General features: G+C 40.8%; 1 protein-coding gene across 1 annotated transcript; it reads left to right on the top strand.

The window, feature by feature from the left end:
- Positions 1 to 75,874: 75,874 nt before the first annotated feature.
- On the top strand, positions 75,875 to 440,780 carry LOC128640041 (calcium-binding protein 2-like). The gene is made up of 6 exons (XM_053692344.1): positions 75,875 to 76,202; positions 282,013 to 282,043; positions 295,218 to 295,352; positions 363,966 to 364,075; positions 394,674 to 394,821; positions 440,616 to 440,780. Exons 1-6 carry the CDS (start codon positions 75,957 to 75,959, stop codon positions 440,639 to 440,641), a joined length of 696 nt encoding a protein of 231 aa, XP_053548319.1. The 5' UTR covers positions 75,875 to 75,956; the 3' UTR covers positions 440,642 to 440,780.
- Positions 440,781 to 576,716: the final 135,936 nt, after the last annotated feature.

Here is a 576,716-nt window from a genome sequence, read left to right on the forward strand (position 1 = left end):
TATTGGACACCTAAATAAGATAGAGACTTATCATTAAAAGTAGCTTCCCACTAAAGTCACATAAAAAAGTAGCTTTATTGCACAACCACATACAACAAACCTTTTTTCCAGTGATCGTACGGCTTATTGAATGCTTAATTTTTTTAGAATACGAAGTTTAATTACGTGCAGTAAATAAGGTAGTATTTGTGTTTTTATTTTATTAGAATAAGTGTGTGTGTGTGGGGGGGGGGGTTGGTTACTGATGCATGTTTTAAGGGTTCTATAACATCCTAGCAACTAAAGCCATTCCTTAAAGAAACACATTTCCGGATTTGGGCCACATTGGATCATGGTACTTGGAGTTTCAGGGAGATTGCACTCCATTTGCTGGCATCAGGGAGCCACTATTACAATCAGGGAGACTCCCTGAACTTCAGGGAGAGTTGAGATGTCTGCAAACCAATGTTATCTAGCTAGCTCCCAGTAGTGTATTGCTGCTCCTTCCTCAGAGGATGCCAAGATAATTAAGTGAAATTGACAATACAGACGTACCTCGGAAATATTTGCGGGTATGGTTCCAGACACAGCAATAAAGCAAATATAGTAATAAAGTGAGGCACAATAACTTTATATATATATATATGTACAGGCAGTGGCGGCTGGTGAATTATGAAGATGGAGGTGCATTTGACCCCGCCCCTGGCCACACCCCTTGAAATAAAGCCCCGCCCCTCAGATGGCTCTATGTATAAATATATATATATGAACCATTCTATAAACTGACAAGAGTGTTCTTTACAAAGCTGCATAAAAGGTCACCTTTATATTTCTTTTTATTTCTGTGCTTTTATTGTTAAAACAGAAGGGGCGCGATCCGATATAGGGTGTACTTTTCGCGCGCAAGCGAGGTAACCCGCGCCGCCCGTAGTTTCTCCTCGCACATCGGGGTATCCAATATACCCCGCCGGCAGTTGCTAAAGTGCCGTAAGTCGGACAAACTAGCGATGTCCAGAAATAAGTGTAAGTACAAATTTCTGGAGTCGCCAGTGACTTACGGCACTTTAGAAACTGCCGTCGCCTACAAAAACTTACTAAACTTTTAAATCTCCCGTAACTGTCTAACACGCCTCCCAAAAATAGCCCGACACGTATACCCCTCTATCCGCAATCCCCCCTCTCACTCCTAACAATAAATGTATTAACCCCTAGACCGACAACCCCCCACAACGCAATAAGCCTTATTATTAACCCCTAAACCGCCATAGCCCACACCGCAATAAACCTATCCTAGTTTTAACCCCTAAACCGCCGCTCCCGGACCCCGCCGCCACCTACATTAAATGTATTAACCCCTAATCTGACCCCCTACACCGCCGCCACCTATATTATATGTATTAACCCCTAATCTGACCCCCCTACACTGCCGCCACCTATATTATATGTATTAACCCCTAATCTGACCCCCCTACACCGCTGCCACCTAAATTAAATTTATTAACCCCTAATCTGATCCCCCTACACCGCCGCCACCTACATTAAATATATTAACCCCTAATCTGATCCCCCTACACCGCCGCCACCTATATTAAATATATTACCCCTAATCTGATCCCCCTACACTGCCGCCACCTATATTAAATATATTACCCCCTAATCTGATCCCCCTACACCGCCGCCACCTATATTAAATATATTACCCCCTAATCTGATCCCCCTATACCGCCGCCACCTACATTAAATATATTAACCCCTAATCTGATCCCCCCTACACCGCCGCCACCTATATTAAATATATTAACCCCTAAACCTAAGTCTAACCCTAACACCCCCTAACTTAATTATTATTTAAATAAATCTAAATATTATTAATATTATTAACTAAATTATTCCTATTTAAAACTACTTACCTATAAAATAATTAACTAGGTACAATAGCTATTAAATAGTTAATAACTATTTAATAGCTACCTAGTTAAAATACTTACAAAATTACCTGTAAAATAAATCCTAACCTAAGTTACAAATACACCTAACACTACACTATCAATAAATTAATTAAATAAACTACAATTATCTAAACTAAAATACAATTAAATAAACTAAACTATATTACAAAAAAAACAAACACTAAATTACAAAAAATAAAAAAATATTACAAGAATTTTAAGCTAATTACACATAATCTAAGCCCCCTAATAAAATAAAAAAGCCCCCCAAAATAATAAAATTTCCCTACCCTAAACTAAATTACAAATAGCCCTTAAAAGGGCCTTTTGCGGGGCATTGCTCCAAAGTAATCAGCTCTATTACCAGCCCTTAAAAGGGCCTTTTGCGGGGCATTGCCCCAAAGTAATCAGCTCTTTTACCTGTAAAAAAAAGAACAACCCCCCCCATTACAACCCACCACCCACACACCCCTACTCTTAAAGGGACAGTAAACCATAAAAATAATGTTATATAATTCTGCACATAGTGCAGAATTATATAACATTATATTAGCGCAATATTTATAAAACATAATTTCCCCTTTGAATTTTAAAAAAAACCTGCTGTTTTACAGATCCGCTCTCTGTGATCTTCTGAGCGGGTCTGTTTTTTTCAAACAGCGCATCGGGCCAGCTGTATAGTCACAGCCCGGCCCGACCGCGCCATAGCACTAAGTGCAGCTCGCTCCTACTGTCCCTTTAAAACCCACCCGATCCCCCCTTAAAAACACCTAAGTCTACCCCCCAAGTGGTCCTTACCTGTCCTGAAGACCGGCGGAGAAGGTCCTGTTCCAGGCGGGGAAGTCTTCTTCCAAGCGGCGACCTCTTCTTCCAGGAACCAGCCGGCGCGGAGCGGAGGAGTTGAAGACCGATGACCGCGGAGCTGAAGACCGTCGACTCTGGAACTGAAGACCGGCAACGCTAGAACTGAAGATCGGCGACGCTGGAAGTGAAGACCGCGGAGCCATGGAGCGTGGAGGATCCTCTTCATACGATCTCCGCCGTACACTGAATAGGAATTCAAGGTACGTGATTAAAAATGGCGTCCCTTGAATTCCTATTGGCTGATTTGAGCCTTCAAATTCAAATCAGCCAATCGGATGAGAGCTACTGTAATTCTATTGGCTGATTTGAATAGCCAATAGAATAAGAGCTACTGACATTCTATTGGCTATTCAAATCAGCCAATAGAATTACAGTAGCTCTTATTCTATTGGCTATTCAAATCAGCCAATAGAATTACAGTAGCTCTCATCCGATTGGCTGATTTGAATTTGAATGCTCAAATCAGCCAATAGGAATTCAAGGGACACCATTTTTAATCTCGTACCTTGAATTCCTATTCAGTGTACGGCGGAGATCGTATGAAGAGGATCCTCCATGCTCCATGGTTCCGCGGTCTTCAGTTCCAGCATCGCCGATCTTCAGTTCCAGCGTTGCCGGTCTTCAGTTCCAGAGTCGACGGTCTTCAGCTCCGTGGTCATCAGTCTTCAACTCCTGCGCTCCGCGCCGTCTGATTCCTGGAAGAAAAAGAGGTTGCCGCTTGGAAGAAGACGTCACCGCCTGGAACAGGACCTTCTCTGCCGGTCTTCAGGACAGGTAACGACCACTTGGGGGTTAGACTTAGGTTTTTTTAAGGGGGGATCGGGTGGGTTTTAGAGTAGGGGTGTGTGGGTGGGGGGTTGTAATGGGGGGGGGATTGTTCTTTTTTTTTTACAGGTAAAAGAGCTGATTACTTTGGGGCAATGCCCCGCAAAAGGCCCTTTTAAGTGCTATTTGTAATTTAGTTTAGGGTAGGGAAATTTTATTATTTTGGGGGGCTTTTTTATTTTATTAGGGGGCTTAGATTAGGTGTAATTAGCTTAAAATTCTTGTAATATTGTTTTATTTTTTGTAATTTAGTGTTTTTTTTGTAATATAGTTTAGTTTAATTGTATTTTAGTTTAGATAATTGTAGTTTATTTAATTAATTTATTGATAGTGTAGTGTTAGGTGTATTTGTAACTTAGGTTAGGATTTATTTTACAGGTAATTTTGTGATTATTTTAACTAGTTAGCTATTAAATAGTTATTAACTATTTAATAGCTATTGAACCTAGTTAAAATAAATACAAAGCTACCTGTAAAATAAATATAAACCCTAAAATAGCTACAATGTAATTATTAATTATATTGTAGCTATCTTAGGGCTTATTTTATAGGTAAGTATTTAGTTTTAAATAGGAATAATTTATTTAATAATATTAATATTATTTAGATTTATTTAAATAATAATTAAGTTAGAAGGTGTTAGGGTTAGACTTAGGTTTAGGGGTTAATATATTTAAAATAGGTGGCGGCGGTGTAGGGGGATCAGATTAGGAGTTAATATATTTAATGTAAGTGGCAGCGGTGTAGGGGGATCAGATTAGGGGGTAATATATTTAATATAGGTTGCAGCGGTGTAGGGGGATCAGATTAGGGGGTAATAAATTTAATATAGGTTGCGGCGGTGTAGGGGGGTCAGATTAGGGGTTAATATATTTAATGTAGGTGGCGGCGGTGTAGGGGGGTCAGATTAGGGGGTAATACATTTAATATATCTGGCGGCGGTGTAGGGGGGTCAGATTAGGGGTTAATATATTTAATGTAGGTGGCGGCGGTGTAGGGAGGTCAGATTAGGGGGTAATACATATAATGTAGGTGGCGGCGAGGTCCAGGAGCAGAGGTTTGTTTAAGGGTTAAACACTTTATTAGGTATTGCGGTGGGGGATTGCGGTTGACAGGTAGATAGACATTGCGCATGCGTTAGGTGTTAGGTTTTATTTTGCAGACAGTTTAGGGAGTTACGGTGCTCCAATACTCAGCGTAAGGCTTGCTACGCCTGCATTTTGTGGCGAAGTGAAAATGGTCCTTACGCTGTATATTGGATACCAAACTGCGCGGGTTTTGTATTTCAGTCTATGGGGCAAAAAACTACGGGCGAAGGCAGAAATATACGAGCGTAACTTCTATGTTACCCCGTATATGTGATACCAAACCCGTGCAAAATCTGGCGTCGCCGGCTTCTGCGGGTGACGTTGCATATCGGATGGGGCCCCTAGTTTTATGAAGTAAACATGAGATCTGACAGCTCAAAAAAAAGTTCACTGTTGAGAAAGTCTAATACTGTGTGCATATTTTTTTTACATTGAAGAGTGCTGCTTTACAATAGTCACCAGAGTTGAATTTAAGTGACAGTGGCTGTAGAGAAACCACGTGGTTTAATCATAGCTGTTCTTTTACTTCACTATGACCATATCCACTAAGTATGGCTTGAGGGTGCCATAAGATCTAGCTCACCTTAAATAATTCTAGTAAGTTCAGTGTGGTCTCCCCTCCTCTCTACTGGAGCTCCTGACTGTGCATTCGTTGTTCTTACTGAGGGATTCCCTTCTTTGCTGACAGTGCTGTCCGCAAAGAGGGGACAGCACTTTCTAGGGATTCCTCAGTAAGAACAATGGAGGCACAGTCAGGAGCTCCGATAGAGAGGAGGGGAGATCACACTGAACCTACTATACTATACTAGGATTATGCTAGTAAGGATCTGCTGTGAACCAAGTGGGGGCAAAAGATTAGGTGAGAGCAAAAATCACTTGCCTACATGTTACCAGCGCTTCTCAGTGACTCGTGGCAACACTGGAGCTCTCTACCTATGCTACTGCTACTCCTACAAGCTGTAACATAACCCCCGCGCTGCGCTCTGTATAGCCTGTGTGAGGTGGCACCTGATTAGCGCTCCATATCTACCGCCACACCCGGCCCCTGCTGTCCGCTTTAAAAGTAATAAAAAAAAAAAAGAGAAAAAAAAGCTTTATCACTGCTGCGGTCTGCTTGCCCGCAGCAGGGCTAAATGTAAATAAAAAGCACATGCCCGGCCCAAGGAACTACAGGTCCTGGGCGTCGGGCTATAGGAATTGTGCATACCTGTAGAGAAATAAAAATGACATTTGGAAAACAAAAGTGCTAGCTACCGGTATTCCAGACTGATCACCTCCCCACACACATACCTCTATACTGCTCCCTGCACGGCTGTAACTGTCCTGGATACAGATGCCGCCAAAAATTACTAAAATGCCAGAGTGCACCTCTGCCTCTCCTCAACTCAGGAGGAGCCTCGTCAAGCGTCATCACGTGACTTCAGTGATGACGTATCCAGACTGGCTTAGCACCACCTCACTGGCTCACTTGCACAGGCTGAACTCAAGTCAAAATAACATTTTATGATTCAGATAGAGCAAGCAGTTTAAGACATTTTCCAATTTACTTCCATCATCAAATTTTTCACAGTCTTTTTATATTCATACTTTCTAGGGAACAAAAATTCTACTGAGCATGTATACATATACTAGTCTGTGATTTGCTGATGTCTGTCACATGATACAGGGGGCCGGAAAATGGGAGAAAAAATAAATTTGCCAGAAAACAATCTAATACTTATTTAAAATTCAGAGTTGGTGTTAAATCATTGTCTTTTTATTATGCAATTCTCCTGCATTTGTCTGAGATCATTCCCTATTTTTTTCCTTTTTTTGTTAGTTTATAAAAAATATATATAAATATAAAAATTTGAGGGAATTGGGGTGTGGTAATTGGAGGGTGTTGTGAGAATTTGGGGGTGGTGAAGGGAGAGATTTTCTGTTACTGTTCCCCTATGGCATCACACTATACAGCATAAGAGGCTTACGCTATTCTTGCACAAGATTCAGTAAAACCTTATCTGATAGCGAAACTCTTACAGCATCAGATATAGAGGCTCTGAGTGACTGTGATGGTGCTCCTTGCCTGCCACCAACTAAAAGGAGGTGTCCAACAATATCTACTAAAAATGGACTGCCCCTGAAATACTCCCATTTACAGCAACTCCTGACATCACAACTAACATTTGTGAACCGATTATTTCAACTTGTTTCTGACAGATAATATGTTTGAGAATATAGTTCTTAAACAAATGTTTATGCCAGTTAGTATCTGTCAGAAAATCCACAGGGTCCGATTTATGAAAGTGCTAGCGGACATGATATGATGTAGCTGTCAGCATTTATCATTGCACAAGCAGTTCTTGTGAACTGCTTGTGCAATTCCGCTCCCTGCAGATTCTGCTAACAGGGGTGTCAATCAGCCTGATCATATAGGATCGGGCGGATTGATGTCAGCAGCCTCAGAGGAAGCGGACCAGTTAAGGAGCAGCGGTCTTAAGACCGCTGCTTCATAACTGCTGTTACCAGCGAGCCTGAAAGCTCGCGCAGAAACAGGGGCATCAAGCTCCATTCATATTTATCAAACAATTTATCAAACATTCAACAGGTACGCTCGTGTCTTTTCGATGACTTATTTATCAACAGTCCGAATCGCTCCGTACTTGACGCGCATGTTTTTGGCAGGCTTTTTAATGTGGATTTGCGGCAGCGATGTCTGGCGAGCGTATTGACTCCAGCGAATGCACTGAGATTGGCGCTTTGATAAATTGGCCCCTATTACTGATATGCCTTTTGTTTTAGAGAGCGCCTCCTAGGGGCTGTATATGTATGTAGGTTATTGCATATATCTGTATCACTGCATTTTCTTATTAATGTAATTCAGGTCGCAGTGTATAATGCATGTGTGCTGTACAAAGGCATAGGGAAACCATACACTTTTCTGGAATTTAAATATTTTATCAGATATTTTGTGTAACCAGGCCCTAATCCTCCCACATTTTGGTCAGAAAATGTCCAGAGACTTTGTGGCAGACACTTTCTCAATAGGATCCCCGTCACAGCCTGCAAAAAAGTCACCCCAGAAAAAGAGTCTGCTATAAAAAAAAGTTAGGAAAGACTCTAGTAACTATTTGCCTTCCTTCCCATCTCTAATTGGCCTCTGTATCACAGAATGCTTCAGAATCTACCATACAGAGTTAAACTTTTGATTCAAATGACTGTATATGTTCCTGATTTATTTTCTGTATTCCTGATTTTATGAATCCCTGAACTTGTCTTGTCCCTTTTTTTATGTTAAGCCCAGTCACTCTAAGCAGGTCATGATAAATTAACTACACAAACAACTCAAATACCCCTTTTGGAATACCCTGGGTTAGTATGATATTATAGGGTAATTTTCATTCCTGGGTTGCAATACTGTTGCAAAGGCAACATAGGCCCAGAAAATCAATGTGCCAAATTTTCAAGTAAACGCCCCATATTTGAACCTGTAACTGCCCAAAACCCCATAAAATCTGTAAATGGGGGGTGTTGTACTTGTGGGACATCACTGAACATAAATATGGGTGTTTTATTGCAGTAAAACATATAAGGATGTTAAAGTGCAGTGTTTGTCTGAATAATGAAAACAAAATATATGACCACTACATTTGGCCAGGTATTGGGACTAAGTGGCTACAAAAAAAGAATAGACATAGCCCTTTTGGAATACCCTGGTTGTCTACTTTTGCAAATGGTATGCCATGATGGGGTAATTTTCATTATTGGGCTGCCATAATGTCTTAAAGGTGACATAGGCCCAGAAAATCAATGTGCCATATTTCCACGTATAAAGACTGAAATGGGCAGGCCCTATATTTGGCTCTGTAACTTCCAGAAAACCCCATGAAACCTGTACATGGTGAGTATTGTTGTACTCACAGGACACTGCTGAACACAATTATCAGTGTTTTATAATAGTAAAATATATACAGATGATGATAGAAACAGTTTGGCAAGGTGTTGTGACTAAGTGTCTATAAAAAAGCTAGATATAGCCTTTTTAGAATTCCCTGGTTTCTCTACTTTTGCAAATGGTATGCCATGATGGGGTCATTTTCATTCCTGGGCTGCCATAATGTCTTAAATGTGACATAGGCCAAGAAAATCAATGTGCCATATTTCCATGTATGAAGGCTGAAATGGGCAGGCCTCATATTTGACCCTGTAAATTCTAAAATCCCATAAAACCTGTACATGGGGATACTGTTGTACTCGTAAGACATCGCTGAACACAAATAATGGTGTTTTATATCAGTGAAACATATGACCACTAAATTTGGCCAGGTGTTATGACTAAGTGGCTAGAAAAAGCTAGATATAGTCATTTTGGAATACCCTGGGTTGTCTACTTTTACAAATGGAATCCCCTTCCAACTTACCACCCAACATTTTCTTTTGAGGCAAGGAGGTAAGTTAGCTTGTGAGCTGTGACTCACTTGTGTTTTGTTGTTGGAGCTGTGGCAGGAGGTTCAGGGTTGCGACTTGTGTCAGGGTTTTTTCCCTGTTGTGTTTGCCATGTGCTGCTGGCAGCCATTTTACTCACTTCTCTTCCTGACTTGGTGCATTGTGGGGGATGCTGCTCATTGCCTGCACTTCCTTTTATGGCCAGACTGTTGTGCATCATCCATGTGAGACAGGATGCAGTCTCAGAATTGTGATGTCATCACTTATTATTTAAAGGGCCTCTGTTCAGTATGCTTTGCCTTTGCGTTGTCTCAGACCTGTTTGTGAGAGCTCCTGTGTTTTATCTGGCTGCCTGACGTCATTCCTGGTTCCTGATCCCTGGCTTGTTCCTGACTCTGCTGTTTTCCTTTGTCCTGATTCCGGCTCGTCTGACTACCAGTTCTGGTTTTGACTCCTGGCTTGTTATTTGACTTGTGGACTTTTTATTATTTTTTGCTATTAATAAAGGTGTGATTATTTTTGCACTTCTCGTCTCAGTCTGATTCCTGGCACCCTGACATTACGCAAAGGCCATGAATCCTGATGGTGCTAATAATCCACCTTTACCTGCCATCATTTCCAGGATGGATGAACAGGATCACCGCTTGGATCAATTTGCACTAGCCCTGTAAACCCTGCTGACTCGCACTGCACATTTGGACCAAAGTGTCCTGCAATTTATGGCTGCTCCTGTTTCCGCTGCTGCACCTATGCCTACCAGGAGCATGTCCGGTTCTGCACCTCTACCTCGCGATATGGAGGCGATCCTATTCAGTGCAGAGGGTTTTTGAACCAGGTGGGCATTTACTTTGAGATGTTACCTCAGGCGTTTCCCTCTGACAGAGCTAAGGTGGGATTTCTCATCTCGTTACTCTCTGACACAGCTCTTGCCTGGGCTAATCCCTTGTGGGAGACTAATAAACCTGTGATTTCAAATTACCCTGAATTTGTGGCCTCCTTTGGAAGGGTATTTGATGTTCCGGCTCGCTCCTCCTCTGCTGCTAAATGACTCGTCCATTCAGCAAGGTACATGTTGCTCAGTATGCTATTGAGTTCCGTACGCTTGCCGCAGAGGTAGGTTGGAACAATGAAGCCCTTGTTGCCGCCTTCTTTCATGGGCTCTCTGATGCGATGAAAGACAAAGTTGCTGCCAGAGATTTACCAGAGGATCTCGAGGCATTGGTGTCTTTTTTGATCCTAATTGACATCAGACTCAGAGAGAGGCCCTCTTTCAAGGAGCGCTTGCGGAAGCCTCCTGTTCCATTGTCTCCTACGTGTTCGTTCCCACACATGCCTCCCTCTCCTCCCATGCCTCCTGGTCCCGAGTCACCAGGTACTCCTGAGCCGATGCAGCTGGGATTCATGCGTCTCTCCACGGCGGAGAGGGCCTTTAGGAGGAGGGAGGGGCTCTGCCTCTATTGTGGGTTACAGGGCCACCTTTTGAAGTCTTGTCCTACACGGCCGGGAAACGCTCACACCTAAGGTCCTGTCGGGGGCAGACCTTGGGTGGTTTATCCTCATCCCCGGAACCACTTAAGGAGAAACCTTTGGTCATGGTTGTCCTTTCCTGGGTGGACTCCTCCGTATTCACTCAGGCTCTTGTTGACTCCGGTGCTGCAGGCTATTTAATTGACAGTGCTTTTGTATCAAAGCACTCCATTCCTGTTTTGCCTCGGTCCGTTCCGCTTGCTATTGAGGCCATTGATGGCAGGCCCCTTCAGCCCGCACTCGTTACTCACGAAACTGCTCCATTGTCCATGGCTGTTGGGGCTCTCCATTTTGAAACCCTCCAGTTCCAGGTGATAAACTCTCTGCATTTTCCGATTGTTCTGGGTTATCCCTGGCTCCAAAAGCACAATCCCAGTCTCGACTGGCGCAGGTCCAAAATTTTGTCGTGGTCCCTGCAATGTATTTCCACTTGTCTTCGGAAACCAGTTAAAGTCTTGTGCACTTCTTCGGTATCTCGCAGTGTCGGATCAGGTCCGCAAGACCTTTGATAAATGGGCCTGCTGGAGCGGGCATTATGAGTATCTTGTAATGCCCTTTGGCCTTTGTAATGCTCCTGCTGTTTTCCAGCAATTTATTAATGATGTCCTACGAGATATGTTGCAATAGTGTGTTGTGGTGCACTTAGACGACATCCTCATACACTCACCCACACTTGAGGCTCATCGTTCTGATGTTACACGGGTACTTCAGAGACTATGTGAGAACGGCCTGTTTTGTAAACTCGAGAAATGTGAGTTCCATCAGACTCAAGTAACCTTCCTAGGTTATGTTATCTCCGTTGCAGGGTTCTCCATGAATCCTGACAAGTTATCTGCAGTTCTGCAGTGGCCTCGCCCAGTTGGTCTTCGGTCTATTCAACGTTTTTTGGGGTTCGCCAATTACTATAGAAAGTTTATTAAAAACTTTTCTACCTTGGTCAAACCTATCACAGACATGACCCGTAAAGAGAATGATCCACTCCATTGGTCACCTACTGCCATTAAGGCCTTTGATAGTCTTAAGACTGCCTTTGCTGCCGCTCCAGTTCTGGATCATCCTTAACCCTGTCCTGCCTTTCGTTCTTGAGGTCGATGCGTCTGAGACTGGAGTAGGTGCCCTCTTGTCTCAACGTCCTACGCCTGACGGTTCTTTGCATCCGTGTGGTTTCTTCTCTAGGAAATTGTCTCCAGCAGAGTACAATTATGAAATTGGCGACAGGGAATTACTGGCTATAATTTTGGCACTTAAGGAATGGAGGCATCTTCTCGAGGGTACTAGCGTGCCAGTGCTCATTCTTACTGAATTTAACTTATCTATCTGAAGCAAAACGTTTGTTGCCCCGACAGGCCAGATGGGCGCTATTTTTGTCTCGGTTTAATTATGTGGTCTCCTACCTGCCTGGTGGTAAGAATGTTAGGGCTGATGCCCTCTCTCGGCAATTTTCGCCTCTGTCCAAGGAGGAGTCTGTATCTACTCCTGTTATACCTCCTGACCATATTTTTGCTACCATACGTACTAATTTGACTTCTCCCTTGGGGGAGGAGATCCTGGCTGCACAAACCAATTCACCTTCTGAGAAACCTAGTGGTAAGTGTTTTGTTCCTGAGAATCTTCGAACTAAACTTACTTACCACTATCCTAAAGCCGCAGGTCACCCAGTCAAGAACCAAATGATTTGGTCTGTCACTCGACAATTCTGGTGGCCAGGTCTTCGTTCTGATGTTGCTGCGTATGTTGCCTCCTGCTGAGTTTGTGTACATAAGACGACTCCTCAACGTCTTCCTGTGGATCTTCTTCAACCTATTGCTAATGGTGAGCGTCCTTGGACACATCTTTCCATGGACTTCATTGTCAAGCTACCTGTTTCCAATGGCAATACTGTTATCCTTATGGTGGTTGACCGTTTTTCTAAAATGTCAGATTGCATTCCCTTGATGAGGCTGCCTACCGCTCAGGAGCTTGCTTCAATTTTTGCCCGGGAGGTCTTCCGTTTACATGGGTTACCCAAGGAGATAGTGTCGGACCGGGGTAGCCAGTTTGTCTCCAGATTTTGACGTTCCTTTTGTGCTCAAATGGGGATCCAGCTTTCCTTCTCCTCGGCATATCACCCTCAATCCAATGGGGCTGCGGAACGGTCTAATCAAGCTCTGGAACAGTTCCTCCGTTGCTATGTCTCAGATCACCACAATAATTGGTCTGAACTGTTACCTTGGGCAGAGTTTACTCGTAATAGTGCTATTAATGCTTCCTCCAAGTTATCCCCGTTCATGGCGAATTATGGGTTTCAACCATCCTTGTTGCCGATTCATTCATGTCTCAGGGTATTCCGGCTTTGGAGGAGCATCTCCGGCAACTCCGTTCCACGTGGGTGCAGATTAAGGATTGCCTTCATCATTCTATGCAGTGCCAAAAGTTCCAGGCTGATCGTAGGCGTCTCCCCGCACCTTCCTACCAGGTTGGTGAGAGAGTTTCGCTGTCCTCCCGCAACTTGAAACTTTGTGTGCCTTCCAATAAATTGGCTCCCCGTTATGTTGGTCCTTTTCGAATACTCCGACGGGTTAATCCTGTGGCCTACACTCTTGACCTTCCTCCTGCTATGCGCATCTCCAATGTTTTTCATGTCTCCCTCTTGAAACCATTGGTTTGTAATCGGTTTACAACTGTGTTGCCTCGTCCCCGTCCTATCCTTGTTGACAACCATGAGGAGTATGAGGTAAGCAGCATTATTGACTCGTATGTCCAGGGGCCGTGTACAGTATTTGGTTCACTGGAGGGGCTACGGTCCGGAGGAGCGTTCTTGGGTTCTCTCCTCTGATGTTCATGCTCCTGCCCTCCTCCGTGCCTTCCATGCCCGTTTCCCCAATAAGCCTTTTGTCCTCATTGAGGGGAGGGTACTGTCAGGGTTTTTTCCCCGTTGTGTTTGCCATTTCTTGATTAGAGTTTGAACACTGCTGATTTGCATTCTAAAATCCTTGGATATCTTTTTATATCACTTTCCTGTTTTATACAGTTCAACTACCTTTTCCCGCAGATCCTTTGACAATTCTTTTGCTTTCCCCATGACTCAGAATCTAGAAACGTCCGTGCAGCACTGGATGAAAGATGCAAGGGTCTGTCAGGAGTCCAGAAACTAATTGGTCTTTTATACACACACACTAATTACAAGCAAACAGATCACAGGTGAGGATGGTTACCTTTAATATCCATTCAAACCCCTTTGTGTCAACTTGTGTGCATGTTATCAGGCCAAAATCACCAGGGTATGTAAACTTTTGATCAGGGTCATTTGGGTAGTTTTTGTTGTCATTATGATTTAAAAAGAGTAAACACAGTTGATTGATAATAAATGGCTTCAGCCAAACACTAACCATGAGTGAAAGAAAGATTTTTGTGTTATCATTCATATTTTCGAAAAAAAATAAATAAAAAAAAAATAATAATAATATATATATATATATATATATATATATATATATATATATACACACAGTATCTCACAAAAGTGAGTACACCCCTCACAGTTTTGTAAATATTTTATTATATCTTTTCATGTGACAACATTGAAGAAATTACAATTTTCTACAATGTAAAGTAGTGAGTGTAAAGCCTGTATGACAGTGTAAATTTGCTGTCCCCTCTGTCAGGGTTTTTCCCTGCTTTGTTTGTCACGTGCTGCTGGCAGCCATTTTACTCACCTCTCTTGCTGACTCTGGTGCATACTGTGTGATGCTGCTCATTTCCTGCACTTCCTTTTATGGCCAGACTGGTGTACATCATCAGTGTGAGATAGGATGCAGCCTCAGAATTGTGATGTCATCACTTATTATTTAAAGGGCCTCCTTTCAGTATGCTTTGCCCTTGCGTTGTCTCAGACCTGTTTGTGAGAGCTCCTATGTATTACCTGGCTGTCTGACGTCCCTCCTGGTTCCTGATCCCTGGCTTGTTCCTGACTCTGCTGTTCTCCTTGTTCCTGATTCCGGCTCGTCTGACTATTCGCTTTGGCTCCTGACTCGGCTCGTCTGACTACCAGCTCTGGTTTTGATTCCAGTCTTGTTATTTGTCTTGTGGACTTTTTATTATTTTTTTGCTATTAATAAAGGTGTGATTATTTTTGCACTTCTCGTCTTAGTCTGATTCCTGGAACCCTGACATTATGCAAGGGCCATGAATCCTGATGGTGCTAATAATCCACCTTTACCTGCCATAATTTCCAGGATGGATGAATAGGATCACCGCTTGGATCAATTTGCACTAGCCCTGCAAACCCTGCTAACTCGCACTGCACGTTTGGACCAAAGTGTCCCGCAAGTTATGGCTGCTCCTGTTTCCGCTGCTACACCTAGTCCTACCAGGAGCATGTCCGGTTCTGCACCTCTACCTCAGCGATATGGAGGCTATCCTAATCAGTGCAGAGGGTTTTTGAACCAGGTGGGCATTTACTTTGAGATGTTACCTCAGGCGTTTCCCTCTGACAGAGCTAAGGTGGGATTTCTCATCTCGTTACTCTCTGACACAGCTCTTGCCTGGGCTAATCCCTTGTGGGAGACTAATAAACCTGTGATTTCAAATCACCCTGAATTTGTGGCCTCCTTTCGAAGGGTATTTAATTTTCCGGCTCTCTCCTCATCTGCTGCTAAATGACTCATGTCCATTCAGCAAGGTACAAGATCTGTTGCTCAGTATGCCATTGAGTTCTGTACGCTTGCCGCAGAGGTAGGTTGGAACAATGAAGCCCTTGTTGCCGCCTTCTTTCATGGGCTCTCTGATGCGATTAAAGACGAAGTTGCTGCCAGAGATTTACCAGAAGATCTTGAGGCATTGGTGTCGTTTTTGATCCTAATTGACATCAGACTAAGTGAGAGGGCCTCTTTCAAGGAGCGCTTGCGGAAGCCTCCTGTTCTGTTGTCTCCTACGTGTTTGTTCCCACCCATGCCTCCCTCTCCTCCCATGCCTCCTGGTGCCGAGTCACCAGGTACTGCTGAGCCAATGCAGTTGGGATTCACACGTCTCCGCAGCGGAGAGGGCCTTTAGGAGGAGGGAGGGGCTCTGCCTCTATTGTGGGTTACAAGGCCACCTTTTGAAGTCTTGTCCTACACGGCCGGGAAACACTCACACCTAAGGTCCTGTCAGGGGCAGACCTTGGGTGGTTTATCCTCGTCCCTGGAACTGCTAAAGGAGAAACCTTTGGTCACAGTTGTCCTTTCCTGGGTGGACTCCTCCATATAGCAAAATACATAAGATTGTATCCAGCACTGTAACCCAGAAGGAGAACAAACACAAGCTACTGCCCAGCTTGTAAATACCAAATATAATGCAGCAATCAGAGAGTTCTCCTTTAAATCTTCAATTTTATTGTTATAGCATAACAGGAACAGACAACACCACAACGTTTCGGGCCAGTGCCCCTAAATCATGTGATATAAAACAATCACCACACACCTGGTTAAATAGGCAAGTCCCTGGGATTTTAACCCTTACACTCTGACTCATGTCAAACAGATAGATATAGCGCCCTCTTGTGTTACAAAGTGTGTAGTTAGAAAGATTAAAAACCAGCTAAGAGACCTCTTAAGATAATTGTTGCAAATATGTACACTTATATTCTACTTATTATGTACACAGAACCCACGTTCACTGGAAAAAAATTAATCAAGAAACTGTATATTTATAACATTACTGATATGTCATTTATCATTTCTAAACAGTTTACCTATGCAGCAAAAAAGAGATAATTAAAAAATGACTAATCTAACAGGGTGGCCACAAACATCGCAGGTCACAGCAAGACACCTTACAATCAAGCCCAGCAGAAGTCATCACAGGGGACTGCACCACAACAACGGAGAGCAACCCGCTCCAACAAGAAAGTATAGTAATTAACATTTCAGATTACCCTTTGAAAGAGAATGAAGCTGCTGTGTTACAAAAGGGCTTATCATTCTGCCTATTGGTTGATTGTAACTTTTTCAATTTGAGAAGGGACTTGCAACGTTTTTTTCGTAATATGAGACTCAAAGTATGGCATGCTTCTGTTAAAGATAATTTTGCACAACCCTTTCTCCCCTCTCTTTCTAAAGGTAAAATATCTGCTAACACCATTTCTTCTTCAAGTACACAGGCTGAACAATATGGAGACAACATATTGAGTATTAAAAGTCTAGGCTTACGTAATAAAAGCACTTTTGTCCCACATAATACCCACCATAGTGTGGAAACATTTGAAAAATTGGTGCTAGCAGATTTTGACAAATTGAGATTATTCAACAAAAGAAAGTCAGTTAAATTTAAAGGCCTTGACAATTTTACATCTGCTGACAGATTAGGATTAAGAGGTTTGAAGGATATCAATAACCGTGTTTTGAAGCAGGCTGACAAGAGCGGGGACACTGTGGTACTCAATAAGAGTGATTCTAAGAAGGAAATTTGTTTGCAACTGAGTGATAGTAAGGTGTGTAAAAAAATAACAGGTAACCCGCTAGGGTTAATAAATAGGGAGATTCAGTCTATTGTGAATTTTGCCCTTGTGAATGGGTTAATTGATTCTAAGACAGGCACTTTTTTGCAAGTTAAAGATCCAATCACTCCAGTTTTGTATGTTTTACCTAAAGTGCATAAGCCTATGACTGCTCCCCCAGGGCGTCCTATTGTGGCTGGAACAAATTCGGTTTTTCCCATATAGCCATCTATTTAGACAAAGTTCTCAGACCCCTGGTGGAACAGTCATGCACTTTTATTAAAGACACAAATGATTTTTTAACTAAACTGAGTGATTTGCAATTACAGACTGACAAATTTCTTCTATTTAGTCTTAATGTCACTAGCTTATACACCTCCATTCCTCATGCTAGTGGCATTGATACAGTTAGGAATGCTCTTTACTCAGGGGGTTCATACTCTGATGATAGGATTCACTTTTTATTACAACAACTTGAAGTTATTTTGTACAATAACTATTTTTTATTTGAAGATACTTTTTTCCTTCAATTACAGGGGAATGCCATGGGCTCCAACGTTGCCCCTAATTATGCCAACATTTACATGAACACTTTTGAAGAGAAATTTGTTTTTGAGCACCCGTTGTTTCGTCAGTGTGGCGCCACCTGGTGGCGCTACAATGATGATATTTTCTGGCTCTGGCTGGGTGACGTTGGGGCCCTGGAGTCCTTTGTTACAGATTTAAATCTATCTACTACCAACATTTCACTCAAACTCACCAGTAGTGAGACTAGAATTGATTTTTTAGATTTATCAGTTACCAAGGTTGGCAGTAGTTTTTCAACTGATATCTTTAGGAAAGAAACTGATAGAAACAGCCTCTTATGCTTTAACAGCGCACACCATCCATCTCTAGTTAAGTCATTACCACGTAGCCAAATGTTAAGAGTGAGACGCATTGTGGATAATGAAAATACTTCTAGACAGAGGTTATTGAAAATGGGTGATACATTTTTACAACGGGGTTATCCACAAGAGCTTATTTCCAAAACTATAAATAATGTACTTCCTCTGCAGAGAGAGACCCTTTTGAAACCTAAACTCCCGAAAACTGACAATAAGAGAATGACATTTGTATCTGAGTATTGTAGACAAAGTAACTTAATTTCTAAGATTATTCGCCGCCATTGGGGCATTTTACAAGGATGCAATTCAGACATTGAGGAATTTCAGCAATATCCCATGCTTGCTTACAAACGTAGTAAGAATTTGCGGGATATACTAATCAGGGCTGATATTGGTCCTGGCAAAGTGAAAAATCAGAGTTACATTACTAAAAAGAACTTACGATGTTTCCCATGTTTAGGTTGCAGTAACTGTGGGTCCATTATTAAAAGCCCTTATTTTCTTCACCCACACACTGGCTACAAATTTCAGTATAGGGATTATTTTACCTGTAACACTAAATTTGTTGTTTATATGATCAAATGCCCATGTGGGCGTGTCTATGTGGGCGAGTCCACTAGACGGATTGGGGACCGTATTACAGAACACAAAAGTAACATAAGATGTAAGGTTCATACTGCCCCTGTTGCCCATCATTTTATTTCTTCTGGGCATCAAGTCAATCAATTTAGGTTCCAGGTAATCAAGCAAATCCAAACCCCCAGATGGGGTGGCAATAGAGAACTATTGCTGAAGTAACGAGAAACGTTTTGGATTTTTAAACTGGATACCTTGGAACCTAAGGGGATGAATAGAGAAATTGATTGGATACCGTTTTATTGAGTAATATATCATTCTGTATTATTTTCAAATTTATTATGTATATACTGTTTCTTTATTTTTAGATTTAATTGAAACCAGTCCCATTATATATGATGGAGTGGATCCTGCAGTGGCTGTCTGTAGAAGCACCATAAGTATACTTGTTAAAATGCTTTGCTGTTAGATTAGTCATTTTTTGATTATCTATTTTTTGCTGCATAGGTAAACTGTTTAGAAATGATAAATGACATATCAGTAATGTTATAAATATACAGTTTCTTGATTATTTTTGTTCCAGTGAACGTGGGTTCTGTGTACATAATAAGTAGAATATAAGTGTACATATTTGCAACAATTATCTTAAGAGGCCTCTTAGCTGTTTTTTAATCTTTCTAACTACACACTTTGTAACACAAGAGGGTGCTATATCTATCTGTTTGACATGAGTCAGAGTGTAAGGGTTAAAATCCCAGGGACTTGCCTATATAACCAGGTGTGTGGTGATTGTTTTTACATCACATGATTAAGGGGCACTGGCCTCGAAACGTTGTGGTGTTGTCTGTTCCTGTTATGCTATAACAATAAAATTTAAGATTTAAAGGAGAACTCTCTGATTGCTGCATTATATTTGGACTCCTCCATAGTCACCCAGGCTCTTGTTGACTCCGGTGCTGCGGGCTATTTCATTGATAGTGCTTTTGTATCAAAGCATTCCATTCCTGTTTTGCCTCGGTCCGTTCTGCTTGCTATGAGGCCATTGATGGCAGGCCCCTTCAGCCCGCACTCGTTACTCACAAAACTGCTCCATTATCCATGGCTGTTGGGGCTCTCCATTTTGAAACCCTCCAGTTCCAGGTGATAAACTCTCCACATTTTCTGGTTGTTCTGGGTTATCGCTGGCTCCAAAAGCACAATCCCAGTCTCGACTGGTGCAGGTCCGAAATTTTGTCGTGGTCTCCGCAATGTATTTCCACTTGTCTTCGGAAACCAGTTAAAGTCTTGTGCACTTCTTTTGTATTTCAATTGCCAGAGGAGTACCGAGAGTTCCTAGACGTTTTTGACAAGGTGCGTGCTGGTACGTTGCCTCCTCACCGGTCTTAGGATTGTGCCATAGACCTGCAACCCGGAGCCATTCCTCCTCGGGGCCGGGTTTACCCTCTGTCTGTTGCGGAGAATTGTGCTATGGAGGAGTATGTTGCCGATGTTCTGTCGCAGGGGATCATCCGCAAATCCTGCTCTCCTGCAGGGGCTGGCTTCTTCTTTGTAACGATAAAGGGTGGCGAGTTAAGACCATGCTTTATAGGGATCTTAATCGTTTTACCATTAAGAATGCTTACCCTATTCCGCTCATTACGGAACTCTTTGACTGCCTCAAGGGAGCTACGGTCTTTACTAAAATTGATTGAGAGGAGCGTACAATCTCGTTAGGATCAAGGAGGAATGGAAAACAGCATTTAACACCAGGAGCGGGCATTATGAGTATCTTGTAATGCCCTTTGGCCTATGTAATGCTCCTGCGGTTTTTCAGGAATTTATTAACGAGATATGTTGCAACAGTGTGTTGTGGTGTACTTAGACGACATCCTCATACACTCACCCACACTTGAGGCTCATCGTTCTGATGTTACACGGGTTCTTCAGAGACTATATGAGAACGGCCTGTTTTGTAAACTCGAGAAATGTGAGTTCCATCAGATTCAAGTAACTAGGTTATGTTATCTCCATTGCAGGGTTCTCCATGGATCCTGACAAGTTATCTGCAGTTCTGCAGTGGTCTTGGGGGTCTGTAGCTGCTTAGATGCCTGAGATCTGTACCTACTCCAGTTATACCTCCTGATCATATTTTGGCTACCATACATACTAATTTGACTTCTCCCTTGGGGGAGGAGATCCTGGCTGCACAAACCAATGCACCTCCTGAGAAACCTAGTGGTAAGTGTTTTGTTCCTGAGAATCTTCGAACTAAACTTTTGCACACTTACCACTATCCTAAAGCTGCAGGTCACCCAGGCAAGAACCAAATGATTTGGTCTGTCACTCGACAATTCTGGTGGCCAGGTCTTCGTTCTGATGTTGCTGCGTATGTTGCCTCTTGCTCAGTTTGTGCAGAGAATAAGACTCCTCAACGTCTTCCTGTTGGTCTTCTTCAATCTATTGCTAATGGTGAGCATCCTTGGACACATCTTTCCATGGACTTCATTGTCAAGGTCCCTGTTTCCAATGGCAATACTGTTATCCTTATGGTGGTTGACCGTTTTTCTAAAATGTCACATTGCATTCGCTTGAAGAAGTTGCCTACCGCTCAGGAGCTTGCTTCAATTTTTTCCCGGGAGGTCTTCCATTTACATGGGTTACCCAAGGAGATAGTGTCGGACCGGGATAGCCAGTTTGTCTCCAGATTTTGACGTTCCTGTGCTCAAATGGGGATCCAGCTTTCCTTCTCCTCGGCATATCACCCTCAATCCAATGGGGCTGCGGAACGGTCTAATCAAGCTCTGGAACAGTTCCTCCGTTGCTATGTCACCACAATAATTGGTCTGAACTGTTACCTTGGGCAGAGTTTGCTCGTAATAGTGCTATTAATGCTTCCTCCAAGATATCCCCGTTCATGGCAAATTATGGGTTTCAACCATCCTTGTTGCCCGATTCATTCATGTCTCAGGGTATTCCGGCTTTGGAGGAGCATCTCCAGCAACTCCGTTCCACGTGGGTGCAGATTCAGGATTGCCTTCATCGTTCTATGCAGCGCCAAAAGTTCCAGGCTGATCGTAGGCGTCTGCCCGCGCCTTCTACCAGGTTGGTGAAAGAGTTTGGCTGTCCTCTTGCAACTTGAACCTTCGTGTGCCTTCCAATAACTGGCTCCCCGTTATGCTGATCCTTTTCGAATACTATGACGGGTCAATCCTGTGGCCTACGCTCTTGACCTTCCTCCTGCAATGCGCATCTCCAATGTTTTTCATGTCTCCCTCTTGAAACCATTGGTTTATAATCGGGTTACCACTGTGTTGCCTCGTCCCCATCCTATCTTTGTTGACAACCATGAGGAGTATGAGGTCAGCAGCATTATTGATTCTCGTATGTCCAGAGGAGCGTGTATAGGTTCCCTCCTCTGATGTTCATGCTCCTGCCCTCCTCCGTGCCTTCCATGCCCGTTTCCCCAATAAGCCTTTTGTCCTCCTGCGGGGGAGGGGTCATTGAGGGGAGGGTACTGTCAGGGATTTTCCCTGCTTGGTTTGTCATGTGCTGCTGGCAGCTATTTTACTCACCTCTCTTGCTGACTCTGGTGCATACTTTGTGATGCTGCTCATTTCCTGCACTTTCTTTTATGGCCAGACTGGTGTACATAATCAGTATGAGACAGGATGCAGTCTCAGAATTGTGATGTCATCACTTATTATTTAAAGGGCCTCTGTTCAGTATGCTTTGCCTTTGCGTTGTTTCAGACCTGTTTGTGAGAGCTCCTGTGTATTACCTGGCTGTCTGACATCCCTCCTGGTTCCTGATCCCTGGCTTGTTCCTGACTCTGCTGTTCTCCTTGTTCCTGATTCGGCTCGTCTGACTACTCACTTTGGCTCCTGACTCGGCTCGTCTGACTATTCGCTTTGGCTCCTGACTCGGCTCGTCCGACTACCAGCTCTGGTTTTGATTCCTGGCTTGTTATTTGTCTTGTGGACTTTTTATTATTTTTTGCTATTAATAAAGGTGTGATTATTTTTGCACTTCACGTCTCAGTCTGATTCCTGACACCTTTAAAATAACTTAACACACAGCCATTAATGTCTAAACCATTGGCAACAAAAGTGAGTACACTCCTAAGTGTAAATGTCCAAATTACGCCCAAAGTGTCAATATTTTGTGTGGCCACCATTATTTTCCAGCACTGCCTTAACCCTCTTGGGCATGGAGTTCACCAGAGCTTCACAGGTTGCCACTAGAGTCCTCTTCCACTCTTCCATGACGACATCACAGAGCTGGTGGATGTTAGAGACCTTGCGCTCCCCCACCTTCCGTTTGAGGATGCCCCACAGATGCTCAATAGGTATTAGGTCTGGAGACATGCTTGGCCAGTCCATTACCTTTACCCTCAGCTTCTTTAGCAAGACAGTGGTCATCTTAGAGATGTGTTTGGAGTCATTATCATGTTGGAATACTGCCCTGCAGCCCAGTCTCCGAAGGGAGGGGATCATGCTCTGCTTCAGTATGTCACAGTACATGTTGGCATTCATGGTTCCCTCAATGAACTGTAGCTCCCCAGTCCTGGCACCACTCATGCAAGCCCAGACCATGACACTCCCACGACCATGCTTGACTGTAGGCAAGATATACTTGTCTTTGTACACCTCACTTGGTTGCCGCCACACACGCTTGACACCATCTGAACCAAATAAGTTTATCTTGGTCTCATCAGACCACAGGACATGGTTCCAGTAATCCATGTCCTTAGTCTGCTTGTCTTCAGCAAACTGTTTGCGGGCTTACTTGTGCATCATCTTTAGAAAAGGCTTCCTTCTGGGAAGAGAGCTATGCAAACCAATTTGATGCAGTGTGCGGCGTATGGTCTGAGCACTTACCGGCTGACCCCCCCACCCCTTCAACCTCTGCAGCAATGCTGGCAGCACTCATACGTCTATTTCCCAAAGAAAATCTCTGGATATGACGCTGAGCACATGCACTCAACTTCTTTGGTCAACCATGGCGAGGCCTGTTCTGAGTGGAATCTGTCCTGTGAAACCACTGTATGGTCTTGCCCGCCGTGCTGCAGCTCAGTTTGGCAATCTTCTTATAGCCTAGTCATCTTTATATAGAGCAACAATTCTTTTTTTCAGATCCTCTGAGAGTTCTTTGCCATGAGGTGCCATGTTGAGCTTCCAGTGACCAGTATGAGAGAGTGTGAGAGTGATAACACCAAATTTAACACACCTGCTCCCCATTCACACCTGAGACCTTGTAACACTAACAAGTCACATGGCACCAGGGAGGGAAAATGGCTAATTAGGCCCAATTTGGGCATTTACACTTAGTGGTGTACTCAGTTTTTGCCAATGGTTTAGACCTTAATGGCTGTGTGTTGAGTTATTTTGAGGGGACCTCAAATTTACACTGTTATACAGGCTGTACACTCACTATTTTACATTGTAGCAAAGTGTAATTTCTTCAGAGTTGTCACATGAAAAGATATAATAACATATTTACATAAATGTGAGGGGTGTACTCACTTTTGTGAGATACTGTACATATATATATATATATATATATATATATATATATACTGTATATATACTGTGTATGTATGTATATATATATATATATATATATATATATATATATATGACAAGTTCCAAACAGGGTAAGCACAGTCTTACAATTGTGACAACTGCCATGGTGCACTTAAGTAGTAGCATAGAGAGCCAATCCAAAGTAAAGGCACTCACTGGACTTTGAATAAAATATAACATTTATTTTACAAATTGAAAGCTGACATAACATTTTGGTGCTCCATTCGCACCTTTGTCTAATGTCATGCAAGGGTTCAACCTTAAAGTCTTAAGCTACTAGCCTTGCCAAAATAATACTAGTCCACTACTGATCGCACTCATCAACCCAACCACACCATGCCTACTACCCCACCCCCTCTATGCTTATGTTTAGCCATTGCAAAACAGCTTCTTAATATAATTCCCTCTCTTAGATTTATCCATCTTACCCATAGTCACACATCACTCAGACTAAAGTCTTTGTGCATCCTCTGTGTTCCCCATCTAGCTGACTTCTCCCCTGTGATTCTGACATATGCCTCTCAGATCGTGTTGCTCCCTCTTTTATTTGCCCCTTCTTCAGGACAAATCTTGAACTATATTTATCCTGTGGGATTCTTTTCCTTAATCTATCAGATCCTCTTTGAGATTTTAAACCCTAAAGCTTTCCTCAAAATGTATTTTAAGTACCTTGTCACCTAACATCAAAGGTTCTAATTCACATTAAAGACTAATTTTCCAAGCCAGAAACATATTATCTTGATCAGACCTAGACCTATAATCAGCCTTCCCTGCAAGCTACATTCCCACCCTTTGTCACAGACAACCACTTCTTAGATTTTAAGAATCAGATTGTTCTGGCTCAGTTTGTGTAGCAATATTTTGTATTTTTCATACTGTCTGTGCTATGAAATAATGTGATGCATTGCAAATAAAGATTATTATTCTCTGTCCTCAGGAATGAACTCCTACACCTTCTGGCTCACTCACCCCTAACCTTCTTATAACAGATATAAACCAGAAATCTCTATTACCGCTGACAACTTTACCATCACACCAGCATCCTGTATTCACTATAACTATGAAATATTCTCCATCCCCAGACAAGAAACTTCTATACCTTTTTTCTTGCTCACCCCTAGACCTCTACACTGAACGTTCTTTGTAGCAGGTTCTCCTGCATTCATTTGTATTTCCACATCTAAAACATGAATTGTATTCTCCATTAACCATGTACACAGCATTACAGAATACTGTCTGGGTGTGTGCCTGGCATGGTATTACCCGGGGTGTATTTGTACCCTGTGTGTGTATGTACCCTATGTGTTCTTGCATCTTAACCCTTTGAGTGCTGAGCACTTTCCCACCTGGGCGCTAAGCTTTTTTAAGTTTTTTTTTTTTTTATTTTGGAAAAAAAATGTTTTAATTTTTTTTTTCAGATCCCCCAACAAACTGTTGGAAAGGTTAGGTGATTACCTTTTCAACGGTGGGTCTTGGGGGTCTGTAGCTGCTTAGATGCCTGAGATACAGGCTTCTAAGCAGCATGCCCCGTGCTCCTATACTTAACATTGTTAAGTATAAATAAAGATGTGCGGTGACCTCATCACGTCATTGCACATGACGTCACCGCGCATAACGTGAAGCCCCGGCGATGCCTGTCACTATGCAGGCCCGATCGCCGGGGTAGGAGTGGGTGGGAGCCCCCAGATCTCCCTCTAGGTGGGAGAGTGCTAGCGATGGCTCTGAGCCGTCGTTAGCACCAGAGTGGGAAACTCTGCGACGGCTCAGAGCACTCAAGGGGTTAATTGGGTATGGCTATACATGTGTCATGCCTGGGTGTGCATGTACCCTGTGGGGGGGGGGTCTGGTATTACCCTGGGTGTGCATGTACCCTGTGTGGGTGTGTGATTTGTCATTACCCTGTGTGTGCGTGTGTACGTGACATTACACCGTGTGTGCATGTGTTATGTGGGTGTGTGCATGGCATGATCCTGGGTGTGCATGTAGTCTGTGGGAGTGGGGGTGTTTGGTATTACTCTGGGTGTGCATGTACCCTGTGTGGGTGTGTGCCTGACATTACCCCGTGTGTGCATGTACACTGTGTGGGTGTGTGCACCCTGTGTCGGTGTATGCTGGGAATTACCCTGGGTGTGCATGGACCCTGTGTTGGTGTGTGCCTGGCATTACCCTATGTGTACATGTGTCATGTCTGTGTGGGTGTGTGCCTGGCATTACCCTGGGTATGCATGTACCCTGTGTGGATGTGTGTCTGGTTTGTGCACGTGTCATGTCCGGGTGTGCATGTACCCTTTGTCGGTGTATGCCGGGAATTACCCTGGGTGTGCATGGACCCTGTGTTAGTGTGTGCCTGGCATTGCCCTATGTGTGCATGTGTCTTGTCTGTGTGTGCATGTACCCTGTGTGTGCGTGTGTGTGTGTGCCTGGCATTACCCTGGGTGTGCATGTAACCTTTGTGGATGTCTGTCTGGCATTACCCTGTGTGTGTATAAACCCTATGTTGATGTGTGCCTGGCATTACCATGGGTGTGCATGTACCCTGTGAGGGTGTGTGACTGTCATTACCCTCTGTGTGCATGTAACCTGTGTGGGTGTGTACCTAGCATTACCCTGTGTGTCATACGTGTGTGCATGTATCCTGTGTGGGTGTAAGACTGGCATTACCCTGGTTGTGTCTCTACATTTTGAACACAGTAAGGAGATAGCGCTTACAAGTGGCAATTATAACATTCACAGAGAACAAAAAAGAATTTTAAATAATTATTATTTCTCCTACATTGGTGTATCCGGTCCACGGCTTCATCCTTACTTGTGGGATATTCTCAATCCCTACAGGAAGTGGCAAAGAGAGCACACAGCAAAGCTGTCCATATAGCTCCCCTCAGGCTCCGCCCCCCCCAGTCATTCTCTTTGCTGCTCTAACTAGTAGCATCTCCACGGGGGTGGTAAAGAGTATGTGGTGTTTATTTGATGGTTTTTTGATGTTTCAATAATAAAGTGTGCACTTTTATTATTTAAAGACACAGTAACGGTTTTGTAAAATATAATTTTTATTGCATTGAAGATCTGTTTAAGTCTGTCAAACATGTCTGACCCTTCAGATAACCTATGTTCTGTATGTTCAAAGGCCAAGGTGGTTCCCCCATTAAATTTATGTGTGAAGTGTGCCATAGCGTCCAAACAGCTTAAGGACCGTACAATCACACTTAAAGATATAGCCCAAGATGATTCTTTAGCTGAAGGTAGTGAGGATAGCTCACTATCCTCTCCTTCTGTGTCAACACCAGCTATGCCCGCGCAAGCGATGCCCATTACATCTAGCGCACCAATTGCTATTACTATGCAGCAGTTAGCAGCAGTAATGGATAATTCTCTCGCAGCATTTTTATCCAAAATGCCAGCTTTTCCTAGGAAGCATGATTGCTCAGTTTTAAATACAGATAATGAGCAAGCAGAGGATAATTTATCTGTAGTGCCCTCACATCAATCTGACTTGGCGGTGAGGGAGGGCCTGTCTGAGGGAGAAATTTCTTACACAGGAAAAGTTTCTCAGCAGGCAGAGCCTGATTCTATAGCATTTAAATTTAAGCTAGAACACCTCCGCGCCCTACTTAAGGAGGTCCTAGCTACGCTTGATGATTGTGAACCTTTGGCTGTCCCAGAAAAATTGTGTAAAATGGATAAATTCTTAGAGGTCCCAGTACACACTGATGCGTTTCCGATACCTAAGAGGGTGGCGGATATAGTGAATAAGGAGTGGGAGAAGCCAGGTGTACCTTTTGTTCCCCCTCCTATATTTAAGAAAATGTTCCCCATTGTTGACCCCAGAAGGGACGCGTGGCAGATGGTCCCTAAGGTAGAGGGGGCAGTTTCAACGCTAGCTAAGCGCACGACTATACCAATAGAAGACAGTTGCGCTTTCAAAGATCCTATGGATAAAAAATTAGAAGGTTTACTTAAGAAAATTTTTGTTCAACAAGGTTTTCTTCTTCAACCAATTTCTTGCATTATTCCTGTAACCACTGCAGCTGCTTTTTGGTTTGAGGAATTAGAAAACTCGCTCCAGAAGGAGACTTCTTATGATGAAGTCATGGATAGAATTCACGCCCTGAAGTTGGCTAATTCTTTCATTACAGATGCCGCTTTTCAGTTAGCTAAATTAGCGGCGAAAAATTCTGGTTTCGCAATAGTTCCGCGTAGAGCGCTTTGGCTAAAATCGTGGTCGGCGGATGTGTCGTCCAAAACAAAATTGCTTAATATTCCTTTCAAGGGTAAGACCCTATTCGGGCCAGAGGTGAAAGAAATTATTTCAGATATCACTGGAGGAAAGGGACATGCCCTTCCACAGGATAGACCTCTCAAAGCTAAAAATAAGTCTAATTTTCGTTCCTTTCGCAATTTCTGGAACGGACCGGCTTCTACCTCTACAGCCACTAGGCAAGAGGGTAACGCATCCCAACCCAAACCAGCATGGAAACCATTGCAAGGCTGGAACAAGGGTAAACAGGCCAAAAAGCCTCCTGCTGCTACCAAGACAGCATGAAGGGGTAGCCCCCGATCCAGGACTGGATCTAGTAGGTCTCTCTTTGCTCAGGCCTGGGCAAGAGATGTTCCGGACCCCTGGGCACTAGAAATTGTCTCTCAGGGGTATCTTCTAGAATTCAAGGATCTTCCTCCAAGGGGAAGGTTCCACATGTCTCGCTTATCTTTAGACCAGATAAAGAGATAGGCATTCTTACATTGCGTAGAAGACCTTTTAAAAATGGGAGTGATACACCCAGTTCCAACAGCAGAACAAGGACTGGGATTTTACTCAAACCTATTTGTAGTTCCCAAAAAGGAAGGAACTTTCAGGCCAATTCTGGACTTAAAGATCCTAAACAAATTCCTCAGAGTTCCATCATTCAAAATGGAAACCATTTGGACAATTTTACCAATGATCCAGGAGGGTCAATATATGACTACCGTGGACTTAAAGGATGCGTACCTGCATATTCCTATCCACAAAGATCACCATCAGTTTCTGAGGTTCGCCTTTCTGGACAAGCATTACCAGTTTGTGGCTCTTCCCTTCGGATTGGCCACTGCTCCCAGAATTTTCACAAAGGTGCTTGGGTCCCTTCTAGCGGTGCTAAGGCCAAGGGGCATTGCAGTAGCACCTTACCTAGATGACATTTTAATACAGGTGTCGTCCTTTCACAAAGCAAGGGCTCATACGGACATTGTTCTAGCCTTTCTAAGGTCTCACGGGTGGAAGGTGAACATAGAAAAAAAGTTCTCTGTCCCCGTTCACAAGGGTTCCCTTCCTGGGAACAATAATAGACTCGGTAGAAATGAAAATCTTTCTGATGGAGGTCAGGAAATTAAAACTTTTGAACACTTGTCGAGTTCTTCAATCCATTCCTCAACCCTCCATAGCTCAGTGCATGGAGGTAATAGGACTAATGGTTGCGGCAATGGACGTGGTTCCCTTTGCTCGAATTCATTTAAGACCATTGCAACTGTGCATTCTCAAACAATGGAATGGGGATTATGCAGATTTCTCTCACCAGATTCAGATGGACCAGAAAACCAGAGACTCACTCCTCTGGTGGTTGTCTCAGGATCACCTGTCTCAGGGAATGAGTTTCCGAAGACCGGAGTGGATCATTGTCACGACCGACACCAGCCTCTTAGGCTGGGGCGCAGTCTGGGAGTCCCTGAAAGCTCAGGGTCTATGGTCTCGGGAAGAATCTCTTCTCCCGATAAACATTTTGGAATTGAGAGCGATATTCAATGCGCTCCAGGCATGGCCTCAACTAGCGGAGGCCAAATTCATCAGATTTCAGTCAGACAACATGACGACTGTAGCCTAAATCAATCATCAGGGGGGAACAAAGAGTTCCCTGGCGATGAGGGAGGTATCCAAGATCATCAAATGGGCAGAGGATCACTCCTGCCATCTATCAGCAATTCACATCCCAGGAGTGGACAACTGGGAAGCGGATTATCTGAGTCGTCAGACTTTCCATCCGGGGGAGTGGGAACTCCACCCGGAGGTTTTTGCTCAGCTGACCCAGCTATGGGGCATTCCAGATCTGGATCTGATGGCGTCACGTCAGAACTCCAAAGTTCCACGTTACGGGTCCAGGTCCAGGGATCCCAAGGCGACATTGGTAGATGCCTTAGTAGTGCCTTGGTCGTTCAATCTAGCTTATGTCTTTCCACCGTTTCCCCTTCTCCCCCGGCTAGTAGCCAGGATCAAACAGGAGAAGGCTTCGGTAATTCTGATAGCTCCTGCGTGGCCACGTAGGACTTGGTATGCAGACCTGGTGAATATGTCATCGGTTCCACCATGGAAGCTGCCTTTGAGACAGGACCTTCTAATTCAAGGTCCATTCGAACATCCAAACCTAGTTTCTCTGCAACTGACTGCTTGGAGATTGAACGCTTGATTCTAGCTAAGCGTGGGTTTTCGGAATCAGTTATAGATACTTTGATCCAGGCTAGAAAGCCTGTCACCAGGAAAATTTACCATAAGATATGGCGGAAATATCTTTGCTGGTGCGAATCCAAGGGTATGGAGTAAGATTAGGATTCCAAGGATACTATCTTTTCTCCAAGAAGGATTGGAGAAAGGTCTTTCAGCTAGTTCCTTAAAAGGACAGATATCTGCTCTGTCTGTTTTGTTACACAATCGTCTGGCAGCCATGCCAGATATTCAGGTGTTTGTACAGGCTTTAGTCAGAATCAAGCCTGTCTACAGACCTGTGGCTCCTCCATGGAGTCTAAATTTAGTTCTTTCAGTTCTTCAAGGGGTTCCGTTTGAACCTCTACATTCCATAGATATTAAGTTACTGTCTTGGAAAGTTTTGTTTTTAGTAGATATTTCTTTTGCTAGAAGAGTTTCTGAATTGTCTGCTTTGCAGTGTAATTCACCCTATCTAGTGTTCCATACAGATAAGGTCGTTTTACGTACCAAACCTGGTTTTCTTCCAAAGGTGGTTTCCAATAAGAATATCAACCAGGAAATAGTTGTTCCTTCTCTGTGTCCTAATCCAGTTTCTAACAAGGAACGTCTGTTACACAATCTTGATGTTGTTCGTGCTTTAAAGTTTTATCTAAAAGCAACTAAAGACTTCAGACAAACATCGTCCTTGTTTGTCGTCTATTCTGGCAAGAGAAGAGGTCAAAAGGCGACTGCGACCTCTCTGTCCTTCTGGCTAAAAAGCATCATCCGGTTGGCTTATGAGACTGCTGGAAGGCAGCTTCCTGAACGAATTACAGCTCACTCTACTAGAGCTGTGGCTTCCACATGGGCTTTCAAGAATGAGGCTTCAGTTGAACAGATTTGTAAGGCAGCGACTTGGTCTTCACTGCATACGTTTGCCAAATTTTACAAATTCGATACTTTTGCTTCTTCGGAGGCTATTTTTGGGAGAAAGGTTTTGCAAGCAGTGGTGCCTTCCGTTTAGGTTACCTGACTTGTTCCCTCCCTTCATCCGTGTCCTAAAGCTTTGGTATTGGTTCCCACAAGTAAGGATGAAGCCGTGGACCGGATACACCAATGTAGGAGAAAACAGAATTTATGTTTACCTGATAAATTTCTTTCTCCTACGGTGTCCACGGCCCGCCCTGGCATTTTGGTCAGGTTTAAATTATTTTTTTGTAAACTACAGTCACCACTGCACCCTATGGTTCTCCTTTTTCTCCTAACCGTCGGTCGAATGACTGGGGGGGGGCGGAGCCTGAGGGGAGCTATATGGACAGCTTTGCTGTGTGCTCTCTTTGCCACTTCCTGTAGGGATTGAGAATATCCCACAAGTAAGGATGAAGCCGTGGACCGGATACACCGTAGGAGAAAGAAATTTATCAGGTAAACATAAATTCTGTTATTTATTTGGCATATATTATCAGAGTTCTAAAACTTCGGTATACAAGAAAATAAATTATAATTAAATAGAAGAAGACCAGTTTTCTATTAAAAAAATGTGTATACACTTAAAAAATAAAATAAAAGATTAGAAAAAATATGTACACATTTCCCAAATATAAAACTTCTTGCTTCCTAAACAAAAGTCGTTGTGTAAATCAATTCCTTTCAAAAGAGTACTGTTTTACAACACTATAGGCTAGATTACAAGTGGAGTGATAATTTATCATTTGCGGGTGCGTGACACTTGTAATAGCTGATGATTATCAGCCATTACAAGTGTCTGGTTATTGATAATGCGAGCTTGCACACATTAGCTGTCACACCGCCGCCTCTGCTCCCTTGTTCTGCCTTCTCCGCTCCTCAGCCGTTGCCATGGCCACATGAGATTCTTGTGCGACGGGCGGCGGTAACGTCACCTGTGCACCATCCTATAAATAGCCTGCGTCTATTTAAAGTAAACTCCTACTATTCTCTGTGCCCTGAACCTTGCTATGAGCTGTGACTACTCTTCTGCTTAACCCTTAGGCTCTCTAAAAGATGGACTGACTACCTGCTGCTGAAACCTGCTCTGCCTAAGTGAGTACCCTTTTGATTAACTCTTTTGCACTCTGAAAGATGGGACTGCCTGCTGCTGAAGCCTGCTCTTCCTAAGTGACTACCCTTTTGATTAACCTTTTGGCTCTCTGAAAGATTGGACTTGACTACCTGCTGCTGAACCCTGCTCTGCCTAAGTGACTACTCTTCTGCTTAAACCTTTTGTACTCAGGAAGATTGAAGTATCAACTTGTTGCTGAACCCTGCTCTGCCTAGTAACTTTCTATATTATTTAACCCCTCTGAATTATTGTTTCAGCTTTCTGCCACATGGCTTGATCCTTATTTCTCAGCGTTCTAAGCTACCTATTTGCTGCTGTGCATGGCTTACCTCATTCCTTTAACTGTTAAATTTAGTTCTGGGATTTTTCTTTATCTTTCCACCTGATAAGAAGACTTCTGGCCAGGATTGGACTGATAAAGAAATATCCCATGAACGTTACATTAGCATGCGCTGGCATTACTTAGTGGAGCACAAATATCACTTTTACGAAAGCGATATTTAGTGCTCCACTTGTAATCTTGCCCTATATATGTCACAGACCTGATTGTAGTAGTTCCTGTGTATCTTTGGACCGTTAACGCTATATACCTCCCATCATGCTAATTTTCTCTTGTTAAGTGTATCCAGTCCACGGATCATCCATTACTTATGGAATATATTCTCCTTCCCAACAGGAAGTTGCAAGAGTCCACCCACAGCAAAGCTGCTATATAGCTCCTCCCCTAACTGCCATATTCAGTCATTCTCTTGCAAGCCTCAACATAGATAGGAGGTCGTGAGAGTCTGTGGTGATTTATACTTAGTTTATTCTTCAATCAAAAGTTTGTTATTTTTAAATGGCACCGGAGTGTGCTGTTTATCTCAGGCAGTATTTGGAAGAAGAATCTGCCTGCGTTTTTTTCTATGATCTTAGCAGACGTAACTGAGATCCATTTGCTGTTCTCACACATTCTGAGGAGTGAGGTACTTCAGAGGGGGAATGGCGTGCAGGTTTTCCTGCAGATAAGGTATGTGCAGTAAAATATTTTTCTAGGAATGGAATTGACTAAGAAAATACTGCTGATACCGAAGTAATGTAAGTAAAGCCTTAAATGCAGCGATAGCGACTGGTATCAGGCTTATTAATAGAGATACATACTCTTGTAAAAATGTGTTTTAAAACGTTTGCTGGCATGTTTAATCGTTTTTTAACATATGTTTGGTGATAAAACTTATTGGGGCCTAAGTTTTTTCCACATGGCTGGCTTAAATTTTGCATAGAAACAGTTAACTGAAGCTTCCCACTGTTGTAATATGAGTGGGAGGGGCCTAATTTAGCACTTTTTTGCGCAGTTAAAATTACAAAATGAATTATCCAGATTCCCTCAGCAGTCCCATGAATACTACAGGACATTTCTAAAGGGCTAAAAAGACTTCCAAAATCGTTTATAGGGAAGGTAATCCACAGCTCTGCTGTGGCAGTTTTGTTGTGTCTGTTTTTAAAAACGTCTATGTCGTTTTTTTTTTTTATCTGTTTTTTGCATTAAGGGGTTAATCATCCATTTGCAAGTGGGTGCAATGCTCTGTTACTTTATTATATGTACTGTAAAAATTTCGTTTGTTTTACTGCCTTTTTCACTGTTTTTCAAATTTTGACAAATTTTTTTTCTCTTAAAGGCACAGTAACATTTTATATATTTGCTTGTTAACTTGATTTGAAGTGTTTTCCAAGCTTATTAGTCTCATTATTAGTCTGTTCTAATATGTCTGACATAGAGGAAGCTCTGTGTTCATTATGTTTTAAAGCCATGGTGGAACCCCATCTTAGAATGTGTACCAGATGTACTGATTTCATGTTAAACAATAAAGATCATTTTTTGTCTTTAAAAACATTATCACCAGAGGATTCTGTCGTGGGGGTAGTTATGCCGACTAACTCTCCCCACGTGTCAGACCTTTTGACTCCCGCTTTAGGGACTCACCCTCAAATGGCGCCAAGTACATCAAGGACACCCATAGCGTTTATTTTACCAGGGGATTCTGTCGAGGGGAAAGTTATGCCGATTAACTCTCCCCACGTGTCAGACCCTTCGACTCCCGCTTCAGGGACTCACGCTCAAATGGCGCCAAGTACATCAAGGGCGTCCATAGCGTTTATTTTACAAGACATGGCAAAGGTGGTGAATAACACTCTGGCAGCAGTATTAGTCAGACTACCTGAAATTAAAGGAAAGCAGATAGCTCTGGGGGTAGATACAGAGCATACAGACGCTTTAAGAACCATGTATGATACTACCTCACAATATGCTTAGTCTGTGGGTGATTTTTTTGACTCAGGGAAGATGATTTAACCTGATTCTGATATTTCTACATTTAAAATTTATGCTTGAGAACCTCCACTTGTTGCTCAGGGAGGCTTTGGCTGCTCTGAATGAATGTGTACAATCGCAGGGCCAGAGAAATTGTGTAGACTGGATAAATAATATGCAGTGCCGGTGTGTACTGATGTTTTTCCAATACCTAAAGAGGTTTACTAAATTTTTTTTTTAATAAGGAATGGGATAGACCAGGTGTGCCGTTCTCTTCCCCTCCTATTTTTTAGAAGAATGTTTTCTAATAGTTACGACCACACGGGACTTCTGGCAGACAGTTCCTAAGGTGGAGAGAAGAGTTTCTACTCTAGCTAAGCGTACCACTACCTCTGGCGAGGACAGTTGTGCTTTTTAGATCCAATGGATAAAAAATGTTTATTCAACAGGGTTTTATCCTGCAGCCCCTTGCATACATTGCTTCTGTCACTGCTGCTGCGGCGTTCTGGGTTGAGTCTCTTGATGAGGCTTTACAGTTAGCGACTCCATTGGATGAATATATTTGACAAGCTTATGCTAGCCAATTCCTTAGTTTTCTGATGCCTTTGTTCATTTGACTAGACTAACGGCTAAGAATTCTGTTTTTTACTATACTGGCGAGCAGAGCGCTATGGCTTATATCATGGTCAGCTGTCGTGACTTTAATAAATAAGCTACTTAACTTCCCTTCAAGGGACAGACCCTATTCGGGCCTGGTTTGAAGGAGATTATTGCTTATATCACTGGAGGAAAAGGTCATGCCCTTCCTCAGGATAGGAATCAAGGGCCAAAAAAGGTCTATTTTTCGTGCCTTTTAAAACTTCAGGGCAGGTGTGGCATCCACTTCCTCTAAGGCAAAGCAAGAGGGAATTTTTGCTCAGTCCAAGGCGGTCTGGAGACAATTGGACCTGGAACAAAGATAAGCAGGCCAAGGAGCCTGCTGCTGCCTCTAAGGCAGCATGAAGGAACGGACCCGTATCCGGTAACGGATCCTATAGGGGGCAGACTTTCATTCTTCGCCCGGGCGTGGGCAAGAGATGCCCAGGATCCCTAGGCATTGGAATTTATATCCCAGAGATATCTTCTGGATTTCAAAGATTCCCCCCCAAAAAAAGGGGAGATTTCGCCTTTCACAATTATCTGCAAACCAGATAAAGAAGGAGGCATTCTTACATTGTGTACGAGATCCATCCAGTTCCAAGAGAGGAACAGGGACAGAGTTTTTACTCAAATCTGTTTGTGGTTCCCAAGGTGAGGGAACCATCAGACCTATTTTGGATCTAAAGATCTTAAACAAATTCCTCAGAATTCCGTCATTTCAGATGGAAACTATTCGTACCATCTTAACTATGATCCAGGAGAGTCAATAGAGGACTAATGGATTTGAAGGATGCTTATCCTCACATTGTGATGCATAAAGATCACCTTCGTTTTTCAGGTTTGCCTTTCTAAACAGGCATTACCAGTTTGTAGCTCTTTCCTTTGGGATATCTACAGCCCCAAGAATCTTTATTGAGGTTCTTGGGTCACTTTGGCGGTCCTTAGGCCGCGGGGCATAGAAGTGGCCCCTTAGTTAGACGACATCCTGATACAGACGTCAAACATCCAAATTGCCAAGTCTCATACGGACGTAGTACTGGCATTTCTGAGATCACATGGGTGGAAAGTGAACAAGGAAAGAGTTCTCTATCCCCAATCTCTAGGTTTTCCCTCCTAGGGACTTTGATAGATTATGTAGAAATGAAAATTTACCTGACGGAGTCCAGGTTGTCAACGTTTCTAAATTTCTGCCGTGTTTTTCATCCCATCCGCGCCCTTCGGTGGCTCAGTACATGAATGAAATCGGCTTAATAGGTAGCGGCAAGGGACATAGTTCCGTTTGCACGTCTACATTTCAGACCGCTGCAACTATGCATGCTCAGTCAGAGGAACGGGGATTACACGGATTTGTCCCCCTGTTGAACCTGGACCAAGAGACCAGAGATTCTCTTCTCTGGTGACTATGTCGGGTCCATCTGTCCAAGGGTATGACCTTCCGCAGGTTAGATGGGACAATTGTTACAATGGATGCCAGCCTTTTAGGTTGGGATGCAGTCTGGAACTCCCTGAAGGCTCAGGGATAGTGGACTTAGGAGGAGAGCCTCCTTCTAATAAATATTCTGGGAGTGATATTCCATGCTCTTCAGACTTGGCCTCAGTTAGCAACTCTGAGGTATATCATACTTAGTCGGACAATATACACGACTGTGGCTTACATCAGCCATCAAGGGGGAACAGAAGTTCCCTAGTGATGTTAGAAGTCTTACAATAATTCACTGGACAGAGACTTACTTTTGTCTATCAGCTATCCATATCCCAGGTGTTGAGAACTGGAAGGTGGATTTTCTAAGTCGTCAGACTTTTCTTCCGGGGGAGTGGGATTTCCTCCGGAGGTCAAGACCAAGCAGGAGAGGGCTTTGGTGTTTTTGACAGCGCCTGCGTAGCCACGCAGGACCTGGTATGCAGATCAGGTGGACATGTCATCCTTTCCATCACAGTCTCTGCTTCTGAGACAGGTCCTTCTACCTCGGGGTCCTTTCAACCATCTAAATAGAATCAATGTGAGATGGACTGCCTGGAGACTGAACGCTTGATGTTATCAAAGCATGGCTTCTCCGAGTCAGTCATTGATACCTTAATACAGACATGAAAGCCTGTCTCTAGGAAAATTGAACATAGATATGGTGTAAATATCTGATTGTTATGAATCCAAGGGTTACTCATGGAGTAAAGCCTGGATTCCCAGGATATTATCTTTTCTCCAAGATGTTTTTGAGAAAAGGGTTGTCAGCTAATTCCTTAAAAGGGACAGATTTTTACTCTGTCTATTTTTTTGCACCAGCGTCTGGCAGGTATTCTAGACGTTCAGGCATTTGGTCAGGCTTTGGTTAGATCCAAGCCTGTGTTTAAAACTGTTGCTCCACCATGGAGCTTAAACCTGGTTCTTAAGGCTCTTCAAGAAGTTCCGTTTGAACTTTTTTTGTTCCATAGATATCAATCTTTATCTTGGAAAGTTCCTTTTGGGTAGCTATTTCCTCAACTCGTAGAGTCTCCAAGTTATCTGTGTTACAATGTGATTCTCCTTATCTGGTCCTTCGTACGGATAAGGTAGTCCTGCGTACCAACCTGGGTTTTTTCCTAAGGTGGCATCTAACAAGAACATCACTCAAGAGATAGTTGTTCCATGCTTGTATCCTAATCCTTCCTCAAAGAAGGAACGTCTATTACACAATATTGGACGTGGTTTGTGCTTTAAAGTTTTACTTACAAGTTACTACAGTTTTCATCAAACGTTCACCTTGTTTGTTGTCTATTCTGGACAGAGGAGAGGTCAAAAGACTTCAGCAGCCTCTCTGTCTTTTTGGTTAAAAAGCATAATTCATTTAGCTTATGAGACTGCTGGACAACAGCCTCCTGAAGGGATTGCAGCTCATTCTACTAGAGCTGTGGTTTTCATTTGGGCCTTTTTTAAATGTGGCTTCTGTTGAACAGATTTACAAGACGGAGTCTTGGTCTGCGCTTCATACTTTTTCAAATTTAACAAATTTGATACCTTGCTTCTTCAGAGGCTATTTTTGAGAGAAAGGGTTTTTTTTTTTTACAGGCAGTGGTAACTTCCGTTTAAGTACCTGCCTTGTCCCTCCCATCATCCGTGTACTTTAGCTTTGGTATTGGTATTCCATAAGTAATGGATGATCCGTGGACTGGATACACTTAACAAGAGAAAACATAATTTATGCTTACCTGATAAATGTATTTCTCTTGTAGTGTATCCAGTCCACGGCCCGCCCTGTCGCTTTAAGGCAGGTAATTTTTTCATTTGAACTACAGTCACCACTGCACCCTATGGTTTTTCCTTTCTCTGCATGTTTTCGGTCGAATGACTGAATATGGCAGTTAGGGGAGGAGCTATATAGCAGCTTTGCTGTGGGTGGACTCTTGCAACTTCCTGTTGGGAAGGAGAATATATTCCATAAGTAATGGATGATCCGTGGACTGGATACACTACAAGAGAAATAAATTTATCAGGTAAGCATAAATTATGTTTTTCTCAGAGGAATTGTGGTTTAAATTACACAAAAGAGAGAAAGTATGGGGCTTACAGCATTATTCCCTACTGATAAAAGATAGCCTTTAATTATAAATTAAAATCATTAACAAAAGGTAATATCACATCTAATCACCCTGCTCACATGCCATCCTCCCACTGGGTAAGGTTACATAGTAATGAAAAAAAGCAGAGTGAATAAGAAAATAAACAGAAAGAGTTAAAAAAGAAACATCACACAAATCCCCAAGAGTCTTGGCCGATATACTAGAACCTCAACATCAGGTGGGATAGTGGAGTGGCAAGTTAGAAAAGATAGTGCAGCAAACAAGTTTCGGCCCTACACAGCCTTTTTCAATGCTAAAATTGTGGTTTGTATCATAACTCACTTGCTTCTTTACTGTCTGAATCCTAGTAATGCTCCATCCGTAAACCAGCTCCTCTGCTGTTTAAATCCTGGAGCGTCTTCAGGGTTTCTCCGGTCACATGGTGTCCATGACCCAATCAGGTAGGTCAATTGTTGGATTTTCAGAGTTTACTGCACTCTATAGCAGGCTTATCGCATCTCTTAATGGACTTTGTCCCAATGTAGATAGTAGCTTTGTTCAAGTTGTGTAGAAGCTCTCGTCAACTCATTTCACCCCTACAGGTTTTATCATGGCTGTTCCACACACTCCTATCCTCAGTTTAAATACCCTATGTTTGCTTCTTATTGGTTAATGTAAATTTTGTATTAAAGGGACATGAAACCCAATTTTCTCTTGTAAGGTGTATCCAGTCCACGGGTTCATCCATTACTTGTGGGATATTCTCCTTCCCACAGGAAGTTGCAAGAGGACACCCACAGCAGAGCTGTCTATATTGCTCCTCCCCTAACTGCTACTCCCAGTCATTCTCTTGCAACTCTCGACAAGATAGGAAGTATCAAGAGATATGTGGTGACTTAGTGTAGTTTTTACCTTCAATCAAGAGTTTGTTATTTTTAAACGGTACCGGCGTCGTACTGTTTTACTCACAGGCAGAAATTAGAAGAATCTGCCTGGAGGACTTCAGTTGGGGGAACGGTTTGCAGATTACCTGCTTTGAGGTATGTTCAGTATATTTATTTCTAGAGAGATGATAAGATCTAGAAAATGCTGACAGAGCCTTGTATAATTGAGGTAAGCCTGATGCAGTGATTTAACAACGACTGGGATCATGCTTACAAATAAGGGTAATATTCATGTTAAAACACATATTTCTTAGTGACAAAACGTTTACATGTTATATAGAAAGAACGTTTTTTTCTCTGAGGGTGATAAATCGTTTTTTGGGGCCTAGTTTCCACATGGCTAGTCAGATACTCCTAGGAGTATTTTCTTAAGGCCCTCTGACATCGAGTGCATGGTGGGAGGGGCCTATTTTCGCGCTCTAGATGCGCAGTTCTTATTCAGACTGAGACATCCAGCTTCCCTAAAGTCCTCTGGCATCTGAGGACCACTATAGAGGGCTTATTTCTTCCCTAAATCGTATTTGAGGGCAGGTAGGAGCCACAGCAGAGCTGTGGCAAGGTGTTTAACTGTTTATTAACGTTTTTTTAATGTTTTTCAAATCCGGTTTGGGGCCTAAAGGGTTAATCATCCATTTGCAAGTGGGTGCAATGCTCCTTTAGTCCCTTATACACACTGTAAAAATTTCAAAGAGTTTACTACTTTTTAACACTGTTTTGCAGTTTATGTGATAGTTTTTTTCTCTTAAAGGCACAGTATCGTTTTTGTTTAATTACTGTTTCACATTTATTAAAGTGTTTTCTAAGCTTGCTTGTCTCATTACTAGTCTGTTAAACATGTCTGACATAGAGGAAACTCCTTGTTCAATATGTTTAGAAGCCATTGTGGAACCCCCTCTTAGAATGTGTACCAAATGTACTGAGATTTCTATAAATTATAAAGACCATATTATGGCATTTAAAGATTTATGACCAGAGGTTTCTCAGACTGACAAAAGGGAGGTTATGCCATCTAGCTCTCCCCACGTGTCAGAACCTATAACTCCCGCTCAAGTGACACCAAGTACATCTAGCGCATCCAATGCGTTTACCTTACAAGACATGGCGGCAGTTATGAATGCTACCCTCACAGAGGTATTGTCTAAACTGCCAGGGTTACAAGGAAAGCGAGACAGCTCTGGGGCTAGAACAAATACAGAGCTTTCTGACGCTTTAGTAGCTATGTCCGATATACCCTCACAATGCTCCAAAGCCGCGGCAAGGGAGTTGCTATCTGAGGGTGAGATTTCAGATTCAGGGAAGACGTTACTTCAGTCCGATTCTGAAATGACAGCCTTTAAATTTAAGCTTGAACACCTCCGCTTATTGCTCAGGGAGGTTTTAGCGACTCTGGATGACTGTGACCCCATTGCAGTTCCAGAGAAATTGTGTAAAATGGACAAATACTTTGCAGTGCCTGTTTACACTGATGTCTTTCCAGTCCCTTAGAGGTTCTCGGAAATTATTACTAAGGAATGGGATAGACCAGGTGTTCCGTTCTCTCCCCCTCCTACTTTTAAAAAGATGTTTCCCATAGATGCCGCCATACGGGACTCATGGCAGACGGTTCCTAAGGTGGAGGGTGCTGTTTCTACCCTAGCTAAGCGTACAACTATCCCCGTCGAGGACAGTTGTGCTTTCTTAGATCCTATGGATAAAAAATTGGAGGGTCTCCTTAACTAATTTTTTATCCATCAAGGTTTTATTCTCCAGCCTCTTGCATTCATTGCCCCAGTTTCTGCTGCAGCGGCTTTTTGGTTCGAGTCTCTTGAGGAGGCTCTACAGGTGGAGACCCCGTTAGATGATATTTTAGACAGGATTAAAGCTCTCAAGTTAGCTAATTCCTTTATTTCTGATGCCGTTTTTCATCTAACCAAACTAACGGCTAATAATTCAGGTTTTGCCATTCTGGCGCGCAGGGCGCTATGGCTTAAGTCCTGGTCAGCAGACGTTACTTCAAAGTCTAAGCTTCTTAACATCCCCTTCAAAGGACAGACCCTATTCGGGCCGGGCCTGAAGGAGATAATTTCTGATATTACTGGAGGGAAAGGTCACGCCCTTCCTCAGGATAGGTCCAATAAATTAAGGACCAAACAGAATAATTTTCGTTCATTTCGAAACTTCAAGAGTGACGCAGCTTCAGCTTCCTCTAATGCAAAACAAGAGGGAAATTTCGCCCAGTCCAAACCAGTCTGGAGACCGAACCAAGCATGGAACAAGGGGAAGCAGGCCAAAAAACCTGCTGCCGCCTCTAAGACAGCATGAAAGAGTAGCCCCCGATCCGGGACCGGATCTAGTAGGGGGCAGACTTTCTCTCTTCGCCCAGGCTTGGGCAAGAGACGTCCAGGATCCCTGGGCATTAAAGATTGTTTCCCAGGGATATCTTCTGGACTTCAAAGCTTCATCTCTAAAGGGGAGATTTCATCTCTCACAATTATCTGTAAACCAGATAAAGAGAGAGGCATTCTTACGTTGTGTTCAAGACCTACTGGTTATGGGAGTGATCCACCCAGTTCCAAGGGAGGAACAGGGGCAGGGCTTCTATTCAAATCTGTTTATAGTTCCCAAAAAAGAGGGAACTTTCAGACCAATCTTGGATCTCAAGATCCTAAACAAATTTCTCAGGGTCCCATCCTTCAAGATGGAGACTATCCGAACCATCCTTCCTATGATCCAGGATGGTCAATATATGACTACCGTGGACTTAAAGGATGCTTATCTCCACATTCCAATTCACAGAGATCATCATCAGTTCCTAAGGTTCGCCTTCTTAGACAGGCATTACCAGTTTGTGGCTCTTCCCTTCAGGTTAGCCACGACACCAAGAATCTTTACGAAGGTTCTAGGGTCCCTACTGGCAATTCTAAGGCCACGGGGCATAGCGGTGGCTCCTTACATAGACGACATTCTGATACAGGCGTCAACTTTTCAAATCGCCAAGTCCCATACGGACATTGTTCTGGCCTTTCTGAGGTCTCAGGGGTGGAAGGTGAACGTAGAAAAGAGTTCTCTCTCCCCTCTCACAAGAGTTTCCTTCCTAGGAACACTGATAGATTCAGTAGAAATGAAACTTTTTCTGACAGAGGTCAGATTATCAAAGCTTCTAACTTCCTGCTGTGCTCTTCATTCCACTTCTCGGCCGTCAGTAGCTCAGTGTATGGAAGTAATCGGCCTAATGGTAGCGGCAAGGGACATAGTTCCGTTTGCCCGCCTACATCTCAGACCACTACAACTTTGCATGCTCAATCAGTGGAATGGGGACTACACAGATTTGTCCCCTCTGCTAAATCTGGATCAAAAGACCAGGGATTCTCTTCTCTGGTGGTTATCTCGGGTCCATCTGTCCAGGGGAATGAGTTTCCGCAGGCCAGAGTGGACTATAGTGACGACAGATGCCAGCCTTCTGGGCTGGGGCGCAGTCTGGAACTCCCTGAAGGCTCAGGGTTCGTGGACTCAGGAGGAAGCTGTCAGCCGTATAGGAATCAGTCCGGGGTGTAACCCAACTGCTAGTGTGAATAGAAAAACACACGCTAGCACACTGAGAAATAACCAGGACGTGACCCACTCAGGAAACAGACAAGATAGGTTTCAAGAAATAATAATTGTTCCTTTAAGCAGGCTTGTAACAAACAAAAAGACAAAGTTCTCTTTTGCAGCTTGTAAAAGTAAATGTCCCTTTAAGCAGGTTTGTAACAAACAAAAAGACAAAGTTCTCTTTTGCAGCTTGTAAAAGTAAATGTCCCTTTAAGCAGGTTTGTAACAAACAAAAAGACAAAGTTCTCTTTTGCAGCTTGTAAAAGTAAATGTCCCTTTAAGCAGGCTTGTAACAAACAAAAAGACAAAGTTCTCTTTTGCAGCTTGTAAAAGTAAATGTCCCTTTAAGCAGGCTTGTAACAAACAAAAAGACAAAGTTCTCTTTTGCAGCTTGTAAAAGTAAATGTCCCTTTAAGCAGGTTTGTAACAAACAAAAAAGACAAAGTTCTCTTTTGCAGCTTGTAAAAGTAAATGTCCCTTTAAGCAGGCTTGTAACAAACAAGAAGATATATATCCAAGAGAAGGTTTAAGGATAAGGCATAAGCAAGGTCAGGCAGGCAGAAGTCGGTATCCAAAAATCAGAAGCAGAGATCAGGCAAAAGCTAGGTCAGGCAGGCAGTAGTCGATATCCAAATAACAGTAATAGGGTAAGGCAAAAGCTTGGTCAGGCAGGCAGGAGTCGGTATTCAAACAACAGTAGAAGGGATTAGACAAGAGCTAGGTCAGGCAGGCAGAAGTCGGTACACAAGAGAAGCAATATATTCAAGTACTCACAGATGCCGGGGAATCAAACAAACAGGCCCCGAGTACGATCTCCCGCCGGAGTTTAAAGGCAGGAGCGGTGACGAATACAGAGGGGTGTGTCAGAGGATGCGTCACGTTGCTAAGTGACGTGACGTCATCCACACTGAGAAGCTCCGGGAGCCGCGGTGACACGGCGATGAACGGAGAATTCATGACAGCACCCCCCTCCTCAAGAACCCCTCCGGGGAATAGGACCAGGTTTAGCAGGATGAGACTTGTGGAAGGCCTTTATTAAAGCAGGAGCATTTACTTGATGAGCTGGCTCCCAGGAACGTTCCGTGACTGGATAACCTCTCCAATGAATGAGATAATACAATTTCTTGCCACGGAGTTTGGAATCCAGAATATGACTGATCTCAAACTCAGGATGTCCATGGACAAACAGAGGTGGAGGTTTAGAAAGGGGTTTAGAATACCTGTTGGACATCATGGGTTTTAGAAGAGAAACGTGGAATACCGGATGGACTTTGAGAGTCTTAGGTAAAGCCACTCGGTAAGCAGTGGAACACACTTGACCCAGTATTCGGAAAGGACCCACGTATCGTGGTCCCAGTTTGGTAGAAGGTTGTTTCAGGCGAAGAAAACGAGAGGAAATCCAAACTTTATCGCCAGGACGATACTTGGGAGCCTTCTTCCGTCGAAGATCTGAAAAGAACTTGTAACGTTTAGAAGTTACAGAGAGGATACGATGTATTCTTCGCCAATGTCGGGTTAATCTTCGGGCAGAAAGATCAGAAGCAGGATTTTCTGTGGAAGAAGTATGCAAAGGAAATGTTCTGGGCTGAAATCCGTAAGCCGCCTGAAAAGGAGATGTCTGAAGGGAGGAATTATACCGGGCGTTATGAGCCAATTCAGCCAAAGGAAGGTAAAAAGTCCAGTTAGAGTGAAAATGATCCACATAATGTCTGAGATATGTTTCAAGACACTGATTTACCCTTTCAGTCTGGCCGTTAGATTGTGGATGATGAGAAGTAGACAGGGAAATTGAAGTTCCAAAATGTTTACAAAGTGACCTCCAAAATCGGGAAACGAACTGTACCCCTCTATCTGAAACAATATCCAGAGGAAATCCATGGATTCTTACAATATGCAAAATAAAAAGTTCAGAAAGTCTTTTAGCAGACGGTAATCCTGGTAAGGGAACAAAATGAGCAGTCTTAGTGAACCTGTCGACCACTACCCAAATAGTGTTGTTTCCAGATGACAAAGGAAGGTCGGTAATGAAGTCCATGGATATATGCGTCCAAGGCTGATGAGGTATGGGCAACGGTTGGAGCAACCCAGAAGGAAGTTGGTGAGGAGTCTTATTTATGGCACATTGTGTGCATACTGAGACGTAATCTTTAACATCTTGAGAGAGAGTAGGCCACCAGACATGCTGTTTGAGATTTCGAATGGTGATACTGATACCAGGATGTCCAGAAAGGGGACTATCATGAGCCCAAAATAGAAGCTTGGAACGAAGGCGTTCAGGAACAAAGAGTAAACCATCAGGAGGTTTACAGGACAAAGGAAGATTCCTTTGAGCGGACTGTAATTCTTGTAACCAAGAAGTTGTTAGCTGGGCTATGACTTCATGAGGTTGGAGAATGGTACCAGATTCAGGAATTGGGGTATCTTGAAATTGTCTGGAAAGGGCGTCTGCCTTAATATTTTTTGAACCAGGTATGTAAGACAAATTATAGTGAAACCGGGAGAAAAATAACGACCAGCGTGCTTGCCTGGAATTCAATCGTTTGGCCGTTTGGAGATAAAGAAGGTTTTTATGATCAGTGAGTATGGTAAACGGCAAAGAAGTACCCTCCAGCCAATGCCTCCATTCGTCCAAGGCCATTTTAATGGCAAGCAACTCTTTATTGCCTACGTCATAGTTAAATTCAGAAGGAGTGAATTTTTTAGAGAAAAATCCAACAGGATGAATCATTCCAGTCTCTGGTATTCGTTGAGAGAGAACAGCTCCAGCAGCAACAGAAGAAGCATCAACTTCCAGGATAAACTGAAAATCTGGATTTGGGTGACGGAGAATAGGTGCAGAAGAAAAAGCTTCTTTGAGAGACTCAAAAGCCTCTATAGCCTCAGGAGGCCATTTTTTGCAATTTTGCCCCTTTCTAGTGAGAGAAGTAAGGGGAGAAGTAATAGTAGCAAAATTCTTGATGAACTTCCTGTAATAGTTGGCGAAGCCCAGAAAACGTTGCAAAGCCTTCAGAGAATCAGGTCTAGGCCACTCCAAGATGGCAGAAAGTTTAGTAGGATCCATTTCAAATCCAGATGCCGATATTACATAACCCAGAAAGGGTATGGATTTTTGATGGAAAGAACATTTCTCCAGTTTAGCAAACAGATGGTAATCTCTTAAACGTTGAAGTACTTTCCTGACGTGGTGCACATGATCTTGGTGACTTTGAGAAAAAATCAAGATATCGTCAAGGTATATGATGACAAAAATATTCAAAAAATCACGAAAGATCTCGTTCACAAAATGTTGAAAAACCGCTGGAGCATTGCATAGCCCAAAAGGCATGACCAAATACTCGTAATGCCCAAATCGAGTGTTAAAAGCAGTCTTCCATTCATCTCCTTGTCGTATACGGATAAGATTGTATGCACCACGTAGATCAAGTTTAGTAAATATAGTAGCTCCCTGAAGATAAGTAAAAAGTTCAGGAATAAGGGGTAGAGGATAACTGTTCTTGATGGTAATCTGATTTAATCCTCTGTAATCAATACAGGGTCGTAATCCACCATCCTTCTTTCCTACAAAAAAGAAACCAGCCCCTACAGGGGAAGAGGAGGGTCGAATAAATCCTCTAGCCAGATTGTCCTTAATATATTCTTCCAAAGCCACGTTTTCAGGTTTAGAAAGTGGATATGTCTTGCCTCGAGGATAGGTAGCCCCAGGAAGGAGATCAATGGGGCAATCAAAAGGGCGGTGAGGAGGAAGACGTTCAGCTTCCTTTTTGGAGAAAACATCCACAAAGTCATGATAAGGCATAGGTAGAGAATCGGGAGTTTCGATTGTGAGAGCAATAGTGAGTGGTAACTTGGTGATCTTTTGAAGACATTTAGTCAGGCATGTAGATCCCCAGGAGGTGAGTTCGCCACAAGTCCAAGAAAAAGTAGGATTATGCACTTGGAGCCAGGGTAGTCCCAAGATAATGGGAAATTGAGGAGTGGGAATGACATCGAAACAGATTGTCTCGGAATGAAGTATTCCTACAGTGAGAAGTAAAGGTTGAGTAGCAAACTGAATGTATCCGGAACCCAATGGATCTCCACTGACCGTAGAAACTGAAATTGAATACTCTTTCTTTAGTAAAGGTATAGAGTGAGTAGAGACGAATGTGGAATCAATGAACACTCCTCCAGCACCAGAGTCGATAAGAGCTTGGGTATGAATCTTACTATGTCCGGTTTGAAGGGTTACTGGAACAAAAAGTTTCTTGTATAGGGAATGACTACTGTTTTGGCTTAACCCAGTTCCCTGGACTAGAGTTAAGCCCTGGCTTTTACTGGCCTGGTAGGACAATCCCTTAATAAATGCCCTTTAAGGCCACAGTACAAACACAAGCCAAGAGAACGTCTTCTCAAGCGTTCAGTCTCTGTTAATTTTATACTTCCCACTTCCATGGGTTCAGCCTGATCTGGAGTAGGAGAGGCAGGAGTGACTGGATTAGAAAAACGAGGAGCCAAACGAAAAGGAGTTCGAGATGATGACCTCTGTGTTCTATCCTTTTCTTGTTGGCGTTCACGAAATCTGGCGTCGAGACTGATACAAAGATTTATTAAGGCTTCCAAGGATTCTGGAAGCTCCCGATACACCAATTCATCCTTGAGACGCTCCGAAAGTCCTTTACGAAAAGCGGCTCTAAGAGCTCCCTGATTCCAGGTAGTTTCAGAGGCCAGGGTGCGGAACTCAATTGCATATTGAGAAACTGGTTGACTACCTTGACGTAAATCCAAGAGAGTAGCTTCAGCAGCGGATGACCTTCCAGGTTTATCAAATACATTTGAAAATACAGAGAGAAAAGTATCAACATCCAGAAGTATAGGGTCATTCTTTTCAAGCAAAGGTGATACCCAAGCCAAAGCTTTTCCTTTCATTAAGGATATAAGAAATGTTATTCTAGAAGAGGGAGTAGCAAACAGAGTAGGGCTATTTCGGAAATGGAGACGACATTGATTGAGAAAGCCCCTACATTCTTCAGGATTCCCATCATATTTATCTGGAAGGGGTATCCTGGGACTCAGTTGTACCTGAGACTGGTTGTTTGAAATCGAAGGGGGTAATGCCTCATTAGGATTAGGATTGGGATTAGGATTGGGAGGTGTAGTAGCAACCAAATTTTGTAATAAAGCAGTTATTTGATCAAGTTTAGTGTCCAGGGATTGTAAGTGAGTGGCATGAGATCCTAGTAACTGTCCCTGGTGGGCCACGGCCATGGATAATTCAGTGGGGTCCATTTTTTTTTTGGCCTGTTTGTAATGTCAGCCGTATAGGAATCAGTCCGGGGTGTAACCCAACTGCTAGTGTGAATAGAAAAACACACGCTAGCACACTGAGAAATAACCAGGACGTGACCCACTCAGGAAACAGACAAGATAGGTTTCAAGAAATAATAATTGTTCCTTTAAGCAGGTTTGTAACAAACAAAAAGACAAAGTTCTCTTTTGCAGCTTGTAAAAGTAAATGTCCCTTTAAGCAGGTTTGTAACAAACAAAAAGACAAAGTTCTCTTTTGCAGCTTGTAAAAGTAAATGTCCCTTTAAGCAGGCTTGTAACAAACAAAAAGACAAAGTTCTCTTTTGCAGCTTGTAAAAGTAAATGTCCCTTTAAGCAGGCTTGTAACAAACAAAAAGACAAAGTTCTCTTTTGCAGCTTGTAAAAGTAAATGTCCCTTTAAGCAGGCTTGTAACAAACAAAAAAGACAAAGTTCTCTTTTGCAGCTTGTAAAAGTAAATGTCCCTTTAAGCAGGCTTGTAACAAACAAGAAGATATATATCCAAGAGAAGGTTTAAGGATAAGGCATAAGCAAGGTCAGGCAGGCAGAAGTCGGTATCCAAAAATCAGAAGCAGAGATCAGGCAAAAGCTAGGTCAGGCAGGCAGTAGTCGATATCCAAATAACAGTAATAGGGTAAGGCAAAAGCTTGGTCAGGCAGGCAGGAGTCGGTATTCAAACAACAGTAGAAGGGATTAGACAAGAGCTAGGTCAGGCAGGCAGAAGTCGGTACACAAGAGAAGCAATATATTCAAGTACTCACAGATGCCGGGGAATCAAACAAACAGGCCCCGAGTACGATCTCCCGCCGGAGTTTAAAGGCAGGAGCGGTGACGAATACAGAGGGGTGTGTCAGAGGATGCGTCACGTTGCTAAGTGACGTGACGTCATCCACACTGAGAAGCTCCGGGAGCCGCGGTGACACGGCGATGAACGGAGAATTCATGACAGAAGCCCTGCTTCCGATAAACATTCTGGAACTGAGAGCGATATTCAATGCTCTTCAAGCTTGGCCTCAACTAGCTGCGGTCAGGTTCATCAGATTTCAGTCGGACAATATCACAACTGTAGCCTATATCAACCATCAGGGGGAACAAGAAGCCCCCTGGCAATGTTGGAGGTTTCAAAGATAATTCTATGGGCAGAGGTTCACTCTTGCCATCTCTCAGCTATCCATATCCCAGGAGTAGAGAACTGGGAGGCGGATTTTCTAAGTCGGCAGACTTTTCATCCGGGGGAGTGGGAGCTCCATCCGGAGGTATTTGCTCAGCTGATTCAACTATGGGGCAAACCAGAACTGGATCTGATGGCGTCTCGTCAGAACACCAAGCTTCCTTGTTATGGGTCCAGGTCAAGGGATCCCCAGGCAGCGCTGATAGATGCTCTAGCAGTGCCCTGGTCCTTCAGCCTGGCTTATGTGTTCCCACCATTTCCTCTCCTCCCTCGTCTGATTGCCAAGATCAAGCAGGAGAGAGCTTCGGTGATTTTGATAGCACCTGCGTGGCCACGCAGGACTTGGTATGCAGATCTGGTGGACATGTCATCCTTTCCACCATCGACTCTGCCGCTGAGGCAGGACCTTCTACTCCAAGGTCCATTCAAACATCCAAATCTAATTTCTCTGCGGCTGACTGCTTGGAGATTGAACGCTTGATTTTATCAAAACGTGGTTTCTCCGAGCCGGTCATTGATACCTTAATTCAGGCTTGAAAGCCTGTCACCAGGAAAAATCTATCATAAAATATGGTGTAAATATCTTCATTGGTGTGAATCCAAGGGTTACTCATGGAGTAAAGTCAAGATTCCTAGAATATTATCCTTTCTCCAAGAAGGATTGGAGAAGGGATTGTCAGCTAGTTCCTTAAAGGGACAGATTTCTGCTCTGTCTTTTCTTCTGCACAAGCATCTGGCAGATGTTCCAGACGTTCAGGCGTTTTGTCAGGCTTTAGTTAGAATCAAGCCTGTGTTTAAACCTGTTGCTCCGCCATAGAGTTTAAATTTAGTTCTTAAGGTTCTTCAAGGGGTTCCGTTTGAACCTCTGCATTCCATAGATATCAAGCTTTTATCTTGGAAAGTTCTGTTTTTGGTAGCTATCTCTTCGGCTCGAAGAGTTTCAGAGTTATCTGCCTTACAGTGTGATTCCCCTTATCTGATCTTCCATGCAGATAAGGTAGTTTTGCGTACCAAACCTGGGTTTCTTTCTAAGGTGGTATCTAATAAGAATATCAATCAGGAGATTGTTGTTCCGTCGCTGTGTCCTAATCCTTCTTCAAAGAAGGAACGTCTATTACACAATCTTGACGTGGTTCGTGCTTTAAAGTTTTATTTACAAGCTACTAAGGATTTTCTTCAAACATCTGCATTGTTTGTTGTCTACTCTGGACAGAGGAGAGGCCAAAAGGCTTCGGCATCTTCTCTTTCTTTTTGGCTGAGAAGCATAATCCGTTTAGCTTATGAGACTGCTGGCCAGCAGCCTCCTGAAAGAATTACAGCTCATTCCACTAGAGCGGTAGCTTCCACATGTGCTTTTAAACATGAGGCCTCTGTTGAACAGATTTGTAAGGCGGTGACTTGGTCTTCGCTTCATACTTTTTTCTAAATTCTACAAATTTGATACTTTTGCTTCCTCGGAGGCTATTTTTGGGAGAAAGGTCTTGCAGGCAGTAGTGCCTTCCGTTTAATTTCCTGCCTTGTCCCTCCCTTCAGCCGTGTCCTAAAGCTTTGGTATTGGTATCCCACAAGTAATGGATGAACCCGTGGACTGGATACACCTTACAAGAGAAAACAAAATTTATGCTTACCTGATAAATTTCTTTCTCTTGTGGTGTATCCAGTCCACGGCCCGCCCTGTTACTTTAAGGCAGGTGTTTTTTATTTTTAAACTACAGTCACCACTGCACCCTATAGTTTCTCCTTTTTTCTTGCTTGTCTTCAGTCGAATGACTGGGAGTAGCAGTTAGGGGAGGAGCTATATAGACAGCTCTGCTGTGGGTGTCCTCTTGCAACTTCCTGTTGGGAAGGAGAATATCCCACAAGTAATGGATGAACCCGTGGACTGGATACACCACAAGAGAACTAAATTTATGCTTACCTGATAAATTTCTTTTTTTTCTTTCATGATTTAGAAAGAGCACGCAATTATAAACATCTTTCCAATTTACTTCTATTATTTAATTTGCTTCCTTCTATTGTTATCCTGTCCTTAAAGGTTTATCTAGGTAAGCTCAGGAGCAGCAAAGAGCCTAGGTTCTAGCTGCTGATTGGTGGCTGCATATATATATATATATATATATATATATATATATATAAATATACAGTATATATATACAGATTGTCATTGGCTCACCCATGTGTTCAGTTGGAAACCAGTAGTGCATTTCTGCTCCTTCAACAAATGAAATTTGATGATGGATAATGGAAGTAAATTGGAAAGATGTTTAAAATTGTATGTTCTATCTAAATCATGAAAGAAAATTGTTGGGTTTCATGTCACTTTAAGGTGTGCCTCTACTTTACTTGGTTTTGTCTGTCATTACACTGTCTGCACAGGTCTGCCATAGCAGCAACACACGCACCCCAAGACCACTGCTCATATCACACCATTGGCCCCTTAGGATCACACAAACATTATGGGCTAGATTACAAGTGGAGTGGTATTTTGCATTTTCACTATAGCGAAAACGCTGCTAGGATTTTTCATTTTTGCGCTAGTCGGGTTGCGCTGGTATTACAAGTTAAAAGAAAACAGTTTTTTTCTCAAGTGCTAACCCAAATCGCGCTTAAAGTCAAAATTTGACTATTGCAATTGTATTTTGGCATTCCCCCATAGAAGTCAATGTAGAAAACAAAGTGGAAAAAAAACACCCATTCTCTCGCGCAAACACTATAGAATTTTCACAATTGTGCTAACTCGACATAAAAATATGAACATTCCGGGTTGTGGCTAGGCAGTGGCCATGAAAGGTCGCAATATCAGGGGCTCCTAAAGTGATCTGCACAATCCGCCGATTTAAGCAGTGATTCTGCCATACCCACGGACATCCATCTCATCTTTGAATAGATAGAGAAGAGCAGCATTTATCTCTACTAAAATTGCAGAGCTTATGACATATGGGACCCAGATCTGGTCCATCGAGATCTTAGGCGGTGGCCTTCCTACAGGATTCCAACACCCCCCCCACCCCCGTACATCAAGGTATAACAGTCTTTAATAGACTGCTTACCACACCAGAGAAGGGAACCATCTAAGCGGACAATTAAATTACATGTAAGCGTGTCTGAAGGGAGGCTATTACAGGTATCGTTCCGACAATGGAGGCCCTGAACACGTGGGAAAATAAGATGGTACAGCTCATACAGGACTATTACCGGAGCTTAGAGGTGGAGCTATGTAAACTTTTCCTAAAACCTGTAACCGCAGCAGTCCCACCGGATGTAAATAACCGTGAAACTGTACCTTCTTGGTCAGGCTTGGCCAACGAAAGGACTCCCGACGCTGTCAGACAAGCAAGTAAAGCATGTCCCACAAGCCCAGAGGAACTAGATCGAAAGTCAGCGCCTCTTAAGGCAGATGTAACTGACATAAAGATTCCCCCTTCCTGCCTCCAGAAAGGTAACAAAAAACTTTTACTCACTTTAAATTCCCAACGGGAGGGCCATATGGCTGCAGACGCTTTGTCCCATGATCTACAGTCACCTACTCTTGAGCCACTGCTGGGAGCTGGACATAGGAGGCAGGTGGGGGCATTCTGTGCATTAACAGTGGTGGTCGTGTATCCAAATGTCTTCCAAGTGGCAGTTGAAGCCGATGCTGAGAAGCAGAAATGGACCCGCATTGGTTCAATCTCATCTGAGGTCTCCTACCTGTTCCCTCCTATCTACCATCCCTTAAATGTGACCGGAGCTGAAGGAATAATAAATAGAGAGCTCCTAACTGCCCAAGGAAGTTGGGGCCTTGCTGAAAAAGGACAATCACAAGTGATCAACCCACGGAATGAGTGTTCCATCTACTCAACGGGGGGAGAAATACATGGAGTGGGTTAGGTAGGAGGCAAGGACTAATCCATACCTTAGGACTCAGATTCTAAAACTAAAATAACGTTGTAGTATTACCACTAAGCGATATCTCTGTCAGAGTGTGTCTGAATGTAAACAAAACAGCTGTTATTTATATGACGACAATGTGTCTGAGACATAATCAATGGCTATAGAACATTTATATTATTCTGCTCCTAAACATTACTTAAGCCTCTTAGATTTAGTACTACCAAACACCTTATGCCACCCACTTGTTCTTCGTTTTTGCTAGCATCCTTTTTAGACTCTCCTAACACCCGTGTTATCTGTTTAATCAGGGCTAAGTCTGTTCTGTTTCACAGTTAAAGTATTATATGATTCAGATTCACCAGGATAAGTGTATAATCTGTGGCCCTTCTGGCCAACTAGAAATTTTAGATTTTTTCTTATGCTGTTAGTGTCTAGACATATTAACTCATGATCAAGTTGCCTACTGCCTGTTGCACCCATATAGATGTTTGAATATCCACATGTGAGAAACACACTGTATAATAAAATATCAAAATGTTAGACTGCAATGGGTACTATGTATAATGCTTTCATTTTATTTAATTGTACGCTTTCGTTGGTCTACTGCAGGTCACTATGGCATATATCCCAATGCGTTATTAGGTAGACCTTTACCATTTCAACCTGTCCCCCCCCCCCCTATCTGAGCCCAATAATATACAGCACCTTATGGCATTTCATTAATATACTGTTTCTTTCATGTAATTAGCAAGAGTCCATGAGCTAGTGACGTATGGGATATACATTCCTACCAGGAGGGGCAAAGTTTCCCAAACCTCAAAATGCCTATAAATACACCCCTCACCACACCCACAAATCAGTTTTACAAACTTTGCCTCCCATGGAGGTGGTGAAGTAAGTTTGTGCTAGATTCTACGTTGATATGCGCTTCACAGCAGGCTGGAGCCCGGTTTTCCTCTCAGTGTGCAGTGAATGTCAGAGGGATGTGAGGAGAGTATTGCCTATTTGAATTCAGTGGTCTCCTTCTACGGGATCTTTTTCATAGGTTCTCTGTTATAGGTCGTAGAGATTCATCTCTTACCTCCCTTTTCAGATCGACAATATACTCTTATATACCATTACCTCTACTGATTCTCGTTTCAGTACTGGTTTGGCTTTCTACTACATGTAGATGAGTGTCCTGGGGTAAGTAAATCTTATTTTTTGTGACACTCTAAGCTATGGTTGGGCACTTTTATGTTAAAGTTCTAAATATTTGTGTTTAAACATTTATTTGCCTTGATTCAGGATGATCAATATTCCTTATTTCAGACAGACAGTTTCATTATTTGGGATAATGCATATGAATTATCAATTTCTCCTACATTGGTGTGTCCGGTCCACGGCTTCATCCCTACTTGTGGGATATTCTCATTCCCTACAGGAAGTGGCAAAGAGACCACACAGCAGAGCTGTCCATATAGCTCCCCCTCTGGCTCCGCCCCCCAGTCATTCTCTTTGCCGCTCTGAACAAGTAGCATCTCCACTGGGGTGGTAAAGAGTATGTGGTGTTAGTTGTAGTTTTTTATTTCTTCTATCAAGAGTTTGTTATTTTAAAATAGTGCCGGTTTGTACTATTTACTCTACAGCAGAAAGTGATGAAGATTTCTGTTGAGAGGAGTATGATTTTAGCACCAGTAACTAAAATCCATTGCTGTTCCCACGCAGGACTGTTGAAACCAGAGAACATCAGTTGGGGGGAACAGTTTGCAGGCTTATCTGCTTCAGGTATGATCAGTCATTTTTCTAACAAGACCATGTAATGCTAGAAGACTGTCAGAAATTCCCTCTGGGATAGGTAAGCCATTTTTTCTTAGACACTGTATAAAATGATGGCTTATATTTAGGGCTCTATGCTGGTTGACACTATTGTGGGCTTTAAAATCGTTTGCTTTTTAGCATGTTTTTCACTATAAATAAGGTGTTTTTGCAGACTTTAAAACACTTTTGGGGTTTAATTTCGGCCTGGCACTTATTTGGACACCTAAATCTAGTCAGAAAGGCCCCTCCACTCTGAAATGAAGAGGGAGGAGGCCTCATTTTCAGGCCTCAATTGCGCAGTTGATTTTGACTAGGCAGTCCATGCAGCTTCATGTGGGGCATCAGAAAGGACTCCAGAGAGGCTTATTTCCTACTAAAATAATCCCTAAGAAAGGTAAAGACTACAGGGGAAGCTGAGGCTAGTTCTGTAGTGTGTTAACCGGTTAATAACTGTTATTAGCTCCGGTTTGGGCATTAAGGGGTTAATTGGTCTGAAAATTTGTGTGCAATCTTTTCAAAGCATTAAGGCTCTGTGGTGAAAATTTCATTAAAATCGGATGTTTATTTCATGGTTTTTTGATGTTTCAGTAATAATGTGTGCTCTTTTATTATTTAAAGAGACGGTAACGTTTTTGTCAAAAATAATTTTTATTGCATTGTAGTTCTGTTTAAGCCTGTCAAACATGTCTGAATCTTCAGATAGACTATGTTCTGTTTGTCCAAAGGCCAAGGTGGTTCCTCCATTAAATTTATGTGTGCAGTGTGCCATAGCGTCCAACCAGCTTAAGGACAGTACAATCACACTTAAAAATATAGCCCAAGATGATTCTTTAGCTGAAGGTAGTGAAGATAGCTTGCTTTCCTCTCCTTCTGTGTCAACACCAGCTATGCCCGCGCAGGCGATGCCCAGTACATCTAGCGCACCAATTGCGATTACTATGCAACATTTAGCATTTTTTATCCAAACTGCCAGCCTTTCCTAGGAAGCGTGATTGCTCCGTTTTAAACACAGACAATGAGCAAGCAGACGCAGAGGATAATTTATCTGTAGTGCCCTCACATCAAGCTGACTTGGCAGTGAGGTAGGGCCTGTCTGAGGGAGAAATTTCTGACAGGAAAAGTTTCTCAGCAGGCAGAGCCTGATACCATAACATTTAAATTTAAGCTAGAACACCTCCGCGCCCTACTTAAGGAGGTCCTAGCTGCACTTGATGATTGTGATCCTTTGGTGATCCCAGAAAAATTGTGTAAAATGGACAATTTCCTAGAGGTCCCAGTACACACTGATGCGTTTGCGATACCTAAGATGGCGGATATAGTGTCTAAGGAGATGGGAGAAGCCAGGTGTTCCTTTTGTTCACCCTCCTATATTTAAGAAAATGTTCCCCATTGTTGACCCCAGAAGGGACACATGGCAGACGGTCCCTAAGGTAGAGGGGGCAGTTTCAACGTTAGCTAAGCGCACAACTATTCCAATAGAGGACAGTTGCGCTTTCAAAGATCCTATGGATAAAAAATTAGAAGGATTGCTTAATAAAATTTTTGTTCAGCAAGGTTTCCTTCTTCAACCAATTTCGTGCATTATTCCTGTCACCACAGCGGCGTCTTTTTGGTTCTATGAACTAGAAAATTCGCTCCAGAAGGAGACTCCATATGATGAAGTCATGGACAGAATTCACGCACTGAAGTTGGCTAATTCCTTTATTTTAGATGCCGCTTTTCAATTAGCTAAATTAGAGGCGAAAACTTCAGGTTTTGCAATAGTGGCGCGCAGGGCGCTTTGGCTAAAATCTTGGTCGGCGGATGTGTCGTCCAAAACAAAATTGCTTACTATTCCTTTCAAGGGTAAGACCCTATTTGGGCCAGAATTGAAAGAGATTATTTCAGACATCACTGGTAAAGGGCCATGCCCTTCCACAGGATAGACTTTTCAAAGCAAAAAATAAGTCTAATTTTCGTTCCTTTCGCAATTTCAGGAACGGACCGGCTCCTAGCTCTACAGCCTCTAGACAAGAGGGTAACACTCAGCCCAAACCAGCATGAAAACCATTGCAAGGCTGGAACAAGGGGAAACAGGCCAAGAAGCCTGCTACTGCTACCAAATCAGCATGAAAGGATAGCCCCCGATCCGGGACTGGATCTGGTAGGGAGCAGACTCTCTCTCTTTGCTCAGGCTTGGGCAAGAGATGTCCTAGACCCCTGGGCTTTAGAGATTGTCTCTCAGGGGTATATCCTAGAATTCAAGGACCTTCCTACAAAGGGAAGGTTTCACATGTCTCGCTTGTCTTTAGACCAGACAAAGAGACGGGCATTCTTACATTGCATAGAAGACCTTTTAAAAATGGGAGTGATACACCCAGTTCCAAAAGCAGAACAAGGACGGGGTTTTTATTCAAACCTGTTTGTAGTTCCCAAAAAGGAGGGAACGTTCAGGCCAATTCTGGACTTAAAGATCCTAAACAAATTCCTCAGAGTTACATCATTCAAAATGGAAACAATTCGAACAATTTTACCAATGATCCAGGAGGGTCAATACATGACTACCGTGGACCTAAAGGATGCATACCTGCATATTCCGATCCACAAAGTTCACCAAGAATTTTTACAAAGGTGTTAGGATCCCTTCTAGCCAGTGCTAAGGCCAAGGGGCATTGCGGTAGCACCTTACCTAGATGACATCTTAATTCAGGCGTCGTCCTTCCACAAAGCGAAGGCTCATACGGATATTGTTCTAGCCTTTCTAAGGTCTAACGGGTGGAAGGTGAACATAGAAAAAAGTTCTCTGTCTTCGGTCACAAGGGTTCCCTTCCTGGGAACAATAATAGACTGGGTAGAAATGAAAATCTTTCTGACGGAAGTCAGGAAGTCAAAACTTTCAAATGCTTGTCGAGTTCTTCATGCCATTCCTCAGCCTTCTGTGGCTCAGTGCATGGAGGTAATCGGTCTAATGGTTGCGGCAATGGACATAGTCCCTTTTGCCAGAATTCATCTAAGACCATTGCAACTGTGCATGCTCAAGCAGTGGAATGGGGATTATGCATATTTGTCTCCCCAGGTACAAATGGACCAGAAAACCAGAGACTCGCTCCTCTGATGGTTGTCTCAGGATCACCTGTCTCAGGGAATGAGTTTCCGCAGACCAGAGTGGATCATTGTCACGACCGACGCCAGTCTCTTAGGATGGGGCGCGGTCTGGGACTCCCTAAAAGCTCAGGGTCTATGGTCTTGGGAAGAATCTCTTCTCCCGATAAACATTTTGGAACTGAGAGCGATATTCAATGCGCTCCTGGCTTGGCTTCAACTAGCGGAGGCCAAATTCATAAGATTTCAGTCGGACATCATGACGACTGTAGTGTACATCAGTCATCAGGGAGGAACAAAGAGTTCCCTGGCGATGAGAGAAGTATCCAAGATCATCAAATGGGCGGAGGATCACTCCTGCCATCTATCTGCAATTCACATCCCAGGAGTAGACTACTGGGAGGCGGATTATCTGAGTCGTCAAACTTTCCATCCGGGGGAGTGGGAACTTCACCCGGAGGTTTTTGCCCAGTTAACTCAACTATGGGGCATTCCAGATCTGGATCTGATGGTGTCACGTCAGAACTCCAAGGTTCCACGCTACGGGTCCAGGTCCAGGGATCCCAAGGCGACATTGGTAGATGCCTTAGTGACGTCTTGGTCGTTCAATCTATTCTCCTCCCCAGGCTAGTAGCCAGGATCAAACAGGAGAAGGCTTCGGTAATTCTAATAGCTCCTGCGTGGCCACGCAGGACTTGGTATGCAGACCTGGTGAATATGTCATCGGCTCCACCATGGAAGCTACCTTTGAGACAGGACCTTCTAGTACAAGGTCCATTCGAACATCCAAACCTAGTTTCTCTGCAACTGACTGCTTGGAGATTGAACGCTTGATTCTAGCTAAGCGTGGGTTTTCGGAATCATTTATAGATACTCTGGTTCAGGCTAGAAAGCCTGTAACCAGGAGAATTTACCATAAGATATGGCAGAAATATCTCCATTGGTGCGATTCCAAGGGTTACTCATGGAGTAAAATTAGGATTCAAAGGATTCTTTCCTTTCTCCAAGAGGGATTGGAGAAAGGTCTGTTAGCTAGTTCTTTAAAAGGACAGATATCTGCTCTGTCTGTCTTGTTGCACAAACGTCTGGCAGCCGTGCCAGATGTTCAGGCGTTCGTACAGGCGTTAGTCAGAATCAAGCCTGTCTACAGACCTGTGACTCCTCCATGGAGTCTAAATTTAGTTCTTTCAGTTCTTCATGGGGTTCCGTTTGAACCTTTATTTTCCATAGATATTAAGTTACTATCTTGGAAAGTTTTGTTTTTGGTTGTTATTTCTTCTGCTAGAAGAGTTTCTGAATTGTCTGCTTTGCAGTGTAATTCACCCTATCTGGTGTTTCATACAGATAAGGTAGTTTTACGTACCAAGCCTGGTTTTCTTCCAATAGGAATATTAACCAGGAAATAGTTGTTCCTTCTCTGTGTCCTAATCCAGTTTCTAAAAAGGAAAGTTTGTTACACAATGTAGATGTGGTTCGTGCTTTAAAATTCTATCTAGAAGCAACAAAGGATTTCAGACAGACATCTTCTTTGTTTGTTGTCTATTCTGGTAAGAGAAGAGGTCAGAAAGCTACTGCTACCTCTCTTTCCTTCTGGCTAAAAGGCATCATCCGATTGGCTTATGAGACGGCTGGACGGCAGCCTCCTGAACGAATGGGCTTTCAAGAACGAGGCTTCTGTTGAACTGATCTGTATGGCAGCGACTTGGTCTTCACTGCATACATTTACATAATTTTACAAATTCGATACTTTTGCTTCTTCGGAGGCTATTTTTGGGAGAAAGGTTTTCCAAGCAGTGGTGCCTTCCGTTTAGGTTACCTGACTTGTTCCCTCCCTTCATCCGTGTCCTAAAGCTTTGGTATTGGTTCCCACAAGTAAGGATGAAGCCGTGGACCGGATACACCAATGTAGGAGAAGACAGAATTTATGTTTACCTGATAAATTTCTTTCTCCTACGGTGTGTCCGTGTCCACAGCCCGCCCTGGCATTTAGTCATGTTTAAATTTTTATTTTTTTGTACACTACAGTCACCACTGCACCCTATGGTTCTCCTTTTTCTCCTAACCGTCGGTCGAATGACTGGGGGGCGGAGCCAGAGGGGGAGCTATATGGACAGCTCTGCTGTGTGGTCTCTTTGCCACTTCCTGTAGGGAATGAGAATATCCCACAAGTAAGGATGAAGCCGTGGACCGGACACACAGTAGGAGAAAGAAATTTATCAGGTAAACATAAATTCTGTCTTTTTTCTTACCTTTAAATTGACTTTTTTCTCTGTGGGCTGTTAGTCTTGCGGGGGCTGTAAATGCTTCATTTTATTGCGTCATTCTTGGCGCGGACTTTTTTGGCGCAAAAAATTTCTTTGTCATTTCCGGCGTCATACTTGTCTCTGGAAGTTGTTTGTGATTGCGTAATTTTTTTGACGTTTTGCGCCAAAATTGTCGGCGTCACCGGATGTGGCGTCATTCTTGGCGCCAAAAGCATTTAGGCGCCAATAATGTGGGCGTCTTTTTTGGCGCTAAAAAAATGTGGGCGTCATTTTTGTCTCCACCTTTTTTTCTCATTATTTAAGTCTCATTTTTCTTTTGCTTCTGGTTACTAGAGGCTTGTTCATTGGCATTTTTTCCCATTCCTGAAACTGTCATTTAAGGAATTTGATAGATTTTGCTTTATATGTTGTTTTTTCTCTTACATATTGCAAGATGTCTCAGATTGACCCTGGATCAGAAGCTACTTCTGGAAAAACGCTGCCTGATGCTGGTCCTACCAAAGTTAAGTGCATTTGTGGTAAACTTGTGGTATCTGTTCCTCCGGCTGTAGTTTGTGATGAATGTCATGATAAACTTGCTAATGCAGATAAAATTTCCATTAGTAATATTCCATTACCTGTTGCTGTTCCATCAACATCTAATACTCAGGATGTTCCTGTTAATATAAGAGATTTTGTTTCTAAATCTATTAGGAAGGCTATGTCTGTTATTCCTCCTTCCAGTAAGCGTAAAAGGTCTTTTAAAACTTCTCATTTCTCAGATGAATTTTTAAATGAACATCATCATTCTGATTTGTCTGTTTCTGATGAGAATTTTTCTGGTTCAGAGGATTCTGTCTCAGATATTGACACTGATAAATCTTCATATTTATTTAAAATGGAATTTATTCGTTCTTTACTTAAAGAACTTTTAATCGCTTTAGAAATTGAGGATTCTAGTCCTCTTGATACTAAATCTAATAAGCGTTTAAATTCGGTTTTTAAACCTCCTGTAGTTATTCCGGAAGTTTTTCCTGTCCCTGATGCTATTTCTGAAGTAATTTCTAGGGAATGGAATAATCTGGGTAATTCTTTTACTCCTTCTAAAAGATTTAAGAAATTGTATCCTGTGCCATCTGACAGATTAGAGTTTTGGGACAAAATCCCTAAAGTTGATGGGGCTATCTCTACCCTTGCTAAGCGTACTACTATTCCTACGGCAGATAGTACTTCCTTTAAGGATCCTTTAGATAGGAAGATTGATTCATTTCTAAGGAAAGCTTATTTATGTTCAGGTAATCTTCTTAGGCCTGCTATTTCTTTGGCTGATGTTGCTGCAGCTTCCACTTTTTGGTTGGAGGCTTTGGCGCAACAAGTGTCAGATCATAATACTCATAGCATTGTTAAACTTCTTCAACATGCTAATAACTTTATTTGTGATGCCATTTTTGATATCATCAGAGTTGATGTCAGGTATATGTCTTTAGCTATTCTAGCTAGAAGAGCTTTATGGCTTAAAACTTGGAATGCTGATATGTCTTCTAAGTCAACTTTGCTTTCCCTTTCTTTCCAAGGTAATAAATTGTTTGGTTCTCAGTTGGATTCTATTATTTCAACTGTTACTGGGGGGAAAGGAACTTTTTACCTCAGGATAAAAAGTCTAAAGGTAAATATAGGGCTGCTAATCGTTTTCGTTCCTTTCGTCAGAATAAGGAACAGAAGCCTGATCCTTCCCCTAAAGGAACGGTTTCTGTTTAGAAACCGTCTCCAGTCTGGAATAAATCCAAGCCTTTTAGAAAGCCAAAGCCAGCTCCCAAGTCCACATGAAGGTGCGGCCCTCATTCCAGCGCAGCTGGTAGGGGGCAGATTACGATTTTTCAAAGAAATTTGGATCACATCGATTCACAGTCTTTGGATTCAGAACATTGTTTCACAAGGGTGCAGAATAGGTTTCAAGGTAAGGCCACCTGCAAGAAGATTTTTTCTTTCTTGCATTCCAATAAATCCAGTGAAGGCTCAGGCATTTCTGAAATGTGTTTCAGATCTAGAGTTGGCTGGAGTAATTGTGCCAGTTCCAGTTCTGGAACAGGGGCTGGGGTTTTACTCAAATCTATTCATTGTACCAAAGAAGGAGAATTCCTTCAGACCAGTTCTGGATTTAAAAATATTGAATCGTTATGTAAGGATACCAACATTCAAAATGGTAACTATAAGGACTATTCTGCCTTTTGTTCAGCAAGGGCATTATATGTCCACAATAGATTTGCAGGACGCATATCTTCATATTCAGATTCATCCAGATCATTTTCAGTTTCTGAGATTCTCTTTTCTAGACAAGCATTACCAATTTGTGGCTTTGCCGTTCGGCCTAGCAACCGCTCCAAGGATTTTTTCAAAAGTTCTCGGTGCCCTTCTATCTGTAATCAGAGAACAGGGTATTGTGGTATTTCCTTATTTGGACGATATCTTGGTACTTGCTCAGTCTTCACATTTAGCAGAATCTCATATGAATCGACTTGTGTCGTTTCTTCAAGAACATGGTTGGAGGATCAATTTACCAAAGAGTTCATTGATTCCTCAGACAAGGGTAACCTTTTTAGGTTTCCAAATAGATTCAGTGTCCATGACTTTGTCTCTGACGGACAAGAGACGTCTGAAGTTGATTTCAGCCTGTCGAAACCTTCGGTTTCAATAATTCCCTTCGGTATTCTTATGCATGGAAATTCTAGGTCTTATGACTGCTGCATCGGACGCGATCCCCTTTTCTCGTTTTCACATGCAACCTCTTCAGCTCTGTATGCTGAACCAGTGGTGCAGGGATTACACAAAGATATCACAGTTAATATCTTTAAATCAGATTGTACGACACTCTCTGACGTGGTGGACAGATCACCATCGTTTAATTTAAGGGGCTTCTTTTGTTCTTCCAACCTGGACTGTGATCTCAACAGATGCGAGTCTGACAGGTTGGGGAGCGGTATGGGGGTCTCTGACAGCGCAGGGGGTTTGGGAATCTCAGGAGGTGAGATTACCAATCAACATTTTGGAACTCCGTGCGATTTTCAGAGCTCTTCAGTCGTGGCCTCTTCTGAAGAGAGAATCGTTCATTTGTTTTCAGACGGACAATGTCACAACCGTGGCATATATCAATCATCAAGGGGGGACTCACAGTCCTCTGGCTATGAAAGAAGTATCTTGAATACTTGTATGGGCGGAATCCAGCTCCTGTCTAATTTCTGTGGTTCACATCCCAGGTATAGACAATTGGGAAGCGGATTATCTCAGTCGCCAGACGTTGCATCCGGCGAATGGTCTCTTCATCCAGAGGTATTTCTTCAGATTGTTCAAATCTGGGGTCTTCCAGAAATAGATCTGATGGCTTCTCATCTAAACAAGAAACTTCCCAGGTATCTGTCCAGATCCAGGGATCCTCAGGCGGAGGCAGTGGATGCATTTTCGCTTCCTTGGAAGTATCATCCTGCCTATATCTTTCCGCCTCTAGTTCTTCTTCCAAGAGTGATTTCAAAGATTCTAAAGGAGCGTTCGTTTGTGCTGCTGGTGGCTCCAGCATGGCCTCACAGGTTTTGGTATGCGGATCTCTTTCGGATGGCAAGTTGCCAACCTTGGACACTTCCGTTAAGGCCAGACCTTCTATCTCAAGGCCCATTTTTCCATCAGGATCTCAAATCATTAAATTTGAAGGTATGGAGATTGAACGCTTGATTCTTAGTCATAGAGGTTTCTCTGACTCCGTAATTAATACTATGTTACAGGCTCGTAAATCTGTGTCTAGGAAGATATATTATCGAGTCTGGAAGACTTACATTTCTTGGTGTTCTTCTCATCATTTTTCTTGGCATTCTTTTAGAATTCCTAGAATTTTACAGTTTCTTCAGGATGGTCTGGATAAAGTTTTGTCTGCAAGTTCCTTGAAAGGACAAATTTCTGCGTTTCTGAGTTATCTGCTCTTTCTTGTGAATCTCCTTTTCTGATTTTTCATCAGGATAAGGCGGTGTTGCGGACTTCATTTAAATTTTTACCTAAGGTTGTGAATTCTAACAACATTAGTAGAGAGATTGTGGTTCCTTCATTGTGTCCTAATCCTAAGGAAAGATCGTTACATTCTTTGGATGTAGTAAGAGCTTTGAAATATTATGTTGAAGCCACTAAAGATTTCCGAAAGACTTCTAGTCTATTTGTTATCTTTTCTGGTTCTAGGAAAGGTCAGAAGACCTCTGCCATTTCTTTGGCGTCTTGGTTAAAGTCTTTGATTCATGATGCTTATGTTGAGTCGGGTAGAACTCCGCCTCAAAGGATTACAGCTCATTCGACTAGGTCAGTTTCTACTTCCTGGGCATTTAGGAATGAAGCTTCGGTTGATCAGATTTGCAAAGCAGCAACTTGGTCTTCTTTGCATACTTTTACTAAATTCTACCATTTTGATGTGTTTTCTTCTTCTGAAGCAGTCTTTGGTAGAAAAGTACTTCAGGCAGCTGTTTCAGTTTGATTCTTCTGCTTATAATTTCAGTTTTTTTCATTATAAGATTTAAACTTTGGGGTGTGGATTATTTTTCAGCGGAATTGGCTGTCTTTATTTTATCCCTCCCTCTCTAGTGACTCTTGCGTGGAAGTTCCACATCTTGGGTATTTATTATCCCATACGTCACTAGCTCATGGACTCTTGCTAATTACATGAAAGAAAACATAATTTATGTAAGAACTTACCTGATAAATTCATTTCTTTCATATTAGCAAGAGTCCATGAGACCCACCCTTTTTTGTGGTGATTATGATTTTTTGGTATAAAGCACAACTATTCCAATTCCTTATTTTTTATGCTTTCGCACTTTTTTTCTTATCACCCTACTTCTTGGCTATTCGTTAAACTGATTTGTGGGTGTGGTGAGGGGTGTATTTATAGGCATTTTGAGGTTTGGGAAACTTTGCCCCTCCTGGTAGGAATGTATATCCCATACGTCACTAGCTCATGGACTCTTGCTAATATGAAAGAAATGAATTTATCAGGTAAGTTCTTACATAAATTATGTTTTTATTACAGGATTGTAGAAAAGATTGAAGCAGTTAAAGCTTAATCCGCGATTATATACATATAGGACACCACGCTCTGCCTAATATTAGGCCCTTGATTGCCTTGCAGTGTTGGTAAAATTTCTCGAGGGGTTGCTCCAACTCATTGTGTTTCAATGTTGTGCTGCCTGCGGCCGGAGCAGCGCGCCACAAACATATTTAAATTATCACTAATTTCTAATATGAGTAGACAATGGCCATTTATAAATTTGAATGATACCCTGATTACTTACACTCCCCACTGCTGCTAAAAGGGTTTATATACATATAGACTTTGAGAAGCCATGTGCTTTAGTCTGCTTGTACTAATGACTGCCCAATAAGATGATCTTCTGTGGCTATGTGGTGTTGTTTTCTCTCTCTAGTGATATATACATCTGCATTCTGCCCTAGCTGCTGCTTCTTCTAGATTATTAATAATGATGGTTCCCTTATCATTGTGCCATTCAATCTTAGAAAATGGGTCCAAAAGTGGCCCTTTCACTCTTTATCCCTCATATTCCCCGTTCCAATCTCTTAAGGTGGTCTGTGGTCCAAGAATGGCCATTATATTTCAAATACGGGGTAATCACCCACTATTAAATTTTTTGTCTTATAAAGGGATATAGAGGAATATGTATCAAGCTCCGTATGAAGCTCGATGCCCCGTGTTTCTGGCGAGCCCGCAGGCTCGCCGGAAACAGCAGTTATGAAGCAGCGGTCACAAAGACCGCTGCTCCATAACCTGTCTGCCTGCTCTGAGCAGGCGGATACACATCGCCGGAAATCAACCCGATCAAGTACGATCGGGTTGATTGACACCCCTCTGCTGGCGCTTGTGAGCTGCTGGTGCAATGCTGAATACGGCGAGCGTATTGCTCGCCGTATTCAGCGAGGTCTGGCGGACCTGATCCGAAGTGTCGGATCAGGTCCGCCAGCCCTTGATAAATAGGGGCCATAGTCTGGTATTATACTAAAAATTTGTTTTTTAAAATGTGCATTAGACTCACATTGTGTACATCTACATGACAACTTTGTTTATGTAAGATATTTTTTACATGCTCTATTCTGTTTCTGATTCTGTACATTTGTAACTGCATGATGATTGTATATGTCACATTCAATCCTCAATAAAAACATTTATAAAAAAAAAAATCAGGGTTATTCCACCAAATATTGGCTTCTGTACTCTCGCTAAATTAAAACATTAGTATTGTGTTGTTTAAAAATGAATATGAACTCATATGAACTCAAAAAAAAAATGAACATTTCATATTCCAAGGTTCTTAACATAACAGAATATGTTCTATTTATTCATAATTAAATATTTCTACATATATCTGATAGTTTTCTTAAGCAAATATATATTTATGTGGTAGAAAAAAAGAAAAAAGCGCAACCCCACATCAAGGTAGACATTTGAACTTTATTGCACACGCTGCATGTAAATAAAAACACAAGATAAAAAATAAAAACAAGCCTGTATCCCAATTAGGGAAGAAAAGTAGCGAATCTCGGTCTGATTTATAATCACTCTGGTACAGTCCAGTATATGTTCGCTCAATCCTTTTCTTAAAAAAAAAAATGAATATTTCATATTCCAATGTTCTTAACATAACAGAATATGTTCTATTTATTCATAATTACATATTTCTACATATATCTGATAGTTTTTTAAGCAAATATATATTTATACATACATATATATATATAAAAAGGCACTCACCGTATGAACAGGATTGTCAAATGTATTAATATGACATTTTGGGGTGGTGCCCCTTCATCAGACAGACAATACATAACACAAGTGACTTACCCTTTTAAGTACCCACCACCAATTGCAATCTAATGAGACCCACCGTGTCCACGGCGTCCTCCCTGCGCTATTGCGCATGTGCAGGACTGACAGCCGTAACCCAGAAAGGCCAAAACTAAAACGCAAACAGGAAAATGGCCGGATTGTTGCTCACGTAACTAAGCAACCGAGTAAGTGATCAGAACAACACATAGTGTGCGGCAACAGAATTGAAAGCCAGGGAACCTTCATGCCCTATCTGTAATAGATGCCAAACAGCATCTAAGTCAGGGATGTTGTTCGTAATGAACATATCAATAATTAACGGATTGCTTACATTATAGTAAAAAATCCTGGCTGTCAAGACAGCAATTCCAGCAGTATTTACATATGCACAAATTCATAAATATATACAAACGATCATCAGCGTAATACACAGGAAAAGAGCAGCAGATAGTAATGGCAAATTGTACACATTAGCCTAATGGACTATTTAAAAATCATAAAGCACAACATTGTATACACATCAGTCTATGCTATAATAAATAAATCCAGAAACAAAAATAAATAATTGCCTCATATTAATTGAGTCAATGTAACCCTCTAGACAGCATGCAGGCAAGGGAAAATAACCATGCTATTAGGTCTCGAAAGATAATACCACAACTACCTGCAGGGATATCCACATGTTAAATGCTGTACTACAGGGAGACACATGCAAATCAAAGTTTAGCTTAGATCTATAATGGACATACAAGCAACACTAGCAAATAATGGGGCCACTAAGGCTAAAGATTAAATACAGCTCATTCCTAATGATCTAGCTTATTAAACAAACTTCAATATAAAAAGCCCTTGTAAGACAGATTTTATAGAAAACACAAAAGATCAAAATGGGTTTTCAACCCCTTTGGGACCAAGGTATCCAAAGTATGGATCCGCCTGGTCTCACGTTGCAGTAGGAATTTTGCACGGGTTCCCCCACGGTTAAGGGGCAGGACATGATCGATAATAATAAATCGTAGGTCTGCGACAGTGTGTTTGGCAACCAAGAAATGTTTAGCCACAGGTTGATCAGGTACAAGTGATCAAGGGTTAAACCCCTACTACCTCACCCCTCTCGTTTCTTGGTGGTTTTGAGCTCCTCAGAGCAACCGCGATCTCCCAGACCTTTCCTTGTGTGTGAACCTGATCTTGAAAGAGCTGGTCTCTGACCGACCTACCCCTCTCCGGCCAGGCCCCTGGATCTACCAGCCGGCCGCTGCACCCATCATCATCTGGAAATCTTTACCTCCAGCTGCTTCAGAGGCCCCTTGCCCCAGAACTCTGCTCTTTTGGGAACTAGTATCCCACGGGGAAGGTAAGATGTGGGCCAATTGCCGGAGGTGAGCTCCATAGGGAACCCCAGGGTTTCTGAGCCCTACTCATCAGACCGCCCTTCGGGTGGCCGGCCCCAACAACACTCTTGAATTGCTGCTGCTCCCCCGGGACCACCCGAATGCACCCTCCCTGTACCACTGGACACTGGGGGCCATTGGACATTATGGAGGCGCCAGCCTGTCTGGAGGGGCGGGAATGGCGTGAGATTTGGGGGAGTGATAAGGCTCTTATCAAGATTAATTTGTGTATAAATGTTGTGTGTTTTCCCAATAAAGTGTACTTCTTGTTTCACCTGAATGCTAGTCTGTATAGTTATTTGGGTGGGAACTGTTATAATCACTCTTCTCTGCTACATAGAAGCAGGTTCCAGGTGCTGGAAGGATCTTTTGGCGGAGCTACCCAGTTGGGGTAGCCAGAGTCCGTCACATTGGTGGCAGCGGTGGGATCCTGAATACTGGTGCTGTCTGGTATCAGGGTGGGCTACTGGCTGTAATCGCTTGGCAGCTACACAGCTGCAGTCGGCAGGGAGGAAGCAGGACCCTTTTGGCGGAGCTACCCAGTCGGGGTAGCCTGGGTATCCGTCACATTGGGGAGAGGAGAAAAGGGCTGGTGGCCAAATGTCAGCTGGTTGTACCGAAGAAGTATTGGTCCGACCTACTGCAGATAGGGCATGATATTACCCTATCTGGACATTTTAGAAAGTTCAGGACACACCACTGCCTGACCCTGACCTTCTTTTGGCCAGAGATTACAGTAGACATTAAGGACTACTGTAAAACTTGCCCAGTGTGTGAAGGTAGGGAAGACAGGAGATCACACTAAAGCTCCCCTGCATCCCCTTCCCATTATTTACGAACCCTTCAGTAGAGTGGCAGTAGATATAATTGGACCTTTGGCCCGACCTAGCCCCACTGGGAAGAAGTATATACTTAAAGTGGTTGACTATGCCACCCGATACCCAGAGGCAATCCCCCTAGCCAATATCCAAGTGGAGACAGTGTCAGATGCAATGCTCCAGATATTCACCAGGGTAAAGTTCACTGTGGAGATCAACCGGCTGTTGTGGAGGCTATGCGGGGTCAAACCCCTGCACAGTGCTCCATTTCACCCCCAGACTATTGGGCTATGTGATCGGTTTAATGGGACTTTAAAGCAGTTGCTTAGGACATTCTCGTCCACTCACAGGGACCGGAAGAGGTTCCTGCTGCACCTCCTCTTTGCATACAGAGTGGTGCCCCACTGGTTTCTCCCCATTCGAATTAGTGTATGACCGGAAGATAAGGGGACCCCTACACCTAGTGAGAGCCCATTGGGAGGGGGCCACAGAAGAGGAAGGACCATCCATTGTAGAGTACGTCCTCCAACTCAGGTACCGACTGAAGATTGTCACCGACAGGGTGCGCGAGAACCTTCAGGTCGCTCAAAGAAAACAGAAACAATGGTACAACCAAAATGTTCATACTTGGACCTTGACAGTAGGGCAGAAGGTCCTAGCTCTGAAGCCTGTCAAAACAGACAAGCTACAGGCCTCCTGGCAGGGACCCTACAGGGTGGTGGAACAGCTGAATGGCACCACCTACCTGATAGCCAAATGTTCAGATGACCGAGTTGCCGGACCTTTCATGTGAATATGTTAAAGGCATACCTAGAAAGGACCAAGGATGTGGCAGCTATCTGTGCTCTGGCTGTGGAGGACTCTGAGAATCTTCCAATGCCAGAGCTCCCCGGGCAAAATGAGATCCCCCAAGGAGTAGCCGACATACCCCTAGACGAGAGGTTAGGGACTGGACAGAGAGAGCAAGTCCGGCGACTCCTTGAAGACAGACGAGATATGTTCTCTACTGTCCCTGGGTCCCAGAGGCAGTCAGGGACAGTATGCACTGCAAGCTCAGGGGAATGTTGGACCTAGGTGTTGTTGAACCATCCAACAGTCCCTGGGCCTCCCTGGTGGTGCTGGTACCCAAGAAGGACAGGACCACCCGGTTCTGCATCGACTACCGTAAGTTCAATGACAGAACCACAACTGACGCCTACTTTATGCTCTAAAACACTGTTTTGTTCTGAGGTTTTAGGGGCATTTTTTTTAACCAAAACCTCAATTCATTTTAGAGAGTAGTTATATATTTTCATTATTTATTTTGAACCAAATTCATGTAATTTAGCTGTGAAAATCAAGCAATATCTTATTCTCAAAATTTGTAATGCACCCTTGCTGACTTCTTAATTCTAACATGATCTAAAGCTCGTCGCTCAGGTGAGATGATCTAAGAAGTCTCTTTGGTACGGCAAAGATACTCTGGATAGCTCTTGCTGGTTGGTGGTTACACCAATCACCAAGCACTACCCAGGTGCTGAACCAAAGATGGGCTGCCTCGTAAGCTTACATTCCTGCTTTTTCAAATAAAGATGACAATGCATCTGTTTCCGCGCTGAATGAACTCGTCCACCAACTCTGAGGCGGCGGACAGCAATCCGCCCGATCACATACGATCAGGTTGATTGACACCCCTGCTAGCGGCGAATGTGCAGGGGGCAGCATTGCACAAGCATTTCTATGAGCCTACCTAGTTTTACTCTTATATAATCATGTATAGCTATGTATTGTACCAAAATACCATCAAATATATGTAGAAATATGTATTTATGAATAAATAGAACATATTTTGCTATGTGAAGAACATTGGAATGTGAAATATTCATATTTTTATGTTGGGTTAGTGCAATTGAAAATATGCGTTCAGGTTAGCGTGAGAGTGGGGTGTTAAGTTTTTTCCCCTTTTTTGTTCTACATTGACTTCTATGGGGGAGTAGGTTATTGCGGGTGCGATATTCTAAGTTCAGCTTTTTGCGCACGTCAGGTTAGTGTGCAAGCGATAACTTTATACTTTCAACTTATAATACAGGAGCAAAAGGTTTACTTCTAGTGCAGGTAATGCTAGAAGTAATTCTATAATTAGCCAACAAATAGGACCAGAGTTTATTAACATGAAATAAATGAGTTTTGTATATATATATATATATATAATTTTTTTCCAGATGGACTTTGCACGCAGGCTTTTCTGGGGTTAGCTGCTTGAAACCCTTAAGGCTGTGCAGCTGTCTATGAGTACTGTTGAGCATCCAGGGCTGTAGTTTTGCAGGTTATAAGATGTGTGCCTAGTACGTTTTTGAGAATGCAGTCTATTTCCATGATTTGTATGTTGTATGGGTCTAGGAAAATTACAAAGGCCTGTGTCAACCTTGTTTGTATCGCAATGTGTTTGGTTGAAGGTATGCATTGTGTGGCTGTAGGTTAGAGACAAAGGGAGGAAGAGACCTTGATGTGGTCCTGGGCCCATCAGGGTGTTTGTGAGAAGGTTGCTTAGCCCGGTTTGAGGTCAGAAGATGGAAGAAGAGGATTGCCACCATGAAGATGAAGAGGATCGCTCCGGAGGACTGGTGCCATGAAGAAAGAGGAGCACCGCCTGAGCTGATCACGTAGGAGCCAGAGTCAAGTTGGGTTTAGAGTTTTTTTCGGGTAGGTTTTTTGTTTAGGAAAGGGTTTTTTCCCTTAGGTTATTTTTTAGGTTAGGATTTTTTTTAGGATAGGGCTTTTTTATTTTATGGGCTAAAGAGCCATCTTCACTTTAGGGCACTGCCATACCAAATGCCCTTCTAAGGGCAATGCCCAACCACATGCTCTTTTCAGGGCAATTTTTTTTGGGTAGGGTTTTTTTTTTGTTTGTTTTTTAAAAGGACAGTCTACACCTTGGTCATCTTAAAGTCTTACCTTAGATTAAGCTGCAAACATTCTCCTGCACCTTTTCTATATCATGCAGCAGGAATGAAAAAAAAAAAGGTATTTTAAAATGACTATTGTTTCTGGCCACTTTGAAATGACTGCCAAGTTCTGCCCACTGATGACATCACAATCTGGGCTGCATTAAATACTTCACTAGTTACAAAAGACTCACTAATTGGATTCAACAGCCTGACAATGCTATTCAGCAGAGTGCCTAGATGCAGCACAGATCGTGATGTCATCAGTGGGCTGAGCTTGGCAGCCATTTCAAAGTGGCCAGAAACAATATTGATTTTAAAATAACGTTTTTACTGTTCCTGCTGCATGATATAGAAAGGGGTGCAGGAGGCAATTTGCAGCTTAATCTAAGGTAAGTCTTTAAGATGACTAGGGTGTAGTCTTTAACTTAGGATTTCTTTAGAATAGGGCTTTTTATGGGTAAAATAGTTATATTCACTTTAGGGCACTGCCCTACCAAATGCCCTTCTAAGGGCAATGCTCTAACAAGTGAGCTTATTAAGGCAATTGTTAAAATAGTTTTTTTAAGTTAGGCTTTTTATTTGGGGGGTACCCCCACTTTGGTTTTAGAATACCAAAACTAAAAGAGCTTAATCACTTTGCCCTAAAAAATTTGCCCTTTTCAGAGCAATTGTTAGAGTAGGGTTTAGTGTTAGTATAGGTTTTTATTTTATTTTGGGGTGGGCTTTTTTTAAAGGGGGCTTTAGTTTTAAGATAGGCATAAATAGGGATTTTTTTTTTGCTTTTTGGTAATGTGTTTTTTTAGTTTGTGTATTTTTAGTGTTTGTTATTTTATGTAACTTAGGGGGTGTTAGGAGTCTTGGGTGGTTTAGCTGTTAGGTAGTTAAGTAGCGTAAGGCTAGCTTGCGATGGGGACATGATGATACATATTTAAAAGGGATCCTTTACTTTACATCTCCAATGTTGTTGCTGATGGTGCTTGAAATATTTCGCCAGCATCGCCACCCATTGCGATGTATAGTTAAATGCCTCTAAGCGATGCTGCCTTTAAACAATAATGTCAGTCCTTTTAAATATTTTGTCGTCTTTCTCGACATTGCGTCATATCCGTTTAAATATATTTCCGCTGCGCAGCACTTTTGATCATTAGGGCCTCAAAGAGCTACTGTTTGGACAGAGGCATGTCTTTGGAGTATGGGAAGTGGCACAAGAACACTCTATGGGACTTAGTCACAGGCCTGCCACAGGGACAGGTCCCTAGCTTCCTCCTATTTGTTCTACGTTCCTCTGCTGTCATGCGTACAGCATTGGATTGGCTATCTGCTGGAAGTAGTTTTTGCTGCTTATGGCAAGTCCAGTAGTATAGGTGTCTATCTGGTAAGTGTGGGGGTTTATAAGTTATATTTATGTAAGAACTGTAGATACCTATTTTAGTCTGTATGCTATTAGTAGGTACTCAATTTTGGGTATCATAGCCTGGGGACTATTATTTAAGGCATTTTTTTTAAAGATTTGGTTATATAGGTACCTTATTTCACCTATTAAGCCTTAAAGTGCTTTAATTATTTTTTTGGTGCATGTTGGCTTTTTATTTTCGTGTTTCATTTTTTGTTAACGCTCGTTGGATTGTTAGCGCGTCAGCATGTTCGCACATGTTTTTTGTTTGCACTCTTTCTGATTAATGTGTAATGGCTTAAGTGCATGTCTTTTTTTTCATGCCTGTACTTAATGTGTCAGATTACGCGCGCGTTGAGGTTTTTTGCGCCTATTATCCCTTACGCTTGATATGCACCTATATGTGAGCTATTTGACGTCTTTGTGTCGGGTTATTTAGAGCGATTTAATTTTTGCGTGCTTTTATCATGATCTGGGCTGCATATGGCCTCCAAAAAGGCTCACTAGTTGGATTTAACAGAGTGCCTAGATTCAGCCCAGATTGTGATGTCATTAGTGGGGGGAGCTTGGCAGCCACTTCAAAGTAACCAGAAACAATATTCATTGTAAAATAACTTTTTTTACCGTTCCTGCTGCGTGATATAGAAAGGTGTGCAGGAGGCTATTTGCATCTAAGGTAAGACTTTAAGATGACAAAGGTGTAGACTGTCCCTTTAAATAACGCTCCACTTGTAATCTGGCCCTAAATTTTTGGAAATGTTTAAAAGGGAATGGCCTTGATTTAAAAACCCAGAGAAAAATCATGTAAAACTGCTTGCTTGGCATTTCAAATGGATTGGATTAGACTTCCCTGATGGATGGTTAGTGTAGTGTTAACTCTTACCAGTAGTTACACCTGATACTAAAATATGGATTAACTAAACAGATGCAGCATAGTAATTATTTATGTTGTTGATTTATTCTTGCAAACAGTTGCAAGTTTTCAGCATCTTATCTGCCTTGTCATATTCTGAGACTTGCCACTTCTTTATAATTAAAGAGAAACATGATAGTATAACCTCTCTGATTACATTGCAAGGAGATACATACAGATCATGCCCCCTCTATGGCTAAACATTGTATTCTATTGGCTTTTATATCCACTCTACATGGAAATAAAAATCCTGGGACCCTTGGGACTGGATAGAAATGCTTCTCTAGAAACAAAAGCTATTGTATAATTCAATGTCTGGCAGTTCTAGGACATGATACCAATGACTAGTTGGTAATTACTCTGTATCATACATAATATATGTTAGAGGTTTCAACTTCTGAAAGGCGATACAAAAGTTATAAAGAGAAACTGGACAACAATAGAAGGGGTTATAGTGTGTATAGATCTTGTTTTTTTGTAGATAAGTCAAGTGAAGTAGTGGCTCCTCAGTGAGATTCATCAAAAGTCAATATAAAGACAATATATAACTTAAAGAGATGTTCCTATTTTTTAGAGAAACTCAGCGTACTCTCTCTGAAAAAAACGACTCCAGATATGCGATGCAGATTCCTAAGAGTAACAGAAAGAAGTTGCAAAAAGCAAAATCAAAGGCTCGATTGTCAGATGAGGTAAAAGAAATTCAGGAACAGAAAGAGACCTCTACTGTAAGATCAAATAAGGTTATTGACCCAGAAGCACCTGTATACCTCAGTATAAGAGAAAGGATAAAACATATCTTAAAGGTGAGTGACAAAATGTTTTTTTATTATTCAGCATTCTTGTAGACTTGCTAAAAACAATTCTAACATACATATAGTGTTCCTGCACTATTATTACACTTGATGTAAGATGTCTTATGTGATTCTGCTTGCACTACATGTTTCTTCTTGCATTTTAAGAAATACATTTTGCATAATTTCTTGTTTTAAAACTTAACACAGGATGAATATGGATTTGGTTAAACTGGAAAAAAATGATGGCCCTATTTCTCTATTTTATAAACGTTCCCTCAAATAATACAAAATAGCACATGGCAGCTATCTAGGCATGTTCTGTAGCTTCTGCATCCCTTCAAAAGTAGAAAACACCATTCTGATTGCTCTTATTCCTCAGCGTAAAGCTCTGTTTATTATGGAGATTTGGGAGGATTGGAACTTTGGTCTCTTTAGGTGCTATCTGAAAAAATTATTTTATTTAATTTTGCTTTTTCTTCATTATCTTTATGTGAGATACCATGATAACCTATTATTTTATTTTTCTTTTGAATGTTTAGTAAGCCAAAAACATGAAGTTCTATTGATATCAATGGAATTCTTCAATATCATTTGCATCATGTACATCAGTACCTCTCATTTTGTAATAGAAACATCTTTGCAATACATTATGTCCTGGCACTGGGCAAAGCGCAAACTAGGTCTCACTATAGTACTGAAAAGGGAAACTCACGCACGAAAATGCAGTAGAATATTAACAGTGCTTATTAAGAACTTAGTGCAATAATACACACTAAGCAGTGATTACAGCACAGCAGAACAAAGCAGCGATTAAACTATAATGCATTACTTATCTTCGGGTGTAGGATAATGTATTAAAGTGAATGTAAAGTCACCACCCCCCGAGAACGCCACACTAATGTGCATAAAAAATAAGTTGAAGTTTAATTCATCATTTTTCAATGACTGCTATATTTACGCCAAAAATTAGCTTTTTATCAGTTATTTCGCACTAAGCTTCCTCCGCCCGCCATCTTCACTATTTGAGTGACAGGTTTAGATGCACTCTTTTAACCAATCATAGATTCAACTACGGGGGTTTCAATCTCGATTTCAAAACGTCACAGAATCTAAATACGCATGCGTTAAAACCTATCTTCATCTATGTTTAGACGCGCGTTCACACTTCGCGCATGCGCACTTACCATACTTATACCTAGATCGGAGAAGCTATCACAGTGGCAGTTGTGAGAGGATATGGCTTCTAACAGCCTCTTGCTATACTCACTTTAGTGGCCCCTAAAATGTATTGCATTTTAACATTTTTATGTATATTGGCGGTGATGTGTATTGCTAACAAACACATGCGCAATTGAAGGTGTACACGGGAGCGTGCTTGAAGTATACGTACAGAGCGGAGAAGAAGGGAGTAATGACTGGGAGGAGTTTGGGTACGTAACTGAATCAAATTTGAAAGAAAAATATATAATTATTAGTTTATTTTTTAAAGTGGTAGTTTAACTAATATGTATAAAAGAAAGCATTTGGAGGATTCGTTAACAGGAAAATTGACATTCACTTTAATATCATGTATTTGAAAGCGTGTTTACACAAAATAGACTGCATTTGCAAAAAAAAAAATCTGCGTAGTAGCGCTTCAAATTATGCATATATAAATTCTGTTTCAATGTAGAGTTGTCACACTGAAAAGCAGGTGATACTGATATGGCTGAAAAGGTATAGCTAAAATGGAGGACAGTGTTTTAAATATTTGAAACCCATAACAATGTTTCCCCAATAAAATACAAGTTACTCCCTTGAAACTCCCACACAATCTACTTTATTAAAAAAGACAAAAAACAAAACTTCCTATTAATACGGGGGATGTGGCACATTAAATATGTATATACAATGTTTACTGTATATGTATTGTATAGTATAATGTTAGAATATGTATATAAACTTTAGACGGGTTGTAAAAATTTTGTATTATGTCCGTAGGTGTGATTTTTTTTAAAACTTATTTTAGGAATGCGATTGCATGTTCACAATATTCATATTTCATACTATTGCGATCTCGATGACGCAATTGTGTTTTACTTATAATATTGTGATCTCACTGTACCAAACATGTGATAAATATATATGATTACGAGTTTTGCGTTATGAGTGAAAAAGCAGCGTTATGGCTCTTTTTCACTACCGCTGGTATTATGAGTCTTGCAGGTATATCTGTACCGCACACTTTTTTGGCCGTAACGCAACGTAACTACCGCAGCTTTCAAAAAGTCCCTTTTCAATGGGACTTCCATAGCACTGGTATTACGAGTTTGCCTGTCCGGCCAAAAAGTGAGCAGTACAGCCAATACCGTCAAGATCCGTACCGTAAACTGAAAGTCAGTAGTTATGGCTTTTATGTTACAAAGCTGTAACATAAAACTCATAACTAAAGTACTAAAAAGTACACTAACACCCATAAACTACCTATTAACCCCTAAACCGAGGCCCTCCAGCATCGCAAACACTAAAATAAAATTATTAACCCCCAATCTGCTACTCCCAAAATTGCCACCACTATAATAAACATATTAACCCCTAAACCGCCGCACTCCCACATCTTAACCACTAGTTAAATATTATTAACCCCTAATCTGCTGTCCCTAACATCGCCGCAACCTACATTACTGTTATTAACCCCTAATCTGCTGCCCCCAAAATCGCTGCCACTATACTAAAGTTATTAACCCCTAAACCTAACCCTAAGTCTAACCCTAACCCTAACACCAACTAACGTTAACATAATTAAAATAAATCTAAATAAAAATTACAATTAATACCTAAATAATTCCTATTTAAAACTAAATACTTACCTACAACATAAAACCTAAGCTAGCTACAATATAACTAATAGTTATATTGTAGCTATATTAGGTTTTATTTTTATGTCACAGCTAAGTTTTTATTTATTTTAACTAGGTAGAATAGTTAGTAAATAGTTATCAACGATTTACTAACTACCTAGCTAAAATAAATACAAAATTACCTGTAAAATAAAACCTTACCTGTCTTACACTAACACCTAACCTTACACTACAATTAAATAAATTACATTAACCCCTTAGTGACCACAGCACTTTTCCATTTTCTGTCCGTTTGGGACCAAGGCTATTTTTACATTTCTGCTGTGTTTGTGTTTAGCTGTAATTTTCCTCTTACTCATTCCTGTACCCACACATATTATATATAATTTTTCTCGCCATTAAATGGACTTTCTAAAGATACCATTATTTTCATAATATCTTATAATTTACTATAAAAAATATTATAAAATATGAGGAAAAAATGGAAAAAAACACACTTTTTCTAACTTTGACCCCAAAAATCTGTTACACATCTACAACCACCAAAAAACACCCATGCTAAATAGTTTATAAATTTTGTCCTGAGTTTAGAAATACCCAATGTTTACATGTTCTTTGCTTTTTTGCAAGTTATAGGGCAATAAATGCAAGTAGCACTTTGCTATTTCCAAACCACTTTTTTTCAAAATTAGCGCAAGTTACATTGGAACACTATATCTTTCAGGAATCCCAAAATATCCCTTGACATGTATATATTTTTTTAGAAGACATCCCAAATTATTGATCTAGGCCCATTTTGGTATATTTTATGCAACCATTTCACCACCAAATGCGATCAAATAAAAAAAAAGTTCACTTTTTCACAAGTTTTTTCAAAAACTTTAGGTTTCTCACTGAAATTATTTACAAACAGCTTGTGCAATTATGGCACAAATGGTTGTAAATGCTTCTCTGGGATCCCCTTTGTTCAGAAATAGAAGACATATATGGCTTTGGCGTTGCTTTTTGGTAATTAGAAGGCCGCTAAATGCCGTTGCGCACCACACGTGTATTATGCCCAGGAGTGAAGGGGTTAATTAGGTAGCTTGTAGGGAGCTTGCAGGGTTAATTTTAGCTTTAGTGTAGAAATCAGCCTCCCACCTGACACATCACACCCCCTGAACCCTCCCAAACAGCTCTTTTCCCTCCCCCACCCCACAATTGTCCCGCCATCTTAAGTACTGGCAGAAAGTCTGCCAGTACTAAAATAAAAGTTTTTTTTTTGTTGGTTTTTAAAAAAATAAGAAAATAAACCTTATTCTGCTGTGTAGGATCCTCCCTTAGCCCCTAACCTCCCTGATCCCCCCCCCCCCCCCAAACAGCTCTATAACCCCCACCTCTGCTTTATTGTGGCCATATTGGGTACTGGCATCTGTCTGCCAGTACCCAGTTTGCAATCAAATATGTTTTTTTTTATTTAAAACAAAACTATTTTCTGTGGTGTAGCTGCCCCACCCTCAACACCCAACCCCACTCCCTCTCCCAGATCGATTATTTTTTTTTATTCCCACCCTCTCTCCCACCGAGTCCCACCATGGCTCTGTTCCATAGTGTACTGTTCCCCCCGCGCACATACCCTCACGCGATCCCACCCCCTTCCTCCACCGATTGCCGACCACCCGCCTCCCTGGATAAGCTCCCACTCACCAACAAACATGGCCATCGATGGCCGATGCAGAGAGGGCCACAGAGTGTCTCTCTCTGCATCGGACTGCTCAAAACTTTTATTGCAGGATTCCTCAATATCGAGCCATTACTGCAATAATATGAAAGCGGCTGGAAGTGATCAGGATCCTTGGTCGTTAACTGCATTTTTTTGCAGGACGTACCCCATACGTCGTTGGTCATTAAGGGGTTAATTAAATACAATTAACTAAATTACAAAATTTTTTACACAAAATAAAAAAGAAATGATCAAATATTTAAACTAATTACACCTAATCTAATAGCCCTATCAAAATAAAAAAGCCCCCCAAAATAAAAAAAAATCCCTAGACTAAACTAAACTGCAAATGGCCCTTAAAAGGGCCTTTTGCAGAGCATTGACCCAAAGAAATCAGCTCTTTTACCTGATAGAATTCTATCAGCCAATCGGAATTAAAGGTGAAAAAATCCTATTGGCTGATGCAATCAGCCAATCGGAATTCAAGAGACGCCATCTTGGATGACGTCCCTTAAAGGAACCTTCATTCTTGAAGAGCCGTCGTCAGAAGAGGATGCTCTGCGCCGGATGTCTTGAAGATGGAGCCGCTCCGCGTCGGAAGGATGAAGATAGAAGATACCGTCTGGATGAAGACTTCTGCCCGTTTGGAGGACCACTTCTTGCCGCTTGGATGAAGACTTCTCCCGGCTTCGTTGAGGATGGATGTCCGGTCTTCAAAAACTGTAAGTAGATCTTAGGAGGTTATTGTTAGTTTTTTTTTTTTAAGGATTTATTGGGTGGGTTTTATTTTTAGCTTAGGATTTGGGCTGAAAAAGAGCTAAATGCCCTTTTAAGGGCAATGCCCATCCAAATGCCCTTTTCAGAGCAATGGGGAGCTTAGTTTTTTTTAGATATGATTTTATTTGGGGGGTTTGGTTGTGTGGGTGGTGAGTTTACTGTTGGGGGGTTGTTTGTATTTTTTTTTTACAGATAAAAGAGCTGATTTCTTTGGGGCAGTGCCCTGCAAAAGGCCCTTTTAAGGGCCATTGGCAGTTTAGTTTAGTCTAGGGTTTTTTTTTTATTTTGGGGAGGCTTTTTTATTTTGATAGGGCTATTAGATTAGGTGTAATTAGTTTAAATATTTGATAATTTCTTTTTTATTTTGTGTAATTTAGTGTTTGTTTCTCTTGTTAAGTGTAGTCAGTCCACGGGTCATCCATTACTTATGGAATATATCTCTTCCTAACAGGAAGCTGCAAGAGGATCACCCAAGCAGAGCTGCTATATAGCTCCTCCCCTCACATGTCATATTCAGTCATTCTCTTGCAGCCTAACTAAAGATAGGTCGCTGGGAGAGGTCTGTGGTGTTTTTTAACTTAGTTTATTTCTACAATCAAAAGTTTGTTATTTTAAATGGCACCGGAGTGTGCTGTTTGTTCTCAGGCAGCATTAGAAGAAGAATCTGCCTGCGTTTTCTATGATCTTAGCAGACGTAACTAAGATCCACTGGCTGTTCTCATCTGAGGAGTGAGGTAACTTCAGAAAAGGGGAATAGCATGCAGGGCCCCCTGCAAACGAGGTATGTGCAGTAAATTATTTTTCTGAGGAATGGAATTGACTGAGAAAATACTGCTGATACCAATGTAAAGTAAGTTCAGCCTTAAATGCAGTGATAGCGACTGGTATTAGGCTGATGAGTGTGTGTACACTGAATGTATTTTTCTAAGGAATGGAATTGACTCTGAAAATACTGTTAATACTGAAATAATGTATGAGCCTTAACTGCAGTAAAAGCGACTGGTAGCAGGCTTATTAATAACACTTCATAACTTTTAAAATGTATGTTCAAAACGTTTAATGGCATGTTAATCGTTTTTTGTGAGGTACTTGGTGATAAAACTTATTGGGGCATGATTTTTACCACATGGCCATCTTTGTTTTCTGCATAGAAACAGTTATCTGAGCTTCCCCACTGTTGTAATATGAGTGGGAGGGGCCTATTTTAACGCTTTTTTGCTCAGTAAAAATTCAGTCACAATCTGTCTACTGCATCCTCCATGATCCAGATCGTCTCTAGAGAGCTCAGGGGTCTTCAAAATTCATTTTGAGGGAGGTAATCAGTCACAGCAGACCTGTGACAGTGTGTTTTGACTGTGTTAAAAACGTTAATTATTAAATTGTTATCCGTTTTTGGGTATTAAGGGGTTAATCATCCATTTGCTGGTGGGTGCAATCCTTTGCTAACTTAATACATTTACTGTGAAAAATTGGTTGCTATAACTATTTTGGTTCATTGTTATTTCAACTGTGACAGCTTTTTGTGCTTCTTAAAGGCACAGTAGCGTTTTTTATATTGCTTGTAAATTTATTTAGAAAAGTATTTCCAAGCTTGCTAGTCTCATTGCTAGTCTGTTTAAACATGTCTGACTCAGATGAATCTCTTTGTTCACTATGTTTAAAGGCCAATGTGGAGCCCAATAGAAATTTGTGTACTAATTGCATTGATGTTACTTTAAATAAAAGTCAATCTTTACATGTAAAGAAATTATCACCAGACAACGAGGGGGAAGTTATGCCGACTAACTCTCCTCACGTGTCAGTACCTTCGCCTCCCGCTCAGGAGGTGCGTGATTTTGTGGCGCCAAGTACATCAGGGAGGCCCTTACAAATCACTTTGCAAGACATGGCTACTGTTATGACAGAAGTATTATCTAAATTGCCAGAATTAAGAGGCAAGCGCGATAGCTCTGGGTTAAGGACAGAGCGCGCGGATGAGGTGAGAGCCATGTCAGATACTGCGTCACAGTTTGCAGAACATGAAGACGGAGAGCTTCATTCTGTGGGTGACGGATCTGATCCAGGGAGACTGGATTCAGAGATTTCTAATTTTAAATTTAAGCTTGAGAACCTCCGCATATTGCTAGGGGAGGTATTAGCGGCTCTGAATGATTGTAACACGGTTGCAATTCCAGAAAAATTATGTAGGTTGGATAGATACTATGCGGTACCGGTGTGTACTGACGTGTTTCCTATACCTAAAAGGCTTACAGAGATTATTAGCAAGGAGTGGGATAGACCTGGTGTGCCTTTTTCCCCTCCTCCCATATTTAGGAAAATGTTTCCTATAGACGCCACCACACGAGACTTATGGCAGACGGTCCCTAAGGTGGAGGGAGCAGTTTCTACTTTAGCTAAGCGTACCACTATCCCGGTGGAGGATAGTTGTGCCTTTTCAGATCCAATGGATAAGAAATTAGAGGGTTACCTTAAGAAAATGTTTGTTCAACAAGGTTTTATCTTACAGCCCCTTGCATGCATTGCGCCTGTCACTGCTGCGGCGGCATTCTGGTTTGAGTCTCTGGAAGAGGCCATTCGCACAGCTCCATTGGATGAAATTATGAACAAGCTTAAAGCACTTAAGCTAGCTAACGCATTTGTTTCTGATGCCGTCGTACATTTAACCAAACTTACGGCTAAGAACTCCGGATTCGCCATCCAAGCGCGCAGAGCGCTATGGCTTAAATCCTGGTCAGCTGACGTGACTTCTAAATCTAAATTGCTTAATATTCCTTTCAAAGGGCAGACCATATTCGGGCCCGGCTTGAAAGAAATTATAGCTGACATTACGGGAGGTAAGGGCCATGCTCTACCTCAGGACAGGGCCAAATCAAAGGCCAAACAGTCTAATTTTCGTGCCTTTCGTAACTTCAAGGCAGGAGCAGCATCAACTTCCTCCGCTCCAAAACAGGAAGGAGCTGTTGCTCGTTACAGACAGGGCTGGAAAGTTAACCAGTCCTGGAACAAGGGCAAGCAGGCCAAGAAACCTGCTGCTGCCCCTAAGACAGCATGAAGAGAGGGCCCCCTATCCGGAAACGGATCTAGTGGGGGGCAGACTTTCTCTTTTCGCCCAGGCTTGGGCAAGAGATGTCCAGGATCCCTGGGCGTTGGAGATCATATCTCAGGGATATCTCCTGGACTTCAAAACTTCTCCTCCACGAGGGAGATTTCATCTTTCAAGGTTATCAGCAAACCAAATAAAGAAAGAGGCGTTTCTACGCTGTGTACAAGACCTCTTACTAATGGGGGTGATCCATCCAGTTCCGCAGACGGAACACGGGCAAGGATTCTATTCAAATCTATTTGTGGTTCCCAAGAAAGAGGGAACCTTCAGACCAATCTTGGACTTAAAAATCCTAAACAAATTCCTAAGAGTTCCATCATTCAAAATGGAAACTATTCGAACCATCCTTCCCATGATCCAAGAGGGTCAGTACATGACCACAGTGGACTTAAAGGATGCCTACCTTCACATACCGATTCACAAGGATCATTATCGGTACCTAAGATTTGCTTTCCTAGACAGGCATTACCAGTTTGTAGCTCTTCCCTTCGGATTAGCTACGGCTCCAAGAATCTTTACAAAAGTTCTGGGCTCACTTCTGGCGGTACTAAGACCACAAGGCATAGCGGTGACTCCGTACCTAGACGACATTCTGATACAAGCGTCAAGTTTTCAAACTGCCAAGTCTCATACAGAGATAGTTCTGGCATTTCTGAGGTCGCATGGGTGGAAGGTGAACGTGGAAAAGAGTTCTCTATTACCACTTACAAGGGTTCCCTTTCTAGGGACTCTTATAGATTCTGTAGAGATGAAAATTTACCTGACGGAGGCCAGGTTATCAAAACTTCTAAATGCTTGCTGTGTCCTTCATTCCATTCCACACCCGTCAGTAGCTCAGTGCATGGAAGTAATCGGCTTAATGGTAGCGGCAATGGACATAGTACCATTTGCGCGCCTGCATCTCAGACCGCTGCAATTGTGCATGCTAAGTCAGTGGAATGGGGATTACTCAGATTTGTCCCCCCTGCTAAATCTGGATCAAGAGACCAGAGATTCTCTTCTATGGTGGCTTTCTCGGCCACATCTGTCCAAGGGGATGACCTTTCGCAGGCCAGATTGGACGATTGTAACAGACGCCAGCCTTCTAGGCTGGGGCGCAGTCTGGAACTCCCTGAAGGCTCAGGGACTATGGACTCAGGAGGAGAAACTCCTCCCAATAAATATTCTGGAATTAAGAGCAATATTCAATGCTCTCCTAGCTTGGCCTCAGTTAGCAACTCTGAGGTTCATCAGATTTCAGTCGGACAACATCACGACTGTGGCTTACATCAACCATCAAGGGGGAACCAGAAGTTCCCTAGCGATGTTGGAAGTCTCAAAGATAATTCGCTGGGCAGAGTCTCACTCTTGCCACCTGTCAGCGATTTACATCCCAGGCGTGGAGAACTGGGAGGCGGATTTTCTAAGTCGCCAGACTTTTCATCCGGGGGAGTGGGAACTTCATCCGGAGGTCTTTGCTCAACTGATTCATCGTTGGGGCAAACCAGATCTGGATCTCATGGCGTCTCGCCAGAACGCCAAGCTTCCTCGTTACGGATCCAGGTCCAGGGACCCGGGAGCGGTGCTGATAGATGCTCTGACAGCCCCTTGGGTCTTCAACATGGCTTATGTGTTTCCACCATTTCCGATGCTCCCTCGTTTGATTGCCAAGATCAAACAGGAGAGAGCTTCGGTGATTCTGATAGCGCCTGCGTGGCCACGCAGGACCTGGTATGCAGACCTAGTGGACATGTCGTCCTGCCCACCATGGTCTCTGCCTCTGAGACAGGACCTTCTAATTCAGGGTCCTTTCAACCATCCAAATCTAATTTCTCTGAGGCTGACTGCATGGAGATTGAACGCTTGATTCTATCAAAGCGTGGCTTCTCGGAGTCGGTTATTGATACCTTAATACAGGCTAGGAAGCCTGTTACCAGAAGAATTTACCATAAGATATGGCGTAAATATTTATATTGGTGCGAATCCAAGAGTTACTCATGGAGTAAGGTTAGGATTCCTAGGATATTGTCTTTTCTACAAGAGGGTTTAGAAAAGGGCTTATCTGCTAGTTCGTTAAAGGGACAGATTTCTGCTCTGTCTATTCTTCTACACAAACGTCTGGCAGAAGTTCCAGACGTTCAGGCTTTTTGTCAGGCTTTAGCTAGGATTAAGCCTGTGTTTAAGACTGTTGCTCCGCCGTGGAGCTTAAACTTAGTTCTTAACGTTCTTCAAGGCGTTCCATTTGAACCCCTTCATTCCATTGATATCAAGCTGTTATCCTGGAAGGTTCTGTTTTTGATGGCTATTTCCTCGGCTCGAAGAGTCTCTGAGTTATCTGCCTTACATTGTGATTCTCCTTATCTGATTTTTCATTCAGACAAGGTAGTTCTGCGTACTAAACCTGGGTTCTTACCTAAGGTAGTTACTAACAGGAATATCAATCAAGAGATTGTTGTTCCATCACTGTGTCCTAACCCTTCTTCAAAGAAGGAACGACTTTTGCATAATCTGGACGTAGTCCGTGCCCTGAAGTTCTATTTGCAAGCAACTAAAGATTTTCGTCAAACTTCCTCCCTGTTTGTCGTTTACTCTGGACAGAGAAGAGGTCAAAAGGCTTCGGCTACCTCTCTCTCTTTTTGGCTTCGTAGCATAATACGTTTAGCCTATGAGACTGCTGGACAGCAGCCTCCTGAAAGGATTACAGCTCATTCTACTAGAGCTGTGGCTTCCACCTGGGCCTTTAAAAATTAGGCCTCTGTTGAACAGATTTGCAAGGCTGCAACTTGGTCTTCACTTCACACTTTTTCAAAATTTTACAAATTTGACACTTTTGCTTCTTCGGAGGCTATTTTTGGGAGAAAGGTGCTTCAGGCAGTGGTTCCTTCTGTTTAAGGTTCCTGCCTTGTCCCTCCCTTCATCCGTGTACTTTAGCTTTGGTATTGGTATTCCATAAGTAATGGATGACCCGTGGACTGACTACACTTAACAAGAGAAAACATAATTTATGCTTACCTGATAAATGTATTTCTCTTGTAGTGTAGTCAGTCCACGGCCCGCCCTGTCTTTAAGGCAGATCTAAATTTTAATTAAACTCCAGTCACCACTGCACCCTATGGTTTCTCCTTTCTCGTCTGGTTTTGGTCGAATGACTGAATATGACATGTGAGGGGAGGAGCTATATAGCAGCTCTGCTTGGGTGATCCTCTTGCAGCTTCCTGTTAGGAAGAGATATATTCCATAAGTAATGGATGACCCGTGGACTGACTACACTACAAGAGAAATACATTTATCAGGTAAGCATAAATTATGTTTTTTGTTAGTTAATTGTATTTAATTAATGTAATTTATTTAATTGTAGTGTAAGGTTAGGTGTTAGTGTAAGACAGGTTAGGTTTTATTTTACAGGTAAATTTGTATTTATTTTAGCTAGGTAGTTAGTAAATAGTTAATAACTATTTACTAACTATTCTACCTAGTTAAAATAAATACAAACTTAGCTGTGAAATAAAAATAAAACATAAGATAGCTACAATATAACTATTATATATTTAGAAGTAAGTATTTAGTTTTAAATAGGAATTATTTAGTTATTAATTGTAATTTTTATTTAATTTTTTTTTAAATTATGTTCAAGTTAGTGGGTGTTAGGGTAAGGGTTATACTTACGGTTAGGGGTTAATAACTTTAGTATAGTGGCAGCGACGTGGGGGCGGAAGATTAAGGATTAATAAGTGTAATGTAGGTGGTGGCGATATTAGGGGTTAATAAGTGTAGGTAGGTGGCGGCGACATTGGGGGCGACAGATTAGGGGTTAATAAGTGTAGGTAGGTGGCGGCGATGTCGGGGGCGGCAGATTAGGGGTTAATAAGTGTAGATAAGTGGCGGTGACATTGGGGGTGGCAGATTAGGGGTTAATAAGTGTAATGTAGGTGGCAGCGATGTTGGGAGCAGCAGATTAGGGGTTAATAAGTGTAACCTAGGTAGTGGCGATGTTAGGGAAGCATATTAGGGGTTAATAAGTGTAATGTAGGTGTCGGCGTTGTCGGGGGTAGCAGATTAGGGGTGTTTAGACTCAGGGTTTATGTTAGGGTGTTAGATGTAAACATACATTTTCTTTCCCCATAGGAGTCAATGGGGCTGCGTTACGGAGCTTTACGATCCTTAATTGCAGGTGTTAGGCTTTTTTTTAGCCGGCTCTCCCCAGTTATGTCTATGGGGAAATCGTGCACGAGCACTTAAAACCAGCTCAAAGCAGTGCTGGTATTTGAGTGAGGTATGGAGCTCAATTTTGTTCAACGCTGCAATATTGCCTGCTAACGCCGGGTTTTTGCAAACCTGTAATAGCAGCGATATAGGGAGGTGAGCGGTACAAATAACTTGCAAGTTAGCGCCGAGCCGCTCATAACGCAAAACTCGTAATCTAGCCGATAGTTTACTACAGCATGATTGCAATATTATAAGTAAAACACAATCGCATCACAGCGATCGTAATATTATGAAATATATAGTGAACTCGCAATACAAGATTTTTACAATCACGTCTAAAGTTTACATACATATTCTAATATTATACTATACAATACATATACAGTAAACAAAGTACAGTATATACATAATTCATATTCTCACAATCTTTCAGCTCCAATAGTATTGTTATGTTTAATTTATTATTGTATTGTAAGAACAAAGTTTTGGTTGACGCATGTAAATTGTATTATCAAACAGTAGTATTGTGTAAAGAGATCTTGATGTAGGTGGTGATGCTTCTTTGAATTTATCGACAGTATTAGAGAAGCATCGCCACCCACTGAAATGTATAGTAAGCAATGCTGCCTTTAAAGGGACATTAAACCCCAAAAAATCTTTCATAATTCCGATAGAGGATACAATTTTTAAAAAGTTTCCGAATTACTTCTATTATCAATTTTTTTCATTCTCATGTTATTCTTTGTTGAAGAGATACCTAGGTAGATAGTGTGCACATGCCTGAAGCACTACACAACAGGAAATAGTGCTGCCATCTAGTGCCCCTGCTAATGTATAACATTGTTGCAAAACTGCTGCTATATAGTGCTGCAGACACGTGCACACTCTTGAGCTTACATTTCTGCTTTTCCACAAAGGATAACAAGAAAAGGAAGACAATTTGATAATAGAAGTAAATTAGAAAGTTTTTTAAAATGTTATGTTCTATCTAAATCATGAAAGAAAAAAAATTGGGTTTTATGTGCACACGTACGCTCCCACCCGGACAACGGCACCATCGCTACCGGTGCAGAGAGGGCCACAGAGTGGCTCTCTCTGCATCGGAGGCTTGTAAAGGGGTATTGCAGGATGCCTCCATATTGAGGCATCACTGCAATACCCTCAGAGCTGCTGGAAGCGATCACAATCGCTTCCAGCACTCTGTTAGACAACTGACGTACCAGGTACGTCATGCAAAAACTAACAGTTAATGACAATGGACGTACCTGGTACGTCAGTTGTCTAACAGAGTGCTGGAAGCGATTGTTATCGCTTCCAGCAGCTCTGAGGGTATTGCAGTGATGCCTCAATATGGAGGCATCCTGCAATACCCCTTTGCAAGCCTCCGATGCAGAGAGAGCCACTCTGTGGCCCTCTCTGCACCGGTAGCGATGGTGCCGTTGTCCGGGTGGGAGCGTACGTGTGCACGGGGCGTGTGCACGAGGCGCACGTGCATGTACACGTGCACGCGCTCGCATTAGCCACATTGACACCAATGAGGGCAGAAAGGGAGAGAAAGGTAAAAAAAAAATTTCAAATATAAATGGATCTGGGAGGGGGGTGGGGTATTGTGGGGGGGGGCTGCTACACTACAGAAAGAGTTAAGTTAAAAATAAAATAAAAAAATACTTTGTTTTTTGGGGCCAAACTGGGTACTGGCAGACAGCTGCCAGTACCCAAGATGGCGGTAATTAGGTAGGGGAGAGGGTTAGAGAGCTGGAGGGGGGGATCAGGGAGGTTGGTGCTAAGGCAGGGGTCCATCACAGCTAAAATATTTTATTATTTTTATTTAAAAAAAAAAAAACTATTTTATTTAGTACTGGCAGACTTTCTGCCAGTACTTAAGATGGCGGTAACAATTGTGGGGTGGGGGAGGGAAGAGAGCTGTTTGGGAGGGATCAGGGGGTGGGATGTGTCAGGTGGGAGGCTGATCTCTAAAATTAACCCTACAAGCTCCCTACAAGCTACCTAATTAACCCCTTCACTCCTGGGCATAAAACACATGTGGTGCGCAGCGGCATTTAGCGGCTTTCTAATTACCAAAAAGCAACCCCAAAGCCATATAAGTCTGTTATTTCTGAAAAAAGGGGATCCCAGAGAAGAATTTACAACCATTTGTGCCATAATTGCAGAAGCTGTTTGTAAATAATTTCAGTGGGAAACCTAAAGTTTGTGACAAAATTTGTGAAAAAGTGAACTTTTTTTTTTTATTGCATTTGGCGGTGAAATGGTGGCATGAAATATACCAAAATGGGCCTAGATCAATACTTTGGGTTGTCTGCTAAAAAAAAATATATACATGTCAAGGGATATTCAGGTATTCCTGACAGATATCAGGGTTCCAATGTAACTAGCGCTAATTTTGAAAAAAAGTGGTTTGAAAATAGCAAAGTGCTACTTGTATTTATTGCCCCATAAATTGCAAAAAAAAAGCAAAGAATGTGTAAACATTGGGTATTTCTAAACTCAGGACAAAATTTAGAATCTATTTAGCATGGGTATTTTTTTGTGGTTGTAGATGTGTAACAGATTTTGGGGGTCAAAGTTAGAAAAAGTGTGTTTTTTTCCATTTTTTCCTCATATTTTATCTTTTTTTTAGTAAATTATAAGATATGATGAAAATAATGGTATCTTTAGAAAGTCCATTTAATGGCGAGAAAAACGGTATATAATATGTGTGGGTACAGTAAATGAGTAAGAGGAAAATTACAGCTAAACACAAACACTTCAGAAATGTAAAAATAGCCATTGTCATTAAGGGTAAGAAAATTGAAAAATGGTCCGGTCATTAAGGGGTTAAGCAGTACTGTCAGTTGTTTGGAATATTTTGATGGCTTTTTCAACACCCCATTTGAATATTTCAATGGCTTTTTCAACACCCTTTTTGAATATTTTGATGCATCGCGACACTTTAGTTCATCAGGGCCATGGGGGTAAAATTTATTAATGTTTGAGCAGACATGATACTTGAAAACGAGAGAAATCTCAATGTATCCTTTCTGGTAAAATATTTTTTAAATAAATAAATACGATGTAGCGTATCATGTCCACAGCACATCGATTTATCATTGCACCAACAGTTCTTGTGAACTGCTGGTGCAATGCCGCCCCCTGCAGATTCGCAGCCAATCGGCCACTAGCAGGGGGTGTCAAATCAATCAACCCAATCTTATTCGATCGGGTTGATCTCTGTCGGCCAGAGCAGGCGGACTAGTTATGGAGCAGCAGTCTTTAGACCGCTGCTTCATAACTTCTGTTTCCGGCGAGCCTTAAGGCTCGCCAGAAACAAGGGGCATCAAGCTATAGTCTTGATTCCATTGGAAAGAAAGAAGGGAAAAAGCAAGTAATATCCTCTCACTTTATTAATAAAAACTACGTAAAACCAAAGTCCTGGTGATGGTACAAATAGGCTAAAGCCATAGGACATAAAATATCCAAATTGATTGTCTTGATTGTCTATTATGCATATGAACAAACACTATATACACATGTTAAAACATTTTTTTGCTTCATAACATTTTAAATTAAACTTTTTACATTTAAATTCAAACAAACATTTTGGTATTTGTATTGTATTTATGGTTGCCAACTTTCGTTTTGAAGAAAATAATGGAGACTAAATTATACAGTAGTTGCTTAAAGGGACAGTCTAGTCAAAATTAAACCTTCATGATTCTGATAGGGCATGCAATTTTAAACAACTTTCCAATTTGCTTTTATCATCAAATTTGCTTTGTTCTCTTGGTATTTTTTGTTGAAAGCTAAATCAAGGTAGGCTGATATAAAAATTTGAAGGCTGCCTCTTATGTCAGTTTTTCTCAGTTAGCCAGCGCTAGTTCATGTGTGCCATATAGATAACATTGTGCTCATTCCTGTGGAGTTATTTATGAGTCAGCACTGGTTGGCTAAAATACAACTCTGTCAAAAGTACTGAAATAAGGGGACAGTCTGCAGAGGCTTAGATATAAGGTAAAAAATATATATTAACATAACAGTGTTGGCTATGCAAAACTGGGGAATGGGTAATAAAGGGATTATCTATCTTTTTTTTTTTTTTTTATAAATATTTTTTATTGAGGTTGAAAGATCCAGAAACAGTAACAAGGTTACAATGTAGTAATGAACATAGGCATAAGTCTACACGTTTACAGAACTATCATCAGGAGCAGTCATATATACAGAAAATCTTTCATGTAGAACAGCATTTTTAAGATTCAACTATATAATCGTGTGGAGTGCCACTAGCACGCCTCTAGTACATTCACCTAAACAATCAATACTCAACCTCTTTTTTAACTCTTTGTAGTTACTTTATAGGTAAATATCCCTCGTCCAACTGACGAGGCCTATCTTGGGTCTCAGGCGCATATGTAAAAACTGTATATAAGAGGGAAACTTATCAAGAATATGTGATAGAAAGGACCCCCTTTTGGGTCCGTAGGGCTGTAGTTATAGGCTATAAATAGGTTACTTTAAATATATAGTAGTAACTAGTATATAAGGGAAGGTAAATTATTTTTAATGAACATTAGAAAACATCAAAATCAACCGCTAAAGGGAGGAAGGCCAGGGATATATTTTTCCTCAGCTTACTTAGGTAAACTATAAGGGGGGGGGGGAGTTGGTAATATGGAGTCAGGCATGATTTGAGATAATATAAAAGTAGATGTGCTTCCATGGTGTTGGCAGTAATGAAAATAGTCATGTTCACTTCTTACATCTAAAGGTCTAATAGTGAACTATCAGCCCTGAAAGATACATAGGGGTTTTATATACAAGGGCCATAGTGTTATATCAGGATGTTGCGAGTTGGTTTCCTAAAGTAAGGGTATTTTCTCCATCGGTTAGCTCATGTAACATTCCTAGATGCGAGTCTTGCCTTGAACGAAAAGTGACACTGCTTCGGCCGCAAGCAGTGTAATGAAAACAGTAAAAAAACTATATAAAGGTCAAAACTAACCTAGATCAACTAGTGTTATGTCAATATAAGTAGTGACGATTTATATCAGGGGACAATACCCCCAAATATTTATGACCTAGTAATACCAATTTAAGAAAAAAAAACTCCTCATGGCCTATTATTAATTATTAGACATGTGCTCTCCCATAGTATCTACAATGCAAGATATCTAACGTTACTGTTGATTATCTAAAACCACCTTAAAGGACTAGTAAATGATACAGAGAATATAAGTAACTACGTTACACGTATCATGGTGTCAGATTAAACAGAGAACCCAATCTGCCAACATGTATATCTTAGCCTCAGTACACATAGGAAGCATCTGTATATAACTATAAACAGCATTAATATTGGGATACATATAACAGCAAATCAGTCATTCCAAAACCGCACAATAAACAGGAATATATATGTATATGTATGCTTGAACAGTAAGCCTATATGGGTATCTCGTGGATCCAGCTGGTAGCCTTCATATTTGTAAAGCGAGATAAAATGTCCTATAATCAAGAGCTCCATCCGTGGGTATCCTATTCAGTAGACCACGGGAGCAGAGTCTATGACAGTAGAAATATATTTACCCTATTCCCCTTTTATTCATGGTAGATTTAAGGGAGATGTCAGTGTGAGAAGCGCTTCTGGACTTAACGTCTGGCCTTGTCAAAGTTATGTTTTCTGTTGCCATCATATTAACACCAGAGCTGCTGTTACTCTGATCAAGCAAAATAGCAGGTAGGTGTTCAATTTTAGAAATCCCTCTGTTAGTTACCGCCATGTTTCTCATCCCATAAGCCTGCTTTAACACTGTTGTGTGAAGAACAGATCTGATAGTGGTTCAGAGCTCTGCTGTGTCAGTGGTGGATAGCAGCTCAGTCTGGGTAGCTGTCTCAGCTGAAGTAGATATTTCTCCGGTGTGTTCCAAGCATCTGTGGTCTCAGCGTCTTCAGCCAAGCTCTGAGTGTCCGTGACCATGTCGCAAGGTTCCACAGGATCAACCAAGTCCATCCGTAGTCCGGCGCCATCTTGGAATATATGCTGTATAGTCGGCTGCGTAAACCACTGCAGGGTTATTGTAATCATTTCAGAGAAGTGTCGCTTTAATATTTCGCATACCTCCACCTCAAGTGCTTCCATAATCATTGTCCTCCAATAAAGATTGTAAAGTAACCAGCTTATTAACCCCGATGTCCAGGTGAGTAAATATCAGCTGCGGCCCATAGGCTTCTGGTTTCCATGTGGCGTAGCCAGAACAACACAGGCTAAAATTGCATTTCCAGAGTTGTCCAGCTGCGTCTCTTAGGGTCCTTTGTCATCACTACACCTTCACTAACTATTAATTGCTCTCTAGCATGGACAAAGACTAAATGAAATTAGTGTAGGCTGTTTTCCATTGTAGACCTCCCTAGAGATGTGACTTGGCTACTTGCTCTGTCCCGGATTATCTTTCTTTTTAAACAATATAATTCTAGATTCAGTTTAGTACAACACAATTCTCCAAACAAATAATTTTCATTCACACATTCTTACTTAATATATTTAACAACTTTCTGTAAATCTGTGAATTATATTTCTCATTTAAGGCACAGTGAGAGTAAAGACATTAAACTGTCAGATACATCATAATACATAGTAACATAGTAGATGAGGTTGGAAAAAAAGACCCAAGTCCATCGAGTTCAACCTATACAAATCTAAAATACTTACAAAAAAGCTCTAGTTGAGCTTAAATTAATCCCATTAAAAAGGTGACCCATTTAACACAAGCATTCATATCCATGAATGTATCCAAATAATTTTTAAATGTATCTAAGGTATAGGCATTTACTACCTCCTCTGTTAATGATTTCCACAATTTTATTGCTTTTACAGTGAAAAAACGTTTCCGTTGCAGGCGGTTAAATCTCCTTTCCTCCAGTCTTAAATTGTGACCACTTGTCACAAACAATTTTCTTGGCCATCTCTGTATATGGGCCTTGAATATATTTATATAAAGTAATCATGTCACCTCTCAAGCTCCTTTTTTCTAGAGAAAACAGACCCAGTTTGGCTAAACTCTCCTCATAGCTTGAATTCTCCATTTGCCTTATTAGCTTTGTAGCCCTTCTCTGAACTGTTTCAATATTTTAAATAAGTGTACAAGAGTACAATAATAAATGTTTGAAATAATGATTTTACATTTAAAAAATTGGGGAGAAAAATGTTCTAAGAGCAGATAAATAAAGGAGCCTGGGAGACTGTAAAATAGTTTGGGCAAAAAAAGGGAAATCCCTGGAAATAAGGGAGGGTGGGCAACTTTATTTGTACAAAAAAAAGCAATGTCTCATTAATCTTGTAATAGTGACTATCCTTATTAGGGCCAGATTATGGGTTAGATTATGAGTGGAGCGGGAACAGTTACACGCAAGTGAAAAGGTGGCTGTCGCAGGCATTACTGGCTGCGTTTGGGCAGCGCTCCAAGCGAACTGGAACTCGCTTGGAGCGTTTTTCTCACACTTGCAAGTGAGATGGCTGGTGTTTTTTGAGCGCTCTGGTGACGTAAGTCCCAGCGCTTCCAGTGTGCTGGAAAAGCTGGGACTTTTCAGAGCAAGCTCAGACACTTGGAAACATGGCAGCCTCCACACACATGTTGCTGTGGAGGCTGCCATGTTATTTATACATATATAATATGATTTTTTCTGAGCTCTAGAGAATGTAGCCCATTTTTTTTCACTTCATACGTAGCGTATGAAGTGAAAATAAATGGGCTACATTATCTAGAGCTCACAAAAAATCATATTATATATGTACATCACAAAGACCTGACGTTCAAGCATTATGTGTAATTATCTGTATTTCCCTTTTATTTCATGAGTATTTCCCGATCGTTGTGTGGGCGGGTTAAAGATGTGTTGGCGGGGTCCTGGAATTGCCGATTTTGATCCCCACCCCAGAGCCAAGAATGATTTCCCCAGTCTCTCTTCGCAAACATCGCAACTCTGACCCACCTCTATTCAGTGCAGGATAAGCTACAGGGGCTGAGCTGAGAGCAGCTGAATGGAGGTGGGTCAGAGGTCCGTTGTTTGCAAAGAGACTGGGGAACTCATTCTCGGCAGGCACTGGCAGCCCAGCAACAATACATGGGAGCTTAGTAAAAACGTTCGCATGCGCAGTCCATTATTGTGCATGCAAACGTTTTTTCGAAGCTCCCTTGCTTGTGACGATACCTAGCGCCACGTCATCGCTGGGAGTGAAGCGCTTCCACTTGCTCCTGAGCGCTGCCCGAATGCGGTCTGTGTGTGTCAGGTTTTTCCCTCGTATTACAAGTTGAAAGTAAATGCGATTGCTTGAGCACAATTAAGGTTAGCATGAGTTGGAATAATACGTCATCACAAAACACATCAAAAACACATTACAAAGTACAATTACACTTATAATAACACCATCTAAGTAAAATGATTAAAAACAATATTGTACAAAAAAGTTATAAGGGCTAAAAAATATGAGGTCAGGCAAAGGGCTTTAACATTGAGATGCATACATATACAAAAATTAAAAATTTATATGTATGTGTATATATACAGTGTATATATATATATATATATATATATATATATATATATATATATATATATATATATATATATATATCTGTGTGTGTGTTCATATTTATTTATATATATTTATTTACAGACATATATACACATACAAACACATAAATATATATGTACACAAATATAGACATACATATAAGCGCATTGGAGCCCTTTACAGTCAAGTAGATGAAAATATGTAAAAACATATTTATTCAATATTCATTTAATACAGTGTTTTAGTGTATATTTACTGTAAATATTTGCATTCCAATGTTCTGCATATAGCAGATTATGTTCTATGTATTTTTAAATAGATATTCCTATATATATCTGCAAAAAGCTTACTTCTAGCGGAGTTAGCACTCGAGCGGGAGCATTAAATACCGTTCTACTTGTAATCTGGCCCTAAATGTGGCATGCAATTTTCTTTCCAATTGGCATGGAGAGTCCAGAGTCCACGAATCCATTCTAATTACTAGTGGGAATTCAATTCTTAGCCACCCGGAGAAGGCAATGTACACCCCAGCAAAGCTGTTAAGTATCACTTCCTCTACCCAAAAACCCCAGTCATTCTTTGCCTTTACATCTGGGAGGATATGCGAAGTTGGTGTCTGAAGAAAATTACGTTTTTAATCCTTTAATGGGTACTTTTCCCTGCAAGCAAGGATTGGGACAATGCTGTGTCCATGTAATTCTCTTTAGTAAGAGTAATGGTGGCTATTAGCTATTGGAGTTCGATGAGGTAGTCCTTACTTTAACTCCAACAATGTATGCCAACCCCTTTATAGAAAATCAGGGTTGGTTACTCTGCTTTTCTTGTAACTTCAGGTCCCTGTCAGCGGTCGGATGAGGCTCACAAGCCTGGAGCTGCTGTGACTGCTCCACAGCAGAAGACCCTGGATGGCGAGTCCTTTCATATATATATTTCACAGGTCAGAAATTTTAAAGAGGAAGGACTTGAATATTCAGGGACCTAGTGGGACCTGCTACCTTCAGAAGAGGTTTGTATTTAATACATATATCTTTATATATCCCTTAATGTGGGATATATTGCGGCTGAGCAGACATCTGGCTTACTGCCAGGGATAGGCATTTTGCCACTACCAGTGGCAGGCATTTCTATAGATAGCCCAGGCTTTATGGTGAGAGGGAACTGAGTGTTATGGCGATTCTATCATTCCCACTTTTTATTCCTATACAGTCAGTTTTTAGTGGCGCTGTTATTCTATGTGCCAGTTTACATTCCGTTATGCCTATCAGGTTTTCACCTCTATCTGCTAGCGACCTGTCATGGTGCTGGGAATCAGACTGAGACGAGAAGTGCAAAACTAATCACACCTTTATTAATAGCAAAAAATATTAAAAAGTCCACAAGTCAAATAACAAGCCAGGAATCAAAACCAGAGCTGGTAGTCAGACGAGCCGAGTCAGGAGCCAAAGCGAGTAGTCAGACGAGATGGAATCAGGAACAAGGAGAACAATAGAGTCAGGAACAAGCCAGGGATCAGGAACCAGAAGGGACGTCAGACAGCCAGGTAATACACGGGAGCTCTAACAAACAGGTCTGAGACAACGCAAGTGCAAAGCATACTGAACAGAGGCCCTTTAAATAATAAGTGATCACATCACAATTCTGAGACTGCATCTTGTCTCACACGGATGATGTACACCAGTCTGGCCATAAAAGGAAGTGCAGGAAATGAGCAGCATCACACAGTATGCACCAGAGTCAGCAAGAGAGGTGAGTAAAATAGCTGCCAGCAGCACATGGCAAACAAGGCAGGGAAAAAACCCTGACACGACCACTACTAGCTTCAGAGACACTTCACCTCAAATGTTAGGCAAACCGCTATTATTGGCAAAGGCATTATTGCCGCTCTGTTGGTTAGCGGTGGTGCGCTCAGTATATGAAGGAGGATTCCTTTTACAGATGCATATGGGAGCTTTTCTATTTCACAGCCGTTAGTGTTGTGCCCTAAGCTGCCTAAATATGTTTATTTTATTTTAATGCAGCACCTCCAGTGTGGGTAAGATGATGGCGCCATTTTATTGCGCCATTTTCTCGATTAGTTGGGAGGTATCCTACTGCCTGCTATCTCAAGTAGAGAAGCTTTTGGAGACCACATGTTAAGCCACTCTCTGCTAATGTGGCATTCGGGTTGTGTGCCAATACAGTAAGTCTTATTCATTTATGACACGCAGTTATAGTGAACCTGCCTAGTAAGCGCAGTTTATCCGGTGTTTCTCCTCAGAAACTTTATAAAAATTAGCACTTCCATTTTATTTTATATGCGGTCAGCATTTTTATCTGCGATCTGTGACTTTGGTGCGCTGCAGTTATATGCATCAAGGGAACGTGGTGCGTGATTGTCTTCCACTTTCTGGGGCAGGGGCTTGAGGATAACCTTTTAATGTTTTCAACCTAATTCATTCGAATGTATGATGCTTGTTTAGGTGTTTTTGTACTTGGATGTACTGTTCTTAGTCTTTCAGAAACATTTTTAAGTATTATCAGGGATATCTTAGCAGTTGCTGACATCTATGGGCAGTGCATGGTAGTTGGGCTTCTGCAGCTAATTTCCTGCTTTACAGGAAAGAATAAACTGTTATGTAAATTATTTGCCCTGCAGATAGGATCCTACCCTCTGGTTTAGAGGTTTATCCTGGGGTCGGTACTCAATTAAGAAATTCAATTTTTTACTGTATTACCCTGTTATTTACCCCCATTTGGTGTGCTGCCCTTTTTCCTGATGGTCTTAGCAATTATTAACTAAGGCCCTGTATGTCTCCACTGAATGACAGGAAGAAAAGAAGACTTCTTGATGCTGTGGGACTTTCATGCTGTTGATCAGCACTAAGGTATGTGCAGCTTTAATTTCTGGGACAGAATTACCTCAGACACTGCTGCTATTTTTACCCCTCTGACTTCCTAAGTGACACATACACCTCAGGGTTTCCCTATTCAGGACATGGGAATTTTGTTTGACTCATTACAAGCACAGAGTCTCAATAAATTTCTGGGGCACTAAAAAAAAAATCTCTCTTTGTTTTTGAGTGGCGTTCTTATGCGCAACTGTGTTGGACTGTGGGCTTGACGCTGGGAACCCTCAATTGTCAACATGAGTTTTGTAGACTCCAGTGTTAGGGGTAGTTGAGGTTCCGGACTGTGTGTTGAGTATATTTTTTATTGTTTGAACGCATGGTGTTATTCAGCTGCTTAGGCTACAGCATATGGAGCGTGGTTTCTCGGCCGTTTACATTGGTATGTTGATTCACGCCCACGATGGGCGGAGTTAGCTTTGCGCGCTCTGGCAAACCGCGCAGTTATAGTCCCTACAGAGTCCTTACAGGAAGCGGATCTGTTTGCTAGCTGCCGAGACCACGTGGTTACCTATTGAAGCAAGCGGTCTTCGGCAGGGTAAACTTGGGGACTGAGATAACGGAGTCCCAAGGAGCAGGTAGGCGCCTCAGCAGAGCTGTAGGAGGCGGCAGAGGCTCTTTAGTTTAACGATTGGTTTTTCTTTTCTATATCACTTAGTTTTTTTCAATACTACTCAGTTTGTTTCCTATATACGTTCCGTGCTATGAAACCGGAGTGTGTGGGCTGTTAATTTGTTTGAAAATTTAAAGGCACAGCATCTCATTTTTTCAGCAATTTTGTTGCTTGCAATCATATTAGATTTAATATTGTTTGTAATTCATGACCAAATTTGTTTTGCTCAATTGTCAACATGAATGATATTCTGCATGTTACATGTTCATTATGTTTGAATGCCACTGTGGAACCTCCTGTTACTTTTTGTCTCTCATGTACTGAGAGAGCATTGCAGTTTAGAGAACAAATGTTTTTTGATAAAAGTTTGGCAAAAGCGGATGCTTCTCAGGGTTCTACCGATGAGATTCAGGGAATGCCACAACTTTCTCCCCAAGTGTCACAGTCCTTAACGCCTGCTCAGGTGCAGTCCAGTATTTCCGCAGCTTCGTCTGCGATTATGCTGCAGGACATAGCTGCAGTTATGTCATCTACGCTTTCAGAAGCGTTATCTGCCTTTCCCGCATTGCAAGGCAAACGCAGAAGGAAGGACGCCCTCATGGTTAATACAGCTTCTGATGCTTTAATGGCGATATCAGATGTACCATCACAGGGCTCAGAATTGGAAGCCCTGTCTGAAGGCGAACTTTCTGAATCGGAAAGCGCCTGGCTACCGACAGATTCAGAAGTGGTTTCTTTCTGGTTTAAGCTAGAACACCTCCGTCTGTTATTGAGGGAGGTTTTGGTGACTCTGGACAACTGTGATTCCATTGTAGTCCCTCCAGAAAAATTGAGTAAGTTGGACAGATATCTAGAAGTTCCTTCTTATTCAGATGTTTTTCCAGTTCCCAAGAGAACTTCAGAGATTATTGCTAAGGAATGGGAGAGACCAGGTATTCCGTTCTCCCATTTTCAGGAAAATGTATCCTATAGCGGATGCTATCAGGGATTCTTGGCAGACGGTTCCTAAAGTGGAAGGAGCTATTTCCACCTTAGCTAAAAAGAACTACTATCCCTATTGAGGATAGTTGTGCCTTCAAGGACCCTATGGATAAGAAATTAGAGGGTCTCCTTAAGAAACTTTATGTTCATCAGGGGTTGCTTTTGCAACCAGCAGCCTGTATTGTCATGGTTACCACTGCGACTGCTTATTGGTTTGATACCCTGAAAGAATCTCTTAAGACTGAGACTTCTTTGGAAGAAATACAGGACAGAATTAAAGTCCTTAAATTGGCTAAATCCTTTGTTACGGATGCTTCTTTGCAGATTACTAAATTGGTGGCTAAGAGTTCAGGATTTTCCATCTTAGCGCGCAGAGCCTTATGGTTGAAATCTTGGTCTGCGGATGTGTCATCTAAATCTAAGCTTTTGGCTATTCTTTACAAGGTGAAGACCCTGTTTGGGCCTGACCTGAAGGAGATTTTTTCTGACATCACGGGAGGTAAGGGTCATTCCCTCCCTCAGGATAAAAAATCCAAACAGAGGGGTCGACAGAGTAATTTTCGTGCCTTTCGAAACTGTAAGGGAACCCCCCCCCTTCCTCTTCTTCTAAACAGGAAGGTATCTATTCACAAGCCAAATCTACCTGGAGACCAAACCAGTCTTGGAACAAGGGTAAACAATCCAAGAAACCTGCTGCTGCTCCCAAGTCAGCATGAAGGGTTGGCCCCCGATCCGGGACCGGATCTAGTAGAGGGCAGACTGTCTTTCTTCATCCAGGCCTGGATAAGTGTAATGTACTGTCTCTTTAAGTTAATTTACCTGCAGCCTCATTCTCACATTCACACCTCCTTTATTAAGGGCTCTCTCTCACTCATTCATTGCTTGGTATTCTGTGTTATGAATGAGTCATAATACCAGCCTGTGCTATTTGTTCCCTACAAAGCACCTACCTCCTTTTGTTCCTGCCTGGATTCCCTTCATCCTTGACCCAGCTTCTGACCTTAACCGGACTCCTGTTCAGTATTTTCCAATACTGCATCTCTACAGCTATTTGCCCTTACTCCACAAGCCAGCCGACTTCGCTGACGTCACGGGCGGCCGCTCCATCACTTCCGGTTCCTCTTCACACTGAGGATCAGCTGCAGCTCCGGTCTCCTCTGCTACACGCTAGCTTCTGTGAGTAAACCCCATTACTTCCTCTGGCAGTTTGTGTCTCATAGAGTGTGTCCTGCAATTCAACTACTGACTGGTTCATTCTGTCAGATAATCCTCACGCTTGCTACTGTGAGTTTAATTGACTTTATTTGGCAATAACTTTTATTCTTTTTGAGAGTCCTGCATATCTCCTATTTCTCCTGTTAAGTGTGGTCAGTCCACGGGTCATCATTACATCTGGGATATTAACTCCTCCCCAACAGGAAGTGCAAGAGGATTCACCCAGCAGAGCTGCTATATAGCTCCTCCCCTCTACGTCACACCCAGTCATTCTCTTGCACCCAACTAATAGATAGGATGTGTGAGAGGACTGTGGTGATTATACTTAGTTTTATACCTTCAATCAAAAGTTTGTTATTTTATAACAGCACCGGAGTGTGTTGTTCCTTCTCTGGTAGAGTTTGAAGAAGAATCTACCTGAGTTTTTTGTATGATTTTAGCTGGCGTAGTTAAGATCATATTGCTGTTCTCGGCCATCTGAGGAGAGGTAAACTTCAGATCAGGGGACAGCGGGCAGGTTAATCTGCAAAGAGGTATGTAGCAGCATATTATTTTCTGACAATGGAATTTGACTGAGAAAATTCTGCCATACCGATTTAATGTAATCTCAGCCTTAAATGCAGTAGTAGCAACTGGTATCAGGCTGTCATGTATGTATATTTTACACTTCAGTATTCTGGGGAATGGCACTTCACTGGGATAATACTGTATGCATAAGACTTTAGCCTAATTTGCAGTGACTAGCAACAGGCTTCTAATGTCATTTCATTTATTTGATGTTAAACGTTTTTGCTGGCATGTTAAATCATTTATTTTTCTGAGGTACTGGGTGAAAAAAATGTTTTGGGCACTGTTTTTTTTTCCACTTGGCAGTCGTTTTATTTAATTTAAGACAGTTTACTGATCTCCCTCACTGTTGTGTGTGAGGGGGAGGGGCCTATTTTGGCGCTTTTGCTACGCATCAAAAAATTCAGTCAGAAGTCTCTTGTCTTCCCTGCATGATCCGGTTCGTCTCTACAGAGCTCAGGGGTCTTCAAAACTTATTTTGAGGGAGGTAATCACTCACAGCAGAGCTGTGAGGTTGTAGCTGACTGTGATAAAAAACGTTTATTTCTGTACTTTTTTTCTGCTATCAGGGTTAGTTATCCATTGCTAATGGGGGCAATCCTTTGCTAAAATTGTGTATTTACCGTAAAAGATTGATGTTATAGTTAGTTCTCAACTGTCATAACCTTTTTCTGTGCTTCTTAAAGGCACAGTACGTTTTCATATTATTTGTAAATTACTTTGAAAAGTATTTCCAAGTTGCTAGTTTAATTGCTAGTGTGTTAAACATGTCTGACTCAGAGGAATATCTCTGTGGTATATGTGCTAAAGCCAAAGTGGAGCCCAATAGAAATTTATGTACTAATTGCATTGATGCTACTTTAAATAAAAGTCAATCTGTACAAATTGAACATATTTCACCAAACAACGAGGGGAGAGTTATGCCGACTAACTCGCCTCACGTGTCAGTACCTGCATCTCCCGCTCGGGAGGTGCGTGATATTGTAGCGCCGAGTACATCAGGGCGGCCATTACAAATCACATTACAGGATATGGCTAATGTTATGACTGAAGTTTTGGCTAAATTACCAGAACTAAGAGGTAAGCGTGATCACTCTGGGGTGAGAACAGAGTGCGCTGTTGATAATAGGGCCATGTCTGATACTGCGTCACAGTATGCTGAACATGAGGACGGAGAGCTTCAATCAGCAGGTGACGGTTCTGATCCCAATAGAATGGATTCAGACATTTCTAATTTTAAGTTTAAACTCGAAAACCTCCGTGTACTGTTAGGGGAGGTTTTAGCAGCTCTAAATGATTGTAACACCGTTGCAATCCCAGAGAAATTATGTAGGCTGGATAGATACTATGCGGTACCGGCGAGTACTGACGTATTTCCTATACCTAAGAGGCTTACAGAGATAATTGCTAAGGAGTGGGATAGGCCCGGTGTACCCTTTTCCCCCCCTCCTGTGTTTAGAAAAATGTTTCCAATAGACGCCACCACACGGGACTTATGGCAGACGGTCCCTAAGATGGAGGGAGCGGTTTCTACTCTGGCTAAGCGTACCACTATCCCGGTGGAGGATAGCTGTGCCTTTTCAGATCCAATGGATAAAAAATTAGAGGGTTACCTTAAGAAAATGTTTGTGCAACAAGGTTTTATATTGCAACCCCTTGCATGTATTGCGTCTGTCACGGCCGCGGCCGCTTTTTGGTCCGAGTCCCTGGAAGAGACTCTTGACTCAATAACTATAGATGAGATTTCAAACAAGCTTAAGACACTTAAGCTAGCTAATTCATTTATTTCGGATGCCGTAGTACATTTAACTAAACTTACGGCCAAGAATTCCGGATTCGCCATTCAGGCACGTAGAGCACTGTGGCTAAAATCCTGGTCAGCTGACGTTACTTCTAAATCTAAATTACTTAACATACCTTTCAAAGGGCAGACCTTATTCGCGCCCGGGTTGAAAGAAATTATCGCTGACATTACAGGAGGTAAGGGCCATGCCCTGCCTCAAGACAAAGCCAAACCTAAGGCTAGACAGTCTAATTTTCGTTCCTTTCGGAATTTCAAAGCAGGAGCAGCATCAACTTCCTCTGCACCAAAACAGGAAGGAGCTGTTGCTCGCTACAGACAAGGCTGGAGACCTAACCAGTCCTGGAACAAGGGCAAGCAGGCCAGGAAACCTGCTGCTGCCCCTAAGACAGCATGAATTGAGGGCCCCCGATCCGGGAACGGATCTAGTGGGGGGCAGACTTTCTCTCTTCGCCCAGGCTTGGGCAAGAGATGTCCAGGATCCCTGGGCGTTAGAGATCATATCTCAGGGATACCTTCTGGACTTCAAATCCTCTCCCCCAAAAGGGAGATTTCATCTGTCAAGGTTGTCAACAAACCAAATAAAGAAAGAGGCGTTTCTACGCTGTGTACAAGATCTTTTACTAATGGGAGTGATCCATCCGGTACCGCGGTCGGATCAAGGACAAGGGTTTTACTCAAATCTGTTTGTGGTTCCCAAAAAAGAGGGAACTTTCAGGCCAATCCTGGATTTAAAAATCCTAAACAAATTCCTAAGAGTTCCATCGTTCAAAATGGAAACTATTCGGACAATCTTACCCATGATCCAAAAGGGTCAGTACATGACCACAGTGGATTTAAAGGATGCTTACCTTCACATACCGATTCACAAAGATCATTACCGGTATCTAAGGTTTGCCTTCCTAGACAGGCATTACCAGTTTGTAGCTCTTCCATTCGGATTGGCTACGGCTCCAAGAATCTTCACGAAGGTTCTGGGTGCTCTTCTGGCGGTACTAAGACCGCGAGGAATTTCGGTAGCTCCGTACCTAGACGACATTCTGATACAAGCTTCAAGCTTTCAGACTGCCAAGTCTCATACAGAGTTAGTACTGGCATTTCTAAGGTCGCATGGATGGAAGGTGAACGAAAAGAAGAGTTCTCTCTTTCCACTCACAAGAGTTCCCTTCTTGGGGACTCTTATAGATTCTGTAGAAAGGAAGATTTACCTGACAGAAGACAGGTTAACAAAGCTTCAAAATCCATGCCGTGTCCTTCATTCCATTCAACACCCGTCAGTAGCTCAATGCATGGAGGTGATCGGCTTAATGGTAGCGGCAATGGACATAGTACCCTTTGCACGCCTACATCTCAGACCGCTGCAATTGTGCATGCTAAGTCAGTGGAATGGGGATTACTCAGACTTGTCCCCTACCCTGAATCTGGATCAAGAGACCAGAAATTCTCTTCTATGGTGGCTTTCTCGGCCACATCTGTCCAGGGGGATGCCATTTAGCAGGCCGGACTGGACAATTGTAACAACAGACGCCAGCCTACTAGGTTGGGGCGCTGTCTGGAATTCTCTGAAGGCTCAGGGACAATGGAATCAGGAGGAGAGTCTCCTGCCAATAAACATTCTGGAATTGAGAGCAGTTCTCAATGCCCTTCTGGCTTGGCCCCAGTTAACAACTCGGGGGTTCATCAGGTTTCAGTCGGACAACATCACGACTGTAGCTTACATCAACCATCAGGGAGGGACAAGAAGCTCCCTAGCAATGATGGAAGTATCAAAGATAATTCGCTGGGCAGTCTCACTCTTGCCACCTGTCAGCAATCCACATCCCGGGAGTGGAGAACTGGGAGGCGGATTTCCTAAGTCGTCAGACTTTTCATCCGGGGGAGTGGGAACTTCATCCGGAGGTCTTTGCCCAAATACTTTGACGTTGGGGCAAACCAGAGATAGATCTCATGGCGTCTCGACAGAACGCCAAGCTTCCTCGTTACGGGTCCAGATCCAGGGATCCGGGAGCGGTTCTGATAGATGCTTTGACAGCACCTTGGACCTTCGGGATGGCTTATGTGTTTCCACCCTTCCCGATGCTTCCTCGATTGATTGCCAGAATCAAACAGGAGAGAGCATCAGTGATTCTAATAGCGCCTGCATGGCCACGCAGGACTTGGTATGCAGATCTAGTGGACATGTCATCCTGTCCACCTTGGTCTCTACCTCTGAAACAGGACCTTCTGATCCAGGGTCCCTTCAAACATCAAAATCTAATTTCTCTGAAGCTGACTGCTTGGAAATTGAACGCTTGATTTTATCAAAACGTGGTTTTTCTGAGTCAGTTATTGATACCTTAATACAGGCTAGGAAGCCTGTTACCAGAAAGATTTACCATAAGATATGGCGCAAATACTTATATTGGTGCGAATCCAAGAGTTACTCATGGAGTAAGGTTAGGATTCCGAGGATATTGTCTTTTCTACAAGAAGGTTTAGAAAAGGGTTTATCCGCTAGTTCCTTAAAGGGACAGATTTCAGCTCTGTCCATTCTTTTACACAAACGTCTGTCAGAAGTTCCGGACGTTCAAGCTTTTTGTCAGGCTTTAGCTAGGATCAAGCCTGTGTTTAAAACTGTTGCTCCACCATGGAGTTTGAACTTAGTTCTTAATGTTTTACAGGGTGTTCCGTTTGAACCCCTTCATTCCGTTGATATCAAGCTGTTATCTTGGAAAGTTCTGTTTTTAATGGCGATTTCCTCGGCTCGAAGAGTCTCTGAGTTATCTGCCTTACATTGTGATTCTCCTTATCTGATTTTTCATTCAGACAAGGTAGTTCTGCGTACTAAACCTGGGTTCCTACCTAAGGTGGTCACTAACAGGAATATTAATCAAGAGATTGTTGTTCCATCTTTGTGTCCTAATCCTTCTTCGAAGAAGGAACGTCTGCTACACAATCTAGATGTAGTCCGTGCCCTGAAATTTTATCTACAGGCAACTAAGGATTTTCGACAAACGTCTTCCCTGTTTGTCGTTTATTCTGGTCAGAGGAGAGGTCAAAAAGCTTCGGCTACCTCTCTCTCTTTTTGGCTTCGTAGCATAATACGGTTAGCCTATGAGACTGCTGGACAGCAGCCTCCTGAAAGAATTACAACACATTCTACTAGAGCTGTGGCTTCCACTTGGGCCTTTAAGAATGAGGCTTCTGTTGAACAGATTTGCAAGGCTGCAACTTGGTCTTCTCTTCATACATTTTCCAAATTTTACAAATTTGACACTTTTGCTTCTTCGGAGGCTGTTTTTGGGAGAAAGGTTCTTCAGGCAGTGGTTCCTTCCGTATAAAGAGCCTGCCTGTCCCTCCCGTCATCCGTGTACTTTAGCTTTGGTATTCGTATCCCAGAAGTAATGATGACCCGTGGACTGACCACACTTAACAGGAGAAAACAAAATTTATGCTTACCTGATAAATTCCTTTCTCCTGTAGTGTGGTCAGTCCACGGCCCGCCCTGTTTTTTATGGCAGGTCTATAAAATTTTTTAAATTATGCTCCAGTCACCACTGCACCCTTTGGCTTCTCCTTTCTCGTTGGTTCTTGGTCGAATGACTGGGTGTGACGTAGAGGGGAGGAGCTATATAGCAGCTCTGCTGGGTGAATCCTCTTGCACTTCCTGTTGGGGAGGAGTTAATATCCCAGAAGTAATGATGACCCGTGGACTGACCACACTACAGGAGAAAGGAATTTATCAGGTAAGCATAAATTTTGTTTTTTCCTTTGCTCATAGGGAACCTGTTTCAATACATATCCTTTATTTTTTTCACAAGTCCACATGTTAACAATAACTATATTTTAGGTAAAAGGTCTCAACATCACAATAACCAGTTTGTTGATGGGAGATCTAACACCTATATAAAATTAACCTTTCCCTCATATTAATGCCTAAAAGCACAGAGGCACATATTAGAGGAAAAGGAACATTCATTATATTTTTTACACTGTTTGCATCTCTCCTAGAGCATATCTCTAGTCTTAAAGGTACATACCTTAAACTCCAGTCTGCATTACTATTACAAACAAATGTATTCTAGAAACCTATATGCAAAAGTGATAATTTACATTTGGCTTATTACAATAAGAGATGTTCCGGATCCCTGGGTGTTAGAGATAGTTTCTCAGGGATACAAGCTGGAATTCAGAAATTCCTCCCCCAGAGGAAGGTTTCTTCTTTCTCGATTCTCTGTATACCAGATAAAGAGAGAGGCGTTCTTACGCTGTGTAAGAGACCTATCCTTCATGGGAGTAATTTGCCCCATTCCACTTCAGGGACAGGGGTTTTACTCAAATCTGTTTGTAGTTCCCAAAAAAGAGGGAACTTTCAGACCTATCTTAGATCTAAAGAGTCTAAACAAGTTTCTCAGAGTTCCATCTTTGAAGATTGAAACTATTCGTACCATTCTTCCATTGATCCAGGAAGGTCAATTTATGACTACCGTGGATCTGAAGGATGCATATCTTCATGTTCCTATCCACAGAGATCATCACAAGTTCCTGAGGTTTGCCTTTCTGGACCAACATTTTCAGTTTGTGGCTTTTCTTTTTGGTTTGGCCACGGCACCCAGAATTTTCACAAAGGTTGTGGGGTCTCTGCTGGCGGTTCTATGACCATGGGGCATTGCAGTGGCGCCTTATCTGGATGATATTCTGATCCAGGCGTTATCTTATCAGCTACCGACATTGTTCTATCCTTCCTGATGACTCATGGGTGGAAAGTAAATCTGGAAAAGAGTTCGCTAGTTCCACAAACAAGGGTCCCTTTCTTGGGAACTCTAATCGACTCTCTATCCATGAAAATCTTTTTGACGGAGGTCAGAAAATTAAAGATTCTGGACACTTGCCGGGCTCTTCAGATGAATCCTCGGCCGTCAGTGGCTCAGTACATGGATGTAATTGGATTGATGGTAGCGGCAATGGACATCATTCCATTTGCTCGGTTTCATCTCAGGCCTCTGCAAATAACCATGATTAGTCAGTGGAATGGAGACTATACAAATTTGTCTCCTCAAATAAATCTGGACCAGAGAACCAGGGACTCTCTTCTATGATGGTTGTCGCTGGATCATCTATCCCAGGGGACATGCTTCTGCAGACCCTCATGGGTGATAGTGAAAACAGATGCCAGCCTGTTAGGATGGGGACCAGTCTGGAACTCCCTGAGGGCTCAGGGTGTTTGGAGTCTCTACTTCCCATCAATATCCTAGAGTTGAGAGCAATATTCAATGCACTTCAGGCTTGGCCTCAGTTGGCTATGGCCAAGTTCATCAGATTCCAGTCGGACAACATTACGAATGTAGCTTACATCAATCATCAGGGTGGAACAAGGAGTTCCTTAGCGATGACAGAAGTTGCCAAGATAATTGAGTGGGCGGAGGCTCACTCTTGTCATCTGTCGCCAATCCACATCACAGGTGTGGAAAACTGGGAGGCGGATTTTTTGAGCAGACAGAGAATGGGAACTTCATCCGGAGGTATTTGCCAACCTGATTTGCAGATGGGGCAGGCCGGAGTTGGATCTTATGGCGTCTCGTCAGAATGCCGAGCTGATAGATGCCCTGGCAGTGCCTTGGTCTTTCAGCCTAGCTTATGTGTTCCCTCCATTTGCTCTCATTCCCCGGGTGATTGCTCGAGTCAAACAGGAGAGGGCTTTGGTGATCCTCATTGCTCCTGTGTGGCCTTGCAGGACTTGGTATGCCGATCTGGTGAACATGTCATCTCAGCCACCGTGGAAGCTTCCATTGAGGAAAGCCCTTCTCATTCAGGGGCCCTTCCACCATCTAGTTTCTCTGCAGCTAACTGCTTGGAGATTGAACGCTTAATTTTATCCAAGCAAGGGTTTTCTGATTCGGTCATAGATACCTTGATTCAGGCACGTAAACCTGTTACTAGAAAAATTTACCATAAGATATGGCGTAAATATCTTTATTGGTGTGAATCCAAGGGCTACTCATGGAGTAGGGTGAGGATTCCCATGATTTTGTCTTTTCTCCAAGAAAGATTGGAGAAAGGGTTGTCAGCAAGTTCCTTAAAGGGACAGATTTCTGTCTTGTCTATTTTGTTACACAAGCGTCTGGCCGATGTTCCAGATGTTCAATCTTTTTGTCAGGCTCTGACTAGAATCAGGCCTGTGTTTAGACCAATTGATCCTCCTTGGAGTTTGAATTTAGTTCTTAAATTTCTTCAAGGGGTTCCGTTTGAACCTATGCATTCCATAGATATTGTTATTATCTTGGAAAGTTTTATTTTTGGTTGCTATTTCTTCTGCTCACAGAGTTTCTGAGCTTTCAGCGTTGCAATGTGATTCTCCTTATCTTATTTTTCATTCTGATAAGGTGGTGTTACGCAAAAAACCTGGTTTTCTTCCTAAAGTTGTTTAAAAAAAAAATATTAATCAGGAAATTGTTGTTCCTTCCTTGTGTCCTAATCCTTCTAAGAAAGAGCGTCTGTTACATAATTTGGACGTGGTTAACTAAGGATTTTCGTCAATCGTCTTCCTTGTTTGTTTTTTTTCCGGGGAAACGTATGGGTCAGAAAGCTGCGGCTTCCTCTTTTTCTTTCTGGCTGAAGGGTATCATCCGTTTTGCATATTAGACTGCTGGACAGCAGTCTCCTGAACGAATTATGGCCCATTCCACTAGGGCTGTGGCTTCCTCATGGGCATTCAAAAATTATGCTTCTGTTGAACAGATTTGCAAAGCTGCAACTTGGTCGTCTCTTCACACTTTTTACAAATTTTATACTTTTGCCTCGTCTGAGGCTGATTTTGGGAGAAAAGTTCTTCAAGCAGTGGTGCCTTCAGTTTAGGTTCCCTTTCTTTTCCCTCTCTTTCATCCGTGTACTATAGCTTTGGTATTGTATCCCACAAGTAAGGATGAAATCTATGGACTCATTGTATCTTGTAAAAGAAAAGGAAATTTATTCTTACCTGATAAATTTGTTTCTTTTACGATAAGATGAGTCCACGGCCCACCCTGTTTTTCTAAGACAGGTCTTTATTTTTGTTTAGCTTCAGTCACCTCTGCACCTTGGCAGTTCTCTTCCTAACTTTGGTTGAATGACTGAAGTGGGAGGGAAGGGAGGAGCTATATATACAGCTCTGCTTTGGTGCTCTTTGCCTCCTCCTGCTGACCAGGAGGCGATTGTCATGCTCGGCTGAGTAGGTTCAGGGGTTTGGAGCATGTGCAAGGTGATGGCTGAGTTAAGCTGAGAGGATGTGAAGAGGTGAGTAGGACTCAGTATACCAGAATGGAAACACAGAACAAAGAAGGGCTTTTCTTAAAGTAACTTTACTAAGGTAATGCAAGGAAAACAAGAGGTAAAGCACATCGAGGTTATATTCCAAACTGATAATAAACAAATTAAAGTCTTTGTAAAAGAACAGTTCAAGCAGAAGTCCTTCAACAGACTTAAGAGTACTTGATATTAGGATCAAAGTGGGCATACACGGGTATTAGAGCCAGGGTACTTGGTATCATATGCCAGTATCTCGGTAAGATAACTTGGTTTCAGGAATGGGCTGAGCATACGCCTGTATCTCGGTAAGGCATCTTGTGTTCAGGAAGGGGCCGAGCATACGCCAGTATCTCGGTAAGGCAACTTGGGTTCAGGAAGGGTCAAGCATATGCCAGTATCTTGGTAAGGCAACTTGGTTTCAAGAAGGAGCCAAGCATACACCAGTATCTCGGTAAGGCAACTTAGTTTCAGAAAGGAGCCAAGCATACGCCAGTATCTCGGTAAGGCAACTTGGTTTCAGGAAGGAGCCGAGCATACGCCAGTATCTCAGTAAGGCAACTTGGTTTCAGGAACAGGCTGAGCATACGCCAGTATCTCGGTAAGGCAACTTGGGTTCAGGAACAGGCCGAGCATACGCCAGTATCTCGGTAAGGCAACTTGGGTTCAGGAACAGGCCGAGCCTATGCCAGTATCTCGGTAAGGCAACGTGGGTTCAGGAACAGGCCGAGCATACGCCAGTATCTCGGTAAGGCAACTTGGTTTCAGGAAGACAAATGTCACAGTAGAGTTGCTTAGACTCAGCAAGCAGATAAACATACAGTTCTTACAGCAGTGGAGTTTAGTACCAACAGCCAAGGAAGTATACAGGTACTCACAACAGAGGTACTTGGCTTCAGGATAAACAGATGTCACAGTATAGTTGCTTAGACTCAGCAAGCAGATTAACATACAGTTCTTACAGCAGTGGAGTTTAGTACCAACAGCCAAGGAAGTATACAGGTACTCACAGCAAAGGTACTTGGCTTCAGGATAAACAGAACAGAGGCGAAAACAAAGGAAATCAATCACAATGTCAAGGCACCATATGATTAGTGAAGCAGCCCTTTATAGCAAAGCTGATTAGAAAACTAACTGCAGGTGGAGCTAGAGAGTAATCCACTGCAGGTAACAGGTCTCCAAAAAGCTGCAAACATTAACAGATACCTCTGGTGGCACAGGAAAAGAAAAGCAGGCTGGGAAACAGGAGTCCCAGGTTCAAATCCAGGCACGGCCGTGAGAGCAAGTAAGGATGAAATCCGTGGACTCATCGTATCATAAAAGAAATAAATTTATCAGGTAAGAATAAATTTCCTTTTTTCCACTAGAGTTAATTTTTTTACCCTAGAAGTGTTGAGCTTGTATTAAAATTTTAGCACAAAAATCTAAACATCGAATATCACATGCCCGTTCACGTATTCCCCAATAGAAGTCCATGGAGAAGAAACACCCACTCTCTCACGCAAACACCATGACATATTCTCATTAGCGCAAACCCAAAATGGAATTATGAATATTTAATATTGCGCATACCCGATTGCATACTGTAATATGCTCAAACATGATAGCAAACTGTAATATGCGCAAACATGATGCCATACTGTAATATGCACATACATGACATGAAAATATGAAAAATATGCATACATACCTATTAATGTTTTCATATGTGTATATATGTTTGTAAATACATATATACACATATAAATAGATAAATACATATGTATACATATTTAGACATATATAGATGCATACATATACATGTTTAGACATGTATATGTATATATCTCTATGTTAAAGCCCTTTGCCTGACTTTTTTTTTTTCCTAACACCCGAGATCTCATATCTTTTAGCCCTTTTAACTTTTTAATGCAATATTTTTTTTTAAATAATTTTTAGAAGACAGTCAGCCAGATTACGAGTTTTGCGTTATGGCTGCTCGCTAATTACTTGTACGCTATTTTCACCACTCACCTTTCATAGCGCTGGTATTACAGGTTTTAAAAAACCCGGCTTGTGCGGGCGATATGGTTGAGTTGAGCTCCATACCTCATCCAAATACAAGCGCTGCTTTGACGTGCTCGTGCATGATTTCGCCATAGACATCAATGGGGAGAGCCGGCAAAAAAAAAGCCTAACACCTGCGATCGCGGAAACAAAAGCTCCGTAATGCAGCCCCATTGATGTCTATGGGGAAAGAAAAAGTTAACTTTAAACCTAACACCCTAACATAAACCCCACGTCTAAACACCCCATATCTGCCGCCCCCGACATCGCCTCCACCTACATAAAACTATTAACCACTAATCTGTCGCCCTTAACATCGCCGCCACATAAATAAAACTATTAACCCCTAATCTGCTGCCCCTAACATCGCCGCCACTTACATTACAGTTATTAACCCCTAAACCGCTCACTCCCGCATCGCAAACACTATTTAAATATTATTAACCCCTAATCTGCCGTCCGCCCACACCGCCGCTATAATAAACCTATTAACCCCTAACCCTAACGTAACCCTAACCCTAACACCCCCTAACTTAAATATAATTAAAATAAATCTAAATAAAACTTACAATTATTACCTAAATAATTCCTATTTGAAAATCTAAATACTTACCTGTAAAATAAAGCCTAAGCTAGCTACAATATAACTAATAGTTACATTGTATCTATCTTAGGTTTTATTTTTATTTCACAGGTAAGGTTCTATTTATTTTAACTAGTTAGACTAGTTAGTAAATAGTTATTAACTATTTACTAACTACTTAGCTAAAATAAATACAAACTTACCTGTAAAATAAAACCTAAGCTACCTTACACTAAAACCTAACATAACAATAAAATAAAATATATTAAATTAATACAATACATTTATCTAAATTACAAAAAAATAAACACTAAAATACACAAAGTAAAAAACAGCCAATAGGATGAAATCTCAATCCTATTGGCTGATTGCAACAGCCAATAGGATTTTTTACCCTTTAATTCCTATTGGCTGATAGAATTCTATCAGCCAATCGGAATGTAAGGGACGCCATCTTGGATGACGTACCTTAAAGGGAAACTTCATTCTTCGTTGACCATCGGAAGAAGAGGCTGTCTTGAAGATGGAAGATGCCAGATGGATGAAGATAGAAGATGCCGTCTGGCTGAAGACTTCTTCCCGCTTGGATGAAGACTTCTGCTGGCTTCGAGGAGGACTTCTTCCCGCTTGGATAAAGACTTCTGCCGCCTGGATGAGGATGGATGTCCGGTCTTCGAAAACTGTAAGTGGATCATCGGGAGTTAGTGTTAGGTTTTTTTTAAGGGTTTATTGGGTGGGTTTTATTTTTAACTTAGGGTTTTGGCAGTAAAAGAGCTATATGCCCTTTTAAGGGCAATGCCCATCCAAATGCCCTTTTCAGGGCATTTATTTGGGGGGTTATTTAGGGTTTTTGGTTAGGTGGGTGGTCGGTTTTACTGTTGGGCGGGTGTTTGTATTTTGTTTTACAGGTTAAAAGAGCTGATTTCTTTGGGGCAATGCCCCGCAAAAAGCCCTTTTAAGGGCCATTGGCAGTTTAGTGTAGGCTAGGGGTTTTTTTATTTTGGGGGGGCTTTTTTATTTTGATAGGGCTATTAGAATAGGTGTAATTAGTTTTTATTTTTGATCATTTTGTTTTTTATTTTGTGTAATTTAGTGTTTTTGTTTTGTAATTTAGATAAATGTATTGTATTTTAATTTATTTTATTGTAATGTTAGGTTTTATTTCACAGGTAAGTTTGTATTTATTTTAACTAGGTAGTTAGTAAACAGTTAATAACTATTTACTAACTAGTCTACCTAGTTAAAATAAATACAAACTTACCTGTGAAATAAAAATAAAACCTAAGCTAGCTACAATATAACTATTAGTTATATTGTAGCTAGCTTAGATTTTATTTTACAGGTAAGTTTGTATTTAGTTTAAAATAGGTATTATTTAGTTAATAATTGTAACTTTAGTTTAGCTGTATTTTAATTATGTTAAATTTAGGGGGTGTTAGGGTTAGGGTTACGTTAGGGTTAGGTTTTGGAGTTAATAGGTTTATTATAGTGGCAGTGTGGGCGGACTGAAGATTAGGGGATAATAATAATTAAATAGTGTTTGGGGAAGGCAGCGGTTTAGGGGTTAATAAGTTTATTATAGTGGCGACGATGTCGGGAAGCAACGGAATAGGGGTTAATACATTTTTGAAATGGCGGAGATGTCCGGAGCGGCAGATTAAGGGTTAATAATTTTATTATAGTATTTGCGATGCAGGAGGGCCTCAGTTTAGGGGTTAATAGGTAGTTTATGGGTGTTAGTGTACTTTGTGACAGTTTAGTTATGAGTTTTATGCTACAGCTTTGTAATGTAAAACTCATAACTACTGACTTTAGATGGCGGTACGGATCTTGTCATTTTAGGCTGTACTGCTCACTTTTTGGGCTCACAGCAAAACTCGTAATACCGGCGCTATGGAAGTCCCATTGAAAAAGGACTTTTCTTAAATTGCGATACTTACGTTGTGTGACGGCCAAAAAAAGTGTGCGGTAAACCTATTCTGACAAGACTTGTAATAGCGGCGTTAGGGAAACAGCATCGTTATGGGCCATAACTTGTATGACAAACACTATTGATATCATTTACTTTACAGAGGTCTGCAGCAGCTTCAAAAGGGAAACAGTATCTCTTAGTCCTGAGTGTCAACATATCAGGTTTAAGCAGCCTCGTCACCACTTGTTATCTAGCCCTTTATGTATTTTATAGTCTTAAAGCCTGTGTACATGGGCCAAACTCCCCATCCACTTGGATCCCCTCTCCTTGCCTCCTTCCCCTTCCCTGCCGCTCTAAACAAAATTTATTTTCTGCAGTGCAGCGCTCCCGCCTGCTAATGCACCCCCCACACGCCCACCTCCCGCCCCCCACGCTCACTCTCACACCCGATCCCGCCCCCCACGCCCACTCTCTCCATGCCCGCTGTCTTGTGCGCAGTCACTGACTGATCCTTCCTTCAGCCAGGTATGTTTGTCTCTCACTGCAGTCTCTACTGAGCATGACTGCATCGGACAAACATACCTGGCCTTTTATAATATAGGATACGCAAATATCAAGCTACTATTCTCTTCTCATACAACTGTTTGCATTATTCTCCTTTTTCATTGCAGAATTCAATGTTAACTAATACACAGTTCACATATTCTTAGGGGTCGATTTATCAAAGGCTTCGCAAGCCTTTCGACCCACTATGGCTGCAGGTTCTCACAAGAGAACCTGCACGCCGTATTTAACAAGCAGTGGTCATCAGACCGCTACTTCCCTAATCTTTCGCCACCTCTAAAGTGGCAAAATTCAATCTCCGTGGTCTAGTCCGACCAGAGAGATTGACAGCTCCTGCCCGTGCGTGATTGGCTGTGCACAGGCAGGGGGCGGGATTGCACGCAAGCGCAAAATAGCGCTTGTGTGCAATGCTGAATCCCAGAGGCGAGCTGGGGGCGGACAGTGGCGCGTATGTATGCACCTGTCCACCTCAGCTTGATAAATCGCCCCCTTAAACAGTTTCCTATCATCACAGATCATTCACACTTACTTCCATACAGCCCTCTGTTCTGACCAGTGATACTGTGCAGATGTTTACTGCTCACAGATCCACTTCTGTTATACATATCTTCTCTCTAGCCTTCTTATCGAGTTTACTCTTTCACATTCTGTACACTGAATGTTTACAATAGTAATTCACTTTTATAAGCATAGAACCCCCACTACTACTCCATTCTTAGCCTTTGTGATTTTAAAGCCCTATTTGTTCTCAACCCTTAGAGACCTGAAACTCTTACTGTCCTGGTATATTAAATTGGTTTCACTGTTACAGACTGTGCACACATGTTCAGCACCCACAGATCCTACACTTTTACACGGCCACACCACGGACACAGTTATATTAAAATATTCACGCCCCTGCACAGGGCCTGCACAAATAAAAGCAAAGTACTTGTATAATGTTTACTTCCTCACACCTTACAATGCTCACATCCCCAGACACCGGTCCTTCTATAGTAGGGTGACCAGACGTCCCCGATTTCTGAGGACAGTCCCCGGATTGAGGAGACTGTCCCTGGACAAATTATGTCCCCAGAAATGTCCCCGGGAAACAGGCGAATGGAGTAGTGAGTGATATTTACTTTTACCAATCACAAACATATACTTTACCTGATGTTCAGCCCCATCAGCTAATCAAAGCTAGGCAGGGGGCGGAGCTACAGTCTGCCCATCTTTTGCCTTCTCCTGCTTGCTATGCTAGCTGGCTGTTCCCCTCCCGCCCCGGGACTGTACAGGATAGTTGGGCTGCAGTGGAAGCATAGTTTTGTGGATATGTGGTCTCAATTTCCCTCTGTTTTGTGGTAGGAGAGTGTTTTCTTATGCTAGGTACGCTAATATGGGAGGAACACCGGTAATTTCTATCACTTCAAAGTTTGTGTTTTGATACTCCCCTGTTTGTGTGATGCCCGCTATCGGTGCATTAATAACATGTTGATTTCTCCCATTTTATTAGTTTCTGGCTCATGTTTAGGTATGTTAATTACTGCATGACCAATGCCCTGTTCAGTTAGTTTGATGGCTACACGTTTATAGTATGGGTCAAAAGGGCTATTTGTTTGTTTCATAAATAATACCCCATTAAATATATAATTTTAAATGGGTGCCTCCTGTATGTACCGCCGTATTGTTCATCTTACTCACTAATAGCAGACAGCAGGCAGTGCCAGCGGCCGACTGTAGAGGGGCAATAACGCAGCTAGGGCAAAGAGCACCCAGTGTTTCTTTCTGAGATCGTGGCAATCGTCTAATAGAAGCCACCTGCTTTTGCTTTACCCTACAGTACAACAAAGCCACTTTACTGCTCCCACCTGAGGCCCTAGGTTGTACAGTATTTATGTTTTCGCAGGGGATTCTGCAGTTACGCTTGGTTCTTTTATGTTTATTGTGTTGTTTGTTTGTGTTTGTGTGGGCTGAATCTATATTTAATCTTTATTTATGTACAAAGCAGGTATCGTTTCTCCCTATTTTACCCCCCCCCCCCCCGCTAAAGCTGGCACCTCTATGCTGATTCGCGTCTCTCCCCCTCTGTCTCTCTCTCTCCCTCTCCCCTTTTCTATGTGAGAAATAGCATATATATCATACAATCGCCCAAATACACTGCATATATAATTTGTGGAAAATATGCTAATACAATAGTTTTTTACCATTTGCCAATAACAAAAAAATAATGTCACCGGATTTCATTTTAAAAATCTGGTCACCTTATTCTATAGTCATCCGCCTCTCTATCATTTGCAAATGCTGCATTTTAATACTGTATCTCCTGTATAATCACCTCCTATTGTCCCCAGGTTTGCAGATCTTACAGACCTTGCTCTCTCACATTTTTTCCCCTGCATATAAATTCATACTGCGCTTTTACATTGCTCTCCCCACATCCAGCCGTCAGGATTAGATGGGAGAGGATTAGTAGATTAGAAAATACAAATATTTCTTTAATTCTCTCAGAAATCACAGAGGGTTTTTGAAGCTATCTGTATTTTCTGTTTTCATTACCCTCAATTTCTCTCTCTTTTTCTTTCTCTTTTCTTTTTTCTCTTTCTCTATATCATACACAATCACATCTCTATATAACGTCTTTAAATTATTTGCTGCTACTTATACTCATTGTCCACTCATTTTATTTACTATGTATTTTAAATAATTTTAAATATCTCTCATTTATTTTATTTTTTTAATTTCTATAACATACAATTATTCACATTTCATTCTACTCCATAATCTCTCTCTTATTCTTTCTATATGAGTCTTTTATCTTTTCTTTCTTTATTTTTAGATGTTTTTAGATATTGTATATGCTTCTATTACTCACTCTTTTCACCCTTCATTTCTTTTCTTTTTTTCCATATATATGCTCTCTCTTTTGCACTATTGTTTCAGTTATTCCTACTTTTTGGTTTGCTAAAGTTTTCTTTTGGTTCCATGTCTCTTGTTCTCTTTCCTTTTATTCTGTACCTCCTCTCTTTTCCATTAACTCACTCAGCTCTTTTTTTGTCTTCCTCTCTCTCCTCTCTCTCCACCCTCTCCCTCATCTATCTCCCTCTCATTGAAATCTTTAATCCCTGGCAGCAGGTTTATCCCCTTCATAACTCGCTAGAGACAGAAATACACTGTCTGATATTATATATTTGCAAAAATATAATATCCTACACATATATAAATATAATAACACACATATATATATATAAATTTGCATGAATATGGCATTGTTTATCTATATATACACTGTCTATATATAGATACACACACATTGATGTCCACAAACAGACACATAATGAAGATTGCCCAACAAACAACAGACAAACAGACAGACAGCTAAAACTGTAAGCAGAGAATGAGATGACTGGAATCAGAAACAGGACATGGGAAACTGCACTAAAACTCAGCGGAAGAAAATGATCAAGGTATGAATTCAAGAGAGGAATCACAATGCTAACAGAAGGGGAAAATAGGTGAGAGGGATCAAGGCTTCTGAATGATGAATAGGGTTACTGTTTGGTTAATCCTGAAATGTTATGGGGAACATAAAGTAATAAACAAAAATATATATTTTGGGAAATGTTAAAAAGAAGGAATAAAGTGAAATTTGTAAATATTGGGAGGGAAAGGGAACCAATTATGGGCTAGATTATGAGGGGAGCACTACTTTATGACTCACGCTTGCACGCTAACTGCGCTCACGCTTGCCCGCCAGCTAGCTATGCTCAACTCCAGCTTTTTGTGTGCGTCGGATACCACGTGTATTACAAGTTGAAAGTAAAAAGCCGAAGTTACTATATTGCGATCATGTTAACGTATTCTCCCATAGACTTCAATGGAGCATAAAAAGTGTGTGTGGGGGAAACCCTACTTGCGCACAAACCCGATCGCATTTTCTCAAGTGTTCTGCATATAGAAAAATATTTATACATATATATATATATATATGTCTATCTATTTATCTATCTATCTATCTATATATGATGTTTTTTTGGTAAAATATATATATATATATATATATATATATATATATATATATACAGTATATATATATATATATATATATATATAGGTATAGATACACATACACACACACATACATATATATATATATATATATATATATATATATATATATATATATATATATATATATATATTTATTTGTGTGTGAATATAACATATTCCCCTATGTGAAGAACATTGGAATGCCAAATATTTACTGTAAGTGCACAGTTAAACACTTTATTAAAAATGAATAAAGCATAAAAATGTTACGTTTTCAGCTACTTAACTGAAAATGGCTCCAATGCACTTATACTTTATATATATATATATATATATATATATATATATATATATATATATATATATAATATATACTTAATGTCTATATATGTATACATATGTTTTACTGTATATTCACTGTACATATTTCACATTCCAATGTTCTTCACTTACAGAATAATGTCCTTTTAATTCTTAAATACATACACCTAGATTTAGAGTTTTGCGGCCAAAGGGGTGCGTTAGCTACGCATGTTTTTTTCCCCCCGCACCTTTTAAATAACGCTGGTATTTAGAGTTCTCTGAAGGGCTGCGTTAGGCTGCAAAAAGGGAGCGTAGAGCATAATTTACCGCCACTTCAACTCTAAATACCAGCGTTGCTTACGGTAGCGGCCAGCTTGAAAAACGTGCTTGTGCACGATTCCCCCATAGGAAACAATGGGGCAGTTTGAGCTGCAAAAAAAACCTAACACCTGCAAAAAAGCAGCGTTCAGCTCCTAATGCAGCCCCATTGTTTCCTATGGGGAAACACTCTCTAAGTCTGCACCTAACAGCCTAACATGAACCCCGAGTCTAAACACCCCTAACCTTACACTTATGAAACCCTAATCTGCTGCCCCCGCTATCGCTGACCCCTGCATATTATTATTAACCCCTAATCTGCCGCTCCGTACACCGCCGCCACCTACATTATACCTATGTACATCTAATCTGCTGCCCCTAACACCGCCGACCCCTATATTATAATTATTAACCCCTAATCTGCCCCCCCCCCCAACGTCGCCGCTACATTACCTACACTTATTAACCCCTAATCTGCCGACCGGACCTCGCTGCCACTATAATAAATAAATGTATTAACCCCTAAACCGCCTCACTCCCGCCTCGCAAACCCTATAATAAATAGTATTAAACCCCTAATCTGCCCTCCCTAACATCGCCGACACCTAACTTCAAGTATTAACCCCTAATCTGCTGACCGGACCTCGCCGCTACTCTAATAAATGTATTAACCCCTAAAGCTAAGTCTAACCCTAACACCCCCCTAAATTAAATATAATTTCTCCAACATTGGTGTGTCCGGTCCACGGCGTCATCCATAACTTGTGGGAATATTCTCTTCCCCAACAGGAAATGGCAAAGAGCACAGCAAAAGCTGTCCATATAGTCCCTCCTAGGCTCCGCCCACCCTAGTCATTCTCTTTGCCGTTGCACAGGCAACATCTCCACGGAGATGGTGAAGAGTATGTGGTGTTTAGTTGTAGTTTTTTATTCTACTATCAAGAGTTTGTTATTTTAAAATAGTGCTGGTATGTACTATTTACTCTGAAACAGAAAAGGATGAAGAGTTCTGTTTGTGAGAGGAATATGATTTTAGCAGCAGTAAGTCCACATAGGACTTTTGAGATGACATAACTTCAGTTGGGGGAAACAGTTAGCAGACTCCTCTGCTTAAGGTATGACTAGCCATATTTCTAACAAGACTGTGTAATGCTGGAAGGCTGTCATTTTTCCCCTCATGGGGACCGGTAAGCCATTTTCTTAGTCTCAAACAGAATAAAGGGCTTAATATGGGCTATAAAACTGGTAGACACTTTTATGGGCTAGATCGATTGCTTTATTTGGGCATTTTATACAGCTTGAGGTTAAAATTCACACTTTATAACTTTGGGGAACGTTATTTTCACGGCAGGCACTGGCTTAGACACCTTCCCAGTCAGGAAGGGCCTTCTTTGTAGTAGGCAGAGCCTCATTTTCGCGCCATTACTGCACAGTTACTTTTGAGAGCAGGACATGCAGATGCATGTGTATGGGTCTGGAAGTAGTTGAAAAGGTCCCTAGAAGGCTTCATTTGGTATCGTATACCCCCCCTGGGTTTGGTAAAGTCGCAGCAAAGGCTGTAGCTGGGACTGTAGAGGGGTTAAAACTATAAACGGCTCCGGTTTTGTCATTTGAAGGGTTAAAGGTCTGAAATTTGGGGTGCAATGCTTTGAGTGCTTTAAGACACTGTGGTAAAAATTTGGTTAAGGTTGAACAATTCCTTTATAGTTTTTCACATATTCAGTAAAAAGTGTGCCCTGTTTAAAATTTAAAGAGACAGTAACGGTTTTATTTTAAAACGGTTTTTGTACTTTATTGACAAGTTTAAGCCTGTTTAACATGTCTGTGCCTTCAGATAAACTATGTTCTGTATGTATGGAAGCCAATGTGTCTCCCCCTTCAAAAATGTGTGATAATTGTGCCATAACATCCAAACAAAGTAAGGACAGTACTGCCACAGATAGTAATGTTGCCCAAGATGATTCATCAGATGAAGGGAGTAGACATAGTTCTACATCATCTCCTTCTGTGTCTATACCAGTTATGCCCGCGCAGGCGACCCCTAGTACTTCTAGCGCGCCAATGCTTGTTACTATGCAACAATTGACGGCAGTAATGGATAACTCCATAGCAAATATTTTATCCAAAATGCCTGCATTTCAGAGAAAGCGCGATTGCTCTGTTTTAAACACTGTAGAGCAGGAGGGCGCTGATGATAATTACTCTGTCATACCCTCACACCAATCTGAAGTGGCCATGAGGGAGGTTTTGTCAGATGGGGAAATTTCTGATTCAGGTAGAATTTCTCAACAGGCAGAACCTGATGTTGTGACATTTAAATTTAAATTAGAGCATCTCCGCGCACTGCTTAAGGAGGTGCTATCTACTCTGGATGATTGTGACAACCTGGTCATTCCAGAAAAATTGTGCAAGATGGACAAGTTCCTAGAGGTTCCGGTGCACCCCGACGCTTTTCCTATACCCAAGCGGGTGGCGGACATAGTGAATAAGCAGTGGGAAAAGCCCGGTATACCCTTTGTCCCCCCTCCTATATTTAAGAAATTATTTCCTATGGTCGACCCCAGAAAGGACTTATGGCAGACAGTCCCTAAGGTCGAGGGGGCAGTTTCTACACTAGCCAAGCGCACTACTATTCCTATCGAGGATAATTGTGCTTTCAAAGATCCTATGGATAAAAAATGGGAGGGTTTGCTTAAAAAGATTTTTGTACAGCAAGGTTACCTCCTGCAACCTATTTCGTGCATTATTCCTGTCACTACAGCAGCGTGGTTCTGGTTCGAGGAACTAGAAAAGTCGCTCAGTAGAAAGACTCCGTATGAGGAGGTTATGGACAGAATTCACGCACTTAAGTTAGCTAATTCCTTTATTTTAGATGCCGCTTTGCAGTTAGCTAGATTAGCTGCGAAAAATTCAGGGTTTGCAATTGTGGCGCGCAGAGCGCTCTGGCTAAAGTCTTGGTCAGCGGATGTATCTTCCAAGACAAAATTACTTAATATCCCTTTCAAGGGCAAAACCCTTTTTGGGCCAGAATTGAAAGAGATTACCTCAGACATCACTGGGGGTAAGGGCCATGCCCTCCCACAAGATAGGCCTTTCAAGGCCAAGAATAAGTCTAATTTTCGTTCCTTTCGCAATTTCAGGAACGGACCGGCCTCCAACTCTGCAGCCTCTAGACAAGAGGGTAATGCTTCACAAACCAAACCAGCTTGTAAACCGATGCAAGGCTGGAACAAGGGTAAGCAGGCCAAGAAGCCTGCTGCTGCTACCAAAACAGCATGAAGGAGTAGCCCCCGATCCGGGACCGGATCTAGTAGGGGGCAGACTCTCTCTCTTCGCTCAGGCTTGGACAAGAGATGTTCAGGATCCCTGGGCACTAGAAATAGTTTCTCAGGGTTATCTTCTGGAATTCAAGGAACTACCCCCAAGGGGAAGGTTCCACATATCTCACTTATCTTCAAAACAAATAAAGAGACAGGCATTTTTCCATTGTGTAAGAATGGGAGTGATACACCCAGTTCCAACTGTGGAACAAGGACTGGGGGTTTACTCAGATCTGTTTGTAGTTCCCAAAAAAAGAGGGAACCTTCAGACCAATTCTGGATTTAAAGATTCTAAACAAATTTCTCAGAGTGCCATCGTTCAAAATGGAAACTATTCGAACGATTTTACCTACAATCCAGGAGGGTCAATTTATGACTACCGTGGATCTAAAGGATGCGTATCTACATATTCCTATCCACACAGATCATCATCAGTTCCTAAGGTTCGCCTTTCTGAACAAACATTACCAGTTTGTGGCTCTCCCATTCGGGCTAGCCACTGCTCTCGGGTCCCTTCTAGCGGTTCTAGGACCAAGGGGCATTGCAGTGGCACCTTATTTGGACGACATTCTGATACAAGCGTCGTCTCTGTCAAAGGCAAAGACTCACACAGACATTGTTCTGGCCTTTCTCAGATCTCACGGGTGGAAGGTGAACATAGAAAAAAGTTCCCTGTCTCCGTCGACAAGAGTTCCTTTCTTGGGGACAATAATAGATTCTTTAGAAATGAAGATTTTCCTGACAGATGTCAGAAGGTCAAAACTTCTAAACGCTTGTCAAGTTTCTTCACTCTGTTCCACGTCCTTCCGTAGCTCAGTGCATGAAGGTAGTAGGGTTGATGGTTGCAGCAATGGACATAGTTCCTTTTGCGCAAATTCATCTAAGACCATTACAACTGTGCATGCTGAAACAGTGGAATGGGGTCTTTACAGACTTGTCTCCAGTGATTTAGAGGACCAGAGATTCACTCCGTTGGTGGCTAACCCAGGATCACCTGTCCCAGGAAATGAGCTTCCGCAGACCAGAGTGGGTCATTGTCACGACCGACGCCAGTCTAGTGGGCTGGGGCGCGGTCTGGGACTCCCTCAAAGCTCAGAGTCTATGGTCTCGGGAAGAGTCTCCTCTCCCGATAAACATTCTGGAACTGAGAGCGATATTCAATACACTCAGGGCTTGACCTCAACTAGCAAAGGCCAGATTCATAAGATTCCAATCAGACAACCTGACGACTGTTGCTTACATCAACCATCAGGGGGGAACAAGGAGTTCCCTGGCGATGAGCGAAGTGACCAAAATCATAAAATGGGGATCACTCCTGCCACCTATCTGCGATCCACATCCCAGGAGTGGAAAACTGGAAGGCGGATTATCTGAGTCGTCAGACATTCCATCAGGGGGAGTGGGAACTCCACTCGGAGATATTTGCCCAGTTGACCCAATTATGGGGAATTCCAGACATGGATTTAATGGCGTCTCGTCAGAACTTCAAGGTTCCTTGCTACGGGTCCAGATCCAGGGATCCCAAGGCGACTCTAGTGGATGCATTAGTAGCGCCTTGGACCTTCAACCTAGCTTATGTTTTCCCACCGTTTCCTCTCATTCCCAGGCTGGTAGCCAGGATCAACAGGAGAGGGCCTCTGTGATTTTGTTAGCTCCTGCGTGGCCACGCAGGACTTGGTATGCAGACCTGGTGAATATATCGGCTACACCATGGAAGCTACCTTTAAGACAGGATCTTTTAGTACAGGGTCCACTCGAACATCCAAATCTAGTTTCTCTCCAGCTGACGGCTTGGAAATTGAACGCTTGATTTTATCTAAGCGTGGGTTTCGGATTCTGTGATAGATACTCTGGTACAAGCCAGAAAACCTGTAACTAGAAAAATTTACCATAAAATATGGAAAAGATATATCTGTTGGTGTGAATCCAAGGGATTCTCATGGAGTAAGATTAAAATTCCTAGGATCCTTTCCTTTCTCCAAGAAGGTTTGGATAAGGGATTATCAGCGAGTTCTCTAATAGGACAGATTTCTACTTTATCTGTCTTGTTACACAAACGACTGGCAGCTGTACCAGATGTTCAATTTTTTGTTCAGGCTTTGGTCAGGATCAAGCCTGTTTACAGACCTTTAATTAATATATATAAAAAAACATATATATAAAACCAGTGCGCCAAATACCTGTATAAAAATAATAGTGAAAATACCAACATATAGTGCATTCAAATAAAATACCCCTATATATATAAAAACATGAATAGAAACTGCATAAAATAAACAGTGAGGTTAAAGTCCCAATCAAACCAATAATGTAGATGATGGAAATATGGTGTAGGACAGTTCATCTAGTCCATAATCCAAATTCTGAAATCTGGAACAGGTGGCAGGCTGCTTCTTCGAAGTTCTTGTTGGTGTCCCAAGATGTTAAACTCTGCAGAAGTAAAAGATAAAAAAAGAAGGCGCCACCATAGTGCACAATCAGATGTTTCTGACACGCCAAATATACAAGTAAGACCGTACTTACAAGCTGTATGACACTTGAGAAGTGTCACAAATGCCTTCTGGACTGTTTGGAGTCGTCCAGCTAACTCACACTGGTGGATGTCCGAATTTCTCTGGGGTGTGGGAGCGGCGATAGCAATCAGCATGCAGTATCCAGCCACAGACGTTTCACAGAGCCGGTTCGTCTTGTACTTATCCACTGTTATGGTAGATACATTAGTAGATACAATGTATCAAATGGATCAAAGTGATGAAAAAAAATGAATGAAAGATACTTCGTGGCAAAAGTCTTGTAAAAGCAAAACAGACTTTATTTGGAGTACACAAGCACAACGTTTCTCGGTCTCTCCTGACCGTTTCCTCAGGTGCAATATACATAATTAAAACCACGAACTTTTATTGCCAAATTTTCGGCGTCTTCTCAAAGGAACAGCGCATGCGCGAAGGTGTGACCACTGCTAGAGCTACCATTGGTTATTGTTATCCAATGGTAAGAGAGATAATATTCAAGCCTCTGTGTGATATAGACAGCGTGAGTAAAACACTGCTATTGATGGCAAAAAAAAAAAAAAAAAAAAAAAAAAAAAAAAACGAACCATGCAAGGTTCAACTATCAGGGCATATAAGAGGATCGTGTATAATGTATATTGATCCAGTTAATATGTGTATATATGATGTATGTAACAGAGTAAAAATAAATGATTATTATAAAAAATATATATATATATTTCCAATCGGAAGCTCTTAGTGGTAACACCAATCGCGCAACTTAAAACCAAAAATTAAACAGATTAAACCAGAGTATCTCTCAGTCGAGATGCAAGTGATATATTATTCACTTGATATACAACATAAAACTGTAAACGTGAGCCTCATGAAAAAAGCCTATAAAATGCAATATATTGAAAACATATGTTTACGTTCCTAAAACTTAGACAGAGTTAAAAGTATACACACAAATCTGGCACAACCAGTTGTTGAACTAAATATATAAATATGTGCAAATAAAGCCTACTTTAAAAACATATATATGTAAATGTATATATACACATGTGCATATACACGTGTGTTATCACGTGTTATATATCTAACTATACATGCACATATGAACACATACACGCCCCATAACTACTGGGTATAGATGGATCAACAACCCAAAAGGCATCATAAATAAAATACGATATGTCTGTCATATACCAGTTAAATTACATCTGTATTGTTAGCACTAGGTGTAAAACATCTGTATTGTTAGTACTGGGTGTAATACATGTCCCAAAAGGCAATAGTGATGGATGTATCCATATAGAGTCCTATTAATATAATCAACATAATATATACTAAAAAGGGGTGATTGTAATACTATAAAATTATAAAAAATGTTAAAATATAATTAGTTAAAAGCTGCCATATCAATATTGGCATTGAGTCCACCAGGGGACAAGCTTTTGAGTTTCCAAATCCAAAAGGTCTCCCTTTGTCTCAAATATAAAAACCTATTTCTGCCCCACTTGGGTAGGATCTGTTCTAGTGGAAATATGGAAAAACAATCAGATGGTGTGGAGTGACAAAGACTAGCATGTTTGGGGATACTATGGTTTTTTATTTTGTTTTCTATATTTCTTTTGTGTTCCCCCCACCTCTTTTTTAGGGGCCTGGAGGTCCTCCCCACATATTGGAGCCCACATACACACTCTAAGAGATAAACGACAAAGGGAGAATCACACGTGAAATGTGAATTGATACTGAATTTTTCTTGTGTGGTAAATGAACTGAATTCAATTCTATTTGGATTTGTGAAAGCACATAGGCCACAATGCGCCCGATTGCATTTATAAAAACCTGGTTTGCCTAATAATGTAGAGTCCCTATTTTTAAGGTTATATCCATTTGCTCTGTTTTTTGGCTGATGTACTTTCATAACTACCTTGCTGGGTGCCAGCTTGTTTTTTAAGGTGGGAGCTCTTCTGAAAGTACATATTGGTTGCTTACTCAATGTGTTGGTCAGAAATGGATCATTCTCCAGGATGTACCAATATCTTTCTAAAATGCCTTTGATCTTTTTGTGGTTATCATTGAATTGTGTTACAAATCTAACCCCAGTATTATTAGACTCAATGGGATTTTTTGACTTGTCTTCTTCGTTGATCTTATTATTAGCCCCTGTATATTTGAAGAAAAAATCTTCTCTACATTTTTTTCTGGCCTCAAGAAAGCTGGTCTCAATTAAACTACTAGGAAAATTTTTCTCCAAAAACCTTTCTTTTAAAAGGTTAGCTTGTATATCAAAAGTTTTCAAATCAGTGCAGTTTCTGCGCAACCTACAGAACTGGTTGTATGGTATATTCTTTTTCCAGGGTAAGTGGTGGTTGCTTTTAAAGTTGAGATAGCTATTAGCATCCACTGGTTTGAAAAAAGTTTTGGTGGAGATATTACCTAGATTGTCCCATTCAAGTATTAAATCCAGAAAGTCTATACTTGTTTCGTCCATTTTGGATGAAAACTGCAGACCCATATCATTATCATTTAGTTTATCCACAAAATTTTGGGCTTCTATAGGGGTGCCTTCCCAAATAAACAGGAGGTCATCAATGAAACGGCCATAGAAGACCAGACTCGCCACCGAGTCAGAGGAATAGATGTATCTGTCCTCAAACATGCCCATAAATAAATTGGCAAAGCTCGGGGCGAATCTGGTCCCCATGGCCGTTCCCTTGATCTGCAAAAAGAATTTTTCCTGATAAACAAAATAATTGTTCTTAAGAACAAATAAAATACATTCCATAAGGAATTTCCTTTGCTTGTCTGGCATATAGATGTCTTGTTTCAAATAATATTCAATGGCATTTATGCCTAGATCATGGGCTATATTTGAATACAAGGCCGAGACATCACAAGTAAGCCATAAAAGTTTCCTATTTTCCTTCTTAATTTTAGATATCTTATATATAAGATCCGGAGTGTCTTGAATATATGAAGTTAAGGTGACTACTGATTTTTTTAGGAATTGGTCCACATATTCAGATAGATTACATGTGAGATTGCCAATACCCGAAATAATAGGCCTCCCAGGAGGGTCCACCAAATTTTTGTGGATCTTCGGGAGGTGATAGTAATAGGCCAAATTCGGATTACTTGGGATTAAAAAATCCCTTTCTTTTTTAGTTAAAATACCTTCTAACCAGCCACGGTCTACCATTTTGACCAAACTGGCCAGAAATTTATTAGTGGGATTGAATGTAAGGATTTTGTAATACTGTTCATCATACAAGATCCTATCGGCTTCTCTTATGTAATCTACACGATTCTGTATAATAATTCCTCCGCCCTTATCTGCTTCTCTAATTATTATGTTGTTATTGGAAGCTAATCTAGATAGGGCTTTAATTTCATAAACATTCAAATTGGAATCTTTGGTTTTGGCTCCTGGTAGTTTACCAAAATCTTCCAATACTAGTTTTTGGAATAATTCAATGTTTAAACCTGCATTAGGTGGATTAAAGTTAGATTTAGGCGTTAAATTTGAATGTATACAATCTTCAAAAAGATCAGCATAAAGAGTATCTGGATCAAAATATATAACATCCATAGAAGGACGTTCATTCATATCATTTGTTAAAATTGGTCTGTGGCCTGAATCTTTTAGTTTCTTTTCACAGAAATAACGCTGCAAAGACAGTTTACGAACAAACTTGTTCAGATCCACAAACAAATCAAACAAATTATGTTGATTTGATGGACAAAACGATAAACCCCTGTTTAAAATGCAAATTTCTTCATTGGAGAGAACATGGTTGGATAAATTGTATATGTTTTTACTCATGCGTTTAAGTTTCTCTTTTTTGGAAGTCTTACCTCTCCCTCTGCTGCCACGTTGGCGTATGATCTTTTTCTTGGTGTAGTGGTAGCCAATTTTTCCCCCTCTTGGGCCCTTTCTAGTTGTTTTAATCTGATTGGTGCATGTCTGAGATGGGGCGGGGTGTACATCTGTTTTTGTTCGTACTGAAAAACCTGAGATTTATTAATCTGTCTGTTATCATCTCTTTGGTAACTATTGTTATAATTTGTTTCATTTTGTTGAACTCTAGAATTATTCCCATGGTTCCTGTTTTGAAACCCACGGTTTCTATAATCTATCTCTTCCTCCCTGTTGTATTGTTGGGTATTATGTTGATACTGATTGTATCTATATGTATGCGGACTGTTGTTAAAATCCTCTCTTTCCCAATTAGAGGTGGAAGGTTGGCTATATTCTCTGTGATTAGAATTATACGGGATATTATTTGAGTTTCTAAAACTCAAATTCTTCTTTTTATCTCTGGGTTTCTTATAATTAACTTTTACCCATGGTTTCTCTTGAGGTGTATCGGTTTCCGCTGAACCACTGTTGTGTTCACTTTCTAGAGTTCCCTTCTGAAAGTCATATACTTTGCCTTCCAGATAATCTTTCTCATCTCTGGCTAGTTTTTTGATTTTAGTATGTATAATTTTCTTTTGGAAAGTATCTGATTTCTCTTGTACTTCTTTTATGTGTTTAGCATAGTCAGTGTTAGATTCATGTTTTATTAGGATATTCTGAATCTCCTCGATATCTAACTCTGTTTTATTCAATAGAGTTGTTCTAAACTCAATTAGTAAATCTATGAGTTTCAGTGAACAATCTGTCAGAGTAGCCTGCCATTTTTCAGTCAAATCTACATCTTGTTTGAAGGAACATAATTTAGAAATTCTGAGACCTCTAGGGATCTGACCTCTCTCTTTATATTTTTTGAGTGTGTCAATATCCCACCAGTGTCTATGCTCATTTTTTAAGGCATCCTCTAGTTTGTGGAATAGTTGTACCATGGAAAGATCGTCTATGATCTCATCTGACATATCTTGTATATTCTCATGGTTACTCAGGGCTTCCCTAAGTTTTAGCCTTTGATCTTTGTTCTGCATGGTAAATGTATTAAAAAAAAAATGAAATGTAAAGTGCAAATGTGTTAATGTCAATAAGTAACACTAATATAGTAACCCAATTGTATGTGTTTTGGTGTGTATATTGTGATATCGTGATGCAATAATTATAACAATCACATGTGATACAAAAAAGTATAAATATAATCTATATATATATCTCAGTGCAGTGATTGCAAACTGGATATAAGGATCACTATTCTATTCTATGTGCATATGTGCACAAAAAATGTGGTAATTAAACTATGTGCAAAAATAATGCGGTATATTAAATGTTACCTACCGTAAAACCACATATATAGTGGCCGGTATGGTAATGTTTAATGAATGTAGTCGCTAACTGATCATACCCAAAAAACAAAAAGTTAATTAATATATATAAAAAAACATATATATAAAACCAGTGCGCCAAATACCTGTATAAAAATAATAGTGAAAATACCAACATATAGTGCATTCAAATAAAATACCCCTATATATATAAAAACATGAATAGAAACTGCATAAAATAAACAGTGAGGTTAAAGTCCCAATCAAACCAATAATGTAGATGATGGAAATATGGTGTAGGACAGTTCATCTAGTCCATAATCCAAATTCTGAAATCTGGAACAGGTGGCAGGCTGCTTCTTCGAAGTTCTTGTTGGTGTCCCAAGATGTTAAACTCTGCAGAAGTAAAAGATAAAAAAAGAAGGCGCCACCATAGTGCACAATCAGATGTTTCTGACACGCCAAATATACAAGTAAGACCGTACTTACAAGCTGTATGACACTTGAGAAATTTATTAGTGGGATTGAATGTAAGGATTTTGTAATACTGTTCATCATACAAGATCCTATCGGCTTCTCTTATGTAATCTACACGATTCTGTATAATAATTCCTCCGCCCTTATCTGCTTCTCTAATTATTATGTTGTTATTGGAAGCTAATCTAGATAGGGCTTTAATTTCATAAACATTCAAATTGGAATCTTTGGTTTTGGTTTTACAAGACTTTTGCCACGAAGTATCTTTCATTCATTTTTTTTCATCACTTTGATCCATTTGATACATTGTATCTACTAATGTATCTACCATAACAGTGGATAAGTACAAGACGAACCGGCTCTGTGAAACGTCTGTGGCTGGATACTGCATGCTGATTGCTATCGCCGCTCCCACACCCCAGAGAAATTCGGACATCCACCAGTGTGAGTTAGCTGGACGACTCCAAACAGTCCAGAAGGCATTTGTGACACTTCTCAAGTGTCATACAGCTTGTAAGTACGGTCTTACTTGTATATTTGGCGTGTCAGAAACATCTGATTGTGCACTATGGTGGCGCCTTCTTTTTTTATCTTTTACTTCTGCAGTGTTTACAGACCTTTGACTCCTCCCTGGAGTCTGAATTTAGTTCTTTCAGTTCTTCAAGGGGTTCCGTTTGAACCTCTACATTCCATAGATATCAAGATGTTATCTTGGAAAGTTCTGTTTTTGGTTGCTATTTCTTCTGCTAGAAGAGTTTTCTGAGTTATCTGCTCTGCAGTGTAATCCGCCCTATCTGGTGTTGTTTTGCGTACTAAACCTGGTTTCCTTCCAAAGGTTGTTTCCAACAAAAATATTAACCAGGAAATAGTTGTGCCTTCTTTGTGTCCGAATCCAGTTTCAAAGAAGGAACGTTTGTTACATAAATTTAGATGTAGTACGTGCTTTAAAGTTCTATTTAGAAGCAACAAAGATTTTCAGACAAACGTCTTCTCTGTTTGTCGTTTCTTCTGGCAAGAGGAGAGGTCAAAAAGCTACTGCTACCTCTCTTTCCTTTTGGCTGAAAAGCATCATCCGATTGGCTTACGAGACTGCCGGACGGCAGCCTCCCGAACGAATCACAGCTCACTCTACTAGGGCTGTGGCTTCCACATGGGCCTTCAAGAACGAGGCTTCTGTTGATCAGATATGTAAGGCAGCGACTTGGTCTTCCCTGCACACTTTTGCCAAATTCTACAAATTTGATACTTTTGCTTCTTCGGAGGCTATTTTTGGGAGAAAGGTTTTGCAAGCCGTGGTGCCTTTCGTTTAGGTAACCTGATTGGCTTCCTCCCTTCATCCGTGTCCTAAAGCTTTGGTATTGGTTCCCACAAGTTATGGATGACGGCGTGGACCGGACACACCAATGTTGGAGAAAACAGAATTTATGCTTACCTGATAAATTACTTTCTCCAACGGTGTGTCCGGTCCACGGCCCGCCCTGGTTTTTTAATCAGGTTTGATGAATTTCTTTTTTAACTACAGTCACCACGGCACCCTATAGTTTCTCCTGTTTTTTTCTCCTGTCCGTCGGTCGAATGACTGGGGTGGGCGGAGCCTAGGAGGGACTATATGGACAGCTTTTGCTGTGCTCTTTGCCATTTCCTGTTGGGGAAGAGAATATTCCCACAAGTTATGGATGACGCCGTGGACCGGACACACCGTTGGAGAAAGTAATTTATCAGGTAAGCATAAATTCTGTTTTTAATCTAACGAAATAAATGATTTCTTATTAAATAAATTAATCCTATTTAAAGCTAAATACTTACTGTAAAATAAACCCTAATATAGCTACAATATAAATAATAATTATATTGTAGCTATTTTAGGATTTATATTTATTTTACAGGCAACTTTGTATTTATTTTAACTAGGTACAATAGCTATTAAATAGTTATTAACTATTTAATAGCTACCTAGTTAAAATAATTACAAAATTACCTGTAAAATAAATCCTAACCTAAGTTACAATTAAACCTAACACTACACTATCAATAAATAAATTAAATCAATTAACTACAATTACCTACAATTAAATCAACTAAACTAAATTACAAAAAAAACAAACACTAAATTACAAAAAATAAAAAAAGATTACAAGAATTTTAAACTAATTACACCTACTCTAAGCCCCCTAAAAAAATAACAAAGCCCCCAAAATAAAAAAATGCCCTACCCTATTCTAAAATAAAAAGTTAACAGCTCTATTACCTTACCAGCCCTTAAAAGGGCCTTTTGCGGGGCATGCCCCAAAGAAATCAGCTCTTTTGCCTGAAAAAAAAAACATGCAATACCCCCCCCCAACATTACAACCCACCACCCACATACCCCTAATCTAACCCAAACCCCCCTTAAAAAACCTAACACTAAGCCCCTGAAGATCTCCCTACCTTGTCTTCACCCAGCCGGGTATCACCGATCCGTCCAGAAGAGGGTCCAAAGTCTTCATCCTATCCAGCCAGAAGAGGTCCTCCAGAGGGTCGGAAGTCTTCATCCAGGCGGCATCTTCTATCTTCTTCCATCCGGAGCGGAGCGGGCCCATCTTGAAGCAGCCGACGCGGAGCCATCCTTCCTCACCGACGGACTAACGACGAATGAATGACGTCATTCAAGATGGTGTCCCTCGAATTCCGATTGGCTGATAGGATTCTATCAGCCAAGCGGAATTAAGGTAGGAAAAATCTGATTGAATCAGCCAATCAGATTCAAGTTCAATCCGATTGGCTGATTGGATCAGCCAATCAGATTGAACTCGCATTCTATTGGCTGTTCCGATCAGGCAATAGAATGTGAGCTCAATCTGATTGGCTGATTGGATCAGCCAATCCGATTGAACTTGAATCTGATTGGCTGATTCAATCAGCCAATCAGATTTTTCCTACCTTAATTCCGATTGGCTGATAGAATTCAATCAGCCAATCTGAATTCGAGGGACGCCATCTTGGATGACGTCATTTAAAGGAACCTTCATTCGGACTTAGGACGTCGTTAGAAGAGGATGGATCCGCGCCGGCTGCATCAAGATGGACCCGCTCCGCTCCGGATGGAAGAAGATAGAAGATGCCGCCTGGATGAAGATTTCCAAGCCTCTGGAGGACCTCTTCTGGCCTGATAGGATGAAGACTTCGGACCCTCTTCTGGACGGATCTGTGATACCCGGCTGGGTGAAGACAAGGTAGGGAGATCATCTTCAGGGGCTTAGTGTTAGGTTTTTTAAGGGGGCTTTGGGTTAGATTAGGGGTATGTGGGTGGTGGGTTGTAATGTTGGGGGGGGTTATTGTATGTTTTTTTTTACAGGCAAAAGAGCTGATTTCTTTGGGGCATGCCCCGCAAAAAGCCCTTTTAAGGGCTGGTAAGGTAATAGAGCTGTTAACTTTTTATTTTAGAATAGGGTAGGGCATTTTTTTATTTTGGGGGGCTTTGTTATTTTTTTAGGGGGCTTAGAGTGGGGGGCTTTGTTATTTTTTTAGGGGGCTTAGAGTAGGTGTAATTAGTTTAAAATTCTTGTAATCTTTTTTTATTTTTTGTAATTTAGTGTTTGTTTTTTTGTAATTTAGTTTAGTTGATTTAATTGTAGGTAATTGTAGATAGTTTAGTTAATTTATTTATTGATAGTGTAGTGTTAGGTTTAATTGTAACTTAGGTTAGGATTTATTTTACAGGTAATTTTGTTATTATTTTAACTAGGTAACTATTAAATAGTTAATAACTATTTAATAGCTATTGTACCTAGTTAAAATAAATACAAAGTTGCCTTTAAAATAAATATAAATCCTAAAATAGCTACAATATAATTATTCGTTATATTGTAGCTATATTAGGATTTATTTTACAGGTAAGTATTTAGCTTTAAATAGGAATAATTTATTTAATAAGATTGAATTTATTTTGTTAGATAAAAATTTATATTTCTCTTGTTAAGTGTATCCAGTCCACGGATCATCCATTACTTGTGGGATATTCTCCTTCCCAACAGGAAGTTGCAAGAGGATCACCCACAGCAGAGCTGCTATATAGCTCCTCCCCTCACTGCCATACCCAGTCATTCTCTTGCAACTCTCAACAAAGATGGAGGGCGTAAGAGGACTGTGGTGTTTTATACTTAGTTTATTTCTTCAATCAAAAGTTTGTTATTTTTAAATGGTACCGGAGTGTACTGTTTATCTCAGGCAGTATTTAGAAGAAGAATCTGCCTGCGTTTTCTATGATCTTAGCAGAAGTAACTAAGATCCTTTGCTGTTCTCACATATTCTGAGGAGTGAGGTAACTTCAGAGAGGGAATGGCGTGCAGGTTTTCCTGCAATAAGGTATGTGCAGTTAATATTTTTCTAGGGATGGAATTTGCTAGAAAATGCTGCTGATACCGAAGTAATGTAAGTAAAGCCTTAAATGCAGTGATAGCGACTGGTATCAGGCTTATTAATAGAGGTACATACTCTTATAAAAGTGTATTTTAAAACGTTTGCTGGCATGTTTAATCGTTTTTTTATATATGTTTGGTGATAAAACTTATTGGGGCCTAGTTTTTTCCACATGGCTGGCTTGAATTTTGCCTAGAAACAGTTCCCTGAGGCTTTCCACTGTTGTAATATGATTGGGAGGGGACTACTTTAGCGCTTTTTTGCGCAGCAAAAATTACAGACACAGACATCCAGCTTCTTCCTGCATGATCCAGGACTTCTCTGAAGGGCTCAAAAGGCTTCAAAAGTCGTATTGAGGGAGGTAAAAAGCCACAGTAGAGCTGTGGCAGTTGTTGTGACTGAAAAACGTTTTTGTCATTTGTTATTCCGTTTTTGGTATTAAGGGGTTAATCATCCATTTGCAAGTGGGTGCAATGCTCTGCTAACTTATTACATACACTGTAAAAATTTCGTTAGTGTAACTGCCTTTTTTTCACTGTTATTTCAAATTTGGAAAAAATTTTTGTTTCTTAAAGGCGCAGTAACGTTTCTTATATTGCTTGTAAACTTGTTTTAAAGTGTTTTCCAAGCTTGCTAGTCTCATTGCTAGTCTGTTTAAACATGTCTGACATAGAGGAACCTACTTGTTCATTATGTTTGAAAGCCATGGTGGAGCCCCATAGGAGAATGTGTACTAAATGTATTGATTTCACCTTAAACAGTAAAGATCAGTCTTTATCTATAAAAGAATTATCACCAGAGGGTTCTGTCGAGGGGGAAGTTATGCCGACTAACTCTCCCCACGTGTCAGACCCTTCGCCTCCCGCTCAGGGGACGCACACTAGTATGGCGCCAATTACATCAGGGACGCCCATAGCGATTACCTTGCAGGACATGGCTGCAATCATGAATAATACCCTGTCAGAGGTATTATCTAGATTGCCTGAATTAAGAGGCAAGCGCGATAGCTCTGGGGTTAGGAGAGATACAGAGCGCGCAAATGCTGTAAGAGCCATGTCTGATACTGCGTCACAGTATGCAGAACATGAGGACGGAGAGCTTCAGTCTGTGGGTGACATCTCTGACTCGGGGAAACCTGATTCAGAGATTTCTAATTTTAAATTTAAGCTTGAGAACCTCCGTGTATTGCTTGGGGAGGTATTAGCTGCTCTGAATGACTGTAACACAGTTGCAATTCCAGAGAAATTGTGTAGGCTGGATAGATACTATGCGGTGCCGGTGTGTACTGATGTTTTTCCTATACCTAAAAGGCTTACAGAAATTATTAGCAAGGAGTGGGATAGACCCGGTGTGCCCTTTTCCCCACCTCCTATATTTAGAAAAATGTTTCCAATAGATGCCACTACACGGGACTTATGGCAGACGGTCCCTAAGGTGGAGGGAGCAGTTTCTACCTTAGCAAAGCGTACCACTACGGTTGAGGACAGTTGTGCTTTTTCAGATCCAATGGATAAAAAATTGGAGGGTTACCTTAAGAAAATGTTTATTCAACAAGGTTTTATTTTACAGCCCCTTGCATGCATTGCGCCTGTCACGGCTGCGGCGGCATTCTGGTTTGAGGCCCTGGAAGAGGCCATCCATACAGCTCCATTAAATGAAATTATTGACAAGCTTAGAACGCTTAAGCTAGCTAACTCATTTGTTTCTGATGCCATTGTTCATTTGACTAAACTAACGGCTAAGAATTCCGGATTCGCCATCCAGGCGCGTAGGGCGCTATGGCTTAAATCCTGGTCAGCTGACGTGACTTCAAAGTCTAAATTACTCAACATTCCTTTCAAGGGGCAGACCTTATTCGGGCCTGGCTTGAAGGAAATTATTGCTGACATTACTGGAGGCAAGGGTCATACCCTTCCTCAGGACAGGGCCAAATCAAAGGCCAAACAGTCTAATTTTCGTGCCTTTCGAAATTTCAAGGCAGGAGCAGCATCAACTTCCTCTGCTTCAAAACAAGAGGGAACTGTTGCTCATTCCAGACAGGCCTGGAAACCTAACCAGTCCTGGAACAAGGGCAAGCAGGCCAGAAAGCCTGCTGCTGCCCCCAAGACAGCATGAAGGAACGGCCCCCTATCCGGAAATGGATCTAGTGGGGGGCAGACTTTCTCTCTTCGCCCAGGCGTGGGCAAGAGATGTTCAGGATCCCTGGGCGTTGGAGATCATATCTCAGGGATATCTTCTGGACTTCAAAGCTTCTCCTCCACAAGGGAGATTTCATCTTTCAAGGTTATCAGCAAACCAAATAAAGAAAGAGGCATTCCTAAGCTGTGTGCAAGACCTCCTAGTAATGGGAGTGATCCATCCAGTTCCGCGGACGGAACAAGGACAGGGGTTTTATTCAAATCTGTTTGTGGTTCCCAAGAAAGAGGGAACCTTCAGACCAATCTTGGATCTAAAGATCTTAAACAAATTCCTCAGAGTTCCATCATTCAAAATGGAAACTATTCGGACCATCCTACCCATGATCCAAGAGGGTCAGTACATGACCACAGTGGATTTAAAGGATGCCTACCTTCACATACTGATTCACAAAGATCATCATCGGTTCCTAAGGTTTGCCTTTCTAGACAAGCATTACCAATTTTCAGCTCTTCCCTTCGGTTTGGCCACAGCCCCGAGAATTTTTACAAAGGTTCTGGGCTCACTTCTGGCGGTTCTAAGACCGCGAGGCATAGCGGTGGCTCCTTATCTAGACGACATCCTGATACAGGCGTCAAGCTTTCAAATTGCCAAGTCTCATACAGAGATAGTTCTGGCATTTCTGAGGTCGCATGGGTGGAAAGTGAACGTGGAAAAGAGTTCTCTATCCCCACTCACAAGAGTCTCCTTCCTAGGGACTCTTATAGATTCTGTAGAGATGAAAATTTACCTGACGGAGTCCAGGTTATCAAAACTTCTAAATGCTTGCCGTGTCCTTCATTCCATTCCACGCCCGTCAGTGGCTCAGTACATGGAAGTAATCGGCTTAATGGTAGCGGCAATGGACATAGTGCGCGCCTGCATCTCAGACCGCTGCAATTATTCATGCTAAGTCAGTGGAATGGGGATTACTCAGATTTGTCCCCTCTACTAAATCTGGATCAAGAGACCAGAGATTCTCTTCTCTGGTGGCTATCTCGGGTCCATCTGTCCAAGGGTATGACCTTTCGCAGGCCAGATTGGACGATTGTAACAACAGATGCCAGCCTTCTAGGTTGGGGTGCAGTCTGGAACTCCCTGAAGGCTCAGGGATCGTGGACTCAGGAGGAGAAACTCCTCCCAATAAATATTCTGGAGTTAAGAGCAATATTCAATGCTCTTCTAGCTTGGCCTCAGTTAGCAACCCTGAGGTTCATCAGATTTCAGTCGGACAACATCACGACTGTGGCTTACATCAACCATCAAGGGGGAACCAGGAGTTCCCTAGCGATGTTAGAAGTCTCAAAGATAATTCGCTGGGCAGAGTCTCACTCTTGCCACCTGTCAGCGATCCACATCCCAGGCGTAGAGAATTGGGAGGCGGATTTTCTAAGTCGTCAGACTTTTCATCCGGGGGAGTGGGAACTCCATCCGGAGGTGTTTGCTCAACTGGTCCATCTTGGGGCAAACCAGAACTGGATCTCATAGCGTCTCGCCAGAACGCCAAGCTTCCTTGTTACGGATCCAGGTCCAGTGACCCGGGAGCGACGCTGATAGATGCTCTAGCAGCTCCTTGGTTCTTCAACCTGGCTTATGTGTTTCCACCGTTTCCTCTGCTCCCTCGACTGATTGCCAAAATCAACCAGGAGAGAGCATCTGTGATTCTGATAGCGCCTGCGTGGCCACGCAGGACCTGGTATGCAGACCTAGTGGATATGTCATCACTTCCACCATGGACTCTGCCTCTGAGGCAGGACCTTCTAATACAAGGTCCTTTCAATCATCCAAATCTAATTTCTCTGAGACTGACTGCATGGAGATTGAACGCTTGATTCTATCAAGGCGTGGCTTCTCCGAGTCAGTCATTGATACCTTAATACAGGCACGAAAGCCTGTCACCATAAGATATGGCGTAAATATCTTTATTGGTGTGAATCCAAGAGTTACTCATGGAGTAAGGTTAGGATTCCTAGGATATTGTCCTTTCTCTAAGAGGGTTTGGACAAAGGCTTATCAGCTAGTTCTTTAAAGGGACAGATCTCTGCTCTGTCTATTCTTTTGCACAAGCGTCTGGCAGAGGTTCCAGACGTCCAGGCATTTTGTCAGGCTTTGGTTAGGATTAAGCCTGTGTTTAAAACTGTTGCTCCCCCGTGGAGCTTAAACTTGGTTCTTAAAGTTCTTCAGGGAATTCCGTTTGAACCCCTTCATTCCATTGATATTAAACTTTTATCTTGGAAAGTTCTGTTTTTGATGGCTATTTCCTCGGCTCGAAGAGTCTCTGAGTTATCTGCCTTACAATGTGATTCTCCTTATCTGATTTTTCATTCAGACAAGGTAGTTCTGCGTACCAAACCTGGGTTTTTACCTAAGTCGGTTTCTAACAGGAATATCAATCAAGAGATTGTTGTTCCATCATTGTGTCCTAATCCTTCTTCAAAGAAGGAACGTCTTTTGCATAATCTGGACATAGTCCGTGCCTTGAAGTTTTACTTACAGGCTACTAAAGATTTTCGTCAAACATCTGCCCTGTTTGTCGTTTACTCTGGACAGAGGAGAGGTCAAAAAGCTTTGGCAACCTCTCTCTCCTTTTGGCTTCGGAGCATAATACGTTTAGCCTATGAGACTGCTGGACAGCAGTCCCCTGAAAGGATTACAGCTCATTCTACTAGAGCTGTGGCTTCCACCTGGGCCTTTAAAAATGAGGCCTCTGTTGAACAGATTTGCAAGGCTGCGACTTAGTCTTCGCTTCACACCTTTTCAAAATTTTACAAATGTGATGTTTGCTTCTTCGGAGGCTGTTTTTGGGAGAAAGGTTCTACAGGCAGTGGTTCCTTCCGTTTAAGTTCCTGCCTTGTCCCTCCCATCATCCGTGTACTTTAGCTTTGGTATTGGTATCCTACAAGTAATGGATGATCCGTGGACTGGATACACTTAACAAGAGAAAACATAATTTATGCTTACCTGATAAATTTATTTCTCTTGTAGTGTATCCAGTCCACGGCCCGCCCTGTCCTTTTAAGGTAGGTCTAAATTTTAATTTAAACTACAGTCACCACTGCACCCTATAGTTTCTCCTTTCTCGGCTTGTTTCGGTCGAATGACTGGATATGGCAGTGAGGGGAGGAGCTATATAGCAGCTCTGCTGTGGGTGATCCTCTTGCAACTTCCTGTTGGGAAGGAGAATATCCCACAAGTAATGGATGATCCGTGGACTGGATACACTACAAGAGAAATAAATTTATCATGTAAGCATAAATTATGTTTTATCTTAGGGGGGGTGTTAGTGTTAGGGTTAGACTTAGCTTTAGGGGTTAATACATTTATTATAGTGGCGGCGAGGTCCGGTCAGCAGATTAGGGGTTAATAAGTGTAGGTAAGGTAGCGGCGACATTGGGGGGTCAGATTAGGGGTTAATAAATATTATGTAGGTGTCGGCGATGTTAGGGGCAGCAGATTAGGGGTACATAGGGATAATGTATGTGGCGGCGGTGTGCGGTCGGCAGATTAGGGGTTAAATTTTTTTATTAGAGTGGCGGCGATGTGGGGGGGCCTCGGTTTAGGGGTACATAGGTAGTTTATGGGTGTTAGTGTACTTTAGAGCACAGTAGTTAAGAGCTTTATAAACCGGCGTTAGCCAATAAAGCTCTTAACTCCTGACTTTTTTCTGCGGCTAGAGTTTTGTCGTTAGAGTTCTAACGCTCACTTCAGCCAAGACTCTAAATACCGGCGTTAGATAGATCCCATTGAATAGATAGGATACGCAATTGGCGTAAGGGGATCTGCGGTATGGAAAAGTCACGGCTGGAAAGTGAGCGTTAAACCCTTTCCTGGCTGACCAGCGGGCGGTAAAAAGCAGCGTTAGGACCCCTTAACGCTGGTTTTGAAATATTTTATAATAAAAAGGACATTATTTTCTATTTCAAGAACATAGAAATGCAATTTGTGCATCACGTTTCTCAATTTAGACCTTAACCCAGTCGGGTTAGCGCATATGAAAACTTAGTATTCTTAAGGCGCATTATTGAAGTATTACATATTTTACATTCCTATGTTCTTCACATAGAAAATAATGTACTTTTTTATTAAAAATATATTTCTATATATATCTGATACTGTTCATGAAAACTACATATCTAAACCTATATATCTTTAGGAATATATATGCAGGTATAGGTATATACACACATATATATATATATATATATATATATATATATATATATACAGGGAGTGCAGAATTATTAGGCAAATGAGTATTTTGACCACATCATCCTCTTTATGCATGTTGTCTTACTCCAAGCTGTATAGGCTCGAAAGCCTACTACCAATTAAGCATATTAGGTGATTTGCATCTCTGTAATGAGAAGGGGTGTGGTCTAATGACATCAACACCCTATATCAGGTGTGCATAATTATTAGGCAACTTCCTTTCCTTTGGCAAAATGGGTCAAAAGAAGGACTTGACAGGCTCAGAAAAGTCAAAAATAGTGAGATATCTTGCAGAGGGATGCAGCACTCTTAAAATTGCAAAGCTTCTGAAGCGTGATCATCGAACAATCAAGCGTTTCATTCAAAATAGTCAACAGGGTCGCAAGAAGCGTGTGGAAAAACCAAGGCGCAAAATAACTGCCCATGAACTGAGAAAAGTCAAGCGTGCAGCTGCCAAGATGCCACTTGCCACCAGTTTGGCCATATTTCAGAGCTGCAACATCACTAGAGTGCCCAAAAGCACAAGGTGTGCAATACTCAGAGACATGGCCAAGGTAAGAAAGGCTGAAAGACGACCACCACTGAACAAGACACACAAGCTGAAACGTCAAGACTGGGCCAAGAAATATCTCAAGACTGATTTTTCTAAGGTTTTATGGACTGATGAAATGAGAGTGAGTCTTGATGGGCCAGATGGATGGGCCCGTGGCTGGATTGGTAAAGGGCAGAGAGCTCCAGTCTGACTCAGACGCCAGCAAGGTGGAGGTGGAGTACTGGTTTGGGCTGGTATCATCAAAGATGAGCTTGTGGGGCCTTTTCGGGTTGAGGATGGAGTCAAGCTCAACTCCCAGTCCTACTGCCAGTTTCTGGAAGACACCTTCTTCAAGCAGTGGTACAGGAAGAAGTCTGCATCCTTCAAGAAAAACATGATTTTCATGCAGGACAATGCTCCATCACACGCATCCAAGTACTCCACAGCGTGGCTGGCAAGAAAGGGTATAAAAGAAGAAAATCTAATGACATGGCCTCCTTGTTCACCTGATCTGAACCCCATTGAGAACCTGTGGTCCATCATCAAATGTGAGATTTACAAGGAGGGAAAACAGTACACCTCTCTGAACAGTGTCTGGGAAGCTGTGGTTGCTGCTGCATGCAATGTTGATGGTGAACAGATCAAAACACTGACAGAATCCATGGATGGCAGGCTTTTGAGTGTCCTTGCAAAGAAAGGTGGCTATATTGGTCACTGATTTGTTTTTGTTTTGTTTTTGAATGTCAGAAATGTATATTTGTGAATGTTGAGATGTTATATTGGTTTCACTGGTAAAAATAAATAATTGAAATGGGTATATATTTGTTTTTTGTTAAGTTGCCTAATAATTATGCACAGTAATAGTCACCTGCACACACAGATATCCCCCTAAAATAGCTAAAACTAAAAACAAACTTAAAACTACTTCCAAAACTATTCAGCTTTGATATTATTGAGTTTTTTGGGTTCATTGAGAACATGGTTGTTGTTCAATAATAAAATTAATCCTCAAAAATACAACTTGCCTAATAATTCTGCACTCCCTGTATATATATATATATATATATATATATATATATATATATATTTATATATATATATACAGGTGGCCCTCGGTTTACAACGTTTCAATTTGCACCATTTCAGAATAACAACCTTTTTTCCAGTCATGTGACTGCTATTGAGAAGCAGTGCATTGATTAAAATAGCCAGTAGGTGGAGCTGTCCGCTTGCGTTGCAGCAAAGTCAAGCAAGCTGAAATTAATCAGTTTAACCAGACCTGAGCTATCGAGCAGATTTCAAAGGAACAGGATCTTCCTGTGTATAAATCAGTCCAGATTGGAATGCATAGAAAGAACTGTTTGCAGAAAAATGCAAGTGAAGTCTGTGTTGTGTGATAATTTTATTAGGTTTAGAATGCTGTTTAGCAAATGTTTTTGTTCATTTCTTAGTTTAATTTTATATTCTGTGTTGTGTGATTATTTTATTAGGTTTATAATGCTGTTTAGCATTTAAAGTCTTCATTTCAAAGCTTAAAAAATAATGTATTAGGTGTTACTTATGACAATTTTGAGAGGGGCCTGGAACCTAACTCCCTCACTTCCCATTGAGTTACATTATAAACTGGGTTTCAATTTACAACGTTTTCGATTTACAACCATTCCTTCTGGAACCTAACCCCGGCGTAAACTGAGGGCTACCTGTGTGTATATATATATATATATATATATATATATTTATAAATATGTATTTAAGAATAAAAAGGACATTATCCTGTAAGTGAAGAACATTGGAATGTGAAATATGTACAGTAAACATACAGTAAAACACAAACACATATGTACACACACATATATATATATATAGACATGTATATGTATGTATCTCTATGTTAAAGCCTTTGAGACCTCATATCTTTGAGCACTTATTCCTTTTGTATGCAATTTTTTTAAATAATTTGTATTAAATATTGTTATTATGAGTGTAACTACTTTTAAATGTATATTTAAGGTATTTTTGACACTTTTTATTTGAGTGTAACAGTAAACTAGAGCTCCAGCTATTATCCCAATGAGCGTTAAATTGAATTGCACTTGAGCCTTTTCTTTCAACTTGTAATATGTGCAATATTTCCGACACGTGCAAACACCTGCGATGAACCTGATATCGCTCGCGCGCAACAGTTAGCATGCCACTCGTAATCTTGCCCTATGTTGGAAATGCCATATATATATCAATGAATATGCCTATATTTACAGGTTTTAGAGATATGTGAAGAGCACAAGCAGAATGATAAATATGGGGGCATATGTTATAGGGATATTAAAAAAACAGCTATAGAAGGATTAACAAGTTTTAAGAGCAAGTGGGAATGAGTTTACAGAACAAGAAGGAGACAATAAAAAAAACCCAATAATGGTTATTAAAACTGAATGAATAACAAACATATAGAGCCAGATTACAAGTGGCACACTATTTATCACTTATGCTCGCAAACAATGCTGGAAGTAAACCTTTAACTCGGGCTGGTTTTTGCACAAACAAAGCCTGACGTGCGCTAACTTCAGATATCGCGAAAGCCTTAACTTCTCTCCATAGACTTTAATGGAGCGTGCTTTAAAAAAATCCAACATTTGTGCGCTATTCCGACACTTTGTTACACATATATCGCGAAACCTGAAGGTAGTTAAGAATATTTCTCCAACATAGGTGTGTCCGGTCCACGGCGTCATCCTTACTTGTGGGATATTCTCTTCCCCAACAGGAAATGGCAAAGAGCCCAGCAAAGCTGGTCACATGATCCCTCCTAGGCTCCGCCTACCCCAGTCATTCTCTTTGCCGTTGTACAGGCAACATCTCCACGGAGATGGCTTAGAGTTTTTTAGTGTTTAACTGTAGTTTTTATTATTCAATCAAGAGTTTGTTATTTTGAAATAGTGCTGGTATGTACTATTTACTCAGAAACAGAAAAGAGATGAAGATTTCTGTTTGTATGAGGAAAATGATTTTAGCAACCGTCACTAAAATCCATGGCTGTTCCACACAGGACTGTTGAGAGCAATTAACTTCAGTTGGGGGAACAGTGAGCAGTCTCTTGCTGCTTGAGGTATGACACATTCTAACAAGACGATGTAATGCTGGAAGCTGTCATTTTCCCTATGGGATCCGGTAAGCCATGTTTATTACGATTTTAAATAAGGGCTTCACAAGGGCTTATTAAGACTGTAGACTTTTTCTGGGCTAAATCGATTCATTATTAACACATATTTAGCCTTGAGGAATCATTTATTCTGGGTATTTTGATATAATAATATCGGCAGGCACTGTTTTAGACACCTTATTCTTTAGGGGCTTTCCCAAATCATAGGCAGAGCCTCATTTTCGCGCCGGTGTTGCGCACTTGTTTTTGAGAGGCATGACATGCAGTCGCATGTGAGAGGAGCTCTGATACTTAGAAAAGACTTTCTGAAGGCGTCATTTGGTATCGTATTCCCCTTTGGGCTTGGTTGGGTCTCAGCAAAGCAGATACCAGGGACTGTAAAGGGGTTAAAGTTAAAAACGGCTCCGGTTCCGTTATTTTAAGGGTTAAAGCTTCCATATTTGGTGTGCAATACTTTTAAGGCTTTAAGACACTGTGGTGAAAATTTGGTGAATTTTGAACAATTCCTTCATGTTTTTTCGCAATTGCAGTAATAAAGTGTGTTCAGTTTAAAATTTAAAGCGACAGTAACGGTTTTATTTTAAAACGTTTTTTGTACTTGTTATCAAGTTTATGCCTGTTTAACATGTCTGAACTACCAGATAGACTGTGTTCTGAATGTGGGGAAGCCAGAATTCCCATTCATTTAAATAAATGTGATTTATGTGACAATGACAATGATGCCCAAGATGATTCCTCAAGTGAGGGGAGTAAGCATGGTACTGCATCATTCCCTCCTTCGTCTACACGAGTCTTGCCCACTCAGGAGGCCCCTAGTACATCTAGCGCGCCAATACTCCTTACTATGCAACAATTAACGGCTGTAATGGATAATTCTGTCAAAAACATTTTAGCCAAAATGAACACTTATCAGCGTAAGCGCGACTGCTCTGTTTTAGATACTGAAGAGCATGACGACGCTGGTAATAATGGTTCTGAAGGGCCCCTAACCCAGTCTGATGGGGCCAGGGAGGTTTTGTCTGAGGGAGAAATTACTGATTCAGGGAACATTTCTCAACAAGCTGAACCTGATGTGATTACGTTTAAATTTAAGTTGGAACATCTCCGCATTCTGCTTAAGGAGGTATTATCCACTCTGGATGATTGTGACAAGTTGGTCATCCCAGAGAAACTATGTAAAATGGACAAGTTCCTAGAGGTCCCGGGGCTCCCAGAAGCTTTTCCTATACCCAAGCGGGTGGCGGACATTGTTAATAAAGAATGGGAAAGGCCCGGTATTCCTTTCGTCCCTCCCCCCATATTTAAAAAATTGTTTCCTATGGTCGACCCCAGAAAGGACTTATGGCAGACAGTCCCCAAGGTCGAGGGAGCGGTTTCCACTTTAAACAAACGCACCACTATACCCATAGAGGATAGTTGTGCTTTCAAAGATCCTATGGATAAAAAATTAGAAGGTTTACTTAAAAAGATGTTTGTTCAGCAGGGTTACCTTCTACAACCAATTTCATGCATTGTCCCTGTAGCTACAGCCGCATGTTTCTGGTTCGATGAGCTGATAAAGGCGGTCGATAGTGATTCTCCTCCTTATGAGGAGATTATGGACAGAATCAATGCTCTCAAATTGGCTAATTCTTTCACCCTAGACGCCACTTTGCAATTGGCTAGGTTAGCGGCTAAGAATTCTGGGTTTGCTATTGTGGCGCGCAGAGCGCTTTGGTTGAAATCTTGGTCAGCTGATGCGTCTTCCAAGAACAAGCTACTTAACATTCCTTTCAAGGGGAAAACGCTGTTTGGCCCTGACTTGAAAGAGATTATCTCTGATATCACTGGGGGTAAGGGCCACGCCCTTCCTCAGGATCGGCCTTTCAAGGCAAAAAATAAACCTAATTTTCGTCCCTTTCGTAGAAATGGACCAGCCCAAAGTGCTACGCCCTCTAAGCAAGCCAGCTTGGAGACCAATGCAAGGCTGGAACAAGGGAAAGCAGGCCAAGAAACCTGCCACTGCTACCAAGACAGCATGAAATGTTGGCCCCCGATCCGGGACCGGATCTGGTGGGGGGCAGACTCTCTCTCTTCGCTCAGGCTTGGGCAAGAGATGTTCTGGATCCTTGGGCGCTAGAAATAGTCTCCCAAGGTTATCTTCTGGAATTCAAGGGGCTTCCCCCAAGGGGGAGGTTCCACAGGTCTCAGTTGTCTTCAGACCACATAAAAAGACAGGCATTCTTACATTGTGTAGAAGACCTGTTAAAAATGGGAGTGATTCATCCTGTTCCATTAAGAGAACAAGGGATGGGGTTCTACTCCAATCTGTTCATAGTTCCCAAAAAAGAGGGAACGTTCAGACCAATCTTAGATCTCAAGATCTTAAACAAGTTTCTCAAGGTTCCATCGTTCAAGATGGAAACCATTCGAACTATTCTTCCTTCCATCCAGGTAGGTCAATTCATGACCACGGTGGATTTAAAGGATGCGTATCTACATATTCCTATCCACAAGGAACATCATCGGTTCCTACGGTTCGCATTCCTGGACAAGCATTACCAGTTCGTGGCGCTTCCTTTCGGATTAGCCACTGCTCCAAGGATTTTCACAAAGGTACTAGGGTCCCTTCTAGCTGTGCTAAGACCAAGGGGCATTGCTGTAGTACCTTACCTGGACGACATTCTGATTCAAGCGTCGTCCCTTCCTCAAGCAAAGGCTCACACGGACATTGTCCTGGCCTTTCTCAGATCTCACGGATGGAAAGTGAACGTGGAAAAGAGTTCTCTATCTCCGTCAACAAGGGTTCCCTTCTTGGGAACAATAATAGACTCCTTAGAAATGAGGATTTTTCTGACGGAGGCCAGAAAAACAAAACTTCTAGACTCTTGTCGGATACTTCATTCCGTTCCTCTTCCTTCCATAGCGCAGTGCATGGAAGTGATCGGTTTGATGGTAGCGGCAATGGACATAGTTCCTTTTGCGCGCATTCATCTAAGACCATTACAACTGTGCATGCTCAGTCAGTGGAATGGGGACTATACAGACTTGTCTCCGAAGATACAAGTAAATCAGAGGACCAGAGACTCACTCCGTTGGTGGCTGTCCCTGGACAACCTGTCACAAGGGATGACATTCCGCAGACCGGAGTGGGTCATCGTCACGACCGACGCCAGTCTGATGGGCTGGGGCGCGGTCTGGGGATCCCTGAAAGCTCAGGGTCTTTGGTCTCGGGAAGAATCTCTTCTACCGATAAATATTCTGGAACTGAGAGCGATATTCAATGCTCTCAAGGCTTGGCCTCAGCTAGCGAGGACCAAGTTCATACGGTTTCAATCAGACAACATGACAACTGTTGCGTACATCAACCATCAGGGGGGAACAAGGAGTTCCCTAGCGATGGAAGAAGTGACCAAAATCATTCTATGGGCGGAGTCTCACTCCTGCCACCTGTCTGCTATCCACATCCCAGGAGTGGAAAATTGGGAAGCGGATTTTCTGAGTCGTCAGACATTGCATCCGGGGGAGTGGGAACTCCATCCGGAAATCTTTGCCCAAGTCACTCAGCTGTGGGGCATTCCAGACATGGATCTGATGGCCTCTCGTCAGAACTTCAAAGTTCCTTGCTACGGGTCCAGATCCAGGGATCCCAAGGCGGCTCTAGTGGATGCACTAGTAGCACCTTGGACCTTCAAACTAGCTTATGTGTTCCCGCCGTTTCCTCTCATCCCCAGGCTGGTAGCCAGGATCAATCAGGAGAGGGCGTCGGTGATCTTGATAGCTCCTGCGTGGCCACGCAGGACTTGGTATGCAGATCTGGTGAATATGTCATCGGCTCCACCTTGGAAGCTACCTTTGAGACGAGACCTTCTTGTTCAGGGTCCGTTCGAACATCCGAATCTGGTTTCACTCCAGCTGACTGCTTGGAGATTGAACGCTTGATCTTATCCAAGCGAGGGTTCTCAGATTCTGTTATCGATACTCTTGTTCAGGCCAGAAAGCCTGTAACTAGAAAGATTTACCACAAAATTTGGAAAAAATATATCTGTTGGTGTGAATCTAAAGGATTCCCTTGGGACAAGGTTAAGATTCCTAAGATTCTATCCTTCCTTCAAGAAGGATTGGAGAAAGGATTATCTGCTAGTTCCCTGAAGGGACAGATTTCTGCCTTGTCTGTGTTACTTCACAAAAAGCTGGCAGCTGTGCCAGATGTTCAAGCCTTTGTTCAGGCTCTGGTTAGAATTAAGCCTGTTTACAAACCTTTGACTCCTCCTTGGAGTCTCAACTTAGTTCTTTCAGTTCTTCAGGGGGTTCCGTTTGAACCCTTACATTCCGTTGATATTAAGTTATTATCTTGGAAAGTTTTGTTTTTAGTTGCAATTTCTTCTGCTAGAAGAGTTTCAGAATTATCTGCTCTGCAGTGTTCTCCTCCTTATCTGGTGTTCCATGCAGATAAGGTGGTTTTACGTACTAAACCTGGTTTTCTTCCAAAAGTTGTTTCTAACAAAAACATTAACCAGGAGATTATCGTACCTTCTCTGTGTCCGAAACCAGTTTCAAAGAAGGAACGTTTGTTGCACAATTTGGATGTTGTTCGCGCTCTAAAATTCTATTTAGATGCTACAAAGGATTTTAGACAAACATCTTCCTTGTTTGTTGTTTATTCCGGTAAAAGGAGAGGTCAAAAAGCAACTTCTACCTCTCTCTCTTTTTGGATTAAAAGCATCATCAGATTGGCTTACGAGACTGCCGGACGGCAGCCTCCCGAAAGAATCACGGCTCATTCCACTAGGGCTGTGGCTTCCACATGGGCCTTCAAGAACGAGGCTTCTGTTGATCAGATATGTAGGGCAGCGACTTGGTCTTCACTGCACACTTTTACCAAATTTTACAAGTTTGATACTTTTGCTTCTTCTGAGGCTATTTTTGGGAGAAAGGTTTTGCAAGCCGTGGTGCCTTCCATTTAGGTGACCTGATTTGCTCCCTCCCTTCATCCGTGTCCTAAAGCTTTGGTATTGGTTCCCACAAGTAAGGATGACGCCGTGGACCGGACACACCTATGTTGGAGAAAACAGAATTTATGTTTACCTGATAAATTACTTTCTCCAACGGTGTGTCCGGTCCACGGCCCGCCCTGGTTTTTTTAATCAGGTCTGATAATTTATTTTCTTTAACTACAGTCACCACGGTACCATATGGTTTCTCCTATGCAAATATTCCTCCTTAACGTCGGTCGAATGACTGGGGTAGGCGGAGCCTAGGAGGGATCATGTGACCAGCTTTGCTGGGCTCTTTGCCATTTCCTGTTGGGGAAGAGAATATCCCACAAGTAAGGATGACGCCGTGGACCGGACACACCGTTGGAGAAAGTAATTTATCAGGTAAACATAAATTCTGTTTTTACATTCCAATGTTCTTCACGAAGAAGAAATTTATTTTATTTTTTTCAAAAGAGCTTTATTAAAGATTTAGAATTTACAATCTGGTAATAAACAGAAATATAAACTTTTACATTCACATTTTTCTAATTTTTCAGTGAAAGACTATTTATGGGGTAATGCGCCCATGTTGTTATATATTAATTGTCCAGGTTTAGAAAGATTGCATGGTTTAATCACTGATAGTCCTGCTGATCTGCTAAGTTAACATATTGTTGATATAGTCAATGAATCAAGATTTCTTAATTAATATTTCTTCCTCAAGTCATCACATGAACCTGATAATTTCAAGATTTTGACAAGTGAGTAATCAATTACACTAGACAACGCAAATATAACACACACACACAAAAAAAGGGGGGGGGCATCGTGGAGGGGTAGGGGGTCTGCCACATCTCACTCCTCTCATACCATTGGTCCTAAGTGACAATTCCTCACTATGTTCTATTATGTCTATTATGCCAGATGTGTAGCATCTGTTTGTGTATATATACATGACCTATTTCACGGTAATGATATCTTTCCAATTGTAATATTAGTGTGTTCCCAGTCAGTTTTGGTTGGGGGCATAGGCTTTTTCCAATTTTTAGGGATCAGTCCTTTAGCACTGGTCAGCATCAGTATCTTTAATGGAGCAATTGCCTCATGTTTAACTTTTGGGAGTTTTCGCATCATCAGTATACATGGATAGTTAGGCATTGTCACCTCTAGGATTTCATCCATGGTTTCCAGTACCTCTCTCCAGTATGCCTCAATCTTGTTACCGTGACACCATATATGTAGCATGGTGCCTTCACATCCGCATCTCCTCCAGCATTTATTGTTGACTTGAGGGTATATGTGTCTAAGTTTTGCGGGGGTCAGGTACCACCTAATTATATATTTGTAGTGTGACTCTTGTATGCAAGCTTAGACAGAAATCCTCTTGGCTGTATCAAATATGCGTAGCCAGTCAGTGATCGTTCTCTGTGCCAGCTGCTAGTGTAATTTGGTAAATGATTTGGGTCTGCCACTAAGATCATATTATAAATAAGTGAGATGGTGTGTCTGGGAGGTGCTTGCTGCTCACAGAGTCCCTCGTAGGGCGTTGGTTCCCTGAAAAAAGAGTGTGTCGATGTGTGGTTATATAGTGCTAGAGTTGATGGTACACAATCCATAGGCTGACCATGTTTAGTGTTGTGTCTGGAATTTGGTCCTCTAGCAAAAATGTTTCCTTGTCTGTGATGGTTTTTACTGTGTGGCCTTCGTAGACTATACCTACTGGGCTGCGTGTTATGTTTTGATTTGTACGGCAGTTCCGGATTCTCTAACAGTGGCACTAATGGAGAAGTCAGGGTAGAAATATTTGTACTCGTTGATAATATTTTGTCCCATTCTCTAAAAAATTCTGCTAGCAGAGGGTAGCTTTGTATTTGTGAGGGTCTGGATTTAACTGATATCCAGGCCAATGTGCCCATATTACCCCTTCTTAGAATTATTGCGGATATATTTACCCAATCTTTGTGTTTGGAGTTATGACTCCATTCCACCAGATGAGGCAGCACTGCTGCTTGTCTGTAGTATAGGAGGTTGGGTATCCCCAATCCCCCACGATGTCTGGGCATGTATAATGTTTGCTTATTAATTCTCGGTCTTATTCCTTGCCAAATATATGTTTCTATTAGTTTTTGTAGTCTCGGTATGTATGTGTCTGGAAGGGGGATGGGTAATGTCTGAAACAGGTAAAGGAGTCTAGGGAGTACATTCATCTTAATTACTCCCACCCGTCCAAGCCATGAGATTAGTTTGTTCTTCCAAATGGAAAGGTTGTGTGCTATTTCCCTTTCCAACTTTATATAGTTATCAGTGATCAATGCAGTGGGTGATGCCGATATATACACTCCTAGGTATTTTAAATTGTCTTTTTTAATTGTAAAGGGGCACAGGCATCGTAAGTTAGAAATATCGTCTTCTGTCAGGGAGATTGGTAAAAGTTCTGATTTAGTTTTGTTAAGGAGAAAGTTGGAAACTTTGCTCTATTTTTAAAATTCAGCCAAGATTGAGGGAAGCAATGTGTTTATGGCTGTGACAGTCAGTAGGAGGTTGTCCGCATACATAGCTAGCTTATACTCCTTATGTTCTATCTAAATCCCCTTCATCAAAGGATTAGCTTGGATATCATTGGCAAAAGTTTCTATTGGGAGGGCAAAGAGGAGTGGGAAAGGGGGCAGCCCTGTCTCGTGCCGTTCGTTATTTGAAAAGAATCTGAGAGGGTATTAACTTTTATTCTGGCATTGGGTGTTGAATATAAAACAGATACCATATTGATTAATTTTGTTCCGAATTACATTGATGTCAGTGTGGCTTTCATAAAGGACCAGTCTACTCTATCAAAAGCCTTATCTGCGTCTTTTGATATTAGTGCTAATGGAATAGAGTTAGTTTTTGAATAGGTGATAATATGCTGAATTTTTAAAGTATTATCTTTAGCTTCCCTGCCGTGAAAAAATCCCACTTGATCCGGGGATATTAGATCTAGAAGATATTTATTGACTCTTGTTGCTAAAATTTTGGCCCGTATTTTTACATCTGTATTGAGCAAAGAGATGGTGCGGAAGTTTGTGGGTCTATCTGTGGGTTTGCCTGGCTTTGGGAGCACGGTGATCTGTGATTCTAGCATTGTCGACGGTAGCTTGCCTGATTCTGCCAGTTCATTGTAGAGCTGGAGTAAGTGGGGTGCTAAAATTGGGGCAATTTTTTTTATAATATTTATTATTGTAGCCGTCTGGTCCTGGACTCTTCCCTGTGGGAAGGTCCTTAATTGCAGTTGCTATTTCCTCCATTGTGATTGGTGAATCTAAATAGTCTGTTCTGTCCGTGGGTAATGCTTTTATTGTTTATATAGTCTAATGCTTCCCGTTCTTTAGTTAGTCTATGTTCCTGTGTATCTGTTGTATCTAGTGGTGGGTTTATATTATACAGGTCCTAATAGTAATTTTTAAATGAATTTGCTATGCTTTTGCTATCTGAATGAGTAGTCCCACTGGGGTCCCGTATAGTGTGTACATATGTTTCTCCAACATTGGTGTGTCCGGTCCACGGCGTCATCCTTACTTGTGGGATATTCTCCTCCCCAACAGGAAATGGCAAAGAGCCCAGCAAAGCTGGCCATATAGTCCTTCCTAGGCTCCGCCTACCCCAGTCATTCTCTTTGCCGTTGCACAGGCAACATCTCCACGGAGATGGCTTAGAGTTTTTTGGTGTTTAACTGTAGTTTTTGTTTTTCAATCAAGAGTTTGTTATTTTAAAATAGTGCTGGTATGTACTATTTACTCTGGAACAGAAAAGAGATGAAGATTTCTGTTTGTAAGAGGAAAATGATTTTAGCAACCTTTACTAAAATCGATGGCTGTTTCCACACAGGACTGTTGAGATGAAGTAACTTCAGTTGGGGGAAACAGTGGGCAGACTTTGCTGCTTGAGGTATGACACATTTCTAACAAGACTTGGTAATGCTGGAAGCTGTCATTTTCCCTATGGGAACCGGTAAGCCATTTTCTTAGTTTAAGTAAAAGAATAAAGGGCTTCATTAGGGCTTAAAAAACTGGTAGACATTTTTCTGGGCTAAAACGATTACTTTACTAAGTATATTTGGCAGATTATTACTTTTAATAGTTGTTAAATCTTGGGGATTGTTTTAATAAAAACGGCAGGCACTGTATTGGACACCTTTTTCACTGGGGGCCTTTTCTAGTCATAGACAGAGCCTCATTTTCGCGCCTCTAATACGCAGTTGTTTTTGGAAAGCATGGCATGCAGATGCATGTGTGAGGAGCTAAGAACCACTGAAAAAGCTTATAGAAGGCATCATTTGGTATCGTATTCCCCTCTGGGCTTGGTTGGGTCTCAGCAAAGCAGATACCTGGGACTGTATAGGGGTTAAATGTAAAAACGGCTCCGGTTCCGTTATTTTAAGGGTTAAAGCTTTCAAATTTGGCTTTAAGTTACTGTGGTGAAATTTTGGTGAATTTTGAACAATTCCTTCATACTTTTTCACATATTCAGTAATAAAGTGTGCTCAGTTTAAAATTTAAAGGGACAGTAACGGTTTTATTGTAAAACGTTTTTTGTGCTTTGTTGACAAGTTTAAGCCTGTTTAACATGTCTGAACCATCAGATAACGATGTTCTATATGTATGAAAGCCAATGTGTCTCCCCTTTTAAATATATGTGATATATTTGTGTCATAATGTCCAAACAAAGTAGGGATAATAATGCCATAGATATGATATTGCCCAAGATGATTCCTCTAATGAGGGGAGTAAGCATGGTACTGCATCATCCGCTTCTGTGTCTACACCAGTTTTGCCCACACAAGAGGCCCCTAGTACATCTAGTGCGCCAATACTTATTACCATACAACACTTAAAATTAGAACATCTCTACGCACTACTTAAGGAGGTATTATCTACTCTGGATGATTGTGACAATTTGGTCATTCCAGAGAAATTAGGTAAGATGGACAAGTTCCTAGAGGTTCCGGTGCCCCCCGATGTTTTTCCTATACCCAAGCGGGTGGCGGACATAGTAAATAAGGAGTGGGATAGGCCCGGCATACCTTTTTGTCCTCCCCCTATATTTAAGAAATTATTTCCTATAGTCGACCCCAGAAAGGACTTATGGCATACAGTCCCCAAGGTCGAGGGGGCGGTTTCTACTCTAAACAAACGCACTTCTATTCCTATAGAAGATAGTTGTGCTTTCAAGATCCTATGGATTTAAGGTTAGAGGGTTTGCTTAAAAAGATTTTTGTTCAGCAAGGTTACCTTCTACAACCAATTTCATGCATTGTTCCTGTCACTACAGCTGCGTGTTTCTGGTTCGAAGAACTAGAAAAGTCGCTCAATAAAGAATCTTCGTACGAGGAGGTTTTGGACAGAGTTCAAGCTTTTAAATTGGCTAACTCTTTTATTTTAGATGCCGCTTTGCAATTAGCTAGATTAGCGGCGAATAATTCAGGGTTTGCTATCGTGGCGCGCAGAGCGCTTTTGCTTAACATCCCTTTCAAGGGTAAAACACTGTTTGGCCCTGACTTGAAAGAGATTATTTCAGACATCACTGGGGGAAAGGACCACGCCCTTCCTCTGGATAGGTCTTTTAAGGCTGAAAATAAACCAAATTTTCGTCCCTTTCGCAGAAACGGACCAGCCTCAAATTCTACACCCTCTAAGCAAGAGGGTAATACTTCTCAAACCAAGCCAGCCTGGAGGCCGATGCAAGGCTGGAACAAGGGTAAGCAGGCCAAGTCACCTGCCACTGCTACCAAAACAGCATGAAGTGTTGGCCCCCGATCTGGGACCGGATCTGGTGGGGGGCAGACTTTCTCTTTTTGCTCAGGCTTGGGCAAGAGATGTTCAGGATCCTTGGGCGCTAGAAATAGTTTCTCAAGGTTATCTCCTGGAATTCAGGGAACTACCCCCAAGGGGAAGGTTCCACAGGTCTCAATTATCTTCGAACAGGCATTCTTACACTGTGTAGAAGACCTGTTAAGCATGGGAGTGATTCATCCTGTTCCATTAGGAGAACAAGGGATGGGTTTTTACTCCAACCTGTTCATAATTCCCAAAAAAGAGGGAACATTCAGACCAATTTTAGATCTCAAGATTCTAAACAAGTTTCTAAGGGTTTCATCGTTCAAAATGGAAACCATTCGAACGATCCTTCCTACCATCCAGGAAGGTCAATTCATGACCACGGTGGACTTAAAGGATGCGTACCTACGTATTCCTATCCACAAGGAACATTTTCGGTTCCTAAGGTTCGCCTTTCTGGACAAGCATTACCAGTTAGTGGCACTTCCATTCGGATTTGCCACTGCTCCAAGGATTTTCACAAAGGTACTAGGGTCCCTTCTAGCGGTGCTAAGACCAAGGGGCATTGCAGTAGTACCTTACTTGGACGACATCCTGATTCAAGTGTCGTCTCTGTCAAAAGCAAGGGCTCATACGGACATTGTCCTAGCCTTTCTCAGATCTCACAGGTGGAAAGTGAACATAGAAAAAAAGTTCTCTGTCCCCGTCAACAAGAGTTCCCTTCTTGGGAACAATAATAGTTTCCTTAGAAATGAAGGTTTTTCTGACAGAGGCCAGAAAATCAAAAACTTCTAAGCTCTTGTCAGGTACTTCATTCTGTTCTTCTTCCTTCCATAGCGCAGTGCATGGAAGTAATAGGTTTGATGGTTGCGGCAAGGGACATAGTTCCTTTTGCACGAATTCATCTAAGACCATTACACCTGTGCATGCTCAGACAGTGGAATGGGGATTATACAGACTTGTCTCCGACGATACAAGTAGATCAAATAACCAGAGATTCACTCCGTTGGTGGCTGACCCTGGACAACCTGTCACAGGGGATGAGCTTCCGCAGACCAGAGTAGGTCATTGTCACGACCGACGCCAGTCTGGTGGGCTGGGGCGCGGTCTGGGAACCCCTGAAAGCTCAGGGTCTGTGGTCTCGGGAAGAATCTCTTCTCCCGATAAACATTCTGGAACTGAGAGCGATATTCAATGCTCTCAAGGCTTGGCCTTGACTAGCAAAGGCCAAATTCATAAGGTTTCAATCAGACATCATGACGACTGTTACATATATCAACCATCAGGGGGAAACAAGGAGTTCCCTGGCGATGGAGGAGCATCCGGGGGAGTGGGAACTCCATCTGGAAATCTTTGCCCAAATAACTCAATTATGGGGCATTCCAGACATGGTTCTGATGGCCTCTCGTCAGAACTTCAAGGTCCCTTGTTACGGGTCCAAATCCAGGGATCCCAAGGCGACTCTATTGGATACAATAGTAGCACCTTGGATCTTCAACCTAGCTTATGTATTCCCACCGTTTCCTCTCATTCCCAGGCTGGTAGCCAGGATCAATCTGGAGAGGGCTTCGGTGATCTTGATAGTTCCTGTGTGGCCACGCAGGACTTGGTATGCAGGCCTGGTGAATGTGTCATCGGCTCCACCATGGAAGCTACCTTTGAGACAGGACCTTCTTATTCAGGGTCCATTCGAACATCCGAATCTGGTTTTCCTCCAACTGACTGCTTGGAGTTTGAACGCTTGATTTTATCAAAGCGTGGGTTTTCAGATTCTGTAATAGATACTCTTATTCAGGCTAGAAAGCCTGTAACTAGAAAAATTTACCATAATATATGGAAAAAATATATCTGTTGGTGTGAATCTAAAGGATTCCCATGGAACAAGATAAAAATTCCTAAGATTCTTTCCTTTCTACAAGAAGGTTTGGAGAAAGGATTTTCTGCAAGTTCTCTGAAGGGACAGATCTCTGCTTTATCTGTTTTACTTCACAAAAGGCTCGCAGCTGTGCCAGACGTTTAAGCGTTTGTTCAGGCTCTGGTTAGAATCAAGCCTGTTTACAGACCTTTGACTCTTCCCTGGAGTCTTAATCTAGTTCTTTCAGTTCTTCAAGGGGTTCCGTTTGAACCCTTACATTCCGTAGATATTAAGTTATTATCTTGGAAAGTTTTGTTTTAGGTTGCAATTTCTTCCTCTAGAAGAGTTTCTGAGTTATCTGCTCTGCAGTGTTCTCCGCCCTATCTGGTCCATGCAGATAAGGTGGTTTTACGTACTGAGCCTGGTTTTCTTCCGAAGGTTGTTTCCAACAAAAATATTAACCAGGAGATAGTTGTACCTTCTTTGTGTCCGATTCCAGTTTCATAGAAGGAACGTTTGTTACACAATTTGGACGTTGTCCGTGCTCTAAAATTCTATTTAGAGGCTACTGAAGATTTTAGACAAACATCTTCTTTGTTTGTTGTTTATTCTGGTTAAAGGAGAGGTAAAAAAGCAACTTCTACCTCTCTTTCCTTTTGGTTTAAAAGCATCATCAGATTGGCTTTTGAGACTGCCGGACGGCAGCCTCCTGAAAGTATCACAGCTCACTCCACTAGGGCTGTGGCTTCCACATGGGCCTTCAAGAATGAGGTTCCTGTTGACCAAATTTTTTTTTTTAATTATATACTTTTGCTTCTTCGGAGGCTATTTTTGGGAGAAAGGTTTTGCAAGCCGTGGTGCCTTCCGTTTGGGTGACCTGATTTGCTCCCTCCCTTCATCCGTGTCCTAAAGCTTTGGTATTGGTTCCCACAAGTAAGGATGACGCCGTGGACCGGACACACCAATGTTGGAGAAAACAGAATTTATGCTTACCTGATAAATTACTTTCTCCAACGGTGTGTCCGGTCCACGGCCCGCCCTGGTTTTTTTTAATCAGGTCTGATGAATTTTTTTCTCTAACTACAGTCACCACGTTACCATATGGTTTCTCCTATATATATTTCCTCCTGTCCGTCGGTCGAATGACTGGGGTAGGCGGAGCCTAGGAGGGACTATATGGCCAGCTTTGCTGGGCTCTTTGCCATTTCCTGTTGGGGAGGAGAATATCCCACAAGTAAGGATGACACCGTGGACCGGACACACCGTTGGAGAAAGTAATTTATCAGGTAAGCATAAATTCTGTTTTTGAGTTGTTGTCGCTTTAGCGCTCTGGCCAGTATTTTGCCTGCCTTGTCTCCTGCCTCAAAGTATTTTTGGTTAGTGAGTAAAGCTAATCGCTGCTGTTCCTCCAGAAGGTGTGCTTTTAGATCTGATTGGGCCTTTGTAAATAGATTTTCTATTTGTTGGTTAGTGGGTTCTCTCTTGTGTTTGATCTCTAATTTTAAAATTTCAGTGGTTAGTTCAATATGCTTAGCTCTGGCCTGCTTTTTGATTCTGGCTTTATGTTTGATTAGTATTCCTCTAATTACGCACTTATGCTCCTCCCAAAGAATCGGAGTAGAGACATCTCTAGTTGATATGCCCAGGTTGTGGGGAGAATAGTGCATGTTTTGATCATGGACAAGCTGTTGGAGTCAAAGAAAAGGTAATCTGTTCTTGAATATTTTTTGTGAGGGTAGGAATAGAATGTGTAATTTGTCTTTTCTGTATGGAGTAATCTCCATATGTCATGTACAGCTAGTCCTTTCAGAGTTGTTTTAACCGATTTAATGATTTTGAAAGCTACAGAGGAGGCACCATCTGAAGTGTCTACCGTTGGATTTAATGGTAGATTAAAGTCTCCTCCAAGCAGGAGGGTACCTTTTTAGCTTTTTATAATATAAAGTTTGAGACTTTTTTTATAAAATGATGCTGACCAGTGTTTGGAAAGTAAACATTATTGTAATGGGCCTGTTGTAGAGTATTCCCATTAGTAAAATATATCTTCCTTCCGTGGTTTCAAGTAGTCTGAAAGGTAGAGAGCAGTGTATCAAAACACCCACCCCATTATGTTTCTGTGGACCAGAAGCAAAATACACCTGTGGGAATTGCCGATTAAGCCACTTGGGCTCCCTGCCGCGCTTGAAATGTGTCTCTTGTAATCAGTATAATGTCACATTTTTGCTTTTGAAAATCTCTCAATGCAATTGATTGTTTGCCTGGGCTGTTAAGACCTTTGGCGTTTATAGTTATAATTTTTAGTTTGTGATCATTTACATGATTTGGTGTTCTTGCCATTGTGCCTGAGTTCTTTTCCCGGTGTTATAGGTTAGATGAGTCGCTGCTAGCGAGGTGTGTGATGCAAGTTAAGGTAGTTGGATAGGGGAGAGAGAGGGAGGGAAGAAGAAAACAAAACAAAACGATAACTAGTCTGCAGTTAGTGAATGTTTATATTTCAGTGCTCTAAGGTGTTAATGCACTCATTTGCATAAAATAAATGATGTATCACTTGAGGTTCTGCTTTATTTTGTGTACCTTAGTAATTAGTCTAAGGTCAGATAACATATACAAGTTAGGAGTAGTAAGGGTGATATCCCTGTTGTGTGTCAGGCTTTGGAATTACTGTGTAATTATGAGTTGGTAGATTGCCTTGGCTTATATTTCCCTGTTTGAGTTAGATCATAGGGGACATAATGATCTGCCCATGTATATTTAGGATGAGAGTAATATGTTGAGATTAATGTAGTGGTGTCATTGCAAAGGTGTAAGTGAAATAATCACTGACGAGGCCCATAGGAGGCTGAAACGATTGTCTGGGGTTGTCATGTTCCTTGTTCAGAGGAGAATTGCCTGGTATTTCGGGGCTGGACTGACCTTACTTGGCGGGATCAGACTGATATACTTCAGGAAAGTTTTCTTCTGTGAAAAGCACACTGGTCTAAAAGAGGCTGCTTCCGGGTGGTAAATCGCCATAGAACAAGCCACTGAGCTGTTGTTCGTTCCTGGTAGAGCGCTTCTCTCTTTGTATGTAAGTGAAATAATACCATAGTTTTCTTTCATGTTTATACAACAGCATATGAGAACATCTAAACATTACATAACATCATAACAAAAGATTTAATGAAGAGCTGAACTATAACTCATAGTATAAATACTTATCATTCATGTAGAACGGGTCACAGTCAATTTGTAGAAAATGCAAACATTTGCACATCAGTTTATGCATTCAAATTACAGCGCCACTGTAATAAAATTATTAACCCCTAAACCTAAGTCTAACACTAACCCTAACACCCCCTAACTTAAATATTAATTAAATAAATCTAAATAATATTTCTATTATGAACTAAATTAATCCTATTTAAAACTAAATACTTACCTTTAAAATAAACCCTAATATAGCTACAATATAAATAATAATTATATTGTAGCTATGTTAGGATTTATTTTTATTTTACAGGCAAATTTCAATTTATTTTAACTAGGTACAATAGCTATTAAATAGTTATTAACTATTTAATAGCTTACCTAGCTAAAATAAAGATAAATTTACCTGTAAAATAAATTCTAACCTAAGTTACAATTACACCTAACACTACACTATACTTTAATAAATTATATTTAAAACTAAATACTTACCTGTAAAATAAACCCTAAGATAGCTACAATATAATTAATAATTACATTGTAGCTATCTTATGATTTATATTTATTTTACAGGTAACTTTGTATTTATTTTAGCTAGTTAGAATAGTTATTAAATAGTTATTAACTATTTAATAACTACCTAGCTAAAAGAAATACAAAATTACCTGTAAAATAAATCCTAACCTAAGTTACAATTAAACCTAACACTACACTATCATTACATTAATTAAATAAATTAACTACAAATAACTACAATTAAATACAATTACATAAACTAACTAAAGTACAAAAAATAAAAAAAAGCTAAGTTACCAAAAATAAAAAAAAAAGGTTACAAATATTTAAAAAATATTACAACAATTTTAAGCTACTTACACCTAATCTAAACCCCCTAATAAAATAACAAAGCCCCCCAAAATAAAAAATGCCCTACCCTATTCTAAATTAAAAAAGTTCAAAGCTCTTTTACCTTACCAGCCCTTAAAAGGGCCTTTCGTGGGGCATGCCCCAAAAAATTCAGCTCTTTTGCCTGTAAAAGTAAAATACAACCCCCCCAACATTAAAAACCACCACCCACATACCCCTAACCTAACCCAAACCCCCCTTAAAAAAACCTAACACTACCCCCCTGAAGATCATCCTACCTTGAGTCGTCTTCACTCAGCCGAGCAGCGATGGAACCGAAGAGGAGATCCGGAGCGGCAGAAGTTATCCTCCAAGGGGCGCTGAAGAAATCTTCCATCCGATGAAGTGATCCTCCAAGCGGCGCTGAAGAAGTCTTCCATCCGATGAAGTGATCCTCCAAGCGGCGCTGAAGAAGTCTTCGATCCGGGCGATGTCATATTCCAAGCGGGGATCCATCTTCATTCCGCCAACGCGGAACATCCTTCTTTCCTGACGGACTACCGACGAATGAAGGCTCCTTTAAGGGACGTCATCCAAGATGGCGTCCCTTCAATTCCGATTGGCTGATAGGATTCTATCAGCCAATCGGAATTAAGGTAGGAAAAATCTGATTGGCTGATTGAATCAGCCAATCAGATTGAAGTTCAATCCGATTGGCTGATCCATCAGCCAATCAGATTGAGCTCGCATTCTATTGGCTGTTCCGATCAGCCAATAGAATGCAAGCTCAATCTGATCGGCTGATTCATTCAGCCAATCAGATTTTTCCTACCTTAATTCCGATTGGCTAATAGAATCCTATCAGCCAATCGGAATTGAAGGGACGCCATCTTGGATGACGTCCCTTAAAGGAGCCTTCATTCGCCGGTAGTCCGTCGGGAAAGAAGGATGTTCCGCGTCGGCGGAATGAAGATGGATCCTGAAGAAGAAGATTGAAGACCCCGCTTGGAAGATGACATCGCCCGGATGGAAGACTTCTTCAGCGCCGCTTGGAGGATCACTTCATTGGATGGAAGACTTCTTCAGCGCCGCTTGGAGGATCACTTCATCGGATGGAAGATTTCTTCAGCGCCCCTTGGAGGATAACTTCTGCCGCTCCGGATCTCCTCTTCGGTTCCATCGCTGCTCGGCTGAGTGAAGACGACTCAAGGTAGGATGATCTTCAGGGGGTAGTGTTAGGTTTTTTTAAGGAGGGTTTGGGTTAGATTAGGGGTATGTGGGTGGTGGGTTTTAATGTTGGGGGGGTTGTATTTTTCTTTTACAGGCAAAAGACCTGAATTTTTTGGGGCATGCCCCACGAAAGGCCCTTTTAAGGGCTGGTAAGGTAAAAGAGCTTTGAACTTTTTTAATTTAGAATAGGGTAGGGCATTTTTTTATTTTGGGGGGCTTTGTTATTTTATTAGGGTGCTTAGATTAGGTGTAAGTAGCTTAAAATTGTTGTAATATTTTTTAATGTTTGTAACTTATTTTTTTTATTTTTGGTAACTTAGCTTTTTTATTTTTTGTACTTTAGTTAGTTTATGTAATTGTATTTAATTGTAGTTATTAGTAGTTAATTTATTTAATTAATTTAATGATAGTGTAGTGTTAGGTTTAATTGTAACTTAGGTTAGGATTTATTTTACAGGTAATTTTGTATTTCTTTTAGCTAGGTAGTTATTAAATAGTTAATAACTATTTAATAACTATTCTAACTAGCTAAAATAAATACAACGTTACCTGTAAAATAAATATAAATCCTAAGATAGCTACAATGTAATTATTAATTATATTGTAGCTATCTTAGGGTTTATTTTACAGGTAAGTATTTAGTTTTAAATAGGAATAGTTTATTAAAGTATAGTGTAGTGTTAGGTGTAATTGTAACTTAGGTTAGGATTTATTTTACAGGTTAATTTCTCTTTATTTTAGCTAGGTAAGCTATTAAATAGTTAATAACTATTTAATAGCTATTGTACCTAGTTAAAATAAATTGAAATTTGCCTGTAAAATAAAAATAAATCCTAACATAACTACAATATAATTATTATTTATATTGTAGCTATATTAGGGTTTATTTTAAAGGTAAGTATTTAGTTTTAAATAGGATTAATTTAGTTCATAATAGAAATATTATTTAGATTTATTTAATTAATATTTAAGTTAGGGGGTGTTAGGGTTAGTGTTAGACTTAGGTTTAGGTGTTAATAATTTTATTACAGTGGCGGCGGTGTAGTGGGGGGCAGGATAGGGGTTAATAAATGTATTATAGGTGGCGATGTTGTAAGGGGGGCAGGATAGGGGTTAATAAATTTAATATAGGTTGCGGCGGGGTCAGGGAGCGGCGGTTTAGGGGTTAAACTATTTAGTTGTGGCGAGGTGCGGGATCAGCAGGATAGGGGTTAATAACTTTATTATAGAGGGCGACGGTATAGGGGGGGCAGGATAGGGGTTACTAGGTATCATGTAGGTTGCGGCGGTGTCCGGGAGCGGCGGTTTAGGGGTTAATACATTTATAAGAGTTGCTGCGGGGTCTAGGAGCGGCGGTTTAGGGGTTAATAACTTTATTTAGTTGCGGGGGGGCTCCGGGGGCGCCGGTATAGGGGGTAGAACAGTGTAGTTAGTGTGGGTGCTTAGTGACAGGCTAGCAAGAAAGCTGTAAAAAAGCCGAAGAGCAGCGAGATCGGATGAGTGATAACTCTCACAGTCCGCTGCTCATCGCCCCGTACTTGGTGCGCGGCTTTTTGACAGCTTTTTTGATAACTTAGGCAAATTTTTGCAGGTCCGCGGCGGCGATGTGAGGCGACCTTAGGCGGGCGTATTGGGCCGGCGAAGGCAGGAAAAGTAGACGCGTTGATAACTACCCCCCATGGTATCTAAATCTAGATTACTATCTCTATCATTCCAGGGTAATAATTTGTTTGGTTCTCAGTTGGATTCTATTATTTTCACTATTCTGGGGGGAAGGGAGTTTTTTTGCCCCAAGATAAAAAATCTAAGGGTAAAACTAGAGCTTCTAATCGGTTTTGTTTCTTTCGTCAGAATAGAGAACAGAAAACCACTCCTTCCCCTAAGGACTTTTGCTCCAATTGGAAGCCATCTTCGAGTTGGAATAAATCCAAGCCTTTTAAGAAACCAAAGCCAGCTCCAAAAACTGCATGAATGTGCGGCCCTCAATCCAGTTCTACTGGTGGGGGCCAGATTGAAATTATTTCAGACGTTTGGGCAAGTTCCGTTCAGAATCATTGAATTAAGAATATTGTCTCTCAACGGTATCGAATAGGTTTCAGAATAAGACCTCCTGTGAAAAGGTTTTTTCTCTCTCACGTTCCAACAAATCCTGTGAAAGCTCAGGCTTTTCTGAAATGTGTTTCAGATCTGGAGCTTTTAGGGGTAATTGTACCAGTTTCACTTCTGGAACAGGGTTTGGGTTTTTATTCAAATCTATTCATTGTCCCAAAGAAAGAACATTTATTGAGACCAGTTCTGGATCTAAAATTTTCACTTTGTAAGGGTCCCAACTTTCAAGATGGTGACTATAAGGACTTTTCTCCCTTTTGTTCAGCAAGGTCATTATATGTCCACAATAGACTTAAAGGATGCATATCTTCACATTCTGATTCATCCAGACCACTATCGGTTTCTGAGATTCTCTTTTCTAGACAAGCATTACAAATTTGTTGCTCTTCCAATTGGCCTAGTGACAGCTCCAAGAATCTTTTCCAAGGTTCTAGGTGCCCTTCTATCTGTAATCAGAGAGCAGGGTATTGCGGTGTTTCCTTATTTGGACAATATCTTAGTACTGGCTCAATCTTTTCATTTAGCAGAATCTCACACTAATCAACTTGTGTTGTTTCTTCAAAGACATGGTTGGAGGATATCAATTTTTCAAAGAGTTTCTTGATTCCTCAGACAAGTGTCAGCTTTTTAGGTTTCCAGATAAATTCAATGTCCATGACTCTGTCTTTGACAGACAAGAGACGAATGAAATTGGTTTCTGCCTGTCGAAACCTTCAGTCTCGATCATTCCCTTCAGTGGCTATGTGCATGGAAGTTTTAGGTCTCATGACTGCAGCATCGGACGCAATCTGCTTTGCTCGTTTTCATATGAGACCTCTGCAGCTTTGCATGCTGAATTAATGGTGCAGGGATTATACTCGGATATTACAATTGATATTCTTAAATCCCAACACTCAACTCTCTCTGACTTGGTGTTTAAACCATCACCTTATTGTTCAAGGGGCCTCCTTTGTTCATCTTTCCTGGACTGTGATTTCAACAAATGCAAGTCTCACAGGTTGGGGAGCTGTCTGGGGGTCTCTGACAGCACAAGGGGTTTGGAATCCTCAAGAGGCGAGGTTACCAATCAATATTTTGAAACACTGTGCTATTTTCAGGGCTCTTCAGGCTTGGCCTCTACTAAAGAGAAAATCATTAATTCCTTTTCAAACAGACAATATCACAACTGTGGCATATCATCAGGGTGGGGCTCGCAGTCCTATAGCGATGGACAGAATTCAACTCCTGTCTAATTTCTGCAATACATATCCCGGGTGTAGACATTTGGGAAGCGGATTATCTCAGCCGTCAGACTTTACATCCAGGGGAGTGGTTTCTCCATGCAGATGTAATTTGTCTTCCAGAAATAGATCTCATGGCGTCCCATCTAAACAAGAAACATCCCAGGTATCTTTCCAGGGATCCTCATGCGGAGATGGTAGATGTGTTAGCAGTTCCTTGGTCATACCAACCTGCTTACATCTTTCCTCCTCTAGTTCTTCCAAGGGTGATCTCCAAGATCATAATGGAACAATCACATGTGTTTCTGATAGCACCAGCATGGCCACTTCCTTTAAGACCAGACCTTCTGTCTCATGGGCCGTTTTTCCATCAGGATCTTAAATCGCTAAATTTGAAGGTATGGAAATTGAACGCTTAGTCATAGAGGTGTCTCTAACTCAGTGATTAACACTATGCTACAGGCTCGTAAGTCTGTTTCAAGGAAGATTTATTATCGGGTTTGGAAAACCTATATTTCATGGTGTTCTCATAAATTCTCTTGGCATTCTTTTAGAATTCCTAGAATTTTACAGTTTCTTCAGGATGGTTTGGATAAAGGTTTGTCTGCAAGTACTTTGAAGGAACAAATCTCTGCTCTTTCTGTTTTATTTCATAGAAAGATTGCTAAGCTTCCTGATATTCACTGTTTTGTTCATTCTTTGGTTCGTATCAAGCTTGTTATTAAATCAATCTCTCCCCCTTGGAGTCTTAATTTGGTTTTGAAGGCTTTGCAGGCTCCTCCTTTTGAGCCTATGCATTCTTTGGATATTAAACTACTTTATTGGAAAGTGTTGTTCCTTTTGGCTATCTCTACAGCTTGAAGAGTTTCTTTCTTTCATGTAATTAGCAAGAGTCCATGAGCTAGTGACGTATGGGATATACATTCCTACCAGGAGGGGCAAAGTTTCCCAAACCTCAAAATGCCTATAAATACACCCCTCACCACACCCACAATTCAGTTTTACAAACTTTGCCTCCGATGGAGGTGGTGAAGTAAGTTTGTGCTAGATTCTACGTTGATATGCGCTCCGCAGCAAGTTGGAGCCCGGTTTTCCTCTCAGCGTGCAGTGAATGTCAGAGGGATGTGAGGAGAGTATTGCCTATTTGAATGCAGTGATCTCCTTCTACGGGGTCTATTTCATAGGTTCTCTGTTATCGGTCGTAGAGATTCATCTCTTACCTCCCTTTTCAGATCGATGATATACTCTCATATATACCATTACCTCTACTAATTCTCGTTTCAGTACTGGTTTGGCTTTCTACAAACATGTAGATGAGTGTCCTGGGGTAAGTAAATCTTATTTTCTGTGACACTCTAAGCTATGGTTGGGCACTTTGTTTATAAAGTTCTAAATATATGTATTCAAACATTTATTTGCCTTGACTCAGAATGTTCAACTTTCCTTATTTTTCAGAGAGTCAGTTTCATATTTGGGATTATGCATTTGAATTATTCATTTTTTCTTACCTTCAAAAATTTGACTCTTTTTTCCCTGTGGGCTGTTAGGCTCGCGGGGGCTGAAAATGCTTCATTTTATTGCGTCATTCTTGGCGCGGACTTTTTTGGCGCAAAAATTCTTTTCCGTTTCCGGCGTCATACGTGTCGCCGGAAGTTGCGTCATTTTTTGACGTTATTTTGCGCCAAAAATGTCGGCGTTCCGGATGTGGCGTGGATTTGGCGCTAAAAAATATAGGCGTCGCTTTTGTCTCCACATTATTTAAGTCTCATTTTTCATTGCTTCTGGTTGCTAGAAGCTTGTTCTTTGGCATTTTTTCCCATTCCTGAAACTGTCATATAAGGAATTTGATCTATTTTGCTTTATATGTTGTTTTTTCTCTTACATATTGCAAGATGTCTCACGTTGCATCTGAGTCAGAAGATACTACAGGAAAATCGCTGTCTAGTGCTGGATCTACCAAAGCTAAGTGTATCTGCTGTAAACTTTTGGTAGCTATTCCTCCGGCTGTTGTTTGTATTAATTGTCATGACAAACTTGTTAATGCAGATAATATTTCCTTTAGTAATGTACCATTGTCTGTTGCAGTTCCTTCAACATCTAAGGTGCAGAATGTTCCTGATAACATAAGAGATTTTGTTTCTGAATCCATCAAGAAGGCTATGTCTGTTATTTCTCCTTCTAGTAAACGTAAAAAATCTTTTAAAACTTCTCTCCCTACAGATGAATTTTTAAATGAACATCATCATTCTGATTCTGATGACTCTTCTGGTTCAGAGGATTCTGTTTCAGAGATTGATGCTGATAAATCCTCATATTTATTTAAAATGGAATTTATTCGTTCTTTACTTAAAGAAGTATTAATTGCTTTAGAAATAGAGGATTCTGGTCCTCTTGATACTAATTCTAAACGTTTAGATAAGGTATTTAAATCTCCTGTGGTTATTCTAGAAGTTTTTCCTGTTCCTAATGCTATTTCTGCAGTAATTTCCAAAGAATGGGATAAATTGGGTAATTCATTTACTCCTTCTAAACGTTTTAAGCAATTATATCCTGTACCGTCTGACAGGTTAGAATTTTGGGACAAAATCCCTAAAGTTGATGGGGCTATTTCTACCCTTGCTAAACGTACTACCATTCCTACGTCAGATGGTACTTCGTTTAAAGATCCTTTAGATAGGAAAATTGAATCCTTTCTAAGAAAAGCTTATCTCTGTTCAGGTAATCTTCTTAGGCCTGCTATATCATTAGCTGATGTTGCTGCAGCTTCAACTTTTTGGTTGGAAACTTTAGCGCAACAAGTAGCAAATCATGATTCTCATGATATTATTATTCTTCTTCAGCATGCTAATAATTTTATTTGTGATGCCATTTTTGATATTATTAGAGTTGATGTCAGGTTTATGTCTCTAGCTATTTTAGCTAGAAGAGCTTTATGGCTTAAGACTTGGAATGCTGATATGGCTTCTAAATCAACTCTACTTTCCATTTCTTTCCAGGGTAACAAATTATTTGGTTCTCAGTTGGATTCTATTATCTCAACTGTTACTGGTGGGAAAGGAACTTTTTTACCACAGGATAAAAAATCTAAAGGTAAAAACAGGGCTAATAATCGTTTTCGTTCCTTTCGTTTCAACAAAGAACAAAAGCCTGATCCTTCGTCCTCAGGAGCAGTTTCAGTTTGGAAACCATCTCCAGTCTGGAATAAATCCAAGCCTGCTAGAAAGGCAAAGCCTGCTTCTAAGTCCACATGAAGGTGCGGCCCTCATTCCAGCTCAGCTGGTAGGGGGCAGGTTACGTTTTTTCAAAGAAATTTGGATCAATTCTGTTCACAATCTTTGGATTCAGAACATTGTTTCAGAAGGGTACAGAATTGGTTTCAAGATGAGACCTCCTGCAAAGAGATTTTTTCTTTCCCGTGTCCCAGTAAATCCAGTGAAAGCTCAAGCATTTCTGAATTGTGTTTCAGATCTAGAGTTGGCTGGAGTAATTATGCCAGTTCCAGTTCCGGAACAGGGGATGGGGTTTTATTCAAATCTCTTCATTGTACCAAAGAAGGAGAATTCCTTCAGACCAGTTCTGGATCTAAAAATATTGAATCTTTATGTAAGGATACCAACGTTCAAGATGGTAACTGTAAGGACTATCTTGCCTTTTGTTCAGCAAGGGAATTATATGCCCACAATAGATTTACAGGATGCATATCTGCATATTCCGATTCATCCAGATCACTATCAGTTCCTGAGATTCTCTTTTCTGGACAAGCATTACCAGTTTGTGGCTCTACCGTTTGGCCTAGCTACAGCTCCAAGAATTTTTTCAAAGGTTCTCGGTGCCCTTCTGTCTGTAATCAGAGAACAGGGTATTGTGGTATTTCCTTATTTGGACGATATCTTGGTACTTGCTCAGTCTTTACATTTAGCAGAATCTCATACGAATCGACTTGTGTTGTTTCTTCAAGATCATGGTTGGAGGATCAATTTACCAAAAAGTTCTTTGATTCCTCAGACAAGGGTAACCTTTCTGGGTTTTCAGATAGATTCAGTGTCCATGACTCTGTCTTTAACAGACAAGAGACGTCTAAAATTGATTGCAGCTTGTCGAAACCTTCAGTCACAATCATTCCCTTCGGTAGCCTTATGCATGGAAATTCTAGGTCTTATGACTGCTGCATCGGACGCGATCCCCTTTGCTCGTTTTCACATGCGACCTCTTCAGCTCTGTATGCTGAATCAATGGTGCAAGGATTACACAAAGATATCTCAATTAATATCTTTAAAACCGATTGTTCAACACTCTCTAACGTGGTGGACAGATCACCATCGTTTAATTCAGGGGGCTTCTTTTGTGCTTCCGACCTGGACTGTAATTTCAACAGATGCAAGTCTCACAGGTTGGGGAGCTGTGTGGGGATCTCTGACGGCACAAGGAGTTTGGGAATCTCAGGAGGTGAGATTACCAATCAATATTTTGGAACTCCGTGCAATTTTCAGAGCTCTTCAGTTTTGGCCTCTTCTGAAGAGAGAATCGTTCATTTGTTTTCAGACAGACAATGTCACAACTGTGGCATACATCAATCATCAAGGAGGGACTCACAGTCCTCTGGCTATGAAAGAAGTATCTCGAATTTTGGTTTGGGCGGAATCCAGCTCCTGTCTAATCTCTGCGGTTCATATCCCAGGTATAGACAATTGGGAAGCAGATTATCTCAGTCGCCAAACGTTGCATCCGGGCGAATGGTCTCTTCACCCAGAGGTATTTCTTCAAATTGTTCAAATGTGGGAACTTCCAGAAATAGATCTGATGGCGTCTCATCTAAACAAGAGACTTCCCAGGTATCTGTCCAGATCCCGGGATCCTCAGGCGGAGGCAGTGGATGCATTATCACTTCCTTGGAAGTATCATCCTGCCTATATCTTTCCGCCTCTAGTTCTTCTTCCAAGAGTAATCTCCAAGATTCTGAAGGAATGCTCGTTTGTTCTGCTGGTAGCTCCAGCATGGCCTCACAGGTTTTGGTATGCGGATCTTGTCCGGATGGCCTCTTGCCAACCGTGGACTCTTCCGTTAAGACCAGACCTTCTGTCTCAAGGTCCTTTTTTCCATCAGGATCTCAAATCCTTAAATTTAAAGGTATGGAGATTGAACGCTTGATTCTTGGTCAAAGAGGTTTCTCTGACTCTGTGATTAATACTATGTTACAGGCTCGTAAATCTGTATCTAGAGAGATATATTATAGAGTCTGGAAGACTTATATTTCTTGGTGTCTTTCTCATCATTTTTCTTGGCATTCTTTTAGAATACCGAGAATATTACAGTTTCTTCAGGATGGTTTAGATAAGGGTTTGTCCGCAAGTTCCTTGAAAGGACAAATCTCTGCTCTTTCTGTTCTTTTCTCCAACATAGGTGTGTCCGGTCCACGGCGTCATCCTTACTTGTGGGATATTCTCCTCCCCAACAGGAAATGGCAAAGAGCCCAGCAAAGCTGGTCACATGATCCCTCCTAGGCTCCGCCTACCCCAGTCATTCTCTTTGCCGTTGTACAGGCAACATCTCCACGGAGATGGCTTAGAGTTTTTTAGTGTTTAACTGTAGTTTTTATTATTCAATCAAGAGTTTGTTATTTTAAAATAGTGCTGGTATGTACTATTTACTCAGAAACAGAAAAGAGATGAAGATTTCTGTTTGTATGAGGAAAATGATTTTAGCACCGTAACTAAAATCCATGGCTGTTCCACACAGGACTGTTGAGAGCAATTAACTTCAGTTGGGGGAACAGTGTGCAGTCTCTTACTGCTTGAGGTATGACACATTCTAACAAGACGATGTAATGCTGGAAGCTGTCATTTTCCCTATGGGATCCGGTAAGCCATGTTTATTAAGATAGTAAATAAGGGCTTCACAAGGGCTTATTAAGACTGTAGACTTTTTCTGGGCTAAATCGATTCATTATTAACACATATTTAGCCTTGAGGAATCATTTATTCTGGGTATTTTGATATGATTATATCGGCAGGCACTGTTTTTGACACCTTATTCTTTAGGGGCTTTCCCTAATCATAGTCAGAGCCTCATTTTCGCGCCGGTATGGCGCACTTGTTTTTGAGGACAGCATGGCATGCAGCTGCATGTGTGTGGAGCTCTGATACACAGAAAAGTCTTTCTAAGGCATCATTTGGTATCGTATTCCCCTTTGGGCTTGGTTGGGTCTCAGCAAAGCAGATTCCAGGGACTGTAAAGGGGTTAAATATAAAAACGGCTCCGGTTCCGTTATTTTAAGGGTTAAAGCTTCCAAATTTGGTGTGCAATACTTTTAAGGCTTTAAGACACTGTGGTGAAATTTTGGTGAATTTTGAACAATTCCTTCATACTTTTTCGCAATTGCAGTAATAAAGTGTGTTTAGTTTAAAATTTAAAGTGACAGTAACGGTTTTATTTTAAAACGTTTTTTGTGCTTTGTTATCAAGTTTATGCCTGTTTACAATGTCTGAACTACCAGATAGATTGTGTTCTGACTGTGGGGAAACCAAGGTTCCTTCTCATTTAACTATATGTATTTTATGTCATAAAAAATTTTAGTAAAAATGATGCCCAAGATGATTCCTCAAGTGAGGGGAGTAAGCATGGTACTGCATCATCCCCTCCTTCGTCTACACCAGTCTTGCCCATACAGGAGGCCCCTAGTACATCTAGTGCGCCAATACTCCTTACTATGCAACATTTAACGGCTGTAATGGATAATTCTATCAAAAACATTTTAGCCAATATGCCCACTTATCAGTGAAAGCGCGACTGCTCTGTTTTAGAAAATTCTGTAGAGCATGAGAACGCTGATGATATGGTTTCTGAAGGGCCCCTACACCAGTCTGAGGGGGCCAGGGAGGTTTTGTCTGAGGGAGAAATTTCAGATTCAGGAAACATTTCTCAATAAGCTGAACCTGATGTGATTACTTTTAAATTTAAGTTGGAACATCTCCGCGCTCTGCTTAAGGAGGTGTTATCCAATTTGGATGATTGTGATTATCTGGTCATTCCAGAACCACTATGTAAAATGGAAAAGTTCTTAGAGGCCCCGGGGCCCCCCGAAGCTTTTCCTATATCCAAGCGGGTGGCGTACATTGTTAGTAAAGAATGGGACAGGCCCGGTATACCTTTAGTACCTCCCCCCATATTTATAAAATTGTTTTCCTATAGTCGACCCCAGAAAGGACTGATGGCAGACAGTCCCCAAGGTCGAGGGGGCGGTTTCTACTCTACACAAGCGCGCCACTATACCCATAGAAGATAGTTGTGCTTTCCAAGATCCTATGGATAAAAAATTAGAAGGTCTGCTAAAGATGTTTGTTCAGCAAGGTTCCCTTCTACAACCAATTGCATGCATTGTCCCTGTCACTGCAGCCGCGTGTTTCTAGTTTGATGAGCTAGGAAAGGCGATTATTAGTAATTCTTCTTCTTATGAGGAGATTATGGACAGAATTCGTGCTCTTAAATTGGCTAATTCTTTCACCCTAGACGCCACCTTGCAATAGGCTAGGTTAGCGGCGAAAAAATTCTGGGTTTGCTATTGTGGCGCAGAGCGCTTTGGTTAAAATCTTGGGCAGCGGATGCGTCTTCCAAGAACAAATTGCTTGACATTCCTTTCAAGGGGAAAACACTCTTTGGCCCTGACTTGAAAGAGATTTTCTCTGATATCACTGGGGGCAAGGGCCACGCCCTTCCTCAGGATAGGTCTTTTCAAGACCAAAAATAAACCTAAGTTTCGTCCCTTTCGCAGAAACGGATCAGCCCCAAGGGCTATGTCCTTTAAGCAGGAAGGTAATACTTCTCAAGCCAATCCAGCCTGGAGACCTATGCAAGGCTGGAACAAAAGAGAGCAGGCCAGGAAACCTGCCACTGCTACCAAGACAGCATGAAATGCGGGCCCCCGATCCGGGACCGGATCTGGTGGGGGGCAGACTCTCTCTCTTCGCTCAGGCTGGGGCAAGAGATGTTCTGGATCCTTGGGCGCTAGAAATAGTCTCCCAAGGTTATTCTCTGGAGTTCAAGGGGCTTCCTCCAAGGGGGAGGTTCCACAGGTCTCAGTTGTCTTCAGATCACATAAGAAGACAGGCATTCTTACATTGGGTAGAAGACCTGCTAAAAATGGGAGTGATTCATCCTGTTCCATTAGGAGAACAAGGGATGGGGTCCTACTCCAATCTGTTCATAGTTCCCAAAAAAGAGGGAACGTTCAGACCAATCTTAGATCTCAAGATCTTGAACAAGTTTCTCAAGGTTCCATCGTTCAAGATGGAAACCATTCGAACACTCCTTCCTTTCATCCAGGAAGGTCAATTCATGACCAAGGTGGATTTCAAGGATGCGTATCTACATATTCCTATCCACAAGGAACATCATCGGTTCCTAAGGTTTGAATTCCTGGACAAGCATTTCCAGTTCGTGGCGTTTTCTTTCGGATTAGCCACTGCTCCTAGGATTTTCTCATAGGTACTAGGGTCCCTTCTGGCGGTGCTAAGACCAAGGGGCATTGCTGTAGTACCTTACTTGGACGACATTCTGATTCTAGCGTCGTCCCTTCCTCAAGTAAAGGCTCACACGGACATTGTCCTGGCCTTTCTCAGATCTCACGGATGGAAAGTGAACGTGGAAAAGAGTTCTCTATCTCCGTCAACGAGGGTTCCCTTCTTGGGAACTATAATAGACTCCTTAGAAATGAGGATTTTTCTGACAGAAGCCAGAAAAACAAAACTTCTAGACTCTTGTCGGATACTTCATTCCGTTCCTCTTCCTTCCATAGCGCAGTGCATGGAAGTGATAGGTTTGATGGTTGCGGCAATGGACATAGTTCCTTTTGTGCGCATTCATCTAAGACCATTACAACTGTTCATGCTCAGTCAGTGGAATGGGGACTATTCAGACTTGTCTCCGAAGATACAAGTAAATCAGAGGACCAGAGACTCATTCCGTTGGTGGCTGTCCCTGGACAACCTGTCACAAGGGATGACCTTCCGCAGACCAGAGTGGGTCCTTGTCACGACCGACGCCAGTCTGATGGGCTGGGGCGCGGTCTGGGGATCCCTGAAAGCTCAGGGTCTTTGGTCTCGGGTAGAATCTCTTCTACCGATAAATATTCGGGAACTGAGAGCGATATTCAATGCTCTCAAAGCTTGGCCTCAGCTAGCGAGGGCCAAGTTCATACATCAACCATCAGGGGGGAACAAGGAGTTCCCTAGCGATGGAAGAAGTGACCAAAATCATTCTATGGGCGGAGTCTCACTCCTGCCACCTGTCTGCTATCCACATCCTAGGAGTGGAAAATTGGGAAGCGGATTTTCTGAGTCGTCAGACATTGCATCCGGGGGAGTGGGAACTCCATCCGGAAATCTTTGCCCAAGTCACTCAACCGTGGGGCATTCCAGACATGGATCTGATGGCCTCTCGTCAGAACTTCAGAGTTCCTTACTACGGGTACAGATCCAGGGATCCCAAGGCGGCTCTAGTGGATGCACTAGTAGCACCTTGGACCTTCAAACTAGCTTATGTGTTCCCGCCGTTTCCTCTCATCCCCAGGCTGGTAGCCAGGATCAATCAGGAGAGGGCGTCGGTGATTTTGATAGCTCCTGCGTGGCCACGCAGGACTTGGTATGCAGATCTGGTGAATATGTCATCGGCTCCACCATGGAAGCTACCTTTGAGACGAGACCTTCTTGTTCTAGGTCCGTTCGACCCACTCCAGCTGACTGCTTGGAGATTGAACGCTTGATCTTATCAAAGCGAGGGTTCTCAGATTCTGTTATTAATACTCTTGTTCAGGCCTGAAAGCCTGTAACCAGAAAAATTACCACATAATTTGGTATATCTGTTGGTGTGAATCTGCAGGATTCCCTTGGGACAAGGTTAAGATTCCTAAGAGTCTATCCTTCCTTCGAGAAGGATTGGAAAAAGGATTATCTGCAAGTTCCTTGATGGGACAGATTTCTGCCTTCTCTGTGTTACTTCACAAAAAGCTGGCAGCTGTGCCAGATGTTCTAGCCTTTGTTCAGGCTCTGGTTAGAATCAAGCCTGTTTACAAAATTTTGACTCCTCCTTGGAGTCTCAACCTAGTTCTTTCAGTTCTTTAGGGGGTTCCGTTTGAACCCTTACATTCCGTTGATATTAAGTTATTATCTTGGAAAGTTTTGTTTTTGGTTGCAATTTCTTCTGCTAGAAGAGTTTCAGAATTATCTGCTCTGCAGTGTTCTTCTCCTTATCTGGTGTTCCATGCAGATAAGGTGGTTTTGCGTACTAAACCTGGTTTTCTTCCAAAAGTTGTTTCTAACAAAAACATTAACCAGGAGATAGTTGTGCCTTCTTTGTGTCCTAATCCAGTTTCAAAGAAGGAACGTTTGTTGCACAACTTGGATGTAGTTCGTGCTCTCAAATTTTACTTAGCAGCTACTAAGGTTTTCTGACAAACTTTGTCTTTGTTTGTTGTTTATTCTGGTAAACGGAGAGGTCAAAAAGCAACTTCTACCTCTCTCTCCTTCTGGATTAAAAGCATTATCCGATTGGCTTATGAGACTGCCGGACGGCAGCCTCCTGAAAGAATCACAGCTCACTCCACTAGGGCTGTGGCTTCCACATGGGCCTTCAAGAACGAGGCTTCTGTTGATCAGATATGTAAGGCAGTGACTTGGTCTTCACTGCACACTTTTTCTAAATTTTACAAATTTGATACTTTTGCTTCTTCTGAGGCTATTTTTGGGAGAAAGGTTTTGCAAGCCGTGGTGCCTTCCATTTAGGTGACCTGATTTGCTCCCTCCCTTCATCCGTGTCCTAAAGCTTTGGTATTGGTTCCCACAAGTAAGGATGACGCCGTGGACCGGACACACCTATGTTGGAGAAAACAGAATTTATGTTTACCTGATAAATTACTTTCTCCAACGGTGTGTCCGGTCCACGGCCCGCCCTGGTTTTTTTAATCAGGTCTGATAATTTATTTTCTTTAACTACAGTCACCACGGTAACATATGGTTTCTCCTATGCAAATATTCCTCCTTAACGTCGGTCGAATGACTGGGGTAGGCGGAGCCTAGGAGGGATCATGTGACCAGCTTTGCTGGGCTCTTTGCCATTTCCTGTTGGGGAGGAGAATATCCCACAAGTAAGGATGACGCCGTGGACCGGACACACCGTTGGAGAAAGTAATTTATCAGGTAAACATAAATTCTGTTTTTCACAGAAAGATTGCTATTCTTCCTGATATTCATTGTTTTGTACAAGCTTTGGTTCGTATAAAACCTGTCATTAAGTCAATTTCTCCTCCTTGGAGTTTGAATTTGGTTCTGGGGGCTCTTCAAGCTCCTCAATTTGAACCTATGCATTCATTGGAAATTAAATTACTTTCTTGGAAAGTTTTGTTCCTTTTGGCCATCTCTTCTGCCAGAAGAGTTTCTGAATTATCTGCTCTTTCTTGTGAGTCTCCTTTTCTGATTTTTCACCAGGATAAGGCGGTGTTGCGAACTTCTTTTGAATTTTTACCTAAAGTTGTGAATTCCAACAACATTAGTAGAGAAATTGTGGTTCCTTCATTATGTCCTAATCCTAAGAATTCTAAGGAGAAATCGTTGCATTCTTTGGATGTTGTTAGAGCTTTGAAATATTATGTTGAAGCTACTAAATCTTTCCGAAAGACTTCTAGTCTATTTGTCATCTTTTCCGGTTCTAGAAAAGGCCAGAAAGCTTCTGCCATTTCTTTGGCATCTTGGTTGAAATCTTTAATTCATCTTGCCTATGTTGAGTCGGGTAAAACTCCGCCTCAAAGGATTACAGCTCATTCTACTAGGTCAGTTTCTACTTCCTGGGCGTTTAGGAATGAAGCTTCGGTTGATCAGATTTGCAAAGCAGCAACTTGGTCCTCTTTGCATACTTTTACTTAATTCTACCATTTTGATGTATTTTCTTCTTCTGAAGCAGTTTTTGGTAGAAAAGTACTTCAGGCAGCGGTTTCAGTTTGAATCTTCTGCTTATGTTTTTCATTAAACTTTATTTTGGGTGTGGATTATTTTCAGCAGGAATTGGCTGTCTTTATTTTTATCCCTCCCTCTCTAGTGACTCTTGTGTGGAAAGATCCACATCTTGGGTAATCATTATCCCATACGTCACTAGCTCATGGACTCTTGCTAATTACATGAAAGAAAACATAATTTATGTAAGAACTTACCTGATAAATTAATTTCTTTCATATTAGCAAGAGTCCATGAGGCCCGCCCTTTTTTGTGGTGGTTATGATTTTTTTGTATAAAGCACAATTATTCCAATTCCTTATTTTATATGCTTTCGCACTTTTTTATCACCCCACTTCTTGGCTATTCGTTAAACTGAATTGTGGGTGTGGTGAGGGGTGTATTTATAGGCATTTTGAGGTTTGGGAAACTTTGCCCCTCCTGGTAGGAATGTATATCCCATACGTCACTAGCTCATGGACTCTTGCTAATATGAAAGAAATGAATTTATCAGGTAAGTTCTTACATAAATTATGTTGTTTTGTCTGCTCTCTCTTGTGAGTCTCCTTTTCTGGTTTTCAATCAGGATAAGGCTGTTTTGCGGACATCGTTTAAATTTCTTCCTAAGGTTGTGAATTCTAAATTAGTAGGGAAATTGTTAGAAACAAAAGAAGATTCAGGAGTTCCAAATGTAAAAAATGATCCAACGGACTTTATTGAGATGAAATAAAATATATAGTGGGACACCAGCAGAGTAACAGAGAAACAGCTGGTCCTACTAGTTTCGGCTAGTTGCCGTAATCTAAGACCTGCTGTGTGCTACAACAAAGACATTTAAAAATTGTGCTCTACAAAGTTATTGGCTACTGGGGATGCAATAGTTACCTCCCTCTTAACCCTTGATGTGACAATTTGAATTTAGGGTATTACAGGCAGAAACAATATTGTTATCACTTGACAATTCGGTTAACAAGTTAGAAATACATGGCATGCACATATGTATATATTCATATTGTCAGAATACAGAAACATGCAGGTTACAAAGATAGAGGAGGACATACAGTAATGGTTAAACAAAAGCATATACACGTTTCTTTCTCTCTCAGAGTAACAGGTGTATAAACACTGACAAAAGCAGGTAGATAGATATACTCTAATAAACTTATACCAAGGTAAACAAAGGTAGCTACAAAATATAAGCAAATTAATGTCAAAAAGTCTAAAATTCCCTTAATAAACCAATCGCAGATAAGGCTTTAAATACAATAGAAGGAGATTATCTCATTCTCCATTTTTATCTACTGAATGGGAACTATATTTTTATTTTTATGACTAGCTAAAAAATGCTAATAAGAGTGACTACAACTTTATTAAAGCAAAAAGTTTAACTAAAACTGTATATTTTTTGGAGTTAACAAAAAGAGTTCACTTATCAAACTAAAACCAACAGAGGTCAGGTACTAGATAAGGAATTAAAGAAGAACAAAAAAGACACCAATAGATACCTAATATTATATATTAGTGAGGTTCATATATGATAGTCAGCTTATGATACTGGGAGTATGGCGGTACTGGTGCCGTCCAAAAGGTTCAGCACCAGTGGTTGATTAAATCGAACTCCGAATTGAAGCCATTAGGAGTCTGAGTACGGAGTTTAAATATCCAAAATGCCTCTTGGCGTGCTAAAATAGCATCTTTGTCTCCCCCTCTAGACGGTCTCCTAATGGCTTCAATCGCCCGCCATTTAAAAGATCTAACATCTCCACAGTGAATTTCAATAAAATGCCTAGCTAGCTCAGAACAAGTTTTTTCATTTTTTATGTAGCCTAAGTGTTCACGCACCCTTGTGCGGACATCTCTGGATGTCATACCAATATATTGCAAATGGTGAATATTGCATTCAATCAGATAGACTACATAGCTTGTGGAGCATTTGATACACCCTTTTGTTTTGTATGTCTGGTTCGTGACACATGAATAGAAAGTTTTACCTTCTGTGATGAAGTCACAGGCCTTGCACCTTGAGACTCCACACTTATAGGTAGGGAAATTGTTGTTCCTTCCTTGTGTCCTAATTCTAAGAATACTCTTGAAAGATCTTTACATTCTTTGGATGTTGTAAGAGCTTTGAAATATTATATTGAAACTACTAAAGATTTCAGGAAGACTTCTAGTCTATTTGTTGTTTTTTCTGGTCCTAGGAAAGGTCAGAAAGCCTCTGCCATTTCTTTGGCATCTTGGTTAAAGCTTTTGATTCACAAGGCTTATTTGGAGGCGGGGCAATCTCCACCTCAGAGAATTACTGCTCATTCTACTAGATCAGTCGCCATTTCTTGGGCTTTTAAGAATGAAGCTTCGGTTGATCAGATTTGCAAAGCAGCAACTAGGTCTTCTTTGCATACATTTACTAAATTTTACCATTTTGATATATTTGCTTCTTCTGAAGCAGTCTTTGGTAGAAAAGTTCTTCAGGCAGCTTGCTCAGTTTGATTCTTCTGCTTATGATTTAAGTTTTTTTGTCTTGTAATTTATGTGAAATGTATGAGAAATACTTATTTTTTGTGTGGATTTAATTTTGTTCAGCAGAAATAGCTGTTTTTATTTTATCCCTCCCTCTCTGGTGACTCTTGTGTGGTCTTCCACATCTTGGGTATTTCTATCCCATACGTCACTAGCTTATTGAAAGAAAACATAATTTATGTAAGAACTTACCTGATAAATAATTTTCTCTTATATTGGCAAGAGTCCATGAGGCCCACCCTTATGGTGGTTATGATTTTTGTATAAAAGCACAATTATATTTCCAGTTCCTCTTTTTGTATGCTTTTTTACTCCTTATTTTATCACCCCACTACTTGGCTATTCATTAAACTAAATTGTGGATGTGGTGAGGGGTGTATGTATAGGCATTTTGAGGTTTGGAAACTTTGCTCCTCCTGGTAGGATGGTATATCCCATACGTCACTATGTCATGGACTCTTTCCAATATAAAGAAATTAATTTATCAGATAAGTTCTTACATAAATTATACAGGTAATGATATTCACATATTTAGATTCAAACACCATATACCTCGTAACCCTTATAAAAAAATATTAATATTTCTCTTGTTAAGTGTATTCAGTCCACGGGTCATCCATTACTTATGGGATATATTCCCTTCCCAACAGGAAGTTGCAAGAGGATCACCCAAAGCAGAGCTGCTATATAGCTCCTCCCCTCACATGTCATATCCAGTCATTCTCTTGCAACCCTCAACATAGATGGAGGTCGTGAGAGGAGAGTGGTGTTTTATACTTAATTATTTCTTCAATCAAAAGTTTGTTATTTTTAAATGGCACCGGAGTGTGCTGTTTTTTTTCTCAGGCAGTATTTGGAAGAAGAATCTGCCTGCGTTTTCTATGATCTTAGCAGAAGTAACTAAGATCCACTGGCTGTTCTCGCACATTCTGAGGAGTGGGGTAACTTCAGAAAGGGAATAGCGTGCGGGGTCTCCTGCAAATAAGGTATGTGCAGTAAAATATTTTTCTAAGGAATGGAATTGACTAAGAAAATACTGCTGATACCGATGTAATGTAAGTACAGCCTTAAATGCTGTGAAAGCGACTGGTATCAGGCTGATTAATGTATATGCAGTAAAGTAATTTTCTAAGGAATGGAATTTGACTACGAAAATGCTACTAATACTGAAGTAATGTAATAAGCCTTAAAATGCAGTAGAAGGACTGGTATCAGGCTTATCAATAGAGATATATACTCTTTAAAAAAGGATGTTTAAAACGTTTGCTGGCATGTTTAATCGTTTTTGTGAGGTACATAGGTGATAAAACTTATTGGGGCATGAATTTTTCCACATGGCTGACTTATATTTCTGCATAGAAACAGTTAACTGAGGTTCCCACTGTTGTAATAATGAGTGGGAGGGGCCTATTTTAGCGCTTTTTTGTGCAGTAAAAATTCAGTCTCAGTCTTCCTGCTTCTTCCTGCATGACCCAGGACGTCTCTAGAGAGCTCAAGGGACTTCAAAAGTCATTTTTGAGGGAGGTAATCAGTCACAGCAGACCTGTGACAGTGTGTTGACTGTGTTAAAAACGTTTTTTTCTCTATTTGATTATCCGTTTTGGGTATTAAGGGGTTAATCATCCATTTGCAAGTGGGTGCAATGCTCTGCTAACTTAATACATTTACTGTGAAAATTTGGTTGCTATAACTGATTTGGTTCATTGTTATTTCAACTGTGACAGTTTTTTGTGCTTCTTAAAGGCGCAGTAGCGTTTTCTATATTGCTTGTAAATTTATTTTAAAGTGTTTTCCAAGCTTGCTAGTCTCATTGCTAGTCTGTTTAAACATGTCTGACACAGATGAATCTGTTGGTTCACTATGTTTGAAGGCCAGTGTGGAGCCCCATAGAAATATGTGTACTAAATGTATTGATTTCACTTTAAATAATAAAGGTCAGTCTTTATCTGTAAAGGAATTATCACCAGACAACGAGGGGGAAGTTATGCCGACTAACTCTCCTCACGTGTCAGTACCTTCGCCTCCTGCTCAGGAGGCGCGTTATATTGTGGCGCCAAGTACATCAGAGACGCCCATACAAATCACTCTTCAAGACATGGCTACTATTATGAATAATACCCTGACAGAAGTATTATCTAAATTGCCAGAATTAAGAGGCAAGCGCGATTGCTCTGGGATAAGGACAGAGCGCGCTGGTGCTGTGAGAGCCATGTCCGATACTGCGTCACAGTTTGCAGAACATGAGGACGGAGAGCTTCATTCTGTGGGTGACAGATCTGATCCAGGGAAACCGGATTCAGAGATCTCTAATTTTAAATTTATGCTTGAGAACCTCCGTGTATTGCTAGGGGAGGTTTTAGCGGCTCTGAATGACTGTAACACAGTTGCAATTACAGAGAAATTATGTAGGCTGGATAGATACTATGCGGTGCCGGTGTGTACTGACTTTTTTCCTATACCTAAAAGACTTACAGAAATTATTAGCAAGGAGTGGGATAGACCCGGTGTGCCCTTTTCCCCACCTCCTATATTTAGGAAAATGTTTCCAATAGACGCCACTACACGGGACCTATGGCAGACGGTCCCTAAGGTGGAGGGAGCAGTTTCTACTTTAGCTAAGCGTACCACTATCCCGGTGGAGGATAGTTGTGCTTTTTCGGATCCAATGGATAAAAAATTAGAAGGTTACCTTAAGAAAATGTTTGTTCAACAAGTTTTTATCCTACAGCCCCTTGCATGCATTGCGCCTTTCACTGCTGCTGCAGCATTCTGGTTTGAGTCTCTAGAAGACATTCACACAGCTCCATTGAATGAAATTATGGACAAGCTTAAAGCACTTAAGCTAGCTAATGCATTTGTTTCTGATGCCATTGTACATTTAACTAAACTAACGGCTAGGAACTCCGGATTCGCCATCCAGGCGCGCAGAGCGCTATGGCTTAAATCCTGGTCAGCTGACGTGACTTCTAAATCTAAATTGCTTAATATTCCTTTCAAGGGGCAAACCTTATTCGGGCCCGGCTTGAATGAGATTATCGCTGACATTACTGGAGGTAAGGGTCATACTCTTCCTCAGGACAGGGCCAAATCAAAGGCCGAACAGTCTAATTTTCGTGCCTTTCGAAACTTCAAGGCAGGAGCAGCATCAGCTTCCTCCGCTCCAAAACAGGAAGGAACTGTTGCTCGTTACAGACAGGCCTGGAAAACTAACCAGTCCTGGAACAAGGGCAAGCAGGCCAGAAAACCTACTACTGCCCCTAAGACAGCATGAAGGGATGGCCCCCTATCCGGAAACGGATCTAGTGGGGGGCAGACTTTCTCTCTTCGCCCAGGCGTGGGTAAGAGATGTCCAGGATCCCTGGGCGTTGGAGATCATATCTCATGGATATCTTCTGGACTTCAAAGCTTCTCCTCCACAAGGGAGATTTCATCTTTCAAGGTTATCAGCAAACCAAATAAAGAAAGAGGCATTTCTACGCTGTGTACAAGACCTCCTAGTAATAGAGGTGATCCACCCAATCCCGCGGACGGAACAAGGGCAAGGATTTTACTCAAATCTGTTTGTAGTTCCCAAGAAAGAGGTAACCTTCAAACCAATCTTGGACTTAAAGAGCTTAAACAAATTCCTAAGAGTTCCATCGTTCAAAATGGAAACTATTCGAACCATCCTACCCATGATCCAAGAGGGTCAGTACATGACCACAGTGGACTTAAAGGATGCCTACCTTCACATACCGATTCACAAAGATTATTATCGGTACCTAAGATTTGCCTTTCTAGACAGACATTACCAGTTTGTAGCTCTTCCCTTCGGGTTAGCTACGGCCCCGAGAATTTTTACAAAGGTTCTGGGCTCACTTCTGGCGGTTCTAAGACCGCGAGGCATAGCGGTGGCTCCATATCTAGACGACATTCTGATACAAGCGTCAAGTTTTCAAATTGCCAAGTCTCATACAGAGATAGTTCTGGCATTTCTGAGGTCGCATGGGTGGAAGGTGAACGTGGAAAAGAGTTCTCTATTACCACTCACAAGAGTCTCCTTCCTAGGGACTCTTATAGATTCTGTAGAGATGAAAATTTACCTGACGGAGTCCAGGTTATCAAAACTTCTAAATGCTTGCCGTGTCCTTCATTCCATTCCACGCCCGTCAGTGGCTCAGTGCATGGAAGTAATCGGCTTAATGGTAGCGGCAATGGACATAGTGCCATTTGCGCGCCTGCATCTCAGACCGCTGCAATTATGCATGCTAAGTCAGTGGAATGGGGATTACTCAGATTTGTCCCCTCTGCTAAATCTGGATCAAGAGACCAGAGATTCTCTTCTCTGGTGGCTTTCTCGGGTCCATCTGTCCAAGGGTATGACCTTTCGCAGGCCAGATTGGACGATTGTAACAACAGATGCCAGCCTTCTAGGTTGGGGCACAGTCTGGAACTCCCTGAAGGCTCAGGGATCGTGGACTCAGGAGGAGAAACTCCTCCCAATAAATATTCTGGAGTTAAGAGCAATATTCAATGCTCTTCTAGCTTGGCCTCAGCTAGCAACACTGAGGTTCATCAGATTTCAGTCGGACAACATCACGACTGTGGCTTACATCAACCATCAAGGGGGAACCAGGAGTTCCCTAGCGATGTTAGAAGTCTCAAGGATAATTCGCTGGGCAGAGTCTCACTCTTGCCACCTGTCAGCGATTTACATCCCAGGCGTGGAGAACTGGGAGGCGGACTTTCTAAGTCGCCAGACTTTTCATCCGGGGGAGTGGGAACTTCATCCGGAGGTGTTCCTTCAGCTGGTTCATCGTTGGGGCAAACCAGAACTGGATCTCATGGCATCTCGCCAGAACGCCAAGCTTCCTCGTTACGGATCCAGGTCCAGGGACCCGGGAGCGGCGCTGATAGATGCTCTAGCAGCCCCTTGGGTTTTCAACATGGCTTATGTGTTTCCACCGTTTCCGCTGCTGCCTCGACTGATTGCCAAGATCAAACAGGAGAGAGCATCGGTGATTCTGATAGCGCCTGCGTGGCCACGCAGGACCTGGTATGCAGACCTAGTGGACATGTCGTCCTATCCACCATGGTCTCTGCCTCTGAGGCAGGACCTTCTAATACAAGGTCCTTTCAACCATCCAAATCTAATTTCTCTGAGGCTGACTGCATGGATATTGAACGCTTGATACTATCAAAGCGTGACTTCTCGGAGTCAGTTATTGATACCTTAATACAGGCACGGAAGCCTGTTACCAGAAAAATTTACCATAAGATATGGCGTAAATATTTATATTGGTGCGAATCCAAGAGTTACTCATGGAGTAAGGTTAGGATTCCTAGGATATTGTCCTTTCTACAAGAGGGTTTAGAAAAGGGCTTATCTGCTAGTTCGTTAAAGGGACAGATTTCTGCTCTGTCTATTCTTTTACACAAACGTCTGGCAGAAGTTCCAGACGTCCAGGCTTTTTGTCAGGCTTTGGCTAGGATTAAACCTGTGTTTAAGACTGTTTCTCCGCCGTGGAGCTTAAACTTGGTTCTTAAAGTTCTTCAAGGTGTTCCGTTTGAACCCCTTCATTCCATTGATATTAAGCTTTTATCTTGGAAAGTTCTGTTTTTGATGGCTATTTCCTCGGCTCGAAGAGTCTCTGAGTTATCTGCCTTACATTGTGATTCTCCTTATCTGATTTTCCATTCAGACAAGGTAGTTCTGCGTACTAAACCTGGGTTTTTACCTAAGGTAGTTTCTAACAGGAATATCAATCAGGAGATTGTTGTTCCATCATTATGTCCTAATCCTTCTTCAAAGAAGGAACGACTTTTGCATAATCTGGACGTAGTCCGTGCCCTGAAGTTCTATTTACAGGCAACTAAAGATTTTCGTCAAACTTCTTCCCTGTTTGTCGTTTACTCTGGACAGAGGAGAGCTCAAAAAGCTTCGGCAACCTCTCTCTCCTTTTGGCTTCGTAGCATAATACGTTTAGCCTATGAGACTTCTGGACAGCAGCCTCCTGAAAGAATTACAGCTCATTCCACTAGAGCTGTGGCTTCCACCTGGACCTTTAAGAATGAGGCCTCTGTTGAACAGATTTGCAAGGCTGCGACTTGGTCTTCGCTTCACACTTTTTCAAAATTTTACAAATTTGACACTTTTGCTTCTTCGGAGGCTGTTTTTGGGAGAAAGGTTCTACAGGCAGTGGTTCTTTCTGTTTAAGTTCCTGCCTTGTCCCTCCCATCATCCGTGTACTTTAGCTTTGGTATTGGTATCCCATAAGTAATGGATGACCCGTGGACTGAATACACTTAACAAGAGAAAACATAATTTATGCTTACCTGATAAATTTATTTCTCTTGTAGTGTATTCAGTCCACGGCCCGCCCTGTCTTTTTTTAAGGCAGATCTAAATTTTAATTTAAACTCCAGTCACCACTGCACCCTATGGTTTCTCCTTTCTTGTCTTGTTTCGGTCGAATGACTGGATATGACATGTGAGGGGAGGAGCTATATAGCAGCTCTGCTTTGGGTGATCCTCTTGCAACTTCCTGTTGGGAAGGGAATATATCCCATAAGTAATGGATGACCCGTGGACTGAATACACTACAAGAGAAATAAATTTATCAGGTAAGCATAAATTATGTTTTCTATAAATAATTTTTATCAGATAGTGTATATATGTGAGTAACACTTTATTTTAATGTATTTATATTGTGTTTGGCACACATTGTTTTTTAACTCTCAATTTCAACTTGTTGTACGAGTGCAAATTTGCGACGTTGCAATATTGGTTATCGCAACCCACACTAACAATAGCACCCCACTTGTAGTCTAGCCCATAAAAGGACTAAATTGAAGATAAATTTATAGATGGAGATGTGAATGTTTATAATAAATGTTTATAAAATAATGTTTATAATTATTTATGAGGGGAATATTTAAAAAAAGTGTATATTTTCCACTGCACAGAAACACAAAGAACAATGGATTAGGTTATTAATTAGTTCCTTGCTAACACAGTTACAAATTGTTACCAACTTACATGTTATTACCCATATGAAATGTAGGACATCAAATCCTCCCTACCCCAAAGGTGAATGTGACACAGGTAGTAAGAACTATAAGGTAAATGTGTGTGTCCCTTAAGTCACAACATTATGCAATTAGCATATCTTCCTTCTTTCACATCAGGATGGGAAGGCTTCATCCACGCAGCTAATACCTTTGTCACCCTCTGACCTGGGTGCAGGGATTGTGGACAATTGGTCACGCCCACTGCAGAGCTTTGCGGCATTGCAGAGCCTTGCGGGAACAGCCTGCATCTTCTTGAGGCACAGCATCGCTATCACACAGATCGTATGTATGCTTGTAAAGCAAGAGATGGGGGAATGGGGAAGGTAACAGAAAGATGAAGTGAAAGTAAGGGGAAAAAGATATAAAACTTAGCAAATAATTATGTTGTTTAGTAGTATGCTCTATATTCTAAAACGTTTGAAAAATAAACCACATACCTTCATTCTACTGAAAGTAATATATTTAGCACACGAAATTTAATTTGACTTTTGGTTTTCTAAATAGTTGCCATATTAATAACGAATCCTATACAACTTAAACAAAAATCAGTATTTAGAGTTTTATTGCAAATATTTTTCATTTACAAAGTATGGCATTTATATATTTTGTCTCACTATGCAAAGCATCTATGCTTTATTACATGGCAAATATTATTATAAAAATTATTTAATAAATATTAGTAATAAAAATACAACTCTTATGCATCATAAAATGGAAGTTATATAACATAATGTGAACATTGATGTGGATTATGGTCACCACTGAGTGCATTTCCATTTAATTTGCTAAATATGGAAATTATTGTAGACCATAGTCATAGCAAAAAAGTGAGATTGAAATTGGTATGGAATATGATTCCACACTCATTGAAAATTAAAGATAAAATATAAAAATACATAATAGCCTAGATCTAGGTTTGTTCATTTCTCCAACATTGGTGTGTCCGGTCCACGGCGTCATCCTTACTTGTGGGAATATTCTCTTCCCCAACAGGAAATGGCAAAGAGCACAGCAAAAGCTGCCCATATAGCCCCTCATCAGGCTCCGCCCCCAGTCATTCTCTTTGCCGCTCTGAACAAGTAGCATCTCCACGGAGATGGTGAAGAGTATGTGGTGTTTAGTTGTAGTTTTTTATTCTTCTATCAAGAGTTTGTTATTTTAAAATAGTGCCGGTTTGTACTATTTACTCTAAAACAGAAAAGGATGAAGAGTTCTGTTTAAAAGAGGAGTATGATTTTAGCAGCAGTAACTAAAATCAATTGCTGTTCCCACGCAGGACTGTTGAGCCCAGAGAACTTCAGTTGGGGGGAACAGTTTGCAGACTTTTCTGCTCAAGGTATGACTAGTCCATTTTCTAACAAGACTGAGTAATGCTAGAAAACTGTCATTTTCCCTTTTTGTGATCGGTAAGCCATTTTCTTAGACTCATAACAGAATGAAGGCTTATTAATGGGCTATATACTGGTTGACACTCTTGTGGGCTAAATCGATTGCTTTATTCAATATTTATATGCGGTTTGAAGTGTTTTTAAAACCTGAGAATAATTGGGGAACGTTTTTAGGCGCCAGGCAGTCGTTTAGACACCTTCCCAGTCAGGAAGGGCCTTTCACTCTAGTACCACACTCCGTTCGTAGGCGCTCAGTGTGTAGAAAAGTTCCATTCACCTCTCTCTTTTTCTCTCGTTCACCATGCTGTGTCTTCGCTGCCGCTGCAGCAATACTTTGTCTCACCTCCTCAGCGCTCCCCACGGGAGCTGTGATCAAGACAAAGGTTCCGGTCTGACTGGTGCAAATAGGATGTATACAGGGAACTTCACCTCTTTCCCTCAGTAGAAAAATCTGTAGAACAACCGGAATCCTCGCACTCAAAAAGGGTTAGTAGAAAAGGGTGAAAGTAAATAAAGTACCGCCAGGCTGAGGCTTAAAAATATAAAGCTCCTTTATTTGAAAAATACATAAAAGGCATACACGCCAACAAGGTGACAAGGTCAAACGCGTTTCATAGTTCTCACTTCATCAGTGACCTATATTTCACTCTAGTAGGCAGAGCCTCATTTTCGCGCCATAACTGCGCAGTTTCTTTTGGATGCAGTGCATGCAGCTTCATGTGAGAGGGTCTGGTGGCCATTAAAAACGTTCCTAGAAGGCTTATTTTTGTGTCGAATAACCCCCAAGGACAGGTGAAGCCGCAGCAAACTCTGTGGCTGGGACTGTAGTGGGTTTAAAGTTGAAAATTGGGGTGCAATACTTTTAAGGCATTAAGACACTAGGGTGCAAATTTGGTAAAGATCGGATATTTCCTTCATAGTTTTTCACATATCCAGAAATAAAGTGTGCTCTGTTTAACATTTAAAGAGACAGTAACGGTTTTGTTTAAAAACGGTTTTATTGCATTGATAGCCTGTATAAGCCTGTCTAACATGTCTGTACCTTCAGATAGATCATGTTCTGTATGTATGGAGGCCAAGGTGGCCCCCCCTTCAAATGTATGTGATAATTGTGCCATGGCGTCCAGACAAAGTAAGGACAGTACTGTCACATTTAATAAGGTTGCCCAAGATGATTCCTCAAATGAATGTAGTGGGGATAGTTCTTCATCCTCTCCTTCTGTGTCAATACCAGTTATGCCAGCGCAGGCGATTCCTAGTACATCTAGCGCGCCAATGCTTGTTACTATGCAACAATTAACGGCAGTAATGGATAATTCTATAGCTAATATTTTATCCAAAATGCCAGCATTTCAAAGAAAGCGTGATTGCTCAGTTTTAAATACAGTAGAGCAAGAGTGCGCTGACGATAATTTATCTGTCATACCCTCACACCAGTCAGAATTGGCAGTGAGGGAGGGTTTGTCAGAGGGAGAAATTTCTGATTCAGGAAGAATTTCTCAACAGGCAGAACCTGATGTTGTGACGTTTAAATTTAAGTTAGAGCATCTCCGCGCCTTACTTAAGGAGGTACTAACTACGCTGGATGATTGTGACTCTTTGGTCATTCCAGAAAAATTGTGCAAAATGGACAAATTCCTAGAGGTCCCGGTGCACCCTGATGCCTTTCCGATACCTAAAAGGGTGGCGGACATAGTGACTAAGGAGTGGGAGAAACCAGGCATACCTTTTGTCCCACCTCCCAAGGAAGGACACATGGCAAACAGTCCCTAAGGTTGAGGGGGCAGTTTCTACGCTAGCTAAACGCACGACTATTCCCATTGAGGACAATTGTGCTTTCAAAGATCCTATGGATAAAAAATTGGAGGGTTTGCTTAAAAAGATTTTTGTTCAGCAAGGTTTCCTCCTCCAACCAATTTCGTGCATTATTCCTGTCACTACGGCGGCGTGTTTTTGGTTCGATGAACTCGAAAAGTCGCTCAATAAGGAGACTCCATATGAGGAAGTCATGGACAGAATTCACGCACTTAAGTTAGCTAATTCCTTTATTTTAGATGCCGCTTTGCAATTGGCGAGGTTAGCGGCGAAAAATTCAGGGTTTGCAATTGTGGCGCACAGAGCGCTCTGGCTAAAGTCTTGGTCGGCGGATGTATCTTCCAAGACAAAATTGCTTAATATTCCTTTCAAAGGTAAGACCCTTTTTGGGCCAGAATTGAAAGAAATTATTTCAGACATCACTGGGGGAAAGGGCCATGCCCTCCCACAGGATAGGCCTTTTAAAGCTAAAAATAAGTCCAATTTTCATTCCTTTCGTAACTTCAGGAACGGACCGTCTCCTAACTCTGCAGCCTCTAGACAAGAGGGTAACGCTTCCCAGGCTAAGCCAGCTTGGAAACCAATGCAAGGCTGGAACAAGGGTAAACAGGCCAAGAAGCCTGCTGCTGCTACCAAGACAGCATGAAGGGGTAGCCCCCGATCCGGGACCGGATCTAGTAGGGGGCAGACTCTCTCTCTTTGCTCAGGCTTGGGCAAGAGATGTTCCGGATCCCTGGGCACTAGAAATAGTCTCTCAGGGTTATCTTCTAGAATTCAAGGAACTTCCTTCAAGGGGAAGGTTCCACATGTCTCGCTTACCTTCAGACCAGATAAAGAGACAGGCATTCTTACATTGTGTAGGAGACCTGTTAAAGATGGGAGTGATACACCCAGTTCCAACAGTGGAACAAGGTCAGGGGTTTTACTCAAACCTGTTTGTAGTTCCCAAAAAAGAGGGAACTTTCAGACCAATTCTGGATTTAGAAATTCTAAACAAATTCCTCAGAGTTCCATCGTTCAAAATGGAAACCATTCGAACAATTTTACCTACAATCCAGGAGGGTCAATATATGACTACCGTGGATTTAAAGGATGCGTACCTACATATTCCTATCCATAAAGATCATCATCAGTTCCTAAGGTTCGCCTTTCTGGACAAACATTACCAGTTCGTGGCTCTTCCGTTCGGTTTAGCCACTGCTCCCAGAATTTTCACAAAGGTGCTAGGGTCCCTTCTAGCGGTTCTAAGACCGAGGGGCATTGCAGTGGCACCTTATCTAGACGACATTCTAATTCAAGCGTCGTCTCTTTCCAAGGCAAAGGCTCATACAGACATTGTTCTAGCCTTTCTCAGATCTCACGGGTGGAAGGTGAACGTAGAAAAGAGTTCCCTGTCTCCGTCAACAAGAGTTCCCTTCTTGGGAACAATAATAGATTCTTTAGAAATGAAGATCTTCCTGACAGAGGTCAGAAAGTCAAAGCTTCTAAACGCTTGTCAAGTTCTTCACTCTATTCTGCAGCCTTCCATAGCTCAGTGCATTGATGGTTGCAGCAATGGACTTAGTTCCTTTTGCTCGAATTCATCTAAGACCATTACAACTGTGCATGCTCAATCAGTGGAATGGGGACTATGCAGACTTGTCTCCCCAGATTCAAGTAGACAAGGTAACCAGAAACTCACTCCGTTGGTGGTTGACTCAGAATCACCTGTCTCAGGGAATGAGTTTCCGCAGACCAGAGTGGATCATTGTCACGACCGACGCCAGTCTATTAGGCTGGGGAGCGGTCTGGGACTCCCTGAAAGCTCAGGGTCTATGGTCTCGGGAAGAGTCTCTTCTCCCGATAAACATCCTGGAACTGAGAGCGATATTCAATGCGCTCCGGGCTTGGCCTCAACTAGCGAAGGCCGGATTCATAAGATTCCAGTCGGACAACATGACGACTGTAGCTTACATCAACCATCAGGGAGGAACAAAGAGTTCCTTGGCGATGAGAGAGGTATCCAAGATCATCAAATGAGCGGAGGATCACTCCTGCCACCTATCTGCAATTCACATCCCAGGAGTAGACAACTGGGAGGCGGATTATTTGAGTCGTCAGACTTTCCATCCGGGGGAGTGGGAACTCCACCCGGAGGTCTTTGCCCAGTTAACTCAATTATGGGGCATTCCAGACATGGATCTGATGGCGTCTCGTCAGAACTTCAAGGTTCCTTGCTACGGGTCCAGATCCAGGGATCCCAAGGCGACTCTAGTGGATGCATTAGTGGCGCCTTGGTCGTTCAACCTAGCTTATGTGTTTCCACCGTTTCCTCTCCTTCCCAGGCTCGCAGCCAGGATCAAACAGGAGAAGGCCTCTGTGATTCTGATAGCTCCTGCGTGGCCACGCAGGACTTGGTATGCAGACCTGGTGAATATGTCATCGGCTCCACCATGGAAGCTACCTTTGAGACAGGATCTTCTAGTACAAGGTCCATTCGAACATCCAAATCTAGTTTCTCTGCAGCTGACTGCTTGGAAATTGAACGCTTGATTTTATCCAAGCGTGGGTTTTCAAATTCAGTGATAGATACTCTGGTCCAAGCCAGAAAACCTGTGACTAGAAAGATTTACCATAAAATATGGAAAAAATATATCTGTTGGTGTGAATCCAAGGGATTCTCCTGGAGTAAGATTAAAATTCCTAAGATTCTCTCCTTTCTCCAAGAGGGTTTGGATAATGGGTTGTCAGCGAGTTCTCTAAAAGGACAGATTTCTGCTTTATCTGTTTTGTTACACAAACGTCTGGCAGCTGTGCCAGATGTACAAGCTTTTTTACAGGCTTTGGTCAGAATCAAGCCTGTTTACAGACCCATGACTCCTCTTTGGAGTCTAAATTTAGTTCTTTCAGTTCTTCAGATGTGTAAGGCAGCGACTTGGACTTTTGCCAAATTTTACAAATTTGATACTTATGCTTCTTCGGAGGCTATTTTTGGGAGAAAGGTTTTGCAAGCCGTGGTGCCTTCTGTTTAGGTAACCTGATTTGCTCCCTCCCTTCATCCGTGTCCTAAAGCTTTGGTATTGGTTCCCACAAGTAAGGATGACGCCGTGGACCGGACACACCAATGTTGGAGAAAACAGAATTTATGCTTACCTGATAAATTTCTTTCTCCAACGGTGTGTCCGGTCCATGGCCCGCCCTGGTTTTTTAATCCGGTTTGAAAAATTTCTTTCTCTATACACTACAGTCACCACGGCACCCTATAGTTTCTCCTTTTTTTCTCCTAACCGTCGGTCGAATGACTGGGGGGCGGAGCCTGAGGAGGGGCTATATGGGCAGCTTTTGCTGTGCTCTTTGCCATTTCCTGTTGGGGAAGAGAATATTCCCACAAGTAAGGATGACGCCGTGGACCGGACACACCGTTGGAGAAAGAAATTTATCAGGTAAGCATAAATTCTGTTTTTAGGATGAAAACAGACCATCATTCCAAGCCAGCCTTGTCTGACGACAAGTGAAACATTCAAAAGTGAAAAAAACAAATAACCAACACTAGTATAGAAGGATATGCCTTAACCGTTTGGTTTGATACTAACCTGTGAGAACTTGAAGTCTATATTAATAAGACTTTAACTGAAACGTGGTTAATTCACAAACTGGCATCACATGTTGTTTTTATGATACTATAGAACAAGTTCTGGAATTACCAGATTTTTATTAATAATGTTTTATGTATTATATTTAATAATTATAAAATAGAAATTGCATGTCCCCAAAAAATGTTGTGTTCAACCCCAAATAAAAGTCTATACCTAATAAAACAAAACCTATTTCTTAAAAACATATTTCTCTTGTAAGGTGTATCCAGTCCACGGATCATCCATTACTTGTGGGATATTCTCCTTCCCAACAGGAAGCTGCAAGAGGATCACCCACAGCAGAGCTGTCTATATAGCTCCTCCCCCAACTGCCACTCCCAGTCATTCTCTTGCAGCTCTCGACAAGAAAGGAAGTAGCTAGAGAGATGTGGTGTATTTATTTAGTTTATCTTCAATCAAAAGTTTGTTATTTTCAAATGGTACCGGAGTTGTACTATTTTAGCCTCAGGCAGAAAGTTGAAGAAGAGTCTGCCTGTGGTCTTTGATGATCTTAGCAGGTTGTAACTAAGATCCATTGCTGTTCTCACACATAACTGAAGAGATAGGTAACTTCAGCTGGGGGAATGGCATGCAGGGTCTCCTGCTATGAGGTATGTGCAGTTTAAATTTTTCTAGAGAAATGAATATGCTAGAAAATGCTGTTAATACCGGATTTATTTAAGGTAAGCCTGATTACAGTTATTTAATAACGACTAGTATCATGCTTGCTGTAAAGGGTAATATTCTTATTACTTTCTCACATTACTGAAAAATAAGATAACGTTTGCTGGAAGTGTTTAAACGTTTTTTTCTACATATTGGTGATAAAACTTTATTGGGGCCCAGTTTTTTCCACATGGCTGGCTAGATTTTGCCTAGGGATAGTTTTGTTAGGCCCTCTCACTGTGAATACAGGTTGGGAGGGGCCTATTTTCGCGCCTAAATGCACATTAGATTTTGCAACTTGAGACATCCAGTTTCCCTGAAGGAGTCCCCTGAACACTTAGGACCTCTCTAAAGGGTTTTTTGTGCCTTCCAAAGTCGTTGTATGGGCAGGTAGGGCCACATCAGAGCTGTGGCAGTTTGTTGTGACTGTTGAAAAACGTTTATATCGTTTTTTTGTTCAGGTTTTGAAATTAAGGGGTTAATCATCCATTTGCAAGTGGGTGCAATGGTCTGTTAGCCTATTATACACACTGTAAAAATTTCGTAAGATTTACTGCTTTTTATCACTGTTTTGTCAATTTCTGACTTTTTTTGTTTCTCTTAAAGGCACAGTACCGTTTTTATTTTTTGCTTGTTTACATTTATTAAAGTGTTTTCCAAGCTTGCTGGTCTCATTGCTAGTCTGTTTAAACATGTCTGACATAGAGGAAACTCCTTGTTCATTATGTTTAGAAGCCATTGTGGAACCCCCTCTTAGAATGTGTACCAAATGTACTGATTTTACTTTAAGTTATAAAGATCATATTTTCGCTTTAAAAGATTTATCACCAGAGGAAACTGATAAGGGGGAAGTTATGCCGACTAACTCGCCCCACTTGTCAGAACCTTTGACTCCCGCTCAAGGGACGTCCGCTCAAGAGGCGCCAAATACATCTAGCGCGCCCATGGCGTTTACTTTACAAGACATGGCGGCAGTTATGGATCATACCCTTACAGCGATATTGTCCAAACTACCAGGGTTACAAGGAAAGCGAGACAGCTCTGGGGCTAGAAGAAATACAGAGCACTCTGGCTCTTTAGTAGCTATGTCTGATATCCCCTCACAATATGCAGAAGCTGAGGCAGGAGAGCTTCTATCTGTGGGTGATTTTTCTGACTCAGGGAAGATGCTTCAACCTGATTCTGATATGTCAACATTTAAATTTAAGCTTGAACACCTCCGCGTGTTGCTCAGGGAGGTTTTAGCTACTCTGGATGACTGTGACACCATTATAGTGCCAGAGAAATTGTGTAGATTGGATAAATACTATGCAGTGCCTGTTTACACTGATATTTTCCCGATACCTAAGAGGTTTTCAGAAATTATTACTAAGGAATGGGATAGACCAGGTGTACCGTTCTCTCCCCCTCCTGTTTTTAAGAAAATGTTTCCAATAGATGCCGCTACATGGGACTTATGGCAAACGGTCCCTAAGGTGGAGGGAGCAGTTTCTACCCTAGCTAAGCGTACAACTATCCCCGTCGAGGACAGTTGTGCTTTCCTAGATCCAATGGATAAAAAGTTAGAGGGTTACCTTAAGAAAATGTTTATTCAACAGGGTTTTATTCTCCAGCCTCTTGCATGCATTGCCCCGGTCACTGCTGCTGCGGCCTTCTGGTTTGAGTCTCTGGAAGAGGCCTTACAGGTAGAAACCCCATTGGATGATATACTTGACAAGCTTAAAGCGCTTAAGCTAGCCAATTCATTTGTTTCGGGCGCCGTTGTTCATTTAACTAAACTAACGGCTAAGAACTCAGGTTTTGCTATTCAGGCGCGTAGGGCGCTATGGCTTAAATCCTGGTCAGCTGACGTTACTTCAAAGTCTAAGCTTCTCAACATTCCCTTCAAGGGGCAGACCCTATTCGGGCCTGGACTGAAGGAGATCATCTCTGATATTACTGGAGGAAAAGGTCATGCCCTTCCTCAGGATAGGTCTAACAAATTAAGGACCAAACAAACTAATTTTCGTGCCTTTCGAAACTTTAAGATGAGTGCTTCCTCTATACAAAACAAGAGGGAAATTTTGCCCAGTCTAAACCGGTCTGGAGACCTAACCAGGCTCGGAACAAAGGTAAGCAGGCCAAGAAGCCTGCTGCTACCTCTAAGACAGCATGAAAGATCAGCCCCCGATCCGGTAACGGATCTAGTAGGGGGCAGACTTTCTCTCTTCGCCCACGCTTGGGCAAGAGATGTCCAGGATCCCTGGGCGTTGGAAATTGTGTCCCAGGGATATCTTCTGGACTTCAAAGCTTCTTCCCCAAAAGGAAGATTTCACCTCTCACAATTATCTGCAGACCAGATAAAGAGAGAGGCATTCTTACATTGTGTTCAAGACCTCCTAGTTATGGGAGTGATCCACCCAGTTCCAAAGGAGGAACATGGGCAAGGCTTCTATTCAAATCTATTTGTGGTTCCCAAGAAAGAGGGAACCTTCAGACCAATCTTAGATCTCAAGATCCTAAACAAATTTCTCAGGGTCCCATCTTTCAAGATGGAGACTATTCGAACCATCCTACCTATGATCCAGGAGGGTCAATACATGACTACCGTGGACTTAAAGGATGCTTATCTTCACATTCCGATACACAAAGATCATCATCGGTTTCTCAGGTTCGCCTTCCTAGACAGGCATTACCAGTTTGTGGCTCTTCCCTTTGGATTAGCTACGGCACCAAGAATCTTTACGAAGGTTCTGGGGTCACTTCTGACGGTCCTAAGGCCGCGGGGCATAGCAGTAGCCCCTTACTTAGACGACATTCTGATACAGGCGTCGAATTTCCAAATTGCCAAGTCCCATACGGACATTGTTCTGGCATTCCTGAGGTCTCATGGGTGGAAAGTGAACGAAAAAAAGAGTTCTCTATCCCCTCTCACAAGAGTTTCCTTCCTGGGAACTCTGATAGATTCCGTAGAAATGAGGATTTATCTGACAGAGGCCAGGTTGTCAAAACTTCTAAATTCCTGCCGTGTTCTTTATTCTACTTCTCGCCCTTCGGTGGCTCAGTGTATGGAAGTAATCTGCTTAATGGTAGCGGCAATGGACATAGTTCCGTTTGCCCGCCTTCATCTCAGACCGCTGCAACTCTGCATGCTCAGTCAGTGGAATGGGGTTTACACAGATTTGTCCCCTTTCCTAAATCTGGATCAAGAGACCAGGGATTCTCTTCTCTGGTGGCTATCTCGGGTCCATCTGTCCAAAGGTATGACCTTCCGCAGGCCAGCTTGGACAATAGTAACGACAGATGCCAGCCTTCTGTGCTGGGGTGCAGTCTGGAACTCTCTGAAGGCTCAGGGGTCGTGGACTCAGGAGGAGGCACTCCTTCCGATAAACATTCTGGAACTAAGAGCAATATTCAATGCTCTTCAGGCTTGGCCTCAGCTAGCGGCAGTGAGGTTCATCAGATTTCAGTCGGACAACATCACGACTGTAGCTTACATCAACCATCAAGGGGGAACAAGGAGTTCCCTAGCGATGTTGGAGGTTTCAAAGATAATTCGATGGGCAGAGATTCACTCTTGCCATCTATCAGCTATCCATATCCCAGGAGTAGAGAACTGGGAGGCAGATTTTCTAAGTCGACAGACTTTTCATCCAGGGGAGTGGGAGCTCCATCCGGAGGTGTTTGCACAGTTGATTCAACGCTGGGGCAAACCAGAACTGGATCTCATGGCATCTCGCCAGAACGCCAAGCTTCCTTGTTACGGATCCAGGTCCAGGGATCCCAAGGCAGTGCTGAAAGGTGCTCTAGCAGCGCCTTGGTCCTTCAACCTGGCTTATGTGTTTCCACCGTTTCCTCTGCTTCCTCGTCTGATTGCCAAGGTCAAGCAGGAGAGAGCATCAGTGATTTTGATAGCACCTGCGTGGCCACGCAGGACTTGGTATGCAGATCTGGTGGACATGTCATCTTTTCCACCATGGACTCTACCTCTGAGACAGGACCTTCTACTTCAAGGTCCTTTCAACCATCCAAATCTAATTTCTCTGTGGCTGACTGCTTGGAGATTGAATGCTTGATTTTATCAAAGCGTGGTTTCTCCGAGTCGGTCAATGATACCTTAATACAGGCGCGAAAGGCTGTCACCAGGAAAATCTATCATACAATATGGTTTAAATATCTTCATTGGTGTGAATCCAAGGGTTACTCATGGAGTAAGGTCAGGATTCCTAGGATATTATCTTTTCTCCAAGAAGGATTGGAGAAGGGTTTGTCAGCTAGTTCCTTAAAGGGACAGATTTCTGCTCTGTCTATTCTTTTGCACAAACGTCTGGCTGAGGTTCCAGACGTGCAGGCGTTTTGTCAGGCTTTAGTCAGAATCAAGCCTGTGTTTAAATCTGTTGCTCCACCTTGGAGTTTAAATTTAGTTCTTAAGGTTCTTCAAGGCGTTCCGTTTGAACCTTTGCATTCCATAGATATTAAGCTCTTATCTTGGAAAGTTCTGTTTTTAGTAGCTATCTCCTCAGCTCGAAGAGTTTCGGAGTTATCTGCTTTACAATGTGATTCCCCTTATCTCATTTTTCATGCAGATACGTACCAAAACCTGTTTTTTTACCTAAGGTGGTATCTAATAAAAATATCAATCAGGAGATTGTTGTACCGTCACTGTGTCCTAATCCTTCTTCAAAGAAGGAACGTCTTTTACACAATCTTGACGGGGTTCGTGCTTTAAAGTTTTATTTACAAGTTACTAAAGATTTTCGTCAAAACATCTGCATTGTTTGTTGTCTACTCTGGACAGAGGAGAGGCCAAAAGGCTTCAGCAACTTCTCTTTCTTTTTGGCTAAGGAGTATAATACGCTTAGCTTATGAGACTGCTGGCCAGCAGCCTCCTGAAAGGATTACAGCTCATTCTACTAGAGCGGTAGCTTCCACATGGGCTTTTAAAAATGAGGCTTCTGTTGAACAGATTTGTAAGGCGGCGACTTGGTCTTCGCTTCATACTTTTTCAAAATTCTATAAATTTGATACTTTTGCTTCTTCGGAGGCTATTTTTGGGAGAAAGGTCTTGCAGGCAGTGGTGCCTTCTGTTTAAGCACCTGCCTTGTCCCTCCCTTCATCAGTGTCCTATAGCTTTGGTATTGGTATCCCACAAGTAATGGATGATCCGTGGACTGGTTACACCTTACAAGAGAAAACAAAATTTATGCTTACCTGATAAATTTCTTTCTCTTGTGGTGTATCCAGTCCACGGCCCACCCTGTCATTTTAAGGCAGGTGTGTTTTATTTTTAAACTACAGTCACCACTGCACCCTATAGTTTCTCCTTTCTCTTGCTTGTCTTCGGTCGAATGACTGGGAGTGGCAGTTGGGGGGGAGCTATATAGACAGCTCTGCTATGGGTGATCCTCTTGCAGCTTCCTGTTGGGAAGGAGAATATCCCACAAGTAATGGATGATCCGTGGACTGGATACACCACAAGAGAAATAAATTTATCAGGTAAGCATAAATTTTGTTTTTAACAATTTGATCCCAAATTATATAACGTGGCATAGAGTTTAATTTTGAAATTCTATAGGCCCTGGAATAGTCTGGGTAATTTACTTCTATGGGGAGTTTCAGTGTACGCTTTCACAAATTCTTATTAAAAATTATATTTTGAAAAGCCTTCAAGGAGACATAAATTATAGCTAGTAAAAAAAAAAAAGAATTCACAAAACACATAAAAAACATATTAAAATAAAAAATGTACATACTTTTTAATAAAACAATATAATTTAAATATTAAAAATGTTTTAAAAGGGATATGGTATATGGCAAGGTGTTTAACTGGGAAGGGCTCCAATGTATGTGTATGTGTGTGTGTGTGTATATATATATATATATATATATATATATATATATATATATATATATATATATATATATATATATATATATATATATATATATATACACCGTCGTATGCAAAAGTTTAGGCACCACTGACAATTTCCATGATTTTCATTTATAAATAATTGGGTGTTTGGATCAGCAATTTCATTTTGATCTATCAAATAACTGAAGGACACAGTAATATTTCAGTAGTGATGAGGTTTATTGGATTACCAGAAAATGTGCAATATGCATCAAAACGAAATTAGACAGGTGCATAAACTTGGGCACCCCAACAGAAATATTGCATCAATATTTAGTAGAGCCTCCTTTAGCAGAAATAACAGCCTCTAGATGCTTCCTATAGGCTGTAATGAGGATTCTGGAGGAATGTATTTTGGACCATTCCTCCTTGCAAAACATCTCCAGTTCAGTTAGGTTTGATGGTTGCATGGACAGCCCGCTTCAAATCACCCCACAGATTTTCAATGATATTCAGGTCTGGGGACTGGGATGGCCATTCCAGAACATTGTACTTGTTCCTCTGCATAAATGCCAGAGTAGATTTTGAGCAGTGTTTTGGGTTGTTGTCTTTTTGAAATATCCAGCTCCGGCGTAAGTTCAACTTTCTGACTAATTCCTCAACATTATTCTCAAGTATCTGCTGATAGAGTGGAATCCTTGGGACCCTCAACTTTAAGAAGATTCCCAGTACCAACACTGGCCACACATCCCCACAGCATGATGAAACATCCAACACATTTTACTGTGGCTAGTAAGTGTTTGTCTTGGAACGCTGTGTTCTTTTGCCACCATGCATACGCCCCTTGTTATGACCAAATAACTCAATCTTTGTTTCATCAGTCCACAGCACCTTCTTCCAAAATGAAGCTGGTTGGTCCAATTGTGTGTTTGCATACCACAAGCGACTCTGTTTGTGGTGTGTGTGCAGAAAAGGCTTCTTCCGCATCACTCTCCCATACGCTGAATTGTTGAATGATGCACAGTGACACCATCTGCAGCAAGATGATGTTGTAGGTCTTTGGAGGTGGTCTGTGGGCTGTTTCCTTTGCCTCTCCGATATTTTACTTCTGGCTTTAACAAGAACTGTGCCTGTGGTCTTCCATTTCCTAACTATGTTCCTCACAGTGGACACTGACAGCTTAAATCTTTTCAATAGCTTTTTGTAGCCTTCCCCTAAACCATAATGTTGAACAATCTTTGTTTTCAGGTTATTTGAGAGTTGTTTTGAGGCCCCCAAGTTGCCACTCTTCAGATGAGAGTCAAAGAGACCAACAACTTGCAATTGGCCACCTTAAATACCTTTTCTCATGATTGGATGCACCTGTCTATGAAGTTCAAGGCTTAACGGGCTCACCAAACCAATTGTGTGTTCCAATTAATCAGTGCTAGGTAGCTACAGGTATTCAAATCAACAAAATGACAAGGGTGCCCAAATTTATGCACCTGTCTATTTTCATTTTGATGCATATTGCACATTTTCTGTTAATCCAATAAACCTAATTTCTTTCTAATGACAGGATGAGTCCACGGATCATCATTAATTACTGTTGGGAATATCACTCCTGCCCAGCAGGAATTGGCAAAGAGCACCACAGCAGAGCTGTTAAATATCTCCTCCCTTCCCTCCCACTCCAGTCATTCTCTTTGCCTACGTTAAGAGCAAGGAGGTGGTAAAGTAGGTGTTAGTAAAAGATTCTTCAATCAAGAGTTTATTATTTTTTAAGTAGTACAAGTTTTTTTGTTCTGGGGTGTAGCCGTAGTCCATATCAGTCTCTTCAGTAGAGCAGTGATGGCTTTAGAGCAATGGAAACTTGTGGGACATAATTCTCACTGCACCTCCCATATATTTATGCTGCCCTAATCCTGATAGCCTAAGTAAGATTACTCAGGCTTTATCTTTTTTCCCACAGGGCTATGTGAGGGAGAGGACCTCTCAAACCTGGTGAGCTGCCTTGCTGTCGGGCAGATTTTAAAGGTAAGTGCTGACTTTTTATTCTGGCTCTGGAAAAAAAAAAGATTCTCAGAGGAAGTGGAGCACTTTATTTACCTGGGACATAACTTCTATATTTAAAGTGGATTTCTGTGACAGCATGGTTTAACCCCTTAATGACCGAGGACGTGCAGGGTACGTCCTAAAAAAAAAGGCAGTTAACGCCTGAGGACGTACCCTGCACGTCCTCGGTGTGGATAGCAGCTGGAAGCGATCCTGCTCACTTCCAGCTGCTTTCCGGTTATTGCAGTGATGCCTCGATATGGAGGCATCCTGCAATAACCTTACATGGCCATCCGATGCAGAGAGAGCCACTCTGTGGCCCTCTCTGCACCGGACATCGATGGCCGGTATCGTTGGTGGGTGGGAGCCGACTTGGGAGGCGGGTGGGCGGCCATCGGTGTGCCGTGTGACGTCAAGGGGGGCGGGATCGGGGGTGGGACCGACGGGGGGCACGCACGGACACGCGCTCGTGCACGGAGGGTGGCGGGCGTGCACGGGGCGGGAGCGGGTGGGAACCGCTACACTCCGGAAAATGTTTTTAGTAAAAAGTGGCCTAATCTTGTTTGTGCAAAAGCACAAAAAGAGATCGTGGAGGGGTGGGGGGTTGGTTTTGTGTGGGGGGAAGCTACACTACAGAAAAGTTTAAAAAATTAAAAAAAAAAACCCATTTTTTCTTCTAAACTGGGTACTGGCAGACAGCTGCCAGTACCCAAGATGGCGCCCATTAAGTTAGAGTGGGAGGGTTATAGAGCTGTTTGGGGGGATCAGTGAGGTTGGGGGCTAAGGGGGGATCGTACACAGCAGCATATGTAAATATGCTTTAAAAAAAATATATAGCTTTTATTTTAGTACTGGCAGACTTTCTGCCAGTACTTAAGATGGCGGGGACAATTGTGGGGTGGGGGTGGGAAGAGAGCTGTTTGGGAGGGATCAGGGGGTCTGATGTTTCAGGTGGGAGGCTGAGCTCTACACTAAATCTAATATTAACCCTGCAAGCTCCCTACAAGCTACCTAATTAACCCCTTCACTGCTAGCCATAATACACGTGTGATGCGCAGCGGCATTTAGCGGCCTTCTAAATACCAAAAAGCAACGCCAAAGCCATATATGTCTGCTATTTCTGAACAAAGGGGATCCCAGAGAAGAATTTACAACCATTTGTGCCATAATTGCACAAGCTGTTTGTAAATAATTTCAGTGAGAAACCTAAAGTTTGTGAAAAAAATTGTGAAAAAGTGAACGATTTTTTTTATTTGATCGCATTTGGCGGTGAAATGGTATATGAAATATACCAAAATGGGCCTAGATCAATACTTTGGGTTGTCTACTAAAAAAAAAATATATACATGTCAATGGATATTCAGAGATTCCTGAAAGATATCAGTGTTCTAATGTAACTAGCGCTGATTTTGAAAAAAAAAATGGTTTGGAAATAGCAAAGTGCTACTTGTATTTATGGCCCTATAACTTGCAAAAAAAGCAAAGAACATATAAACATTGGGTATTTCTAAACTCAGGACAAAATTTAGAAACTATTTAGCATAGGTGTTTTTTGGTGGTTGTAGATATGTAGCAGATTTTGGGGGTCAAAGTTAGAAAAAGTGTGTTTTTTTCAATTTTTCCTCATATTTTATATATTTTTTTATAGTAAATTATAAGATATGAAAATAATGGTATCTTTAAAAAGTCCATTTAATGGCGAGAAAAACAGTATATAATATGTGTGGGTACAGTAAATGAGTAAGAGGAAAATTACAGCTAAACACAAACACCGCAAAAATGTAAAAATAGCCTTGGTCCCAAACGGACAGAAAATGGAAAAGTGCTGTGGTCATTAAGGGGTTAAGCAAGCACTGGGGCTGAGGAGAATTAGGATGTTTTTTTCTCTCTGGGGGCTCAAATCACTAGGGCTGAGGGAAAAAGACTCAGTATGAGGTGATTGTTTTTGTTACATATATGGCCTAAGCTGCTGTCTAGCATTCGGTAGACCCAATTTGCCTCCAGGCTTATCAGAAGGTACATTTAGCTCCCGGTGGCTTATCTGTAAAGACAATAAGAATGGCGACCGGGAGATTGTTTGTTGTAATGCCCACGATGGGCGGAGCTATGTATGGCACCAATTTGGGCTGCGCACTCTTCTACAACACCTCTGAATTTCGGAAACGGAAGGAAGAGTCACTGTTCAGTTAGAAACACAGTCCTTAGTATTTACACTTATGTTGGGACCAGACAACGCTGCAGCTGTGTTCCGGTCCTTTTTATGAAAGAAAAATGTTGTTACGTTTTTTAAATATAAAGTTTGGAATGTTATAGGTATCAGAACAGATGGGCACCTCAGCAAGGTTAAGCTGAGGTGTAGATGGGTTCTGCAGTAATTGCGTACTAATTTAGTTTTTTTTTTGCACACAAAAATAAAAAGTTAAGTTTTAAAATTTAAAGAGACAGTAACGTTTTTTTATGTGTTAATTTTTATTAAAGAAAATTAAACTGTTTATTTGTTTAACTCTCCCTTTGTGAGTCAGAATGAACCAAGAGGCCCTTGCTAGTTGTCTCTTGTTTTTATGCTGCCATTGTGGTACCACCAATTCCTTTCTGATCCTCATCTATTGAGAGAACTTTTTTATAAAAATAGATTTTTTTCTGAACCTACTCCTTCTAAGGCACATGCTGTCTAGGAGTCTATTGACAATGGTCAAGATATGCCGCAAATTTCTCCTAAAGTGTCCAAAAAAATTTATAGCCCACATGCAGTGCCCTGCGCTTCCTCTCACACTCCTCCTGGAGTTACCTTGCATTTCATGCATTGTCTGTTTTTCCCACGCTGTACGGAAAGGTGCATGAGGACATATATTCAATCAGTGAATAGTGTGACTGATTCAGTAGTAGATATTCCGAAGGGTTCTTCCCTGTAACCTGAAAAAGGAAGATACTTCGGTAGTATCTAAGGGGGAATTCTCAGACTCAGATGGGGTAATACCTTTATCTAATCCTGTGGTTGTTTTCTTTCAGTTTTAGCTTGAATACCTCCATTGTTACTTGAGGAGGTTTTAGATACCCTGGACAACTCCAACACTACCGGCGTAGTCAATCCTAGAGAGTCCAGTAAGTTTTACAAATATTGTAACGTGCCCTCCTTAGTGGAAGTATTTCCTGTACCAGATAGGGCTATAGAGATATTTACTAAGGAATAGGAGAAGCCGGGTATCCCCTTTTCTCCTCCCCTATATTTAAAAGGATGTTTCCTATAGCAGACTCTATCAAGGAGTCTTGGCAGACGATACCCAGGATGGATGGGGCAATTTCCACGCTAGCCAAGGGAGATACTATTCCCATAGAGGATAGTTGTTTCCTTACGGACCCTATGGGTAAGAAGTAGATGGTTTACAATGACAAACTGCAGTTTGTATGGCTACTGTCACCAGTGCAGCGTCATACTGGTTTGATGCTTTGTCTGTTTCTATTGGACAGACACCCCTCTTGAAGGGATAGGATAAAGGCCCTTAAGTTTGCAAACTCCTTTATTACTGAGCTTCCCTATAGATTAGTAAACTGGGAGCTCTGATTTTAAGCTTTGCCATATTGGCCGCAGAACATTATGGTTAAAATCTTGGTCTGCAGATGTTTCATCTACAGGATAAGAGAAATAAGTGAAAACGGCGTCAGAGATAATTTCGTTCCTTTCGTGATTTCTGGGGAAATCCTTCTACTCGCTCTTTCAAGCAGGAGCAGTCTAAGCCTTCCTGGAGACCCTATCAGTCTTGGAATAGGGGAAAACAGTCCAATGCAGGAACAAGGTCTGGGATGCTATTCCTATCTGTTTGTGGTTCCCAAGAAGGAGGGAACCTTCAGACCAATTTTAGAATCCACACAGGGTTCTTAGAGTGCAGTCTTTTAAGTTGTAATCTATCGTTCCATTCTTCCTTTGGTCCAAGAGGGTTAATTATTACCACAGTGGATTTGAAGGATGCATACTTGCATGTTCCCATCCACAAGGACTATCTCAAATTTTTAAGGTTTGCCTTCTAGAAAAACATTTACAGCTCATAGCTCTTTCCGGCCTTGCCACAGCTCTAGTAATTTTCTGGGATCTCTGCTGGTGGTGCTCTGATTGTGGAATATGGCAGTGGCACCTTCTCTGGACGACATTCTGGTTCAGGCGCCTTTTTTTCAACAAGCAGGAATATGCACGGAAATGTGGTTATTTTTCCTGTGGTCTCACGGATGGAAGGTGAATTTGGAAAAGAATTCAAGGATTTTCAATTCTTGCCTAGCACTTCAGTCCTTTCCTCGGCCTTCAGTGGCTCAGTGCATGGAGGTAATTGGGCTGATGGTAGCGGCAATGGACATCATTCCAGTTGCCCATTTCCACCTCAGTCCTCAGCAGTCAAGAATACTTTGGTGGTTGTCTCAGGATCTTTGCCCCCCAGGGAACCTGCTTTCGCAGTTCTTCTGGGTGAATGTAACAACAGATGCCAGCTCTTTGGGCTGGGGATCTATTTGGGGCTCTCCAAGAACAGGGAACATGGACCCGGTTGGAGTCTGTACTACCCATAAACATTTTGAAATTGAGAGTAATCTTCTATTCTCTCCTAGCCTGGCCTCAGTTAGCTATGGCCTGGTTTATCAGGTTTCAGTTAGGCTTACTTCTTACGGCAGGAACTCTGAGTTTTCTTGGCCATGACAGAGGTAGCCAAGATCGTTCAGTGGGCTGAGATCCACAATTGTTGTCTGTCGACGACCCTCATCCCAGAAGGGACTTCTGAGAGGCCGTCTTCGTAAGTAGGCAGACTTTTTACCCAGGGGAGTGGGAACTCCAGCCGGGAGTATTTTTCCAGCATGATTCTCAGTGGGGTCAGTTGCAATTGAATCTCATGGCTTCTCGACAGAATGTCAAGCTTCCAAGGTTCGGGTTGAGGTCAAAGATCCCTCAGGCTGTGCTAATAGATGCTCTGGTGCTACCTTGGTATTTCAGTCTTGCATACTTAATTCCTCCATTTGATTTTTTTCCTGGAGTCCTGGCTCGAGTTAAGCAGGAGAGGGAGTCGGTGATCCTTTTTTTCACCGGTGTGGCCCCACAAGATTAGTATGCAGTCCTGGGGGACATGTCACATCTTCCACCTGGGAGTCTTCTGTGGAGGAAGGACCTTCTACTTCAAGGACCCTTATTTTATTCAAATTTAGTTTCTCTGAAGCCGACTACTTGAAGATGGATGCTTTATTTTATCCAAGTGTGGATTCAGAATTGGTCATTGAGACCATGAACTGGGCTCTTAAGTCTGTGTCTAGGAAGATTTTCCCCTAAGACATGGTGTAAATAATTATACTGGTGTGAATCCAAGGGATACTCTTAAAAGGAGTAGAGTTCGGATACCTAGAATTAGGTCTTTTCTCCAAAAAATAGCTTGTCTATTTTGTTACATGATCGTCTGGCAGACATCCCATACATACATTTGTTCGGTCAGGCCTTGGCCAGGATCAGGCCTGTGTTCAAATCTGTTACTCCTTCCTTGAAGTCTTCATTTTGTTCTTAAGGTTCTTCAGAGTGCTCCGTTTGAGCCGCTGCATTCCTTAGATATTTTCTCTGCTCATAGAGTGTCAGAGCTCTTGACTTTACAGTATGAGTCTCCTTACCTTATGTTCCTTTGGATAAGGTGGATTTACGTTGTAATTTAGGGTTTCTCCCTAAAGTGGTTTCAGATGGGAACACTAATCAGGAGATTGATGTTCTTTTCTTGTAGCCTAATCCTTCTTTTTATGAGGAATGGCTTCTACACTATCTGGACGTGGTACGTGCACTATAATTTTTCATACAGGCATCTAAGTATTTTGTCAGTCTCCTGTTTAACGAACAGGGACTAAAAGCTTCTTCTTTTACTTTGTAGCTGAAGAATATCATTTGCTTTGCTTATGAGTTTGTTGGTCAGCAGTCTCTCGAGGGAGTTACGGCTTTATCTATGAGGGTTGTTTCCTCTTCGGCATTCAATTTGAAGCCTTATGGAACAGATTTGCAAGTCGGCAACCTGATTCTCTCTTCACACTTTTTCAGATTTTAAATTTGAATCTTTTGTCTCGGCGAGGTCTCTTTTGGGAGAAAGGTTTTTCAAGCAGTGGTGCATTGCATTTAGGTTTCCTGTCTTGGCCCTCCCTTATCATCTGTGTACTCTAGCTTGGGTATTGATTCCCAACAGTAATTAATGATGATCCATGGACTCATTGTGTCATTAGAAAGAAAAGAAAATGTATGCTTACCTGAAAATGTATTTATTTCTTGACACGATGAGTCCACCTCCCGGCCTGTTATTTAGACAGGTTGTTAGTATGTTATAAACTTCAGACACCTCTGCCCCTTGTTTTTTCCTTTCTCTTCTTTACTTCGGTTGACTGACTGGAGTGGGAGGGAAGGGAGGAGATATTTAACAGCTCTGTTGTGGTGCTCTTTGCCGCCTCCTGCTGGGCAGGAGTGATATTCCTAACAGTAATTAATGATGATCTGTGGACTCACCATGTCAAGAAATAAATAAATTTATCAGGTAAGCATAACATTTCTTTTCACTACTGAAATATTACTGTGTCCTTCATTTATTTGATAGATCAAAACGAAATTGCTGATCAAAACACCCAATTATTTATAAATGAAAATTCCGATTATCCTAGCTTTATGAAGGTATAATCTAGATTTTATTAAAGAGACAGAGACGAGTATTTTGCTTTATATCTTTTCTCTTTACTGAGGGCAGCATTTTAAAGTACATTAAATTTAAATAAACAGTGAATACAATAAAGAACAGAACTTATTAACCAATGAAAACAGAGTTTGGCATGAAATGGACAGAGTTGACCATTGAGCAGAGTCCAACAGATCATAACATAGCCAGTAACTGTCCAATCTTCCTCTTTGAACTTTGTTGCGAAAACCAAAAAGGATATTGTCCAAAAAGTAGAACATGAATCCTAAGAATATGAAGATGAGGAGGAACAGGAACATTGAAGAAAAGCAGTTTTGCTTGAAGAGATTCTTGAAGTCTTGAATGAAAGAAAACTTCCTTGTAGGTGATAGATATCCTGAAGAAGTTGATTGTAGAAACTGTATGTAATGCTCAGACGGTTCCTTGAAAACCTGAAGTGGGGTTTTGCACTAAAAATAAAATATAGTAAAACAATGTTAATAATAATATAATATAATAATTAATATATATAGGGAGGGTAAAAACATCATGTAAATACAAGAACAATAAAATGTGGGAGGAAAAATACTCGTCTCTGTCTCTTTAATAAAATCTAGATTATACCTTCACAAAGCTAGGATAATCGTAATTTTATTACAAGGACAGAGACTCATATTTTGCTAGTTTAAAGCAAAGAACTTCTGAAACTAAATTAAAAGGAATAGAATGAATAGGTTTAAAATAAAATTGTCTAAAAACTGAATCTGATGACTAGTCGGCAGCATTAAGGATATCCTGAAGGGAAGCAGATTTAGAAAACGCCTTTGAGGCAGAAGCTCCTCTTATTGAATGAGAAGAGAAAAAACTATCAACACCAGCTTGATTCATAACTCCTTTAACCCATCTACTGATAGTAGGGGAAGAAACTGGTAAGTGAGGTGGAGCATAGGAAATAAGAAGTTGGTTGTGAGATGAAGACCTAAGCAAGGAAGTTCTGTGTTCGTATTCTTTAAGACAAAGAACTACGCAAAGCTTAGGATGTTCATAAAAATAGGGATTAAAAAATGGATGAAGATAGAGTTTTGGTTCTACGAGAGATAGAGAAAATGACACCTTGAGGAGAAAAAGATGAGTATTTCGAAGAAGGAGGACGTTTAAGGCGAATGGATTTTAGAAGTCTACAAATAGTAGGATGTTGACCTATAGGGATATTATTAAGTAACTCGTGACCCACAGATATAGCTGATCTAGCTACGTTAATGGATCTGTAAGCTAAACCTGATTGAAAAAGGGAAGATAAAAAATTAATTACTTGATTTAGAGGGGCTGAAATGGGATCCATGTGTCTAGAATTGCACCAGCTAGACCATTTAAGCCAGGAGGATAAATAACATTTTTTGGTTCCAGGGGCCCAGGAATCCTGAAGGAGGAGTCTAGCTTCTTCCGATAATCTGATGCCAGACCAGGAGCCCCTGAAATCATCCAAGCGATTAGATGAAGTCTGTCCTGAAGGACTAGAGGATGAAATTGGTCTGAAGGATCTGTTAGAAGATCTGATCTGGATGGAAGTAGAATTGGATGAAGGAATGATAGTTCTAGTAGAAGAGGATACCAGACTTGGGATTGCCAAAAGGGAGTTATTATCAGTAGAGAAGTCTGCTGACATTTGACAAAAAGTAAAGTCCTGAGAATCATGGAAAAGGGGGGAAAAGCATATGCTCCTGTGATCGGCCATTGTTGCAGAAAAGCATCGATTGCTAGAGCTTGGGGATCTGGTCTCCAGCTGAAATAAGGAGATATCTGATGATTCAGGCGAGAAGCAAAGAGGTCTATTGAGAAGGGACCCCTTAGGGATTTAATTTTTTGAAAAATTAAAGAATTCAATTTCCAATCGCTGAAGTTTGTAAGATATCTTGATCCCCAATCGGCCATTTGATTGTTCAGACCCGGAATATATTCTGCTTGAATAGATATATTCTGGGATAGACAATCGTGTATAAAATATTTCGTTAAATCTGATAAAATTTTTGAGGAAGTACCTCCTAATTGGTTGATGTAACGGACAGCCGAAATGTTGTCCATTCGAAGAAGAATTGTTACAGGGGTTTTGTGTTTGGCAAAACTTTGAACTGCAAAGGCTCCTGCAAGAAGTTCTAAACAGTTGATGTGTAGATTTTGTTCTGCAGGAGACCACTTCCCTCCTGTAATAAGGGGACCGCATCTTGCACCCCAACCGGATTTGCTCGCGTCTGATTCTATTATTAAATCTGGGGAATTCCCGAAAATTGCTTTCCCATTCCAGGCCTCTATTCAGGAGCCACCAATTTAATTCTTCCGAAGCTTCCTTTGATAAAGATATTTTGTCTTGGTAAGAGAATCCCTGTCGGAGATAAAAGATTTTTAATCTTTGGAGAGCTCTGTAATGAAGTGGAGCTGGAAAAATTGCTTGAATGGAAGAGGAGAGAAGGCCTATAATCCTGGCTAAAAGGCGAATAGGAAAGAAATCTTTCTTCAGAAGATAACAAATCTACTTCTTGATTCTTTTGATCTTCTCCAGAGGGAGACTGAGAGATGCCGAGATAGTGTCCACATTGAATCCGAGAAAAATTAGGTTCTGGGAAGGTACCAGAATAGATTTTTTGAAATTGATAATGAAACCCAGGTTTTGTAGGAAATTTATCGTCAGAGATAACTGATCCTTCAAAACAAGGGGAGAATGATGGATAAGAAGGATATCGTCCAAGTATATTATTAGACGAATTCCTCTTTTTCTCCACCAGGCTGTGACTGGTTTGAGAATCTTTGTAAAAGCCCAAGGTGCAGAAGAAAGGCCAAAAGGCAGACAAGAAAACTGCCATAATTTGTTTCTCCAGAGGAATCTCAGATATTTTCTGAAATCTAAGTGTATTGGTACTGATAGTTATGCATCTTTTAGGTCTAATCTTACAAGCCAGTCTTTGTTGTAAAGACAGTCCCTTAAAAGATGAATACCTTCCATCTTGAAGTGATTGAAAACAAGGAATTGATTTAGTTCTCTTAAATTTATGACAGGGCGAAGAGAACCTTCTTTCTTTTTTACAAAGAACATGTTGCTGATGAAAGAATCTATTGTGGAAGGTGCAAGTTCTATTGCATTCTTCTCCAATAGTTCTGAAATCTCTAGATCTAGAAGGGATTGATCTTCTACAGAGAATTTTATGGGGAGAGGATGAGATTTTTGGAAGGGATCTGAGGAAACGGTTGACACCGAGAAACGCGTTGCATGTCACTTACTTATTGTGCATGAGGGATATATGTATTTTATTGTTTTTAATTTTTATTAAAATCCTTTTTTAATCATATATCCTCATTGCAATTGTTCATTTCTGAGCTACCTGTCTATCCTGAATGCTGCCTAGTATCCTGCCTCATATCCCACACAGCCAGCTGGGTTGCTGAGAAAGCCAGCCTGCCTCTATTGGCACAATTGAGTGCCGCCACAGAATGTGAGTACCCTGCACAGATTGCATATTTACCTGTGTACCCCTACAGATTCACACAGTGGTGTGCCTTTGTTTGCACCTAGCTCCTGTTCCCATATTGCTGGATCCAGTATATACAGTCCGTTAAGACATAGAGTCCTCTACCTTGGGTATCCTGGTTTGCCGGTTCAGCCAGCTGGTTTGCTGTGAATACCAGCCTACCCCTATAGGCACATTGGAGTGCCTTTCCACATTGTGAGTACCCTGCACATGTATGATATCTGTTGTTGGCTGTTTCAGATTCACACATACGGCGCCTCTTTCCTTGTGTTTGATTCTATCTTTCATTTCATTAACAGAGTTAATTGCAGATTGTAAATGCAACATCTGCTGCTTAAAAGGCTCTAAAGAGCTGTCAATTATCTCTTTGACTGATTTCTCAGAAAACTGAGACTTTTCATCATCAGACATGTTATAACTAATAATAAATTACTGTTATCAGAAAGCCTATAAAAATATATGGCAATAATTAGATGAGTATTTAAACTAAAGACTGAAAAAACTTAACAACTTTAAAATATATAATAATATTCTAAACTAAAAGTGTAAGTATTTAGCTAATAACAAATTATTCTATTGCAAAGTAAGGTTTTGTGAACATAAAACAGTTGCAACAAATACAATTGTTGCTAATTTGCAAACGGTCAGTGAGTGAGGAGGAATGAGGGCGGGAAGGAGAAAAACCCTGTGATTGACAGGTAAAAGGGTGGGTAAGCTAACGTCACGCAAAATGGAGGCGTTACTGAGGGAAGGAAGACAGGCAATATGGCGGCCGCACCCGGATAGCGCAGCAGCAAGGGGACATGAATTAAGCAATGTAAAGAAGTTAAAAAGACTCAGAAATGCCATAAATAGGAAACGGAAAGGTAAAAGTATTGTTGGGAACAAGGAAAATAAGTAATAAAAACGTTGAAGCAACGAAAAAACGAGTTGGAAAGAAATTGAAAAAGAAAATCAAATAAAGTAAGAAAACGGTTAAAATGAAAACCGGAAAGATTAGAAAAGTAAATGGAACATATTAATAAGGAAAAAAAAAGTAAAAAGGAATAAGTAAAAGTCTAGAAAAAACTAAAACAAAAATAAGATAATATAAGATTACACAGAGAAGGTAAAATAAGGAATATATATATAGGATTAGAGAAATATATAGAATAAGATAATACAGAAAGAACAACAATAACAAAAACGTATTTAGTTTTATTTTTTGAAATACAATAAAACACAATATACATATCTCTTGAGCAGCAAAGAGAAAAGAGGAAGATTGGACAGTTACTGGCTATGTTATGATCTGCTGGACTCTGCTCATTGGTCAACTCTGTCCATTTCATGCCAAACTCTGTTTTCATTGGTTAATAAGTTCTGTTCTTTATTGTATTCACTGTTTATTTAAATTTAATGTACTTTAAAATGCTGCCCTCAGTAAAGAGAAAAGATATAAAGCAAAATATGAGTCTCTGTCCTTGTAATAAAATCATGGAAATTGTCAGGGGTGCCTAAACCTTGGTTTTAGACACATATGTCTAAATATGTGTGTGTATATGTATACATGTCTATAAATGTGTATATACAGTATGTGTATTTAAGTGCACACATACATACATATATACACATATAAACACATGTACAGTATGTTTGAGCTCTTCCCAATCAAATATGTTAAAATATGCAATGTCAATTTTACTCAATTTTAATGTTTTAGTGTGCTTTGGATAGAAATACTTAAAATTGCTATGTTCTTTACTTAGAATTAGTTTTTCTTTGGGTTTTTTTCTTTTAATATTGATATTTTTTTATATATTTCTGTATATACTCCATGTATGTATGTGTGTATATATATATATATATATGTAAGTAACAGAAACAGATGCACTCTCAGGACTTCCACAAACTTCTTTAATGGAACGTTTTCGGGGTTCACAACCCCTTCATCAGCATCAACTTACAAACAAACATATCACAATTTATAGTGTTTCAAAACAACATCTCACCAATCCAGTGTAACTCCAAAAGTGCGCCAAATATCGAGTGTGGAACGCATTACGGCGATTTAAGGCGAATCCTGAATATATTTAAGGCATTTTAGCACTTATTTATTTGATACACACTATATATCTTCTGTGTAAGAGTTATTATATGACGGCATAACATATAATACTGCTTGTAAGTTTCACATTGTATTGCCGCGAAACCAGAAGTGAGATATCATCACTTCCGGTAGGTATTAACACAGTGGAACGCAAGATGCGTTCCACACTCGATATTTGGCGCACTTTTGGAGTTACACTGGATTGGTGAGATGTTGTTTTGAAACAATATAAATTGTGATATGTTTGTTTGTAAGTTGATGCTGATGAAGGGGTTGTGAACCCCGAAAACGTTCCATTAAAGAAGTTTGTGGAAGTCCTGAGAGTGCATCTGTTTCTGTTACATATACCATTCATATTTGCACCCAGGCTGCTGTCTCTTGGTGGGCTGAACTGGAAATTGTTTGAATATATATATATATATATATATATATATATATTCATATAGATTATGGATAGATATTTATTTTATTTGAAAATCATAAAATGTTTAATTATGACTATTAAAACAGCATTGCAATACACTTTAATTTTTATATTTTCCTGTAATTTAGCTAAAAAAATGTTGTTTTTCTCAATTCCACTATAAAGTATTGTAACGGTACCAACAGGATACCAAGGGTTAACACCAGGGAACAATGTCCTGCATAGGGAATCAGCAATTCACAACCCAGCCAGTTTTCAGGTTTAAAACAGAATGTCTTTATTAAGGCTCATATGCCCAGTATTTATGCAGGTCTGACCCCCCAGAAGGGGGGTTGAAAGAATGTTGTACATTAGATGGAGGAACCACACCCTTGGACAGACCACAATAGAATCACATTACTTTACTAGGTAGATAACAACTTAAACACAAAACACATTTGGCTTTCCTTATCACCTATTCGTCTGCTCTCTGAGGGTGATTAAACAATGGACTGTTTATCACTAACTTTAATGACAGTACACAGTAGTTTCTTAAAGCTGAACACAGTTAACTCCTTCAGTACTGACAGAAGGGTCTGTCACATCTACATAGCACACAATACAGCCTATAGACAACCTTTCTTACATTATAGTCCAGAAGTGGCTAGGTTTGCCACAAGTATTGGACACTGCCATTTAAAAACCTTATGACTAGATTACGAGTTTTGCGTTAACAGGGGTGTGGTGCTAACGAGCAGTTTTCTCTCATTGCTCACTTTCCTGCAGCGCTGGTATTACGAGTTTTCAGAAACCCGGCGTTAAAAGACGAAAAGTGAGCGTAGAGCAACATTTTGCTCCAAATCTCACTCTAATACCAGCGCTGCTTAAGTCAGTGGTGAGCTGGTCGTACGTGCTCGTGCACAATTTCCCCATAGGAATCAACAGGGAGAGCCGGCTGAAAAAAGTCCAACACCTGCAAAAAAAGCAGCATAAAACTGAGTAACGCAGCCCCATTGATTCCTATGGGGAAATAAAATTTATGGTTACACCTAACACCCTAACATGAACCCTGAGTCTAAACACCCCCAATCTTACACTTATTAACCCCTAATCTGCCTCCCCCGACATCGCCGACACCTACATTATAATTATTAACCCCTAATCTGCTGCCCCCAACATCGCCGCCACCTACATTATATTTATGAACCCCTAATCTGCTGCCCCCAACATCGCCGCCACCTACATTATATTTATTAACCCCTAATGTGCTGCCCCAATGTCGCCGCAACCTACCTACACTTATTAACCCCTAATCTGCCGCCCCCGACATCGCCACCACTATAATAAACATATTAACCCCTAAACCACCGCACTCCCGCCTCGTAAACATTAGTTTATTATTATTAACCCCTAATCTGCCGTCCCTAACATCGCTGCCACCTACCTACATTTATTAACCCCTAATCTGCCGCCCCCAACGTTGCTGCCACTATATTAAATGTATTAACCCCTAAACCTAAGTCTAACCCTAACACCCCCCTAACTTAAATATAATTTAAATAAATCTAAATAAAAATTCCTATCATTAACTAAATAATTCCTATTTAAAACTAAATACTTACCTATAAAATAAACCCTAAGATAGCTACAATATAACTAATAGTTACATTGTATCTAGCTTAGGGTTTATTTTTATTTTACAGGCAAGTTTGTATTTATTTTAACTAGGTACAATAGTTACTAAATAGTTATTAAGTATTTAATAACTTCCTAGCTAAAATAAATACAAAAGTACCTGTAAAATAAAACCTAACCTAAGTTACATTAACACCTAACACTACACTATAATTAAATACATTAAATACTATTAAATAAATTAAATTAGCTAAAGTACAAAAAAACCCCACTAAATTACAGAAAATTAAAAACTAATTACAGATATTTAAACTAATTACACCTAATCTAATAGCCCTATCAAAATAAAAAAATGCCCCCCCCAAAATAAAAAAAACCTAGCCTAAACTAAGCTATCAATAGCCCTTAAAAGGGCCTTTTGCGGGGCATTGCCCCAAAGTAATCAGCTCTTTTACCTGGAAAAAAAAATACAAACATCCCCCCAACAGTAAAACCCACCACCCACACAACCAGCCCCCCCAAATAAAATACTAATTAAAAAAAACCGTAGCTCCCCATTGCCCTGAGAAGGGCATTTGGATGGGCATTGCCCTTAAAAGTGCAGTTAGCTCTTTTGTAGGCCCAAACCCTAACCGAAAAAAAAACCCCACCCAATACACCCTTAAAAAACCTAACACCCTAACCTAAAAAAAACACCACCCAATACACCCTTAAAAAAACCTAACACTAACCCCCTGAAGATCGACTTACCGGGAGACGTCTTCATCCAAGCCGGGCTGAGGTGCTCAACGAAGCCGGGAGAAGTCTTCATCCAAGCCGGGTGAAGTGGTCCTCCAGACGGGCAGAAGTCTTCTATCTTCATCCATCTGGCGCGGAGCGGGTCCATCTTCAAGACATCTGATGCGGAGCATTCTCTTCTTCCGACGACTAAAGCTGAATGATGGTACCTTTAAGTGATGTCATCCAAGATGGTAGAAAAAATCATATTGGCTGATGCAATCAGCCAATAGGATTGAGCTTGCATTCTATTGGCTGCATCAGCCAATAGGATTTTTTCTACCTTACTTCCGATTGGCTGATAGAATTCTATCAGCCAATCGGAATCTAAGGGACGCCATCTTGGATGACGTCACTTAAAGGTACCTTCATTCAGCTTTAGTCGTCGGAAGAAGAGGATGTTCCACGTTGGATGTCTTGAAGATGGACCCACTCCGCGCCTGATGGATGAAGATAGAAGATGCCGTCTGGATGAAGACTTCTGCCCGTCTGGAGGACCACTTCGCCCGGCTTGGATGAAGACTTCTCCCGACTTCGTTGAGGACCTCGGCCCGGCTTGGATGAAGACGTCTCCCGGTAAGTCGATCTTCAGGGGGTTAGTGTTAGGTTTTTTTAAGGGTGTATTGGGTGGGGGTTTTTTTTAGGTTAGGGTTTGGGCCTGCAAAAGAGCTAACTGCCCTTTGAAGGGCAATGCCCATCCAAATGCCCTTTTCAGGGCAATGGGGAGCTTAGGTTTTTTTTAGTTAGTATTTTATTTGGGGGGTTGGTTGTGTCGGTGGTGGGTTTTACTGTTGGGGGGTTGTTTGTATTTTTTTCCCAGGTAAAAGAGCTGATTACTTTGGGGCAATGCCCCGCAAAAGGCCCTTTTAAGGGCTATTGATAGCTTAGTTTAGGCTAGGTTTTTTTTATTTTTTGGGGGGGGCATTTTTTTATTTTGATAGGGCTATTAGATTAGGTGTAATTAGTTTAAATATCTGTAATTTGTTTTTTATTTTCTGTAATTTAGTGGGGGGGTTTTTGTACTTTAGCTAATTTAATTTAATTTATTTAATAGTATTTAATTTAGTTAATTTATTTAATTATAGTGTAGTGTTAGGTGTTAGTGTAACTTAGGTTAGGTTTTATTTTACAGGTACTTTTGTATTTATTTTAGCTAGGTAGTTATTAAATAGTTAATAACTATTTAATAACTATTCTACCTAGTTAAAATAAATACAAACTTGCCTGTAAAATAAAAATAAGCCCTAAGCTAGATACAATGTAACTATTAGTTATATTGTTGCTAGCTTAGGGTTTATTTTATAGGTAAGTATTTAGTTTTAAATAGGAATTATTTAGTTAATGATAGGATTTTTTATTTAGATTTATTTAAATTATATTTAAGTTAGGGGGTGTTAGGGTTAGACAGGTTTAGGGGTTAATAAATTTAATATAGTGGCGGCGACGTTGGGGGTGGCAGATTAGGGGTTGATAAATGTAGGTAGGTGGCGGCGATGTAAGGGATGGCAGATTAGGGGTTAATAAAAATAAACGAATGTTTGCGAGGCGGGAGTGCGGCGGTTTAGGGGTTAATATGTTTATTATAGTGGCGGCGATGTCGGGGGAGGCAGATTAGGGGTTAATAAGTGTAGGTAGGTTGCGGCGACATTGGGGTGGCAGATTAGGGGTTCATAAGTATAATGTAGGTGGCGGCGATGTCCGGAGCGGCAGATTAGGGGTTAATAATTTTATTTTAGTGTTTGTGATGCGGGAGTGCCTTGGTTTAGGGGTTAATAGGTAGTTTATGGGTGTTTAGTGTACTTTTTTAGCACTTTAGTTATGAGTTTTATGTTACCGCATTGCACATAAAACTTAACTACTGCCTTTCAGTTTACAGTATTGATCTTGAAGTTTTAGGGTCTACCGCTCACTTTTTGGCCTTCCAGGACAGACTTGTAATACCAGCGGTATGAAAAGTCCCATAGTAAAAAGTGTTTACGAAGTTTACGTAAGTCGTTTTGCGGTAAGGCCAAAAAAGTGTGTGGTGACCCTAAACCTGCAAGACTCGTAATACCAGCGGTAGAAAAAAAAGAAGCGTTAGCACCTAACACTGCTTTTTCTGCTACCGCAAAACTCGTAATCTAGGCCTTAGTTTTCCCTTTCTATCTCTTCTGCTGAGGACAATTAGGGACAAATATAAAACAGGCAATAAAAAAGAGCGTGCAAGCAAGGCTTTGTGTAAACCCTGTTAAATTGTTACTTTAACAATCCTATATTCCACAAAATCTTGTTTGCACACTCTCTATTATTCTTTAATTGTCTTTAGCAGAACAGAGAGATAAGAGGAATACCTAGGTTCCAACACGTCGATGCCCATTACTTTATATAAACTAAACTACTTTATAGAAACTAAACATTTACATGTATATCTTCCATATTTAATTCAATACAACTAATATAATTTTAAAATATATATCTACATACTATCCTCAGACTAATTATTAGCTATGAAAACATTATTATGTCTAGAATATATACTGTATTACTGTTTAATAAGTTAGTTACCGAGTCATACAGTGAGCACAGAAAATCAGTAGATGTTCCCTTCTTTAATTATATGTCCAGAAAGATTATTGATTCAGTCCATTTTTCAGCCTGTGGAATTTGTTCTCAACAAGCTCTATATGCCATGGTTAGCTATGCACACTGTCTTATATTTATAACAAAAAGGATAATTTAAATTTGACAGTTTGTGATATGTTAGGCCCCTAATTTCAAATTGTAATAGTGGATAAAATACATTAGTCCCTAACGTGTCTAATTTCATTTTGAGTTTGTATATAAGGAAAATGAGTCCATGTGATCAGTAAGTTACACAGGTAGGCAGATAGTCAGCTGGCTGAGGGTTATCCAAAGGTTAGTCCTAAAAAAAGAAATAGATAGAAATTGTATTTTTGTGTAAATGAAAAGTGTAATCCCTGTGGCTAATAAATTATGTTCCTAAAAACAAGGTAAAGAGATTAAACAAGTGAACATGCACAATAAAATCATAATACTCAGATCATAGTGCAAAATATTTCCTTTTTCAAAGGATCCATAAGGCAGACAAATATCAATCAGTTTCATTCAGTGTTTGCCAAATAACACAAAACTTTATTTATTCTAAAATGTGATGTTCTTGATAGACAATTTGATCATAAATACCAAATCATCCATATTCATTAATATAATCAAGGTTACATGTGTGTGCATCCATAATGCATTTTTCTTAAGCCTCTTAAAGTAAAACTTTTTTTTATAAGTAAATAATTATTTTACCTGTTGTTGTGTTGATTTGCAGCTTTGTGAAAATGTTCTTTATTCAATTACTAAAAAATATTGCTAAATGAGAACATTCTGATTTATCTATATGTATTAACTGGCAATACTTGCATTTAGAGGTTATCAACAAAGGGATAAGTATTAGTATTGTATGTATGGTTCTATTTTAGTTGCTTCTTCATTTTAAAGAAATTTAAATTTGGCTGAAGTTTGTTGTTTGGTAATTTTACTTGTATTTCCAATTATTGTAAACTGGTTAATTTTTTTAGTTAATAATGTTTTGTATTGTGACACAGTTACAGCCCAAAATACTGCACTAATCTTTGGAAGGGAAATATATTTTAGGGGTCATTAAAGTATTCCTAATCTGGGGGTTGATCACAATCTTAAAGGACAGTCTAGTCCAAAATAAACTTTCATGATTCAGATAGGGCATGTAATTTTAAACAATTTTACAATTTACTTTTATCACCAATTTTGTTTTGTTCTCTTGGTATTCTTAATTGAAAGCTTAACCTAGAAGGTTCATATGCAAATTTCTTAGACCTTGAAGGCCACCTCTTTTCAGAATGCATTTTAACAGGTTTTTCACCACTAGAGGGTGTTAGTTCATGTGTTTCATATAGATAACACTGTGCTCATGCACGCGAAGTTACCTGGAAGCCAGCACTGATTGGCTAAACTGCAAGTCTGTCAAAAAACTGAAATAAAGGGGCAGTTTGCAGAGGCTTAGATACAAGATAATCACAGAGGTAAAAAGTATATAAATATAACTGTGTTGGTTATGCAAAACTGGGGAATGGGTAATAAAGGGATTATCTTTTAAAACAATAACAATTCTGGTGTAGACTGTCCCTTTAAACTTGTTTTCAGTAGATAGTGATTACCGATTGGTATTGTCAGGTGTTTTTTTCCAATTATTACAATTCTAAAACGCTACAGCAATTAATATCCCTCAAGTTCAAAATTGTTATTTGCCTAATTAATCTTTCAATTTCTAAAGGGACAGCCTACAATATAATTTTTATTGTTTTAAAATATAGATAATCCCTTTATTACCCATTCCCCAATTTTGCACAACCAACATGGTTATATTAATATACTTTCTTTCCTAAGATATGGAGAGTCCACAATGTCATCAATTACTTGTGGGTCTAGCTGTAGTCCACGTCAATCCCTGCAGTAGAGTAGTGGTGGCTTTTAAGCAGTTAGGAACTTGTGAGGTGGGCCTCACTTTGTTTCCTAACATATTGCTGCCCTAGTATAGAAAGCCAGAGTAGGTTTTCTACAGGTCTCTGTAAGGAGTATGTGTCCTTTCACGCCTTGTGAGCTGTCTCCCTGCCGGACGGCTGGATTTGCAGCAAAGTGCATATTGTCTTCTAGGTACTGGACGCTTGCACTTCACAAATATATGACTGCAATAATTTTTTGGGACACATTTATCCTTTAGTAAGGATTTAAGGTTGGTAGGATGCAGGCACTGATGTGACAGAGACTGAGGGGTTAATCTTTTTCACTGCGTGGGAGGATTAACCTATTTTTATTTCATCTGTGGCTCATTTTATGATTAATAGGGAAGTCTGTGTTAAAATGATGGTACATTTTAGTTTTCCTGTTTGGCACTCAGTTTGAGAAAAATTTGTGTTTAAACATTATTTCTTAGAGGAGAGAGCGTTTTCACTAGATTGTAACGCTTCTGTTATACGCTAAGGGGATAAGCATTGGGCTGGGCTTCTGTTTACGATGGTTGCAGCTGTATTGGGAACGTGCGCTTTTGTGTGTGGCGCAGTTCCCTTCAGCTGGTCACGTAGTCCGCCTGCGTTTCCCCTCTAGGCTTATGAGCAGAGTGGCGGTTCGTATAGGAGCCGATCTTAGAGTCCTTGCAAACTAATTGCTGTACCCGTGTAGCGTTTTCTCCCAGAAGGTAAGGTAGGAGCACCTCAGTTAATCTGAGGTGTCCCTTTAACAGGAGGTTTATTAAGAAGACCTGTAGTTTCTTTTTTTGAGTGGGAAATTTGTGTTTAAGAGAAAAAAATTTCTTAAAGTGACAGTGACAATTATTATTTTGGTTTTATTCAAACTGTTTTTGGGGCCATGTCTGACATGGAGCAGGAGTCTGCTTTTATGAATTTGTGCTTATTGTGTTTAGAGGCCAAAATTGTTACCCCTATGCAATTTTGTTCCTCATGTGTAGAGAGGACATTAAAATGTAAAGAAAAAATATTTTTTGCTGAGCCTAATGTCTCTCAGGATGATGCTGTTCAGGCTATGCCACAGCTTTCTCCTCTAATGTCCCAAGCCTTAATGGCGTCACATGCAGTGCCCTGCTGTTGCTCTCAGCCGCCTGGAGGAATATGTTTGCCTGCAGAAATTGCTGCACAGGTATTTTCTACGGTATCTGCGGCATTATCTGCTTTCCCTATGCTAAAGGGAAAGCGCAAGTAGAAAATTAGAGATTCAGATAGTAAAGTTTCTGTTCCAACCTCTGCTACTCAGATTGCCCCCCCTCATAAGTCTGATGAGGAGGATACGTCGGTAGCCTCTGAGGGTGAAATCTCAGATTTGGACAGTATAATTCCTTCATCTGATGCTGAAGTTGTAACCTTCAGATTTAAGCTTGAACACCTTCGTGTATTGTTAAAGGAGGTTTTGGCTACAATCTAGTAAACTTAATAAATACTATGATGCTCCTTCCTCTGTGGAAGTGTTTCCTGTTCCAGACCGTGTAACAGAGATTACTGCACAGGAATGGGAGAAACCAGGGATACCCTTTTCCTCGACTCCTGTCTTTAAAAATATGTTTCCTGTCGCTGACTTCATTAGAGATTCATGGCGCATGGTGCCTAAAGTAGAAGGGGCCATTTCTACTCTGGCTAAGAGAACTACTATTCCTATAGAGGATAACTGCTCTTTTAAGGATCCAATAGACATAAAGCTCAAGGCTGATGTATGTTCATCAAGGTCTTCAATGGAAACCTGCAGTTTGTATTGCCACTGTGTCAAATGCGGCATCATATTGGTACGACACCTTGTCTGATTCACTTCAGGTAGAGACTCCTTTGGAGGAGATCCAAGACAGGATTAAGGCTCTCAAGCTAGCCAATTCCTTTATTTCTGATGCTACCATGCAAGTTATTAAACTGGGAGCCAAAGATACCTGTGCTAGCCCGCAAGGCGTTGTGGCTAAAATCTTGGTAATCTGATGTTACTTCCAAGTCCAAGCTTCTGGCGCTTCCTTACAAGGGTAGGACCTTGTTTGGACCTGGTTGGCAGAAATAATTTCTGATATTACGGGTGGAAAAGGGTCTTTTCTTTCTTTAGACATGGTGAGTCCACTGATCAGCAATTACTGTTGGGAATATCACTCCTGGCCAGCAGGAAGAGGCAAAAGAGCACCACAGCAAAGCTGTTAAGTATCACTTCCCTTCCCACAACCCCCAGTCATTCTCTTTGTCCTCAGTGCAAGGAGGTGGTGAAGTTTTATTTGTCTGATTAAGATTCTTCTATCAAGATTTTTTTTATTTTGAAGCCAGAGCAGGCTTGCTCTGATCTTCCCTGACATACTGGGTTTAGCTGTACTCCATGTTAGTCTCTTCAGTAGGGCTGTGGTAGCTTTTAAGCAGTTAGGAACTTGTGGGGTGGGCCTCACTGCGTTTTCCTGAGAAGTTTCTGCCCTCAAACAGAATGCCAGAGTAAGCTTACTCTGTTCATTCTTCTATCCATAGGTCTCTGTGAGGAGTAGCTTCCTCTTATACCAGGTGAGATGTCCTCCTGTTGGACAGTCAGAGGTGCAGGTAAGTGCCATTTTAGGTTTTGAAGGAGATGTGTTTTCAGAAACCCTGGCACTTTATTAACATTTTGCATTATTATGGGGCTAATTTGTTCTGCGTTCAGGATACATTAGACAGGATGCAGGGCACTGGAATGGTGGGACAGGACATCAGGTCCTTGGAGAGAGATAGCTAAGATATTTTTTTTAATTCTTATTTTTGTTGGTGGCTCAGTGTTATAGACTGCTGTTGTGGGCAGTCGTTTTACTTTAGAGGTTTATAGTAGGTGCCGATATGCACTTGCGGCCCGTATAACGGAACCGGCTGTGACGTCATGAGGGGCGGAGCTCCGTCCTCAGGGCGCGCTGTTACTTTGCGCCTTTTCTCTGCTAACGGCTTATGGCGGTTTACTAACTCAGCAGCTAAGCGTGTTTCTCCTTCGTTCTGTGCCAGAAAAGGATCAGGTAGGCACCTCAGCTTAGTGCTGAGGTGTAAAGGGGCCAGATCATTTATATATCATTGCCATTTAAATAAAAGATTTCTGTGATGTTTTTAAAAAGAGTTGCCCTTAAGAAAGAGAGGTGTTCTTGTTTAGGTACGGTTTTGTAACCGATCTCCTGTTTTTTATCAATAAAGATAGTTTGTTGCACAACTTAGACATTGTGCGGGCTCTTAAATTCTATCTGCAGGCTACGTAGGACGTTCGTCAGTCTTCTGCATTTACTGCCACTTCTCTTTCTCTCTGGTTGAGAAGTATTATTCGTTTGGCATATGAGACTGCTGGACAGCAGCCTCCTGAGAGAATTACAGCTCATTCCACAAAGGCTGTTTCTTCATCTTGGGCCTTCAATAGTGATGTCGCGAACCTAAAAATTTGGGTTCGCGAACGGCGAACGCAGACTTCCGCAAAAGTTTGCGAACCGGGCGAACCACCATTGACTTCAATGGGCAGGCGAATTTTAAAACCCACAGGGACTCTTTCTGGCCACAATAGTGATGGGAAAGTTGTTTCAAGGGGACTAACACCTGGACTGTGGCGTGCCGGAGGGGGATCCATGGCAAAACTCCCATGGAAAATTACATAGTTGATGCAGAGTCTGGTTTTAATCCATAAAGGGCATAAATCACCTAACATTCCTAAATTGTTTGGAATAACGTGCTTTAACCCCTTAACGACCGAGGACGTGCAGGGTACGTCCTCAAAAAAAAGGCAGTTAACGCCTGAGGACGTACCCTGCACGTCCTCTGTGTGGAAAGCAGCTGGAAGCGATCCCGCTCGCTTCCAGCTGCTTTCTGGTTATTGCAGTGATGTCTCGATATGGAGGCATCCTGCAATAACCTTTTTAAGCCTTCCTGTGCAGAGAGAGCCACTCTGTGGCCCTCTCTGCACCGGAGATCGGTGGCTCACTGCGTTGGTGGGTGGGAGCCGGACCGGGAGGCGGGTGGCGGCCATCGATGGCCCTGCTGATGTGGAGGGGGGGGCGGGATCGTGGGCGGGGATGGCCGGGGGCACGCAAGGGAGGGCGGGCGCGTGCACGGGGAGGGAGCGGGTGGGAACCGCTTCGCTACAGAAAATCCAATAATAAGAAATGTTAACAAATGTAAAAAAATGGCTAAAAAGTTTAAAAAAAAAAAACGATCAGCAAGGTGGTGGGGGTTTGTCTGTGTGTGGGGGGAAGCTACACTACAGAAAAAAACCAAAGAAACAAAAAAAAAAGCACTTTTTTTTTGCAAACTGGGTACTGGCAGACAGCTGCCAGTACCCAAGATGGCCCCCAATGAGGCAGAGGGGAGAGTTAGAGAGCGGTTTTGGGGGGGATCAGGGAGGTTGGGGGCTAAGGGGGGATCCTACACAGTAGCATATGTAAATATGCTATAAAAATATTTTTTTTAAAAAACCCTTTTATTTTAGTACTGGCAGACTTTCTGCCAGTACTTAAGATGGCGGGGACAATTGTGGGGTGGGGGAGGGAAGGGAGCTGTTTGGGAGGGATCAGGGGGTGGGATGTGTCAGGTGGGAGGCTGATCTCTACACTAAAGCTAAAATTAACCCTGCAAGCTCCCTACAAACTCCATAATTAACCCCTTCACTGCTAGCCATAATAACAAACAAAACTGTCCACAGCACCAGTGAAGTAAAAGGAATCTTCTTTATTAAATGTTTAAAAGCATACAAGACAGGTATGCGACGTTTCGAGACCGCAGTCTCTTAATCATGCATACACAGTAATGCACCTGTCTCTTAATTTAAAGGCAGTGTCAACCAATCACATTCAGGATCCAAGGTAACACACCTTGTGCTTGGATTAACCTTTTCATCTCTTATTTAAACATATGTACAATTGTGATTTAAGTATGTAGATTCTGCCATCCACAAATAGAGAAATAAATAAAAACAATGTATTTACATAAGAACAGGTAAATTACAGAACATAGGTAAAAAGCAGATGTACACTTACAGAAATATAATTACATCTCGATTTTGCAACTCTTTTAATTTAAAGCCTTTAAACAAAGTACTGTTATTATTTTTTACAATGTATGAACTCTTTATTTTAATCCTACAGAGCACGAGATATAAAAATTATCCTGCATAAACCATAAATAACTTTGTTTAAATTTATAACTCTAAACCTTAGGAATACACTCATGATACAACAATCAAGAGAGTAAATAGAGGGGAACTCAGACTTGTAATAAGAAGTTTTTTTAACATCGTACTGCCAGAAAGGGATTTAAAAGTGAGTTTGCTTAAAGGAAGACCGACAGATCCCATTCTCTGTTTAACCCCTTAGGGTACATGGAACCCAACCTGTGGATCCAAAATGCCTCTCTTTGTTTCAGAAACATTTCTCTGTCACCTCCTCTTCTGAGCACTCCCACTTGATCAATGATTTGCCAACGTAACTGGCTAATTTGATGGCCAAATTCCACAAAGTGGCAAGCTACTGGAGCCTTATCATCTTTCTTTCTAATATTTGACTTATGTTTATTGAGTCTATTTCTCATGCTTTGGGTCGTTTCACCTACATAGATACGGGCACATGGGCATTTAATTATATATACCACATATGTGGATTCACATGTGTAATGTGATTTCAACTTAAATTTATGACCATTTATAGGATGTACAAATTCCTTGCCCTTGATAACCGAATTACAATTACTACACCCTAAGCATGGGTAACAACCTACATTCCTCTCAGTGATATACCTTTCTTTATTTGGTCGTTTAGATCCTAAGTCTGATTTTACTAGAAAGTCTCCAAGATTTTTAACACGCTTGTGGGCCATAATAGGTTTGTTCTGCAATGCTTTTATTTCTTTATTACAATCCTGGATGATATGCCAGTGCCTTCTTATAATCTTAGATATCTTATTACTGTGCTCATTATGTTGGGATATAAAGATCAATTTATCATCTTTAGCTTGTCCTGCTTTATCTCTATCCCTTACTCTATGTACATTTTGTATCTCTTGATTAATAAGCACTGCAGGATACCCTCTATCTAGAAACGTTTTGCCCATTTCCTTAAACCTAATTTTTTTGATTTCTTGCTCACTGACAATTCTGTCCACCCTAATAAGTTGACTCCTAGGTAATGAGTCCTTTAACCTGTTGTTATGAAAGCTATCATACCTTAAAAGGGTATTGCGATCTGTTTCTTTGCAATGTATATCAACTTTTAATTCAGTACCCTTTTTGTATATCTCAGTGTCAAGAAACACCATCCTTTCTTTACTTAAATTTAAAGTGAACTCCAGGCCTGCTACCTCATGATTGATCTCATCCACAAAGCGGACCAGGGAGTCCCTGCTGCCCCACCATATGCCAAAGATGTCATCTATGAATCTCCACCAGGTGGCGCCATACTTCTGAAAGAGCTGGTTGCTATTGACAAATTTTTCTTCAAAAAAATTCATGTACAGGTTGGCATATGATAGTCCTAGATAAAGAGTATTATATAAATGAGATTCTGACACAGCTACAAGATACTGACACCTATCAGAAATTAGACACCAACCCTATTTTTAAGATCCAAAAAGAAATCAAACGTATTATAACCAATGCCATTAGAGCAGGTACCATTGACAAAAAAATGGGAGAATACTTATATAGAGAACATCCAAGAACCCCCATGTTTTATACTGTACCGAAAGTACATAAAAATATGCAAAGTCCTCCAGGGCGTCCCATAGTTTCCAATGTTGAATCTGTGTTTTTTTGGATAAATTGCTGCAACCGTATGTAGAAAAAATGTCCTCATACATTAAGGATACAAGTGATTTTATCAGTAAATTATCCATATTAGAATTAGACTGCTCTAAATGCATAATTTACACACTAGATGTAAAGAGTTTATACACCTCAATAAAGCATGATAGTGGCATTGGTATAATAAGACAAATGCTAATAACATCAGGAGAAAATAATTTGCAACAAATTGATTTTTTTGAAGAATTACTGAGAGTGGTGTTATTCTATAATTATTTCATTTTCAGGGACTCTTGGTATATACAAAAGAAGGGAACGGCCATGGGGTCTAATGCTGCCCCATCATATGCCAACCTGTACATGAATTTTTTTGAAGACAAATTTGTCTATAGCAACCAGCTCTTTCAGAAGTATGGCGCCACCTGGTGGAGATTCATAGATGACATCTTTGGCATATGGTGGGGCAGCAGGGACTCCCTGGTCCGCTTTGTGGATGAGGTCAATCATGAGGTAGCAGGCCTGGAGTTCACTTTAAATTTAAGTGAAGAAAGGATGGTGTTTCTTGACACTGAGATATACAAAAAGGGTACTGAATTAAAAGTTGATATACATTGCAAAGAAACAGATCGCAATACCCTTTTAAGGTATGATAGCTTTCATAACAACAGGTTAAAGGACTCATTACTTAGGAGTTAACTTATTAGGGTGGACAGAATTGTCAGTGAGCAAGAAATCAAAAAAATTAGGTTTAAGGAAATGGGCAAAAAGTTTCTAGATAGAGGGTATCCTGCAGTGCTTATTAATCAAGAGATACAAAATGTACATAGAGTAAGGGATAGAGATAAAGCAGGACAAGCTAAAGATGATAAATTGATCTTTATATCCCAACATAATGAGCACAGTAATAAGATATCTAAGATTATAAGAAGGCACTGGCATATCATCCAGGATTGTAATAAAGAAATAAAAGCATTGCAGAACAAACCTATTATGGCCCACAAGCGTGTTAAAAATCTTGGAGACTTTCTAGTAAAATCAGACTTAGGATCTAAACGACCAAATAAAGAAAGGTATATCACTGAGAGGAATGTAGGTTGTTACCCATGCTTAGGGTGTAGTAATTGTAATTCGGTTATCAAGGGCAAGGAATTTGTACATCCTATAAATGGTCATAAATTTAAGTTGAAATCACATTACACATGTGAATCCACATATGGGGTATATATAATTAAATGCCCATGTGCCCGTATCTATGTAGGTGAAACGACCCAAAGCATGAGAAATAGACTCAATAAACATAAGTCAAATATTAGAAAGAAAGATGATAAGGCTCCAGTAGCTTGCCACTTTGTGGAATTTGGCCATCAAATTAGCCAGTTACGTTGGCAAATCATTGATCAAGTGGGAGTGCTCAGAGGAGGAGGTGACAGAGAAATGTTTCTGAAACAAAGAGAGGCATTTTGGATCCACAGGTTGGGTTCCATGTACCCTAAGGGGTTAAACAGAGAATGGGATCTTAGTGTAAATACATTGTTTTTATTTATGTCTCTATTTGTGGATGGCAGAATCTACATACTTAAATCACAATTGTACATATGTTTAAATAAGAGATGAAAAGGTTAATCCAAGCACAAGGTGTGTTACCTTGGATCCTGAATGTGATTGGTTGACACTGCCTTTAAATTAAGAGACAGGTGCATTACTGTGTATGCATGATTAAGAGACTGCGGTCTCGAAACGTCGCATACCTGTCTTGTATGCTTTTAAACATTTAATAAAGAAGATTCCTTTTACTTCACTGGTGCTGTGGACAGTTTTGTTTGTTATACATTGTGGAGCTGGAGGTCGCCAGCTCGACCAATTTGCATCAAAGCCTAGGAAGGCATTGCCCTATGCCGGTCTCATCTCACAGTGCTGCTAGCCATAATACACGTGTGAGGCGCAGCAGGATTTAGCGGCCTTCTAATTACCAGAAAGCAACGCCAAAGTCATATATGTCTGCTATTTCTGAACAAAGGGGATCCCAGACAAGTATTTACAACCATTTGTGCCATAATTGCACAAGCTGTTTGTAAATTATTTCAGTGAGAAACCTAAAATTGTGAAAAATGTAACTTTTTTTTTCAATTTGATCGCATTTGGCGGTGAAATGGTGGCATGAAATATTCCAAAATGTGCCTAGATCAATACTTGGGGTTGTCTACTACACTACACTAAAGCTAAAATTAACCCTACAAGCTCCCTAAAAGCTCCCTAATTAACCCCTTAACTGCTGGGCATAATACACTTGTGGTGCGCAGTGGCATTTAGCGGCCTTCTAATTACCAAAAAGCAACGCCAAAGCCATATATGTCTGCTATTTCTGAACAAAGGGGATCCCAGAGAAGAATTTACAACCATTTATGCCATAATTGCACAAGTTGTTTGTAAATAATTTCAGTGAGAAACCGAAAGTTTGTGAAAAAATTTGTGAAAAAGTGAACGATTTTTTGTATTTGATCGCATTTGGCGGTGAAATGGTGGTATGAAATATACCAAAATTGGCCTAGATCAATACTTTGGGATGTCTACTAAAAAAAAATATATACATGTCAAGGGATATTCAGGGATTCCTGAAAGATATTAGTGTTCTAATGTAACTAGCGCTAATTTTGGAAAAAAGTGGTTTGGAAATAGCAAAGGGCTACTTGTATTTATGGCCCTATAACTTGCAAAAAAAGCAAAGAACATGTAAACATTTGGTATTTCTAAACTCAGGACAAAATTTAGAAACTATTTAGCATGGGTGTTTTTTGGTGGTTGTAGATATGTAACAGATTTTGGGGGTCAAAGTTAGAAAAAGTGTGTTTTTTCCATTTTTCCTCATATTTTATAATTTTTTTTTATAGTAAATTATAAGATATGATGAAAATAATGGTATCTTTAGAAAGTCCATTTAGTTGCGAGAAAAACGGTATATAATATGTGTGGGTACAGTAAATGAGTAAGAAGAAAATTACAGCTAAACACAAACACCGCAAAAATGTAAAAATAGCCTTGGTCCCATACGGACAGAAAATGGAAAAGTGCTGTGGTCATTAAGGGGTTAAAACATCAGGTATGATGTTGTATCAATCAGGTAGTGTAAAGGTTAAGCCCGCTTCACAGTGACAGACCAAACTCCCGCAGCAGGTACAACATCATCATCATCACACCGTACGTCCATGTGTGTAATGCTGCCTGACTGAGACATATCCCTTTTATCTACATCCTCTGGCAATAATAGTTGCGCCTCACTCATTTCTTCCAACTGATGTGTAAATAACTCCTCTGACAGATCAAGTGAAGCGGCTGTGGTGCTAGTGTTGGTGGTGGTGGCAGGCGGGCGAGTGGTAACTTGAGAGGTGCCCGAAGCTAAGCTGGAGGAGGATGGTGCGTCAAGGTTCCGAGCGGAAGCTGTAGAAGATTGGGTGTCCTGTGTTAGCCAGTCAACTATGTCCTCAGAACTTTTCGAGTTCAGGGTACGTGGCCTCTGAACACTGGGCATTATTCTAGGGCCAAAGGGAATCACAGCACCACGACCACGACGGCCCCTGCGGGGTGGCCTGCCTCTGCCTGTCATTTTTTTTTCCATTAGTGGTACTATGCGTGCAAGCTACTGTGACAACAGATATGAGTGGCACTGTGCACTGGTAGAAGTTTGCAGAGTAGACGCTGTAGGCCTGACACACACACTTGCAGACAACTAACTGCTATTCAATCTATTACAGTCAAAATTGTATTTTTTTTTAATGTACACTACTGTTACACCAGATATGAGTTGCACTGGTGTGACACTGTGCCCTGGCAGGCCCTGAAAAATCTGTTACACATCTACAACCACCAAAAAACAACCATGCTAAATAGTTTCTAAATTTTGTCCTAACATGTTCTTTTTTTGCAAGTTAAAGGGAAATAAATACAAGAAGCACTTTGCTATTTCAAAACCACTTTTTTTCAAAATGAGCGCTAGTTACATTGGAACCCTGATATCTGTCAGGAATACCTGAATATCCCTTGACATGTATATATATTTTTTTAGAAGACATCCCAAAGTATTGATCTAGGCCCATTTTGGTATATTTCATACCACCATTTCACCGCCAAATGCGATCAAATAAAAAAAAAATTGTTCACTTTTTCACAAACTTTAGGTTTCTCACAAAAATTATTTACAAATAACTTATGCAATTATGGCATAAATGGTTGTAAATGCTTCTCTGGGATCCCTTTTGTTCAGAAATAGCAGACATATATGACTTTGGCGTTGCTTTCTGGTAGTTAGAAGGCCGCTAAATGCTGCTGCGCATCACACGTGTATTATGGCTAGCAGTGAAGGGGTTAATTAGGTAGTTTGTAGGGAGCTTGCAGGGTTAATTTTAGCTTTAGTGTAGAGATCAGCCTCCCACCTGACATCATCCTGATCCCTCCCAAACAGCTCCCTTTCCTCCCCCACCCCACAATTGTCCCCGCCATCTTAAGTACTGGCATAAAGTCTGCCAGTACTAAAATAAAAGGTTTTTCAATTTTTTTTTTTTATTTTTTTTTTAAGCATATTTACATATGCTGTGGTGTAGCATCCCCCTTAGCCCCCAACCTCCCTGATCTCCCCCAAAACAGTTCTCTAACCCTCCCCATCTGCCTTATTGGCGGCCATCTTGGGTACTGGCAGCTGTCTGCCAGTACCCAGTTTGCAAAAAAAGTAGTTTTTTCTGTTTTTTGTTTTTTTGTTTTTTTCTGTAGTGTAGCATCCCCCCCTCACAGACCAACCCCCACCACCTGCCTGATCTTTTTTTTTTATTATTTGTATTCCTTTTTTTTTTTAAATTTTACACCAACTTTTTCTGTAGTGTAGCGGTTCCCACCCGCTCCCTCCCCGTGCACGCGCCCGCCCCCGCCCTCCTGTGCACGCGTCCGTGCGCGCCCCCGGACATCCCCACCACGATCCCGCCCCCCTCCACTGACTGCTATTATTTCACAGTCAAATTTCTAGGTTTTTTTTTTAACCCCTTAAGGACCAAGGCCATTTTTCAATTTCTTTCCCTTAAGGACCAGGGCTATTTTTACATTTCTGCGGTGTTTGTGTTTAGCTGTAATTTTCCTCTTACTCATTTGCTGTACCCACACATATTATATACCGTTTTTCTCGCCACTAAATGGACTTTCTAAAGATACCATTATTTTCATCATATCTTATAATTTATTATTAAAAATATTATAAAATATGAGGAAAAAATGGAAAAAAAACACACTTTTTCTAACTTTGACCCCTAAAATCTGTTCAGAAATAGCAGACATATATGACTTAGGCGTTGCTTTCTGGTAATTAGAAGGCTGCTAAATGCTGCTGCGCATCACACGTTTATTATGGCTAGCAGTGAAGGGTTAATTAGGTAGTTTGTAGGGAGCTTGCAGGGTTAATTTTAGCTTTAGTGTAGAGATCAGCCTCCCACCTGACACATCAGACCCCCTGATCCCTCCCAAACAGCTCCCTTCCCTCCCCCACCCCACAATTGTCCCCGCCATCTTAAGTAAGAAAGTCTGCCAGTACTAAAATAAAAGGTTTTTTTTAAAAAAATTAATTTTTTTAGCATATTTACATATGCTGTGGTGTAGCATCCCCCCCTTAGCCCCCAACCTCCCTGATCCCCCCCAAAACAGCTCTCTAAACCTCCCCATCTGCATTATTGGCGGCCACCTTGGGCACTGACAGCTGTCTGTTATTATTTCACAGTCAAAAAAGTGTTGTTGTTTTTTAAATCTACACTACTGTTACACCAGATATGAGTGGTGGCACTGGGCAAGTGGGCACAGTATACGCTGTGAGCCTGACACACACCCTGGCAGGCAGGCAACTGCAATTAGATTACACAGGAAAAAAAAAAAAGCAGACTGATGTTCTAGCCCTAAAAAGGGCTTTTTGGGGTGCTGTCCTTACAGCAGAGATCAGATGAGTCCTTCAGGACTGTAGTGGACACTGAATACACTAGCCTAGCTATCAATTTCCCTATTAAATCAGCAGCAGCTACACTGTCCCTCCTCTCACTAAGAATGCAGCTTCCAAATGAATCTAAAATGGATGCTGTCCAGGAGGTGGGAGGGTCTGGGAGGGAGTGTCTGCTGCTGATTGGCTGGAATGTGTCTTCTGACTGTGAGGTACAGGGTCAAATTATTACTCAATGATGACGAATAGGGGGCGGATCGAACATCACATATGTTCGCCCATGGCGAACGCGAACATGTTATGTTCGCCGGGAACTATTCGCCGGCGAACTATTCGCAACATCACTAGCCTTCAAGAATGAGACCTCTGTAGAACAGATTTGTAAGGCTGCGACTTTTTTTTTCTAAATTATATAAATTTGATACTTTTGCCTCGGCTGAGTCTTCTTTTGGGAGAAAGGTTCTGCAAGCAGTGGTGCCTTCTGTTTAGGTTACCTATCTTGTCCCTCCCTAATCATCTGTGTCCTCTAGCTTGGGTATTGATTCCCAACAGTAATTGCTGATCCGTGGACTTACCGTGTCTTGTGGTAGAAAGCAAAATGTATGCTTACCTGATAAATTTATTTATTTATTGACACAGTGAGTCCACGGCCCTCCCTATTTTCAGACAGTTTTTTTTATATAAACCTCAGGCACCTCTGCACCTTGTGTTATTTCCTTTCTCTCCTTTTCCTTCGGTCGAATGACTGGGGTTTGTTGGAAGGGAAATCATACTTAACAGCTTTGCTCCTTTGCACTTTGCCTCCTCCTGCTGGCCAGGAGTGATGTTCCCAACAGTAATTGCTGATCCGTGGACTCACCATGTCAAGAAATAAATAAATTTATCAGGTAAGCATAAATTTAGTTTTCTACCACAAGACAAGAAGTATAGACCTAAAGGACATCAGAGTAATTTTCGTTTCTTTCGTAACTTCAAAGGAAAGTCTTCCTCTTCCAAACAGGAACAGTCCAAGTCTTCTTGGAAACCCAATCAGTATTGGAACAAGGCGAAGCAATCAAAGAAACCCGCAGCTGAGTCTAAATCGGATCAAGTGGGGGGCAGACGTTCTCTTTTTTATCAAGCATGGATACGAGATGTCCCAGATCCCTGGGCTGTGAACATAGTATCTCAGGGTTACAAAATAGAATTCAAAACTTTTCCTCCCAGGGGCAGGTTCCACATCTCAAGATTATCTGCAGACCAGATAAAAAGAAAGGCATTCTTGAATTTCGTTCAGGACCTTTCGTCCCTTTGAGTGATAGTTCCAGTTCCTGTAAGGGAACAGGGTCTAGGATTCTATTCAAATTCGTTTGTGGTTCCCAAAAAAGATGGAACTTTTCATCCTATTCTAGACCTAAAGTGACTTGACAAGTTCCTCAGGGAACCGTCCTTCAAAATGGAAACCATTCGTTCCATTCTTCCCTTGGTCCAAGAGGGTCAGTTCATGATGACCATAGACCTGAAGGATGCGTATCTCATGTTTCCATCCACAGGGATCATCTCAAGTTTCTGAGATTCGCCTTTCTAGACAGACACTTTCAGTTTGTGGCTCTTTCATTTGGCCTTGCCACAGCTCCCAGAGTTTTCTCAAAGGTTCTGGGGGCTCTATTGGCAGTGATGCAGTCTCTGGGAATTTCAGTGGCGCCCTACCTGGATGATATATTGGTTCAGGCGCCATCTTTTCAACAAGCAAACTCTCATACGGAGATCTTGTTGTCTTTTCTACGTTCTAACTGATGGAAAGTGAATCTGGAAAAGAGTTCCCTTGTTCCAGCTAGAAGGGTAGTTTTCTTAGGGACCATAATAGATTCCCTATCTATGAAAATATTTCTGACAGAGGTCAGAAAATCCAAAATTCTTTCCTCTTGCCTCGCTCTGCAGTCTACTTTTCGGCCATCAGTGGCTCAATGTATGGAGGCAATTGGTCTGATGGTCCCTTCCATGCACATCATTCCCTTTGCTCAATTCCATTTGAGAGCTCTGCAGTTATGCATGCTCAGAGAATGGAATGGGGACCATTCAGATCTGTCTCAGAGGATAGATCTAGATCAGTCGGCAAGAGACTCTCTCCCGTGGTGGCTTTCTCAGGAGCATCTGTCTCAGGGCACATGCTTCCTGAGACCTTCCTGGGTGATTGTGACCATGGACGCCAGCCTGCTGGGCTGGGGAGCAGTCTGGGACTCATTAAAGACGCAGGGACTATGGACTCTGGGGATGTCTGCCCTCCCCATAAATATCTTGGAGTTGAGAGCGATTTTCAATGCTCTGATGGCTTGGACTCAGTTGTCCTTAGCCCGGTTTATCAGGTTCCAGTCGGACAATATCACCTCAGTGGCTTACATCAACCACCAGGGAGGAGCTCAGAGTTCCTTAGCCATGAAGGGGTGGCTTGGATTGTTCAGTGGGCGGAAGCTCACAATTGCGGTCTATCTGCCATCCACATTCCAGGAGTGGACAACTGGGAAGCGGATTTCCTTAGCAGACAGACATTTCATCCCGGGGAGTGGGCTCTCCATCAGGAGGTGTTCTCCAGGTTAACCCTCAATTGGGGTGTGCCAGAGTTGGATCTGATGGGGTCTCGGCAGAACGCCAAACTTCCAAGGTACGGTTCAAGGTCAAGAGATCCATAGCCTACCCTGATAGATGCTCTGGCGGTTCCTTGGGATTTCAGTCTGGCATATCTGTTCCCTCCGTTTGCTCTCCTTCCATGAGTCATTGCTTGTATCAAACAGGAGAAAGCATCAGTAATTCTAATAGCTCCTGCATGGCCTCGCAGGATCTGATATGCAGACCTAGTGAAGATATCATCTCTTCCACCTTGGAGATTGCCTCTGAGGAAGGACCTTCTAACTCAGGGTCCATTCCTTCATCCAAATCTTGTTTCTCAGAAGCTGACTGCTTGGAGATTGAACGTTTAGTTCTGTCTAAGTGTGCTTTTTCTGAGTCGGTCATTGAGACCATGATTTATTATAAGGTATATCGTAAATACGTTTTATTGGTGTGAATCCAAAGGCTACTCTTGGAGTAGGGTCAGGATTTCTAGGATTTTGTCTTTTCTCCAGGAAGGTCTGGAGAAGGGATTGTCAGTCAGTTCTCTGAAGGGTCAGATTTCTGCATTATCTATTTTGTTACACAAGCGTCTGGCGGATGTGCCAGATGTTCAATCTTATTGTCAGGCCCTGGTCAGAATCAGGCCTGTATTTAAGTCTGTTCCTCCTCCTTGGAGCCTTTACCTTGTTCTTAAAGTTTTGCCGCGGGCTCCGTTTGAGCCATTGCATTCCATAGATATTAAGTTGTTATCTTGGAAGGTTTTGTTTCTTATTGCTATTTCATCTGCTCGGAGAGTCTCAGAACTCTCGCCTTTGCAGTGTGATTCGCCTTACCTTATTTTTCATTGCTAATAAGGCGGTTCTTCGTACTAAGTTGGGTTTTCTTTCTAAAGTGGTTTCGGATAGAAATATTAATCAGGAAATTGTTGTTCCTTCTCTATGTCCTAATCCTTCTTCTCATATGGAACGTTTGTTGCACAATTTGGATGTTGTGCATGCTCTGAAATTCTACCTGCAGGCGACTAAGGATTTTCACCAGTCCTCTGCCCTGCTTGTTTGTTACTCTGGAAAGTGTAAATATCAGAAAGCTACTGCTACTTCTCTTTCCCTCTGGTTGTGAAGTATTATTCGTTTTGCTTATGAGACTGCTGGTCAGCAGCTTCCTGAGAGAATTATGGCTCATTCCACGAGGGCTGTTTCCTCTTCTTGGGCTTTCAAAAATGAAGCTTCTGTGGAACAGATTTGCAAGGCTGCAACTTGGTCCTCTCTGCATACTTTTTCTAAATTTTACAAATTTGATACTTTTGCCTTGGCTGAGGCTTCTTTTGGGAAAAGGTTCTTAAAGCGGTAGTGCCTTTTGTTTAGGTCTGCCTGTCTTGTTACCGCTCCCTAGTCATCTATGTCCTCTAGCTTGGGTACTGGTTCCCACTAGTAATTGATGACATTGTGGACTCTCCATATCTTAGGAAAGAAAACAAAAGGTATGCTTATCTGACAAATGTATTTATTTCTGGATGTGTAGAGTCTACAACCCCACCCTTAATTTCAGACAGTTATTTTTTACTAAACCTCAGGCACCTCTACACCTTTGTGTTATTCCTTTTTCCATTTTCCTTTCGGTCTAATGACTGGGGATTATGGGTAGGGGAATTACACTTAACAGCTTTGCTGTGGTGCTCTTTGCCTCCTCTTTCTGCCCAGGAGTGATATCCCCAATAGTAATTGATGACGTTGTGGACTCTCCATTACCGGAAATAAATAAATTAATCAGGTAAGCATAAATTTAGTTTTTTACTTCTGTGATTACCTTGTATCTAACCATCTTCTGACAGCCCCCTGATCACATGACTTTGTGTTTATTTTCTATTGACTTGCATTTAGTATTGTGTTGTGCTAAATCTTAAATTACTCCTCGGGCATTAACACAACGTTATCTATATGGCCCACATGAACTAGCAGTCTCCTGTTGTGAAAAGCAAATACAAAAGCATGTGATTAAGAAGCTAGTGGATTAGAAACACGCAGAAATTTAGAGGTTTAAATGTTATAAAAGTATATTAATATATCAATGTTGGTTGTGCAAAGCTGGGGAATGGGTAGTAAAGGCATTATCTATCTTTTTAAACAACAACAATTTTAGTGTAGACTGTCCCTTTAAATAAAACAAACAGAATAGTGATTTAGCTGGCTTCAAGGCTTGGAGATTCAGCAGTTACTATAGAAACAAAGCCTACACACAGCCATATTAGATGCATACTTGCAAGCAGACAGAAAACAGGCCCAGGAAGTGAGTTGTAAAAGCATGAGTAAGGTGACTGGCGTACGGAAGAAAAAAGGGGCAAATGAGGATTGGTAGTCAGGGGTAGTTTATTTAACAGCAGGGGAATTATGGCCAGTAAAAAGTGGAGTGGGGCCAGTGAAAAGCCAAGTGTGGCCAGGGAAAGTGTGAGGACAACATTGGGGTTTACAAGGACTACCACTGAGCATAAGACATAGGGGTCAATTTATTAAATGTATTAAATGCCAGAGGGCCATGATTCGCTGTAGCGAATCATGTCTGCCTGGCATCACTAAATGCTGACAGCATATGCTCTCGGTATTTAACATTGTACAAGCATTTCTTGTGAAATGCTTGTGCAATGCTGCCCCCTAGTGATGTTGCGAACCTAAAAATTTGGGTTCGCGAACAGCGAACTTCCCCAAAAGTTGGCGAACCGGGCAAACCACCATTGACTTCAATGGGCAGGCGAATTTTAAAACCCACAGGGACTCTTTCTGGCCACAATAGTGATGGAAAAGTTGTTTCAAGGGGACTAACACTTGGACTGGGGCATGCCGGAGGGGGATCCATGGCAAAACTCCCATGGAAAATTACATAGTTGATGCAGAGTCTGGTTTTAAGCCATAAAGGGCATAAATCACCTAACATTCCTAACTTGTTTGGAATAACGTGCTTTAAAACATCAGGTATGATGTTGTATCGATCAGGTAGTGTAAGGGTTACGCCCGCTTCACAGTGACAGACCAAACTCCCGCAGCGGGTACAATGCTGCCTGACTGAGACATATCCCTTTTATCTACATCCTCTGGCAATAATGGTTGCGCATCACTCATTTCTTCCAACTGATGTGTAAATAACTCCTCTGACAGATCAAGTGAAGCGGCTGTGGTGCTAGTGTTGGTGGTGGCGGCAGGTGGACGAGTGGTAACTTGAGAGGTGCCCGAAGCTAAGCTGGAGGAGGATGGTGCGTCAAGGTTCCGAGCGGAAGCTGTAGAAGATTGGGTGTCCTGTGTTAACCAGTCAACTATGTCCTCAGAAATGTTCGAGTTCGGGGTACGTGGCCTCTGAATACTGGGCATTATTCTAGGGCCAAAGGGAATCACAGCACCACGAACACGACGGCCCCTGCGCGGTGGCCTGCCTCTGCCTGTCATTTTTTTTTCGATTGGTGGTACTATGCGTGCAAGCTACTGTGACAACAGATAGGAGTAGCACTGTGCACTGGCAGAAGTTGGCAGAGTAGACGCTGTAGGCCTGACACACACGCTTGAAGACAACTAACTGCTATTCAATCTATTACAGTCAAAATTGTATTTTTTTTTTTAAATGTAAACTACTGTTACACCAGATATGAGTTGCACTGGTGTGACACTGTGCCCTGGCAGGCACTGAAACGCACACGTGTGAAGGAAACTGACTGCTGTTATTTAACACAGTCAAAAAATTTTTTTTTTTAAATCTACACTACTGTTACACCAGATATGAGTTGCACTAGGGTGACACTGTGCCCTGGCAGGCAGGCCCTGAAACACACACATGTGAAGGAAACTGACTGCTATTATTTAACACAGTCAAAAAAGTGTTGTTTTTTTTAAATCTACACTACTGTTACACCAGATATGAGTTGCACTGGGGTGACACTGTGCCCTGGCAGGCAGGCAGGCCCTGAAACGCACACGTGTGAAGGAAACTGACTGCTATTATTTAAAGTGAAGGTAAAGTTTTGTTAACCAGCAATCATATTTATGATCCTTTTACTAAATCAAGAACAGTCGCTAGGTTTATTTTAAAAAAATAATTATTTATTTGGGTATTTTTCAAACTATATTTCTATTACCGTTCCCTGTTGATTCTCCTCCCATCCTCCATTTCCGGGTTTCTGTGACGTATAGAGCGGTCCCACCCGCTCTATATGTGTCTACTAAGCTTGTGCACATCGAGCATGGAACAATCGTGCATGCGCATCATTTTTTTACATTGATCTTTGCATTGATCATTGATTGTTTTAGACTTACCAATAAAAAAAAAAGATGCTTGCGGTAATCGGAGCGCTACAAATGCTTCAAATTAGTTGCCATCTGAGTTCCTATGCTGTACAAAATCTGCCCACAAACTCTGCGCAAAACGTGGACGCGCGCTTGGCAAATGCGAAGTAGAAGATGTCACGCATGCGCATCAAGAGCCATGTAATGATGACGTAAATTGACGGCCGCCTAACGGCCAAAGAATCAATTGGATGGCTCAACAACGTGATCGTTGTTTATAAAAAAAAAGAATTGCAGGGGTTGATTTTCGGAAAGCCGAATACACGAAAATAATATCCGATACCTCAGGTAAACTAAAGATTTGTAAAAATTGATGAATGAAAGTTATATTTATTTTGCTTGATAACAGTAATTATGTAGAATAGAGCCTTTCACTTTACCTTCACTTTAACACAGTCCAAAAAGTGTTGTTTTTTTTAAATCTACACTACTGTTACACCAGATATGAGTTGCACTGGGGTGACACTGTGCCCTGGCAGGCAGGCACTGAAACGCACACGTGTGAAGGAAACTGACTGCTATTATTTAACACAGTAAAAAAAGTATTGTTTTTTTTAAATCTACACTACTGTTACACCAGATATGAGTTGCACTGGAGTGACACTTTGCCCTGGCAGGCAGGCACTGAAACGCACACGTGTGAAGGAAACTGACTGCTGTTATTTAACACAGTCAAAAAAGTATTGTTTTTTTTAAATCTACACTACTGTTACACCAGATATGAGTTGCACTGGGGTGACACTGTGCCCTGGCAGGCAGGCCCTGAAACGCACACGTGTGAAGGAAACTGACTGCTATTATTTAACACAGTCAAAAAAGTGTTGTTTTTTTAAAATCTACACTACTGTTACACCAGATATGAGTTGCACTGGGGTGACACTGTGCCCTGGCAGGCAGGCACTGAAACGCACACGTGTGAAGGAAACTGACTGCTATTATTTAACACAGTCCAAAAAGTGTTGTTTTTTTTTTTTTTAAATCTACACTACTGTTACACCAGATATGAGTTGCACTGGGGTGACACTGTGCCCTGGCAGGCAGGCCCTGAAACGCACACGTGTGAAGGAAACTGACTGCTATTATTTAACACAGTCCAAAAAGTGTTGTTTTTTTTTAAATCTACACTACTGTTACACCAGATATGAGTTGCACTGGGATGACACTGTGCCCTGGCAGGCAGACCCTGAAATGCACACATGTGAAGGAAACTGACTGCTATTATTTAACACAATCTAAAAAGTGTTGTTTTTTTAAATCTACACTACTGTTACACCAGATATGAGTTGCACTGGGGTGACACTGTGCCCTGGCAGGCAGGCCCTGAAACGGACACGTGTGAAGGAAACTGACTGCTATTATTTAACACAGTCAAAAAAGTGTTGTTTTTTTTAAATCTACACTACTGTTACACCAGATATGAGTGGTGGCACTGGGCAAGTGGGCACAGTATACGCTGTGAGCCTGAAACACACGCTGGCAGGCAGGCAACTGCAATTAGATTACACAGAAAAAAAAAAAAAAAGCAGACTGATGTTCTATCCCTAAAAAGGACTTTTTGGGGTGCTGTCCTTACAGCAGAGATCAGATGAGTCCTTCAGGACTGTAGTGGACACTGAATACACTAGCCTAGCTATCAATTTCCCTATTAAATCAGCAGCAGCTACACTGTCCCTCCTCTCACTAAGAATGCAGCTTCCAAATGAATCTAAAATGGATGCTGTTCAGGAGGTGGGAGGGTCTGGGAGGGAGTGTCTGCCGCTGATTGGCTGTAATGTGTCTGCTGACTGTGTGGTAAAGGGTCAAAGTTTACTCAATGATGAAGAATAGGGGCGGATCGAACATTGCATATGTTCGCCTGCTGCAGCGAACGCGAACATGCTATGTTCGCCGGGAACTATTCGCCGGCGAACTATTCGCGACATCACTACTGCCCCCTATACATTCATGGCCAATCAGCCGTTAGCAGGGGGTGTCAATCATCCAGATTATATCTGATCGGGATGATTGCAGTCCGCCACCTAAAAGGTGGTGGAGAAGTTAAGGCGCAGCGGTATTACGAGCCGTAAACTACGGGAGTAGATAGCAGCATCCACTGCTTATTAAATCTACCCCTAGGACTGTGGCTTCTAGAGTGACTAATAATATGACTGCTGGGGGGATGATGTGTCTGCTGGAGAGACTGCCAGGTTGACTGATGACAAGACTGCTTGATTATAGCTGTTAGAAAGTTGAGAATGAGTCGTAGAATAGATGGTGTGGAATCTGACAGTTATACTGCATTTGTTAAAAAGAACACAAAAATGCAGACTTCCACAGACACACAGCTGATCCATGTGGCACTATGTCCAAGCCATTAACAAATAAGCTATTAGCACTCCTCCAAAAAAATTATACTTTCAAGATAACAACAAAAACGTATCAGAATAGTGACAATGTTGAAATCTCTTTGTATGAGAGAACTATTATCTTCCCCCCACAACGTAAACACCGAATTAACCTATTAACCCCTATTCTGCCAATCCCCCACAATGCAAAGTATCTAATTAAACTATTAACCCCTAAACTGCCATCCCCCACAACACAAAGTATTAAACTAATAACTAAGCCCCCTAACCTAACACCCCCTAACTTAAACCCAATTAAAATACACTTAAATAAAATTAAAAAGATACTAACTACCTTAAAAATAATAATAATAAAAAAAAAACTAACATTACAAAAAATAACTATCCAAAATAAAAATGTTATTCCTATTCTAATTAAATTTAAATCTAATTTAAAAAACACCCCAAAATAAAAAAAACACCTAATCTATAAACTACCAATACCCATTAAAGGGCCCCTTTGTAGGGTATTGCCCTAAAGTTAAAAACAAAATTTATGTTTTGATAAATTTCTTTCTTTCCGGGTATGGAGAGTCCACAATGTCATTCAATTACTAGTGGGAATATCATTCCCATGGCCAGCAGGAGGAGGCAAAGAGCACCACAGCAAAGCTGGGGCCGTGGACTCTCCATATCCGGAAAGAAAGAAATTGATCAGGTAAGCATACATTTTGTTTTCCTTCCTAACATATGGAGAGTCCACAACGTCATTCAATTACTAGTGGGAACCAATACCCAAGCTAGACGACACAGAATGAACAGGGAGGGAGAACAAGACAGGCAGACCTAAACAGAAGGTGCCACTGCTTGAAGAACCTTTCTCCCAAAAGAGGTCTCAGCCGAGGCAAAAGTATCAAATTTGGAAAAAGTATGCAGAGAGGACTAAGTTGCAGCCTTGCAAATCTGTTCCACAGAAGCTTCATTTTTGAAAGCCCAAGAAGAGGAGATAGCCCTAGTGGAATGAGCTGTAATTCTCTCAGGAGGCTGCTGTCCAGCAGTCTCATAAGCACAACTAATTATACTTCTCAACCAGAGGGAAAGAGAATTAGCAGTAGCCTTTTGACCCTTATGCTTTCCTGAGAAACAAACAAACAGGACAGAAGACTGACGAAAATCCTTAGTCACTTGTAGGTAGAATTCTAGAGCACGCACAACATCCAAGTTGTGCAACAGACGTTTTTTATGAGAAGGATTGGGACAGAGAGAAGGAACAATTTCCTGATTAATATTTCTATCTAAAACCACTTTTCTGAGACAGATCCGAATGGTCTCCGTTCCATTGTCTGAGCATGCTTAATTGCAGAGCTCTCAAATGGAATCAAGCAAAGGGAATGATGTCTATGGAAGCGACCATCAGACCAATTACCTCCATACATTAAGCCACTGATGGCCGAACAGTAGACTGTAGAGAGAGGCAAGAGGAGAGAATGCTGGATTTTCTGACCTCCGTCAGAATTTTTTTCATAGATAGGGAATCTGTTATGGTCCCTAAGAAAACCACTCTTGTAGTTAGAACAAGGGAACTCTTTTCCAGATTCACTTTCCAACCGTGGGAATGTAGAAAAGACTACAAGATCTCTGTATGATAGTTTGTGTGTTGAAAAGATGGCGCTTGAACCAATATGTCATCCAGGTTGGGGCGCCACTGCAATTTTCCTAGACCTAATCACTGCCAAGAGAGCCCCCAGAACCTTTGAGAAGATTCTGGGAGCTGTGGCAAGGCCAAACGGAAGAGCCACAAACTGAAAGTGTTTGTTTAGAAAGGCGAATCTCAGGAATTTGTGATGATCCCTGTGGATGGGAACATGAAGATACACGTCCTTCAGGTCTATGGTCATCATGAATTTACCCTCTTGTACCAAGGGAAGAATGGAACAAATGATTTCCATTTTGAAAGTCGGTACCCTGAGAAACTTGTTGAGGCACTTTAGGTCTAAAATGGGTGGAAAAGTTCCCTCTTTTTTGGGCACCACAAACAGATTTGAATAGAATCCTAGACCCTGTTCCCTTACTAGAACTGGAACAATCACTCCCAGGGAGGAAAGGTCCTGAACGCAGTTCAAGAATGCCTCTCTTTTTATCTGGTCTGCAGGTAATCTTGAGAGGTGGAATCTGCCCCTGGGAGGGAAAGTTTTGAATTCTATTTTGTAACCCTGAGATACTATGTCCACAGCCCAAGGATCTGGGACATCTCGTCTCCACGCTTGACAAAACAGGGAAAGTCTGCCCCCACTTATCCGATCCCAGACCGGGGGCCGACCCTTCATGCTGACTTAGACTTAGCTGAGGGTTTCTTTGATTGCTTCCCCTTATTCCAAGACTGATTGGGCTTCCAAGAAGAATTGGACTGCTCCTGCTTGGAAGAGGAAGAGGAAGACTTTTGACCCTTGAAGTTACGAAAGGAACGAAAATTACTTTGACTTCCTTTGAGTCTGTTCTTCTTGTCTTGCGGTAGAAAAGACCCTTTTCCACCAGTAATATCAGAAATTATTTCTGCCAGACCAGGTCCAAACAAGGTCTTACCCTTGTAAAGAAGCACCAGAAGCTTGGACTTTGAGGTAACATCAGCTGACTAAGATTTTAGCCACAATGCCCTGCGGGCTAGGACAGTGAAGCCAGACATCTTGGCTCCTAGTCTAATAACTTGCATGTAGCATCAGAAATAAAGGAATTGGCTTTATTCAGAGGATTTATTAATGCATGTGGTAGAATGACATAACCCGGGTTAGCAATTTCAAGCCCAATTCATCCAGAGAGAATCAATAAAAGTTCCTCAGCATCTTGATAAAGCTCTGTAATAGAGTGAAACGCGTTGATATCTGGGACATATATGTTACAATAACATTTGAGGAACTTTTATTGATTCTCTCTGGATGAATTGGGCTTGAAATTGCTAACCCGGGTTACGTCATTCTAACACATACATTATTAAATCCTCTGAATAAAGCCACATCTCCCCTGCGTTCCAAGCACTAAGTGCAGGATGTTTTGATGTTTGGCTTTGGAAAATATTTGCTTGTAATTTCAGTACGCAAATTTTCATCTTTGGAGCAGGAGACCTACAGGTGACGTCAGACTCTAAAAACACGCTGCCGATCTGAGTCATCACACTACATTACAAAGTTACGAAGGTATTCACAGCACTGAAGGAAAACAAGGTAACTCACTATTAAGGTGGTTTCTAGTATAGACTGTGTGATAAAGCAAGCCTAAATTGGCTAAAGACTGCTTTTTCGAACTATGATGATTTCAGCATTATACTAGCTATGCTAATTTGCGGTTACTTCCTGTAGCGGCATTAGAACTTTCACTACTGTGTTACAGTCAGACCTTGGATCCCAGTAATAGACACGATAATTAAATCTGTTACATTTTCATTTCCTCTGATGTTACATAGATAGGTCATTATATCGTTTGTACCTATTCTCAGATTGTTTGTCATCCCATTGCTTTTAAGTTAACCATTGTTTTTATGCTGGGGAGACGTCCCTATTTATATTTTAGCTCACCATAATACTGTTTTTTACTCTGCGTTTTAGAATAAATTATTGGATTATATATGGGCATCTTTTTTTCATTACATCACATATTTATACTAGTTAAATTATGCGTTCATGGGGGGGCGGAGCTAACCGCCAATGTGGATGGCCGCATTTTTGCAGAGCTCCCGACTCAAGACTCACAAAAAGAGATTTATCTACCTAATTTGCCAGTCTAAAGCATTTCATATTTAAGTCCTACCTAGAGGGTTACTGTATGCTTGAGTTTGGGAGCATGCAAGAGCCTCTTTTCTTCTAATGTAAGAACTACTAGGGGGCACGAGTAATCCAAGCGGGATCCATGGAGTCAGAGACACTAAAGATGGTGGCCTAAACAACAAAAAGATTTGTGAAGAGAGAGGTCTGAGCGACTCTGACAGAGAAGAAAGGTGAGGTGGAACTGCCTGCCACGCACTCGAGCGCTATCTGGGTGGACTCGCACACCTAACAGGAGGAATCACTGCAGCACTTAAGAGCGTATTGAAATCCACATCTCCTGTGTTATAATGCCTAAGGAGGGCTATGATGCACCGCCGCCCGGCATGGAGGCCCAAGTACCCTATATTGCTATCAGAGACTTGCTGGAGGAACATGGGAGGAGGATCTGCGAGAGGCTTGATGCCTTTATTAACAAAGTTCTAGTGGCGCGCACACGGAGTGGTAGCATAAAAGAGGAGCGCACAGAAGCACAGGAGACACAGAGAGACATAGGGCCTGCAACTCTCCAGGTGTGCTCCTTGTCATTGGCGCCAGTAGATGCGGGCCTAGGGTCAGAGCTTTACTCTCTTTCTGCCGACACAGGCAGCTTACACGCATGGAGGGGGTCAAAATTCTGCTGCTCGCACATAGAAGCAGGCACCACAGAGCGTTGCAGCGCTCACGCATCTCCAGGCATGCTCCTCCCAGTCAGCAGCATGGCACAATTGGTACAACATCCCTGCTGGAAGTATCGTCAGTCTCTACAGATGTATTGGGCTATGAGCCACTATTCCCCATGTGATCTGTGGACTGGCGTGCGGGTCATCTATAAACTGTTGCGATCCCTTAGAGCAGGTATTGGGTGAAGCAAGTGTGTGGAGGAAGGTGGTTTTGGGCACAACAGACCCACCAAGACTCTCTAACAGCTTTAGGACTCCCTTTGTTGTGCTGCCTCACAGCTCAAAAATCTAGACTCTGGACTATATCTGGGATATTATGCCTTACGATCATACCCCATAAACCTGTTTGAGTTGGGAGTCTTTCAATTTCATAGACAGGTTATTCCCTACTAAGGCTGACGCATATGAGAATTGTGGCCCCATCCTATATTATATTCATGACCACATCAGATATTTGCCTGGGAGCGTTAGCCTTCTTAATAGTTAGTGCTGAAATTTGCCACTATATCTGCAAGCTGATAGTCCTATATTTGCTATCTCCCTTTTATAGATTAGTGAGCCCCTATGCTGTTTAAATCTATGTGAAGGCTCCAAAGTGTTATTAATATTTCTATATTGCCATGTATGATTAACCTAGAGCTCTTGTCTGAAATGTATATTCTCTTCTAAGCTGTCCATATGCTTATTTGTCTGTTAAGATTTTACCTGCCTAGTATAGGAATCCTACATTTAAAACTCTGCTGTGTCCTGTTAGTAGCGGTAGATAGTAAGCCATAACTGCACGTATATCTTTAATATTTAAAGTGCTTCTGTTCCTATAATGCTTGCCGTACGATATTAATCGGCGGCTGCTATAATGCAATGCTTATAAATATTTTTATTCACAAGTGCGTATTTGGATAGGGTCACTGCAGCTACAGATTAGTCTGTACCTGTCAATAGATTAATTTGTTTAAACTGTTAGAATTTTATCTTTTGAATAGACATCTGCTAGACCTAGCGCCCTCAGAGTCCTTGTTTTGTAAATTTCTAGGTCTCCTTCCCACACACAATAACGCAGGTTTTTTTTTTTAGGAGGAGAGTACCTACATCAGGTGTATATATTTTTCACAGATAGGTAACATGGGCTGCTTTTCACACATATTTGTTGATCTTGGAATATACCCTTACTAGTTGGAGGGTAAGTTGATGAGGTGAAACTATACCTGAGTATTATATCCTTTTTTAAACCTAGCCCCTGGCAATGCATAAATGTACAGCAGAGGGAGATGTCTTTAGTGATTCACTGTAAACTTGACTCAGACTCCAGCACACAGAATTATGAGTCTTACTTAATCATTTCCTTTATGTTCAGTTTTCAATGAAGTTAAGTTGCTCTATCAATATTTTCGGTTTTTATGTTAGAAATGTAAATTAACAATAGAAAGATATGTTATTTTCGGCCTTCCCTCCGCCCCCCCCCCCCCCCACCATTTTTGTGCAGTTAGGGATGATTCCCTTTTTCTCTGCACACCCTTTGGCAGAGTTTAGTAGTCTCTGCCCAACCCGTAGAGCCATGACTTAGTTTTTCCCTGCACTATTGTAGAATGGCTCACGGGGTTTCAACACAGGAATATCAATTTTGTTTGTGATTTCCTGCTTTCCTGAAGTTTATTCAAGATAATAGTCTTAATATTGTTTATGTTCTAATAAAAGCTCAGTGTTAAGGGGTTATTGGATTAAAATAATAACTAAGGGATGCTATGCTCCTCATTTTCTCAACAGACGAATTATACAGAGTTACCTTGGTGCCTTCATTATGCTTCTTTATATTGATATTGAATATGCTTTTCATAATTTATGTTTATCCCATATACACTGAAACTGCAATTTTTACTATTGTCTACATTGCCATGTCCTCAATTGCTTTGTTTAACTTTTGGTCCCACGATTGGACCTGCTTGTCTGAGGACTTTACAAACCTATAAGATTTAAAAAATGAGGTGCCTAAAGTGTTATGTCATGCCAGCATAATTTATGTTGTAAAGTGTATCTTGTTGAGGAGACTATTGTCAGTATGCTATTTTAACCTCAATAAAAACTATTTAAAAAAAAAATAAAAAAATGATGCGTTCATATTAACACTTATCAACATTGATCTATTGCACATTAGAATTTGTAGAACACATAATTGAGTGATAACTCTTAACACACTGTTTCATCAATTTAGGTTTGGATAAACCTCATTCTATACACACTATTTCACCATAGGCTTTAACGGAATATATCACTATTACCCACAATAGTGTGGGAATTTGCACGTCTGTGACTTCTATGCTTTTTTGCATCACATATCATCTACTTCCATCACTAATAGATTTTGTAAATAGGTTTCCTTATTTATGTGTATTTATGTAGTTTTTTTAATAGAGGGTATTAACCTATCACGAATATATATATTCCTTCATATCATATAATTTTTATAGAATTTTATATAGATATTTGCACTATAACCCCTGGTCATTTTTCCACAAAAAATTTGTAAAAATTTTTTTTAATAGATTCCTTCAGCTTTTTTAGCGCCCTCACTCCTCCCCCTTTTTTCAGTCTGTCAGTTAGCCTGTTCTAGCTAAGCAAGCAAAGAAAACCAACTGCCAAATTTTAAGTTTATACATAAATCCCTATATAAAACATAAGCCCCACACACATACTAATAATGTATTTCAACAAAATTAGCCCAAAGAGGAAAAACATCCCAATAAAGGGAAGATTAACCCCTAGTCTCAACATACATAATGTGCCTGCCCACTGCTAAAGAGAATCCTGTATAAAGGATTTTTAAAATGTTCCTATCCACTGCATTTAAAATATTCTTCTGAAGTGCAAATCTCCAAGACCTAGAACACAAAAGCACTTACCTGTAGTCTAGCTGTCCAGCAGGAAGACAGCTCACAAGGCGTGAAAGGACACATACTCCTTACAGAGACCTGTAGAAAAAGAAAGAACAGAGTAACCAACTCTGGCTTTCTGTACCATGGGCAGCAATGTGTTAGGAAACAAAGCATGGACTATCTCACAACTTCCTAACTGCTTAAAAGCCACCACTACTCTACTGAAGAGATTGACGTGGACTCGGCTAAACCCAAATCCTTGCTTGCAGGGAAAAGTACCCGAAAAAGGAATTAATTTCTTCAGACACCAAACTTCACCTCCTCCATTGACAGAGGCAAAGAGAATGACTAGGGATTACGGGTAGGGGAGTGACACTTAACAGCTTTGCTGTGGTGCTCTTTGCCTCTTCCTGCTGGCCAGGAGTGATATTCCACTAGTAATTGAATGGCATTGTGGACTCTCCATATCTTAGGAAAGAAAGCTCTTTTGCCAAAAAGTAAACAAATTACCCCCTAACATTACAACCCCCCAAATAAAAAAACCAAAGTAAGAAAACCAACCTAATCTACCCATTCCCCGAAAAGGGCATTTGAATGGGCATTGCCCTTAAAAGGGCATTCAGCTCTTTTTCTGCCCATTAAAAAAGCCCAAATCTTAAAAAAAACACCCCCCCCCCCCAAAAAAAAACCTAACACTAACCCCAAAATTGGTACTTACCATTGATGAAGTCTGGCAAAACATCTTCATCCCAGCGGCGAAAGATCTTCATCCAGTTCCTGCAGTTCCATCTGCATCCATTGTGGGATCATCTTCTACCTTTATCCCGGTGGCGGTGGGTGCTCCGGCGAGGTCTTCTGCGTGGTCGGTCCTCATCTTCATCCAGGCGACACAGAGGTCCGCTTCATGCAATCTCCCGCCGCACACTGAAGATTGAATGCAAGGTACCCCTTTTATATAGGGTATCCTTGCATTCCTATTGGCTGACAAATTCAAATCAGCTAATAGGATGAAAGCTGCTTACATCCTATTGGCTGATTTGACTAGGAAGAATCAAAGTCAATGTTGTTTGCATTGTGGAGGGTTGGTGGTTTAGGTTAATAGTTAAAGTGTTTGCGTTGTGGGGGGATGGCGGTTTAGGTGTTAATAGTTTTCTTCTTAAATGGAAAGAGTCCACAGTTGCATTCATTGCTTTTGGGAAATAAGAACCTGGCCACCAGGCGGAGGCAAAGACAACCCAGCCAAAGTCTTAAATACTCCTCCCACTCCCCTCATCCCCCAGTCATTCTTTGCCTTTTGTCCGAGGTGGATGGCAGAGAAGTGTCAGAATTTTTCATTTTTGTTTTTGTCTCTTATGGAGGGTAGTACTCTTTGGCATGGGACAGAAGTTTTAAGTAGTCCTGACAGTATCTCAGTGAGGGCTTGGATGAAAGTTAGAATTCGGAGATGCAGGGAGTTTCTTTCTGCAAAATCATCCTGACTCATATTAACAGCTCCTCAAGCAATCGGCGTTGTCGGAGGCCATGCTACTATCCGTCACACTTGAAGGGCCGTGTTCCTGTTCCACGGCGTAGATTCCGGTAAGATCATTTCATTTTACTTTATTTGCAATGTACCTTCCGGGTCTTACTATACATAAGGGTCTCAGTGAGTCTCTTTTACTATCATGGAATCGAGGGTTAATATCTCCTGAGGGGGGTTATTGAACAGGGAGGGTTTTATAATCATGTTTGTTATGTGATTCAAAATGCTTATATGCAATGTTTACTGGGCTCGTGGTTGGAACATTGAGGCCTTTGGAAGTGACGCAGTCTTTTGGTTGGGCGTGCTTGTTTGGACTGTACGGTTCACCTTGTGTTCGGGCATGGCTATGTTCCGTTGTTCCATTTCCATATTCCTGACCGCGTGGCGAAGGAAATTTTCTAGTCCGCAGGGTCTGGTCATAGGAGGTGGTAGTTTTCACTACTTTAGTCCATATTTAAATATCCTCTATCCAGCTATGGAGGATTCTGATGCTGAGACTGTGTTAATTTCAGATTCAGTTACAGAGGATTCTGATACTGAGACTATTTTGATTTCAGATTCAGATTCTGTGTCCGGTGATTAATCCGGAGTGGCCTCGTTGACGCCTGTCAACCAGTTTTGTTCCGTATGCCATTTCAGATCACCTTGTTCCTCGGGCTCGGGGAATCAAGGGACTGCTGAGCCATCCGCCTCTGGGGGTCCTGTCCTCCGAGAGGCAGGTTCCCTACCAAATCATACTTCTGCACATGCGGGTAACCCAGTTGATGGTTCCTCCATGCAGGGTGGCGTGTTTCCCCCGGAGATTGCAGCACGTTTTCTCTTCCACATAATGTTGGCGATTGTTCATCTGCAAAGTCCAGACGTTTCTTTGAGAATGTGCTCGTGCCCTATTGTCCTGGACCTTCCGCCTTGGGGAGGGCCTCTACAGTTCCCCGCGGGGGTATCTGGCCCTGAATGTTGTGCTTTCCGTTACAGGATTGCGCACCTTCGCGTGTTGCTCAGACATGTTTTTCAGTTATTGAATGACCCTATCGTTATCAGATACTGGGATTTTCATTCTGATAATTCGAATGGGGCACCTCATTAGACATGTGGGAATAAAGTAATCTCCTGATTATCATTTGTTTGAGATCTTTCCCAGTTTTGTGAGATAGGGCTCTGTTTGGCTGGTCCTGCGGGTAGGCCTGTGTCTTTTTGGGCGTTAACCTCCGGGTTGCCTTATATTTTATTTATATCCGATGGGATGTCTTTTATTTGCTTTTGTTTACTTCGGGAACCTTCTGGGATTGATACTCTTTATTACTTCTGCAGAAGTTGTTGGACATGTTAGTTCTCTGTTAAAAATGTGTGTTTTCTGTTTTTTCCCCTACAAGGGAGAATTTATGCAACTTGCCGGTTGGGACCCTAGGTGCAGGCTGGTCCTGCCGGGTTTGTTCGGTTTTGCGGCTGTTCAGACACATAGCGCTGTTCTGCTCGGCTGGTTTGGTAGAAGCGCCAAGTTCTCAGGTTATCATTGTTTTTCATGTTCAACTAAGCATTCGAGAGGACCTGTGGGTCCATGAGGCGGGAAGGATTGTTTCAGTCCTTATAGCCTTCAGTAATAGATGACCGGGCAGGGGAGTTTTTCCGCTGCGTCACTCTGACAACTGATTTCATCAGAACTTAGAGTTTCCTCCCCCATGTGGTGGAGGGTGGGAGGGCTTAATGCCCCTTACTGCTATTGAGCGGTTTGGCCTTCATTTTTAGGTTTCAGTTTGAAACCTGTTGCAGCTCTTGACACCTTGTAGGTGTATGCGTAGCTGTTTCAATTATATCTAGTTGCAGCTCTTACTCTTGACTGAGTTATAAGAGGCCTTTTGGTCTTCTTCCATTGCTTCCGGGTGAGTGGATCTCCTTTTAGGGATCTGTGCTTCTGGGTGATGGTTGTTCCCTGCGGGGACTTTTGCTTAGCTTGAGGTTTTCTGGAGTTGGGTAGGCTTAGTGCCTTCTCTTCCTTGTATCCACTGCTTGTGCGGAGGTGTTAGGTAGACTAATCCTGCTAGTAGGATTTTGTGGACCTCGAGGTATCCCTTGGTTGTCCTGAGGCTCTGAGAAGTATCTTCATACGACTTCTAGCCTTGCTTCTTGGAGCGTTGGACTTTGGTTGGAGCTTTCGAGTTCTTCTCGCTATCCAGATTATCTGTATATGCATCCATACCCTTGTGTCTGGCTTTTTGGCCGTTTGGGGTGTTTAGTTCTAGGGTAAGGTTTTCCTGAACTATTAGGTGCCTGGACCTGTTTTTACTCTATGAGACTTCCGGTTGCCGATGCCCTGCTTGACCTTTTTACTGACCCAGTCTTGGGTGGTTTTGGAAGCTTGGATCTCAGGGCTGGTCGGGGTGTTCCACGGTAGTGGGAACTTGGACTATGTCCTTTCTCCATCTACCTCACCTAGTCATGGTTGGCCAGGTTTTTGGAGTGGTTGGCTCATACCCAGCTGCTGGCACTGGATGTCCAATTTCTGGTGTGCCGTAGGGTTGCATTCCACTGGTCAGCTTGCCAGTGTTTCCGTGGATTCCCTGCTCTGCAGGCGTATAGGTTGGCTGTGCCTCTGCTTGGCAAGCTACTTGTAGGGGGGTCCTTTTCTAGGACATCTGTGTTGGGAATTTAACTTCCCATTAGCTGGTGCATTTGGGCCTTGAGGACAGTTGTTGCCTTCCGGCATCATCCCTTTTCTTTAGGGGATATGGAGAATGAGTCCTTGCTTGGGGCTTCTCCTGAATAGGTGGAAAGGTGGGATTGGTTCCCCGTGGAGTCTTGCTGGCTTCAAGCAGGCTTGTTGGGCCTTTCTTTTGATAGATTCTTAGGTCTATGGCCTTGTTGTCTGTTTCATAGTCGAGTTGTACTTGTGCTCTGTGGGGATGGCTGTGCTATCCTTACGCTTGTTCTTGTATCTGTTTCGGGATTCTTTTGTTTCCTTGTCTTGGATCCTGGAGGCTGGGTTGGTCCAGCTGAGTGTGGGTCTGCAGGTCAGGATGGCCGAGCAATCTGAGAACCTGCATTCACGCAGTCTCCTCTGGATGTGTGAGCTTGTTGAGTCTATCCTGTTAGCTTTGTCTGCTAGGATATAGATTTTCCTTTCAACTTGCTCCATTGATAGAAGAGGTTTTACTCTTCCTTCGGGTTCTGAGAGTATACTCTCCTTCTCGGGGGGGCCCCGATTGAGGTTTTTGTGTTCCCCTTTTCAGGGACCTGTGTGTAGGTCCGGCGACTTAGGTTGCCTGGAACGTGCCCTCTGTAAGGGGGTTGCTTTGCGGTCTGTTTCTTGCTTGACTGCTTCTTCCTCACAAGTATCCTCTGTGTCCTATTGTGGACTTTTTGTTCTCAAACTTGGGGTTTTTCACCTGGGTGTATTACACACTTTTTTCATGGTCGCATACCTTGGTATTCTATGGCCAGACACTGGGAGCACTTTGCCTCTTCTGTTGCATCCGTGCTTGCAGGATATTGGGGAGACATCTGTTCTGTTTCCTTGGTTCTCCTTTGCCTTGTCCCCTTGGGGGTTTCGGCTGGTGTCTCTCTCATTTGTGGAGATGAGCGGTGGGGGACCATTTGTTGGGCGACGGTGTCTCCTGGAGGACTGTTGGCTCAGTCGAGTCTGTTTGCGTTCTCTAGTTTGGCTTCTGGACTAACTGCGAGTCAGTGTCACTGGGGCTTTTCCTCTTAAAATTTTCCCAGCTTCGGACGATGCAGGGTTTTTTATTGGGTAGAGGTTCAGGCCTGGTGCCCTCAGTATGGGCCGCCTATTCTACCCTCCCGTCTTGGCATTCAGTGTCCTCTATAGCAACTGTGGACAGTTTGATTAAGTGTTTGCGTTGTGGGGTGTTGGCGGTTTAGGGGTTAATAATTTTATTATGTACTTTGCATTGTGGGGGGTTGGCAGTTTAGGGGTTAATAGTTTAATTAGGTCTTTGCGATGTGTTGGATGGCAATTTAGGGGTTAATAACATATATTAGTGATTGCAATGTGGGGGGATGGAGGTTTAGGGGTTAATATGTTTATTTAATAGTTGCAATGTGGGGAGATGACGGTTTAGGGGTTTTGAATAGCATTTTTACGTGTTGGTTTAATTTTTTTTTCCGGTTTAGATTTTACGTGTGAATTCAACATTTTATTTATTTTTTAGTTACGTGTGCAATATTATATACTGGCGTAAGTTACTGGCGACGCCAGAAATGTGTAGTTGCTCACATTTCTGAATCTCGACTTCCGGCAGTATATCATCTGGCGGCGTTGGTTATGTGATTCACCCGATGTGCGAGGTGAACTTACAGTCAACGTGGGTTTCAGCAGTTTCGCTAAAAATTATGGCCAGTGTGTCTTGCAAAAGATGTGAAGGGAATAATGCATACATTATAGTAGGGATTACAAAAAATCATAATTTTAAATTCATACAAAACAAATAAATGAAATATTCAAATAAAAATTCACTGTCTTAAAATTGTAACAAAATTATTCTGCAAAAAAAAATATTTTATAGAAAAATTAAGATTCATATTGAAATTACACAAGAAAAAAAAAAATAAGGCGCACAGTAGAAATTGCGTTAAAACTACAGAGCACATGCAAAAAAAAAACCTGTGATAATCGTATTTATAATACGAAATTTAAAGCGTATTGTTTTCCTTCTAATGGGCTGAACTGACGCGTTCCATGGATGTAACTGAAATTTCTCCTCCAGGTCTGGCATATTCTCTTAACTTTCCCCCCAGCAGATTTCACCTTTTCGTAAACTTAAAGGTGGCGAGTTTGTGTTAAAATATGCAGAATACTTCTAACTCTCATATAGAAAAAAATAGAGGTGATTGTAAGATACTATACACTGAAAGCAGAGTAATCTTATTTCTATTTGCTGGAGAATTACATTTTTTAAAGTTTGCCCCTTGCTCCTTGCTAACTTTGGTCTTCCCAGCAACGTTTCCCTTTTCAGGCAAATTAATTACTTTTTATGGGAGAAATGTTGCAACTTGTAGGGACAGCCTTTTTTTTAGACAATTCCCTGTGAGTGTCTTGCATTGTTTTTCACTTTTTTTTTTATCATCAAGCCCTTAGTTACCAGCCAGCAAGCTGTAATGTCACACTTAATATACAAATTGTGCTGTATCTCCTGGCACCTCCAATACAAATTCACATTTCCAACAAGGAATTGTTAGCAGATTTAAAAACAGAAAAAAATAAATGGATACACATCAGGCCTATCATATTAGGAAAGTTTATTACCAAACAAAGTCAAATTTCTACACACTAGATAGAATGGATATGATTCATCAACATTTGAAAGTTCTATTGATTACATGAATGAATCCCTTATGGAGTAATCAGAGTAGTCCTGCCAAGGCCCTGTAGCAAAAAGCCAAAATGAAGATCCACTGTGCAGGATCTGTATAGTCACAAAACAAAAAGATAAAGATAAAGGATGTGTTACTATATTTCCCAACACAGGTTCGTTATTTAGTAGGTTATTCAGTTAATGTTTGACCTGAGTTCAAATTGTACTTCCATTGTGTTTGCACAACACTATTTTGCCAGTATATGGTTATGTTACCATTATGTGCATATTTTCCGGACAGACAAGGAGCAGCGCGACCGATAAACAGGGGATTGGCCGCAAGAAGGAGCTTTCAAAAAAAAATTATAGTAGCAACTATGGGCGGGCGGGCGGCCAGCCAGCCGGCGTATACTTCCTCAATGTAAGTTTAGCGACCTGTTTTAGATATGTTAGAAATATTTATTTATTAGGAAATTACACTAGATTGTCTTAGATACATAAGGCATTTGGTAAAAGACTATGAAAAATCCTAAATGTACTGTCCCTTTAAAATGAAAGACACATAGATTAGTTTTGTCTATGATTGTTTAATTTTTCACATGGTACCATTATGAAAATGGGAAATTGCTAGGGATATCATAAAGAGTCTGGATATCCAAAGATAAAAAGCACCTGATTACAATGGGGATGGTCAGGAATTCAAACCCTACTCAGTTTCTCTTTGTATTTAATAGTCATGTATCAAAACTCATTTTCATTTTTTTAACCTAAAACAAATGCACAGATCTCTTTGGTCATGACTGGCTTCAAAGTGTTGACATCTTCAAGTTTAGGACAATTTTATTCATCATACATCATTTTAAAAAATAATGGAATTAAATGGTAAACATTTTAAGGCAACTGCTAAAAAAGATCAAGGAGACCTCAATATCCAACCTCCAACATTCCAACTCTAACCCCTGCCAATTTTTCTAGACTTACCCACAATCCAAAACAGAGGCCCCAATCCTCATTAGTAGGGGGAACAATATTTTGTTATATTACATTATATGATGTTGAAGTTATTGCATTCATTGCAATAGACCTGTTAAAAATTATAGTGTATTTATTATGATATACTTATTCAACTTTTTTTAGTTTGCTTTATAGGGCAGGCCAGATGATGGCAAAAATATTATTTCAGTTTTTGTCACATACAATTTAAGAGACTAATGTTTACAGTGAAAAAGAGCACAGTGTTCTTGAAGAAATTGGAGTTTGGGGATTGCCATTTAAATATATATATATATATATATATATATATATATATATATATATATATATATATATATATATATATATATATATACATGTGGAAAATGTACAAGAGCAATATATGTTTACAGAATGTGGAGGGGGGTTTCATTTGCTATATGCGTCATGACTACTGACGAGTTATAGATGTAGTGAAAGGTGATAATCTGGATCTGGGGATTATATTGCAAGGTGACTTGGTATTGGATGTTAAGAACAATGGATTATGGGTGGCGTGATGCGTTGCAATGGGACTGATGCTGAACACAGGGGAAGCATTTGAAGGCTGTGGACAGTAAATGTTGGGTTAATGTACTAAAGTGTTGATTTCTTGTGAAGGCAATGTTAAGCCTTGCAGGTAAATGTGTGGCTGGTTTAAGGGTAACTGTTAATAGGTATCCAATAGACACAGATATTTAATTTAACTTGCATGAAAGCATTTGGTAGTATCAGAATATCCCTAGTACTTAGGAAGGTAAGTTTTTGAAGAAAACGCTTGAAATGTCAATTTTGATGAACTAAAGTGCCCTTGTTTTTAATAGGATTATTAAAAACCATGCACTAATTCATCAAAATTGATCTTCACTTTAATAGCAAAGGGCTATAAAGCACTTTTATATATGTGTACATATATATTAATTATTTTATATGTGTATATATGACTATAAATTAGGGTTGCCACCTTTTGCCCAGAGGATTCCTTGACACTTTTTTAAATGGGAGTGGGGAGGGTGTGGCCTCAAATTCAATATGATATAAATTTTTTACATTTTTGGTCGGCATTTAATATTAACTTCTCTTTATAAACATAAAACCACCCCCCCCCCCCCCCCAAAAAAAAAAAAATGTAAAAAGCAATAGTTCTTAATATTGGAAACTATATTGTAATTTGTGAATCACAAAAGTTTCCAATATCAAGAACTACTGCATTTAAATTTTTTATTTTTTTTTTTTTTTTTTTTTATTGGGGGGGGGGGTTGTATTTATAACGCAAAGCAAACAGATAATATATAAGTGCATATAAAATATATACACGTGCATGGAAAATCCATAGAAATGTTTCAATTTCAAGCTCCAAAATGTTAGCCCTGACTATAATTTCAACAAACTGCTGAGCCCTGATTATATGGTTAAAATAATAAGGAAGAACTATTTCAGAACAGTGAACCACTGATCAAAAAATACTGACCAAATAAGCAGATACCTTATTAAATGTGACAATCTAAAAGAGTGATTCTTCTATAGTTTAGTAAGCAATGCACAAAAGAATATATCCCCATTTCTCCAACATAGGTGTGTCCGGTCCACGGCGTCATCCTTACTTGTGGGATATTCTCTTCCCCAACAGGAAATGGCAAAGAGCCCAGCAAAGCTGGTCATATGATCCCTCCTAGGCTCCGCCTACCCCAGTCATTCTCTTTGCCGTTGCACAGGCAACATCTCCACGGAGATGGCTAAGAGTTTTTTGGTGTTTAAATGTAGTTTTTATTCTTCAATCAAGTGTTTGTTATTTTAAAATAGTGCTGGTATGTACTATTTACTCTGAAACAGAAAAGAGAAGAAGATTTCTGTTTGTGAGAGGAAGATGATTTTAGCAAACGTTACTAAAATCGATTGCTGTTTCCACACAGGACTGTTGAGATGAAGTAACTTCAGTTGGGGGAAGCAGTTGGCAGACTTTTCTGCCTGAGGTATGATGGCCACATTTCTAACACGACTTGGTAATGCTGGAAGGCTGTCATTTTCCCTATGGGGACCGGTAAGCCATTTTCTTAGATTAAGTAAAAGAATAAAGGCTTTATAAGGGCTTAAAAAACTGGTAGACATTTTTCTGGGCTAAAACGATTACTTGCTAAGCATATTTGACAGATTATAGCGCTTTATAGTTATTATAATCTTGGGGATTGTTGTTAAAAAACGGCAGGCACTGTATGGACACCTTTTTCAGATGGGGGCCTTCTCTAGTCATAGGCAGAGCCTCATTTTCGCGCCACTAATGCGCAGTTGTTTTTGGAAGGCAAGGCATGCAGATGCATGTGTGAGGAGCTAAGATCCACTGAAAAAGCTTATAGAAGGCGTCATTTGGTATCGTATTCCCCTCTGGGCTTGGTTGGGTCTCAGCAAAGCAGATTCCTGGGACTGTATAGGGGTTAAATGTAAAAACGGCTCCGGTTCCGTTATTTTAAGGGTTAAAGCTTTCAAATTTGGTGTGCAATACTTTTAAGGCTTTAAGACACTGTGGTGAAATTTTGGTGAATTTTGAACAATTGCTTCATACTTTTTCGCATATTCAGTAATAAAGTGTGTTCTGTTTAAAATTTAAAGTGACAGTAACGGTTTTATTTTAAAACGTTTTTTGTGCTTTGTTGACAAGTTTAAGCCTGTTTAACATGTCTGAACCATCAGATAAACAATGTTCTATATGTATGAAAGCCAATGTGTCTCCCCATTTAAATATATGTGATAATTGTGACATGGTGTCCAAACAAAGTAGGGACAATGATGCCACAGATAATAATAGTGCCCAAGATGATTCTTCAGATGAGGGGAGTAAGCATGGTACTGCATCACCCCCTTCTGTGTCTACACCAGTTTTGCCCACACAAGAGGCCCCTAGTACATCTAGTGCGCCAATACTTATTACTATGCAACAATTAACGGCTGTTATGGATAATTCTATTGCAAATATTTTATCTAAAATGCCTACTTATCAAAGAAAGCGCGATTGCTCTGTTTTAAACACTGAAGAGCAAGAGGACGCTCATGATAACGCTTCTGACATACCCTCACACCAATCTGAAGGGGCCAGGAGGGAGGTTTTGTCTGAGGGAGAAATTTCAGATTCAGGGAAAATTTCTCAACAAGCTGAACCTGATGTTGTAACATTTAAATTTAAATTAGAACATCTCCGCGCACTGCTTAAGGAGGTATTATCTACTCTGGATGATTGTGACAATTTGGTCATTCCAGAGAAATTATGTAAGATGGACAAGTTCCTAGAGGTTCCGGTGCCCCCGATGTTTTTCCTATACCCAAGCGGGTGGCGGACATAGTAAACAAGGAATGGGAAAGGCCCGGCATACCTTTTGTGCCTCCCCCTATATTTAAGAAATTATTTCCTATAGTCGACCCCAGAAAGGACTTATGGCAGACAGTCCCTAAGGTCGAGGGGGCGGTCTCTACTCTAAACAAACGCACTACTATTCCCATAGAAGATAGTTGTGCTTTTAAAGATCCTATGGATAAAAAATTAGAGGGTTTGCTTAAAAGAATGTTTGTTCAGCAAGGTTACCTTCTTCAACCAATTTCATGCATTGTTCCTGTCACTACGGCAGCGTGTTTCTGGTTCGAAGAACTAGAAAAGTCGCTCAATAAGGAATCTTCGTATGAGGAGGTTATGGACAGAGTTCATGCACTTAAATTGGCTAACTCTTTTATTCTAGATGCCGCTTTGCAATTAGCGAGATTAGCGGCGAGAAATTCAGGGTTTGCTATCCTGGCGCGCAGAGCGCTCTGGCTGAAGTCTTGGTCAGCGGATGTGTCTTCCAAGACAAGATTGCTTAACATCCCTTTCAAGGGCAAAACACTGTTTGGGCCTGATTTGAAAGAGATTATTTCAGACATCACCGGAGGAAAGGGCCACGCCCTTCCTCAGGATAGGTCTTTTAAGGCTAGAAATAAGCCTAATTTTCGTCCCTTTCGCAGAAACGGACCAGCCTCTACTTCTACATCCTCTAAGCAAGAGGGTAATACTTCTCAACCCAAACCAGCCTGGAGACCGATGCAAGGCTGGAACAAGGGTAAGCAGGCCAAGAAGCCTGCCACTGCTACCAAAAACAGCATGAAGGGATGGCCCCCGATCCGGGACCGGATCTGGTGGGGGGCAGACTTTCTCTCTTTGCTCAGGCCTGGGCAAGAGATGTTCAGGATCCTTGGGCACTAGAAATAGTTTCTCAAGGTTATCTCCTGGAATTGAAGGAACTACCCCCAAGGGGAAGGTTCCACAGGTCTCAATTATCTTCAAATCAAATAAAAAGACAGGCATTCTTACATTGTGTAGAAGACCTGTTAAGGATGGGAGTAATTCATCCAGTTCCAATAAGAGAACAAGGGATGGGGTTTTACTCCAACCTGTTCATAGTTCCCAAAAAAGAGGGAACGTTCAGACCAATTCTAGATCTCAAGATCCTAAACAAATTTCTCAGGGTTCCATCGTTCAAAATGGAAACCATTCGAACGATCCTTCCTACCATCCAGGAAGGTCAATTCATGACCACGGTGGATTTAAAGGATGCGTACCTCCACATTCCTATCCACAAGGAACATCATCAGTTCCTAAGGTTCGCTTTTCTGGACAAGCATTACCAGTTTGTGGCACTTCCATTCGGATTAGCCACTGCTCCGAGAATTTTCACAAAGGTACTAGGGTCCCTTCTAGCGGTTCTAAGACCAAGGGGCATTGCAGTAGTACCGTACTTGGACGACATCCTGATTCAAGCGTCGTCTCTGTCAAAAGCAAAGGCTCATACGGACATCGTCCTAGCCTTTCTCAGATCTCACGGATGGAAAGTAAACATAGAAAAAAGTTCTCTTTCCCCGTCAACAAGAGTTCCCTTCTTGGGAACAATAATAGACTCCTTAGAAATGAGAATTTTTCTGACAGAGGTCAGAAAATCAAAACTTCTAAGCTCTTGTCAAGTTCTTCATTCTGTTCTTCATCCTTCCATAGCGCAGTGCATGGAAGTAATAGGATTGATGGTTGCAACAATGGACATAGTTCCTTTTGCACGAATTCATCTAAGACCATTACAACTGTGCATGCTCAGACAGTGGAATGGGGATTATACAGACTTGTCTCCGACGATTCAAGTAGATCAAAGGACCAGAGATTCACTCCGTTGGTGGCTAATCCTGGACAATCTGTCACAGTGAATGAGCTTCCGCAGACCAGAGTGGGTCATTGTCACGACCGACGCCAGTCTGGTGGGCTGGGGCGCGGTCTGGGAACCCCTGAAAGCTCAGGGTCTATGGTCTCGGGAAGAATCTCTTCTCCCGATAAACATTCTGGAACTGAGAGCGATATTCAATGCTCTCAAAGCTTGGCCTCATCTAGCAAAGGCCAAATTCATAAGGTTTCAATCAGACAACATGACGACAGTTACTTATATCAACCATCAGGGGGGAACAAGGAGTTCCCTGGCGATGGAGGAAGTGACCAAGATAATTCAATGGGCGGAGGATCACTCCTGCCACTTGTCTGCAATCCACATCCCAGGAGTGGAAAATTGGGAAGCGGATTTTCTGAGTCGTCAGACATTCCATCCGGGGGAGTGGGAACTCCACCCGGAAATCTTTGCCCAAATAACTCAATTATGGGGCATTCCAGACATGGATCTGATGGCGTCTCGCCAGAACTTCAAGGTTCCTTGTTACGGGTCCAGATCCAGGGATCCCAAGGCGACTCTAGTAGATGCACTAGTAGCACCTTGGACCTTCAACCTAGCTTATGTTTTCCCACCGTTTCCTCTCATTCCCAGGCTGGTAGTCAGGATCAACCAGGAGAGGGCTTCGGTGATCTTGATAGCTCCTGCGTGGCCACGCAGGACTTGGTATGCAGACCTGGTGAATATGTCATCGGCTCCACCATGGAAGCTACCTTTGAGACAGGACCTTCTTGTTCAAGGTCCATTCGAACATCCGAATCTGGTTTCTCTCCAACTGACTGCTTGGAGATTGAACGCTTGATTTTATCAAAGCGTGGGTTTTCAGATTCTGTAATAGATACTCTTATTCAGGCTAGAAAGCCTGTAACTAGAAAGATTTACCATAAGATATGGAAAAAATATATCTATTGGTGTGAATCTAAAGGATTCCCATGGAACAAGATAAAAATTCCTAGGATTTTATCCTTTCTACAAGAGGGTTTGGAGAAGGGATTATCTGCAAGTTCTCTGAAGGGACAGATTTCTGCATATCTGTTTTACTTCACAAAAGGCTGGCAGCTGTGCCAGACGTTCAGGCGTTTGTTCAGGCTCTGGTTAGAATCAAGCCTGTTTACAGACCTTTGACTCCTCCCTGGAGTCTCAATCTAGTTCTTTCAGTTCTTCAAGGGGTTCCGTTTGAACCCTTACATTCCGTAGATATTAAGTTATTATCTTGGAAAGTTTTGTTTTTGGTTGCAATTTCTTCTGCTAGAAGAGTTTCAGAGTTATCTGCTCTGCAGTGTTCTCCACCCTATCTGGTGTTCCATGCAGATAAGGTGGTTTTGCGTACTGAGCCTGGTTTTCTTCCGAAAGTTGTTTCCAACAAGAATATTAACCAGGAGATAGTTGTACCTTCTTTGTGCCTGAATCCAGTTTCAAAGAAGGAACGTTTGTTACACAATTTGGACGTAGTCCGTGCTCTAAAATTCTATTTAGAGGCCACTAAAGATTTCAGACAAACTTCTTCTTTGTTTGTTGTTTATTCTGGTAAAAGGAGAGGTCAAAAAGCAACTTCTACCTCTCTTTCCTTTTGGATTAAAAGCATTATCCGTTTGGCTTATGAGACTGCCGGACGGCAGCCTCCTGAAAGAATCACAGCTCACTCCACTAGGGCTGTGGCTTCCACATGGGCCTTCAAGAACGAGGCTTCTGTTGACCAGATATGTAAGGCAGCGACTTGGTCTTCACTGCACACTTTTGCCAAATTTTACAAATTTGATACTTTTGCTTCTTCAGAGGCTATTTTTGGGAGAAAGGTTTTGCAAGCCGTGGTGCCTTCCATTTAGGTGACCTGATTTGCTCCCTCCCTTCATCCGTGTCCTAAAGCTTTGGTATTGGTTCCCACAAGTAAGGATGACGCCGTGGACCGGACACACCTATGTTGGAGAAAACAGAATTTATGCTTACCTGATAAATTACTTTCTCCAACGGTGTGTCCGGTCCACGGCCCGCCCTGGTTTTTTAATCAGGTCTGATGAATTATTTTCTCTAACTACAGTCACCACGGTATCATGTGGTTTCTCCTATGCATATTTCCTCCTGTACGTCGGTCGAATGACTGGGGTAGGCGGAGCCTAGGAGGGATCATATGACCAGCTTTGCTGGGCTCTTTGCCATTTCCTGTTGGGGAAGAGAATATCCCACAAGTAAGGATGACGCCGTGGACCGGACACACCGTTGGAGAAAGTAATTTATCAGGTAAGCATAAATTCTGTTTTTAAAGAGAATCATTCCTATAAAACAACATGTAAAGATTGTGAACCACCCTCATTGTTTTTTTAATTTAAATTGCTATATGATATTTGTCACTCTGGATTAGCACTGGTTGTGGACTTTTTCTACTAAGAAAACAACAATACTGAGGAAGAAATAAGGCCCCTAGATTAAAGGGACAGTCAAGTCCAAAAAAAACTTTCATGATTTTAATAGGGCATGTAATTTTAAACAACTTCCAAATTTACTTTTATCACCAATTTTGCTTTGTTCTCTTGGTATTCTTAGTTGAAAGCTAAATCTAGGAGGTTCATATACTAATTTCTTAGACCTTGAAGACTGCCTCTAATCTGAATGCTTTTTTACCACTAGAGGGCATTAGTTCATGTGTTTCATATAGATAACATTGAGCTCATGCACGTGAAGTGACCTAGGAGTGAGTACTGATTAGCTAAAATGCAAGTCTGTCAAAATAACTGAAATAAGGGGGCAGTCAGCTGAAGCTTAGATATAAGGTAATCACAGAGGTAAAATGTGTATTATTATAACTGTGTTGGTTATGCAAAACTTGGGAATTATCTTTCTTTTTAAACAACAAAAATTCTGGTGTTGACTGTCCCTTTAAGAGTGATACACAAAATGACACTAACACAATCAGTGTGATGCTGTCTTAGACATATATATACCTAGTGATAAACTAACAGTAGTGCTTGACAGTGAGTTACAGTGCACAGACATGTAGACTGTGACAGACACCGTGGTACACACAGTGACATGCTGACAGTGACACACACACAGTAACACATAAAGCGATAGTGAAAAAACATACACAGCAAGACAAAACCAAACAAAGTGACACTAGCTGACACACACAATGACACTCCACGACACAAGTAACAACATCGGCTGCTTGGATGTGTGCTGTGATGCTCCGTATCAAGCTCCCTAGTTTAGTGCTGGCTCTGGACGACTGGTCCTGCAGGAGGAGTGCTGACAGCAAAATAAAAAAGGCTAGCAAAAAGACAATATTGCTTGCGCCTCACTTGCAATCTAGCCCATAATGCTGTGTAAACGAGTTGCTCACACTGTATGTGTTTATTTCAAAGAGATAAATCAGTGTGATTATTCTCAGTGCACCCTAATTTGCAGTGGAAACCTTATTTCTCCAACATTGGTGTGTCCGGTCCACAGCGTCATCCATAACTTGTGGGAATATTCTCCTCCCCAACAGGAAATGGCAAAGAGCACAGCAAAAGCTGTCCATATAGTCCCTCCCAGACTCCGCCCCCCCAGTCATTCTCTTTGCCGCTCTGAACAAGTAGCATCTCCACGGAGATGGTGAAGAGTATGTGGTGTTTAGTTGTAGTTTTTATTCTGCTATCAAGAGTTTGTTATTTTAAAATAGTGCTGGTATGTACTATTTACTCTGAAACAGAAAAAGATGAAGAGTTCTGTTTGTGAGAGGAGTATGATTTTAGCAGCAGTAACTAGAATCGATTGCTGTTCCCACACAGGACTGTTGAGATGAGATAACTTCAGTTGGGGGGAGCAGTTGGCAGACTTTTCTGCTTAAGGTATGACTAGCCATATTTCTAACAAGACTGTGTAATGCTGGAAGGCTGTCATTTTTCCCCTCATGGGGATCAGTAAGCCATTTCTTAGTCTCAAATAGAATAAAGGGCTTAATATGGGCTATAAAACTGGTAGAAACTTTTATGGGCTAGATCGATTGCTTTATTTAGGCATTTTATACAGTTTGATGTTGATATTCACACTTTATATCTTTGGGGAACGTTTTTTTTTACGTCAGGCACTGGTTTAGACACCTTCCCAGTCAGGAAGGGCCTTCTCTGTAGTAGGCAGAACCTCATTTTCGTGCCATTACTGCGCAGTTACTTTTGAGAGCAGTACATGCAGCTGCATGTGTGTGGGTCTGGAATTAGTTGAAAAGGTTCCTAGAAGGCTTCATTTGGTATCGTATACTCCCCTGGGTTTGGTGAAGTCGCAGCAAAGGCTGGGGCTGGGACTGTAAGGGGGTTAAAACTGTAAACGGCTCCGGTTTCCACATTTTAAGGGTTAACATCCTGAAATTTAGGGTGCAATGCTTTGAATGCTTTAAGACACTGTGGTGAAAATTTGGTTAAGATTGAATAATTCCTTCATAGTTTTCTCCTGTTAAGTGTAGTCAGTCCACGGGTCATCATTACTTCTGGGATATTAACTCCTCCCCAACAGGAAGTGCAAGAGGATCACCCAAGCAGAGCTGCTATATAGCTCCTCCCCTCTACGTCACACCCAGTCATTCTCTTGCACCCAACTAATAGATAGGATGTGTGAGAGGACTGTGGCAGGCATTACCAGTTTGTAGCTCTTCCATTCGGGTTGGCTACGGCTCCAAGAATCTTTACAAAGGTTCTGGGCTCTCTTCTGGCGGTACTAAGACCACAAGGAATTTCGGTGGCTCCGTACCTAGACGACATTCTGATACAAGCGTCAAGCTTTCAAACTGCCAGGTCTCATACAGAGTTAGTTCTGGCATTTCTAAGGTCGCATGGGTGGAAGGTGAACGTAGAGAAGAGTTCTCTCTTACCACTCACAAGAGCTCCCTTCTTGGGGACTCTTATAGATTCTGTAGAAATGAAGATTTACCTGACAGAAGACAGGTTAACAAAGCTTCAAAATGCTTGCCGTGTCCTTCATTGCATTCAACACCCGTCAGTGGCTCAATGCATGGAGGTAATCGGCTTAATGGTAGCGGCAATGGGCATAGTACCCTTTGCACGTCTACATCTCAGACCGCTGCAATTGTGCATGCTAAGTCAGTGGAATGGGGATTACTCAGATTTGTCCCCTACTCTGAATCTGGATCAAGAGACCAGAAATTCTCTTCTATGGTGGCTTTCTCGGCCGCATCTGTCCAGGGGGATGCCATTCAGCAGACCAGATTGGACAATTGTAACAACAGACGCCAGCCTACTAGGTTGGGGCGCTGTCTGGAATTCCCTGAAGGCTCAGGGATCATGGACTCAGGAGGAGAGTCTCCTTCCAATAAACATTCTGGAATTGAGAGCAGTTCTCAATGCCCTTCTGGCTTGGCCTCAGTTAACAACTCGGGGGTTCATCAGGTTTCAGTCGGACAACATCACGACTGTAGCTTACATCAACCATCAAGGAGGGACAAGAAGCTCCCTAGCGATGATGGAAGTATCAAAGATAATTCGCTGGGCGGAGTCTCACTCTTGCCACCTGTCAGCGATCCACATTCCTGGTGTGGAGAACTGGGAGGCGGATTTCCTAAGTCGTCAGACTTTTCATCCGGGGGAGTGGGAACTTCATCCGGAGATCTTTGCCCAAATACTTCGACTTTGGGGCAAACCAGAGATAGATCTCATGGCGTCTCGCCAGAACGCCAAGCTTCCTTGTTACGGGTCCAGGTCCAGGGACCCGGGAGCAGTCCTGGTAGATGCTTTGACAGCACCTTGGACCTTCAGGATGGCCTATGTGTTTCCACCCTTCCCGATGCTTCCTCGATTGATTGCCAGGATCAAACAGGAGAGAGCATCGGTGATTCTGATAGCGCCTGCGTGGCCACGCAGGACCTGGTATGCAGATCTAGTGGACATGTCATCCTGTCCACCTTGGTCTCTGCCTCTGAGACAGGACCTTCTAATTCAGGGTCCTTTCAAACATCAAAATCTAATTTCTCTGAAGCTGACTGCTTGGAAATTGAACGCTTGATTTTATCAAAGCGTGGTTTTTCGGAGTCAGTTATTGATACCTTAATACAGGCTAGGAAGCCTGTTACCAGAAAGATTTACCATAAAATATGGCGTAAATACTTACATTGGTGCGAATCCAAGAGTTACTCATGGAGTAAGGTTAGGATTCCTAGGATATTGTCTTTTCTACAAGAAGGTTTAGAAAAGGGTTTATCTGCTAGTTCCTTAAAGGGACAGATCTCAGCTCTGTCCATTCTCTTACACAAACGTCTGTCAGAAGTTCCAGACGTTCAGGCTTTTTGCCAGGCTTTGGCCAGGATTAAGCCTGTGTTTAAAACTGTTGCTCCACCATGGAGCTTAAATTTAGTTCTTAACGTTTTACAGGGTGTTCCGTTTGAACCCCTTCATTCCATTGATATCAAGCTGTTATCTTGGAAAGTTCTGTTTTTAATGGCTATTTCCTCGGCTCGTAGAGTCTCTGAGTTATCAGCCTTACATTGTGATTCTCCGTATCTGATTTTTCATTCAGATAAGGTAGTTCTGCGTACTAAACCTGGGTTTTTGCCTAAGGTTGTCACCAACAAGAATATCAATCAAGAGATTGTCGTGCCATCATTGTGTCCTAATCCTTCTTCAAAGAAGGAACGACTTCTGCACAATCTAGATGTAGTCCGTGCCCTGAAATTTTATTTGCAGGCAACTAAAGATTTTCGCCAAACTTCTTCCCTGTTTGTCGTTTATTCTGGACAGAGGAGAGGTCAAAAAGCTTCTGCTACCTCTCTCTCTTTTTGGCTTCGTAGCATAATACGTTTAGCCTATGAGACTGCTGGACAGCAGCCTCCTGAAAGAATTACAGCTCATTCCACTAGAGCTGTGGCTTCCACTTGGGCCTTTAAGAACGAGGCCTCTGTTGAACAGATTTGCAAGGCTGCAACTTGGTCTTCTCTTCATACTTTTTACAAATTTGACACTTTTGCTTCTTCGGAGGCTGTTTTTGGGAGAAAGGTTCTTCAGGCAGTGGTCCCTTCCGTATAAAGATCCTGCCTGTCCCTCCCGTCATCCGTGTACTTTAGCTTTGGTATTGGTATCCCAGAAGTAATGATGACCCGTGGACTGACTACACTTAACAGGAGAAAACATAATTTATGCTTACCTGATAAATTCCTTTCTCCTGTAGTGTAGTCAGTCCACGGCCCGCCCTGTTTTTTATGGCAGGTCTAAATTTTTAAATTATACTCCAGTCACCACTGCACCCTATAGTTTCTCCTTTCTCGTTTGGTTCTCGGTCGAATGACTGGGTGTGACGTAGAGGGGAGGAGCTATATAGCAGCTCTGCTTGGGTGATCCTCTTGCACTTCCTGTTGGGGAGGAGTTAATATCCCAGAAGTAATGATGACCCGTGGACTGACTACACTACAGGAGAAAGGAATTTATCAGGTAAGCATAAATTATGTTTTTCACATATTCAGTAATAAAGTGTGCCCTGTTTAAAATTTAAAGAGACAGTAACGGTTTTGTTTTAATACGGTTTTTGTACATTATTGACAAGTTTAAGCCTGTTTAACATGTCTGTGCCTTCAGATAGACTATGTTCTGTATGTATGGAAGCCAAAGTGTCTCCCCCTTCAAATATGTGTGATAATTGTGCCATAGCGTCCAAACAAAGTAAGGACAGTACTGCCACAGATAGTAAAGTTGCCCAAGATGATTCATCAGATGAAGGGAGTAGACATAGTTCTACATCATCTCCCTCTGTGTCTACACCAGTTTTGCCCACGCAAGAGACCCCTAGTACTTCTAGCGCGCCAATGCTTGTTACTATGCAACAATTGACGGCAGTAATGGATAATTTCATAGCAAATATTTGATCCAAAATGCCTGCATTTCAGAGAAAGCGCGATTGCTCTGTTTTAAACACTGTAGAGCAGGAGGGCGCTGATGATAATTGCTCTGTTATACCCTCACATCAATCTGAAGGGGCTATGAGGGAGGTTTTGTCAGATGGGGAAATTTCTGATTCAGGAAGAATTTCTAAGCAGGCAGAACCTGATGTTGTGACATTTAAATTTAAATTAGAGCATCTCCGCGCACTGCTTAAGGAGGTGCTATCTACTCTGGATGATTGTGACAACCTGGTCATCCCAGAAAAATTGTGCAAGATGGACAAGTTCCTAAAGGTCCCGGTGCACACCGACGCTTTTCCAATACCCAAGCGGGTGGCGGACATAGTGAATAAGGAGTGGGAGAAACCTGGCATACCTTTTGTCCCTCCTCCTATATTTAAGAAATTATTTCCTCTGGTCGACCCCAGAAAGGACTTATGGCAAACAGTCCCTAAGGTCGAGGGGGCGGTTTCTACACTAGCCAAACGCACGACCATTCCTATTGAGGACAATTGTGCTTTCAAAGATCCTATGGATAAAAAATTGGAGGGTTTGCTTAAAAAGATTTTTGTACAGCAAGGTTACCTCCAACCTATTTCGTGTATTATTCCTGTCACTACAGCAGCGTGGTTCTGGTTCGAAGAACTAGAAAAATCGCTCAGTAGAGAGACTCCGTATGAGGAGGTTATGGACAGAATTCACGCACTTAAGTTAGCTAATTCCTTTATATTAGATGCCGCTTTGCCGTTAGCGAGATTAGCGGCGAAAAATTCAGGGTTTGCAATTGTAACGCGCAGAGCGCTCTGGCTAAAGTCTTGGTCGGCGGATGTATCTTCCAAGACAAAATTGCTTAATATCCCTTTCAAAGGTAAGACCCTTTTTGGGCCAGAATTGAAAGAGATTATTTCAGACATCACTGGGGGTAAGGGCCATGCCCTCCCACAAGATAGGCCTTTTAAGGCTAAGAATAAGTCCAATTTTCGTTCCTTTCGCAATTTCAGGAACGGACCGGCCTCCAACTCTGCAACCTCTAGACAAGAGGGTAACGCTTCCCAGACTAAACCAGCTTGGAAACCGATGCAAGGCTGGAACAAGGGTAAGCAGGCCAAGAAACCTGCTGCTGCTACCAAGACAGCATGAAGGGGTAGCCCCCGATCCGGGACCTGATCTAGTAGGGGGCAGACTCTCTCTCTTTGCTCAGGCTTGGGCAAGAGATGTTCAGGATCCCTGGGCACTAGAAATAGTCTCTCAGGGTCATCTTCTAGAATTCAAGGAACTGCCCCCAAGGGGAAGGTTCCACATGTCTCGCTTATCTTCAAACCAAATAAAGAGACAGGCATTCTTACATTGTGTAGAAAACCTGTTAAAAATGGGAGTGATACACCCAGTTCCAACTGTGGAACAAGGTCTGGGGTTTTACTCAAATCTGTTTGTAGTTCCCAAAAAAGAGGGAACTTTCAGACCAATTCTGGATTTAAAAATTCTAAACAAATTTCTCAGAGTGCCATCGTTCAAAATGGAAACTATTCGAACGATTTTACCTACAATCCAGGAGGGTCAATTTATGACTACCGTGGATTTAAAGGATGCGTATCTACATATTCCTATCCACAAAGATCATCATCAGTTCCTAAGGTTCGCCTTTCTGAACAAACATTACCAGTTCGTGGCTCTCCCATTCGGGCTAGCCACTGCTCCAAGGATTTTCACAAAGGTGCTCGGGTCCCTTCTAGCGGTTCTAAGACCAAGGGGCATTGCAGTGGCACCTTACTTGGACGACATCCTAATTCAAGCGTCGTCTCTTTCCAAAGCAAAGGCTCACACAGACATTGTTCTAGCCTTTCTCAGATCTCACGGGTGGAAGGTGAACATAGAAAAAAGTTCCCTGTCTCCGTCGACAAGAGTCCCTTTCTTGGGGACAATAATAGATTCTTTAGAAATGAAGATTTTCCTGACAGATGTCAGAAAGTCAAAGCTTCTAAACGCTTGTCAAGTTCTTCACTCTATTCTACGGCCTTCCATAGCTCAGTGCATGGAAGTAGTAGGGTTGATGGTTGCAGCAATGGACATAGTTCCTTTTGCTCGAATTCATCTAAGACCATTACAACTGTGCATGCTCAAACAGTGGAATGGGGACTATACAGACTTGTCCCCAGTGATTCAAGTAGATCAGAAGACCAGAGACTCACTCCGTTGGTGGCTGACCCAGGATCACCTGTCCCAGGGAATGAGCTTCCGCAGACCAGAGTGGGTCATCATCACGACCGACGCCAGTCTATTTGGCTGGGGCGCGGTCTGGGATTCCCTGAAAGCTCAGGGTCTATGGTCTCGGGAAGAGTCTCTTCTCCCGATAAACATTCTGGAACTGAGAGCGATATTCAATGCTCTCCAGGCTTGGCCTCAACTAGCAAAGGCCAGATTCATAAGATTCCAATCAGACAACATGACGACTGTTGCTTACATCAACCATCAGGGGGGAACAAGGAGTTCTCTGGCGATGAGAGAGGTGTCCAAAATCATCAAATGGGCGGATCTGCGATCCACATCCCAGGAGTAGACAACTGGGAGGCGGATTATCTCAGTCGTCAGACTTTTCATCCGGGGGAGTGGGAACTTCACCCAGAGGTGTTTGCCCAGTTGACCCAATTGTGGGGCATTCCAGACATGGATCTGATGGCGTCTCGTCAGAACTTCAAGGTTCCTTGCTACGGGTCCAGATCCAGGGATCCCAAGGCGACTCTAGTGGATGCATTAGTGGCGCCTTGGGCCTTCAACCTAGCTTATGCGTTTCCACCGTTCCCTCTCATTCCCAGGCTGGTAGCCAGGATCAAACAGGAGAAGGCCTCAGTGATTTTAATAGCTCCTGCGTGGCCGCGCAGGACTTGGTATACAGACCTGGTGAATATGTCATCGGCTCCACCATGGAAGCTACCTTTGAGACAGGATCTTCTAGTACAAGGTCCATTCGAACATCCAAACCTAATTTCTCTCCAGCTGACTGCTTGGAAATTGAACGCTTGATTTTATCTAAGCGTGGGTTTTCGGATTCTGTGATAGATACTCTGGTACAAGCCAGGAAACCTGTGACTAGAAAGATTTACCATAAAATATGGAAAAGATATATCTGTTGGTGTGAATCCAAGGGATTCTCATGGAGTAAGATTAAAATTCCCACGATCTTTTCCTTTCTACAAGAAGGTTTGGATTAGGGATTGTCAGCGAGTTCTCTAAAAGGACAGATTTCTGCTCTATCTGTCTTGTTACACAAACGACTGGCAGCTGTGCCAGATGTTCAAGCTTTTGTACAGGCTTTGGTCAGGATCAAGCCTGTTTACAGACCTTTGACTCCTCCTTGGAGTCTAAATTTAGTTCTTTCAGTTCTTCAAGGGGTTCCGTTTGAACCCTTGCATTCCATAGATATCAAGTTGTTATCTTGGAAAGTTCTGTTTTTGGTTGCTATTTCTTCTGCTAGAAGAGTTTCTGAATTATCTGCTCTGCAGTGTAATCCACCCTATCTGGTGTTCCATTCAGATAAGGTTGTTTTGCGTACTAAACCTGGTTTCCTTCCAAAAGTTGTTTCCAACAAAAATATTAACCAGGAAATAGTTGTGCCTTCTTTGTGCCCGAATCCAGTTTCAAAGAAGGAACGTTTGTTACACAATTTAGATGTAGTCCGTGCTTTAAAGTTCTATTTAGAAGCAACAAAGGATTTCAGACAAACATCTTCACTGTTTGTCGTTTATTCTGGCAAGAGGAGAGGTCAAAAAGCTACTGCTACCTCTCTTTCCTTTTGGCTGAAAAGCATCATCCGATTGGCTTACGAGACTGCCGGACGGCAGCCTCCTGAACGAATCACAGCTCACTCTACTAGGGCTGTGGCTTCCTCATGGGCCTTCAAGAACGAGGCTTCTGTTGATCAGATATGTAAGGCAGCGACTTGGTCTTCTCTGCACACTTTTGCCAAATTCTACAAATTTGATACTTTTGCTTCTTCGGAGGCTATTTTTGGGAGAAAGGTTTTGCAAGCCGTGGTGCCTTCTGTTTAGGTAACCTGATTGGCTCCCTCCCTTCATCCGTGTCCTAAAGCTTTGGTATTGGTTCCCACAAGTTATGGATGACGCCGTGGACCGGACACACCAATGTTGGAGAAAACAGAATTTATGCTTACCTGATAAATTACTTTCTCCAACGGTGTGTCCGGTCCACGGCCCGCCCTGGTTTTTTAATCAGGTTTGATAAATTTCTTTCTTTAACTACAGTCACCACGGCACCCTATAGTTTCTCCTTTTTTTCTCCTGTCCGTCGGTCGAATGACTAGGGGGGCGGAGCCTGGGAGGAACTATATGGACAGCTTTTGCTGTGCTCTTTGCCATTTCCTGTTGGGGAGGAGAATATTCCCACAAGTTATGGATGACGCCGTGGACCGGACACACCGTTGGAGAAAGTAATTTATCAGGTAAGCATAAATTCTGTTTTTTGTGTGCAAATGTGCATTTAATGCTGTTTTTGCTAAATATTGTGAACAAATCAAAAGGAAGTGCACCTATATGTGTTCAAGAGTTTAAAGTGATGTGAAACAGTTCTCCCTAAGAAAAAAAAAAAGTATGTTAAATTGTTAAAACAAAGTAAACATATAAAGAAACATATTGCATTAAAAACAACAAACTTTTTTCCTTGCAAAATGGGCCCTTATTCTCAGTGTAGCCACTGCCTTTATTGAGATGAGAAAGCTGAAATTACAGAACTTAATTTCTACTGTCACCTGTTTTTTGCAGTAAAAGTCCTCTAATGAGCATGGGCAATAAACTGACTTCAGCTAGAGCAGGTGTCTTTTAGCAACCACATCAAAAGAAAAACAAATCATTTTCCTTCCTGTAGAGACCACAGCCCCCTTGTGGGGCTGTGACAGGAAGTAATGGACCCTGCACAAATGAAGTTTAAAAAAGAAATAAAAGGTAAAATCCTTTTTAAATGATGAATAATGAATATTGCAATGATTTCTAGTAAGTATAAACTACAATTAACAGGGCCAGATTTAGAGCCCAGGTGCCTGTAGGCACCAACATCTAAAGTGTTCACTGCTGTGCAAGCAGCCTCAGCTAAGATGGGCACAAGCAGTAAAATAACAGCACCACAAGTGTGCATTGCACATGCACAAGGGAAGCCAAATGCTTCACATGAGTAATACTCATGGCAACCTTAACAAAGATGGCTGACTTGCATGCACAGTGCTGTTATTTCACTGCCGGCGGCCATCTTAATTAAAGTAATCGTCTGACTGGTATTTATAATACACAGAGACAGGCGCCCCTCTATGGAGGGCGCCTGTAGGCACATGCCTACTCTGCCTTATTATAAATCCAGCCCTGACAATGAAACAAACTGTTTTATATATTTTAATGAGAGATTAATACTCTGCTACAAATATATGTGTGAAAATAAGTTCCCAGTACACCTTACATTAAATCTGTGGTAACCATTCTGCAGTAGAGGAAGTCACTGCAAAATAAAGGGCATATAGAAAACATATAAGGTACATATAGATTTGGTTAGTTGAACAAATTAATAGGGAAAAAATAACTAATTATTGTGGTTTGTTTTTCTTTTTTTTCAGGACAGGGAGCTGAGGCCAGAGGAAATAGAAGGTGAAAGATATATAACACTTGTAAATTAGAGTAATTCTGTGGCTTGTAATTTCATACATGGGTATATATTCTTCTGTCTCTATTTCCCTATATCCCCACCCCACAATGCACACACTGACATTCCTTACTCACTATTATATGTTATCTTTATATATATATATATATATATATATATATATATATATATATATATATATATATATATATATATATATATATATATATATATAATTTTTTATTTTTTTTCACCATAAAACTATTGTGGCTCTACACTTCAAGCACTTTCAATATACACAGCTGTTCCTGTTTCTCACTATTACATCATTTTTACTGCATTCACTGCTATTTCTGTATTATCATCCTCACTGTTATTCTTTTTTTTATTAGCCTCTTAAACAAAGATTTGCCACCAGTGGCGGTTCTAGACAAATTTTACTGGGGGGGCCAAGGTGGGGCCAGTGTTTAATCAGGGGGGCACATTAAAAAAAAATGGAAACAAATGATATATATATATGTGTGTGTGTATAAATGTGTATATATATATATATATATATATATATATATATATATATATATATATATATACACACACACACACACATACACATATAAATATATATATATATATATATATATATATATATACACATATACATAAAAATAAAATAAAAAAAGAAGTCTATGCACTTAACTAGTGCTACATAGTTCAAATAGCACATTCAATGAAAATGGTGTCAAATAATTATTTACATACATTAGAAAAATAAGGAAAACTCTCCAGCAGTCATTATAGAGTTGTGGAGGTGAGAGGGCAGACTCACATCTCTTCTGTTCTGGCAGTGTACAGGCTAGAGAGAAAGTCTGCAAAACAAACCAGTGACACTTCTGGAACTCTTGTCTGCAGCTGTAAGACGCCCTGCCCCCACAACAACCCGGGAACTGTAGCACATCTCTGAAAGGGGAGGGAGCACAAGTTTTACTTCACTTTGTTAACCCCACCCTTTGAATAGACAGCGTTTCAGGGACAGGGAAGCAGATAAATAGCCTTGATCTTGTCCGGTATTTCTTTCATGTAATTAGCAAGAGTCCATGAGCTAGTGACGTATGGGATATACATTCCTACCAGGAGGGGCAAAGTTTCCCAAACCTCAAAATGCCTATAAATACACCCCTCACCACACCCACAAATCAGTTTTACAAACTTTGCCTCCCATGGAGGTGGTGAAGTAAGTTTGTGCTAGATTCTTCGTTGATATGCGCTTCGCAGCAGGCTGGAGCCCGGTTTTCCTCTCAGTGTGCAGTGAATGTCAGAGAGATGTGAAGAGAGTATTGCCTATTTGAATTCAATGATCTCCTTCTACGGGTTCTATTTCATAGGTTCTCTGTTATCGGTCGTAGAGATTCATCTCTTACCTCCCTTTTCAGATCGACGATATACTCTTATATTTACCATTACCTCTACTGATTCTCGTTTCAGTACTGGTTTGGCTTTCTACTACATGTAGATGAGTGTCCTGGGGTAAGTAAGTCTTATTTTTGTGACACTCTAAGCTATGGTTGGGCACTTTTATATAAAGTTCTAAATATATGTGTTTAAACATTTATTTGCCTTGATTCAGGATGTTCAACATTCCTTATTTCAGACAGTCAGTTTCATTATTTGGGATAATGCATTTGAATAATCAATTTTTCTTACCTTTAAATTTGACTTTTTTTTCCTGTGGGCTGTTAGGCTCGCGGGGGCTGAAAATGCTTCATTTTATTGCGTCATTCTTGGCGCGGACTTTTTTAGCGCAAAAAATTTTCTTTGTCATTTCCGGCGTCATACTTGTCGCCGGAAGTTGCGTCATTTTTTTGACGTTTTTGCGCCAAAAATGTCGGCGTCACCAATTGTGGCGTCATTTTTGGCGCTTAAAGCATTTAGGCGCCAAATAATGTGGGCGTCTTTTTTGGCGCTAAAAAATATGGGCGTCATTATTGTCTCCACATTATTTAAGTCTCATTGTTTATTTGCTTCTGGTTGCTAGAAGCTTGTTCATTGGCATTTTTTCCCATTCCTGAAACTGTCATTTAAGGAATTTGATCAATTTTGCTTTATATGTTGTTTTTTCTATTACATATTGCAAGATGTCTCAGATTGACCCTGAATCAGAAGATACTTCTGGAAAATTGCTGCCTGATGCTGGATCTACCAAAGTTAAGTGTATTTATTGTAAACTTGTGGTAACTGTTCCTCCGGCTGTTGTTTGTAATCAATGTCATGACAAACTTGTTAATGCAGATAATATTTCCTTTAGTAATGTACCATTACCTGTTGCTGTTCCATCAACATCTAATATTCAGGGTGTTCCTGTTAACATAAGAGATTTTGTTTCTAAATCTATTAAGAAGGCTATGTCTGTTATTCCTCCTTCTAGTAAACGTAAAAGGTCTTTTAAAACTTCTCATTTTTCAGATGAATTTTTAAATGAACATCATCATTTTGATTCTGATAATGATTTTTCTGGTTCAGAGGATTCTGTTTCAGAGGTTGATACTGATAAATCTTCATATTTATTTAAAATGGAATTTATTCGTTCTTTACTTAAGGAAGTCTTAATTGCATTAGAAATAGAGGAATCTGGTCCTCTTGATACTAAATCTAAACGTTTGAATACAGTTTTTAAACCTCCTGTAGTTATTCCAGAGGTTTTTCCCGTCCCTGATGCTATTTCTGAAGTAATTTCAAGGGAATGGAATAATTTGGGTAATTCATTTACTCCTTCTAAACGGTTTAAGCAATTATATCCTGTGCCATCTGACAGATTAGAGTTTTGGGACAAAATCCCTAAAGTTGATGGGGCTATCTCCACTATTGCTAAACGTACTACTATTCCTACGGCAGATAGTACTTCCTTTAAGGATCCTTTAGATAGGAAAATTGAATCCTTTCTAAGAAAAGCTTACTTATGTTCAGGTAATCTTCTTAGACCTGCTATATCTTTGGCGGATGTTGCTGCAGCTTCAACTTTCTGGTTGGAAGCTTTAGCACAACAAGTAACAGATCATAATACTCATAGCATTGTTAATCTTCTTCAACATGCTAATAACGTTATTTGTGATGCCATCTTTGATATCATTAGGGTTGATGTAAGGTATATGTCTTTAGCTATTTTAGCTAGAAGAGCTTTATGGCTTAAAACTTGGAATGCTGATATGTCTTCTAAGTCAACTTTGCTTTCCCTTTCTTTCCAAGGTAATAAATTGTTTGGTTCACAGTTGGATTCTATTATTTCATCTGTTACTGGGGGGAAAGGAACTTTTTTACCACAGGATAAAAAATCTAAAGGTAAATTTAGGTCTGCTAATCGTTTTCGTTCCTTTCGTCACAATAAGGAACAAAAACCTGATCCTTCCCCTACAGGAGCGGTATCAGTTTGGAAACCATCTCCAGTCTGGAATAAATCCAAGCCTTTTTAGAAAGCCAAAGCCAGCTCCCAAGTCCACATGAAGGTGCGGCCCTCATTCCAGCCCAGCTGGTAGGGGGCAGATTACGATTTTTCAAAGAAATTTGGATCAATTCGATTCACAATCTTTGGATTCAGAATATTGTTTCACAAGGTTACAGAATAGGCTTCAAGATAAGGCCTCCTGCAAGAAGATTTTTTCTTTCCCGTGTCCCAATAAATCCAGTGAAGGCTCAAGCATTTCTGAAATGTGTTTCAGATCTAGAGTTGGCTGGAGTAATTGTGCCAGTTCCAGTTTTGGAACAGGGGCTGGGGTTTTACTCAAATCTCTTCATTGTACCAAAGAAGGAGAATTCCTTCAGACCAGTTCTGGATTTAAAAATATTGAATCGTTATGTAAGGATACCAACATTCAAAATGGTAACTATAAGGACTATTCTGCCTTTTGTTCAGCAAGGGCATTATATGTCCACAATAGATTTACAAGATGCATATCTGCATATTCCGATTCATCCAGATCACTATCAGTTTCTGAGATTCTCTTTTCTAGACAAGCATTACCAGTTTGTGGCTCTGCCGTTTGGCCTAGCAACAGCTCCAAGGATTTTTACAAAGGTTCTCGGTGCCCTTCTATCTGTAATCAGAGAACAGGGTATTGTGGTATTTCCTTATTTGGACGATATCTTGGTACTTGCTCAGTCTTCACATTTAGCAGAATCTCATATGAATCGACTTGTATCGTTTCTTCAAGAACATGGTTGGAGGATCAATTTACCAAAGAGTTTGTTGATTCCTCAGACAAGGGTAACCTTTTTAGGTTTCCAGATAGATTCAGTGTCCATGACTCTGTCACTGACGGACAAGAGACGTCTAAAATTGGTTTCAGCTTGTCGAAACCTTCAGTCTCAATCATTCCCTTCGGTAGCCTTATGCATGGAAATTCTAGGTCTTATGACTGCTGCATCGGACGCGATCCCCTTTGCTCGTTTTCACATGCGACCTCTTCAGCTTTGTATGCTGAACCAGTGGTGCAGGGATTATACAAAGATATCACAATTAATATCTTTAAAACCGATTGTACGACACTCTCTGACGTGGTGGACAGACCACCATCGTTTAGTTCAGGGGGCTTCTTTTGTTCTTCCGGCCTGGACTGTGATCTCAACAGATGCAAGTCTGACAGGTTGGGGAGCTGTATGGGGGTCTCTGACAGCACAAGGGGTTTGGGAATCTCAGGAGGCGAGATTACCAATCAACATTTTGGAACTCCGTGCGATTTTCAGAGCTCTTCAGTCGTGGCCTCTTCTAAAGAGAGAGTCGTTCATTTGTTTTCAGACAGACAATGTCACAACCGTGGCATATGTCAATCATCAAGGAGGGACTCACAGTCCTCTGGCTATGAAAGAAGTATCTCGAATACTTGTATGGGCGGAATCCAGCTCCTGTCTAATTTCTGCGGTTCATATCCCAGGTATAGACAATTGGGAAGCGGATTATCTCAGTCGCCAAACATTACATCCGGGTGAATGGTCTCTTCACCCAGAGGTATTTCTTCAGATTGTTCAAATGTGGGGACTTCCAGAAATAGATCTGATGGCTTCTCATCTAAACAAGAAGCTTCCCAGGTATCTGTCCAGATCCAGGGATCCTCAGGCGGAAGCAGTGGATGCATTGTCACTTCCTTGGAAGTATCATCCTGCCTATATCTTTCCTCCTCTAGTTCTTCTTCCAAGAGTGATTTCCAAGATTCTAAAGGAGCGTTCGTTTGTTCTGCTGGTAGCTCCAGCATGGCCTCACAGGTTTTGGTATGTGGATCTTGTCCGGATGGCTACTTGCCAACCGTGGACTCTTCCGTTAAGACCAGACCTTCTATCGCAAGGTCCTTTTTTCCATCAGGATCTCAAATCCTTAAATTTGAAGGTATGGAGATTGAACGCTTGATTCTCAGTCATAGAGGTTTCTCTGACTCCGTAATTAATACTATGTTACAGGCTCGTAAATCTGTTTCTAGGAAGATATATTATCAAGTCTGGAAGACTTACATTTTTTGGTGTTCTTCTCATCCTTTTTCTTGGCATTCTTTTAGAATCCCTGAATTTTACAGTTTCTTCAGGATGGTTTGGATAAAGGTTTGTCTGCAAGTTCCTTGAAAGGACAAATCTCTGCTCTTTCTGTTCTTTTTCACAGAAAGATTGCTAATCTTCCTGATATTCATTGTTTTGTACAGGCTTTGGTTCATATAAAGCCTGTCATTAAGTCAATTTCTCCTCCTTGGAGTTTGAATTTGGTTCTGGGGGCTCTTCAAGCTCCTCCGTTTGAACCTATGCATTCGCTGGATATTAAATTACTTTCTTGGAAAGTTTTGTTTCTTTTGGCCATCTCTTCTGCTAGAAGAGTTTCTGAATTATCTGCTCTTTCTTGTGAGTCTCCTTTTCGGATTTTTCATCAGGATAAGGCGGTGTTGCGAACTTCATTTCAATTTTTACCTAAGGTTGTAAATTCTAACAACATTAGTAGAGAAATTGTGGTTCCTTCTTTGTGTCCTAATCTTAAGAACTCTAAGGAAAGATCATTGCATTCTTTGGATGTAGTTAGAGCTTTGAAATATTATGTTGAAGCTACTTAAGATTTCCGAAAGACTTCTAGTCTATTTGTTATCTTTTCTGGTTCTAGGAAAGGTCAGAAGGCTTCTGCCATTTCTTTGGCATCTTGGTTGAAGTCTTTGATTCATCATGCTTATGTCGAGTCGGGTAGAACTCCGCCTCAAAGGATTACAGCTCATTCGACTAGGTCAGTCTCTGCTTCCTGGGCATTTAGTAATGAAGCTTCGGTTGATCAGATTTGCAAAGCAGCAACTTGGTCTTCTTTGCATACTTTTACTAAATTCTACCATTTTGATGTGTTTTCTTCTTCTGAAGCAGTTTTTGGTAGAAAAGTACTTCAGGCAGCTGTTTCAGTTTGATTCTTCTGCTTATAATTTCAGTTTTTTTCATTATAAGATTTAAACTTTGTTTTGAGGTGTGGATTATTTCTCCTGTTAAGTGTGGTCAGTCCACGGGTCATCATTACTTCTGGGATATTAACTCCTCCCCAACAGGAAGTGCAAGAGGATCACCCAGCAGAGCTGCTATATAGCTCCTCCCCTCTACGTCACACCCAGTCATTCTCTTGCACCCAACTAATAGATAGGATGTGTGAGAGGACTGTGGTGATTATACTTAGTTTTTATATCTTCAATCAAAAGTTTGTTATTTTAAAACAGCACCGGAGTGTGTTGTTCCTTCTCAGGTAGAATTTGAAGAAGAATCTACCTGAGTTTTTGTATGATTTTAGCCGGCGTAGTTAAGATCATTTTGCTGTTCTCGGCCATCTGAGGAGTGAGGTAAACTTCAGATCAGGGGACAGCGGGCAGGTTCACCTGCAATGAGGTATGTAGCAGCATATTATTTTCTGAGGAATGGAATTGACTGAGAAAATACTGCCAATACCGATATAATGTAAGTTCAGCCTTAAATGCAGTAGTAGCAACTGGTATCAGGCTGTCATGTATGTATATTTACATTTCAGTATTCTGGGGAATGGTACTTCACTGGGATAATACTGTATGCATAAAATATTTTAGCCTAACTTGCAGTGGGAACGACTAGCAACAGGCTTTCTAATGACACTTCATTTATTGATGTTAAACGTTTTGCTGGCATGTTAAATCGTTTAATTATCTGAGGTACTGGGTGAAAAATTGTTTTGGGCACTGTTTTTTCCACTTGGCGGTAGTTTTATTTAATTTAAGACAGTTTACTGATCTCCCTCACTGATGTGTGTGAGGGGGAGGGGCCTATTTTGGCGCTTTTGCTACGCATCAGAAATTCAGTCACAAGTCTGTTTTCTTCCCTGCATGATCCGGTTCGTCTCTACAGAGCTCAAGGGTCTTCAAAAGTTATTTTGAGGGAGGTAATCACTCACAGCAGACCTGTGAGATTGTGCTTTGACTGTGATAAAAAACGTTTTTATTATGTACTTTTTTTCTGCTATGTAAGGGTTTGTTATTCATTACTATGGGAGCAATCCTTTGCTAAATTGTGTTTTTACCGGAAAGAATTTGAATTTATAATTTCTCCGGTTCATTATTATTCAACTGTCATAACCTTTTCTGTGCTTCTTAAAGGCACAGTACGTTTTTTCATATTACTTGTAAATTGAGTTGAAAAGTATTTCCAAGTCTGCTAGTTTATTGCTAGTGTGTTAAACATGTCTGACTCAGAGGAATATCTCTGTGCTATATGTGCTAAAGCCAAAGTGGAGCCCAATAGAAATTTATGTACTAATTGCATTGATGCTACTTTAAATAAAAGTCAATCTGTACAAATTGAACATCATTCACCAAACAACGAGGGGAAAGTTATGCCGACTAACTTGCCTCACGTGTCAGTACCTGCATCTCCCGCTCGGGTGGTGCGTGATATTGTAACGCCGAGTACTTCAGGGCGGCCATTACAAATCACATTACAGGACATGGCTAATGTTATGACTGAAGTTTTGTCTAAATTACCAGAACTTAGAGGTAAGCGTGATCACTCTGGGATGAGAACAGAGTGCGCTGATAATATTAGGGCCATGTCAGATACTGCGTCACAGTATGCAGAACATGAGGACGGAGAGCTTCAATCTGCAGGTGACGGTTCTGATCCCAATAGAGTGGATTCAGACATTTCTAACTTTAAGTTTAAGCTGGAAAACCTCCGTGTACTGCTAGGGGAGGTATTAGCGGCTCTGAATGATTGTAACACCGTTGCAATCCCAGAGAAATTATGTAGGCTGGATAGATACTATGCGGTACCGGCGAGTACTGACGTATTTCCTATACCTAAGAGGCTTACAGAGATAATAACTAAGGAGTGGGATAGGCCCGGTGTACCCTTTTCCCCCCTCTCCTGTATTTAGAAAAATGTTCCCAATAGACTCCACCACACGGGACTTATGGCAGACGGTCCCTAAGGTGGAGGGAGCGGTTTCTACTCTGGCTAAGCGTACCACTATCCCAGTGGAGGATAGCTGTGCCTTTTCAGATCCAATGGATAAAAAATTAGAGGGTTACCTTAAGAAAATGTTTGTGCAACAAGGTTTTATATTGCAACCCCTTGCATGTATTGCGTCTGTCACGGCCGCGGCCGCTTTTTGGTCCGAGTCTCTGGAAGAGACTCTTGACTCAATGTCTATAGATGAGATTTCAAACAAGCTTAAAACTCTTAAGCTAGCTAATTCATTTGTTTCAGATGCCGTAGTACATTTAACTAAACTTACGGCTAAAAATTCCGGATTCGCCATTCAGGCACGCAGAGCACTGTGGCTAAAATCCTGGTCAGCTGACGTTACTTCTAAATCTAAATTACTTAACATACCTTTCAAAGGGCAGACCTTATTCGGGCCCGGTTTGAAAGAAATTATCGCTGACATTACTGGAGGTAAGGGCCATGCTCTACCTCAAGACAGAGCCAAACCTAAGGCTAGACAGTCTAATTTTCGTTCCTTTCGTAATTTCAAGGCAGGAGCAGCATCAACTTCCTCTGCACCAAAACAGGAAGGAGCTGCTGCTCGCTACAGACAAGGCTGGAGACCCAACCAGTCCTGGAACAAGGGCAAGCAGGCCAGAAAACCTGCTGCTGCCCCTAAGACAGCATGAAGTGAGGGCCCCCGATCCGGGAACGGATCTAGTGGGGGGCAGACTTTCTCTCTTCGCCCAGGCTTGGGCAAGAGATGTCCAGGACCCCTGGGCGTTAGAGATCATATCTCAGGGATATCTTCTGGACTTCAAATCCTCTCCCCCAAAAGGGAGATTTCATCTGTCAAGGTTGTCAACAAACCAAATAAAGAAAGAGGCGTTTCTACGCTGTGTACAAGATCTTTTTCTAATGGGAGTGATCCATCCGGTTCCGTGGTCGGAACACGGACAGGGGTTTTACTCAAATCTGTTTGTGGTTCCCAAGAAAGAGGGAACTTTCAGACCAATCTTGGATTTAAAGATCCTAAACAAATTCCTAAGAGTTCCATCGTTCAAAATGGAAACTATTCGGACAATCCTACCCATGATCCAAAAGGGTCAGTACATGACCACAGTGGATTTAAAGGATGCTTACCTTCACATACCGATTCACAAAGATCATTACCGGTATCTAAGGTTTGCCTTCCTAGACAGGCATTACCAGTTTGTAGCTCTTCCATTCGGATTGGCTACGGCTCCAAGAATCTTCACAAAGGTTCTGGGTGCTCTTCTGGCGGTACTAAGACCGCGAGGAATTTCGGTAGCTCCGTACCTAGTCGACATTCTGATACAAGCTTCAAGCTTTCAAACTGCCAAGTCTCATACAGAGTTAGTACTGGCATTTCTAAGGTCGCATGGATGGAAGGTGAACGAAAAGAAGAGTTCTCTCTTTCCACTCACAAGAGTTCCCTTCTTGGGGACTCTTATAGATTCTGTAGAAATGAAGATTTACCTGACAGAAGACAGGTTAACACCCGTCAGTAGCTCAATGCATGGAGGTGATCGGCTTAATGGTAGCGACAATGGACATAGTACCCTTTGCACGCCTACATCTCAGACCGCTGCAATTGTGCATGCTAAGTCAATGGAATGGGGATTACTCAGATTTGTCCCCTACTCTGAATCTGGATCAAGAGACCAGAAATTCTCTTCTATGGTGGCTTTCTTGGCCACATCTGTCCAGGGGGATGCCATTCAGCAGGCCGGATTGGACAATTGTAACAACAGACGCCAGCCTACTAGGTTGGGGCGCTGTCTGGAATTCTCTGAAGGCTCAGGGATCATGGACTCAGGAGGAGAGTCTCCTGCCTATAAACATTCTGGAATTGAGAGCAGTTCTCAATGCTCTTCTGGCTTGGCCCCAGTTAACAACTCGGGGGTTCATCAGGTTTCAGTCGGACAACATCACGACTGTAGCTTACATCAACCATCAAAGAGGGACAAGAAGCTCCCTAGCGATGATGGAAGTATCAAAGATAATTCGCTGGGCAGAGTTTCACTCTTGCCACCTGTCAGCAATCCACATCCCGGGAGTGGAGAACTGGGAGGCGGATTTCCTAAGTCGTCAGACTTTTCATCCGGGGGAGTGGGAACTTCATCCGGAGGTCTTTGCCCAAATACTTCGACGTTGGGGCAAACCAGAGATAGATCTCCTGGCGTCTCGACAGAACGCCAAGCTTCCTTGTTACGGGTCCAGATCCAGGGATCCGGGAGCGGTCCTGATAGATGCTTTGACAGCACCTTGGACCTTCGGGATGGCCTATGTGTTTCCACCCTTCCCGATGCTTCCTCTATTGATTGCCAGAATCAAACAGGAGGGAGCATCGGTGATTCTTATAGCGCCTGCGTGGCGACGCAGGACCTGGTATGCAGATCTAGTGGACATGTCGTCCTGTCCACCTTGGTCTCTGCCTCTGAGACAGGACCTTCTAATTCAGGGTCCTTTCAAACACCAAAATCTAATTTCTCTGAAGCTGACTGCTTGGAAATTGAACGCTTGATTTTATCAAAGCGTGGTTTTTCGGAGTCAGTTATTGATACCTTAATACAGGCTAGGAAGCCTGTTACCAGAAAGATTTACCATAAAATATGGCGTAAATACTTACATTGGTGCGAATCCAAGAGTTACTCATGGAGTAAAGTTAGGATTCCTAGGATATTATCCTTTCTACAAGAAGGTTTAGAAAAGGGTTTATCTGCTAGTTCCTTAAAGGGACAGATCTCAGCTCTGTCCATTCTTTTACACAAGCGTCTGTCAGAAGTTCCAGACGTTCAGGCTTTTTGCCAGGCTTTGGCCAGGATTAAGCCTGTGTTTAAAACTGTTGCTCCACCATGGAGCTTAAATTTAGTTCTTAACGTTTTACAGGGTGTTCCGTTTGAACCCCTTCATTCCATTGATATCAAGCTGTTATCTTGGAAAGTTCTGTTTTTAATGGCTATTTCATAGGCTCGGAGAGTCTCTGAGTTATCTGCTTTACATTGTGATTCTCCTTATCTGATTTTTCATTCAGACAAGGTAGTTCTGCGTACTAAACCTGGGTTCTTACCTAAGGAGGTCACTAACAGGAATATCAATCAAGAGATTGTTGTTCCATCCTTGTGTCCTAATCCTTCTTCAAAGAAGGAACGTCTTCTACACAATCTGGATGTAGTCCGTGCTCTGAAATTTTATTTACAGGCAACTAAAGATTTTCGACAAACGTCTTCTCTGTTTGTCGTTTATTCTGGTCAGAGGAGAGGTCAAAAAGTTTCTGCTACCTCTCTCTCTTTTTGGCTTCGTAGCATAATACGTTTAGCTTATGAGACTGCTGGACAGCAGCCTCCTGAAAGAATTACAGCTCATTCTACTAGAGCTGTGGCTTCCACTTGGGCCTTTAAGAATGAGGCCTCTGTTGAACAGATTTGCAAGGCTGCAACTTGGTCTTCTCTTCATACTTTTTCCAAATTTTACAAATTTGACACTTTTGCTTCTTCGGAGGCTGTTTTTGGGAGAAAGGTTCTTCAGGCAGTGGTTCCTTCCGTATAAGATTCTGCCTGTCCCTCCCATCATCCGTGTACTTTAGCTTTGGTATTGGTATCCCAGAAGTAATGATGACCCGTGGACTGACCACACTTAACAGGAGAAAACATAATTTATGCTTACCTGATAAATTCCTTTCTCCTGTAGTGTGGTCAGTCCACGGCCCGCCCTGTTTTTTATGGCAGGTCTAAATTTTTAAATTATACTCCAGTCACCACTGCACCCTTTAGCTTCTCCTTTCTCGTTGGTTCTCGGTCGAATGACTGAGTGTGACGTAGAGGGGAGGAGCTATATAGCAGCTCTGCTGGGTGATCCTCTTGCACTTCCTGTTGGGGAGGAGTTAATATCCCAGAAGTAATGATGACCCGTGGACTGACCACACTACAGGAGAAAGGAATTTATCAGGTAAGCATAAATTATGTTTTTTCAGCGGAATTGGCTGTCTTTATTTTATCCCTCCCTCTCTAGTGACTCTTGCGTGGAAGATCCACATCTTGGGTATTCATTATCCCATACGTCACTAGCTCATGGACTCTTGCTAATTACATGAAAGAAAACATAATTTATGTAAGAACTTACCTGATAAATTCATTTTTTTCATATTAGCAAGAGTCCATGAGGCCCACCCTTTTTGAGGTGGTTATGATTTTTTTGTATAAAGCACAATTATTCCAATTCCTTATTTTTTATGCTTTCGCACTTTTTTCTTATCACCCCACTTCTTGGCTATTCGTTAAACTGATTTGTGGGTGTGGTGAGGGGTGTATTTATAGGCATTTTGAGGTTTGGGAAACTTTGCCCCTCCTGGTAGGAATGTATATCCCATACGTCACTAGCTCATGGATTCTTGCTAATATGAAAGAAATGAATTTATCAGGTAAGTTCTTACATAAATTATGTTTTTTCACTCAGCTCAGTGGCCAGCTCAGGGGGGGCCAGGGACATTTTTACAGGGGCACTGGCGCCTGTGGGCCCCTGTGTAGAACCGCCCCTGTTTGCCACTGCAATCTTTTTCTCATTCTTGCACACAGCACTATTTCCAAATCATGCATTTATTTTACACTTATATTTATGCAAAGCTCTGAGCACATAGCCTGTATAACGCTACCCATCTCTAGCACTGCTATCAGTTTCTGTTCTTCTTCACTGCTCTATGCTTTATTTCTCCAGAGCTAAGAGAAGCATTTAAAGAGTTTGACAGGGACAAGGATGGCTTCATAGGATACAAGGAGCTGGGCGAGTGTATGAGAACCATGGGGTACATGCCAACTGAGATGGAGCTGATTGAACTATCCCAGAAAATAAGTAAGTGTCCAGCATGTGAAAGAACCAGTAAAGGCCAGCACTTTCTAATAATTAATTAAAGGGATAGTAAAGTCAAAACAAAAATCTCATGATTCAGATACAGCATGCAGTTTTAAACAACTTTCCAGTTTACTTCTATTATCAAGTGTGTTTCCTTCTCTTGGTATCCTTTGTTGAAGAGTATATCTATCTAGGATCAGGAGCAGCAATGCACTATTGTGAGCTAGCTAAACACATTAAGTGAGTTAATGACAAGAGGCATAAAACTGTACCTACCAATCACCAGCTATCTTCCAGCAGTGCATTGCTGCTGCTGAGCCTGGAGTTGGCCTCTCAACAAAGAATACCAAGGAGATAAGCACATATGATAATAGAAGTAACTGGGAAAAAAATAAAATGACAAGCTCTGTGTGAACCATGGAAGTTAAATTTTGACTTTACTGTCACTCTGGCTATTTGCATATAAAGCTGACTATACATATAATTACACTGGAGTCCTGCCCTGCTTGTGTTTGAGTCATAGGTGGAATATTAAATTGACATCTTGCATTTGTCCTCATAACAATAGACAACAAGGGATGTCACATTTTAATTAGGCTGTGTAAATAAGTGAGCTTGATATCCCAGGTGATCACTTTGTTTCAAATAACGACTTTCATTATTGGACTCCATAAGATCAATGTCAATTAGTACTGGATTATATTACTAACAATAAAACACAAATCTAAAATGTTGACACCAATAGAGTAGGACTATGAAACAGATATGAATATATCCTTAAAGGGACACTGAACCCAAAAATGTTATTTTGTGATTCAGATAGAGCATGCAATTTTAAGCAACTTTCTCATTTACTCCTATTATCAATTTTTCTTTGTTCGCTTGCTATCTTTATTTGAAAAAGAAGGCATCTAAGCTTTTTTGTTTACCAAAAATGGGCCTGCATCTAAACTTACATTCCTGCATTTCAAATAAAGATACCAAGAGAATGAAGAACATTTGATAATAGGAGTAAATTAGAAAGTTGCTTAAAATGTCATGCTCTATCTGAATCACAAAATATTTTTTTGGGGTTCAGTGTCCCTTTAATTGCCTAGATCATTGTATCACAAGAGCATATAAAATGATATCAGTGTGTTTTACCTAGACACAAAAGCAATGTTCCTTCCTAAAAAGCCTTGAGATAGTGTGAAAATAAATATTAAAAGGTCCATTTCTCTTGTAAGGTGTATCCAGTCCACGGATCATCCATTACTTGTGGGATATTCTCCTTCCCAACAGGAAGTTGCAAGAGGATCACCCACAGCAGAGCTGCTACATAGCTCCTCCCCTAACTGCCATATCCAGTCATTCTCTTGCAACTCTCAACATAGCTGGAGGTAGTAAGAGGAAAGTGGTGTAATATAGTTAGTTTTTTCTTCAATCAAAAGTTTATTGGTTTTAAATGGTACCGGAGTTGTACTATTTTATCTCAGGCAGCATTTAGAAGAAGAATCTGCCTGCGTTTTTCTATGATCTTAGCAGAAGTAACTAAGATCCACTGCTGTTCTCACATATGTCTGAGGAGTGAGGTAACTTCAGAGGGAGAATGGCGTGCAGGGTATCCTGCAATAAGGTATGTGCAGTTTAAGTTTTTCTAGGGATGGAATTGCTAGAAAATGCTGCTGATACCGGATTAATGTAAGTTAAGCCTAAATACAGTGATTTAATAGCGACTAGTATCAGGCTTGCTATCAGAGGTATATACTCTGATTAATGTGCAATATAAAACGTTTGCTGGCATGTTTAATCGTTTTTATATATGCTTTGGTGATAAAACTTATTGGGGCCTAGTTTTTTCCACATGGCTGGCTTGATTTTTGCCTAGAAACAGTTTCCTGAGGCTTTCCACTGTTGTAATATGAGTGGGAGGGGCCTATTTTAGCGCTTTTTTGCGCAGTTAAAATTACAGACAGAGACATTCAGCTTCCCTCAGCAGTCCCCTGCATGCTATAGGACATCTCTGAAGGGCTCAAAAGGCTTCAAAAGTCGTGTATTGAGGAAGGTAAAGCCACAGTGGAGCTGTGGCAGTTGTTGTGACTGTTTAAAAACGTTTTTTTCATTTTGTTAATCCGTTTTTTGTATTAAGGGGTTAATCATCCATTTGCAAGTGGGTGCAATGCTCTGCTAACTTGTTACATACACTGTAAAAATTTCGTTAGTTTAACTGCCTTTTTTCACTGTTATTTCAAATTTTAGCAAAATTTGTTTCTCTTAAAGGCACAGTAACGTTTTTTATATTGCTTGTTTAACTTGATTTAAAGTGTTTTCCAAGCTTGCTAGTCTCATTGCTAGTCTGTATAAACATGTCTGACATAGAGGAAACTCCTTGTTCATTATGTTTAAAAGCCATGGTGGAACCCCATATGAGAATGTGTACTAAATGTATTGATTTCACTTTAAACAATAAAGATCAGCTTTTATCTTTAAAAAATTTATCACCAGAGGATTCTGATGAGGGGGAAGTTATGCCGACTAACTCTCCCCACGTGTCGGACCCTTTGACTCCCGCTCAAGGGACTCACGCTAAAATGGCGCCAAGTACATGAAAGACGCCCATAGCGATTACTTTGCAGGACATGGCGGCAATCATAGATAATACCCTGTCAGCTGTATTAGCCAGACTGCCTGAATTCAGAGGAAAGCGCGATAGCTCTGGGGTTAGACGTAGTACAGAGCGCGCAGATGCTTTAAGGCCCATGTCTGATACTGCGTCACAATATGCAGAAGCTGAGGAAGGAGAGCTTCAGTCTGTGGGTGACATTTCTGATTCGGGGAAACCTGATTCAGATATTTCTACTTTTAAATTTAAGCTTGAGAACCTCCGTGTATTGCTTGGGGAGGTGTTAGCTGCTCTGAATGACTGTGACACAATTGCTGTGCCAGAGAAATTGTGTAGACTGGATAAATACTATGCAGTGCCGGTGTGTACTGATGTTTTTCCAATACCTAAAAGGTTTACAGAAATTATTAATAAGGAGTGGGATAGACCCGGTGTGCCGTTTTCACCCCCCTCCTATTTTTAGAAAAATGTTTCCAATAGACGCCACCACACGGGACTTATGGCAAACGGTCCCTAAGGTGGTGGGAGCAGTTTCTACTTTAGCAAAGCGTACCACTATCCCTGTCAAGGACAGTTGTGCTTTTTCAGATCCAATGGATAAAAAATTAGGTTACCTTAAGAAAATGTTTATTCAACAAGGTTTTATCCTGCAGCCCCTTGCATGCATTGCGCCTGTCACTGCTGCTGCGGCGTTCTGGTTTAAGTCTCTGGAAGAGGCCTTTCAGACAGCTACTCCATTGACTGAAATACTTGACAAGCTTAGAACACTTAAGCTAGCTAATTCTTTTGTTTCTGATGTCATTGTTCATTTGACTAAACTAACGGCTAAGAATTCTGGATTCGCCATCCAGGCGCGTAGGGCGCTATGGCTTAAATCTTGGTCAGCTGATGTGACTTCAAAGTCTAAATTACTTAACATTCCCTTCAAGGGGCAGACCGTATTCGGGCCTGGTTTGAAGGAAATTATTGCTGACATTACTGGAGGTAAGGGTCATGCCCTTCCTCAGGACAGGGCCAAATCAAAGGCCAAACAGTCTAATTTTCGTGCCTTTCGAAACTTCAAGGCAGGTGCAGCATCAACTTCCTCTGCTACAAGACAAGAGGGAACTTTTGCTCGATCCAAGCCGGGCTGGAAACCTAACCAGTCCTGGAACAAGGGCAAGCAGGCCAGAAAGCCTGCTGCTGCCTCTAAGACAGCATGAAGGAACGGCCCCCTATCCCGTAACGGATCTAGTAGGGGGCAGACTTTCTCTCTTCGCCCAGGCGTGGGCAAGAGATGTTCAAGATCCCTGGGTGTTGGAGATCATATCTCAGGGATATCTTCTGGACTTCAAAGCTTCCCCCCCTCAAGGGAGATTTCACCTTTCGAGATTATCTGTAAACCAGATAAAGAGAGAGGCATTCTTACGCTGTGTGCAAGACCTCCTAATTATGTGAGTGATCTGTCCAGTTCCACAGACGGAACAGGGACAGGGTTTTTATTCAAATCTGTTTGTGATTCACAAAAAAGAGGGAACCTTCAGACCCATTTAGGATCTAAAGATCTTAAACAAATTCCTCAGAGTTCCATCGTTCAAAATGGAAACTATTCGGACCATCCTACCTATGATCCAGGAGGGTCAATACATGACCACAGTGGATTTGAAGGATGCTTACCTTCACATACCGATTCACAAAGATCATCATCGGTTCCTAAGGTTTGCCTTTCTGGACAGGCATTACCAATTTGTGGCTCTTCCCTTCGGTTTAGCTACAGCTCCAAGAATCTTTACAAAGGTTCTGGGATCACTTCTGGCGGTTCTAAGACCGCAAGGTATATCAGTGGCCCCTTATCTGGACGACATCCTGATACAGGCGTCAAGCTTTCAGATTGCCAAGTCACATACGGACATAGTTCTGGCATTTCTCAGGTCACATGGGTGGAAGGTGAACGAGGAAAAGAGTTCTCTATCCCCACTCACAAGAGTCTCCTTCCTAGGGACTCTGATAGATTCTGTAGAAATGAAGATTTACCTGACAGAGTCCAGGTTATCAAAGCTTCTAAAATCTTGCCGTGTTCTTCATTCTATTCCGCGCCCTTCGGTGGCTCAGTGTATGGAAGTAATCGGCTTAATGGTTGCGGCGATGGACATAGTGCCATTTGCGCGCCTACATCTCAGACCGCTGCAACTATGCATGCTCAGTCAGTGGAATGGGGATTACACAGATTTGTCCCCTCTGCTAAATATGGATCAAGAGACCAGAGATTCTCGGGTCCATCTGTCCAAAGGTATGACCTTTCGCAGGCCAGATTGGACAATTGTAACAACAGATGCCAGCCTTCTAGGTTGGGGTGCAGTCTGGAATTCCCTGAAGGCTCAGGGATCGTGGACTCAGGAGGAGAAACTCCTCCCAATAAATATTCTGGAGTTAAGAGCAATATTCAATGTTCTTCTAGCTTGGCCTCAGTTAGCAACCCTGAGGTTCATTAGATTTCAGTCGGACAACATCACGACTGTGGCTTACATCAACCATCAAGGGGGAACCAGTAGTTCCCTAGCGATGCTGGAAGTCTCCAAGATAATTCGCTGGGCAGAGACTCACTCTTGCCACCTATCAGCAATCCATATCCCAGGTGTAGAGAACTGGGAGGCGGATTTTCTAAGTCGTCAGACTTTTCATCCGGGGGAGTGGGAATTCCATCCGGAGGTGTTTGCTCAATTGGTTCATCGTTGGGGCAAACCAGAACTGGATCGCATGGCGTCTCGCCAGAACGCCAAACTTCCTTGTTACGGATCCAGGTCTAGGGACCCAGAAGCGGCACTGATAGATGCTCTAGCAGCGCCTTGGTTCTTCAACCTGGCTTATGTGTTTCCACCGTTTCCTCTGCTCCCTCGACTGATTGCCAAAATCAAACAGGAGAGAGCATCGGTGATCTTGATAGCGCCTGCGTGGCCACACAGGACCTGGTATGCAGACCTAGTGGACATGTCATCCTTTCCACCATGGACCCTGCCTCTGAGACAAGACCTTCTACTACAAGGTCCTTTCAATCATCCGAATCTAATTTCTCTGAGACTGACTGCATGGAGATTGAACGCTTGATTTTATCAAAGCGTGGCTTCTCCGAGTCAGTCATTGATACCCTAATACAGGCACGAAAGCCTGTCACCAGGAAAATCTACCATAAGATATGGCGTAAATACCTTTATTGGTGTGAATCCAAGAATTACTCATGGAGTAAGGTTAGGATTCCTAGGATATTGTCCTTTCTCCAAGAGGGTTTGGAAAAAGGATTATCAGCTAGTTCTTTAAAGGGACAGATTTCTGCTCTGTCTATTCTTTTGCACAAGCGTCTGGCTGAAGTTCCAGACGTTCAAGCTTTTTGTCAGGCTTTGGTTAGAATCAAGCCTGTGTTTAAACCTGTTGCTCCCCCATGGAGCTTAAACTTGGTTCTTAAAGTTCTTCAAGGGGTTCCGTTTGAACCCCTTCATTCCATTGATATTAAACTTTTGTTTTGGAAAGTTCTGTTTTTGATGGCTATTTCCTTGGCTCGGAGAGTCTCTGAGTTATCTGCTTTACAATGTGATTCTCCTTATCTGATTTTCCATTCAGATAAAGTAGTTCTGCGTACAAAACCTGGGTTTTTACCTAAGGTAGTTTCTAACAAGAATATCAATCAAGAGATTGTTGTTCCATCATTGTGTCCTAATCCTTCTTCAAAGAAGGAACGTCTTTTACATAATCTGGACGTGGTCCGTGCTTTGAAGTTTTACTTACAAGCTACTAAATATTTTCACCAAACATCTACACTGTTTGTTGTTTACTCTGGACAGAGGAGAGGTCAAAAAGCTTCGGCAACCTCTCTTTCTTTTTGACTTCGGAGCGTAATACGCTTAGCCTATGAGACTGCTGGACAGCAGCCCCCTGAAAGGATTACAGCTCATTCTACTAGAGCTGTGGCTTCCACCTGGGCCTTTAAAAATGAGGCTTCTGTTGAACAGATTTGCAAGGCGGCGACTTGGTCTTCGCTTCATACTTTTTCAAAATTTTACAAATTTGATACTTTTGCTTCTTCGGAGGCTATTTTTGGGAGAAAGGTTCTACAGGCAGTGGTTCCTTCCATTTAAGCCTGCCTTGTCCCTCCCTTCATCCGTGTACTTTAGCTTTGGTATTGGTATCCCACAAGTAATGGATGATCCGTGGACTGGATACACCTTACATGAGAAAACATAATTTATGCTTACCTGATAAATTTATTTCTCTTGTGCTGTATCCAGTCCACGGCCCGCCCTGTCCTTTTAAGGCAGGTCTAAATTTTAATTTAAACTACAGTCACCACTGCACCCTATGGTTTCTCCTTTCTCGCCTTGTTTCGGTCGAATGACTGGATATGGCAGTTAGGGGAGGAGCTATGTAGCAGCTCTGCTGTGGGTGATCCTCTTGCAACTTCCTGTTGGGAAGGAGAATATCCCACAAGTAATGGATGATCCGTGGACTGGATACACCATGTCCATGAGCTAGTGACGTATGGGATATACATTCCTACCAGGAGGGGCAAAGTTTCCCAAACCTCAAAATGCCTATAAATACACCCCTCACCACACCCACAATTCAGTTTTACAAACTTTGGCTCCTATGGAGGTGGTGAAGTAAGTTTGTGCTAGATTCTACGTTGATATGCGCTCCGCAGCAAGTTGGAGCCCGGTTTTCCTCTCAGCGTGCAGTGAATGTCAGAGAGATGTGAGGAGAGTATTGCCTATTTTGAATGCAGTGATCTCCTTCTACGGGGTCTATTTCATAGGTTCTCTGTTATCGGTCGTAGAGATTCATCTCTTACCTCCCTTTTCAGATCGACAATATACTCTTATATATATACCATTACCTCTGCTGATTTTCGTTTCAGTACTGGTTTGGCTTTCTACAAACATGTAGATGAGTGTCCTGGGGTAAGTAAGTCTTATTTTCTGTGACACTCTAAGCTATGGTTGGGCACTTTGTTTATAAAGTTCTATATATATGTATTCAAACATTTATTTGCCTTGTCTCAGGATGTTCAACATTCCTTATTTTCAGACAGTCAGTTTCATATTTTGGATAATGCACTTGAATCAATTATTTTTTCTTACCTTAAAAAATTTGACTTTTTCCCTGTGGGCTGTTAGGCTCGCGGGGACTGAAAATGCTTCATTTTATTGCGTCATTCTTGGCGCGGACTTTTTTGACGCAAAAAATCTTTTCTGTTTCCAGCGTCATACGTGTCGCCGGAAGTTGCGTCATTTTTTACGTTCTTTTGCGCCAAAAATGTCGGCGTTCCGGATGTGGCGTCATATTTGGCGCCAAAAAGGATTTAGGCGCCAAATAATGTGGGCGTCTTATTTGGCGCCAAAAAATATGGGCGTCGCTTTTGTCTCCAAATTATTTAAGTTCATTTTTTCTTTGCTTCTGGTTGCTAGAAGCTTGTTCATTGGCATTTTTTTCCCATTCCTGAAACTGTCATTTAAGGAATTTGATCTATTTTGCTTTATATGTTGTTTTTTCTCTTACATATTGCAAGATGTCTCACGTTGCATCCGAGTCAGAAGATACTTCAGGAAAATCGCTGCCTAGTGCTGGAACTACCAAAGCTAAGTGTATCTGCTGTAAACTTTTGGTAGCTATTCCTCCAGCTGTTGTTTGTATTAATTGTCATGACAAACTTGTTAATGCAGATAATATTTCCTTTAGTAATGTACCTTTACCTGTTGCAGTTCCATCAACATCTAAGGTTCAGAATGTTCCTGATAACATAAGAGATTTTGTTTCTGAATCCATCAAGAAGGCTATGTCTGTTATTCCTCCTTCTAGTAAACATAAAAAATCTTTTAAAACTTCTCTTTATACAGATGAATTTTTAAATGAACATCATCATTCTGATTCTGATGACTCTTCTGGTTCAGAGGATTCTGTCTCAGAGATTGATGCTGATAAATCTTTATATTTATTTAAAATTGAATTTATTCGTTCTTTACTTAAAGAAGTACTAATTGCTTTAGAAATTTAGGATTCTGGTCCTCTTGATACTAATTCTAAACGTTTAGATAAGGTCTTTAAATCTCCTGTGGTTATTCCAGAAGTTTTTCCTGTTCCTAATGCTATTTCTGAAGTAGTTTCCAGAGAATGGGATAAATTGGGTAATTCATCGTTTTAAGCAATTATATCCTGTGCCGTCTGACAGATTAGAATTTTGGGACAAAATCCCTAGAGTTGATGGGGCTATTTCTACCCTTGCTAAACGGACTACTATTCCTACGTCAGATGGTACTTCGTTTAAGGATCCTTTAGATAGGGAAATTGAATCCTTTCTAAGAAAAGCTTATCTGTGTTCAGGTAATCTTCTTAGACCTGCTATATCATTGGCTGATGTTGCTGCAGCTTCAACTTTTTGGTTGGAAACTTTAGCGCAACAAGTAACAGATCATGATTCTCATAATATTATTATTCTTCTTCAACATGCTAATAATTTCATCTGTGATGCCATTTTTGATATTATCAGAGTTGATGTCAGGTTTATGTCTCTAGCTATTTTAGCTAGAAGAGCTTTATGGCTTAAAACTTGGAATGCTGATATGGCTTCTAAATCAACTCTACTTTCCATTTCTTTCCAGGGTAACAAATTATTTGGTTCTCAGTTGGATTCTATTATCTCAACTGTTACTGGTGGGAAAGGAACTTTTTTACCACAGGATAAAAAATCTAAGGGTAAGAACAGGGCTAATAATCGTTTTCGTTCCTTTCATTTCAACAAAGAACAAAAGCCTGATCCTTCATCCTCAGGAGCAGTTTCAGTTTGGAAACCATCTCCAGTCTGGAATAAATCCAAGCCTTCTAGAAAAGCAAAGCCAGCTTCTAAGTCCACATGAAGGTGCGGCCCTCATTCCAGCTCAGCTGGTAGGGGGCAGGTTACGTTTTTTCAAAGAAATTTGGATCAATTCTGTTCACAATCTTTGGATTCAGAACATTGTTTCAGAAGGGTACATAATTGGTTTCAAGATGAGACCTCCTGCAAAGAGATTTTTTCTTTCCCGTGTCCCAGTAAATCCAGTGAAAGCTCAAGCATTTCTGAATTGTGTTTCAGATCTAGAGTTGGCTGGAGTAATTATGCCAGTTCCAGTTCTGGAACAGGGGATGGGGTTTTATTCAAATCTCTTCATTGTACCAAAGAAGGAGAATTCCTTCAGACCAGTTCTGGATCTAAAAATAATGAATCGTTATGTAAGGATACCAACGTTCAAAATGGTAACTGTAAGGACTATCTTGCCTTTTGTTCAGCAAGGGCATTATATGTCCACAATAGATTTACAGAATGCATATCTGCATATTCCGATTCATCCAGATCATTATCAGTTCCTGAGATTCTCTTTTCTGGACAAGCATTACCAGTTTGTGGCTCTGCTGTTTGGCCTAGCTACAGCTCCAAGAATTTTTACAAAGGTTCTCGGTGCCCTTCTGACTGTAATCAGAGAACAGGGTATTGTGGTATTTCCTTATTTGGACGATATCTTGGTACTTGCTCAGTCTTTACATTTAGCAGAATCTCATACGAATCGACTTGTGTTGTTTCTTCAAGATCATGGTTGGAGGATCAATTCACCAAAAAGTTCATTGACTCCTCAGACAAGGGTAACCTTTCTGGGTTTCCAGATAGATTCAGTGTCCATGACTCTGTCTTTGACAGACAAGAGACGTCTAAAATTGATCTCAGCTTGTCGAAACCTTCAGTTACAATCATTCCCTTCGGTAGCCTTATGCATGGAAATTCTAGGTCTTATGACTGCTGCATCGGACGCGATCCCCTTTGCTCGTTTTCACATGCGACCTCTTCAGCTCTGTATGCTGAATCAATGGTGCAAGGATTACACAAAGATATCTCAATTAATATCTTTAAAACCGATTGTACGACACTCTAACGTGGTGGACAGATCACCATCGTTTAATTCAGGGGGCTTCTTTTGTGCTTCCGACCTGGACTGTAATTTCAACAGATGCAAGTCTCACAGGTTGGGGAGCTGTGTGGGGATCTCTGACGGCACAAGGAGTTTGGGAATCTCAGGAGGTGAGATTACCGATCAATATTTTGGAACTCCGTGCAATTTTCAGAGCTCTTCAGTTTTGGCCTCTTCTGAAGAGAGAATCGTTCATTTGTTTTCAGACAGACAATGTCACAACTGTGGCATACATCAATCATCAAGGAGGGACTCACAGTCCTCTGGCTATGAAAGAAGTATCTCGAATTTTGGTTTGGGCGGAATCCAGCTCCTGTCTAATCTCTGCGGTTCATATCCCAGGTATAGACAATTGGGAAGCGGATTATCTCAGTCGCCAAACGTTGCATCCGGGCGAATGGTCTCTTCACCCAGAGGTATTTCTTCAGATTGTTCAAATGTGGGAGCTTCCAGAAATAGATCTGATGGCGTCTCATCTAAACAAGAAACTTCCCAGGTATCTGTCCAGATCCCGGGATCCTCAGGCGGAAGCAGCGGATGCATTATCACTTCCTTGGAAGTATCATCCTGCCTATATCTTTCCGCCTCTAGTTCTTCTTCCAAGAGTAATCTCCAAGATTCTGAAGGAATGCTCGTTTGTTCTGTTGGTAGCTCCGGCATGGCCTCACAGGTTTTGGTATGCGGATCTTGTCCGGATGGCCTCTTGCCATCCGTGGACTCTTCCGCTAAGACCAGACCTTCTGTCGCAAGGTCCTTTTTTCCATCAGGATCTCAAATCCTTAAATTTAAAGGTATGGAGATTGAACGCTTGATTCTTGGTCAAAGAGGTTTCTCTGACTCTGTGATTAATACTATGTTACAGGCTCGTAAATCTGTATCTAGAGAGATATATTATAGAGTCTGGAAGACTTATATTTCTTGGTGTCTTTCTCATCATTTTTCTTGGCATTCTTTTAGAATTCCGAGAATTTTACAGTTTCTTCAGGATGGTTTAGATAAAGGTTTATCCGCAAGTTCTTTGAAAGGACAAATCTCTGCTCTTTCTGTTCTTTTTCACAGAAAGATTGCTAATCTTTCTGATATTCATTGTTTTGTACAAGCTTTGGTTCGTATAAAACCTGTCATTAAGTCAATTTCTCCTCCTTGGAGTTTGAATTTGGTTCTGGGGGCTCTTCAAGCTCCTCCGTTTGAACCTATGCATTCATTGGACATTAAATTACTTTCTTGGAAAGTTTTGTTCCTTTTGGCGATCTCTTCTGCCAGAAGAGTCTCTGAATTATCTGCTCTTTCTTGTGAGTCTCCTTTTCTGATTTTTCATCAGGATAAGGCGGTGTTGCGAACTTCTTTTGAATTTTTACCTAAAGTTGTGAATTCCAACAACATTAGTAGAGAAATTGTGGTTCCTTCATTATGTCCTAATCCTAAGAATTCTAAGGAGAAATCGTTGCATTCTTTGGATGTTGTTAGAGCTTTGAAATATTATGTTGAAGCTACTAAGTCTTTCCGAAAGACTTCTAGTCTATTTGTTATCTTTTCCGGTTCTAGAAAAGGCCAGAAAGCTTCTGCCATTTCTTTGGCATCATGCCTATGTTGAGTCGGGTAAAACTCCGCCTCAAAGGATTACAGCTCATTCTACTAGGTCAGTTTCTACTTCCTGGGCGTTTAGGAATGAAGCTTCGATTGATCAGATTTGCAAAGCAGCAACTTGGTCCTCTTTGCATACTTTTACTAAATTCTACCATTTTGATGTATTTTCTTCCTCTGAAGCAGTTTTTGGTAGAAAAGTACTTCAGGCAGCGTTTCAGTTTGAATCTTCTGTTTATGTTTTTCATTAAACTTATTTTGGTTGTGGATTATTTTCAGCAGGAATTGGCTGTCTTTATTTTATCCCTCCCTCTCTAGTGACTCTTGTGTGGAAAGATCCACATCTTGGGTAATCATTATCCCATACGTCACTAGCTCATGGACTCTTGCTAATTACATGAAAGAAAACATAATTTATGTAAGAACTTACCTGATAAATTAATTTCTTTCATATTAGCAAGAGTCCATGAGGCCCGCCCTTTTTTGCGGTGGTTATGATTTTTTTGTATAAAGCACAATTATTCCAATTCCTTATTTTATATGCTTTCGCACTTTTTTCTTATCACCCCACATCTTGGCTATTCGTTAAACTGAATTGTGGGTGTGGTGAGGGGTGTATTTATAGGCATTTTGAGGTTTGGGAAACTTTGCCCCTCCTGGTAGGAATGTATATCCCATACGTCACTAGCTCATGGACTCTTGCTAATATGAAAGAAATGAATTTATCAGGTAAGTTCTTACATAAATTATGTTTTTTTTGGTTTATGAAGTCCCTTGTGAGCAGTCACAATGACTTTACCAGAGCTTTCAACTTTGTTTATTATTTCCATTGTTAATGTTATTATCTCTCAAGCATAATAATTAACCACAAACTTGTAATACAATCGCAGGTTTCTGCTTTGGCTTGTCATTGAAAGCATAGGGAGCAGTACTGATCTTCAGTTTGTGCAAGTTAACTCATCCAAATGGTAATACGGATTCTAGCAGTAAAAATTATCACACCGTCAATATCCCATTTGCACTTTTTGTGATAACAATAGCAATCTAATAGCAATAATATGGCTGCCCCTCCTCAGTCACAGATATGAGTCCATAGAAGAAATGAAGCAAACAGAAGGGCACTATATATTAAGAAGTAATAAGTAAAATAGCAAAAACAATAGCAAACAATACAATAGCAAAAACAAAAAAACTCATCCACTTCAAAATAACTATACAGTATTTGTTATTAGGTACTCTTTGGTCTAAGACTTTGACCTTATATCGTATACTAGTTAGCGGCATCAAAGTTTTTTTTTTATGTAGATTTTTATTTTAATCTTTTTTGGATTTTAATCAAGTTAAAATAAAGATACAGGGGTTTTTAGCAACAGGGACTCTATTTACCAAATATCAAATCCTTTATTAGGATTTTGATACAAAAAATGTTTGGAGTCTTACATTTACTTATTAAAACACCTAGAATACCAATAGAAGAATCTACTTTGTCTGATCTGTATTTCTTCAAACTGACAACATAATAGACATATATATTATTTTAATATGTACTGTATGTGTGTGTGTATATATGTATGTATGTATATACTTACACATTTTGGCCACTTAATTATGTACAGCCCTGCTGTGCACACAAATGGTTCATTCAACTATGTTGCATGTCACATGGCCATAGTTTTGTTATAAATACAGCAGAACAACCTTCCTACTATCAGTTATGTGTACAAGAGCAGGGATCTAATAGATTTTGAATGTGGCATGATAGTAGGTAGGCAAGACGTGCTGGAGAAGCGTATCTGAAACAGCAGTAATCCTGAACTTTTCACATACCACAGTTTCAAGAGTGTGTCGAGAATAGTGCAATAAACAAAAAACATCCAGTTAGCGGAAGTCCTGCGAAATAAAAAATGCTCGTTGATGAGATAGGTCAGAGGCAGATGGCTAGACTTCTGCAAGCAAACAGACAGGCCACAATTTAGTAAATCACGTCAGAAGTCAACCTTGGTGCGGAGAAAAACATATCGTAATGCACCACTAGGCAAACCTTGTTGCGGATGGGCTACAACAGCCGTCTGCCACATTGGGTGCCGTTGTTATCAGAGAAGAACAAAAGAGCATGCCTTCTGTGGGCACAACAAGACCAACACTGGACCATCAAAGACTGGAAAAAGGTATGCTTGGTCTGACAAGTCGAAGTTCCTAATGCGTGATGTTAATGGCATGCTCCAAATTTTGCAAAGCATGAATCCATGGACCTGTCATGTCTGATGAAAACTGTGCAAGGAGGTGGGTCGGTGTTATGGTGTTTTCCTGGCACACATTGGATCCATTGATACTCTAGATTCACGTCTGAATGCCACAGAGTACATAAACATCATTGCTGACCAAGTGCATCTGTTCATGTTGACAGTTTATCCTCAAGAAGATGGTTACTTCCAGCAGGATAATGCATTGGTGCACAAAGCCTGCATCACTATGGGATGGTTCCTGGAACATGACAATGACTTTTCTTTGCTGCAGTGTCCCACTCAGTCCCCTGATCTCAAGCCTATTGAACATCTTTGGGATGAGCTGGAAAGGGCTATTCGCTGCAGGCCTACACCTTCATCGAATCTCCAGTGGTTGCGTGACACACTCATGTCTGCATGGTTCACAATACTTCCACAACGTTTTCAGCATCTTGTTGAATCCATGCCTAGACAAATTCAGGCTGTTTTGAAGGCTAAAGGAGGCTCAACTACTAGGTAGCTGTACCTAACAATGTGGCCGCAGAGTGTTTATATAGAGTAGGGTATTAAGAAAAACACATCTAATCTGTTGTCAAAATGCAGCTTGTTTATTTGTAGATCACAGCAGTATTAAAGAAAATCAAACTAACAGTGAGTTTTTAAAATATAGTCTAGCATATAATCCAAATAGCAACAGTCTTTTAACATTGGTTCATTCCAGTATAATATACTCCAGCACTTTCCTTCACTATAATTAAACAGATCTCCCTAATTACTCACTTAACTAGACATTTATAGCTGTATTAGCAACAAATCTGTTCAAAGTGAGGAGCACCAGCTGTTAAAATTTAGCAGCAACAAATATGTTCAATGCGAGGAGCACAACAACAAATATGTTCAATGTGAGGAGCACAGCAACAGATATGTTTGATGACCCAGGAGTGTAGCACAGCGGAGGCTAAAATGCTGTATCTATATGTCCTTCACCCCTCTCTCTCCTGATTGGCTACATGTCTTGATACACGTTATGAAGGACCAAGGGAATGACTGCTTTCGGTAAGGCTGTCTGATGATTCGCTCGTTCACAGTACCCTCTTTCAGACTCAAGCTTATCGTACGCTGGTCTATATGGAGAAAGTTTTGTGCACAGCACACTGAACAGACAAAGCAGCTTCAGTACCCAGGGACTGGACTTATCTAAACTAATGTCTATGTGATCATGAATGTCCATGTGATCACTTTACCTGAGCCATTCTATCTGAGTCACGGTTACGAATATCAGAAATAATAGTGTTTACACAATGCTCATTGTTGGACTGTCTTTATAGCCTTTTAACACACTCCAGGTGAACCTAATCAAATTAATTAACACAGTGAGAAAGGACCCTGTAAAATCTGGACTGGATCCTGTACAATCAATCACCCTATTAGTGGAGTGGAGAATTGGCCCACTCGTCTATTCCCAATACTCCACCCCAGGGAACCCATAATACACAATAACTAAAACAGGTTAGTAACAGTCTTTCCCTGGGGCTGCCTGTATTATCCCACATATCAGGTTAGTGATTTCTTAAAACACTGTGTCCTAAATACACCTCATCCACAACTCTGCCTAGCACTCTGTACCATATCATCCCCCCCAAGCTCAGACCTTGTGGGGTGAGCGACCATGGACATAAATGTAACGTTGAAGTAATCATGTCACCTTTTAAGCACCTCAAAAGTCTGCAATGTCGTTTTTTTTTAGATTGGTCCCCAGAACCGCTACTAGACCAGAGCGGGAGCGAGCTACATTTATTCCAATAGCGCGACCGTGACTAACCAGCAAGCCCATGAAGCGCTTTGGATACTCAAGACCCACTCAGTAAATCCTAGAGCGGAGTCCAACGTTCAATGAAAATTCTGAAAATACTTTTAAATTTTTCAAGTTACCGCTTAAATAATGTTATATAATTCTGCACTGTGTGCAGAATTATATAACATTATTCTGAACCTTTACTGTCCCTTTAAATAATATGTTGCCTGCTTATTTGTTCTTTCAAAATGTAGAACCTTGCATTTTCCAGTATTAAATCTCATTTTACATTTATCTTACATTTATCTGCCCATTCTTTTCTTTTTGTAGATCCCCCTGTAAAGCAAGTTCATCCTGCACTGACCTAATGACCTTACACAACTTTGTATCATCTGCAAAAATAGACATGTTGCTATTCTATTTAATCTGTGCTCCAAGTCATTAATAAAAATATTAAAAAGAACAGGGCCAAGTACTGATCCCTGGGGTACTTCACTAATTACCTTTGTACAATCTGAGTATGATCCATTTACTACTACTCGTTGCTCCCTTTCTTTTCTTTCTAATGACATGGTGAGTCATAGTAACATAGTAACATAGTAGATAAGGTTGAAAAAAGACTGAAGTCCATCGAGTTCAACCTATACAAATCTAAAATAGTTACAAAAAGCTCCAGTTAAGCTTAAATAACCCCATTAAAATGTGACCCATTTAATACTAGCAATCATATCCATGAATTTTGTTTATATACAGAAATTTATCCAGACTATTTTTAAATGTATCTATGGTATTGGCATTCACTACCTCCTTTGGTAATGAGTTCCACAATGTTATTGCTCTTACAGTGAAAAAACGTTTCTGTTGCAGGAGATTAAATCTCCTTTCCTCCAACCTTAAATTATGACCTCTTGTCAGAAACAATTTTCTTGGAATAAACAGAGCTTCTGCCATCTCTGTATATGGGCCTTGAATATATTTATATAAAGTAATCATGTCACCTCTCAAGCGCCTTTTTTCTGAAGAGAACAGACCCAGTTTGGCTAGCCTCTCCTCATAGGTTAATTTCTCCAATCCCCTTATTAGCTTTGTGGCCCTTCTCTGAACTTTTTCTAGTTCTGCAATATCTTTTTTAGCAATCGGTCCCCAGAACTGCACACCAAACTCAAGGTGAGGTCTTACCAGGGCTTTATATAATGACAGAATTATGCTTTCCTCCCTTGAATCAATGCCTCTTTTAATACATGCTAGTATCTTATTAGCCTTTGAAGCCGCTGCCCTGCATTGTGCACTCATCTTTAGCTTGTTATCTATTACTACTCCCAAATCCGTTTCCTCCTGTGTTTGGCTAAGTCTTGTCCCATTTAAAAAATATGTAGCCTGCTTATTTTTACTTCCAAAATGTAGAACCTTGCATTTTTCCGTATTAAATCTCATTTTCCATTCACTTGCCCATAGTTCTAATTTTAGCAAATCCCTTTGTAAAGAGAGTTTGTCCTGCTCTGACCTAATGACCTTACTTAACTTAGTATCATCTGCAAAAATAGAGATGTCGCTATATAATCCTTGCTCCAAGTCATTTATAAAAATATTAAAAAGAACAGGGCCCAGTACTGATCCCTGGGGGACGCCACTGATCATCTCTAATTACTATTGTGAATATCACTCCTGGCCAGCAGGAGGAGGCAAAGAGCACCACAGCAAAGGACCAGTGAACACATTAGATTTGCATAACCAACAAATGCAAGATAACAAGACAATGCAATAGCACTTAGTCTGAACTTCAAATGAGTAGTAGATTTTTTTATAACAAATTTTAAAGATATGTATATTTCCACTCCCCTTGTACCATGTGATAGCAATCAGCCAATCACAAATGCATATACGTATAGTCTGTGAATTCTTGCACATGCTCAGTGGGATTTGGTGACTCAAAAAGTGTAAATATTAAAGGCTGTGCAAATTTTTTTTAATGGAAGTAAATTGGAAAGTTGTTTAAAATTACATGCTGTATCTGAATCATGAAAATTTAATTTAACCTGAGTGTCCCTTTAAGTATCACCTCCCTTCCCTCAAACCCCAGTCATTTTCTTTGCCTACGTTAAAAGCAAGGAGGTGGTAAAGTTTAGGTGTCTGAAAGAAGATTCTTCAATCAAGATTTTATTATTTTAAAGCAGAGCAGGTTTGTTCTGATCTTTCCTGGGGTTTAGCCTTAGCCCATGTCAGTCTCTTCAGTAGAGCAGTGGTGGCTTTTAAGCAATTGGGAACTGCTGGGCAGATTGATCATCAAGTAAGTGCCTGGTTTTATTTTCTTGGAATGGAGAATATGGCACTTTATCACTTAAGTCTGTTTTTGGGACGTTAAGCACTAGTAATCCTATTTGGGGTTAATAGGATTTAACAAATAGATATTGTAAACCAAGCGCTAGAAGAGATGCCTAAAGCTCACTTCCCAAAAAGCAAAATAGTAGCAAATATACAACAAGGGAGGAAGGGAGCGCTATAAGCTTAATAGGCTAAAAATGCTAGATATGTCTGGTCCTTAGTACATAAAATCATAATTTCTTCTGTTATGTGCGATCAGTCCACGGGTCATCATTACTTCTGGGATATAACTCCTCCCCAACAGGAAATGCAAGAGGATTCACCCAGCAGAGCTGATATAGCTCCTCCCCTCTACGTCAGTCCCAGTCATTCTCTTGCACCCAACGACTAGATAGGATGTGTGAGAGGACTATGGTGATTATACTTAGTTTTTATGACTTCAATCAAAAGTTTGTTATTTTACAATAGCACCGGAGCGTGTTATTACTTCTCTGGCAGAGTTTGAAGAAGAATCTACCAGAGTTTTTTACTATGATTTTAACCGGAGTAGTTAAGATCATATTGCTGTTCTCGGCCATCTGAGGGAGGTAAAGACTTCAGATCAGGGGACAGCGGGCAGATGAATCTGCATTGAGGTATGTAGCAGTTTTTATTTTCTGAATGGAATTGATGAAAAAATCCTGCTATACCGTTATAATGACATGTATGTATACACTTCAGTATTCTGGGAATGGTTTTTCACCGGAACTACTCTGTTAAAGGTCACTAATCCTTTTAATAAATATTGTCATGTTAAACGTTTTTGCTGGAATGTAGAATCGTTTACATTGCTGAGGTACTGAGTAAATAAATGTTTGGGCATTATTTTCCACTTGGCAGTTGTCTGCTTTAAATTGTGACAGTTTCGTTTCTCCTCACTGCTGTGTGTGAGGGGGAGGGGCCGTTTTTGGCGCTCTTTTGCTACGCATCAAAAAATTCCAGTCAGCTACTATTATATTTCCTGCATGATCCGGTTCACTGACAGATCTCAGGGGTCTTCAAACTTCTTTGAAGGGAGGTACATTCTCTCAGCAGAGCTGTGAGAATTTTTATTGACTGTGAATAAAAACGTTATTCTATAATTTTTTATGTCAAATTTAGTTATTTACTAATGGGAACAAACCTTTGCTAAAAGTTGTGTTATTTTAAACTTGATGCTATAACTGTTTCAGTTCATTATCTCAACTGTCATTTAATCGTTTAAGTACCTCTTTGAGGCACAGTACGTTTTTGTTAAAAAAGATTATAACCAGGTTGCAAGTTATTGCTAGTGTGTTAAACATGTCTGACTCAGAGAATGATATCTGTGTCATTTGTTCCAATGCCAAGGTGGAGCCCAATAGAAATTTATGTACTAACTGTATTGATGCTACTTTAAATAAAAGTCAATCTGTACAATGTGAACAAATTTCACCAAACTGCGAGGGGAGAGTTATGCCGACTAACTCGCCTCACGCGGCAGTACCTGCATCTCCCGCCCGGGAGGTGCGTGATATTATGGCGCCTAATACATCTGGGCGGCCATTACAGATAACATTACATGATATGGCTACTGTTATGACTGAAGTTTTGTCTAAATTACCAGAACTAAGAGGCAAGCGTGATCACTCTGGGGTGAGAACAGAGTGCGCTGACAATACTAGGGCCATGTCTGATACTGCGTCACAGCTTGCAGAGCATGAGGACGGAGAGCTTCATTCTGTGGGTGACGGTTCTGATCCAAACAGATTGGATTCAGATATTTCAAATTTTAAATTTAAATTGGAGAACCTCCGTGCATTACTAGGGGAGGTCTTAGCAGCTCTCAATGATTGTAACACCATTGCAATACCAGAGAAAATGTGTAGGTTGGATAAATACTTTGCGGTACCGGCGAGTACTGACGTTTTTCCTATACCTAAGAGATTAACTGAAATTGTTACTAAGGAGTGGGATAGACCCGGTGTGCCGTTCTCACCCCCTCCAATATTTAGAAAGATGTTTCCAATAGACGCCACTACTCGGGACTTATGGCAAACGGTCCCTAAGGTGGAGGGAGCAGTTTCTACTTTAGCTAAGCGTACCACTATCCCGGTGGAGGATAGCTGTGCTTTTTCAGATCCAATGGATAAAAAATTAGAGGGTTACCTTAAGAAAATGTTTGTTCAACAAGGTTTTATATTGCAACCCCTTGCATGTATCGCGCCGATTACGGCTGCGGCAGCATTTTGGATTGAGTCTCTGGAAGAGAACCTTAGTTCATCTACGCTAGACGACATTATGGACAGGCTTAGAGTCCTTAAACTAGCCAATTCATTCATTTCGGAGGCCGTAGTACATTTAACCAAACTTACGGCTAAGAACTCTGGATTCGCCATACAGGCACGTAGAGCACTGTGGCTAAAATCCTGGTCAGCTGATGTTACTTCTAAGTCTAAATTACTTAATATACCTTTCAAGGGGCAGTCTTTATTTGGGCCCGGGTTGAAAGAAATTATCGCTGACATTACAGGAGGTAAGGGCCACGCCCTACCTCAAGACAAAGCCAAAGCTAAGGCTAGACAGTCTAATTTTCGTCCCTTTCGGAATTTCAAACCTGGAGCAGCGTCAACCTCCACTGCACCAAAACAGGAAGGAGCTGTTGCTCGTTACAGGCAAGGCTGGAAACCTAACCAGTCCTGGAATAAGGGCAAACAGGCCAGGAAACCTGCTGCTGCCCCAAAGACAGCATGAACCGAGAGCCCCCGATCCGGGACCGGATCTAGTGGGGGGCAGACTTTCTCTCTTCGCTCAGGCCTGGGCAAGAGATGTTCAGGATCCCTGGGCGCTGGAGATCATATCTCAGGGATACCTTCTAGACTTCAAATTATCTCCCCCAAAAGGGAGATTTCATCTGTCAAGGTTGTCAACAAACCAGATAAAGAAAGAAGCGTTTCTACGCTGTGTACAAGATCTGTTATTAATGGGAGTGATCCATCCAGTTCCGCGGTCGGAACAAGGACAAGGGTTCTACTCAAACCTGTTTGTGGTTCCCAAAAAAGAGGGAACTTTCAGGCCAATCTTAGATTTAAAGATTCTAAACAAATTCCTAAGAGTTCCATCGTTCAAAATGGAAACTATTCGGACAATCTTACCTATGATCCAAAAGGGTCAGTACATGACCACAGTGGATTTAAAAGATGCTTACCTTCACATACCGATTCACAAAGATCATCAACGGTATCTACGGTTTGCCTTCCTAGACAGGCACTACCAGTTTGTAGCTCTTCCATTCGGATTGGCTACGGCCCCAAGAATCTTCACAAAGGTTCTGGGTGCCCTTCTGGCGGTACTAAGACCGCGAGGGATTTCGGTAGCTCCGTACCTAGACGACATTCTAATACAAGCTTCAAGCTTTCAAACTGCCAAGTCTCATACAGAGTTAGTTCTGGCATTTCTAAGGTCGCATGGATGGAAAGTGAACGAAAAGAAAAGTTCTCTTTTTCCTCTCACAAGAGTTCCATTCTTGGGGACTCTTATAGATTCTGTAGAAATGAAGATTTACCTGACAGAAGACAGGTTAACAAGGCTTCAGGATGCATGCCGTGTCCTTCATTCCATTCAACACCCGTCAGTAGCTCAATGCATGGAGGTGATCGGCTTAATGGTAGCGGCAATGGACATAGTACCTTTTGCACGCCTACACCTCAGACCGCTGCAATTGTGCATGCTAAGTCAGTGGAATGGGGATTACTCAGATTTGTCCCCTACCCTGAATCTGAATCAAGAGACCAGAAATTCTCTTCTATGGTGGCTTTATCGGCCACACCTGTCCAGGGGGATGCCATTCAGCAGGCCAGACTGGACAATCGTAACAACAGACGCCAGCCTGCTAGGTTGGGGCGCTGTCTGGAATTCTCTGAAGACTCAGGGATTATGGAATCAGGAGGAGAGTCTCCTTCCAATAAACATTCTGGAATTGAGGGCAGTTCTCAATGCCCTTCTAGCTTGGCCCCAATTAACAACTCAGGGGTTCATCAGGTTTCAGTCGGACAATATCACGACTGTAGCTTACATCAACCATCAGGGAGGGACAAGAAGCTCCCTAGCAATGATGGAAGTATCAAAGATAATTCGCTGGGCAGAGTCTCACTCTTGCCACCTGTCAGCAATCCACATCCCGGGAGTGGAGAACTGGGAGGCGGATTTCTTGAGTCGCCAGACTTTTCATCCGGGAGAGTGGGAACTTCATCCGGAGATTTTTGCCCAAATACTTCGACGTTGGGGCAAACCAGAGATAGATCTCATGGCGTCTCGCCAGAACGCCAAACTTCCTCACTACGGGTCCAGATCCAGGGATCCGGGAGCGGTTCTGATAGATGCTTTGACAGCACCTTGGAACTTCGGGATGGCTTATGTGTTTCCACCCTTCCCGCTGCTTCCTCGATTGATTGCGAAAATCAAACAAGAGAGAGCATCTGTGATTCTAATAGCGCCTGCATGGCCACGCAGGACTTGGTATGCAGATCTAGTGGACATGTCATCCTGTCCACCTTGGTCTCTACCTCTGAGACAGGACCTTCTGATACAGGGTCCATTCAAACATCAAAATCTAACTTCTCTGAAACTGACTGCTTGGAAATTGAACGCTTGATTTTATCAAAGCGTGGTTTTTCTGAGTCGGTTATTGATACCCTGATCCAGGCTAGGAAGCCTGTTACCAGAAAGATTTACCATAAAATATGGCGCAAATACCTATACTGGTGCGAATCCAAACGTTACTCCTGGAGTAAGGTTAGGATCCCTAGGATATTGTCTTTTCTACAAGAAGGTTTAGAAAAGGGTTTATCGGCTAGTTCATTAAAGGGACAGATTTCAGCTCTGTCCATCTTGTTACACAGGCGTCTGTCAGAAAATCCAGACGTCCAGGCCTTTTGTCAAGCTTTAGCTAGGATCAAGCCTGTGTTTAAAGCCGTTGCTCCGCCATGGAGTTTAAACTTAGTTCTTAACGTTTTACAAGGTGTTCCATTTGAACCCCTTCATTCCATTGATATAAAATTGTTATCTTGGAAAGTTCTGTTTTTAATGGCTATTTCCTCGGCTCGAAGAGTCTCTGAGTTATCAGCATTACATTGTGATTCTCCTTATCTGATTTTTCACTCAGATAAGGTAGTTCTGCGTACTAAACCTGGGTTCTTACCTAAGGTAGTTACTAACAGGAATATCAATCAAGAGATTGTTGTTCCATCCTTGTGTCCAAATCCTTCTTCAAAGAAGGAACGTCTTCTACACAATCTGGATGTAGTTCGTGCCCTCAAGTTCTACTTGCAGGCAACTAAAAATTTTCGCCAAACTTCTTCCCTGTTTGTCGTTTATTCTGGACAGAGGAGAGGTCAAAAAGCTTCTGCTACCTCTCTCTCTTTTTGGCTTCGTAGCATAATACGTTTAGCCTATGAGACTGCTGGACAGCAGCCTCCTGAAAGAATTACAGCTCACTCCACTAGAGCTGTGGCTTCCACTTGGGCCTTTAAGAATGAGGCCTCTGTTGAACAGATTTGCAAGGCTGCAACTTGGTCTTCGCTTCATACTTTTTCCAAATTTTACAAATTTGACACTTTTGCTTCTTCGGAGGCTATTTTTGGGAGAAAGGTTCTTCAGGCAGTGGTTCCTTCTGTATAATGAGCCTGCCTATCCCTCCCGTCATCCGTGTACTTTTGCTTTGGTATTGGTATCCCAGAAGTAATGATGACCCGTGGACTGATCGCACATAACAGAAGAAAACATAATTTATGCTTACCTGATAAATTCCTTTCTTCTGTTGTGCGATCAGCCCACGGCCCGCCCTGTTTTTTAAGGCAGGTAAATATCTTTTAAATTATACTCCAGTCACCACTTCACCCTTGGTTACTCCTTTCTCGTTGATTCTTGGTCGAATGACTGGGACTGACGTAGAGGGGAGGAGCTATATCAGCTCTGCTGGGTGAATCCTCTTGCATTTCCTGTTGGGGAGGAGTTATATCCCAGAAGTAATGATGACCCGTGGACTGATCGCACAACAGAAGAAAGGAATTTATCAGGTAAGCATAAATTATGTTTTTAATGAATGAGTTTAAACAGTAAAAACATAATATAAATAACAGCAGCCTAAAAATAACATGGATCCATGATAAAATATACAATAAAACAAAAGATGGTGACAGCAGATAAAACAATGTGTATGGTAAATGCAATCCTATAAAATTCTATAAAAATTTCTATAAAATCTCGCTGGGAATACCTTGAGTGCTCAAAGTAAATGTAATACAATAAAATACAACGCAATATTCAGAGATGCAAAACACAGTGTCCAAAATACAAAAATCAGTGTCCAAAAAGTTCTGTTCAAACAGGTGTATGTGTTCAATGACTTGATGACCAAATAATATCCAAACAGAAGTGTGTAAGCAATCCAATAAATCCAAATGTGTCAAAGCAGCAGCAAAAAAGTCATAAAAATAGTTTCAATATAAAGGAAAAAAGTGAAAAAAATGAGTGAAAAAATGAATGAATGTGAGACAAATATAAATCACTTTAAGTCCAAAAATGAAAAAGTTGGCTTTAGTGTTGGATCAGTGTACCAAGATGGGTAAAATGGGTGAAGGAAAAACATATCAAGTAATATTGATGATAAAAAATACAAATAAAAATAGTAGAAACTTCTGACCTGTGAATAAACAAATAAAAAATAGTAGAAACTTCTGACCTGTGAATAAACAAAAACGAACAATAGTGCAATAAAGCTTTTACACTTTAGGAGTAAATAGAAATAAGCTCACCAGTATGTCTGTGTCAACGCGTTTCGGCCTATACCAAGGCCTTTCTCAAGACTCAGATTTAAGTAGGCAGTGTATGCAGGCATTGAGGACGTAAAATCTTTTGGAGAGGCTCAGATTTATTTAAATTTGTTCCGGTTTGATTCTGGACTTTGTAGTGCAGCAGTAGTTTGTTTTACTTATAGTAATGATAGTAATGGCTGCAGGGTCACTTTTCTATTTAGGAATGCCCACGAATAGGAAGGGCGGGTTTTCTGAGGTGGCAATTTAGTGTTGCGTACCTTTCCGGAGCACTTCCTGTTAGTTTGGTTCGGAATGGTTACTTTGCTGCGTCTCTGCTTAAAGGAAGAGAGTTTGGTTCTTAGCCGTTTTGAACAGCTATATACAGGGCCAGGCTAGGAAATCAGGCTGGCCCTGGATTTGTATGGCTCAGCAACCCCGGCCCAGCCCCCTCTGACTCAGTCCCGCTCACTCTGGCTCAGCCCCGCCCTCTCTGACTCAGCCCTGCCCCCCTCCGGCTTATGGCCCAAACCGGCCCTGAAGCTGGAATTATGGGTTAAATCTCTTGCACTATGCCAATACAATAAATGTCAAGTGGACTATTGTAACTACGGTACCGTCTCAACACTTATATGTAGCTTGTTATGTAAATATTTAGACAGTACCGCAGCCAACTATATCACTCTAAGTGTCCGAAAATCGGTATGATTAATTAGGATCTAAAGTTATCCCTGTATGTTAAAATGTGGGAGCTCCATTTTTTTTAACATACAGGGATCCTAATTAATTACAATGTGATTATGGATTCCATAGTCTGACGTTGAGCAAGCTTGCTTGTCCCACATATATGTAATCTGCTGGGGGATCCTAATAGTCAAGTAACTTACAGTCTGACTCTGGGATGGTTCATTGGTTGTGCACACTGCACTATGAGGAAGTGCTGCACCTAGGGTGACCACATTGCCAAATTGCCATTCAGGGACCCCCCCCCCCAAAAAAAAAGATGAATTTGACTATAATAATACAAACAATAATACCATACATTGCCTACCTGTCTCTGTCTAAGATTAACTGTGTCCACTCCAGACCAAAATCTAACTAACACTTATTCCTGAGTCTCTCAGCTCTCTTCATCACTGACACACACTGTGACTGTGTTGTTGGAAACTTGGAATGTGCACTTATTCTGTCAGTCTCACACTTCTCTTCTGGCTCCTAGACTTGACGCAAGACCATGGGTGCGGGGGCTATATGACGTCACATCACAGACGTCATCATAATCCTCCAGCTTCCCTGCTCAAGCCGCCCAGCCAGTGCCCTCATTACAATACTAACTGTTAGTGAAAGTGAACTGATCTAGGTTGCGCCTGCAGAGATTATTGCACGGTAATGGGAGAGACCTGGTATCCCTTTTTCTCCATCCCCAATTTTTAAGAAGATGTTTCCAATGTCCCCAAGGTAGAAGGGGCAATTTCCACCTTGGCTAAGAGAACCACTATTCCCATAGAGGATAGCTGTTCTTTTAAGGATCCTATGGATAAGAAGTTGGAAGGGTTACTTAAAAAGATGTATGTACACCAGGGTTTACAATGGCAACCTGCGGTGTGTATTGCTACTGTCACCAGCGCGGCAGCTTATTGGTTTGATGCGTTATCTGAGTCTATTCAGACGGATACTCCTCTTGAAGTGAACCAGGACAGGATCAAGGCTCTTAAGTTGGCCAATTCCTTTGTCACGGATGCTTCCTTACAAGTCATTAAATTGGGAGCAAATATTTCTGGCATTGCTTTTTTGGCTCATAGAGCCTTATGGTTGAAATCCTGGTCTGCGGATGTGTCATCTAAGTCTAAACTTTTGGCAATTCCCTACAAGGGTAAGACCTTGTTTGGGCCAGGCTTGGCCAAAATCATTTCAGATATTACGGGAAGAAAGGGACATTTCCTCCCTCAAGATAAGAGGAATAAACAGGACGTCAGAGTCATTTTCGTTCCATTCGAAACTTTAAAGGTAAGCCTTCCCCTCCCTCTTTCAAACAGGAACAGTCCAAGTCTTCCTGGAAGTCCAATCAGTCTTGGAACAAGGGGAAGCAATCTAAGAAACCAGTTAATGACTCAAAGTCAGCATGAAGGGTCCGCCCCCGATCCGGGAGTGGATCTTGTTGGGGGCAGACTTTCTTTCTTCGCTCAAGCCTAGGTTCGGGATTTTCCGGATCCCTGGGCGGTGGACATCGTGTCCTAGGGATACAAACTAGAGTTCAAGACTTCCTTCTCTCAAGATTATATGTAGACCAGATAAAAAGAGAGGCATTCTTACATTGTGTCCGGGATCTTTCCGACCTGGGAGTGATAGTTCCTGTTCCAATGCAGGAACAGGGTCTGGGATTCTACTCCAATCTGTTCATGGTTTCCAAAAAAGAGGGAACTTTCAGACCAATTTTAGACCTCAAGAGTCTAAACAAGTTCCTCAGGGTACCTTCCTTCAAGATGGAAACGATTTGTTCCATTCTTCTCTTGGTTCAAGAGGGTCAATTCATGACAACAGTAGATTTAAAGGATGCATACTTGCATATTCCCATCCACAGGGACCATCACTTTTCTGAGGTTCGCGTTTCTAGACAAACACTTTCAATTTGTGGCTCTTCCATTTGGCCTTGCCACAGCTCCCAGGATTTTCTCAAAGGGTTTGGGAGCGATATTGGTGGTGCTCCGGTTGCGGGGCATTGCAGTGGCACCTTATCTGAACGACATTCTCATTCAGGTGCCATCTTTTCAACAAGCAAGCTCCCACATGGAGATGTTGTTATATTTCTGCGCTCTCACGGATGGAAGGTGAATTTGGGAAAGAATTCCATAATTCCAGCTACAAGGGTGGTGTTCTTGGGAACCATAATAGATTCTCTATCAATGAAGATTTTTCTGACAGAGGTCAGAAAAACAAAGATCTTCAACTCTGGTCTTGCCCTTCAGTCCTCTCTTCAGCTGTCAGTGGCCCAATGTATTGAAGTAATTGGTCTGATGGTGTCTGCCATGGACATCATACCATTTGCTCGGTTCCATCTCAGACCTCTGCAGTTATGCATGCTCAGTCAATGGAACAGGGATTATGCGAATCTACCTCCAAGATTAGAGCTGGATCAGGTGACAAGAAATTCTCTTCCATGGTGGTTGTCTCAGGAGCATCTCTCCCATGGAACCTGCTTCCACAGACCTACCTGGGTGATTGTGACAACGGATGCCAGCCTGCTGGGATGGGGAGCAGTCTGGGGCTCGTTAAGGGCTTAGGGTCTATGGACTCGGAAGGAGTCAGGTCTCCCCATAAACATCCTAGGGCTGAGGGCAATCTTCAATGATCTGCTGGCCTGGCCTCAGTTAGTTTCAGCCCGGTTTATCAGGTTCCAGTCAGACAACATAACTTCAGTGGCTTACATCAACCACCAGGGAGGAACTCAGAGTTTCTTGGCCATGACAGAGGTAGCCAAAATTATTCAGTGGGCGGAGACCCACAACTGCTGTCTGTCTGCGATCCACATTCCAGGAGTGGACAATTGGGAAGCAGATTTTCTGAGCAGACAGACATTTCACCCGGGGGAGTGGGAACTCCATCTGAAGGTGTTTTCCAACTTGATTCTCAAATGGAGACAGCCGGAGCTGGATCTCATGACATCTCGACAGAATGCCAAGCTCCCGAGGTAGGGGTCAAGGTCAAGGGATCCTCAGGCTGTACTGATGGATGCTCTGGCGGTTCCTTGGAATTTCAGTCTAGCATACCTGTTTCCTCCGATCGCTCTCCTTCCTCTAGTCATTGCTTGAATCTTACAGGAGAGGGCATTGGTGATCCTCATTGCACTGGTATGGCCTTGCAGGATCTGGTATGCAGACCTAGTGGAGATGTCATCTCTCCCACCTTGGAGACTTCCACTAAGGAAGGACCTTCTACTTCACCCAAATCTTGTTTCTCTGAAGCTGACTGTTTGGAGATTGAACGCTTAATTTTATCTACGCAAGGTTTTTCTGAGTCAGTCATTGAGATTATGATTCAGGCTTGTAAGCCTGCTACTAGAAAGATTTACTATAAGATATGGCGTAAATATCTGTACTGGTGTAAATCCAGAGGCTACTCTTGGAGTAGAGTTCAGATTCCTAGGATTTTGTCTTTTCTCCAGGAGGGTCTGTTGAAGGGATTATCTGCTAGTACCTTGAAGGGTCAGATTTCTGCCTTATCTATATTGTTGCGTAAGCGTCTGGCGGACGTGCCAGATGTGCAATCCTTCTGTCAAGCCTTGGTCAGAATCCAGCCTGTGTTCAAATCTGTTACTCCTCCCTGGAGTCTTAACCTTGTTCTTAAAAGTTCTTCAGCAGGCTCCGTTTGAGCCTATGTATTCCTTAGATATTAAGATGTTATCTTGGAAAGTTTTGTTTCTTGTTGCTATTTCTTCTGCTCAAAGAGTTTCTGAACTCTCGGCGTTGCAGTGGGAATTTCCTTACCTTGTTTTTCATTCGGATAAGGTACTAACGGCTAGATTACGAGTTTTGCGTTAAGGTGAAAAGGCAGCATTATCAGGTCCTAACGCTGCTTTTTCACGCCCACTGGTATTATGAGTCTTGCAGATTTAGGGGCACCGCACACTTTTTTGGCCTTACCGCAAAGCAACTTACGCAATTTGCGTATAGTCTATTTTCAATGGGACTTCCATAGCGCCGGTATTAGGAGCTTGTCCTGGAAGGCCAAAAAGTGAGCGGTACACCCTATCCCGTTAAGGTTGGTAACGCATTTTAAAGTCAGTAGTTATGAGTTTTACACTACAAAGCTGTATCATAAAACTCATAACTAAAGTGCTAAAAAGTACACTAACACCTATAAACTACCTATTAACCCCTAAACCGAGGCCCTCCCGCATCGCAAACACTATAATAAAATTATTAACCCCTAATCTGCCGCTCCGGACATCGTCGCCACTAGACTAAACATATTAACCCCTAAACCACCGCACTCCCGCCTCGCAAACATTAGTTAAATATTATTAACCCCTAATCTGCCGTCCCTAACATTGCCGCCACCTACCTATATTTATTAACCCCTAATCTGCCGCCCCCAACGTCGCCGCCACTATATTAAATTTATTCACCCCTAAATCTAAGTGTAACCCTGACACCCCCTAACATAAATATAATTAAAATAAATCTAAATAAAACCTACAAATATTACCTAAATTATTCCTATTTAATACTAAATACCTGTAAAATAAACCCTAAGCTAGCTACAATATAACTAATAGTTACATTGTATCTAGCTTAAAGTTTATTTTTATTTTACAGGCAAGTTTGTATTTATTTTAACTAGGTAGAATAGTTACTAAATAGTTATTTAAAATAAATACCAATGTACCTGTAAAATAAAACCTAACCTAAATTACACTAACACCTAACACTACACTACAATTAAATAAATTCCCTAAATTAAATACAATTAACTAAATTCAATAATAAAAAACAAATTACAAGATATTTAAACTAATTACACCTAATCTAATAGCCCTATCAAAATAAAAAGCCCCATCCAAAATAAAAAAAAACCCTAGCCTAAACTAAACTACCAGTAGCCCTTAAAAAGGGCTTTTGCGGGGCATTGCCCCCAAGAAATCAGCTCTTTTACCTGTAAAAAAAAAATACACACAACCCCCCAACAGTAAAACCCACCACCCACACAACCAACCCCCCAAATAAAACCCTAACTAAAAAAACCTAAGCTCCCCATTGCCCTGAAAAGGGCATTTGGATGGGCATTGCCCTTAAAGGGACACTGTACCCAAAAAAAATTATTTTGTAATTCAGAAAGAGCATGCAATTTTAAGCAACTTTCTAATTTACTCCTATTAACAATTTTTCTTTGTTCTCTTGCTATTATTATTTGAAAAAGAAGGCATCTAAGCTTTTTTTTTTGGTTTCAGTACTCTGGACAGCACTTTTTTATTGGTGGATGGATTTATCCACCAATCAGCAAGGACAACCCAGGTTGTTCACCAAAAATGGGCCGGCATCTAAACTTACATTCTTGCATTTTAAATAAAGATAACAAGAGAATGAAGAAAATTTGATAATAGGAGTAAATTAGTAGTAGAAGTATATAACATCAACTGATTCTCCTTTATTTATATTTTTACTTCCTTCTTCATATAATCTAATTAGATTAGTTTGACATGCTATATTTCTCATAAAACCATGCTGATTTGAACTCATAATATTGTTTACACAAATATACTCATCAATATAATCCTTTATAATCCCTCAAGTATTTTCCCCACTATTGATGTAAGACTAACTGGTCTCTAGCTTCCTGGATCAGCCCTGCTTCCCTTTAAAAATAAACAACCCAAAAAGGTATTTTGTGAGGTCTAACGTTGTCAGATAGTGGGCTTTACCCAACCTCTCTGAGTTCATCAACTGTAAATTTAACATTGTGTCTTAATTTTATGCCCAAAATTTATGGTAGTCATTACAAAATCTTAATGACCCATCAGGTTTTGGTACTAAAACAATAGGACTATTCCACTCACTTTGTGACTCCTCAATAATATAAAATTCCTACATTTTCTTAGTTTCAACATTAATAGCTTCATTCCTGGCTTCAGGGATTCTATAAGGTTTAAGGTTTACTCTTACGCCGATTCAGTAACAATATCATGTTTAAAAATATTGGTCCTATCTGGCACCACAGAAAACACATCCTTAACCCTTATTATAAAATTCTTAACTTCCTGTTTCTGATGGGAAGACAGTGTTTCTGCAATATTCATCTCAGGCTCTTTAACCGAATTGGTAGTAACTACTGTAGTAGTTAAAACCTCTGTGTCCTTCCAAAGTGAGGTTGTCTCACTTTATAATTTACCTCACTAACTTATTCAAAAATCTCATATGGGCCATGCCAAGAAGCAGGAAACTTGTTTTCTACTGTAAGAACAAGAACCAACACCCTGTCTTCTGGGTGAAAGTCTAGCATTCCTGTTATAGCTAGTCTTCTAGGCCTCCTGGGCTTTCTGCATATGTTCCTTTACTATGACATGATAGCTGCCATTCTATCCTGCATCTGGCCTATGCTCAATTAGATTCTTTTTCCTACATTTTTTTAGCTATATCTAGTAGCCAGAATGGCCAAAAAGGCAGCACCCGGGAACTCCAAATAATCCAATAATCTTCAAGGACGAAATAGTAAAAGCAGAAACTCTCTCTTTATTGAATAAGGCAAAAAACTAAAAATGTTGCACAAAGTACAAACCACCAACAAAAATATGGTCATATATCTAGTAGCCCCCTGGGATGTTGTGCATGTAGAAGCTCAAAGGGAAAAAAACAGTGGATGCTTGCAGCACCTTCCGTATGGAAAGCATCAAATAAGGCAACAAACAATCACAATTTTCCCATCTTTAATCACTTTCATTAACATACCATTTAGGGTTTTATTGAAATGTTCTACTAGAAAGTCAGTGAGAGGATGATAAACAGATGTTAAACAGATGTTTTAAGATTTTGAATCTGGAGAAGCTTACACAATTCTTGCATAACCTTTGACATAAAAGGAGTACGCTAGTCAGTCAAAATGTATTTGGGAATGCCCACCCTGCTAATCATTAGCGTTAGTTCTTTTGCTATAAACTTAGCAGATGTATTTCAGAGTGATACTGGCATACTGCTTCTAGGTATTTTGTGGCGTAGTCTAAAATCCCCAGTATATATTAGAGCCCCTTTGCCGATTTTACCAATGAATCTGCCAAGTCCATAGCACTTCTTTCAAATGGTACCTTGGTATGATACTAGAGGACTATGGTATGCCTTAAAATAGTCTGTACATTGACACTCAGGGCAAGATGAGCAATATTTGGATATTTAAACAAAAACCCAGGCTACTAAATCCTTTGTAAGACACTCTCTCTCTTGTTTTCTCAATGTCTAAATGACCTCCCAATATGTGGCTATGTGCAAGATTTAGAGGTGCTGTCAGGATTTTTTCCCTGTTGTGTTTGCCATGTGCTGCTGGCAGCCATTTTACTCACCTCTCTTTCTGACTATGGTGCATTGTGGGGTATGCTGCTCATTTCCTGCACATCCTTTTATGGCCAGACTGGTGTGCATCATCCATGTGAGACAGGATGCAGTCTCAGAATTGTGATGTCATCACTTATTATTTAAAGGGCCTCTGTTCAGTATGCTTTGCCTTTGCGTTGTCTCAGACCTGTTTGTGAGAGTTCCTGTGTATTACCTGGCTGCCTGACGTCCTTCCTGGTTCCTGATCCCTGGCTTGTTCCTGACTCTGTTGTTTTCCTTGTTCCTGATTCCGGCTCGTCTGATTATTCGCTCTGGCATCTGACTCGTCTCGTCTGACTACCTGCTCTGGTTTTGACTCCTGGCTTGTTATTTGATTTGTGGACTTTTTATTATTTTTTGCTATTAATAAAGGTGTGATTATTTTTGCACTTCTCGTCTCAGTCTGATTCCTGGCACCCTGACATTACGCAAAGGCCATGAATCCTGATGCTGCTAATTATCCACCTTTACCTGCCATCATTTCCAGGATGGATGAATAGGATCACCGCTTGGATCAATTTGCACTAGCCCTGCAAACCCTGCTGACTCGCACTGCACATTTAAACCAAAGTGTCCCGCAAGTTATGGCTGCTCCTGTTTCCGCTGCTGCACCTATGCCTACCAGGAGCATGTCCGGTTCTGCACCTCTACCTCAGCGATATGGAGGCGATCCTATTCAGTGCAGAGGGTTTTTGAACCAGGTGGGCATTTACTTTGAGATGTTACGTCAGGCGTTTCTCTCTGACAGAGCTAAGGTGGGATTTCTCATCTCGTTACTCTCTGACACAGCTCTTGCCTGGGCTAATCCCTTGTGGGAGACTAATAAACCTGTGATTTCAAATTACCCTGAATTTGTGGCCTCCTTTCGAAGGGTATTTGATATTCCGGCTCGCTCCTCCTCTACTGCTAAACGACTCATGTCCATTCAGCAAGGTACAAGATCTGTTGCTCAGTATGCTATTGAGTTCCGTACGCTTGCCGCAGAGGTAGGTTGGAACATTGAAGCCCTTGTTGCCGCCTTCTTTCATGGGCTCTCTGATGCGATTAAAGACAAAGTTGCTGCCAGAGATTTACCAGAGGATCTCGAGGCATTGGTGTCTTTTTTGATCTTAATTGACATCAGACTCAGAGAGAGGCCCTCTTTCAAGGAGCGCTTGCGGAAGCCTCCTGTTCTGTTGTCTCCTACGTGTTCATTCCCTCTCATGCCTCCTGGTCCCGAGTCACCAGGTACTGCTGACCCGATGCAACTGAGATTCACGCGTCTCTCCGTGGCGGAGAGGGCCTTTAGGAGGAGGGAGGGGCTCTGTCTCTATTGTGGGTTACAGGGCCACCTTTTGAAGTCTTGTCCTACACGGCCAGGAAACGCTCACACCTAAGGTCCTGTCGGGGTTAGACCTTGGGTGGTTTATCCTTGTCCCCGGAACCGCTTAAGGAGAAACTTTTGGTCACGGTTGTCCTTTCCTGGGTGGACTCCTCCATAGTCACTCAGGCCCTTGTTGACTCCGGAGCTGCGGGCTATTTCATTGGCAGTGCTTTTGTATCAAAGCACTCCATTCCTGTTTTGCCTCGGTCCGTTCTGCTTGCTATTGAGGCCTTTGATGGCAGGCCCCTTCAGCCCGCACTCGTTACTCACGAAACTGCTCCGTTGTCAATGGCTGTTGGGGCTCTCCATTTTGAAACCCTCCAGTTCCAGGTGATAAACTCTCCACATTTTCCGGTTGTTCTGGGTTATACCTGGCTCCAAAAGCACAATCCCAGTCTCGACTGGCGCATGTCCAAAATTTTGTCGTGGTCCCCGCAATGTATTTCCACTTGTCTTCGGAAACCAGTTAAAGTCTTGTGCACTTCTTTGGTATCTCAATTGCCAGAGGAGTACCGAGAGTTCCTAGACGTGTTTGACAAGGTGCATGCCGGTACGGTGCCTCCTCACCGGTCTTACGATTGTGCCATAGACCTGCAACCCGGAGCCATTCCTCCTCAGGGCCAGGTGTACTCTCTGTCTGTTGCAGAGAATTGTGCTATGGAGGAGTATGTTGCCAATGCTCTGTCGCGGGGGATCATCCGCAAATCCTGCTCTCCTGCAGGGGCTGGCTTCTTCTTTGTGAAGAAAAAGGGTGGCGAGTTAAGACCATGTATCGATTATAGGGGTCTTAATCGTCTTACCATTAAGAATGCTTACCCTATTCCGCTTATTACGGAACTCTTTGACCGCCTCAAGGGAGCTACGGTCTTTACCAAACATGATTTGAGAGGAGCGTACAATCTTGTTAGGATTAAGGAGGGCCACGAATGGAAAACAGCATTTAACACCAGGAGCGGGCATTTTGAGTATCTTGTAATGCCGTTTGGCCTATGTAAAGCTCCTGCTGTTTCTCAGGAATTTATTAACAATGTCCTACGAGATATGTTGCAACAGTGTGTTGTGGTGTACTTAGACGACATCCTCATACACTGACCCACACTTGAGGCTCATCGTTCTGATGTTACACGGGTTCTTCAGAGACTACGTATGAACGGCCTGTTTGGTAAACTCGAGAAATGTGAGTTCCATCAGACTCAAGTAACCTTCCTAGGTTATGTTATCTCCGTCGCAGGGTTCTCCATGGATCCTGACAAGTTATCTGCAGTTCTGCAGTGGCCTCGCTCAGTTGGTCTTCGGTCTATTCAACGTTTTTTGGGGTTCGCCAATTACTATAGAAAGTTTATTAAAAACTTTTCTTCCTTGGTCAAACCTATCACAGACATGACCTGTAAAGCGAATGATCCACTCCATTGGTCACCTACTGCCATTAAGGCCTTTGATAGTCTTAAGACTGCCTTTGCTGCCACTCCAGTTCTGGCTCATCCTAACCCTGTCCTGCCTTTTGTTCTTGAGGTCGATGCGTCTGAGACTGGAGTAGGTGCCCTCTTGTCTCAACGTCCTACGCCTGACGGTTCCTTGCATCCGCGTGGTTTCTTCTCTAAGAAATTTTCTCCAGCGGAGTGCGATTATGAAATTGGCGACAGGGAATTACTGACCATAATTTTGGCACTTAAGGAATGGAGGCATCTTCTCGAGGGTACTAGCGTGCCAGTGCTCATTCTTACTGACCACAAGAATTTAACTTATCTATCTGAAGCAAAACGTTTGTTGCCCCGACAGGCCAGATGGGCGCTATTTTTGTCTCGGTTTAATTATGTGGTCTCCTACCTGCCTGGTAGTAAGAATTTTAGGGCTGATGCCCTCTCTCGACAATTTTCGCATTTGTCCAAGGCGGAGTCTGTACCTACTCCTTTTATACCTCCTGACCATATTTTGGCTACCATACATACTAATTTGACTTCTCCCTTGGGGGAGGAGATCCTGGCTGCACAAACCAATGCACCTCCTGAGAAACCTAGGGGTAAGTGTTTTGTTCCCGAGAATCTTCAAACTAAACCTTTGCACACTTACCACTATCCTAAAGCCGCAGGTCATCCAGGCAAGATCCAAATGATTTGGTCTGTCACTCAACAATTCTGGTGGCCAGGTCTTCGTTCTGATGTTGCTGCATATGTTGCCTCCTGCTCAGTTTGTGCACAGAATAAGACTCCTGGACGTCTTCCTGTGGGTTTTCTTCAATCTGTTGCTAATGGTGAGGGTCCTTGGACACATCTTTCCATGGACTTCATTGTCAAGCTCCCTGTTTCCAATGGCAATACTGTTATCCTTATGGTGGTTGACCGTTTTTCTAAAATGTCACATTGCATTCCTTTGATGAAGCTGCCTACCGCTCAGGAGCTTGCTTCAATTTTTGCCCGGGAGGTCTTCCGTTTACATGGGTTACCCAAGGAGATAGTGTTGGACTGGGGTAGCCAGTTTGTCTCCAGATTTTGGCGTTCTTTTTGTGCTCAAATGGGGATCCAGCTTTCCTTCTCCTCGGCATATCACCCTCAATCCAATGGGGCTGCAGAATGGTCTAATCAAGCTCTGGAACAGTTCCTCCGTTGCTATGTCTCAGATCACCACAATAATTGGTCTGAACTGTTACCTTGGGCAGAGTTTGCTCGTAATAGTGCTATTAATGCTTCCTCCAAGATATCCCCGTTCATGGCGAATTATGGGTTTCAACCATCTTTGTTGCCCGATTCATTCATGTCTCAGGGTATTCCGGCTTTGGAAGAGCATCTCCAGCAACTCCGTTCCACGTGGGAGCAGATTCAGGATTGCCTTCACCGTTCTATGCAGCGCCAAAAGTTCCAGGCTGATCGTAGGCGTCTGCCCGCACCTTCCTACCAGGTTGGTGAGAGAGTTTGGCTGTCCTCCCGCAACTTGAACCTTCGTGTGCCTTCCAATAAATTGGCTCCCCGTTATGTTGGTCCTTTTCGAATACTCCGACGGGTTAATCCTGTGGCCTACGCTCTTGACCTTCCTCCTGCTATGCGCATCTCCAATATTTTTCATGTCTCCCTCTTGAAACCATTGGTTTGTAATCGGTTTACCACTGTGTTGCTTCGTCCCCGTCCTATCTTTGTTGACAACCATGAGGAGTATGAGGTCAGCAGCATTATTGACTCTTGTATGTCCAGGGGCCGTGTACAGTATTTGGTTCACTGGAGGGGCTACGGTCTGGAGGAGCGTTCTTGGGTTCCCTCCTCTGATGTTCATGCTCCCGCCCACCTCTGTGCCTTCCATGCCCGTTTCCCCAATAAACCTTTTGTCCTCCCATGGAGGAGGGGTCGTTGAGGGGAGGGTACTGTCAGGGTTTTTTCCCTGTTGTGTTTGCCATGTGCTGCTGGCAGCCATTTTACTCGCCTCTCTTCCTGACTATGGTGCATTGTGGGGGATGCTGCTCATTTCCTGCACTTCCTTTTATGGCCAGACTGGTGTGCATCATCCATGTGAGACAGGATGCAGTCTCAGAATTGTGATGTCATCACTTATTATTTAAAGGGCCTCTGTTCAGTATGCTTTGCCTTTGCGTTGTATCAGACCTCTTTGTACCCCACCTTGTTTCCACTCTTGGGGGTAAATCTAAAGGGTCCCTGAGGGTTTGCCATATGTTCCTCAGTGTCTCTCAAACCCAGAACATTCTTACCAGGTCTTGCAGAATCTTGATTTCTCACTCGCTCTGCTGCAACATATTTCTCCACCAGACCAATCAACTGATCTGCAAAGTGAGGATCATTTTGACTGATCCAACGTCACAAGGCCACATGTAAACTGGTCCATCACAAGCAATTCCACAATATGTCTGGATGAATTCACCTCTGGATGCGGCCACTTGTGAGCGAGATGTATAAGATTAAACATCTGAGACTGGATAGGTTTCTCTGGATAAAAAGGCCATGCATTAAATCTTTGGGCACACACTACTATAGTTACTCCCAGCCTTGCCAGGATCTCAGCTTGAAGTAATCCCCTGCTTTTTTGGCTCTAAATAAATAAAAAAAAAACTTATGGGGTTCTTCAGTCAGAAAAGGGGCTAGTATGCTTGCCCATTCACTTGCAGGCCATCTTTCCATCTCAGAAGTCTGTTTAAATGCCAGAAGGTATGCCTCAACATTATCTGCAGGTGTCATCTTCTGAAGGTAACCGCTGGCATGGATCATCTTAGCCTTGATGTGTCTAAAGCAAAGTGCAGGCTACTCCTGCAGGAATGCCTCGCTAACTCCTCTTTAACGCCTATATCTATGTCACGACTAACCTACACTCCCCTGCTCCGCCTCGCTACCTCCCACCGACCACCTACACCTACGTTGCAGCTAACCTACAGTCCCCCTACACTGCCCAGCTAACTCCCCCTGACCGCCTACACCTACGTCATGCCTAACCTACACACCCCCAAAATTACCAGCTAAGTCCCTAATACTGCCCACACTGACATCATGTGTAAACAACACTCGCCTGGAATGCACTAGCTAACTGCCTGTAAGGTGTGTGTACCCCATTTAAGGAACTCAATAGCAGATTCACTGAATTAAATGAGGATTTGTAAGTGAGTGTACCCCTTTAAGGAATTCAGTAGCAGATTCACTGGATTATATGAGGATTTGTGAGGAGAGTGTTCCCCTTTAAGGATTTCAGTAACAGATTCACTGAATTTAATCAGGTTTTGTGTCACTGTAAGTCCAGATGCCCTTTATTGTAAAAGGGGAGTCTTTAGCTTGTAGTGATCAATTAATTAGAATTGCAGGAAACCTATTTGATTATTCCCTGCTTAGATCTGTCACTATTGAGGAGTGTTACAGATCGTAGCTGGTTTTAGGCATGGTTAGTAAAGTGTGGTATAGCTTGGATATACCAATGTACAGGCTGCTTTTAGTAGGTATTCCCTCTATTCAGATGTGAAATCACAGATCTCTCCTAGCACGTAATACACAGATAGTTTGACTCAATGCTAAGTTAGTTCAGAGGCAATGTGTGTTCTAGTCCAGTTAAACAGTCACAACATAGGCAAAAATAGGAAAGTTACCTGTTGCAGCAAAGTTGTTAGGTAGAGAGTAGTAGCTGTACCTTGTCCTGCTCAGATTACGGGCTGTGTTGTTTGCTGCAGGCTCCGGTGAGTGGTTCCAGCTGATAGCCGCAAGCGGAAGTGAGCAGAGAGGGAGGTGGATCCTTATTCCTTCGTAAACTGCTTTAGTGACACGGAGCTATTCACGATCTGTGATTAATGTGAAGTGACAAGGCAATATAACTCAGTGGAGGTACGTCACAGTACATATAATAAATATACTTGCTGTTGTGGATTATTTTCCTCTTCTTCCTGATGCTGGAACTTTGTCTGTAGGAACTCTCATGTAATGCGGTATTGGATACCAAATAGTGGCAGCTGCAGAAGTTACAAAGTTGCAGATAGTTAGAGTTGGGAGATGAAACTCAGGTAGATATTTCCCTTCTCAGGTACAATGAATAACAGCTCAGGTTTTCAGGTGATGTGTAAGCACAATCAGAGAATTACTAAGCAACGTCTTGTGGGAGTAGGTAGTATTTAAGAGAGAATTAGCCAATCACATGTGTCAGGGTGGATAATGTGATTTAAAGGAACAGTAACCCTGACACTGCCTTTTGTCAAAAAAAATAACTCACTATAATAAAATCAACTATTAATCCTAAACCTCCCCATATAACTATGAAGATATGTTGCTAAAGTTATCATCGATGTTTAAATAATGTGTCACAGAGATGCGCTAAAATGCCGGCGGCCAACCACCGGAGGACCAGCAAAACCCCTTTGCCCGAACTCATTGCCAGACCAGAATCGATTCCACCATTTCTTAAAAGGGGTGATGATCAACAAGGGTGTAAGGGATCAACTCGGCCTTGTAGTATGTTGTCGGCAATTTGAGGAGGCACCTAGGGATACCATTTGTTTGGGGGTGCTACCTTCTGGGAGAATGGGGGACACTTCAAATCCGGTCCCCCATTCCTCTTCATCCAGCCACTGGGAGCCCATCATCGCGGTGGCGGATTTCCGCAGCCTCTTCCCCCACACCGCAATCTTCTGTTCTTCAGATCTCTTTGGTGAGCACTGGTCTTCATGCGGTCGCCGCAGCACCCTGAAATCCCGGAAGCGCAGAACCCCAATATATAGGGGTACCACTTAATTCCGATTGGCTGATTTCAAATCAGTCAATCCCTATTGGCTGATTTGAAGTAGCCAGTAGCAAGAACTTTTTTAAATTTAAATTCTAATCCAATAGAAAAGAATAAATAGAATTTCTTCTGTTAAGTGTGATCAGTCCACGGGTCATCATTACTTGTGGGATATTATCTGCTCCCCTACAGGAAGTGCAAGAGGATTCACCCAGCAGAGTTGCTATATAGCTCCTCCCCTCTACGTCACCTCCAGTCATTCTCTTGCACCCAGCAACTAGATAGGTCGTGTGAGAGGACTATGGTGATTATACTTAGTTTTATATCTTCAATCAAAAGTTTGTTATTTTAAAATAACACCGGAGTGTGTTATTACCTCTCTGGCAGAGTTTGAGGAAGAATCTACCAGAGTTTTGCTATGATTTTAGCCGGAGTAGTTAAGATCATATTGCTGTTCTCGGCCATCTGAGGAGTGAGGTAAACTTCAGATCAGGGGACAGCGGGCAGATGAATCTGCATAGAGGTATGTAGCAGTTTTTATTTTCTGACAATGGAATTGATGAGAAAATCCTGCTATACCGATATAATGTCATGTATGTATACTTTACACTTCAGTATTCTGGGAGAATGGTACTTCACTAGAATTACACTGTAAGAAAGACATAAAGCTGTTTAATAACTAGAGATTATGTTTAATGTTTTTGCTGGAATGTAAAATCGTTTTCATTTACTGAGGTACTGAGTGAATAAATGTTTGGGCACTATTTTTCCACTTGGCAGTTGCTTAAATCTGTTTTTTCTGTCAGTTTCTGTTCTCCCTCACTGCTGTGTGTGTGGGGGAGGGGCGCTTTTACTATGCATCAAATATTCTCTCAGCAGAGCTGTGAGAATTATAGTTTGACTGAGATAAAAACGTTTATTCTGTAATTTGTTTCCTGCTTTCAGAAATTGTTATCTTTGCTAATGGGATTAAACCTTTGCTAAAGTTGTGTTGTTTAATTGCTGAGGGGAACAATCCTTTGCTAAAACTGTATATTCTGACAAAGATTGATGCTATAACTTAATTATTTTAACTGTTATAATTTTTTTCTGTGCTTCTTAAAGGCACAGTTCGTTTTCATATTATTTGTAAATTACTTTGAAAGGTATTTTCAAGTTGCTGTTTATTTGCTAGTGTGTTAAACATGTCTGATTCAGAGGAATATCTCTGTGCTATATGTGTTAATGCCAAAGTGGAGCCCAATAGAAATTTATGTACTAAATGTATTGATGCTACTTTAAAAAACAGTCAATCTGTACAAATTGAACATATTTCACCAAACAACGAGGGGAGAGTTATGCCGACTAACTCGCCTCACGTGTCAGTACCTGCATCTCCCGCTCAGGAGGTGCGTGATATTGTAGCGCCGAGTACATCTGGGCGGCCATTACAAATCACATTACAAGATATGGCTACTGTTATGACTGAAGTTTTGGCTAAACTACCAGAACTAAGAGGTAAACGTGATCATTCTGGGGTGAGAACAGAGTGCGCTGATAATGCAAGGGCCATGTCTGATACTGCGTCACAGTTTGCAGAACGTGAAGACGGAGAGCTTCATTCTGTGGGTGACGGTTCTGATCCAAATAAACTGGACTCAGACATTTCAAATTTTAAATTTAAGCTTGAGAACCTCCGTGTGTTACTAGGGGAGGTATTAGCGGCTCTGAATGATTGTAACACAGTTGCAATCCCAGAGAAAATGTGTAGGTTGGATAAATATTTTGCGGTACCGACGAGTACTGACGTTTTTCCTATACCTAAGAGACTTACTGACATTGTTACTAAGGAGTGGGATAGACCCGGTGTGCCTTTCTCACCCCCTCCTATATTCAGAAAGATGTTTCCAATAGACGCCGCCACACGGGACTTATGGCAAATGGTCCCTAAGGTGGAGGGAGCAGTTTCTACTTTAGCTAAGCGTACCACTATCCCAGTGGAGGATAGCTGTGCTTTTTCAGATCCAATGGATAAAAAATTAGAGGGTTACCTTAAGAAAATGTTTGTTCAACAAGGGTTTATATTGCAACCTCTTGCATGTATTGCGCCTGTCACGGCTGCAGCAGCATTTTGGTTTGAGTCTCTGGAAGAGACACTTCAATCATCCACACTAGATGACATCACACACAAACTTAAATTCCTTAAGTTAGCTAATTCATTTATTTCAGATGCCGTAGTACATTTAACTAAACTTGCGGCTAAAAATTCAGGATTCGCCATTCAGGCACGCAGAGCTCTGTGGCTGAAATCCTGGTCAGCTGATGTTACGTCTAAATCTAAATTGCTTAATATTCCTTTCAAAGGGCAGACCTTATTCGGGCCCGGCTTGAAAGAGATTATTGCTGACATTACAGGAGGTAAAGGTCATGCCCTGCCTCAGGACAAGGCCAAAGCCAAGGCTAGACAGTCCAATTTTCGTTCCTTTCGTAATTTCAAAGCAGGAGCAGCATCAACTTCCTCTGCACCAAAACAGGAAGGAGCTGTTGCTCACTACAGACAAGGCTGGAAACCTAACCAGTCCTGGAACAGGGGCAAACAGGCCAGAAAACCTGCTGCTGCCCCTAAGACAGCATGAATTGAGGGCCCCCGATCCGGGACCGGATCTAGTGGGGGGCAGACTTTCCCTCTTCGCCCAGGCTTGGGCAAGAGATGTTCAGGATCCCTGGGCATTAGAGATCATATCTCAGGGATACCTTCTGGACTTCAAATCCTCTCCCCCAAGAGGGAGATTTCATCTGTCAAGGTTGTCAACAAACCTAACAAAGAAGGAAGCGTTTCTACGCTGTGTACAAGATCTTTTATTAATGGGAGTGATCCATCCAGTTCCGCGGTTGGAACAAGGACAAGGGTTTTACTCAAATCTGTTTGTAGTTCCCAAAAAAGAGGGAACCTTCAGGCCAATCTTGGATTTAAAGATCCTAAACAAATTCCTAAGAGTTCCATCGTTCAAGATGGAAACTATTCGAACATTTTTGCCCATGATCCAAGAGGGTCAGTACATGACCACAGTGGATTTAAAGGATGCTTACCTTCACATACCGATTCACAAAAGCCATTACCGGTATCTAAGGTTTGCCTTTTTAGACAGGCATTACCAGTTTGTAGCTCTTCCATTCGGACTGACTACGGCTCCAAGAATCTTCACAAAGGTTCTGGGCACTCTTCTGGCGGTACTAAGACCGCGAGGAATTTCAGTAGCTCCGTACTTAGACGACATACTGATACAAGCTTCAAGCCTTCAAACTGCCAAATCTCATACAGAGATAGTACTGGCATTTCTAAGGTCGCATGGATGGAAAGTGAACGAAAAGAAAAGTTCTCTCTTTCCACTCACAAGAGTTCCCTTCCTGGGGACTCTGATAGATTCTGTAGAAATGAAGATTTACCTGACAGAGGACAGGTTAACAAAACTTCAAAGTGCATGCCGTGTCCTTCATTCTATTCAACACCCGTCAGTAGCTCAATGCATGGAGGTAATCGGACTAACGGTAGCAGCAATGGACATAGTTCCTTTTGCACGCCTACATCTCAGACCACTGCAACTGTGCATGCTAAGTCAGTGGAATGGGGATTACTCAGATTTGTCCCCCACTCTAAATCTGAATCAAGAGACCAGAAATTCTCTTCTATGGTGGCTTTATCGGCCACATCTGGCCAGGGGAATGCCATTCAGCAGGCCAGACTGGTCAATTGTAACAACAGACGCCAGCCTACTAGGTTGGGGCGCTGTCTGGAATTCTCTGAAGGCTCAGGGACTATGGAATCAGGAGGAGAGTCTTCTTCCAATAAACATTCTGGAATTGAGAGCAGTCCTCAATGCTCTTCTGGCTTGACCCCAGTTAACAACTCGGGGGTTCATCAGGTTCCAGTCGGACAACATCACGACTGTAGCTTATATCAACCATCAGGGAGGGACAAGAAGCTCCCTAGCAATGATGGAAGTATCGAAGATAATTCGCTGGGCAGAGTCTCACTCTTGCCACCTGTCTGCAATCCACATCCCGGGAGTGGAGAACTGGGAGGCGGATTTCTTAAGTCGTCAGACTTTTCATCCGGGGGAGTGGGAACTTCATCCAGAGGTCTTTGCCCAAATACTTCGACGTTGGGGCAAACCAGAGATAGATCTCATGGCGTCTCGACAGAACGCCAAGCTTCCGCGCTACGGGTCCAGATCCAGGGATCCGGGAGCGGTCCTGATAGATGCCTTGACAGCACCATGGACCTTCAGGATGGCTTATGTGTTTCCACCTTTCCCGATGCTCCCTCGATTGATTGCCAGAATCAAACAGGAGAAAGCATCAGTGATTCTAATAGCGCCTGCATGGCCACGCAGGACTTGGTATACAGATCTGGTGGACATGTCATTCTGTCCACCTTGGTCGTTACCTCTGAAACAGGACCTTCTGATTCAGGGTCCTTTCAAACATCAAAATCTAACTTCTCTGAAGCTGACTGCTTGGAAATTGAACGCTTGATCTTATCAAAGCGTGGTTTTTCTGAGTCAGTTATTGATACTTTAATACAGGCTAGGAAGCCTGTTACCAGAAAGATTTACCATAAAATATGGCGTAAATACCTATATTGGTGCGAATCCAAAGGTTACTCTTGGAGTAAGGTTAGGATTCCTAGGATATTGTCTTTTCTACAAGAAGGTTTAGAAAAGGGGTTATCCGCTAGTTCCTTAAAGGGACAGATCTCAGCTCTGTCCATTCTGTTACACAAGCGTCTGTCAGAAGTTCCAGACGTTCAGGCTTTTTGTCAGGCTTTGGCCAGGATTAAACCTGTGTTTAAAGCTGTGGCTCCACCATGGAGTTTAAACCTTGTTCTTAACGTTTTACAGGGTGTTCCGTTTGAACCCCTTCATTCCATTGTTATAAAGTTGTTATCTTGGAAAGTTCTATTTTTAATGGCTATTTCCTCGGCTCGAAGAGTCTCTGAGTTATCAGCCTTACATTGTGATTCTCCTTATTTGATTTTTCACTCGGATAAGGTAGTTCTGCGTACTAAACCTGGGTTCTTACCTAAGGTAGTCACTAACAGGAATATCAATCAGGAGATTGTTGTTCCATCCTTGTGCCCAAATCCTTCTTCGAGGAAGGAACGTCTTTTGCACAATCTGGATGTAGTTCGTGCCCTTAAATTTTATTTACAGGCAACTAAAGATTTTCGACAAACGTCTTCCCTGTTTGTCGTTTACTCTGGTCAGAGGAGAGGTCAAAAAGCTTCTGCTACCTCTCTCTCTTTTTGGCTTCGTAGCATAATTCGTTTAGCTTATGAGACTGCTGGACAGCAGCCTCCTGAAAGAATTACAGCTCATTCCACTAGAGCTGTGGCTTCCACTTGGGCCTTTAAGAATGAGGCCTCTGTTGAACAGATTTGCAAGGCTGCAACTTGGTCTTCGCTTCATACTTTTTCCAAATTTTCCAAATTTGACACTTTTGCTTCCTCGGAGGCTATTTTTGGGAGAAAGGTTCTTCAGGCAGTGGTTCCTTCTGTATAAAGAGCCTGCCTATCCCTCCCGTCATCCGTGTATTTTTGCTTTGGTATTGGTATCCCACAAGTAATGATGACCCGTGGACTGATCACACTTAACAGAAGAAAACATAATTTATGCTTACCTGATAAATTCCTTTCTTCTGTAGTGTGATCAGTCCACGGCCCGCCCTGTTTTTTAAGGCAGGTAAATATTTTTTAAATTATACTCCAGTCACCACTACACCCTTGGCTTCTCCTTTCTCGTTGGTCCTTGGTCGAATGACTGGAGGTGACGTAGAGGGGAGGAGCTATATAGCAACTCTGCTGGGTGAATCCTCTTGCACTTCCTGTAGGGGAGCAGATAATATCCCACAAGTAATGATGACCCGTGGACTGATCACACTACAGAAGAAAGGAATTTATCAGGTAAGCATAAATTATGTTTTAAAAGTTCTTGCTATTGGCTGATTCGGGTTGAGGTCTGGACTTTGACTGGGCCATTGCAACCTTGATTCTTTTCTTTTTCAGCCATTCTGTTGTATATTTGCTGGTGTGCTTGGGATCATTGTCCTGTTGCATGACCCAATTTCAGCCAAGCTTTTGCTGTCGGACAGATGGCCTCACATTTGACTCTAGAATACTTTCGTATAAAAAGAAGTTCATGGTTAACTCAATGGGGCATATTTAACAAAGGTCTGTCGGACCTGATCCAACAGTGCGAATCAGGTCCGACAGACCTCGCTGAATTTGGAGAGCAATACGCTCTCCGTATTCAGCATTGCACCAGCAGCTCTTTACTCCTATTATCAATTTTTTTGTTCTCTTGGTATCTTTATTTGAAAAAGCAAGAATGTAAGCATAGGAGGCGGCCCATTTTTGGTTCAGCACCTGGGTAGCACTTTCTGATTGGTGTCTAAATGTAGCCACCAATCAGCAACTGTTACCTAGGTGCTGAACCAAAAATGGGCCTGCTCCTAAGCTTAATTTGATACAGTTTGGTATAACAAAAATTTTCATACAAATCACCTTCATGCACACATTCTAGCTTAATACATTTAACAACTTTCTGCAAATCTGTCAACTATATTTCTCATTTAAGGCACAGTGGGAGTAAAGATATTAAACTGTCAGATACATCATAATTATTAACTAAATACATGTTTGAAGCAAAGATTTTACATAGAAAAAAATAAGGGAGAACAATTATCTAACAGCAGATAAATAAGGGAACCTGAGAGACTGTCAAAAAGTTTGAGCAAATAAGGGAGATTCCTGGATTGGCAGCCCTATGCAACACCCACATTTCTTTCGCTCCTTTTGCTGTTCAGGTTGGAGTGGAAAAGGAGGTGGGTAGATTAAAAGAGCGCTGGTCTATAGGGGAAAATATATACTGATATAATCCCAAATAGACCTGCTAAACAATACAATTCAGGTCAGGTAGTACGCTAATAGGGCAAAATGTAGTATTGCATATTTAAATTTAATAAAAAATATATGTCAATCTTAAAAACATTCATCGCTAATAGATGAAGAAAAAGTGGATGCACATACAAAAAAGAAATATACTTTCACAATAAAACCATATAACATTAAAAACTAATTTGAAAATCCGAAAATTAAAGTAAATTTGTCCCAAATGCTTGCAAAACAATGTTTCTAGAAGCAAACAAAAAAGGTCCTATTACAGGTGGTAAATATGTATCAATTATGGTGTATTTCGTTACTTACACCGTGACTTGTGGTCTTCTTTTCCTAGTTCAATGGCCACTTGTGGCAGTAAGGACAACATCTGTATGATATCACAGAGTCGTTATTCTGTATGTCTTTAAAACAAACATTCAGCCCTGGGGAAACAGAGAAAGACTGCCGGTTCTTCTGTTGTTATGCCGCACAAAACAGTCTGCAAAATGTTCTCGGGCTAGACCTGTTACAGTTGCTTCCTAGAGCCAAAAAACTAATTGAGCAACGCGTTTCAGAGGCACTCCTCCTTTCTCAAGCTCAATTCTTTCTTTCTCACAGCACTTTTATAAAATATACCATAGGATTGTTCCATAATCCACCCTTTTTCGTATTCTAAATACAACACCACATATTCAATAATAAAAACAACAATAGTAAAGAAATAACAATATAAAATAGTGTTAATACAAAACAAATGGAACTTCTGTTATACAAAGCTCCTAATTCCAAGAGCGATATATATATATTTTGATAAACCTTAAAATTCCTACATTTATATAAACTAATAAAAAACTAATAGAAAAAATGATGGTTGTCTGAAAGATGCTTGCTAGTTTGTGTTAAACAATTTAATTAACTCTAAATTACAAACATTATTCATATGTAAGAAAAGGGTTAAAGACAAAAAAATGTTACATTCAGTATAAATCTGTGTTCTAAATTCTTGGTATTTCATAGCCTAATTGGTTAGATGTTGTTTGTGCTAATAGAAATACTCCATGACAAACAAGCACAATAAATACTTGAACACAATGGGTTTTTAAAAATATTCTTTAGATATTATAATCCCAATTTTTGTTAACCAATAGATGGCAGTGCTGGGCATTGTATATTTCATATTCCTAAGTAAAAACTGCACAAAAAGACATCAGCTTCTGTATTAAAAGATACATACATAGTAATTAATTGTGTCTTTATATCAGTGTACCTATTATAGACATAATTTATCAACCCCTATCTTAGAGATATATATTGAAAATAAACTTATATGTGTACTTATTAGTCTTCTCTAAGAAAACTACTTAGATCGAAATCTATGTTTAAGCCAAAGGGGAACAAACTGTAAAAATCAATTTTGCTTCTAGACGCAGCAGTGCCTTATATTTATTTCCTCCCCTCCAATTGTTGTTTAGTTTGTCAATTGCAGTATACTTGAAGTGTTTTAAATCCCCTTTATTACATAATTTAGTGCTTGGGTACTGGGAGTTCCAGATTTCGATCCTCATCCATATTTTCAATGGAGAGTAGGTGCTCCCTTATCCTTTCTCTTACAGGCCTCTCTGAATCACCTATATATTGAACCCCACCCACATTTAGACTCTATATGATATCAGTACATCTGATAGTCTTGTTTATCTTATATTCTTTCTTTGTAATAAAAGAAGTAAAGGTTTGTCTTTTGTGGGAGTGTCTACAGGCTTTACAGATACCACACGGATAAAAAACTTTTAGTTCTTTTCCCCAAATATCTTTATCCAAACGTTTATGTTTGTTTCTTTACATGTCTGTATGGACTAGTATGGGTTTTTGTTAATTTTTTTGCCTTCTTATAAATAATCTGGGGGTATTTTGAAATTCTAGGCCCTAATAAGTCATCTGTTTTTAGAATTGGCCAGTGCTTTTTCAGAATCCTTTCCACAATTGATTTGTTTGAGTTAAATTGTGTAATGAAAGGAACAGTGTGTCCTCATTACTTGTAAACTTAAACTCTTCCTTCTTCCTAAGTTTATCCCCTTTTTTTTAAGTAGATCTTCTCTATTTATCTTTAGTACTTCTTTCTTGCTATCTTCCAACTGTTTCTTGTTATATCCCCTTTCTATAAATTTTTCTTTAATAATCTCTGCTTGTTCCTTAAAGTCACTGTTTTCTAAACAGTTTTTTTCTGATTCTTATTAGCTGGCTTTTTGGGATATTTTCTTTTCATTTTTTTCAAATGGCAACTAGTGGAGTGTATAAAGTTATTGGCGTCCAACGGTTTGAAATACATTTTAGTAGTGATTTTATTATTGTTATCTATCTTGATATTCAGAACCAAAAAAATAATCTCACTGGCACTAATTTCAGATTTTTAGATTTTTGGTATTTTGATTCATTACAGAAAAAAAAACCCATTCCAAATCTTCTTTAGGGCCACGCCAAATTATTAAAAAGTAAATTTATGCTTACCTGATAAATTAATTTCTTCTACGATATGACGAGTCCACAGATTTCATCCTTACTTGTGGGATTTATCCTCCTGCTAACAGGAAGTTGCAAAGAGCACCACAGCTGAGCTGTATATATAGCTCCTCCACCTCCAGTCATTCGACCGAAGTTAGGAAGAGAAAGGAAAAACCAAAGGTGCAGAGGTGACTGAAGTTTATAAAAAATATAATGTAAATCTGTCTTAAAAATGACAGGGTGGGCCGTGGACTCGTCATATCGTAGAAGAAATTAATTTATCAGGTAGGCATAAATTTACTTTTCTTCTACAAGATACGACGAGTCCAAGGATTTCATCCTTACTTGTGGGATACAATACCAAAGCTACAGGACACAGATGAAAGGGAGGAACAAGACAGAGGCCTAAACGGAAGGCACCACTGCTTGAAGAACCTTTCTCCCAAAACCAGCCTCAGAAGTTACAAAAGTATCAAAATTTGGAAAAAGTGTGAAGAGACGACCAAGTCGCAGCCTTGCAAATCTGTTCAACAGAAGCATCGTTTTTAAATGCCCATGAGGAAACCACAGCCCTAGTTGAATGAGCCGTAATTCTTTCAGGAGGCTGCTGTCCAGCAGTCTCATATGCCAGACGGATGATACTCTTCAGCCAAAAAGAAAGGGAGGTAGCCGTAGCTTTCTGACCCCTACGCTTTCCAGTAGCTGGGAGCGAACCTAGTTCCCATCGCCGTTCCACATAGCTGCAAGATATGGTGAGTCCACAACGTCATCAATTATTAGTTGGAATATCACTCCTGGCCAGCAGGAGGAGGCAAAGAGCACCACAGCAAAGCTGTTAAGTATCACTCCTCTTCCCACAATGCCCAGTCATTCTCTTTGCCTCTGTTAATGGAGAAGGGGAAGTTTTTGGTGTCTGAAGAAAATTAGATTTATTTTGCTACAAGCAAGATTTTTGGGTCTAGCCGTAGTCCACGTCAATCTCTTCAGTAGGGTAGTGGAGGCTTTAAAGCAGTTAGGAACTTGTGAGGTGGGCCTCACTGCGTTTTCCTACTATGTTGCTGCCCTTGTATAGAAAGCCAGAGTAGGTTTACTCTGTTCTTTCTTTTTTTCACAGGTCTCTGTAAAGAGTGGCTTCCTTTCACACTGTGTGAGCTGTCCTCCTGCCGGACAGCTAAATGTGCAGGTAAATGCCTTTTGTCTTCTGGGGTTAGGAGACTGGCACTGAAGGGGTTAACTTAAAGACTCCCTGCATTCATACTGGGGACAAGAATCATGGGTACAGGGTCATTTTCAGGCAGTGGGCAGGCACACTGTGTATGTGAATTAAGAGACTGGGGTTAACCTCCTTTATGGCAAGAATGGAGTAAACACCATATTGTTGGCTCATGATGGCACTTAGTTCATGTAGCGTATTGTGAACAAGGTGTTTTTTTGGGACTTTTTTGTGATTGCATCTATTGCAATATATTTAGCTGGCTGCGACTTAGCAGCTGAGCCAGGAAGCAGCTTTCATTTGTATTGCGGTCCTCTTCTGGCTGGAAGCACACGCTTTAGATTGTGGCGCAGCTTCACAGGCCGGTCATGTGTCCCCCCAATTCCACTCCTTGAGAGTCTTTTGGGAGCTGTTGTGGCTGCAGCATGAAGTGGAGACGACAAGCAGGAACGGTCCAGCTAATATTCCTTTTGATTTTGTTGTAGAGGTAGGCACCTCAGTCAACGGTTGAGGTGTAGAGGTGCAGTTTGTTAAGATCACTCACAAGAGCCTGTACGTTTATTTTTTTGCTGCCTAAATTCTATTTTCTGTTCGGGGATAAATCATACACGCTTAGAGGGTGCAGTTTGACTTTCTAGCAAAAGTCTATATTGCTGTTTGTTTTCTTAATGTAACAGTACTTCAAGAAATGCCACAGCTTTCTCCTCTCACGTCTCAAGCCTCTATGGCGTCACATGCAGTGCCCTGTGGTCCCTCTCAATCTCCTGGAAGAGTTTATTTGCGAGCAGAAATTGCTGCACAGGTATCTTCTGCGGTATTTGCGGCATTAGCTACCATTCCTATGCTACAAGGAAAACGCAAGAGGAAAATTAGAGATTCAGATAGTAAGGTTTCTGCTCCAGGTTCTGCTACTCAAGTTGTTGCCCTTTCTCATAAATCTGATGAGGAAGTTACGTTGGTAGCTTCTTAGGGTGAAATCTCAGATTCGGACAGTATAATCCCTTCTTCTGATGATGACGTTGTAACTTTCAGATTTAAGCTTGAACACCTTTGTGTACTGTTAAAGGAGGTTTTGGCTACTTTGGACAACTCCGATACTCCTATCGTTGTCAACCCTAAGAAATCTAGTAAACTTAATAAATACTTTGATGTTCCTTCCTCGGTGGAGGTGTTGGTATTGGTTCAGGCGCCATCTTTTCAACAAGCAAACTCTCATACAGAGATCTTGTTGTCTTTTCTACGTTCCCATGAATGGAAAGTGAATCTGGAAAAAGAGTTCCCTTGTTCCAGCTACAAGGGTAGTTTTCTTAGGGACCATAATAGATTTCCTATCTATGAAAATATTTCTGACAGAGGTCAGGAAATACAAAATTCTTTCCTCTTGCCTTGCTCTGCAGTCTACTGTTCAGTCATCAGTGGCTCAATGTATAGAGGTAATTGGTCTGATAGTCGCTTCCATGGACATCATCCCTTTTGCTCGATTCCATTTGAGAGCTCTGCAGTTATGCATGCTCAGACAATAGAACAGGGACTAATTGAATCTGTCATAGAGGATAGATCTAGATCAGTCGACAAGAGACTCTCTCCTGTAGTGGCTTTCTCAGGATCATCTGTCTCAGGGCACATACTTTCGGAGATCTTCCTGTATGATTGTGACCACGGACACCAGCCTGCTGGGCTGGGGAGCAGTCTGGGACTCAAAGGTGCAGGGACTGTGGACTCGGGAGGAGTCTGCTCTCCCCATAAACATCTTGGAGTTGAGAGCAATTTACAATGCTCTGATGGCTTGGCCTCAGTTGTCCTTAGCCCGGTTTATCAGGTTCCAGTTAGACAATAATATAACCTACATCAACCACCAGGGAGGAACTCTGAGTTCTGTAGCCATGAAGGAGGTGGCTCGAATTGTTCAGTGTTTGGAAGCTCACAATTGCTGTCTATCTGCCATCCACATTCCAGGAGTGGACAACTGGGAAACGGATTTTCTGAGCAGACAGAAATGTCATCCTGGGGAATGTGCTATCCATCCGGAAGTGTTCTCCATGTTAACCCTCAAATGGGGGGTGCCAGAGTTGGATTTGATGGCCTTTTGGCAGAACACCAAGCTTCCAAGGTACGGGTCAAGGTAAAAAGATCTGCAGGCCGTCTTGACCGCCGTCTTGATAGATGCTCTTTAGAGCAATATATTCTCCAGCACCAGTGGCTGTCGGTGTGCAAGCTGAAGGAGCCACTGCTTAAAGACTCCAAACAATCAAAAAGTCTATAAACTCAGCAGCACAAGCAAGGTAGACTGGCATTGGTGATTTATCAGCCAATCGGAATTAAAGGTGAAAAATTCCTATTGGCTGATGCAATCAGCCAATAGGGCTGAGCTTCAATCCTATTGGCTGATCCAATCAGCCAATAGGATTGAGCTCGCATTCTATTGGCTGTTTCAATCAGCCAATAGGATTGAAGCCTTGCATCAGCCAATATGAATTTATCACCTTTAATTCTGATTGGCTGATAGAATTCTATCAGCCAATCGGAATTCAAGGGACGCCATCTTGGATGAAGTCACTTAAAGGAACCTTCATTCGTCGTTAGTCATTGGAAGAAGAGGATGCTCCGCGCCGGATGTCTTGAAGATGGAGCCGCACCGGATGGATGAAGATAGAAGATGCCGTCTGGATGAAGACTTCTGCCCATCTGGAGGACCACTTCTGCCGGCTTGGATGAAGACTTCTCCTGACTTCGTTGAGGACTTCTTGCCGCTTGGATGAAGACCTCTCCCGGCTTCGTTGAGGATGGATGTCCGTTCTTCAAAACTGTAAGTGGATCTTCGGGGGTTAGCGTTAGGTTTTTTTAAGGGTTTATTAGGTGGGTTTTATTTTTAGATTAGGGGTTTGGGCAATTGAAAAAGAGCTAAATGCCCTTTTAAGCACAATGCCCATCCAAATGCCCTTTTCAGGGCAATGAGGAGCTTAGGTTTTTTTAGTTAGGGTTTTATTTGGGGGGTTGGTTGTGTGGGTGGTGGGGGTTTTTACAGGTAAAAGAGCTGATTTCTTTGGGGCAATGCCCCGCAAAAAGCCCTTTTAAGGGCTATTGGTAGTTTAGTTTAGGCTAGGTTTTTTTTATTTTGGGGGGGCTTTTTTATCTTGATAGGGCTATTAGATTAGGTGTAAGTAGTTTAAATATCTGATAATGTCTTTTTTTATTTTGTGTAATATAGTGGGGGGTTTTTTTGTAATTTAGGTAATTTATTTAATTGTAGTGTAGGTGTTAATTGTAGTGTAGGTGTTAGTGTAACTAAGGTTAGGTTTTATTTTACAGGTAAATTTGTATTTATTTTAGCTAGGTAGTTAGTAAATAGATAATAACTATTTAGTAACTATTCTACCTAGTTAAAATAAATACAAACTTGCCTGTAAAATAAAAATAAACCCTAAGCTAGATACAATGTAACTAAGGCATCTCAAACACTATTTAAATATTATTAACCCCTAATCTGCCGCCCCTATATTGTAGCTATTTTAGGGTTTATTTTATAGGTAAGTATTTATTTTTAAATATGAATAATTTAGTTATTAATAGTAGGTTTTATTTAGATTTATTTTAATTATATTTAAGTTAGTGGGTGTTAGGGTTAGACTTAGGTTTAGGGGTTAATAAATTTAGTATAGTGGCGGGGACATTGGGGGCGGCAGATTAGGGGTTAATAAATGTAGATAGATGGCGGCGATGTTGGGGGCGGCAGATTAGGGGTTAATAATATTTAAATAGTGTTTGAGATGCGGGAGTGCGGCGGTTTAGGGGTTAATATGTTTATTATAGTGGCGGCGATGTCCGGAGCGGCAGATTAGGGGTTAATAACATTATGTAGGTGTTGACGATGTCGGGGCGGCAGATTAGGGGTTAATAAGTGTAAGATTAGGGGTGTTTAGACTCGGGTTCATGTTAGGGTGTTAGGTGTAAACATAAATTTAGTTTCCCCATAGGAATCAATGGGGCTGCGTTACTGAGCGTTACACTGCTTTATTGCAGGTGTTAGACTTTTTCTCACCCGGCTCTACCCATTGATGTCTATGGTTAAATCGTGCACGAGCACGTTAAACCAGCTCACCGCAGCTTTTAGTAGCGCTGGTATTGGAGTGCGGTATGGAGCTCAATTTTGCTCTACGCTCACTTCTTGCCTGTTAACGCCGGGTTTTTAAAAGTAGGGAAGTGAGCAGTGACAATAACGTGCAAGTTAGCACCGCACCCTTCATAGCGCAAAACTCGTAATCTAGCCCTTAGCATTTTCCCCTTTCTTTCCCGTTATGCATTGTGTACATCTCAATAGTATCGATGCTTTTAGGCATCTACGTTGTATATTCAGATATAAATACCACCGGGTTAATATCTTCATGTTGGTTTCAGTGATGCTCATGGATGAGGGGGACTTTCCCATCTGTCTAAATAATATTTGCCAGTCTTTAGGTGATAGTTTTGTATGTAATTCTCTTTCCCAAGCTTTAGTATATTTAGGCATAGTTTTGGGGTGTAAGGAGATTAATATTCTATAAGATTGAAATGAGTTTTTAATGTGAATATATGGTTTTATTGTGAATGTATATTTCTTTTTTTTTTGTTTGTGCATCCACTTTTTCTGCATCTATTAGTGATGAATGTTTTTAAGATTGATATATAGTTTTTATTAAATTTACATATGTGATACTACATTTTGCCATATTAGCATACTACCTGACCTGAATTGTATTGTTTAGCAGGTCTATTTGGGGTTATATCAAAAGATATATATATATATATATATATATATATATATATATATATATATATATATATATATATATATATATATATATATATATATATATATACAGTATATATTTTATATATATATATATATATATATATATATTCCCCTATAGACCAGCGCTCCTTAACTCTGTATCTATCTTTGAAACCTTTTGTTTGATTTGATCTCTGAATCAATATTCTTAAAGGGCCACAATATTCCTTTTGCGCATAATACTCTTGTTTTGTGTTTGTACCAAGTAGATTTAAAAAATTGGGAATCGGGGGCGGAGCTAGCCTAGCAGCCGAGCGGTCGCACTTTCATTCAGCTCTTACAATTCATATACCTAAAATATCGTATTTGGCTGCTCGGCATATCAGACCATAAACTTTTGACACATCTGAGTAATCGGGGAGCCCACTGAGCCAGGCAAACTTTATTTGAACCCCAGGAGAGATCATAAATCTTAATACTTATAGGAGGCCTTGACTAGCAACAACTCTAAAGCGGCCATCTTGTGGATTATATACGACATAAGCCTTTTGGAGATGGCAGCGATTATAAGTGCGTTTTTGATAGTGGTTGGACTGATACTAAGGCGGGAATAGTGCACACCTTATAAAACTTTATCCCAATGTTTTATACAAATTAGCTGCGGTGATGGTAGGTGGCGCAAATCAATGCTGATTCCCTGTGGTGAAGCGTTAATATCTCAATGTTTATTGTTAGTTACGTGAATTCCGTGGTGAATTCTATTAGCTATGTCTGAATTATGATAGTGTCGATTTCTATTAATATTATAGATTTCTAATAATAATATACTCCTTATATAAATATAAATAAAATAAAAAATGCCTTAAGTTGGATTATAAAAAACAATTTATTTTCACAAATGTTTAAAATGTATACACTTTATGTGCTATTGACACCGGTGTCTAAGGTTACTATAAAAGATACTAAAATTGGACAAGCTAAAAATAAAACAAAATACAATTTCAAGTTAAAATGATATAGTTTCAAGTTTACAATGATACTTTTACGTTGAGTATTTTTGTTACACTTTGCTAATTTCCACAGTGTGGCCTAATTTCAACGGTATGTTACAATATTATTGACATTCATATGCTTTAGCATTGGACTGTTATTAGTCACAGTCTTTTGACGAACTGACCTTACAGTATTGGCCAGGTATATGTGATAGTACACTATATTCTAGTAGTGCTGGTTGTACTGTTTTATCAGTGCTCTAAAGTACCTTGAAATGTATCCGTCTGTTGTTGCTGTATCCGTTGGGGAATGTTGCGGTTAAATATATGCCGCTACTTGGTTCCCTTCAGTGTGTCTGTTTAATGACACGTTATAAGTATACTGCGGTTAAATAAATGCCGCTGCTTGAGATGACTGGGTTCGATGGGTGAGTGGAGATGTTAAATCTCTCAGGCGGTTAAATATATGCCGCTGCGGTGACTTTGTTGCAGTATAAGCTCTACCTGCAATAAAAAAGTGTGGAAGCACGTAAGAAAAATAAGTCATGTTGAATGCTAACATCCACGAAATCACGAACTAACCAAAGTGAAAACTGGAATGACACCATACTGGCAGTTTAACAGTTAACCGAAACAGGTATAAATAGTAGGCTAATCCACCTATCTGGTATCTTGAGAAAGGCTTTGAAGCCGAAACGCGTTGATACCCGAGCAACCTCACACAGATTTGCAAAGACCACAGGACACAAGAAGAGCGCTTCCATCTAAACATCCAAGCACAACAGGCAGATCGGTCACTGACCGACGGTAAACGGAAGCAGAAGTCTCAACAACTGAAGTGATAAAGATCTCACACCCGACGAACAAAATATCAGGAACCATCACCCTTGAAGAACCTGATCGGTCACTGACCGACAACACTTCAAGCGGTCACGAAAAACCCCAGAAACACTCACGTCAGTGGGTATAACAACATCCACACTTTTTTATTGCAGGTAGAGCTTATACTGCAACAAAGTCACCGCAGCGGCATATATTTAACCGCCTGAGAGATTTAACATCTCCACTCACCCATCGAACCCAGTCATCTCAAGCAGCGGCATTTATTTAACCGCAGTATACTTATAACGTGTCATTAAACAGACACACTGAAGGGAACCAAGTAGCGGCATATATTTAACCGCAACATTCCCCAACGGATACAGCAACAACAGACGGATACATTTCAAGGTACTTTAGAGCACTGATAAAACAGTACAACCAGCACTACTAGAATATAGTGTACTATCACATATACCTGGCCAATACTGTAAGGTCAGTTCGTCAAAAGACTGTGACTAATAACAGTCCAATGCTAAAGCATATGAATGTCAATAAGATTGTAACATACCGTTGAAATTAGGCCACACTGTGGAAATTAGCAAAGTGTAACAAAAATACTCAACGTAAAAGTATCATTGTAAACTTGAAACTATATCATTTTAACTTGAAATTGTATTTTGTTTTATTTTTAGCTTGTCCAATTTTAGTATCTTTTATAGTAACCTTAGACACCGGTGTCAATAGCACATAAAGTGTATACATTTTAAACATTTGTGAAAATAAATTGTTTTTTATAATCCAACTTAAGGCATTTTTTATTTTATTTATATTTATATAAGGAGTATATTATTATTAGAAATCTATAATATTAATAGAAATCGACACTATCATAATTCAGACATAGCTAATAGAATTCACCACGGAATTCACGTAACTAACAATAAACATTGAGATATTAACGCTTCACCACAGGGAATCAGCATTGATTTGCGCCACCTACCATCACCGCAGCGATTATAAGTGCCTTGGAAGCCTTTTCAGCCAACATGGATAGGCACTTTTGGGAGCTCAAGCGAGAATTAACTATGTTACAGCGCCAGACCCCAGTGACTCCCGGACAATCTGCAGAGGTAAACTTCCACTTAGAGATCCGGACCGGCACCCAGGAGACACCGACAGAGGCCCACCGCTCTTTGATCACAGTGACTTCAGCGGAGTTTGAGACCAACATGGGAGGTCTAGTAGATTCAGAGGTGAGCCTCTCAGACTGGGTCGCAGTCATACAACAGCCTAGCAACAGGTCAGCGCTTATGAGACAAGTAAGCACACGCTTACAGGATAATACACGTTGCGACAATCTGAAATACCAGCCTATAGCCAAACCTCCCTCCGCTACTCACATAGAGCTACAGCCTATATCCCAAGCAAAGCTCTTCAGATCGGAGCTGCACTCCATTATTGACACTGCTCCTACCCGGGACCATTGTAACAAGCCTCTCTTGCTAAAAATAGCTCCCAAGCTGGGGATCACATATAGCGCACAAAACCTCTTCAGTCACGAACGGAACACCCTCCATCTCTTCCTTGTAAAGGTGTCTCATGCCACTTATGGAATCCACTTAGAGACAGCATTTATGAGGAGGACCTATCCAGATCTACCGCATACACCCAGCATGAATCTTCCACTGACCACGTCAAAACTGGTTGACGGACTGAGAAGTTACAAACTTGACGCTCCATATAACGCTGGGTGGTTTAGAAAGTTAGGAATAGGTTAAATTGGCTGATAATGTCGAACAGACACTCTGGGGCAGAAGTCCTTTCAGTTACCACAAACTTTGCTCTTGTGTCTGGGACTTGCCGCTTGAAACAGCACCATGTTGAGTCCCCTTACTTTATGTTCCAGCAAGCTTGAATCTATCTAATATATCGCCCAGCTAATAACTCTCTAGGATTTTGCGGGGTCAGCCTACATGCGGCATTCTTGACCTGTGAGTGGTTCCCAAGTTGCTGGCCTGGTACCTAGTTTTATAAAAAATAAAAAATAAATAAATAAATAAAAAAGTATGCACCTGTTGTAACCTGGCTACAAATGTTCAAATGCTACTCTCTTCTGCATATATGGTTGGAACCCCCTACTTGTTCATCTATGGCTTTATTGAAATTATATTTTGTCAAATACTAGCCCCATAGTTGAATACATTTGTTAGATTGGGGGTGGTCTTATTATTCTAATATGATGCCTTATTATGGATATGTAACTATCTTGTATGCCTGTACTGCCATAGTGTATAATCTATTCTCTTCATCTTTTCTTGCGGTTTACAGTTATTGTGTATGAGGGAGTATCCTTATACTAGAACAGTTTACAATGACCAACTAGGATACTTATGTTGCTCCCCCAGATAGCAAGTATTGGTCTAAGACTATGTATGTAGCCCGGTAGAGAACTCATATCTTAAATGTGTGACTAGGTATAGGCAAAATGTATAGTTTAAAATATACAGCTGGCATGTTGGGTACTGTTCAGTGTTTACAAGCTATACTGATATCTCAAATTATATCTAATACCACTAAGCTCCATTTATCCCTTAGCAACATGGACAGATAGGGTACATTGGATACATACTGAGATAATAGAGCTGATGTCCTAATGGTACACGCATCTAACCCACCATCAAATATGGCAGCTAATCCAAGCATTTATATGAAGGGACATTACTAGAGTTTTGAATGACTAGAAATATATACTTTAAGGACCCCTAGGGGTAGTAGCTATAACCCTATCCACATCCTGTATTGACAGTTACTACTGCATACTCAGCAATGTTTACACAGCCTTTATCTTACAATAAATCTGACAACAGAGCAAAATGATAAGGCTATAATCTCAATCAGACTCCTTCCTCCAGCTTGCAAGTTTTTTATTATTATACTAAACATGCGGTTTTGGGGCTTCCTGCACTGTTTGCAGCAGTTGGTAGTATTCTAATGTTATAACTGAGGTTGAATCTCCCTAATTCCTTTATGTCCCCTTTAAAATCCTTGATTACAGCAGCTGCAATCCCTTGTGCCCTCCTCAGGCCTGTTCGATGCTGAGGTCGGATAAAGGTCTCAATCTTATACATATATACCGTTTGTTATGTATACTGTAATGGCTTCATCTCCTAGCTTAACAGTTCGTCTTAGTTTTTATTTTCTATCAGAATTCTACTGTGTTTGATCCTCCTGTGTTATGGTCTAATGTTCCTGCACTTGCTGAAATTGTTTATTTGCTAGTTTTATATGTATCCGTATTTTGGGTCTCATCACTCCAACTACAACATAACTTCACTCAGGGGGTACATAGAGTGTTCTGCTCTCCCCCCCTCCCCAGCCTCCAATGATATATATACCCTCACCCCATGGATACACATAGCACATAGGACGCCTCTCATAGTTTCCTATCTTAGCCATTGCTGTGTACATATATGGCATGCACAGATTTATAAACAAACCCATACTGCAGCCTCCCCAAATTAGGCTCTGCCCCCCCTGCTTTTTCCTCCCCCATCCCTTCCCCCTCCCACAACTCGAGTGGCTCTGGCCCACTGTAATCCCTCTTCCTTCCAGTGCTCTATGACCTACTTATGGTCACCCTACAAGCTAACTCCCCACATCATCACAGAAATTCTCATTTTATTCAACCTAGAGATGTGGAGACCAGATTACAATTATTAAAATTTAAAATGAAGTTTCATTTCAGTTCGCCCAAGCATATATCTGACACCTCCCCAGACACAACATAGGTTTCTACATGTTAGGGCTGGCCTTATGGTATTACTATGGTTATGTTTATTTCTGTGAGCCCTAAAATTGTATGATTTAACTTGATATATAGTTCAGTTACTCCTCTACTAGCCTAACAGATATAAGGGGTTTCAAAATTGTTGTGTTGTACTCTAATGTTAATTTTATGATTGGGCAAATGTTGTATTTTGTATTCTTTGTGCTTTTTGAAACTTCAATAAAAAATCTTTAAAAAAAAAAAAAAAAATTGGGAATCATCTCCAGGGCATGACTAATCAAGGGCCAGATTACTAGTGGAGCACTATTTATCAATCCCGCTTGCATGTTAACTCTGCGTGCGTCTACCGCGCGTAAGTCAACGTTTTTGCTTGTGCGCTAACACGAGCGCAAAAAGCCAAACTTAGAATATCATGACTGCATTAACATATTCTCACATAGACTTCAATGGAGCGTGAAAAGTGGAGAAAAAAACCCTACTCACACGCTAACCCGATCGCATTTTCTTAAGTGCATTAAACCGACATAAAAAAATAAATATTTTATATTTCAATGTTTTATTCATAAATACATATTTCAATATATATCCAAAAGTTTTTGGTAAAAACATATATATATATATATATATATATATATATATATATATATATATATATATATATATATATATATATATATATATATATATATATAAAATGTATCCAAACAGCAGGCACTCACTGGACTTTATAATAAAATGTAAATAATTTTATTGCATCAGGTTAAAAAGGACAAACGTTTCGGCACTGCATTGTGCCTTTGTCAATGTCAAAACTACAAGATAACACACCACCAGAGTGCAGCTCCACACCCCAGAAAGAATCAATATGTACATATTTAAAAACATCCTATATATACTTATCCAAACTCTCTCTATTTTGCCGCCAAACCTCCGCATCACCCTCCTGGAGGTCCACTACTGACGTCACGCTGACACGCTAATTGTGCCTAGCGTGATGACGCATGGCACGGCGTTGCCATAGCAATGTCTAAGCATCAGGCGGCAAAGGAATGGGGAATACCCGATGCGGCTGTGCGCATGTCAGGAAGAAGGTGCAATGTCTAAGAGAACTGTTTCTAACGGCAACAAGTAAACAAGTTAACCAGCGTAACCGCAGACTCACCGGGTATTCCCTTACATAGGGCAGCAGATGTTAAATCCCTAAAACCATGGGACAATTTAACAACAGGGTAGTCAATGCGTGGACCAAAGAAAGAACTAACTGGACAGATCGTCATGTGTATCATATTAATAGCATAATATTGTTTAACCAAAAGTGTAAAAAATACACACATATGATCATGTTACTAAATCTGTAACCCAAAACTGTCCTGTTTGAGTGACATCTTAGTCCACACATAGAAAACCACTGTTGTATAAGTAAAAGTTATGGAACCAATGCTTACTTCAGGCAACTTGGAGTATAGTAGAATATATATGTAGAGTAAGCGGACACCCTCCAACCATCAAACTACTGGGAAAACATAGTCAGTAGAGATATGTAATATTTAGTAGAAAGGGCTAAAATCCAAGGTGGTGTTAAGTCCCTTTGGGGCCAGAGTGTCCAATTTAAAGATCCATCGGCTTTCACGTTGGAGTAACTTCTTACCTCTATCCCCTCCCCTTGGATTAGGGGGGATATGATCTATAAGCATAGATCTAATGCTGGACACAGAGTGTTTCAGTTGTACACAATGGCGTGCCACGGGTTGGTCTGACTCTCCATTTTTTAATGCCTCTCGGATCGCAAAACGATGGTTTGCCATCCGGTCTCGAAAGGAGGTAATCGTCTTTCCAATGTACACCAGGGCACACGGACAGGTGAGCATATAGACCACATGTGTACTTGTGCAACTCAAGCGATGATTTATTTTATACCGCTGATTCTTATGGGGATGCTTGAGTTGCACAAGTACGCATGTGGTATGAATATTGCATAAATATGTTTTTACATGTTTTCAGCTAATTAGCTGGAAAGTGATTCAATGCACTTATACATATGAATATATGTATGTACATATGTATTTATGTGTTTATATGTGTATATGTCTGTAAATGCATAAATACACATATAAATACATACTGTATGTACACACATATAGACACGCACACACACACACACATATATATATATATATATATATACACACACTTCCATCTTTAGACATGTATATGTATGTATCTATGTTAAAGCCCTTTGCATGCCTTTTTTTCTAACACCTGAGACCTCATATCTTTGAGTCCTTATAACTTTTTTGTGCAATATTTTATTTTAATATTTTTATCAGGTAGTGTTATTATGAGTGTAATTGTACTTCGTAATCTATTTTTGATGTGTTTTGTGGCACTTGTATGTTTTTCAAAACAGTTAACCAAAGCTCTGAGATCCTGGTATTCAATCTAGCATAAATTGTGACTGTGCTCACACATTCGCATTTACTTTTAACTTTTAATATAAGCGCTCCTTCCGACGTGTGCAAACAGCCACGATAAACTCGATATTGCTTGCGCGTAACTGTTCAAGCACACTCGGAATCTGGCCCCATCTGTTGTAATGTGCAAGGTTTTTTCAGGATAGGTACTGTATATGCAGATCATCTGCTTTGGGCTCATATTCAGTAAGTAAATATAAAATATACGTAAATGGGGAAACAGAGGTAGAAAAAGATTTAGGGTAAATTGTAGAAAACAAACTGCCTCAGCATCTCAGGCAATTACAATATTAACATTATAAAAATAGATTTAAAGGAATAATGCAAAAGTGTGCCTCTAAATAAATCCCTTGTAAGACTTTACCTTAAATATGGAGCACAGTTTTGGGGACAAATGATTAGAAAGGGCATTGCAGAACTAAAAAGGTTCCTGAGTGGGGCTACACAAATAGCACTGTAACATCAATCAAATTATGGAACTCTTTGGCTAAGGTGTTAGAGTCTGCAATACAGTAGGTACATTTAAAAAGTGCTTAGATATATTTTTGCTAAAACAAAATCCATGATTGCTTAAATTAAAAGAATAGGATTTTAATGCCAGTTCTCTTTGCAAAGCTTGTGTTGTTAAAACAGGGATCAAAGAATATCTGTAAAGGCTGAACTCAATAGACTTTTGTCTTCTTTCAACCATATCTATAATGTTATATGGTCAGCTAAACTCTAAATTAATTTCAAGGGCCCAGAGGCAGAACTTTTTTTCACTTTCTGCAATAAGTTTTTTTAGTGAAACATTTTCTGCAGTTTGAAATTAAATTCAGTTTTAAATTAGGCAGTTACACTAAAGCATTGATGGTCATCAATCAAATGCACTACCACTTTGCAGTGCTGCTCTGTATTTGAAACATTATGAACAATTGGGATTAGAGTTCCTTAGAAAGAAATGCTTCTTTAGCACTCTTTGCCCAGACTGATCGTAGAGGCAAAGAAAATATTTAAAATAAACTTTATTTGAACACTTAAAAGATGGGTGAACACAAACAAATTAAAAATCCCTATCCGGCTTAATTGGTATGTGAGAGTAACAGTGGGACCTGGTAATTGCTTATCTGGCCTTTATTGCATAAATGTGATATCATGACTCACTGGTTATCAGAAAAGGATCTCCACATATGGGGTGGCAAATGAAAAGTGGGCTATATAATAAGTTTCAATTTCATAATCCTCTAAGGTGTTTGGAATTGTGTCATACACTTTCCAGTTCTGTGTGCATATAAAGTGTGATCAACAGTGCTTGCTAATCCTCTGGTAATACCTAAAGTAATCGTTAATGTAATCGTTAATGCACATGAACTGGGTATGTTCAGATTATGTATCTGTTCAGGTGGATAGGATTTGGTTTAAAAATAATGACTAAATTATTACACTTGGATGTGTTTGTTTATATTGTTACAGTTGTTACTGACTGCAATAAATACTTGGCAGTGTTTCAACTAGTTATCGGTATACTTCATTTGTTGGTGGATTACATTTGTTACGCTTTGCTCTTTAACGTATTTATGTATGAATTGACACGTTATGAGTCCTTATACTGCGGGACAGCGCCCTATCCGAGCAGTTGATACACTTAAAGGGACATGAACCCCATATTTTTTCTTTCATGATTTAGAAAGAGCATGCAATTTTAAACAACTTTCTAATATACTTCTATTATCTAATTTGCTTCATTCTCTTGATATCCTTTTCTGAAAAGCATTCTAGATAGGCTAAGTAGCTGCAGATTGGTGGCTGCACATAGATGCCTCGTGTGATTGGCTCATCTGTGTGCATTGCTATTTCTTAAAAAAAGGATATCAAAATATTGAAGCAAATCAGATAATAGAAGTAAATTGGAATGTTGTTTAAAATTGTATCCTCTATCTGAATCATGAAAGACAAATTGTGGATTTAATGTCCCTTTAAATAAATTGTCAGCTGTTTTGTTGTTACTAGTTGTCAGTGTGCTTCATGTATTGGTGGATTATACTTGTTGCGTTGTTACCCTTTGACGTGTTTGTGTGTGAATTGGCAAGTTGTGAATCCTTATACTGAGGGATGGCGCTCTATCTGAGCAGTTGGTACACTTGAGTAAATTTGTCAGCTATTTTATCGTTGCATTTATCAATGACTGCTGTAAATAATTAACAGTGTTGCCACTGACTGTTAGTGTACTTCTCTTATTGTTTGGTTATACTGTTGTAACGCTCTATCATCTTACATATAAATCAGCAAATTCTTATATTGCAAAATGTCGCTCTGACTGAGCAACTGATATCTAGTTGATCATATATTATTAAAAGCGTACTTTTATCAACTTTATTGTATATAATTGCACTTCCCCATTCACTTGTCTGACATTACAGGTTAGTTTGTGTATACTTGAAATATCGTAGGTAATGTTTTTGACTGTATTAATATTATACTACACCACTTTATAATCGTTTTACGTAAAAAAGGTTTCTTTAAGCGTTCTTATTTATGTCAATTTACCTGTTGTCTAAGTATGCATTCTAATAGTATAATGCTTGTTTACTTTTTCCAAGTACAACTATTGCTTCATTTATCAGTCTATATAGTTAAGTTAATCCTGTCCTCCTTCTATATAGGCCAAACATTGAGGTTCTGAGATAGGTTAAATTATTTATAGCACCACTGTATCAGTAGATGGCTCTCCCCATATCTGGAAATTAGATCTTTAGATATATCGAATTATCATATAGTTAAACAATCATTTAATTTGGATGTATACTACTTTAAAATAACAACGTATGGGACCCCATCGCCCCACACAACCCCCTTAACAGAACTTTTTTTCACTTTCTGCAATAAGAGTTTTTTTTAGTGAAACATTTTCTGCAGTTTGAAATTAAATTCAGTTTTAAATTAGGCAGTTACACTAAAGCATTGATGGTCATCAATCAAATGCACTACCACTTTGCAGTGCTGCTCTGTATTTGACTGTCCTCTTCAAACAGTGCTTCACTATGTTAAGAAAAACTTACATATTGCGATCAGAGTACAGCGCTGTTTAAATAGAATAGCCTGATGTGGAGCAGCGCTGCCTGAAGTGGAGTAGCACTGCAAAGTTAAAATGCTAACAGTTCCTCCTTGTGTCCTGTTCTTTCTTGAGACATGCTGCATTTTCTTCAATGACAGATCACAGCATGTTCTGTCTTGGGGTTCAAGGGTGCTTACAGTTATGAAATTATATTTCTACATATGTACCAACAAGGGCCCCTAGGCAAAAAATGATGTAAAGCCCCCCACCACCTATTCGGCTCCCTCACCCCACTGCCTCCCTTCCAACCCCTACCAGGATCCCCAACCTCCAGGGAGAAGCCCCCCCAACCTCCAGCTCCCCACAGACACCCCACCATCTAAAGATAAACCCCACATGCCAGGCATCCAGAGCAACAGAGACCCCCTCAAGGCACAGGGCACCCACACCAGGGCCAGGGCCTCCGTCCAGAACTAGGGTCTCCACTCCAGGGACAAGGAAAGGGCCTTTACTCCTCCCACCCTTAACTGTTAAGTTACTGCTAGCACAGCTAGCAGTACTGTGCTAGCTTCTGATCATCTGTCACTTGCCCCAGCTCACAATCACTAGTGCAGCAATCAGTGCTGCAGCTGCACTAGCTAATCTTTGAAAAGAGCTGGGGGAAAGGTTGTAGGCACTCAATGTGTGGTCTCATACTGAAATTTGCCTGCCTGCTCCCACCTGCTCACTCACCATAACAACTGCAAGCACAGCTCAGCTGTCACCGCTGTGCTATCTGAGTTAACCAGCTGTTAATGTGAGTATAGGCAGTGCACTGACAGCCTTGGCTATGCCATTGGTGGGCCCCCATACATTCCGGTCCCTTGGTCCAAGTCCTATTTGCTTGACTGCTAAGTCTACTGCCAGTTTGCACTTATTTTACAGTACTGTGCATTATGATGTGTGCAACATTGCTTACTAAAAATAGATTGTGCATTTTGTGTCTGGATGTGTTCTGCTTCAGAAAATTACTATGTGCCTCTCTCTGTCTACAGCATTTTCTGACATCATGAGCTTCTCTGGATATATTGATTTAGCAAAACATTTGTTTCTATATTGTGGACAGTCAGCATTACATGTTAATATGCAATACAAAATAGTCAATTTTATAATCAAGTAACCGTGCATATTCTCACAGCAGGTGGTAAAGTGGACTTTGAAGACTTTGTAGAGCTGATGGGACCAAAACTTCTGGCGGAAACTGCTGACATGATTGGAGTGAAGGAGCTGAGAGATGCATTCCGAGAGGTAGGATCTAATCAAATCAAATGACATTAAAGGTACAGTAAACTATAAAAATTAGTATCATGCATACTAAAGACAGCTATATTATCATGATAACCTTTATTTCATGCAAACATATTTTAAGATAAACCTTCCTAAAAAAAATGCCAAAAATTAAAAACATGTTTATTTAAATAATAATACAATATTTAATACATATATAGAGCACAGTTTATACACATAACCACAATCGCCCAGCTCATATAGATATATTATTTGTGTATAGTTTTACTTTCTTTTACAAGATATGACGAGTCCACGAATTTCATCCTTACTTATGGGATTACGTCTCCTAGTCAGCAGGAGGAGGCAAAGAGCACCACAGCAGAGCTGTATACATATAGCTCCTCCCTTCCCTCCCACTCCAGTCATTCTCTTTGTCTGTGTTAGTGATAGGAAGAGGTAAAGTGAGGTGTTAGTTTGGATTCTTCAATCAAGTGTTTATTATTTTTAAATGGTGCCAGTGTGTACTATTTTCTCTTGTTAAGTGTATCCAGTCCACGGATCATCCATTACTTATGGGATATTCTCTTTCCCAACAGGAAGTTGCAAGAGGATCACCCACAGCAGAGCTGCTATATAGCTCCTCCCCTAACTGTCATATCCAGTCATTCTCTTGCAAGCCTCAACCAAGATGGAGGTCGTAAGAGGAGTGTGGTGTTTTATACTTAGTTTATTCTTCAATCAAAAGTTTGTTCTTTTTAAATGGTGCCGGAGTGTACTGTTTATCTCAGGCAGTATTTAGAAGAAGAATCTGCCTGCATTTTCTATGATCTTAGCAGAAGTAACTAAGATCCATGGCTGTTCTCACATATTCTGAGGAGTGAGGTAACTTCAGAGAGGGAATGGCGTGCAGGTTTTCCTGCAATAAGGTATGTGCAGTTAATATTTTTCTAGGGATGGAATTTGCTAGAAAATGCTGCTGATACCGAAGTAATGTAAGTAAAGCCTTAAATGCAGTGAGAGCTACTGGTATCAGGCTTATTAATAGAGATGCATACTCTTATAAAAATGTAATATAAAATGTTTGCTGGCATGTTTAATCGTTTTTATATGTATTTGGTGATAAAACTTATTGGGGCCTAGTTTTTTTCCACATGGCTGGCTTGAATTTTGCCTAGAAACAGTTTCCTTAGGCTTTCCACTGTTGTAATATGAGTGGGAGGGGCCTATTTTGCCGTTTTTTTTTTTTTGCACAGCAAAAATTACAGACACAGACATCCAGCTTCTTCCTGCATGATCCAGGACATCTCTGGAGAGCTCAAAAGGCTTCAAAGTCGTTTTTGAGGGAGGTAAAAAGCCACAGTAGAGCTGTGGCAGTTGTTGTGACTGTTTGAAAAAACGTTTTTGTCTTTTATTATTCCGTTTTGGGTATTAAGGGGTTAATCATCCATTTGCAAGTGGGTGCAATGCTCTGCTATCTTGTTACATACACTGTAAAAATTTTGTTAGTGTAACTGCCTTTTTTCACTGTTATTTCAAATTTTGACAAAATTTGTGTTTCTTAAAGGTGCAGTAACGTTTTTTTATATTGCTTGTAAACTTGTTTAAAGTGTTTTCCAAGCTTGCTAGTCTCATTGCTAGTCTGTTTAAACATGTCTGACACAGAGGAAACTACTTGTTCATTATGTTTGAAAGCCATGGTGGAGCCCCATAGGAGAATGTGTACTAAATGTATTGATTTCACCTTAAACAGTAAAGATCAGTCTTTAACTATAAAAGAAATATCACCAGAAGATTCTGACGAGGGGGAAGTTATGCCGACTAACCCTCCCCAGGTGTCAGACCCTTCGCCTCCCACTCAGGGGATGCACGCTAATATGGCGCCAATTACATCAGGGACGCCCATAGCGATTACCTTGCAGGACATGGCTGCAATCATGAATAATACCCTGTCAGAGGTATTATCCAGGTTGCCTGAATTAAGAGGCAAGCGCGATTGCTCTGGGGTTAGGAGAAATACAGAGCGCGCAGATGCTGTAAGGGCCATGTCTGATACTGCATCACAATATGCAGATCATGAGGACGGAGAGCTTCAGTCTGTGGGTGACATCTCTGATTCGGGGAAACCTGATTCAGAGATTTCTAATTTTAAATTTAAGCTTGAGAACCTCCGTGTGTTGCTTGGGGAGGTATTAGCTGCTCTGAATGACTGTAACACAGTTGCAGTACCAGAGAAATTGTGTAGGCTGGATAAATACTATGCGGTACCGGTGTGTACTGATGTTTTTCCTATACCTAAAAGGCTTACAGAAATTATTAGCAAGGAGTGGGATAGACCGGGTGTGCCTTTTTCCCCACCTCCTATATTTAGAAAAATGTTTCCAATAGACGCCACTACACGGGACTTATGGCAGACGGTCCCTAAGGTGGAGGGAGCTGTTTCTACTTTAGCAAAGCGTACTACTATCCCGGTTGAGGACAGTTGTGCTTTTTCAGATCCAATGGATAAAAAATTGGAGGGTTACCTTAAGAAAATGTTTATTCAACAAGGTTTTATTTTACAGCCCCTTGCATGCATTGCGCCTGTCACGGCTGCAGCGGCATTCTGGTTTGAGGCCCTGGAAGAGGCCATCCATACAGCTCCATTGACTGAAATTATTGACAAGCTTAGAACACTTAAGCTAGCTAACTCATTTGTTTCTGATGCCATTGTTCATTTGACTAAACTAACGGCTAAGAATTCCGGATTCGCCATCCAAGCGCGTAGGGCGCTATGGCTTAAATCCTGGTCAGCTGACGTGACTTCGAAGTCTAAATTACTCAACATTCCTTTCAAGGGGCAGACCTTATTCGGGCCTGGTTTGAAGGAAATTATTGCTGACATTACTGGAGGTAAGGGTCACACCCTTCCTCAGGACAGGGCCAAAGCAAAGGCCAAACAGTCTAATTTTCGTGCCTTTCGAAATTTCAAGGCAGGTGCAGCATCAACTTCCTCCGCTTCAAAACAAGAGGGAACTTTTGCTCAATCTAAGCAGGCCTGGAAACCTAACCAGTCCTGGAACAAAGGCAAGCAGGCCAGAAAGTCTGCTGCTGCCTCTAAGACAGCATGAAGGAACGGCCCCCTATCTGGCGACGGATCTAGTAGGGGGCAGACTTTCTCTCTTCGCCCAGGCGTGGGCAAGAGATGTTCAGGGTCCCTGGGCGTTGGAGATCATATCTCAGGGATATCTTCTGGACTTCAAAGCTTCCCCTCCACAAGGGAGATTTCATCTTTCAAGGCTATCTGCAAATCAGATAAAGAAAGAGGCATTCCTACGCTGTGTGCAAGACCTCCTAGTTATGGGAGTGATCCATCCAGTTCCGCGGACGGAACAAGGACAGGGTTTTTATTCAAATCTGTTTGTGGTTCCCAAAAAAGAGGGAACCTTCAGACCAATTTTGGATCTAAAGATCTTAAACAAATTCCACAGAGTTCCATCTTTCAAAATGGAAACTATTCGGACCATCCTACCCATGATCCAAGAAGGTCAGTACATGACCACAGTGGACTTAAAGGATGCCTACCTTCACATACCGATTCACAAAGATCATCATCGGTTTCTAAGGTTTGCCTTTCTAGACAGGCATTACCAATTTGTAGCTCTTCCCTTCGGGTTGGCTACAGCCCTGAGAATCTTTACAAAGGTTCTGGGCTCACTTCTGGCGGTTCTAAGACCGCGAGGCATAGCGGTGGCTCCGTATCTAGACGACATCCTGATACAGGCGTCAAGCTTTCAAGTTGCCAAGTCTCATACAGAGATAGTTCTGGCATTTCTGAGGTCGCACGGGTGGAAAGTGAACGAGGAAAATAGTTCTCTATCCCCACTCACAAGAGTCTCCTTCTTAGGGACTCTTATAGATTCTGTAGAAATGAAAATTTACCTGACGGAGTCCAGGTTATCAAAACTTCTAAATGCTTGCCGTGTTCTTCACTCCATTCCGTGCCCTTCGGTAGCTCAGTGTATGGAGGTAATCGGCTTAATGGTAGCGGCAATGGACATAGTGCCATTTGCGCGCCTTCATCTCAGACCGCTGCAATTATGCATGCTGAGTCAGTGGAATGGGGATTACACAGATTTGTCCCCTCTGCTAAATCTGGATCAAGAGACCAGAGATTCTCTTCTCTGGTGGTTGTCTCGGGTACACCTGTCCAAGGGTATGACCTTTCGCAGGCCAGATTGGACAATTGTAACAACAGATGCCAGCCTTCTAGGTTGGGGTGCAGTCTGGAATTCCCTGAAGGCACAGGGATCGTGGACTCAGGAGGAGAAACTCCTTCCAATAAATATTCTGGAGTTAAGAGCGATATTCAATGCTCTTCTGGCTTGGCCTCAGTTAGCAACACTGAGGTTCATCAGATTTCAGTCGGACAACATCACGACTGTGGCTTACATCAACCATCAAGGGGGAACCAGGAGTTCCCTAGGGATGTTAGAAGTCTCAAGGATAATTCGCTGGGCAGAGTACCACTCTTGCCACCTGTCAGCAATCCATATCCCAGGCGTGGAGAACTGGGAGGCGGATTTTCTAAGTCGTCAGACTTTCCATCCGGGGGAGTGGGAACTCCATCCGGAGGTGTTTGCTCAGTTTATTCATCGTTGGGGCAAACCAGAGTTGGATCTCATGGCGTCTCGCCAGAACGCCAAGCTTCCTTGTTACGGATCCAGGTCCAGGGACCCAGAAGCGACGCTGATAGATGCTCTAGCAGCGCCTTGGTTCTTCAACCTGGCTTATGTGTTTCCACCGTTTCCTCTGCTCCCTCGACTGATTGCCAAAATCAAACAGGAGAGAGCATTGGTGATTCTGATGGCCACGCAGGACTTGGTATGCAGACCTAGTGGACATGTCATCCTTTCCACCATGGACTCTGCCTCTAAGACAGGACCTTCAGATACAAGGTCCTTTCAATCATTCAAATCTAATTTCTCTGAGACTGACTGCATGGAGATTGAACGATTGATTCTATCAAAGCGTGACTTCTCCGAGTCAGTCATTGATACTTTAATACAGGCACGAAAGCCTGTTACCAGGAAAATCTACCACAAGATATGGAGTAAATATCTTTATTGGTGTGAATCCAAGTATTACTCATGGAGCAAGGTTAGGATTCCTAGAATATTGTCTTTTCTCCAAGAGGGCTTGGACAAAGGATTATCAGCTAGTTCCTTAAAGGGACAGATTTCTGCTCTGTCTATTCTTTTGCACAAGCGTCTGGCAGAGGTTCCAGACGTCCAGGCATTTTGCCAGGCTTTGGTTAGAATTTAGCCTGTTGCTCCCCCGTGGAGCTTAAACTTGGTTCTTAAAGTTCTTCAAGGAGTTCCGTTTGAACCCCTTCATTCCATTGATATTAAACTTTTATCTTGGAAAGTTCTGTTTTTGATGGTTATTTCCTCGGCTCTGAGAGTCTCTGAGCTATCTGCCTTACAATGTGATTCTCCTTATCTGATTTTTCATGCAGATAAGGTAGTCCTGCGTACCAAATCTGGGTTTTTACCTAAGGTGGTTTCTAACAAGAATATCAATCAAGAAATTGTTGTTCCATCATTGTGTCCTAATCCTTCTTCAAAGAAGGAATGTCTTTTACATAATCTGGACGTAGTCCGTGCCTTGAAGTTTTACTTACAAGCTACTAAAGATTTTCGTCAAACATCTACCCTGTTTGTCGTTTACTCTGGACAGAGGAGAGGTCAAAAAGCTTTGGCAACCTCTCTTTCCTTTTGGCTTCGGAGCATAATACGCCTAGCCTATGAGACTGCTGGACAGCAGCCCCCTGAAAGTATTACAGCTCATTCTACTAGAGCTGTGGCTTCCACCTGGGCCTTTAAGAATGAGGCCTCTGTTGAACAGATTTGCAAGGCCGCGACTTGGTCTTCGCTTCACACTTTTTCCAAATTTTACAAATTTGATACTTTTGCTTCTTCGGAGGCTGTTTTTGGGAGAAAGGTTCTTCAGGCAGTGGTTCCTTCCGCTTAATCCTGCCTTGTCCCTCCCATCATCCGTGTACTTTAGCTTTGGTATTGGTATCCCATAAGTAATGGATGATCCGTGGACTGGATACACTTAACAAGAGAAAACATAATTTATGCTTACCTGATAAATTTATTTCTCTTGTAGTGTATCCAGTCCACGGCCTGCCCTGTCCTTTTAAGGCAGGTCTAAATTTTAATTAAACTGCAGTCACCACTGCACCCTATGGTTTCTCCTTTCTCTGTTTGTTTTCGGTCGAATGACTGGATATGACAGTTAGGGGAGGAGCTATATAGCAGCTCTGCTGGGTGATCCTCTTGCAACTTCCTGTTGGGAAGGAGAATATCCCATAAGTAATGGATGATCCGTGGACTGGATACACTACAAGAGAAATAAATTTATCAGGTAAGCATAAATTATGTTTTTCTCAGGGTACAGCTATAGGGTCTGTGCAGATTACATCCGTCCTCTGTGACTTCCAATGGGGGCTGCCCTGATGCATATGGTCTTAGCAAGTTTATCTAAGACCCAGTTGTTCCCACAGATTCTGGGAGGAGATGAAGGACCTCTTGCAGTGTGGGACGAGTCATGTTGTTACTCAACATGGAGGTATGTGCAGTCTTTTTTTTTTCTGTGACACTTGGTACCTCAGAAAGGACTGTCTCTCTCTCACTAAGCTGACCTATTGTATCTAGCTAAGGGGGTATACAGAGAAGGATGCTATCATTATGGGATAATGATTGATATGGGGTGCGGTATAAGGGTATATTTCACCTTTATTAACATTTTAATGTGTGGGCTGACGCTGGGGTTGCGGAGTGAATTCCAGATCACATAGATACTGTATATACTCACGGCATGGTTACAGGGGAACTGGCTTCATGTGGGGCACTGTCTTTTTGATATGCAATACTCCGGTGGTTCGATTGTTATTTTTATTAAACAAGGTTTGGGCCGCGCGAGAGTTCCGCTTTGATACGCCCACGATGGGCGGGGCATTTTTCGCACGCGAATAGACGCAGCACAGTGCCTATCTGGGAGTTGGTCGGACGACTCCAGTGTCTTCTGTCTGGACCGCATGGGTAGTGGAACTCAGGCGGTCTAGACGCTTGCTGCACGGGTACCGTTTGTTGTCTCAGTGTGAGGGGGCAGGTAAGCGCCGCAGCAGAGCTGTGGCGAGGTTTAAAACTGAAGTTTTTATTTTGAAGGTGCAGTTATTTTTAAACAAAGTTAATTTGATTATTAATGGGATACGAATAATTTCGATCTTTATTGCAAGCCACAATTATTAGTGTTTCTTTAGCTGCACAAGGGTGCTGCGCAAAAGTTTTTTTTTCATTTTTTCTTAAAGGCACAGTAGTTTTATTTCCTAACTTACTAGATTGTGCATAAGGAGTGTTTTTATGCTAAATAAATAGATTGTGCATACAAAGTGTTTGAAGTAACTGTCTACAGTTTCTGTTTTTTACTATGGATGACCTTGAAGCCAGTACTTGTTCCATGTGTTTAAATGCCATTGTGGAACCCCCGCTTACTTTTTGTCTCTCATGCACTGAGAGGGCACTGCAATGTAAAGAACAAATTTTTCTCAATAAAGATATAGCGCAGGATGTTTCTCAGACGGATGAGACTCATGGTATGCCAATTCTTTCTCCCCAAGCGTCACAGCCCTTAACACCCACTCAAGTGACGCCATGTTCTTCAAGTGCGTCCACTTCATTTACTCTGCAGGATATGGCTGCAGTTATGTCATCCATCCTTACAGAAGTTTTATCCAAGTTGCCAGTATTACAGGGCAAACGCAGCAGGACAGAAACCACTTTGGTCCCTGCGACTTCTGAGACTTTGATGGCTATCTCCGATGTACCCTCCCAGGGATCTGATTTGGGGGGTAGGGAGCCTTTATCTGAGGGGGAGCTTTCCGATTCAGGGAGTGCGTTGCCTCAGACAGACTCGGACGTCATGTCCTTCAGATTTAAACTTGAACACCTCCGCCTGTTACTTCGGGAGGTTTTAGCGACTCTGGATGACTGTGACTCTATTGTGGTACCACCAGAGAAATTGTGTAAGATGGATAAATACTTTGAGGTTTCTTCTTACTCTGATATTTTTCCGGTTCCTAAGAGAATTTCGGAAATTTTAACACGGGAATGGGAAAGACTGGGTATCCCGTTCTCACCTTCTCCTAATTTTAAGAAAATGTATCCTATAGCTGACACTGTTCGGGATTCTTGGCAAACAGTCCCTAAGGTGGAGGGAGCTATATCTACCCTGGCTAAGCATACAACTATTCCTATTGAGGACAGTTGTGCTTTCAAAGATCCTATGGATAAAAAGTTGGAGGGTCTTCTAAAAAAGCTATTTATACATCAGGGTTTTCTATTACAACCGACGGCTTGTATTGTACCAGTTACAACTGCGGCTGCCTTTTGGTTTGCCGCTTTAGAAGAGTCTCTTAAGACTGAGACTCCTTTAGAGGAAATACTGGATAGAATTAAGGCCCTTAAGCTGGCTAATTCTTTTATTACTGATGCCGCCTTTCAGATCGCCAAGCTGGCGGCTAAGAATGCAGGATCTGCCATTTTAGCGCATAGAGCTTTATGGTTAAAATCTTGGTCTGCTGATGTGTCCTCTAAATCAAAGCTTTTGGCTATTCCTTTCAAAGGAAAGACCCTATTCGGGCCTGACTTGAAAGAAATCATTTCTGACATTATGGGAGGTAAGGGTCATCTCCTACCTCAGGATAAAGCAGCTAAACAAAGGGGTAAACAGAATAATTGTTGTTCCTTTCAAAATTTCAAGGGAGTCCCCTCTTCTTCTTCCGCTAAACAGGAAGGGAATTTTGCACAAGCCAAGTCCATCTGGAGACCCAACCAGGCTTGGAACAAGGGTAAACAACCCAAGAAGCCTGCTGCTGCTCCCACAACAGCATGAAGCGGCGGCCCACAATCCAGGACCGGATCTAGTAGGGGGCAGACTTTCTCTCTTTGTCCAGGCTTGGAAAAGAGACGTTCAGGATCCCTGGACACTGGAAATCGTGTCTCAGGGGTATCAGCTGGAGTTCAGAAACTCTTTTCCAAGGGGAAGGTTTCTTCTTTCACGATTGTCTGTAGACCAGATAAAAAGAGAGGTGTTCTTACATTGTGTAAGAGACCTCTCCACTATGGGAATAATCTGTCCCGTTCCAATACAGGAGCAGGGACAGGGGTTTTACTCAAATCTTTTTGTGGTTCCCAAAAAAGAGGGAACGTTCCAACCCATTTTAGACCTCAAAAGTCTAAACAAGTTTCTCAGAGTTCCATCCTTCAAGATGGAGACCATTTGGACTATTCTTCCATTGATCTAGGAGGGTCAATATATGGCTACCGTGGACTTAAAGGATGCATATCTGCATATTCCTATCCACAGAGATCATCACCAGTTTCTAAGGTTTGCCTTCCTGGACAAACATTTTCAGTTCCTGGCTCTTCCTTTTGGGCTGGCCACAGCACCCAGGATCTTCACGAAGGTTCTAGGGTCTCTGCTGGCGGTTCTCAGACCGCGAGGCATTGCAGTGGTGCCTTATCTGGATGATATTTTGATCCAGGTGACGTCGTATCAACTGACAAGAACTCATACAGACATGGTTCTGTCCTTTCTAAGGACTCACGGGTGGAAGGTGAATCTAGAAAAGAGTTCACTAATTCCACAGACAAGGGTTCCTTTCCTGGGAACTCTAATAGATTCTATATCAATGAAGATTTTCTTGACGGAGGTCAGAAAGTTAAAGATTCTGAATACATGCAGAGCCATTCAGTCCAATCCTCGGCCATCAGTGGCTCAGTGCATGGAGGTAATTGGATTGATGGTGGCGGCAATGGACATCGTTCCGTTTGCTCGTTTTCATCTCAGACCGCTACAACTGAGCATGCTCAGGCAGTGGATTGGAGATTATGCAAATTTGTCTCCTCCGATAAATCTAGATCAGGAGACAAGAGACTCTCTTCTTTGGTGGTTGTCGCCGGATCATCTGTCCCAAGGGACGTGCTTCCGCAGACCCTCATGGGTGATAGTGACAACGGACGCCAGTCTACTAGGTTGGGGTGCAGTATGGAATTCCCTGAAGGCTCAGGGTGTGTGGACTCAGTCAGAGTCTCTACTTCCAATCAATATTCTGGAATTGAGAGCAATATTCAATGTGCTTCAGGCTTGGCCTCAGTTGGCTTCGGCCAAATTCATCCGTTTTCAGTCGGACAACATCACGAACAAGGAGTTCCTTAGCGATGACAGAAGTATCCAAAATAATTCGGTGGGCGGAGGCTCACTCTTGTTATCTGTCAGCAAGCTCCTGGAGGGAGTGAAACGCGTAGAAGTTAAAGACTGTATTCTTGACTCCACTATTCTTTTAGCTGATTGAACCAACCCGGGTTGACTGTCAACAAAGGACATTAAGGAGAAACTTCATCGGAACCTGCGTGCTAACAGCACTAAGTGCAGGTGAATTTACTCTCAACAGATACTTCTTTGCTGATCGGTGCCTAAACAAGTACAAGTATCAGATATAAGAAGAATTGTGAATACCTAATATCGGATGCAAAAAGGTATTTTGGATACTAACAACTGTCTAAGCAGTGATTGGCAGACGCAAGACAAGCCCCCACACATCGGGTGTGACGTCAGACGCCAACAACACGAGGACACTGCCAGAAGAACTGAGCCGCAGGACGCACAGGATACCCTGCTGTTACTCAAGCTTACTATAAGGTACCATCTGCATGAAAGATTGCGAACTGTAATCCTAGACTATCAGCAGTATAAGATTACTGGACATTTCTCTTGGTTCATACATATGGACATGTCAATTAGTTCGCTGAGAATACAGATATAAAGGATTGATTTAATCCGAGTTAGAGCAATAACCCTATATAATTTTCCTCTTATGCACAGCTCCTCTTTAAGCTCCATTCTATATATACTTTTTGCACAAAATATAGTCTTTGCAAAAGTTTTATCAAGCCGGTATTTGTATTTCAAATAGATATCTAAGTGTAACTTTATGAAAACTTAATAACTCACGAGAAATCTTGGCTAATTGCTTAGTCACACCCCAATAGAATTTTCTTTGTGACTAAACTATTAAGCAGTAACCTAAATTTCTCATGAAGTACTAATCAGTACCACTTTTATTTATTTTTATGCTAATTCTCATTATGTTTTTAATTGAATTGTACTAGAGACGTCTCTATATATTTTTCCAATCATATTGTAACCAAATAAATTACTTGTTTTTTAGAAACTCTTCCTATCTGATTTCATTTATCACAAATATCTATCACAGATAATATAAATAATTTCAAATAATTTCACATAAGTATCTTCAGCTATTAGCGCCCTTACAAGACCTCTCCTTTTTTGCACTATACACTACTTTTAGATTGAAGGATCTAAAAAACACTGTAAGCAGTCTGATACTTTATATACCAGCGCACTATTTTCCCACATTCTTTCACAGCAAAATACATCCCAGGAGTGGACAACTGGGAAGCGGATTTTTTGAGCAGACAGATGTTTCATCCAGGGGAGTGGGAACGCCATCCGGAGGTCTTTGCCAACCTGATTCTCAGATGGGGCAGACCGGAGCTGGATCTTATGGCATCTCGTCGGAATGCCAAGCTTCCAAGATACGGATCCAGGTCCAGGGATCCTCAGGTCGAACTGATAGATGCCTTGGCAGTGCCTTGGTCGTTCAATCTAGCTTATGTGTTTCCACCGTTTACTCTCCTCCCCCGAGTGATCGCTCGGATCAAACAGGAGAGGGCTTCAGTGATTCTCATCGCCCCTGCGTGGCCTCGCAGGATTTGGTATGCCGATCTGGTGGACATGTCCTCTCTGCCACTGTGGAAGCTTCCATTGAGGCAGGACCTTCTCATTCAGGGACCCTTCCATCATCCGAATCTAATTTCTCTGCAGCTGACTGCTTGGAGACTGAACACTTGATTTTATCTAAGCGAGGGTTTTCTGATGCACGTAAGACTGTTACTAGAAAAATTTACCATAAGATATGGCGTAAATATCTTTATTGGTGCGAATCCAAGGGCTACTTATGGAGTAAGGTTCGAATTCCCAGGATTTTATCTTTTCTCCAAGAAGGATTGGAGAAAGGATTGTCAGCAAGTTCCTTAAAGGGACAGATTTCTGCTTTGTCTATTTTGCTACACAAACGTCTGTCAGTTGTTCCAGATGTTCAATATTTTTGTCAGGCTCTGACTAGAATCAGGCCTGTGTTTAGACCAATTGCTCCTCCTTGGAGTTTGAATTTAGTTCTTAATGTTCTTCAAGGGGTTCCGTTTGAACCTATGCATTCCATAGATATTAAGTTGTTATTTTGGAAAGTTTTATTTTTGGTTGCTATTTCTTCTGCTCGCAGAGTTTCTGAGCTTTCTGCTTTACAATGTGATTCTCCTTATCTTATTTTTCATTCTGATAAGGTGTTTTTTTTTATAATTATTTTATTAAGTCCAATTCAAAAATACAATTTCATTCAAAACAATAAGTTGAATATAAACAATAATACTTGTATAAACAAACATTATGATATACCACCATGGCAAATAATAAAGAAGATATATAAATAAACACTTTTTCCTGCATCTGAATTGGGGTTTTTCTATTTTTATAATCTATAACCTGTATACCCCCTAAACAAACAAAAAAAAAAAAAAAAAGAAGGATTGAGAAAATAAGGGGGGTTTTCTCTCTCTCTCCCCCCCCCCCCGTCACAGACTGAATTGTATCACCATATGCCAAGCGTGATTAACTCTGAATTCCTAAAAGGATATATCAGATATTCAATTTCGCTAGGTGTGAGATCCTTAATAAAGAGGGACCATTTTATGAAGAGTCTTTTAATTTCTTGCTCATTGTCTTGATTGGTGTCGATTTGTTCAAGAATATATTGTTTCTTTAAATAATTCTTAATTTCGACTATGCTAGTAGTTGTTCTTAATTTCCACTTTTTAAAAATAAGGTACCTGCCGGCTAATATGGTCATATTAATAATTTTATTATTATTACCTTCCTTGTCCCCTGAGTTAAGGGATAAAAAAACTACAGTTTTAAATGAGAGAGTCACAGGAGAGGAATCTAGTATCTTATTCAACCAATATTGAAGTTTCAGCCAGAAATTCCTAATTTTTGGACAGGCCCATAACATATGCCGAAGGTCTGCCGCCGGGAGGGAACATTTTGGACAAAGAGCAAAGCTGCTATTCCTGCATTTGGATCCCTTTTCTGGAGTGAAATAAGACATATATAATAATTTAAAATGAGATTCCCTCCAGGAAGAGGAGAGAGTTACACGAGCAGTCTCTTGAATTGAGGAATAAGATATTTGGGGATCCAAAGTTTGATTGATCAGTGCAGCCTACTTGATCTGGATTTTTTCGAGATTATTTGTACCGTTCGCAGATACCATAATTAAATATCCTGGGGTGATTGACATGTGTCCAGTTTTAGCAATAGCAAGCCAGTCCCCAACCCTCCCCAAAGACCAGTCCCAGTCATGATCATATGTAAGATTAAGGGCTTAGTGTCTTGCCTGCAAATAGGCGAAGTTCTTGTGTGGTATATTGAATTCTAATCTAAGAGAATCAAATGATTTGACACATCGTCTTCCGAAGTCTAAGATCTGATATATATTGGTAAGACCTAATGCTTTCCATTCTGTATAAACTCTTGTCTGGAGTCCTGCTTGGAATTGAGGATTACCCAAGAATGGGATAAACCTGGAAACATGGTGATCTACAGCTAATAATTTACAGATCTTTTTCCAAGCAAGGATTGGATTGTATATAGATTTTAATTTCTTTATTTCAGTTGGTATCATGTTGGTATCGCAATGTATAAGTGCCACTGGGCATAAAGGATATATTATACTTTTTTCAAGATCATTGTCTGTTACGTAGTTCTGGGAAAATATCCAATCAATAACCGTACATATCAAAAAAGCTTGATTGTAAGCCCATACGTCTGGTAGGGCAAGGCCACCATATTTCAATGGAAGCGATAATTTGAAAAGAGATATCCTGGGTTTTCTACTCTGCCAGATAAATAATCTTAATATAGAGTTAAAGGGACAGTCTAGTCCAAAAAAACTTTCATGATTCAGATAGAGCATGTAATTTTAAACAATTTTCCAATTTACTTTTATCACCAATTTTTCTTTGTTCTCTTTGCATTCTTAGTTGAAAGCTTAACCTAGGAGGTTCATATGCTAATTTCTTAGACCTTGAAGGCCGCCTCTTAAGAATGCATTTTAACAGGTTTTTCACCACTAGAGGGTGTTAGTTCATGTTTTTCATATAGATAACACTGTGCTCATGCACGTGAAGTTACCTGGGAGCCATCACTGATTGGCTAAACTGCAAGTCTGTTAAAAGAACTGAAAAAAGGGGCAGTTTGCAGAGGCTTAGATACAAGATAATCACAGAGGTAAAAAATATATAAATATAACTGTGTTGGTTATGAAAAACTGGGGAATGTGTAAAAAAGGGATTATCTATCTTTTAAAACAATAACAATTCTGGTGTAGACTGTCCCTTTAAGATGGTCAATGTCCTTTCTTTTAATTCTTTTAAAGAAAAGAGGAATATTTTGTAAAATATATAGAAGCTTGGGTAAAATCATCATTTTATAAGCGGCAGTTCGTCCAGATAAAGAGAGAGGAAGATTTTGCCAGTTTTTGAGAGTATCTTTAATTCTATTTAATGTCGGGGTAATGTTGAGGGCGTACCAGGTGTCTGGAGTAGAAGAGATATTAATGCCCAGATAACGTAAAGAATTCTGGGCTATGGAAAACGGAATATTCGCCAAAGAATCTTCTGAGCGAATAATCCAGAATAATTCAGATTTTGTGTTATTGACTTTATATCCCAAGAAAGATCCAAACTGTTGTACTATAGACAAAAGCTTGGGTATATTTGTTCTCGTATTGGTCATATATATAAGGACATCGTCCGCATATAAAGCAATCTTCAACTCCTTCTTGCCTATTCTTATACCATCGAGTTGCTGCCTTACTGCAATGGCAAGTGGTTCAATAGATATATCAAACAAGAGCAGGGAGAGAGGACAGCCCTGCCTGGTACCTCGCTGTAGTTTTATGTCCTGCAATAGATGACCATTAACCATCATCTTCGTAGAAGCGTTTTGATAAAGATTGCTAATAAACTTAGCAAAATTCTTCCTTATTCCGAATTGATCTAAGGTATACAGAAGATGGTCATAATGGATTGAGTCGAAAGCTTTTTCTGCAACTATAGATATTATTACCTCCTCAAGGATGTCCTCTCCTCCCACTGGGCCTGTAAGATTCTTTTTTTGTTGGATCCTTGCCTGGCTTTAATATTAAAGTAGTATGAGAAGCAGAAAAATTAACTGTTGGCTCTTTCCCCTGTGTATATATAGAATTAAATAAAAGATGTAAAATATGGTACTATGGAAGAATGTAATATTTGATAAAATTCATTGGGTAATGCATCTGGGTCTGGTGCTTTGTTGTGTGAGAGAGTTTGAATTGCTTTGTTCACTTCTATCTCAGTTATAGGGGCATATAGTTCTTGTAGGGCCTCTGCGTCTAATAAGGGAGAAGAGATTCTGCTCCAGAATTCATCACATTCTTCTGTATCTGAAGTTTGTAACGAATAAAGATCTGTATAGTAATAAGAAAATACTTGTAAAAGTTCTTCAGGGGTTTTAAAAATTTGACCTTCTACCTTTATGAGATCTATCGATTGAGAACCTCTCTCAATTTTAAGAAGGTTTGCTAGTAATTTCCCCGTCTTGTTACCGTACCGATACATTTTGGATTGAACCCTGGTGTCTTTCTGGGTTGTTTTGTAAAGTAAAAAAGAGTCTCTATTTTGTAAAGCAGAGGTGTACTTAGCCCAGCTTCAGGCTGATTTTTCAATTAAATGTGAGTTATAAGCGTTTGAGACTGCTCGCACTAACTCTCCCTCTCTTTGCTTGATTTTTTTAGTTCTTTTCACGCTATAGGCTAGAATTTCTCCCCTTAATACTGCTTTGGCCGTTTCCCAGAATAACATGGGGCGAGAAACAAATTTGTGATTAAAATAAGCATATTCTTTAAATTTGGCTTCCATCCAGTTTTTAAATTTAAGATCTTTAGCGAGAAATGTAGGGAATGAAAATCGCCTATGCATTCGTGTTAGGTCACAGGAGTGGAAGTCTAGGCAAATAGGGGCGTGATCAGATATGACAATAGGTAATATCTGAGCTTGGACTTGTGTTTTGCATAGCCTTTCATCAAGTAAAAATAGATCTATCCTTGAGAGTGATTTATGTGCTTTTGAGAGGCAGGTATAGTTGCAAGAATCAGGGTTTTGCAGCCTCCATACATCCCAAACTTTCAAATTAGTAAATATTAGAAGAGCTTTGACTCCAATTTATCCCTTTTAGTTTTTTTTTGGAACAGTGTCTTTTCTAAGCCTATCTAGCGGATATTTTGGTGCCATATTAAAGTCCCCTCCCATAATTAAATAACCCTCGGCGCATGTCATAGCTTAGCTTGTAGATTTTCCCAGAACGATAGATCAAAAACATTTGGGGCATATATATTACAAAGTGTATATAATATATTATCAATTTTAATTTTTAGGATTATGAATCTCCCCTCAGAATCAGGATCTACCTGAATTATTTCATAGTTAATACCTTTACCAATAAGAATAGCCACTCCCCCTTCCTTTTGATACTTGGGGAGAAAAGGACTTCTCTAACCCATGAGGATTTGAGTTTGAGAATTTCTTCAGCTTTTAGTTGTGTTTCTTGCAGGAATGCAAGAGAGGTGTTCATTTTCTTTAGATATGATAATATTGTTTTTCTTTTAATAGGGGACGTAAGGCCTCCTATGTTCCATGAAGTGATTTTAAGTCTACTAGGCATAACTATTCTCTATATGAGAGAAAGAGAACGGAGGAGGGAGGAAGAGGAAGGGAGAAGAGAGAAAAGAAAAAAAAAAAAAAAGGGGGAGGGGGGGATACTCCAGAGAGACTGTACCACCTAGGCTCTCTGGTACCCATTGTAGAAAGATCTTTCTTATTAGAAATAAGTTTGACAATTAATAAATCGATTGTATTACTAATATTAACTGTAGAATTCTTAATCTGCAGGGAACTTCTCTGCATAAAAACTTCCTGCCTCTGTAGCTGTGTCAAAGAAATATGTGTGGTTGTCTAGGTGTATTTTTAGTCTGGCAGGATGCAATATGGTTGCTCGTGTTCCCTTTTGGATAAACTTTGTGCATATTGGGGTTATTTCCCTTCTCTTTGTGACTGTCTCTAATGAATAATCCTGAAATAGGAGAATTTTATTTTCCCCTAAGAATATGGGTTGGTGCTTGCGAAAGGATTGCATGAATGTGACCTTATCTTGATAGTTCAGAAATGTAACAATAATTGGTCTAGGTCTGGTGTTAGTTTTGGTAAGGGGGATAGTGCCTATTCTGTGTACTCTTTCTATGAATGTTTTGGGGAAACCTTCAGAGATCTTTAGAAGCTGGGGGATTGTAGATGTAAGTAATTTGAATAAATCCTCATAATGTTTTTCCTCCGGGACCCCAATTATCCTAAGATTATTCCTACGTGTACGGTTCTCAAGGTCTTTAATTTTGTTCTGTAGTTTAAGAAGAATAGTGGAGGAAGCTTCAGACTGAATATTGTTTTCTATAATAGCGTCCTCGAGATCGGATATCATTTGCTCTGCTTCTGTGAGCCTACCAGCAAATTGTTTAATTTCTGATGCTAAGTGTGCAATATCTACTTTAATCTCATTTTTCAAGGTTTCAAATTTAGGTGCAAGAGCTTCAGATATTTTAGAAACTAAAGATTGGATATCCATAGATTCTATTGGTGTTTGAATACTGCTAGTGGATAGCTGTATCTCAGCGGGGAGATCAAGGATGCTTTTATTTCGCTTGTCTCTTTGTCTAGCCGCCATGGAAGAAGGTGGTGTTTTTAGAGTGAGGGTGTAAAAATGTATCCATATAGTTGTGAGCATGTGAATTGTGATCAGTGTAAGTGAATTGATCCAGTGAGTTAAGAAAAAAAAGAAAAAAAGGGGGGGGGGGGGAAAGAAGACCCCTGACTAAGGGGACAAGGTGATTTACAAGGTGGATTACACCCAGTGAGACAAGAGTGGGGGTTGTGGGAGTGGTACATGAGGAATGTGGGAATTTATATTAATGATCAGAAGGGGTCCTTTATAATGAATAAGGCTATGAGGCCAGTAGTCGCCCTGCATGAAAGCAAGTTGTAGCAAACAAAAAGGCTTAATTTCAAGTACTGTGTGTCAGTGTTGGAGAATCAAATATTTTAATTGTTTTAGCCAAAGTAAAATGTGATGGTATTTTTATAGATTATAGACAAACAGATTTCAATACGCAGGGTGGTTCTCTCACTCCTGCAAAAATAGGATTTTCCTTATACACTAAAAATGGACAATTACTACCCCACTTGCACCTAAATGAACTTAAAAAAAGTAGGATTTTCCCATGTATGAATTTTTCGAAGTCAAAGAATTTAATTGTTTTAGGTGAACTATTGGTATTTAAGTATCTGATAATTCTATAGGTTATAGACAAACAGGGTTCACAATAAACAAACAGTGGTTGACCGCTCCACATGGCTCAGGATAATCTGATGGACATAATTCAGACTCAGATTCCATGAAAAGATCATGTTACACTTCATATTGTTATTACCTTATGATGACAAGATATTGTATAATGCTATGTGGTAGTGTTTAAGCTTACCTGTAAAAAAATTTTTGCAAAAATAAAGTTATTAAAAAACAAAAAAAAAAACAAACAGTGGTACTTTCTGAAAGTTTCTCGTTATACCCTCCACCTTGATTTCCCCTATTGCTTCAAACATAAAATTTTTCATGCACAATGAGAATACAGATCTACTGTCCCATTTATAGCTAACTGAAATTGTAACAAAAGGAATGAATTTGCTAAGAAGGGGTATGCAGGGAAAAAAAGAACAACCTAACATTGGCAGTGAGATCACTAAAAAGAGAACTTAGTTAATACCAAGGTTTACAGTGGGGGTATATTATTTGTTTCGAAAAAAGCCCCTGGCTCTCTTCTCATGGAGTATAGACCTGTTGAATATCCCTAAAATAATTTGAGGAGCTATAGCCTCTATTAGCATATAGTTTAGAGCAGAGAGCAATTTAACTGGAAAAATAAAAAAAATTATATAAATTATATTGTCTGTCAGCTAGAGTTAAACCTGAAAGTTTTTATATCGGAGCATAATAGACTAAGGACACGAGAAGGTATTGTTAACAACTATAGAAAAGAATTACAAAAAGTTATGCATGGATGAAAAAACAAAAAACACGAAGTAGAAATAGTGTCAGTATAAAAAAAAAGTATAATTCTACACCTTGCGCCTGTGTTTTTTTGTTTTTTTTTTACTTTTCTTTAGCGCATTTACAATAGCTCTAAACTCTATTTCTTTCATGTAATTAGCAAGAGTCCATGAGCTAGTGATGTATGGGATATACATTCCTACCAGGAGGGGCAAAGTTTCCCAAACCTCAAAATGCCTATAAATACACCCCTCACCACACCCACAAATCAGTTTTACAAAATTTGCCTCCTATGGAGGTGGTGAAGTAAGTTTGTGCTAGATTCTACGTTGATATGCGCTCCGCAGCAGGTTGGAGCCCGGTTTTCCTCTCAACGTGCAGTGAATGTCAGAGGGATGTGAGGAGAGTATTGCCTATTTGAATTCAATGATCTCCTTCTACGGGGTCTATTTCATAGGTTCTCTGTTATTGGTCGTAGAGATTCATCTCTTACCTCCCTTTTCAGATCGACGATATACTCTTATATATACCATTACCTCTGCTGATTCTCGTTTCAGTACTGGTTTGGCTTTCTACTACATGTAGATGAGTGCCCTGGGGTAAGTAAGTCTTATTTTCTGTGACACTCTAAGCTATGGTTGGGCACTTTTATATAAAGTTCTAAATATATGTATTCAAACATTTATTTGCCTTGACTCAGGATGTTCAAGGTTCCTTATTTCAGACAGTCAGTTTCATATTTGGGATAATGCATATGAATAAATCAATTTTTTCTTACCTTAAAATTTGACTTTTCCCTGTGGGCTGTTAGGCTCGCGGGGGCTGAAAATGCTCCATTTTATTGCGTCATTCTTGGCGCGGACTTTTTTGGCGCAAAATTTTTTTTCTATTTCCGGCGTCATACGTGTCGCCGGAAGTTGCATCATTTTTGACGTTTTTTGCGCCAAAAGTGTCAGCGTTCCGGATGTGGCGTCATTTTTGGCGCGAAAGGCATTTAGGCGCCAAATAATGTGGGCGTCTTTTTTGGCGCTAAAAAAATATGGGCGTCACTATTGTCTGCACATTATTTAAGTCTCATTATTTATTGCTTCTGGTTGCTAGAAGCTTGTTCACTGGCATTTTTTCCCATTCCTGAAATTGTCATTTAAGGAATTTGATCAATTTTGCTTTATATGTTGTTTTTTCTATTACATATTGCAAGATGTCCCAGATTGACACTGAGTCAGAAGATACTTCTGGAAAATCGCTGCCTGGTGCTGGATCTACCAAAGTTAAGTGTATCTGCTGTAAACTTGTGGTATCTGTTCCTCCAGCTGTTGTTTGTACTGAATGTCATGACAAACTTGTTAATGCAGATAATATTTCCTTTAGTAATGTTACATTACCTGTTGCTGTTCCGTCAACATCTAATACTCAGAGTGTTCCTGATAACATAAGAGATTTTGTTTCTAAATCCATTAAGAAGGCTATGTCTGTTATTCCTCCTTCTAGTAAACGTAAAAAGTCTTTTAAAACTTCTCATTTTTCAGATGAATTTTTAAATGACCATCATCATTCTGATTCTGATAATGGTTCTTCTGGTTTAGAGGATTCTGTGAAAAAACAACAAATATTCCAAGAGCGCCAACTAGAGGCAAAGGAAAATTCTAACAGATGAATTAATAATTATCAAACATTATCAAACATTATCAAACATTTATTCAACATCTAGTTAATAACATGGATCCATGTAACATATATACTAAAATAAGCTAAAAATTCACAGTACTAACAAATAAATAATAATTGCTAAAAACACAATAATTGCTAAAAACACAATATAAGGGTATGTCACCAATTACGGGGATATACAAGGTAAGATTCATATAAAATGATATTTGAGGAGAAGATGGTCCAATATGTCAAATGGAGTCTATATATATAAAATTAAAAAAGTCCAGTGAAGAAATCCAGTGAAGAAATCCAGTGAAAAAATCAAATATAAAAATAAACTGATGATGAAAGAACTTTTTGAAAAAAATCCCTTGGAGAGATTGTGTGAAAAAATGTGTGAAAAAATAAATGTAAAAAATATATATAAATATATATATAAAAAATATATTAAAACTTAAAAATGGGGGATCCCCTAAAATAAATAAGTGTCAAAAATAAGTGACAAAATATATGACAAAATAAAACAGTGTGTGTGTAAAATCCAGGTGAAAAAATATAAAATCCAGGTGAAAAAATATAAATTGAAAATAGTGTGTATATAATATAATCCAGGTGAAAGTTTCAGTTATTAAATATTAATGAATAATCCTCCTTGTGGCTAAATCCATATGAATGATGGTAATGAACTCTTTGAGCTAGATGACTTTACTTTTCTTTTCAATATAAACTCTGGTAATCCCTGTAAATCAAAAAAATAACATAGTGCAATAAAGTTTCAAAAAGCAGGAAATAATGAAATAATGCTCACCAAAAATGTCAACGCGTTTCGGCCTCTTAAACAGGCCTTTTTCAAGACTGTCTTGAGTCTTGAAAAAGGCCTGTTTAAGAGGCCGAAACGCGTTGACATTTTTGGTGAGCATTATTTCATTATTTCCTGCTTTTTGAAACTTTATTGCACTATGTTATTTTTTTGATTTACAGGGATTACCAGAGTTTATATTGAAAAGAAAAGTAAAGTCATCTAGCTCAAAGAGTTCATTACCATCATTCATATGGATTTAGCCACAAGGAGGATTATTCATTAATATTTAATAACTGAAACTTTCACCTGGATTATATTATATACACACTATTTTCAATTTATATTTTTTCACCTGGATTTTATATTTTTTCACCTGGATTTTACACACACACTGTTTTATTTTGTCATATATTTTGTCACTTATTTTTGACACTTATTGATTTTAGGGGATCCCCCATTTTTAAGTTTTAATATATTTTTTATATATATATTTATATATATTTTTTACATTTATTTTTTCACACATTTTTTCACACAATCTCTCCAAGGGATTTTTTTCAAAAAGTTCTTTCATCATCAGTTTATTTTTATATTTGATTTTTTCACTGGATTTCTTCACTGGATTTATTCACTGGACTTTTTTAATTTTATATATATAGACTCCATTTGACATATTGGACCATCTTCTCCTCAAATATCATTTTATATGAATCTTACCTTGTATATCCCCGTAATTGGTGACATACCCTTATATTGTGTTTTTAGCAATTATTGTGTTTTTAGCAATTATTATTTATTTGTTAGTACTGTGAATTTTTAGCTTATTTTAGTATATATGTTACATGGATCCATGTTATTAACTAGATGTTGAATAAATGTTTGATAATGTTTGATAATTATTCATTCATCTGTTAGAATTTTCCTTTGCCTCTAGTTGGCGCTCTTGGAATATTTGCTGTTTTTTCGTTGTTCTTACTAGGGTAAGCTAGATACCCTTTATCCAGGAGCTATAAGGAACTAGGCTGAGCGCTGTTAGATATTTTGTACTCAGAGGATTCTGTCTCAGAGGTTCATGCTGATAAATCTTCATATTTATTTAAAATGGAATTTATTCGTTCTTTACTTAAAGAAGTCTTAATTGCATTAGAAATAGAGGATTCTGGTCCTCTTGATACTAAATCTAAACGTTTAAATAAGGTTTTTAAATCTCCTGTAGTTATTCCAGAAGTTTTTCCTGTCCCTGATGCTATTTCTGAAGTAATTTCCAGGGAATGCAATAATTTGGGTAATTCATTTACTCCTTCTAAACGTTTTAAGCAATTATATCCTGTGCCATCTGACAGATTAGAGTTTTGGGACAAAATCCCTAAGGTTGATGGGGCTGTCTCTACTCTTGCTAAGCGTACTACTATTCCTACGGCAGATAGTACTTCCTTTAAGGATCCTTTAGATAGGAAAATTGAATCCTTTCTAAGAAATCTTACTTGTGTTCAGGTAATCTTCTTAGACCTGCTATATCTTTAGCGGATGTTGCTGCAGCTTCAACTTTTTGGTTAGAAGCTTTAGCGCAACAAGTAACAGATCATAATTCTCATAGCATTATTAATCTTCTTCAACATGCTAATAATTTTATTTGTGATGCCATCTTTGATATCATTAGAGTTGATGTCAGGTATATGTCTCTAGCTATTTTAGCTAGAAGAGCTTTATGGCTTAAAACTTGGAATGCTGATATGTCTTCTAAGTCTACTTTGCTTTCCCTTTCTTTCCAGGGTAATAAATTATTTGGTTCTCAGTTGGATTCTATTATCTCAACTGTTACTGGAGGGAAAGGAACTTTTTTACCACAGGATAAAAAATCTAAAGGTAAATTTAGATCTAATAATCATTTTCGTTCCTTTCGTCACAATAAGGAACAAAAGCCTGATCCTTCATCCACAGGAGCGGTATCAGTTTGGAAACCATCTCCAGTCTGGAATAAATCCAAGCCTTTTAGAAAACCAAAGCCAGCTTCTAAGTCCACATGAAGGTGCGGCCCTCATTCCAGCTCAGCTGGTAGGGGGCAGATTACGTTTTTTCAAAGAAATTTGGATCAATTCCATTCACAATCTTTGGATTCAGAACATTGTTTCAGAAGGGTACAGAATTGGCTTCAAGATAAGGCCTCCTGCAAAGAGATTTTTTCTTTCCCGTGTCCCAGTAAACCCAGCGAAGGCTCGAGCATTTCTGAAATGTGTTTCAGATCTAGAGTTGGCTGGAGTAATTATGCCAGTTCCAGTTCTGGAACAGGGGCTGGGGTTTTATTCAAATCTCTTCATTGTACCAAAGAAGGAGAATTCCTTCAGACCAGTTCTGGATCTAAAAATATTGAATCGTTATGTAAGGATACCAACATTCAAAATGGTAACTGTAAGGACTATCCTGCCTTTTGTTCAGCAAGGGCATTATATGTCCACAATAGATTTACAGGGTGCATATCTGCATATTCCGATTCATCCAGATCACTATCAGTTTCTGAGATTCTCTTTCCTAGACAAGCATTACCAGTTTGTGGCTCTGCCGTTTGGCCTAGCAACAGCTCCAAGAATTTTTACAAAGGTTCTCGGTGCCCTTCTGTCTGTAATCAGAGAACAGGGTATTGTGGTATTTCCTTATTTGGATGATATCTTGGTACTTGCTCAGTCTTCACATTTAGCAGAATCTCATACGAATCAACTTGTGTTGTTTCTTCAAGATCATGGTTGGAGGATCAATTTACCAAAAAGTTCATTGATTCCTCAGACAAGGGTAACCTTTTTAGGTTTCCAGATAGATTCAGTGTCCATGACTCTGTCTCTGACAGACAAGAGACGTCTGAAATTGATCTCAGCTTGTCGAAACCTTCAGTCACAATCATTCCCTTCGTTAGCTTTATGCATGGAAATTCTAGGTCTTATGACTGTTGCATCGGACGCGATCCCCTTTGCTCGTTTTCACATGCGACCTCTTCAGCTCTGTATGCTGAACCAGTGGTGCAGGGATTACACAAAGATATCTCAATTAATATCTTTAAAACCGATTGTACGACACTCTCTGACGTGGTGGACAGATCACCATCGTTTAGTTCAGGGGGCTTCTTTTGTTCTTCCGACCTGGACTGTAATTTCAACAGATGCAAGTCTCACAGGTTGGGGAGCTGTTTGGGGGTCTCTGACAGCACAAGGGGTTTGGGAATCTCAGGAGGTGAGATTACCGATCAATATTTTGGAACTCCGTGCAATTTTCAGAGCTCTTCAGTCATGGCCTCTTCTAAAGAGAGAATCGTTCATTTGTTTTCAGACAGACAATGTCACAACTGTGGCATACATCAATCATCAAGGAGGGACTCACAGTCCTCTGGCTATGAAAGAAGTATCTCGAATACTGGTATGGGCGGAATCCAGCTCCTGTCTAATTTCTGAGGTTCATATCCCAGGTATAGACAATTGGGAAGCGGATTATCTCAGTCGCCAAACGTTACATCCGGGCGAATGGTCTCTTCACCCAGAGGTATTTCTTCAGATTGTTCAAATGTGGGGACTTCCAGAAATAGATCTGATGGCTTCTCATCTAAACAAGAAACTTCCCAGGTATCTGTCCAGATCCAGGGACCCTCAGGCGGAAGCAGTGGATGCATTGTCACTTCCTTGGAAGTATCATCCTGCCTATATCTTTCCACCTCTAGTTCTTCTTCCAAGAGTAATCTCCAAGATTCTGAAGGAATGCTCGTTTGTTCTGCTGGTGGCTCCAGCATGGCCTCACAGGTTTTGGTATGCGGATCTTGTCCGGATGGCCTCTTGCCAACCATGGACTCTTCCGTTAAGACCAGACCTTCTCTCTCAAGGTCCTTTTTTCCATCAGGATCTCAAATCCTTAAATTTAAAGGTATGGAGATTGAACGCTTGATTCTTAGTCAAAGAGGTTTCTCTGACTCTGTGATTAGTACTATGTTACAGGCTCATAAATCTGTATCTAGAAAGATATATTATCGAGTTTGGAAGACTTACATTTCTTGGTGTCTTTCTCATCATTTTTCCTGGCATTCTTTTAGAATTCCGAGAATTCTACAGTTTCTTCAGGATGGTTTGGATAAAGGTTTGTCTGCAAGTTCCTTGAAAGGACAAATCTCTGCTCTTTCTGTTCTTTTTCACAGAAAGATTGCTAATCTTCCCGATATTCATTGTTTTGTGCAAGCTTTGGTTCGTATAAAGCCTGTCATTAAGTCAATTTCTCCTCCTTGGAGTTTGAATTTGGTTCTGGGGGCTCTTCAAGCTCCTCCGTTTGAACCTATGCATTCATTGGATTGAGTGCATCCCTGTGCAGCGAACAGTGGGATGACACAGCCCAGCAGAAGCGACAACAGCCGAATAGACAGCAACAATCCTCAACCCTCACGCAGCATTGGTGGGAGGGGAGTGCAAGATGAAGGCAGGTGCGGTTCACCGGTCGGATCCACTAGCTCTCTCCCTCTGCGTATAGCAGGCAAGGAATGACGAAGTCAGCACAGGGCTTCCAAGAGTCGACACTGCCCAAGCTTCAAGGCTAGATGTTGAGGAGAAAGAAAAACAACCAGGTGATAGCCTCTAATCACGGCTGGTGTCGGGAACAATCAGGATTACTAGGAGTTGAAGCGGCACCAAAGTGCTTACAAAGGGAGCCTTAGGTCAGCAGTACTCCTGGCTGCAGGTAAGCCTCACAGCTCGTCTTGATTCATTTGGCAGGTGAAAGTCGTTTCTCTCTAAGTTCCTCTCCCGGCAAGAAGTTAAGGTGTTGTACGGAGCTTATTATGGATAGCTGTAGATGAAAGGACCTTTCAGGTGCTGCAGCATGCAGCTTCTAGTGCAATAACTTGGCACTATCGAAGTTCCAGCAGCGGTGATTCTTTAGCTAGACAAGCCTCCCAGGGTCTAGGGTTTTAGGCGTAGAATTTTCGCCAACGGCTTGAAGGGTAGGTGAATCAGAGCAGGTGTAACACGTGACCACACACCTGAACTCCTCCCCCGGAACTCCCAGAAAGAAATGATAAGGTGGTTTTACGTACCAAACCTGGTTTCCTTCCTAAGGTTTTTTCTAATAAGAATATTAATCAGGAAATTGTTGTTCCTTCCTTGTGTCCTAATCCTTCGTCTAAGAAGGAGCGTCTGTTACATAACTTGGACGTGGTTCGTGCCCTGAAGTTTTACTTGCAGGCGACTAAAGAATTTCATCAATCATCTTCATTATTTGTTGTTTTTTCTGGAAGACGTAGGGGCCAGAAATCTACGGCTACCTCTCTTTCTTTTTGGCTGAAGAGTATCATCCGTTTGGCATATGAGACTGCTGGACAGCAGCCTCCTGAAAGAATTAGGGCTCATTCTACTAGGGCTGTGGCTTCCTCATGGGCTTTTAAAAACAATGCTTCTGTTGAACAGATTTGCAAGGCTGCAACTTGGTCGTCTCTTCACACTTTTTCCAAATTTTACAAATTTGATATTTTTGCCTCATCCGAGGCTGTTTTTGGGAGAAAGGTTCTTCAAGCAGTGGTGCCTTCCGTTTAGGTTCCTGTCTTGTCCCTCCCTTTCATCCTATTATTACTTCCTATATATTTGTATTTATAATTATTATTTATTCAAATATTCATGCGTATCCCCAGGATGATTAAAATTATACAGATCTGACTATATCACATAATCAACACACCGACCCAATTTGGAAAGATATGAAGCCTTATATGATTTCAATAACTGACAAATACATAAGTAAGGATAATATATCCATAATGTATTCATTAGTATTAGTAGCTGAAATGGTATATTCTATACTAACAGCAGTTTTTCAGATGCCATGGAATATATGTCAACAAATAGTTAATGTTATGATTACATAGGAGTACATATCATTGAATGAAGACTTATACAATAATAGTCAGTTTGGGGGGGGGGGGGTTATTTATTTTTTATTTTTTTCAGAGGTGTGTACTGAATAGTAATTTATGAGAGGAATAGACTGTGACAATTTTCATCCAATTAGGAGACTGCTACCAACCACAACTAGGACTCAGATAAACTGAGGACACTGATAGGTTATCCTAGAGGCGTGCACTACAGCCTTCAGCTGATTGGTTTAGCATCTCCTTTCCTAGGGGTTAAAAGGCAGCACCTGGCAGTGAATCAGGTTTGTCAGTTCACTTGCTGAATCACATTGAGAAAGGCTGTGCAACAGCTGAAACATGTTTGTGTAGTTCAACTTGTTTTTAAACTACTTTTATTACTCAACTTATACCACTTATAATTATTTTTGCTGCATTAACTGTTGCCTCATGCTACCCCTGACACCTGAAGCCGACGGTTCCTGATATCGCCCAGGAATACAGGGGGGTGACATGATAGCAGCAGTGCAGTAATTGTGGTGTACCTTTAGGTAATATATCTGTGTGGGTGATGTTTATCACCTTAGTCATTAATTTTTAAATAAATTCCTTAATAAAGATTATAGGTTTTAATACCAGTATATACATTTATTATTTGCTAGCAGATATTTCATGCTGTAATTTTACAGCTTATTACAAGCGATAGGTGTAAGAGTGCTTAATATCCCCTCTATACTCTCCCATTTCCTTTTCCTATTTTTTTATATTAATTTAAAGGGGCAGCACCGAGGCTATATACATTACCTCCTCTATCCTATCTTTACTCATTGATACTGTGCCTATATTTGACTTTAAAAATAGCTTTGGTATTGTATCCCATAAGTAAGGATGAAATCCGTGGACTCATCATATCTTGTAAAAGAAAAGGAAATTTATGCTTACCTGATAAATTTATTTCTTTTACGATATGACGAGTCCACGGCCCACCCTGTCATTTTCTAAGACAGGTCTTTATTTTTGTTAAACTTCAGTCACCTCTGCACCGTGGCTTTTCCTTTCTCTTCCTAACTTCGGTCGAATGACTGGAGTGGGAGGGAAGGGAGGAGCTATATATACAGCTCTGCTGTGGTGCTCTTTGCCTCCTCCTGCTGACCAGGAGGCGTAATCCCATAAGTAAGGATGAAATCCGTGGACTCGTCATATCGTAAAAGAAATAAATTTATCAGGTAAGCATAAATTTCCTTTTTGTATTGTAACAAAAGAGGTTCCGTTTTGATTTACACATGTGAATTGTATTGTCATTCAATATTGTCTAAAGCAGGCATACTCAAACTTGTCCCTCCAGAGTTTTTGGAAAAACATTTCACATGATACTCAGCCAGCATATCAGCTGGGAAATGTAGTTCCAAAACCTCTGGAGGGACAAGTTTGAGGATGTCTGGTCTAAAGGGGTCATTTACATTAAAGGGACAGTCAACACCAAAATTGTTATTGTTTAAAGAGATAGATAACGCCTTTACTACCCATTCCCCAAGCTTTGCACAACCAACATTGTTATATTAATAATCTTTATAACATTTAAACTTCTGCCTGTTTCTAAGTCACTACAGCCTCTTATCACATGCATTTTTATTAGCTTGATTGCTAGTTCATGTGAGCCATATAGATAAAAAGAGGCTTAGATACAAGGTAATCACTCTAGCGTAAGCACTAAATAGCACTCCACTTGTAATCTGGCCCTTAGTGTTCACACACGCTCCAGAGATACTGTAAGCAACATTACAAGAACTTTTTTTCTCCACAAACATTCAGCTAATTGCCACAGGTACTAACTAAACTCCAAATCTTACATGCAGAGATTCCATACTGTAGCTCTATATTTAGCCGATCCAGTAGCAAACAGCCTATATTGTGTGAGATTACCTCTGACAGATCTCATAGCCAGGGCCGGTGCTAGAATTTTTGGCCACACAGGCGAGGATACATTTTGCGCCACCCCAATTACATACCATACCATTGCTGGTTTTTACAAAATGTTACAAAGATGTGCTAAAAAAAAGAAATTATAATTTCCCATTACCCCATAAAATGATATATATATATATATATATATACACACATTATATATATATATATATATATATATATATATACACACACACAATATATATATATATACTATATCATGCTGGTATTGATATTTAAAGCTAGGGTAAGGCTTAGCATTGGGGCTAACAATAGTGTAAGGGTTAGGATTAGCATCAGGGTTAGTCTTTGTGGCTGCAATATGACTTCACTGCTAAACTATTATTGACAAAAAAAACTCTGCTTCAAGGCTCCCAACCCGGTACTCATAGTCACCGAGGAGAGCCGAGAGCGCCCGCCAAGGAAGGACTGAGGAGCACCAGAGCGGGGTGACACACATATGCACGCTACCTTTCTTGAGCAAGAGGGATAAGTGGTGTGTGAGAGTTGACAGAGGCCCGTGCTTTAGGGACCGGATGGAGGAGGAGCTTATACAGGCACTGACTGCTGGTACCGTACTGTGACACCTAAGAGGGAAACGGTGCTGCTGCCTGATGGGAGTCCTAAGTTGCAGATCTCCGCCACTGATAAAATGTAAAAATAAAAAAACAATATATTAAACACTGCTCTGACTGAGCTCTCCAAATTTTCTCCCCACTGCTGGTGCACCCTAAGGCAGTTGCCTAGCTTGCCTGTATGCAAGCGCTGGGCCTGCTCATAGCTGGTGGCTTGTCAGACCAAGCAAGGGTTATAGACCTAAGATCACTGTCTCCACTCCCTCCCTTTCTTCTATAATGGCTAATCATTATTATGTGTTTTATTGGCCTTCTTTCTGTTATGATTTTTTCCTGCTAATTCATGGTGATCCCTTATCTATTTTCTGCTACTTTCAGTTTGACTCTAATGGTGATGGTCGGATCAGTACGCGCGAGCTGAGAGATGCAATGAGAAAGCTCCTTGGACAGCAGTTGGGACCCTGCGAGGTTGATGAGATCCTCAGAGACGTAGATATTAATGGGGATGGACTTGTAGATTTTGAAGGTAAAAACTGTTGTGTGCTGAATTAACAATTATAGCCTTTATTCTCACTCATAATAGTTTGATCTCCCAAAGTATAGATAAGCCTAATGAAAACTGTGGCACATAATAATACACTATTGTGTATTATTGCTATAATATTCCATTTGACAACTGATCTTATTTCACTGAGGTAGGGGTAGGTATAAAGCTTGAATTAGCCTTAAAGTTAGATTGAATATATGTCTTAGGTAAAGTAAAGTAAAGAAAAAGGGGCAAGTTTTCAGTATTATTTGTTTGTTAATGACATCCAAATCTACTTCTATGCACCAGACTTATACCCTTTCTTGCAAACTTGTGTCATTACCTATCTTTCTAAAGTGTTATGTTGGATGTCCTCTCACTAACTTAAAGGGCCATGATATCCAAATGTTGAAACACTTAAAAGTGATGCAGCATAGCTTTAAAAAGCTGACATGAAAATATCACCTGAATATCTCTATGAAAAAAAGAAAGGTATTTTACCTCAAAATGTCCTAAGTATTCACACACCATTGTAAAGGACTTTAAGCAACCAATTAGTATGCCTGTCCTGGGATCTGCAAGGGAGCGTGCCTCATGTTATTTCCCTATTCAGTTTAAGGAAGTTTACTATGAAATCTCATGAGAGTTAAGTGAAATCTCATGAGATCACAGTAAAAGAGTTCATGACCTCAACACTGCTGATGCTGACTGGCTGCTGTTTATTTCTTCCTCTTTTTTTTTTACCTGCAGCTGGCCAGTAACTTAAAGGGACAGTACACTGTAAAATTGTTTTTCCATAAATGTATTTAAAATGACTTGTTATATCAACTGCAGGGTATAAAATATTTGAGAAATTGCATTTTCGGGTTTATTTTGTATCTAAAGTAGCTGGTTTTGTGCTTTGAAACCACAGACTATTACAATGGGTTGAGCTTCAGGTAATATCAGATCTCATTATGTTATCACTTTTATGTACACACTCTTGCTTTCTTATCTTATATTTGTCTGGAACACCAAAGCTCAATACATAGAGAGAACAATGGAAAATTATCATTTTATTACTTAACTATCATGCCCCCCACTGAGAATGTAATCTCTTCTGTGGGCTGTGTTTACTTAGGCTTGTCAATAGCGTATACGCCAGTATCAAAACTTTCAGTATAGGTTGGGAAACCACAAGCTAAATCAGCTATTTCTTCTGTTAAGTGTGATCAGTCCACGGGTCATCATTACTTGTGGGATATTAACTGCTCCCCTACAGGAAGTGCAAGAGGATTCACCCAGCAGAGTTGCTATATAGCTCCTCCCCTCTACGTCACCTCCAGTCATTCTCTTGCACCCAACGACTTGATAGGATGTGTGAGAGGACTATGGTGATATATTTAGTTTTTATATCTTCAATCAAAAGTTTGTTATTTTATAATAGCACCGGAGTGTGTTATTCCTTCTCTGGTAGAATTTGAAGAAGAATCTACCTGAGTTTTTCTATGATTTTAGCCGGAGTAGTTAAGATCATATTGCTGTTTCTCGGCCATCTGAGGAGAGGTAAACTTCAGATCAGGGGACAGCGGGCAGATTAATCTGCAAAGAGGTATGTAGCAGCTTATTATTTTCTGACATGGAATTGATGAGAAAATCCTGCCATACCGTTATAATGTAAACTCAGCCTTGAATGCAGTAGATGTAGCTGATATCAGGCTGTCATGTATGTATATTTTACACTTCAGTTTTCTGGGAAATGGTACTTCTCTGGCTTTTAAACTGTATACATAGGCTTAACCTATTTTGCAGGGACTTGCAATAGGTTTTAAATGACAATTAATTATTGAGGTAAAACGTTTTTTTGCTGGCATGTAAAAACGTTTTTTTCTCTGAGGTACTGGGTGAAAAAATGTTTTGGGCACTTTTTTTCCACTTGGCAATAGTTTTGATTTAAATTAGAGCAGTTCACTGATCCCTCTCACTGTTATGTGTGTGGGGGAGGGGCCATTTTGGTGCTTTCACTATGCATCAGAAAAACTCAGTCAGAGGTTCATTTTCTTCCTGCATGATCCGGTTCATCTCTACAGAGTTCAGGGATCTCAAGAGTCTTTTTTGAGGGAAGTAATCATTCACAGCAGAGCTGTGCTGATTGTATTGACTGTGATATAAAAAACGTTTATTTGTGTATTTTTTTCTGCTGCCTGGGTTAGTTATCATTTGCTGAGGGGAACAATCCTTTGCTAAAACTGTATATTCTGACAAAGATTGATGCTATAACTTAATTATTTTATCTGTTATAATATTTTCTGTGCTTCTTAAAGGCACAGTTCGTTTTCATATTATTTGTAAATTACTTTGAAAAGTATTTCCAAGTTGCTGTTTATTTGCTAGTGTGTTAAACATGTCTGATTCAGAGGAATATCTCTGTGCTATATGTGTTAATGCCAAAGTGGAGCCCAATAGAAATTTATGTACTAAATGTATTGATGCTACTTTAAAAAATAGTCAATCTGTACAAATTGAACATATTTCACCAAACAACGAGGGGAGAGTTATGCCGACTAACTCGCCTCACGTGTCAGTACCTGCATCTCCCGCTCAGGAGGTGCGTGATATTGTAGCGCCGAGTGCATCTGGGCGGCCATTACAAATCACATTACAAGATATGGCTACTGTTATGACTGAAGTTTTGGCTAAACTACCAGAACTAAGAGGTAAACGTGATCACTCTGGGATGAGAACAGAGTGCGCTGATAATGCAAGGGCCATGTCTGATACTGCGTCACAGTTTGCAGAACGTGAAGACGGAGAGCTTCATTCTGTGGGTGACGGTTCTGATCCAAATAAACTGGACTCAGACATTTCAATTTTTAAATTTAAGCTTGAGAACCTCCGTGTGTTACTAGGGGAGGTATTAGCGGCTCTGAATGATTGTAACACAGTTGCAATCCCAGAAAAAATGTGTAGGTTGGATAAATATTTTGCGGTACCGACGAGTACTGACGTTTTTCCTATACCTAAGAGACTTACTGACATTGTTACTAAGGAGTGGGATAGACCCGGTGTGCCTTTCTCACCCCCTCCTATATTCAGAAAAATGTTTCCAATAGACGCCGCCACACGGGACTTATGGCAAATGGTCCCTAAGGTGGAGGGAGCAGTTTCTACTTTAGCTAAGCGTACCACTATCCCAGTGGAGGATAGCTGTGCTTTTTCAGATCCAATGGATAAAAAATTAGAGGGTTACCTTAAGAAAATGTTTGTTCAACAAGGGTTTATATTGCAACCTCTTGCATGTATTGCGCCTGTCACGGCTGCAGCAGCATTTTGGTTTGAGTCTCTGGAAGAGACACTTCAATCATCCACACTAGATGACATCACACACAAACTTAAATTCCTTAAGTTAGCTAATTCATTTATTTCAGATGCCGTAGTACATTTAACTAAACTTGCGGCTAAAAATTCAGGATTCGCCATTCAGGCACGCAGAGCTCTGTGGCTAAAATCCTGGTCAGCTGATGTTACGTCTAAATCTAAATTGCTTAATATTCCTTTCAAAGGGCAGACCTTATTCGGGCCCGGCTTGAAAGAGATTATTGATGACATTACAGGAGGTAAAGGTCATGCCCTGCCTCAGGACAAGGCCAAAGCCAAGGCTAGACAGTCCAATTTTCGTTCCTTTCGTAATTTCAAAGCAGGAGCAGCATCAACTTCCTCTGCACCAAAACAGGAAGGAGCTGTTGCTCGCTACAGACAAGGCTGGAAACCTAACCAGTCCTGGAACAGGGGCAAACAGGCCAGAAAACCTGCTGCTGCCCCTAAGACAGCATGAATTGAGGGCCTCCGATCCGGGACCGGATCTAGTGGGGGGCAGACTTTCCCTCTTCGCCCAGGCTTGGGCAAGAGATGTTCAGGATCCCTGGGCGTTAGAGATCATATCTCAGGGATACCTTCTGGACTTCAAATCCTCTCCCCCAAGAGGGAGATTTCATCTGTCAAGGTTGTCAACAAACCTAACAAAGAAGGAAGCGTTTCTACGCTGCGTACAAGATCTTTTATTAATGGGAGTGATCCATCCAGTTCCGCGGTTGGAACAAGGACAAGGGTTTTACTCAAATCTGTTTGTAGTTCCCAAAAAGAGGGAACCTTCAGGCCAATCTTGGATTTAAAGATCCTAAACAAATTCCTAAGAGTTCCATCGTTCAAGATGGAAACTATTCGAACAATTTTGCCCATGATCCAAGAGGGTCAGTACTTGACCACAGTGGATTTAAAGGATGCTTACCTTCACATACCGATTCACAGAAGTCATTACCGGTATCTAAGGTTTGCCTTTTTAGACAGGCATTACCAGTTTGTAGCTCTTCCATTCGGACTGGCTACGGCTCCAAGAATCTTCACAAAGGTTCTGGGCACTCTTCTGGCGGTACTAAGACCGCGAGGAATTTCAGTAGCTCCGTACTTAGACGACATACTGATACAAGCTTCAAGCTTTCAAACTGCCAAATCTCATACAGAGATAGTACTGGCATTTCTAAGGTTGCATGGATGGAAAGTGAACGAAGAGAAAAGTTCTCTCTTTCCACTCACAAGAGTTCCCTTCCTGGGGACTCTGATAGATTCTGTAGAAATGAAGATTTACCTGACAGAGGACAGGTTAACAAAACTTCAAAATGCATGCCGTGTCCTTCATTCCATTCAAGAGACCAGAAATTCTCTTCTATGGTGGCTTTATCGGCCACATCTGTCCAGGGGAATGCCATTCAGCAGGCCAGACTGGTCAATTGTAACAACAGACGCCAGCCTACTAGGTTGGGGCGCTGTCTGGAATTCTCTGAAGGCTCAGGGACTATGGAATCAGGAGGAGAGTCTTCTTCCAATAAACATTCTGGAATTGAGAGCAGTCCTCAATGCTCTTCTGGCTTGGCCCCAGTTAGCAACTCGGGGGTTCATCAGGTTCCAGTCGGACAACATCACGACTGTAGCTTATATCAACCATCAGGGAGGGACAAGAAGCTCCCTAGCAATGATGGAAGTATCGAAGATAATTCGCTGGGCAGAGTCTCACTCTTGCCACCTGTCTGCAATCCACATCCCGGGAGTGGAGAACTGGGAGGCGGATTTCTTAAGTCGTCAGACTTTTCATCCGGGGGAGTGGGAACTTCATCCAGAGGTCTTTGCCCAAATACTTAAGTTGGGGCAAACCAGAGATAGATCTCATGGCGTCTCGACAGAACGCCAAGCTTCCGCGCTACGGGTCCAGATCCAGGGATCCGGGAGCGGTCCTGATAGATGCCTTGACAGCACCATGGACCTTCAGGATGGCTTATGTGTTTCCACCTTTCCCGATGCTTCCTCGATTGATTGCCAGAATCAAACAGGAGAAAGCATCAGTGATTCTAATAGCGCCTGCATGGCCACGCAGGACTTGGTATACAGATCTGGTGGACATGTCATTCTGTCCACCTTGGTCGTTACCTCTGAAACAGGACCTTCTGATTCAGGGTCCTTTCAAACATCAAAATCTAACTTCTCTGAAGCTGACTGCTTGGAAATTGAACGCTTGATCTTATCAAAGCGTGGTTTTTCTGAGTCAGTTATTGATACCTTAATACAGGCTAGGAAGCCTGTCACCAGAAAGATTTACCATAAAATATGGCGTAAATACCTATATTGGTGCGAATCCAAAGGTTACTCTTGGAGTAAGGTTAGGATTCCTAGGATATTGTCTTTTCTACAAGAAGGTTTAGAAAAGGGGTTATCCGCTAGTTCCTTAAAGGGACAGATCTCAGCTCTGTCCATTCTGTTACACAAGCGTCTGTCAGAAGTTCCAGACGTTCAGGCTTTTTGTCAGGCTTTGGCCAGGATTAAACCTGTGTTTAAAGCTGTGGCTCCACCATGGAGTTTAAACCTTGTTCTTAACGTTTTACAGGGTGTTCCGTTTGAACCCCTTCATTCCATTGATATAAAGTTGTTATCTTGGAAAGTTCTATTTTTAATGGCTATTTCCTCGGCTCGAAGAGTCTCTGAGTTATCAGCCTTACATTGTGATTCTCCTTATTTGATTTTTCACTCGGATAAGGTAGTTCTGCGTACTAAGCCTGGGTTCTTACCTAAGGTAGTCACTAACAGGAATATCAATCAGGAGATTGTTGTTCCATCCTTGTGCCCAAATCCTTCTTCGAGGAAGGAACGTCTTTTGCACAATCTGGATGTAGTTCGTGCCCTTACATTTTATTTACAGGCAACTAAAGATTTTCGACAAACGTCTTCCCTGTTTGTCGTTTACTCTGGTCAGAGGAGAGGTCAAAAAGCTTCTGCTACCTCTCTCTCTTTTTGGCTTCGTAGCATAATTCGTTTAGCTTATGAGACTGCTGGACAGCAGCCTCCTGAAAGAATTACAGCTCATTCCACTAGAGCTGTGGCTTCCACTTGGGCCTTTAAGAATGAGGCCTCTGTTGAACAGATTTGCAAGGCTGCAACTTGGTCTTCGCTTCATACTTTTTCCAAATTTTACAAATTTGACACTTTTGCTTCCTCGGAGGCTATTTTTGGGAGAAAGGTTCTTCAGGCAGTGGTTCCTTCTGTATAAAGAGCCTGCCTATCCCTCCCGTCATCCGTGTACTTTTGCTTTGGTATTGGTATCCCACAAGTAATGATGACCCGTGGACTGATCACACTTAACAGAAGAAAACATAATTTATGCTTACCTGATAAATTCCTTTCTTCTGTAGTGTGATCAGTCCACGGCCCGCCCTGTTTTTTAAGGCAGGTAAATATTTTTTAAATTATACTCCAGTCACCACTACACCCTTGGCTTCTCCTTTCTCGTTGGTCCTTGGTCGAATGACTGGAGGTGACGTAGAGGGGAGGAGCTATATAGCAACTCTGCTGGGTGAATCCTCTTGCACTTCCTGTAGGGGAGCAGTTAATATCCCACAAGTAATGATGACCCGTGGACTGATCACACTACAGAAGAAAGGAATTTATCAGGTAAGCATAAATTATGTTTTCAAATGCTGAAATATGAGTAAAGGAGCTACTTGCAACCAATTTAATACACTCTAGCAGGTAAAAAGGATCATTGGGAATAATTTAAAGGGGAGAAAGTTTTTGGGTGAACTGTCCCTTTAAAGATAACTTTTTACACATCACTTATTCTGGTGAACTGAGGAAGTTGTGAGGTAAAATATCTTCCTTTTTCACATAGAGATTCTCAGGTGATATTTTCCTGTCAGCTTTTTACAGTTATTCTGCATCACTTTCAAGTTATTTAGCATATGAGTATTATGTCCCTTTAAGCTAAACCTCTCAAAAATGGAGCTTCTTCCGATGTAAACGAATAAGTAAAAAATGTAAATCATGTGATCATTCATGTGATAACGTGATTTCGATGATGGGATCATGTCATGAGGGAGTGCCTATGACTCTAGGAATGCCCTCCAGCCCACGATCCCATTCAGGGAGCACCTTTGGCTTTAGAGCCCAGTGCGGTTAGGACGGCATAAAATGTCATAACGGCGCGAATGGGTTAAGGTAAGTTTTTCTTTGCTATGGCATGGAGAGTCCACAACGTCATTCCAATTTCTAGTAGGATATTCAACTCCTGGCCAGCAGGAGGAGGCAAAGAGCACCCCAGCAAAGCTGTTAAGTGTAACTTCCCTTACCCATAATCCCCAGTTATTCTCTTTGCCTCTGTCAATGGAGGATGTGCAAAGTTGGTGTCTGAGGATATTTAATCCTTTTATGGGTACTTTTCCCTGAAAGCAAGGATTGGGGTCTAGCTGTGTCCACGTCAATCTCTTTAGTAAGAGTAGTGGTGGCTTTTAGCAGTTAAAAGGCGGCAAGTTAGGCTTTGCTTTACTTTCACACTTTGCTACCTCTTTGCAGAAAGCCAGAGTTGGTTACTCTGTTCTTTCTTTTCCTATAGGTCCATGACAGGTAGTGGAGTGCCTGTCACACCTATGTAGCGGTTATCTGTCCTGTACCTAGAAGGCAAGTGCCTTTGCCTTCTAGGTACTGAAGGACAGCAGCACTTAAGAGGTTAATCCTCATATGGATCCATTTTGGGGAAAAGTTATCCTTTTTAGTTAAGGATACATCTTTTGGACACATTTATTTAGATAAGTATAAAGGTTCACAGTAAGAGACTTAAAGGGACATGAAACCCAATTTTTTAATTTCATGATTCAGATAGAGTATACAATATTAAACTACTTTCTAATTTACTTCTATTATCTAATTTGTTTCATTCTCTTTGAATCATTTGTTGAAGGAGCAGCAATGCACTACTGGTTTGTAACTGAAGACATGCGTGAGCCAATGACAATCAGTATATACATGCAGTGACCAATCAGCAGCTAGAACCTTGGTTCTTTGCTGCTCCTGAGCTTGCCAAGATAAACCTTTAAGCAAAGGATAACAAGAGCAGAAAGCAAATTAAATAATAGAAATAAATTGGAAAGTTGTTTAAAATTGAATTCTCTATCTGAATCATGAAAACATTTTTTTGGGGTTTCATGTCCCTTTAAGGGAGAGTTCACTTGGCTGAGGGTTTAAACAGTTTTCCTTTATTGTTGGAACATAGGAAATGGAACGGAGACCATTCACATATAATAGGCATTGGTTTTTACTCTTGATACGTTACAGACGTGTTTGAAAATATCAGAGAGACTATAATAACGGTATTGCTTTGAGCCGCTTTTCCTATTTTCATGCACTTTTTTTGTGGAGCAGTTCTTTTTTTTTTTTTTTCCACTTACGTGACGCTCCGCACTTCCGCTGTATCAGAGCGGAGCTTAGTGAGCCTGTTATGCGTAGGAGATGTCTCGCATTGAGGATAAGTGCCGGCTTTGAGACTTTACATTTTCTCATCAATTGGATTATTTTTGTCAAGAGGAGAGGATCTCTACAGGAGAGTCTGGTTTTCTCTTGCTAGTGGGGTGTTTATCCTGTCTGGTAAGAGCCTCAGGCAATCTGAGGTTGCTTATAAGGGGTTCATTTTATTTTCAAATCTGTATGCTAATAAAAAAAAACTCTAATACAATTTGAAAATTATTTTTCCCTATTTTGATTAATTTTAGGAACTGAATTCTGTAGCTATGGATTCAGAATTAGATCAGTCTATGTCGGATAAATGCTTAGTATGTTTAGAGGCTCAAATTGTCCTGCCAATGCAATTTTGTTCCTCATGCTTAGCTAAAACTTTAAAATTCAAAGACAAATTCCTCTCTTCTGAGCAAAGTGTCTCTCAGGATAATGCTGTGTGTGACATGCCTCGGCTTTCTCCTCAAACGTCCCAAGCCTTAATTGTTTCTCATACTGTGCCTTCTGTGTCCTCTCAACCCCCTGGGGGTCTTTATTTACATAGTAACATAGTAGATGAGGTTGAAAAAAGACCGAAGCCCATCGAGTTCAACCTATACAAATTTATAATACTTACAAAAAGCTCCAGTTAAGATTAAATAATCCCACTAAAAGTTGACCCATTTAATACTAGCAATCATATCTATGAATTTTGTTTATAGACAGAAATGTATCCAAACAATTTTTAAATGTATCTAGGGTATTGGCATTCACTACCTCCTTTGGTAATGATTTCCACAATTTTATTGCTCTTACAGTGAAAAAAGTTTCCGTTTCAAAAGATTAAATCTCCTTTCCTCCAACCTTAAATTGTGACCTCTTGTCACAAACAATTTACCTGGGGATTTTGCCGCTCAGATTACATCTGCAATATCTGCAGTTTTGTCAGCTTTCCCTTTTTCAAGTAAGCGTAAAAGGAAATCAAAACATTTGTCTGTTAGCAAGATTTCTGACTCTAAAACTGTTGGTCAACCTTTCTTAGATGTCTGATAAGGAGGATACATCAGTAGCTTCTGCAGGTGAAATCTCAGAATCTAATACTATGAGAGAAAAATCTTGTGAATCCGAAGAAGTTAATTTCAGATTTAAGCTTGAACATCCCCATTTACTATTGAAGGAGATGCTAGCTACTTTGGATGACTCTGAACCTTTGGTTGCTGTCAACCCTAAAAAGTCTTCTAAACTTAACAGAGTTTATGATTCTCTCTCTTCTGAGGATGTTTTTCCTGTTCCAGACAAGATTTCTGAAATTATAGCTCAGGAATGGGATAAGCCTGGGGTTCCCTTTTCCCCTTCCCCTGTTTTTAAAAAGATGTTTCCTGTTACTGACTCCTTTCGTGACTCATGGCACAGTGTACCTAAAGTAGAAGGAGCCATTTCTACTCTAGCTAAAAGAACTACTATTCCTATAGAGGATAGTTGTTCTTTTAAGGATCCTATGGATAAGAAGCTAGAGGCTTACTTAAAGAAGATTTACATCCATCAAGGACTACAGTGGCAACTTGTGGCAAGTATTGCTACGGTTGCGGGAGCAGCATCTTACTGGTGCGATGCCCTGTCTGATTTGATATCAGAGGAGACTACGATTGAGGAGATCCAAGATAAGATCAAGGCTCTTAAATTAGTTAATACTTTTATCTATGATGCCAACATGCAGGTAATTAGACTGGGAGCTAAGTTGTCTTGCTTCATTGTCCTAGCTTGTAGAGCTCTGTGCTTAAAATCTTGGTCAGCTAATGTTTCTTCAAAGGCCAAGCTTTTGGCTTTACCTTATAAGGGTAAAACTCTGTTTGGGCCTGGTCTGGCAGAAATTATTTCAGAGATTACGGGTTGAAAAGGATCTCTCCTACCTCAGGACAAGAAGAATAGACCTAAGGGTCGTCAGACTTCTAATTTTTGTTCCTTTCGCAACTTTAAAGGACAGAAGTCCTCCTCTTCCTCTTCCAAACCAGACCAATTCAGGTCTTGGTTCAGGCATCATCTTTTCAACTAGCAAAATCTCATATAGAGATGTTTTTGTCTTTTCTACGTTCCCACGGGTGGAAGGTGAAGCTGGAAAAGAGTTCTCTAGTTCCAACTACAAGAGTGTGTTTCCTAGGGACAATCATGGATTTCCCTGTCCATGAAGATTTTCCTGATGGATGTCAGAAAATCCAAACTTCTTGCTTATTGCCTTTCCCTCCAGTCTGCTTTTCGTCCATCAGTGGTTCAATGCATGGAGGTGATTGGTCTGATGGTGGCTTCCATAGATATAATTCCTTTTGCTTGGTTCTGTCTGTGACCGCTGCAGCTTTGTATGCTCCGTCAATGGAACAGAGACCATTCAGATTTATCGCAGAGGATAAATCTGGACCCCCTAACAAGAGGCTCTCTCGTGGTGGATTTCACAGGAACATCTGTCTTGGGGCACTTGCTTCCTGAGACCTTCCTGTGTGATTGTGAATACGGACGCCAGCCTGTCAGGCTGGGGAGCTGTTTGGGGTTCTCTGAAAGCTCAGGGCCTGTGGTCTTGGGAAGAGTATTCTCTTCCTATAAACCACTTGGAGTTGAGAGCAATCTTCAATGCCTTTTTTTTACAATAAATATACAGAATATCACAAAGAAAAAAATGTGAAATAAATGTGATAACAAAAATCATAAAAGGAAAACCAAATAAAGTTCTGAATCAAGGATATGTCTGTGTCCTCTGGATGAGTTTTTCAGCTTGTTAGCATTCCTCAGTGAGATCCCATAAAAAAGGAAACAGAAAATTGCAACATAGTGTGAATCTGTAATGGCACTTTGAGGAAGTAGTTGTTTTGTAACAAATGACTACTCACATTTGTTGGAGCTTTCCACTAAGCTCAAGGATATGCGCACTCCCACTTTATACTGATGGGAAAACAGTACACTAGGCAAAACTTGGATACAAATTTATTTTAAAATATATAAAAGCGTCACATAAGCCTTGATAACACCACAATGTAAGGGTACAAAAGCAGATATGCTGTAACAAATGCTTCAAATCGCCAAACTTGCAAAGAGGTAAATGGATCAGCAGGAGTGTGACCGCTGAAACCAAAACCTTTTTAGTAGCAAGACAATAGCGCTAAGCCCCCAGGTGTCCTGGCTAGTGTAGAGACGCGATAAAACTCAATATAGAACTGAACTTTATTTGGTTAATCTTCAATGCCTTGACAGCTTGGCCTCAATTATCTTTAGTCCGGTTTATCAGATTCCAGTAGGACAACATCACCTCAGTGACTTACATCAACCACCAGGGAGGAACTCGGAGTTCCTTGGCCATGAAAGAGGTGACTCACATTCTACAGTGGGTGGAAGCTCACGATTGTCTCCTATCTGCCATCCACATTCCAGGAGTAGAAAATTGGGAGGTAAGATTTTCTGAGCAGACAGACTTTTCATCCCAGAAATGGGCTCTCCATCCGGAAGTGTTCTCCAGGATAACCGTTAGGTGGGGGGTTCCGGAGTTGGATCTGATGGTGTCTCGTCAAAATTCATAGGCCTAGATTTGGAGTTCGGCGGTAAAAGGGCTGTTAACGCTCCGCAGGCTTTTTTCTGGCCGCACCATAAATTTAACTCTGGTATCGAGAGTTTAAACAAATGCTGCGTTAGGCTCCAAAAAAGGAGCGTAGAGCATTTTTACCGCAAATGCAACTCTCGATACCAGCGGTGCTTACGGACGCGGCCAGCCTCAAAAACGTGCTCGTGCACGATATCCCCATAGGAAACAATGGGGCTGTTTGAGCTGAAAAAAAACCTAACACCTGCAAAAAAGCAGCGTTCAGCTCCTAACGCAGCCCCATTGTTTCCTATGGGGAAACACTTCCTACGTCTGCACCTAACACTCTAACATGTACCCCGAGTCTAAACACCCCTAACCTTACACTTATTAACCCCTAATCTGCCGCCCCCGCTATCGCTGACACCTGCATATTTTTTTTAACCCCTAATCTGCCGCTCCGTAAACCGCCGCAACCTACGTTATCCCTATGTACCCCTAATCTGCTGCCCTAACATCGCCGACCCCTATATTATATTTATTAACCCCTAATCTGCCCCCCTCAACGTCGCCGACACCTGCCTACACTTATTAACTCCTAATCTGCCGAGCGGACCTGAGCGCTACTATAATAAAGTTATTAACCCCTAATCCGCCTCACTAACCCTATCATAAATAGTGTTAACCCCTAAACTGCCCTCCCTAACATCGCCGACACCTACCTTCAATTATTAACCCCTAATCTGCCGAGCGGACCTCACCGCTACTATAATAAATGTATTAACCCCTAAAGCTAAGTCTAACCCTAACACTAACACCCCCCCTAAATTAAATATAATTTTAATCTAACGAAATAAATTAACTCTTATTAAATAACGGAACAGCCAATAGAATGCAAGCTCAATCTGATTGGCTGATTGGATCAGCCAATCGGATTGAACTTGATTCTGATTGGCTGATTCCATCAGCCAATCAGAAAATTCCTACCTTAATTCCGATTGGCTGATAGAATCCTATCAGCCAATCGGAATTCGAGGGACGCCATCTTGGATGACGTCCCTTAAAGGAACCGTCATTCGTCGGGAGACAACGGAAGAAGAGGATGGATCCGCGTCGCCTGCTTCAAGATGGACCCGCTCCGCACCGGATGGAAGAAGATTGAAGATGCCGCTTGGAGAAGATGTTTGCCGGTCCGGATGTCCTCTTCTTGCCGGATAGGAGGAAGACTTTGGAGCCTCTTCTGGACCTCTTCAGCACCGGATGATGGATCGCCAACCCCCGCTTGGGTTGGATGAAGATGTTGGAGCCAGGACGGATCGGTGAACCTGGTATGGTGAAGACAAGGTAGGAAGATCTTCAGGGGCTTAGTGTTAGGTTTATTTAAGGGGGGTTTGGGTTAGATTAGGGGTATGTGGGTGGTGGGTTGTAATGTTGGGGGGGGGTATGGTATGTTTTTTTTTACAGGCAAAAGAGCTGAAATCCTTGGGGCATGCCCCGCAAAGGGCCCTGTTCAGGGCTGGTAAGGTAAAAGAGCTTGTAACTTTTTTAATTTAGAATAGGGTAGGGAATTTTTTATTTTGGGGGGCTTTGTTATTTTATTAGGGGGCTTAGAGTAGGTGTAATTAGTTTAAAATTGTTGTAATATTTTTCTTATGTTTGTAAATATTTTATTATTTTTTGTAACTTAGTTCTTTTTTATTTTTTGTACTTTAGCTAGTTTATTTAATTGTATTTATTTGTAGCAATTGTGTTTAATTAATTTATTGATAGTGTAGTGTTAGGTTAATTGTAGGTAATTGTAGGTAGTTTATTTAATTAATTTATTGATAGGGTAGTGTTAGGTTTAATTATATCTTAGGTTAGGATTTATTTTACAGGTAAATTTGTTATTATTTTAACTAGGTAACTATTAAATAGTTCTTAACTATTTAATAGCTATTGTACCTGGTTAAAATAATTACAAAGTTGCCTGTAAAATAAATATAAATCCTAAAATAGCTATAATATAATTATAATTTATATTGTAGCTATATTAGGGTTTATTTTACAGGTAAGTATTTAGCTTTAAATAGGAATAAGTTATTTAATAAGAGTTAATTTATTTCGTTAGATTAAAATTATATTTAATTTAGGGGGGGTGTTAGTGTTAGGGTTAGACTTAGCTTTAGGGGTTAATACATTTATTATAGTAGCGGTGAGCTCCGGTCGTCAGATTAGGGGTTAATAATTGAAGTTAGGTGTCAGCGATGTTAGGGAGGGCAGATTAGGGGTTAATACTATTTATGATAGGGTTAGTGAGGCGGGTTAGGGGTTAATAACTTTATTATAGTAGCGCTCAGGTCCGCTCGGCAGATTAGGGGTTAATAAGTGTAGGCAGGTGTCGGCGACGTTGAGGGGGGCAGATTAGGGGTTAATAAATATAATATAGGGGTCGGCGGTGTTAGGGGCAGCAGATTAGGGGTACATAAGGATAACGTAGGTGGCGGCGCTTTGCGGTCGGAAGATTAGGGGTTAATTATTTTAAGTAGCTGGCGGCGACGTTGTGGGGGGCAGGTTAGGGGTTAATAAATGTAATACAGGGGTCGGCGGGGTTAGGGGCAGCAGATTAGGGGTACATAAGTATAACGTAGGTGGCGGTCGGCAGATTAGGGGTTAAAAAATTTAATCGAGTGGCGGCGATGTGGGGGGAGCTCGGTTTAGGGGTACATAGGTAGTTTATGGGTGTTAGTGTACTTTAGGGTACAGTAGTTAAGAGCTTTATGAACCGGCGTTAGCCAGAAAGCTTTTAACTCCTGCTATTTTCAGGCGGCTGGAATTTTGTAGTTAGAGCTCTAACGCTCACTTCAGAAACGACTCTAAATACCGGCGTTAGAAAGATCCCATTGAAAAGATAGGATACGCAAATGGCGTAGGGGGATCTGCGGTATGGAAAAGTCGCGGCTGAAAAGTGAGCGTTAGACCCTTTAATCACTGACTCCAAATACCGGCGGTAGCCTAAAACCCGCGTTAGGAGCCTCTAACGCTGGTTTTGACGGCTACCGCCGAACTCCAAATCTAGGCCTAAGCTTCCAAAGTACAGTTCAAGGTCAAGAGATCCTCAGGCCGCCCTGATAGATGCTCTGGTGGTCCAAAAAAGCACAAATGTAAACCAGCACAGCTCCATTCAGTGTCCCACAGTGAGAACTGCCAAACTCACCAATCAATAGGAGTAATAAGGAAAAAGTGGTCTACAATGATACAAGAAAGTCTTTTTTATTTCAATGCATGCAGTAGACAACAAACAGTTCACGATGTTTCGTGGTGGTTCCGCTTAATCATGTGATGCACGGGCATTCAATTTTCATTGCTTATATAGCCAATACACATGTAATTAATTAAAAACCTGTGAACACCTTGACTAGGTAAATCATGTTTATAAACATATATCGCCATCTAGTGGATACAAGTTAAAAAATGCCTACATTTTAAAGCAAACCAGAACAAAGATTGTCAAAATATAGTGTATACCTAAGTTACATTGAAGATGTGTTATATTTAAAACCATCGATAAATCACTTATATAAACTGTACAATGTAACAAAATGCAGCACAGCAAATATAGAATCTATTTAATATACAAATTCCAATTGTGTACTATTACAAAAACAAAGAGAAAGAAACTGCAGATAGGGCCAGTTCAGTAGAAAACTAATTAAGCTCTCTATTTATGCCTTTTGGCTTTAAAGTATCTAATTTGTCAGTATATGGCCGGGTTATAATACAATATATTTAATAACTATTCTTTAAAACAAACCCCCAATAATATGCATATACCAAACAATTAAAATTAATATAAATTCCTAAATTCTTTATATTATTTAAAGTTATAAACATATTGAATTATATTTATAAAAACCAGATATGAATCAAACTATACAAGCTTAAACTGTTCTATTCTATACAAAGATTATAAAAATATACCTTTACAAATTACCTTATTCACAATGAGCACATTAAAATACCACAATAAAATACCAGAATCTTCTGTTATTAACCAATAACTCTAGTTCAATGCTCAATATGGATTACCAACTAACTATGCTTAATTAATAACTACCAGGAATGTAATCACAATAACCAGTTTATGTACAGTTCTGAAAGAGTTCACTATAATAACTGACTTATAAATCTGGAGTATAAAACCCTGTCTAGTAAATAAATTATTTAGCAATAATGACTAGTTAAGACTACACAGGAGTATGGATATAACTTAAAATACAAATTGTGCCCTTTTTAAATTACTAACTGTAATCTAACTATAGCCTTTGATTTAAAATATTAAATATACTTAACAGTTTCTTATACTTTACCCAAATAACCAAATTAATGTTTCAATTTTCTCAGATAAATCCAATTTCACCTCATACATTAAAAGAGGTAATTTTTTGCAAGATGGATAAAAAATTAGGCCCATTATTGCTTTATAATAGACTGGATCCCAAGGTAACAGTTTGTCAGTCAAAATTCAGCACAGAGTTCCATTTCCCCCCCCCTCTTGCCTGAGGTTATATCACGTGATATAACCCCACACATTTTTATTCTAATCATCAGTGAAATTAGGATGATAGGCCCTTTCGAAGCTTGTCCCTGACTGGTTATTTGGGAGACGCCTCCCTGATTGGCTACTGGAAAATTTCATTTTCAACAGCCAAATGTCTTTTGGCTGTAATACTGGATTTACGCCATCGGGGGCAGCAAAGACAAACAGTTTCATTTTTAACATTGCTAACAGTAAACTATATCATGTATATTTTTATTCAATATACTATATTTTCCAGTATTAACAAGTCACATGCTCCATGTGTATTGGACTATGTCACACCATTTATCCTGATTATGTTTATATGATACATCTGTAGTTTATTTAATGTTACTCACAGATACCCTGACATAATTCCCCCTTCCAATTTTAAATTGATGTAGGACACATATATTTGAATTGGCTTAAAGTCAGTGGTACTTGGTGAGTGTATTGGGAGTATGCATCATAGACAGTCTTCTATGAAGAGAGTCCGTTATTTTTGGGTCCTCATGCTCGTTAGTTAGGCATATTTATTATATTATTTCTTTAGTGCATCTGGAGATATGACACTTCATTCTCCCTCTATGATGTAGTTGGGATCTAGCATGGCATGCTCGCAACTGACTAATATGGACCCATTTATCCATAAAAGTATCATTTTTAGGTATCCTAATTTTATAGGCAACTGGAGATATTTTTTCAGTAACGACCCTTCCATGATGGAAGAAATTTCTTCTCCTTAACCTGATCTCTTCCAAAATTATTTAGATAAACTTTATCATTTATTTCATATTTCTTTTTGGACGTTTTGAGATCATAATAGGTTTTAGTGGCAATTGCAGACTTTTCTAAGTTCCTTTGAGCAAATTCAAAGGCATATTGTAGGTGCTTCCTTAAGTTCTCCACATATTGATGCATATTGGCAGCATTTATCAAGTTCTGGTCTGATGTACGGTACAGTAGATGCTGAGGTAGAACCATACCAGTCATCAATTCAAAAGGTGACATCTTGGTAGCACTACTTGGAGTTGATCTTAATGTGATTAGGACTAGAGGTAATTTTACATCCCAGTCTTTACCCTTTTCACTCACAATCTTTTTGAGGATTTTCACAATGGACTGGTTGTAATGCTCTACACCACCACTTGAGGCAGCTCTATATGCAATATGGAGCTTTCTTTTGACTCCTAGTATTTTCCACATCACTTCGCTAGTGAAGTGGGTTCCTGGATCGGATTCGATTCTCTGGGGTAAACCAAATCTGGACAACACGTGGTTGATGAGCAATGCTGCGCATGTTTCAGCACTATTGTTAGGTGCACTGATGCACTCTACCCATTTAGTGAATAGGCATGTCACTCTTAACATGTATTTGTTACCTCTAGATGACCTTGTTACTGGACCAATAAAATCAATTTGTATATCTGACTATGGCATTGCCATCCCCCTTTTCTGCAATGGCTCTCTATGCGTTGGCGCCGTGGGTTGGACTTGTGGACAGATTAAACAACCTTAACAGTAGGTTTGAACATCCTTCAGCATATGTGGCCAAAAGACATAGTCACGCAATATTTTATACGTTAATTTGGCACCACGATGGCCAGATGTCAGAGCATCATTGGCATGTTGAAGAACTTGGTGGGTACCACCGATTGCTGGATGCCAGTTTTGGAGGTTCTAACTAACAAACCATCCTGTAACTTGAATTGTGATTTGGATTTTATTAAGATTCTAAGATCTTCCTTGTCAATACAATCATCTTTTGAGATGGGGTTGCCTTCAGGATCTTCTATGTATTTATAGAATATGCGTACAATGGGGTCTTCTTTATGACTAGTGATCAGGTCCTCACTAGGAGAATCCTGACTCCATTTTACCAAGTTAGGTTCACTCTGTTGTTTAGCCTGGTTTCTGATAATGGCTTCTACCTGAACTGCACCCATTAAGTGGTCAATATTAAGGAGTTCTCCAGTTATGGCTCCTTGTTTGGCTAATGAATCCGCAAGATCATTGCCTTCCTTATCAGGACCTAGAACCCTGGAATGACCCTTGGTCTTTTTCCAGTGTATGGTTAAATCATTGGACACCACTAGATTATCAATCTCACAGAACAACTTGCCATTTTTGACTAGTTTGTTGTTAGTTTTCTGCATGCCATTTCTTTTCCAAGTTGGCAGGTATTCAACAAAACTGTCACGCACATAATTTGAGTCAGTAATGATCACAAATTCATGAATACCGTGTTCAATAGCCATTTCAATGGTTTTTAGAACAGCAGTGAGTTTTGCAACTTGACTGGATCTTGGTCCAATGTTGAAACCTACAGAAATATTTGGGAATCCACTTGCCCAAGTTATACCAATGCCAGCGACTAGTCTGTGCTCATTATCAATAGTGGCATGGTAAGAACAACCATCAACATACACCCAAGGTAATGTTTGACACTGGTCCTCATTGCATATTTTATACGGGGAAAGCAATAGACATGTGCGATTCGGTTCGATTCGGAAATTCGGAAAATTCTGCAAATTCAATTTAACCCCTTAAGGACCGCAACACTTTTCCATTTTATGTCCGTTTGGGACCAAGGCTATTTTTACATTTCTGCGGTGTTTGTGTTTAGCTGTAATTTTCCTCTTACTCATTTACTGTACCCACACATATTATATACCATTTTCTCGCCATTAAATGGACTTTCTAAAGATACCATTATTTTCATCATATCTTATCATTTACTATAAAAAAAAATATAAAATATGAGGAAAAAATTGAAAAAAACACACTTTTTCTAACTTTGACCCTCAAAATCTCCTACACTTCAACAACTACCAAAAACTCCCATGCTAAATAGTTTCTAAATTTTGTCCTGAGTTTAGAAATACTCAATGTTTACATGTTCTTTGCTTTTTTTGCAAGTTATAGGGCAATAAGTACAAGTAGCACTTTGCTATTTCCAAAAACTTTTTTAAAAAATTAGCGATAGTTACATTGGAACACTGATATCTGTCAGGAATCCCTGATTAACCCTTCACATATATATATTTTTTAAAAGAACACAACCTAAGGTATTAAACATGGGGTATTTTGACTCTTTCCATGCAACTATTTTACCACCAATCTATGCCAAAGTTTGAAAAAAAAAAAAAAGTGGTGATTTTTTGACAAAATAGCAATTCAAGAATACATTTACTGAGAACGTTAAGGGTTACTGCCAAATAACACCCCAATATGTCTTCAGCAGCATCTCCTGAGTACAGTGATACCACCCATGTATAGGTCTGTTGGGTTCTCTGGGGGCTAAAAGGCCTTATTTTTAGGGGGCGCATTCCAGTTTTTTAATTTGGAATTTTCACATCTGTCGTCATGCACCCATGTCCTATTTGGGACATTTCTGAAGCCGGACAATGCAAATTACCCCCATCAAACCATATATTTTTAAAAAGTAGACACCCTAGGGTATTTCAAATGCTGGTATTTTAACACTTTGCATGCACTAATTCAACCACCAGTCTTTGTCAAACTTTTGGGTAGTCATTTTGGTGTGTTATTTTTCACACGCATTGTACTTTAGGCATGGATTCTCAGTTCCTGTTATATGTTACTGACCAAAAACACCTCAATATGTGTTCAACAACAACTTCTGAGTACAGTGATACCCCCCATGTATAGGTGTGTCGGGTTCTCTGGGGGCTAAAAGGCCTTAATTTTAGGGGGCGCATTCCAGTTTTTCAACTTGGAATTTTCACATCTGTCATCATGCACCCATGTCCTATTTGGGACATTTCTGAAGCCGGCCAATGTAAATTACCCCCATCAAACCATATATTTTTGAAAAGTAGACACCCTAGGGTATTTCAAATGCTGGTATTTTAACACTTTCCATGCACTAATTCAACCACTAGTCTTTGTCAAACTTTTAGGTAGTCATTTTTTTGCATTATTTTTCACACACATTGTACTTTAGGCATATATTCTCAGTCCCTGTTATGTGTTACTGCCAAAAAAAACCTCAATATGTATTCAACAACATCTCCTGAGTACAGTGATACCCCCCATGTATAGGTGTGTCGGGTTCTCTGGGGGCTAAAAGGCCTTAATTTTAGGGGGCGCATTCCAGTTTTTCAACTTGGAATTTTCACATCTGTCATCATGCACCCATGTCCTATTTGGGACATTTCTGAAGCCGGCCAATGTAAATTACCCCCATCAAACCATATATTTTTGAAAAGTAGACACCCTAGGGTATTTCAAATGCTGGTATTTTAACACTTTCCATGCACTAATTCAACCACTAGTCTTTGTCAAACTTTTAGGTAGTCATTTTTTTGCATTATTTTTCACACACATTGTACTTTAGGCATATATTCTCAGTCCCTGTTATGTGTTACTGCCAAAAAAAACCTCAATATGTATTCAACAACATCTCCTGAGTACAGTGATACCCCCCATGTATAGGTGTGTCGGGTTCTCTGGGGGCTAAAAGGCCTTAATTTTAGGGGGCGCATTCCAGTTTTTCAACTTGGAATTTTCACATCTGTCATCATGCACCCATGTCCTATTTGGGACATTTCTGAAGCCAGCCAATGTAAATTACCCCCATCAAACCATATATTTTTGAAAAGTAGACACCTTAGGGTATTTCAAATGCTGGTATTTTAACACTTTCCATGCACTATTTCAACCACTAGTCTTTGTCAAACTTTTGGGTAGTCATTTTTTTTGTGTTATTTTTCACACACGTTGTACTTTAGGCATATATTCTCAGTCCCTGTTATGTGTTACTGCCAAAAAAAACCTCAATATGTATTCAACAACATCTCCTGAGTACAGTGATACCACCCATGTATAGGTGTGTTGGGTTCTCTGGGGGCTAAAAGGCCTTATTTTTAGGGGGCGCATTCCAGTTTTTCAATTTGGAATTTTCACATCCCATGCACCCATGTCCTATGTAGGACATTTCTGAAGCCGGCCAATGTAATTTACCCCCATCAAACCATATATTTTTGAAAAGTAGACACCCTAGGGTATTTCAAATGCTGGTATTTTAACACTTTCCATGCACTAATTCTTTGTCAAACTATTAGGCAGTCATTTTTTGTGTGTTATTTTTCACACACATTGTACTTTAGACATGAATTCTCAGCTCCTGTTATGTGTTACTGCCAAAGAAGACCCCAATATGTGTTCACCAACATCTCCTGAGTACAGTGATACCACCTATGCATAAGTTTCTTGGCTTGTTCGGGGGGTGTAATGCCAAATGTCCAACATGCGTTTGTGATTTTTTTTCACATTTAACATATTTTCTTTGCCTATTGTCTTTTTGGGGGTATTTTAACATACCCCAATTTATTTGTTTCCATGAATGTGCATATTTTTGAAATGTTGACACCCCAAGGTATTGTATATGGTGTGCTTTGATGCATTTGAAGTAACTGTTTTAGCTAAAAAAAATTGGAGAAAGTGTATGGTGGCATTTTTTCAATTTTCATTTTTACACACACATTGCTTTTTGACTATGATTTAGGAGAGACTGTTGTAAGTTAGTGCAAAAAAATACTTCAGGTTGTTTTCTGCTAGGCACCCTGAGTACACCTATGCCCCCCATGCATAGGTTTGCCAGGATTTTGGGAAGGTTATGTTACAATTTTATGACTTGTGATTTTAGTTATTAAGTGAGAGTATTTCTTCTGATAGGCCTATCTTTAGTTTGGGGCCTATTGTAAACCCCACTTTTATTTATTGCCATGAATGTGCATATTTTTGAAATGTTGACACCCCAAGGTATTGTATATGGTGTGCTTTGATGCATTTGAAGTAACTGTTTTAGCTAAAAAAATTGGAGAAAGTGTATGGTGGCATTTTTTCAATTTTCATTTTTACACACACATTGCTTTTTGACTATGATTTAGGAGAGACTGTTGTAAGTTAGTGCAAAAAAATACTTCAGGTTGTTTTCTGCTAGGCACCCTGAGTACACCTATGCCCCCCATGCATAGGTTTGCCAGGATTTTGGGAAGGTTATGTTACAATTTTATGACTTGTGATTTTAGTTATTAAGTGAGAGTATTTCTTCTGATAGGCCTATCTTTAGTTTGGGGCCTATTGTAAACCCCACTTTTATTTATTGCCATGAATGTGCATATTTTTGAAATGTTGACACCCCAAGGTATTGTATATGGTGTGCTTTGATGCATTTGAAGTAACTGTTTTAGCTAAAAAAAATTGGAGAAAGTGTATGGTGGCATTTTTTCAATTTTCATTTTTACACACACATTGCTTTTTGACTATGATTTAGGAGAGACTGTTGTAAGTTAGTGCAAAAAAAATACTACAGGTTGTTTTCTGCAAGGCACCTTGAGAACACCTATGTCCCCCATGCATAGGTTTGACAGGGGTTTTTGTAAAAAAAAAAAAAAGAACAGCCCCATTTTAGAAAAAAAAATATATTAGTGAAATGTAAAAATCTGGCACATTAAAAGTAAAAAAATAACAACAAAAAATTTAACAGTAAACATAACAAAAAAAATAAATAACAGCAAATGTATTTATTTTTTAAAAATTGACCATTGTATGGTACCGCTTGAAGCAGTCCCCAATGCAGAGTCCAGGCTGTCCAGGGCAATCAGGACAGTGATATACAGTGTCCCTTCTCTGCCCCCTCTTGGTACAGACTCTGCATTTTTTTTGTGGTCTCTGCTTTGCGGCAGTAGGGGGGATTTTAAAAATAAAATGAGTAGCCCCAACTCTGCTCTCTCCCATCACCGCCCGGGGAGCAGGTGCATCATGGTACAAAATCCCCGAAATGATCTGGAGCTGAAATTGTAAAAAAGTCTGTTTCATTCCGGGGTTTGCTTTTTTGAACAACAAAAAAGCGTTGTGGGTTGCAATCTGCATTAGGTAAATTGCAACCTTTTTGTACCAGGCCCTTGTCTTCCGCATAATTAGGTAGGGCTGCAGCAGCTGATCTGCCAGATCAACCCCACCCATATGTCGGTTATAAGACTTGATGCACACTGGCTTCCTTATGATCTCAGCTCTGCCACGTACAGAGACCGCCACCGTCCTCTCTGTGTGGATGGTGGTAAGAAGGTATACATCCTTCTTGTCCCTGTACTTAAGTGCCAACAGCTCCTCTTGGCGCAGAGCTGAGGTCTCCCCCCTTCGTAGCCGGGTGCGTACAAGTTGTCCTGGGAAACCTTTGCGGTTCTTTTTAATAGTACCGCAAGCTACTGTATCAAAGCAATACAGTAGCTTGAACAAAAGGACACTTGTATAATAATTGTCTAAGTACAAGTGATACCCTTTGTTCATTAGGGGTAATATCAGGTCCTAGACAATCTTGCCAGTGGTTCCCATATGTTCTGGGCAACCTGGAGGGTCAAGGTGGCTATCCTTTCCCTCATACACCCGGAAGGCCTGAGTATACCCAGTCTCGCTCTCACAGAGCTTATACACCTTTACCCCATACCTGGAGCGCTTGGAAGGAATATACTGCTTGAATCCCAGCCTTCCCTTATACTTCATCAGGGATTCATCAACGCATATATTCCTTCCAGGTGTATAAGCCTCTGCAAACCTGGCAGAAAAGTGGGTAATCAGGGGGCGGATTTTATACAGCCTGTCAAATTGGGGATGCTCCCTAGGGGGGCACAGGCTGTTGTCGCTGAAGTGCACTGTTGGGGGCTAAAACCTGCCACATCTATATTTATGCCAGCATTTGCTGTGAAGGGTGGGATATCTGGCCTCTGGAGATGAGGCGTTACCCACTCTTCAGCGGCAATGGCAGCAACACGCCTCCTTCTAGCAGGGGGGCTGGCAGGGGGGCTAGCAGGGGGGCTAGCAGCCACAGATACATCACTATCAGTTGAGACTGCATCTAATGATGTATCTGAGCATATGGCAGGGTCAAAATTGGGGTCTGAGTCAGACATAGAGGCATCTGACTCTGACGCAAGGATGGCATACGCCTCCTCAGTACTATATCTTTTCTGTGACATTTTTGTATCTGTCACAGAAAACCAAAATTAATTAATTAACTAAATGGCCTTTGGGTTTTTTTTTAAAAAAGTACAGCTATGCTAATGCCAGTGATTTATAGCGATCACTGGCAAGCTAGGGGTTAAATACTATTTAAATTAAATTAGCTAAATGGCTCTGAAAGGAGCGTTTAGGTTTTTAAAAAATTACAACAACAAAAATTAACCCCTAAAAAATGCACAGACAGCAAAAAAGTACAGCTATGCTAATGCCAGTGATGTATAGCGATCACTGGCAAGCTAGGGGTTAAATAGTCTTTAAATTAAATTAAATTAGCTAAATGGCTCTGAAAGGAGCCTTTGGGTTTTTAAAAAAAAATACAACAACAAAAATTAACCCCTAAAAAAATGCACAGACAGCAAAAAAAAGTGCAGCTGTGCTACTGCCAGTGATTTATAGTGATCACTGGCAAGCTAGGGGTTAATGGCTCTGAAAAGAGCCTTTGGATTTTAAATTTTTTAACAAATAAAAGAATTAAATCTCTCTCTGCTGAAATACAGGTCTCTCTCTCTCTCCAACAAAATAGCAAGTGAGGAGAGGGAGGGAGATCCACACTGATCAGAGTCAATATTTACAAATATTGACCTGATCAGACAAATGGGAGATTTTATTATTATTTTTTTTTTTTTTCTAAGAAGGCTCAGATTGGGTGACCCTAGCTTGCCCCTATGGTGAGACAGGCTAGGGACACCCCCAGAGGCCCCATGATGCACCGGGCATCGCCATTTTGGAAGCCTCATGGGAGAGGGGGGGGGCTATATGTGGGGGCTTTTTATTTTATTACCATTTTTTTTTTTAAACAATTTTTATTTAATTTATTTACTAACTAAGTGCCTCGACCCACCGAGGCACTTAGCACACTAGCAGAGCATCGGAAGCGTGTCCGATCGCTTCCGATGCTCTGCTGCACTGCCGGGCTCCACGTGGAGCAAAACCGGAAGTGATCACTCAAGGGGGAGTGATCGCTCCGGTCCCAGCACTCCGTAACAGCACTGCAGGGATGCCCAGACATCGAGGCATCCCTGCAGTACTGTAATAGTGCCTGGAAGCGATCTTGATCGCTTCCAGCACTCACTTTAGCCGAGGACGTGCAGGGTACGTCGTCAGGCGTTAACTGCCTTTTTTTTTCGGACGTACCCTGCACGTCCTCGGTCACTAAGGGGTTAAAATAGTGCCGAATCTACCGAATAAATCCGAATAACTTCGGATTTATTCGGTAGATTCAGATGGCCATGGATTACACTAGTATTGTACAGTATATTAGGTTATATCACTCTGCTATGGGTTACACCTAATGTACAGTACATAATACTAGTCTAATCCCACCACTAATAACACTTACCGAAATTCCGAATTTCCGAATTGAACCGAATCCAGACGAATTTATTCAAATCTGAATGATTCCGAAACAAATCCGAACCGAATTTATTCGAATCCGAATTAATCAGAAACAAATCCAAACCGAATTGATTCAAATTTTTCCGAATTCGAATCACTCCGAACCGAAATTCGAAAAAATCTGAATCGATCCGAACCGAATTTTTTAGCCATGCACATGTCTAGATAGCAATTGTTCCTCCAGGAAATCATCTTCTAATAACTTTTACCCATGATCCTTAGCAGTACAGTCGTGGAGCTCAGCAAGCCCCTATATGACTGGATTCTTTTTGTTTTGCTTATAGCGAATTTCTAAAGGCCAGCCTTGTAAGGAAATTGTCCAAGCTGTTATGCGGCTATTAGACAAATTTCCATCTCTTATTCTCTCACTTTGCAGATATAGCAAAGGCTGGAGGGCCGTATCTACAATAATTTTCTCGCCCTGTATATAGCTGCGGAAATTTTGTAGAGCCTCTGCAGTAGATAAGAGGGCTTTTTTGCAATCGCTAAATTTTATTTCTACTTTGGATAGAGTTTTGCTTGCATAAGGCAATGACTTTGCTAAAATTATCATGCTTTTGGTATAAAACAGCACTCATGCTTATATCTGTGTAATCTGTCTCTAAGTAGAAAGGTTTATCCCCTTCAGGGTACGCTAACCAAGGTGCTTGAGTGAGTTTTCTCTTCAGCTCTCTGATGGCTGTCTCTTGAGTCTCATTCCAGTGCCATTTCATATCCTTCTTTAGAAGAAGTAGTAGTGGTTAGCTAATTCTGCATAATTATCAATACATTAGCGAGAATCATTTATCATACCCAGGAATTATCTCAATTCCTTTAAGTTAGTTGGGTTTTTAGAATTTATTATAGCTTCCACCTTTTTCTTCTGAGGATTTAACCGTTCAGAAGTAACTTCATGTCCCAAGAAGTTTACACGAGAGCGGCACCATTGAGCTTTTTCTAGGGATAATTTGACACCTGCCCTTTTAAGTTGGCTGAGGACGTGTTTAAGCTCTGTGATGTGTTTTTCAAAGTCTGTGCTTTTGATTAAAACATCATCAACATAAGATAAGGCCCACCTTTCCAGTGCATCAGGCATAGCCTTATGCATGAATACTGCAAATTCATGTCCTGAATTTATGTATCCAAATGGGAGTCTCTGGAATGCATACTGGACCTTTTGGAACAAGAATGCAAGCTTATACTGGTCCTCTTCATGTACCTTTATGGTCCAATATCCCTGTGCACAATCAATGGCAGTGAATATTTTGGATCCCTGCATCTGTGCTAGGCACTGGTCAATATATGGCACGGGCCAGCCAGACATGTACACTCGTTTGTTTAACTGTCTTAAGTCAGCACACAAATGCCATTGTCCATTGGGCTTAAGAACACCTAGAATAGGATTGTTATAAGAGCTATGTACCTGTCTGATAATACCTCTTTCTTCCAAGTTCCTTATGATTTCTGCGAGAAAATCATATGAGGCTAAAGTAAGTCTGTATTGTTTAACAAAGACAGGTGGTGCACTGGGATCTGTTTGGATTCTTGCAATGTGCAAGTCTGTAATCCCGCAGTCTTAAGAATCCCTAGCAAAAATATCCTTTTACTCCATCAGGAGTTCTCGTAGCTGTTGGCGTTCATCATCACTGGAACAGCCATTAGCTAAGAAGATTTGCTCTTCGACTATTTGCTGAAATCCTGGAAAGACTTCAGGCTGTCCTATCTCATAGGCTTCTTCCAACCTAGAGGGGAGATCCCCTTGATTATAATATACATTGCCCCCATGACTCTGGGTATTCTTACGCTTTGATCGGCTGATCAAATATCAGGGAGACTTCTTCAATTTTACAGATGCCTTCCTCTGAGCTGAAAGGATAAATAGACTGAATTGTAAATAGTCCCTCTGGCATAGATGTAAAGGATTGTTCTATTAATTGTTCTTCAGTTAAGTATCCTTCAGGTATTAGCCCAATTACATTATTCTGGAATACAAAAGTGTAATAACTTGATTCCAGTGCATATCCTATGGTAATTCCCTTGGATAAGGTGATATCCTGTGGGGTCATGTTATGCACAATAACATGTATTGGAATAGTTCCAAAATTTACCATAGGAGTATGGGTCATTGTTATACCAAGATTTTGCATTCTATCGGAGAGGCAAATCAGCGTTTCAGAAGTTTTTAATTTTTATCAGCCCCAGCAGGAATTACAACATCGTTGGACGCCTGCATAATCACAGCATATGGAATTTGCTGGTTTGATTTCAGGGCGGCATTTTCATCCTGAAATACTTCAGGGTCCCCTTTTAACCTGCTCTAGAGGCAAGAGTTAATCAAATCTATTTGTATGGCATATGTATGTAAGAGATCATTGCCAACGTATATATTTGATTATGGGGAGTATTTAAAACTAAATACAGGTGATTTGCTGATTTATTACCTATAGAGATAGATAATAAACACTTAGCTGTGATATTATAGCTTTCAGACCTGTCATCCAGGCCATGGACCAAGAGATCTTGGGGAGAAAGATATTTAATCACTTTAGGTTCAGCTATCTGCGCTAATAAGCCTTTGCTTATATAGCTATCTTCCTGTTTTAAGTTCAATTTGGCATACTTGGTTTTCCGAAGGTCATGCACTTGCATAGGGATAAATAGATCATCCTTAACTCTCTCAATTCCTGCGAGGTATTGAGTGTGGCCTCCCCCTTTAGGGATTTTATTATCCCCCTTGTGGAGAGATATTGTTAATACATTGCCATCTAAGGAAATATTTGCTATCTTTCCAAGGCGAAATTTTAAAAATATTACCATCAGAGCCACTTAAAGGAGTCTGATCATCTATTTGTAAGATAGTGATTTCAGGTACAGAGTTATTCCTGAAATTAATCTCCCCAGCATCTGGCTTCTCTTCCACCACGTGACAGTTATGTCTGGTGCGAGATATACCGGATCACTCATAATTAATAGGCCTTTTTACTTGTGACCAAATTACATTATTTATACAATCAATTATGGTGCTTAATCGCTTCAGGAGATCACTACCAATAATTAACCGATCAGTTGGCAGATCCACTATAATGACAGGGTGTCTTATTACCCTGTTCCCCAGCCTTAGTTTTAACCATGCCATACCGTAGACTTTTAGAGAGTCACCCCCAACACCTATTAGAGAACCATCAAATTCTTTTATCTTAGGTTTGTGGGGTGTTAGCTCATTTAGCTGTGTGTAGTACCTGTGGGATAAGATAGTTGCCTGAGACCCAGTATCAATTAATCCCATGATAGGGTTGGAGACTGAATCCTGGAGCTCAGCTAATACATATCTCCCTGCAGTTTATACCATTCCACACATAAAATTGGCATGATTACACAATTGTGGGCTTTGCCACGTGTTACCTGTATTTGCCATGTTACCTGATGCAGAAGAATTTTCATTCTTACCGGTCCTCTCCTCTATAATAGATTTTTTAATGCCCCAGGGTATTGATTCCTGGATTGTTGGGATCCCTCAGAATCATAGCTATTGTTCCTATTTTTACGTGGTTGTCTTTGGGGTTCAACTTGTTCAGCATTAATATTTTGGGGAGCACTATTTACTTGGGGTGTCTTGTTATCCTGAGAGTATTTTCGCCACTTTTGGTATTTATTTTTACGGGGATACCGATTACCTTGTGAGTATTCATCTCTTTGGGGATCATTTTTTACCTGGGTATGCCCCCCATTTTGAGTATATTCTCTCTGCGCCTCAGCACGTGTTGGGGGACGGGCAGAGTTAAAACTTTGTGGGGATGGCCTGTTTTCTCGGGCCACCTCCGCATAGGTTTTCTTGTTAGACTCCAAAATGAGGGGGCTAGGTGGCACCCTAGTTTCTGCCACAATTTTGGGAATGGGTTTTGATTCCCTTTTAACCCCCTGTTCACCAGACTGCTGAATAGAGTATAACGTTGTACTCTCTTTGATCAGCCAGTCCAATGAACAGTGCTCATCAAAATCTTTAGCCAAATTAAGTTTGATGTGCACGGCAATGCTTCGAAAAATAAATTCACAAGTTCTGAGCTTTCAAATATGGGATAATCTTTGGCCATACTGTACGCACTTTTTAGTACAGAAAGGAATTTAATTGGGCTTTTATTCGTGCCACATTTCAAACTGTATAGAGCTATTTTCGCAGTGGTTTTAGTGCTATATTGCCCAAATTCTTTTCTGCACTGATTTTTTGTTTCACTCCAGGAATGAATATTCATATCCTTTAATGAAGCAAATAATTTGGGATGTTTACCTTCAAATACCCAGGGCAGAAATTCAATTTTTGATGCTCACTAGTAACATTCATTATGGATAAAGCATTTTCATAGGTATCTAAGTGGTCAATTATAGAAGTGGTTCTGCTTTTGGAAAATTTAGGTACTGCATCATTTAAGAAAGTAATTATTTTAGGGGTGTCATTTACCTTATTAGACGTATCTTGGGCTCTCCTAGGGACCTTATTTTTGGGGCTGAAGCGCCCCATATCTGCCCTATATTCACTATGGGGAGACCCCTTACGTACATTAGTACTATGTGGGCTATTTGGGTAGCTAGCTCCGCCCTCTGACTCACTATTAGAGATGCCCTCCTCATCTGAGGAATAGCAGTTCCCTGAATTTATAACATGAGGTGACTGTCTATTTGGAAAGTGTATTTCTGACCCAATAGGGGTCCTTTGTTTAAATTCTTCCCTAAATTTCTGCAGTTCATTTCTGATGTATTCTTTAAGAGATTTAGAATTATCTGCATTGTCCTCATTGCTAATAGAGGGGTTTTCATTATGACGATACAGCCTTTTTAAACCACTTAATTCTCTCTGGCTTTGTGCAAGTTCCTTATGCAAATATTTTATCTGAGCTACTAAATTCTGGTTATATTTTTGTAAGGTAGCCATGTTTTGGGCAAACTCATCAATTTTATCCAGGATTTGTTCTGCCTCTTCCTCATCTAACCTTAATGAATAATTTTCACCCCTCAGTTGCTCCAATTGTGAATTTTGTACTTCTATTTTTTTTATTTTTTTTTTATTTTCCTTTATTAAGAAGAATGGTACAGAAATAAATAAATAAACAAAGAGTCAACACAAATTACAGTATGCTCAATATATCACAGGATGAAGGTGCAAGTAAAGCAAAATAATCATGACAACATTAAAAAGACATCCCAATTAGTATAGTGAGTGTACAGTAATGACAACCACGACTGGTTAACTTATGATTCACTATAGTGTAACCCTTTACATTGTAGCATTAAATCCTATCATCTAAGAACTCCAAATCCTATAGAATATGAGAGCTCAACTTATCCTTATAGAGTTACAGTATTCTTCCCATATGAAGTTTATATATAAGAAATCATCCAATCTTTTCGTAATAGCATAATGGTGCCTTTCCATTGACAAAGTATATTTAACTAAGGAGCGCCATTCTGTGACTGTTGGAATCTCATCTGTTTTCCATTTCCTAGGTATTAGCCTCCTAGCACAATTGAGTAATAGAATCAGTAATCTTTGTCTTATTTTACTTTTAATTTTGGATAAATTATGAAATAAGAATATGGTAGGGTCTAAAGGAAGTTCAATGTTAATTGCTTGTTTAACGGCCAATTGTATTTCTCTCCAATAGTGGCTAATGTAAGGGCAGGTCCACCATATATGTTGATAATCTCCCTCTCCCCCACATGCCCTCCAACACTTATTATCTTTGCGATTATACATGGTTGCCAGTCTAACAGGAGTATAATACCATCTGTACAGTAGTTTTAGATTCAATTCTATTTGTGCTATGGATGAAGTATGTGTGCTCATGTTGCTGAAAATTTTGGCCCATTGGTCAGGGGATATGTGGGTTTGAAAATCGTCAGTCTATTTAGTTGTGTAAGTAGGTAGGTTTCTGGAGTGATATTCCACTAATAGTTTATATATTAGGGATAGTGAGCCTTTTGAGTACGAGTCAGATTTGCAAATTGACTCAAAGGCAGTTAGAGGTCTAAGAAATTGGGTACGTTTGGTATGTGTGGTGAGATAATGATTTATTTGAAAATATTTAAACCAAGGGTTGAAATAGCTTCCAAATTTTTCTTGTAGATCAGCTTTAGGTTTAAGGGATTTACTATCTATGGCCATACAACTTGGTATGACTTCCCGTAAGGATAAGTTCTTTACATAATGAGTAGAAAATGGTATCTGTGTTTCTAGGTTGTGTTTCAGGGGTGTCAAAGGGGATGGTATGTCAGCGATCACCGGAAAGCTACTAAGACATTTGTCCCATGTAGTAAATGTTAGTTTAGCTATTTCTGATATATATGAGTGTAGGGTTCTATGAATGTGTGGTATCCAGCAGCTAGCTCCTAGTTGCGAGTTCTGTGCCAGGTCATGATCAAGTCTTACCCATTCCTTGTGGGTACTATGCATAAATTAAAAGAGAGAAGCGTACTATGTTTGCACCAATCTATGATCCGAGTAAAAGTGCTTGCTATGAAGTAATAGTAATGATTTGGCATTTCCAACCCTCCTTGAAGTTTAGGTCTATATATGAGTGCTTTAGCAAGTCTACGGCGTTTATTGTTCCATAAATATTTGTTGAGGATGTTTTGAATTTTATTAAAGAAGTGTTTAGGCAAATTAATTGGGATAGTTTGAAATATATATAAGATAGTCATTTTTATAGCATGCAATCTGCCCATCAGAGATAAAGTTTTATTACACCAAGATTGTAGCTTCTGTTGTATATTTTTCAGTAAAGGAGCGTAGTTGGCGTTATACATTGAGGGTCGTTTGTGACTTGTATGCCCAAGTATTTTAAAGATTTTTTCTGGAATTTGTAGTGGTATGTGGATTGTATTTGAGTAAGCGTTGAGTCAGGGGTCTCTACTCCCATAAATTTCGATTTTGAGGCGTTGATCTTAAAGTTTGATAATCTGCCATATGTTTGGAATTCAGAATGTAATTCGGGAAATGAGGTAAGAGGATTAGTTATGGTCAAAAAGACATTGTCCGCATACAGAGAAACTTTATAGTCCTTCTCATGTATTGATAAGCCTGTTATTTTCTGATTGTTTCTTATTCTAGCTGCTAAAGCTTCCATGGCTAAGGCAAATAATAACGGGGATAAAGGGCACCCTTGTCTTGTGCCGTTGTGAATAGTGAAAGCCGGGATAATGAGTCATTTAACCTGATTTTTGCATTTGGGGTACTATACAGGGGCATTATTTTTAATATAAAGGTATCTGGGAATCCAAATTTAATTAGGATCTGTTCAAGAAAGTTCCAGTTCAAGTGATCAAAAGCTTTCTCTGCCTCCATGGACGCGAAGATTGTAGGGGTTTTTGCCTTTATGGCGTAATCAATCAGGGTTTGTATTTTGATGGTATTATCTCTAGCCTCTCTGCATGGAGTGAAGCCAACCTGGTTGTAATGTACCAGCTGGGGGAGTAATTTATTTAAACGACCTGCTAAGACTTTTGCGTAAATTTTTGTATCTGTGTTCAATAATGAGATAGGGTGAAAATTTGATGGTGTATTTGGTGTTTTAACCCGGTTTTGGTAATACTATAATGTGTGCTGCTATCATCAAAGAGGGGAAGTGCGTAGTAGAGGATATACTATTGTATAAGTTATGTAGGGTAGGGATAAGGGCTGTAGCAAATGTTTGATAGTATTTGGTGGTAAAGCCATCTGGCGACAATTCTTTTATAGCTGCCAAAATTTAATTTGTGGTAATTGGTTATTCTAGTGCTTCTTTTTGCTCAGGGGACATTGAAGGGAGATTACATGAGTCAAGGTAAGCTTGAATTGCATCTGCAGAATATGGGTCTGTTGGTTGGGCCTTGTCCTGTAAATTGTATAGATTGGAGTAATATTCATTGAACTGGTCAAGAATATCTGGGGTTGTGCAGACTAAGGTGTTCTGTGGAGTTTTGAGTTTATGAATAAACAATTTTAATCTTACTCTTTTAAGAGTTCTAGCCAACATCTTCCCTGCTTTATTACTTTCACAATAAAATTTTTGTTTTAGCTTCATGGATATTTTCTGATGTTCTAAGGCCAGGAATGTGTCTAACTGGTCTCTAATGCTACCTAAGTCATTTAGAATGACAGCATTTTTGGGGTCTTTTTTGTGTAAATATTCTAGATTCGCCAGATCAGAGGTTAATTTTGAGTAATGCTGCCTAGAAGTTTTTTGAAGGTGAGCTTTATATTTTAAAAACTCTCCCCGAAGGGTACATTTGTGAGCTTCCCAGACCACAAATGGATCATCTACTGAGTTATTATTAATCTGAAAGTATTCTTCCATTACTTTAGTTAGGTGGTGTACAAAGGGTTGATGAGTTAGTAGCGAGTTATCAAGTCTCCAGTGAAAAGGGTCAGTAGGGGTGTTTGGCCACGCAATCTGCACTGCAACTGCCGAGTGATCAGATCAGCATGTAGGGTTGATAGTGGAATTCATTATTAAGGAGAGTCATGTCTGATTGGTTAATATGTAATCTATTCTGCTATAAGATTGTGAGGGGTGTGAATAAAAAGTATAGTCTCTTGTGGAAGGGTGTGTGAATCGCCATATGTCATACATATTAAAACCTTTCATTGCCTTCCATAAATATGACAAAGTACGTTTTGAAATTCTGGGATGAGTATTGGAAGAGTCTATTGATGGTTGGAAAGGGAAATTAAAATCTCCCCCAAAAAAGATTGGACCCTTAAAGACATCAAGTAGCTTCTGAAACATTGTCTTAAAAAAGGGAAGATGTTGTATGTTAGGGGCGTAAATATTAATCAATGTAATTGGTTTACCATACATTAGTCCTGCTATTCCCAGGAATCTACCCTCACCGTCCTTGGCAATCTGTATAACACTAAATGGGATGTGTTTACGAAGTTAGATACTGACTCCGCAATGCTTAGTTGGCGCTGTGTTGTGGAAGTGTTGGGTGTAGTGTTTACCAAAATAGCTAGGGATTTGTGTTTTCTTGAAGTGCGTCTCCTGTAGGAAAAGAATGTCTGCTTTTTTCTTGTACATATCCGATAATGCTTTTGATCTTTTATATGGAGAGAGAAATCCCTTAACATTTTGGGTTAGAATTGTAAGAGGATATATTTTTGTTTAGTAGCCATTACATCAATACATAGAGAGTATCAGATATGAACACATTTTTCATGGATGTCGTGAATGCAAAATAAACATATATTAAGCAGAAGTACCATAATGCAACAAGAAACAATTGTGGTAACCTGTGATTAGTAACATAACAAAAATAACTGTGATAATAACTTAAACTTCCAAATCCTGACTTATGTAGCCAGGAATCCATATTAGAACACAATATGTGAACTATTAGTGCAGGTAAAATTAGAAACCTTTACACCAATATGAATAAGACGTAAATAACAACAACAAGGGGAAACGGGTGTAAGCCTATCTTATGTATCAAATTAGCTTTGTTAATATTTAGCATATAAATCTATGTCCGAGAACTAAGTTGTAATTCAGAAGATGTAATAATCATTTAACATAACTTGAGTATACATAGTAATCTTTGGACTCCAACATTTGGAGCTAGTCTGTCCACAGAGTTTGCAATATGTCTTTATGGACATCATTTTGTGTTTTACCAGTTCACCTTTACCATAAACATACTCACGTGTCAGAAGCACATGGCAGAATTTAGTATCAGTGAGCAAATGGTCCGTTGCCTACCAAATATTATAGGGATCTTTCAGATGTCAAACAACATCCTTGGTTGCTGTATATACGAGAGTGCTGTGAGAAGTAAGGTGGATTGATTTCCACAGCGAATTATAGGCCAGCTCTTAGATTCTGTGCTGCCGAGGGGCATCTTTATGGTTTAGCTGGGGTGAGAGACCACGTATTTTGGCTTCGCTGATGAGGATTATTTGGAGGCCCTGAGGGGGCTATGTTGCTCAGATCCGGAAGGTCCAAGTTCAAGATTTCACAGAATTTTGGTGCTTCTGATATATCATCAAATATTACTCTTCTCTCTTCATGAATAACTAGTAGGTGGGTGGGGAATCACCATCTGTATGGTATGCGTTTATTACGCAGTAGTTGTGTCAGCAGCACAAATTCTTTGCGCTTTTGCAAAGTTCTTTTTGAAAGGTCTGCATAAAACTGTATCACTGTTCCTCTAAATCTGATTGGCTGTTTTTTTCTCGAAAGATTAAGGAGTTCTTCTTTATCCAAAACTTACACAAAAATTACTGCGCTTGCTGTCTGTACAATTAGTCAACAAATAATTAATTAATTCACCCCAAAAGAAACTGGTGGTGAAAATACAACTTCAATCCGAGTGTACAATTAAGTAAGTATCAATATTGGAACCTCTAATATTAGTGTCAGACTTCAAAACACACTCTATATTTATAATGGATATCACAATCAATATAGTTGTTATTAAATATGTTAAGATAAAAAAGAACCAACAGGCATATCTTTCATGACTTAAGGAGTAGGGTAGAAATACCAGTAATGTTACTGCCAATAGGACCTCTTCTATCCTCCCAGTGGATTTCTCCTTAGTGATTAGAGTGGTGGTGCTGCTCCTTCACACAGGGCACTCAGGGGTGCGCTGACTTAAAGAACTGGAACGAAAAAAGCACAGAGCGCATCCACGACTCAAGGTGAATCAAAAAACAATTTATTCCAAGCAATTAATATGTTGCACTTACAAGAAGTATTAAAAAGTGACGCCTTAAACAAACACTCCAACCCGTCAGCTCAATGAACTCAGTTTCTGCAGTACTTATCAGCCGGATACACTGTCCACACTCGATATCAAGTGTTCAATATTTGCGGGCTGTTTCTCCCGGCTTGTCTCGGCTTGTTCTGAATTCCAATGCGGCTGCAGGAAATAGCTGATCTCTGGGTCTTGAAAAAGTCCTAATAGGCGGGACGAAACGCGTAGACGGAGGAGCAGCCCGTCATTGGTCATCACTATTTCCTGCAGCCGCATTGGAATTCAGAACAAGCCGAGACAAGCCGGGAGAAACAGCCCGCAAATAGTGAACTCTTGATATCGAGTGTGGACAGTGTATCCGGCTGATAAGTACTGCAGAAACTGAGTTCATTGAGCTGACGGGTTGGAGTGTTTGTTTAAGGCGTCACTTTTTAATACTTCTTGTAAGTGCAACATATTAATTGCTTGGAATAAATTGTTTTTTGATTCACCTTGAGTCGTGGATGCGCTCTGTGCTTTTTTCGTTCGAGTTCTTCTTTATCCCTGTAATTTTTAAATTTAATGATGATATCCCTGGGAGGGGCAGAATCTGGGGGTCTAGCTCTTAGGGCTCTATGTGCCCTATCCCAAGGGATCTCCCCTTTGGAAGTGTTCCCTCTAAGGTGGTTAAACAAGGCAGGCAGATACGTGGGTAGGTCTTTATGCAAGACTGATTCAGGTACCCCCCGGATCCTTAAATTCTTCCTCCTACTCCTATTCTCTAAATCCTCAATTTTGGAGTGTAGAGTCTCAATAGTGGAGGTAAAGATTTCTGCTTGGGTTTGTAAACTGCCAATATCCTCTCTGATAGTATCATTGTTGTCCTCTAGTGCCTCTACTCTAAATCCGAATGCATTGATGTCTTGCTTCAGATCAGCTAGCTCTTCGTGAACACAGACTCGCACAATGTCTGCAATATCCTGTTTGGATGGTATAGAGTGGATAATATAGTCAAGGGTATTTGTACCACATTTGGTGATTGTGAAACTGTAGGTGCCAATTGGGATTGTGGAGAGGTCATTGCAGGTGGAGATACGTGAGGTGTTAATATACTAGTATTTTCAGATGGGTTAAATTATGAAGCCACTGTGGAATTTTTGTTAATTGGTGGTTTAGATAATCTGTCAGTTCTGGAGGTTTTCTTGGAGGCCATTTGATTGAATAAAGACTATTATTTTATGATGTGCGTCTTTTTATTTGTATCAGCAGTAGTGAAACCACCGCTCTGTAGGTGTGATATCCTTTTAAGTCCACCACGCGATATAAGTTAACTTCAAACTATGATGTGTTGATAATTATAGTATAGTTTACTTGCTGTCACGTGGGATGCAAATAAATTTATAGCTGCTTGGGGCCCACTGCTCTATCTGTTATGGCCTTTCCCTATTTATGAGTAATCTTTAAAGGCCTGGTCGATTCCCAATGTTAGACTTGGGCATTGCTCACATTAAAAGTTTTCTGTCTCTTATGCTAGCCCCACTTTTGTTTTTATGGTGCATTGTCATTAATTGCTTGTAATGTTGGTGCTTCTTAGGCTTTACCTTATTCTATTTTGCGTAGCTGATATCCGACACCAGGACCTGTTAGTGAGGATCGCTCCGCTACTGGGTGCTTTATCTTCCGTTGATGGGCAGAAATATATCTGATTACAGAGCGGTATAGCTTGGGCTGCGTCGGAGCTGCTGTTCTTTTACTCCGCCATTACGGTCACGCACCTCTCAGACAGATCCGGCTATTGCGTTGTGGCGATCAGCTCCCAGGACTCACTTTTTATTTGCGATGGGTGACCCAGTGCAGAGCCTGCTTCTGGTGCTCAGTGTGAGATACAAAGCTTGATTTTGATGGGATTTATGCCTCTATTTGCTGCTGGCTTACACGGAGCAAAGAGTTTATGCAGCCATCTTAACGCTACCGGCTCCGCCCCCCTTTGTACTTCTATTTTATTGTACATTTCATCGTTCACATAGAGGAGCAGGCCCCAAGTTTAGAAAATTATTTTATTGCGTTTCCCCGCTTTTGAGGTTGGCCCAATGTTAACAGCCCTTGAAATATTTCGCTTTTGCCACACCATATATTATCTGCAATATTTTTGGCCTTAGTCTTCAGCATCTTAATGTAAGCGCCTAATTCTCCCTTAATATTTAATTTATTTTTAAGGTGAGAAATGGCTTCTGTTTTAAACGTTTCTGCCTGACTAACGGGCGATTTTGGGGAACATATTTCAAAACTATGTATAGAATTAATTGATTCACTTCTAGTAACAGACATTATTATATTGGCTTAGTATTTAGTTAAATTAAAACGCTAATACAATTTTGATCAAAAAGAGAAAAAAATATATATTTTCAAAAATATTAATATTAATTTTGAAATATAAAAAATAAATGTATCCATTTTTTTAAAAAAAATATTTTAATAATATTTCAAGATATAAATATTAATTTTGAAATATTTAATCACAAAAACATTAATAATTATTAATTATTATACTGCAGCGCCTCCAATTAATATGTCAGTATATGGCCCGCTTATAATACAATATACTTAATAATTATTCTTTAAAACTGACCCCCAATAAAATGCATATACGAAACAATTAAAATGAATATAAATTCCTAAATTCTTTATATTAGTTAAAGTTATAAACACATTGAATTATATTTATAGAAACCAGATATGAATCAAACTATACAAGCTTAAACTGTATATTCTATACAAAGATTATAAAAAAATACCTTTACAAATTACCTTATTCACAATGAGCACATTAAAATACCACAATAAAATACCAGAATCTTCTGTTATTAACCAATAACTCTAGTTCAATGCTCAATATGGATTACCAATTTACTATGCTTAATTAATAACTACCAGGAATTTAATCACAAGAACCAGTTTATGTACAGTTCTGAAAGAGTTCACTATAATAACTGACTTATAGATCCGGAGTATAAAACCCTGTCTAATAAATAAATTATTTATCAATAATGACTAGTTAAGACTACACAGGACTATGGATATAACTAAAAATACAAATTGTGCCCTTTTTAAATTACTAACTGTAATCTAACTATAGCCTTTGATTTAAGATATTAAATATACTTAGCAGTTTCTTATACTTTACCCAAATAACCAAATACATTTTTCAATTTTCTCTGATAAATCCAATTTCACCTCATAAATTAAAAGAGGTAATTTTTTGCAAGATGGATAAAAAATTAGGCTTAGATTGCTTTATAATAGACTGGATCCCAAGGCAACAGTTTGTCAGTCAAAATTCAGCACAGAGTTCCCTTTTTTTTCCTCTTGCCTGAGGTTACATCACGCGGTATAACCTTACCCATTTTTATTCTAATCATCAGTGAAATTAGGATGATAGGCCCTTCAGAAGCTTGTCCCTGATTGGTTATTTGGGATACGCCTCCCTAATTGGCTACTGGGAAATTTCATTTTCAACAGCCAAATGCCTTTTGGCTGTAATACTGGATTTAGGCCTTAGGAGGCAGCAAAGACAAACAGTTTCATTTTTAACATTGCTAACAGTAAACTATATCATGTATATTTTTATTCAATATACTATATTTTCCAGTATTAACAAGTCACATGCTCCATGTGTATTGGACTATGTCACACCATTTATCCTGATTATGTTTATAGGATACATCTGTAGTTTATTTAATGTTACTCACAGATACCCTGAAAAATTGGAAGATCCAGAAAGTCTCCCTTTGTTTTAAAAGCAACTCACTATTACCTCCCCTTCTAGGGGTTTATAACTTGGTACCTAAGTTGGGTAACCTGATGCCCTAGTTTAAAAAAGTGACATGAAACAGGGCTGTGATGACTTTGCATCAAATATTGCTTTTGTGCTCAGTTATGTGATCACGTGGACTCCCCCACATAGACACGCCCACATGAGAATTTAATTAAGTATACAATAAAACTAGCATTACATGTAAAAGGATTGTGGAAGTAATATTTATGACCAGTATGAGAATGTTAAAAATATGGGCTTTTAATGATGGAACTACAATTGATACAACCCAAGCAAGGGAAACAACCTAAGTTTTTCTTAAAGCTATAAGTTTGTGTGCTGATGGTACCTACACCAATATCTGCTTTGACTAAGACATCTCTTAGGCTCTTACTTCTCTTATAGGCTGACATCGGAAATTATTGAAATTCCTCTATATTAGGATTACATTTGCTCAATATATCCCAATGTTTCCGTATGGTTTTTGATATCATTGTACTTTGTTTGGAAAATTCAGAGATGAAACACATTCGTTTTGAGTCTTTTTTGGCCCTTTAGATTTAAGTAGACTTCCTCTCTGAATTGACCGACCATCATCAATAACTTCATCAATTAATTGTTTGGGGCATCCCCTCTCTAAAAATTCGCCCACCCATACACCAAAGATATTGTCAATGTAGCGCCACCAAGTGGCGCCACATTGATTGAACAGTCTGTTCTCAAAAACAAATTTCTCTTCAAAGGTATTCATGTATATGTTAGCGTAATTAGGGGCGACATTGGATCCCATGGCCGTACCCTGCAACTGAAGGGAAAATAGGTTCTCAAAAAGAAAATAATTGTTGTATAAAATGATCTCTAAAAGTTATAGAATAAAGTGAATCTGACCAGCACTGTGAGTACCTATAGACTCTAAAGAATATCTCACAGCACCTAAACCACTTCTGTGTGTTATTGCAGTGTATAGACTTGTGACATCTAAACTAAACATTATAAATGTATCTGTGGTGAGCTGGAGATCATTTAGTTTATTCAAAAAGTAATTTCTATTGTTGATAAAAGTGTTTGACTGCTCCACCAAAGGTCTCAAAATTCTATCCCAAAATATTGCCATGTTTGAAAAAACAGAACTTGTGCCCACAACTATGGGGCGACCTGGTGGAGCAGTCAAAGACTTATGAATCTTAGGGACATTACAGGGGTTAAAGGGTCTTTAGCAATCAGAAATTTAGAGGTCTTGTCATCAATAATTGCATTCCGTAAAGGTTGTTGTACCACAAAATAAATTTCTTTGACAATTTTAGAATTAGGGTTAGAGATTACCTGGGCATAGACTTTTTCATATTAAGTTGTTGTAAGATTTCACCTCTATAGTCTGACTTGTTAAGTACAACAGTGGCTCCGCCCTTATTGTCAGGCTTCAAGATGAAATCTTTAACAGGTACAGGTCTTTTTTTATTGCTGTGTACATTCTTATTCACTCTCAGTTGTAATTTGCATATATCAGCAAGAACCAGACGTTCAGACGTCTCAATACTATGATTGGTATTAGTAGGATAAAAATAACTTTTGTTGCGCAAGCCCATGTGTTTAATGCTGAGCAATTAGAAGGTGAGTGAGAATTAACCCTAACTTGTGAATCTTTAACAACATCAATTTTTGTAACAGCAACCTTAGAGCTGTGATTTATGGGGCCATTGGGCAAATTTGAGTGCCAATACTTAAGTCTCATATTCCTGAAAAAACTAAAAAAATCGTTGTGTAAGTTGAAAACATTACAGTCATTAAGAGGGCAAAATGACAGACCTTTTTGTAGTAGCTCAGATTCAGTTGCAGACAGCTCAAAATCTGAAATGTTAACTATATCTTGTTGCGTGTCCTCATGGTACGGCGTGGTGCTTGCTTGCCATCCTTTGTCATTGGCGAATTGCCCATCTCGAGGCTGGTGATGTTTCCTGCCCCCTCGTCTGAAGCATGTCCGCCTTCTGCTTGAGAAAAATCAGAAGATTCAGTGCTGCTGTCGGTGGTGGGTGTCTGACGTCTATGACGTTGATTGAACCCGGAAGTGGTTCGTCTCTCTCTACCCTGGGGGTCGAAGATACATCGATACACTCAACCTAATGAGTAATCCTGCTCATCACGTAGGAACTTTGATCTTTTTCTTTCCTCAATGGTTTTACAAAGGTCAGTAATAATATTCTTATTATCCGTGAGTAATTTCTCACAAGCTTCTATAGGCATCATCTGCCGTAATTCAACTTCCAATTTGGTGACGGAATCTTTCAAGGTGTTAATGTCCTTTTGAAGGTATTCCACCGTAAGGACAATAATATCAAGGGAACACTTGTTAAGTATTTGCTCAAATTTGCGACAATATTCCTGATTTTCTCTGAGCAGGGTAGGGCGTGTGTTCCTCCTAAGGCCCTAGGGATGCATTTCACTCTGAAATGGTTGTAGCATGTAAATCATATGCCAGATACTTTTTGGTCAGTTTTTGATACTGGGTATTGGAAATATCTGCAGGTGCTGTGTGCAAAAAACTTCTAGAGCCTTTCACCAATGTAGTAATTCTGGAGGCTTCAAAGTCAGTATATGTAAAAGTCTGAAGTCCACTATTATCTTCATCTGTGAGCATTTTGGTTGTGTGGGTGTGCAGGGAATACAGCAGTTATATATAACAGTCCCACATGCTCTAGCGGTCCCTTGGGATTTCGGACTGGCATACCTGTTTCCTCCGTTTGCTCTCCTTCCATGAGTTATTGCTCGTATCAAGCAGGAGAGAGCGTCTGTGATTTAAAAAGCTCCTGTCTGGCCTCGCAGGATCTGGTTTGCAAATCTGGTGAAGATGTCATCTCTTCCACCTTGAAAGTTACCTCTGAGGAAGGACCTTCTAATTCAGGGTCCATTCCTCCATCCAAATCTAGATTCTCTGAAGCTGACTGCTTGGAGATTGAACACCTAGTCCTGTCTAGACGTAGTTTTTAAGAGGCAGTCATTGATACTATGCTTCAGGCTCGTAAACCTGTTACTCGTAGGATTTACCTTAGGATATGGCGTAAATACCTTTTTGGATGTGAAGCTAAAGGTTTTTCTTGGAGTCGGGTGATGATTCCCAGAATTTTATCTTTTCTTCAGATGGCCTGGAGAAAGATTTGTCAGTCTGAAAGGTCAGATTTTTGCTCTGTCTATCTTTTTGCACAAACGTCTGGCAGAATTACCAGATGTTCAAGCCTTTGCTCAGGCCCTGGTCAGAATAAGGCATGTGTTTAAACCTGTTGCTCCTCCTTGGAGCCTTAACCTAGTGCTTAAAGTTTTGCAGCAGGCTCCATTTGAGCTGATGCATGTTGTTGATATAAAATTGTTATCTTGAAAGGTTTTGTTTCTTCTTGCTATTTCTTCCACTCACAGAGTTTCTGAACTTTCAGCTCTGCAGTGTGATTCCCTGTACCTTATTTTTCATGCAGATAAGGTGGTCCTTCATACTAAATTGGGGTTTCTCCCTAAGGTGATGTTGGATCGAAAGATTAATCAGGAAATTGTTGTTCCTTCTTTTTGTCCTAATCCTTCTTCTCATAAGGAACATCTTTTGCATAACTTGGATGTTGTGCATGCTCTAAAATTTTACTTACAAGCTACTAAAGAGTTTCGGCAATCTTTTGCCCTGTTTGTTGTTTTCTCTGGAAAGCGTAAGAGTCAGAAGACCACTTCTACTACTCTTTCCCTCTGGTTAAGAAGTATGATTCATTTTGCTTATGAGACTGCTGGACAGCAGCCTTCTGAGAGAATTATGACTCATTCCACTAGGGCTGTCTCCTCTTCTTGGGCTTTCAAAAATGAAATTTCTGTGGAACAGATTTGCAAGGCGGCAACATGGTCCTCTTTGCATACTTTTTCCAAATTCTACAAATTTGACACTTTTGCCTCGGCTGAGGCCTCTTTTGGGAGAAAGGTTCTTCAAGCAGTGGTGCCTTCTGTTTAGGTCCTCCTGCCTTGATCTCCCTCCCTTTTCATTCTGTGTCCTCTAGCTTGGGTATTGGTTCCCACTAAAAATTGGAATGACATTGTGGACTCTCCATGCCATAGAAAAGAAAACAAAATTTATGCTTACCTGATCATTTTTTCTTTCTTTCTGGGCATGGAGAGTCCACAACCCCGCCATCTTTTTAAATTATAAGTCGGCAGTTTTTTTTTAGTAAACCTCAGGCATCTTTTCACCCTTGTGTTCCTTCTTTTTCCATTTTCCTTCGGCTGAATGACTGGGGATTATGGGTAAGGGAAGTTACACTTAACAGCTTTGCTGGGGTGCTCTTTGCCTCCTCCTGCTGGCCAGGATTTGAATATCCCACTAGAAATTGGAATAACGTTGTGGACTCTCCATGCCCGGAAAGAAAGAAATTTATCAGGTAAGCATAAATTTTGTTTTTTGCCAAAATAAATGCGGGTGATGTATCTCACCACCTCTGTTTCTGCTTCTTAAATTTGCAGCTGGCATACTCTTCCCCTAGGTATACACAATCACTTGCCAATATAAGATGAGCTCTTACAGTTCTTTCAGCTGTACTTGAGGACAGGAACAATCCTACAATGAATGTTCATGTTATTAGCACATGAACATCCATTTAAAAAAACTTATACATTTAAAGGACTCTCTTTCAGATGCCTCAAGTAAGAAAATAGGTGTATGAATTATCTCTTAAAAAGATTTAATCTTTTGTTTCAGAATAGTTTTACACTTTTAAATAACATAAAGTTCTATTATTTCTAATATTACCCTTAAAATGTGAACTAAAATCAATGATGAATATCTCATGGGTAATAGCATAACTATGTATTGTGTGTAATATCTGCATCATGTGTAAATTAGATTATAAAGTAGCTAATAAATGTAATTTATTATTGATGATAATTCCTTTATATCTCAACTAGTAATACTAATTTTTCTTTTTCAGAATTTGTGCGTATGATGTCTCGTTAAAGGATTCCATACCTAGATGGATATAAAGAACTCTGTGAAAAATGGAAAAACATGCCTTTAGCAGCTGCATAATATAAGCATCATATATGACATTTGTATGTTTAATAAAAGTGACATTTATGTGTATATATACATGCAATCACTTTGTAGAGAATAGTTATTTCTGAATATGCAATGAGTATCACAATATTTATTAATGCTTGTGGTATTTTATTCTGTAATGCTTGTAGTATTGTACTTTGTAAATGGGATACTGTATTTATACTTGAACAATGATGGTGGGCTATGAGATGTAATGTAGTAGTTAATGAAATACTGAACCATAATTTGAAAATACTAACACATGATACAAGTAGTATGCCATGCAAAGAGTGACACAGAGAGAACACATCAGTGAGATATTTCCAGATAATTTAAAAAACGATGAGAAACAACTATTGTGTGTACATTTTTATTCAATGAAGAATGCACATATAATCCAGTAAATATGTTTCAAGACAAAGTTTTAATATCACACCACAATGGGTAATGGCTGAGTAGCAGCATGAAAAATAATACATTTTCGCTTACCTGATAAATTCATTTATTTCATGATGGTGAGAGTCCACAAGCCATCACATGTGGGATTAAAGTCCAGCCCTACAGGAGGAGGCAAAACACCCCATACAATTACATTGTCACATAAATGGACAATAGAAAGGAGAAAGTAGGAAAGGAAAAGCAGAGTAAAATAAGTGCAAACTGGTAACCAAGTTAAGGTTCCACAGAGGGGAAGTAGGCCTGATAACTGGTCTTATACTGACCAAATCTTGAACAAAGACTTGAATGTCAGAAGTCTCAAAATCTTCTTCTGATACAAAACTTAAAGGGCAGAAATGTGGCCTTTATGGGAACTGGCAGATAAACCCTAATCCCTGCTAATAGGCATCTTTCAAGTCTATGGTAGACATACATTTACCCTCCTGCACTAAAGGTTATATGTATGTCTATATTTAGTGAGTAACGTCTCCATTTTAAAGTTTGAACTTTCAGAAATGTGTTCAAAATTTTAAGATCCAAGATCAGCCTTTAAGTCACTTCTTTCTTAGGAACAATGAAAAAAGCTTAAAAAGAACCTCTGAATCTGTTCCCACAAGAGAATCTGGTAATCATTCTTATTGCTTCTAGGTATGTTACACATGGCAAGAAAGCTCTTGTGTTTAAATGATCTTTTGGAATAAGTGACTTGAGAAATCTTTCTCGAGGAGGGTGAGACCAAAAGCCTATATAGTACCTCTAGGAAATTATTTTTCAGTACCCAAGGAACTTGAACAGGATTTTCTCCAATCCTCCTTAAAATAGTATGGTCTGTCCCCCCACCAGAACTGAGTCTGTGTTGGGGGTCGCACCTTCATGCTGATTTGGAGAAAGGGACAGGCTTTTTTTTTTTGTTTGTTTGGACTTAAACCAAGAGCAAAAAGGCTTCCATGTAGACTTGGAGGTGTCTAAATTCTGAGACATGGAAAATAATGATCTTTACATCTCGGAATGACAAAGAAAGCTCCTTTACCTCCAATGACTAGCAATTCAGTGCAGGCGCAAACAAGATCATTCCCTGAAATTGCAGGGAAAGAAGACTGCCTTTACATATTATGGTGAAATCAGTATAATTCCAGCCTCCAAATTCAACCGCTGCAGCTCAAATGAGACTGCTCGAACTCTTGACCAACCTCAAGCGATCCTGAATCATATCAAGGGAAGCTTCTTGGGAAATAAGGTCAGAGATGCTTTCACACTATACTGCAGTAGCTGCAGATACACATCTGGAGGAAACATATAGCATGCCAACTGAAAGGACCTTCTGAGGAAACCTTAAAGTTTTTTGGCCATTGAACCTTCAAAAGAAGTACTGGTAGTCCGCATAATAAAAGTGAAAATAAATAGCACTGTTCATCTTTGGAATAGTCTCTCATGCCTCCAATTTTTCAGAGGAAACATGTTTGTTTGTTTTTTATTAAATGTATATTTTTATTGAGGTTTTCAACAAGCACAATAATAAAATCATGTACATCAAGTATTAGTAGTGACATATCGCCGGGTGTTACAGTATTAAGATATCTTAACAATAAAAAAAATTGAACAATATAAATGTTATAGTACACACTGAAATCAAAACCTCTTTTTAACAAGTGTAATTTCCTCCAATTACACAAGGGGCCATTCATGAACCCTAAGACATTTTAAGAACTATAGAGGAGGAATTCTTTCCTATGTATGAGTAATATGGTGAAATATGGAGATAAGTTACAATGAATTCAAAAGCTGCAGTTTGACTTGTAATTTACTCATAGAAAAAAGTAGTTGAGGTGCGGCATAGACAAGAAGAGCTGCATAGTAAACCCTCTCAATTTAGGAGGTTCATTATATGAAGGGGGGAGGTAGGAGGTGGTAAATTGAGTGTGACAGGCAAAATATATCAGAGAATAGTGTCACCCAAAAAATGCAAGGGAAGCTGTGGTATCATAACTCAAAGTGAACAAGCTTCGATAAAACAGAGCTTCATATCTACATGAAAAGTCTCATGATCCCTTGGGTTACTAGTGGATATATAAAAATGAATTAATTGCATATTGGACCAATGTTATACCTGGTATACTAGAACCTAAAAACTCAGTAAAGAAATTTGACTTGAGTTAGGTAGCTCAGTTAGGATATTATGAGTAGTGATGTCCCGAACTGTTCGCCCGCGAACGGTTCCCTGTGAACATAGCTTGTTCGCGTTTATGGGCGAACACATGTCGATGTTCGATCCGCCCCTATGTGTCATCATTGTGGAAACTTTGACCCTTTATGTCACAGCCGCCTGACACATTAGAGCCAATCAACATCAGACACTCCCTCACAGACCCTCCCAGCTACTCGGAATCCGCCATTTTAGACTCATAACGACCTTGCTTTCTTAATGAGAGGACGTGTTGTGTTTTTACTCCTGACATTAATAGGAAAAACATAGCTAGGCTAGTGTATTTACAGTCCAGAAGGACTCCACTCATCTCTGCTGCAAGCACAGCACCCCAAAAAGCACTTTTTAGGGCTATATTTCGTGCCGTTTTTTGGGGGGGGGGGTTCGTTTTTTTTTTATTAGCATTTGCCTGGCTTTCAGGCTGTGTGTTTAAGGCTCACAGCATATGCTGTGACTACTGCCACCACTGATATCTCCCTAACAACATTAGTTTAAATTTAACTAACCAAAAAATTTAATTATTTTTCTAGTGTAATTTTTTTTCATTTTCTATCAGACCAGTGTCACACAGCATATACTCTGGTTCATTGCTCTGTGCCAGCCAGCTGCCACCAGTGTTAATATCCGTTTATAACATTATTTTAAATTTAAAAAAAAATAAATATATATTTTGCTAGTGTAATCTAATTACATTTACTATCAGGCCTGTGTCTGTCAGGCTCACTCAGCATTAATATACCTCATTTTTTTCAGTCTTTTGGTTAATTGGTCTGTGCCAGGCAGCCACCCAGCACTCATATCTATTCTTCTTCACCTTAATTTTAATATAAAAAAAAAAAGTTTAAATTTGTTTGCTAGTGCAATCTAATATAATTTTCTTTCCGACCTGTGTGTTTTGCTGACATACAGAGCCTACTGTGTTTACTTGCTGCCTTCCCTAGTCTATGAGCCACGACTCATATGTGTTTAACCTTTTTTTAATTCCCCCCCCCCCCCCAAAAAAAATAATTTCAATCATTTTTCTAGTGTAATCTAATAGTATTTTCTATCAGGCGTGTGTGTATCTGACTTACAGAGCCTACTGTTTTTAATAGCTGCCCTTCCAAGGCTATCAGCCACGACTCATATGTATGTGCTTAACCTTTTTCTTTAAATTGCCAACAAAAAGTCTTTAAATCATTATGCTAGTGTAATCTAATTGTATTTTCTATCAGGCCTGTGTCTAACTGTCTATCTGACTTACACAGCATACTGTTGTTAATTGCTGCCCTACGTAGCAGCCAGCCAGTGCGACCACTCATAGAGTCATATGTGCATTGCACTTCTTAACATAATTTTAATATTAAAATCTAAAATTGAATTGCATTTACCTCCTGTCTGCCACTGCCATCCTTTTGTGCCAGGCCGTCTAGCCAACTATTTACACCAATCATAATTGTTGTCACAGACAGTATAGTTACTAATTAAAATTTAAAAAAATTTGATTGTTGATCTTAATCAGTTTGCTCGTGCCCTAGAATTGCACTTTTCTACTGCCTTCCAAGCCTGTGTGCCAGGCCTACTTGAAAAATATTTACACCAATCATATTTGTTGTGACAGTATTCTTAAAAATTAAAATTTTTGGTAATAGTTGTTGAGAATCCTCAGTTTGCTGGTGCCATTGAATAGCACTTTCCTCCTGCCTTGCAGCCTGCTGTGAGCCAGGCCCACCTAGCCAATTGTTGCCAGCAATCATATTTCTTTTAACAGTATTGCAAAAATTGTCAATCATCACTGTTTTGACTGTCAGTAATCAGTCTCCTAGTGTCCTTGAATTGCATCTACCTCCTGCCTGCCAGCCTTTTGTGCCAGGCCGTCTTGCCAACTATTTACACCAATCATAATTTTTTGTCACAGTATAGTTACTAATTAAAATTAAAAAATTCTTGATTGTTGATGATCTTAATCCTCAGTTTGCTTGTGCTCTAGAATTGCACTTTTCTACAGCCTTCTAAGCCTGTGTGCCAGGCCTACTTGAAAAATATTTACACCAATCATATTTGTTGTCACAGTATTCTTAGTAATTAAAAATTAAAATTTTTGTTAATAGTTGTTGTGAATCCTCAGTTTGCTGGTGCCAGTGAATTGCACTTTCCTCCTGCCTTGCAGCCTGCTGTGTGCCCGGCCCACCTAGCCAATTATTGCCAGCAATCATATTTCTTTTAACAGTATTGCAAAAATTGTCAATCATCACTGTTTTGACTGTCAGTAATCAGTCTCCTGAAAAAACTTGACTAGAGCACCATTTTACACTTAAAATGTTATCGTCACAATAGTGACTTCCTGTGGGAGGAGCAAGGAGGAAGGTGTGCATGCTCTGAGCTCCTGTGAAACCGGAGCTAATCCTAACACCTGACACCCCGCCACGAAGCCCTATTGCCGGGGCGAAAGATTTACCCGGCCTGGGGGACAGTAAAGCGTGGTATCAGGAAGTCACTGCACCCTAAGCATAAACGGGATGGAATTTATCTACTAAGAGGGAGAGTTAAAAGCTAACCGGAGAACAGTTACAGACAGCCGCCAGCACAGACTGCGGCAGTTACCCTGGGCCAAATTGGACACCGAGGTCTGGAGATCCGAGGAGCAGTGGAGGATTCGGTGTGGGAGACTGCCCTGAGCACCGCTTGCAACACAGACCAGGAAGCGGCTGAACTCCCCCCCCATACTGGTAAGACGGCCAGTTGTGACGACGTCATAACTGCCAGACGGCGCAGCAGCGGGGAACAACCACATGAGAGTACAGGCGAAAGCTGCATTGCTCGAACTGAAACTTATCGGAGGAATCACATCAAAGACCCCCCGGGTGGGGTAAAGTTCAGACGGAACCAGCAAGTGAGTGGCCGTGAAGCAATGGGGGGGTAAGTAAGCGCACAAAAAGTCTGAATTTACGAAAGTTTGGTATAAAGAGAAAGATTGACTTTGATTTGGATTAAGGCCTGGGGTGTTAACTACGACAAGTAGAGTATAAGAGAGGCCCAGGACTACATATAACCCAGGGCTAGACTGGTGGCTGTCGCTCCTTAAAGTGAGATATTTAAAAGTACATCGGTAGACTCTGGAACACCTAATAGATATCTCTAAGACATACGCTTTCACAGTGCACCCCCTTTCTTTAAACTTTTTACTTTGGAAAAGTACAGCCATCAAAATAAGATAAGATTGGTGCCCACAGCTTAACAGAATAAAGCGTGAATATTGAGATAGAGGTTTTCTGAGACAAAAGGCAGCAGTATTAATCTGAAGCACAGGGGTACTAACTATAGACTGTATGGAGCCTGGTATGTGAATTGTGTAAAGAAACATAAAGAACACAGGCCGAGAGGAGGTGGAATTGAATGCAGTATCTATACTTTGGATGTGCTAAATGGAACTGTGCAAAGGTGTTATCAGAAAAAGACTGTAATCTTCCCCAGTTTAGAGACAATAATTCTTTACGTGGCTGATAGATGATCACAGTCCACAGCTGAAATATAGTGCTTAAATAAGGACAGTTAATTAGCAAAGGCTTTCAGTAACATTGTACACACATTGATAAGAAAAGGCAAGCTCAAATTTAGCCAAAAGCATTTGGAGTAAAGTGCCTGATTACTGTCGCTATTTTTTGATGTTAACCTGGATCTACAAAAGGTGTAGATAAAATGAAAATTACAATTGTGTTATTTGTAAGGAAGTCATAGGTATTATTCACTGCAGTATTAGTCTTTAGGGACAATAAGGAATTAAGTATAGAACGTAACTGATTTACTGCAGTACTGTGACAGATAGCAGAAGCAAAGAATAGGCTGGGTTTAACGAAGACGGGTATGCAGGAGATTGACTCCAAGTAATCTGTATGCTGAGGCACTTTTGGTAAAATTACTGCAGTTGATTGTATTATGTCTATTTTCTAAGATATTTGATACTTGATAACCTTGAAAAGTGCATGTAAATATAAGTTAAAAATTGCAGTATCTGTAAGGGGTTGGTAACTACCGATAAAACAGTACCAAGGAGTAGTCAAAATAAATAATCTAAGTACGGGTCATAACTGATTTACTGTCTGGAGCCCATTGGTTTTTGGGAAGCTAAAAGAGACATTTGGTGTAATATTTTGCATATAGGAACAGGAGGGGTAGACGTAGTTTCTCTTAAAATCACTGAGGCAGATGGTAGCGTTAGTATTCTGAGCTACTAAGATCACTGCAAGGGAAAACTAAGCATTTAAATCTAAAGAATAGGTAGGGACCTTACATGGTAGAAAAAGAACAGGGTATTTGTACGTTACAAAAAGGGCCTGAGTAACAATAGAGCGCAAGTAAAAATAGTTGGGAATAAGAAAAAAACATACAAATGGAAAAATATATTACAAATGTGAAAAATAAATCACCAGCAATGCCACTGAAAAGGGATAAAAGACAGAAAGCACAAAATGAAATTAGCACAGAATCTAATATTCAGAGCCCAGAGAGAAACCTAGAAACACAGCTCACAATAAATCAACTAGCAGATCTAATTTTACCTCAATTTGAAATAGTGAAAAAGGAGATTTCAGAATTATCTCAGGAAATCAGACAATTTTCAATCAGATTAACGGAGGTAGAAAATAGGGTGTCTGATGTAGAGGATAAACAAAATACTCAAGAGTCAATAGTGGCTAGGCACACGGATAAAATCAATGCACTACAGTCAAAGATAGAAGATTTGGAGGACAGGTCACGGCGGAGAAATATCCGTATAGTCGGTTTGCCCGAGACAAATGGGCAGGAAGATTTACTGACCTTTGGTGCAGTCACATTACCCAACCTATTAGGAATGCAATCTGATAAGGGGGCTCTGCAGGTGGAGAGAGCACATAGGATTGGATCGCTAAGACAATCTAGAGAGAGCAATACCAGGCCAAGAGTAATCATTATCAAATATTTGAACTTTCAGGATAAAGTCAGCATAATGCACCACTATAGGAAAATGAGAACACTTCTGATAGGTGACAAACCAATCTTGATTTTTCAGGACTTCTCGGTGGAGACATCGGGGAGAAGGTGTGCTATGGCACCGTACTGTACAGGGCTTATAAAAGCCGGGCTAAGAGCCACTATGAGATACCAAGCTAAAATTACGGTCCTGGGGATGGACGGTGTCATAGCACTCAACACGGTGGAAGAAGCAAAAGCTTTTTGCACCGAGAACAATATAGAACTGTAACGGTAACAGCTGGAAAGTTCTCTATGGGTTTGCCGAGAATGCAGAGATAAAAAGATGGAGATCAGAGAAATAGATGCAGTCGGGGGTGGGGGGGCCAGGCGACGGGAAATACATTTTCTTTTTTTTCTTTTTTTTTTCTTTTTTTTTTTTCCTTTATATTGTTTTAGTTGTGGATATTAAAAACAGATTAGTAAAGGATGAGTGGATCACTTAATTTTGTATCATGGAACGTGGGAGGGATAACCTCCCCCATAAAACGCAAGAATATTTTTAAAGTATTGAAAAAACAGAAACCAGACATTATATTTTTGCAAGAATTACACTTAAAAGCTGCCGAAATAGACAAGCTAAGAACTAATTGGCTTGCAGAAGTCATTGCCACCCCATGTGTGGCACGTAAGTGTAGGGTAGCAATATTATTCAATAGAAGTCTGGATTATGAGATATTAAAAGCAAAATTGGACCCGCAGGGCAGATTTATTAATATGCAAATCAAAATCGATGAAAGAATTTGGACCCTGTGCAACATATACGCACCCAATACATTTGAAATTAATTTTTGGCAACAGATAATAAAGGAGCTGACACCGTATTTAGGTCAGAATTTGATCATAGCAGGAGATATGAACACAACACCCTATCCTGATAGTGATAGATTCAAGACAGGTCATAGACAGACATATCAGAGGGAGGCAAGAATTTTTCGTAATGTTTTAAAAACCATCAAAGTCCAAGATATTTGGCGATTGCAGCTAAGTCGCATAGATGTTTCTCAAGAATAGACATGTTCTTAATAGATGAACACCTCTTAAAATATGAAATTAACACACACATAGAAGAGATAATATTATCGGACCACGCAATAATTAGTTTTAAGATACTATCTCATGACAGGGTGAGTAATAAGATAAATACTTTCAGATTCCCCGGATATATGTCCAAAAATACAAAATTTGTCAATTGGGTCTCAAACAAGTGGAAAGAATATATTGCAATGAACAGAGAGTATGATGATAAATTGGAGATTCTGTGGGAGGCAGGTAAAGCGGTCATACGTGGCGAGATAAAGGCGTATATGGTTAAGTTAAACCGCAAAAACAAGGCCAGAGAAGTTCAGTTGGCAAACCAAGTCAGAAAAGCATATACAATGTACCTAAATAGCCCTAATCGGGATAGGTGGGAAAAATATGCATATGCTAAAACAGAAAGGGAACAATTTATGAAAGAAAAACTGGCTAAAGAGGAGGCAAAGTGCAGGGCAAGATTCCAAGGACTGCAGGGAATTTCGGCAAAACATCTTGGCAAAATAACTAAGTTTCGCAAGAAATGTAATATAATCTCTACAATCAAGGAAGCCAAGAATGTGTACACTAGTCCTATAGCAATAAGAGAAAGACTCCTTCAATATTACCAAAAGCTATACGCGAAGGAGGAAATAAATAAGGAAGGTAAGCAACAATTCTGGGAACAGATAAAAACCCCTAAAGTTACCGCAGTAGCTTTACAACAGATAAATGCACCAATCTCTGAAGGAGAGGTGTTAAGAGCTATTCAAAAAGCTAAATCGGGAAAAGCACCTGGGCCAGACAGCCTTTCTGCCGAATTTTATAAGATGACTGTAGAAACAATAATAGGGACGCTAACTAAATTATACAATGGGTACTATATTAAGAACGATATGAAATCCCCATATTTTTCGGACGCAATTATATCATTACTATAAGTTATTGATGTCAAAAAAGACAAGTTATTGATTAAAAAAAGTAATACCAGATCTGATACATCCAGACCAGGTTGGGTTCATACCAGGAAGGAATTCTGTACGTAACATGAGAAGATTGTTAGCAATGGTGGATCATTTTTATTGGGTTGGACAGGGCACCTTAGGGAAGAGAAAGAATCAGATGGATAAAGATATCGCATTAGTAACAATAGACGCCGAAAAGGCATTTGATTCAATAGGATGGGACCATCTTTTTGTATCTTTGGAGAAGTTTGGTTTCTCGGGTGCCCTGCTCGATCTGATTAAAATGATTTATAAGAAACCCAAATCACAGCTGTTAATTAACGGGGAATTATCTAAGCCAATAGTCCTCGAAAGAGGAACGCGTCAAGGGTGCCCGCTCTCCCCTTTACTATTTGACATTGCGCTCGAACCTCTGGCGATATATATTAGACACAAATTAGTTCCAGTTAAGATAGGAGCAGAAAGTATGACGATCTCGCTGTATGCGGATGACATTTTATTTTTTTTGCACGACACGGTTACCAGTATCCCACAACTTCTACAATCGATCAAGAAATTCAGTTCATTTACAGGTTACAAAATAAATCCTGCAAAATCTGAAATTTTATGGATAAACAAAACTAAGTTAAGTCAAAATATAATTTTTAAAGAGGTTCAGTTCATTAATTACCTAGGGATCAAAATCGGGAGGAATCCAGGGGAGTGGTACCAGTTGAATTATAAAGAATTATTTGATAATATGGAAGCAGAAATAGGAAAGTGGAACGTGTATTATCTGTCAGTATCTGCACGCATAATACTGATAAAAACAATTTTCTTCCCTAAAATATTATTTCGTCTTCAGAACTTACCATTAGTGTTAAGAAGAAAGATATCGACATATATAACAGAGTGAGTTCAATATTTATTTGGGGCAAACGGAAGGCACGTATATCAATAGAAAAATTGAGTTATGCGAAAAAACATGGTGGATTTGCTCTCCCTAACATTAGGTACTATAATTATGTCACTTTGATTAAATTTGGATTAGATTGGTTGACCGAGTCAGAATACGTGACCTATTACAGATTGGAAACTGAGATGGTCAAACCCTTTAACCTGAAAGCAATACTACACTGTCCACATAAGAACCTACCAAGTAACGTGGTGAATTTAGTAACATTTACTAGCATAATCTGGGCATGGCAAAAATATTGTCATATAGTGGGACAAGAGTATCAGGTGTCAACATTGCTGCCGATTGTTGGGTGCGTAGATTTTTCACCAGGGTTACATAATAGGATTTTTTTTGAATGGCAAAGCATGGGTTTGAAATACTTCTCACAAATTAGAACAGGAATGGAGGGACCACTACGGACCTTTGAGAGTTTGGCGGCAGAATATAACCTACCCGCCAAACAGTTTTATACATATTTACAAGTAAGACACTATATAGAAACCCGCATCACGAGATATGGAGTGGACTGGAGACAGTCCATGATTGAGCCGGGTCTAAAAGTATATCAGGCAGGGATGCGCTCTATAGTGATATGGTATCAGAATATAATAAAGAAAGTAGGAATGTCACAAATAATTCTGAGCACGGAAAAATTTCTAAGATATTTTCCCTGTATACAAAGCGAAAACATAATAGATAGTATTAAGAGGGCGGAGGAAGCTACGGATAGAACCAGCTGGCGAGAGTCACAGGCAAAATTGATAAATAATTTTTACTTGACTCCAGAGAGAATTAGTGGCTGGGCCAGAGCAGTATCAATCAGTTGCTATAAATGTAATTACGCAAAAGCAAATCTGATGCATTGCTTATAGAGCTGCCCGAAACTACAGCAATTTTGGTTGAAAATACAGTTCTGGCTCAATAAATATTTAACTGATAAAATAAAACTGGAAGCAATACAGATATTCTTTCTTTATCAGACTGAAAATATAGGGGATAAAAGTCTTACAAATTTAGCTATCTTGGTAACCCGTAGTCTCATATTTCAGAAATGGAAACAGAAAGAGGCGCCAAGCATGAAGGAATTTATAAATAACATGAAATTCCAAATGATAGTGGAGAGGCAGGACTTGAAAAATACTGAGAAACATCATAAAAGGTACTTCAGCAAGTGGAAAAATTATATCGTGTCATGGCCAAGGGCATTTCAGCAGCAGTTTCTTGATCCTTTGCAAAGCTCAGTTCCTTTTTTAAATTTAGTAGTAGCAGGAATTTTACCGTCAAACTGGGTGGGGAGATAAGGGGACTCATCCATCTGGAATATCCACAGGGGAAAGGTATTAAACGGTTTTTTTTTTGGTTTTTTTTTCTTCTTTCTCAGTGTTTCTGTCGCTTTTGCCCCCCCCCCCCTCTTCTTTCCTTACCTGCAGCAAATGGGTGCCCCATGGATAAAAGTTGGGAGGGGCGGTGCTGCAGCGACTAAAGGTTGAGTTAGAAGTTATTGAGAAAGTAGTACTAACTGATCAGAATGAATATATGAAGGGGGCGAGAGAAGTAATGGATACATAGGGAGTATCCAGAGCATCCGAAAGGATGAAGATAAGAACATTAGATAGAATGTTCTAGCTAGCAGATACAGTAGGAGAGAATTAGTGGACATCTTGGAACTTTAAGATCTTATGATAAGATGGAAAGAGGAACGCCAAGAAGAAATTTAGCAGAGAAATTAAGAGAAATTAAGAAACAGTATCTCTCTCTTATATGTGAGAAAGGGTGAAAGTTGTAGAGGTATTAGAGGGTGACATAATAGACAGACTTTTTCATTTTAGGTTGAAGCGAAAAAACTGAATAGGAAATATGCATTTAGAGGGAAACGAACAGGGATGTCAAGTATTGTTCCACAAGGGTGACTTTAAGTAGGCTAGGTGCCGAAACTGTTATGATAATCTTTGGTACGTAGGCTGATGCCTGGCCAAGTGTTGTAAAAGATATTTGACGTGATTTATTGTTGTTTATTTGTTTTTCTTTTTTTTTTTTTTTTCCTTCTGGCTTTATATATTTCTTTTACTTCTTTCTGCAAACTGGTTTTCAAGAATGCTGTGCTTACTTAAAATTGTTACAATACAAATCATGGAATATGATAATAGTAGAACCTAATATGATAACGGATGGAAACGTGTCAATGTGGAGCTGCGTCTCCAATCATATGTAATATCTGAATGATTTTTCAATAAAACATTTGAAAACGAAAAAAAAAAAAAAAAAAAGTCTCCTAGTGTCCTTGAATTGCATTTACCTCCTGCCTGCCAGCCTTTTGTGCCAGGCCGTCTTGCCAACTATTTACACCAATCATAATTGTTGTCACAGTATAGTTACTAATTAAAATTAAAAAATTCTTGATTGTTGATGATCTTAATCCTCAGTTTGCTCGTGCCCTAGAATTGCACTTTTCTACTGCCTTCCAAGCCTGTGTGCCAGGCCTACTTGAAAAATATTTACACCAATCATATTTGTTGTCACAGTATTCTTAGTAATTAAAAATTAAAATTTTTGTTAATAGTTGTTGTGAATCCTCAGTTTGCTGGTGCCAGTGAATTGCACTTTCCTCCTGCCTTGCAGCCTGCTGTGTGCTAGGCCCACCTAGCCAATTATTGCCAGCAATCATATTTCTTTTAACAGTATTGCAAAAATTGTCAATCATCACTGTTTTGACTGTCAGTAATCAGTCTCCTAGTGTCCTTGAATTGCATCTACCTCCTGCCTGCCAGCCTTTTGTGCCAGGCCGTCTTGCCAACTATTTACACCAATCATAATTGTTGTCACAGTATAGTTACTAATTAAAATTAAAACTATTTTGATTGTTGATCTTAATCCTCAGTTTGCTTGTGCCATTGAATTGCACTTTTCTACTGCCTGCCAGCCTGTGTGCCAGGCCCAACTATCCCATTAGTGCCAGCAATCATATTTATTTTAACAGTATTGCAAAATTTGTCAATCATCACTGTTTTGACTGTCAATCTGCAGTCTACTAGTGCCCTCCTTGAATTGCATTTTCCTCCTGCCTGCCTGTGTGCCAGTCCCATCTAGCCAATTAGTGCCACCAATCATATTTATTGTAACAGGATTGGAATTTCTGTTAATCATAACTGTTTTGACTGTGATTCTTCAGTCTCCTAGTGCCATTGAATTGCAGTTTCCTTTCTCCCAGCATGTGTGCCAGACAGGCCCATTTGCCAACTAGTGCCAATCAATCATACTTGTTGTCACAGTACTTGTAATATTTTAAAAAACTAACAATTTCTGATTTTTAAAACATCTGTCTTTTTTGTTGTTGTCAGTCTCACAGCGTATACTGTGCCCACTTTCACAGTGCCACCACTCAATTGGTGTAATAGTATTGTTAGTGTCCATTTAAAAAAAAATGACAGGCAGAGGCAGGCCTCCCAGCAGGTTCCGTGGTCGTGGTCGTGGTGCTGTGATTCCTCTAGACACTACAAATATGCACATTGTTCAGACGCCGGGTGCCAGGGGGGACGCGAAAACTTCTGAGGAGGACATAGTTGAATGGCTAACACAGGACACCCAATCTTCTTCAGCTTCCGCTGCTAGTCCTCCTAACCTTGACGCACCATCTACGTCCAGCTGTGCTTTGGGCAGGTCTCAAGTGACCAGTGCCACTCCCCCGCCTGTCGCCACCACCAACACTAGCACTACAGCCGCTTCACTTGATCTGTCACAGGAGTTATTGACACATCATTTGGAAGAAATGAGTGATGCGCAACCATCATTGACAGAGGATGTAGATAATAGTGATCAGTCTCAGTCAGGCAGCATTACCGACATGGAGGTACGGTGTGATGATGATGATGATGTTGTACCCGCTGCTGCTTCCTTTCTTTATGTTTCAGATACAAGTGAAGCGGTTGATGATGATGTGTCGGTGGATGTCACGTGGGTGCCTGCTAGAAGAGAAGAAGAAGAGGGGGAAAGTTCAGATGGGGAGACAGGGAGGAGTAGTAGGAGGAGACGATTTGGAAGCATGGGGAGGTCGTCTCAAGGAGCTAGTGGCACAGTCAGACAGCATGCATCGTCACCAGGGGTCAGCCAGACAGCACGCCGATGCCCATCAACGCATGCTGTTGCCACCACCAGAATGCCGTCATCGCAGAGCTCAGCAGTGTGGAATTTTTTTTGTGTGTCTGCCTCTGACAACAGCGATGCCATTTGCAACCTGTGCCAAAAGAAACTGAGTCGTGGGAAGTCCAACAGCCACCTAGGTACAACTGCTTTGCGAAGGCACATGGTCTCCCATCACAAAGGCCGATGGGAACAACACATGAGTAGAAGCAGCACACAAAGTGAAAGCCCCCCTCCTCTTCCTGCTCCAGCATCTTCAGCCACGTCAACCAGTGCTGTCCTCCTTGCCCCCTCTCAACCATCCTCCACTCAGTCTCTCTTACGTAGCAGTTCCTGGTCATCTGCCCACAGTCAGGTGTCTGTCAAGGACATGTTTGAGCATAAGAAGCCAATTTCTCAAAGTCATCCCCTTGCCCGGCGTCTTACAGCTGGCTTGTCTGAACTCTTAGCCTGCCAGCTTTTACCATACAAGCTGGTGGAGTCTGATGCTTTCAAAAAATTTGTATCTATTGGGACACCGCAGTGGAAGGTACCTGGCAGAAATTTATTTTCACAAAAGGCAATCCCAAACCTGTACTCTGTTGTGAGAAAGGAAGTTATGGCATGTCTGGCACACAGCGTTGGGGCAAGGGTCCATATGACCACGGATAGCTGGTCTGCAAAGCATGGTCAGGGCAGGTATATCACCTACACTGCACATTGGGTAAACCTGCTGACTTCTGACAAGCATGGAATGCGTGGCTCTGCAGAAGAGTTGGTGACACCGCCACGACTTGCAGGCAGGCCTGCTGCTACCTCCTCTACTCCTCCTACTCCATCCTCTTCCATAACCTCTTCCTTGGCTGAGTCCTCTTCAACTTCTGCATCTTGCTCCACATCTATGGCACCCCCCAGCTCCCCAGGTACTATGCTACATCCCGGGTACGGCAATGTCACGCCGTTTTGGGGTTGACTTGCCTGAAAGCGGAGAGTCACACCGCACCAGCACTCCTGACCGCCCTGAACGCACAGGTGGATCAGTGGCTGACTCCGCACCAACTGGAGATTGGCAAGGTTGTTTCTGACAATGGAAGTAATTTGGTGGCGGCATTGAAATTGGGCAAGTTGACACATGTGCCGTGCATGGCACATGTGTGTGATCTAATTGTACAACGATTTGTCCATAAGTACCCAGGCTTACAGGACGTCCTGAAGCAGGCCAGGAAGGTGTGTGGCCATTTCAGGCGTTCCTACACGGCCATGGCGCACTTGTCCGATATCCAGCGTCGAAACAACCTGCCAGTGAGGCGCTTGATTTGCAACAGCCCGACACGGTGGAATGCAACACTCCTAATGTTTGACCGCCTGCTCCAACAAGAAAAAGCTGTTAATGAGTATTTGTATGACCGGGGTGCTAGGCCAGCCTCTGGGGGGCTGGGGATATTTTTTCCAAATTACTGGACGCTCATGCGCAATGCCTGTAGGCTCATGCGTCCTTTTGAGGAGGTGACAAACCTTGTCAGTCGCACCGAAGGCACCATCAGCGACATCATACCATTTGTTTTCTTCCTGGAGCGTGCCCTGCGAAGAGTGCTGGATCAGGCAGTAGATGAGCGTGAAGAGGAAGCGGGAGAGTTGTGGTGTCCATCACCCCCACAAACAGCCGAATCAGCATCACTTGCTGGACCTGCGGCAACGCAGGAAGAGGATTGTGAGGAAGAGGAGTCAGAGGAGGAATGTGGCTTTGAGGAGGAGGAGGAAGATCGAGCACAACAGTCATCCCAGGGTGCTCGTTGTTGTCACCTCTCTGGTACCCGTGGTGTTGTACGTGGCTGGGGGGAAGAAGATACCATCAGTGAGATCAGTGAGGAGGAGGAACGGGACATGATTAGCTCAGCATCCAACCTTGTTCAAATGGGTTATTTCATGCTGTCGTGCCTGTTGAGGGACCCTCGTATAAAAAAGCTGAAGGAGAACGACCTGTACTGGGTGTCCACACTCCTCGACCCCCGGTGTGGAGCGAAAACCTTACAGGAGAAATTCTCCCACCATCCCTTCGGAATAATTCCCTCGGCGATATGAGCTCTTCTGTACTTTCCTAGGACTGTCAATTCCTAATCTAACTTTATACAATTCATTAGAAAAATTAATTTAAAATTATACATAGAAACACAAAATCCTATGCTAAACCCCATTAGCAACATTTATACAATGGTCTTAAATATTGGGAAAGGTTCATGTATGAGTGTGTGAGTGTGGGTACACTAGATGGGTATGTGTGTAGTAAAATCTTTATTAAGAAAGTGTGAATTGTGCCTGTAAAACAAAAGTTATAATGGTTCACTGAAGTTCTTTGTTGTCATCTTTTGGCATCTGGTCCTTGCTTTTGGCATCTGGTCCTTGCTTTTGCTTTACCAAATCTCTCTCTCTTTGAACCATTTTGTTTTTTTCCAAGACCCTCAAAGGAATGAAAAAAAGATTAAAACCAGGCATATATTTACTTCACACTACAACACTCCATCTGCAGTAGAAACCACATTCACAGTTATTAACTTTAAGTTGGAAAGTGCCTCTGTTATTGCATCATCCCACTCGCACCCTTACTTAACTTATGTTGCTTGATTTATATGATTATTTACCCCTTTATGCTATATATATATAATTATTTTGGCCTAATGCACCATTTTACATCTCCATTGTGATACATTATACTTATTTAATTTGTCCAACGCCACCATCATAGCTTCATGGTAAGATCAGTCCTGAAGACACCTGAAAAACAACAATCTATAATGTGTGTTATTGGGGAAAAACTGGAAGGAAAGGTGAGAAGCCTTCTATCTTCATTGGTTTTCTTCCTGCAAGATAAGACTTCAGACAGTTTACATAGAAATGGTATTACATGTGGCCTCCCAAAACTAATCACAATGGAGGTATCTGTTATTGTTTTTTTAGAAAGAGAATGCATCAATTAACTATACATTCTTAATATTGGCATTTAAAACTTAATAATGAAAAACACTTAAAATTATTAATTGAACTTAAAACTAAAGTACACATTACAAGATACAAATGTACTGCAAACAAATATGCTTAAAAAAAATAAATGAATGATTTAATTTGAGCCCTCCAGCTCTGTCAGTTGCTTCTTTAGAAACCCAATTTGATCTCTCATTCTCCTGTTTTTTTGTTTGAGTTCTAAATAACTTAAGTTGGCCTTATTGTTTATCTCATTTGACCTCAGCCTCCAAATTTCTCCTCTGTTAATATCGCCATTTAAATTCCTGTCTCTCCAGTTTTTTGTATTTGATGCTCTACTATTCTGATATCCACAAACATTCCTTCTATTACCCCTCTCTGATTCCTGCCTGTGAATATTCAGATTATTCTCCATTGACTGCTTCACTGCAGAATTTGCCTTAATGGTGTATGGGTGATAATTCCACCACTTCTCAGCTCTAGTGAGCACCATATGTAGGTTTGTGGAGTTTGGATCATACAGCTTTACAAACTCCTGACATTTTCTGGGGAGAGCTTCAAGTACCCTCTGTATGTGAGCTGGTGACCCCCAGACCATTTGGGTCTGTGGCTGGCGCAGCACACACCAAAATAAAACTCTTTTTGCTACTTCAAATGGCCCATCTAGTGGTCTCATGGTAATTTCACTAATCTCTTTCTCTAGACTAGTAAAATTGAAAAAGGTTTTAGCTATCCTGCCAGCCTGATCACATATACTTGAATTAAATCCTAATAACCTGTTGGCATAGGGGCCCATGGCATCTTGAAGCAATTCGGTCCATTCCGGCATGCTCATACCTAATTTTATGGCTTTTTCAGTTCCCTTGTGAAACCAATGTGAAAAGTTATTAAAGCTGTTTGTGGGGATTGTGCCCCACCATTTCTTAAAAATGTCTTTATCTGCTACAGTCATTGGCCTAGTCTGATTTGAAAAACCTGTAGGAACTTTCAGGTTGTTAAAATTCTCAGAAATTATGACAGGGGCAATTGGAACAGAACTGGGGTTTTTAGTGGGGCCCATTTGCATTTTATCTTGTTTTACTAATTGTTTTGGCTCTTTCCTTTGTGGCAGTAAGTTATCACTATCTGCATTGTTCCCAGAAATATCACTAATTATTTTTTCTTTTTGTTCAATTTTCATCTGTAACTCAGTAATTTTGTTTGAGTATTCGTTACTGATGTGTTCTGTTGATTTTAATTTTCGTTGTAATTTACTGATCTGTATGGTGTTAGTTAAAGCAGAAAGCTTAATACAATCTCTGTCAGTCTGTGTGTTATCTAACTTTAATTTAAGGTCTTTATTTTGCTCTGTAAGTTCTCCAATAATGTCCGTTAATCTCTTTATAGTTGAAATCACTGCCTGTGCTATCATACATTTTCTTTTATTATTATTCATCTTTTTAAGAGTTAATACCTGTGTTAGTATATCTAAAACACTTTCACACTTGTTGTTTTTAGCTTCTGGGATGAGGAATGGACCATTATATTTATGAATGTAATTGTTAAAGTAATCACAGATTTCCTGTGAAATATAGTTTTTTCCAGACATTTTTAACAGATAGCCGTTAGAACTAAAATAATAAATAAAAAATAAATTCTATATATATTATATACTAGAATAGTGTGTCTCTCACAGCATAGTAGTTTTTTTTTTTTTTTTTGTTAACACAGGATGTACAAGATACCATTGAGATGCTAATTTTACACAACAAAGGACATAGCAGTTAAGCCATGTAGAAGGGAGTAATTAGATCTGTTATAAGCAGGTCAGCATTCCAGCAGAGGTGGTAATATAGTTAAATTTAGTTTTTCTAACCACTGCTGATTATTCTTTATTTTAAATCTGGGGAACAGACTATTGTGTGTCTCTCACAGCATAGTTTGCCAGACTATTTTAACTGCCCCAAATGCAAGGAATTATAATCTCTATAGGGCAATGAAACTAAACAGAAATTAAGAAGAACAAAATTAAAAAATTAAATATTGTTCTCTTTTAAAAGGTGTGAACCATCAATAATACTAACCTAAATAAAATAAATGAACAAAGCAAAGCAAGGAATCCTTTTTACTGATATTTTCCCAAATTGAGGAAAAATTATAAAAATATTTTAAGTACAGGAATATTCTATAGAACTTCTAAATGCTAATTTCAACTGTAGTTTTGGTTCCAGGATCTGCTCCAAACACAGGAAATGCAAATTTTTAACTTTGTTACCCAAAACCAAGCTTAATTAAAAAAATTATAAAAATATTTTAAGTACAGGAAGATTCTATAGAACTTCTAAATGCTAATTTCAACTGTAGTTTTGGTTCCAGGATCTGCTCCAAACACAGGAAATGCAAATTTTTAACTTTGTTACCCAAAACCAAGCTTAATTAAAAAATTATAAAAATATTTTAAGTACAGGAAGATTCTATAGAACTTCTAAATGCTAATTTCAACTGTAGTTTTGGTTCCAGGATCTGCTCCAAACACAGGAAATGCAATTTTTTAACTTTGTTACCCAAAACAAAGCTTAATTAAACTGTAATTTCTTAACTTTAAATTCTACACAATTTCCCATACAATTCAGAATTAAATTTATGTATAGGGCAAGCTACAGCTCTGGGTGTAACACATGCACAGAAATGAATCCTTTGTAAAAAGAAATAAATAAAAAAAAAACCTTACTGTTGGAAGCTATTACATAGTACTGTAAAGCTTTTGTTTGTAAAAACATTTAGATGGGACCAACACAACACATGTCTCTAAAATTCATTAGAAAACTGATAGAAAACTGGCTCAACAATAAAAGTATCCAGTTTCCAAAAACAAGAAATATACAAGAGTTAAAGGGACAGTCTAGTATAATCAACTTCACAATTTACTTCCATCATCAAACTTGCTTTTTTCTCTTGGTATTCTAAGTTGAAGCCAAACATAGGTAGGCTCATATGCTGATTTCTAAGCCTTTTAGGGTGGCCTCTTATCACATGCTTTTTTTTTAAAAAAAAAAAAAAAAAAAATATCTTTTCAACACAAAGAGACACTGTGGGTGTTATTTAAGATTTAGCAGGCTACAAAACAGGCCTTCCCCTATGCAAATGCAAATTTATACAGACCAGAAATACAGGTTTTTTTAAAGCCATGCTTTTCTTGAAAACATACAACAGGCCTTTGAAACCAACCCCTATTTGCGCTTTTTTAAATAAAGTACCACATACAAAACTTTGCTATAAAACATCAAATCTACATTTACTGCAGTTAAATTTAAAATAAATCAACATTCATTTGATTCCTGCAAAACTAAATGGCATATGGATTCGTCTACAACTTCATGGCCGCCAAAATGTGGTTATCTATTAATTTAAAATATCTCTACTTTCTACTAAATATAATATACTAAATCTCTATGGTGGTATCACTAAAACCAACACAGATAAATTGTGAAAATAAACTCTATGAGGGTCCTCCATTATTTGTCAAACAGTTTATTTAGGAATCAATATATGTTAATAATAAGATAAATATTTACAGATATATATATATATATCAATCTATTTTACAGATACAGTCCACATTTTAAGATACAGGGCAACTTTTCTAAACTAACCCCAATTGTGCTACACAGAATATTATCCCAGAAATACTTAGCCAGATTCTCTGTGTCCAACATCATCCATCTTTACAGCATGTCCAGGATACAAAAGAAGAGGCAGAGGCTCTGGTGTTACAATATTTTATAACCCAATTCAAAAGGGAGTGGCTTATCAAATGCCACTCAAAAAGACCAATGGGAGTGTCTATAGTTCAGAGAGAAAGGTGTACCTGGGGGAAGGGATCCCAATAACAGCTAAGTGAATATTCCAGTGATAAAATGTCACCACACCCGGTATAAGCATAAAGTGCCTAAAATGTTACCAAATTCCCGCAAGTCGGAAAGGATGGAGCATTTTCATAATAAATTAAAAACTATGCTTTACACAGCGTATAAGGGTGATGTCATCACAGCACCACGGGAATGTAAAAGGGGAATAGATTAAATTAATCCTCCTCCTCCCACGACCACGGCGGCAAGGACCGGACGCTTTCCTGACGTCTTGTTGATGGAGGACATGCGTACCTTTTTAACTCCCATGCACCATCAGAGCCTTTCGGGATCCAGCCTTAGAGAAAGACTCAACCGACAGGTAGCAGACTACCTAGCTTTAACTGCGGATCTCGACACTCTCAGGAGCGATGGACCCCTTGACTACTGGGTGTGCAGGCTGGACTTGTGGCCTGAGCTATCCCAATTTGCAAAGGAACTTCTGGCCTGCCCCGCTTCAAGTGTCCTGTCCGAAAGGACTTTCAGTGCAGCAGGAGGTTTTGTCACTGAGAAGAGAAGTCGCCTAGGTCAAGAAAGCCTTGACTATCTCACTTTTATAAAAATGAATGAGGGCTGGATCCCGAAGGGACTGACATTGGGCGATACATCTGAATAAAAAAGGCCTGATGATGAGATGAGCTGGCTTGGGCTACAACTGGTACACAGGCTGGCCTTTTTTTTTGGTTATAAAGCCGGAGGACTTGCTTGACTTATCCGTCAACAACTAGTGTTCAAGCCTTTAAGGGCACTTTTTAAATTTTTTACAAACATCAATTTTTCTGGCCGCTGCTACAGCAGTTGCTACAACAATACCCAATTTTTTCAGTCATTTGTACATTCTAATTTTTCTGGCCTCTGCTGCAGCTCTGTGGGTACAAAACTCAAATAAAAAAATAAGGCACATAACACTAGTGATTAAACTGTTACGAATTGTACAACTTAGCATTAGCAAACCACTCATATCTGGTGGACCATTAAATTGAACGCAAAATGCCACAAATTTGAAGGAGGAGGACCGACCAAGCATCTTTATCCGTCTCTTGGTTGCTCTAAATTATCTCTGTGTTCCATCTATGCCATACCTTTACTCTATTGTGCAAAAGAGTGGCATATGTGGTGTTTCATGCTGTTGTGCCTGTTGCGGGTCGTGGCCCATGGTATAAAAAGGCTGAAGGAGAACGACCTGTAATGGGTGGCCCATCAAATTTTTAGAAAAATGTTCCTGGTTCCTCTCAATTATCTCTGGGTTTCTAAAATGGATGCCATACCTGTACTCGCTTGTGCAAAAGGATGGCATATGTGGTGGTGTTTCCTGCAGTAGTTTCTGTTGAGGGTGCTGGACCCTCTTATAAAAAAGCTGAAGGAGAACGACCTGGAGTGGGAGTCCAAGCATGGTTTTTGGGGCTATTTCACTTTTCAAAAAAATTATCTGTAGGTTTCTAAAATCAATGCCGTACCAGTACTCTATTGTTCAAAAGGATGCCATATTTTCTCTTTCCTGCTGGTATTTTGTTTGAGGGTCCTGGACCCTCTTATAAAAAGGCCTAAGGAGAAAGAGGTGTACTGGGTGTCCACTCAATTTTTTTTTCTATTTCACATTTGACCAAAATTATCTCTGGGTTTGTAAAATCAATGCTGTACCTGTACTCTATTGTTCAAAAGGATGCCATACGTCCTCTTTCCTGCTGGTCTTTTTTTTTAGGGTCCTGGACCCTCTTATAAAAAGGCCGAAGGAGAAAGAAGTGTACTGGGTGTCCATCGAATCATTTGTTTGATTCAAATTCCCGGTTGCAACAAATTATCTCCGGGTTTCTAAAATCAATGCCTTTCCTGTAATCTAATTTTCAAAAGGATGCCATATGTCCTCTTTCCTGCTGCTGGTTTTGTGGAGGGTCCGGTAGCCTCTGCTAAAAAAAGGCCTAAGGATAAATAAGTGTACTGGGTGTCTAATCAATCTTTTTTTAGATTTCACGGTTGCAACAAATTGTCCCAGGGTTTCTAAAATCAATGCCTTTCCTGTAATCTATTAGTCACAAGGATGCCATATGTCCTCTTTCATGCTGTTGTTTCTGTTGAGGCTCCGGGAGCCTCTGATAAAAAGGCCTAAGGATAAAGAAATGTACTGGGTGTATAATCTATGTTTTTTTAGATTTCACGCATGCAACTAATGATCTCTGTGTTTCTAAAATCAATGCCTTTCCTGTAATCTAATTTTCAAAAGGATGCCATATGTCCTCTTTCATGCTGCTGGTTTTGTGGAGGGTCCTGGAGCCTCTGCTAAAAAGGCCTAAGGATAAAGAAGTGTACTGGGTGTATAATCTATGTTTTCTTAGATTTCACGGTTGCAACTAATGATCTCTGTGTTTCTAAAATCAATGCCTTTCATGTAATCTAATTTTCAAAAGTATGCCATATTTCCTCTTTAATGCTGCTGGTTTTGTGGAGGGTCCTGGAGCCTCTGCTAAAAAGGCCTAAGGATAAAGAAGTGTACTGGGTGTATAATCTAAGTTTTTTTAGATTTCACGGTTGCAACTAATGATCTCTGTGTTTCTAAAATCAATGCCTTTCCAGAAATCTATTTTTCTAAAGGATGCCATATGTCCTCTTTCCTGCTGCTGGTTTTGTTGAGGGTCCTGGAGCCTCTGCTAATAAGGCCTAAGGATAAATAAGTGTACTGGGTGTCTAATCCAGTTTTTTTAGATTTCCCGGTTGCAACAAATTATCTCTGGGTTTCTCAAATCAATGCCTTAAATGTAATCTATTGTTCAAAAGGATGCCATATGTCCTCTTTCCTTTTTTTTTTTTTTTTTTCTCGGTATTTTTGTTTATTTTAGAAAATGTAATGCACTTATAGGTTCACTAATATTATGACTTTGCACACTGCCATTTTCCATGCAGCATTTTGACATGTCGTGTGATATGACTAGAAGAATGGTATGTTTTGAATCTGCTGAGCATAATAAAAATAAAATTTTTTTTTATTTAACTTGAGTTAATAACTGAAGCATGACTTCAGGAGTCAGGTGTGGTCATAGGTAGTGGTTGTTAGCAGATTCTTTTTAATGCAAATTGCAATTGCCACAGCGTGCATAAAATGTGCGTCACTAGTCCAAATCTTACTTTTTTTTTTTTCATTCAGGGGTGTCCGGCGCCATATTGGAAAGGCAAAAAACAGGTCTCCGTACCCGTTCATATAAGGGGTGACTAGTGCTTTTACCAGGCTCCTCTTGGATAGCCCCAGAAAGTGTGACTATGAATCCCAAAAAGAAAATTAAATTAAGGTTGAAAACTAACTCCAAAGTAACTTGTAAGACCTGGAGCTCCTCAAACACACGTCCTACCGCAACAGCTATAGGCTCCGCTCCCCTCAAATCTTACCTTTTTAATGCCAATTGATATTGCCACAGCTGGAACAACAGTAAATAACATGTGCGTCACCACAGTCTCCGAAGCTGTTGTCGGATGTATACAAAAACACTGATAAAGTATTCCTTTCGGGGCGCAAAGAGATGGCTACCGGAACACTCCAGGAACTTCCCAAAAGTCGCTGTCTTGTGTTTCTGGTGATGTTGGAGACATCTGGGTAGTGTACAGGGAGGCCCAAAATCCTCTCCATCTCTGTGCACCACAGGACAGGACGTCCTTGTCATCCATAAGCACATGAAATTGCTTGCATTTTCCTTGGTTCAAGAAGTTCAGCTTTTGTGGTGATAGTACAGAATTAAATAAACTTTGGTTTCCTACCATACTCAAGACAATCTTGTAGTTCAAGCTTCGGACTTGCTGTGGGAAACAGTGGCCTGTCCATACCAGGAAGATGATTTAGACAGAAGTAACGGGCTCTGATTGCAGGTGACACATGTTTATCGTCAATCATCAAAGGGGTTGCGTGCAGAATATGGCTGATGGCCCCTTATTCACATGTTTGTCCAGAGCCACAACATTTGCAAACAGCCAGAAGAAAGGTCGGTTCTCACCAGCCTTAAGTTGAGCTTCAATTACCAAATGCTGATATTCAAAAAATAGACAAACAGTGCCTTAAAAAACACATTTGCAATATGGATTCACCATAGCAAAGTCATTGCAAGTACTTCCCACGATAACAAAATTAAAATGCCACAACTCCGCAATCTTCCCCTTCACATTATTATTGTCACACTACATTGTACTCCTATGCCCACCTCCCTGCTCTTGTTTTTGTTAAGGGTCCTGGAGCCTCTGCTAAAAAGGCCTATGGATAAATAAGTGTACTGGGTGTCTAATCAATGTTTTTTTCCATTTCCCGGGTCATATAAATGATCTCTGGGATTCTAAAATCAATGCCTTTCCTGTAATCTATTATTCAAAAGGATGACATATCTCCTCTTACATGCTGTTGTTTTGGGTTGAGGCTCCGGGACCCTCTTATTAAAAAGGCCTGAGGATAAATAAGTGTACTGGGTGTCTAATCAATGTTTTTTTCTATTTCCCGGTTGCAAATAATGATCTGTGGGTTTCTAAAATCAATGCCTTTCCTGTAATCTATTATTCAAAAGGATGACATATGTCCTCTTTCATGCTGTTGTTTCGGTTGAGGCTCCGGGACCCTCTTATTAAAAAGACCTGAGGAAAAATAAGTGTACTGGGTGTCTAATCAATGTTTTTTTCTATTTCACGGTTGCAAATAATGATCTGTGGGTTTCTAAAATCAATGCCTTTCCTGTAATCTATTATTCAAAAGGATGACATGTCCTCTTTCATGCTGTTGTTTCGGTTGAGGCTCCGGGACCCTCTTATTAAAAAGGCCTGAGGAAAAATAAGTGTACTGGGTGTCTAATCAATGTTTTTTCTATTTCACGGTTGCAAATAATGATCTGTGGGTTTCTAAAACCAATGCCTTTCCTGTAATCTATTATTCAAAAGGATGACATATGTCCTCTTTCATGCTGTTGTTTCGGTTGAGGCTCCGGGACCCTCTTATTAAAAAGGCCTAAGAATAAATAAGTGTACTGGGTGTCTAATCAATGATTTTTTCTATTTCCCGGGTCATATAAATGACCTCTGGGATTCTAAAATCAATGCCTTTCCTGTAATCTATTATTCAAAAGGATGACATATGTCCTCTTTCATGCTGTTGTTTCGGTTGAGGCTCCGGGAGCCTCTTATTAAAAAGGCCTGAGGATAAATAAGTGTACTGGGTGTCTAATCAATGTTTTTTTCTATTTCCCGGGTCATATAAATGATCTCTGGGATTCTAAAATCAATGCCTTTCCTGTAATCTATTATTCAAAAGGATGACATATCTCCTCTTTCATGCTGTTGTTTCGGTTGAGGCTCCGGGACCCTCTTATTAAAAAGGCCTGAGGATAAATAAGTGTACTGGGCGTCTAATCAATGTTTTTTTCAATTTCCCGGGTCATATAAATGATCTCTGGGATTCTAAAATCAATGCCTTTCCTGTAATCTATTATTCAAAAGGATGACATATGTCCTCTTTCATGCTGTTGTTTCGGTTGAGGCTCCGGGACCCTCTTATTAAAAAGACCTGAGGAAAAATAAGTGTACTGGGTGTCTAATCAATGTTTTTTTCTATTTCACGGTTGCAAATAATGATCTGTGGGTTTCTAAAATCAATGCCTTTCCTGTAATCTATTATTCAAAAGGATGACATGTCCTCTTTCATGCTGTTGTTTCGGTTGAGGCTCCGGGACCCTCTTATTAAAAAGGCCTGAGGAAAAATAAGTGTACTGGGTGTCTAATCAATGTTTTTTCTATTTCACGGTTGCAAATAATGATCTGTGGGTTTCTAAAACCAATGCCTTTCCTGTAATCTATTATTCAAAAGGATGACATATGTCCTCTTTCATGCTGTTGTTTCGGTTGAGGCTCCGGGACCCTCTTATTAAAAAGGCCTAAGAATAAATAAGTGTACTGGGTGTCTAATCAATGATTTTTTCTATTTCCCGGGTCATATAAATGACCTCTGGGATTCTAAAATCAATGCCTTTCCTGTAATCTATTATTCAAAAGGATGACATATGTCCTCTTTCATGCTGTTGTTTCGGTTGAGGCTCCGGGAGCCTCTTATTAAAAAGGCCTGAGGATAAATAAGTGTACTGGGTGTCTAATCAATGTTTTTTTCTATTTCCCGGGTCATATAAATGATCTCTGGGATTCTAAAATCAATGCCTTTCCTATAATCTATTATTCAAAAGGATGACATATCTCCTCTTTCATGCTGTTGTTTCGGTTGAGGCTCCGGGACCCTCTTATTAAAAAGGCCTGAGGATAAATAAGTGTACTGGGCGTCTAATCAATGTTTTTTTCAATTTCCCGGGTCATATAAATGATCTCTGGGATTCTAAAATCAATGCCTTTCCTGTAATCTATTATTCAAAAGGATGACATATCTCCTCTTTCATAATGTTTTTTCTGTTGAGGCTCCGGGAGCCTCTTATAAAAAGGCCTAAGGATAAAGAAGTGTACTGGGTGTCCAATCAATGTTTTTTTCTATTTCCCGGGTCATATAAATGATCTCTGGGATTCTAAAATCAATGCCTTAACTGTAATCAATTGTTCACAAGGATGCCATATGTCCTCTTTCATGCTGTTGTTTCAGTTGCGGCTCCGGGAGCCTCTTATAAAAAGGCCTAAGGATAAAGAAGTGTGCTGGGTGTCCAATCAATGTTTTTTTTTATTTCACAGTTGCAAAAAAATTATCTATGGCTTTGTAAAATCTATGCCTTACCTGTCATCTATTGTTCAAAAGGATGCCATATGTCCTCTTTCCTGCTGTTGTTTTAGTTGGGGGTCCGGAACACTATTCTAAAAAGGCCGAAGGAGAACGACCTGTACTGTACTGGGTGTCCAATCATGTTTTTGTTTTCAATTTCACGGTTCATAATAAATATCGCTGTGTAACTAAAATCAATGCCATACCTGTACTCTGTTGTTCAAAAGGATGGCATATGTGGTGTTTCATCCTGTTGTGGTTGTTGAGGGTCGTGGCCGTGGGACAGCGTATAAAATGGCTGAAGGAGAACAACCTGTACAGCCTTGCTCCTCTTTTTAGGCAGGCCAGCTCTTTGCATACATGCCCACAGACTCTGTAACGCATGCCTCTTTTAGGGAGAGGTGCAGCCATAATGCAGGGTCAGAACCTCTGCCTGCAACTGTTATACTCGATTTTGCTAAAAGAAGTAAGCTTACCATGGTTCCCTGCACGCACGTATTGTTGTTATATTTTGGTGAGGGTAATCATGATGGCCATGTAGACCACCACCACTGAGAGTCCTGGAAGTAACAGGGATGAGATGAAAGAGCTAAGAATAGTAGAACTTCAAACAACAGAGTTAGCCATGGGTGTTAGTGCAAGACCACTTGGCTTTTTTTTGGCTTTGGGTGCGGCTATTCATGCAGGCCATATAGAGCTGCCACTATTCGGTGTCGTATCAGCTATTAAACTAATAAGAACAGTACTACCAAAATACAGCCAATGAAGGGCCTTATGAAGACTGAGCCAAGGTTGGATTGTAGTATTTGGTTAGGCTAATCATGATGGCCATGTAGACCACCACCGAGAGTCCTGGAAGTAACAGGGATGATGAGATGAAAGTGCTAAGAATAGTACTACTTGAAACAACAGAGTTAGCCATGGGTGTTAATCCAAGACCGCTTGGATTTATTTTTGTATTGGGTGCGGCTAATCATGCAGGCCATATAGAGCTGCCACCATTCGGTGTTGTATCAGCTATAAAAATAATAAGAACTGTACTATCAAAATACAGCCAATGAAGGGCCTATGAAGACTGAGCAAAGGTTGGATTGTAGTATTTTGTTTGGCTAATCATGATGGCCATGTAGACCACCCGTAACAGGGATGAAAGTGCTAAGAATAGTACTAATTGAAACAACCGAGTTAGCCATGGGTGTTAGTCTAAGACCACTCGGCTTTTTTTTGGGTTTGGGTGCAGCTAATCATGAAGGCCAGATAGACCTGCCACCATTTGGTGTTGTAACAGGTATTAAACTGCAAAGAACAGTACTACTTAACACAACCTACTTACCATGGGTCCCAGAGCATATGTTTGGTTATTATATTTTGTAAGGGTAATCATGTAGGCCATATAGACCTCCACCGATAGGGTGAGTATGAGTAACAGCTATTAAAATGCGAAGGACATTACTAATTAACACAACATAGTTACCATGGGTCGCAGACCAAGAGCAGATGTCTTATTATTATATTTTGTATGGGTAATCATCCAGGCCGTATAGACCTCACCAAATAGGGGGAGTTACAGAGATTAAAGTTCTAAGAATGGTAGTACTTAAAACACAACCTAGTTAAAATAGGTACCAGACCGCATGTCTTATTATTATATTTTTTCAGGGTAATCAGGCAGGCCATATAGAACACCCCCGATGGGGGGGAACAGGGATTAAAGTGCTAAGAAAAGTACTAATTAACACAAGCTAGTTGGGTCCAAGAACGCATGTTTAATTATTAGACTTTATTGGGTAATTATATATCTAACAAATCTATCTATTTCTCTTCTATCGATTCTATCTAACTATCAATCTAGGTATATCTATCCTATCTATCAATCTATCTTCTGTCCGGGATGTTTTGAGACAGCCACTTTGGGAATGTTAGTTGATTTAGGCCCATTATGGCTTAAAAGCAGACTCTGCATAAACTATGTGTCAGCCGCTTTGGAATCAGTCCGGGATGCAACCCAACTGCTAGCGTGAAATAGAAGGCACACGCTAGCACACTGAGAAATATCCAGGACGTGACCCACTCAGGAAACAGATGAGAAAGGTTAAAAAAATAATATTTGCTCCAGAATGCAGGGAAGCCACAAAGGAAAAAACGTCCCTTTAAGCAGGTCAAAGAATATAAAGGAAATGCTCTTATTTGCAGCTTAGAAATAAGGTCCTTATTAGCAGGCTTGTAACAAAGTTCCCTTTTGCAGCTTTGTAAAAGTAAATGTCCCTTTAAGCAGGCTTATAACAAAACAGAAAGTCAAAGTTCTCCTTTGCAACTTGTAAAAGTAAATGTCCCTTTAAGCAGGTTTATAACAAAACAGAAAGTCAAAGTTCTCCTTTGCAACTTGTAAAAGTAAATGTCCCTTTAAGCAGGTTATTAACAAAACAGAAAGTCAAAGTTCTCCTTTGCAACTTGTAAAAGTAAATGTCCCTTTAAGCAGGTTATTAACAAAACAGAAAGTCAAAGTTCTCCTTTGCAGCTTTAAAAAAGAAAATGTCCCTTTAAGCAGGTTATTATTAATCAACGAAAAGATTGTGGAATAAGGCAAAAAGCAAGGTCAGGCAGGCAGAAGTCGGTATCCAAATATCAGCAAAAGGGTTAAGGCAAAAGGCTTGGTCAGGCAGGCAGAAGTCGGTATCCAAATATCAGCAAAAGGGTTAAGGCAAAAGGCTTGGTCAGGCAGACAGAAGTCGGTATCCAAATATCAGCAAAAGGGTTAAGGCAAAAGGCTTGGTCAGGCAGGCAGAAGTCGGTATCAAGAAAACAGATATTGACAAGGTACTCACAAACTCCAGGGGATCAAACAAACAGGCCCCGATTCAGATCTCCCGCCGTGGTTTAAAGGCAGGAGCGTCAACGTCATCAGAGGGGTGTGTTGAGAAAGCGTCACGTTGCTAAGCAACGTGACGTCAGTTACACAGGGAAGATCCGGGAGCCGCGGCGACACGGCAATGAACGGAGGAAATCATGACAGCACCCCCCTCCTCAAGGACCCCTCCGGGGGACAGGACCAGGACTATCAGGATGAGTCTTGTGGAAGGTCTTGATCAAAGTAGGAGCATGTACTTGATGAGCCGGTTCCCAAGAACGTTCCGTGACTGGATAACCTTTCCAATGAATGAGATAATACAATTTCTTGCCACGCAACTTGGAATCTAGAATATGGCTGATCTCAAACTCAGGGTGTCCATGCACAAATAACGGTGGAGGTTTAGAAAAAGGCTTAGAATACCTGTTAGTCATCACAGGTTTTAAAAGAGAAACATGGAATACCGGATGGACTTTGAGAGTCTTGGGTAAAGCCACCCTATAAGCAGTGGAACACACCTGACCCAGTATTCGGAAAGGACCCACGTATCGTGGTCCCAATTTGTTAGAAGGTTGTTTCAGGCGAAGAAATCGAGAGGAAATCCAAACTTTATCACCAGGGCGATATTTGGGAGCCTTCTTCCGTCGAAGGTCTGAAAAGAACTTGTAACGTTTAGAAGTTACAGAAAGAATACGATGTATTTTCCGCCAATGTCGAGTTAATCTTCGGGCTGTAAGATCAGAAGCAGGATTCACTGTGGAGGAAGTATGCAAAGGGAATGTTCTGGGCTGATATCCGTAAGCTGCATGAAAAGGAGAAGTCTGAAGGGAGGAATTGTACCGGGCATTATGAGCCAATTCAGCCAAAGGAAGGTAAGAAGTCCAGTTAGAGTGATAATGATCCACATAATGTCTAAGAAATGTTTCAAGACACTGGTTTACTCTTTCAGTCTGACCATTCGATTGTGGGTGGTGAGAAGTAGAGAGAGATATAGTAGTTCCAAAATGTTTACAAAGTGACCTCCAAAATCGAGAGACAAACTGTACCCCTCTATCTGAAACAATATCTAGAGGAAATCCATGGATTCTTACAATATGTGAAATAAAAAGTTCAGAGAGTCTTTTGGCAGATGGTAATCCTGGTAAGGGTACAAAATGGGCAGTCTTAGTGAACCTGTCGACCACCACCCAGATAGTATTGTTTCCAGCGGACAAGGGAAGGTCAGTAATGAAGTCCATGGATACATGAGTCCAAGGCTGGTGAGGTATAGGCAATGGTTGGAGCAATCCTGAAGGAAGTTGGCGTGGAGTTTTGTTCATGGCACATTGTGTGCATACTGAGACGTAATCCTTCACATCTTGAGAGAGAGTAGGCCACCAGACATGTTGTTTGAGGTTTCGAGTGGTAATACTGATGCCAGGATGTCCAGAAAGGGGACTATCATGAGCCCAAAATAAAATCTTGGAACGAAGGCGTTCAGGAACAAAGAGTAAACCATCGGGAGGTTTACAGGACAAAGGAAGATTCTCTTGAGCAGACTGTAATTCTTGTAACCAGGAAATTGTTAACTGGGCTATGACTTCATGAGGTTGGAGAATGGTACCAGACTCAGGAACTGGGGTATCTTGAAATTGTCTGGAAAGGGCGTCTGCTTTAATATTTTTTGAACCAGGTATGTAAGACAAATTATAGTGAAACCGGGAGAAGAATAATGACCAGCGTGCTTGCCTGGAATTCAATCGTTTGGCTGTTTGGAGATACAGAAGGTTCTTATGATCAGTGAGTATAGTAAATGGCAAAGAAGTACCTTCCAGCCAATGTCTCCATTCATCCAATGCCATTTTGATGGCAAGCAACTCTTTATTCCCTACGTCATAGTTAAATTCAGAAGGAGTGAATTTTTTAGAGAAGAAAGCAACAGGATGAATCTTTCCAGTCTCTGGTATTCGTTGAGACAGAACAGCTCCAGCAGCAACAGAGGAAGCATCAACTTCCAAGATAAATTGAAACTCAGGATTTGGATGATGGAGAATAGGTGCTGAGGAAAAAGCTTCTTTGAGAGACTCAAAAGCTTCTATAGCCTCAGGAGGCCATCTTTTACAGTTTTGTCCTTTTCTAGTGAGAGAAGTAAGAGGAGAAGTAATAGTAGCAAAATTCTTGATGAACTTCCTGTAGTAGTTGGCAAATCCTAGAAAACGTTGTAAAGCCTTCAGAGAATCAGGTCTAGGCCAATCCAAAATGGCAGAAAGTTTAGTAGGGTCCATTTCAAATCCAGATGCCGATATTACATAACCCAGAAAGGGTATGGATTTTTGATGGAAAGAACATTTCTCCAGTTTAGCAAACAGATGGAATTCTCTTAGACGTTGAAGTACTTTCTTGACGTGGTGCACATGATCTTGGTGGTTCTGAGAAAAAATTAAGATGTCGTCAAGGTATATGATGACAAAGATATTCAAAAAATCACGAAAGATCTCGTTTACAAAATGTTGGAAAACCGCCGGAGCATTGCATAGCCCGAAGGGCATGACCAAATATTCATAATGCCCAAATCGAGTGTTAAAGGCAGTCTTCCACTCATCTCCTTTGCGTATACGGATCAAATTGTATGCACCACGTAGGTCGAGTTTGGTGAAAATGGTGGCTCCCTGAAGATAAGTAAAAAGTTCAGGAATAAGGGGCAGAGGATAACTGTTCTTGATGGTAATCTGATTTAATCCTCGGTAATCAATACAGGGTCGTAATCCACCATCCTTTTTTCCTACAAAAAAGAAACCAGCCCCTACAGGGGAAGAGGAGGGTCGAATAAATCCTCTAGCCAGATTGTCTTTAATATATTCTTCCAAAGCCATGTTTTCTGGTTTAGAAAGTGGATATGTCTTGCCTCGAGGATAGGCAGCCCCGGGAAGGAGATCAATGGGACAATCAAAAGGGCGGTGAGGAGGAAGTCGTTCAGCTTCTTTTTTGGAGAAAACATCCACAAAGTCATGATAAGGCATAGGTAAGGAGTCCGGAGTTTCGACTGTGAGAGCAATAGTGAGTGGTAACTTGGTAATCTTTTGAAGACATTTAGTCTGGCATGTAGATCCCCAGGAAGTGAGTTCACCGAAAGTCCAAGAAAAAATGGGATTGTGAATCTGGAGCCAGGGTAATCCCAAGATAATGGGAAATTGCGGAGTGGGGATGACATCAAAACAAATTGTCTCGGAATGAAGTATTCCTACGGTGAGGAGTAAGGGTTGAGTAGAAAATTGAATATATCCAGAACCCAAAGGATCTCCACTGACCGTAGAGACTGAAATGGAATACTCTTTTTTTAATAAAGGTATAGAGTGAGTAGAGACGAATGTAGAGTCAATGAACACTCCTCCAGCACCAGAATCGATTAGAGCTTGAGTATAAATCTTCTTATGTCCAATTAGAAGGGTTACTGGAACAAAGAGTTTCTTGTATAGGGAATGACCACTGTTTTGGCTTAACTCAGTTCCCTGGACTAGAGTTAAGCCCTGGCTTTTACTGGTCTAGTAGGACAATCCCTTAATAAATGCCCTTTAAGGCCACAGTACAGACATAAGCCAAGAGTCCGTCTTCTCAAGCGTTCAGTCTCAGTTAATTTTATACTTCCCACTTCCATGGGTTCAGCCTGATCAGTAGTAGGAGAGACTGGAGTGACTGGATTAGAAAAACGAGGAGCCAAACGAAAAGGAGTTCGAGTTGAAGACCTCTGTGTTCTATCCTTTTCTTGTTGGCGTTCACGAAACCTGGCGTCGAGACTGATACAGAGATTTATTAAGGCTTCTAAGGACTCTGGAAGTTCACGATACACCAATTCATCCTTGAGACGCTCAGAAAGTCCTTTACGGAAAGCGGCTCTGAGTGCTCCCTGATTCCAAGTGGTTTCAGAGGCAAGGGTGCGGAACTCAATAGCGTATTGAGAGACTGGTTGATTACCTTGACGTAAATCCAGGAGAGTGGCTTCAGCAGCGGATGACCTTCCAGGTTTATCGAATACATTTGAGAACATAGATAAAAATGTATCAACATCCAAAAGTATAGGATCATTCTTTTCTAGCAAAGGTGATACCCAAGCCAAGGCTTTTCCTTTCATTAAGGAAATAAGAAATGTGATTCTAGAAGAGGGAGTAGCAAAAAGAGTAGGGCTATTTCGGAAATGAAGACGGCATTGATTCAGAAAGCCTCTACATTCTTCAGGATTCCCATCATATTTATCCGGAAGAGGTATCCTGGGGCTTAGTTGTACCTGAGACTGATTGTTAGGAATCGTAGGAGGTAATGCCTCAATAGGATTAGGATTGGGATTAGGATTGGGAGGTGCGGTAGCAACCAAATTTTGTAATAGAGCAGTTATTTGATCAAGTTTAGTGTCCAGAGACTGCAAGTGAGTGGCATGAGATCCCAAAAGCTGTCCCTGGTGAGCCACGGCCATGGATAATTCAGTGGGGTCCATTTTTATGGCCTGTTTGTAATGTCAGCCGCTTTGGAATCAGTCCGGGATGCAACCCAACTGCTAGCGTGAAATAGAAGGCACACGCTAGCACACTGAGAAATATCCAGGACGTGACCCACTCAGGAAACAGATGAGAAAGGTTAAAAAAATAATATTTGCTCCAGAATGCAGGGAAGCCACAAAGGAAAAAACGTCCCTTTAAGCAGGTCAAAGAATATAAAGGAAATGCTCTTATTTGCAGCTTAGAAATAAGGTCCTTATTAGCAGGCTTGTAACAAAGTTCCCTTTTGCAGCTTTGTAAAAGTAAATGTCCCTTTAAGCAGGCTTATAACAAAACAGAAAGTCAAAGTTCTCCTTTGCAACTTGTAAAAGTAAATGTCCCTTTAAGCAGGTTTATAACAAAACAGAAAGTCAAAGTTCTCCTTTGCAACTTGTAAAAGTAAATGTCCCTTTAAGCAGGTTATTAACAAAACAGAAAGTCAAAGTTCTCCTTTGCAGCTTTAAAAAAGAAAATGTCCCTTTAAGCAGGTTATTATTAATCAACGAAAAGATTGTGGAATAAGGCAAAAAGCAAGGTCAGGCAGGCAGAAGTCGGTATCCAAATATCAGCAAAAGGGTTAAGGCAAAAGGCTTGGTCAGGCAGGCAGAAGTCGGTATCCAAATATCAGCAAAAGGGTTAAGGCAAAAGGCTTGGTCAGGCAGACAGAAGTCGGTATCCAAATATCAGCAAAAGGGTTAAGGCAAAAGGCTTGGTCAGGCAGGCAGAAGTCGGTATCAAGAAAACAGATATTGACAAGGTACTCACAAACTCCAGGGGATCAAACAAACAGGCCCCGATTCAGATCTCCCGCCGTGGTTTAAAGGCAGGAGCGTCAACGTCATCAGAGGGGTGTGTTGAGAAAGCGTCACGTTGCTAAGCAACGTGACGTCAGTTACACAGGGAAGATCCGGGAGCCGCGGCGACACGGCAATGAACGGAGGAAATCATGACACTATGTAATTTTCCATGGGAGTTTTGCCAGGGATCCCCCTCCAGCATGCGACAGTCCAGGTGTTAGTACCCTTGAAACAACTTTTCCATCACTATTGTGGCCAGAAAGAGTCCTTGTAGGTTTTAAAGTTCGCCTGCCTATTGAATTCAATGGCGGTTCGCGCGGTTCGCGCGTTCGCGAACAATACCTAGAAGTTCGAGTCCGCCGTTCGCGAACCGAAAATTTTAGGTTCGCGACATCACTAATTATGAGGAGGGAGCCTGTACAGCCTGCTCTAAAAACATGTTAAATACTTAGGGGGAAAGCTATAAATCATCCTTTGTCGTTTACATGTTCAGCTAGATAAATTAAACTTGAACAGCTGCAAATTGTAGAGCTATGTAACAAGGGTCTATGATAAATTCACAAGTTGACTGGAGTGAGGTCTAGAGGCCAATGGTGTATTGATCTATGGAATACCATTAAGGTATAATATAATGAGGTGACCTGCCCCAACCCCCAATAGTTTTAAACTATAGGGGAGAGAGAGTAATCCCAATAAAACAAGCAGCCTCTCCTAGGTTTAACACTATATAGATATAAAAGAGGGAGCAGTATATGTGGTTAGATAAGGGAACCCTTGCTTACTTCTAACTGGATACAAAAATAAACGGAGCTCCGTGGCGGCGTCTGCAGGCTAAACAGCATATTTAGTTTTCGGCAAAATCACAGTCAGTGCCAGAGTACTTGGGTTGGGGGAGGAGAAGGTGAGGGAATAAAACAAGAGGTGACTGGGCATAGATATACATGTAACTACCTTACAGGATTAAAGGATGGCTATAGTGCCTATTCTTGACTCCTATTTGCGGGGCTGTAGAGAGCATATTACTAAGATATATATATTTAACCTGGCACAACTTCTTTTCAACAAGCATTGGAGCTACCCTTCTGCAATAAAATGTAGTTATGCGTGGTGCGTGTGGGGCACCACCTCGACCGCCGGCAGTGCACCCTCACAAAACAAGTAAACAGGAGGTGCAAAAATGCCTTAATTCTAAGGCTAAGCTGTATGTAATGCTGGCTATAATATTGTAGGGCAACTACTATGTGGCGTTATAGTAACCAAATAGAGAGAACTAGCCCCTAACAAATTGTCTGTCACCTCCTGATCCTGGAAGAAGAAAATACATGACAAACTGGTATATGTGGCTGGGTTGCATAATAAAAAGAAAAGTATAAAGTGCCTGCAAAATACCAAACTTTCCACTATCATATAAAAGGCAACAGAACATGCACAACAACAGGTTGTAAATGTGAGACTGATATAGACTACATATACATTGGAAGGTAACATGGTACAAGCAACAGAAGTAAGAAAAGTCAATACAATGCTAAAACGTTAATTTAGCATAACAGTCCAACCATGTAGTAAAGAGACATCATGTTGTGTTATTGTCCATGCTCAGAATAGGACAATTGTAAGTTAGTTTTGTATACCTGTAGTAGGATGACCCCAATCACACATGGGCCTCTATTTAACAAAGTCTGCCGGACCTGATCCGACAGTGCGGATCAGGTCCGCCAGACCTCGCTGAATACGGAGAGCAATACGCTCTCTGTATTCAGCATTGCACCAGCAGCTCACAAGAGCTGCTGGTGCAACGCCACCCCCTGCAGACTCGCGGTCAATGGGCTGCCAGCAGGGAGGTGTCAATCAACCAGATCGTACTCGATTGGGTTGAATTCCGGCGATGTCTGTCCGCCTGCTCAGAGCAGGCGGACAGGGTCATAGAGCAGCAGTCTTTGTGACTGCTGCTTCATAACTGCTGTTTCTGGCGAGCCTGCAGGCTCGCCAGAAACACGGGGCATCAAGCTCCATTTGGAGCTTGATAGCTAGATAGGCCCCATAGTCTCTCTAAAAGCTTTTAATCCGGGTGAGAGATAATGCAGTGAGGCGGTGTATCAAAAGGAGGAATCCTCTACCCTACTCCGGATCACATAATTGGAGATAACTGTAACGGCCATCTACACCCAACACCACTCATCCCATGGGGCTTCAAAGATAGGTCTAGTTGTACAATCAGGGAAAAGGTCCACTCCCTGACTTTAATGCTCTGTGGTTCTCCTAGGATCTCCTCCACTGTATGTACATAGTCACTGTAGGCGATGTTTCTGTATGGACCATTACACTAGGTTGAAGACCCAACAGGGCCAGTGCTACAGATCCCCCTATGATGAGATCCATGCTGCTTCCAATATTTGTTAGGTGCACAGGAAGAGTAAAGCTTATACCGGTCACCTCGGTTTCTCCTCCATGTCCCTGTGGCCCATCGAATGCAGTCACGTTGGCTGTGATCATCTTACACTGCTGAGCCAGGTTGGTGGCAGTTGTCTGCAGTGTAGTTGTGTCCTGTATAACACGCTGTGTGTCTGCTTCTGTAGTTCCTCCCCATGTTGCTGCCATGCTGCTCTCAAGACTTAAGAAATGGTTGCACAGTAGGCTGTGTACCGACTCCAAAAAGTTATAGCTAAAAAGTTCCATTATATCTGTACCTCGTTTTACCAACTTCCATACGAGCCCCCTCGCCCAAGTGAGTGATAAAGGTGATCGTGGCAGTACGTTCTCAATAATTAGGCCTTCACAGGATCCTGAAAATGGCCGCTCAACGTTGCGCCCGTACAAGGGCCCCACATAAAATGTGTTGTTTCACTAGCTGCAAATGTCTCCTAGCCTCCATGCTTCTTGTTTCGGTGCCTTGAAACTCTGGCTACACTATTTATTGTAAGTTGGGCTGGTCTGAGCGGCCAATTATAATTTTAAAAGTAGTTGATAGTCAGAGCTGTGAAAGCTTGCGACCGCTCCGATCCAGCGTTGGCTCTGCCCCCAGAGGAAACATGTTTTTGAATTTGGTAAAGGGAACAAAGGAAATATCTGGATTGTTTACTTCTTCTAACTTACTTCTAACTGGATACAAAAATAAACGGAGCTCCGTGGCGGCGTCTGCAGGCTAAACAGCATATTTAGTTTTCGGCAAAATCACAGTCAGTGCCAGAGTACTTGGGTTGGGGGAGGAGAAGGTGAGGGAATAAAACAAGAGGTGACTGGGCATAGATATACATGTAACTACCTTACAGGATTAAAGGATGGCTATAGTGCCTATTCTTGACTCCTATTTGCGGGGCTGTAGAGAGCATATTACTAAGATATATATATTTAACCTGGCACAACTTCTTTTCAACAAGCATTGGAGCTACCCTTCTGCAATAAAATGTAGTTATGCGTGGCGCATGTGGGGCACCACCTCGACCGCCGGCAGTGCACCCTCACAAAACAAGTAAACAGGAGGTGCAAAAATGCCTTAATTCTAAGGCTAAGCTGTATGTAATGCTGGCTATAATATTGTAGGGCAACTACTATGTGGCGTTATAGTAACCAAATAGAGAGAACTAGCCCCTAACAAAAGGATGACATATCTTCTCTTTCATAATGTTTTTTCTGTTGAGGCTCCGGGAGCCTCTTATAAAAAGGCCTAAGGATAAAGAAGTGTACTGGGTGTCCAATCAATGTTTTTTTCTATTTCCCGGGTCATATAAATGATCTCTGGGATTCTAAAATCAATGCCTTAACTGTAATCAATTGTTCACAAGGATGCCATATGTCCTCTTTCATGCTGTTGTTTCAGTTGCGGCTCCGGGAGCCTCTTATAAAAAGGCCTAAGGATAAAGAAGTGTGCTGGGTGTCCAATCAATGTTTTTTTTTATTTCACAGTTGCAAAAAAATTATCTATGGCTTTGTAAAATCTATGCCTTACCTGTCATCTATTGTTCAAAAGGATGCCATATGTCCTCTTTCCTGCTGTTGTTTTAGTTGGGGGTCCGGAACACTATTCTAAAAAGGCCGAAGGAGAACGACCTGTACTGTACTGGGTGTCCAATCATGTTTTTGTTTTCAATTTCACGGTTCATAATAAATATCGCTGTGTAACTAAAATCAATGCCATACCTGTACTCTGTTGTTCAAAAGGATGGCATATGTGGTGTTTCATCCTGTTGTGGTTGTTGAGGGTCGTGGCCGTGGGACAGCGTATAAAATGGCTGAAGGAGAACAACCTGTACAGCCTTGCTCCTCTTTTTAGGCAGGCCAGCTCTTTGCATACATGCCCACAGACTCTGTAACGCATGCCTCTTTTAGGGAGAGGTGCAGCCATAATGCAGGGTCAGAACCTCTGCCTGCAACTGTTATACTCGATTTTGCTAAAAGAAGTAAGCTTACCATGGTTCTCTGCACGCACGTATTGTTGTTATATTTTGGTGAGGGTAATCATGATGGCCATGTAGACCACCACCACTGAGAGTCCTGGAAGTAACAGGGATGAGATGAAAGAGCTAAGAATAGTAGAACTTCAAACAACAGAGTTAGCCATGGGTGTTAGTGCAAGACCACTTGGCTTTTTTTTGGCTTTGGGTGCGGCTATTCATGCAGGCCATATAGAGCTGCCACTATTCGGTGTCGTATCAGCTATTAAACTAATAAGAACAGTACTACCAAAATACAGCCAATGAAGGGCCTTATGAAGACTGAGCCAAGGTTGGATTGTAGTATTTGGTTAGGCTAATCATGATGGCCATGTAGACCACCACCGAGAGTCCTGGAAGTAACAGGGATGATGAGATGAAAGTGCTAAGAATAGTACTACTTGAAACAACAGAGTTAGCCATGGGTGTTAATCCAAGACCGCTTGGATTTATTTTTGTATTGGGTGCGGCTAATCATGCAGGCCATATAGAGCTGCCACCATTCGGTGTTGTATCAGCTATAAAAATAATAAGAACTGTACTATCAAAATACAGCCAATGAAGGGCCTATGAAGACTGAGCAAAGGTTGGATTGTAGTATTTTGTTTGGCTAATCATGATGGCCATGTAGACCACCCGTAACAGGGATGAAAGTGCTAAGAATAGTACTAATTGAAACAACCGAGTTAGCCATGGGTGTTAGTCTAAGACCACTCGGCTTTTTTTTGGGTTTGGGTGCAGCTAATCATGAAGGCCAGATAGACCTGCCACCATTTGGTGTTGTAACAGGTATTAAACTGCAAAGAACAGTACTACTTAACACAACCTACTTACCATGGGTCCCAGAGCATATGTTTGGTTATTATATTTTGTAAGGGTAATCATGTAGGCCATATAGACCTCCACCGATAGGGTGAGTATGAGTAACAGCTATTAAAATGCGAAGGACATTACTAATTAACACAACATAGTTACCATGGGTCGCAGACCAAGAGCAGATGTCTTATTATTATATTTTGTATGGGTAATCATCCAGGCCGTATAGACCTCACCAAATAGGGGGAGTTACAGAGATTAAAGTTCTAAGAATGGTAGTACTTAAAACACAACCTAGTTAAAATAGGTACCAGACCGCATGTCTTATTATTATATTTTTTCAGGGTAATCAGGCAGGCCATATAGAACACCCCCGATGGGGGGGAACAGGGATTAAAGTGCTAAGAAAAGTACTAATTAACACAAGCTAGTTGGGTCCAAGAACGCATGTTTAATTATTAGACTTTATTGGGTAATTATATATCTAACAAATCTATCTATTTCTCTTCTATCGATTCTATCTAACTATCAATCTAGGTATATCTATCCTATCTATCAATCTATCTTCTGTCCGGGATGTTTTGAGACAGCCACTTTGGGAATGTTAGTTGATTTAGGCCCATTATGGCTTAAAAGCAGACTCTGCATAAACTATGTAATTTTCCATGGGAGTTTTGCCAGGGATCCCCCTCCAGCATGCGACAGTCCAGGTGTTAGTACCCTTGAAACAACTTTTCCATCACTATTGTGGCCAGAAAGAGTCCTTGTAGGTTTTAAATTTCGCCTGCCTATTGAATTCAATGGCGGTTCGCGCGGTTCGCGCGTTCGCGAACAATACCTGGAAGTTCGAGTCCGCCGTTCGCGAACCGAAAATTTTAGGTTCGCGACATCACTAATTATGAGGAGGGAGCCTGTACAGCCTGCTCTAAAAACATGTTAAATACTTAGGGGGAAAGCTATAAATCATCCTTTGTCGTTTACATGTTCAGCTAGATAAATTAAACTTGAACAGCTGCAAATTGTAGAGCTATGTAACAAGGGTCTATGATAAATTCACAAGTTGACTGGAGTGAGGTCTAGAGGCCAATGGTGTATTGATCTATGGAATACCATTAAGGTATAATATAATGAGGTGACCTGCCCCAACCCCCAATAGTTTGAAACAATAGGGGAGAGAGAGTAATCCCAATAAAACAAGCAGCCTCTCCTAGGTTTAACACTATATAGATATAAAAGAGGGAGCAGTATATGTGGTTAGATAAGGGAACCCTTGCTTACTTCTAACTGGATACAAAAATAAACGGAGCTCCGTGGCGGCGTCTGCAGGCTAAACAGCATATTTAGTTTTCGGCAAAATCACAGTCAGTGCCAGAGTACTTGGGTTGGGGGAGGAGAAGGTGAGGGAATAAAACAAGAGGTGACTGGGCATAGATATACATGTAACTACCTTACAGGATTAAAGGATGGCTATAGTGCCTATTCTTGACTCCTATTTGCGGGGCTGTAGAGAGCATATTACTAAGATATATATATTTAACCTGGCACAACTTCTTTTCAACAAGCATTGGAGCTACCCTTCTGCAATAAAATATAGTTATGCGTGGTGCGTGTGGGGCACCACCTCGACCGCCGGCAGTGCACCCTCACAAAACAAGTAAACAGGAGGTGCAAAAATGCCTTAATTCTAAGGCTAAGCTGTATGTAATGCTGGCTATAATATTGTAGGGCAACTACTATGTGGCGTTATAGTAACCAAATAGAGAGAACTAGCCCCTAACAAATTGTCTGTCACCTCCTGATCCTGGAAGAAGAAAATACATGACAAACTGGTATATGTGGCTGGGTTGCATAATAAAAAGAAAAGTATAAAGTGCCTGCAAAATACCAAACTTTCCACTATCATATAAAAGGCAACAGAACATGCACAACAACAGGTTGTAAATGTGAGACTGATATAGACTACATATACATTGGAAGGTAACATGGTACAAGCAACAGAAGTAAGAAAAGTCAATACAATGCTAAAACGTTAATTTAGCATAACAGTCCAACCATGTAGTAAAGAGACATCATGTTGTGTTATTGTCCATGCTCAGAATAGGACAATTGTAAGTTAGTTTTGTATACCTGTAGTAGGATGACCCCAATCACACATGGGCCTCTATTTAACAAAGTCTGCCGGACCTGATCCGACAGTGCGGATCAGGTCCGCCAGACCTCGCTGAATACGGAGAGCAATACGCTCTCTGTATTCAGCATTGCACCAGCAGCTCACAAGAGCTGCTGGTGCAACGCCACCCCCTGCAGACTCGCGGTCAATGGGCTGCCAGCAGGGAGGTGTCAATCAACCAGATCGTACTCGATTGGGTTGAATTCCGGCGATGTCTGTCCGCCTGCTCAGAGCAGGCGGACAGGGTCATAGAGCAGCAGTCTTTGGAGCTTGATAGCTAGATAGGCCCCATAGTCTCTCTAAAAGCTTTTAATCCGGGTGAGAGATAATGCAGTGAGGCGGTGTATCAAAAGGAGGAATCCTCTACCCTACTCCGGATCACATAATTGGAGATAACTGTAACGGCCATCTACACCCAACACCACTCATCCCATGGGGCTTCAAAGATAGGTCTAGTTGTACAATCAGGGAAAAGGTCCACTCCCTGACTTTAATGCTCTGTGGTTCTCCTAGGATCTCCTCCACTGTATGTACATAGTCACTGTAGGCGATGTTTCTGTATGGACCATTACACTAGGTTGAAGACCCAACAGGGCCAGTGCTACAGATCCCCCTATGATGAGATCCATGCTGCTTCCAATATTTGTTAGGTGCACAGGAAGAGTAAAGCTTATACCGGTCACCTCGGTTTCTCCTCCATGTCCCTGTGGCCCATCGAATGCAGTCACGTTGGCTGTGATCATCTTACACTGCTGAGCCAGGTTGGTGGCAGTTGTCTGCAGTGTAGTTGTGTCCTGTATAACACGCTGTGTGTCTGCTTCTGTAGTTCCTCCCCATGTTGCCGCCATGCTGCTCTCAAGACTTAAGAAATGGTTGCACAGTAGGCTGTGTACCGACTCCAAAAAGTTATAGCTAAAAAGTTCCATTATATCTGTACCTCGTTTTACCAACTTCCATACGAGCCCCCTCGCCCAAGTGAGTGATAAAGGTGATCGTGGCAGTACGTTCTCAATAATTAGGCCTTCACAGGATCCTGAAAATGGCCGCTCAACGTTGCGCCCATACAAGGGCCCCACATAAAATGTGTTGTTTCACTAGCTGCAAATGTCTCCTAGCCTCCATGCTTCTTGTTTCGGTGCCTTGAAACTCTGGCTACACTATTTATTGTAAGTTGGGCTGGTCTGAGCGGCCAATTATAATTTTAAAAGTAGTTGATAGTCAGAGCTGTGAAAGCTTGCGACCGCTCCGATCCAGCGTTGGCTCTGCCCCCAGAGGAAACATGTTTTTGAATTTGGTAAAGGGAACAAAGGAAATATCTGGATTGTTTACTTCTTCTAACTTACTTCTAACTGGATACAAAAATAAACGGAGCTCCGTGGCGGCGTCTACAGGCTAAACAGCATATTTAGTTTTCGGCAAAATCACAGTCAGTGCCAGAGTACTTGGGTTGGGGGAGGAGAAGGTGAGGGAATAAAACAAGAGGTGACTGGGCATAGATATACATGTAACTACCTTACAGGATTAAAGGATGGCTATAGTGCCTATTCTTGACTCCTATTTGCGGGGCTGTAGAGAGCATATTACTAAGATATATATATTTAACCTGGCACAACTTCTTTTCAACAAGCATTGGAGCTACCCTTCTGCAATAAAATGTAGTTATGCGTGGCGCGTGTGGGGCACCACCTCGACCGCCGGCAGTGCACCCTCACAAAACAAGTAAACAGGAGGTGCAAAAATGCCTTAATTCTAAGGCTAAGCTGTATGTAATGCTGGCTATAATATTGTAGGGCAACTACTATGTGGCGTTATAGTAACCAAATAGAGAGAACTAGCCCCTAACAAATTGTCTGTCACCTCCTGATCCTGGAAGAAGAAAATACATAACAAACTGGTATATGTGGCTGGGTTGCATAATAAAAAGAAAAGTATAAAGTGCCTGCAAAATACCAAACTTTCCACTATCATATAAAAGGCAACAGAACATGCACAACAACAGGTTGTAAATGTGAGACTGATATAGACTACATATACATTGGAAGGTAACATGGTACAAGCAACAGAAGTAAGAAAAGTCAATACAATGCTAAAACGTTAATTTAGCATAACAGTCCAACCATGTAGTAAAGAGACATCATGTTGTGTTATTGTCCATGCTCAGAATAGGACAATTGTAAGTTAGTTTTGTATACCTGTAGTAGGATGACCCCAATCACACATGGGCCTCTATTTAACAAAGTCTGCCGGACCTGATCCGACAGTGCGGATCAGGTCCGCCAGACCTCGCTGAATACGGAGAGCAATACGCTCTCTGTATTCAGCATTGCACCAGCAGCTCACAAGAGCTGCTGGTGCAACGCCACCCCCTGCAGACTCGCGGTCAATGGGCTGCCAGCAGGGAGGTGTCAATCAACCAGATCGTACTCGATTGGGTTGAATTCCGGCGATGTCTGTCCGCCTGCTCAGAGCAGGCGGACACGGTCATAGAGCAGCAGTCTTTGTGACTGCTGCTTCATAACTGCTGTTTCTGGCGAGCCTGCAGGCTCGCCAGAAACACGGGGCATCAAGCTCCATTTGGAGCTTGATAGCTAGATAGGCCCCATAGTCTCTCTAAAAGCTTTTAATCCGGGTGAGAGATAATGCAGTGAGGCGGTGTATCAAAAGGAGGAATCCTCTACCCTACTCCGGATCACATAATTGGAGATAACTGTAACGGCCATCTACACCCAACACCACTCATCCCATGGGGCTTCAAAGATAGGTCTAGTTGTACAATCAGGGAAAAGGTCCACTCCCTGACTTTAATGCTCTGTGGTTCTCCTAGGATCTCCTCCACTGTATGTACATAGTCACTGTAGGCGATGTTTCTGTATGGACCATTACACTAGGTTGAAGACCCAACAGGGCCAGTGCTACAGATCCCCCTATGATGAGATCCATGCTGCTTCCAATATTTGTTAGGTGCACAGGAAGAGTAAAGCTTATACCGGTCACCTCGGTTTCTCCTCCATGTCCCTGTGGCCCATCGAATGCAGTCACGTTGGCTGTGATCATCTTACACTGCTGAGCCAGGTTGGTGGCAGTTGTCTGCAGTGTAGTTGTGTCCTGTATAACACTCTGTGTGTCTGCTTCTGTAGTTCCTCCCCATGTTGCCGCCATGCTGCTCTCAAGACTTAAGAAATGGTTGCACAGTAGGCTGTGTACCGACTCCAAAAAGTTATAGCTAAAAAGTTCCATTATATCTGTACCTCGTTTTACCAACTTCCATACGAGCCCCCTCGCCCAAGTGAGTGATAAAGGTGATCGTGGCAGTACGTTCTCAATAATTAGGCCTTCACAGGATCCTGAAAATGGCCGCTCAACGTTGCGCCCGTACAAGGGCCCCACATAAAATGTGTTGTTTCACTAGCTGCAAATGTCTCCTAGCCTCCATGCTTCTTGTTTCGGTGCCTTGAAACTCTGGCTACACTATTTATTGTAAGTTGGGCTGGTCTGAGCGGCCAATTATAATTTTAAAAGTAGTTGATAGTCAGAGCTGTGAAAGCTTGCGACCGCTCCGATCCAGCGTTGGCTCTGCCCCCAGAGGAAACATGTTTTTGAATTTGGTAAAGGGAACAAAGGAAATATCTGGATTGTTCAATTCCTTGCTAATTAGCTCAGAAACTACACCAGGAACTGAGGGGGGAGGGGGGATGGGCTTCCTTAAAGGGACATTGTACACTACATTTTTCTTTGCCTAAATTTTTTGTAGATTATCCATTTATATAGCCATCTGGGTGTTTTTGTAAAAATGTATAGTTTTGCTTATATTTTAACAACATTGTGCTGTTTTTCAGACTCTTAACCAAGCCCCAACGTTTTAGATGTATACTGATGTATGTGGCTCCTGTTTGTATAATTCCGATTATCCTATTTCAGGACGGAATAATCTAGATTTTATTAAAGAGACAGAGACAAGTATTTTGCATTAACCTTTCACTTTACTACTCAGACAGCATTTAAAAGTAAAACATTTGAATCTTAACAGAAAAAATATGATAACAATGAATATATAACAGAGACCAATGAGAATAGTCCTTTGGTAGTCAGAGATAGTATGGACCAATCAGATGTCTCATAGTTACCATAAAGAGTCCAGAAAGTAGCAAAACCTCCTCTTTTCTCATTCAAACAAAGAAAATTATATACATTTCTAAAAACAAAAAACAGGAACAGTCTAAAAATAACAGTCCACGGAAACATCAGGAACTTGGATGAACAAAAAAGTTGATTGAAGGCAGTGAAATTTTTCCTATATAAACACGAAGAAAACTTGCTTGAAGAAACTGAAGAAATTGATTGAAGAGTAGGATTGATAGGATCCAAAAATCTTGAAGAATTCTTAAAATCCTGTAGTTGAAGGATTTGGTACTGAAAAACAAATAAAATGTCATTAGGATTAAAATAAAATCACTATTATATACATAGGGAAGGGAACAATTTAAAACAGTGGAGGGAAAATACTCATCTCTGTCTCTTTAATAAAATCTAGATTATTCCGTCATGAAATAGGATAATCAGAATTTTATTACAAGAACAGAGACTCCTATTTTGCTAGTTTAAAGCAAAAATAACATGAAATAAAATAAACATACAATAAATCATAATAAAATACAAAATAAAATTATGACACCAACTGATGAGGAATAGAATTAATAGGCTTAAAATAAAATTGTCTGAAAGTTTTATCATCAGACCAATCTGCAGCGTTTAAAATATCTTGCAAAGAAACAGATTTAGAAAAGGCTTTAGAAGCTGAAGCTCCTCTAATAGAATGGGAAAAGAAAAAGTCTTCCACGCCAGCTTCTGACATAACACTTTTGACCCATCTACTAATAGTAGGGGAAGAAACAGGTAAATGAGGAGATACAAAAGAAATGAAAAGTTGTTTAGAATAAGAAGATCTAAGAGAAGCAGTCTTAGATTCGTATTCTTTAAGACAAAGAACTATACAAAGTTTTGGTTGTTCGAAAAAATAGGGATAAAATATAGAAGAAGAAGAAAGTGTTTTAGTTCTACGAGTTAACTTAAAAATTACACCTTGAGGTTAAAACATTTTAGAATTGTAATCAATAGCTCGAACATCTGAAACTCTTTTACAAGATAATAAACATAAAAGAGTAGCCAGTTTAACTGTAAGTTGTTTTAAGGATAAATTATCATTATCAGGCCATTTTTGAAAAGAGAAATGACTAAATCCACATCCCAAAATGAAGAATATTTAGAAGTAGGAGGTCTTCTAAGACGAATAGATTTTAATAATCTGCAAATGGTAGGGTTTTGACCAATAGGCAAATCATTAAAATACTCATGACTTGTAGAAATAGCTGATCTAGCCACATTAATAGATCTATAAGCTAGACCCTCTAGAAAAAGAGAAGATAAATAATTAATAATTTCATTTAAAGGTGCTGAAACGGGATCCAAATGTTTGCTACTGCACCAGCTAGACCATTGAAACCAAGTGGAAAAATAACATTTCTTGGTTCCAGGGGCACAAGAGTCTTGAAGGAAGAGTTTAGCATGTTCCGAAAGTTCAGCACTGGACCACAATCCCCTGAAATCATCCAAGCTACAAGTTGGAGGTTGCCTTGAAGAACTAAAGTGTGAAACTCTCCGTTTGGATCTGTAAGAAGTTCTGGAAAAATGGGAAGAAGAATTGGAGAAAGGAAAGACATCTCTAGAAGATAAGGGTACCACACTTGAGTCAGCCAAAATGGATTTATGATCAGAAGAGAAATTTGATGTCACTTGACAAACAAGAGGGTCCAAAGAATCATTGAAAATGGAGGGCAAGCATAAGCTCCTTGATTGGGCCACTGTTGGAGAAAAGCATCTATCGCTAGAGCTTCTGGATCTGGTTTCCAACTGAAAAATGGGACAATCTGATGATTTAACTGAGAGGCAAAGAGATCTATTACAAAGAGACCTCTCTTCAATTGAATCTGATGAAAAAGAGAAGGATTCAGCATCCAATTGCTGAAATCCATAAGGTATCTCGAACCCCAATCTGCCATTTGATGGTTGAGTCCCGGAAGATATTCTGCTTGAATAGATATATTTTGAGAAAGACAATAGTGAATTAAATCTTTGGTTAAAATGGATAACATTTTTGAGGTTGTCCCTCCTAAACGATTTATATATCAAACAGCCAATATATTGTCCATACGAAGAACTGTAATAGGATGAGAATGTTTGATAAAACTTTTGATGGCAAATGCTCCTGCCAAAAGTTCCCGACAATTTATATGAAGATTTTTCTCAGAAGAGGACCATTTTCTTCCTGAAATTTGGGAGCCACATCTCGCTCCCCAACCCGAGTTGCTCGCATCTGACTCCATAATTATGTCTGGAGAACTTCCAAAAATGGCTTTGCCATTCCATGCTTCTATGTTGATAAGCTACCAATTCAGTTCCTCTATAGCTTCTTCTGATAAGTAAATCAGATGTTGATAAGAAAAACCCTTCCGGAGATAAGACATTTTTAATCTCTGAAAGGCTCTGTAATGTAGAGGAGCCAGAAAAATTGCCTGAATGGAAGATGAAAAGAGGCCAATAATCCTGGCTAAAAGATGAAGAGGAAAACATTGTTTGTTGAGAGCATAAGAAATGTATTTCTTTATCTTCTTTATTTTGTCAAAAGGAAGACTTAAAGAGGCAGAGATTGTATCTATGTTGAAACCTAAGAAAATTAAATTCTGAGAAGGAATCAAAGCTGATTTTTTGGAATTGATAATAAAACCCAAATTTTGAAGTAAGGAAATGGAGAAAGATTTTCCTTTGCAGGTTCTACAGCAATTTTTGCAATTAATTCTGAAATTTCTTTGTCTAGAAGAAATTGATCTTTTTGCGAAAATGTTATTGGATTGGGCAATGACATCTGAAATGGGGTTTCTATAAAATCTAAATGAAGACCTGATACAGTTTGTAAAACCCATGGGTCTGCAGTACTTTTTTGCCATTCTGAAAAGAAAAAAGTTAACCTGTTTTTTGATGGAAAAAAGGAATGGAATGACAGATGATTAAACTTACCTTGGAAGGGTCTTCTATTAAGCCTGGATCTAAAACTCCTAGAGAATCTCTGCCTGGTTCATGATGGAAATAAATTTTGGTGGGAGGTTGTGGGTGAAGCAAAGTTGTTGAAATGAGACCCTGAGATTGTTGAATAACGGCTGGAAAAGCGGTCTCTGCCTTTTCCAGCCCTTAAAAAAACTCTATGTGGCTGATTCTGATAAAATATCTTGCGAGTATTGGTTTTAATTTTGTTAAGGGAATTAAATGTATTTACATAATGACTTAATTGCTTAAGTCCAGAGTCTCCAAAACGGAGACCATCTGCCTCAGGACCCATTTCCGTGGAGGCAAAATCAGTAATTTTTGGGTCAATGCATAAAATTAATCTTCTGCTTTGAGAAGCTATAGATGTGTTAGCATCTCCAAGTAAATAAACTGTTCTTTGTAACCACTCTCTAACAGTAAAGGGGCCATGTAAATAATTTTCAGAAATGGCTTCTTCAGACAATTCAAATAATTTTGTCACAGGACCTAACGTATCTAAAAGTTTATCCTGACAAGACTTTAAGAATCTGTCAGGACCTTTCCTAAAATTAGCATTCTTATTTCCAATTAATTTTTTTTTTTTTATCTATTTCAGGCGTTAGATGAGTATTGTGAGGTATTTCAGGTCTGGGACACTCAGCTTTAAGTATATTTTTTGTCTTTTTTGACAAAGGTTTTCTTATATAAAAATCTATAAATTTAGAAACTCTCTTGGAAGGTCTACATTGAGAAGACCTAGGATGGTGAAGGTCATTAGGATCCATATAAGGATGTCCTAAATTGTCAATAAGTTTTGTTTTTTTAATTTTTAAAGATTTTTTACTTTTCTTAGGTTTGGGAGAGTCATCAGAGAAGGATGAAAACATATTAACCACAGAAGAATTAGACTTCCAAGAACCTGATTCATTTTCAGAATCAACATTTTTAATATCCATTTTAAAACACTCATCATTATTTTCTGAGGAATCAGAATCAACTGTTAACTTTCTTTTACGAGAAGCTTTAATGTTTTTAGTCATAACAATATCTGACTCAGCTTCAGATTCAGATGAATTAATACTTCTGCATTTATGAGCAGAGACGGAAATGTCAGAGCACAGCTGACGTGACATGTCTTTATTAGATTTTTTCTCTGACGCACAAATCCCCTCAGAAGTACAATGTTTAGATTTTCTAGTAACTTTTTTATAAACATGACCTTGAATTTCATTGAAATTACTAATAACAGATTATAATTTATCCATCTGTTGCTTTAATGGTTCAAAAGAATTATTAATTAAACTTTGAACAAAATTCTCTGAAAGCTGAGATTTAGGTTCCTCAGACTTCATTTTTTATTTTTTATTTTATTTTATTGAAAAACGACAATGTACAAAATATTGAAGAGAAAAAAAGAAATTCACAATTCTCAAAAAGTAATTAGGTTGATCTGTTAACAAACAATTAATACAGCTGTGTTTGAAAAAGTTAAAATACATAGTACAGAGTATTTGTTTCAGGAGTTATCATTTTGACCACCACCAAAGCAAGCAAAACCAAACCAAACCTAAATTAAGAAACAAAAACAAAACAAAACAAAAAAAAAAGGGGGAACTCCCCACCTCTACCCACGCATCTTACAGTTGAATGCTAACAACTTCTTGTATATGTTCCCTAAATGCAACATCCTGATGGTTCACAAATTCCTTCCATATATTAGAAAAGTTCTCGTCTTTACTTTTCTCAAGTTTGTAGTCATAGGCTGCTAAAAGTACCAGTTTCTTTAATGCCTTCTTTGCTTCCCTAATAGAAGGGACTTTGGGGCTAATCCAATTGATAAACAGAAGTTTCCTGAGTGTCAAAATAGCTGTTAAGATGAATTTTTCTTTGTTACCCCAGGTAGAGTTACTTGAGAGAAGAATTATAGATCTAATCGAAAGGGTCACTCTACATCCTAACACTAGTGAAAAGTAGTGGGCCATTTTTAACCAAAAGTGGTTCACTTTTGGACATTCCCATAAAAGATGACCCAATTCTGGGTCGATATAGGAGCATTTCGGACATTGATTTTTAACTTTCGGGTTCCATTTGGATACCCGTCTTGGAGTTAAAATAATCTCTATTGAAGAGTCTAAATTGGGTTTCCCTTAAATAGGTTGATTGTGAAAGTGCTTGTGTTTTTTTCAAGCTACTAACAAATTGATCTATAGGATCATTGATATCTAAGATACTCTTCCAAAACAAGGTTAATTTTAGTGTATTATCTCTTGTTTCCGTTGTCCTCAGCACTTTGTAAATACAGGATAATGACATCTTTTCTACTTTAATAGTATCTAAAAAAGGATGTTCCAAGTACAACTGTGGGGCTAGTTTTAAGATTTTGTAGATGTAGTTTTTCACTTGCAAAAAGTAAAATTTTTGCTTAGAGTGAACTATTGGGTTTATTTGTTGAAATTCAGAAAAGGTATATATGCTTAGTTTTATAATCAAAAAAATCTTTAATAGTAAGGTCTTTAAACAAAGACCATTTTTTAAAGATATTAACTGTGTTACCTAACGGGAAAAAACTGTTTCCTTGAATAGGTAACCACTTAGAGAAGCTAACTGAGTGCCCAAAGGATCTCATAACTTTTCTCCATACAATTAAGATGTCTTTATATAGCAGATGATTAGAAATTGCCTTCCCCAGGAGTTTATTAGAAGCATGGACAATAAATCCGACCGCATAAGGGGAGCAGAGGTGCTCTTCAAGGTCTCTATCAGAGAGTTTGAATAACTGAAATAACCAATCAATTGGAAAGTGTAAGATAGTAGCAAAATTGTACCATTCCAAGTTTGGTAAGGCTAAGTCTCCTTTCGGGGAATTTCTGATACAACACCTCAAGCTTTATTCTCGATTTTCTCCCACTCCAGAGGAAATATCGCAAGGCTTGATTAAATCGCCACAAATCAGGCTTCTTAATCAGTAAAGGGAGCAATCTACATGGATATAATATCTTTGGAAGTATATACATTTTATACAGGTTTATTTTACCTGTAAGCGACACCGGAAGAGAGGCCCAGCTCTTCACTTTTTCTTTAGACTCCTGAAGCACTGAGAGGATATTATCCTGATACCAGTTTGCAGGATCCGTAGACAGTTTCAGTCCCAAATATTCCAACTCGTTAGATTCAAGAAATTGATATTTCATTTGATCATCCCCTCTATTTAACCATATTACTTTTGATTTTGAAAAGTTAGTCTTGTATCCTGAAACCTTACCGTATATATTCAAAAGATCCACTACGCTCTCAACAGAGTCCTTCGGATTAGACACAAAAAGGAGAAGATCATCTGCAAATAGGGAGATTGTTAATACCGCCTTACCTATCTTTATTCCTGATAATTGTCTCAACTTGATGGCCAAGGGTTCTAACACAAAATTCTCTGAAAGCTGAGATTTAGGTTCCTCAGACATCTTACACTAAATATGTTTAAAACAATACCCAAGAAAAAAATTAAGTTTGAAAATATCTAAGAAACTAAACAAATAAATATGCCACTTTAAGATAAGAGTTTTTTCAAATACCAACAGTGACTAATAAATGTTCTGAAAAAATCTATAGTACTATATTAAATAAGAAATATCTAACAGATGGTTTTAAATTAATAACTTTAAAGTTATCTAAATGTACTGAAAAATGTAACCAAAGTATAGCTGATATTTTGGAAAATGTTGCAACTGTAGCTATACTCGTCTATCTGTCACACCGACGCAGTATCGAGTGAGAGGGCGGGAAAAAAACAGCTACGTAATGACCGCGTCAAAATGGAGGCATGGTCAATCAGGGTAAACAAAACAAAATGGTGGACGCACTGAAACGGAGCTCTGACGCTCCAAGAAAGAAAGGCCAGCAAAGATATAATATAACAAAGATAAGACTTGATAAAAAGAGAAAATAATAATAAGGTAAGAAACAAGAAAGAAATAAGAAAGCTTATTAAATAAAATAAAAAATCAAATAAAAAACTGACTAAAATAAAAAACGGACAAATACAATAAGGAATACAATAAAAAAAATAAAAAAATAAAAATACAAATAATTAATACAATAAACCTAAAAAGAAACAATCTAAATATATTATTTACAAAAAACGATTGCAAATACCAAATAGCCAAATACCAAATAGCCAAACTGAAACAGTTTGAACTTAACTCCTGAGCAGCAAAGAGAAAAGAGGAGGTTTGGCTACTTTCTGGACTCTTTATGGTTACTATGAGACATCTGATTGGTCCATACTGTCTCTGACTACCAAAGGACTATTCTCATTGGTCTCTGTTATATATTCATTGTTATATTTTTTCTGTTAAGATTCAAATGTTTTACTTTTAAATGCTGTCTGAGTAGTAAAGTGAAAGGTTAATGCAAAATAGGAGTCTCTGTTCTTGTAGTAAAATCCATCTTTTCATATGCAGGGAAGGGGGGACTGCCTGCTGTTCTTGTTTTCCCAGCCCCTATCACTGGGTGTCCCAGCCTAAATATATGAACAGTGGGAGCTTCTACTTCTATTATTAAATTTGCTTGTTCCAATTATATTCTGTGTTGAAGAGATACCTAGGTAGGCATCTGGAGCACTACATGGCAGGAAATAGTGCAGCCATCTAGTGATTGTGCTCATGAATAACATTCTTAAAAAATTGCTGCCATATAGTGCTCCAGAAATGGGCTGGCTCCTAAGCATACATCTCTGCTTTTCAACAAAAGATACCAAGAGTATGAAGAAAAATTGATAATAGGAGTAAGTTAAAAAATTGTTTAAAATCGCATGTATCATGAAAGAAACATTTTGAGATTTATATACCTTTAATCCCTTCACTACCAGGACTTTCAGAGAAGAACTTGCTCAAAATACCGGAGAATTGTTAGCATTTTTGCTATCACTCTATTTAAACAGAAATAAAACCTCGTTGTTTTTTTCTATTTACCTGTCAAAACTATTTTTACGTAGACAACCCAAGGTATTGATCTAGGCCCATTTTGGTTTATTTCATGCCACCATTTCACCGGCAAAAGCGATCATATAAAGAAAATTAAGTTTTTCACAAATGTTAGGTTTCTCACTGAAAATATTTGCGTACCGCTTGTGCAATGATGAGACAAATGGTTGTAAAATCTTCTCTGGGATCCCCATTGTTTAGAAATAGCATACAGTACATGCATGGCTTAGCTATTGTTTTCTGGTAATTAAAAGGCTGTTAATTGCAGCTGTGCACCACACTTCTATTATCCCCACCAGTGAAGAGGGTTAATCAGCTTGTAAGGTTAATTTTAGCTTTAGTGTAGAAATTACCCTCCCACCTGGCACTTCCCACCACCTGATCCCTCCCAAACAGCTCTCTTCTCTCCCTCACTACCAACTGGTTAACAACATCTTAGGTCGGCCAATATGAAGATTTTTTAAAATTAATTTTCTCCCCCTATTTTCTGCCATGTAGGATCCCCCCTTACCCTCCAACCATCCTGATACCTCCCAAACAGATCTCTAACCCTCTGCCTCTAACTAGTGTCTGACATCTTAGGTACTGGGAACTGTCTGCCAGTACCTATAAAATGCTTTTTTAAATATAATTTTTGTAATTTTTTTTTAAAATGTTCTGAAGTGTAGTTGTCCCCCCACATCTCCCCCTTAGCAATAATTAGTTAGGGATCCCCCACCCATCCCTTTTTTTCTTTAGTGTAGCTCACCATCGCTCCCTCTACCTTTATTGGGTTTTTTTCCATGTATAGGGTCCTCCCTCCCCCTTTGCTGCTTGACAGCCCACCAGCCTCCGGGATTCCCTCCCACACTTTCTACCGGCACCAGTAGATGATCATTACAGATGGTGACACACAGTGTCACCGTCTGTAACGATCAGGCATCTGCCTTCATATTGAACCGGAGCACCGATCACGCTCCAGTTCCATATGCAGGCAGATGCCATGAGCTCAGGAACTTCAACTCTGAAGCTCCGGTGCATATATATACTGTACGGTACAATATGCAAAGTGCCACACAACGTATACATATACATCATAATGGGTAAAGGGGTTAAAGGACACATCTGCAACTAATTGTCCTCAGCGGAGGATGCTAATTATAAATTATACTCCTGGATGGTACAGGGTACCTAGACCGGTCACTCTTTAGGGATGTCTCATATGAGCCCACGGCATGTAAAGGGTTCTCTTCTGTCCTTTGCTTTCATGCCTTCACAACACAAATGCAGGCAATCAGTTGTAAAATTGCAGAGTGAATGTACTGTTTTCAATTAGGAGACAGCTATGTAGAACTATCCAGGGGATAACCCTGCTGGGTAACAAATCCCTGAGTATTCTATTGAAAATACAATGATGCATGACCCTGTCTAGTAATAGACACAGACTCAGCACATAGGTTTTAAAGCTGAATAGAGGGACACCAACACTTACATAGAAAACACATATGAGAAGGTGTTAAATTGTCAGCAAATTGCCCTTCTAAGCTATCAGTGTTAAGTCCTAAGACTTTAGTTGCACCAGTTTGCTTCTTAATGATTTAGAGTAGTAAGGACAAGCAAGCATCTAAAATTAGATAGAAGCACAGAAATACAGTATAACAGGCGCAGAAAGAGTTAACACCCTCAGGGGGCACACATATATTGCCATGTAAGACTGAAGTCCCTGTAAGGAAAGCAGAAATAAATGTGTACTGTCTCTTTAAGAGATTTTTTTTGTTTGAATCAATAAAGGGTTAAATAAATATGATTCACCAAGATTACAAGTTTTGCGGTATGGTGCAGTACGGCTATACCGCTGAAAAATTGGCCATTGCGCGTGGAATGGCAGGTCTCCGTATTACAAGTCCCTGCGGTATAGCTATACCGCAAGCATTTTAGCCTGTAACGCAACGATCCATTCCGCACTCAAAAAATGATGCTTGAGTGCTGGATTTTTATACCGCTGTATAACAGGTTGTGCGGTCCAGCTAAAATGCTTGCATTATAGCCTATACCGCCCTTTTCCATACGGCGATCTGAGACCAGTAGTTATAGATTTTGCAAAACAAAAATGTTTCACAAAACTCATAACTAGAATGTTACAAAGTACACTAACACCCATAAATTACCTATTAACCCCTAAACCACCACTCTCCCGCATTGCAAATACTATATTAAACTTATTAACCCCTAATCCGCCACCCACCCACATAGCCAATACTAAATAAATCTAGTAACCCCTAAACCGCCGGCCTCCCATATCCTTGATACTATAATAAAAATATGAACCCCTAAACCGCTGGCCCCCACAACACAAGTACTAAACAACCTATTAACCCCTAAACCGCCGGACCCCACATCGCAACTACTAAACCTATTAACCCCTAAACTGCTAGCCCCCCACATCACACTAAATTAAACTATTAACCACTAAACCTAATACCCCTTAATTTTAAATTCAATTTACAATATAACTACCTTTAAATAAATAAAAACTTTCCTGTGAAATTAAAAAAACTAAGTTTAAACTATAAAGTAACCTAACATTACTATTTTAAAACAATAAAATTACCGAAATATAAAAAATACGAAATTACAAAAATCCTAACACTAAAAAAAAATTAAAAAAAAAATTACATTACAAAAACATAAAAACTCTAAAATTATGAAAAATAAAAAACTCTGGCCTAGATTTAGAGTTTGGCGGTAGCCGTCAAAACCAGCGTTAGAGGCTCCTAACGCTGGTGTTAGGCTACCGCCGGTATTTGGAGTCAGTCAGGAAAGGGTCTAACGCTCACTTTACAGCCGCGACTTTTCCATACCGCAGATCCCCTTACGTCAATTGCGTATCCTATCTTTTCAATGGGATCTTTCTAACTCCGGTATTTAGAGTCGTGTCTGAAGTGAGCGTTAGAATTCTAACGACAAAACTCCAGCCGCAGAAAAAAGTCAGTAGTTAAGAGCTTTCTGGGCTAACGCCGGTTTATAAAGCTCTTAACTACTGTGCTCTAAGGTACACTAACACCCATAAACTACCTATGTACCCCTAAACCGAGGCCCCCCCACATCGCCGCCACTCTATACATTTTTTTTAACCCCTAATCTTCCGCTCCGTACACTGCCGCCACCTACGTTATCCCTATGTACCCCTAATCTGCTGCCCCTAACACGCCGACCCCTATATTATATTTATTAACCCCTAATCTGCCCCCCACAACGCCGCCGCCAGCTACCTACACTTATTAACCCCTAATCTGCCGTCCGCACGCCGCCAGCTACCTTATAGCTATGTACCCCTAATCTGCTGCCCCTAACACCACCGACCCCTATATTATATTTATTAACCCCTAATCTGCCCCCCACAACGCCGCCGCCAGCTAACTACACTTATTAACCCCTAATCTGCCGTCCGCACGCCGCCGCCAGCTACATTATAGCTATGTACCCCTAATCTGCTGCCCCTAACACCACCGACCCCTATATTATATTTATTAACCCCTAATCTGCCCCCCTCAACGTCGCCTCCACCTGCCTACACTTATTAACCCCTAATCTGCCGAGCGGACCGCACCGCTACTATAATAAAGTTATTAACCCCTAATCCGCCTCACTCCCGCCTCAATAACCCTATAATAAATATTATTAACCCCTAATCTGCCCTCCCTAACATCGCCGACACCTAACTTCAAGTATTAACCCCTAATCTGCCGATCGGAGCTCACCACTACTCTAATAAATTTTTTAACCCCTAAAGCTAATTTTAACCCTAACCCTAACACCCCCCTAAATTAAATATAATTTTATTCTAACGAAATAAATTAACTCTTATTAAATAAATTATTCCTATTTAAATCTAAATACTTACCTGTAAAATAAACCCTAATATAGCTACAATATAAATTATAATTATATTATATCTATTTTAGGATTTATATTTATTTTACAGGTAACTTTGTATTTATTTTAACCAGGTACAATAGCTATTAAATAGTTAAGAACTATTTAATAGCTAAAATAGTTAAAATAATTACAAAATTACCTGTAAAATAAATCCTAACCTAAGTTACAATTAAACCTAACACTACACTATCAATAAATTAATTAAATAAACTACCTACAATTATCTACAATTAAACCTAACACTACACTAGCAATAAATAAATTAAATACAATTCCTACAAATAAATACAATTAAATAAACTAACTAAAGTACAAAAAATAAAAAAGAACTAAGTTACAAAAAATAAAAAAATATTTACAAACATTAGAAAAAAATTACAACAATTTTAAACTAATTACACCTACTCTAAGCCCCCTAATAAAATAACAAAGCCCCCCAAAATAAAAAAATGCCCTACCCTATTCTAAATTACAAAAGTTCAAAGCTCTTTTACCTTACCAGCCCTGAACAGGGCCCTTTGCGGGGCATGCCACAAAGAATTCAGCTCTTTTGCCTGTAAAAAAAAACATACAATACCCCCCCAACATTACAACCCACCACCCACATACCCCTAATCTAACCCAAACCCCCCTTAAATAAACCTAACACTAAGCCCCTGAAGATCTTCCTACCTTGTCTTCACCTCGCCGGGTATCACACCGATCCGTCCTGGCTCCAAAATCTTCATCCAAGCCCAAGCGGGGGCTAGACATCCATCATCCGGTGGCTGAAGAGGTCCAGAAGAGGCTCCAAAGTCTTCATCCTATCCGGGAAGAAGAGGCGATCCGGACCGGCAACCATCTTGATCCAAGCGGCATCTTCTATCTTCATCCGATGAGGACCGGCTCCATCTTGAAGACCTCCACCGCGGACCCATCTTCTTCTTCCGTCGACTTCCCGACGAATGACGGTTCCTTTAAGGGACGTCATCCAAGATGGCGTCCCTCGAATTCCGATTGGCTGATAGAATTCTATCAGCCAATCGGAATTAAGGTAGGAAAATTCTGATTGGCTGATGGAATCAGCCAATCAGAATCAAGTTCAATCCGATTGGCTGATTCAATCAGCCAATCAGATTGAGCTTGCATTCTATTGGCTGTTCCGATCAGCCAAATAAATATAAATCCTAAAATAGCTATAATATAATTATAATTTATATTGTAGCTATATTAGGATTTATTTTACAGGTAAGTAGCTTTAAATAGGAATAATTTATTTAATAAGAGTTAATTTATTTCGTTAGATTTAAATTATATTTAACTTAGGGGGGTGTTAGTGTTAGGGTTAGACTTAGCTTTAGGGGTTAATACATTTATTAGAATAGCGGTGAGCTCCAGTCGGCAGATTAGGGGTTAATGTTTGAAGTTAGGTGTCGGCGATGTTAGGGAGGGCAGATTAGGGGTTAATACTATTTATTATAGGGTTAGTGAGGCGGATTAGGGGTTAATAACTTTATTATAATAGCGGTACGGTCCGCTCGGCAGATTAGGGGTTAATAAGTGTAGGCAGGTGGAGGCGACGTTGTGGGGGGCAGATTAGGGGTTAATAAATATAATATAGGGGTCGGCGGTGTTAGGGGCAGCAGATTAGGGGTACATAGGGATAATGTAAGTAGCGGCAGTTTACGGAGCAGCAGATTAGGGGTTAATAATAATATGGAGGGGTCAGCGATAGTGGGGGCGGCAGATTAGGGGTTAATAAGTGTAAGGTTAGGGGTGTTTAGACTCGGGGTACATGTTAGAGTGTTAGGTGCAGACGTAGGAAGTGTTTCCCCATAGACAACAATGGGGCTGCGTTAGGAGCTGAACGTGGCTTTTTTGCAGGTGTTAGGTTTTTTTCAGCTCAAACAGGCCCATTGTTTTCTATGGGGGAATCGTGCACGAGCACGTTTTTGAAGCTGGCCGCGTCCGTAAGCACCGCTGGTATCGAGAGTTGAAGTTGCGTTAAATATGCTCTACGCTCCTTTTTTGGAGCCTAACGCAGCCATTCTGTGAACTCTCAATACCAGCGGTATTTAAAAGGTGCGGCCAGAAAAAAGCCAGCGTTAGCTACGCACCCCTTTGGCCGCAGAACTCTATATCTAGGCGTCTAAGATTAAAAAAAATAATTAACGAAATTATCAAAAATAATAAGAATTAAACCTAATCTAATACCCCTATAAAAACAAAAAAGCCCTCCAAAATAAAAACACTCCCTAACCTAACAATAAACTACCAATAGCCCTTAAAATGGCCTTTTGTAGGGCATTGCCCTAAAGCAAACAGCTCTTTTACCGTAAAAAATTACAAAGTCCCCCCTAAAAGTAAAACCCCCAAACAACCCACCAAAATAAGAAAGTCTAAAATAAATCTTAGAGTTTTTTTATTTTTCGTAATTTTAGAGCTTTTATTTTTTTGTAATGTAATTTTTTTTTAAAAATTCGTAGTGTTAGGATTTTTTCAATTTGTAATTTCGTTTTTTTATTTTTCGTTAATTGTATTGTTTTAAAATAGTAATTTTAGATTACTTTATAGTTTAAACTTAGTTTTTTTTATTTCACAGGTAAGTTTTTATTTATTTAAAGGTAGTTATATTGTAAATTTAATTTAAAATTAGGGGGGTGTTGGGTTTAGGGGTTAATAGGTTTAGTTTATTAGTAGCTATGTGTGGGACCGCGGTTTAGGGGTTAATAAGTTTAGTTTATTAGTAGCGGTGTGGGGGCGGCGGTTTAGGGGTTAATAACTTTAATTAGTGTTGGCGATGTTATGGGCGGCGGATTAGGGGTTAATAACTTTAATTAGTGTCGGTGATGTCTGGGGTGGCGGATTAGGGGTGTCTAGACTAGGGGGTTATGTTAAGGTGTTTTAACATAACTTTGTTTTCCCCATAGACATCAATGGGGTTGCGTTACGGCGATCACCATTCCGCGATCGCAGGCGTTCGTTTTTTTCTGAAACTTTCTCCCCATTGATGTCTATGGGGGAAAGCGTGCGCGAGGACGTCAAGTCAGGCCTTGGGTTTTATGCGGTATAGAGCTTATCGCACCATACCGCACAACAAGAGAAGGTTTTCATTTGTTTGCACAAAACTTGTAATCTTGGTGAATGTATGCAAAACTCTAGATATTAAGGGTGCTTACCACTGTAAGGCTTTGAGGAGACATTGGAGTGTGTCATCAAAGATGGACAGAAAACAGAGTACAGTTTTTGCAGGGAAAAGTTAGCTCATTGAGCTCTGCATAGAAGGAAGCCTAAAAACTTCTGAAAATAAGCTCATTGGCCCCTATTTATTAAAGGTCTTGCGGACCGCATTTAGCAAGGTCTTGCGGACCTGATCCGCACTGTCGGATCAGGTTGGCAAGACCTCGCTAAATGCGAAGAGCAATACGCTCTCTGCATTTAACATTGCACTAGCAGCTCACAAGAGCTGCTGGTGCAACGCCACCCCCTGCTGATTCGCGACCAATCGGCCGCCAGCAGGGAGCTGTCAATCAACCCGATCATACTCGATCAGGTTGAATTGCGGCGATGGCTGTCCGCCTGCTCAGAGCAGGCGGACAGGGTTATGTTGCAGCCGTCTTTAGACCGCTGCTTCATAACTGAGGACTTGCCAGAAACACGGGCCCACAAGCTCCATACAGAGCTTGTTAAATGGGCCCCATAGGCTTCAGAAATGTTGCTGATCATCTGAGAGCCTATTAAAAATTAGGCTCTGTGTCAGGGTTTTTTCCCTGTTGTGTTTGCCATGTGCTGCTGGCAGCCATTTTACTCACCTCTCTTCCTGATTATGGTGCATTGTGGGGGATGCTGCTCAATTCCTGCACTTCCTTTTATGGCCAGACCGGTGTGCATCATCCATGTGTGACAGGATGAAGTCTCAGAATTGTGATGTCATCACTTATTATTTAAAGGGCCTCTGTTCAGTATGCTTTGCCTTTGCGTTGTCTCAAACCTGTTTGTGAGAGTTCCTGTGTATTACCTGGCTGCCTGACGTCCTTCCTGGTTCCTGATCCCTGTCTTGTTCCTGACTCTGCTGTTTTCCTTGTTCCTGATTCCGGCTTGTCTGACTATTCGCTTTGGCTCCTGACTCGGCTCGTCTGACTACCAGCTCTGGTTTTGACTCCTGGCTTGTTATTTGACTTGTGGACTTTTTATTATTTTTTTGCTATTAATAAAGGTGTGATTATTTTTGCACTTCTCGTCTCAGTCTGATTCCTGGCACCCTGACATTACGCAAAGGCCATGAATCCTGATGGTGCTAATAATCCACCTTTACCTGCCATCATTTCCAGGATGGATGAACAGGATCACCGCTTGGATCAATTTTCATTAACCCTGCAAACCCTGCTGACTCGCACTGCACATTTGGACCAAAGTGTCCCGCAAGTTATGGCTGCTCATGTTTCCGCTGCTGCACCTATGCCTACCAGGAGCACGTCCGGTTCTGCACCTCTACCTCAGTGATATTGAGGCGATCCTATTCAGTGCAGAGGGTTTTTGAACCAGGTGGGCGTTTACTTTGAGATGTTACCTCAGGCGTTTCCCTCTGACAGAGCTAAGGTGGGATTTCTCATCTAGTTACTCTCTGACACAGCTCTTGCCTGGGCTAATCCCTTGTGGGAGACTAATAAACCTGTGATTTCTAATTACCTTGAATTTGTGGCCTCATTTTGAAGGGTATTTAATGTTCCGGCTCGCTCCTCCTCTGCTGTTAAACGACTCATGTCCATTCAGCAAGGTACAAGATCTGTTGCTCAGTATACTATTGAGTTCCGTACGCTTGCCGCAGAGGTAGGTTGGAACAATGAAGCCCTTGTTGCCGCCTTCTTTCATGGGCTCTCTGATGCGATTAAAGATGAAGTTGCTGCCAGAGATTTACCAGAGGATCTCGAGGCATTGGTGTCTTTTTTGATCCTAATTGACATCAGACTCAGAGAGAGGCCCTCTTTCAAGGAGCTCTTGCAGAAGCCTCCTGTTCCGTTGTCTCCTACATGTTCGTTCCCATCCATGCCTCCCTCTCCTCCCATGCCTCCTGGTCCCGAGTCACTAGGTACTGCTGAGCCAATGCAGTTGGGATTCATGTGTCTCTCTATGGTGGAGAGGGCCTTTAGGAGGAGGGAGGGGCTCTGCCTCTATTGTGGGTTACAGGGCCACCTTTTGAAGTCTTGTCCTTCACGGCCGGGAAACGCTCACACCTAAGGTCCTGTCGGGGGCAGACCTTGGGTGGTTTATCCTCGTCCCCGCAACCGCTTAAGGAGAAACCTTTTGTCGCTGTTGTCCTTTCCTGGGTGGACTCCTCCATAGTTACCCAGGCTCTTGTTGACTCCGGTGCTGCGGGATATTTCATTGACAGTGCTTTTGTATCAAAGCACTCCATTCCTGTTTTGCCTCGGTCCATTCCGCTTGCTATTGAGGCCATTGATGGCAGGCCCCTTCAGCCCGCACTCGTTACTCACGAAACTGCTCCGTTGTCCATGGCTGTTGGGGCTCTCCATTTTGAAACCCTCCAGTTCCAGGTAATAAACTCTCTGCATTTTCCGGTTGTTCTGGGTTATCCCTGGCTCCAAAAGCACAATCCCAGTCTCGACTGGCGCAGGTCCAAAATTTTGTCATGGTCCCCGCAATGTATTTCCACTTGTCTTCAGAAACCAGTTAAAGTCTTGTGCACTTCTTCGGTTACTCAATTGCCAGAGGAGTACCGAGAGTTCCTAGACGTGTTTGACAAGGTGCGTGCCGGTACGTTGCCTCCTCACCGGTCTTATGATTGTGCCATAGACCTGCAACCCGGAGCCATTCCTCCTCGGGGCCGGGTGTACCCTCTGTCTGTTGCAGAGAATTGTGCTATGGAGGAGTATGTTGACGATGCTCTGTCACGGGGGATAATTCACAAATCCTGCTCTCCTGCAGGGGCTGGCTTCTTCTTTGTGAAGAAAAAGGGTGGAGAGTTAAGACCATGTATCGATTATAGGGGTCTTAATCGTCTTACCATTAAGAATGCTTACCCTATTCCGCTTATTACGGAATTCTTTGACCGCCTCAAGGGAGCTACGGTCTTTACTAAACTTAATTTGAGAGGAGCGTACAATCTCGTTAGGATTAAGGAGGGCCACGAATGGAAAACAGCATTTAACACCAGGAGCAGGCATTATGAGTATCTTGTAATGCCCTTTGGCCTATGTAATGCTCCTGCTGTTTTTCAGGAATTTATTAATGATATCCTACGAGATATGTTGCAACAGTGTGTTGTGGTGTACTTAGATGACATCCTCATACACTCACCCACACTTGAGGCTCATCATTCTGATGTTACACGGGTTCTTCAGAGACTACGTGAGAACGGCCTGTTTTGTAAACTCGAGAAATGTGAGTTCCATCAGACTCAAGTAACCTTCCTAGGTTATGTTATCTCCGTTGCAGGGTTCTCCATGGATCCTGACAAGTTATCTGCAGTTCTGCAGTGGCCTCGCCCAGTTGGTCTTCGGTCTATTCAACGTTTTTTGGGGTTCGCCAATTACTATAGAAAGTTTATTAAAAACTTTTCTTCCTTGGTCAAACCTATCACAGACATGACCCGTAAAGAGAATGATCCACTCCATTGGTCACCTACTGCCATTAAGGCCTTTGATAGTCTTAAGACTGCCTTTGCTGCTGCTCCAGTTCTGGCTCATCCTAACCCTGTCCTGCCTTTTGTTCTTGAGGTTGATGCGTCTGAGACTGGAGTAGGTGCCCTCTTGTCTCAATGTCCTACGCCTTCCGGTTCCTTGCATCCATGTGGTTTCTTCTCTAAGAAATTGTCTCCAGCGGAGTGCAATTATGAAATTGGTGACAGGGAATTATTTGCCATAATTTTGGCACTTAAGGAATGGAGGCATCTTCTCGAGGGTACTAGCATGCCAGTGCTCATTCTTACTGACAGCAAGAATTTAACTTATCTATCTGAAGCAAAACGTTTGTCGCCTCGACAGGCCAGATGGGCGCTATTTTTGACTTGGTTTAATTATGTGGTCTCCTACCTGCCTGGTAGTAAGAATGTTAGGGCTGATGCCCTCTCTCGACAATTTTCGCCTCTGTCCAAGGAGGAGTCTGTACCTACTCCTGTTATACCTCCTGACCATATTTTGGCTACCATACGTACTAATTTGACTTCTACCTTGGGGGAGGAGATCATGGCTGCACAAACCAATGCACCTCCTGAGAAACCTAGTGGTAAGTGTTTTGTTCCCGAGAATCTTCGAACTAAACTTTTGCACACTTACCACTATCCTAAAGCTGCAGGTCACCCAGGCAAGAACCAAATGATTTGGTCTGTCACTCGACAATTCTGGTGGCCAGGTCTTCGTTCTGATGTTGCTGCGTATGTTGCCTCCTGCTCAGTTTGTGCACAGAATAAGACTCCTCGACGTCTTCCTGTGGGTCTTCTTCAATCTATTGCTAATGGTGAGCATCCTTGGACACATCTTTCCATGGACTTCATTGTCGAGCTCCCTGTTTCCAATGGCAATACTGTTATCCTTATGGTGGTTGACCGTTTTTCTAAAATGTCACATTGCATTCCCTTGATGAGGCTGCCTACTGCTCAGGAGCTTGCTTCAATTTTTGCCCGGGAGGTCTTCCTTTTACATGGGTTACCCAAGGAGATAGTGTCGGACCGGGGTGTCTCCAGATTTTGGCGTTCCTTTTGTGCTCAAATGGAGATCCAGCTTTCCCTCTCCTGGGCATATCACCCTCAATCCAATGGGGCTGCGGAACGGTCTAATCAAGCTCAGGAACATTGCTATGTCTCAGATCACCACAATAATTGGTCTGAACTGTTACCTTGGGCAGAATTTGCTCGTAATAATGCTATTAATGCTTCCTCCAAGATATCCCCGTTCATGGCGCATTATGGGTTTCAACCATCCTTGTTGCCCGATTCATTCATGTCTCAGGGTATTCCATCTTTGGAGGAGCATCTCCGTTCCACGTGGGTGCAGATTCAGGATTGCTTTCATCGTTCTAAGCAGCGCCAAAAGTTCCAGGCTGATCGTAGGCGTCTGCCCGCACCTTCCTACCAGGTTGGTGAGAGAGTTTGGCTGTCCTTCCGCAACTTGAACCTTCGTGTGCCTTCCAATAAATTGGCTCCCCGTTATGTTGGTCCTTTTCGAATACTCCGACAGGTTAATCCTGTGGCCTACGCTCTTGAGCTTCCTCCTGCTATGCGCATCTCCAATGTTTTTCATGTCTCCCTCTTGAAAACATTGGTTTGTAATTGATTTACCACTGTGTTGCCTCGTCCCCGTCCTATCTTGGTTGACAACCATGAGGAGTATGAGGTCAGCATCATTATTGACTCTCGTATGTCCAGGGGCCGTGTACAGTATTTGGTTCACTGGAGAGGCTGTGGTCCAGAGGAGCGTTCTTGGGTTCCCTCTTCTGATGTTCATGCTCCCGCCCTCCTCCGTGCCTTCCATGCCAGTTTCCCCAATAAGCCTTTTGTCCTCCCGCGGGGGAGGGGTCGTTGAGGGGAGGGTACTGTCAGGGTTTTTTCCCTGTTGTGTTTGCCATGTGCTGCTGGCAGCCATTTTACTCACCTCTCTTCCTGATTATGGTGCAATGTGGGGGATGCTGCTCAATTCCTGCACTTCCTTTTATGGCCAGACTGGTGTGCATCATCCCTGTGTGACAGGATGCAGTCTCAGAATTGTGATGTCATCACTTATTATTTAAAGGGCCTCTTTTCAGTATGCTTTGCCTTTGCGTTGTCTCAAACCTGTTTGTGAGAGTTCCTGTGTATTACCTGGCTGCCTGACGTCCTTCCTGGTTCCTGATCCCTGCTTTGGCTCCTGACTCGGCTCGTCTGACTACCAGCTCTGGTTTGGACTCCTGGCTTGTTATTTGACTTGTAGACTTTTTATTATTTTTTGCTATTAATAAAGGTGTGATTATTTTTGCACTTCTCGTCTCAGTCTGATTCCTGGCACCCTGACACTCTGGTATGTACTAAATACCAGAAATAAATATGAAGAGACAGTACCTCAATATTTTACTGCAAATGAGTAAAAGTGCCGAAAACTGTATGTAGTTTTATCTGGTGTATGTAACTATGTCCCCAGGCCATATGAATCATGTTCATACTAATAGACTCAGATAAAGGAAGAAGATTACCTCAGCGCTGGAATTCAGAACTCAAAACAGCAGTGTATAAATAAGGAATCCCTAACTCCTTACTATAAAAATACTATAAAGGGTTAACTACACTGACTGCAGTTAGACTGCAAACAGGTAATTGGACACTGCTGCGCTATCTAAACAGATTGCTTAATGTGTGCAGTAACCAAAACTAAAGGAGTATTATAAGAAAAATATATATCTCTAAAACGGAAAATTTAATATCAATTGTTAATAAACTCTTCATTTTTGAATAAAATGTCACACAGTTAAAATGTCACACAATAAAAATATACATGTACAATCATACAACAAAAAACACTACAATACAATGCAGAAATAAAAATGTAGAAAATAGTCTCATATGCCAGCAAATGAATTCATGTGGCACAATAATGCAATTGCATAAACAATTCGTCCGTATATTAAAGTCTTTTGTAGGCAAGTTGGTAGGTTAGAAGCAAAAGAGACGTCAAGCAAGCTCCAGTTGAATTAGTAGCCAGCACAGAGCTAAGTGATAGGGTGAGAAGAAGGATATAAAGATCCTTTAAACAATATGTAAGTTCAAAAAGTAAGGTGTACACTTTTGCTTACACCAGATATTGATGCAAGATCACAGGCACTACTTCCACGGACAGACCGCTTGTCTTTTCCAGCGTATCCCAGGCATCTCACGGCAATCAGAGGTGCGGTATAACCTGCTGTACGATACAGCCTCCAAAGCGCTCACACAAGCCAACAGAAACTTCAGGCTACGGAAGCCCACAGAGAACAAAGTACTAAGCAACGCTTTTCACAGCCTTTCTCAAGTTCGATCTTGCATCAATATGTAATGATCATTAAAGAAATTCTTGTCTGCTAGTTGTGTGAATTATTTTGAAGTCCCTACCTTGAATTTAAAGGGAATATTAGTAAAGATATGTGTGTATATAGATACTTACTGTATGCAAATATAGTTCAGACTGACCTTCACCGCTTGGATTTGCAGCAGCAGTCAAAGGTGCTTCGTACCGGCCCGGGGACCCACGATATATGGTGGTGAACGATCCGGAGGATGAATGGACTGCTCAGATCATGCAAAGAAAAATAAGCGCTGGTGAGTTTTGATGATACCGTCTTACTTCTTACTATGGATTGATGCTGCTGGGTATACACCGTATTAGTCTTGAGCTGTCTGAAGGGGGATCTTTTGTACTTTAGTTAACCCTTTATATCATGCTAATAGACTGCAGGATATGTGAGTGCAAGTACCTAGTTACTCACTCTATTGTGGTTACAAAGCTGCAGAAGACCTGCTTCTAGTAGAAGAGCCCATCTTGTGTAGTATGCAATGACACAGAATCTAAGAAAGGAGTACTATGATGAAGCCAACAGGAGGAGCCTTCAATTCTTTAAATTCAAATCAGCCAATAGTATGAGAGCTTCTGAAATCCTATTGGCTGTTCAAAACAGCCAAAAGAACGAAAGCTACTGAAATCCTGTTGGCTGTTTAACTTAGGGCAATGCCCTACAAAAGGCCCTTTTAAGGGATATTGGTAGTTTATTGTAAGCTAGGGGGTGTTTTTATTTTGGGGGGGGGCTTTTTTTATTTTTATAGGGCTATTAGATTAGGTGTAATTGTTTTTATTTTTGATAATTTCGTTTATTACATTTTGTAAGCTTAGTGTTTTTTATTTTTCGTTATTTAGTGTTTATTATTCTTTGTAATTTTAGATTTTTTTAATTTTTTTTCGTAGTGTTAGTTTTTTTTTAAATTTGTAATTTAGATTTCTTTCTAATGACACAGTGAGTCCACGGATCATCTAATTACTATTGGGAATATCACTCCTGCCCAGCAGGAGGCGGCAAAGAGCACCACAGCAAAGCTGTTAAATATCACCTCCCTTCCCTCTAACCCCAGTCATTCTCTTTGCCTACGTTAGAGCAAGGAAGTGGTAAAGTTTAGGTGTTAGAAAGAAGATTCTTCAAGCAAGATTTTATTATTTTTTAGCAGTGCAAGATTGTACAGCTTTGTCCTAGGGTGTAGCCATAGTCCATATCAGTCTCTTCAGTAGAGCAGTGTTGGCTTTCAAGCAATGGGAACTTGTGGGGTACAATCCTCACTACGCCTCCCATGTATTTAATGCTGCCCTATTCGTGCAAGTCTGAGTAAGAATACTCAGTCTTTGTTTTTATCCACAGGTCCATTTTTTTTATTTTTTATTTATTATTTTTTCTGGGACACATTGCAGAAAATAAAAGGATGGCACTTTACATTATAATTTTGGGACAAGAGACATTCACCTATTGTTTGGGGATCATTTTATTGGCAGCAATAGCAGGCACTGGGGACGAGGAGAGACGGCTCAGAGGTGGTGTTTTGATTATTACTTTACTCCCTGCGGCTTTGGTAATACTTTTAGCTGATCGGGAGGTTAACGTTATAACGCCCACGATGGGCGGGGTTAGCTGAGGCGACATTTTCTGTTGCGCGCCTTTTCCCCCCTTCACTTCCTGTGTTACGGAGTGGAGCTATAGTTGCGTCACCTACATTAGCTGAATAACGATTACCGGTCTTCACTTTCAGAAAGAATAGCAGTTGAGTCCAGATTTTTTAACAGGATAATCACTCCATTTTCATTCAGGCAGGTAAGCACCTCAGCATAGCTAAGCTGAGGTGTAGAGGTTGCCCAGAGTGATTTTTGTGCTACTTTATATTTTTATTGCAGAAAAATAAAGCAGTTTTGTTTTAAATTTTAAAGGAACAGTAACGTTTTTTTTGTGGGGTATTTTCTAAATAAAAAATCAGTTTATTTATTTATCCTGTTTATTAGTGAATAAAGATGGACCAAGAGGCCCTGCAAGATGTTACATGTACCTTATGTTTTAATGCTAATGTGGAACCACCATTCCTCATGTATTGAGAGAACTTTACATTACAGGGATAGACTTTTTCCTGTGCCAACATTGTCTAAGGCGGATGCTGTTCAGGAGTCTTCTGACAATGTTCAAGATATGCTGCAGCTTTCTCCTCAAGCGTCCCAAAACTTAGCATCCATACAGCCAGTGTCCTGCGCTTCCTCTATTACTCCACCTAGAGTTACCTTGCAAGACATCGCTTCCCTAATGTCCTCATCAGTATCTGATGCGTTGTCTGCTTTTCCCATGCTGCAGGGAAAGCGCAAGAGGAAATGTAAACAATCAGTGAGTAAGGTTGCTGACACAGTAGTGGCTATTCCGAATGCCCCTTCCAGGAAATCTGAGGAGGAGGATACTTCGGTAGCATCTAAGGGTGAAATCTCTGACTTAGACAGTGTAATTCCTTTGGCTGATACTGAAGTTGTTTCTTTCAGGTTTAAGCTCGAACATCTACGTTTGTTTTACTTAAGGAGGTTTTAGCTACCCTGGACGACTCAGACACTACTGTCATAGTCAATCCTAAGAAGTCTAGTAAACTAAACAAGTATTTTGATATACCTTCCATGGTGGAGGTTTTTCCTGTACCAGATCGAGCTACAGAGATTATTGCTAGGGAATGGGAGAGATGGGGTATCCCTTTTTCTCCATCCCCTATATTTAAGAAGATGTTTCCTATAGCAGACTCTATCAAGGAGTCTTGGCAGATGGTACCCAAGGTAGAAGGAGCAATTTCCACGCTAGCTAAGAGGACCACTATTCCCATAGAAGATAGTTGTTCCTTTAAGGATCCTATGGACAAGAAATTAGAGGGGTTACTAAAGAAAATGTATGTACACCAGGGTTTACAATGTCAACCTGTGGTGTGTATTGCTACTGTCACTAGTGCAGCAGCATACTGGTTTGATGCGTTGTCTGATTCTATTCAGACAGACACTCCCCTCGAAGAGATCCAGGATAGGATTAAGGCCCTTAAGTTGGCCAATTCTTTTTTTATGGATGCCTCCCTAGGAGCAAAGATTTCTGGTTTTGCCATATTGGCTCGCAGAGCCTTATGGTTGAAATCCTGGTCTGTGGATGTGTCATCTAACTCTAAGCTTCTGGCAATCCTTTACAAGGGAAAGACCTTGTTTGGGCAGGGTCTGGCTGAGATCATTTCCGACATTACGGGAGGAAAAGGTCATTTCCTCCCTCAGGATAAGAGGAATAAGCAGAAGGGACGTCAGAGTAATTTTCATCCCTTTCGAAACTTCAAGGGTAAGCCTTCCTCTCACTCTACAAAACAAGAACAGTCCAAGCCTTCCTGGAGGTCCAACCAGTCGTGGAACAAGGGAAAGCAATCTAAGAAGCCCACCAATGACTCAAAGTCAGAATGAAGGGTCTGCCCCCGATTGGGGACTTGGTCTTGTGGGGGGCAGACTTTCCTTCTTTGCTCAGGCCTGGGTTCAGGATCCTCAGGCGGTACTGATAGATGCTCTGGTGGTACCTTTGGAATTTCAGTCTTGCATACCTATTTCCCCCGTTCGATCTCCTCCCGCGTGTCATTGCTCAAATCAAACAGGAGAGGGTGTCAGTGATCCTCTTAGCACCGGCGTGGCCTCGCAGGATCTGGTATGCAGACCTGGTGGAGATGTCTCATCCACCTTGGAGACTTCCATTGAGAAAGGACTTTCTACTTCAGGGGCCCTTCCTTCATACAAATCTAGTTTCTCTGAAGCTGACTGCTTGGAGATTGAATGCTTCATTTTATCTAAGCGTGGATTTTCAGAGTCAGTCATTGAGACCATGATTCAGGCGCGTAAGCCTGTGACTAGAAAGATTTAGTAGAGTTCAGATTCCTAGAATTTTGTCTTTTCTCCAAGAGGGCTTGGAGAAAGGTTTATCGGCAAGCTCCCTAAAGGGTCAAATATCTGCCTTGTCTATTTTTTTACATAAATGCCTGGCAGATTTACCAGATGTGCAATCGTTCTGTCAGGCCTTGGTCAGAATCAGGCCTGTGTTTAAACCGGTTACTCCTCCCTGGAGTCTTAATCTAGTTCTTAAAGTTCTTCAACAGGCTCCATTTGAGCCTATGATTTTCTTAAATATTAAGTTATTATCTTGGAAGGTTTTATTTCTGGTTGCTATTTCATCTGCTCATAGAGTTTCAGAACTCTCTGCATTACAGTATGAGTCTCCTTACCTTATTTTTCATTCGGATAAGGTAGTTTTGCGTACTAGGTTAGGGTTTCTCCCTAAAGTGGTTTCAGATCGGAACATTAATCAGGAGATTGTTGTTCCTTCCTTGTGTCCTAACCGTTACCCTTTTTCTCAGAAGGTACGTCTGCTGCACAATCTGGATGTGGGCGTGCATTGAAATTCTATTTACAGGCGACTAAGGATTTTCGTCAGTCTTCTGCTCTGTTTGTAGTTTTCTCTGGAAATCATAAGGGGCCTAAAGCTACGGCTACTTTTCTTTCTTTGTGGCTGAAGAGTATCATTCGCTTGGCTTATGAAACTGCTGGACAGCAGCCCCCTGAGAGGGTCATGGCTCATTCTACGAGGGCTGTTTCCTCTTCCTGGGCATTAAAAAATTAAGCTTCTTTGGAACAGATTTGCAAGGCTGCAACTTGGTCCTCTCTTCACACTTTTTCTAAATTCTATAAATTTGATACTTTTGCCTTGGCTGAGGCTTCTTTTGGGAGAAAGGGTCTTCAAGCAGTGGTGTCTTCCATTTAGGATCCCTGTCTTGTCCCTCCCTTATCATCGGTATCCTCTAGCTTGGGTATTGATTCCCAATAGTAATGAGATGATCCGTGGACATTAGAAAGAAAACAAAATTTATGCTTACCCGATAAATTTATTTATTTCTTGACATGGTGAGTCCACGGCCCGCCCTGTTTTCTTAAGGACAGGGTTTTTTGTTATAAACTTCAGACACCTCTGCACCTTGTTGCTTCCTTTCTCTCCTTTGCTTCTGTCTGGGGTTGGAGGGAAGGGAGATGATATTTAACAGCTTTGCTGTGGTGCTCTTTGCCGCCTCCTGCTGGGCAGGAGTGATATTCCCAATAGTAATTAGATGATCCATGGACTCACCGTGTCAAGAAAGAAAGAAATTTATCAGGTAAGCATAAATTAGTTTTTTAAATTGGTAGTATTTTTTTTATTTATTAGAATAGTAATGTTAGGTTAATTTATAGTTTAATGGTAAGTTTATTTTTATTTCACAGGTAAGTTTTTATTTATTTTAAGATAGTTACATTGTAATTTAAAGTTAGGGGGTGTTAGGTTTAGCGGTTAATAGTTTAATTTAGTGTTTATTGATGTGGGGGGCCGGTGGTTTAGGGGTTAATAGGTGTCAGAGTTTTTTCCCTGTTGTTTGCCATGTGCTGCTGGCAGCCATTTTACTCACCTCTCTTCCTGACTATGGTGCATTTTGGGGGATGCTGCTTATTTCCTACACTTCCTTTTATGGCCAGACTGGTGTGCATCATCCATGTGAGACAGGATGCAGTCTCAGAATTGTGATGTCATCACTTATTATTTATAGGGCCTCTATTCAGTATGCTTTGCCTTTGCGTTGTCTCAGACCTGTTTGTGAGAGTTCCTGTGTATTACCTGGCTGCCCGACGTCCTTCCTGGTTCCTGATCCCTGGCTTGTTCCTGACTCTGCTGTTTTCCTTGTTCCTAATTCCGGCTCGTCTGACTATTCGCTTTGGCTCCTAACTCGGCTCGTCTGACTACCAGCTCTGGTTTTGACTCCTGGCTTGTTATTTGACTTGTGGACTTTTTATTATTTTTTGCTATGAATAAAAGTATGATTATTTTTGAACTTCTCGTCTCAGTCTGATTCCTGGCACCCTGACATTACACAAAGGCCATGAATCCTGATGGTGCTAATAATCCACCTTTACCTGCCATCATTTCCAGGATGGATGAACAGGATCACCGCTTGGATCAATTTGCACTAGCCCTGCAAACCCTGCTGACTCGCACTGCACATTTGGACCAAAGTGTCCCGCAAGTTATGGCTGCTCCTGTTTCCGCTGCTGCACCTATGCCTACCAGGAGCATGTCCGGTTCTGCACCTCTACCTCAGCGATATGGAGGTGATCCTATTCAGTACAGAGGGTTTTTGAACCAGGTGGGCATTTACTTTGAGATGTTACCTCAGGCGTTTCCCTCTGACAGAGCTAAGGTGGGATTTCTCATCTCGTTACTCTCTGACACAGCTATTGCCTGGGCTAATCCCTTGTGGGAGACTAATAAACCTGGGATTTCAAATTACCCTGAATTTGTGGCCTCCTTTCGAAGGGTATTTAATGTTCCGGCTCGCTCCTCCTCTGCAGCTAAACGACTCATGTCCATTCAGCAAGGTACAAGATCTGTTGCTCAGTATGCTATTGAGTTCCGTACGCTTGCCGCAGAGGTAGGTTGGAACAATAAAGCCCTTGTTGCCGCCTTCTTTCATGGGCTCTCTGATGTGATTAAAGACAAAGTTATTGCCAGAGATTTACCAGAGGATCTCGAGGCATTGGTGACTTTTTTGATCCTAATTGACATCAGACTCAGAGAGAGGCCCTCTTTCAAGGAGCGCTTGCGGAAGTCTGAAGGCTCGCCAGAAACACGGGGCATCAAGCTCCATACAGAGTCTATGTGTGTGTGTATGTTTGTGAGTCTGTGTGTATATGTGTGTGTGAATCTGTGTGTGATTCATATTTAAAAGGTGTGTATGTTTGTGTATGTATGTGAATGTATTGCATATTTATGCAATATTCATATTTAATAGGTGTGTGTGTGTGAGTATGTATGCATGTGTATGTGTGTGTATGTATGTTTATGTGTGTGTGGGGGTAAAAGCATATTTATGCAATATTCATATTTAAAAGGTTTTAACCATGTACTGTATATAGTTAAAACCTATTGTTTACTACTATTTTTACACTGGCATTAATTTAATTTTTTTGTCCATTAATTTTCTAGTTTTAATTTAAAATGTTTGTGTGTGTGCATGATCTACATTTGTAGTGTGTGTGTACAGGGAGTGCAGAATTATTAGGCAAATTAGTATTTTGACCACATCATCCTCTGTATGCATGTTGTCTTACTCCAAGCTGTATAGGCTTGAAAGCCTACTACCAATTAAGCATATTAGGTGATGTGCATCTCTGTAATGAGAAGGGGTGTGGTCTAATGACATCAACACCCTATATCAGGTGTGCATAATTATTAGGCAACTTCCTTTCCTTTGGCAAAATGGGTCAAAAGAAGGACTTGACAGGCTCAGAAAAGTCAAAAATAGTGAGATATCTTGCAGAGGGATGCAGCACTCTTAAAATTGCAAAGCTTCTGAAGCGTGATCATCGAACAATCAAGCGTTTCATTCAAAATAGTCAACAGGGTCGCAAGAAGCGTGTGGAAAAACCAAGGCGCAAAATAACTGCCCATGAACTGAGAAAAGTCAAGCGTGCAGCTGCCAAGATGCCACTTGCCACCAGTTTGGCCATATTTCAGAGCTGCAACATCACTGGAGTGCCCAAAAGCACAAGGTGTGCAATACTCAGAGACATGGCCAAGGTAAGAAAGGCTGAAAGACGACCACCCCTGAACAAGACACACAAGCTGAAACGTCAAGACTGGGCCAAGAAATATCTCAAGACTGATTTTTCTAAGGTTTTATGGACTGATTAAATGAGAGTGAGTCTTGATGGGCCAGATGGATGGGCCCGTGGCTGGATTGGTAAAGGGCAGAGAGCTCCAGTCCGACTCAGACGCCAGCAAGGTGGAGGTGGAGTACTGGTTTGGGCTGGTATCATCAAAGATGAGCTTGTGGGGCCTTTTCGGGTTGAGGATGGAGTCAAGCTCAACTCCCAGTCCTACTGCCAGTTTCTGGAAGACACCTTCTTCAAGCAGTGGTACAGGAAGAAGTCTGCATCCTTCAAGAAAAACATGATTTTCATGCAGGACAATGCTCCATCACACGCGTCCAAGTACTCCACAGCGTGGCTGGCAAGAAAGGGTATAAAAGAAGAAAATCTAATGACATGGCCTCCTTGTTCACCTGATCTGAACCCCATTGAGAACCTGTGGTCCATCATCAAATGTGAGATTTACAAGGAGGGAAAACAGTACACCTCTCTGAACAGTGTCTGGGAGGCTGTGGTTGCTGCTGCACGCAATGTTGATGGTGAACAGATCAAAAGACTGACAGAATCCATGGATGGCAGGCTTTTGAGTGTCCTTGCAAAGAAAGGTGGCTATATTGGTCACTGATTTGTTTTTGTTTTGTTTTTGAATGTCAGAAATCTATATTTGTGAATGTTGAGATGTTATATTGGTTTCACTGGTAAAAATAAATAATTGAAATGGGTATATATTTGTTTTTTGTTAAGTTGCCTAATAATTATGCACAGTAATAGTCACCTGCACACACAGATATCCCCCTAAAATAGCTATAACTAAAAACAAACTAAAAACTACTTCCAAAACTATTCAGCTTTGATATTAATGAGTTTTTGGGTTCATTAAGAACATGGTTGTTGTTCAATAATAAAATTAATCCTCAAAAATACAACTTGCCTAATAATTCTGCACTCCCTGTATGTATATGTGTGTGTTTTTTTTAGAGGGCATAATGTTTGTACATTGTTTGTGTAAAATGTATGTGAGGAATTTGTGTAGTGTGTAGTGTTTAGTGTGTGTGTAGTGTTTGAGTACCTCATATCTGCGTATAGTGTGAGTAGTGTTTGCAGTGTATGTGTGTGTAGGCAGTGAAGGCAGTGTGTAAGTGTCTGTATGTGTAGTATTTTTATACATATGTGATGTTTCTGTAGTGTATTTTTGTACATCATGGGATCTGTGTAGTGTGTTTAAGAAGGAGTGTGTTTAGTGTTTAAGTGGTGTGTGTATGTATTATCTGCATTTGTAGTGTGTGTGTATGTATATGAGTGTGTGTGTGGTTTTTTAGTGTGCGTAATGTTTGTACATTGTTTGTGTAGAATGTATGTGAGGTATTTGTGTAGTGTTTAGTGTGTGTGTAGTGTTTGAGTGCCTCATATCTGAGTATAGTGTGAGTAGTGTTTGCAGTGTGTGTGTGTGCAGGCAGTGAAGGCAGTGTGTAAGTGTTTGTATGTGTAGTATTTTTATACATGTGTGATGTTTCTGTAGTGTATTTTTGTACATCATGGGATCTATGCAGTGAGTTTAAGAAGTGTGTTTAGTGTTTAAGTGGTGTGTGTTCATGAATGTGTATAGTTTTTTGTGTGGTGTGTGTGATGTTTCTGTAGTGTGTAGCATTTTTGTAAGGGTCTAGTTTGAGGAAGTTTGGTAGTTTTTGTTTAGTATATGCAGTGATAGTAACTTATGTGGTGTTTAAGGGTAGTGTGAGTAATGTTTATGTAGTGTGTGTGTATTTAACAAGTATTTGGTAGTGTGGATTTGCGCAGTGTACACTTATGTGCGGGTAGTTTTTGTGCAGTGTATGCTTGTGATGTGGGTCTGTGTATAGTGTGTGTGTAATCTTTGTGTGGAATTTAGTATGTATGAGATTTGATATTTTTTGTATATAATCTTTTATGTAGTGTATTTGATGTATATGTGATTGTGTGTGATGGTTTGTATAGTGTGAGTGTGCATGTGGTTAATATTGTGTATGTTATGTGTACTGTGTAGTGTTTTTGGAGTTCTTGAATATTGTTTTGTGATGTGTTTGTATAGCAGAGTATTGTGTAGTTTGCATAATATATATATATATATATATATATATATATATTTATAAATAAATAAATATATACACATATACATATGCATATAAACATATACACAGCCATACACCCATATATACATTCTGCACAATAGTATGGGTTTGGTGTATAGTTTGGCTTGGTTAGTTATGTGGTCACAATGAGGTCACAATCATTACTATGACATCACAAAGCCATCATATAGACTACTTCTCACACCTGCTACGTTTCATTACTTTAGTTGCTGTTAATCTACAGTGAATACTGTTGCTATTGAGATTCACTTTGCATTTGGTGCAAAATAACATTTACTATAAGCCTGCAAAGTTGCAAAACATTAAAATTTCAAAAAGTGTCCACAATTTTTGCCACCACTGTATATATAAATATATACACATGATGCACAATAGTATAAGTTTGGTGAGTAGCTTGGCTTGGCTGAGTTATGTGGTCACAGTCATTATCTATGAAATCACAAAGCCATCAAGACTTCTTCTCCCACCTGCTTCATTTCATTACTTAAGTTGCTGATAACCTACAGTGAATACCGACTTCAGCTGCTATTGAGATTCAGTAAATACTAACTACAACTTCTGCTGAACTTCCTGGAATACTGAGAGGTATTTATAACTGTTTTATATAGCTTATACAACATAACATTTATACTATGCATCCATAGTTTTAATTGATTTATATGTTCTATCTTAAATCCAAGTTTTACTCATTTATATTAACAACTAGGGGTAAAATAGTGTAGTTTAGATTTGCTTAGCAGTCACTATACTATATCTAGCTCATTATATACACAGATGTAAAGGCTCAGATTGAAACTATAATAATGTTGCTCTTGCGTTCACAAAATTCAAAACATTCAAAGGACACTTCAAACTTGGTTCCTCATTCCTCCCAGAAGGTAACACCTCCAAATAAGTGGTATCCCTAGGTGCCTCATCAAATTGCCGACACAATACTGACTTGATCCCTTGAACCCTACTCGATTGACACCCCTTTTAAGTATCAGCGGACTGAGGCTCATTTCCAGTCCGGTGTTGAGTTCCAGGAGCCCGGATAGGCCGGAGAGGTTTTGCTGTTGCTCTGGTGTTTACCTTCTCTCCATGACAAAATATGCATTGCCATGTTTATAGGTAGATTATTTAAAGTATTGGAGATATTTTAAAAGGGATTTAATGGTTGTTTGCTATTATTTTAAACTTAAATATAAATTTGAAAATATATCTTTATGTTTAAAATATTATTAAGCAATCATTTAGGGCTGCTGAATCTGTTGGCGCTCTACAAATAACCGATAATAATCATTAAATCATTTTTACGATATCTACAATACTTTGAACAACAAGCATTGTACATGACTAGACATAAAATTTAAACATTGACACCTAATCTGCCATAACCTAAAATTTACTGTAGAAGCTAAGGCCCTACACATCATATTCAATATTTAAATGATGCTTTGTTATGTAGAATGCATTGGCCGATATTTAAGAAGCACCGGGTGGACAAGGCTCGCTCCACCGAACCTGTCTGCCCGGTATCGCAGCCAGTGGGCAGCAATACACTGCCCGCATTTATCATTGCACCAGCAGCTGCTCGTGCAATCCCACACCTTGCTAGCGCTCAGCCAATTGCGCACCAGCAGAGGCTGTCAATCACCCCGGTCGGACCTGTCCGGGGTAATGTTAGTCCACCAGCTGAGAGCTGGTGATCAGGTTAGGAAGCAGCAGTCTGATGACCACTGCTTCTTAAAGGGACACTGAACCCAAATTTTTTCTTTTGTGATTCAGATAGAATCGTGAATCGTGATTCATTTTTTCTGCGTTCTCTTGATATCTTTATTGGAAAAAGAAGGCATCTTACCTAAGGAGCCAGCCAATTTTTGGTTCAGTCTCTTGATAGCACTTGTTTATTGGTGGGTAAATGTATCCACCAATCAGCAAGAACAACCCTGGTTGTTCACAAAAAATGGGCCGGCCTCTAAACTTACATTCTTGCTTTTCAAATAAAGATACCAAGAGAATTAAGAAAATTTGATAATAGGAGTAAATTCGAAAATTGCTTTAAATTGCATGCCCTATCTGAATCACGAAAGAAAAAAATTTGGGTTCATTGTCCCTTTAACTATCGGCTGCAGGCTCTCTTATGTAAGCCTTCACTGAGGCTACATAAAACTGCAACTCACAGCTTTATACATTTCACCCATAATGTTTAAATATTTGCATATAAATACAAATGTAATTAATGTTGCTTGTTGTGTTTATTATTTCTAATTAAAGACAGTATCATTAATATTATAGGTCTACAGAACTGCATGCCTGCTTTCATCGGGGATCCCTCTTCTTCATGCGTTTGCAGCCTCACACTGAAATCCCAGAAGCGTGGAACTCCAATATATATGGGTACCACTTAATTCCAAGTGGCTGATTTCAAATCAGTCAGTCCCTATTGGCTGATTTGAATCAGCCAATAAAAAGAACTTTTTTAATTTAAATTCTAATTATCCTTTTCTTGATTAGAATGTAAAATTAAAAAAAGGTCTTTCTATTGGCAGATTCAAATTTACCAATAGGAATTGACTGATTTGAAATCAGCCAATTGGAATTAAGTGTACCCCTATATATTGGGGTTCTATGATTCCAGGATTTCAGTGTGCAGAGGTGACCGCAGGAAGAGGAGGGTTCTCCAATGATAGACAAAGAATAGAAGATTGCGGAGCAGTGGTGGCAGAAGAGGCCACGGAAGTCCACCTCTGCCGCAGCGAAGATGGGCCCCCGGTGCATGGACCTTGGATGATGAGGGCCCTGGCATTGAGGAACATTGCCCAGCAGAGGTAGTGGAAGAGTCCATGGAAGTCTGCCTCTGCCATTGTGAAGATGGGCCCCTGGTGCCTGAACCCATCAACTGTGAGTAACACGTTTAGGGTTAAATAGGGTTTTTTTGGGTTGTTTTTTTATTTTTAAAAATAGGGTTTGTTATTGTTAATTTTATCTTTTAGGCTAAGTGTTTTTAGTTAGAATTAGTTAGTTTGGGGGTGGGGGTTTCTTTAATGTAGATATGGGGGTTTAGTAACTTTAAAAAAAAAAAAAAAAAGCTAAGATCACTTTAGGGCAATGCCCTACAAAAGGCCCTTTTAACCTCTTAATGACCAGCAACATACCCTGTGCGTCACTGGTCTTTCTATGTGGATGTGTTTTTTAATAGTGCAGTCTCGCCGCCAGTGTCAAGTCCTGCACTATTACACCTAGACAGACCCATAACATTCAGCAACGCACAGGGTACATCGTGGTGTTTAAGTGGTTAAGGGCTATTGTAATTTATTTTAGTGTTAGGGTTTATGAGTATAATGATTTTTTTTTTTCATTTTGGATACTTTAGTTTATTTTTTTATGTAACTTTGCTTTTTTTATTTATTTTTTGCTTAGCTTTTTTTCTTGTAATTTAGTGGGGTTAGTTTAGAGGGGGGGTTAGTTAAGAGGGGAGTTAGGTGTTATGTATAGTGGAGTTAGATTTTATTTGGGGTTTGGCAGTTTAGTTTTTTTATTTTTAATAGATTTTTTTAATATTTCTAACTTAGGGGGTTTAGTTTAGAGCGGGTTAGGTGTTAATTTAGTTTGCGTTTGGGGTTTATGGCGGCATAGGGTTTTATAGTTAGCGACATAGTGGTTAAGAGTTAGTTGATTGTGGTGGGTATATGGCGGCATAGGGGTTTATAGTTGATTGCGGTGGGTACATGGCGGCATAGGTGTTAATAGTTAGTTGATTTCAGTGGGATTATAGTGGCAACGGGTTTATAGTTAGTGACATAGGGGTAAATAGTTAGTTGATTACGGTGAGTATATGGCAGCATAGGGCTTAATAGTTTGTTGATTGCGGTGGGTATATGGTGGCATGGGGGTTTATACTTATGACATAGGGGTTAATAGTTGATTGCTGTGGATATGTGGTGGTTTAGAGGGTAATAGCAACTTGTGGTGGGTATGTGGCAGCATAGGGGTTAATAGATAGATACTTACAATGGGTATGTAAAAGTTTAGATGTTTACTAGTTTACTGTTAGTTTGCGATCGTGGGGTACTTAGTTTAGAGGTATTAAGATTAGCAGTTAGGCACAGCAGTTTTATTCCAGGGATCCTTTAGTATACATTGCTAATATGATCAGCGATTCAGGGTGATGCTTAAGCCAGCATTGCTGACCAATGCCGTGTATAGTAAATGCCTTTCGGCGATGCTGCTATGTCGGGAGCGTGGAATATTCCTACAAGCTTGCTCAACATAGCAGCGGATCTCTTAGAATATTTTATATAATAATTTCTAAATTATGTCTATTTCCACTCCCACTGCATCATGTGACAGCCATCAGCCAATCACAAATACATATACATACAGTATATGTTCAGCTGTGAGACTGATCGCCATGTAATTTCTCACTACATTGATCTGGCTGGGATTGCCATTGCATCCTTTAAGACATATCACAATAAAAAATATTAAAATTCATGATTAAATATATTGCACTACAAGTTAATCCAAGTATGATTCTTTATCTACCTAATTCCTCACACAATATAACCAGCAAAAAGACCTCCCAGGAGACTGCCCACATTCTATAAACATCCTCGTCTTGCCCAACAAACATTTTTTTCACATTTCTTTTCTTTCTTTTTTTTCCCTTTCCTTTTTCTCCCTTTTTTATTATGTCTATTACCAATTTCAACTGTGATTTATCTGAAGATTATCTGCAGTTAAACCTTATAAAAGCATATTATCAGATATAAATACCAGACAATGTTTAATATGTTTTATAATCAAATTATAACGAATATTCTGCATAAATGTTACTGTATAATTTAATTCTCAATAAAAATTAAAATATCAAAAAATAATAATAACATTAAAATTAAAAATATTTTTTTATTTTATTTTTATGGTTGTTTTCATTTTAAATAGCTATTTACTTTGCAGAACTCATATGATTTTCTTTCATGAAAAGTGACATATCCACTGCTCCTCTGAGTGGAATTTTTTGGTGGCGGAGTGGAGTAGAGGCGGGTGAGGGCATGGATTTGTCACAATGTTTCTTTTTTGTCTTTTTCTATAGTTGTTTAGAAGGTGGTTATTTAAAAAAAAAATTTTAAAAGACAACTACTTTGTTATCACGAAAAAGTATATTTTAATGGTTGTTTTAATTTTAAATAGCTTTTTACTTTAAATAACTTATATGAATGGATTTATGCAAAGTGACATGTCCACTGCTCCTCTGAGTGGCATTTGTTTGGTGGCGGAGTGGAGTGGAGCTGGGTGAGGGCAGTGGTTTGTCACATGTTTTTTTTTCTTTAGTTGTTAATAGAAGGTAGTTTGTGACTTTAAAAAAATCCCTATTGTGTTATATAAGAGTGTATTTTAATGGTTGATTTAATTTTAAATAGCTATTAAAGTTGCAGAACTCATATGATTTTCCTTCGCACAAAGTGACATATCCACTGCTCCTCTGAGTGGAATATATTTGGTGGCAGAGTGGAGTGGAGGCGGGTGAGGACAGGGATTTGTCACAATGTTTTTTTTGTTTTTTTTTCTTTAGTTGTTTAGAAGGCAGTTTGTGGCTTTTTTTTAAAAAAAAAAACATCGCTATTTTGTTATATAAAAGAGTATTTTATGGGAAACTTCCGGGTGAAGGCCATTATAGGTCACAATATTGTGTGCTGCTTTAGTTATCAAGATCTGTCTGTTAAATATCACTTTCCTAGGCGCCATCTGACACTGAATGCAGTGGATCATGTAGTAACTAAAGTTTCTCAACCAGTAGATACGATTATTTTAATGATTGCTGGTGTCAGCAATACTCCAGGACTTTTCTGAGGCTGAGGCCTACCAACCCCCCCCCCCCCTCGACAACCCTTGGAGATCTGCTGTATAGCAGCTCCAAGGGTGCACTGCTTTATTTTGGCTTCAATACTATGAAAGACAGCTTTACTGCTTAACCAGATAAAAGTGTGTTTCTTGGAACATTTCAATCAGTGGCGACTCTAGGAACAATATATAGGGGGGGCACATAAGATACCACAGTCAAAACTGGGGGGGCACTAATGATTTTCAACAATAAATCATGCCACTGAAATGCGGTGTGCAATGATACCTTTTTATTGTACTAACCTAGAGAGTTTTCCTTTTTCCCTCATGTATTGCTTCAGACCTGAGAAAGAGAAGAAAAAACTCAAAAGCTTTTCTATATAGTTTAAGGCAAACACCAGGGCGCTGTAATTAATCCCCTACCCTATGTTAAATATGTCATCAATGAAGAACTATACATACACACACATACATACATATATACATACACACACATACATACATATATACATACACACACACTTACATACACATCCATACATACACATGAGGGTATGTATGTAGTATGTGTACACCACATACATACCCTCATACCACACACATGCACACTCACCCTCATACTACACTCACACACCACACACTCAACCTCATACTACACACAAACCACACACTCACCCTCATACTACACACACACCAAACACTCACCCTCATACTACACACACACACCATACACTCACCCTCATACCACATGCACACACCATACACACCCTCATACCACACACATGCACACTCACCCTCATTCTACACTCACACACAAACACACCACACACTCACCCTCATACTACACACACACCATCATACTACACACACACCATCATACCACACACACGCACACCCTCATACTACACACACACAAACACTCATATTACATACACACACTCATACTACACACTCACACCACACACTCACACCCTCATACTACACACACACACACACAGACATACCCTTATACAACACACACACACACCACATCCTCATACAACACACACCACACCCTCATACAACACACCCTTGCTGCAGTGTGGAAACTGGTTAGTGTAGGATCAGTCTAATATGGGACACATTGAGTTTCATCTAAACCAATATACAAGCTAAAAGCAATACAGACGATTGGATCAGCCAATCGGATTGAACTTGAATCTGATTGGCTGATTTAATCAGCCAATCAGATTTTTCCTACCTTAATTCCGATTGGCTGATAGAATCCTATCAGCCAATCGGAATTCGAGGGACGCCATCTTGGATGACGTCATTTAAAGGAACCGTCAATCGTCGTTAGTCCATCGGCCAGGAAGGATGCTCCGCGCCGGAGGTCTTGAAGATGGAGCCGCTCCTCGTCGGATGGATGAAGATAGAAGATGTCGCTTGGATGAAGATGTCTGCCGGTCCGGATGTCCTCTTCTGCCCGGATAGGATGAAGACTTCTGCCGGTCTGGATGTCCTCTTATGCCCCATCGGATGAAGACTTCGGCCCGGCTGGGTGAAGACTACTCAAGGTAGGGAGATCTTCAGGGGGTTAGTGTTAGTTTTTTTTAAGGGGGGTTTGGGTGGGTTAGAGTAGGGGTTTGTGGGTGGTGGGTTTTAATGTTGGGGGGTTGTACTTTTTTTTACAGGTAAAAGAGCTGATTACTTTGGGGTTATGCCCTGCAAAAAGCCCTTTTAAGGGCTGGTAAAAGAGCTGATTACTTTGTAATGTAGAATAGGGTAGGGACTTTTATTATTTTGGTGTTTTTTTTATTATTAGGGGGCTTAGATTAGGTGTAATTAGTTTAAAACTCTTGTAATATTTTTTTATTTTCTGTAATTAAGTGTTTGTTTTTTTTGTAATTTAGTTTAGTTTATTTAATTGTATTTAATTGTAGGTATTTGTAGCTAATTTATTTAATTAATTTAATGATAGTGTAGTGTTAGGTTTAATTGTAACTTAGGTTAGGATTTATTCTACAGGTAATTTTGTATTTCTTTTAGCTAGGTAGTTATTAAATAGTTAATAACTATTTAATAACTATTGTACCTAGTTAAAATAAATACAAAGTTGCCTGTAAAATAAATATAAATCCTAAAATAGCTACAATGTAACTATTAGTTATATTGTAGCTATATTAGGGTTTATTTTATCGGTAAGTATTTAGTTTTAAATAGGATTAATTTAGTTAATAAGAGTAATATTATTTAGATTTATTTAATTAATATTTAAGTTAGGGGGGTGTTAGGGTTAGTGTTAGACTTAGGTTTAGCGGTTAATAATTTTATTCTAGTGGCGGCGGTGTAGGGGGGCAGGATAGGGGTTAATACATTTATTATAGGTGGCGGCGGTATAAGGGGGGCAGGATAGGGGTTAATAGGTATCATGTAGGTGGCGGAAGGGTCCGGGAGTGATGGTTTAGGGGTTAAACAATTTATTTAGTTGCAGCGGGGTCCGGGATCGGCAGGATAGGGGTTAATAAGTTTATGTAGTTGGCGGCGGTATAGGGGGAATCAGATTAGGGGTTAATAGGTATAATGTAGGTGGCGGTGGGGTCCAGGAGCGGCAGTTTAGGGGTTAATAACTTTATTTAGTTGCGGGGGGCTCCAGGGGCGCCGGTATAGGCGGTAGAACAGTATAGTATAGTGTGAGTGCTTAGTGACAGGGGTATCAATAAAACTGTAAAAAAGCCGAAGAGCAGCAAGCTTGATGAGTGATAACTATCACAGTCCGCTGCTCATCGCCCCTTACTTGGTACGCAGCTTTTTGACAGATTTATTGATAACTTCGGCGAGCCTATTCAGGTCTGCGGCGGCGATGTGAGGCATGCTTAGGCGAGCGTATTGGGCCGGCGAATGCAGGTAAGTAGACGGCTTCATTACTAGAGGCCATAGTCAGCTGTGAGACCGATCGCCATGAAGGACTTTCTCACTACATTGATCTGGGCCAGCATTGCTATTGCATCCTTCGGCACATATCGCAGAAAAATATATTAAAATTCATGAATAAATCTACTGCACTACAAGTAAATGCAAGTATGATTCTTTATCTACCTAATTATTCACACAACATAACCAGCAAAAGACCTCCCAGGAGTCTGCCCACATTCTATAAATGTAGTTATCTTGCACAACAAACATTTTTTTGAACATTTGATTTCTTTCCTTTATTTTTCCTTTCCTTTTTTTTTCCTTTCCTTTTTTTCCCTTTTTTTATTATGTCTATTACAAATTTCAACTGATATTTATCTGAAGATTATCTGCAGTTAAAAAAAAAAAACGATATCATATATAAATGCAAGACAATGTTTAACATTTTTCTTAATGAAATTGTAACAAATTTTCTGCATAAATGTTAATGTATAATTTAATTATCAATAAAAATTAAAATAATAAAAAATAATAATAATAACATTAAAAAAAAAAATTAAAAAAAATATTTGAATGATATCATTTTTAATAGCTATTTACATTGCAAAACTCATATGATTTTCTTTTTATGCAAAGTGACATATCCACTGCAACTCTGAGAGTTATTTATTTGGTGGCGGAGTGGAGTGGAGGCGGGTGAGGGCATGGATTTGTCACAATGCTTATTTTCTCTTTTTCTATAGTTGTTTAGAAGGTAGTTTTTGACATTTGTTTTTTTAAAACAACTACACTGTTATCATGAAAAAAGTATATTTTAATGGTTGTTTTTATTTTTAATAGCTTTTTACTTTAAATAACTTATATGAATTTATTTATGCAAAGTGACATCCCACTGCTCCTCTGAGTGGTATTTTTTTGGTGGCAGAGTGGAGTGGAGGTGGGTGAGGGCAATGGTTTGTCACATGTTTTTTTCATTTTTTTTTCTACTGGTTTAGAAGGTAGTTTGTGACTTTTTAAAAAAAAAAAAAAAATCACTATGTTGTTATATAAGAGTGTATTTTAATGGTAGATTTCATTTAAAATAGCTATTAACGTTGCAGAACACATAGGGGCCTATCTATCAAGCTCCAAAGACTGCTGCTCCATAACCCTGTTCATATGCTCTGAGCAGGCGGAAAGACACAATTCAACCCGATCAAATACGATCGGATAGATTGACACCCCTTGCTGGTGGCTGATTGGCCGCAAATCTGCAGGGTGCGGCATTGCACCAGCAGCATACAAGAGCTGCTGGTGCAATGCTAAATACGGAGAGCGTATTGCTCTCCGCATTCAGCGAGGTCTGTCGGACCTCATCAGCACTGTCGGATCAGGTCCGACAGACATTTAATAAATAGGACTCATATGATTTTCTTTCATGCAAAGTGACATATCCACTGCTCCTCTAAGTTTAATTTTTTTAGTGGCAGAGTGGAGTGGAGGTGGGTGAGGGTAATGGTTTGTCACATGTTTTTTTTTCATTTTTTCTAGTTGTTTAGAAGGTAGTTTGTGACTTTTTGAAAAAAAAAAATCACTATGTTGTTATATAAGAGTGTATTTCTCTTGTAAGGTGTATCCAGTCCACGGATTCATCCATTATTTGTGGGATATTCTCCTTCCCAACAGGAAGCTGCAAGAGGATCACCCACAGCAGAGCTGTCTATATAGCTCCTCCCCTAACTGCCACCTCCCAGTCATTCTCTTGCAGCTCTCGACAAGGGAAGTAGCTAGAGAGATGTGGTGTATTAATGTAGTTTATCTTCAATCAAAAGTTTGTTATTTTCAAATGGTACCGGAGTTGTACTATTTTAGCCTCAGGCAGAAAGTTGAAGAAGAGTCTGCCTGTGGTCTTTGATGATCTTAGCAGGTTGTAACTAAGATCCATTGCTGTTCTCACACATAACTGAAGAGATGGGTAACTTCAGCTGGGGGAATAGCGTGCAGGGTCTCCTGCTCTGAGGTATTTGCATTTTTAAATTTTTCTTGAGAAATTATATGCTAGAAAATGCTGACAATACCGGATTTATTTAAGGTGAGCCTGATTACAGTGATTTAATAACGACTGGTATCATGCTTGCTGTAAAGGGTAATATTTTTATTATTTACTCAATCCAGCTTCCCTGAAGGAGTCCCCTGAACATTTAGGACCTCTCTAAAGGGTTTTTGTGCCTTCCAAAGTCGTTGTATGGGCAGGTAGGGCCACAGTAGAGCTGTGGCAGTTTGGTGTGACTGTTTAAAAATGTTTATATAGTTTTTTTTATCCGGTTTTGAAACTAAGGGGTTAATCATCCATTTGCAAGTGGGTGCAATGTTCTTTTAGCCTATTATACACACTGTAAAAATTTTGTAAGATTTACTGCTTTTTTCACTGTTTTAGCAGTTTCTGTGATTGTTTTTTTCTCTTAAAGGCACAGTACCGTTTTTATTTTTTGCTTGTTCACAGTTATTAAAGTGTTTTCCAAGCTTGCTGGTCTCATTACTAGTCTGTTAAACATGTCTGACATAGAGGAAACTCATTGTTCATTATGTTTAGAAGCCATTGTGGAACCCCCTCTTAGAATGTGTACCAAATGCACTGATTTTACTATAGATTACAAAGACCATATTCTGGCTTTAAAAAATTTATCACCAGAAGTAATTGACAAGGAGGAAGTTATGCCGTCTAACTCTCCCCACGTGTCAGATCCTATAAATCCCGCTCAGGGGACGCCTAGTACATCTAGCGCGCCCATTGCGTATACCTTGCAAGACATGGCAGAAGTTATGAATCATACCCTTACAGAGGTATTATCTAAACTGCCAGGATTGCAAGGAAAGCGAGACAGCTCTGGGACTAGAATAAATACAGAGCTCTCTGACGCTTTAGTAGCTATGTCTGATACACCCTCACATTATACTGTAGCTGAAGCAGGGGAGCTTCAATCTGTGGGCGATTTTTCTGATTCAGGGAAGATACTTCAATTTGATTCTGATATGTCTACATTTAAATTTAAGCTTGAACACCTCCGCGTATTGCTCAGGGAGGTTTTAGCAACTCTGGACGACTGTGACACTATTGTAGTCCCAGAGAAATTATGTAGATTGGATAAATACTATGCAGTACCTACTTACACTGATGTTTTTCCAATCCCTAAAAGGTTTTCTGAAATTATTACTAAGGAATGGGATAGACCAGGTGTACCGTTCTCTCCCCCTCCTGTTTTTAAAAAGATGTTTCCTATAGACGCCGCTACACAGGACTTATGGCAGACGGTCCCTAAGGTGGAGGGAGCAGTTTCTACTCTAGCTAAGCGTACCACTATCCCTGTCGAGGACAGTTGTGCTTTTCTAGATCCAATGGATAAAAAATTTGAGGGTTACCTTAAGAAAATTTTTATTCAACAAGGTTTTATTCTCCAGCCTCTTGCATGCATTGCCCCAGTCACTGCTGCCGCGGCTTTCTGGTTTAGTCCCTAGAGGAGGCTCTACAGGTTGAAACCCCGTTGGAAGATATTATTGACTAGCTTAGGGCCCTTAAGCTAGCCAATTCATTTGTTTCTGATGCCGTTGTTCATTTAACCAAGCTAACGGCTAAAAATTCAGGTTTTGATATTCAGGCGCATAGGGCGCTATGGCTTAAATCCTGGTCAGCTGACTTGACTTCAAAGTTTAAACTTCTCAACATTCCCTTCAAAGGACAGACCTTATTCGGGCCTGGACTGAAGGAGATTATTTCTGACATCACTGGAGGAAAAGGTCACGCCCTTCCTCAGGACAGGTCCAACAAATTAAGGACCAAACAGTCTAGTTTTCGGCCCTTTTGAAACTTCAAGAGTGGTGCAGCTTCAACTTCCTCTAACACAAAACAAGAGGGAACTTTTGCCCAGTCTAAGCCGGTCTGGAGACCTAACCAGGCTTGGAACAAGGGGAAACAGGCCAAAAAGCCTGCTACTGCCTCTAAGACAGCATGAAGGAGCAGCCCCCGATCCGGAAATGGATCTAGTAGGGGGCAGACTCCCTCTCTTCGCCCAGGCTTGGGCAAGAGATGTCCAGGATCCCTGGGCATTGGAAATTGTGTCCAAGGGTTATCTTCTGGAATTCAAAATCTCTCCCCCAAAAGGGAGATTTCATCTCTCACTTTTAACTGCAAACCAGATAAAGAGAGAGGCATTCTTACATTGTGTTCAAGACCTTCTAATTATGGGAGTGATCCACCCAGTACCGCAGGAGGAACAGGGTCAGGGCTTCTATTCAAATCTGTTTGTAGTTCCTAAGAAAGAGGGAACATTCAGACCAATCTTAGATCTCAAGATTTTAAACAAATTTCTCAGAGTTCCATCCTTCAAGATGGAGACTATTCAAACCATCCTTCCTATGATCCAGGAGGGTCAATATATGACTACCGTAGACCTAAAGGATGCTTATCTTCACATCCCGATACACAAAAATCATCATCGTTTTCTCAGGTTTGCCTTTCTAGACAGGCACTACCAGTTTGTGGCTCTTCCCTTCGGGTTGGCCACGGCACCAAGAATCTTTACAAAGGTTCTAGGGTCCCTTCTAGATACAGGTCGTCGACTTTTCAAGTTGCCAGGTCCCACACGGACATTGTTCTGGCATTTCTGAGGTCCCATGAGTGGAAGGTGAATGAACAAAAGAGCTCTCTATCACCTCTAACAAAAGTTTCATTCCTAGGGACTCTGATAGATTCGGTAGAAATGAAGATTTACCTAATGAAGGCCAGATTGTCAAAACTTCTAGACTCTTGCCGTGTTCTTTATTCCACTTCTCGTCCTTCAGTGGCTCAGGGTATGGAAGTAATCGGTTTAATGGTAGCGGCAATGGACATAGTACTGTTTGCCCGCCTACATCTCAGACCGCTGCAACTTTGCATGCTCGACTGAGCATGCAAAGTTGCAGCAGTCTGAGATGTAGGCGGGCAAACGGTCCAGTCAGTGGAATGGGGATTACACAAATTTGTCCCCTCTACTAAATCTGGATCAAGAAACCAGGGATTCTCTTCTCTGGTGGCTATCTCAGGTCCATCTGTCCAAGGGGATGAGCTTCCGCAGGCCAGATTGGACTATAGTAATGACAGATGCCAGCCTTCTGGGCTGGGGTGCAGTCTGGAACTCCCTGAAGGCTCAGGGCTCGTGGACTCAGGAGGAGGCTCTCCTTCCAATAAACATTCTGGAATTAAGAGCGATATTAAATGCTCTTCAGGCTTGGCCTCAGCTAGCTGCGGTCAGGTTCATCAGATTTCAGTCGGACAACATCACGACTGTAGCCTATATCAACCATCAGGGGGGAACAAGGAGCCCCATGGCAATGTTGGAGGTTTCAAAGATAATTCTATGGGCAGAGGTTCACTCTTGCCATCTCTCAGCTATCCATATCCCAGGAGTAGAGAACTGGGAGGCGGACTTTCTAAGTCGGCAGACTTTTCATCCCTGGGAGTGGGAGCTCCATCCGGAGGTATTTGCCCAGCTGATTCAACTATGGGGCAAACCAGAACTGGATCTCATGGCGTCTCGTCAGAATGCCAAACTTCCTTGTTACGGTTCCAGGTCAAGGGATCCCCAGGCAACGCTGGTAGATGCTCTAGCAGCGCCCTGGTCCTTCAGCCTGGCTTATGTGTTTCCACCGTTTTCTCTGCTCCCTCGGCTGATTGCCAAGATCAAGCAGGAGAGAGCTTCAGTGATTTTGATAGCGCCTGCGTGGCCACGCAGGACTTGGTACGCAGATCTGGTGGACATGTCATCCTTTCCACCATGGACTCTGCCGCTGAGGCAGGACCTTCTACTTCAAGGTCCCTTCAAACATCCAAATCTAATTTCTCTGCGTCTGACTGCTTGGAGATTGAACGCTTGATTTTATTAAAGCATGGTTTTTCCGAGTCGTTCATTGATACCTTAATTCAGGCTCGAAAGCCTGTCACCAGGAAAATCTATCATAAGATATGGTGTAAATATCTTCATTGGTGTGAATCCAAGGGTTACTCATGGAGTAAAGTCAGGATTCCCAGGATATTGTCTTTTTCTCCATGAAGGATTGGAGAAGGGATTGTCAGCTAGTTCCTTAAAGGGACAGATTTCTGCTCTGTCTATTCTTTTGCACAAGCATCTGGCGGATGTTCCAGACGTTCAGGTGTTTAGTCAGGCTTTAGTTAGAATCAAGCCTGTGTTTAAACCTGTTGCTCAGCCATGGAGTTTAAATTTAGTTCTTAAAGTTCTTCAAGGGGTTCCGTTTGAACCTCTGCATTCCATAGATATCAAGCTTTAATTTTGGAAAGTTCTGTTCTTGGTAGCTATCTCTTCGGCTCGAAGAGTTTCAGAGTTATCTGCCTTGCAGTGTGATTCCCCTTATCTGATTTTCCATGCAGATAAAGTAGTGTTGCGTACCAAACCTGGGTTTCTTCCTAAGGTGGTATCTAATAAGAATATCAATCAGGAGATTGTTGTTCCGTCACTGTGTCCTAATCCTTCTTCAAAGAAGGAACGTCTATTACACAATCTTGACGTGGTTCGTGCTTTAAAGTTTTATTTACAAGCTACTAAAGATTTTCGTCAAACATCTGCATTGTTTGTTGTCTACTCTGGACAGAGGAAAGGCCAAAAGGCTTCGGCAACTTCTCTTTCCTTTTGTTAAAAAGTATAATCCGCTTAGCTTATGAGACTGCTGGCCAGCAGCCTCCTGTAAGAATTACAGCTCATTCCACTAGAGCAGTGGCTTCCACATGGGCCTTTAAAAATGAGGCTTCTGTTGAACAGATTTGTAAGGCGGCGACTTGGTCTTTGCTTCATACTTTTTCTAAATTCTACAAATTTGATACTTTTGCTTCTTCGGAGGCTATTTTTGGGAGAAAGGTCTTACAGGGAGTGGTGCCTTCCGTTTAAGTTCCTGCCTTGTCCCTCCCTTCATCCGTGTCCTATAGCTTTGGTATTGGTATCCCACAAGTAATGGATGAATCCGTGGACAGGATACACCTTACAAGAGAAAACAAAATGTATGCTTACCTGATAAATGTATTTCTCTTGTGGTGTATCCAGTCCACGGCCTGCCCTGTCATTTTAAGGCAGGTGTTTTTTTAATTTTTAAACTACAGTCACCACTGCACCCTATAGTTTCTCCTTTCTCTTGCTTGTCTTCGGTCGAATGACTGGGAGGTGGCAGTTAGGGGAGGAGCTATATAGACAGCTCTGCTGTGGGTGATCCTCTTGCAGCTTCCTGTTGGGAAGGAGAATATCCCACAAGTAATGGATGAATCCGTGGACTGGATTCACCACAAGAGAAATAAATTTATCAGGTAAGCGTAAATTTTGTTTTTTATGGTAAATTTCATTTAAAATAGCTATTAAAGTTGCAGAACACATATGATTTTCTTTCATGCAAAGTGACATATCCACTGCTCCTCTGAGTGGAATTTTTTTGGTGGCGGAGTGGAGAGGAGGTGGGAGAGGGCAGTGGTTTGTCACACTTTTTTTTTTCTTTTTTAATTGTTTAGAAGGTAGTTTGTGACTTTTAAAAAAAAATCACTATGTTGTTATATAAGAGTGTATTTTAATGGTAGATTTCATTTTAAATAGCTATTAACATTGCAGAACACATATGATTTTCTTTCATGCAAAGTGACATATCCACTGCTCCTCTGAGTGGCATTTTTTTGGTGGCGGAGTGGAGGTGTGTTAGGACAAGGGATTTGTCACAACATTTTTCTTTTGTTTTTCTTTAGTAGTTTTTTAAAAAAAAATTGCTATGTTGTTGTAAAAAAGAGTATTTTAAGGGGGAACTTCCAGGCGAAGGCCATTATTGGTCGCAATATCGTGTGCTGCTTTTGTTATCGACATCTATCTGTTAAATATCACTTTCCTAGGCGCCATCTGATAATGAATGCAGTGGATCCTATAGTAATTAAAGATTCTCAACCAGTTAATATGATTATTTTAATGATTGATGGTATTAGCTATACTCCGTGACTTTCCTGAGGCTGAGGCCTACCCCCCCCCCCCTCGGCAACCCTCGGAGACCTGCTGTATAGCATCTCCAAAGGTGCACTGCTTTCTTTTGGCTTCAACAATATGGAAGACAGCTTTACTGCTTAACCATATAAAAGTGTGTTTCTTGGAACATTTTAATAAGATTGAAAAGAGAATTACTACAATCCTTAATCTTGTTCAACAGCCAATGGAGCATGGCCTTACTAGCCCTAATCCAGAGGAACTCTCCGTGATGTCAACACCCTCTGAAGATGATATCTTGGAAGCCTCTAAACTTTACTTTCTTTGTTCTGGAGATGAAGTTATGATGAGCAACTACAGCGATCCTACAGAAGCTTGCAAGGATAGCAGCTGCAGGGAGGATGTGATTGACCCACAAGGATTTTTGCAACAACACCCCATCTCTACAACTACTGCTCGGGCCCTTAAACAGAGGGTGTCCTACATAGATATATCGTCAGCTGTGAGACCGATCGCCATGAAGGACTTTCTCACTACATTGATCCGGGCCAGCATTGCAATTGCATTTTTCTGCACATATCGCAATAAAAAATATTACAATTCATGAATAAATCTATTGCACTACAAGTTAATCCAAGTATGATTCTTTAGCTACCTAATTATTCACACAACATAACCAGCAAAAAGCCCTGCAAATAGACTGCCCACATTCTATACATGTAGTTCTTTTGCACAACAAACATTTTTTCACATTTGTTTTCTTTCCTTTTTTTCCTTTCCTTTTTTTCCTTTTTTTTTTTTTTTTTTTTTTTAAACAATTTTTATTGAGGTTTTCAAAACACAAGTCATACATTGAAAATTCAATTTTCAGTATTCTCAGGAAACATGTTACAATAGAATATAGGACCATAAGGGACAAAAATAAAATAATATTAAAACAGTAGTCTACATATAGACTGTGAAATTATTTAGCCCAAAAACAAATATCGTGATTGCTCATAATTAGCATGTCTCCAACTATTAAGACGATCCTAGCAGAGATTCTTAAAAAATAAACTTATATCAGTAACATTGCTTGCACTAACAATCTGCCTCGTAAATTGAATTATAAAAGTGAGACCTCATTTTTATTTATATTATCTGCTACCCAATCCCCTTAGGACAAATATGGACCTCTATGGGCCTAGTCACTCAGATGTATCATAATAGAGGGAGTAGTAGATAAAATAGGGAAGGGGTTATTAATGGCCGCTATATTGATGTAAATATATAAAAGGTATCAGGGAAAGGTGCGATGGAATCTACAACATATAGGGCCCTTTTTGAGTCCTCCAGACTATAAACATATACATATATTATAGAAAAGTTTATCAACCATAACTATAATGAAGGACTCTTGTGTAATTTTTAGGGGGTCATCAATGATCTGTGTCCCTTAGCTTAATAAATAAGCTCCAAAAGGGGGGGCAGAGCCTAGTAGTATAGAAACATACTAGAAGAAAGAAAATTAACAACTAACCTAATCAACTAAGCTGATGGGAGCTCAGGCATAAACAATTAAGGGCTATCAGTTTTGCTCTTGGGAAAATATATACATACATAGTAGGCTTAATTTATAAATGTGTAGATAAATTTGCAAATATACACTGAGCAAGAAACACCGGTTCATTGATGCTATTGAAACTATGATATGTGGTAATATACATACACACGGCTATAACATATGACATAGCAAGTGGTGGAATACCTATCAGGCCAGATAGAGACATTACATCAAAATAGTACAGACAATAACTAAAGCCTGTGTAATTTAGATCTATCATCATTGAAAAGGGGACCCATGTCTCAACTGTAACCTTGAAAGACAACATTATACTATAACCTTACTGATAGAACATCATGTAGAAAAATAATATAGGAAAGGGTGCTGCAGCGTTATTTAGGCAGGTAGATCAAGCTAGCAAGCTATCATATTTCCTAAAAAACGCTGGATTACATCTTGCATGTTTGAACTATGGTGTAATATGTAAAAGACATCTATACTATATCAGACCCCCCTATCGTGTGGACATGGGTCCTATGTCACACAACAGGGCGAATCACGTGTTTAGACCTAGATAGCATTAACATCAAGTTACTTTACCTATCAGGCAGCAAATCTTTTACCTATCAGGCAGCCAGTCTTTTTTTCAATTGACTACTTCTTGCTATTGCGGGTATTAGGGGTGAAACACTCTGAGTAGTCAACAGGCCTAATATTGGCAAGTTCAACAACCAGGGAAGCTGGGAGTTCATTGGCCTCAGCTCCCTCACTTTTCCTGGGCGAATCTTGGGCTAATTCTCGCTGCTGTATCTCCCTCCTCTGAGTTGCGAGCTCAGGACTGGTAGCGCTCCCAGTAAGTGCTAAGATCACCTCATGTTCAACCTCCAAAAGTTTGGTGGATAATAGATTCAATAATATGTTCTTATAACCCAGTCGGTCTTCCATATCTCCACGTGGGTTGGAAAGTGGCCGCTTTTCAGCAGTCTCAATGCTGAATTCTGCAAAACAATGTGAATTGCCTTTGCTCGTTAGCATCATTTAGGTTCCGGACTATTCACTCCAGCCCCATGAAGCGTTAGAAAAGATAACTGCTCAAATTAGAATAAGCTGAACGGTCGAATTTATATTTAATTATAAGACATAGTCAGAGCTACACGGATATGCGACCATTCAGTATCAGAGCTGGCTCCGCCCCCCCTTTTTTTCCTTTTTTATTATGTCTATTACAAATTTCAACTGTTATTTATCTGAAGATTATCTGCAGTTATACTTAAAAAACCCTGATATCATATATAAATGCAAGACAATGTTAATCACTTTTTTATAATGAAATTGTAACAAATTTTCTGCATAAAAGTTACTGTATAATTTAATTCTCAATAAAAATTAAAATAGTAATTAAAAAAAAATAATAACATTAAAAATAAAAATGAAAGAAAAATATTTAAATTGTTGTTATCATTTTAAATAGCTATTTCTGTTGCAGAACTCATATGATTTTCTTTTTATGCAAATTTTATGACATATCCACTACTCCTCTGAGTGGCGTTTTCTTGGTGGCGGAGTGGAGTGGAGGCGGGTGAGGGCATGGATTTGTCACAATGTTTATTTTTTTCTCTTTTTCTATAGTTGTTTAGAAGGTAGTTTTTGACATTTGTTTTTTCTAAAAACAACTACTCTGTTATCATGAAAAAGTATATTTTAATGGTTGTTTTTATTTTTAATAGCTTTTTACTTTAAATAACTTATATGAATTTATTTATGCAAAGTGACATCCCACTGCTCCTCTGAGTGGTATTTTTTTGGTGGCGGAGTGGAGTGGAGGTGGGTGAGGGAAATGGTTTGTCACATGTTTTTTTTCTCATTTTTTCTAGTTGTTAAGAAGGTAGTTTGTGACTTTTTGAAAAAAAAAATCACTATGTTGTTATATAAGAGTGTATTTTATTGGTAAATTTAATTTAAAATAGCTATTAAAGTTGCAGAACACATATGATTTTCTTTTTAATGCAAAGTGACATATCCACCGCTCCTCTGAGTGGAATTTTTTTGGTGGCGGAGTGGAGTGGAAGTGGGTGAGGGCAATGGTTTGTCACATGTTTTTTTTTTTCTAGTTGTTTAGAAGGTAGTTTGTGACTTTTTGAAAAAAAAAAAACTATGTTGTTATATGAGTGTATTTTAATGGTAAATTTAATTTAAAATAGCTATTAAAGTTGCAGAACACATATGTTTTTCTTTCATGCAAAGTTACATGTCCACTGCTCCTCTGAGTGGCATTTTTTTGGTGGCGGAGTAGAGTGGAGGTGGGTGAGGGCAATGGTTTGTCACATGTTTTTTTTTTTCATTTTTTCTAGTTGTTTAGAAGTTAGTTTGTGACTTTTTGGAAAAAAAAAACTATGTTGTTATATGAGTGTATTTTAATGGTAAATTTAATTTAAAATAGCTATTAAAGTTGCAGAACACATATGATTTTCTTTTTAATGCAAAGTGACATATCCACTGCTCCTCTGAGTGGCATTTTTTGGTGGCTGTGTGGAGTGGAGGTGGGTGAGGGCAGTGGTTTGTCACACTTTGTTTTTTCTTTTTTTTATTTGTTTAGTAGTTTGTGACTTTAAAAAAAAATCACTATGTTGTTATATAAGAGTGTATTTTAATGGTAGATTTAATTTTAAATAGCTATTAATGTTGCAGAACACATATGATTTTCTTTCATGCAAAGTGACATATCCATTGCTCCTCTGAGTGAAATTTTTTTGGTGGCGGAGTGGAGTGGAGGTGGGTGAGGGCAAGGGATTTGTCACGTTTTTCTTTTGTTCATCTTTAGTAGTTTAGAATGCACTTTGTGACTTTTTTAAAAAAACAATTGCTATGTTGTTATAAAAAAGAGTATTTTAAGGGGGAACTTTCGGGCAAAGGCCATTATAGGTCGCAATATCGTGTGCTGCTTTAGTTATCGACATCTATCTGTTAAATATCACTTTCCTAGGCGCCATCTGATACTGAATTCAGTGGATCATATAGTAATTAAAGATTCTCAACCAGTTAATATGATTATTTTAATGATTGCTGGTATTAGCTATACTCCGTGACTTTTGTGAGGCTGAGGTCTACCCCCCCCCCCCCCCCGACAAACCTCGGAGATCTGCTGTATAGCAGCTCCAAAAGTGCACTGCTTTCCTTTGGCTCCAACAATATGGAAGACAGCTTTACTTCTTAACCAGATAAAAGTGCGTTTCTTGGAACATTTTAATAAGATTGAAAAGAGAATTACTACAATCCTTAATCTTGTTCAACAGCCAATGGAGCATGGCCTTACTAGCCCTAATCCAGAGGAACTCTCCGTGATTTGAACACTCTCTGAAGATAATATCTTGGAAGCCTCTAAACTTAACTTTCTTTGTTCTGGAGATGAAGTTATGATGAGCAACTACAGCGATCCTACAGAAGCTTGCAGGGATAGCAGCTGCAGGGAGGATGTGATTGACCCACAAGGATTTTTGCAACAACACCCCATCTCTACAACTACTGCTCGGGCCCTTAAACAGAGGGTGTCCTACATAGATATATCATCAGCTGTGAGACTGATCGCCATGAAGGACTTTCTCACTACATTGATCCGGGCCAGCATTGCAATTGCATTTTCTTTCATGTAATTGGCAAGAGTCCATGAGCTAGTGACATATGGGATATACAATCCTACCAGGAGGGGCAAAGTTTCCCAAACCTCAGAATGCCTATAAATACTCCCCTCACCACACCCACAATTCAGTTTTACAAACTTTGCTTCCTATAGAGGTGGTGAAGTAAGTTTGTGCTAAGATTTCTACGTTGATATGCGCTTCTCAGCATTGTTGAAGCCTGATTCCTCTCAGAGTACAGCGAATGTCAGAGGGACGTGAAGGGAGTATCACTTATTTGAATTGATTTCCCTAACGGGGGTCTATTTCATAGGTTCTCTGTTATCGGTCGCAGAGATTCATCTCCTACCTCCCTTTTCAGATCGACAATATTCTCTCAATTTACCATTACCCCTACTAATAACTGTTTAAGTACTGGTTTGGCTATCTGCTATATGTGGATGGGTGTCTTTTGGTAAGTATGTTTTTTATTACATAAGACACCTCAACTATGGTTTGGCACTTTATGCTTTAATATAAAGTTCTAAATATATGTATTGTACTTATATTTGCCATGAGTCAGGTTCATGTATTTCCTTCAGCAGACTGTCAGTTTCATATTTGGGGAATTTAAACATTTTAAGAAATTTATTTCTTACCTGGGGTTTTAGTCTTTTTTTTCAATTGACTACTTCTTGCTATTGCGGGTATTAGGCCCGCGGGTGCATCAAATACTAAACTTTATTGCGTCATTCTTGGCGCGAAAAATTGTTTGGCGCGGAAAAAGACGTTTATGACGCAACTTCGTCATTTCCGGCGTCATACGTGACGCCGAGACCTTTAACACGTTAGTGATTAGTGATGCGAGTGTGTCATTTCAGGTTATGTTTGGCGCCAAAAAAGTCTACGTTACGTTGTGCACCATACTTGGCGCCAAATTTTTTTCATTATTTCAATACCCCATTGATGTTTGCCTCTTGCTTTTTTCTCTATCAGAGGCCTATGCTTTTGCATTTTTTCCCATTCCTGAAACTGTTATATAAGGAAATAGATCATTTTGCTTTATATGTTGTTTTTTTCTCTTACATTGAGCAAGATGTCCCAATCTGATCCTACCTCAGAAGTTTCTGCTGGGACATTGCTGCTTGACATCGGTTCTACCAAAGCTAAGTGCATTTGTTGTAAAAGTGTAGAAATTATTCCACCAAATGTCATTTGTAATAGTTGTCATGATAAACTTTTACATGCAGATAGTGTTTCCATCAGTAATAGTACATTGCCAGTTGTAGTTCCTTCAACTTCTAATGTACATGATATACCTGTAAATTTTAAAGAATTTGTTTCTGATTCTATTTTGAAGGCTTTGTCTGCATTTCCACCTTCTAATAAACGTAAAAGGTCTTTTAAAACTTCTCATTTAGCTAATGAAATTTCAATGACCAGCAACATAATAATTTATCCTCTTCTGATGAGGATCTATCTGATTCAGAAGATCCTTCCTCAAACATTGACACTGACAAATCTACTTATTTATTTAAAATAGAGTATATGTGTTCTTTATTAAAAGAAGTGTTAATTACTTTGGATATTGAGGTAACCAGTCCTATTGACGTTCAGTCTAATAAACGTTTAAATGTTGTTTTTAAACCTCCTGTGGTTTCCCCAGGGTTTTTTCCTATTCCTGAGGCTATTTCTGATATGATTTCTACAGAATGGAATAAGCCAGGTACTACTTTTATTCCTTATTCAAGGTTTAAAAAATTGTATCCTTTACCAGCAAAATCTATAGAGTTTTGGGAAAAAAATCCCCAAAGTTGATGGGGCTATTTCTACTCTCGCTATCCAAATTGATGTTAGATCCATGTCTTTAGCTGTATTAGCTAGAAGAGCTTTGTGGCTTAAATCTTGGAATGCTGATATGACATCTAAATCTAGATTACTATCTCTTTCTTTCCAGGTTAATAATTTATTTGGTTCTCAGTTGGATTCTATTATTTCAACTATCACTGGAGGAAAAGGAGTTTTTTGCCTCTGGATAAAAAACCTAAGGGTAAATCTAAGGCTTCTAACCATTTTCGTTCCTTTCGTCAGAATAAGGAACAAAAACTCAATCCTCCCCCCAAGAAATCTGCTTCCAGTTGGAAGCCTTCCTCAAATAAATCCAAGCCCTTTAGGAAACCAAAGTCTGCCCCTAAGTCCGCATGAAGGTGCTGCCCTCATTCCAGCTCAGCTGGTAGGGGACAGATTACGGTTTTTCAAGGATTTTTGGATAAAATCTGTATCGAATAGGATTCAAAGTAAGACCTCCTGTGAGAAGAGTTTTTCTCTCACGCATCCCTGTAAATCCAGTAAAAGCTCAGGCTTTTCTGAAGTGTGTTTCGGACCTGGAGTCTTCAGGGGTAATCATGCCAGTTCCTCCTCAGGAACAAGGTTTGGGGTTTTATTCAAACCTATTCATTGTACCAAAGAAAAAAAAATTTGTTCAGACCAGTTCTGGATCTGAAAATTTTGAATCGTTATGTAAGAGTACCAACTTTCAAGATGGTGACTATAAGGACTATTCTGCCTTTTGTTCAGCAAGGACATTATATGTCCACAATAGACTTGCAGGATGCATACCTTCATATTCCGATTCATCCAGAACACTATCAGTTTCTGAGATTCTCTTTTCTAGACAAGCATTACCAATTTGTTGCTCTTCCATTTGGCCTAGCAACAGCTCCAAGAATCTTTTCAAAGGTTCTGGGTGCCCTACTATCTGTAATCAGAGAACAGGGTATTGCGGTGTTTCCTTATTTGGACGATATCTTGGTACTAGCTCAGTCTTTACATACTGCAGAATCTCACATGAATCAACTAGTGTTGTTTCTTCGGAAACATGGTTGGAGGATCAATTTACCAAAAAGTTTCTTGATTCCTCAGACAAGGGTCACCTTTTTAGGTTTCCAGATAGATTCAGTGTCCATGACTCTGTCTCTAACAGACAAGAGACGTTTAAAAATGGTCGCAGCATGCCGACACCTTCAGTCTCAGTCATTCCCTTCAGTGGCTATGTACATGGAAGTTTTAGGTCTCATGACTGCAGCATCGGACGCGATCCCCTTTGCTCATTTTCACATGAGACCTCTACAGCTTTGCAAGCTGAATCAATGGTGCAGGGATTATACAAAGATATCACAATTAATATCCTTGAATCCCAATGTACGACACTCTCTGACATGGTAGATAGATCACCATCATTTGGTTCAAGGGGCCTCTTTTGTTCGGCCAACCTGGACTGTGATCTCAACAGATGTGAGTCTTTTAAGTTGGGGAGCTGTTTGGGGATCTCTGACAGCACGAGGGGTTTGGAAATCTCAAGAGGCGAGATTACCAATAAATATTTTAGAACTCCGTGCAATTCTCAATTCTCTGCTCTTCAGTTTTGGCCTCTGCTAAAGAGAGAACCGTTCATTTGTTTTCAGACAGACAATATCACAACTGTGGCTTATGTCAATCTTCAGGGTGGGACTCACAGTCCCCAAGCTATGAAAGAAGTATCTCGGATACTTGCTTGGGTGGAGTCCAGCTCCTGTCTAATCTCTGCGGTGCATATCCCAGGTGTAGACAATTGGGAGGCGGATTATCTCAGCCGCCAGACTTTACATCCAGGGGAGTGGTCTCTCCATCCAGATGTGTTTTCTCAGATTGTTCAGATGTGGGGTCTTCCAGAGATAGATCTCATGGCCTCTCATCTAAACAAGAAACTTCCCAGATACCTGTCCAGGTCCAGGGATGTTCAGGCGGAAGCAGTGGATGCACTGACACTTCCTTGGTGTTATCATCCTGCTTACATCTTCCCGCCTCTAGTTCTCCTTCCAAGAGTGATCTCCAAAATCATCATGGAACAGTCTTTTGTGTTGCTGGTGGCTCCAGCATGGCCACACAGGTTTTGGTATGCGGATCTGGTGCGGAAGTCCAGTTGCCCGCCTTGGCCACTTCCGTTACGGCCGGACCTACTATCTCAAGGTCTGTTTTTCCATCAGGATCTCAAATCATTAAATTTGAAGGTGTGGAAATTGAACGCTTAGTTCTAAGTCATATAGGTTTCTCTGACTCAGTGATTATACTATGTTACAAGCTCGTAAATCTGTCTCTAGAAAGATTTATTATAGAGTTTGGAAGACTTACATTTCATGGTGTTCTTCTCATAAATTCTCCTGGCATTCTTTTAGAATTCCTAGAATTTTACAGTTCCTTCAGGATGGTTTGGATAAGGGTTTGTCTGCAAGTTCCTTGAAAGGACAAATCTCTGCTCTTTCTGTTTTATTTCACAGAAAGATTGCTATACTTCCTGATATTCACTGTTTTGTACAGGCTTTAGTTCGTATTAAGCCTGTCATTAAATCAATTTCTCCTCCTTGGAGTCTGAAGGTGTTACAGGCTCCTCCATTTGAGCCTATGCATTCTTTGGACATTAAACTACTTTCTTGGAAAGTGTTGTTCCTTTTGGCTATCTCTTCTGCTAGAAGAATTTCTGAGCTATCTGATCTTTCTTGTGAGTCTCCTTTTCTGATTTTTCATCAGGATAAGGCAGTTTTGCGGACTTCTTTACAAATTTTACCTAAGGTTGTGAATTCTAACAACACTAGTAGAGAAATTGTTGTCCCTTCCTTATGTCCTAATCCTAAGAATTCTTTGGAGAGATCCTTACATTCTTTAGATGTGGTAAGAGCTTTGAAATATTATGTGGAAGCTACTAAAGATTTCAGGAAGACTTCTAGTCTATTTGTTTTATTTTCTGGTCCTAGGAAAGGTCAGAAGGCTTCTGCTAGTTCCTTGGCTTCTTGGTTGAAACTTTTGATTCATCAAGCTTATTTTGAGTCGGGTCAGGCCCCACCTCAGAGAATTACAGCTCATTCTACTAGATCAGTTTCTACTTCGTGGGCTTTTAAGAATGAAGCTTCAGTTGATCAGATTTGCAAAGCCACAACTTGGTCCTCTTTGCATACATTTACTAAATTCTACCATTTTGATGTATTTGCTTCTTCGGAAGCAGTTTTTCGTAGAAAAGTTCTTCAGGCAGCTGTTTCAGTTTGATTCTTCTGCTTTTGATTTAAGTTTTTTTCTTTCAAAGATGAAATAAACTTATTTTCGTTTTGGGTTGTGGATTAATTTTTTCAGCGGAATATGGCTGTTTTTATTTTTATTCCCTCCCTCTCTAGTGACTCTTTAGTGGAATCCACATCTTGGGTATTGATATCCCATATATCACTAGCTCATGGACTCTTGCCAATTACATGAAAGAAAACATAATTTATGTAAGAATTTACCTGATAAATTCATTTCTTTCATATTGGCGAGAGTCCATGAGGCCCACCCTTTTTATGGTGGTTATGATATTTTGTATAAAGCACAATTATTTCCAAATTTCCTCTGTTGATGCTTTCTACTCCTTTCTTTATCACCCCACGGCTTGGCTATTCGTTAAACTGAATTGTGGGTGTGGTGATGGGTGTATTTATAGGCATTCTGAGGTTTGGGAAACTTTGCCCCTCCTGGTAGGATTATATATCCCATATGTCACTAGCTCATGGACTCTTGCTAATATGAAAGAAATTAATTTATCAGGTAAGTTTTTACATGAATTATGTTTTTCTGCACATATCGCAATAAAAAATATTACAATTCATGAATAAATCTATTGCACTACAAGTTAATCCAAGTATGATTCTTTAGCTACCTAATTATTCACACAACATAACCAGCAAAAAGACCTCCAAATAGACTGCCCACATTCTATACATGTAGTTCTTTTGCACAACAAACATTTTTTCACATTTGTTTTCTTTCCTTTTTTTCCTTTTTTATTATGTCTATTACAAATTTCAACTGTTATTTATCTGAAGATTATCTGCAGTTATACTTAAAAAAAAACCCTGATATCATATATAAATGCAAGACAATGTTAATCACTTTTTTATAATGAAATTATAACAAATTTTCTGCATAAAAGTTACTGTATAATTTAATTCTCAATAAAAATTAAAATAGTAATTAAAAAAAAATAATAACATTAAAAATAAAAATGAAAGAAAAATATTTGAATTGTTGTTATCATTTTAAATAGCTATTTATGTTGCAGAACTCATATGATTTTCTTTTTATACAAAGTGATATATCCACTGCTCCTCTGAGTGGCATTTTTTTGGTGGCGGAGTGGAGTGGAGGTGGGTGAGGGCATTGATTTGTCACAATGTTTCTTTTTTTCTCTTTTTCTATAGTTGTTTAGAAGGTAGTTTTTGACATTTGTTTTTTTTAAATAATTACTCTGTTATCATGAAAAAGTATATTTTAATGGTTGTTTTTATTTTTAATAGCTGTTTACTTTAAATAACTTATATGAATTTATTTATGCAAAATGACATCCCACTGCTCCTCTGAGTGGTATTTTTTTGGTGGCGGAGTGGAGGTGGGTGAGGGTAATAGTTTGTCACATGTTTTTTTTCTCATTTTTTCTAGTTGTTAAGAAGGTAGTTTGTGACTTTTTGAAAAAAAAATCACTATGTTGTTATATAAGAGTGAATTTTAATGGTAAATTTAATTTAAAATAGCTATTAAAGTTGCAGAACACATATGATTTTCTTTCATGCAAAGTGACATATCCACTGCTCCTCTGAGTGGAATTTTTTTGATGGCGGAGTGGAGTGGAGGCGGGTGAGGGCAGTGGTTTGTCACATGTTTTTTTTTAAACAACTACTCTGTTATCATGAAAATGTATATTTTAATGGTTGTTTTTATTTTTAATAGCTTTTTACTTTAAATAACTTATATGAATTTATTTATGCAAAGTGACATCCCACTGCTCCTCTGAGTGGTATTTTTTTGGTGGTGGAGTGGAGTGGAGGTGGGTGAGGGCAGTGGTTTGTCACACTTTGTTTTTTCATTTTTTTAGATGTTTAGAAGGTAGTTTGTGACTTTAAAAAAAAATCACTATGTTGTTATATAAGAGTGTTTTTTAATGGTAGATTTCATTTTAAATAGCTATTAACGTTGCAGAACACATATGATTTTCTTTCATGCAAAGTGACATATCCACTGCTCCTCTGAGTGGAATTTTTTGGTGGTGGAGTGGAGTGGAGGTGGGTGAGGGCAAGGGATTTGTCACGTTTTTCTTTTGTTTATCTTTAGTAGTTTAGAATGCACTTTGTGACTTTTTAAAAAAAACAATTGCTATGTTGTTATAAAAAAGAGTATTTTAAGGGGGAACTTCCGGGCAAAGTCCATTATAGGTCGCAATATCGTGTGCTGCTTTAGTTATCGACATCTATCTGTTAAATATCACTTTCCTAGGCGCCATCTGATACTGAATTCAGTGGATCATATAGTAATAGTGATGTCGCAAACATAAAATTTTAAGTTCGCGAACGGTGAGCGCGAACTTCCGCAAATGTTTGCGAACGGGCGAACTGGGCGAACCGCCATAGACTTCAATAGGCAGGCGAATTTTAAAACCCACAGGAACTCTTTCTGGCCACAATAGTGATGGAAAAGTTGTTTCAAGGGGACTAACACCTGGACTGTGGCATGCCGGAGGGGGATCCATGGCAAAACTCCCATGGAAAATTACATAGTTGATGCAGAGTCTGGTTTTAATCCATAAAGGGCATAAATTACCTAACATTCCTAAATTGTTTGGAATAACGTGCTTTAAAACATCAGGTATGATGTTGTATCGACTAAAAAGGGGGAGTGAACCAGGAGCGCTACAGCTAAAGGTGCTAAAAAATAAGACAATATGTTTGATACTTAGAAATATGACAAGGACAATAACGTATCTAAAATGAGACACAATTTAATTGACAAAAATAATAACAAGTAAAAACGGACGTCTCCGTAAGTAAAAACTTCTTAAGTTGCCGCCATATAAATATTGCAATAGCAGAAAGAGTTTGTGGTGCAAATAGAAACAGTCCAGTGTACACTTACAATATCTCTATTCCGTGTTGGTTTGCTAGCAAACAAGGGCTTACCCCAGACCTTCCACTCGATGTTCTCTGTGGGTAAGTTACAGCCGTTAGCGCGATGACGTCACTTATGTGGGCGCTGTCCCAAACGGGCTCTCTGATTGGACCAAATTCGGAACCAGCCGACAGCGGTAGTAGTGACTCTTTTAGCTGTGGTATAGCGATCCTCCAGTGACAGATACCTGCTCTTAGTGCTAGATAGCACGCAAGGTACAAAATAAAAGCTGTGAGTGGACTTGATTATCTGATAAGGAGTTCAGAGAGTTAGTTGCAAGTCTTTCCAATAGCTAATTATATTAGCGAAATTGCACAATCCTCAGTGAACACTTTGGTAGCTCCAGCTACATGTAGTAAATCTTAGTGGTTGTTACAGTACATCAACGCGTTTCTCCCTTTACAGGGCACCACAAACTCTTTCTAAGTATCAAACATATTGTCTTATTTTTTAGCACCTTTAGCTGTAGCGCTCCTGGTTCACTCCCCCTTTTTAGTCATTTCACTTACCTATTTTGGGAAAACATAGGTATTCTCAGGAGTTTGGTGTTGTTCACCCTGCGCTCACTGGTTTTAATATCTTTTTTATGATGTTGTATCAATCAGGTAGTGTAAGGGTTACGCCCGCTTCAGAGTGACAGACCAAACTCCCTGTTTAATGCACCGCAAACAACCGCAAACAGTCCATTTGCACAACCGCAAACTCCCCATTTGCACAAGGTTGGATACCAAGCTAGCCATGTCCCATTCCTTGTCCTCACTGATGTCATTGAAGGTCTCTTCCTCCACCCAGCCACGTACAACACCAAGGGTCCCCAAAAGGTGACAACAAGCACCCTGGGACGCCTGCTGTACATAGTTGATGCAGAGTCTGGTTTTAATCCATAAAGGGCATAAATTACCTAACATTCCTAAATTGTTTGGAATAACGTGCTTTAAAACATCAGGTATGATGTTGTATCGACTAAAAAGGGGGAGTGAACCAGGAGAGCTACAGCTAAAGGTGCTAAAAAATAAGACAATATGTTTGATACTTAGAAATATGACAAGGACAATAACGTATCTAAAATGAGACACAATTTAATTGACAAAAATAATAACAAGTAAAAACGGACGTCTCCGTAAGTAAAAACTTCTTAAGTTGCCGCCATATAAATATTGCAATAGCAGAAAGAGTTCGTGGTGCAAATAGAAACAGTCCAGTGTACACTTACAATATCTCTATTCCGTGTTGGTTTGCTAGCAAACAAGGGCTTACCCCAGACCTTCCACTCGATGTTCTCTGTGGGTAAGTTACAGCCGTTAGCGCGATGACGTCACTTATGTGGGCGCTGTCCCAAACGGGCTCTCTGATTGGACCAAATTCGGAACCAGCCGACAGCGGTAGTAGTGACTCTTTTAGCTGTGGTATAGCGATCCTCCAGTGACAGATACCTGCTCTTAGTGCTAGATAGCAGGCAAGGTACAAAATAAAAGCTGTGAGTGGACTTGATTATCTGATAAGGAGTTCAGAGAGTTAGTTGCAAGTCTTTCCAATAGCTAATTATATTAGCGAAATTGCACAATCCTCAGTGAACACTTTGGTAGCTCCAGCTACATGTAGTAAATCTTAGTGGTTGTTACAGTACATCAACGCGTTTCTCCCTTTACAGGGCACCACAAACTCTTTCTAAGTATCAAACATATTGTCTTATTTTTTAGCACCTTTAGCTGTAGCGCTCCTGGTTCACTCCCCCTTTTTAGTCATTTCACTTACCTATTTTGGGAAAACATAGGTATTCTCAGGAGTTTGGTGTTGTTCACCCTGCGCTCACTGGTTTTAATATCTTTTTCATGATGTTGTATCGATCAGGTAGTGTAAGGGTTACGCCCGCTTCAGAGTGACAGACCAAACTCCCTGTTTAATGCACCGCAAACAACCGCAAACAGTCCATTTGCACAACCGCAAACTCCCCATTTGCACAAGGTTGGATACCAAGCTAGCCATGTCCCATTCCTTGTCCTCACTGATGTCATTGAAGGTCTCTTCCTCCACCCAGCCACGTACAACACCAAGGGTCCCCAAAAGGTGACAACAAGCACCCTGGGATGCCTGCTGTATTTGGTCTTCCACCTCCTCAAAGCCACCTTCCTCCTCTGACTCCTCTTCTTCAGACTCCTCTCTCTGCATTGCCTCTCTCTGCGTTATTATAAGGTCTGTTAAGTAGTACTATTCCTATCAGTTTAATCCCTGTTATGTGCCTTTTTTTTTGTTTGGTTTTTGAAGCCACAGTGCAGCACCAGAGGCCAGAAAAATTAGGCATGTACACATGCCTGAAAAATCAGGTATTGTTGCAGCCGCTGCTGTAGCAGCGGCCAGAAAAATTGATGTTTGTTTCCCAGGCAGAAAGTGCCCTAAAAGATTGCGGCTTAAACCCTAGTTGGTGGCGGATAAGTCACGCAAGTCATCCGGCATTCAGAGATAAAATACAGCAGCGTGTGGACCATTTTTAGCCCAAGGCAGCTCATCTCATCAGGCCTTTTTTAGTTGAATGTATCGCCCACTGTCAGTCCCTTCAGGATCCATCCTTCATTCATCTTAATAAAGGTGAGCTAATCTAGACTTTTTTGACCTAGGTGATTTCTCTTCTCAGTGACAATACCTCCTGCTGCACTGAAGGTCCTTTCTGACAGGACACTTGAAGCGGGGCAGGCCAGAAGTTCTATCGCAAATTGGGATAGCTCAGGCCACAGGTCAAGCCTGCACACCCAGTAGTCAAGGGGTTCATCGCTCCTCAGAGTGTCGATATCGGCAGTTAAGGTGAGGTAGTCTGCTACCTGTCGGTCGAGTCGTTCTCTGGGGGTGGACCCCAAAGGGCTGTGGCGATGCGTAGGACTTAAAAAGCTCTGCATGTCCTCGATCAACAACACATCTGTAAAGCGTCCTGTCCTTGCCGGCGTGGTTGTGGGAGGAGGAGGATTACTTTCACCTCTTCCCCTGTTAGATTCCCATTGTGCTGTGACATCACCCTTATACGCTGTGTAAAGCATACTTTTTAATTTATTTTGGAACTGCTGCATCCTTTCCGAGTTGCGGTAATTCGGTAACATTTCAGGTACTTTCTGCTTATACCAGGGGTCTAGTAGCGTGGACACCCAGTACAGGTCGCTCTCCTTCAGCTTTTTTATACGAGGGTCCCTCAACAGGCACAACAGCATGAAAGACCCCATTTGCACAAGGTTGGATGCCGAGCTACTCATGTCCCGTTCCTCGTCCTCAGTGATCTCACTGAAGGTATGTTCTTCCCTCCAGCCACGTACAACACCACGGGTACCAGATAGGTGACAACGAGCACCCTGGGATGCCTGTTGTGGTTGGTCTTCCTCCTCCTCAAAGCCACATTCCTCCTCTGACTCCTCTTCCTCACAATCCTCTTCCAGCGTTGCCACAGGTCCAGCAAGCGATGCTGATAAGGCTGTTTCTGGTTGTGATGGTGACCACAACTATTCCTCTTCACGCTCATCTATGGCCTGATCCAGCACTCTTCGCAGGGCACGCTCCTGGAAGAAAACAAATGGTATGATGTCACTGATGGTGCCTTTGGTGCGACTGACTAGGTTTGTCACCTCCTCAAAAGGACGCATGAGCCTACAGGCATTGCGCATGAGTGTCCAGTAACGTGGCAAAAAAATTCCCAGCTCCGCAGAGGCTGTCCTAGCACCCCGGTCATAAAAATAGTCATTAATGGCTTTTTCTTGTTGGATCAGACGGTCAAACATTAGGAGTGTTGAATTCCAATGTGTCGGGCTGTCGCAGATCAAGCGCCTCACTGGCATGTTGTTTCGCCACTGGATATCTGAAAAGTGCGCCATGGCCATGTAGGAACCCCTGAAATGGCCACACACCTTCCTGGCCTGCTTCAGGACGTCCTGTAAGCCTGGGTACGTATGCACAAAGCATTGTACGATCAGATTACACACATGTGCCATGCACGGCACATGTGTCAACTTGCCCAAATTCAATAGCGCCAACAAATTTCTTCCGTTGTCACAAACCACTTTGCCGATCTCCAGTTGGTGCGGAGTCAGCCACTGATCCACCTGTGCGTTCAGGGCGGAGAGGAGTGCTGGTTCAGGGCGGAGAGGAGTGCTGGTCCGGTGTGACTCTCCGCTTTCAGGCAAGTCAACCCCAAGACGGTGTGACACTGCCGTATCTGGGATGTGGAATAGTACTTGGGGAGCTGGGGGGGGGGTGCCGTTGATGTCGAGCAAGATGCAGCAGCAGAAGAGGACTCAGCCGAGGAGGTTATGGAAGAGGATGGAGTAGAAGGAGTAGAGGAGGTGGCAGCAGGCCTGCCTGCAAGTCGTGGCGGTGTCACCAACTCCTCTGCAGAGCCACGCATTCCATGCTTGGCAGCCATCAGCAGGTTTACCCAATGCGCAGTGTAGATATACCTGCCCTGACCATGCTTTGCAGACCAGGTATCAGTGGTCAGATGGACCCTTGCCCCAACACTGTGTGCCAGACATGCCATTACTTACTTTTGCACAATCGAGTACAGGTTGGGGATTGCCTTTTGTGCAAAGAAATTTCGGCCGGGTACCTTCCACTGCGGTGTCCCAATAGCTACAAATTTTTGGAACGCCTCAGACTCCACCAGCTTGTATGGTAAAAGCTGGCGGGCTAAGAGTTCAGACAAGCCAGCTGTCAGATGCCGGGCAAGGGGGTGACTTTGTGACATTGGCTTCTTACGCTCAAACATGTCCTTGACAGACACCTGACTGTGGGCAGATGACCAGGAACTGTTCAAGGCGAGAGACGGAGTGGCGGATGGTTAAGAGGGGGCAAGGAGGACAGCAGTGGTTGACGTGGCTGAAGATGCTGGACCAGGAGGAGGATGGAGGCTTTGAGTTTGTGTGCTGCTTTTACTCATATGTTGATCCCATAGGCGTTTGTGATGTGCGATCATGTGCCTTTGCAAATCAGTTGTACCTAGGTGGGTGTTGGACTTCCCATGACCCAGTTTCTTTTGGCACAGGTTGCAAATGGCATCGCTGTTGTTAGAGGCAGACACACACAAAAAATGCCACACTGCTGAGCTCTGCAATGACGGCATTCTGGTGGTGGCAACAGCATGCGTTGATTGGCGTGCTGTCTGGCTGACCCCGGGTGCCGATGCATGCTGTCTGACTGTGCCACTAGCTCCTTGCGACGACCTCCCCCTGCTTCCAACTCGTCTCCTCCTCCTCTCTGTCTCCCCATCTGAACTTTGCCCCTGTTCTTCTTCTCTTCTAGCGGGCACCCACGTGACATCCACGGACGCATAATCATCATCAACCGCTTCACTTGTATCTGACAACTCAGCAAAGGAAGCAGCAGCGGGTACAACATCATCATCATCACACCGTATGTCCATGTGTGTAATGGTGCCTGACTGAGACATATCCCTGTTATCTACATCCTCTGGCAATAATGGTTGCGCATCACTCATTTCTTCCAACTGATGTGTAAATAACTCCTCTGACAGATCAAGTGAAGCGGCTGTGGTGCTAGTGTTGGTGGTGGCGGCAGGCGGGCGAGTGGTAACTTGAGAGGTGCCCAAAGCTAAGCTGGAGGAGGATGGTGCGTCAAGGTTCCGAGCGGAAGCTGTAGAAGATTGGGTGTCCTGTGTTAGCCAGTCAACTATGTCCTCAGAACTTTTCGAGTTCAGGGTACGTGGCCTCTGAACACTGGGCATTATTCTAGGGCCAAAGGGAATCACAGCACCACGACCACGATGGCCCCTGTAGGGTGGCCTGCCTCTGCCTGTCATTTTTTTTTCGATTAGTGGTACTATGCTTTGTTCTGGAGATGAAGTTATGATGAACAACTACAGCGATCCTACAGAAGCTTGCAAGGATAGCAGCTGCAGGGAGGATGTGATTGACCCACAAGGATGTTTGCAACAACACCCCATCTCTACAACTACTGCTCGGGCCCTTAAACAGAGGGTGTCCTACATAGATATATCGTCAGCTGTGAGACCGATCGCCATGAAGGACTTTCTCACTACATTGATCCGGGTCAGCATTGCAATTGCATTTTTCTGCACATATCGCAATAAAAAATATTACAATTCATGAATAAATCTATTGCACTACAAGTTAATCCAAGTATGATTCTTTAGCTACCTAATTATTCACACAACATAAATAGCAAAAAGACCTCCCAGGAGACTGCCCACATTCTATAAATGTAGTTCTTTTGCACAACAAACATTTTTTCACATTTGTTTTCTTTCCTTTTTTTCCTTTTTTATTATTGTCTATTACAAATTTCAACTGTTATTTATCTGAAGATTATCTGCAGTTATACTTAAAAAAAAACCCTGATATCATATATAAATGCAAGACAATGTTAATCACTTTTTTATAATGAAATTGTAACACATTTTCTGCATAAAAGTTACTGTTTAATTTAATTCTCAATAAAAATAAAAATAGTAATTAAAAAAAATAATAACATTAAAAATAAAAATGAAAGAAAAATATTTGAATTGTTGTTATCATTTTAAATAGCTATTTCTGTTGCAGAACTCATATGATTTTCTTTTTATGCAAAGTGACATATCCACTGCTCCTCTGAGTGGCATTTTTTTGGTGGCGGAGTGGAGTGGAGGCGGGTGAGGGTATGGATTTGTCACAATGTTTATTTTTTTCTCTTTTTCTATAGTTGTTTAGAAGGTAGTTTTTGACATTTGTTTTTTTTTAAACCAAATACTCTGTTATCATGAAAATGTATATTTTAATGGTTGTTTTTATTTTTAATAGCTTTTTACTTTAAATAACTTATATGAATTTATTTATGCAAAGTGACATCCCACTGCTCCTCTGAGTGGTATTTTTTTGGTGGTGGAGTGGAGTGGAGTGGGTGAGGGCAATGGTTTGTCACATGGTTTTTTTTTTCATTTTTTCTAGTTGTTTAGAAGTTAGTTTGTGACTTTTTGAAAAAAAATCACTATCTTGTTTTATAAGAGTGTATTTTAATGGTAAATTTAATTTAAAATAGCTATTAAAGTTGCAGAACACATTTGATTTTCTTTCATGCAAAGTGACATATCCACTGCTCCTCTGAGTGGCATTTTTTTGGTGGTGGAGTGGAGTGGAGGTGGGTGAGGGCAGTGGTTTGTCACATGTTTTTTTTTTTCATTTTTTCTAGTTGTTTAGAAGGTAGTTTGTAACTTTTTGAGAAAAAAAATCACTATTTTGTTATATAAGAGTGTATGTTAATGGTAAATTTAATTTAAAATAGCTATTAAAGTTGCAGAACACATTTGATTTTCTTTCATGCAAAGAGACATATCCACTGCTCCTCTGAGTGGCATTTTTTTGGTGGCGGAGTGGAGTGGAGGCGGGTGAGGGCATGGATTTGTCACAATGTTTATTTTTTTCTCTTTTTCTATAGTTGTTTGAAGGTAGTTTTTGACATTTTTTTTTTTTTAAAAACAACTACTCTGTTATCATGAAAAAGTATATTTTAATGGTTGTTTTTATTTTTAATAGCTTTTTACTTTAAATAACTTATATGAATTTATTTATGCAAAGTGACATCCCACTGCTCCTCTGAGTGGTATTTTTTTGGTGGTGGAGTGGAGGTGGGTGAGGGTAATAGTTTGTCACATGTTTTTTTTCTCATTTTTTCTAGTTGTTTAGAAGGTAGTTTGTGACTTTTTGAAAAAAAATCACTATGTTGTTATATAAGAGTGTATTTTAATGGTAAATTTTATTTAAAATAGCTATTAAAGTTGCAGAACACATATGATTTTCTTTCATGCAAAGTGACATATCCACTGCTCCTCTGGGTAGATTTTTTTTGGTGGCGGAGTGGAGTGGAGGTGGGTGAGGGCAATGGTCTGTCACATTTTTTGTTTTATCATTTTTTCTAGTTGTTTAGAAGGTAGTTTGTAACTTTTTGAGAAAAAAAATCACTATGTTGTTATATGAGTGTATTTTAATGGTAAATTTAATTTAAAATAGCTATTAAAGTTGCAGAACACATATGATTTTTTTTCATGCAAAGTGACATATCCACTGCTCCTCTGAGTGGCATTTTTTTTGATGGCGGAGTGGAGTGGAGGCGGGTGAGGGCATGGATTTGTCACAATATTTTTTTTTCTCTTTTTCTATAGTTGTTTAGAAGGTAGTTTTTGACATTATTTTTTTTAACACAACTACTCTGTTATCATGAAAAAGTATATTTTAATGGTTGTTTTTATTTTTAATAGCTTTTTCCTTTAAATAACTTATATGAATTTATTTATGCAAAGTGACATCCCACTGCTCCTCTGAGTGGTATTTTTTTGGTGGCGGAGTGGAGTGGAGGTGGGTGAGGGCAATGGTTTGTCACATGTTTTTTTCTTCTTCATTTTTTCTAGTTGTTTAGAAGTTAGTTTGTGACTTTTGGAAAAAAAAAATCACTATGTTGTTATATGAGTGTATTTTAATGGTAAATTTAATTTAAAATAGCTATTAAAGTTGCAAAGTGACATATCCACTGCTCCTCTGAGTGGAATTTTTTTGGTGGCGGATTGGAGAGGAGGTGGGTGAGGGCAGTGGTTTGTCACACTTTGTTTTTTCTTTTTTTTTAGTTGTTTAGAAGGTAGTTTGTGACTTTAAAAAAAAAAATCACTATGTTGTTATATAAGAGTGTATTTTAATGGTAGATTTCATTTTAAATAGCTATTAACGTTGCAGAACACATATGATTTTCTTTCATGCAAAGTGACATATCCACTGCTCCTCTGAGTGGAATTTTTTTGGTGGCAGAGTGGAGTGGAGGTTGGTGAGGGAAAGGGATTTGTCACGTTTTTCTTTTGTTTATCTTTAGTAGTTTAGAATGCACTTTGTGACTTTTAAAAAAAAAATTGCTATGTTGTTATAAAAAAAGAGTATTTTAAGGGGGAACTTCCGGGCAAAGGACATTATAGGTCGCAATATCGTTACTGCTTTAGTTATCGACATCTATCTGTTAAATATCACTTTCCTAGGCGCCATCTGATACTGAATTCAGTGGATCATATAGTAATTAAAGATTCTCAACCAGTTAATACGATTATTTTAATGATTGCTGGTATTAGCTATACTCCGTGACTTTTCTGAGGCTGAGGTCTACCCCCCACCGACAACCCTCTGAGATCTGCTGTATAGCAGCTCCAATGGTGCACTGCTTTCTTTTGGCTTCAAAAATATGGAAGACAGCTTTACTGCTTAACCAGATAAAAGTGCGTTTCTTGGAACATTTTAATAAGATTGAAAAGAGAATTACTACAATCCTTAATCTTGTTCAACAGCCAATGGAGCATGGCCTTACTAGCCTTAATCTAGAGGAACTCTCCGTGATTTCAACACACTCTGAATATGATATCTTGGAAGCCTCTAAACTTACCTTTCTATGTTCTGGAGATGAAGTTATGATGAGCAACTACAGCGATCCTACAGAAGCTTGCAAGGATAGCAGCTGCAGGGAGGATGTGATTGACCCACAAGGATTTTTGCAACAACACCCCATCTCTACAACTACTGCTCGGGCCCTTAAACAGAGGGTGTCCTACATAGATATATCGTCAGCTGTGAGACCGATCGCCATGAAGGACTTTCTCACTACATTGATCCGGGCCAGCATAGCAATTGCATTTTTCTGCACATATCGCAATAAAAAATATTACAATTCATGAATAAATCTATTGCACTACAAGTTAATCCAAGTATGATTCTTTATCTACCTAATTATTCACACAACATAACCAGCAAAAAGCCCTGCAAATAGACTGCCCACATTCTATAAATGTAGTTCTTTTGCACAACAAACATTTTTTCACATTTGTTTTCTTTCCTTTTTTTCCTTTTTTATTATTGTCTATTACAAATTTCAACTGTTATTTATCTGAAGATTATCTGCAGTTATACTTAAAAAAAAACTGATATCATATATAAATGCAAGACAATGTTAATCACTTTTTTATAATGAAATAGTAACACATTTTCTGCATTAAAGTTACTGTTTAATTTAATTCTCAATAAAAATTAAAATAGTAATTAAAAAAAATAACATTAAAAATAAAAATGAAAGAAAAATATTTGAATTGTTGTTATCATTTTAAATAGCTATTTCTGTTGCAGAACTCATATGATTTTCTTTTTATGCAAAGTGACATATCCACTGCTCCTCTGAGTGGCATTTTTTTGGTGGCGGAGGGGAGTGGAGGCGGATGAGGGTACGGATTTGTCACAATGTTTATTTCTCTTACTTGGTGTATCCAGTCCACGGATTCATCCTTACTTGTGGGATATTCTCATTCCCTACAGGAAGTGGCAAAGAGAGCACACAGCAGAGCTGTCCATATAGCTCCCCCTCAGGCTCCGCCCCCCCAGTCATTCTCTTTGCCGCTCTAACAAGTAGCATCTCCACGGGAGGGTAAAGTGAATGTGGTGTTAGATTTGTAGTTTTTATTTCTTAAATCAAGAGTTTGTTATTTTAAAATAGTGCCGGTTTGTACTATTTACTCTGTGGCAGAAAGTGATGAAGATTTCTGCTGAGAGGAAAACGATTTTAGCATGTTGTAACTAAAATCCATTGCTGTTCCCACACAGGACTGTTGAGTACTGGAGAACTTCAGTTGGGGGGAACAGTTTGCAGGCTTAACTGCTATAAGGTATGCTCAGTCACTTTTTTTCTAGTCAAGACTTAGTAATGCTAGAAGACTGACAAGAATCCCCATGTGGGGAAGGTAAGCCATATTCTGAGACTTAGTATAGAAGGATGGCTTAGTTAAAAGGGCTTAAAACGCTGGTGGACACTGTTAAGGGGAAATCGATTATTTTATTACAATAATCTGATATTTGTACAAGTGTATATTACATTTGGAATACTTTTTTGGGGTTTTATTCCGCATGGCATATCTTTAGACACCTATTTTGGCTTGAGAAGGCCCCACAACTCCGGAGTGAAGAGGGAGGGGGCCTAAATTTTGCGCCTCATTTGCGCAGTTCATTTGGCAGACAGCTTCATGCAGCTTCACGTGTAGAGTCCAGAGATTGCTGGAGGACTTCAGAGAGGCTTATTTTCGTTCAAAACTAATCCCCAAGGAAGGTAGGGCCACAGCAGAGGCTGTGGCATGGTGCTTTAATTTGCTCCGGTTTGGGCAGTAAGGGGTTAATTGTCTTGAAATTTACTGTGTAATCATTTCAAAGCATTAGGATCATATGGGGAAAATTTCATAAAGATTGGATGTTTTTTCGAGGTTTAGTAAAAAAGTGTGCGCTTTTTATTATTTAAAGGCACAGTACTGTTTTTTCAAAAATTGTATTTTACTGTATTTGAGTGCTGTCTAAGTCTGTTTAACATGTCTGAGCCTACAGATAGACCCTGTTCTATGTGTTTAATAGCCATGGCGGTACCCCCTTTACATTTGTGTTTAAAGTGTGCTAAGGTATCTAAACATTTTAAAGACCATGCAGTGACACTTAAAAATGTAGCCCAAGATGATTCTTTAATGGAAGGTAACGAGGATAGTCCTCCTTCCTCTCCCCATGTGTCGACACCAGTTACGCCCGCGCAAGCGATGCCTAGTACCTCTAGCGCATTGGGCCCTATTACATTACAACAATTAGCAGCAGTCATGGATAATTCCCTTGCGGCATTTCTATCCAAGCTGCCAGTTTTTCCTAAGAAGCGTGATAGCTCCGTTTTTAAGAACAGAGGATGAGCAATCAGAAGCTTTAGATGATTTATCCGTTGTACCCTCACGACACTCTGAAGTGGCAGTGAGGGACGGGCTGTCCGAGGGAGAAATTTCTGACACAGGAAAGGTTTCTCAGCGGGCAGAAACAGATTCCTTAGCATTTAAATTTAAGCTGGAACACCTCCGCGTACTGCTTAAGGAGGTTTTAGCTATGCTGGATGATTGTGACCCCATGGTGGTCCCAGAAGAATTGTGTAAAATGGACAAGTTTTTAGAAGTCCCTGTATACACTGATGTGTTTCCGATCCCGAAGAGGGTGGCGGATATTGTGACTAGGGAGTGGGAGAGACCAGGCGTACCTTTTGTTCCCCCCCCTATCTTCAAGAAAATGTTCCCTATAACTGACCCCAGGCGGGACGTGTGGCAGACGGTCCCTAAGGTAGAGGGAGCAGTTTCAACACTAGCCAAGCGCACAACCATTCCAATAGAAGACAGTTGTGCTTTCAAAGATCCTATGGATAAAAAATTAGAAGGTTTACTGAAGAAAATATTTGTTCAGCAAGGTTTCCTTCTTCAACCAATTGCCTGCATTATTCCTGTAACTACTGCAGCGGCTTTTTGGTTTGAGGCGCTGGAGGAGTCGCTCCAGAGGGAGACTTCATATGACGAAGTCATGGATAGAATTCATGCTCTAAAGCTGGCTAATTATTTTATCACAGATGCCGCTTTCCAATTAGCTAAGTTAGCGGTGAAAAATTCTGGTTTTGCCATTATGGCGCGGAGAGCGCTTTGGCTCAAATCATGGTTGGCTGACGTGTCGTCCAAAACAAAATTACTAAATATTCCTTTCAAGGGAAAGACCCTTTTCGGTCCCGAGTTGAAAGAAATTATTGCGGATATCACTGGGGGAAAGGGCCATGCCCTTCCGCAGGATAGACCGTTTAAGGCCAAAAACAAGGCTAATTTTCGCTCCTTTTGCAACTTCAGGAGCGGACCTGCTTCAACCTCTGCTACCGCAAAGCAAGAGGGTAACGCTTCACAGCCCAAAGCAACCTGGAAACCCTTGCAGGGCTGGAACAAGGGTAAACAGGCCAAGAAGCCTGCGGCTGCTACCAAGACAGCATGAAGGGGTAGCCCCCGATCAGGGACCAGATTTAGTAGGGGGCAGACTTTCTCTCTTTGCTCAGGCTTGGGCAAGAGATGTTCCAGATCCTTGGGCATTAGAAATTGTTGCTCAGGGGTATCTTCTAGAATTCAAGGACTCTCCTCCAAGGGGAAGGTTCCACATTTCTCGTTTGTCTTCAGACCAGACAAAGAAACAGGTGTTCTTACGCTGTGTAGAACATCTACTAAAGATGGGAGTGATACACCCAGTTCCAATTGCAGAACAAGGACTGGGTTTTTACTCAAACCTGTTTGTAGTTCCCAAAAAGGAAGGAACTTTCAGGCCAATCCTGGATCTAAAAATTCTAAACAAATTCCTCAGAGTTCCATCATTCAAAATGGAAACCATTCGGACAATTTTACCGATGATCCAGGAAGGTCAATATATGACTACCGTGGATCTAAAGGATGCATACCTACATATTCCTATCCACAAAGATCATCATCAGTTCCTAAGGTTCGCCTTTCTGGACTCGCATTATCAGTTTGTGGCCCTTCCTTTCGGGTTGGCCACCGCTCCCAGAATTTTCACAAAGGTGCTAGGATCCCTTCTAGCGGTACTAAGACCACGGGGCATTGCAGTAGCACCTTATCTAGACGACATCTTAATACAGGCGTCGTCCTTTCACAGAGCCAAGGCTCATAAGGACATTGTTCTGGCCTTTCTGGGGTGTGGTCTGGGACTCCCTGAAAGCTCAGGGCCTATGGTCTCGGGAAGAATCTCTTCTCCCGATAAACATTTTGGAACTGAGAGCGATATTCAACACGCTCCAGGCATGGCCTCAACTAGCGGAGGCCAAATTCATCAGATTTCAGTCGGACAACATCACGACTGTAGCGTACATCAATCATCAGGGAGGAACAAAGAGTTCCCTAGCGATGAAAGAAGTAACCAAGATCATCAAATGGGTGGAGGATCACTCCTGCCATCTCTCAGCAATTCACATCCCAGGAGTAGACAACTGGGAGGCGGATTTTCTGAGTCGTCAGACTTTTCACCCGGGGGAGTGGGAACTCCACCCGGAGGTTTTTGCTCAGCTGACCCAGCTATGGGGCATTCCGGAATTGGATCTGATGGCGTCCCGTCAGAACACCAAACTTCCTCTTTATGGATCCAGGTCCAGGGACACCAAGGCGGCATTGATAGATGCTCTAGTAGCGCCTTGGTCCTTCAGTCTAGCTTATGTCTTTCCACCGTTCCCCCTTCTCCCTCGGCTGGTAGCCAGAATCAAACAGGAGAAGGCTTCGGTAATTTTGATAGCACCTGCGTGACCACGCAGGACTTGGTATGCAGACCTAGTGGACATGTCATCTGTTCCACCATGGAAGCTGCCATTGAGGCAGGATCTTCTAATACAGGGTCCATTCAAGCATCCAAATCTAGTTTCTCTGCAACTGACTGCTTGGAGATTGAACGCTTAATTCTAGCTAAGCGTGGGTTCTCTGAATCATTTATTGATACTCTGATCCAGGCCAGAAAGCCTGTCACCAGGAAAGTTTACGATAAGATATGGAGGAAATATCTTTGTTGGTGTGAATCCAAGGGTTACTCGTGGAGTAAAGTTAGGATTCCCAGGATATTGTCTTTTCTCCAAGAAGGATTGGAGAAAGGATTGTCAGCTAGTTCCTTAAAGGGACAGATATCTGCTCTGTCTATCCTGTTACACAAGCGGCTGGCAGCAGTACCAGACGTTCAGGCATTTGCACAGGCTTTAGTTAGAATTAAGCCTGTCTATAAACCTGTGGCTCCTCCATGGAGTCTTAATTTAGTTCTTTCAGTTCTTCAAGGGGTTCCGTTTGAACCTTTACATTCCATAGATATTAAGTTATTATCTTGGAAGGTTTTGTTTTTGGTAGCTATCTCTTCTGCTCGGAGAGTTTCAGAATTGCGCTGCGGAATCTGCTGGCGCTCTACAAATAACCGATAATAATAATAATAATAATTGTCTGCTTTGCAGTGTAATTCACCCTATCTGGTGTTCCATGCAGATAAGGTTGTTTTGCGTACTAAACCTGGTTTTCTTCCGAAAGTTGTTTCTAATAAGAATATTAACCAGGAAATCATTGTTCCTTCTCTGTGTCCTAATCAAGTTTCTAAGAAGGAACGACTATTACACAATCTTGATGTGGTTCAGGCTTTAAAATTCTATTTAAAAGCAACTAAAGATTTCAGACAAACATCATCCTTGTTTGTTGTCTATTCTGGTAAGAGGAGAGGTCAGAAAGCGACTGCTACCTCTCTTTCCTTCTGGCTGAAAAGCATCATCCGATTGGTTTATGAGACTGCTGGACAGCAGCCTCCTGAATGAATTACAGCTCATTCCACCAGAGCTGTGGCTTCCACATGGGCCTTCAAGAATGAGGCTTCTGTTGAACAGATTTGTAAGGCAGCGACTTGGTCTTCACTGCATACTTTTGCCAAATTTTACAAATTCGATACTTTTGCTTCTTCTGAGGCTATTTTTTGGAGAAAGGTTTTGCAAGCAGTGGTGCCTTCCGTTTAGGTTACCTGACTTGTTCCCTCCCTTCATCCGTGTCCTAAAGCTTTGGTATTGGTATCCCACAAGTAAGGATGAATCCGTGGACTGGATACACCAAGTAAGAGAAAACAGAATTTATGCTTACCTGATAAATTACTTTCTCTTACGGTGTATCCAGTCCACGGCCCGCCCTGGCAATTAAGTCAGGTTCAAATTTATCTTTGTAAAACTACAGTCACCACTGCACCCTATGGTTTCTCCTTTTTCTCCTAACCGTCGGTCGAATGACTGGGGGGGCGGAGCCTGAGGGGGAGTTATATGGACAGCTCTGCTGTGTGCTCTCTTTGCCACTTCCTGTAGGGATTGAGAATATCCTACAAGTAAGGATGAATCCGTGGACTGGATACACCGTAAGAGAAAGTAATTTATCAGGTAAGCATAAATTCTGTTTTTTTTCTCTTTTTCTATAGTTGTTTAGAAGGTAGTTTTTGACATTTTTTTTTTTTTTTTAAACAACTACTCTGTTATCATGAAAATGTATATTTTAATGGTTGTTTTTATTTATTTTTTTCATTTTCAAACAAGCTTTATTAAATCAAAATAAAATTAAGTTCCATACATACAGTGATAAACTTTAAATAATCTTTACATAGCAGACATTAAGAAAAATGTATAGTTCACATAAAACAGTGTATGCTACTCCAATCTATACAAACTCCCATCTTTGGGACTTCGCTGTACGTCTTGATGAGCTTTGAGCTTGTGGTGTTTTTGAATTTTTCTTTCCTTACTCCTCTCTCTCTCAAACAAGATAGGAAATGAATATTGAAATGTTGTGTGTCAACAAGCAAAGCAAAACAAAACAAAACAATACAGAGAAAAAAAAAAAAAAAAGTGTGTGGGGGGGGGGGGGGGGGGGAAGGGGTCACTCATAGGGTAAGGGGGGAAGGGCTGGGGGAGCTGTGGCTGTCCCTTCAGGTTAGTCTCAATTTGTTAAATTTCTAGACCTCTCCAGACTGCCAGCATCATCTCATGTGTACCTAACTTGTTAGTTTTGTAGTAATGAAATCTTTCTAGTGCAAGCAACTCTTCTACCGTATGTACCCACTCCTCGATTGTCGGTACTACTCCCGATTTCCACCTCCTTGGTATCAGTTTTTTGGCTCCCGTGAGCATTAAGAGCAGTAGTGCCTGGGTGTGCGCAGCTTTGACCTTGGGCAATTGAAAAAGAAGGATAGCTTCAGGAGTGTGTGGGATTGTTATTTGCAACTTGTCTGATATGGTACTGATGACAACTCGCCAGAAGTCTAATATTTTTGGGCAAGTCCACCAGATGTGCAAGAGCGTGCCAAGCTCGCCACAGCCCCTCCAGCACATAGGGCTGACTGCACGGAGGCACCTATGTAGTCTAGTAGGTGTCAGATACCATCTACTTGTCAATTTTATGTGAATTTCCTGCACGTTGGCAGATATAGAAGAACGTCTAGTGAGGGAAAAAGATCTGAGCCAGGTGTCATCATCTATGTCCCTGCCTAGCTCACTGTTCCAGGCCGAGGTGTAGGAGGGGAGGGTTGCGTCGGGAGGGGTGGTAAGGAGCCTATATATCAGTGATATTAGATGCCTGGATGGGTTATGAGTCGTGCACAAACTCTCAAAGGACGTGAGTTCTCGCATGAAATGTGCTCTGCTCTTGTGGTGTGTAAGGTAATGTTGTAGTTGGTTATATCTCATCCATGATTGGAACAGGTTTCCAAATTTCTCAACCATTTCGTGCAGGGGTAGTAGTTTACCATTCACTACTGCGGAGCATAGGGTGCCTTCTCTCAAAGGGTAAGGTTTGCTCAACTGAGTGCCTAAGCACGAATATGGGAGTTCCGAGTTTTCAATTATAGGTAAAAGGGGGGATTGCCCCGGGGATATATGTGTACAAGTATTAACTGTGCCATCCCACACCCTGAGTGTTTCTGCAAGGCAGCTAAACCTGCCTATAATTTTTGGTCGGTGCAATGGGGACATAAATGCCAATGTGCCTACATTGTTGAGTTTGAGTATTTGCCCATCAAGACGTACCCATGCTTTGTGAGGGGATTTGTGTGCCCATTCTACAATCCTTTGAAGAAAAATAGCTCGTCTGTATGTTGCTAACTCCGGGAAACCCAAACCCCCCTTGTCTCTTGACATGTAAAGAGTTTTTCTGGCTATGCGTGGTTTGATGTTGTTCCAAATAAATTGCTCTAGTAGCTTTTGGAGCTGTTAAAGGTAGTCCTTTGGGATGGGGATTAGGAGTGTCTGTAGGATGTATAAAATGCGGGGGAGGATATTCATTTTAATAATCCCAATTTTACCCAACCATGATAAAGGCTTGTTCCTCCAGGAGGAAAGATCTTTAACTATTTCTTCTTTCAATGTGACATAGTTTAGCTTAAATAGGTCACAAGGGTCTTTAGTAAGAGAAACCCCTAAGTATCGTAGGCTTTTTTGCGCACAAGGTATTGAAAAAGCCTCGCATAATGTCTGCAGATGGTCATCTGGGGCAGTAATGTTTAGGACTTCCGATTTCGTGATATTGAGATGGAAGTTTGACAGGGAGCCGTATGTCTTTAGTTCCCGCAGGAGTGCTGGGATAGAGGTGTCTATGTTGGTCAGTGTGTATAAAATGTCGTCCACGTACAAGGCTTGCTTGTATTTGAACCCCCCTATTTTTATGCCTGAGACTCTGGTTGTTTCGAATTTTTTGAGCCAGCGCCTCTATAGAGAGGGCAAATAGCAGTGGGGAAAGGGGGCACCCCTGTCTCGTCCCATTTGAAATAAAGAAAGTATCAGAGAGTGTGCCGTTAATTCTGACTTTCGCATTTGGTTCCGAGTATAAGGAGAACACCAGGTTCGTAAAAACGCTCCCGAAGTTCATGACCTTCAGGACCCGACGCAGAAAAAGCCAATCGACCCTGTCGAAGGCCTTCTCCGCGTCGGTCGAAAAAAGCACCATGGGTATTCCCTCATTACGGGCGTATTGAGTCAATTGCAAGATTTTACAGGTGTTATCCCTTGCCTCCCTTCCCGGGACAAATCCCACCTGGTCAGTGGAGACAAGGGCTGGGAGATATTTGTTGAGGCGCTGGGAAAGCACTTTGGCCAATATCTTTACATCGGCATTTAACAGCGATATCGGTCTGAAGTGTTCTGGTGAAGAAAGGGGCTTGCCAGGTTTAGGTATTACAGTGATGTGTGCCTCTAGCATTGAACGAGACAATTGGGGAGATTCAATCAAGCTATTAAAGAGTTGTATCAGATTTGGGGCGAGTATACTGAGGAAGGTTTTATAGTATTTAATGGTGAGCCCGTCTGGGCCCGGACTCTTTCCATTAGGGAGATCTTTGATAGCGTGTGAAAGTTCCTCTAAAGTTATAGGAAGGTCAAGTCTGTCTGAGTCCTCGTTAGATAAACAAGGTAGGTTTAAAGGGGCTAGGTAGTCATCTATTTGCCTCTCCCTCTCTAATACTTGAGCCGAGATGTCATCCTTTTTATTAATGTTATATAGGGCTGTATAGTAGGTGTGAAATGCACCCGCTATCTGCCTGCTGCTTTTTAGTTTGGTACCATCTCTACTCGTTATACTGTGGATGTGGGAGCGGAGTTGTTGCCGTCTTATAGAGCGGGCCAGGAGCTTCCCTGGTTTGTTGCTATTTTCATGGTAGCGTTGCTTAATGGATAGCATCTTACTCTGATAAGCTCCGGTAAGTAGCTGTTTAAGGTCTGCCCTGACGCTATTAAGTCTCTGTATCGTCTCGCCATGTGTAGTGTTTTGTTTATGTCGGGATTCTAGTTCTGATATCTCCTCCAGAAGGGCTATGTGTTTGGCTCTGTACTGTTTGCGCAGTCTAGCAGCGTGTTTTAGGAATTTACCGCGCATTACGCACTTATGAGCGTCCCATGTAATGTTTGCTGATGTGAGATCAGGAGGATTATGTACGAAGTATTCAGCTAGTGATTTGTGTAGTTCTGCCTTAACTATAGGGTTATCAAGGAGAGCGTCATCTAATTTCCAGATGAATGATGTGGGTGGGATGTCTGGCCAGAGTACCTCACACGTGACCGGGGCATGGTCTGACCAAGTGATGTGTCCTATTTTGCAGCTACCTATCATGTCTAGAACCACTGAGTCTGTAAATATGTAATCTAGGCGGGAGTATTTGGTGAAAGGGTGGGAGTAGTAGGTAAAGTCTTTTGATGTAGGATTCATCACCCGCCACGTGTCATGGAGATGTAAGTCCGTAAGTGTTTTTCTAATTGATTTAAGTGTTTTGCCACCTATGCTTGTACTGCCATTAGAAGTATCGAGTAGTGGTTCCAAAGGAACATTGATGTCGCCTGACATAAAGATAGGGCCTTTTGCATTGTCCAATAGGGACTTTGACAATCGCTTAAAAAATAAATGCTGATTCGTGTTTGGCGCATACACCGATACGAGAGTGATAGGGTGTTCAAAGAGAGTACCTGTCAGTATCAGAAAGCGCCCCTCCGGGTCCCTTTCTATGTGTGTAGGTTTAAAAGGGATGGTGTGATGTAGCAGTATGCCTACCCCATTTCTCTTTGTCGTGCCGGACGCCAGGAAGGCAGTGGGATATTGTCTATTATACCATTTAGGTTCCCTGCCTCTCAGGAAGTGCGTTTCCTGCAAGAACAAAACATGGCTGTGTAAGTTTTGGAGGTCTCTAAAGGCGATAGAGCGCTTACCCGGACTGTTAAGCCCCTTAGCGTTAATTGTGGTAAAGATGAGGCTATAGGTGTGGAATTTGCTGGCTCGTCCACACATCTTGCTGATAGAGAAGGGAGGGTATAGGGTTGGAAATGAGTCAGGGGATGGTGGGGTTTTAGGGAAAATGAGGGGGAAGAGGGAAAAAAAAAATTAAATTAAACTGTTGCCTAACACTCTAAACAAACACAATACTTTATATAAGCAAGTTGAGTAGTACACAAAATTCAACAATAATTCTGCAAGATTGAAAAATAAAAAGACAAAGTGTTAAACAGGAAAAAGAAAAAAGAGAAACCAAGAACGGGATTAAAAGTTCTAGAAGGTGACTTTGAGGATAGTAACCCTGGAAATTGAGCAACGGCAAGGAGAATTACTGAACCTGGAAATCCTCTTATGGAGGATCCAGGCGATGGAGTGGTCCCAGGGACCGAGATATGTAGTGGTGGGGGGTTTGGGGATATAGTTGCTCAAAAATTAAGGGAATATTCATTTAGGCAGTCATATAAGGTCTTATAGAGCAAGGGTCCGTTTCCCGTGATAATTGGGTAAGTTTAATTAATTGCCCAGGTGGGAGTACCGGGAGGGGGGGGGTTAGGTCAAGTGTGTATACCATGATTACCAGGCCGTGGAAGGGGGGGGAGGGGGGGGCGCCAAGGTCAAGGCGACAGGGGATTATATTGAAATTCTGACTAGGTAGATTCTTTGAATTTTGGTAAAGTTGGGCGGGGGGCGGCAGATCCTCTGAAGAAGGCGATTATCATAATTGGGCATCATTCTAGGGGCAGGTACCTCAGAATGGATGAAGCCCCATCCTGCAGCGAGGCTTAAAGATTATAGTAAGCAATAAGGTAATTAACAGCAAACTGGGGCACAAAGAAAACGGTTACTTCGAAAAACAAAACATAAACCAATAATCAGAAAACTGTAACAATGTCATTGCATGTCCTGCATCTAATCAAATGTAACAGGTTGATTTTTACTGTGGACATAATTCACTTAGGGCTCAAGACTCTATAGCACGCTGTGCAGTCAGATGTTCTGTTCAGATAGGGCAACAGAGTGAGCCAAGCCTTTTGCATGGAAGTGAATGACTGAGTAATAGACTTGGCTATCAAATCCCCTCGTTTTTGCGTAGAAGAGTGCATGGACTCTAGGAAATGGGGTCCCAGCTCTCGCCAGGCAATCAACAGCAAACTGGGATACATAGAAAACAGTGACCACGGGAAACATGAACTAATAAACAGAAAACTGTAACAATGTAATTGCCTGTCCTACAACTATTCAACTGTAACAGGATGATTTTTATTGAGGATATGAGTCACATAGGGCCCAAGATTCTGTAGCAAGCTGTGCAGATAAAAGTTCTGTTCAGATAGGGCAATAGAGTGAGCCAAGTTTTTTGCATGGAAGTGACTAACTGAGTGTAAGTCTTGGTTATCAAATCCCCTCATTTTGCTTAGAAGAGGACATGGACTCAAGAAAATGGAGTTCCAGCTCTCGCCAGGCAAGAAAAGTCTGGTGTCTCAAGTCATTTTTAGTTTATGAAGCTATTCCTTGTAGAATCCTGGGAGTTCCCGGGATTAGCAGAATCCGCAGTATTGCCCCTTTGTGAGGAGGCCTGTATCTCGTCAAGGTCTGCTAGGAATGCCTGCAGGTCTGCCCCTGGCCTATAGATCAGCGACCTGTTTCCGTGGTTGACTATTAAGGATACCGGGAATCCCCACCGGTAAGGGATCTTGCGATTTCTCAATTGCGCTGTGATGGGAGCCATGTCGCGCCTCTTCTGCAGTGTGGTTGGAGATAAGTCAGAAAACAGCTGTATTTCGTTACCTGCATGATGGATAAGGCCCTTGGTTCTAGCACAGCGTAAGAGTTCTTCCTTATCTTTAAAATTGAGAAATGTAATTATAATATCTCGTGGGGGCGCCTTAGGAGGGGGTCTAGGCCTCAAAGCCCTGTGTGCACGTTCCATTACGACCTCGGCAGATGTTGGGGTACCTTTAACCGTGCGAAACAAGCTTTGTAAGTAGCCCTCTATAGCAGGAGGGTACACGGTCTCAGGGACCCCTCTGACTCTCAAATTGTTTCGGTGTCCCCGATTGTCCAAGTCTTCCAGTTTGTCTGACATAGATTGTATCAACGCCCTGTGCTCCTGTAGTTCAGTGGTGTTGGACTGTAAGTTGGCGTTTGTGGAGGCCTGTTTTTCTTCTACTACTGACACTCTTCCTTCTAGGGAGCTAATGTCCTTGCGAAGATCTTGAAATAAACTGCGCATTTCCATTAGTACATTTTGTATGTCTTCTTTGGAAGAGAGGTGCTGGAGGTCCCCTTTAGTGACAATTGCTCCTAGATGTGTTTCGTCAAGGGGGTTCTGGTTGATAGGTGCAGATAGATGTACCTCCATGTTCCCTTTATCTTGGGTGGAATGCTGTTCCAAGGGCCTTAGGAATTTGTTCAGGGGTTTTTGGGCTGATCCTTTTTCTGATCTTAACTGCTTTTTATTAGGCATTCCCTGCATTAATAGGTAAATAAATCAGCATCGGATGTGAGTTCAGTACTGCCCTTATAATACGGGTGTCACTACCACAGGACAGAGATTCCCAATTTGTGTATAGTATATGCAACCCACCACTCAGTCTGGATCCACAGGCCTTTACCCCCAACTTTATTATTTGCTATTTCTGCTATTAGACTCTTATTATGGAGCGCCTTGTTGTCTGTGCTTTTTACTTTGTAAAGTGGTAATTGCGGTACTGCAGCAACTGCTGCCAGAATATTGAGGGTTAAGGAAGCGCTGCACCCACAGTTTATATGCACTTTGTGCAGTCACCAACAGGTCAGAGGTCTCAGGCTTTTAACGCTTATTTTGATTACAGTGCGTGTTGTGAGGCGCTTTATCTAATGCGCTCTGAGGTCTGTGCCCCCCTCTATGTAATTTGTTTGCTGCGGAGGGGGATAGAAGGGGGAGATGAGACACTGCACTCATGTGTCTATGGCTGATGTCCGCCGGAACACCGAGAGGGATCTGAGGATGGGCGGTAATCTGCTCCGGAGTCCACTGCTAGGTCTTGCGGTGTGAGAGGAGCTGGAAAGGTATGTGGCGCTTTAGATTAAAGCTGTTCAGCCTCTCTGCTGCCCTAACGGCGGGATGTGCGCTGTAAATGGCGCCCGGTGTGGCGGCGAGCAGGGCCTTCTTGGTAGCTTGTCTGCTATGCACAGCATTCCCTGCAGATCGTGTCAGGCAAGTTATTAGATGATTGCTAAGTTGTTTCAGACCCCATATTCTTTGGTGTAGATGTTGTTTTGGGGTCCCTGGGGCCAACTATATTCGTTGCAACAAGTCCAGGGTTTGGAGCCTTACTAATTTGCGGCCATTCACTTGCGCGGCCAAGCTCCGCCTCCTTTTTCACCGGTTGTTTTTATTTTTAATAGAGCTTTTTACTTTAAATAACTTATATGAATTTATTTATGCAAAGTGACATCCCACTTCTCCTCTGAGTGGTATTTTTTTGGTGGTGGAGTGGAGTGGAGGTGGGTGAGGGCAATAGTTTGTCACATGTTTTTTTTTCTCATATTTTCTAGTTGTTTAGAAGTTAGTTTGTAACTTTTTGAGAAAAAAAATCACTTTGTTGTTATATAAGAGTGTATTTTAATGGTAAATTTAATTTAAAATAGCTATTAAAGTTGCAGAACACATATGATTTTCTTTCATGCAAAGTGACATATTCACTGCTCCTCTGAGTGGAATTTTTTGGTGGCGGAGTGGAGTGGAGGTGGGTGAGGGCAGTGGTTTGCCACATGTTTTTTTTTTCTTTTTTTTTTCTAGTTGTTTAGAAGTTAGTTTGTGACTTTTTTAAAAAAAATCACGATGTTGTTATATGAGTGTATTTTAATGGTAAATTTAATTTAAAATAGCTATTAAAGTTGCAGAACACATATAATTTTCTTTTTAATGCAAAGTGACATATTCACTGCTCCTCTGAGTGGAATTTTTTTGGTGGCGGAGTGGAGAGGAGGTGGGTGAGGGCAGTGGTTTGTCACACTTTGTTTTTTCTTTTTTTTTAGTTGTTTAGAAGGTAGTTTGTGACTTTAAAAAAAAATCACTATGTTGTTATATAAGAGTGTATTTTCATGGTAAATTTAATTTAAAATAGCTATTAACGTTGCAGAACACATATGATTTTCTTTTTAATGCAAAGTGACATATCCACTGCTACTCTGAGTGGAATTTTTTTGGTGGCAGAGTGGAGAGAAGGTGGGTGAGGGCAGTGGTTTGTCACACTTTGTTTTTTCTTTTTTTTAGTTGTTTAGAAAGTAGTTTGTAACTTTTTGAGAAAAAAAATCACTATGTTGTTATATAAGAGTGTATTTTAATGTTAAATTTAATTTAAAATAGCTATTAAAGTTGCAGAACACATATGATTTTCTTTAATGCAAAGTGACATATCCACTGCTCCTCTGAGTGGCATTTTTTTGGTGGCGGAGTGGCGTGGAGGTGGGTGAGGGCATGGATTTGTCACAATATTTTTTTTTCTCTTTTTCTATAGTTGTTTAGAAGGTAGTTTTTGACATTTTTTTTTAACACAACTACTCTGTTATCATGAAAAAGTATATTTTAATGGTTGTTTTTATTTTTAATAGCTTTTTACTTTAAATAACTTATATGAATTTTTTTATGCAAAGTGACATCCCACTGCTCCTCTGAGTGGTATTTTTTTGGTGGCGGAGTGGAGTGGAGGTGGGTGAGGGCAATGGTTTGTCACATGTTTTTTTTCTAATTTTTTCTAGTTGTTTAGAAGGTAGTTTGTGACTTTTTGAAAAAAAAAATCATTATGTTGTTATATAAGAGTGTATTTTAATGGTAAATTTAATTTAAAATAGCTATTAAAGTTGCAGAACACATATGATTTTCTTTTTAATGCAAAGTGACATATCCACTGCTCCTCTGAATGGCATTTTTTTGGTGGCGGAGTGGAGAGGAGGTGGGTGAGGGCAGTGGTTTGTCACACTTTGTTTTTTCTTTTTTTTAGTTGTTTAGAAGATAGTTTGTGACTTAAAAAAAAAAACACTATGTTGTTATATAAGAGTGTATTTAATGGTAAATTTAATTTAAAATAGCTATTAAAGTTGCAGAACACATATGTTTTTCTTTCATGCAAAGTGACATATCCACTGCTCCTCTGAGTGGCATTGTTTTGGTGGCGGAGTGGAGTGGAGGTGGGTGAGGGCAATGGTTTGTCACATGTTTTTTTTTTTTTTTCTAGTTGTTTAGAAGGTAGTTTGTAACTTTTTGAGAAAAAAAATCACTATGTTGTTATATAAGAGTGTATTTTAATGGTAAATTTAATTTAAAATAGCTATTAAAGTTGCAGAACACATATGATTTTCTTTCATGCAAAGTGACATATCCACTGCTCCTCTGAGTGGCATTTTTTTGATGGCGGAGTGGAGTGGAGGCGGGTGAGGGCATGGATTTTTCACAATATTTTTTTTTCTCTTTTTCTGTAGTTGTTTAGAAGGTAGTTTTTGACATTTTTTTTTTTTACACAACTACTCTCTTATCATGAACAAGTATATTTTAATGGTTGTTTTTATTTTTTTTTTATTTTTTTGAAATTAGCTTTATTATGTATTATATAAGATGGGGTTTACAATTTTGGAGACGCAGCTCCATATATTTATACATGAATAGCTTGACAATATGTAAAAAGGCTTTTTAGCTAATAAGTTTCAACAAAACATTTTTAACTTTGGACTGGTGCAACCCACGTCTGAGTAAAAACCACTTTATCTAAATATTCATATGTAGTTTTATGAGATATATAGGGGATCTCTACCGCTTACATACGTTGAATTACTAGACATTGAAGGGATTATATGGTTACTCTGTATGTTGATACTATACCTAGTGTTTTCGAGTATGGGTGTGAGGTTAGATTATATATCTTTAATATAGGATTCCCAAGTTGTCAGGATGTCTGAGTACATGTCCATTCTATCATGTTTCATATAGTATAGTTCCTCGAGGTGGATAGACTCAGATACTCTTTGTAACCACATTGCTTTTGTGGGGGGTCCTTAGCTTTCCAATTTTTAGCTATTAAAAATTTCACACTATTAACCATAATATAGAATAATTTAAGAGAAGGTTTATGTTTCATCTTAGGAGGTTTGTTTAGTAGCCACAACAAAGGGTCCAAGGGAAATTGGGTTTCTAAAATGTCCTCATGGTTGTTTTTATTTTTAATAGCTTTTTACTTTAAATAACTTATATGAATTTATTTATGCAAAGTGACATCCCACTGCTCCTCTGAGTGGTATTTTTTTGGTGGCGGAGTGGAGTTGAGGTGGGTGAGGGCAATGGTTTGTCACATGTTTTTTTTCTCATTTTTTCTAGTTGTTTAGAAGTTAGTTTGTGACTTTTTGAGAAAAAAAAATCACT

Source organism: Bombina bombina, chromosome 9, assembly GCF_027579735.1.
Source record: "Bombina bombina isolate aBomBom1 chromosome 9, aBomBom1.pri, whole genome shotgun sequence".
Taxonomy (NCBI): domain Eukaryota; kingdom Metazoa; phylum Chordata; class Amphibia; order Anura; family Bombinatoridae; genus Bombina; species Bombina bombina.

Excerpts from the sequence above, each read along its gene's own strand:
- LOC128640041 (XM_053692344.1), top strand. The coding sequence starts at position 75,957 with ATGTTCCTATTTTTTAGAGAAACTCAGCGTACTCTCTCTGAAAAAAAC. Across the intron at positions 76,203-282,012 it reads GGATAAAACATATCTTAAAG|GACAGGGAGCTGAGGCCAGA; the intron begins GTGAGTGACAAA and ends CTTTTTTTTCAG. Across the intron at positions 364,076-394,673 it reads TGAGAGATGCATTCCGAGAG|TTTGACTCTAATGGTGATGG; the intron begins GTAGGATCTAAT and ends TGCTACTTTCAG.